Here is a 576,716-nt window from a genome sequence, read left to right as displayed (position 1 = left end):
ACAGCTCAAAACAAAACGCTTACCAACTGAAGCAGCACCATGTCACCAGTCCTTCTCCACCGTACCCAGTCAGTTGCAAGAGGTGGTCAATCCCAATTCGCCTCCAACTTGACCAGGATACCGGTCGGTCACTATGTGCCAAAGTCCGTGAGCTGCCGTTGCTATCTCCCGAGTCGTAGGCCGATCTCACCGCTGCCATCCAGATGTAAGATTTGGAGTCCGGCTTGTAGGACGATCAGAGGAACTTGGGGCGACAGGACTAGCCGAGCAGGATTTATTTACAGTAATTACATCTTAAATATGGGATACATTTACACAGTCTAGCGTGACTCCCAAATGGGGCCCGCAAGACGAAGCATACAGCAAACGAGCACACAGCTCACGAGTACATAGACGAGCACAGAGCACGGCGACGAGCACATTCTAGCACCTTGGAAGTGGGTCTGTGCGGACGCACTTCACATGCGCTCCGCAGTTTTTGGGCTTCTTGACCCATCCAAATCGACGGGACCACCGAATTTTGGTTGGAATCGACGCCGACAGCGAAGCGGACCACGCGGGATACACTTTCAAGCCGGTGGGTCCAGCACTTTTGGATTTTTTTCGGACTTGAAGTTTTCCCAAGTGGCCGACCAGAGCTAGGCCTATTAGACCTAACACGGCAGCGGGGCTCTGCGGCCCTCCCGGCCTTGGCCAACGGCAGAGGAGCCTGGAGCGATAGCCCGAGTACTCCACCCCAGCTTAAGACAAACACCGCTACGAGATCCGACGAATCTCATGGCCGAAAACCACGAAATCATGGACGAAGACTACCAAGACGCTGCCGGGGAGACCCGTGACCACGGACCAGCGGCACTCAAGGCCTGACAAGCAGCACCCCAGCGACCACAACGTCACAAGTAAGTCAAAATCTCGACGAGGACGCGGACTGGCAGGTAGCCATTTCCAAGCGGCAGAAGAAACGCCAACGCGGCAGCCAAGCAGAATTTTTGGCGGGAACAGGGCTAGGGAACGGAAATTCCCTAGGCTCGGCGAAGAGCACAGGTGGCACGCCAGCCGCACCGAATCAAAGAGAGGGGGGAGGAGCGCCGAGGAGGCGACTGTTTCCGCTGCCCAAGGACGCCTTAAAAATAGTCCTGAGGCCCAAGGGACTAGCAGTGAAGAACCTGCAGACGCACCAAGTGGCGCTGGCGGTGGTTGCAGCCACCGGACATGGATGCAAGGCAGAAGACCTTATTATCCGACTCCGCACAGGTTGCAACATCATTATGATAAGCACCGACAACGAAAGCGCTGCTCAAGAAATTAGACGCATTACGCAGCTGAAGTTTGGAAAGCACAGCTACGACATCAACGCACACGTGGCGGCACCGGAAGGAACGCTGCGCGGGGTAATCCACGGGGTGGACCCGGGAACCCCTGCCAAAGAACTCGAGACAAACCTACGCACCCGAACGCAGGCTGTGAAGATTTTGGCGGCAAGAATGCTAGGCCGGTCGAGCACTGCCGTCATCACCTTCGATGGCCCCACCCTCCCCAGGCAAGTTCTGTACTATGGGGGAGAAATGTGGTGCTATCCCTACAGACCAACGAGACAGATCTGATGTCCATTTAGTATATCCCAAATGCCTGAAATCATGCTTGAATTATCTGTGGCATATGGGTTTTGATGATCGCGGCAGGTGCCACGGCATTGTATTTCTCAATGGTTCTAACATCGTGCTTTCGGAGTCTCCCGTACGCAAGCTGCCATGAATGCGGCAAGATACACGATATATTTTCGGCGGAATTGAACAGCACATAAAAGCAGTGTGGAAAAAAGGAAAACAAAAAAATGAAAACACTTTCTGCGCATACCGCGAATTCACTAGTCACGTCTGGAGGGAGGTACACCAAACAGTTCAAGGTCTCGGCTGCCTGTGTCATGTATCAGGGAAGTCTTTCCGAACAAGACTGAACTGGTACTGATTCGCCGCGCAAGGCTGAGACGTCGCATGTGTGGAGAGTAGGCGGCTTTAAATGAGCAAATATCTGCCATTGACATGCACGACAATTCCACGGCAGATAAAAAATAACTCAGCATTGTTTGTGGGATAACAACAATCATATGAGAAATAGACCGACCTGCCAAGATGATTAAAGATGAGTATACATATTTGGCACCTTGTTCGTTGCCAACCACAGTGGAATAAACAACAACATCCTTGACCCAACCCTACAAACCCCAACAGAAATGCAGAAAGAAAGATGCTAATAACTACAGACTGAACAAAACTAATGACTTGAACTGAAGCCAGCGAACGAGTGCCACACTCAAACAGAGAGAAAGCTCTTCATTGGAATGCAAATGAATTGGTCAGCATATATTCGCCTACATGCTGCTCGGCGGAGAATGCTACGAATGGGAACAAAGGCTTTAAAGATGGTGGGCAGAAGGAGAGAGAAAGAGAAAATAAAACGTGCAGGTCTTGGGATTTTATGGACACTAGAGTAAACCTCCTAGGCAACAAGGTAGATAATCACTTTCAAACTGTACGCGTAATCAAAAATAGAAACCACTTTTGGTGAGATTACGTGGGTGTGTCTTAGTTTTTTACAACATATAGACTGGTTCAGCATAGAAAAAGAAAGTAAGTGTCTTGGGCTGTTCTCATGGGTGAGGCAAGGGAAGTAGCATCCGCGTCAAAGTAAAGGGGCCTAAGTCGTGCTTTTACATGCTCATTTTAGATCGAAATGGCTTGCCTCCTTAAGCTGGGCACTGAAGCAGGATGTGCTCCAGGGAATCCACGGCTCCACGCTTGTAGAAGATAGACTTCTAGTAGGACATTACGAAAAAGAAGGTTGCTTGTGTATGCAATGTTTAGTCGAAGGTGGCGAAAAAGGGTCCCAGAGGCCGTGGTAGGCATTGTGGTATCCTTTATAATAATGCCTTTATTTGTGTCAATGTGGGGTACACGACAGTGGAGGCCAGCAGTGAAAGCTGTCATAAATGACAGCTTGACAAAGCCGCAGGCGCCCATGCACATGACAGCGGTATAGCAGCATTGGTTACATCAGAAAAAAAAAGAACACACAATACACAGTACAGTACTGCACATAATACACCCTGATAAATGAATTCCATTTTCCGGAAATTGAAACAAAAATGATCATGATATAAGGCAGCAAGTAATGACAGAACAAATACCTTGAAGCAATTAAAAAAGAAAAAATTCATACGAAGCTATAGCTTAGTAAGGTAAAAGAACACAATTCACTACAATTCAAATTACAATTCAAAAATACAAGTCATAAATACAAGTCATAAATACAATTCACTCAGCAGGTGGAAATAACATCCACACTTATACAATAAAAGTGGATAATGAAAACATGGTCACTTAGAATAAGAACAAATGACTTAATTAAATCACAGTATGTTGAGAACGAGGATAAAAAGAGAGTAGCGTAACTGCAGATTGTCACTGACAGGGAAAGACATGATCATTTCTATAATATTTCCAGACTTCTTTAAATGTACATACTGCAGCTCTATATTTTCTCTATACAGTTTATTTAATAATCTCGGTAACTGATTTTCCAGTGTTTGAAGACCATATGTCGTGCGGTATGTTTTTACATTCCAGTTTTCGTTGAAACGGGTGACATGGCTAGGGGCCTCACTATGTAGGTTCGCTAACTGTTTTAAGAATGTGCCACCTTTTTTTATTTCCTGTTTATAAAGCTTCATCATTATCATCATCAGCCTGCTTACGCCTACTGCAGGGCAAAGCCCTCTCCCCTGCTTCTCCAGCTACCCCGGTCATGTGCTAATAGTGGCCATGTCGTCCGTGCAAACTTCTTAATGTCATCCGCCCACCTAACTTACTGCCGCCCCCTGCTACGCTTCCCTTCCCTTGGAATCCAGTCCGTAACCCTTAATGACCATCGGTTATCTTCCCTCCTCATTACATGTCCTGCCCATGCCCATTTCATATTCTTTTATATCAACTAATATGTCATTACCCGCATTTGTTCCCTCACCCAAGCTGCTCTTATCCCTTAACGTTACACCCATCATTCTTCTTTTCACAGCTTATTGCGTCGTCAACAATTTAACTAGAACCTTTTTCGTAAGCCTCCAGGTTTCTGCCCCGTACGTGGGTACTGCTAAGACACAGCTGTTATACACTTTTCTCTTGAGGGACAATGGCAACCGGCTGTTCATGATCTGAGAATGCCTGCCAAACGCACCCCAGCCCATTCTTATTCTTCTGATTATTTCAGTCTGATGATCCGAATCCGCCGTCACTACCTGCCCTAAGTAGATGTATTCCCTTACCACTTCCAGTGCCTCGCTACCTATCGTAAACTGCTGTTCTCTTCCGAGACTCTTAAACATTACTTAAGTTGTCTGCAGATTAATTTTCAGACACCCTTCTGCTTTGCCTCTCCAGGTAAGTGAGCATGCATTGCAATTGTTCTCCTGAGTTACTAAACAAGGCAATATCATCAATGAATCGCAAGTTGCTAAGGTATTCTCCATCAACTTTTATCCCCAATTCTTCCCACTCCAGGTCTCTGAATACCTCCTGTAAACACGCTGTGAATAGCATTGGAGAGATTGTATCTCCCTGTCTGACGCCTTTCTTTATTGGGATTTTGTTGCTTTCTTTATGGAGGACTACGGTGGCTGTGGAGCCGCTATAGATATCTTTCAGTATTTTTACATATAGCTCGTCTACACCCTAATTCCGCAATGCCTCCATGACTGCTGAGGTTTCGACTGAATCAAACGCTTTCTCGTAATCAATGAAGGCTATATATAATGGTTGGTTATATTCCGCACATTTCTCTATCAGCTGATTGATAGTGTGAATATGGTCTATTGCCTTTACGGAATCCTGCCTGGTTTTTTGGTTGACAGAAGTCTAAGGTGTTCCTGATTCTATTTGCGATTACCTTAGCAAATACTTTGTAGGATAGTAACGGAGAGTAAGCTGATCGGTCTAAAATTTTTCAAGTCTTTGGCGTCCCCTTTTTTATGGATTAGGATTATGTTAGCGTTCTTCGAAGATTCCGGTACGGTCGAGGTTATGAGGCAATATGTATATAGGATGGCCAGTCTTTCTAGAACAACGTTCCCACCATCCTTCAACAAATCTGCTGTTACCTGATCCTCCCCAGCTGCCTTCCCCCTTTGCCTAGCTCCCAAGGCGTTCTTTACTTCTTCCGTCGTTGCTTGTGGGATTTGAAATTCCTCTAGACTATTCTCTCTCACATTATCGTCGTGAGTGCTACTGGTACTGTATAAATCTCTATAGAACTCCTCAGCTACTTGAACTATCTCATCCATATTAGTACCGATATTGCCGGCTTTCTTAACGCATACATCTGATTCTTGCCTATTCCTAGTTTCTTCTTCACTGCTTTTAGGCTTCCTCCGTTCCTGAGGGCATGTTCAATTCTATCCGTATTATACTCCCTTATGTCAGCTGTCTTACGCTTGTTGATTAACTTCGAAAGTTCTCCCAGTTCTATTCTAGCTGTAGGGCTAGAGGCTTGCATACATTGGCGTTTCTTGATCAGATATTTCGTCTCCTGCGATAGCTTACTGGTATCCTGTCTAACAGAGTTACCACCGACTTCTATGGCACACTCCTTAATGATGCCCATAAGATTGTCGTTCATTGCTTCAACACTAAGGTCCTCTTCCTGAGTTAAATCCGAATACCTGTTCTGTAGCTTGATCCGGAATTCCTCTAGTTTCCCTCTTACCGCTAACTCATTGATTGGTTCTTATGTACCAGTTTCTTTCGTTCCCTCCTCAAGTCAAGGCTAATTCGAGTTCTTACCATCCTATGGTCACTGCAGCGCACCTTGCCGAGCACGTCCACATCTTGTATGATGCCAGGGTTAGCGCAGAGTATAAAGTCTATTTCATTTCTAGTCTCGCCATTTGGGCTCCTCCACGTCCGCTTTCGGCTAAGCCGCTTGCGGAAGAAGGTATTCATTATCCGCATATTATTCTGTTCTGCAAATTGTACTAATAACTCTCCCCTGCTATTCCTAGAGCCTATGGCATATTCCCCCACTAACTAGTCTCAAGCCTGCTTCTCGCCTACCTTGGCATTGAAGTCGCCCATCAGTATAGTGAATTCTGTTTTGACTTTATACATCGCCGATTCCACGTCTTCATAAAAACTTTCGACTTCCTAGTCATCATGACTGGATGTAGGGGCGTAGACCTGTACTACTTTCAATTTGTACCTCTTATTATGTTTCACAACAAGACCTGCCACCCTCTCGTTAATGCTATAGAATTCCTATATGTTACCAGCTATATCCTTATTAATCAGGAATCCGACTCCTAGTTCTCGTCTCTCCTCTGAGCCCCGGTAGCACAGTACGTGCCCGCTTTTTAGCACTGTATATGCTACTTTTGTCCTCCTAACCTCACTGAGCCCTATTATATCCCATTTATTACCCTCTAATTCCTCCAATAACACTGCTGGACTCGCCTCACTAGATAACGTTCTAACGTTAAACGTTGCCAGGTTCAGATTCCAATGGCGGCCTGTCAGGAGCCAGGGATTCTTAGCACCCTCTGCTGCATCACTGATCTGACCGCCAACGTGGTCAGTTGCTTCGCGGCTGCTGGGGGCTGAGGGCCGGGGTTTGATTGTTGTATTCATATAGAAGGTTGTGGCCAAGTACTGCACCAGGGTGGCCAATCCTGCTCTGGTGAGAGAGTGCGTTACTGGTTCTGGTCACCGGGATCAGCCCGCACTCCAGGCCTGTTTATGCAATTTTCTCAACACTCAGGTTTTTTTTTTTTCCGGTGGAAAATTGCGCGGCACCGGGATTCGAACCACGGTCCTCTTGCACGCGAGGCAGATACTCTACCGCCAACGCAAGAGTTGTACGCCTCATTTAAGCTACAGCGGTGCCTTCTTTGTTGAGTCAAGGTGCACCAGTCAAGGTGGATCTATATATAATCTGAGCTCGGTTAAACCGCACAGATGTCACTCAACTGGAGAAACATGGTATTTATGACCTGCACATGTGTGGCCAGGGTATCCGCATAGTGATAAACAAAAAGAAAAGAAATATTAAAAAGGGGCAGAAGAAAAAAAATAAGAAAAAAAAAATTGAGAGAACAGGTGGTTTGAACTCGTGACCATTGGATGTTGCCCGGAGAGATAGCTCATTCGCTTTGTCCGCCAGGCCCCAGGTTACATTAAAGCGCCACAGCTCCTGTCCAGAGCCTCATACTTATGTGGAAAGATACCGATGTTGTCCGCGGTGGTCGACTTTGGACGGCATACTTTCTTGGAAAAAATGCCCGCCCGTCGATGAGAGGGAACTCGAGCGGCTCTAGAGTCTAAGAAAAGCTAAAGCCGGTGCGAGGGCGGCACGCATAGCGTGGGATCTAGCCCGGGTAACTATCTCAAGGACTGCTCCTCACGAGAGCGAAATACCTTTGCGTAATTATAATAACCCTAATAATTCTACTTTCGAAAAGTGAACGGCCCAGAGGGCTGTACTACGAGTGATATGACTATTAATTATATATATATATATATATATATATATATATATATATATATATATATATATTTCATCTCATCTATGTGATCGAATGCGAGCGCTGTTCCTTTGTTTCTGCGTGTAGTAGGCAAAAGAACGAGTTTAAGGGAGAAAAAAAGGAAAGGAAAATTACGGGAGCATAATTGCAGCGCCGCGGTCTTAAAGCGCACCCGCGGTAGAGAAACGGAAGGAGATATAAGCGCGCGTGGCCATGGTACGCACGCAAAAAACTGCCTTAATAAATTTAGAGACTTGAGAAAAAGTTTCGTTAACAACCGTTAACATGGCAATCAGCACTCGAATACGACGAGATACATTATTGAGACATGGAAAATACCCTTGAACTAAGTATGCTGTCCGAGAGAAATGCTTCTAAGTATTGAACAATTTTAAAAAGATGATGGAATATAGGATAATCTTCCCGCTTACCGATAGGATGGCATCCACACGAGACTACACCAGGCACCTTACTGAGACACGGAGCGCTCTGGGGCCAGAACAAAGCCCCCGCCTCTGCCGGCCAAGCGCAGATAACGTGCGTTCCGATGGCCCAAGGTTGCGCGGACATAGTTTAGGTTGAATCGAGCGAACTCGAGCGGTTCTAGAGTCTGGGAAAAGGCAGCATGATGGAAATAAAAACGTGTTTGTGGAAACAAAATTACGTTTTCCCATGTCGAACCACCCGTTGTAGACGTATGCCACATGCACATGAGTTGAATATGCATAGTCTAGTTGGCTTTTTGCAAAGCGCCCTTTATTTTTTCTAAAGTTCTCACTCGTTCCGCGTGCATAAGTGCAGGCTTGTAACCTTAATTTACTGCGCCCTTTGGTTTTCCTGCAGCAAAGTTGCACTAAAGCTAACGTCGCTTCAAACGGGATTTCTGTCCTGCCAAAATACCTATAGCGGCGTTGAAGCAGGCGCGTCGAATTAGCAGTAAGCGTAGCTGGTTCTTTCAATACTCCCGTACTTTCTCGCAGGAGCGTCCCCGGGATTGCAACGCCACGCCGGCTATTTGGCGTTTCTACGTGTCTACGTACAATTGCACCCTTATGACATCCCATACGGTAGGCGACATCGTGTCGTTTTAACCATCCGAAAATCCACAGCTCTTGATAACCTCGCACATGTCCGGGAATGAGGGTCGACGGCCGAGGGTCAGCGTTTCAGACTCGACAGCGTAGAGAGAAAAAAAAAAGATTGTGATAACCATTTACAATGGTTATCAATGTTAGCGAATAGCTCGAAGGAATTGACGAGCATACCAACGAACGCGAGCGAACGAAATGAAGCAACGAGCGAACGTTCTTTTTTTTTTTTTCCGTGCCCGCCCACTGTCCATCGATCGTCAGAGCCCACTGACCATCCACCGAGCACGAAAACGGCCGAACGAGCCGAATAAATATATTCGCCTTTAAACCGTACATGGCGCGCCTTGGGTGAAATTGAATCGCAGGGAGGTCCCTATTGCAAGTTAGAACTTTATAGGAACACAAAGCAACCACCGTCTCATATTGTAAAATGTATATCTATTCACTGTTTTGTTTGATTCCGTGATCTGAATTACTTTATCTATAAAATTAACGTAGCCTCCTTAGCATTTCTCCGTTAAGTTATTTCACCAATGTTCTGATTTTCCAAGCCTTAGTTCCGCGGTAATCTTTTTAACAACAATATTTGCACAGCCTGATCCTTGACCCATCCTCCGTGTACTGGATAACGCCCATTGTTGGACAACAATAATAAGAAGAACAATGAAATTACAACAATGTCAATGCCTGTTTATATATTGTTTAATTGAGGAATCCTTTTTGTGGAGCCCATAGTATAAGCTGAGTACCTATAGGCCTTCTTTTCAAGGGCGCCGTGACATTCTGCACGTGGTGGCGCCATCTATGAGCTGCCGGCTTTCGCCCCCGTGCTTGCTCTGTCGTACGCACCGTGTTGTCTTGATGCTCCAAGCAGTTCTTTCAGTCGTATTTTAACATTGGCGTGGCATGAGTTTTTGCTGCATCTGCGGCGGACGGAGCACCCAGCGTGATGCGTGCACGCGTGTTTGAGCATGTAATCAAACCCAGACATCAGTTAGGTATTTCCAAGATTTTTTTTTTGTGAAGAATGTGCCGGTTTTGAAGCAATATTTGTGTAATTCCAAGCTCTTGTTTAGGAGCACTGAGCAGTAAAGAAACGTATACGACAATCGTAACAACGGGGGTACCGTGGTGCTAAAACGTGGGTTTTGCTGCGTACTTTGACAACCGTTAACATGGTCAGCTGTAGATTCATTGCGCAACTACTTCGTTCGTCTAACGGCGCTTTCGCCCATGAATAAAATTGCTTTGTTGAGGAACACCAGCATACTGTACACTCTCAGTCAAATACCGCTCATAACAGTGCCGTCTATCCAGGAGAAAAATTCAATATAGCGACACTTTCCACGCGGCCCGAGTATAAGCGGCTCACAGTATGCGGGAACCGTAGTTATGTGGCCGGCAAATATGCAGCCGGTTTAGCTACCGGACTGTTTTAACCGGTGCAATAGTTAACAAACACGACCATTAGGAATCGGGCCGTCCTATCAATGGGCCATATTTATGTCGTAAAATATTTAAATATAGCGATTTATACAATGGGGCCCGCCGGGCAAATGGGAGATTTTTACGTGCTGCGAAATTTCATAATAACGACGCTTACTTTTCAGCCCAAGTACATGCGGCCCTTAATATAGGAGGCTTTTAGGCGGTTTACAAATTATGTCCGACAAGCGTTTCCTTAATTTTATTTACAGAGTACATATGCACCTTGGTAATTACACAAAACTTCGTTGATATGAACCCTGTCGTACTTCATTGAACATGCGCACAACAAGATTTCAACCCAGGACCGCCACGTGCCAGACATGTGCTCTAACCACTACACCACAAAAGCGAATTCCTTATTTTTTCTCAGTTTCTTTATTGCAGCGAATTGACGTCATATGTACATCACAATTTAGTTATAATATTTGAGAAGTCGACTAAATAAGTAAGACTAATAATGTAGTTAAGGGGAATGCCAAAAATAAATACTACGACTATCTCCAACCGACGGCAAACAAAATTACCTTAATGGTAAATTATGACGTACAGCGCGAAAGACAAGGACTGCGAGAGACGACATACACTGCGCTGACTTCCAACAATATTTTATTGCGTTGCCACATCGTGTGTATGTATACAACAGGGGCTATGCGCAGAAAATGAAAGGCTGCCACAAGGGGTGTTCTAATAGTAAGTCTTAGTACTAAGAACATGGTCACTTGAAAAAAAAAAGGAACATTACGATTTGTATCTGTTGAGTTACAAGACTTAACTAGGGGTCAGCGCGATTGAGGGTGCACTAACGTCCACACTAGCTCGTTTTCTGATGAAATCAGCTTCTATAATTTCCCGAGTGAGCTGTGAGCTTTGTCTCGCTAAAACTTCCTTGTCTTCAAAGAGGGGCACGCAGCCGCAGTCCCGGCTCTGGATGCCCAAGTGGCCTTGAATAGTGTTATGGGCATTGTTATAGTGCTCTCTTAAACGATCCTTGAGGCACTTGCCTGTCTGTCCAATATATCTACTGCCGCAAGACAAGGGAATAGGGTAAACCACATTCGTTGCGCATGTCACAAAACGTTTTCTGTGCCCGACAGAGCAGCAACTCTGACGTGATTTAGGCGCGTTTCCACGCTTACAGAGCCTTGCCAGCTTTTCCGGGACTGTGAAAATGACTGTGATTCCCGCACGCTGCCCAGTCCTTTTTAGCCTACGGGAGACATCATGCACATACGGTAGTACTTCAAACCTGCGTCTTTCAACCGGCTGGTTCTCTGACTGAGCGGGCTCATCACGTTTTGTGCGCCTCAGAAGCTTTTCCGCTATGGGAGAAATTCAGGCCAAAGGGTAGCCGGCTCAAGGAAGGCAATCAACCTGTGCAGCAAGACTATGTTGCATCTCGTGTGAGCAAGATTTATTGAGGCTGGTAAGGAGGAATAACTTTATAATACCTCGTTTAACGAGCTTTGAGTGTGCGGAGTTAAAGGGCAAGAGTGGCTTCTTCCGGCTCGGTTCGAAGCACCAGCACACATGTTAGCAAAGCACAGCTTGATAGCTAGAAAGCACAATGAATCATCAATGGGAAATTCAAGCGTAAGTTCTAGAGGTTTTGCTCTTTCTTAAAGACCTCCAAGACTCCCGTAGCAGCAGGCTTGAAAGCGTGATCAGTACAATCAATAAATACCACCTAGTCGTCCACAAACCTGCACACCTTGACCACAGGGGCGCTTCTAGCTGACCTTGAATATTGCGATCATGAAGAGCTAGATGAATATCACTTAGTGCGGCGCCAGGCATGACCCTATGCAAACACCATTCCTCTGTATGTAATTTCCTTCATTTAACGAGGTGAAAGTTGATTTCAAATACAAGGTGAGCAACACAAGAAAGCCGCTATCACAAACACCTGCAGCATTCTGAAAGCCAACTGATCCGAAGTCATCAATGCATTCTTCAACACACAGTAGCAACTTGTCATGCGGAAGTGAATAGTACAGATCTTTAACGTGGAATAAATGGAATGGAATAAATGGAATAAAAAGCCCCCCCCCCCCCCCTGAATTCAGCAGTGAGAGGGGACATGGAAATACTGTATGGGCAGTCATGACGGGCCCCTTTAGCCCAGTCAGAGCATATTTTAAATGTTGCGTGCACTTCTTCACCAGTCGCACGCTGTGGGTACGTGCCATAGCCCAGAAATCAGCACAAGCAGCAGCGTAGAGCGCCCGTCACCGTGATGTGCATTCCATTTCTCATGAGTTCAGGGACCACGCCGGCGTGCGCGAACAATGCTTCAAGCACGTGCACAGTTGGAGCCCGTTGTCGTTGTTCTCACGCGTTAGCAGTCCCAGAATCCACAAAAATATACCGCAGACGCAGACAAGCGCTCCTTCGAACGCTGACCGCGTTGAGGCCTACACACCAGAGTCTATTCTTCCGCCGTGCTACAAACTAAGAAGAGCATAACGATAACGCGTTCACTCTCCATAGCTGGCACTAAAGGATTAAAGGAAGTTGAGGGAGAACACAGAGGAAGAGGGTGCGTGCTCTCGGGTGACCGAACTGTAGGGATGGACTTCAAGGAGGGCGGGGAGACTTCCTCGGACTATCCGCGTACATTAACAACCGTCGTCGATGTTACCTGAATAATTTTTTTTTCGTTTCTCCTCGAGGAATAAACACTTAACTCACGGTAGCCCAGCTACACAATTCTATACGTATCATCCTTAGTAGGTACGTGCCTAAATGGGGATCGTCGTCATTCTCTGCGTGATCATCATCATAGGTATTATAAGCACCATTACTACATAGGCTACTGGACATCTATGAAGAAGAAGACGCCATTCTCGACTGTAACTTTAGGGCAGAAATTTCCTTCAAACAGCGAAATTCGAAGTAACTTTCACTCGATTACGCTGTCGATTAGCTTAAAAAAATTAATTATGGGGTTTTACGTTCCAAAACGATGATTTCATTACGGGGGACATCGTATTGGGTTACTCCTGAAATTTGGACCACCTTAGGTCACTTAACGTGCACCTAGATCTAAGCACACGGGTGTTTCCGGCGGGCGATCCCGCGACGTCGTGCTTAGCAGCCCAAGACCACAGCCACTAAGCAACAGCGACGGGTGCCGACTAAATTCCGTATACTCTTAGCAATAGAGGGCTCATCTAGCTCTCTCCCCGATGTGCCCCTTCTTTAAGAAGGTCACCAATTGATAATTTTCTTATTCGATCACCGATTCACGAACGCAAAGGCACATGTTTTACAAACAACTTTTAGACAACATGGAGTGGATTTATCAATTCCTGAAATTCTTTCCCTCCGAGCCTCCGATTTTGGTCAATGTCACAAGAATGCTTCTTGAGCTTTGACTTGTCTAGAGTCGTTTCAAATGGGTGTATTAGCGATATTTTTATTTCTTTGTCGATTTTGCTATTATTTTGATTATTTCCCAATCATTTCGTTAGTTTTCTTGGCATTTCTAAGCGCCTTTTTCCAGTTTCAGCCCAGTTTTCTCGCATCCGCCATACTGGGTATGGGCCATAATCATAGGCCGAGCAAAGAAAGAAAGGAACATCCGTATCTTCTTCTTCGACTTGGGAACATTGTGCACACCATCGGCTCCGCAGACAGCCGTTCCTGCGAAGGTCAGCCGTCGTCATCGGCCCCTTGCTCCGTTGCAGCACAAGACCGCACGAACACGCCAAGTAGACATTCTGCCCCCGTTCTTCCAGACTGGTCCCAACCCGCAACAGCGGCGATGGCCGCCTCTGATGAGTCCTGGCATGCTGCCGTGGTGGGTCCAACGTTGAGCACCGTGGGGCAACACAGCCACCAGCTTTGGTCCTGCATTTCGCAGCCACTTCCAATCGCCTTCATGCTGTTCGTACATGAAAAAAGGCGACCGGTAGCCGCCATGAACCCGAAAGAAAAGAACCAGCGCGTCAGCAGCTGCCTCGGCGAGGTTTGGCGTTCGCTCAACACCGCGTACAAGGAGGCGCATCAGCGCATGGTAACCAACACCGCTGCCGTCTACCGAAGGAAGCGCCCAGATCACATCTACAATTATCATGCGCAAGCAGCAGTAGCGACAGTTACGATGCACAAATCCCGGTGCACTGCCTCTGGCCCTCCTCCTACACCGCAGTATCGTGCACGACAGCCGGCCACCGTTCCTGTGCACCTCCCGTGGCCGCGACTACGAGGGCGATGCCTACTCACGCCACCTGGGCCAGCATTGGCGAACGGGCTTCTGCTTTCGTTGTTTGCGTGGCCGCTTCTTCATCGATGAAGAGGAGGTCAGGTGACACCTGGCTGTGCATGAGAGCGGCAACGGACACAATGGCCCGTGCTGCCTCAAGGTGTACAAGTCGCTCCTCGCTCTCAACTCACATTTTGCCAAGCACGAGAAGGCTGGCAAGACGAAGACACGGAAGACACCACCACGACGCGTCCCCCGGTGATGCCAGTTGAAACACAGGGTGTTAGTGTGCCGGTGCTAGCCTTCACTCTTGCAGCATTAGCATGTAACGGATTTAGTACGGAATTCGTTAGCTGCGAAATCCTACGCCTGCTTCCCACGAAAGCAAGATCACAAACAGCTATTTTAATGTCGTGCTTCAAATGTTTCTTGAGAGCATTGTATAAATGTATCATTTTATGATTTAGATGACTTTACTTCAAAGCCCTGTTCCATGAACACAAGCATCCACTCCAAATTCAAATGTATCGAATGTGCAGTAGGAATCAAGTAGTAGTAGTGAAGGCTCACGCACAAGAGCGTCCATCGGTGCGTGCGTGCGTGCGTGCGTGCGTGCATGTATTTTGCCAGCTACTCACTTGTGGCAAACAGAATGAGCAAATACGCAATATTCGCAGATGCCTTCCTTTGTACTACCCAATCCATCAGCTTTATATTGAAATATTTATCCCATTAAAGCAGTATACTTCGAGCAAAATTTTACAGAATGCAAAAATTCTTAGCGTTGTTTTATTATAAAGCCGGGATGCTTCCTGCACTTGTTTCAACAAACATCCCCGTTGCCACGGGGATAGTTCATGCGCAGTGTTTTTTTTAAATGAAAGAAAACGATTACCAGCGTAATTTTTGTAGCATTATCCTATTTACTTGATCACTATTCATTTTATGGAATTGTTACTGCAAATCATTTGTTAGCATAGTGCTTATTCCCTCCTTGAATTTAATACATTTTCGCAGGTTTCTTTCAGTTTGACTGCTTACTCGCACAGTATTCTATATTTCTCGTATTTTCTTTTGTTTTAAACTGTAATTTACGCTTCCTCCTAACAAAAAAGAGAAAAAAAAGGACAGGCAAGGAGGATAAGCTTACCAGAAAAGAAGTCTGGGGCCCTATAACGTAAAACTATTCCAATATGTTTCTATTCCAATATCCTGACCTCAAATTTGCGTAACCGCCAACGTAAGCACCGGGCGGTCACCCGCAGGGTTGTCTGAACAGACCAATCAAGCGCTCTCCTCGTTCATAGGAGGTCACTTTTGCTTGCTTGAAAAACGAATAACGTTGCCTACATTGAGCGGCTTGTCGTAACTAATTCGCTGACAAGAGGCGAGGAGAACACTCAAGTGGAGAGGGATTCGATGGGGCCGAGCCACTGCACTGAAAGTCGATAACCAGATGAAGAGGGTGGTGCCGGCGTCTACGATTGGTCGGCTTTCGCTTACTTAGCTTGCGGTGGCTCGTCGAAAATCGCGGCGGCTTCAACGGAAGCTCAAGAATGACGCTAAAGCGGACCGTCAGCAAAGACGAGTTGGCAGAATGAGGGGGTAAACGTGCCGAAAGTGCTCGAAAACGTCACACGGCCAGGCAAGAAGTTTTATTCTACGCAAATACACCCATTCTGTCCGACAGGTGCGAGTAGCCAGCGTCTGAGCGATCGGCGGCAGCCATCTTCTATTCCTTTCGGAACGGGGAAGCCTGCGGCTATTCCGAAGAAAATTCAGTTTTGTTCGGCATATTAATGCATCTTTATCGCGTACACGTCACTTTGACGCGGTGAGTTCTTGCGGGTTTGTGACGTCGCGTGACAGGCAGGTGAAGTGGGTGCAGCCCGAAAACTTTTTACCAATAGCCGAGGGCTAATGACGAAAAGGGGTCGAATAAGAAATAATTGTTTTTCTTTTTTCTGTCAAATCATGCATAATCAGTGTGTACACATCATATCAGATGGAGAGGTATCGCGGTTTTCGTTACGTCGCGTGACAGACAGGTGAAGTGGGGGTGGTCGAAAAAAGTTTTTGACCAATCGTGAAGGGCTGATAGCGGAATTGGAATAGAAAAGTTTGGAATAGTTTTACGTTATAGCACCCCTGGTTCGTTACCTTGTATGGGGGAAAAGGGAATTCGGATTTAAAGAGAGGAAGATAGAAAGGCGAGTTCAGCAACGGGAATCTGCGCACAAAACAAAAGCTACACTAAACACTGTTACAGTATCTCTCGCAATCCCGTAGACGGCAAGAAGCGAACTAGTGCTCTGGTTGCCTTTAGCGCACGTGTTTTTTGTGATCACTGTGACAGTAGCTTTTACCCCGACAGTGACTGGCTTTAACTCCGAAGAACTGACGCAGCAGCAAAACTTCCCTCTATGTCACCCAATAGTACACTGGCCTTGCAGGAGTCGACATGTTCCACGAACCGCATGGCCTACCAAGGCAAGGAGAAACTGTTTTGCAGTATGCGCTTTAGCAGGGCAGAAGTTTGGGCGTGTTAGTAGTTCAATCGTAAACTGGCAGGCATAGAGCAAGAACGACACACGTGGCGCTATGTATCGCAGTTTACGAGTGCAGTATGCGGTTTGGTGTCGTGTTTAACAAGTGATTCTCATTTATGATTGAATGGGCCGACAGCCGTGCCTGCGACCTTTGCGGCTGTGAAGAAAATATTTTGTAGTTTTTCGTCACCCACGCCGAAGCAGGGATGGGCAGTCGCTATGTGTCCTGTTAGATAATGTTCAAATATTGAATTTCTCTTAAGCTACCTCTCTTGATGGCTACCGATGGCCGATGGCCACCGATAGCCACCACCCCCTCGGACATACACCGCCACTTATTTCCGCACCTTTGGACCTTCCGTTCCCTATACCACCCGCCATGAATCGACTGCCGCTGATGCTCCTGCTCCGAACCTTCGGTACAGCCGCTCGCCCTCACCTCGACGCCATCAGTCTCGTTCGCCCCAACCCCGTCGCCTCTTTCCATCGCCTATCGCCTCCCGGATCCAGTCGGAAAACTAGACACTGCAGCTTCTGGAGGTGAAGCTGCGTTGTCGACCCTGCCCTCAAATCCTCTGCTCACGTTACCCACGAACCGAAACCTTCTCGACGTTGACGTTGACGGCTATCCTGTCACGGCACTCATCGATACAGGAGCACATCTTTCTATTATGAGTGCTGCCTTCTGACGACGACTGAACAAGCTCCTCACCCCAGCGTCAGCACGCGTCGTCCGCGTTGCGGATGGCGGTACTGTGCCTATCATCGGCATGTGTACGGCACGCGTCAGCATCGCCAGCCGCCACACTCCTCTCCTCTTCACCGTAATTGCTCATTGCCCCCACGACCTCATTCTCGGCCTCGATTTTCTCTCCGCACATTCTCCTCTTATTGACTGCTCTTCCAGTACCCTTCGCCTTGAGTTGCCGATGCTCGCAGAACCTTCTGACGCACCCCACTGCCGCTTACGTCCCACGGGCTTTCTTCGCCTGCCGCCAAAGTCAATAGCCTACATTGAACTGTTGTCTTACCCACCAGTCCCTGATGGCGACTACCTCGTCACTCCTCTGCCCGACATTCCAATAAGGTATGACGTTACAGTGCCTCACAGTATACTTAATATTACTGGGAACCACACTCGCACGCCTGTCTGTAACTTTGGATTGGCAAAGCAAATTTTACCACAAGGTATTTGCCTTCACACCGTTGATTGTCTCGGCGACCAATACGTGGCAGCGTTATCGACCGATGGTTCTCGCGAGCATAGCAGGCCCCTCGCGCTAGGCTCCGGTGCCGATTCCAATACAAAGAAAATGGTTGCCACGGACCTGTCCTCGGCGCAGGCTGAAGAGCTTTGCCAATTATTATCGTCCTACCGGGATATTTTCGACATCGACGATCGCCCTTTAGGCAAGACGCTCGCGGTCAAGCATCGGATTCTTACTGGCGATGCTACGCCTATTCACCGACGACCATATCGAGTTTCTGCGTCGGAACGCCGAGTAATTCAAAACGAAGTCAACAAAATGCTCGATAAAAACATCATTGAGCCTTCTTCGAGTCCCTGGGCGTCACCTGTGGTGTTGGTTAAGAAGAAGGACGGCACGTGGCGCTTCTGCGTAGACTACCGCCATCTGAACAACCTTACTAAGAAGGACGTCTACCCGCTCCCACGTATAGACGACGCCCTTGACTGCCTGCACGGTTCCAGCTATTTGTTGTCTATTGATCTTCGTTCGGGATACTGGCAAATTGCTGTTGACGATATGGACCGAGAAAAACCGTGTTCATCACACCTGATGGCCTATACCAATTTAAAGTAATGCCGTTTGGATTATGCAACGCCCCTGCCACCTTCGAGCGTATGATGTACTCCTTGCTCCAAGGTTTCAAATGGTCCACATGCCTCTGCTACCTCGACGACGTCATCGACTTCTCGCCAACGTTCGACACTCACCTTGAACGTCTCACAAATATACTTGATGTATTTCGAAAGGCGAAGCTGCAACTTAACTCGTCCAAATGTCGTTTTGGCCACCGGCAAATTAGTCTTCTGGGCCATCTCGTTGACGCTTCCGGAGTACAGCCTGATCCCGACAAAACTCGCGCTGTCAGAGAGTTTCTAGTTCCGAAGACAGCCGCAGACGTTCGAAGTTTTGTAGGGCTATGCTTCTACTTTCGTCGTTTTATTCAAGGTTTTGCAGCAATTGCTAGACCCCTCACTAATCTTTTGAAGAAAGGCGTACAATTCTCGTGGGGTACTACAGAAGCGCCGCCTTCTCTGGTCTCGTTACTCTTCTCTCCTCACCACCCATTCTCGCCCACGTCGACCCTGATGCCCCTAAAGAATTGCGTACAGATGCCAGCGGTCATGGCGTAGGTGCCGTCTTAGCCCAGCGTCAGCGTGGCCAGGATCGCGTTATTGCTTATGCGTGCCGCCTCCTCACACCATCGGAGGGCAACTATTCCATTACGGAACGAGAATGCCTTGCTGTAGTCTGGGCGGTTGCGAAGTTCCGTCCTTACCTTTACGGTCGCCCTTTTTCCGTAGTCACTGACCATCATGCTCTCTGCTCGCTCTCTTCGCTAAAAGATCCTACAGGCCGGCTTGGTCGATGGGCTTTGAGGCTACAAGAATTTTCATATTCCGTGGTGAACAAGTCTGGCCGCCTGCACCAAGACGCTGACAGCTTGTCGCTTTCCCAGTTGACGACACTGACTTCTCTAATATTGCCAGTGCTTCTTGCATATTCTCTGTATCACAGCTGCTTCATTTCGCCGACGAGCAACGGCGTGACGCCTACATCAGAGCACTCATCGACCGTTTTGAGCACTCTCCGGCCGATGTTACTCTATGCCTTTGTCCTCCGCGACGGTACTCTGTACCGTCGTAACCTTCATCCGGACGGCTCTGAGTTCCTACTTGTAATACCTCCGCTCCACCGTTATAGAAGAGCTCCACGACGCGCCAACGGCAGGACATCTCGGCGTATCTCGAACCTATGACCGTGTACGTCGCCGCTTTTTCTGGCCGGGTCTTGCCCGTTCCGTACGACGTTACGTCGCCACTTGTGAAGTTCGCCCACGACGCAAGAAGCCTTCCTAGCTCCCCGCTGGTTACCTGCAGCCGCTCGACATTCCTGCCGAGCCCTTTCATCGTGTCGGCTTCGACCTTCTCGGCTCATTTCCGGAATTGACATCAGGGAACAAGTGGGTTGCAGTCGCGGTGGCCTACGCGACCCGCTACGCCGTAACCCGTGTTCTTCCGACCAGTTGCGCAACTGATGTTGCGGACTTCCTCCTACATGATATTATTTTGATGCATGGTGCTCAGCGTCAATTGCTAACAGACCGTGGCCGTACGTTTTTGGCCAAAGTCATCGACGACATCATGCGTGCCTGCTCAATACAGCATAAATTTACCACCTCCTACCATCCCCAAACGAACGGCCTCACTGAGCGCTTGAACCGCGCCATCACAGACATGCTATCGAAATACGTTTCCGACGACCACCGTGACTGGGACCTGGCTGTACTTTACATTACCTTTGCATACAACTTTTCCCGTCTCGAAACTGCTGGCTTTTCCCCCTTTTACCTCTTGTATGGCCGCGAACCAACGCTACCACTGGACACTGTGCTTCCGTCCGCCACAGCTTCAACTAGCGATTATGCCCGGGATGCAATCGCCCATGCTGAACACACTCGCCAACTTGCGCGCGCTCGTCTACAAGTGTCTCAAGAGAAGCGGAAGCAACGCTACGACCTCCGTCACCGTGATGTCCATTTTGTGCCCGGCAGCCTCGTGTAGCTATGGTCACCTTCGCGTAAAGTTCGCCTATGTGAAAAACTCCTTTCTTGTTACACGGGTCCATATCGCGTGCTCCGCAAAGTGACCGATGTCACCTATGAAATCGTTCTAGCCACGCCCACTACGTCCTCCGCTGTGACAACCAGTGACATTCTCCACGTCGCCGGACTCAAGCCCTACACCTCTTCACGCGCCTTGGCTATTTAACAGCACCGTGACGGCGCTTCTGCCGTCGGTGGAGGGGGGGGGGGGGGGGGGTAGTATTACGATTTCATCCGCGAGATGCCCAAGAGACAAGCCGCCGCGAGAATGACGATGAAGTTGGTCGGTGCGCTTGGCGCGAGCGAGTGTCGGCTTGGCTGCCTGGCTCCAATGTAAATAGCCTGTAAATAGCGTCGTCTGTCTGTGTCTTTCCACACGCAACAATGTCTTAAGATGTCTTATTATTTGAGCGGAAAATAAAAACACAGCAGAGACGGCCGTTGTCGCTCTCGTATAGGATCACCTCCAGATCCAATCCACCACCAATCCAGATCCAGTGCCCAACACGATCTTTCGCAGCTGGTTCAACGTGTCAACCCCGGCGACAAGCTGGCTTCCCGGGTCTTGAAGCCTACGCCCACCGCCTGATCATTGCAGGAGCGATGCGCAGCCCAAACCCAACCAAATGCAATAGCAGCGGTGCTTGGCTGAAGAGCGACTGTCTCGCTTTGGGTGCACCAACAGCTTGTGCGATGCTGGCCTCGAACCTGGTGTCGACGAGGCCGAAGTCGTCGCATTCGACGCGTTGCCTTGCGCTTGGCCAATCGCACCTTAGCTTCCAACCACGACAGTTTCCAGTTTCGTGAGACCAAGCACTGTGCCACTACAATGACAATGGTGGAGCAATTGTCACGGAGCTTTTCGTACTCCTCAAGCAGTACGGGGTCGTTTTCACAGTTGTTGTGGATACTATAGGCTTCCATAAAATCGGCTATACAAAGCCGGAGAAAGAAGCGTTGTCGGCCCCACAGGAAATCGCCTATGACGCGTTTCTGGAGAAACCTGCCGACGCAGCAGCTCAACCGCGAAGCGCAATGTTTTTTACAGTCCTACTGCAGTTGATTTGCATTGTCGTGATAATTCGCCAGAGAGCTAAGATTTTTCTCTAGTTCTATAAATATGTGACGCACGTGCTAGATCTGTCTATTTCCAATATTTCTTTTTACTCACCCTTTCTGCATTCTCTTTATTTAAGCATACCTTGATATGGTATGCCCCATGAGTATGTTCATATGTACCTTTATCTAGGTCAATTGCTCACAGGGGACCCTGGTAATGAGAAGGAAATTATCAGAATGCAAATGTGTTAGAGCGCATGTGGGGGCATTGTGAATTTCTTTTTTACTTGCATTTTCCTATGTTGTATTGTGAATTTGATTGTTTTCCCCACCCTGCTAAAATCCCAAAATGTGGGATTGCAGTATCGATAAATAAATAAATACATAAATAAATAAATAATGACTGGAAGCTTACCACTGATGTGGAAAAGAAAAATGTAAGAACATTGCATTCTACTGCTGCTAACGTATGGGGATGACACTTTGAGGTTATTATTAATATTATTATTTGTTTTGAACACATATACACATATACACAGTTAACAGGAAAGGGAAAGCGAGGAGCAGGCTGGCAACTGCCACCGGAAGGGGAGCAACGCCTGCCTTCTCTTCTGAAGGGAGGTGACAGCAACACAGAAATGGAAGATAGGAAGGAGGAGAGGAAAAAGGAAAGAGGAAAGCAAGAGCAACAGGACAAATCTAAAGACTAAAGTAGAACACTGCAACAGGACAAATCTAAAGACTAAAGTAGAACTCTGCAGCCGGAATTAAAGTGACGACGCGTCGAACAGCCTCCACAATTATCAACCACATCCATGGCTAGTTCGCTATGCGGCTAATTGTGTTCTCCACGATGAGACGCCAAGTATAGCTGCACGTAATCACCGTTTCACCAGTAGTCGGTTCACAATATACACTGCAAGCTGCTTGAACCGGCCACCTCCCATCTTCGAAAGAAGAAGCGTTAGGGCACAGTACTGATCACACACAGTAGGGCCGGTCACTGAAGGTCACGCTTACTACAGAATCTTGAATGTTCATGCTACAAACGTGAACCTAAGTTACTTAACTCTGTAAAGGTTAGTAGGGCGCGATGGGCCAGATCACGTTTAGATGCACAACCACTGGGGTATAAACATTCCTCGAGTGTCGCACACCGCAGGCCAAGGAGATGATAGTTTCTCACTAGCGACATACGCTGCGCACTGAAAGCGGGACACTCAAATATCAGGTGCTGAAGTGTCTCGTAGCAGCCACAAGACGTACACAATGGACTTTCCACACGCCCTTGTCTGTATAAACGTTCGTGCGAGTTCACGCAACCAACCCTCAGCTTGATCAGTTGTGCTCTAGCGCGACGAGGCAAGCCTCGACCACGAACACGGGGCGGGAACGTTCCATTTGCGACGCGCTGATCTGGATGCTGCTTGAGTAGGTGGCAACGAATCAGCAGACGAGCGTCATCAAGCTTGCACAAAATTTCTCGGCAGTCACAGTTGTTATGAACGCAACTCGAAGCGAGCCGATCAGCCTCTTCATCTCCGGCGATTCCTATGTGTGAAGGTATCCATTGAGCAACGAGAGATACCCCACGTGATGTAATTTTGCTCGAAGAGTCAGTAATGCTGCGCACAAGTGGACAATCAAGCTCACTGCGTTGTAACCTGCCAAGGGCAGCACCCGAGTCCGTAAAGATTACAACCTTCGATGTAATTGACTCCTCTTGCACGTATTTCAGTGCAACATTAATCGCTGCTAGTTCCGCAGTTGTTGACGAAGTTGGATGAGGTATTTGAAAGATACGTCGTACCTGAGTTGAAGGGCAGTAAAAAGCTGCAGAGGCGCCTTGACCGTCGTTGTGTACAGATGCATCTGTGAAAACTTGAAGATAATCTGGAAACTTTTCGAACAAGTGAGACTGGGCCAATGGGAATATTGCCGAAACAGCCATATCAGACTTTTTGTACATGTCAGGCATTGTGAGGTAAATGCGGAATACGTGTTCCGTGATACCTTTTGGAGGCGGAGAAGTATCTGAAGCAGCATGTTCAGAAATGGTAGTGATATCCATAAATAATGCCGCTATTTTTCCCATGCGAGATAACGGGCGGTGAATGAGACGTTCAAGGAGCGATTGACCATTCGATGCGCGGTGCAGACGCTCAATATGATACAGAGCTCTCTGATCTGCTTGCAGCCTCAGGGGTAACTGATGCGCTTCAGTGTGTAATGCAATAGATTGCGCCTCACGAGGTAATCCAAGCATTAGTCGAAGGGCAACGCGATGATCTCGCTCCAGTTGGGCCATCAAACTAGGTGGTATGTTCAAAATTGGTAATGCGTACAGCATGCCTGAGAGTACAGATGACTGGTACACCAGAAGAGCCGTTGTTTGGTCGCAACCAGCACCTCAAGCAGTCAAGGCGGCCACATACTTCAGGAGGGAGTGCGATTTGCGTCGTACAGATTTAACGGCAGGACGCCAAGAGATGCGATCATCCACAATTAACCCCAAATAACGGTGTTGTCGCACCCAGTTTATAGGCGTTTCGTCAAGATACAGTTGGCTCATTGTTCGACGAGCCCGTTGTTTAGGGTGATATGCTATTGCAGCAGACTTAGCAGGTGATATGAGCAGGCCAACTTCACCCAAGTTCTCCGAGGTAGCGTTGAGAGCTCTTTGCAAGCTTGCACGAAGCCGCGGACCAAGGTGCGAAGGGCTGCTTATCCACAGAGCAATGTCATCTGCGTAGACAGCTATGCTCACAGGGAAGTCAGTGTCTCGAGGCAAACGACTTGGAACCGCGGCGAGTACCGCGTTAAACAAAAGCGGCGATAATACGCTACCCTGTGCAACACCGCACTTCACATTTCGGTATTCACTAGTTACTCTTCCGACACGCACTTTCATCCGGCGCTCCGATAGAAAATTATGCACAAATTGGAGCAGACGACCTGAAATTCCTGCGGTTGCAAGAGCGAAAATAATCCCCTTATGTGGAACTGAATCGAAAGCTTGCTGTATGTCTAGGAAGAGCATGTAGGCGGAAAGCTTGTTTTCTTTAGCGAATTCGAGTGCTGATACAAGGTCTGATATGCTGTCCAGAGCCGAATGGCGGCGACGAAAGCCACTCATGACATCAGGGAAAAACTTCAGCTCCTCTAGCCTGACATCTAAGCGAAACAAGACCATTCGCTCCATTAACTTGATGATGTTTGAAGTTAGGAATATTGGTCGGTAGGACTTGAGGTGCCTTGCAGGACGCCCGGGCTTTAAAATTGGTATTACCACGGACGATTTCCACTCAGCAGGGATTACACCAGTTCTCCATACTTCATTATACTCGTCAAATATACGGTCATGGAAACTCTTATCAACGTTCCGCAATGCTTGGTACGTCACACCATCTGCGCCTGGAGCAGTGCGGCGTTTGGAGAGGCTAAGCGCGTGTCGCAGCTACTCAAGAGTGAAATCTGCCTCGTCCATCTGGCAGGCTGGACCGTAGGAAGTGGTTACGGTGCTGTGACTTGTCAAAGAAGGAAGGTCACTAATTCCGGTGTCACTGGATGCAGGAGAGACGAAAATGTCCGCAAATGCCTCTGCTATTACTTTTGGTGACTCGCCAGTCACTATGCTCAATGTAGCCGTAGGATTCTTGCAGATTTCAGGAGTGCGGAGAGCCTTCAGTATGCGCCATACATTTCCAAAACCACTTCCAGTATGCAACGAACGACACAAAGCTTCCCAGCTTTTCGACGAAGCTGTTTTGTATGCCGCCGTATGGCTGCATCAATGCGATTGTATATAGTCCAGTCGATGCGTCGTTTAGAGCGCTGTGCCCGTCTATAAGCGCGCCGTCGACATGCGCGCAGCCGCAAAAGCTTTAGATCGGGATTTGTTTTGCCGATATTCCGTCGTCGTTGTACTGTATATATCTTTTTGTAAGCACTCAATCATAAGTTTAAATAGGCTGTCTTGAGATGGTGCCTCTGAGATCAGCTGTCGGAACTTGTCCCAGTTAGTAACTGTATAAACGACATCCTGGTGACCCGCAGTATGTGTTGGTGTTAACCAAATGGGTAGGTGATCTGAGCCCCACGGGTCTGGTTCACATGACCAGGCTAAGCACACATCTCTAGTTGTTATCGCAAGGTCTATAGTGGAATGCTCCCTTTCTCTACCTATAAATGTAGGTGAACCGTCATGCAGTATTTGGAGATCGTTCTTGATAATGGGCTCGTTAATCTCTGCCCCACGATTTTCTTGGGGACGGCTACACCATCGTGGATGGTGGGCATTAAAATTTCGGCATAACAGAAACGATGCACCACACCGAGACACTAAGCACTCAAGTAGCGAGGTATCGGAAGAACGTGTAGGCCTGTTGTATATGCTTGCCACCGTCGTACACACACCTCTGAGGCTCACAGTAACAGCTACACACTCAAACTCATCGTCACAGATGCCGTCTGTGTCAATAACCGCGAACTCCCAGTCAGCACGAACGTACACTGATGCTTTTGAAGCGTTGCGCGTATGCGCCGCCTCCACACACTGGAAAGAGCCACAAGCTGGTTCCGCGCATCGAGTGTTACTGTGGACACCCACGAAGCCTGGCAATCGATATTCGTCTTTCCTTACGTTAGTTTCCTAAAGCGCTAGATCAGCGTGCCGCGGTCGCATCGACCTGACATTCCCTTGCAGCACAAAGGGGCGAGGCTGATGACAACTGTTAGAATTGTTTCCGGTAAAACGTCTAGCGAAGGCCGTCGACGACAGGAACGAGTGCCTCCAAAAGTTGCTCTGCTGCTGACGCTGCTGGTGTCTGGCGACCGGCTATTAGAGATCTGATGGCGTTGACAAGCATCTTTAGAAGATTGACAAGTTGCACATCGTCGTTGGCTGATACCGGTTTAGGTACTGTGTTTGCAGTGCTTTCCACTGTGGTCGAAGTCTTTGTAGATGCTTGTTCCGGTGGTTTCGATGGAAGCGCTGGCCACGATGTGTATGAGAGGCAGAAGGTCCGCCGCCCTACTTTCCGATGCGTTGTTTCTTTGTCGCTCTTTGAACGCGCTGCTTTTCTAGTCACTGGGGCAGCACTACGGCGACGGGAGCTTTCATGTCCTGCTGCCTTCTTTTTGGCTTTCTCTTTTAGTGCCTTTAGTTCATTCTTCAATGAGGGACATACATCCTTTATCCGCTGCCGAGTGTTCACCATTACAGTTAGGGCACCGATATGCCTGTCTTTCACAGGAGTCTACATGGTGATTCCCACCGCATTTGGCACAGACCAGATCTCTATTGCAAAAGCCCTGAACATGACGAATCTTAAAACATTTGAGGCATTGCAGAGGCCGTGGTACAAAACATCGAACAGGATAGCGCACAAGTCCAGCCTTTATATGACTAGGCAGCTTTCCAGAGGCGAAAAGTATCTTCATGCACTTTGACGAGCCCAGCCTCCGAACGCTCATTATTTCGCATGGTAGCGTGCAAACGATCATGTTCTTGAAAACGTCGTCTTTGAGATCCAAGTCCACATCAGATACGACACCAGCTGTTATATTTGTACCCTGTGGTATGTAGGGACGTGTGTGGACCCCACAGATTTCAGACAAACCAAGTAGAGTTTGCACCATCTTATCATCAGTTGTGTCAACAGCAATGACATTTTTCCAGGGGTTCACGTGAACCTCTTGGATTAGTCCAGGGGCAAGTTTGAAGAAGAAATCATTAAGTTTCTGTCGAGAGATAGCATTCAGGCTTACCAACGCGTCGTCGGGAATGAAAGCTACTGTCGTAGTCTTGATCGTGCTGTATATGATAGTCCCTTCACTTGAGGACGACGCCGGAGACGTCCGTCGTGGGCGGCGGTGCTTGGCACGTATGAAATCTTCCGAAACTTCCGATCTTGAGTCAGAAAGCTCGGAATCAGTAGCGTCAGATCCTACTGCCGAACTGAGCCGCTTCCGAGCCGCGGGCGGTCTATGCTGACCGCCAGACGCGTCCAAGACCATATCTTCCATGGCAAGCTCCGCGGGCAGGATCTCGCAGCAGAGTAGAAGACTTCAGGGTACAGCACAAACGTCGTTGCCTGTTACTGATGCACGATGAGGTTAACAAAGAAGCTCAATAATAAGTTAAGGACCGCGCACAGAGATATCGAACGGAAAATTCTTAGTCTAACGTTAAGAGACGGGAAGAGAGCGGTTAGTATTAGAGAGCAGACGAGTGTAGCTGATACAACACAAGAGAAAAAAATTCTGCCCGTCAGCTGTGTGAAGAAGGATGACAAGTGAAGTGTTTATCGGCCACCTGATGGCAAACTGCAGCCCCGGCCCGGGTCGGCCCTGTACTGCACTATCTTTCGGGATAGGCCCCCGTATGGGCAGGGCCTAAAGCCTGCTTGACCTCCGCCGCGGGTAACTTCGGCATTGCACTTTCTTCGGTATGGGCTCTCGCGCGGGGACCGCTTAACGCCTGCGTCACCTCCGCCGCGGGTCTGCCCGGCATTGCACTATCTGCGGGATCGGCCCATGTATGAGAAATTGTTGGTTTACGCGCGGACGCGATCCGTCAGATCCTAGCCATCGACAGCTTCACTGTAAAAACTTTGGCAGAGCCACTTCAGAATGCTTACTTGTGAAAAGGCGCGTCATCGGGGCACGACATCGTTTTAGACATGGAGCATTCACCGATGCTTCTGTTCCAGGTGCACCTACTTCTGCTGGCCCTGCCGTTGTCTACCGCATCGTGTAGTACTCAGGAAGCAGTCAGCATGCCAGCAACTAACCGCTCCGTGGAATGCCCGCCATCGCCAAAGTTGGGATTCATTCCGGCCTGCTGCTGGCAACCAGGAATATCAAGACGACATGCCGGCACTATCAGCACGGGATACGCAGCTTATAAGCAATCATTCGGCGCCGCCCGGCTGGGGCACGACATCGTTTTAGACATGGAGCATTCATCGATGCTTCTGTTCCAGGTGCACCTACTTCTGCTGGCCCTGCCGTTGTCTACCGCATCGTGTACTACTCAGGAAGCAGTCAGCATGCCAGCAACTAACCGCTCCGTGGAATGCCCGCCATCGCCAAAGTTGGGATTCATTCCGGCCTGCTGCTGGCAACCAGGAATATCAAGACGACATGCCGGCACTATCAGCACGGGATACGCAGCTTATAAGCAATCATTCGGCGCCGCCCGGCTGGGGCACGACATCGTTTTAGACATGGAGCATTCACCGATGCTTCTGTTCCAGGTTAGTTACCTGAATGGTTGTTCTTGCCTGAAGAGCAGCAATCGCTGTCTTTTTGTGGTGTCGTGCCCCAGCGAGCTGCCACTTGCTATCAAACGCTGTAAGAACTTGTTGTGCTTGTTCATATGTCGCGTACGCTTACTTCTTTCTGGAGACGTCGAATCAAATCCTGGTCCCGTTGACCTAGCTACCATTTTGGAATCGTTGCGACGTATCGAAACCGGTCAAGATGAAATTCGAAATGACCTGCGAGCCCTTAAAAGTTGGCAGGCATCTGTCGACGGCCAACTGAAACAGATATCCGTTAGGCTTCAGACTGTTGAGGGTGATCTCGAATCGATTAAAAGTTTTGGCAATAGGTCATCACCCGAGTCTCCTGAAGAATGCCATGCTATCTCGAGGCAGCTTAAAACAATAGAGATGCGTTGCGAGGATGCCGAAAACAGACTTCGGCGGTGTAATTTACTCTTCTTTGGCATCCCTGATGATCGAAACGAATCATGGCCATCATCTTAATCTAAAGTTATCAACTTGTGCAGTGAACACCTTGGCATCACCATCGAACCCACCAAAATAGAACGCGCACACCGCCTTGGCGAGTTCAACAGAGAGAAGAACAGGCCAATAATTGCTAAATTTACGTTTTTTAAAGATAAACAAAACATAATAGAACATGGCTATAAATTCAAAGGCACGGAATTCGCTGTTCGCGAAGATTTTTCCCTTCAAACGCGCATCGCTCGACGCAAGCTCATTGCCTTCGCGAAAACAAAGGGCGTACCGTTGAAGTTAACCCTCGACAAACTGCGAGTAGATAACACTACTTACAGGTATGACTCGCTGTCCGATACCGTGGTACCAATTTCGCGATAGCTAGAAGTTAACCCGATAACATGCGCGTCTGACAACCCCTCTGCTGCGCAACATACACACATCGAGCCTTCGTACCTAGCTTTATCATTTACTAACATTCGTAGTATAATTTCTAAACGCACCGAAATCGTATCGTACTTGGAAAATAGTAACTGTGATATTATGGCACTAACGGAAACTTGGCTCTGTGACGGCGTGAATGACAGCGAAGTTTTTCCTGATACGGAGGACTATGTCATTTATCGCCGAGACAGACATAATCGAAGAGGAGGTGGTGTCTTGCTGGCAATAAAGAAGCACATCACTTCGTTTATAGTACCGATACCCTCCGCTATTGAGATAGTGTGGGTTTGTATAACATCGACACTATCAAAGTCACTTTACGGAGTGTGTTACAGGCCTCCTGACAGCACTGATAACTTCGTTTCTAACTTGCGTGAGAACCTTACTGCTGTTCGTTCTAAATTCCCTGAAGCTGATATATTCATTCTTGGTGATTTTAATTTCCCGGACATAGATTGGCCTAACTTAAGAGGCAATTCGCGTGCATCTAATGACTTTGTCCAGCTCATCCTTGATTTTTCTTTTGAGCAACTAGTCCTCCAACCAACGCGCAATACTAACGTCTTAGACCTTGTTCTAACAACAGCACCTAATAGAGTCAGCGCCATTTCAATCACTGATGGGTTCAGTGACCACTCGTTATTAGAATTTACAGTTCGCACACCTTCATGTACACGTAATCTAACAACAAAACGAATATTTGACTATAAAAGAGCAGACTATAATGCCATTAACCGAGATTTACAAAGCTTTTCATCAAGATTTATCGCAACATTTTCTCAACGATCAGTCAACAAAAATTGGTGCTTGTTTAAAGAACAACTACTAGGTTTAGCAAATAAATACATACCTCAGATCTCATTTCGCACCAACTGCTCCAAACCATGGTTTAATAAAACTTTGAATGCGTTAAAAAACAAAAAGAAACGTTTATACAGGGCAGCCAAAAGTGTCAACACGTTAGGTTCGTGGAATAAACATAAAGCCTGCGAAAAAGCCTACTGCAGTTCCCTTCGTCGTGCAAAGCATAAATTCTTTTCCGATGACCTTCAGTCACTGATAAAAAATAATCCTAAGAAATTCTGGAAAACGATATCTCCTTCAAGCAGCACTGACACTCCCACACTCGTGGATAGCACTGGTCTTCCCATACCGCGAGAGCACTGCGCATCTGTATTTAACAACTACTTTCTTTCCACGTTCACAAAGGAAGACCATTCCAATATGCCAAAGATGGCAGACTCTGATTACCAATATATGACTCCAATTACCGTAACAGCCGCTGGAATCGCTACTTTCATTAACAATCTCAAATTATCGAGTAGTTCCGGATTTGATGGCATCAACACGAAAATCCTAAAGAATACAGTAGTCCCTTCCAGTACAATCCTTAGTCATATATTTCAGCAGTCCCTGTCAACAGGGGAGCTGCCGAATGATTGGAAAGTTGGCAAAATCATACCCATTTTCAAGTCAGGTGACAAGAGCGATGTGAGTAATTACCGTCCTATATCACTAACCAGCGTTCCCTGCAAGTTACTCGAACACATCATTTTTACTAATGTCGTTCATCACTTAGAATGTAATAACTTCTTTTTTAAACATCAGCATGGATTCAGAAAAGGCTTTTCATGTGAGACACAACTAATTGAATTCACTACGGATCTTTTTCAAACTATGGACGACAATGCTCAGACTGACTCAATATTCATCGACTTCGCTAAAGCATTTGATCGCGTGGCTCACTGTCGCCTCATTTCTAAACTCTCATGCTTAAACCTTGACGAACTAACAATTTCTTGGATAAGAAACTTTTTGTCTTTTCGAAAGCAGTCCACTGTCATTGACCAGTACTCTTCCTCTTTCAGTAACGTAACATCAGGCGTACCTCAGGGAAGTGTCCTTGGACCCTTACTCTTCCTGATTTTCATCAATGACTTACCATTTAACATTACATCCAGTGTTCGACTATTCGCAGATGACTGCGTTATCTACCGTCAAATCCGCTCCCCCGCTGATCATATTGCTCTTCAACGTGACCTTCAATGTGTCACTAACTGGTGTTTGGATTGGCAAATGACCCTAAACACTAACAAATGCAAACTGATGACAGTTACTCGCAAAAAGTCCTACTCCATTTTCAGTTACTCACTTGACAATAGTATCGTCGATCGCACATCTTCATACAAGTACCTTGGAATTATTCTAACACCTAGCCTTTCATGGTCATCCCACATTGAGAAAATAACGGCTAAAGCATCGCGCACTCTCGGATGTTTAAAACGTAACCTTCGCAGCGCTCCTTCCCTCACAAGAAAGATAGCCTACCAGACATTAGTGCAACCGCAGCTCGAATTCGCAGCTTCTATATGGTCACCTCATCAGGCATATCTAATCCATCTTCTCGAGTCGATCCAAAACCGTGCTGCACGTTTCATTGCCAGAGATTATAGCCCATTTTCGAGCGTAACTAACATCAAGCTGTCGTTGTCGCTTTCATCTTTGGAATCGCGCAGAAATATAGCATTACTTTGTCTTCTGCACAAAATCATGCATAATGTACGTCCATCTACTTTACCACTCGTTCGTCCCTCCCGCACATCTAGACGCCTGCATAATCATCTGTTTCCAACGCATCTTCGGTCACACCAATGCATTCAACTGCTCAGCTTTGCCACGTGCGATTGCACTGTGGAATGGTCTTCCTGATAACCTCGCTGACATTAATGACCCATTAACCTTCAGACAAAAAATCACTGCATATTTGGCTAGTACTTAGCTAAAAACAAGTATCTGTTCAGTTTTGTTACTTTTAACTTCATTGTTATTAATTTGTCAGCATTTGCTCTAAGGTTGCTTGCTTTACTGTATACTGAAAGCTAACACCTGTTCGTTTACCTTCCTTGCCTTTTATCTTTGTTTACTTCGCGTTCTTTTTTTATTATTTGATTCTCGTTTTGTTCATATTTATGTAACAAACACTATGTTTTTGCTCCGCATTTGTTATCTGTACCGCCCCCCTCACGCAATACTCCTTCTGGAGCCTGTGAGGTATATGAAATAAATAAATAAAATAAAAAGCATGCTCCGTGGGCGACCACGCTTCCCAGATGCCGCTGAGGTAGATGCTTCGGAATGCATCCCAGGACCCGCAGCACCGATGCAATCCCAAGTGCAAGGCAGTGCAGGATGCATCGACGTGACGTGTGCAATGACACACGCACTAGGCACAACTCATATTTTATGCACTCATAATTTGGTGTCGAGAGTCGATCAGAATAGACACAGCGCCGAGGAAATCGAGACGTGCAAGGCAGTGACGGAACAGGGATGTCATCCATTTGCAGAACGTCTGACCTGCCGCCACGGCCTCACATATACCATCTCTATTTGAACAGAATATGGCCATGTCATCGGCATACGCCAAACATTTTACATGTGTTGACTGTAACCTGAAGCCAGTTATTCGTTCATTATTTTGGATAGCCTTACCCCAAAGACGGCTCAAGGTAGGCGGTGAACAGCAGGGGCGACATCGGACATCCCTGCCGTAAAGGGAAAGGGGCCTTGGGTTGGCACATTTATTTGTGCGACAGGTTGTGTCGCGCTTTATGTACCTTCTTGGTCAGAATGATGTGTTCCTTCGCACGGTCGTGCAAGTGCTTTTATGTCCTCACCTTACAGGATTTGTTGTATACTCGTGTGAAGCAATGCATGGTGCCGTTAAAGATTATCTACGAGAGGGCGTGCTTGCGTACAGAATCTTGCATGTGCGGTTTCGAATGCAGTATCTCTCCAATATTACTAGAAAAAAACTCTCTAAGGGCCTAATAGACACTATGCTCCCTGTACCGATTTACCATATATCAAACCTCGAAGGCCCAGGAGCTGTCCTCAAAAGGGTTCAAAGAATGCCAGAACACCCTTCGGTAAAATCTTTTTCTTCTTTAAATCGCACACTAATACATTGTCCATTAAAACATGGATGCATAACAAAAGTATTTTTGACCCGTGGGCCATTAACTGCTTCTTATGCAAGAAACCTGAAATGATAGAGCATGTCTTTCTAGATTGCTAGGGTCCCATCGTTTTATTGGATGAGCTACAAAGGAAGTTAAAGAAAGAGTTACGTTTACATCCACATGAAATAAGATTCTTACCGGTTGAAACAGAGGTTTTTTCTATAACGCTATAATGCTCCTGGACATCCACATATTGTGCAAAGCTGTTGCGTAGTTCAACAATGCTGACGTGAATTTGCCACCTACACGCGATTAGTTCATTGACGGTGTAGTATGGTTCAGGGATGCCCTACGGGCACTCCCTGAACTGCCACCATGGATTGACATGTTAGATAAATTGGCAGCATTGAAAAAAATTTAATATGTCGCGCCAGCAAAATCCCTGCTGACACGTTTTACCTTCTGTGTCCTGTTTGTGTATATGTCAAATCCGACAATGATGAAAAAAAGAAGCTACCGCGGCTTCGAGGAAGCGTACTCATATCCCACCCTGTAGGCCCGGCTTAGATCCCCAGCCTGACCCACACGTACCAAATTTTCTTTTCACTTTCATTAATTTACCTTGTTTACACAAACTTGCTTGACAAAGTTGATGTCAGGCCGAGCATTTTAGACGTGGTTTTACTCTTTGCGCCCGTCGGCCATTATTGCTACAATCTTTCGGTCACGCCTACGACGACAACGCTGGATTTTTCTGTAATGAGGCATACACTGCTTTCGCCTTAAGGAAGAAAGATTGGAGGAGACTTATGCTTCGCCTTTAAGAGTGGAACGCGATAGCATTCAAAGATCGCTGACTGCTTCTCACGCTTCCCGGCAAGTGCGGCTTATGTAACCGCAATATTTACCGGGAAACGCTGGCTGCGAACCCATGAACGAAGACAAACCTTCTGATAGAAACGCGGCCTCTTGCGTGGGCCGCGATACGGTGGAGGCGAGTGCCATCCGGAGGTGTTGCAAGGAACAGGCCGCGCCGCTTGATGGCCTTTGAGATTTGCGTCCGCAAGCCTGGGACGCCATGGCCGCCTATGAATGATAGCAACGCTCGAAAACGAGTTTGTGGTTGTTTCTTTAGTTTTCGTGGACCAAAATTATGTTTTCTTCTATATTCAAATTACAATCCGATCCTATCATGTGTAAGACGTACTTTAAGATTTTTGTACGTGTTTTAGCTCGAGAAATTGAATTAGTTCATTAACTCCCTTGTGCCACATGGAGGGCCTGCGTATGGGTAGTTCGCAATTTCTTTCCCCGAAACGACGTCATACGCTGGACGCTGCACACCGACGCCCGGTTTTCTACGACACTGGGCTCTTAACGCTGTCGCGTTAAAATGGAGCGTGGAAGTCAATGGAAAGCATAAGGCAGATAACCAGGGCACCAAAAGAGTTACAGAATGGGTGTGAAAGGAAGGGAAGCGCATTTGAGGAGGGCAGAAAGTTAGTTGGGGGGATGAAATCAGGAAATTTACCTGCGGAAGTTCGAATCCGCTTGCACAAGAAAGGGTAACTGGAGATCGCTTCGTGGAGCCTTCGCCTGAAGTCGGCATAAAAATAGGCTGATGATGATGATAATGCTGTGACTACAGGAATGAAAATTTAACGTTACTTCCTATACCTAGCGCTCTATAAAGACACGTAAGAAAAAAGGCCGACGGGGACATAGGTATTCGCTCTGTGCTGTGTCTCTGTTTCACTGTTCCTTTGTCCTTCTTTTATTGTATGCCAGGCACATGTTGTCAGAGTCTATCAACTCAAACTGTTCCACTTGATTATTATTGCTTTGTGTCGATGGCGAACATCGATATATACACATCGTTACATATATAACGTTATCTAGTGAGGCGAGCCTAGCAGTGCTATTGGAGGAATTAGAGGGCAGTATATAGGATATAATAGGGCTCAGTGAAGTTAGGAGGACAAAAGAGGCATATAGAGTGCTGAAAAGAAGGCATGTCCTGTGCTACCGGGGCTTAGCGGAGAGGCGAGAACTAGGAGTCGGATTCCTTATTAATAAGGATATAGCTGGTAACATACAGGAATTCTATAGCATTAACGAGAGGGCGGCAGATCTTGTTGTGAAAATTAATAAGAGGTACAAATTGAACGTCGTACAGGTCTACGCCCCTACATCCAGTCATGATGACCAGGAAGTCGAGAGCTTCTATGAAGACGTGGAATCGGCGATGGGTAAAGTTAAAATAAAATACACTATACTGATGGGCGACTTCAATGCCACGGTAGGCAAGAAGCACGCTGGAGACAAGTCAATGGGGGAATATGGCATAGGCTCCAGGAATTGCAGGGGAGAGTTATTAGTAGCGTTTGCAGAACAGAATATTAGGCGGATAATGAATACCTTCTTCAGCAAGCGGGATAACCGAAAGTGGACGTGAAGGAGCCCGAATGGCAAGAACAGAAATGAAATAGACTTTTTAGTCTGCGCTAACCCGGGCATCATACAAGATGTGGACGTGCTCATCAAGGCGCGCTACAGTGACCATAGGACGGTAAGAACTCGAATTAGCCTAGACTTGAGGAGGAAACGGAAGAAACTGCTACATAAGAAGCCGATCAATGAGTTAGTGGTAAGAGGGAAAACAGAGGAATTCCGGATCAAGCTACAGAACAGGTATTCGGCCTTAACTCTGGGCGGTCAACGCCATCGTTTCCTACAGAATGCGCTTAAAATGTGATGTGGTTTGACAGCACATATGGGACACTTGCTTTCTCTCGGCGATGCATGAGTACTCCGATTGTGGTTGCTACAACGTAAAGCTTTACAATCTGTTTCTATTCTATTTCCGCCATTAGTGCTCCGCGACTGTTTAAAATCTTTCAGGCCACGCCCTGTTACCTTGCAAGTTACACGTTGCCACGGAAACCGCGAATGCGTCTCATCTACTTATGACTTGTGCGTGCTGCTTATACTTGATTAGGCCCCCAAAAAGTAAAGAAATTATTCCCAATTTTTTATCTTCGTCGTGATTAGCACTCCGCTTGTTGTTAAAATTTTCGGGTCGCACCCATTTCACTTTTCTGTCGCACGACGTCACAAAACCACGAACACTCAATACTTCGAAGTTGCGTGCACGCAATAAACTTCATTCTTATGCGAAACAAAACAGTTTTTCTTTTTAAGATAAAGGGAAACTGCCTCGGTCTGAAAGGAATAGAGCATTGCTGTCCGCCGATCGCTCTGGCGCTGAGTGCTTTTAGCCAAAATGAAGTTCGAAACATAATATTAAGTGATCGTTTGTGTGTATTCGGAGTGAAACTCCACGGACTTACTTGACCTATACATGCCCGCGCGCAACTTAAGTTACGTTGAAAAGGTATTTCCTCTACTATTCGTATTCTTTCGTTGTTTAGCACTTCAGCTGAAGCAAATAAAATACACCTTGACCTAAAGTACACTTCGGAAGCCGAGGCGTCAATTCAAGTGAAATAAAGACGCTTCGTAGAATGGATGACCGGCATCCAAAGCAGTTGCCATACTGCGGGTTCTGTGCGACAGTGACGAGATGGGAATTCGACTCTACGAGTATATTGCTATGGCTCTAAATGTTGGAGTACTTGCGTTTATTTCGAAATCTATTCGAATCGCTTTTGCGCTGAAAGGACATAACATAATTTTAATTATAGTAACACGCAATTGTGCATTCATTGAGCGTTTTGGTTGATTAAGAACTTGCTATTCGAGCCATCTAATAGAAAACAAAACGCAGAAAAAATCGAAGATCAGTATCTAAATAGGCGAATAGTTGTTATTCTGCAGAATGATCAGTGGATCACGGAAATGCAACGAATGTACTAGAAAGAGTCTGGAAATGGCTTGGTGAAGGTTTTGATCGTTTTTTTCACGATAAATGTATAAACCTTTGAAATTCATTACTGTAAGAATTGTCGGACAATCGGACGATCGGCAATTGTGGTAGGAGTTGTCGGACGATCTCGCCGCTGCCACCATTTGTAAGGGTTGAAGGTCGTAGGGAGGAATTTGGGAGGAACTAGGCGTACAGGGTTTATTTACAGTTTAAACAAGAGATACATTCGACAGCCTATGCGTGGCTCCCAAATGGAGCACGCAAGACGAGCATACAGCACACAGCTTACAAGCTCACAGCTCACCAGTACGTTGATGAGCACAGAACACGACGACGAGCACATTCTATCACCTTGACGAGCACGAGCACATCTAGCAGCCGACAACAGCCGCTTATAAGCACTTCGTGTTCCCTAGATCCCTAGGTGAGGCAAAACGTTCGACGCCATCGTAAACAAGCCGCCTCTCGGCTGGACGGTGTACACACACACGTACGCACAGTTTTCACTGCCGATTAGCAGCGTCAAACGTCAACGCATTCGACCCGCCGCTTGCCCATTATCTTGAGTCTTGAAAGGCGCGTTGGTTCCCCGAGCTGGTTGTCCCTTGTCCGGCGCCTCTAAATTCCAGAGCTGCCTTTCTCCTGAAGTCGCCACGCATGGCAACAGACTAAGTCGGCGATGGCGGGTACGTAACAATAGTTGCTCCGCTGATCGCGTTTAGCCTTAACGGCGCCGAGGGCGTGATGAAGCGGCACCTCGAGGTCCCCACGAAATGAGTCACCGCAGCAATTGTGGTAGGCTTCCATGGTTCACTTCGAGCAAGCTCGCAACGCTCGCAGCTGCAGCTGGCTGAGAAAATGTTGCCACCTCGGCAGGCATTTCCTTACAATACGTAGATAATGAGCAAAAACGAGATCACTATGATATTTCAAAGCATAACAAAACACAATCGCGTCATACTATTTACATAAAATAAGCAGAAAATAGTCTAAAAAATATAATTATTCCTGCTTTGTAGAGATCTATGAAGAAATTCATGATTTACTCGGTCTTGAACAAAGAAAGAAAATATTGTTTCAAGGCACTAGGCAAGTTCGAGAAATTAATGACTCCCGCTGGAGGTCCGTTCCAGGATTTACTGCCTGTGAACTGTAGCATACGCTCTCCGTATATATTGCTACACGGTGCGAGATTAAAATGACATGCAGTTACATTTCTTGTACAACGCGAAGACGAGTAAAATATGGATGAGCTGAATGGGTGGTTGAATCTAGCAACCCTATAAACACACAATAAAATGATCTGCTGACATAAATAGTCAAGCGGTAATATAAGATATTGGTGGAATGCTGGGGCAGTGTGATTGTAACTCTGAGAATGAGACATAATTCTAATTGCGCCTTTTTGGAGCTTAATAATCGGATTTAATATGGTTTTATCCGCCCATCCCCATGTGTCGATGCAATAGCTTAAGCGGCGTTCAATAAAAGCAAAACACATAAGTCCTAAATATTGAGCTGTCAAAGTACTCGCGAACTAGAGTTCAGCCGTAGCAACCAAATGCTAATCTAGAGCAGACGCTGTTTCTGTGATCTTCCCATTGCAGATGCTTATCAAAAATTACCCCAATGTATGTATACGAACTTGTCTGATCCAATGGGAGGATATTTATATGTATGTTTGAAGGTGTAGCGTCTACTATTTTCGTGACGGGAAAACAATATATTTTGTTTTATATCTGTTAATTGTTAATTTGTTTGCCAGGAACCCGTCAAATATTCTGTTTAACTCTAGATTTACCTTATGAATAAGTTCTGCAATATTATCCGCAGTTGCTGTAGTACATGTGTTATCAGCGTACATCAATATTTTTGCAAAGTTAATAATTTGTTGGAGGTCATCTATATACGAAGAAAAAAGAAGTGCACCTAACACGGAGCCCTGAGGGACTCCAGTAACATTATTTTGTTTTGAAGAAGTTATGTTATTGACTTGCACTACCTGAGATCGATCGTGCATATAACTTGATAAAAAGTCAAATACTGCCTCGAAACCCACAATGTTTAAGTTCGTCCAATAAGATGCAACGATCCACTGTGTTGAATGCTTTCTTTAAATCTAAAAAGACGACAGCTACTAGTTTATTTAGTTGTAAAGCCATATTAATCTTTTCCGTTATCGTGATCACTGCAGCAGCTGTTGAGAAACGAGGTCTGAAACCATGTTGCTGATGACAGAGCACATTGTAGTTATCAAGGAATATTTTCACCCGATTCGATAAGACTATTTTAAAACAATATTGATTATGCTTAAAACAGAGATTGACCTATAATTTGAGGGGTCCGACGGATCCCCTTCTTTATGGATTGGAATGACTTTGGCAATTTTTAGAGAATGCGGATGTATTGCTTGAGTAATAGAGTTAGTGAACATTCGACACAAAACTCGGCCTAATATATAAATACTTTCTTCTAAGACCCTTACAGAAATGCCGTTGGGTCCTGACACTTTATTGCTAGGTCTATTTAATATGTTTGAAACGATGTCACTGAGCTCTATCTCTCCTAGAATAAACGAATTTACTACTGGATCAGGAGCGGGAGGAACTCCATCATTTAGCTGTGATAGTTGAGCGGCTGGTGCTGGATCTACAGTAGCAAAATACGTGTTGAAGTCTTCAACAGTCTCTGCATCGAGAGTGGGAGGATAAACGCACTTGTTTGTCTTTTTACCAGTAACCTCATTTACTATTCACCACAGTTCTTTGGAATCGCCTGCAGCTTCACTGATACGTTACGAATTAAAATATCGATTTCGGACCCCCATCATCGACACCGCTTGTAGGGAAAGGTCCTGTACTGGCCTAAGTAGTAAGCATTATTACTATTATGCCTCCATTTGTTATACCAGTATTCTTTTGTTTTAAGTATTTCCAAAATTTGTTTCGTCATCCCTGGAACGATCGGCTGATTATAAGAAATTCGTGTATATGTACTGCTACATTCATTTATCAAATGGCTAATTAAGTTCATTAAGTTGGAAAACTCTATGTGTAGATTATCATTTTACACTTCTTTTAAGGTCGGCCTCAAGGATTTTATCTCTAAACTTTCTATAATCTAATCTAGTTATAAGCCTCCCGTCATCTTTGTTCTTTAGACTTTGCGTGTTAAATGCCGTGAAAATAGGCAAATCGTCTGAACGAGGTAGACTGTGCACTCCACTATGAATTCGAGACTCAAAGTTCGTCAATGCGTGATCTATTAGAGCAGCCGTAGTGCTTGCTACACGCGTCGGTTGACATATTAAATTTCGGAAATTGAGCAATTTAAGGAGGTAAGAATAATCCTTGTTTGTTGGATTAAGTACATCAATGTTCAAGTCACAAACGATTACAAGCTGCGTAGCTTGGCAGTTTCGTAAGCAAGATAAAATTGATTCCGTTTTATCGAGAAAACTTCCAGGGCTCCAATTGGGAGGTCGATAGACCACGCCTACAATATAACCGCTTCCTATTTTCACAAACAGTACTTCGATATCGCAGGAAGTGAATGTGATCGCCGGCTGTATTGTAAAATCGAGATTATTTCTCAAAAAAAGCGCGACACCGCTCCTTCGGTAACGTGAAAAACGTGGGCGGGATATTAATCTGTATCCTGGAATATCTATGATTTCACCGTTCAAAAGCCAAGTTTCACTTGCTGCAATGACGTCATACAAGAATATATGCACCGACAGGAATGAGGAACACCGGCAGGAGAAGACGGAGTATTTATTCCGTCTTCTGCTGCCGCTGTTCCTCGTTTTATGTCTTAGAAAGCCCTTCTGACCTCATCGCTAGTTATAAGAGGAGTTTCAGTATCCTGTTTATTACTGTTTCTAATGGAGGTATCCTGATTTCTCTAGGTACTGTACAGAACATTACAGAATTCTGCCGCTTTCTTTACTATATCTTCGAGATTGCTGATGGTAATACCATGCTTATCATTCAGTGCATACATCTTGGCTTGTCTTTGCCAAGTTTCTTTCTCACTGACTTCAGGCTGCGTCAATTTTTTACGGCTTCTTCAGTCTTTCTCACGCTATAGTTTCGAATATCATTTATTTTCGCCTTGTTGGTCAGTTTTGACAGTTCTGCGAATTCTATCTTATCTCTGCAGTTGGACACTGTCATTCTTTGTCTTCTTTTATTAGTTCTTTGTTACTTGGGAGAGCTTGCCTACTTGTTGCCTTGGTGCCTTACCTCCCACTTCAATTGCTGCCTTTGAAGCCAGCCTAATTACGGTTTCATTCATTATCTCTATGTCATCTTCCTCTCGCTGTTCTAAGGCTGCATATTTGTTTGCAATTAACGGCCTGAATATTTCTGCTTTTAGCTTTACTGCTTCTAGGTAGACCTGTTTCTTCTTGACCAATTTAACTCCTTCCCTCTTCCAATTCAGGTGAATCCTAGCCTTCCCTAACCTATCATCACTGCACTTTACCCTACCTATCGCTTCTACATCCTGCACTATGCTTGTATCAGCAAAAAATATGAAGTAAATTTCATTTCTTGTTTCACCATTACGGCTTCTCCAGGTCCACTTTCTGTTGCTACGCTTCCTGAAAAAGGCGTTCATTATCCGAAGCTCATTCCTTTCTGCGAATTGTACTAGTATCACTCCTCTAGTGAGCCTAGAATATACGCCATAGTTGCCAATTGATTGTTCCCCAACTTGCATTTTCCCCACTTTTGCATTGAAGTCGCCAATTGCTACAGTATGGCGTATCTTCTACTTCCATATCATCGTGACTGGATGTTGGAGCATAGGCTTGTACTACCTTTATACTATACCTCTTATTAAGTTTGATTACGCCTAGAGCTACCCTCTCGTTATTGCTGTAGAATTCGCCAATGTTGCCAACTATATCCTAAGGGATTAGGAATCCTACCCCGTATTGCTTCTTATCTGAGAGACCTCTATAGCAGCAGACATGGTCGTTATTCAGCAAACCAAACGGCTCACCAGTTCTTCTAACCTCGCTAATGCCGATGATATCCCAAACAATGTCTGATAAATCCTTAAAAAATCCTGTTAACCTAGCCTCACTCGACAGAGTTCGGCAATAAAAAGTTGACAGGGTCAGTTTCCATTGGCGGCCTGTCCGGGTCCAAAGATTCTTAGCACCCTCTGCTGCGTTACAGGTCTGACCGCGGCCTTGGTCATTTGCTCCGCAGCTGCTGGGGACTGATGGCAATGCTTTTATCGAAGGAATCATTTGAGAGGTAGTGGCCGCATACTGCAACAGGGAGGCGAATTCCTGTTCTGGTGAAGGAGTGTCTTTGTTGAAGCTTAGTGGGCCTTCCTAATTTTGTTGTGCCTGGATTAGAATAGCCCCACTCACTCTCGGCATCTTTTGCCGGTGTCAGGCGTCACTCCAAGCCTGCATATGCAGTGCACTGGAGGAGGCGAATTTCAAACTGACAATCGGCCAATTATAAAAAAAGAAAACCTATTGAAGGATTCGAACTTCCGACTATGGCAACCCAGCATTCCATATAGCTAACTCAGATAATTGCGTAGGCGGCGATGCTATCTTATCGCCTAGAAGTACAGCCCAGAGGGCCCTACGTGCTTAAAAACTTATTCGATTTATCCGCGATAGGTGTGTTTTCCTGATCGCGTTTGGTAACTCAATATAGAACGGTTTCTAAACGGTTGCAACCTCGTAGTTCCGGAATCGCACGTGCGCAGACGGCCGTGAATTCCGCTAGGCAAATCCCACAGGCTTACCGACGACCTTTCAAACTTGCGAATACATGCTCGTGATCTAAAGGAGTGCAAACGGAAACCCGCGAAAACGAATATAAGTGGAAATGTAGAAGAAATGACTGCAGGCAAACTACAACTTTTGTTTTACTTCAAGAAAATTTGTACGTGAACTTTGCGAGTGCTGTCGTTACGTTATATTTTTTCTTATTGTTTGCGTGCTACTGCAAGCCTTCCCATCACTTTTTTTCACACATTTACCGCTGCAATTTCTTTTTTTGGAGGGAGGGGGGGGGGGGCTTATTAGATAGTCAGCGCGAGGCATATCGGTAGAGTCAGTTAATGTCCATTTAGTATATCCCAAATGCCTAAAATCATGCTTGAATTATCTGCGGTATACGGGTTTTGATGATCGCGGCATGTGGCACGGCGTTGTATTTCTCAATTGTTCTAATATCGTGGTTTCGGAGTCTCCTGTACGCTAGCTGGCATGAATGCGGCAAGATACACGATATATTTTCGGCAGAATTGAACAGCACTTAAATGTAGTGTGGAAAAAAAGAAAACAAGGAAATGAAAACCGCGAATTCAATAGTCGCGTCTGGAGGGAGGTACACCAAACCGTTCAGGGTCTCGGCTGCCGGTCTCATGCATCGGAGAAGTCTTTACTAAAGACGCTGAGCTGGTACTGATTCGCCGCGCAAGGCTGAGACGTCAGATGTGTGGAGAGTAGGCGGCTTTAAATGCGCAAATATCTGCCAATGACATGCACGACAATTCCACGGCGGCAAAAAAATGACTCAGCATTGTTTGTGGGATAACAACAATCATATGAGAAATAGACCGACCTGCCAAGTTGATTAAAGATGAGTATACATATTTGGCACCTTGTTCGTTGCCAACCACAGTGGAATAAACAACAACATCCTTGACGCAACCCTACAAACCCCAAGAGAAATGCAGAGAGAAAGATGCTAATAACTACAGACTGAACAAAACTAATGGCTTGAACTGAAGCCAGCGAACGAATGCCACACTCAAACAGAGAGAAAGCTCTTCATTGGAATGCAAATGAATTGGTCAGCATATATTCGCCTACATGCTGCTCGGCGGAGAATGCTTCGAATGGGAACAAAGGCTTTAAAGATGGTGGGCAGAAGAAGAGAGAAAGAGAAAATTAAACGTTCAGGTCTTGGGATTTTATGGACACCAGAGTAAACCTCCTAGGCAACAAGGCAGATAATCACTTTCAAACTGTACGCGTAATCAAAAATAGAACCCATTTTTGGTGAGATTACGTGGGTGTGTCTTAGTTTGGTTAAACATATAAACTGGTTCAGCATATAAAACCAAAAAGTAAGTGTCTTGGACTGTTCTCATGGGTGAGGCAAGGGAAGTAGCATCCCCGTCCAAGTAAAGGGGCCTTAGTCGAGCTTTTACATTTTCATTTTATATCGAAATGGCTTGCCTTCTTAAGCTGGGCACTGAAGCGTGATGTACTCCAGAGAATCCACGGCTCCACAGTGGTAGAACATGCACTTCTAGAAGGACATTGCGAAAAAGAAGGTTGCTTGTGTATGCAATGTTTAGTCGAAGGTGGCGATGGAGGGTCCCAGAGGCCGTGGTAGACATTCTGGTAGCCTTTATAATAATGCCTTTATTTGTGTCACATGTGGGGTACACGACAGTGGAGGCCAGCAGTAAAAGCTGTCATAAATGACAGCTTGACAAAGCCGCAGGCCCCCATGCACATGACAGCGGTATAGCGGCATTGGTTACATCAGAAAAATAAAAGCACACAATACACAGTACAGTATAGTACAGTACATAACACACCCTGATAAATGAATTCCGATTTTCCGGAAATTGAAACGAAAATGATCGTTATATAAGGCAGCAAGTAATCACACAACAAATACCTTGAAGCAATTAAAAAACAAAAAAATTCATACGAAGGTATAGCTTAAGGTAAAAAAGCACAATTCACTACAATTCAAATTACAATTCAATAATACAAGTCATAAATACAAGTCATAAATACAATTCACTCATCAGGTAGAAATAACATCCACACTTATACAATAAAAGTCGGTAATAAAAACATCTTCACTTACAACAAGAAGAACTGACTTAATTAAATCATAAGTACGTTGAGAACAAGGATAAAAAGTAGCGTAATTGCACATTGTCAGTGACAGTGACAGTGACATGATCATTTATATAATATTTCCAGAGTTCTTTAAATGTACATACTCCAGCTCTATATTTTCTCTATTCAGTTTATTTAAAAATCTCGGTAACTGAATTTCCAGTGTTTGAAGACCATATGTCATATGTATGTTTTTACATTCCAGTATTCGTTGTAACGGGTGACATGGCTAGGGGCCTCAGTATGTAGGTTCGCTAACTGTTTTAAGAATGTGCCGCCATTTTTTATTTCCTGTTTATAAAGCTTCATCATCATTATCATCAGCCTGGTTACGCACACTGTAGGGCAAAGGCCTCTCCCATACTTTTCCAACTACCCCGGTCATGTACTAATAGTGGCCATGTTGTCCGTGCAAACTTCTTAATGTCATCCGCCCACCTAACTTTCTGCCGCACCCTGCTACGCTTCCCTTCTCTTGGAATCCAGTCCGTAACCCTTCATGACCATCGGTTATCTTCCGTTCTGATTACATGTCCTGCCCATGCCCATTTCATATTCCTTTATATCAACTAATATGTTATTACCCGCATTTGTTCCCTCACCCAAGCTGCTCTTATCCCTTAACGTTACACCCATCATTCTTCTTTTCACAGCTTATTGCGTCGTCAACAATTTAAGTAGAACCTTTTTCGTAAGCCTCCAGGTTTCTGCCCCGTACGTGGGTATCGGTAAGACAAAGCTGTTATACACTTTTCTCTTGAGGGATAATGGCAACCTGCTGTTCATGATCTGAGAATACCTGCCAAACGCACCCCAGCCCTTTCTTATTCTCCTCATGATTTCAGTCTCACGATCTGACTCCGCCGTCACTACCTGCCCTAAGTAGATGTATTCCCTTACCACTTCCCGTGCCTCGCTACCTATCGTAAACTGCTGTTCTCTTCCGAGACTGTTAAACATTACTTAAATTTTCTGCAGATTAATTTTCAGACACACCCTTCTGCTTTGCCTCTCCAGGTCAGTGAGCATGCATTGCAATTGTTCTCCTGAGTTACTAAGCAAGGCAATATCATCAGCGAATCGCAAGTTGCTAAGGTATTCTCCATCAACTTTTATCCCCAATTCTTCCCACTCCAGGTCTCTGAATACCTCCTGTAAACACGCTGTGAATAGCATTGGAGAGATCGTATCTCCCTGTCGGACGCCTTTCTTTATTGGGATTTTGTTGCTTTCTTTATGGAAGACTACGGTGACTATGGAGCCGCTATACATATCTTTCAGTATTTTTACATATAGCTCATCTACACCCTGATTCCGTAATGCCTCCATGACTGCTGAGGTTTCGACTGAATCAAACGCTTTTTCGTAATCAATGAAAGCTATATATAAGAGTTGGTTATATTCCGCACATTTCTCTATCAGCTGATTGATAGTGTGAATATGGTCTATTGCCTTTACGGAATCCTGCCTGGTCCTTTGGTTGACAGAAGTCTAAGGTGTTCCTGATTCTATTTGCGATTACCTTAGTAAATATTTTGTAGGCAACGTACAGTAAGCTGATCGGTCTATAATTTTTCAAGTCTTTGGCGTCCCCTTTTTTATGGATTCGGATTATGTTAGCATTCTTCCAAGATTCCGGTACGCTCGAAGTCATGAGGCATTGTGTATATAGGATGGCCAGTCTTTCTAGAACAACGTTCCCACCATCCTTCAACAAATCTGCTGTTACCTGATTCACCCCAGCTGCCTTCCCCCTTTGCCTAGCTCCCAAGGCGTTCCTTACTTCTTCCGGCGTTACTTGTGGGATTTCATATTCCTCTAAACTATTCTCTCTCACATTATCGTCGTGAGTGCTACTGGTACTGCATAAATCTCTATAGAACTCCTCAGCCACCTGAACTATCTCATCCATATTAGTACCGATATTTCCGGCTTTCTCTCTTAACGCATACATCTGATTCTTGCCTATTCCTAGTTTCTTCTTCACTGCTTTTAGGCTTCCGCCGTTCCTGAGAGCATGTTCAATTCTATCCATAGTATACTTCCTTATGTCAGCTGTCTTACGCTTGTTGATTAACTTCGAAAGTTCTGCCAGTTCTATTCTAGCTGTAGGGTAAGAGGCTTTCATACATTGGCGTTTCCTGATCAGATATTTCGCCTCCTGCGACAGCTTACTGGTATCCTGTCTAACGGAGTTACCACAGACTTCTATTGCACACTCCTTAATGATGCCCATAAGATTGTCGTTCATTGCTTCAACACTAAGGTCCTCTTCCTGAGTTAAATCCGAATACCTGTTCTGTAGCTTGATGCGGAATTCCTCTACTTTCCCTCTTACCGCTAACTTATTGATATCTTCTTATATACCAGTTTCTTCGTTCCCTCCTCAAGTCTGGGCTAATTCGAGTTCTTACCATCCTATGGTCACTGCAGCGCACCTTTCCGCGCACGTCCACATCTTGTATGATGCCAGGGTTGGCGCAGAGTATGAAGTCTATTTCATTTCTAGTCTCGCCATTTGGGCTCCTCCACGTCCGCTTTCGGCTAAGGCGCTTGCGGAAGGTATTCATTATCCGCATATTATTCTGTTCTGCAAATTCTACTAATACCTCTCCCCTGCTATTCCTAGAGCCTATGCCATATTCCCCCACTTCTGCAAATTCTACTAATACCTCTCCCCTGCTATTCCTAGAGCCTATGCCATATTCCCCCACTGACTTGTCTCCAGCCTGCTTCTCGCGTACCTTGGCATTGAAGTCGCCCATCAGTGTAGTGTATTTTGTTTAGACTTTATACATCGCCGATTCCACGTCTTCATAAAAGCTTTCGACTTCCTAGTCATCATGACTGGATGTAGGAGCGTAGACCTGTACTGCCTTCAATTTGTACCTCTTATTAAGTTTCACAACAAGACCTGCCACCCTCTCGTTAATACTATAGAATTCCTGTATGTTACCAGCTATATCCTTATTAATCAGGAATCCGACTCCTAGTTCTCGTCTCTCCGCTGAGCCCCGGTAGCACAGTACGTGCCCGCTTTTTAGCACTGTATATGCGTCTTTTGTCCTCCTAACCTCACTGAGCCCTATTATATCCCATTTACTACCCTCTAATTCCTCTAATAACACTGCTAGACTCGCCTCACTAGATGAAGTTCTAGCGTTAAACGTTGCCAGGTTCTGATTCTAATGGCGGCCTGTCAGGAACCAGGGATTCTTAGCACCTTCTGCTGCGTCACAGATCTGACCGCCGCCGTGGTTAGTTGCTTCGCGGCTGCTGGGGATTGAGGGCCGGGTTTTGATTGTTGTATTCATATACAGTGAACTCTCAGTTGAGTGAACTTCAAGGGACCGAAGCAAATAGTTCACTTAACTGGAAGTTCACTAAACTGAATATTCACTAGACCAACATAAGGCATGGCAAACAGATTCAAAAGTTTGAAGTGCAATTCATGGAGCAAAAGACATGGCATCCATAGTGTTAGAAATGTGTGAAATGGAATTTGTACATATCAACAAGTACAATGTTCTAACAGTTATAATGCTGCCTTTCTCACTTAGAAAAAAAAAATCTGTAATCTTCTTCTGCACTTGTACTTTTAAAGCACAGGAAGTAACAAAACTGTCCAAAGAGTCAATATTTTTGTACACTTCTTCTGGCACAGCTTGCTGTTGAGACACACTTTCTCTCAACTTTCAAATGTACCCTACAACCTCAGCTAGAGTTACAGGGCTTGAAACTGGCTCGGCAGTTGCCTCTTCTTCGTCGCACTCTTCTTCTTCAAGACGAACACCAGATCCGTCTGTCCAGCACAGGTAATCAGTGCATTGTCACACTGTGCATAGTCTTCAAATGAAGTATTGCTATCGACCTCCACCTGATGACAAAAATAAGCCTTGATCCTCTGAGCAAGTTCGTTAAACTGAAATATTGACTCTTCCGAAATTCGTTTAGGTGAAACATTTTTGCATAGAATCTATAAGAAAACTGCCGGGGAGGTTTTAAAAGTTCGTTATTCTGAAATATTCGATAAACCGACGTTCGTACAACTGAGAGTTTACTGTAGAAGGTTGTGGCCAAGTACTGCACCAGGGTGGCCAATCCTGCTCTGGTGAGAGAGTGCATTACCGGTTCTGGTCACCGGGATCAGGCCGCACTCCAGGTCTGTTTATGGAATTTTCTCAACCCACGGTTTTTTTTCCTGAGGAAAATTGCGCGGCACCGGGATTCGAACCACGGTCCTCTTGCACGCGAGGCAGATAGTCTACCACCACCGCCGGAGTTGTACGCCTCATTTAAGCTACAGTGGTGCCTTCTTTGATCAGTCAAGGTTTACCAGTCAAGGTGGGTCTATATATAATCTGAGCTCGGTTAAACCGCACAGATGCCACTCAACTGGGGAAACCTGGTATTTATGATCTGCACATTTGTGGCCATACATAAAAAAATATATTTTTAGTGGGTCCCCGTATAGTGATAAACAAAAAGAAAAGAAATATTAAAAACGGGCAGAAGAAAAAAAAGAAGAAAAAAAAAAAAAAAAGTGATAGAACAGGCGGTTTGAACTCGTGACCCTTGGATGTTGCCCGGAGAGATAGCTCAGTCGGTTGGTCCGTCAGGCCCCAGGTTACATTGAAGCGCCATAGCTCCTGTCCAGAGCCTCATACTTATCTGGAAAGAGACTGATGTTGTCCGCGGTGGTCGATTTTGGACGGCATACTTTCTTTGAAAAGATGGCCGCCCGTCGATGAGAGGGAACTCGACCGGCTCTTAGAGTCTAGGAAAAGCTAAAGCAGGTGCGAGGGCGGCACGCATAGCGTGGGAAGCTAGCCCGGGTAACTATCTCAAGGACTGCTCCTCACGAGAGCGAAATACCTTTGTGTAATTATAATAACCCTAATAAGACTACTTTCGAAAAGTGAACGGCCCAGAGGGCTGTACTACGAGTGCTATGACTACTAAATATATATATATATATATATACACATATATTTCATCTCATCTATGTGATCGAATGCTAGCGCTGTTGCTTTGTTTCTGCGTGTAGTAGTTAAAAGAACGAATCTAAGGGAGGAGAAAAAAAAAGGAAAGGAAAATTACGGAAGCATAATTGCAGCGCCGTGGTCTTAAAGCGCACGCGCGGTCGAGAAACGGAAAGAGATATAAACGTGCGTGGCCATGATACGCACGCGAAAAACTGCCTTAATAAATTTAGAGACTTGAGAAAAGTTTCGTTAACAACCGATAACATGGCAACCAGCACTCGAATACGACGAGAGACATTATTGAGACATGGAAAATACCCTTGAACTAAGTATGCTTTCCGAGAGAAAAGCTTCTAAGTATTGAACAATTTTAAAAATATAATAGAATATAGGATAATCTTCGCGCTTACCGATAGGATGGCATCCGCACGAGACTACACCAGGCACCTTACTGAGACATGGAGTGCTCTGGCGCCGGAACAAAGCCCCCTTCTCTGCCAGCCAAGCGCAAATAACGTGCGTTCCGATCGCCCAAGGTTGCGCGGACATAGTTTAGTTTGAATCGAGCTAACTCGAGCGGCTCAAGAGTCTGGGAGAAGGCAGCATGAAGGAAATAAAAAAAAGTGTTTGTGGAAACAAAATTACGTTTTCCCACGTCAAACCACGCGTTGTAGACGTATGACACATGCACATAAGTTGAATATGCATAGTCTAGTTGGCTTTTTGCAAAGCGCCCTTTATTTTTTGTAAAGTTCTCACTCTTTCCGCGTGCATAAGTGCAGGCTTGTGACCTCAATGTACTGCGGCCATTGGTTTTCCTGCAGCAAAGTTGCAATAAAGCTAACGTCGCTTCAAACGGGATTTCTGTCCTGCCAAAATACCTATAGCGGCGTTGAAGCAGGCGCGTCGAATTAGCAGTAAAGGCCCAACCACACGCAGCCCGGGATACGCGTCTCGCTACGCGTACACGTAAGCGTACGCGCCTGCGTGCGCGTACGCGGGTGATGAAGGGAAGGGCATCCAGCCACACGATAGGCGCACACGTGCGCGCTTCGCTGCGCGTAGCACAGGGCTGACAGACCAGCGGCCCAGCGATGGCGGAAACGGTCGTCTTTGCCTTTGAGAAAAGTTTATCTTTAATTTCATTATGGCTAGCCATTTTTATTTGATTTATCAATGTTAGAGCTAGTACATTCTTTCTAAGTTGAGAAATGCACGCTGTTCGTATCTATAGATCCTTATGACAAGGAAAGCTACATCAATTATCAACATCACGCGCGATAGCGTCTGCTTGCTCACAACTGCAGCTGACATCGGCGCGCGACCACGCACGACGTTGCTGCCGAGCTCTTGCTTAGCCGCTTGCTTCGCCGGCATCAGCGTTCTCTCCCCGCAATGTACCACATGAGAAAGAAGCTTTTGCTGCTGCTGCTCTTGCAAAGGCGGCGGGAGCGCAGAAAGCGTCTGCGGCCTCTGCGGCGACGTTGGTGGGTCCGGCCAGTCTTTCAACTGCTTAAAGAAGGACTTTACGGCTGTGAGTAACTTCTTTCCTTTCGATGATCTACAGTGGTAGAACTAGGAGCCAGTGTTTGGACATGGGGACTTATCTTCGTTAGGACAGGAATTACTTATCAGCGTTTTTAAGTGCGCGCATAAGTGAAAGGGTTAAAGTAGTAATGCGGGGATCGTACTCGCAGCGCGCGAACGCCCACTTCGCAGAACAGCATCGCGTCGTCGGTGCAAGGTTCGTCCAGGTTGACAGCACCGATCGAAACGATGACGTGACGTACGCGAACAGGGGGAACGACAAGAGCAGGGTGTAGTTCGGAAAGCGCGAAAGCATAGGCGAAGATCGGGCTGATTAGCCGCCGGAAGCATACAGATAGTATATTGGATACGTGGTGACGACACCTCACGACGTTTCAACCGCCGTCAGTCTAACCCGTGTATGCCGTACGACATACGGTCATTAACTGTTCAGCTTCAGAGGGGAAGAAGCGCTTGATTCTATTTAACAGACAATCTGTAATACTAATTTGGAGCTCCCTTCATGATTAACAGTAGACCATACTGTTTACACAGAGCTTGTGTAGCACCCTCTTTTCTTGCACAAAATTTGTAAGGATTAAGTTTTGCAATACATTTTCTGCTATTCGATATTTTATTTGATATCCAGATTATTTTTTCTTCATTTGATTCGATTGTAAACCTACTTTTCGGTATTAGCACACCCGTACAAAAAGCTAAGGACTGCTAGTTATATTTGTGCCATTAGTATAGCACATAGATTCAAGAACACCTTTTTACACGTGTTGGTTGTCTTATATGAAGCTTGTGGACGAGATACGATTTCCTATATTTCTGTCTCTCAGAAGTGTGACTGTAGAATATGAAGTGTAATGTAATTAAATTGTGACCTGGGGGGCACGTTAAAATTCTGTGCGACTAATTTCGGAAGTTTCTTGGCAGTGGCCGCACGATTTTAATACACCGTTGACTGGCTCTCCTGTTTTGCCGAACCACTGTTTGTATTCAAGCACATAAACAAAGCAGGGGGTAAAATTAATGATGGCTAGTGGCTATACGTGTGTGTCAGTGAAAAGTGTACAGCTCCTGATACCTGCGCGTGTATGTGGGCAGGGCATGGTCTTGCTGCCAGGCAATAATGCACCATTTTTTACAGATGCAACGGATACGTCAGGATGACCACGGATTTTTCAACAAGTTCTTTCGCAAGGCGCGGCAGCTCTTGGACAAGCTATTGAGCTTTTTAGCAGAGGACCTCACACGGCAGCACCACATTCGAGAAACCCCTGGAGCCTGGAGAACGACTTGCTGTAGCATTGAGGTTGGTAAAGAAAAGTTGCCCCTAGAGTAATAATGTGCGATTGGAGGAATACAGAACACCGTTTCTTTGTCATTTAATGTATAATTTATTTTATTTTATTTACATATTACTGCCCGCCACCTTTTAGAAGCCAAATCAGGAAGGAGTCACAAAACATTGAAGCAAAACAAAAGAAAGAAGGAAACGACTGGCAATGAGCGTGCATAAAAAATACTAATACATAATAATAATATATTAATAATACATTAATAATCACAGAATACAGAATTATACACAACTATTTATTAAGTCATAAACAAATTAAAAAAATGGGACATGAAATGCTGATACAAAACGAGAAATAGTAATGATGGTACTGACAATGCGCGTGAAAAGAAATACCAGAAAAAAATGATCGCATGATCACAGAGACTGAAAGTTTCCACTTACTGCATCACCAGTGTAACAGTCACGGCTAACTCTAAAAAAAACTGCCATCGACTGGCATCACACAAAAGCTACCTCAGTGCTTTTGACCTTGCGCAATCTGTAAAACATGCACTGAGGTATGCTTGCACATGTAGTATTAAACAAAGGTGGTAGCTAACCTACGCAAGTGAATTTTGATCGTTATGTCACTCAAAAAGGGCCCCCACAGCCATGTAGATCATTGTCAAGAAAAATCATGTCATCATAATTAGTATTCAAACAATTGAGACATGCGTACAAATTTTTTTTCAACTTGCATTCAAGCTACTTGGCATCCCGGTAAGACATAAAAGACGTTGCCTTGACTTACTGTGTGGGGATTGAGGCGGCTAGCCTCTGCAGTGGTGTGTAAGTCATATAGTGGCGATCGTGCCTGCAAAGTATTAAACAACTGCAGAACAGCACGACAGCCGCAGAAATTTCGTACATTTTTGTCAGCTTAAGAAATTTTTTAAAGCTCACATGCTGTTCACGGCTCCCGTCAGGTAGCCCTGCTTCCTGCCAGAGAAGCAGGGTCATACGTATAAATGTCTCATTTACACACTGCCTTCAATGTCACTGATTACGTACAAAGACTTTGGCCAAACATCCAATGCAGAACATGCAAAACCAACTCTGGAACTGAGCCACAGAACACAAAGAAAAAAAATGCAAGGAATGTGGCTTGTGGATGATAGTTGTGGGAGAGGTAGAGGTTGTCTATGTTGGCAGTGAACCTCGCCTCCTGGCTATGTGGTGGCAAGACTTTTCCCTTTCTGGTACCTCTTCTAATGACAATAAAACAATTTGAAAAATGCTTGCGCTGCTAGAACGCCCCGACAGGCTTTACAACTTGCAGCATATAACCGAAATTTTCAATGAGGTCTGGTTGAAGGTTCATTACATTTCTTTTTATTAACAGGCATGTACAGGCATCTCTAGATGCATGCACAAACTCTACATGCACAGGTGGTGAACTCAAAAAGGTTCATTGCTGCAAGACAGGCTGAATGAGTAAACACAGATGAAAGCGATAAACATCTGTCTTGCAACAACAAACGTTTAGTTGCAAGTCAGTGCTTCTTTATTGTAGGTGTGTTGCTAAAACATGTTCACACACCTCTACAGCAGCAATGGCCAGCCAACCAGGCCCACAGATATCAACTTTATGAAATTCTTGAATACCGCACAAAAATATGGATACAACACAATGTAAAATGAACAAAAAAGAAGAGCTGAGGGGCTTTGACATGACAACAACAGACAAGGAAACGTATATAAAGCATAAAGGAAAATAACTGTCATTTTATTTGTAATGTCAACATCAGAAGGAGAAGGGAAATGAAAGTGGACAAAATATAACTTGCCACTGGTGGGAGCTAAAACCAAAACCAATTGAGCTGGAGGCTATTCCACCATCAATTTCATAGAATGTTTATGTGTACTAGATTAGGCTCTTGGAGTGTTCTTGCACGAGTAGCACTGGCTAACACTACCAGGGTGAGATATAGTACATGCACATACAGGCCCAAGAAAGTTTGCAGAGGGATAGCCATTGCTGCAGCTCTACTGGTAAAGCAATGCAAGCATAATTCAAAGGTTGTGGGTTCGTCTCCCATTAGTGGGAAGCTACCTTTTCATATACTTTCATTTTCCTCCTTATTTTTTCATTTCGATATAAAGTAATTAAATTCATCAATGATTTCCTTTTGTTTCATTGTCTCTTGGCTTCATTATACAAAAAGTATACATTAAAAAACATTAATCTTTGAATTACTCTCCTACTTGCATCAATTTAATTTTCAAGTCGAGATGCGTATCCTCACTGACCTCTCTAATGTGTTTGATCAGAGAGACGGCAAAAGTTCGAGGTCGTCCTGTGGTTTGCATCTTTTGATTGCACTTGAAACATTGCCTAATTCCTCCGATATTAACTGACTCAAATCTTTCTTTTTCCTTTTCCTCCCCCTTGACTTTGCTTCAGAAGCAATGCTTCCTAACGTATCCAGCCTACGACTGCCTGCTGAAGCCAGCGATGCTTCTGACTGCGGACTGCTGTGGTGTGCCTCAGAATCCTCAGGAACCAGAACTTCTTGAAACATCGGTGGTTCAAGAGATTCCAAAATGTCCTGAGACTCCACAGACTCATGCGACGCCGAAGACAGAGTCGATGCTGGCGCTTGTGACTCTTCACTTGACGGTGATGGCACTGCAAGTGTTGCCAGATCGGAAAACTGGCACATTTTTTGTTAAGATGTCTGCAGCACTTCCCTCCTCACTCGATGGGGGCACTGGTGGAAGGCTGGCGGACATCCTGCATGTGAGCGTAATAAGGTTTGCACATACTGTCGATGTGTAAATAATGTGCCAGTCTGGATGCAAAAATATATGAAGGCTCAAATCCGTCCACATTTGTTTTAATGTGTGATTTTATTAGAGTACACTGAAGCTCTGAATCAGTTTTGTAGGGACAAAAGTGGCTTGCCTACATAACCAGAATGAACAGTTTCTGCATGCACGTAAGTGTAGCTTTTGTATCTTTTTCTGTTTTTGCTTGTGATGCATTTAAGCAGTTCTTACGAGATCTGCATGCCTAAAGCCTAGTGATTACTTCTACTCAAAACAAGTTATGATATTTGGAATGTTTCAGTTTTGAAATAATTAGCAGGAAGCATTCCACTACATTTACTCAGTAAAACCACTTAATAAATTTCATGTTGAAAGACCTATGCTTGCACTTTCTAAACATAAAAAACATAGAGTAGTAGTACTGTTAGGTCTTGCTTTAGCATAAGGCTCTCTCCTGTTCTAGTTTTTCTACTTGAAACGTTCTTGGCTTGTAACTTTGTTTTCCTTTCACTTGTTTGTAAACTTCATCTCATTCTAAACTGTTTTTCTTAACTGAATGTACGTCTAAACACAGTGTGAAGCTGTGTACGTAGTAGTCAGTGCATTTGTTGTTTGTATTTAGGAAGTTACGTCTAATAATGTTTGTCTTCTTGCCATCTGCCTTGTAAATGGTGTTTTGGCCCAGCAAAGCTGACCTTAGCGAGCAAACCCTTCCAGAAGGTTTCTTACAGCCAAGCTTTTTTTGCCTCTTCTCTGGAATTTCCTACCGCTGCTCCTACTGTCTTGCCAAATAGCTCGCCTCATACTGATATTAATGTAGTCGTTGAACCATTGTCATCCCAGCTGACTACTGGCTACTGTGTTGCACGAGTGACCAGTACTGGACGTAATGCAAATACCAATTAAAATAATGTAACGAGATCATGGTTTTGGCATGTCAAAAATTTCAATAATCATTTTTTGCACAGTGCGAATGTGTTAAACTGGATCATCTAGTCCTTCCTTGGAAATTTTGCTAAGCAGGAACAGCGTTCTCCACAAACATCATGAAAGCTTCGCTTAAACCAGTAACCACAGCACCTGGGATCTGCAGAATAACCGCAGGCTGATAATTAGGTAAGGACACTGCTGAGCAGACACAAAAAGAATTATCAATTACACAGCTGACAATGTCAGTACTATGGCGCATTTATTCCTACAGCATGATGACACTGAATGAATCCCTAAGCAAGCTAGGTAATATTTGAGGGTCTGTGATGAAGCACCGATTTGCACACTGCTGGCAAGCAACAAAATGCAAAATTAAAACTGTGCATTAAAGTGCCCAAGGTACACGTGAATATAGCAACATTCAATACTCAGTTAAATACTGGTCATTGACTTGCACGCTGCCTTCTAGGATCAGTGCACAGAATTAAAAAAAAAACTACTTGCATGTTTTGTGTTTTGTTTTTGTGTGTGCATCATGCAAGTCCTTTTCTTTTTATTCATCCTGCTAAATTGTATGTGATATTCTCTGTACTTCTGTCTTATGCTTTATTGTTAGGTTTTTAAGTGCTATTTTACTTGTTATATTGTACCTGTATTTCTGCTTTCTCTGCTCCCCACTGCAAAGCCAAACTGGCTTTGTGGGTACCTAAATAAATAAATATACAAAGCTATTCTTGTACTGCTTGTATGTACCCTTACGGATCACATTTAACGAAATATGCGATAATCGGAGCGGCGACGCAGCACAAATATTTTATCGCCAATTAGACAAAGCTGAATATAATGCATGCTGTGCGTCGACTTGCTTGTGTAAGCACAATTTTGAGTCGTTTCCCATAAGTGCGGTGCATTGCCAGCTATAATACAAACATACGGCATCGCCGGTCAACGTGGTAAAGGTAAAGCACTAAAATCCCGTGTTTCATTTTTAACACGCCGGCTAAGATGGAAACTTCAAGATAACTTACGGTCTACACTCCATTGTGTAGCGCAGAAACATCATCTGGTCGAAAAACAGCCAGATGACGTCGTCGTGGACGTCGACTGGCACGGCGCGGCTCTTTTCTTTCTGAAATGTCTTCCCAGGCGCCGAAATTTATTCCCCAGGGACTTCCATCACTTCTGCAGCGCTGTGATAACGTCATCTGCACAGATGAAACGCGTTTTCGACATCTGCGAGTCGGCTGATGAAAGAGGCAGCTTATACCAGTGCCACACAGCTAGGCTTTCGATGGCGATCGAGCGCGATCAAATTTCTCGATCACGATCGGTTCTACGCAGATTGCGCGGTACATGCAATCGTGATCACAAAATCCGACCCCAATCGCGCTCGATCGCGATTGAAACTGCTCCGCTATGACGCCCGTATAAAATTCCGAGCACTCACCTGTTCGGCAGCGTTGGGCATGACGATCTACGACCACTTCGTCAAGTGCTTGTTCTAGTGGCGCTTGTGTTTCGCCTGCTACCAAAGCGCAGGTCGAGCCTCAACGCAGGCGATCAGCGCTTCGTTGTTGATCGCCTCCATAGCCTCTGTGCTCTATCGACACGAAACCAACAGCGACTCCCGGCGTCTCCGCACGATTCTGAAACTTCAACAACCTTTCCGAACCGCCGGAAGTGTAGATGCGGCCCACGTGACGTCGGTGCACAAGCTGCCACTTCCGTCGCGTACGCTCAAAATGACGCCCAACAGACGCCCAAGATCAAGACCTCCTTGACGCGCGCGTTTTCTGCGCGTCTGCCCTCTCTAGACGCGTAGGACAGGCGCGTACGATTCACCGCGTGTGGTTGGGCCTTAAGCGTAGCTGGTTCTTTGAATACTCCCGTGCTTTTTCGAAGGAGCGTCCCCGGGCTTGCGACACCACGCCGGCTGTTTGCCGTCTCTGCGTGTCTCCGTACAATTGCACCCTTATGACAATGCACAATGGTTATCGATGTTAGTGAATAGCTCGAAGGAATTGACGAGCATACCAAAAACAAGAACGAGAGAGAGAGCGAACGAAATGAAGCAACCAGCGAACGTTCTTTTTTTTTTCGTGCCCGCCCACTGGCCATCGATCGTCAGAGCCCACTGACCATCCGCCGAGCACGAAAACGGCCGAACGAGCCAAATAAATATATTCGCCTCAAAATCCTACTTGGGGCGTCTTGGGTGAAATTGAATCGCAGGGACGTCTCTGTTGCAAGTTACAACTTTATAGGAACACAAAGCAACCACCGTCTTATATTGTAAAAAGTATATCTATTCATTGTTTTGTTTCATTCCGTGATTTGAATTGTTTTATCTATAAAATTAACGTAACCTTCTTATCATTTCTCCGTTAAGTTATTTCACCAATTTTCTGATTTTCCAAGCCGTAGTTCCGCTGTAATCCTTTAACAACAATTTTTAGACCGCCTTATCCTTGGCCCATCCTCCGTACTGGCTAACGCCCATGGTTGGACAACAATAATAAGAAGAACAATGAGATTACAACAATGTCAATGCCTGTTTATATATTGTTTATTTGAGGAATGTTGTGGAGTCCATAGTATAAGCTGGGTACATATAGGCCTTATTTCAAGGGCGCCATGACATTCTGTAGGCGGTGGCGCCATCTATGAGCTGCCGGCTTTCGCATCTGTGCTAGCTGTGGCGTACGCACCGTGTTGTCTTGACGCTCCAAGCAGTTCTTTCAGTCGTATTTTAACATTGGCGTGGCATGAGCTTCTGCTGCATCTGCGGCGGACGGAGCACCCAGCGTGATGCGTGCACGCGTGTTTAAGCATGTAATCAAACCCAGGCATCAGTTAAGTATTTCGAAAATTTTGTTTTTGAAGAATCTGCCGGCATGGAAGCAATATTTGTGTAATTCCAAGCTCTGGTTCAGGAGCACTGAGCAGTAAAGAAAAGTACGCGACAATCGCGACAACGGGGGTACTGTGGTGCTAGAACGTTGGTTTTGCTGCGTACTTTGACAACCGTTAACATGGTCAGCTGTAGATTCATTGTGGCACTACTTCATTCGTTGTACGCCACTTTCATCCATGAATAAGATTGCTTTGATGGGTAATACCAGCATACTGTACACTCTCAGTCAAATACCGCTCATAGCAGTGCCGTCTATCCAGGAGAAAAGTTCAAAATAGCGACACTTTCCACGCGGACCGAGTATAAGCGGCTCGCAGTATGCGGGAAACATAGTTATGTGGCCGGCAAATACGCGGCCGGTGAAGCTACCGGGCTGCTTTAACCGGTGCAATAGTTAATAAACACAACCATTAGGATTCGGGCCGTCCTATCAATGGGCCATACTTATGTCGTAAAATATTTCAAAATAGCGACTTACACAATGGGGCCCGCCGGCCAAATGCGACATTTTTACGTGTTGCGGAATTTCATAATAACGACGCTTACTTTTCAGCCCAAATAAATGCGGCTGTTAATATAAGATGCTCTTTAGGCGGCTTTCGAAATATGCCCGACAACCGTTTCCTTATTTACAGAGTACATATGCACCGTGGTGAGTACACTAAGCTTCGTTCATATGAACCCTGTCGTACTTCATTGAACATGCGCACAACAAGATTTCAACCCAGGACCGCCACGTACCAGACATGTGCTCTAAGCACTACACCGCAAACGCGAATTCGTTATTTTTTCGCAGTTTCTTTATTGCGGCGAATTGACGTCATATGTACTTCATCGACTAAATAAGTAAGACTAATTATGTAGTAAAGGGCAATGCGAAAAATAAATACTACGACTATCTCCAACCGACGGCAAACAAAATTACCTTAATGATAAAATATGACGTACAGCGCGAAAGACAAGGACTGCGAGAGACGACATACACTGCGCTGACTTCCAACAATATTTTATTTCGTTGCCACATCGTGTGTATGTATACAGGAAGGGCTATGCGCAGAAAATGAAAGGCCGCCAGAAGGGGTGTCCTAACAGTACTAAGAACAAGGTCACTCCAAACAAAAATCGGACATTACGATTTCTATCTGTTGAGATACAAGATTTCACTAGGGGTCAGCGCGATTGAGGGTACACTAAGGCCCACACTATCTAGCTTTCTGATGAAATCAGCTACTATAGTTTCCCGGCTCAGCTGTGAGCTGTGTCTCGCTAAAACTTCATTGTCTTCAAAGAGGGACTCGCAGCCGCAGTTCCGGCTAAGGATGCCCAAGTGGTCTTGAACAGTGTTATGGGCGTTGTTATAGTGCTCTCTTAAACGATCGTTTAAGCACCTGCCTGTCTGTCCAACGTATTTACTGCCGCAACACAAGGGAATAGGGTAAACCACATTCGTTGCGCATGTCACAAAACGTTTTCTGTGCCCGACAGAGCAGCAACCATGACGTGATTTAGGCGCGTTTCCACGCTTACAGAGCTTTGCCAGCTTTTCCGGGACTGTGAAAATGACTGATTCCCGCACGCTGCTCAATCTTCTTTAGCCTACGGGAGACATCATGCACATACGGTAGCACTGAAAACCTGCGTCTTTCAACCGGCTGGTTCTCTGACTGAGCGGGCTCATCACGTTTTGTGCGCCTCAGAAGTTTTCCGCTATGGGAGAAATTAAGGCCAAAGGGTAGCCACCCCAAGGAAGGCAATCAACCTGTGCAGCAAAACTATGTTGCATATCGTGTGAGCAAGATTTATTGAGGATGTTAAGGAGGAATAACTTTATAATACCTCGTTTAACGAGCTTTGAGTGTGCAGAGTTAAAGGGCAAGAGTGGCTTCTTACTTCTCGGTTCGAAGCACCAGCACACATGTTAGCAAAGCACAGCTTAATAGCTAGAAAGCGCAATGAATCATCAATGGGAATCTCATGCGTAAGTTCTAGAGGTTTTGCTCTTTCTTAAAGATCTCCAAGACTCCCGTAGCAGCAGGCTCGAAAACGTGATCAGTACAATCAATAAATACCAGCTAGTCGTCCACAAACCTGCACACCTTGACCACAGGGGCGCTTCTAGTTGACCTTGAATATTGCCATCATGATGAGCTAGATAAACATCACTTAGTGCCGGCGCCAGCATGACCCTATGCAAACACCATCCCTTTGTAGGTAATTTCCTTCATTCCACGAGGTGAAAGTTGATTTGAAATAGAAGGTCAGCAATACAAGAAAGCCGCTAACAGAAACGCCTGCAGCATTATGAAAGCCAACTGATCCGAAGTTATCAATGCATTCTTCAACACAGAGTACCAACTTCTCATGCGGAAGTGAATAGTACAGATCTTCAACGTGGAATAAATGGAATGGAATAAACGGAATAAAAAGGGGCCCCCTGAATTCAGCAGTGAGAGGGCACATGAAAATACTCTACAGGCTATCATAACGGGCCCCTTTAGCCCAGTAAGTGCACATTTTAAATGTTGCTCACACTTTTTCGCCAGTCGCACGCTGTGGGTACGTGGCATAGCCCAGAAATCAGCACCAGCAGCAGCGTAGAGCGCCCGTCACCGTGATGTGTGCAATCCGGTAGTTTCTGTCGACCTGCATTCCATTTCTCATGAGTTCAGGGACCACGCCGGCGTGCGCGAACGATGCTTCAAGCACGTGCACAGTTGGAGCCCGTTGTCGTTGTTCTCACGCGTTAGCAGTCCCAGAATCCACAAAAATATACCGCAGACGCAGACAAGCGCTCCTTCGAACGCTGACCGCGTTGAGGCCTACAAACCAGAGTCTATTCTTCCGCCGTGCTACAAACTAAGAAGAGCATAACGATAACGCGTTCACTCTCCATACCTGGCACTAAAGGATTTAAGGAAGTTGAGGCAAAACACCGAGGAAGAGGGTGCGTGCTGTCGGGCTACCGAACTGTAGGGATGGGCGGCAAGGAGGGCGGGGAGACTTACTCGGACTATCCGCGCACATTAACAACCGTCGTCGATGGTATCTGAATAATTTTTTTTTTCGTTTCTCCTCCAGGAATAAACACTTAACTTACGGTAGCCCGGCTACTCAATTCTATACGTATCCTCCTTAGTAGGTACGTGCCTAAATGGGGATCGTCGTCATTGTCTGCGTGATCATCATCATAGTTATTATAAGCACCATTACTACATAGGCTACTGGACATCGATGAAGAAGACTCCATTCTCGACTATAACTTTAGCGCAGAAATTTTCTTAAAACTGCTAAATTCGAAGTAACTTTCACTCGATTTCGTTTATTTGTTTTTTGTTTTTTGCATTACTATGCGCCGTTTTCCAGTTGCAGCCCAGTTTTGCCGCATCCACCATACTGGGTATGGGCCATAATCATAGGGCAAGCAAAGAAAGGAAGGAACATCGGTATCTTCTTCGACTTGGGAAGGCAGCCGTTCCTGCGAAGGTCAGCCGTCGCCGTCGGCCCCTGGCTCCGTTGCAGCACAAGACCGCACGAACACGCCAAGTAGACATTCTGCCCCCGTTCTTCCAGACTGGTCCCAACCCGCAACAGCGGCGATGGCCGCCTATGATGAGTCCTGGGATGCTGCCGTGGTGGGTCCAACGTTGAGCACCGTGGGACACCGCAGCCACCAGCTTTGCTCCTGCATTTCGCAGCCACTTCCAATCGCCTTCATGCTGTTCGTACATGAAAAAAGGCGACCGGTAGCCGCCATGAACCCGAAAGAAAAGAACCAGCGCGTCAGCAGCTGCCTCGGCGAGGTTTGGCGTTCGCTCAACACCGCGTACAAGGAGGCATACCAGCGCATGGTAACAGACACCGCTGTCGTCTACCGAAGGAAGCACCCAGATCACATCTACAATTATCATGCGCAAGCAGCAGTAGCGACAGTTAGGATGCACCAATCCCGGTGCACCGCCTCTGGCCCTCCTCCTACACCGCAATATCGTGCACGACAGCCGGCCACCGTTCCTGTGCACCTCCCGTAGCCGCGACGACAACGAGGGCGATGCCTACTCACGCCACCTGGGCCAGCATTGGCGAACGGGCTTCTGCTTTCGTTGTTCGCGTGGCCGCTTCTTCATCGATGAAGAGGAGGTCAGGTGACACCTGGCTGTGCATGAGAGCGGCAACGGACACAATGACCCGTGCCGCCTCAAGGTGTACAAGTCGCTCCTCGCTCTCAACGCACACTTTACCAAGCACGAGAAGGCTGGCAATGTCGTGCTTCAAATGTTTCTTGACAGCATTGAATAAATGTATCATTTTATGATTTAGATGGCTTTACTTCAAAGCCCTGTTCCATGAACACAAGCATCCACTCCCAAATTCAGATGTATCGAATGTGCAGTAGGAATCAAGTAGTAGCAATTAAGGTTCACGCACAAGAGCGCCCATGGGTGCGTGCGTGCATGCATGTATTTTGCCAGCTACTCACACGTGGCAAACAGAATGAGCAAATACGCAATATTCACAGAGGCCTTCCTTTGTACTACGCAATCCATCAGCTTTATATTGAAATATTTATCCCATTAAAGGAGTAGACTTCGAGCAAAATGTTCCACAATGCGAAAAATTGTAGCGTTGTTTTATTATAAAGCCGGGATACTTCCTGCACTTGTTTCAACAAACATCCCCGTTGCCACGGGGATAGTTCATGCGCAGTGTTCTTTTAAATGAAAGAAAACGATTATCAGCGTAATTTTTGTAGCATTATCCTATTTAGCTGATCACTATTCATATTATGGAATTGTTTCTGCAAATCAGTTGTTAGCATTGTATTTATTCTCTCCTTGAATTTAATATTTTCACAGGTTTCTTTCAGTTTGACTGCTTACTCGCAGACTATTCTATATTTCTCGTATTTTCTTTTGTTTTCAACTGTAATTTACGCTTCCTCCTAACAAAAAAGAGAAAAAAAAGGAAAGGCCAGGAGGATAAGTTAAACAGAAAAAACGTCTGGTTCGTCACCCTGCATGGGGGAAAAGGGAATTCGGATTTAAAGAGATAGGAAGATAGAAAGGCGAGTTCAGCAACGGGAATCGGCGCAGAAAACAAAAGCTACGCTAAACACTGTTACAGTATCTCTCGCAATCCCGTAGACGGCAAGACGCGAACTAGTGCTCTGGTTGCCTTTATCGCACGTGTTTGTTGTGACCACTGGGATAGTAGCTTTTACTCCGACAGTGGCTGGCTTTAACCCCGAAGAACTGACGCAGCAGCCAAACTTCCCTTCATGGCACTCAATAGTACACTGGCCTTGCAGGAGTCAACACGTTCCACGAACCGCATGGGCTACCAAGGCAAGAAGAAACTGTTTTGCAGTATGCGCTTTAGCAGGGCAGAAGTTTGGGCGTGTTGGCAGTTCAATCGTAAACTGGCAGGCATAGAGCAAGAACGACACAAGTGCGCTATGTATCCCAGTTTACGTGTGCAGTATGCGGTTTGGTGTCGTGTTTGACAAGTGATTCTCATTTATGATTGGATGGGCCGACAGCCATGCCTGCGACCCTTGCGGCTGTGAAGAAAATATTTCGTAGTTTTGCGTCACCCACGCCGAAGCACGGATGGGCAGTCGCTATGTGTCCTGTTAGATAATGTTCAAATATTCAATTTCTCTTAAGCTACCTCTATTTAAAAAAAATTTAAAAAAGAAAGACAATGACATCTCAAAGCTTAGAGAATGTGTTGAAAGTGCTGAGCAGTACTCAAGAAGGAAAAATGTCGAAATACACGGCGTTCCACACACAGAAGGTCAGGATCTGTACCAGGTCTTGGTGGATCTTAGCGGCAAGCTTGATGTCCCCTTGCCTGAAAGGCACTCTTTGGAAGGGGTACACAGATTGAAGGCACAGAAGGACAAAATCGCTCCTATAATCGTCAGGTTTACAGAACAAGCAACCCGAGACTTGCGGCTGTCAAAATAAAATGTCCTAAGAAAAAACAAAATTTTCATCAATGAAAACTTAACGAAAACGCAGAAAGAACTGTTTTGGAAATGCAGAAAACTTGCCAAATAGCTCGACTATAAGTGTGTGTGGACACGAAACGGCAAGATTCTAGTTCGAAAGTAGGAAGGCGCGAGTGTGATAAGCATTACCACTGAGAATGATCTTGCAAAAATGTCCTAGATGGCCTCGTTCAGTTCTTTTCATGATTGGGACCTTCACGTTACAAATACCCTAGCTGACAACAAAACGAAACGAGAACTTGGCTTAGTACACATAAATGTGCGCAGCATAAAGAAAAATTGGGATCAATTATGCGCATACTTACACACGAGACTCTTTAACATCGATGTAATTGTGATTACCGAGATTAATCTGAATGCAAGTGAACAAGGTAGATACACGCTCAGGGGTTACTCACAGATTGCTTTATGCCGAGAAAATCGAAGAGGAGGAGGAGTTCTTGTATTTGTGAAAGATAACTGGGTTTTTAACAGGCTCGAAGTATCTTTTGATTATGCAGAAGTTGTTATTGTCACCCTAAGTAAAGTAGATGTGACCTACACCGTATGTGCGATATACAGGCCTCCCAAAATGAACACAGACTTATTTCTAGAGGAGCTAAACTCTCTGTTGAAGAAATATATGAATGAAAAGCAGCTTATACTGGTAGGCGATCTGAATATCGACATAATGCAAGTGTCTAGGAAAGCGGTGACAGATTATCTTAATTTACTAGCAGAATATGGACTGGTCAATGTAATTAATGAATACACTAGAGAGGAATATTTGGGTTCAAGAGTAACGAAAACCTGCATTGATCATATTGTCGTTCGGCTCGGAAAGCAGCGCTATGCAAGCGGCGTAATTAAAGTCAAGCTAGCAGATCATTACTTCATATCACTTGTAGTCATGTCTGACAATGATGCAGAGCATTGTGAAGTAAGAACAAAAAAACTAATTATAGACAACGCAAAAGTTGACATGTACATAAAAGACACAGATTGGATTTCACTTTTACATTTAGACCAAGCCAGTTAATACGCCAAATTTGTTGAAACTTTCAGGATGATATACGTAAAGTCTTCTAAAATTATAACAATCAAGCAAAGAAATCCTAATACAAAATGGATTACGAGTGATATTATTGAGTTATGCTTTCAAAAAGACAAAGCATGGCAAAGGTGCAGAAAAGAACCAGGCAACGAACAACACATAGTGCAATTTCGAACTTTACGAAACGCGGTGACAGCTAAGTTACGCCGGGAAAAGAAAATATTTGATGCGCCGATTTTCGAAATGCAGAAAGGACGTGAAAAAGACTTGGACTGCGGCAAACGAATTAATGGGCAGATCCAAACGTGCTAGCGTCGATGATACCGTAAAAACAAATTTCCCAAATGAAAATATACAGATGCTATGCAATAAATTTAATGAAATTTTTATTTCTGCAGCAGAGAAGCTGAAAAAAACGGAGAGTGACCAACATTTAGAATACGAGCCGAAACGCACATGTGCGCATTCAGCTTATCTTCCAGCGATGACCGAAGTTGATCTTTGGACGATAATTCAATTCATGGCAAAGTTCAAACCACCGGGGTTTGATAAAATCCGCCCTCGAGATTTGTGCTTCAACTTGCACAGACTAAAACAAGTACTTTTAAAGATTCTAAACGGAATTTTCGAAACGGGCATAATACCCAAAGAACTAAAAATTTCAATCGGAAGACCTGTCTACAAAAACGGAAAGAGAAGTGATTGCGCAAATTACAGACCGATAGCCATATTGTCCACAATAGCGCATATAATGGAAAAATATGTGGTCTCTGTAATGCAGTCATTCTGTGAAAAGTATTCTCTGAATAACATGGCACAGTTTGCTTTCACAAAGAATAAAAACACAATTAATCTGCTTGAAGAATTCTCTGACTGTATTAGTACGTCAATAGAAAATAATAATGTAGTGTTAGCCTTATTTTTAGACCTATCAAAGGCTTTTGACACAGTAGTACATAAGATATTACTCAACAAGCTAAAGAATCTAGGATTCAGAGGTCACTTCTATAATTTTTTTCTAAATTATTTTACTGATCGACTACAATGCGTTAAACTAGATGATAGCTACAGCAATTTCAAATTAATAACGTGTGGTGTGCCCCAAGGAAGCACGCTAGGGCCAATACTCTTTAGTATATATGTCTCGGATCTCGGCCTCCTACCACTTAAGTAAAAACTTTTTCAGTACGCTGATGACACTGCGATAGCGCTACAAATGAGTGACTATAACTCGGAATGTCAAATCTTCCAAAGAGACATATCAGTAATTTTAGAATAATTCGCACATAATTCAATTTTATAAATCATCAAAAAACTAAACTAATCTGCTTCAGGAATCCACGTAAGGTGCTTTCATTTAACATGAATGTATATTTGCACGCTCCACATTGCAACGCATGTATTTGTCAACCATTACAGTTTGAGCGTGTGGTCAAGTATTTAGGAATTTTTTTTGATCAGCATCTAACTTGGAATAACCATGTCATACATGTTTGTGGAAAGCTAAGAGCTGTCGCGGCCACGATGTATAGTCTGCGCGGGAAAACTCCTATTAACCTAAGAGTTACTATATACAAGGCATTAGCAGAATCGGTAATTACATATGGTATAACGTTATATGGTACATGTTCTGACTATAAGAAGCAAGCGATTGATCGCGTAGTCAAGCGAATTGTCAACAGCATACCTTTTGGAACCGGACTAGAACAATCAGAGAGAAAAGAAAAGTATAACATTCTAGGAATACTTTCAGTACAGGAGCTATTTAAGTATGTGGTTGTAACACGCTATTATTATTCAAATTCTTTTAAAGTATTGGTAAAAAAAGATGTTGCGTTACGAAAAACAGAAAGGTATTTCAAGCCAAGGGTGTTAACAAACTATGGAAACAAAACAAGAAAGTATTATGTCCCTGATACTTTTAATGAACTTGATGCAACACTGTATGATATCAATTCAAAAGGTAAAATGATGAAAAATGTGAGGAAGTGGTATTCAACTGTCTATTGTAATATGTAATTTTTATTGGGATTTTTACGTGGCTGGAAAACGTAGCATTTATTCTTTGTGTGTTAGAATATTTTACTTTGAAGTTGTATAATTTTGAACGGTAATTGTAAGTTTCATATGTCTATTGAAAGCTCTACCACCTGCTGCTTGGTCTTCTAACAAGCACGATGTGCTTAGATTAACCAGCAAACAAAATCTGTATAAAAATGTATTTGAAATAAAGTCTGATTTGATTTGATTTGATTTGATATGATTTGATTTATTGATATATTAAGATATTTTATTATTTCAGCGGAAAATAAAAACACAGCAGAGACGGCCGTTGTCGCTCTGGTATAGGATCACCTCATGAAACTACGGCGTCGCTTCTGGATCCAGATCGTGTGCCCAACACGATTTTTCGCAGCTCGTTCGACGTGTCAACCCCGGCGACAAGCTGGCTTCCTGGGTCTTGAAGCCTACGCCCACCGCCTGATCATTGCTGGAGCGATGCGCAGCCCAACCAAATGTAATAGCAGGGGTGCTTGGCTGAAGAGCGACTGTCTCGCTTTGGGTGCACCAACAGCTTGTGCGATGCTGGCCTCGAACTTGGCGTCGACGTGGCCGAATTCATCGCATTCGAAGCGTTGCCTTGCGCGTGGCCAATCGCACCTTAGCTTCCAACCACGACGGTTTCCAGTTTCGTGAGACCAAGCACTGTGCCACTACAATAACAACGGTGGAGTAATTGTCACGGAGCTTTTCGTACTTCTCAAGCAGTATGGCGTCGTTTTGACAGTTCTTGTGCATACTATAGGCTTCCATAAAATCGGCTATACAAAGCCGGAGAAGGAAGCCTTGTTTCCCCCACAAGAGATCCCCTATGACGCGTCTCTGGAGGAACCTGCGGACGCAGCAGCTCAACCGCGAAGTGCAATGTTTTTTACAGTCCTACTCCAGTTGATTTGCATTGTCGTGATTATTGGCCAGAGAGCTAAGATTTTTCTCTAGTTCTATAAATATGTTGACGCACATGCTCGATCTTTCTATTTCCAATATTTTTTTTACTCATCCTTTTTGCAATATCTTTATTTAAGAATACCTTGATATGGTATGCCCCAAGAGTATGTTCATATGTACCTTTATCTAGGTCAATTGCCTACAGGGGACCCTGGTAATGAGAAGGAAATTAGCAGAATACAAATATGTTAGAGTGCATGTAGGGGCATTAAGAATTTCTTTTTTATTTGCACTTTGTTATGTTGGATTGTGTATTTGATTGTTTTTCCCACCCTGCTAAAATCCCAAAATATAGGATTGCAGTATCGATAAATAAATAAATAAATAAATAAATAAATAAATAATGACTGCGAGCTTACCACTGATGTGGAAAAAAATATGTAAGAACGTTGCATTCAACTGGTGCTAACATATGGGGATTACACTTTGAGGTCAACAAAGAAGCTCAATAATATGTTAAGGACCGCGCAGAGAGATATGGAACGAAAAATTCTTGGTCTAACGTTAAGAGACGGGAAGAGAGCGGTGAGTATTAGAAAGCAGACGAGTGTAGCTGATACAATAAGAGAGATAAAAATTGTGCCCGTCAACTGTGTGAAGAAGGATGACAAGTGAAGTGTTTATCGGCCACTTAATGGCAAACTGCAGCCCCGGCCCGGGTCGGCCCTGTACTGCACTATCTTCGCGATCGGCCCACGTATAAGGAGTGCCTAAAGCCTTCTTCACCTCCGCCGTGGGTAACTCCGGCATTTCACTTTCTTCGGGATGGGTCCTCGCACAGGGAGCGCTTAACGCCTGCGTCACCTCCGCCGCATGTCTTCGCGGTATTGCAGTATCTGCGGGATCGGCCCACGTATGAGAAATTGTTGGTTTACGCGCGGACGCGCTCCACCAGATCCTAGCCATCGACAGGTTCACCGTAAAAAGTTCGTCAGAGCCACTTCAGAATGCTTACGTGTGAAAAGGCGCGTAAGCATGCTCCGTGGGCGACCACGCTTCCCAGATGCCGCTGAGGTAGATGCTTCGGAATGCATCCCAGGACACGCAGCACCGATGCAATCTCAAGTGCAAGGGACATGCAGGATGCAGCGACGTGACGTGTGCAATGACACACGCACTACGCACAACTCATATCTTATGCACTCATAATTTGGTGTCAAGAGTCCATCAGAATAGACACAGCACCGATGAAATTCAGACGTGGAAGGCAGCGACGGAACAGGGATGTGACGTCCACTATAACGCTTGCACTAGGAACAACTTTTGTCAACCGTAACGATAGAGCCACCGTTGCATCGGGTAGTTCTTTCCCAAGTCGATGCCCATATGGGCATCGACTTGGGAAAGATGTCGACTGGGCATGGTAGCTCAGCAGGCACGATGAGCTCAAATCCGTTTGTTTTGGCCATACAGATCTCCGCCCTACTGCTCACACCAGCCCGGTACGAAGGAAAAGGCCAGGATGTGAAAATAAACTCGACCTATCTTCTAAGGTATCTTGGATCTTGGATGGAGCGTGTAATTCAATGGAACGCATAATACAGATAACCAGGGGACCAACATAGTTACAGAATGGGTGTGAAAGGAAGGGAAGCGCATTTGAGGAGGGCAGAAAGTTAGTCGGGGCGATGAAATTAGGAAATTTGTCTGCGGAAGTTGGAATCCGCTTGCGCAAGAAAGGGTAACTGGAGATCGCTTGGAGGAGCCTTCGCCTGAAGTCGGCATAAAAATATGCTGATGATGATGATAATGCTGTGACTACAGGAATGAAAATTTAACGTTACTTCATATACCTAGCGCTCTAAAAAGACACGTAAGAAAAAAGGCCGACGGGGACATAGGTATTCGCTCTGTGCTGTCCCTGTTTCGCTGTTCCTTTGTCCTTCTTTTGTTGTATGCTAGGCACATGTTGTCAGAGTCTATCGACTCAAACTGTTCCACTTGATCATTATTGCTTTGTCTCGATGCTGAACATATATATATATACATATATATATATGTATATCGTTATATATATAACGTTATCTAGTGAGGCGAGCCTAGCAGTGCTATTGGAGGAATTAGAGGGCAGTAAATAGGATATAATAGGGCTCAGTGAAGTTAGGAGGACGAAAGAGGCATATAGAGTGCTGAAAAGCAGGCACGTCCTGTGCTACCGGGGTTTAGCGGAGAGGCGAGAATTAGGAGTCGGATTCCTCATCAACAAGGATACAGCTGGTAACATACAGGAATTCTATAGCATTAACGAGAGGGTGGCAGGTTTTGTAGTGAAAATTAATAAGAGGTACAAATTGTAGGTCCTACAGGTCTACGCCCCTACATCCAGTCATGATGACCAGGAAGTCGAGAGCTTCTATGAAGACGTGGAATCGGCGATGGGTAAAGTTAAAACAAAAAACACCATACTGATGGGTGACTTCAATGCCACGGTAGGCAAGAAGCAGGCTGGAGACAAGTCAGTGGGGGAATATGGCATAGGCTCCAGGAATAGCAGGGGAGAGTTATTAGTAGAGTTTGCAGAACAGAATATTACGCGGATAATGAATACCTTCTTCAGCAAGCGGGATAACCGAAAGTTTACGTGGAGGAGCCCGAATGGCAAGACTAGAAATGAAATAGACTTTTTAGTCTGCGCTAACCCGGGCATCATACAAGATGTGGACGTGCTCATCAAGGCGCGCTACAGTGAGCATAGGACGGTAAGAACTCGAATTAGCCTAGACTTGAGGGGGGAACGGAAGAAACTGCTACATAAGAAGCCGATCAATGAGTTAGTGGTAAGAGGGAATCTAGAGGAATTCCGGATCAAGCTACAGAACAGGTATTCGGCCTTAACTCTGGGCGCTCAACGCCACGGTTTCCTACACAATGCGCTTTATATGTAATGTGGTTTGACAGCACATATGGGACACTTGCTTTCTCTCGGCGTTTCATGAGTATTCCGATTGTGGTTGCTACAACGCAAAGCTTTACAATCTGTTTCTATTCTATTTTCGCCATTCGTGCTCCGCGATTGATCAAAATCTTTCAGGCCACGCCCTGTTAGCTTGTAAGTTACACGTTGCCACGGAAACAGCGAATACGTCTCATCTACTTATGACTTGTGCGTGCTGTTTATACTTGATTAGGCCCCCAAAAACTAAACAAATTATTTCCAATTTTTTATCTTCGTCGTGGTTAGCACTCCGCTTTTTGTTAAAATTTTCGGGTCGCACCTATTTCACTTGTCTGTCGCACGACGTCACAAAACCACGAACACTCACCACGTCGAAGTTGCGTGCACGCAATAAACTTCATTCTTATGCGAAACAAAACAGTTTTTCTTTTTAAGATAAACGGAGACTGCCTCGGTCTAAAAGGAATAGAGCATTGCTGTCCGCCAGTCGCTCTGGCGCGGAGTGCTCTTAGCCACCGGCCGGATTTCTTGGCGTGTGATAAAAATGAAGTTCGAAACAAAATATTAAGTGATCGTTTGTGTGTATTCGGAGTGAAACTCCACGGACTTACTTGACCTATATATGCCCGCGCGCAACTTAAGTTACGTTGAAACGGTGTTTGCCCAACTATTCGTATTCTTTCGTTGTTTCGCACTTCAGCGAGGCAAATAAAATACACCTTGACCCAATGTACACTTCGGAAGCCGAGGCGTCAATTCAAGTGAAATAAAGACGCTTCGTAGAATGGATGACCGGCATCCAAAGCAGTTGCCATACTGCGGGTTCTGTGCGACAGTGACGAGATGGGAATTCGACTCTACGAGTATATTGCTATGGCTCTAAATGTTGGAGTACTTGCGTTTATTTCGAAATCTATTCGAATCGCTTTTGCGTTGAAAGGACATAACATAATTTTAATTATAGTAGCACGCAATTGTGCATTCATTGAGCGTTTCGGTTGATTAAGAACTTGCTATTCGAGCCATCTAATAGAAAGCAAAACGCAGAAAAAATCGAAGATCAGTATCTAAATAGGCGAATAGTTGTTATTCTGCAGAGTGATCAGTGGATCACGGCAATGCAACGAATGTACTAGAAAGAGTCTGGAAATGGCTTGGTGAAGGATTTGATCGTTTTTTTTCACGATAAATGTATAAACCTTTGAAATTCATTACTGTAAGAATTGTCGGACGATCGGACGATCGGCAATTGTGGTAGGAGTTGTCGGACGATCTCGCCGCTGCCACCATTTGTAAGGGTTGAAGGTCGTAGAGAGGAACTTGGGAGGAACTAGGCGTACAGGGTTTATTTACAGTATTTACAGCTAAACAAGAGATACATTCCACAGTCTACGCGTGGCTCCCAAATGGTGCACGCAAGACGACCATACAGCACACAGCTTACGAGCACACAGCTCACCAGTACGTTGACGAGCACAGAGCACGACGACGAGCACATTCTAGCACCTTGACGAGCACGAGCACATCTAGCAGCCGACAACAGCCGCTTATAAGCACGTCGTGTTCCCTAGATCCCTAGGTGAGACAAAACATTCGACGACATCGTAAACAAGCCGCCTCTCGGGGGCATGGTTTACAGACACACGTACGCACAGTTTTCACTGCCGATTAGCAGTGTCAAACGTCAACGCAGTCGACCCGCCACTTGCCCATTATCTTGAGTCTTGAAAGGCGCGTTGGTTCCCACAGCTGACCAGGCACCGTGGCGACCGGTTGTCCCTTGTCCGGCGCTTCTAAATTCCAGAGCTGCCGTTCTCCTGAAGTCGCCACATGTGTCAGCAGACTAGGCCGACGATGGCGGGTACAGTAACATTAGTTGTTCTGCTGATCGCGTTTAGCCATAACGGCGCCGCGGGGGTGATGAAGCGGCACCTCGAGGTCCCCACGAAATGAGTCACCGCAGCAACTGTGGTAGGCTTCCATGGTTCTCTTCAAGGAAGCTCGAAACTCTCGCAGCTGCAGCTGGCTGAGAAAATGTTGCCACCTCGGCAGGCCATTCCTAACAGCTCCTCCATGGCCCGGAAAATCTCGACTGGCCAGTGCTGACAACCGCTGGGCAGGAAGAGAATGGCTGGCGAGCAAAAAGATGGCTTTGCTCTCTGCAATCCCTGCGCGCTTGGAATGCCTGCAACCATGTCACAACAACCGGTACAGAAGAGTCGATCCCGGCAACACAATACCGCTCAGCGTGCAAACGCCCGGAATCAGCTGTTAACCCACCAGGCTTCCTATCAAAATTTCAATGCAAGCCACTCAGCTGGGAACCCCAAATTTTGCCCCCCAAATTTTGTGCCGCCTAAGCGAGCGTTCACATTCCCACTGAGTTCGACCAAACCTGACCGTCGCGCTGCACAAGAGTAAAGGTTTACGCAGAATTAAACTGAAGGCTCTGAACCACCAATACCCGAGCATTACTTAAGCAATTACCTCACTTATCTAGTGAGGCGAGTCTAGCAGTGCTATTGGAAGAATTAGAGGGCAGTAAATGGGATATAATAGGGCTCAGTGAAGTTAGGAGGCCAAAAGAAGCATATACAGTGTTAAGGAGCGGGCACGTCCTGTGCTACCGGGGCTTAGCGGAGAGACGAGAACTAGGAGTCGGAATTCCTGATTAATAAGAATATAGCTGGTAACATACAGGAATTCTATAGCATTAACGAGAGGGTGGCATGTCTTGTTGTGAAACTTAATAAGAGGTACAAAATGAAGGTTGTACAGGTCTACGCCCCTACATCCAGTCATGATGACCAGGAAGTCGAAAGCTTCTACGAAGACGTGGAATCGGCGATGGGTAGAGTGAAAACAAAATACACTATACTGATGGGCGATTTCAATGCCAAGGTAGGCAAGAAGCATGCTGGAGACAAGGCAGTGGGGGAATATGGCATAGGCACTAGGAATAGCAGGGGGGAGGTATTAGTAGAGTTTGCAGAACAGAATAATATGAGGATAATGAATACCTTCTTCCGCAAGCGGAATAACCGAAAGTGGACATGGAGGAGCCCGAACGGCGAGACTAGAAATGAAATAGATTTCATACTCTGCGCTAACCCTGGCATCATACAAGATGTGGACGTGCTCGGTAAGGTGCGCTGCAGTGACCACAGGATGGTAAGAACTCGAATTAGCCTAGACCTGAGGAGGGAACGGAGGAAACTGGTACATAAGAAGCCGATCAATGAGTTAGCGCTAAGAGGGAAAATAGAGGAATTCCAGATCAAGCTACAGAACAGGTATTCGGCTTTAAGCCACGAAGAGGATCTTAGTGTTGAAGCAATGAACGACAATCTTGTGGGCATCATTAAGGAGTGTGCAATAGAAGTCGGTGGTAACTCAGTTAGACAGGATACCAGTAAGCTATCGCAGGAGACGAAAGATCTGATCAAGAAACGCCAATGTATGAAAGCCTCTAACCCTACAGCTAGAATAGAACTGGCAGAACTTTCGAAGTTAATCAACAAGCGTAAGACAGCTGACATAAGGAAGTATAACATGGATAGAATTGAACAAGCTCTCAGGAACGGAGGAAGCCTAAAAGCAGTGAAGAAGAAACTAGGAATTGGCAAGAATCAGATGTATGCGCTAAGAGACAAAGCCGGCAATATCATTACTAATATGGATGAGATAGTTCAAGTGGCTGAGGAGTTCTATAGAGATTTATACAGTACGAGTGGCACCCACGATGATAATGGAAGAGAGAATAATCTAGAGGAATTCGATATCCCAGAAGTAACGCCGGAAGAAGTAAAGAAAGCCTTGGGAGCTATGCAAAGGGGGAAGGCAGCTGGGGAGGATCAGGTAACAGCAGATTTGCTGAAGGATGGTGGGCAGATTGTTCTAGAAAAACTGGCCAGCCTCTATACGCAATGCCTCAAAACCTCGAGCGTACCCGAATCTTGGAAGAACGCTAACATAATCCTAATCCATAAGAAAGGCGACGCCAAAGACTTGAAAAATTATAGACCGATCAGCTTACTGTCCGTTGCCTACAAAGTATTTACTAAGGTAATTGCAAATAGAATCCGGAACACCTTAGACTTCCGTCAACCAAAGGACCAGGCAGGATTCCGTAAAGGCTACTCAACAATAGATCATATTCACACTATCAATCAGGTGATAGAGAAATGTGCGGAATATAACCAACCATTATATATAGCTTTCATTGATTACGAGAAAGCGTTTGATTCAGTCGAAACCTCAGCAGTCATGGAGGCATTGCGGAATCAGGGTGTAGACGAGCCGTATGTAAAAATACTGAAAGATATCTATAGCGGCTCCACAGCCACTGTACTCCTCCATAAAGAAAGCAACAAAATCCCAATAAAGAAAGGCGTCAGGCAGGGAGATACGATCTCTCCAATGCTATTCACAGCGTGTTTACAGGAGGTATTCAGAGACCTGGATTGGGAAGAATTGGGGATAAGAGTAAATGGAGAATACCTTAGTAACTTGCGCTTCGCTGATGATATTGCCTTGCTTAGTAACTCAGGGGACCAACTGCAATGCATGCTCACTGATCTGGAGAGGCAGAGCAGAAGGGTGGGACTAAAAATGAATCTGCAGAAAACTAAAGTAATGTTTAACAGTCTCGGAAGGGAACAGCAGTTTACGATAGGTAGCGAGGCACTGGAAGTGGTAAGAGAATACATCTACTTAGGACAGGTAGTGACTGCTGATCCAGATCATGAGAGTGAAATAATCAGAAGAATAAGAATGGGCTGGGGTGCGTTTGGCAGGCATTCGCAGATCATAAACAGCAGGTTGCCATTATCCCTCAAGAGAAAAGTGTATAACAGCTGTGTCTTACCAGTACTCACGTACGGGGCAGAAACCTGGAGGCTTACGAAAAGGGTTCTACTTAAATTGAGGACGACGCAACGAACTATGGAAAGAAAAATGATAGGTGTAACGTTAAGGGATAAGAAAAGAGCAGATTGGGTGAGGGAACAAACGCGCGTTAATGACATCTTAGTTGAAATCAAGAAAAAGAAATGGGCATGGGCAGGACATGTAATGAGGAGGGAAGATAACCGATGGTCATTAAGGGTTACGGACTGGATTCCGAGGGAAGGGAAGCGTAGCAGGGGGCGACAGAAAGTTAGGTGGGCAGATGAGATTAGGAAGTTTGGAGGGTCAACATGGCCACAATTAGTACATGACCGGGGTAGTTGGAGAAGTATGGGAGAGGCCTTTGCCCTGCAGTGGGCGTAATCAGGCTGATGATGATGATGATGACTTAAGCAGCCTAGCTTCACGAACAGTCTGTTCTTACCCTATCGCAGTTGCGTACTTATCGCACGCACGGCTGAAACTGAACCGTCTGGCCAACTCCTCAGGTACGTAATCACAATCGCGCTCGCTTTGTGGTCTCTATTGAGAACGTGTACTTGCGTCGTACGTAAGCATTTCATCACGCTTACTCACATTTGTTCTTTTAGTCCACAGAGGATACGTAACTTAAACCCTTGCGTATCTTACGCACTCCGCCCAACCCTTAAAAACATTGGTCTGCTAATAACTCGTTCCACGCAGGCTTACTAGAGAAGTCAAAACACTGCGGCCGCCCTAAACACACACGAGCAACCCAGTCATAAATCTTCTTCCTTCCGTCCACACAGGACATGCGCTAATGGAACTAAGAACGCTTTTCAGTGCAAATTACGCACTTACTCAAAACCTACGCGCTTAAGCTTAGAAAATAAAAACACATAAAAAAAGAAGGTTAACTAATACACATTGCGCGTTACCATAGGCCGCTAAAAGATAACCTTGACCAGGTTACTCACACACACACACACAAAAAGAAAGCCTGTGTACTCATTAATTAACCCCTCGCGAGAGTAAATCTTTGCATAAAACACCTCTTTCAAACCTCGGAGCTTCTCAAATGAAAACAAAGAAACCTCATACCTTACTTATTCAAAGAAATTTTTAGTCTCAAATCGCGAAAATTATCGAATGCTCTAAAATAACACAAAACAACGCTTTGTACTTCTACGGAAGCTCTCTTGGCCTCCTGTTCCAAACGCTTACGACTGACTCATACTTTTGAGCCTTACCCGAGGTGGTCGTGGTTCGAAAGCTATTCTGGCTACCCCGGAACAACAAAACGGCCGACACACTAGCAGCTCCTTCCACACGTTACAGTTTCTGGCCAATTTGCGTCGTCGGGCCACGCTTGCATTATTAACTCGACTGACCCCGTCGCGACTCCTCCTCACCTCCTCTCGTTTTGCGCTCCTTCGCACTACATGCTGCACCCCGAAAAGAACGGCGGAATGATGAGGAACGTAACTGCCCCGTGCCCTTTGTCCGTGCAGAACATACTTCTCGGTCTCTCTTTGACCGGTAGCTCGAACGTGTTTGATGCGCCAACGTCGTCAACGACGACCGCACCTTTCCTCTCCTCGCGCCTTGGGTTTTCGCGCCTCTCGCCCTTTTTGGCTGCGCTACCTTATCTACGGCTTCCCGATTTTTACCGCGCTTCTTTCTGCGGCGCTTTCTTTTTCAACTCGCTTTCATGTCGCCTTCTGGCGCCTCGTGCTGGCCGGTACACATCTCGTCGGCCCGGATTGGTCTCTTACCCGCACAGTCCGAATGATCCTTAACTAAATCAATTCTCTCTTGGCTACCTAGACTGGCGGAGAGCTGCACCGATCCCTGAACAATGCAGTTGTTTTCTCTTGAGCTACGCAGCTCGCAATCCTGAGAGCTGCCCTCAACTGCATTGTCCAGCTGGCACTGCACTTCGGCACGCAGATCTGACTCCACATGGCTGCTCGCATCTGTCGGGTCAGCAGTTATCTCTATTCGTTAACAACCTTGTTTACATTACCTGCGACGCACACGCGTGGTGACTGTGCCAATTCATTCACAGCTAGCCTAGCTGTCTCTACAGTGCTCTGTTGGCACAGCAACTCGTCGCTCTCACTCCGGCCTTTAACGGCCTCTGCTGCCTCTAAGGCATCATTAGCTTCTCGCTTTTTCCGTTCACCTACGAATGTGCCGCTACTCTCGCAGGTTCTACTACTTCTCTGGGCTTTCGAGCAAAATCTGCTATCTGCTTCTTCCCACTTTCGCTGCATCCAGCCTACAGATTTCTCAAGACGCTGTTCGCTTCGTGCGTTTAACTGCTGCAAATCCCCTATCTGTTTCTTCACTGCCGCCATTTCTTTTTCAAGCTCTTTCCGTGTTTGCTCACGCTCTTGGCATTCTTGCCTAATTGATTCTCGTTCCTGTCTTTTACTTACAATTCGTTTGCCCATTTGTTCTATGAATTTCATAGTATTGCCACTTTGCAGAATGGCTTTACGAATCTCTGATTCCGTCAAGTCCTCGTTTACGTCTACCTCGACCTCTTCGCACAACCACAACAGGTCACCTCTCGTCAAACGCAATAGGAACATGGTCGCTACTTTAAGCTTTGGCTCGGCTGTCACACAATACTTGCTGCGATACCCACGCAAATCAGAATGCAAGTAAAAGATCCCCAGCGATTCAAATCAACGAACACAGCGAAATTGAAGCCTGGTAAATCTTACAGCCAAAATCGAACGCTTACCCACTGACGCAGCACCATATCACCAGTCTTTCTCCGCCGTACCCAGTCAGTTGCAAGAGGTGGTCAATCCGAGGTCGCCTCCAACTTGATCAGGATACCGGTCGGTCACTATGTGCCAAAGTCCGTGAGCTGCCGTTGCTATCTCCCGAGTCGTAAGCCTATCTACGAGCCCTAGGCCGATCTCACCGCTGCCATCCAGATGTAAGATTTGCAGTCGGGCTTGTAGGACGATCGGAGGAGCTTAGGGCCACAGGACTAGGTGAGCAGGATTTATTTACAGTAATTACATTTTAAGCATGGGATACTTTTACACAGTCTAGGGTGACTCCCAAATGGTGCCCGCAAGACGAAGCATACAGCAAACGAGCACACAGCTCATGAGTACATTGACGAGCACAGACCATGACGACGAGCACATTCTAGCATCTTGACGAGCACGAGCACATCTAGCAGCCGACAACAGCCGCTTATAAGCACTTCGTGTTCCCTAGATCCCCAGGTGAGGCAAAACGTTCGACGACATCGTAAACAAGCCGCCTCTCGGCGGGACGGTGTACATACACACGTACGCACAGTTTTCACTGCCGATTAACAGCATCAAACGTCAACGCAGTCGACCCGCCGCTTGCCCATTATCTTGAGTCTTGAGAGTCGCGTTGGTTCCCCGAGCTGACCAGGCACCGTGGCCACCGGTTGTCCCTTGTCCGGCGCCTCTAAATTCCAGAGCTGCCTTTCTTCTGAAGTCGCCACGTGTGTCAGCAGACAAGGTCGACGATGGCGGGTACAGTAACAATAGTTGGTCCGCTGATCGCGTTTAGCCGTAACGGCGCCGAGGGGGTGATGAAGCGGCACTTCGACGTCCCCACGAAATGAGTCACCGCAGCAATTTTGGTAGGCTTCCATGGTTCTCTTCGGGGAAGCTCGCAACGCTCGCAGCTGCAGCTGGCTGAGAAAATGTTGCCACCTCGGCAGGCATTTCCTTACAATACGTAGATAATGAGCAAAAACGAGATCACTATGATATTTCAAAGCATAACAAAACACAGTCGCGTCATACTAAGTACATAAAGTAAGCAGAAAATATAAAAAATATAATTATTCCTCCTTTGTAGAGATCTATGAAAAAATTCAGAATTTGCTCGGTCTACTAAGAAAGAAAATATTGCTTCAGGGCACTAGGCAAGTTCGAGGAATTAATGACTCCCGCTAGGAGTCCTTTCCAGGTTCTACTGCCTGTGAACTGTAGCATACGCTGTCCGTACCCGTACAAAAAAAATATTGAGAAGGCATTGAAATATTGTTAGTCAATGTTGAGTTTTTTATTGAGGAATTATTGATAGTTTGTTGGAGAATTGTTGGGTTGAGTGTTGAGGACTCTTGAATATTGGCCACTGAAACTTAAGTGAAACACCATTGGGTACCTGAATGTTGAATAATTAAGTTACCATTGAAATTCCATTGTGCTTAGACGGTTTGTTGTGTTCGTTTTGTTGAATGGTTGTTGAGTTACCATTGATACTGCGTTGAACTGACGTTGTGGTAGTTCTGTTGACCTGTTGTTGAGTTATTATTGCCACAGCATTGAAAAGCACATTGTGGCACAGTTGAGATGCCATTGAGATTTCAGAAGTCGCCATTGAAATATGACTGACGTTTCGTTGGGCTAGTGTATTTTTATTCATATATTGAAATTGCTTTGCTGTTCACACTTGCATGCCCCGGTGCCTGCTCATAACTTCCCCAAACACAAACAAAATCAAAGGAGAGACTGATCAACTTGAAGTACCTTTATTTACACTAAAGATGCGTGCACGTAACACATTATTACAGTACATAAGGCACCACTACATCAAACCTGGAGACATAGGCTAATACCTACAGCACTCTAGCAGTGTAAATACATCTGAAAAAACCTATACATATGAATCCAATTAAAACGATTATTGTGCTCTTCACTTTCGACAAGTTTATGACAAAACGACTCAAAAGGCAGGGCTTAAGCATACCCTTGTAACAACCAACTTTGAGCACATGAACACTTAAAGCTGCTTGCATGTTAATACACAAGACATCTGAATATGTTACAATAAAATGTTGCGCACACTAACACATCGCAGGAAGAGCTACGGCTGAGTGTGAGAAGGCAAAATAACAAACTTGAAACAAATGACTTCACGTAAATATATACAAGCTTTAGCACACGTCTTTCACCGCGATTAAAATTTAATGAAGTACTAAAGTAGACTTGCCTGAGCTTTGTCTTCGTGATATATATATATATTTTCATGTTGCCCAATTATTTTATAAAATAACATCACTCAACTTAGCTATTATTTCACGAGACATCATTTAGAAAGTTGTCGGGCATGGTGAACACCTGAATCATGTTTCTGACAAGCCAGGATTGCTTTCTTCAGAAATAAACTTGTAAAGCTTTTGTGTAATGAAAGCAGCTTATCTCCCTGGCACAAGTCAAGAACAAACAGTACACCATTTGATTATGTTAATTTGGGGTACAGAAGAGTTTGTTGGTGGCATTTTCTCAATTTAGTGAGCTAATTTTCAGGTACTTTTTCTGGACTTGCACAAAGCTAATTAAAGCACTTTTGGGGGCCTTTTTCCCTATACCCAGCAACTAAGTGGTACCTCAGTCAATAAAGAGATAAGGAAAGGCTAATACCTTGAACGATAAGAGAAAAAATAATTATTTAGCACAGAAAATTGGTAGTAACACACGGATAACACAATTCCAAACAGCCAAATAAATGGTCACCTGCACTTTCAGTATCAAGCACCCCAGAAGTAGTCATAAAGGATGAGAAAAGGTTCCAATGACTCGACAGCCAGATTGGTGAGACAGTGAAAAACGCAAATAAATGCATATACGACACCAATTACCTCAATTTCGCAGATAAAGTGTTATTAAAATAGCACCAGAATTTTGCTGCATAGAATACGTAAAGGTTGCATAAAAATTGGAACAAATCAGTAACTGAAAGACGGAGGCAGCTACAGCACCCATGTTGAAAAAAATACAAGGAAAATGATATATATGCATATTTAAGCTCACAATTTTCGCTCCAACATATACAAAAAGAACGCATGCACTTAGAGCATAAAAAGGTTCATGTGCCTAGAGAATGGAGCGCAGTACAAAGAACCGTCATGAGAACCGAAAAGTAGATCTTACTACGAATGCTTGCAACCTACAATCAGGTATATGCCATGTCATGCCTTGAATGGATGAAATTCATAAATCTTACACACAAAGGAAGTTACCATCACTCTTATTGGCTTCCTCAGGGGACTCCTTGATGTTGAACTAGAAAAATGTACTCAGTGCCAAAACAAAGATAAGACCCTAAAGCATTCTTCCTGAAATAAACAGCGCAAATAACTTCATGTATCAATTCTATGGACACTTCGCCAATTCGGTGTACATTCATATTTGACAACCACCCAAACAGAGACGAGAAAGATGAATTAAGGTAGGAACACACATGAACGCTGACTCAACTAGAAGTTTATTCATGAAGACGAAGATTTTAAACACACTGGCCAACTTCACAAAGAAAAAGCCAGGGATGCAAAGCAGAAACAGCCCGGCACAACAAAAAAGCACCGAAATACGTCCTGTAGAATAAACATGTGCGTCAAAAACTAACAAAAACATGAAAACCGAAAGGTTTGTCCTGTAAGTGATATTAACGAGAAGTACTGCAGCAACTCTTTCCCACTAAGGGTCACAGAAATCTTGCTTATGAATATTTCTTCGTCATCAATAAATAATGCTTCCATAAGTCCTCTTGTGTTCTGGTCTTTGTGATGAAACAATCGTTCTTGCTGCTCTATACCGCAACACCAGAGGAGTTCCATAAGCAATATTTATTGATCACAAACGAAAGAAATGCATGACCAAGATATCTGTTGCCCTTAGTGGGAAAAAGTTGTAGTTCTCAAAAGAGTATTTCTCGTTGGGTAGTATCACTTATCGGACAAATCTTTCGCTTTTTCGAAAGATTTGTCCGATAGTTCTCGTTTTTCACGCACGTTTATTCTACATGACATAGCTTTATAATATTTTTTTCTTGTCGCGCGTTGCTGTTTCTGCCACGCATGCACGGATTTTTACCTTTGCCAAGTTGACCAGTGTGTTTAATACCTTTGTCATCAAATGCAAACTTTTAGTAGAGCTTGCGCCCGTGTGTGCTCCTACCTATTTCGTCGCCCGCCTCTGTTCGTGCTGCTGTTTACAGTACGCACGTATCACTTGGTTAGGCTGGTAAACATTCTCACAAACAAAAGTAAATGCCTCCCTTCAAAAGGTAGCCCATCCTTTCCTACTAAACGCCAGAGAAAATCGAAAGTAAACCTTCACAGCGTCCATGCGGCAGCTAGTACACCACAGAGCAGCACAAAAAATAGTTGAAAATCCCACTTGATGGAGAGTGGCAACAGAGATGCGAGCTTGCTAGTGAATCAGCCACATATCAACGGGTGTCTCTTGCACGACGCCAAGGTGCTTTTGGCGTAGAACACTTTAGCACCTGGGAATTTGCTGCATACGTAACCTGTGAGAAGGGAATGTGGACAGAAAATGAGATTACGCGGATTAAGAATCTACCACACACTGCACATAACTACGCACGAAATAGAAGTACACACTATACTGGCAAGTAAAAATTTGCGACTCTTTACGAGTGCCGTCGAGAAAACGAAGAAATGGGTTGCTACGGTAAATGTTAGCTAAAACACGCACAGCGATGTTTCACAGTGGGGAAAATATTCCCGGCTCTCTCGCAGAACAAAAGACCACGCGACAGTGCATAGCCGATTCCAAATCTTTGGGTAGAAGTCCAGTAGAAGGAATGACCTAAACATACGCCGAGAGCGATGCCAGCGTGAGCGTACCTGTACAAGTGAGAACATGTACCGCTTCTTTGAAGCTAGCCGCTCCGGCGTGGCTCCCATCTTCCCGCGCGATTTGTGTTGTTACGTTTCGCCTACAACACGCGGTAATGCCGGCGCGGATGCAACGGACGCCGGGGCTTTGTTCAAAGCGGCGGACATTTTGGCCCGTTCACCGACGCCGCAACGCCTACCCGCCAAGCGTGTCCAGGCGTGTTTCAGTGCCACGTGTCTTCGTGTGTGCGTGTGTGTGTGTGTGCCCTCGCTTGTCAAAGCGCGGCAGCCGGGGAGCGGAGTTCCCCGAATGAGGGGCCTGGAGGTCTCTCGGCTCAACCGCTCGCGCCGTCGTGGGCCCCTGCTGCGCCGTCCCGTGACCTTCATCCCGTGACCTTCCCTCCTTCCCTTTTGGACCGCGACGCCGAGAGTATAAGAGCAGCTGCCCCCGGACGCCAGGGGAGAGGCTCCGATTTGTACTATTGAGTTACGTGCTCTCCCGTCTCTCCACTCCGGTCGACCTGACCGGCCGCTCTTTTGCTATGTTAGAATAAACAAGTTGTTCTGTTACCAGTCTTCTCATGCTTTGCCGGGACCTTCGGATGCTTCCAGTGCCCCAGGCCGCCAGGCCAACGCTACCCTTGGGGCTTGCGACCCATTGGCAATAACGGGCGTCAGCACCGAGACCCCAACAACTCGTGCCAGCGGTGCGATTCCAACATCTGGTTGCCAGCGGTGAGATCGCGACAACGGAGGCCAGCAGCGAAGAGATGCGGTTGACTGTATGCTGAGCAGCACAACGACCATCCGGGAGCAGCGCAACGAGCCCTGTGTGATGACTGGTTGCCTGCAGCGGAACGACTGCGCTGAAGTCTTGGCTGCGAGGTTTGGTGAGTGCGGGACTTTCTTCTTCTGAGTTTTGCCAGGCTTTTGTTAGTGTTAGAAACAGAGCTGGTAATTGTGGTTGTCGTTGCTACCGGGTTAGTTTGCGGCAAGACAATAGTAGGCAGTAGAGAAAGCAGCATTCAGAGCAGCCATGGATTTGAAGTCGTTGCGCAAACCGAAATTGTTGGAGCTTGCGAGAGAGTTGGGTCTGGATGTCTCAGACAAACTCAGAAAACCAGAACTGCTAAGGGCTATTCTTGAGTTAGAAGCTGAGGATGACGAGCTGTCGGAATGCCTTGAGACCATTGAGGAGAGGGAGACGGCAAAAAGACAGGAGCGTGAACTTAAAGAACAGAAAGAGAAAGATGAGCGTGAACGAAAAGAACAGAAAGAAAGAGAAGAGCGCGAACACGCGTTGGAAATGAAGCGTCTCGAGTTAGAGATGGAACGCGCTCGTAATGGAAGTCAGGCACACGGTGCAGGAGAACGAGTATTGTTCAAAATGACTGACCTGATGCGGCCGTTTAAGCTTGGAGAGGACATTGGTTTGTTCCTGGTTAACTTTGAGCGAACGTGCGAGAAGCAGGGGTTCTCTCGGGAAACGTGGCCACAGCGCTTGCTCACTTTGCTACCCGGCGAGGCGGCCGACGTAGTCGCTCGCTTGGAGAGAGAGGAGGCAGAGGATTTCGACAAAGTGAAATCGAGTCTGCTAAAAAAGTACCGGCTGTCAGCGGAGGCGTTCCGTCGGAAGTTTCGGGAAAATGAGAAAGGCAGAAGTGAGTCATATACAGAGTTTGCGTACAGGCTTATGTCAAACATGCAGGAGTGGCTCAAAGAAGAGAAAGCGTTTGGTGACCATGAGAAAGTTCTGCAGTGTTTCGGGCTAGAACAGTTTTATAGTCGGTTACCTGAGAACGTGCGGTACTGGGTCTTGGATAGGCCAGACGTTAGTACGGTGGCTCGAGCCGCTGAGCTAGCCGAGGAGTTTGTGACGCGTCGGGCTCGTGGAGCTAAGGACGGTCAAAAGGGTGAATTTGGCTCCAAGTTTGAGAGGCCGAAGTTCACACCCATGAGAGCAAAGGGGGATACACGTAGTGCGGATGCGAGTGAAAGCAGTCCAACCGAACGTAAGGAGACGGCGGCAACCGAAGCCGAACGCAGAAAGCGGTTCGAGATGAGGCAAGCGCGCGTTTGTTATACGTGCCAGAAGCCGGGTCACTTTTCGGCGCAGTGTCCAGAAACAAAAACACAAGTCGTGTTTTTGTCTATATGCAGCACTGACGAGAACATGAAGCTTCTCGAGCCTTACATGCGAGACCTCCTCGTGAACGGGAAAGAGTGCCGAGTGCTTCGCGATTCCGCAGCTACGATGGATGTAGTTCACCCCTCTTACGTAGAACCCGATATGTTCACGGGCGAGTGCGCATGGATCAAGCAAGCAGTGGAAGCTCATAGCGTGTGTCTGCCGGTAGCAAAAGTGCTTATTGAAGGACCTTTCGGAGCACTTGAGACGGAGGCCGCAGTGTCATCTATGCTGCCCCCCCAGTACCCGTACCTATTTTCGAACAGGTCCGATCACCTCCTGCGCGAGAAGGGGCTTTTGTTTGGTGAGGCTAGCGTTCAGGCCTTAACCAGATCGAAGGTTCGGGAGCTCGCTGCAAAGGCGGTAGTTGCGGGGCCGACGTTGTTGAACGATGAGAAAGGGTCAGAGGCGCAGCAAGCTAGAATTCAGAGCACGCCCGAACGGGATAAAATTGAGCCTGTAGCGTTAAAGGCACCAGATACTGGAGAGGAAATTCCCGATGCGGGAAAGTTAGAAGAGCTTCCGGTCGAGCTTCCGGGACTAGGCTCAGTGACAAACAGGAAAGACACCGATCAAGTCATTAGTGACTTAATAAGTAAAGCATCGCTGTCGCCTGAGCAGAAAACCGAACTACACCAGCTCTTACAAGAGTTTCAAGGTCTGTTCTCTGAGAGGCCTGGTAGGACTTCTGTCCTTACTCATGACATAGAACTTACCTCCCCAGAGCCAGTACGATCCAAGGCGTACCGGGTGTCACCCCGCCAGAGCGATATTATGGAGGCTGAGGTAAAGAAAATGCTACAGCTCGGTGTTATTGAAGCGGGTGAGAGTGATTATACCTCCCCTTTGATTTTAGTTGAGGTACCGGGCAAGGAACCTCGTCCTTGCGTCGACTACCGCAGGCTTAATTCCATCACTAAGGATCAAATTTATCCGATCCCTAACATCGAGGAGCGCCTTGAGAGAGTGAGTAGCGCTCAGTTTATTTCCACCCTAGATCTTGTCAGGGGTTATTGGCAGGTTCCACTTACAGAAGAGGCTAGTAGGTATGCGGCGTTCATTTCACCAATGGGGACATTCCGTCCTAAAGTTTTGAGTTTTGGTTTGAAGAACGCGCCATACTGCTTTTCAAGCCTCATGGATAAAGTGTTGCGGGGACAGCAAGAATTCGCTTTACCGTATCTAGACGACGTAGCGATATTCTCCGCATCCCGGCCGGAACATATGGCGCACTTGCGGGCAGTGCTAACCCGACTGCGCGATGCGGGCTTGACAGTCAAGGCTCCCAAGTGCCAGTTAGCACAGGCCGAGGTTGTCTACCTCGGACACGTGATTGGTCGGGGTCGTCGCCGCCCCTCTGAAATAAAGGTGGCCGCTGTGCGAGACTTCCCGCAACCGCGCACGAAGACCGATATTCGGTCGTTCTTAGGTGTCGCCGGCTACTATCAGAGGTACATTCCCAGGTACTCTGATATCGCGGCTCCCTTGACGGATGCTCTAAGAAAGACAGAGCCGCAAACAGTCGTCTGGGACGAGACAAAGGAAAGAGCTTTTAGCGCCCTAAAGAGCGCCCTAACAAGCCAGCCTGTGCTACGATCGCCCGACTACTCAAAAGGGTTCGTTGTTCAGTGTGATGCTAGTGAGCGAGGCATGGGCGTTGTACTGTGCCAACGGGAAAATGGAGAAGTAGAACACCCCGTCCTGTATGCTAGTCGTAAGCTGACGAGTCGTGAGCAGGCGTATAGCGCCACCGAGAAAGAGTGTGCGTGTATCGTGTGGGCCGTTCAGAAATTGTCATGTTACCTAGCCGGCTCGAGGTTTATCATTGAAACGGATCACTGCCCTCTCCAATGGCTGCAGACCATCTCTCCCAAAAATGGCCGCCTCCTGCGCTGGAGCCTCGCTTTGCAACAATATTCCTTTGAGGTGCGTTACAAAAAGGGGAGTCTCAACGGTAACGCCGATGGCTTAAGTCGAAGCCCCTAACGTGGGAATCAGCCTCAAAATTGCTTGTTACTGATGTTTTTCTTCCTGAGGCAGGATTTTTTTTTAACTTATTGCTTTTGTGTAGTGTTTCAAAGTGATGATGTGCTTTTTAGTGCAATTTTTCCGATTTATGGACGCGTTCTGAGTGCTGCTAAACTACTGTAAGGAACTAGGCAGCAGTATAAAAGGGGAAAGAGCCTGGCAGGGCTTAGTGAGGGTTGTGCCGTGCTTGCTGACTGAGCGGTTGACTTTCAGGCGTGGTTCTAACGCTTGCCGGAAACGAGAACAAAAATGTCAACTCTCCCGAAGTCACTTTGCAGTGTCCTGTGTGCACCTGAACGTGAGAACGAGGCCTTCTCTGTGCGCTGCGCTCAAGAAACGCCCAAGGACGCCCAACTTCGGTTATGAGCATCATCGAGCGACATCCCTCCGGACAGCGGATGCAGTCCCCTGACCTTCGGGATCTCCTTCCCCCGGCGGGGCGGTCTGTTACGTTTCGCCTACAACACGCGGTAATGCCGGCGCGGATGCAACGGACGCCGGGGCTTTGTTCAAAGCGGTGGACATTTTGGCCCGTTCACCGACGCCGCAACGCCTACCCGCCAAGCGTGTCCAGGCGTGTTTCAGTGCCACGTGTCTTCGTGTGTGCGTGTGTGTGTGTGTGCCCTCGCTTGTCAAAGCGCGGCAGCCGGGGAGCGGAGTTCCCCGAATGAGGGGCCTGGAGGTCTCTCGGCTCAACCGCTCGCGCCGTCGTGGGCCCCTGCTGCGCCGTCCCGTGACCTTCATCCCGTGACCTTCCCTCCTTCCCTTTTGGACCGCGACGCCGAGAGTATAAGAGCAGCTGCCCCCGGACGCCAGGGGAGAGGCTCCGATTTGTACTATTGAGTTACGTGCTCTCCCGTCTCTCCACTCCGGTCGACCTGACCGGCCGCTCTTTTGCTATGTTAGAATAAACAAGTTGTTCTGTTACCAGTCTTCTCATGCTTTGCCGGGACCTTCGGATGCTTCCAGTGCCCCAGGCCGCCAGGCCAACGCTACCCTTGGGGCTTGCGACCCATTGGCAATAACGGGCGTCAGCACCGAGACCCCAACAACTCGTGCCAGCGGTGCGATTCCAACAGTGTGCAGAACGTTGCGTACACGCCCTTGCGCGTTTTGCGCGGTAGTGTCCGCGCAGTGAGCTAGCTTCATGCACGCGTCATTCTTCACCGCGCAAACGGTGCTCGAGGCGACAACGCACCGAGTGACGCTCCTTTCGCTTCTGCAAGCAACGCACATTCGGATCGGCCCAGTTCAAAGAGGCAGCAGAGAACGGTGGCATGTTTCGGTTATCGCTTATTAAAATTGTACAGTACGCCTTCAACGGCAACCCGCCGCGCTAGATAAAGATGCTTACTGCGGTAGTTTTGGCGGCGATAGGCGATAAGGTGAGCCCGTCGGCGACTGTGTTCTTTGCCCACGTCGTCACCACACCTCTGTTCATTTGCGCTGTGTATCCGTGTACAGTCACCGCGCGGAAGCTGTGACTAATCGGTTGGCCGTTCTCCGCAAATCCCAGAGAGGCGAAATATATTTCGCGGTGCGCCGCATCATTAGCCGCAACCTAAATCGAGGCGCGCTTAACCGCTACGGCATAAAAGGTGATCACACTAACCGTATGGTATACGATGAGCCACCACGGATTAAAAAAAAATAATTCTGATGTTCCACGTGCCAAACCAACGATCTGATTATGAGGCACGTCGTAGTTGGGGACTCCGTATTAATTTTGACTTCCTGGAAATTTTTACGCGCATACAATGCACAATGCACGAACGTTTTTGCATTCCGCTCCTTTGGAATGCGGCCGCTGCAGGGATCGTATCCACGACCTCGAGCCCCAAATTGCCACGGAGGGCGCCATAGTTACGAAATGCGTAAGGGTGAAGTGCAACACTGCCTTCCGGTACGAGTGTGGTACAAGCGTAGCACAGCTGCACACCTGCTGCACGATTATTTGTCGCGGTTCTCCTAAGCTCGTGTGCCTGCCTAAATACCTTGAAAGGCAGCGCGCCTCTCACGTATCGGAACGCCATAACAAGCGCTTAGACGGCGTACGTGAGCCCCCATGAAAGATGACGTGGCCACTGTACAAAATTATCACGGCGCAGAGAAGCCGATCCTTATGTTCCAATTGTGTTCTCTCATACAAATGGAGGAAACGTTATTAGACAGGAACAAATGAAGCAATGCAATTTTACGCACATGGGGCGCCGCTGCCTCTTCGCCTACCACTGTTTCAAACGAAGTGACGGCGGCAGCGAGAGTTAGTATCGCGCGCATTTGCTCCGGGGCATGCGGTTTGCTTGAAGAAAGTGAACGGTGTGCTTAACGTGTCACGCTCGTCAATGTCAAAATAGAAAAGAAGGCTACGTGCCCAAGAAAACGAGATTACTTACCTATCTTCAGAAGTGCGGCTGCGACTGCTTCGGGGTGCCTTCTCTCCAACAGGCATCATGGCTTCTGCCGCGCAACTCGTCAAAACCGTCAGGCTCGCACATCAGTAGAAGACTAGTAGCTGGGTGAGCCAACCACTTCAACGGATAAACGTCCCACTTATCGCCGTTCAAGCATTTAACTAAAATGTGCGTCATGATGTCCGAAAAGAAAATACTTTCATCAAAAAGCACGAGGCGTGAACCACCGCACAACTGCAACCGAATAACTGAGTCCGAAAGCCGTTTACAGCTTCACTATCGTATTCAGTTATAAAAACCTTTCAAACACAAAACAACGGCACTTAAGAACCGCTAATTAATTAGCAATAATTTTTCATCAGCTAACCTTTATAAATTTTTAAGAACTACTTAATTTGTAGCGTAAACAATAAATACTACGACCAAAAAATGCGACTACGAAACTAGCGGTAACCGTGAGTACTGTTGCAAAAGTGTGCGCAAAACGAAGCTCGGTTGCACCCGCTTGCGCGCACACATACACACCCAAACGCTACCTTAACGTTTGTTGCGCCACCTAAAAATAAAGATTACTATTAGTTTTGCTATATTTACAAAAATAAAGCTTTTAAAATAGTTTGTGGCGTCTTTGCAGATGACGAGGTGACAAGTAAGGTACGACAAAAGTCCATTACCTGTATTTCTTTCATTTCCCTTTGATGTTCTTAACTGAACATACGAGACCTGCAGGCTTCCGACATGAGAGGACGACAGTTCGGCGATTCTCAAATAAATCGCGTGCTTCTTGCAAGGCGAGAAACGGGAGCAGCCGCAGATACAGCGATTAGCTGTGATACTGTTGCGGCTGTTGCTGAATCCGAAGCTCTTTGAAGTAAATGGTTATAGCGGCTGCGCGCTGCGATCTCAAAGCGCGTTCATTCTTTGATCTCTAGTACCACGGACATTGGATAAAAAACTATATTTGCTTTAGGGACAGAGGGTACGTCGCAGGAAATTCGAAGACTTCACCCGTTTATGTTTGTAGCGTGTGCGCGCTTGCATCCTACGGTTCCCACAGTGCGTCCGATGCTCGAAGGTAGCGTCGTCGCCTGTCGGCACCTGTCTTATTGCCGGCCGCGCTGCCGCCGTATCTACTTTTGGGGAACTCCACATGCGCGTAGTCACCGTGTTTGCAAATGAATTTCGCATTCTTCTGCTCCCCGAAACGTGCTCATTTCGGATCGTACCAATGGTTATGTCATCTAGTGTATGTTAAAACGACGATGGCATTTGTACACCGGCGCAGAAATAAAGCGTTATGAACTTGGGCGGTCATGAATCTAGTCTAACGTTGCAGTTTTTACGTAGCGAAAATGGCTCCGAAAGTGGGGCGGTCCCGGAGATAGGCGCTTCAAAGCGCCAGCTGTAGCGACAGCACCAGGAAGTGGTACGCCGCGCACACGCCAAGCATTTCAGAGCTTACTGGCTTTCGAATGAGAGGAGTATGCGCGCGCTCATGGCATATTGGTTAGAGCACCGAGCTCGACAGCCGACGTTCGATTCCACCCCATCGGTCACACATAATTTTCTTTTAACGAAAGCGAGGCGAAAGAAGAACCTACCTGCCGCAAAGTGACAGGAATGAGGTTGGAACGCATCGCAAAACATGTTTGGAATGTCTTCATATGCGAGTCCTAATTATTGTATACTGGACTCAACTGCTACACAACAAAAAAAAAACAACTAGAAAGATCAACACAAATTACCCAACAAATTGTTTATTGAGAACACTCAACGGTAACATTGTTATGCAAGGGTTGAGTGAACTCAATTGCCCTTGAAAATTTGTTGAAGTCCGTTGTTTCAACAATTGCCCAACAATATATCAATGGTTAATCAACAGTCATTTTTGTACGGGTATATATTGCTACACGGTGCAAGATTAAAATGACATGCAGTTACATTTCTTGTACAACGCGAAGACGAGTAAAATATGGATGAGCTGAATGGGTGGTTGAATCTAGCAACTCTATAAACACACAATAAAATGATCTGCTGACATAAATAGTCAAGCGGTAATATAAGATATTGGTGGAATACTGGGGCAGTGTGATTGTAACTCTGAGAATGAGACATAATTCTAATTGCGCCTTTTTGGAGCTTAATAATCGGATTTAATATGGTTTTATCCGCCCATCCCCATGTGTCGATGCAATAGCTTAAGCGGCGTTCAATAAAAGCAAAACACATAAGTCCTAAATATTGACCTGTCAAAGTACTCGCGAACTAGAGTTCAGCCGTAGCAACCAAATGCTAATCTAGAGCAGACGCTGTTTCTGTGATCTTCCCATTGCAGGTGCTTATCAAAAATTACCCCAATGTATTTATACGAACTTGTCTGATCCAATGGGAGGATATTTATATGTATGTTTGAAGGTGTATTGTCTACTATTTTCGTGACGGAAAAACAATATATTTTGTTTTACTTCTGTTACTTGTTAATTTGTTAGCCAGGAACCCGTCAGATATTCTGTTTAACTCTAGATTAACCTTATGAATAAGTTCTGCAATATTATCCGCAGTACATGTGTCATCAGCGTACATCAATATTTCTGCAGAGTTTATAATTTGTTGCAGGTCATCTATATACGATGAAAAAAGAAGCGGACCTAATACGGAGCCCTGAGGGACTCCAGTAACATTAGTTTGTTTTGAAGCAGTTATCTTATTGACTTTCACGACATGAGATCGATCGTGCATATAACTTGATAAAAAGTCAAATACTGCCTCAAAACCCACAATGTTTAAGCTCGTCCAATGAAATGCAATGATCCACTGTGTTGAATGCTTTCTTTAAATCTAAAAAGACGACAGCTACTAGGTTATTTAGTTGTAAAGCCATATTAATCTTTTCCGTTATCGTGATGACTGCAGCAGCTGTTGAGAAACGAGGTCTGAAACCATGTTGCTGATTACAGAGCACATTGTACTTATCAAGGAATATTTTCACCCGATTCGATAAGACTTTTTTAAAAACAATATTGATTATGCTTAAAACACAGATTGGCCTATAATTTGAGGGGTCAGACGGATCACCTTCTTTATGGATTGGAATCACTTTGGCAATTTTTAGAGAATGTGGATATATTGCTTCAGTAATAGAGTTAGTGAGCATTCGACACAAAACTCGGCCTAATATATCAATATTTTTCTTTAAGAGCCTTACAAAAATGCCGTTGGGTCCTGACACTTTATTGCTAGGTGTATATAATAATATTTGAAACGATGTCACTGAGCTCTATCTCTCCTAGAATAAACCAATTTACTACTGGATTAGGAGCGGGAGGAGCTCCAACATTTAGCTATGATAGTTGAGCGGCTGGTGCTAGACCTACAGTAGTAAAATACTGTAGGTCTTCAACAGTAAAGTCTTCAACAGTGTCTGCATCGAGAGTGGGAGGACAAACGCACTTGTTCGTCTTTTTACCAGTAACCTCATTTACTATTCGCCACAGTTGTTTGGAATCGCCTGCAGCTTGACTGATACGTTACGAATTAAAATATCTATTTCGGACCCCCATCATGGACACCGCTTGGTTGGGAAAGGTCCTGTACTTGCCTAAGTAGTAAGATTATTACTATTATGCCTCCATTTGTTATACCAGTATTCTTTTGTTTTAAGTATTTACAAAATTTGTGTCGTCGTCCCTCGACAGGTAGGCTGATTATAAAAAATTCAAGTATATGTACTGCTACATCCATTTATCAAATGGCTAATTAAGTTCATTAAGTTGGGAAACTCTATGTGTAGATTATCATTGTACACTTCTTCTAGGGCCGGCCTCAAGGATTTTATCTCTAAACTTTCTATAATCTACTTTAGTTATAAGCCTCCCGTCATCTTTGTTCTTTAGACTTTGACTGTTAAATGCCCTGAAGATAGGCAAAGGTCTGAACGAGGTAGACATTACACTCCACTATCAATTCCAGACTCAACGTTCGTCAATGCATGATCTATTAGAGTAGCCATAGTGCTTGCTACACGCGTCGGTTGACATATTAAATTTCGGAAATTGAGCAATTTAAGGAGGTAAGAATAATCCTTGTGTGTTGGATTAGGTACATCAATGTTCAAGTCACCAACGATTACAACCTGCGTAGCTCGGCCGTTTCGTAAGCAAGATAAAATTGATTCCATATTATCGAGAAAACTTCCAGGGCTCGAATTGGGAGGTCGATAGACCACGCCTACAATATAACCGCTTCTTATTTTCACAAACAGTACTTCAATTTCGCAGGAAGAGAATGTGATCTCCGGCTGTATTGTAAAATCGAGATTATTTCTCACAAAAAGCGAGACACCGCAACCTCGATAACGTGAAAAACGCGGGCGGGATATTAATCTGTACCCTGGCATATCTACAATTTCATCGTTCAAATGCCAAGTTTAACTTGCTCCAATGACGTCAAACAAGAAATTATGCACCGACAGGAATGAGGAACAGCAGCAGTAGAAGATGGAGTATTTATTCCGTCTTCTGCTGCCGCTGTTCCTCGTTTTATGTCTTACAAAGCCTTTCTGACCTTATCGCTAGTTATAAGAGGAGTTTCAGAATCCTGTTTATTACTGTTTCTAGTGGAGGTATCCTGATTTCTCTGGGTACTGTACAGAGCATTACAGAATTCTGCCGCTTCTTTTACTATATCTTCGAGATTGCTGATGATAATACCATGCTTATCATTCGGTGCATACATCTTGGCTTGTCCTTTGCCAAGTTTCTTTCTGGCTGACTTCAGGCTGCGTCCATTTATTACGGCTTCTTCAGTCTTTCTCACGCTATAGTTTCGAATATCATTTATTTTCGCCTTGTTGGTCAGTTTTGACAGTTCTGCGAATTCTATCTTATCTCTGCAGTTGGACACTTTCATTCTTTGTCGTTCTTTTATTAGTTCTTTGTTACTTGGGAGAGCTTGCCTACTTGTTGCCCTGGTGCCTTGCCTCCCACTTCAATTGCTGCCTTTGAAGCCAGCCTAGTGGTGGTTTCATTCATTATCTCTATGTCATCTTCCTCTCTCTGTTCTAAGGCTGCACATTTGTTTGCAATTAACAGCCTGAATTTTTCTGCTTTTAGCTTTCCTGCTTCTAGGTCGACCTGTTTCTTCTTGACCAATTTTACCCTTTCTCTTTTCCAATTGAGGTGAATCCTAGCCCTCCCTAACCTATCATCCCTGCACTTTACCCTACCTATCGCTTCTACATCCGGCACTATGCTTGTATCAGCAGAAAATATGAAGTAAATTTAATTTCTTTTTTCACCATTAGGGCTTTTCCAGGTCCACTTTCTGTTGCTACGCTTCCTGAAAAGGGCGTTCATTATCCGAAGCTCCTTCCTTTCTGCGAATTGTACCAGTATCTCTCCACTAGCGGGCCTAGAATATATGCCGTAGTTGCCAATTGCTTGTTCACTAGCCTGCTGTTTCCCCCTTTGCATTGAAGTCGCCCATTACTACAGTATACTGAGTTTGCACTTTTGTCATCAGCAGTTTAACATCTTCATAAAACTCATATACTTCCTCATCATCGTGACTGGATGTTGGAGCGTAGGCTTGTACTACTTTTAATCTATACCTCTTATTAAGTTTGATTACGACTACAGCTACCCTCTCGTTATTGCTGTAGAATTCGCCAATATTGCCCACTATATCCTTAGGGATCAGGAATCCTTTCCCGTATTGCTTCTTATCTGACAGACCTCTATAGCGGAAGACATGGCCGTTATTCAGCAAACTATAAGCCTCACCAGTTCTTCTAACCTCTCTAATACCGATGATATCCCAAACAATGTCTGATAAATCCTTAAAGAATCATGTTAAGCTATCTTCACTCGACAGAGTTCGGCAATAAAAGGTTGATAGTGTAAGTTTCCATTGGCGGCCTGTCCGGGTCCAAAGATTCTTAGCACCCTCTGCTGCGTTACCGGTCTGACCACCGCCTTGGTCATTTGCTACGCAGCTGCTGGGGACTGATGGCAATGGTTTTATCGAAGGAATCATTTCAGAGGTAGTGGCCGCATACTGCAACAGGGAGGCGAATTCCTGTTCTGGTGAAGGAGTGTCTTTGTTGAAGCTTAGTGGGCCTTCCTAATTTTGTTGTGTCTGCATTAGAATAGCCCCACTCACTCTCGGCATCTTTTGCCGGTGTCAGGCGTCACTCCAAACCTGCATATGCAGTGCACTGGAGGAGGCGAATTTCAACCTCACCATCGGCAAATTAAAAAAAAAAAAAACTATTGAAGGATTCGAACTTCCGACGACGGCAACCCAGCATTCCACAAAGCTAACTCAGATATTTCCGTAGGCGGCGATGCTATCTTATCGGCTAGAAGTACAGCCCAGAGGGCCCTACGTGCCTAAAAACTTATTCGATTTAACCGCGATAGGTGTGTTTTCCTGATCGCGATTGGTAAATAAATATAGAGCGATTGCTAAACGGTTGTGGCCTCGTAGGTCCGGAATCGCACGTGCGCAGACGGCCGTGAATTCGGCTAGGCAAATCCTACAGGCTTACCGACGACCTTTCACAGTTGCGAATACATGCTCGTGGTCTAAAGGAGTACAAGCGGAAACCCGCGAAAACGAATATAAGCGGAAATGTAGAAGAAATGACTGCACGCAAACTACGACTTGTGTTTTACTTCAAAAAAATGTTTACGTGAACATTGCAAGTGGTGTCGTTACGTCATCTTTTTTTTCTTATTGTTTGCGTGCTACTGCGAGCCTTCTCATCATTTTTGGCTTCCTTTAGCGCTACAATATTGTTTTTTGGAGTGAGGGGGGGGGGGGGGGGGGCTCTTATCAGAAAGTCAGCGCGTGGCATATCGGTAAAGTCAGTTTATGTCCATTTAGTATATCCCAAATGCCTAAAATCATGCTTGAATTATCTGCGGTATACAGGTTTTGATGATCGCGGCAGGTGGCACGGCGTTGTATTTCTCAATGGTTCTAATATCGTGGTTTCGGAGTCTCCCGTACGCAAGCTGGCATGAATGCGGCTAGATAGACGATATATTTTCGGCGTAATTGAACAGCTCATAAAGGCACTGTGGAAAAAAAGAAAACAAGAAAATGAAAACACTTTCTGCGCTTACCGCGAATTCACTTGCCGCGTCTGGAGGGAGGTACACCAAACAGTTCAAGGTCTCGGCTGCCTGTCTCATGTATCAGGGAAGTCTTTCCGAACAAGACTGAACTGGTACTAATTCGCCGCGCAAGGCTGAGACGTCGGATGTGTGGAGATTGGGCGGCTTTAAATGAGCAAATATCTGCCATTGACATGCACGACAATTCCACGGCAGGTAAAAAATAACTCAGCATTCTTTGCGGGATAACAACAATCATATGAGAAATAGACCGACGTGCCAAGTTGATTAAAGATGAGTATTCAAATTTGGCACCTTGTTCGTTGCCAACCACAGTGGAATAAACAACAATATCCTTAAAGCAACCCGACAAACCCCAACAGAAATGCAGAAAGAAAGATGCTAATAACTACAGACTGAACAAAACTAATGGCTTGAACTGAAGCCAGCGAACGAATGCCACACTCAAACAGACAGAAAGCTCTTCATTGGAAGCCAAATGAATTGGTCAGCATATATTCGCCTACATGCTGCTCGGCGGAGAATGCCACGAATGGGAACAAAGGCTTTAAAGATGGTGGGCAGAAGAAGAGAGAAAGAGAAAATTAAACGTTCAGGTCTTGGGATATTATGGGCACGAGAGTAAACCTCCTAGGCAACAAGGCAGATAATCACTTTCAAACTGTACGCGTAATCAAAACTAGAACCCATTTTTGGTGAGATTACGTGGGTGTCTCTTAGTTTGGTTCAATATATAGACTGGTTCAGCATATAAAAACAAAAATTAAGTGTCTTGGGCTGTTCTCATGGGTGAGGCAAGGGAAGTAGCATCCGCGTCAACGTAAAGGGGCCTTAGTCGAGCTTTTACATGTTCATTTTATATCGAAATGGCTTGCCTTCTTAAGCTGGGCACTGAAGCAGGATGTGCTCCAGAGAATCCACGGCTCGACATTTGTAGAACATGGACTTTGTGGGGATTTGGGGAATTCGACGCGCCATTGCGCGGGCGCATTTCACCCATGTCTGCAATCCTTTTTGCCACGTCGTCCTTGCTCCGAACCAGTTTTGGCGGTGGCGCTCCACTTGCGGTGGTTCGCGGTGAGGGCGGAGCTAGTGACGTCACGGAGCGGCCCCTGGTGGCTACTGCTGTGACGGTAGCGACTCTCTTGCTCCTTGGGACAGCGCCCGGTACGTACATGCTTCCTCTCGTCCGCCGACACCTTTGTGACTAGGACTGAGCTCACGCACGGTGCTTTTGCCCGTGCAGGGAGCGCGTACCTCGTGCTGTTCCTATCCCGACGCTAAGCCGAAGACGGGTGCCTAGTGCTCGCGCGAGGTCGTACCACGCCGAGCCGCACTCATCGGAGGCCCAAGCCGAAGGAGATTGCCCGAGCTCTCGCGAGTTGGCCCATCGGTTATCGCGAGAGCGAGTAGCATAGCCGCCGGGACCTTTCCTAGCGGCGCGTCCCAGCTTGAGCCTGTGCTCTCGCAGCGACGTGCTACAGGCGCCCCTAACTGTATTTTTCGCCCTTGGTGCGGGACCCCTTTGGTTCCCCGCCGTCCCGGGACTGGGCGTTCGTGCAGTGTTGGGTGCTGTTGGAGACAATAAACGGTTTCCGTCAATTTAGGGCAATACTGTGTTCTTGCGTGCGTCGCTCGGTAGCCCCTCGTGGCCTGAGCTCGCGCGCAGCGGCGCTAGAGGCTGACGGCTGACGCGGCCCTGTGGCTCGCTAAGCTCGAACCCGCGGTGGTCGGTACTCCTGTGAGACCCTAAGACTGCATACTGGCGCCCAACGCGGATTCAAAGGCTCATTAAGCTTTTGTCTGTGCTTAGCCGAATCAGTACGCCTTTGCATATTGTACTCGCCGCATTATGTCTGCTAGGCCTAGTGACCTTTGTCATTTGTTAGGTGACTTTTGCCCTTTGTTACCGCGAGCAGACGCCGCGTTGCTCGATAACGGGGCCAGTGCTCCCCTTGAGCAGCGAACTTATGCACCCTCACCTGTCGCAGCCCCCTGTGGGGACGACAACACGAGGCGCTACGTACCAGCTCCCATTGGAGCAGTAGCGTTGTTGGGGAACGGGGCCAGAGCCCTCCCCGAACAGTGCACACCAGCACATTCGTCTGCCACGGCTCCCTTCGGAATGCAAGGCAGTGCGATGTCGCAGCGCTCTCGATCGGCTCCCTGTGGAGTTTACGGAGCGCAGCACGGAAACGGGGCCTTAGCCCTCTCCGACGTTTGCCCGCTGGCTGCTCCTCAAATGAGCAGCCAAAACCAGTGGCCTGCCACGGCCCCCTGTGGGGATTACAATGCTGCAGCCACGAATTTCGCTCACTCGTCTCCCTTTGGAGTGCATTCGGTAGTGCCCAGTGGCGCAACCTTCGAGCGTGCACCTGTTTTGTCAACGCTGGCTGCAAGCGGCCTAAGCCATTCACGTATAGCTGCCTCAAGTGGCGGCTGTGAACGACAGCAGGCGCACCCCGCTAGGAGCCTGTTTTGCTCTGGGGCTGGCGGCGCCGCGGCCGGTATCCCTGTGGAAACCGCGCCGCTAATCGAGCTGGACGACTGTTCACCCTTGCTCGGCCACGCCGCTAACGTGCCAACGGTTCCCTTTGGAGCAGGCGCACAGACGCTGTTGCAAAACGCCGCCGAAATGATTCAGTCACTCTCGGGGGCAGTTAAGGCGCTTTCGGCTGTACCGAAATGCGCGCACCCCGCTGTACGGTTGGCAGTCCCGACTTACAGCGGATACGGTGACCTGCTCAGTGCCAGGGATTATTGTGACTCCCTGGTACGCTACCAGATGGCAAATCGTTTGGAGGATCAGGAGGTGCTGGAACGCGTCGTTCCCGTAGCACTTACTGACACGGCGGCTAGGTGGTACCGGCTTTCCGGATACCGTGCAACAACCCTCGAGGAGTTCCGCGTGGCATTCCTGCGCGAATTCCTACCCGCTGACTACCAGAGTAGGATGCGGCGAGAGCTTGAGCTACGTACACAAGCTCCTGACGAGTCGCTTCAGGAGTACGTACGCGCGATGCAAGACCTGTTCTTAGTCGCCGAGCCCAAAGCTTCGAACGAGGAACGCGTCGAACGGGTGATCAGGCAGGCACACCCGACCTTTTCGGCGTACCTGCGCGGCGGCAGTTTCCGAGATTTAGAAGAATTGGCCGCCGAGGCAAAGCGTATTCAAGGCGACATTCTCGCCGCGCGAGCCTATCGCCCACCGCCGCCCGCCAGCGAGGCCCTTGAGCCACGCTGCGCGTGGGGAGGGCCTGTGCCCCTCCCCCAACGGCAACAACCCGGCCAAGCTGCCTTTGCGGCTATAAGCGGGTGTGCATGGGAGCTGAGCGCGCGCGCTCTAGATCCCCACACGTACGGGAGGCGGGCAGCCTGTGCGGCACCACTACCCGAAATGCATGCGCAGGGACGCACTTCGACCCAACGCATCGCAGATGCGGACGCTCGTGACAACAGGCCCTTTGGTCATGCAGCGAGTCGACCCCGGCAGGGAGCTGAGGCCGCTCCGCCTCGGGAAAGGTACCGCGGCGGAGTGCGCTGTTTCCTCTGCCAACAACGAGGGCATATAGCAAGGGACTGCACCGCGCCCAGGCCTCCTGCGAGGTCGGGAAACGGGAGCGCGGGTCGCTCGTGAAGGCACGAGTGACCGAAACCTTGCTTGTTCCCTCGGCGTACCGAGCAGGTTGTGTTGCTGGTGCGCACGCGCCCTTTATTCCGGTGACCATTGTCGGCCGCGAATTTCCTGCGCTGCTGGACACGGGCGCAAGCGCTTCGTTGTTCGGCGAACAGGTGTTATCCCACTTGCAGAAGCACTCAGTGCGCTTGCGGGATTGCCGAACGACATTCAATCTTGCGAAAGGCGTGGCCCATTCGGCGGGCGCCGCAAGGCTGACTGTCAGGTGGGGAGAGCGAATGAGACGCACGCGTTTCGTTCATCTCCCCGGGCTCAGTGTTCCGGTGATTCTCGGAAGGGACTTTCTCCTTAAAACCGGAATCGTTGTGGACATTGCGAATGGCGGCTATCGCGACGGACCGTTTACGTTGCTAAAGCCGTTCATCAGCCCGCCGGCGTCCGATCTTGCCTGTGCAGATGGGGCGTCGGAAACGTGCCGCGCGCCAAGTTCGGGGGCAAGCCCTCGAGCTGTGCGCTCGCCTGCTAAGACTCCCCTTTGGGAAGGAGAGGCACGGCATGAACCGCGTCGCGCGCAGAATTCGGGGGCAGGCCCCTGCGCTCTGCGCTTGTCGACTCAAAGTCCCCATAGGGATCGAGCGACACGGCACGAAGGGGCACCACATCCTCTGGCCGCCTGTGCGGTTCATTTGGATGATACACAGAAGGCTCGCTTGTCGGCACTGTTATGCCAGCACGAAGAGCTCTTCACCATTCAACCTGGCTGTACCGATTTGGCGAGCCACGCGATCGAAACTGGAGACGCGCTTCCTTTGAAGTGCAACCCCCGGCCCGTCAGCCTGGCCAAGAGGCAGGTGGTCGATGGCTTGCTGGACGAGATGCTATCGGCCGACATTATCCGCCGCTCGTACAGCGCCTGGGCGTCTCCAATTGTGTTGGTGCCTAAGAAAGATGGCAGTCATCGCCTGTGCGTAGACTACCGCCGTCTGAACGGAGTGACTCGTAAGGATGCCTATCCGCTCCCCACGATTAACTCCATCGTAGGAACCCTGGGCAGTGCGAGGTACTTTACTACGCTGGATGCCTCCAAAGGTTACCTACAGGTCCGGATGGATCAGCGTGACCGGTGCAAGACCGCGTTCACGTCCCACAGAGGGTTATTTGAGTTTACTCGTATGCCTTTTGGTCTATGCAACGGTCCTGCGACCTTTCAGAGACTCATGGACCGCGTCCTCGGGGAAGCAAAGTGGTCATACTGCATGTGCTACCTCGACGACATCGTGATTTATTCACGAACCTTCGAAGAACACTTGGCCCATGTTGCCGATGTGCTCGAGAGGGTGAGGGCCGCCGGGATGACTTTGAATCCTGCGAAAGCCCAACTAGCGCAAACCCGAGTTCAGTTACTGGGGTTTACGCTGGGCGGAGGCTCCATTGAGCGGGACCGGGAGAAACTTCGGGCAATCCTCGATTTCCCCGCGCCCAAGGACGTACGTGGCCTTCGCCGCTTTTTGGGAATGGCCAACTTTTACCGGTCATTCATTCCGTCCTGTGCCCGAGTGCAGGCACCCTTGAGCAAGCTCTTGGGTAAGTCGGCCGCGTGGCAGTGGGGACCTGAGCAGCAGCAAGCCTTTCGCCAACTGTCTAGCGCCATTGCGGAGACAGCGCAGCTCAGACTCCCCGACCTGACCAGACCGTTCGTTGTCCAGACCGACGCGAGCGATCTGGGTTTAGGAGCAGTCCTCCTACAGGAATACGATGGTGTGTTGCAGCCGTTGGCCTTTGCCAGCCGCTCCTTGATTCCGGCTGAGAGGAATTATTCCGTGACCGAGAAGGAGTGCCTCGCTATCGTGTTTGCACTACGTAAGTTCGATGTTTACCTTGATGGGACGAAATTCGTAGTGCAGACGGACCACAGTGCGCTCAGTTGGCTGATGCGGCTCCGTGAGCCTGCGGGCCGGCTGGCGCGCTGGGCTCTCCTGATACAGCATTATGACTTTTCAGTGCAGTATCGAAAGGGGAGCACCAACGTGGTAGCTGACGCGCTATCCCGTGCCCCATTGTCCACCAAGAGCATTCCTCCAGGTGTTACAGCCACTGCCGGTGCCTTTGCGCCAGCAAGCGTCGGGGGCGAAACGAGCGCAGAGAGAGGCGAGTCCGCAAGCGGGCAAACCACTCATTCCGCTCTCCAGGCAAGCAGCGCGCCGCAAAACGAGCGAGCGGGGGAGCTTCTCGAAAGCGAACCTACGACGCCGTTGGCTGCAGTCCTGAGTGGGGACGAGACCGGACTCCCCTTTGGGAGAATTGGGATCGCATTCAGCAGGCAAGAGCTACTGAAGGCCCAGCAAATTGATCCGTTTTGTCGCGGAGTGAGCGATGGTCTCAGGGAGACGGAGCGCCGAGACGCTGCTGGTAGTGCGGCGGGCGCAGGGGGACCGGAACCAGCGTGTGTCGCTGGGTCCCCCGCGGATTCATATTTGCTGGATCACGATGGGCTTCTGCTGAAATACATAGCCACCGATGACGAGGCTGTGGACCCGTTTAAGGTGGTTATCCCCAAGAATCTGAGAAGCGCACTGTTGCGATCATCTCATGACGAACCCTTGGCCGGTCATTTGAGTGGCTCCAAAGTTTTTGCGAAACTAAGCCAAACTGTGACCTGGCCTGGCATAAAGCGTGACATTTTTCGCTATTGCCGTTCCTGCCATGTCTGTCAAACGGTGAAATCAAGGGGTGGCAAGCCGCCCGGTTTGATGAAACCAATTGACAGTGAGCGTCCGTGGCAAGTGGCCACCTGCGATCTTATGGGGCCTTTCCCCAGGAGTAAGCAGGGGTTCACACACCTGATGGTAGTCGTCGATCATTTTTCGAAGTGGCTGGAGTTGTTTCCGCTTCGAAAAGTGACCGCGCGAGCGGTGCTGGAGAGGCTACAGGAAGTTTTTTGTCGGTTCGGCTTTCCGAAAAGACTAATTACGGACAACGCGTCCTATTTCACTGCTCGGGTGTTTGGTGCTACGTGCCGTTCCCTGGGAATTAATCACTGCACCACGTCGCCCTACCATCCCCAGTCCAATTTGACGGAGAGGGTCAATAGAACCCTCAAACCAATGTTGGCGGCCTTTGCCGTAAGTCAAAAGGATTGGGCAGACCACTTGAGTGAGCTCGCGTTCGCAATCCGAACCGCCGAGAATCGCTCGACTGGTTTCTCTCCCGCTTTCCTCAATTTTGGAAGGGAGCTGGCAAATCCGGTGACCAGTGTCATTCAATGTCAGCTCGGGGATGAGGAGGCGCCGGCAGACTGTTCTGCGTACGCTTCAGCACTTCGGGACAGGCTTTGTCGGGCTCTCTGTAGAGCAAGGCAGAGTTTGACTTCGGCCAGGGCCCAGCAGAAGGCTCAGTACGACCGGAAGCATCTCGCCATCTTTCATTTAAGGTAGGTGATTTAGTCCTGAAGCGCAACCACGCTCTTAGCGACGCGAGCAAGGGGTTCTCAGCCTCGCTGGCTCCTAAGTGGCTTGGTCCGTACCGAGTAGAGAAAGTTTGGTCTCCGCTCGCGTACTTGCTGAAGGATTCCCCTTCGGGAAAACTCAGCCGTGCCCATATCGCCGACCTGAAAGCCTTTGCGTCGCGGTCCGACGAGCTCGCGCCGGTGCCCAGTGGCACCACGCGCAAGCAACAGGGCACACCCGGCGCGAAGGACCGCATTCGGACCACGCACCGGTACAACCTGAGGAGACGGTCACCTGTGTGATATCGCGCCTGACGGCGGACTCTTTCCGCCACCGAAGGCCCTCAGTAATATTGCTTAGCCTCAGTGGGTTAGCTTCTTTGCGGCCAGTGCACGAAAAGAAGCTGGCCCCAGCCCAGCTTTCTGCTAATAGAGAGTTTTAGAATAGGGGCCCCAAACGTTTTGGGGCCCCAAAGAAATAGCGTCGAAGCCACTGCGCATGCGCGAGACGCAAACTGCGTTTGGGTTTTGCGTTGGGAACGCTATTTCACCGATTTAGCGGGAGCTCAAATAGCGTTCCCAAAAGCTTTGCGTCAACAAACATGGCGGCACCCATCGAAGCGACGGCTCTAACCTAGCACCAAACTGGGTTCGATTCGCGGTAATGCGTGAAGTTCGCAAGCTAGGAGAAGTGACTGCAGTTATCGCTTTCTCTCAACTAGCGTATGTTATGAAGATTGACTCATTAGACGCCGCTGATTCCGAATTCGAGTGTGGATTTTATGGCTCGTAGGCCTAACACGGCTAAGCTTGGCTGGTGAAGGCACGTAAAGTTGGTTTTGTTGCTCCAAACTAAGCACAACTAATTGTTTGCTGCTTGAAGAATAACCTCTAAATTGTAATTAAACGCGAATACACGCAAGTCAAAATTACTATTCATGTCATAAGATGGTATATTTTATTTAATTATTTTTAATCGTTTTTCTTAGACGCCGTAGTGGCGTTGTCAGCGCAAGACGCTATCTGCAAACGCAAAGCCCTATTCTAAAACTCTTCACTCCTGCGTGCCCCAACGCTAACACCCGCAAAGCTCTTTGGGGCCCCAAAATATTGGGGCCCCTATTCTAAAACTCACTAATGTTGTTAGCAGTGTGTTGTAGCAGTGTGCATTTTTATTTTTATTTTTATTTGGTGAGCATGCTGAGTGTAATTATTGTGTTAATGTTTTAAGTGTACAGTTGTATAGTTCATTTTTTTTTGTAACTTGTACATAGACTTTGACCATTCTTGTTTTCTTCTGTGTTTTTTTTTTCTCTCTTCTCGTTTTCGTTTTTTTACCTTTTCCTTTTGCCAAGAAGGGGGTCATGTCGTGTCGTGTCGTGTGTAATTGGCGTGTCTTGCAGCGCGGGGGGTGACAATGGTCACGTTGCCTCGTTGGTGCGGGGGAGAGGGAAGCTCCGACCCTGGATCGGCGCGGCGCGTTGTGAACAACGGGCGGCATGGCGGACGTTGAGGAGTGATGCGCGGTACCACGAGGAGAGTGTGCGCGTGCGTGTGTGTGTGCGTGCGTGCGTGCGTGGAGGCCGTTGATCGTTGCCGCACCAACTCCATCGGATCGCCGCGGATACCGATGGTGGACGGGACCCTATGACATCACGCCAGGAGCTCGGCTCTCTGCAGTCGCCCACGCCGTGCGAACGCCCTGCAACCGCCGCTGTGGCTGCTCATCCATCTTGCATACGGCGGCGTGGCCAGCTGACCTGGAAGTGTCCTGCCCCGTCCACCTGGAGTTCGGGACCACCACTACCACGAAAGCCGCACTCATCGGGCTCGCCGGCAACTTCGACGGAACAACGGTGAGCCCGTTCCTGGGTTAACGTGGCCTGCAATCAGGCCTACGCTCGCAGCTCCCGCGACTTCGGCCACCGCCGTAGCCACAGAACTATACGCGCCGCGTCCTCTTCGCACCCCTGGACATTGTCCCGCGCTAGCAGCAGACTCTTTTGTTAATATTTCTTCCCCCCTTCGCGGCGTCATTTTCTTGTATTTTAGAGTGTATTATTTATTATTTTTCCATTATCATTGTATGTATGTTTTTTTTGTACGCATAGTGCTTGCTGGGCTGAGGTAGCAATTAGCTAGTGCATGAAAGGCTCAGTTGTCTTTGGTGCATTAGCCCCTACCAGCTTCTTCGCCAGACTGGTAGGGGGGCAATTAAGGAGAGGAGGATGTGGGGATTTGGGGAATTCGACGCGCCATTGCGCGGGCGCATTTCACCCATGTCTGCAATCCTTTTTGCCACGTCGTCCTTGCTCCGAACCAGTTTTGGCGGTGGCGCTCCACTTGCGGTGGTTCGCGGTGAGGGCGGAGCTAGTGACATCACGGAGCGGCCCCTGGTGGCTACTGCCGTGACGGTAGCGACTCTCTTGCTCCTTGGGACAGCGCCCGGTACGTACATGCTTCCTCTCGTCCGCCGACACCTTTGTGACTAGGACTGAGCTCACGCACGGTGCCTTTGCCCGTGCGGGGAGCGCGTACCTCGTGCTGTTCCTATCCCGACGCTAAGCCGAAGACGGGTGCCTAGTGCTCGCGCGAGGTCGTACCACGCCGAGCCGCACTCATCGGAGGCCCAAGCCGAAGGAGATTGCCCGAGCTCTCGCGAGTTGGCCCATCGGTTATCGCGAGAGCGAGTAGCATAGCCGCCGGGACTTTTCCTAGCGGCGCGTCCCAGCTTGAGCCTGTGCTCTCGCAGCGACGTGCTACAGGCGCCCCTAACTGTATTTTTCGCCCTTGGTGCGGGACCCCTTTGGTTCCCCGCCGTCCCGGCACTGGGCGTTCGTGCAGTGTTGGGTGCCGTTGGAGACAATAAACGGTTTCCGTCAATTTAGGGCAATACTGTGTTCTTGCGTGCGTCGCTCGGTAGCCCCTCGTGGCCTGAGCTCGCGCGCAGCGGCGCTAGAGGCTGACGGCTGACGCGGCCCTGTGGCTCGCTAAGCTCGAACCCGCGGTGGTCGGTACTCCTGTGAGACCCTAAGACCCCATAACTTCTAGTCGGACATTGCGAAAAAGAAGGTTGCTTGTGTATGCAATGTTTAGTCGAAGATGGCGATAGAGGATCCCAGAGGCCGTGGTAGGCATTGTGGTAGCCTTTATAATAATGCCTTTATTTGTGTCACATATGGGGTACACGACAGTGAAGGCCAGCAGTAAAAGCTGTCATAAACGACAGCTTGACAAAGCCGCAGGCCCCCATGGACATGACAGCGGTATTGCGGCATTGCTTACATCAGAAAAAAATATACACAATACACAGTACAGTACCGTACATAATACACCCTGATAAATGAGTTCCATTTCCCGGAAATTGAAACAAAAATGATCGTGATATAAGGCAGCAAGTAATGACAGAACAACAAATACCTTGAAGCAAATAAAAAAGAAAAAAATTCATACGAAGGTATAGCTTACCAAGGTAAAAAAACACAATTCACTACAATTCAAATTACAATTCAAAAATACAAGTCATAAATACAAGTCACAAATACAATTCACTCATTAGGTGGAAATAACATCCTCACTAATGCAATAAAAGTGGGTAATGAAAACGTGGTGACTTAGAATAAGAAGAAATTACTTAATTAAATCATAAGTAGGTTAAGAACAAGGATGAAAAGAGAGTAGCGTAATTGCAGATTGGTCAGTGACAGTCAAAGATATTATCATTTATATAATATTTCCAGAGTTCTTTCAATGTACATACTCCAGCTCTATATTTTCTCTCTTCAGTTTATTTAATAACCTCGGTAACTGATTTTCCAGTGTTTGAAGACCATATGTCGTGCGGTATCTTTTTGCATTCCAGTATTCGTTGTTACGGGTGACATGGCTATGGGCCTCACTATGTAGGTTCGCTAACTGTTCTAAGAATGTGCCGCCATTTTTTATTTCCCGTTTATAAAGCTTACTTAGTCGGTAATCGTATATCATCATAATAGGCATAACGTTGTATTTTGGAAATATTTCGTGCGTGTGAAAACGACTGTGCACATTTTCTACTCTACGAAGAAAACTTTTTTGAAGTATATGGAGCTTTTGTATATTTCATTTCGTTGTAGACGCCAACACTAATTGACAGTAGTTTAACCTTGAAGAAAACAGGGTGTTATAGATGACCAACATAATCTTCAGAGTTCTAGGTTTATCTTTTCCCCAAAAATGGCAGTTGCCTGAATTCACAGATAGACAAAGAAACTTGACATTCCGTGCTGTAAATCCCCGCTCCTACTTCCAGACCTCACTCGTCGTGATAAAAACGACGTACAGGGTGATAGACAAGCGCTGCGAGAGATGACATACACTGCGCTGACTTCCAACAACATTTTATTGCTTTGCCACATTATGTGTATATGTACATGAAAGAACATGCGAAGAAAATGAAAGGTAGTCACAAGGCGTGTTCTAACAGCGGATCATTGTACTAAGAGCATGAGTCACTGTACTAAGAACAATGACTCGCTGTTAGAACACGCCTTCTGACTACCTTTACATTTCTGCGCATGCCCCCTTTTGTATATATACACATGATGTGGCAACGCAATAAAATGTTGTTGGAAGTCCGCGCAGTGTATGTCGTGTCTCGCAGTGCTTGTCCTTCGCGCTGTACGCCGTTTTTATCATAAATTACCAACTAGCCCAAGCAACCACCCTAGCTCGCCCGTCGATACTCAGAGTCACAGAGGATTACTGGGGCAGCAATATCACAAGCTGTGACCTTTCGATGGTGACGGCTGTAAAGAGGTACTGCGGGGGCGCTGCAACGAACAGCTATTTCATTTTATTATTTATTTTATTTCAGAGTTGTTCGGCAGCCATGTCACCAGCACGACGTGCTAAAACCACCGTTTTTTCACCGCTGCAGGCTGTCCTAGCATGGTGTGGCTACGAGAGGTGACGGAAACAGACAAGTAGACCAGCGCGCAGGCGTACTACAGTCAACCGTGGTTCCCTATCAGGCCGATTTCAGCGTGGCAGGGCCATCTGCATGCGCACGCATATAAGCAGCACCGATTCCCGGCGATTCATCAGAGTGGTTCGGCAGCCGTGTCAACAGCACGACGTGCTAAAACTACCGTTTTTTCACCGCTGAGGGTGGGCAACCGGCCATTTTCTTTTACTATTTCTACTTAGAATATCGCGGCTGCTGAACTGCTCTCTGTTGCCGTATCACACCCTTGTTTGATGTGCGCTTTTCGTTGATGTACAGTTGATATCTTGCTTTGCATCATGGAAAGTGGAAAGAGTGACGCTCTCGAACAATTCACGAAGTCTATTGGAGACAAACCACCTGGATCTATAAAGGAGGTTCCTGCGACTATGGTGAAAATGACCGCGAAATTTGCGGAAGTTTTCTCAGAAGTAAAAGCAGAAATGAAAAATGTCGACCGATCAAACAACAGCATAAAAGCAAAGCTCAAAGCAGTTGCAGCTTCAATGGGCTTTATCAATAGTAACTTTGAAGAGTTCAAGCAAGAAATTGTAAACTTTCGACAAAAACTTTCTCAGCTGCAGAAACAAAACCTGATTTGTCAAGTCAAACACAAAGCAAGCGGCTGGACAAAGAAGTTAAAGAAACACGACGGCAACTGACTGAATTGAAACACTACAGTTGTAGAAACAATCTTGAAAGGCATGAATGTGTAAAGAGCAAGGCGCAATCGACCAGGACAGAAGAAGAACACAAACGACAGGACCGGCGCCACTCGGACTTGAGTATTTTGCATACGCGCCTGATGTGCCCAGAAGATGGTTCCAAGACGCCGAAGACAGACTGTACTTTCAAAGGCACCAATTTTCTTCTCAAACAATACGAAACCACTCGAGACTGGCAAGCGGAGACGGCGATCAATTTGACGCACAAAATGGTAGGATTGGTGCGAAAGCTTCGTTGAAAGAAAGGGCCCAATGTAGAAGAAATATGCTCAAGTAGAACTCTTGCTTTTGCTAGTTGGTTCATACTTGAATGTGCACAGAGCAAAGCGCAATAGACGAGGACAGAAGAAGAACACAAACGACAAGACCGGGCGCCCCTCTGACTTGAGTATTTTGCATACGCGCCTGACGCGCCCAGAAGATGGTTCCAAGACACCGAAGATAGGCGCGTAGCTCTCTTACTATGAGACGCTTCACACAAATTGTGGTGCGAATCATTAACTTTGGCTATAACCTACGCGTCTACAAAATTTGTACAAACAGTTTCACGGGGCCTTTATTTACACTACTCGTACAAGTAAATTTGCTAGCGTTAAATTTTATAGAGAATACATGAATCACTACAGAATACAGAAATTGCGGAGTTTCGTCAATGGGCGAAAGTTAGCAAAAACCGTTAGAATAAATTATTACATTCATTGAACGTCTTCGTAATAAAAGGTCGCAATACGACACGATAAAAATTGGCAGGAATCTCGACACTATTCTGACGCCTGTCGAGAGGCGGTCTTTCTGAACGTGCACAAGTGTTTATGCAAATAATATTTACTTCGAAATCTTTCCAGGCGCAGTGTGCGTTGTCTCGCTCCTTTTTCTCAGTACAAACCATTGTGGTCACAGCCGGTGTGCATTTATTTAAGAGTTCATCGTTATTTCATGAAGCAGACGGCAGCATGATGGAAATAAAAAACGTGTTTGTGGAAACAAAATTACGTTTTCCCACGTCAAACCACCCATTGTGGACGTATGTCACATGCACATGAGTTCAATAGACATAGTCTAGTTGGCTTTTTGCAAAGCGCCCTTTATTTTCTCTAAAGTTCTCACTCTTTCCGTGTGCATAAGTGCAGGCTTGTTACCTTAATGTACTGCGGCCATTGGTTTTCCAGCAGCAAAGTTGCAATAAAGCTAACGTCATTTCAAACGGGATTTCTGTCCTGCCAAAATACCTATAGCGACGTTGAATCAGGCGCGTCGAATTAGCAGTAAGCGTAGCTGGTTCTTTGAATACTCCCGTGCTTTCTCGAAGGAGCGTCCCCGGGCTTGGAAAAACCACGCCGGCTGTTTGCCGTTTCTACGTGTCTACGTACAATTGCACCCTTATGATATCCCATACGGTAGGCGACATCGTGTCGTTTTTACCATCCGACAATCTACAGCACATGTCAGGAAATCAGAGTCGACTACCGAGGGTCAGCGTTTCAGAATAAACAGCGTAGAGAGAAAAAAACAAGCCTGTGATAATCATTTACAATGGTTATCAATGTTAGCGAATAGCTCGAAGGAATACCCCCCCCCCCCCCCCGCCCCATCTGTAGATTCATTGCGCCACTACTTCGTTCGTTGGAAGTCACTTTCGGCCATGAATAAAATTGCTTTGTTGAGTAATACCAGCATACTGTACACTCTCAGTCAAATACTGCTCATAACAGTGCCGTCTATCCAGGAGAAAAGTTCAAAATAGCGACACTTTCCACGCGGCCCGAGTATAAGCGGCTCACGGTATGCGGGAACCGTAGTCATGTGGCCGGCCAATATGCAGCCGGTTTAGCTACCGGACTGTTTTAACCGGTGCAATAGTTAACAAACACGACCATTAGGAATCGGGCCGTCCTATCAATGGGCCATACTTATGTCGTAAAATATTTCAAAATAGCGATTTATACAATGGGGCCCGCCGGGCAAATGGGAGATTTTTACGTGCTGCGAAATTTCATAATAACGACGCTTAATTTTCAGACCAAGTACATGCGGCCCTTAATATAGGAGGCTTTTAGGCGGTTTACAAATTATGTCCGACAAGCGTTTCCTTATTTTTATTTACAGAGTACATATGCACCTTGGTAAGTACACAAAACTTTGTTGATATGAACCCTGTCGTACTTCATTGAACATGCGCACAACAAGATTTCAACCCAGGACCGCCACGTGCCAGACATGTTCTCTAACCACTTCACCACAAAAGGAATTCCTTATTTTTTCGCAGGGTCTTTATTGCAGCGAATTAACGTCATATGTACATCATCGACTAAATAAGTAAGACTAATTATGTAGTTAAGGGGAATGCCAATAAGAAATACTACAACTATCTCCAACCGACAGCAAACGAAATTACCTTAATGATAAAATTTGACGTCCAGCGCGAAAGACAAGAACTGCGAGAGACGACATACACTGCGCTGACTTCAACCAATATTTTATTGCGTTGCCACACCGTGTGTATGTATACAAGAGGGGGTATGCACAGAAAATGAAAGGCTGCCACAAGGGGTGTCCTAACCGTACTAAGAATAAGGTCACTTGAAACAAAAAACGAACGTTACGATTTCTATCTGTTGAGATACAAGACTTCACTAGGGGTCAGCGCGATAGAGGGTGCACTAACGCCCACACTACCTAGTTTTCTGATGAAATCAGCTTCTATAATTTCCCGATTGAGCAGTCAGCTGTGTCTCGCTAAAGCTTCCTTATCTTCAAAGAGGGGCACGCAGCCGCAGTCCCGGCGATGGATGCCCAAGTGGCCTTGAACAGTGTTATGGGCGTTGTTATAGTGCTCTCTTAAACGATCGTTTAAGCACCTGCCTGTGTGTCCAACATATCTAGTGCCGCAAGACAAGGGAATTGGGTAAACCACATTCGTTGCGCATGTCACAAAACCTTTTCTGTTCCCGACAGCGCAGCAACCATGACGTGCTTTAGGCGCGTTTCCACGCCTACAGAGCCTTGCCAGCTTTTCCGGGACTGTGAAAATGACTGTGATTCCCGCACGCTGCCCAGTCTTTTTTAGCCTATGGGATATATCATGCACATACGGTAGCACTGCAAAGCTGCGTCTTTCAACCGGCTGGTTTCCTGACTGAGCGGGCTCGTCACGTTTTGTGCGTCTCAGAAGCTTTTTCGTTATGGCAGAAATTAAGGCCAAAGGATAGCCGGCTCAAGGAAGGCAATCAACGTGTGCAGCAAGTCTATGTTGCATATCGTGTGAGCAAGATTTATTGAGGCTATTAAGCAGGAATAACTTGACAATGCGTCGTTCGCCGAGCTTTGAGTGTGCGGAGTTAAAGGGCAAGAGTGGCTTCTTACTGCTCGGCTCGAAGCACCAGCACACATGTTAGCAAGCACAGCTTGATAGCTAGAAAGCGTAATGAATCATCACTGGGAAATTCAAGCGTAAGTTCTAGAGGTTTCGCTCTTTCTTAAAGATCTCCAAGACTCCCGTAGCAGCAGGCTCGAAAGCGTGATGAGTACAATCAATAAATACCAGCTAGTCGTCCACAAGCCTGCACACCTCGACCACAGGGGCGCTTCTAGGTGACCTTGAATATTGCGATCATGATGAGCTAGATGAAAATCACTTAGTGGCGGCGCCAGGCATGACCCTATGCAAACACCATTCCTCTGTATGTAATTTCCTTCATTCCACGAGGTGAAAGTTGATTTCAAATAGAAGGTGAGCAATACAAGAAAGCCGCTATCAGAAACACCTGCAGCATTCTGAAATCCAACTCATCCAAAGTCATCAATGCATTCTTCAACACACAGTAGCAACTTGTCATGCGGAAGCGAATAGTACAGATCTTTTACGTGGAATAAATGGAATAAAAAGGGCCCCCCTGAATTCAGCAGCGAGAGGGCACATGAATATACTGTACAGGCTATCATAACGGGCCCCTTTAGCCCAGTCAGAGCCTATTTTAAATGTTGCTCGCACTTCTTCACCAGTCGCACGCTGTGTGTACGTGCCATAGCCCTGAAATCAGCACCGGCAGCAGCATAGAGCGCCCGTCACCGTGATGTGTGCAATCAGATTGTTTCTGTCGACCTGCATTCCATTTCTCATTAGTTCAGGGACCACGCCGGCGTGCGCGAACGATGCTTCAAGGACGTGCACAGTTGAAGCCCGTTGTCGTTGTTCTCACGCGTTAGCAGTCCCAGAATCCACAAAAATATACCGCAGACGCAGACAAGCGCTCCTTCGAACGCTGACCGCGTTGATGCCTACAAACCAGAGTCTATTCTTCTGCCGTGCTACAAACTAAGAAGAGCATAAAGATAACGCCTTCACTCTCTATAGCTGGCACGAAGGGATTTAAGCAAGTTGAGGGAAAACACCGAGGAAGAGGGTCCGTAGTCTCGGGCGACCGAACTGTAGGGATGGGCTTCAAGGAAGGCGGGGAGACTTACTCGGACTATCCGCGTACATTAACAACCGTCGTCGATGGTATCTGAATAATTTTTTTTTCGTTTCTCCTCGAGGAATAAACACTTAACTCACGGTACCCCAGCTACTCAATTCTATACGTATCCTCCTTAGTAGGTGCGTGCCTAAATGGGGATCGTCGTCATTGTCTGAGTGATCATCATCATAGTTGTTATAAGCACCATTACTACGTAGGCTACTGGAAATCGATGAAGAAGAAGACGCCATTCTCAACTATAACTTTAGCGCAGAAATTTCCTTGACACAGCGAAATTCGAAGTAACTTTCACTCGATTACGCTGACGATTAACTTAAAAAAATTAATTATGGGGTTTTACGTTCCAGAACGATGATTTCATTACGAGGGACATCGTATTGGGGGACCGCCTTAGGTCCCTTAATGTGCACCTAGATCTAAGTACACGGGTGTTTCCGGCGGGCGATCCGGCGACCTCGTACTTAGCAGCCCAAGACCACAGCCACTAAGCAACAGCGACGGGTGCCGACTAAATTCCGTATACTCTTAGCAATAAAGGGCTCATCTAGCTCTCTCCCCGATGTGCCCCTTCTTTAAGAAGGTCACCAATTGATAAATTTTTTATTCGGTCGCCGATTCACGAACGCAAAGGCACATGTTTTACAAACAACATTTAGACAACATGGAGTGAATTTATCAATTCCTGAAATTCTTTCCCTCCGAGCCTCCGATTTTGGTCAATGTCACAAGAATGCTTCCTGCGCTTTGACTTGTCTAGAGTCGTTTCAAAAGGGTATATTAGCAAAATTTTTATTTCTTTGTCTTTTTTGCTATTATTTTGATTATTTCCCAATTATTTCGTTTATTTGTTTTTTGTTTTTTGCATTACTAAGCGCCTTTTTCCAGTTGCAGCCCAGTTTTGCCGCATCCACCATACTGGGTATGGGCCATAATCATAGGGCAAGCAAAGAAAGAAAGGAACATCGGTATCTTCTTCTTCGACTTGGGAAGGCAGCAGTTCCTGCGAAGGTCAGCCGTCGCCGTCGGCCCCTGGCTCCGTTGCAGCACAAGACCGCTCGAACGCGCCAAGTAGGCATTCTGCCCCCGTTCTTACAGACTGGTCCCAACCCGCAAAAGCGGCGATGGCCGCCTCTGATGAGTCCTGGGATGCTGCCGTGGTTGGTCCAACGTTGAGCACCGTGGGGCACCGCAGCCACCAGCTTTGGTCCTGCATTTCGCCACTTCCAATCGCCTTCATGCTGTTCGTACATGAAAAAAGGTGACCGGTAGCCGCCATGAACCCGAAAGAAAAGAACCAGCGCGTCAGCAGCTGCCTCGGCGAGGTTCGGCGTTCACTCAACACCGCGTACAAGGAGGCATACCATCGCATGGTAACCAACACCGCTGTCGTCTGCCGAAGGAAGCACCCAGATCACATCTACATTTATCATGCGCAAGCAGCAGTAGCGACAGTTACGATGCACCAATCCCGGTGCACCGCCTCTGGCCCTCCTCCTACACCGCAGTATCGTGCACGACCGCCGGCCACCGTTCCTGTGCACCTCCCGTGGCCGCGACGACAACGAGGGCGATGCCTACTCACGCCACCTGGACCAGCATTGGCGAACGGGCTTCTGCTTTCGTTGATCGCGTGGCCACTTCTTCATCAATGAAGAGGAGGTCAGGTGACAGCTGGCTGTGCATGAGAGCGGCAACGGACACAATGGCCCGTGCTGCCTCAAGGTGTACAAGTCGCTCCTCGCTCTCAACTCACATTTTGCCAAGCACGAGAAGGCTGGCAAGACGAAGACACGGAAGACACCACCACGACGCGTCCCCCGGTGATGCCAGTTGAAACACAGGGTGTTGGTGTTCCGGTGCTAGCCTTCACTCTTGCAGCATTAGCATGTAACGAATTTAGTGCGGAATACGTTTGCTGCGAAAACCTACGCCTGCTTCCCACGAAAGCAAGATCACAAACAGCTATTTTAATGTCGTGCTTCAAATGTTTCTTGAGAGCATTGTATAAATGTATCATTTTATGATTTAGATGACTTTACTTCAAAGCCCTGTTCCATGAACACAAGCATGCACTCCCGAATTCAGATGTATCGAATGTGCAGTAGGAATCAGGTAGTAGCAGTGAAGGCTCACGCACAAGAGCGTCCATGGGTGCGTGCGTGCGTGCATGTATTTTGCCAGCTACTCACACGTGGCAAACAAAATGATTAGCAAATACGCAATATTCGCAGAGGCCTTCCTTTGTACTACCCAATCCATCAGCTTTATATTGAAATATTTATCCCATTAAAGTAGTATACTTCGAGCAAAATGTTACACAATGCAAAACTTCTTAGCGTTGTTTTATTATAAAGCCGGGATGCTTCCTTCGCTTGTTTCAACAAACATCCCCGTTGCCACGGGGATAGTTCATGCGCAGTGTTTTTTTAAATGAAAGAAAACGATTACCAGAATAATTTTTTGTAGCATTATCCTATTTAGCTGATCACTATTCATTTTATGGAATTGTTTCTGCAAATCATTTGTTAGCATTGTATTTATTCTCTCCTTGAATTTAATACATTTTCACAGGTTTCTTTCAGTTCGACTGCTTACTCGTACACTATTCTATATTTCTGGTATTTTCTTTTGTTTCAAACAGTAATTTTCGCTTCCTCCTAAGAAAAAAGAGAAAAAAACAGGCAAGGAGGATAAGTTTAACAGAAAAAAAAGTCTGGTTCGTTACCCTGTACGGGGGAAAAGTGAATTCGGATTTAAAGACATAGGAAGATAGAAAGGCGACTTCAGCAACGGGAATCGCCGCACAGAACAAAAGCTACACTAAACACTGTTACAGTATCTCTCGCAATCCCGTCGACGGCAAGAAGCGAACTAGTGCTCTGGTTGCCTTTAGCGCACGTGTTTGTTGTGATCACTGTGGCAGTAGCTTTTGCCTCGACAGTGGCTGGCTTTAACCCCGAAGAACTGACGCAGCAGCAAAACTTCCCTCTATGTCACCCAATAGTACACTGGCCTTGCAGGAGTCAACACGTTCCACGAACCGCATGGGCTACCAAGGCAAGGAGAAACTGTTTTGCAGTATGCGCTTTAACAGGGCAGAAGTTTGGGCGGGTTGGTAGTTCAATCGTAAACTGGCAGGCATAGAGCAAGAACGACACAAGTGCGCTATGTATCCCAGTTTACGAGTGCAGTATGCGGTTTGGTGTCGTGTTTAACAAGTGATTCTCATTTATGATTGAATGGGCCGACAGCCATGCCTGCGACCCTTGCGGCGTTGAAGAAAATATTTCGTAGTTTTTCGTCACCCACGCCGAATCACGCATGGACAGTCGCTATGTGTCCTGTTAGATAATGTTCAAATATTGAATTTCTCTTACGCTACCTCTATTGATACGTTAAGATATCTTATTATTTCAGCGGAAAATAAAAACACAGCAGAGACTGCCGTTGTCGCTCTGGTATAGGATCACCTCATGAAACTACGGCGTCGCTTCTGGATCCAGATCCAGTGCACAACACGATTTTTCGCCGCTGGTTCAACGTGTCAACCCCGGCGACAAGCTGCCTTCCCGGGTCTTGAAGCCTACGCCCACCGCCTGATCATTGCAGGAGCGATGCGCAGCCCAACCAAATGTAACAGCAGCGGTGCTTGGCTGAAGAGCGACGGTCTCGCTTTGAGTGCACCCACAGCTTGTGCGATGCTGGCCTCGAACGTGGCGTCGACAAGGCCGCAGTCGTCGCATTCGGCGCGTTGCGTTGCGCGTGGCCAATAGCACCTTAGCTTCCAACCACGACGGTTTCCAGTTTCGTGAGACCAAGCACTGTGCCACTACAATGAGAATGGCGGAGTAATTGTCATGAAGCTTTTCGTACTTCCCACGAAGTACGGGGTCGTTTTGACAGTTCTTGTGGATACTATAGGCTTCCATAAAATCGGCTATACAAAGCCGGAGAAGGAAGCGTTGTTGCCCCACAGGAGATCCCCTATGACGCGTCTCTGGAGGAACCTGCGAACACAGCAGCTCACCCGCGAAGCGCAATATTTTTTACAGTCCTACTGTAGTTGATTTGCATTGTCGTGATTATTACCCAGAGAGCTCAGATTTTTCTCTAGTTCTATAAATATGTTGACGCACATGCTAGATCTTTCTATTTCCAATATTTTTTTACTCACCCTTTTTGCAATCTCTTTATTTAAGCATACCTTGATATGGTATGCCTAAAGAGTATGTTCATATGTACCTTTATCTAGGTCAAATGCCTACAGGGGACCCTGGTAACGAGAAGGAAATCAGCAGAATACAAATATGTTAGAGTGCATGAAGGCGCATTAAGAATTTCTTTTTCACTTGCACTTTGCCATGTTGTATTGTGTATTTGATTGTTTTTCCCACCGTGCTAAAATCCCAAAATATAGGATTGCAGTATCGATCAATAAATAAATAATTAAATAAATCAATAAATAATAACTGGAAGCTTACCACTGATGTGGAAAAAAATATAAGAACAATGCATTTTACTGGTGCTAACATACGGGGATGACACTTTGAGGTTAACAAAGAAGCTCAATAATATGTTAAGGACCGCGCAGAGAGATATGGAACGAAACATTCTTAGTCTAACTTTAAGAGACGGGAAGAGAGCGGTGAGTATTAGAAAGCAGACGAGTGTAGCTGATGCAATAAGGGAGAAAAAATTGTGTCCATCAACTGTGTGAAGAAGGATGACAACTGAAGTGTTTATCGGGCACTTAATGGCAAGCTGCAGCCCCGGCCCGGGGCTGCAGTCGGGATCGGCCCACGTATGGGGAGTGCCTAAAGCCTTCTTCCCCTCCGCCGCGGGTAACTCCGGCATTTCACTTTCTTCGCGATGGGTCCTCCCACGGGGAGCGCTAAACGCCTGCGTCACCTCCGCCGCATGTCTTCCCGGTATTGCACTATCTGCGGGATCGGCCCACGTATGAGAAATTGTTGGTTTACGCGCGGACGCGCTCCGCCAGATCCTAGCCATCGACAGCTCCACTGTAAAAAGTTCGGCAGAGCCACTTCAGAATGCTTACGTGTGAAAAGGCGCGCAAGCATGCTCCGTGGGCGACCACGCTTCCCAGATGCCGCTGAGGTAGATGCTTCGGAATGCATCCCAGGACACGCAGCACCGATGCAATCCCAAGTACTAGGGACGTGCAGGATGCAGCGACGTGACGTGTGCAATTACTAACGCACTACGCACAACTCATATTTTATGCACTCATAATTTGGGGTCGAGAGTCCATCAGAATAGACACAGCACCGATGAAATTGAGACGTGGAAGGCAGTGACGGAACAGGGATGTGATGTCCACTGTAACGCTTGCACTAGGAACAACTTTTCTCAACCGTAACCATGGTGCCACCGTTGCATCGGGTGGTTCTTTCCCAAGTCGATGCCCATATGGGCATCGACTTGGGAAACATGTCCACTGGGCATGGCATGTCACTGGGCATGTTGTCAGTCTATCAACTCAAACTGTTCCACTTGATTATTATTGCTTTGTCTCGATGGTGAACATCTATATATATATCGTTACATATATAACGTTATCTTGTGAGGCGAGCCTATCAGTGCTATTGGAGGAATTAGAGGGCAGTAAATAGGATATAATAGGGCTCAGTGAAGTTAGGAAGTCGAAAGAGGCATATAGAGTGCTGAAAAGCAGGCACGTCCTGTGCTACTGAGGCTTAGCGGAGAGGCGAGATCTAGGAGTCGGATTCCTTATTCATAAGGATATAGCTGGTAAGATACAGGAATTCTATAGCATTAACGAGTGGGTGGCAGGTCTTGTTGTGAAAATTAATAAGAGGTACAAATTGAAGGTCGTACAGGTCTACGCCCCTACATCCACTCATGATGACCAGGAAGTCGAGAGCTTCTATGAAGACGTGGATTCAGCGATGGGTAAAGTTAAAACAAAATACACTATACTGATGGGCGACTTCAATGCAGGGTAGGCAAGAAGCAGGCAGGAGGCAAGTCCGTGGGATAATATGGCATAGGCTCTAGGAATAGCAGGGGAGAGTTATTAGTAGAGTTTGCAGAACAGAATATTACGCGGATAATGAATACCTTCTTCAGCAAGCGGGATAACCGAAAGTGGACGTGAAGGAGCCCGAATGGAAAGACTAGAAATGAAATAGACTTTATAGTCTGCGCTTACCCGGGCATCATACAAAATGTGGACGTGCTCATCAAGGCTCGCTACAGTGACCATAGGATGGTAAGATCTCGAATTAGCCTAGACTTGAGGGGGGAACGGAAGAAACTGCTACATAAGAAGCCGATCAATGTGTTAGTGGTAAGAGGGAAAATAGAGGAATTCCGGATCAAGCTATAGAACAGGTATTCGGCCTTAACTCTGGGCGCTCAACGCCATCGTTTCTTACACAATGCACTTTATATGTGGTGTGGTTTGACAGCACATATGGGACACTTGCTTTCTCTCGGCGGTGCATGAGTATTCCGATTGTGGTTGCTACAACGTAAAGCTTTACAATCTGTTTCTATTCCATTTCCGCCATTCGTGCTCCGCGATTGATCAAAATCTTTCAGGCCACGCCCTGTTAGTTTGTAAGTTACACGTTGCCACGGAAACCGCGAATGCGTCTCATCTACTTATGACTTGTGCGCGCTGTTTATACTTAATCAGGCCCCCAAAAACTAAACAAATTATTCCCAATTTTTTATCTTCGTCGTGATTAGCACTCCGCTTTTTGTTAAAACTTTCGTGTCGCCCCAATTTCACTTGTCCGTCGCAGGACGCCACAAAACCACGAACACTCACCACTTCGAAGTTGCGTGCACGCAATAAACTTCATTCTTATGCGAAACAAAACAGTTTTTCTTTTTAAGATAAAGGGAGGCTGCCTCGGTCTGAAAGGAATTGAGCATTGCTGTCCGCCAGTCGCTCTGGCGCTGAGTGCTCTTAGCCATCGACCAGATTTATTTGCGTGTGATAAAAATGAAGTTCGAAACAAAATATTAAGTGATCGTTTTTGTGTATTCGGAGTGAAACACCGCGGACTTACTTGACCTATATATGCCGGCGCGCAACTTAAGTTACGTTGAAACGGTGTTTGCTCAACTATTCGTATTCTTTCGTTGTTTCGCACTTCAGCGAAGCAAATAAAATACACCTTGACCCAAAGTACACTTCGGAAGCCGAGGCGTCAATTCAAGTGAAATAAAGACGCTTCGTAGAACGGATGACCGGCATCCAAAGCAGTTGCCATACTGCGGGTTCTGTGCGGCAGTGACGGGATGGGAAATCGACTCTACGAATATATTGCTATGGCCCTAAACGTTGGAGTACTTGCGTTTATTTCGAAATCTATTCGAATCGCTTTTGCGTTGAAAGGACATAACATAATTTTACTTATAGTAACACGCAATTGTGCATTCATTCAGCGTTTCGGTTAATGAAGAACTTGCTATTCGAGCCATCTAATAGAAAACATAACGCAGGAAACATCGAAGATCAGTATCTAAATAGGCGAATAGTTGTTATTCTGCAGAATAATCAGTGGATCACGGAAATGCAACGAATGTACCAGAAAGAGTCTGGAAATAGCTTGGTGAAGGTTTTGATCGTTTTTTTCACGATAAATGTATAAACTTTTGAAATTCAATACTGTAAGATTTGGCGCACGATCGGACGATCGGCAATTGTGGTAGGATTTGTCGGACGATCTCGCCGCTGCCACCATTTGTAAGGGTTGAAGGTCGTAGAGAGGAACTTGGGAGGAACCAGGCGTGCAGGGTTTATTTACAGTATTTACAGTGTAAGCAAGAGATACATTCCACAGTCTACGCGTGGCTCCCAAATGGCGCACGCAAGACGAGCATACAGCACACAGCAAACGAGCACACAGCTCACGAGTACATAGACGAGCACAGAGCAGGACGACGAGCACATTCTACCTTGACGAGTACGAGCACATCCAGCAGCCGACAACAGCCGCTTATAACCACTTCGTGTTCCCTAGATGCCTAGGTGAGGCTAAACGTTCGACTCCATCGTAAACAAGCCGCCTTTCGGTTGCGTACACACACGCACACACTGTGCGTACACACACGTACGCACAGATTTCACTGCCGATTAACAGCGTCAAACGTCAACGCAGTCGACCCGCCGCTTACCCGTTATCTTGAGTCTTGAAAGACACGTTGGTTCCCCGAGCTGACCAGGCACCGTGGCCACCGGTTGTCCCTTGTCCGGCGCCTCTAAATTCCAGAGCTGCCTTTCTCCTGAAGTCGCCACGTGTGGCAGCAGACTAAGTCGGCGATGGCGGGTACGTAACAATAGTTGGTCCGCTGATCGCGTTTAGCCTTAACGGCGCAGAGGGGGTGATGAAGCGGCACCTCGAGGTCCCCACGAAATGAGTCACCGCAGCAATTGTGGTAGGCTTCCATGGTTCACTTCGAGGAGGCTCGCAACGCTCGCAGCTGGCTGAGAAAATGTTGCCACCTCGGCAGGCCATTCCTAACAATGCGTAGATAATGAGCAAAAACGAGATCACTATGATATTTCAAAGCATAACAAAACACAATCGCGTCATACTAATTACATAAAATAAGCAGAAAATAGCCTAAAAAATATATTTATTCCTGCTTTGTAGAGATCTATAAAGAAATTCATGATTTACTCGGTCTTGAACAAAGAAAGAAAATATTGTTTCAGGGCACTAGGCATGTTCGAGAAATTAATGACTCCCGCTGGGAGTCCGTTCCAGGTTTTACTGCCTGTGAACTGTAGCATACGCTCTCCGTATATATTGCTACACGGTGCGAGATTAAGAGGACATGCAGTTACATTTCTTGTACAACGCGAAGACGAGTAAAATATGGATGAGCTGAATGAGTGGTTGAATCTAGCAACCCTATAAACACTAAATAAAATGCTCTGCTGACGTAAATAGTGAAATGGTAATATATGATATTGGTGGAATACTGGGGCATGTGTGATTGTAACTCTCAGAATGACACATAATTCTAATTGCGCGTTTTTGGAGCTTAATAATTGGATTTAATATGGTTTTATCCGCCCATCCCCATTTGTCGATGCAATAGCTTAAGCGACGTTCAATAAAAGCAAAATACATGAGTCCTAAATATTGAGGTGTCAAAGTACTCGTGAACTAGAGTTCAGCCGTAGCAACCAAATGCTAATCTAGAGCAGAAGCTGTTTATGTGATCTTCCCATTGCAGGTGCTTATCAAAAATTACCCCAATGTATTTATACGAACTTGGCTGATCCAATGGGAGGATATGTATATGTATGTTTGAAGGTGTAGTGCCTACTATTTTCGTGACGAAAAAACAATATATTTTGTTTTATTTCTGTTAATTGTCAATTGGTTAGCCAGGAACCCGTCAGATATTCTGTTTAATTCTAGATTTATCTTATAAATAAGTTCTGCAATATTATCCGCAGTTACTATAGTACATGTGTCATCAGCGTACATCAATATTTCTGCAGAGTTTATAATTTGTTGCTGGTCATCTGTATACGAAGAAAAAAAAAGCGGACCTAATACGGAGCCCTGAGGGACTCCAGTAACATTATTTTGTTTTGAAGAAGATATGTTATTGACTTTCACGACCTGAGATTGATCATGCATATAACTTGATAAAAAGTCAAATACTGTGTCGCAACCCACAATGTTTAAGTTTGTCCAATAAGTTACAATGATCCACTGTGTTGAATGCTTTCTTTAAATCTAAAAAGAAAACAGCTTCTAGTTTATTTAGTTGTAAAGCCATATTTATCTTTTGCGTTATCGTGATGACTGCAGCAGCTGTTGAGAAACGCGGTCTGAAACCATGTTGCTGATGACAGAGCACATTGTACTTATCAAGGAATATTTTCACCCGATTCGATAAAGCTTCTTTTAAAACAATATTGATTGTGCTTAAAACAGAGACTGGCCTATAATTTGAGGGGTCAGACGGATCACTTTCTTTATGGATTGGAATGACTTTGGCAATTTTTAGAGAATGTGGATATATTGTTTGAGTAATAGAGTTAGTGAACATTCGACGCAATACTCGGCCTAATATATCAATATTTTCCTTTAGGACCCTTACAGAAATGCAGTTGGGTCCTGACACTCTGTTGCTAGGTCTATTTAATATGTTCCAAACGACGTCACTGAGCTTTATATCTCCTAGAATAAACGAATTTACTACTGGATTAGGAGCGGGAGGAGCTCCACCATTAAGCAGTGATAGTTGAGCGGCTGGTGCTGGACCTACAGTAGTAAAATACGTGTTGAAGTCTTCAACAGTGTCTGCATCGAGAGTGGGAGGATAAACGCACTTGTTTGTCTTTTTACCAGTAACCTCAGTTACTATTTGCCACAGTTGTTTGGAATCGTCTGCAGCTTGACTGATACGTTATGAATTAAAATACCTATATCGGACCCCCATCATGGACACCGATTTGTTGGGAAATGTCCTGTACTGGCCTAAGCAGTAAGCATTACTCCTATTATGCCTCCATTTGTTATACCAGTACTCTTTTGTTTTAAGTATTTCCAAAATTTGTCTCGTCATCCCTGGACAGATAGGCTGATTATAAGAAATTCTTGTATATGTGCTGCTGCATTCATTTAGCAAATGGCTAATTCTGTTCATTAAGTTGGAAAACTGTATGTGTAGATTATCATTCTACATTTCCTTTAAGGTCAGCCTCGAGGATTTTATTTCTAAACTTTCTATAATCTAATCTAGTTATAAGCCTCCCGTGATCTTTGTTCTTTAGACTTCGCGTGTTAAATGCCGTGAAAATAGGCAAATCGTCTGAACGAGGTAGACTGTGCACTCCACTATGAATTCGAGACTCAAAGTTCGTCAATGCGTGATCTATTAGAGTAGCCGTAGTGCTTGCTACGCGCGTCGGTTGACATACTAAATTTCAGAAATTGAGCAATTTAACGAGGTAAGAATAATCCTTTTGTGTTGGATTAGGTACATCAATGTTCAAGTCACCAACGATTACAACCTGCGTAGCTTGGCAATTTCGTAAGCAAGATAAAATTGATTCCATTTTATCGAGAAAACTTCCAGGGCTCGAATTGGGAGGTCGATTGACCACGCCTACAATATAGCCGCTTCCTATTTTCACAAACAGCACTTCAATATCGCAAGAAGAGAATGTTATCGCCGGCTGCATTGTAAAATCGAGATTATTTCTCACAAAAAGCGCGACCCCACCCCCTCGATGACATGAAAAACGCGGGCGGGATATTAATCTGTACCCTGGAATATCTATGATTTCACCGTTCAAAAGCCAAGTTTCACTAGCTGCAATGACGTCATACAAGAAATTATGCACCGACAGGAATGTGGAACAGCGGCAGGAGAAGACGGAATAATTTTCCGTCTTCTGCTGCCGCTGTTCCTCGTTTTATGTCTTACAAAGCCCATCTGACCACATCGCTAGTTATAAGAGGAGTTTCAGTATCCTGTTTATTACTGTTTCTAATGGAGGTATCCTGATTTCTCTGGGTACTGTACAGAACATTAGAGAATTCTGCCGCTTCTTTTACTATGTCTGCGAGATTGCTGATGATAATACCATGCTTATCATTCAGTGCATACATCATTGTTTGTCCTATGCCAAGTTTCTTTCTCACTGCTTTCAGGCTGCGTCCATTTTTTACGGCTTCTTCAGTCTTTCTCACGCTATAGTTTCGAATATCATTTATTTTCGCCTTGTTGGTCAGTTTCCACAGTTCTGCGAATTCTATCTTATCTCTGCAGTTCGACACTTTCATTCTTTGTCGTTCTTTTATTAGGTCTTTGTTACTTGGGAGAGCTTGCCTACTGGTTGCCTTAGTGCCTTGCCTCCCACTTCAATTGCTGCCTCTGAAGCCAGCCTAGTTACGGTTTCATTCATTATCTCTATGTCATCTTCCTCTCTCTGTTCTAAGGCTGCATATTTGTTTGCAATTAATAGCGTGAATTTTTCTGCCTTTAGCTTTACTGCTTCTAGGTCGACCTGTTTCTTCTTGACCAATTTTACTCTTTCTGTCTTCCAATTGAGGTGAATCCTAGCCCTCACTAACCTATCATCACTGCACTTTACCCTACCTATCGCTTGGGTGCTCAGGTGCTGGTGGAATCCATACATGGTCGCTGGCATCTGATTTGTCTCGTCCAGGTGTGCTTGAAGTCTTCTGAGAACCATGCGTTCCATGACCTTGCCCACACAGGACGTGTGCGAGATAGGGCGCATGTTCTCGATCGTCAGAGGTTTGCCGGGTTTAGGTATGAACCGTACCTCGGCCTCTTTCCATTCTGCGGGCAACTTCGAACTTTCCCAGGTTCTGTTGATGTGACCCAGGAGCCCGTGTGCCGCCGCATCACTCATGTTATTGAGCAGCTTGTATGTAATGGCGTCCGTTCCGGGTGCGCTCGTCTTATTACTCTCGTCTATGGCTGTTAATAACTCCGTGATGGTGAACGGTTCATCCAATGCCGGATTTTCCGGTCCCCCGTACTCGTCCGGTATCGGAAACCGCCCTCTCTCCGTCTTGAGATAGATCGCCTTGAGGTCTTCAATGAGCCTTTGGCCGTTGCCATCGTAAGCGTTCAGAACTTTGGTGAGGTTGCGGTTGGTTGCGGTCTTGCTGCTCAACGGGTCGATCAGGTGTCTGAGCAGGCACCAGGTCTTGCGCGCCGAGAGTTTTCCCTGCAGCCCGTCGCACGTACTCATCCAGTTCTCTCGGCACAGCTTGGTTGCGTATTCAGCGATCTGTTTCTTGAGGAGCGCGATGCGTTTGACGAGCTTCTTGTTTCGTCGTTGACGCTTCCATCTTCGCGTGAGCGAGTGCCGCGCCTCCCACATGTGTGCTAGTTTGGCGTCGACGAAGGGCGTCTGAATCGCTGTTACAACTTCTTGAGTAAATCTGTCGAGCGCGATCTTTTGTTCTCGCGCCCATTCTGCGTACGTTTGATGTCTGCCCTCCTCCTAGTTTTCTCCGGAGTTCTCGTTTTCTTCGTCCGCGTGCTTGCGCATTCGGTCCCAGTCGGTGATCCGGGCTTTGCCGAGGGCTGCCCGGTACCTTGGTCCCTTGATCGTTACACTTATGATGCTGTGGTCGGAGCCCAGGTCTACGTCTTCGTTCCGCCAGGCCACTTCTATGGAGCCCGCCATCCACGACAGGTCCGGGGTGGTGTCCCTGTTGACGCTGTTTCCCTTTCGGGGGACGACGCCCGGTTCATTAAGGAGCGCCATTCCTTGGTCCTCCATTGCCTGTGCTAGAGCCTTGCCTCGTTTAGATTGGTATTTGTAACCCCATGTAGTGTGAGGGGCGTTGAAGTCGCCTAGGACCAGGAGCGGCCTGTTCCCCGCCAACCTCTTCGCCTGGCTTACTGTTTTGAAGTCGTACTGCCTTTGTGACGGTCTGCAGTATGCGCTCATTACAAACAGGTTTCCGGCACTGCCAATAGTCCTTGTGTGAACGTCGACCAGCGTGTGTTCGCAGCCCTTTTGCGCCGTGAGGTGCTGGGTGGCTGCTATGTTGGTGCGCACTAGTAACGCCGTCCCGCCTTCCGTCGGGTCCGTGTGGGTCACGTAACCCGGGAGTCTGGGTCTGCCGTGTGTCTCTTGTAACGCGATCAGATCCGGTTTCTGGTCGAGCCCATCTATGTGAAGTTGTAACTCGGCTTCCTTGGTGCGGATGCCCCTGCAATTCCATTGGTAAATGATCGTTGTTTCCCCCCCGCGGATTTGCTTTTTACTGTTCGGCATCTGCGCCATCTTCCTTTAACGTTTTGATGCGACCGCGCCTGTACGCGATCGATTCCTTGACTTTATTGGCGCGTTCATTCCTTAGCGCTGCGAACTTGTTCTTCACGGTTAATGTCACTGTCTTCGCCGCCAGTCGTTCGTGCTTGACTGACAGGATCTTTATTTGACCCTCGAAGGCCTCTAACCTGGCATTCATATTGCCGAGATTCTCGTTAATTTGATTGATGGCTGCGAGTATCGCTGCCAGTTTGCCCTCTTGCGGCGGTTGCTGTTGTTGATGTGACGTCTGCGGTGCCGCTGCTGCCGTCTTGCAGTCAGCGGTGGTTTCAGCGTCCATCTCTTCTTGAACATTCAATGCTTGTTGCATGGGCTGCGCATCTCCTCTCCGCTCTTGACGGGGTGAGAGGGGGTCCCTCCGCGGCACCTTGCGTTTCTCGTTGGCGGCCTCGGGCACCGTGCTCGTTTTGGTTATTTTAGTTGCTGAGTTGCCGCTAACTAGCGCATCTATTTTACTCATGAGTGCCCTGATCTGCACATTCTGTTCCTGAATCTGGGTGTTTTGCCTTTCGATTAGTCTTTTAAGTTCTGTACATTCGCCGCACTCTTGGCGTGTTGGGGCGTTTTGGTTAGAGGGGGGAGGTGGGGTAGGGTTGAGGGGTGGGAACTCTCTGTCCTTCCCTAGAGCGACGGAAGACCTGTTGGTCCAGCCCACCTTTTTCTCGGCGAGTATCCCTCGTTGGTTGGACTCGACCCGGGTTCTTGATCTGGTCCGGGACCTCGAACGGGACCCCCGGCGTCTTGCGCTCGAGCTACGACTGCCTCCTTTCCCCATCGTCTCCCAGCGGCGGCCGTCCTTGGAGCCGGCCGATGGCGCCTGGTCGGCCCTGTTCGGGCCATCCCGGGAACGGGATCTCGATCGTTGGCGGCTTTGGTGGCTGGCCTTGCGGGCCGGCGTTCTCGAATGGCTCCGCGAAGAGGTGCTGCGTTGGGGTCGGCCTGCAGGAGTTTGAGTTTGAGTTTATTTAACCACATGGCAGGTACATGAAAGTGCACATGAACGTGGTTAGGTGTGATGGGAAAAAAGCTGCATTTAGCAGCTTGACTGGCCCCATCACCCGGAAATAACATTTCATTACAAAATTACAGGCAGCGTAGAGCGACAATACAAAAGAAACACACATGTGGCCCGTCACAGCAAAAGCGAAAATAAAACTCTGAAATATATAAAAAATATTAAACAACAACGCAAGAGATAATTGCATGACATTAAATAACCATCACAAAATTGACCTGATATTACATGAATAGGACATTCAGGACATTCTATGTAGTATATCAGCACTGGACAAATTACGTAAACTGTCAATTGTTAATTTCCATTTGTTCAGTAAACTCGGAAGGCAGAAATGTAATGTTTGCAGTCCATAATTAGTACGAGGACATGGTACATACCAATTCTCTGTATGTCGGGTGAGGCGACTAGCCGGATTTGGTTGCAAATCGGCCATCGTATGTAAGAGGGTCCCTCCTGTTCGTATTTCTGATTTAAAAGTTGTCAAGAGCTTGTATTCGTAATAACTGTTCACTCTAAAAATTCTATACTTTATAAATAACGAAGCGGTGTGTGCGTTATAAGATACACCTTCAATACACCTCAGGGCATTCTTTTGCAGCACGACCAGATTATTTAATGATGCTTTAGAGCCTGTGGACCAAACCAGATGACAATAGTGTAAATGCGAAGAAAAAAGAGCGTTATATAATAATAGTTTTTGTTTTACAGGTAATATATTGTGACACCGACGCAACACGCCTAAAACTCTGCAAAGCTTATGGCTAATGTGTTCCGTATGGTGATTCCATGCCATATGTTCATGGAAGAGAACACCGAGAGTTTTAACAGTTTGGGAAAATTCAACTTCGTTATTATTAAGGGTTAGCTTGAGAGTCGTTTCGTATAATTTGGATTTCGCACGGAACAGTACAGCCTTGGTTTTAGAGCAGTTAATATGTAGTGAATTTGCTATAGTCCATGCATATATTTTATTTAGCACTTCATTTGCAGACACGATGAGGTCATCAGCCATTTCACCAGAAAAAAATACACTGGTATCATCCGCGTAGATTACATAATCTACAGAGCTGTCAATTTGTACAATATTGTTAATAAAAATATTAAATAACAAGGGTCCTAATATGCTTCCTTGAGGTACCCCATTTTTAACTTTCATGGGTGATGATAGCTCTCGGTTGACTGAGACGCACTGTTGCCGATTAGATAAATAGCTTTTGATTAAAGTTAAAATGACACCACGGACTCCATAACATTGCAGTTTTTCTAACATCGTAGCATGATTTATCCTGTCAAATGCCTTGGAGAAATCTAGGAATATTCCTAGGGTAAGTTTCTTTGCTTCCATATTCCTTAGAATCAATTCCTTTTGGTAAAGCAAGGCACTTTCGGTAGACAGGCCTGACTGAAAGCCGAACTGTGACGACGTAATAACCTTATGTCTATTAAAAAACTTAGACAGACGAAGGAAAATAAGTTTTTCGCAGCCCCTAGAAAAAACCGGAAAAATTGATATGGGTCTATAATTACCTAAAATGTCCTTGTCTCCGCCTTTATATATAACTGTTACTTTAGCGGTTTTCATTTTCTGCGGAAACACTCCTGTGGTAAGCACGAGATTATAAATGTGAACTAAGCAGGCACATACAAGATCAAGGACAAATATTACAGGTTCCAATTTTAGGCCATCTATGTCCTCGCTTTTACTCATTTTGAAGTTGCGAAAAGCACTGATGACTTCCTGCGCGTCTGTGGGATTCGCAAACAAAGAATCCGTCAGTGGGGGAGGCAAATAATCTAATGAATCACTATTTGGAGTACTGTCAACCAACGAGGTGAAATACTCATTGAACTTGTTTGCTAGAACGGCTCCTTTATATAATTCATTGTTGATAGAAAGCTCACGAATATCGTTAGTAACTTGTCTAGCAGATATGATAGAATTTAGTTTGTTCCACATTTGTTTGGAATCAATGACACCATCAAAGAGCATGAAGTAATAATTACGTTTAGCTTGTTTCTGTATGTTAGTGAGTTTGTTTCTGTATGCCTTGAAAGCTTTGAATTTATCCGGGTCTCGCTTTATCAGAAACGCTCGATATAACCTATTTTTTTCTTTTATCATATTAAGTATTGCTGAAGAAATCCAAGGTTTGCGAGCCCGCCTTGGTCTCTTAAAAGCTTTGTAAGTAAAATGTTTTCTATACACAGAACATAGGGCATCAATAAAACCATCATAAGCGAGATCAGAAGAGGAGCAAGATAGAACGTTACTCCAATTTATTGTGCTAATTTCGTCTCGGAAAGCCGATAAGGTTCGTGGATTTATTTGTTCAAAATAAGTGGCAGGAAAGGTTTGACTCCTCTTATTAGTTATGTTGTCAAAGACTAAATATATGGGCAAATGATCGCTTATTGGGGCATCAAGGACGCCTGCCTGTAATGTACTATTTGTACTATTCGTAATGAACAAGTCTAGCAGGGTAGAACTACTATCGGTAATACGCGTTGGCATAGTGATTACGTTTCTTAAGAAAAAGGATGCAAGAAAGTCTGAAAACCTCATCTGTATAGGTGTATTGCTCAACATATCTATGTTAATGTCTCCTCCCAGAAGCAAGGTATAATTAAGCTCATTGACAATGGAAAATAGATTTTCTAAATATTGTATGAATGAATCAATATTGCCATCAGGTGGCCTGTACATCACTACAAACATATATCTTTGATACTTTAAAGTTAACGCCTCAATGTCCTCCGTACACACAGACAAATCTTCAACATATTCGTACGCAAATCCAGCCTTTACATGTATGCATACACCGCCGCCAATTTTTGTTTTTCTATTTTGGTATACAACATTATATCCATCAATGCGAAACACGTCTGTATCACTACGATACCAAGTTTCAGTCATCATAATAACGGAGAATAAGAAGTTGAACTCATCAAGAAATAAGAGAAAATTTTCTTCTTTTGAACGAGCTGATTGCATATTAATGTGAAGAAACGTCAGCAACTGCATATGGTGGTCATTTACATACGAGTTCAATTCAGAGGCACTGGAATGCTTCGCCATTTTTCCCCACAAAAATTATACTAATGGTGGCACTAGGCTAGACTACTTTAGTCAGATCGGCATCAGTAGTTACATGTAAAAGGGGGGTCCCGACTGCCTTCCTCATGAAAATCTTGCCCTGTGATACCCACACATATTTCCATTCCCTTTCACGCCATGCTTGCCGTGCTTTACTGAGCAGGATCTTCAATTCCATGCAGAGGTGCTCATTTATGTAAATTGGGTTATTCTTGTCAAAACCAAGACAACTGCTGTCTAGTTTAGCCTTTTTTGCAGCAGACAGCAGCTTGTCTCGCGCAGTTCTAGTGAGGAATCGGACGATCACATTAGATTTCTTTTTATCTTTCGACAATACGCGATGCACAATGCCAATGTCTTTTTCTGTGACATCAGTTCCTAAGTAGTTAGCAATGTTTGCAACAGTTTTCCGCAAGTCTTCATTCTGGGTTTGTGGAAGACCTTGTAGTTCGATATTCATATTTCTACTGTATTGCTTCAGCTCAACAATCTCCCGCCTAGCTTCCCTCAGGTCCCTCCGCAGTTCTAGATTTTCATTGCGGCACTGTGCACTGTCAGCTTTTACCGCATGTATTTCTTTGCGGAAAGCCTCTACGTCAGTCTTGAAGTGCTCAAACTTCTCCTTCATGAAGCCAATAGCATCACGAACACCTCCAAGTTCAGTAAATATTTTAGTGTTCGAGGAAGCGACCTTAGAAATTTCACCTTTCACTTCATATGAAAACACATCGAGTCTCCCCACTAGATCAGCTAAAAACCTAACGACCTCTTTGATGCTGTTTGGTTGCTTCTCAGCCAGGGCCTCTGCAACACTGCCTATGCCACCAGAGTTCTTATCCGCCATGGTTTCAGACACAATGAAATACGATATCACAAAGGTACTGTTATGTACACAAAGTAAAAGGCACACAGTTCAAACTTAAAAAAGAAACGCTCATTTGACTACCACGCAACCAATAAAGAACTCAGCAGCAGCAGCAGCAGCGACGGACTTTGTGGTGCATACGACATGCAATATAAAAGTCGACCAACCTGCAAAGAGTGCAGACAGTAGGTTAGGATGCGTCCTTTCGTCGTCGCCGCTGCTGCCTGAGTGAAGCCGATTCCAAAAAGACAACGCCCCCAGAACAGACTTGATAAGAAGCTTGAAACTGCAGAGGGCTCGGGTAGATGGCGGTTTCGGCAGCGCCGTCCAGGTCCTGATAATGGTAAGGCCACAGCAGCACAATTGAGCAATTGATGCTACGCCTACACAGCAGGCGTGCAGCTGAAAGCAGACGGGATGTTCACTTTTCTCGATGATATGCCGATATCTGCAAAGAGTGCAGCCAGTAGGTTAGGATGCGTCCTTTCGTCGTCGCCGCTGCTGCCTCTTTCTTGGCTGCATTGAGCTCTTTGGCTGCTGTCGAGCTCTTTCTTGGCTGCTGTCGTCGATGGCCCGGCGCCGCTCCCAACGCCGGCGCCGCACCACGTACGGCGTCTTAAATTTTAACTTACAGGCCCGGTCGGCGGTGAGATGCTTGCCGCCGCACAGGCCGCACTTGGGCACGCACGCATGCTCTTTGTCCGGGTTGGCGATGCCACACCCCCGGCAGATGCCATTTTGGGGATTGGGGCACACGTCCATTCGGTGTCCGACGCGGCCGCACTGGAAGCAGACGTCGATCTGCTTGCGGTGCAGTGAACATTCAACGAGCAGGTTCCCGTAACGCACGTAATTGGGTACCTTGGGTCCCTCGAAGGCGATCACCACGGATCTGGTATTGCCAATCCGTTTCGCCTGCCTCACCAGTTCTTCTAACCTCCCTAATGCCGATGATATCCCAAACAATGTCTGATAAATCCTTAAGGAGTCCTGTTAAGCTAGCCTCACTCAACAGAGTTCGGCAATAAAAGGTTGACAAAGTCAGCTTCCATTGGCGGCCTGTCCGTGTCCAAAGATTCTTAGCACCCTCTGCTGCGTTACAGGTCTGACCGCCGCCTTGGTCATTTGCTCAGCAGCTGCTGGGGACTGATGGCAATGGTTTTATCGAAGGAATCATTTGAGAGGTAGTGACCGCATACTGCAAGAGGGAGGCGAATTCCTGTCCTGGTGAAGGGGTGTCTTTGTTGAAGCTTAGTGGGCCTTCCTAATTTGGCTGTGCCTGGATTAGTATAGCCCCACTCGCTCTCGGCACCTTTTGCCGGTGTCATGCGTCACTCCAAGCCTGCATATGCAGTGCACTGGAGGAGACGAATTTCAAGCTCACCATCGGCAAATTAAAAAAAAAGAACCTATTGAAGGATTCGAACTTCCGACTATGGCAACCCAGCATTCCACATAGCTAACTCCAATTATTCCGTAGGCGGCGATGCTATCTTATCGCCTAGAAGTACAGCCCAGAGGGCCCTACGTGCCTAAAAACTTATTCGATTTATCCCCGATAGGTGTATATTCCTGATCGCGATTGGTAACTCAATATAGAGCAGTTTCTAAACGGTTGTGGCCTCGTAGTTCCTGAATCGCACGTGCGCAGACGGCCGTGAATTCGTCTAGGCAAATCCTACAGGCTTACCGACGACCTTTCACAGTTGCGAATACATGCTCGTGAGCTAAAGGAGTAAAAACGGAAACCCGCGAAGACGAATATAAGTGGAAATGTAGAAGAAATGACTGCACGCAAACTACGACTTTTGTTTTACTTCAAGAAAATCTGCACGTGAACTTCGCAAGTGCTGTCGATACGTTATATTTTTTTCTTATATTTTGCGGACTACTGCAAGCCTTCTCATCACTTTTTGTCTTCCTTTAGCGCTGCAATATTTTTTTTTGGAGGGAGGGGGGGGGGCTCTTTTTAGAAAGTCAGCCCGAGGCATATCGGTAGAGTCAGTTTATGTCCATTTAGTATATCCCAAATGCCTGAAATCATGCTTGAATTATCTGGGGTATACGGGATTTGATGATCGCGGCAGGTGGCACGGCATTGTATTTCTCAATGGTTCTAACATCGTGCTTTCGGAGTCTCCCGTGCGCAAGCTGCCATGAATGCGGCAAGATACACGATATACTTTCGGCGGAATTGAACAGCACTTAAAAGCAGTGTGGAAAAAAGGAAAACAAGGAAATGAAAACACTTTCTGCGCTTACCGCGAATTCACTAGTCGCGTCTGGAGGGAGGTACACCAAACAGTTCAAGGTCTCGGCTGCCTGTCTCATGTATCAGGGAAGTCTTTCCGAACAAGACTGAACTGGTACTGATTCGCCGCGCAAGGCTGAGACGTCGCATGTGTGGAGAGTGGGCGGCTTTAAATGAATAAATATCTGCCATTGACATGCACGACAATTCCACGGCAGATAAAAAATAACTCAGCATTGTTTGTGGGATAACAACAATCATATGAGAAATAGACCGACCTGCCAAGTTGATTAAAGATGAGTATACATATTTGGCACCTTGTTCGTTGCCAACCACAGTGGAATAAACAACAACATCCTTGACGCAACCCTACAAACCCCAACAGAAATGCAGAAAGAAAGATGCTAATAACTACAGACGGAACAAAACTAATGGCTTGAACTGAAGCCAGCGAACGAATGCCACACTCAAACAGAGAAAGCTCTTCATTGGAATGCAAATGAATTGGTCAGCATATATTCGCCTACATGCTGCTCGGCCGACAATGCTACGAATGGGAACAAAGGCTTTAGCAGATGGTGGGCAGAAAAAGAGAGAAAGAGAAAATAAAACGTGCAGGTCTTGGGATTTTATGGACACTAGAGTAAACCTCCTAGGCAACAAGGCACTTAATCACTTTCAAACTCTACGCGTAATCGAAAATAGAACCCATTTTTGGTGAGATTACGTGGGTGTGTCTTAGTTTGGTACAACATATAGACTGGTTCAGCATAGAAAAACAAAATGTAAGTGTCTTGGGCTGTTCTCATGGGTGAGGCAAGGGAAGTAGCATCCGCGTCAAAGTAAAGGGGCCTAAGTCGTGCTTTTACATGCTCATTTTAGATCGAAATGGCTTGCCTCCTTAAGCTGGGCACTGAAGCAGGATGTGCTCCAGAGAATCCACGGCTCCACAGTTGTAGAAGATAGACTTCTAGTAGGACATTGCGAAAAAGAAGGTTGCTTGTGTATGCAATGTTTAGTCGAAGGTGGCGATAGAGGGTCCCAGAGGCCGTGGTATGCATTGTGGTAGCTTTTATGATAATGCCTTTATTTGTGTCGCATGTGGGGTACACGACAGTGGAGGCCAGCAGTAAAAGCTGTCATAAATGACAGCTTGACAAAGCCGCAGGCGCCCATGCACATGACTGCGGTATAGCAGCATTGGTTACATCAGAAAAAAAAAAGAACACACAATACACAGTACAGTACTGTACATAATACACCCTGATAAATGAATTCCATTTTCCGTAAATTGAAACAAAAATGATCATGGTATAAGGCAGCAAGTAATGACAGAAGAAATACCTTGAAGCAATTAAAAAAGAAAAAATTCATACGAAGCTATAGCTTACGAAGGTAAAAAAACACAATTCACTACAATTCAAATTACAATTCAAAAATACAAGTCATAAATACAAGTCATAAATACATTTCACTCATCAGGTGGAAATAACATCCACACTTATACAATAAAAGTGGATAATGAAAACATGGTCACTTAGAATAAAAAGAAATGACTTAATTGAATCATAAGTAGGTTGAGAACAAGGATCAAAAAAGAGTAGCGTAATTGCAGATTGTCAGTGACAGTCAAACACATGATCATTTATATAATATTTCCAGAGTTCTTTAAATTTACATACTCCAGCTCTATATTTTCTCTATTCAGTTTATTTTATAATCTCGGTAACTGATTTTCCAGTGTTTGAAGACCATATGTCGTGCGGTAAGTTTTTACATTCCAGTTTTCGTTGTAACGGGTGACATGGCTAGGGGCCTCACTATGTAGGTTCGCAAACTGTTTTAAGAATGTGCCGCTATTTTTTATTTCCTGTTTATAAAGCTTCATCATCATCATCAGCCTGGTTACGCCCACTGCAGGGCAAAGGCCTCTCCCATGCTTCTCCAACTACCCCGGTGATGTACTAATAGTGGCCATGTTGTCCCTCCAAACTTCTTAATGTCATCCGCCCACCTAACTTTCTGCCGCCCCCAGCTACGCTACCCTTCCCTTGGAATCCATTCTCTAACGTTTAATGACCATCGGTTATCTTCCCTCCTCATTACGTGTCCTGCCCATGCCCATTTCTTTTTCATGATTTCAACTAAGATATCATTAACTCGCGTTTCTTCCCTCACCCAATCTGCTCTTTTCTTATCCCTTAACGTTACACCTATCATTCTTCTTTCCATAGCTCGTTGCGCCGTCCTCAATTTAAGTAGCACCCTTTTCGTAAGCCTCCAGGTTGCTGCCCCGTACGTGAGTACTGGTAAGACACAGCTGTTATAAACTTTTCTCTGGAGGGATAATGGCAACCTGCTGTTCATGATCTGAGAATGCCTGCCAAACGCACCCCAGCCCATTCTTATTCTTCTGATTATTTCAGTCTCATGATCCGGATCCGCAGTCACTACCTGTCCTAAGTAGATGTATTCCCTTACCACTTCCAGTGCCTCACTACCTATCGTAAACTGCTGTTCTCTTCCGAGACTGTTAAACATTACTTTAGTTTTCTGCAAATTAATTTTTAGACCCACCCTTCTGTTTTCCCTATCCAGGTCAGTGAGCATGCATTGCAATTGGTCCCCTGATTACTAAGCAAGACATATCATCAGTGAATCGCAAGTTACTAAGGTATTCTTCATTAACTCTTATCCCCAATTCTTCCGAACCCAGGTCTCCGAATACCTCCTGTAAACACACTGTGAATAGCATTGGAGAGATCGTATCTCCCTGTCTGACGCCTTTCTTTATTGAGATTTTGTTGCTTTCTTTATGGATGACTACGGTGGCTGTGGAGCTGCTATAGATATCTTTCAGTATTTTTACATATTGGCCTCGAGCTCCACCACTAGAAAAGCTGGCGCCACCGTCAGCGTGACGTGCTACTAGGGATCACGTGGACATAGCGGCCGCGTCGGCTGCTTCGGGAGCGCCGAAATGAGCTGTAAACGTGAGTTTAAATTCCCTCGTACGCTGCGGTTCTCATTTAGTGGCGAGATTTTCCCGCTTCGAGTGTCTCCTTTACAACGCTTGAAAGTATTACAATAGGTAGTGGCTGCCTTTGAAGGCGCGCAACATGGTAGGCTACTGCCCGGTGCCGCAGTGCCGGACGTACGCAACGGAGCCCGGTGTCAGCCTTATTCACACGTAGCCGCAGGACAAGAAGCTGCGTGAAGCTTGGCTCGCGAAACATAAAACCGGTAAACAGTCATCGGCTACAACTCGGGTATGCAGGAAGCACAGAGGCGAGGAAGATTTCTGCTACGGCGCCGGGTCTGCGATGTTCGGAAAACACGCACTGAGACGCTCGCCCGAGTCCGCTGCCCGACTAATGTCATGACGGTTTGGTCTATGAACTTGTCGATGCTATAGATACTGGCAAGTTCACTGGAGTGGAAAGGGAGCGGTAAGAAGCACATTTAAAAAAAGCATGGCATATATTCATGTTTGTGTTATGAATTAATGCAATGGATTACAAAAAAGAAGCAGCGGGAAATCGCACGCTGAGAACACCGATAAACGCACAGTGCGACGCAACTCGAGAAATAATATTGAAACGTCCAAGAATTTAGAAGAAAAAAAAAGAAGGTTGAATCTTCGCGAAGGCACATCACAGTCCCCGTAGGCGTCGAAGTCTCTACGATGAAATTATTTTTGAACAGCTCTGATAGCGGCCACGCAACAATGGTTGCTTGTATACTGTTAAATGCTCATATTCTGAGGCCTAAAGCTCATGGCACGGTGCGAAAAGGCACACGCAGCGAAAGCAAAACATTGTGCGTGGACAAGCATGCAGACGCGCAGTCGGTCCCTGCGAATCTGTGCGATCGCTGCATTGAGGCTACATTCTATTACGCTCCATTTAGTTATACAAACACTACAGGAACATATTTCACATAGTTTGCTCTCAGCGTTTCCTTACCTTTCACGCAAGAAGCCGGTTCGGGAGACTCCATCGCGGCGACCGCGCGCAGCGGCGTTCACTGTACGTATTCTGTAGAAAGCACGGAATCTGTAAACGATTCCGTGCATTCACTTTGCCCAAGATTAATATTTAGACAGTAAAAAACTTCTCTCGTTTCGAAAGTACTTACAAAAATGTCCGCGAGAGCTCGCGCGTGGTGTTTTCAGTGATCGCTGACAGCAAAACCTATGAGGAGCGCGCCGCGCGATCCCTCATACTACGCCAGCGAGGCGCTTCCGATAGATGGCGACTCCGTGACTCCTCGCCGCCAATAGCTCATCTACACCCTGGTTCCGTAATGCCGCCATGACTGCTGAGGTTTCGACTGAATCAAACGCTCTTTCGTAATCAATGAAAGCTTTACGGAATCCTGCCTGGTCCTTTGGTTGACAGAAGTCTAAGGTGTTCCTGATTCTATTTGCGATTACCTTAGTAAATACTTTGTAGGCAACGTACAGTAAGCTGATCGGTCTATAATTTTTCATGTCTTTGGCGTCCCCTTTTTTATGGATTAGGATTATGTTACCGTTCTTCGACGATTCCGGCGCGCTCGAGGTCATGGGACATTGTGTATATAGGATGGCCAGTCATTCTAGAACAACGTTCCCACCATCCTTCAACAAATCTGCTGTTACCTGATCCTCCCCAGCTGCCTTCCCCCTTTGCTTAGCTCCCAAGGCGTTCTTTACTTCTTCCGGCGTTACTTGTGGGATTTCAAATTCGTCTAGACTATTCTCTCTCACATTATCGTCGTGAGTGCTACTGGTACTGTATAAATCTCTATAGAACTCAGCCACATAAACTATCTCATCCATATTAGTACCGATATTGCCGGCTTTGTCTCTTAACGCATACATCTGATTCTTGCCTATTCCTAGTTTCTTCTTCACTGCTTTTAGGCTTCCTCCGTTCCTGAGAGCATGTTCGATTCTATCGATATTATACTTCCTTATGTCAGCTGTCTTACGCTTGTTGATTAACTTCGAAAGTTCTGCGAGTTCTACTCTAGCTGTAGGGTAAGAGGCTTTCATACATTGGCGTTTGTTGATCAGATATTTCGTCTCCTGCGATAGCTTACTGGTATCCTGTCTAACGGAGTTACCACCGACTCCTATTGCACACTCCTTAATGATGCCCATAAGATTGTCGTTCATTGCTTCAACACTAAGGTCCACTTCCTGAGTTAAATCCGAATACCTGTTCTGTAGCTTGATCCGGAATTCCTCTAGTTTCCCTCTTACCGCTAACTCATTCATTGGTTCTTATGTACCAGTTTCTTCCATTCCCTCCTCAAGTCTAGGTTAATTCGAGTTCTTACCATCCTATGGTCACTGCAGCGCACCTTGCCGAGCACGTCCACATCTTGTATGATGCCAGGGTTAGCGAAGAGTATGAAGTCTATTTCATTTCTAGTCTTGTCATTTTGGCTCCTCCACGTCCGCTTTCAGCTAAGCAGCGTGCGGAAGAAGGTATTCATTATCCGCATATTGTCACAGACAAAGTCACAAGAGACTTCGGTCGACGCTATAGATCTTTTTATATATCGCTGTCCTGGCACCTTCGTCGTTCTCTTCTTCTGGGAGCCACCCAACATGCCCAGCATGTGGCACCGAATCGCACCGAGTGGCTGTCAGCTGTGTCGAGGCCGTGGCATTACCCCCCTCCCGAGAAGCATTGTCTCGATGCGGAACATTGATGCACTGGAGATTGCCACGGGGATGCTGTTAAGAGAGACGTAGATGGTGAGAGAGGTGTGGGACTTTGCGTTCAGCGGGAGTGGTATAACTTCAATCTAGAGACGTGAACGACATCGGACAGGCTTGGGCGTCGGGGACAGCGAGCGGTGCCTTCTCCTTCAGGAATCACTTCGTATGTGACGTTGCCGAGTCGTTGAACGATCCGATAAGGTCCAAAGTAGCGGCGCAAAAGTTTCTCCGACCGACCACGCTGGCGGATCGGTGTCTACACCCATACTTTGTCACCGGGTTGATAAGTGACGTCGCGGTGACGAAGATTGTATCGGTCGGCGTGGTTGTGTTGTTGGTAGCGGATACGCATTCGTCCGAGCTGGCGTGCCTCTTCGGCGCATCGAGCGAATTCGGCAGCATCATTGACAACATTAGAACAGTAGGTGGGTAAGAGCATTGCGTCCAACGTTGTGACAGCTTCCCGGCCGTGCACCAAGCGAAAAGGGGTGAAGCCGGTAATTTCTTGAACGGCAGTATTATATGCAAACGTAACATGCGGGAGAACGTCGTCCCAGTTTTTGTGGTCGACGTCAACATACATGGAAATCATATCAGCGATCGTTTTGTTTAGTCTTTCTGTGAGCCCATTCGTCTGGGGATGGTAAGCAGTGGCTTTGCGGTGAACGGTACCACTGAGAAGCATGATATCTTCTGTGAGCTGCGCTGTAAATGCTGTGCCCCGGTCGGTTATAACCACTTTTGGAGCACCGTTGCGGAGTACGATGCCATGTACAAAGAAGGTCGCAATATCATTTGCAGTGCCTCGTGGAAGAGCTCGGGTTTCAATTTAACGTGTCAGGTAGTCTGTGGCAACAGCAATTCAACGGTTACCAGCCCTCGACGTGGGGAATGGTCCAAGCAAATCTATGCCAACCTGCTGAAAAGGGATCCGCGGAGGATCCACTGGATGGAGAAGACCAGCGGGAGGCACGGGTGGTGTCTTGCGTCTCTGGCAGTCGCGGCATGTCTTCACGTATTGCTTTACGTCACGGCGAAGGTTAGGCCAGTACTTTTGGCGTATGCGTGAAAACGTCCGTGCGAATCCCAAGTGGCCCGAAGATGGATCGTTGTGAGAGGCCTGCAGGATGTCGTCACGTAGTGAAGAAGGCACTACAAGGAGGCAGGCGGTTGCGGTCGAGTGAAAACCCAATTCGTAGAGAACGCCATCGCGGAGAAAAAACGAGGATAACTTGCGGATGAACATACGAGGCGGCTCTGGTAGACGGTTCTCAAGGTAGTCGATGAGAGGCCGGAGTTCTGAATCATCGCGCTGTTGCTTGCCGGTGTCTGATACTGAGATAATGGATAGAAATGCGTCCTCTTCATCAAACTCGCATGGCGACGGTTGAAGTGGAGCACGTGACAGGCAGTCGGGGTCGGTGTGTTTACACCCGGACTTGAACACTATCGTCATATCGTATTCTTGCAAGCGAAGACTCCAGCGTGCAAGACGGCCAGATGGATCCTTCAGATTGGCGAGCCAGCACAATGAATGGTGATCAGTCACAACTCGAAACGATCGACCGTACAAATATGGTCGGAACTTAGCAATTGCCCACACAACGGCCAATCATCCCTTCTCCGTAGTGGAATAGTTACTTTTAGCTGGAGACAAAGTGCGGCTTGCTTACGTAATGACGCGTTCGGCTCTATCTTGCCACTGTACGAGGACGGCACCAAGGCCAACGTTGCTGGCATCCGTGTGCAACTCGGTGTCACTGTCTTCGTCAAAGTGTCCTAGAACAGGAGGTGTGCGCAGACGATTCTGGAGTTCACAGAAGGCCTCTTGTTGGTCCTGCTCCCAGACAAGCGGAACATTATCCTTAGTCAGCCGCTGCAAGGGTTCGGCTATCCGTGAAAAGTTTGCCACGAAGCGTCGATAATATGCGCAAAGCCCTAGAAAACGGCGGAGTTCGTGTTTGTTCGAAGGTGTTGGAAACGAAGCAACAGCAATGGTTTTGCCGGGGTCTGGTCGAATGCCCTCGTAGCTGACGACATGGCCTAAAAATTTGAGTTCATCATACCCAAAATGGCATTTTTCAGGCTTTAAAGACAGGCCAGCAGTACGAATTGCGTCAAGAACTGCTTGTAAGCGCTGGAGGTGCTGCTCAAATGTTTCTGAAAACACAACGATATCATCTAAATAGACAAGGCTTGACTGCCACTTGAGACCTGATAGAACCGTGTCCATCATGCGCTGAAAAGTAGCAGGCGCAGAGCACAATCCGAAAGGAAGGACCTTGAATTCGTAAAGTCCGTCAGGCGTAATAAATGCGGTTTTCTCACGGTCACGCTCATCAACCTCTATTTGCCAGTAGCCGCTGCGAAGGTCCATCGACGAGAAGTATCGAGCATGTCGAAGGCGGTCCAAAGAGTCGTCGATGCGGGGAAGCGGATAAACGTCCTTCTTCGTAACGTTATTAAGCTTGCGATAGTCAACGCAAAAACGCAGTGTGCCGTCTTTCTTTTTCACCAGAACCACAGGCGACGCCCATGGACTGGTGGAGGGCTGTATGATATCGTCGGTAAGCATTTGTTGGACTTGATTTCGGATGGCGTCTTGCTCTTTACGAGAAACACGGTAGGCACGTTGGCGCACGGGTCTTTCATAGGGATTTGTAATAATTCTGTGTTTCACAATAGGCGTTTGGTTGACCTTCGATGTTGAAGCGAAACAGTCCGCAAAAGACTGTAGAAGGCTTCGAATGCTAGCCTGTTGTTCACCTGATAATCTAGAATTCACATCAATATTGCTGTTGGCTGGTACCTCACACTTAGAATCTCCATCATTGTGTCCTACAGTTAAACAAGCGGGAAAGTCACTGAGGGGCTCCAAATAGGCGATGGCAGTTCGTGGGGCGAAGTGCTGGTATTCACGACTGAAATTAGTCACTAAAATCTGAGCAGTCCGTGACGACGGCTGCAAGATGCCGCGCGCTACGCAAACCTGTCGAGCCAACAAGACACAGATTGCCTTCAGCGATTCTGAGATGGGGAGGATCATCGTCTGTTTCTACGGTGATCAACGCACTACTTCGGGGTGGTAAAGTAGCGCATTCACCCGAAACGCGTAACACCGTGTACTGTGGGTGGGAGTCGTTTGAATGAGTTGCGTGTTCGCTGGAAAAAGTGACAAGCAACTTGCGAACGTTTATGATTGCGCCGTACTCCTGAAGAAAGTCCATGCCGAGTATGACCTGCCTAGAGCACTCTGCCAGTATAATAAATGAACCGACAAATGTGACCTCACAAATTTGTACCCTCGCAGTGAATTTGCCGATCGGCGTGAGAACATGACCGCCGGCTGTACGGAGCTTAGGTCCTGGCCACGGTGTCGTCACCTTGCGAAGTGCAGTAACAAGCTGTCCGCTCATGACAGAATAATCGGCACCAGTATCGACAAGAGCGGTTACCGGGTGGTTATCTACAGAAACGAGTATGTCGGCTGAAACATGTTCACGGTTTTCGAACGAAGGTGTCGAAGTTACGCAGTCGTCGTTGTCGTCGTCGTTATCGTCGTCGTCGTCGTCGACGCCGTAGTCGGGGTGTCGCAGCGGAGGATCTTTCGAAGTGCGTTGGACAGCGGCCCCACCCCCGGAGGTCGCTGTTCTTAGTTTCCCCGACTTGGGCTTGTGGGCCGGTTGCCCACGGAAACGGAGAACGTAGTGTAGCGGCTAGGTGACGCCAATCGTCGAGGAGGTGGTGATCGTGACTGGCGCCTCTGTGGAGACGGAGATCGGGTCGTTGGCAGGGACTGTTCAACCGGTGGGAACTGCGCGTATGGCGACGAAGGTTGACTGGCCAGATATTGCTGGATTTCTCGCGGGCGCTCTCCCTCACTTGGGCGACGAGCGCCAGGGTGATAGCCCTGGAGTCCTATTCTCCGGTAGTAGCAGGCACGATACAAGTGGCCCGCTTCGCCACAGTGGAAGCAGAGTGGCTGAAAGTGAGGTGTGCACCACACGTCTGACTTTCGCGTATTGACTCTGGGGCTCGTGGACCCGTACATATTTGTACGTGAAGCATGGCCCTGGAGGTGGCACAGCGGTTCTTCAGAAGAAGGCGGGTTACGATGGTTCCCGGGTTGCGCAGGTAGCCTCACTGCTTGCGCATAAGTCAGTACGGGGCTGGCTTCAGGTCTGGTTTGCACGAATGGCTGTGCCGTCTGGCGGACTTCTTCACGGACGATATCTGTGAGGGATGTTATGGTCGGTTGAGATCGCACTCCCTGTAGTCGATCGAGCTCCTCACGCACGACACTACGTACAAGCTCTCGAAGCGCATCGGTGTCATAGGGCAACGAGAGAGAAGATGCTGATCCCAGGCTGATTTGGAGATCGTAGACCGAGGAGCGTAGCTGAAGGGCTCGCTCCATTGTTGTCGCCTCACTGACGAACTCAGCTACTGTAGCTGGAGGCCTTCGCATCAGTCCAGCAAACAGCTGTTCTCTCACTGCACGCATCAGCAGGCGTACTTTCTTCGCTTCTGTCATGATAGGGTCAGCACGCTTAAAAAGCCGGGACATGTCCTCTACGAACATGGCTACGCGTTCGTTCGGCCTTTGAACCCTATTCTGAAGGGCTTGCTCTGCTCGCTCTTTTCTTGCGGGGCTGCTGTACGTTTCGCGTATCTGGCGTTGAAATTCTTGCCAGGTGGTGATGGATGGCTCGTGGTTAGCGAACCATGTTCGGGCAGAGTCCTCTAGGGCGATGTAAACGTCCCTTAACTTTTTCTCCTCGTCCCAATAATTGACGTCTGCCACACAATCGAAGTCATCGAGCCAGTCTTCCACGTCCTCAAAAGGCTCACCATGGAACGACCACGGCCAGCGTGAGGTGTGGAGAATCAGCGACGCAGGAGGCTGTCCCGTACCATATGTCTCCTGTGTCTGGCTTGCGGTTGTGGTGGACATCCTCGGCAGATCTTGTGGGCCGTATTCCGGAGGCAGTCTTTGAAGCCGTCAGCTTTTGCGTAGGTTGTCCGCTTCCAGTTCCTGGGGGTCAGAGTACATAGACGCGTACCCAGCACCTCCACCAGTTTGTCACAGACAAAGCCACAAGAGACTTCGGTCGACGCTATAGATCTTTTTATATATCGCTATCGTGGCACCTTCGTCGTTCCCTTCTTCTGGGAGCCACCCAACATGCCTAGCATGTGGCACCGAATCGCCCCGAGTGGCTGTCAGCTGTGCCGAGGCCGTGGCAATATTAGTCTGTTCTGCAAATTCTAATAACTCTCCCCTGCTACTCCTAGAGCCTATGCCATATTCCCCCACTGACTTGTCTCCAGCCTGCTTCTCGCCTACCTTGGCATTGAAGTCGCCCATTAGTATAGTGTATTTTGTTTTGACTTTATACATCGCCGATTCCACGTCTTCATAAAAGCTTTCGACTTCCTCGTCATCATGACTGGATGTAGGGGCGTAGACCTGTACTACCTTCAATTTGTACCTCTTATTAAGTTTCACAACAAGACCTGCCACCCTCACGTTAATGCTATAGAATTCCTGTATGTTACCAGCTATATCCTTATTAATCAGGAATCCGACTCCTAGTTCTCGTCTCTCCGCTGAGCCCCGGTAGCACAGTACGTGCCCGCTTTTTAGCACTGTATATGCGTCTTTTGTCCTCCTAACCTCACTGAGCCCTATTATATCCCATTTACTACCCTCTAATTCCTCTAATAACACTGCTAGACTCGCCTCACTAGATAAGGTTCCAGCGTTAAACGTTGCCAGGTTCTGATTCCAATGGCGGCCTGTCAGGAACCCGGGATTCTTAGCACCTTCTGCTGCGTCACAGATCTGACCGCCACCGTGGTCAGTTGCTTCGCGGCTGCTGGGGATTGAGGGCCGGGTTTTGATTGTTGTATTCATATACAGTGAACTCTCACTTGAGTGAACTTCAAGGGACCGAAGCAAATAGTTCACTTAACTGGAAGTTCACTAAACTCAATATTCACTAGACCAACATAAGGCATGGCAAACAGATTCAAAAGTTTGAAGTGCCATTCATGGAGCAAAAGACATGGCATCCATAGTGTTAGAAATGTGTGAAATGGAATTTGTACATATCAACAAGTACAATGTTCTAACAGTTATAATGCTGCCTTTCTCACTTAGAAAAAAAATCTGTAATCTTCTTCTGCACTTGTACTTTTAAAGCACAGGAAGTAACAAAACTGTCCAAAGAGTCAATATTTTTGTACACTTCTGGCAGAGCTTGCTGTTGAGACACACTGTCTCTCAACTTTCAAATGTACCCTACAACCTCAGCTAGAGTTACAGGGCTTGAAACTGGCTCGGCAGTTGCCTCTTCTTCGTCGCACTCTTCTTCTTCTTCAGGACGAACACCAGATCCGTCTGTCCAGCACAGGTAATCAGTGCACTGTCACACTGTGCATAGTCTTCAAATGAAGTATTGCTATCGACCTCCACCTGATGACAAAAATAAGCCTTGATCCTCTGAGCAAGTTCGTTAGACTGAAATATTGACTCTTCCGAAATTCGTTTAGGTGAAACATTTTCGCATAAAATCTATAAGAAAACTGCCGGGGAGTTTTAAAAAGTTCGTTATTCTGAAATATTCGATAAACCGACGTTCGTACAACTGAGAGTTTACTGTAGAAGGTTGTGGCCAAGTACTGCACCAGGGTGGCCAATCCTGCTCTGGTGAGAGAGCGCATTACCGGTTCTGGTCACCGGGATCAGGCCGCACTCCAGGTCTGTTTATGGAATTTTCTCAACACACGGTTTTTTTTCCTGACGAAAATTGCGCGGCACCGGGATTCGAACCACGGTCCTCTTGCACGCGAGGCAGATAGTCTACCACCACCGCCGGAGTTGTACGCCTCATTTAAGCTACAGTGGTGCCTTCTTTGATCAGTCAAGGTTCACCAGTCAAGGTGGGTCTATATATAATGTGAGCTCTGTTAAACCGCACAGATGGCACTCAACTGGGGAAACCTGGTATTTATGATCTGCACATGTGTGGCCATACATAAAGAAATATATTTTTTAGTGGGTCCCCGTATAGTGATAAACAAAAAGAAAAGAAGTATTAAAAACGGGCAGAAGAAAAAAAAGAAGAAAAAAAATAAAAAGTGATAGAACAGGCGGTTTGAACTCGTGACCCTTGGATGTTGCCCGGAGAGATAGCTCAGTCGGTTGGTCCGTCAGGCCCCAGGTTACATTGAAGCGCCACAGCTCCTGTCCAGAGCCTCATACTTATGTGGAAAGAGACCGATGTTGTCCGCGGTGGTCGATTTTGGACGGCATACTTTCGTGGAAAAAATGACCGCCCGTCGATGAGAGGGAACTCGAGTGGCTCTAGAGTCTAGGAAAAGCTAAAGCAGGTGCGAGGGCGGCACGCATAGCGTGGGAAGCTAGCCCGGATAACTATCTCAAGGACTGCTCCTCACGAGAGCGAAATACCTTTGCGTAATTATAATAACCCTAATAAGACTACCTTCGAAAAGTGAACGGCCCAGAGGGCTGTACTACGAGTGCTATGACTATTAATTATATATATATATATATATATATATATATATATATATATATTTCATCTCATCTATGTGATCGAATGCTAGCGCTGTTCCTTTGTTTCTGCGTGTAGTAGTTAAAAGAACGAATTTAAGGGAGGAGAAAAAAAAAGGAAAGGAAAAGTACGGAAGCATAATTGCAGCGCCGTGGTCTTAAAGCGCACCCGCGGTAGAGAAACGGAAATAGATATAAACGCGCGTGGCCATGGTACGCACGCGAAAAACTGCCTTAATAAATTTAGAGACTTGAGAAAAGTTTCGTTAACAACCGATAACATGGCAACCAGCACTCGAATACGACGAGAGACATTATTGAGACATGGAAAATACCCTTGAACTACGTATGCTTTCCGAGAGAAAAGTTTCTAAGTATTGAACAATTTTAAAAATATGATAGAATATATGATAATCTTCGCGCTTACCGATAGGATGGCATCCGCACGAGGCTACACCAGGCACCTTACTGAGACATGGAGTGCTCTGGCGCCGGAACAAAGCCCCCTTCTCTGCCGGCCAAGCGCAAATAACGTGCGTTCCGATCGCCCAAGGTTGCGCGGACATAGTTTAGTTTGAATCGAGCTAACTCGAGCGGCTCTAGAGTCTGGGAGAAGGCAGCATGATGGAAATAGAAACGTGTTTGTGGAAACAAAATTACGTTTTCCCACGTCAAACCACCCGTTGTAGACGTATGACACATGCACATAAGTTGAATATGCATAGTCTAGTTGGCTTTTTGCAAAGCGCCCTTTATTTTTTCTAATGTTCTCACTCTTTCCGCGTGCATAAGTGCAGGCTTGTGACCTTAATGTACTGCGGCCATTGGTTTTCCTGCAGCAAAGTTGCAATAAAGCTAACGTCGCTTCAAACGGGATTTCTGTCCTGCCAAAATACCTATAGCGGCGTTGAAGCAGGCGCGTCGAATTAGCAGTAAGCGAGCTGGTTCTTTGAATACTCCCGTGCTTTTTCGAAGGAGCGTCCCCGGGCTTGCGACACCACGCCGGCTGTTTGCCGTCTCTGCGTGTCTCCGTACAATTGCACCCTTATGACAATTCACAATGGTTATCGATATTAGTGAATAGCTCGAAGGAATTGACGAGCATACCAAAAACAAGAACGAGAGAGAGAGCGAACGAAATGAAGCAACCAGCGAACGTTCTTTTTTTTTTTTCGTGCCCGCCCACTGGCCATCGATCGTCAGAGCCCACTGACCATCCGCCGAGCGCGAAAACGGCCGAACGAGCCAAATAAATATATTCGCCTTAAAATCGCACTTGGGGCGTCTTGGGTGAAATTGAATCGCAGGGACGTCTCTGTTGCAAGTTACAACTTTATAGAAACACAAAGCAACCACCGTCTTATATTGTAAAAAGTATATCTATTCATTGTTTTGTTTCATTCTGTGATTTGAATTGTTTTATCTATAAAATTAACGAAACCTTCTTATCATTTCTCCGTTAAGTTATTTCACCAATTTTCTGATTTTCCAAGCCGTAGTTCCGCTGTAATCCTTTAACAACAATTTTTAGACCGCCTTATCCTTGGCCCATCCTCCGTACTGGCTAACGCCCATGGTTGGACAACAATAATAAAAAGAACAATGAGATTACAACAATGTCGATGCCTGTTTATATATTGTTTATTTGAGGAATGTTGTGGAGTCCATAGTATAAGCTGGGTACCTATAGGCCTTATTTCAAGGGCGCCATGACATTCTGTAGGCGGTGGCGCCATCTATGAGCTGCCGGCTTTCGCAACTGTGCTAGCTGTGGCGTACGCACCGTGTTGTCTTGACGCTCCAAGCAGTTCTTTCAGTCGTATTTTAACATTGGTGTGGCATGAGCTTCTGCTGCATCTGCGGCGGACGGAACACCCAGCGTGATGCGTGCACGCGTGTTTAAACATGTAATCAAACCCAGGCATCAGTTAAGTATTTCGAAAATTTTTTTTTTTTGAAGAATCTCCCGGCATGGAAGCAATATTTGTGTAATTCCAAGCTCTGGTTCAGGAGCACTGAGCAGTAAAGAAAAGTACGCGACAATCGCGACAACGGGGGTACTGTGGTGCTACAACGTTGGTTTTGCTGCGTACTTTGACAACCGTTAACATGGTCAGCTGTAGATTCATTGTGGCACTACTTCGTTCGTTGTACGCCACTTTCATCCATGAATAAGATTGCTTTGATGGGTAATACCAGCATACTGTACACTCTCAGTCAAATACCGCTCATAGCAGTGCCGTCTATCCAGGAGAAAAGTTCAAAATAGCGACACTTTCCACGCGGCCCGAGTATAAGCGGCTCGCAGTATGCGGGAAACATAGCTATGTGGCCGGCAAATACGCGGCCGGTGAAGCTACCGGACTGTTTTAACCGGTGCAATAGTTAATAAACACAACCATTAGGAATCGGGCCGTCCTATCAATGGGCTATACTTATGTCGTAAAATATTTCAAAATAGCGACTTACACAATGGCGCCCGCCGGCCAAATGCGACATTTTTACGTGTTGCGAAATTTCATAATAACGACGCTTACTTTTCAGCCCAAATTCATGCGGCCGTTAATATAAGAGGCTCTTTAGGCGGTTTTCGAATTATGCCCGACAACCGTTTCCTTATTTTTATTTACAGAGTACATATACACCGTGGTGAGTACACAAAGCTTCGTTCATATGAACCCTGTCGTACTTCATTGAATATGCGCACAAGATTTCAACCCAGGACCGCCACGTACCAGACCTGTGCTCTAACCACTACACCACAAAAGCGAATTCGTTATTTTTTCGCAGTTTCTTTATTGCAGCGAATGGACGTCATATGTACATCATCGACTAAATAAGTAAGACTAATTATGTAGTTAAGGGCAATGCGAAAAATAAATACTATGACTATCTCCAACCGACGGTAAACAAAATTACCTTAATGATAAAATATGACGTACAGCGCGAAAGACAAGGACTCCGAGAGACGACATACACTGCGCTGACTTACAACAATATTTTATTTCGTTGCCACATCGTGTGTATGTATACAGGAGCAGCTATGCGCAGAAAATGAAAGGCCGCCACAAGGTGGCGGCCTTTCATTTTCACAGTACTAAGAACAAGGTCACTCGAAACAAAAAACGGACATTACAATTTCTATCTGTTGAGATGCAAGATTTCACTAGGGGTCAGCGCGATTGAGGGTGCACTAAGGCCCACACTATCTAGCTTTCTGATGAAATCAGCTACTATAGTTTCCCGGCTCAGCTGTGAGCTGTGTCTCGCTAAAACTTCATTGTCTTCAAAGAGGGACTCGCAGCCGCAGTTCCGGCTAAAGATGCCCAAGTGGCCTTGAACAGTGTTATGGGCGTTGTTATAGTGCTCTCTTAAACGATCGTTTAATCACCTGCCTGTCTGTGCAACATATTTACGGCCGCAACACAAGGGAATAGGGTAAACCACATTCGTTGCGCATGTCACAAAAAGTTTTCTGTGCCCGACAGAGCAGCAACCATGACGTGATTTAGGCGCGTTTCCACGCTTACAGAGCTTTGCCAGCTTTTCCGGGACTGTGAAAATGACTGATTCCCGCACGCTGCTCAATCTTCTTTAGCCTACGGGAGACATCATGCACATACGGTAGCACTGAAAACCTGCGTCTTTCAACCGGCTGGTTCTCTGACTGAGCGGGCTCATCACGTTTTGTGCGCCTCAGAAGTTTTCCGCTATGGGAGAAATTAAGGCCAAAGGGTAGCCACCCCAAGGAAGGCAATCAACCTGTGCAGCAAGACTATGTTGCATATCGTGTGAGCAAGATTAATTGAGGATGTTAAGGAGGAATAACTTTATAATACGTCGTTTAACGAGCTTTGAGTGTGCAGAGTTAAAGGGCAAGAGTGGCTTCTTACTTCTCGGTTCGAAGCACCAGCACACATGTTAGCAAAGCACAGCTTGATAGCTAGAAAGCGCAATGAATCATCAATGGGAACCTCATGCGTAAGTGCTAGAGGTTTTGCTCTTTCTTAAAGGTCTCCAAGACTCCCGTAGCAGCAGGCTTGAAAGCGTGATCAGTACAAGCAATAAATACCAGCTAGTCGTCCACAAACCTGCACACCTTGACCACAGGGGCGCTTCTAGGTGACCTTGAATATTGCCATCATGATGAGCTAGATAAACATCACTTAGTGCCGGCGCCAGCATGACCCTACGCAAACACCATTCCTTTGTAGGTAATTTCCTTCATTCCACGAGGTGAAAGTTGATTTGAAATAGAAGGTCAGCAATACAAGAAAGCCGCTAACAGAAACGCCTGCAGCATTATGAAAGCCAACTGATCCGAAGTTATCAATGCATTCTTCAACACAGAGTACCAACTTCTCATGCGGAAGTGAATAGTAAAGATCTTCAACGTGGAATAAATGGAATGGAATAAATGGAATGGAATAAATGGAATAAAAAGGGGCCCCCTGAATTCAGCAGTGAGAGGGCACATGAAAATACTCTACAGGCTATCATAACGGGCCCCTTTAGCCCAGTCAGTGCACATTTTAAATGTTGCTCGCACTTCTTCACCAGTTGCACGCTGTGGGTACGTGCCATAGCCCAGAAATCAGCACCAGCAGCAGCGTAGAGCGCCCGTCACCGTGATGTGCATTCCATTTCTCATGAGTTCAGGGACGACGCCGGCGTGCGCGAACGATGCTTCAAGGACGTGCACAGTTTCAGCGCGTTGTCGTTGTTCTCACGCGTTAGCAGTCCCAGAATCGACAAAAATATACCGCAGACGCAGACAAGCGCTCCTTCGAACGCTGACCGCGTTGAGGCCTACAAACCACAGTCTATTCTTCCGCCGTGCTACAAACTAAGAAGAGCATAACGATAATGCGTTCACTCTCCATAGCTGGCACTAAAGGATTTAAAGAAATTGAGGGAAAACACCGAGGAAGAGGGTGCGTGCTGTCGGGCTAGCGAACTGTAGGGATGGGCTTCAAGCAGGGCGGGGAGACTTACTCGGACTATCCGCGTACATTAACAACCGTCGTCGATGGTATCTGAATAATTTTTTTTTCGTTTCTCCTCGAGGAATAAACACTTAACTCACGGTAGCCCAGCTACTCAATTCTATACGTATCCTCCTTAGTAGGTACGTGCCTAAATGGGGATCGTCGTCATTGTCTGCGTGATCATCATCATAGTTATTATAAGCACCATTACTACATAGGCTACTGGACATCGATGAAGAAGACTCCATTCTCGACTATAACTTTAGCGCAGAAATTTTCTTGAAACTGCTAAATTCGAAGTAACTTTCACTCGATTACGCTGTCCATTAAATTAAAAAAAGTAATTATGGGGTTTTACGTTCCAAAACGATGATTTCATTACGAGGGACATCGAAGTGGGGGACTCCAGAAATTTCGACCGCCTTAGGTTCCTTAACGTGCACCTAGATCTAAGTACACGGGTGTTTTCGGCGGGCGATCCCACGACCTCGTGCTTAGCAGCCCAAGACCAAAGCCACTAAGCAACAGCGACGGGTGCCGCTTAACTTCCGTATACTCTGAGCAATAGAGGGCTCATCTAGCTCCCTCCCCGATGTGCCCCTTCTTTAAGAAGGTCACCAATTGATAATTTTCATATTCGGTCGCCGATTCACGAACGCAAAGGCACATGTTTTACAAACAACTTTTAGACAACTTGGAGTGAATTTATCAATTCCTGAAATTCTTTCCCTCCGAGCCTTCGATTTTGGTCAATGTCACAGGAATGCTTCCTGATCTTTGACTAGTCTAGAGTCGTTTCAAATGGGTGTATTAGCAAAATTTTTATTTCTTTGTCGTTTTTGCAATTATTTTGATTATTTACCAATTATTTCGTTTATTTGTTTTTTGTTTTTTGCATTACTAAGCGCCTTTTTCCAGTTGCAGGCCAGTTTTGCCGCATCCACCATACTGGGTATGGGCCATAATCATAGGGCAAGCAAAGAAAGAAAGGAACATCGGTATCTTCTTCTTCGACTTGGCAAGGCAGCCGTTCCTGCGAAGGTCAGCCGTCGCCGTCGGCCCCTGGCTCCGTTGCAGCACAGGACCGCACGAACGCGCCAAGTAGACATTCTGCCCCCGTTCTTCCAGACTGGTCCCAACCCGCAACAGCGGCGATGGCCGCCTATGATGCGTCCTGGGATGCTGCCGTGGTGGGTCCAACGTTGAGCACCGTGGGACACCGCAGCCACCAGCTGTGGTCCTGCATTTCGCCACTTCCAATCGCCTTCATGCTGTTCGTACATGAAAAAAGGTGACCGGTAGCCGCCATGAACCCGAAAGAAAAGAACCAGCGCGTCAGCAGCTGCCTCGGCGAGGTTTGGCGTTCGCTCAACGCCGCGTACAAGGAGGCATACCAGCGCATGGTAACAGACACCGCTGTCGTCTACCGAAGGAAGCACCCAGATCACATCTACTATTATCATGCGCAAGCAGCAGTAGCGACAGTTACGATGCACCAATCTCGGTGCACCGCCTCTGGCCCTCCTCCTACACCGCAGTATCGTGCACAACAGCCGGCCACCGTTCCTGTCCACCTCCCGTGGCCGCGACGACAACGAGGGCGATGCCTACTCACACCACCTGGGCCAGCATCGGCGAACGGGCTTCTGCTTTCGTTGTTCGCGTGGCCGCTTCTTCATCGATGAAGAGGAGGTCAGGTGACACCTGGCTGTGCATGAGAGCGGCAACGGACACAATGACCCGTGCCGCCTCAAGGTGTACAAGTCGCTCCTCGCTCTCAACGCACACTTTACCAAGCACGAGAAGGCTGGCAATGTCGTGCTTCAAATATTTCTTGACAGCATTGAATAAATGTATGATTTTATGATTTAGATGACTTTACTTCAAAGCCCTGTTCCATGAACACAAGCATCCACTCCCAAATTCAGATGTATCGAATGTGCAGTAGGAATCAAGTAGTAGCAATTAAGCCTCACGCACAAGAGCGCCCACGGGTGCGTGCGTGCGTGCGTACGTGCATGTATTTTGCCAGCTACTCACTTGTGGCAAACAGAATGAGCAAATACGCAATATTCGCAGAGGCCTTCCTTTGTACTACCCAATCCATCAGCTTTATATTGAAATATTTATCCCATTAAAGTAGTATACTTCGAGCAAAATGTTCCACAATGCAAAAAATTGTAGCGTTGTTTTATTATAAAGCCGGGATACTTCCTGCACTTGTTTCAACAAACATCCCCGTTGCCACGGGGATAGTTCATGCGCAGTCTTCTTTTAAATGAAAGAAAACGATTATCAGCGTAATTTTTGTAGCATTATCCTATTTAGGTGATCACTATTCATTTTATGGAATTGTTTCTGCAAATCATTTGTTAGCATTGTATTTATTCTCTCCTTGAATTTAATATTTTCACAGGTTTCTTTCAGTTTGACTGCTTACTCGCAGACTATTCTATATTTCTCGTATTTTCTGTTGTTTTCAACTGTAATTTGCGCTTCCTCCTAACAAAAAAGAGAAAAAAAAAGGAAAGGCCAGGAGGATAAGTTAAACAGAAAAAACGTCTGGTTCATCACCCTGCATGGGGGAAAAGGGAATTCGGATTTAAAGAGATAGGAAGGTAGAAAGGCGAGTTCAGCAACGGGAATCGACGCAGAAAACAAAAGCTACGCTAAACATTGTTACAGTATCTCTCGCAATCCCGTCGACGGCAAGAAGCGAACTAGTGCTCTGGTTGCCTTTAGCGCACGTTTTTGTTGTGATCACTGTGGCAGTAGCTTTTGCCTGGACAGTGGCTGGCTATAACCCCGAAGAACTGACGCAGCTGCCAAACTTCCCTTCATGGCACCCAATAGTACACTGGCCTTTCAGGAGTCAACACGTTCCACGAACCGCATGGGCTACCAAGGCAAGGAGAAACTGTTTTGCAGTATGCGCTTTAGCAGGGCAGAAGTTTGGGCGTGTTGGTAGTTCAATCGTAAACTGGCAGGCATAGAGCAAGAACGACACAAGTGCGCTATGTATCCCAGTTTACGAGTGCAGTATGCGGTTTGGTGTCGTGTTTGACAAGTGATTCTCATTTATGATTGGATGGGCCGACAGCCATGCCTGCGACCCTTGCGGCTGTGAAGAAAATATTTCGTAGTTTTGCGTCACCCACGCCGAAGCACGGATGGGCAGTCGCTATGTGTCCTGTTAGATAATGTTCAAATATTCAATTTCTCTTAAGCTACCTCTATTGATATATTAAGATATCATATTATTTCAGCGGAAAATAAAAACACAGCATAGACGGCCGTTGTCGCTCTGGTAAAGGATCACCACGCGAAACTACGGCGTCGCTTCTGAATCCAGATCGTGTGCCCAACAGGATTTTTCGCAGCTCGTTCAACGTGTCAACCCCGGCGACAAGCTGGCTTCCCGGGTCTTGAAGCCTACGCCCACCGCCTGATCATTGCTGGAGCGATGCGCAGCCCAACCAAATGTAACAGCAGCGGTGCTTGGCTGAAGAGCGACGGTCTCGCTTTGGGTGCACCAACAGGTTGTGCGATGCTGGCCTCGAACCTGGCGTCGACGAGGCCGAAGTCGTCGCATTCGAAGCGTTGCCTTGCGCGTGGCCAATCGCACCTTAGCTTCCATCCACAACGGCTTCCAGTTTCGTGAGACCAAGCACTGTGCCACTACAATAACAACGGTGGAGTAATTGCCACGGAGCTTTTCGTACTTCTCAAGCAGTATGGCGTCGTTTTGACAGTTCTTGTGCATACTATAGGCTTCCATAAAATCGGCTATACAAAGCCGGAGAAGGAAGCGTTGTTTCCCCACAAGAGATCCCCTATGACGCGTCTCTGGAGGAACCTGCGGACGCAGCAGCTCAACCGCGAAGCGCAATGTTTTTTACAGTCCTACTGCAGTTGATTTGCATTGTCGTGATTATTGGCCAGAGAGCTAAGATTTTTCTCTAGTTCTATAAATATGTTGACGCACATGCTCGATCTTTCTATTTCCAATATTTTTTTTACTCATCCTTTTTGCAATATCTTTATTTATGCATACCTTGATATGGTATGCCCCAAGAGTATGTTCATACGTACCTTTATCTAGGTCAATTGCCTACAGGGGACCCTGGTAATGAGAAGGAAATTAGCAGAATACAAATATGTTCGAGTGCATGTAGGGGCATTAAGAATTTCTTTTTTATTTGTACTTTGTTATGTTGGATTGTGTATTTGATTGTTTTTCTCACCCTGATAAAATCCCAAAATATAGGATTGCAGTATCGATAAATAAATAAATAAATAAATAAATAATGACTGGAAGCTTACCATTGATGTGGAAAAAAAATGTAAGAACGTTGCATTCAACTGGTGCTAACATATGGGGATGACACTTTGAGGTCAACAAAGAAGCTCAATAATATGTTAAGGACCGCGCAGAGAGATATGGAACGAAAAATTCTTGGTCTAACGTTAAGAGACGGGAAGAGAGCGGTGAGTATTAGAAAGCAGACGAGTGTAGCTGATACAATAAGAGAGATAAAAATTGTGGCCGTCAACTGTGTGAAGAAGGATGACAAGTGAAGTGTTTATCGGCCACTTAATGGCAAACTGCAGCCCCGGCCTGGGTCGGCCCTGTACTGCACAATCTTCGGGATCGGCCCACTTATGCGGAGTGCCTAAAGCCTTCTTCACCTCCGCCGCGGGTAACTCCGGCCTTTCACTTTCTTCGGGATGGGTCCTTGCAGGGGGAGCGCTTAACGCCTGCGACACCTCCGCCGCGGGTCTGCCCGGTATTGCAGTATCTGCGGGATCGGCCCACGTATGAGAAATTGTTGGTTTACGCGCGGACGCGCTCCGCCAGATCCTAGCCATCGACAGGTTCACCGTAAAAAGTTCGGCAGAGCCACTTCAGAATGCTCACGTGTGAAAAGGCGCGTAAGCATGCTCCGTGGGCGACCACGCTTCCCAGATGCCGCTGAGGTAGATGCTTCGGAATGCATCCCAGGACACGCAGCACCGATGCAATCCCAAGTGCAAGGGACGTGCAGGATGCAGCGACGTGACGTGTGCAATGACACACGCACTACGCACAACTCATATTTTATGCACTCATAATTTGGTGTCAAGAGTCCATCAGAATAGACCCAGCACCGATGAAATTGAGACGTGGAAGGCATTGACGGAACAGGGATGTGACGTCCAATATAACGCTTGCACTAGGAACAACTTTTGTCAACAGTAACGATGGAGCCACTGTTGCATCGGGTGGTTCTTTCCCAAGTCAATGCCCATATGGGCATCGACTTGGGAAAGATGTCGACTGGGCATGGTAGCTCTCCAGGCGCGATGAGCTCAAATCCGTTTGTTTTGGCCATACAGATCCCCGCCCTACTGCTCACACCAGCCGGGTACGAAGGAAAAGGCCAGGATGTGAAAATAAACTCGACCTATCTGCTAAGGTATCTTGGATCTTGGATGGAGCGTGGAAGTCAATGGAACGCATAAACCAGATAACCAGGGGACCAACATAGTTACAGAATGGGTGTGAAAGGAAGGGAAGCGCATTTGAGGAGGGCAGAAAGTTAGTCGGGGCGATGAAATTAGGAAATTCGTATGCGGAAGTTGGAATCCGCTTGCGCAAGAAAGGGTAACTGGAGATCGCTTGGAGGTGCCTTCGCCTGAAGTCGGCATAAAAATATGCTGCTGATGATGATAATGCTGTGACTACACAAATGAGAATTTAACGTTACTTCATATACCTAGCGCTCTATACAGACACGTAAGAAAAAAGGCCTACGGGGACATAGGTATTCGCTCGGTGCTGTGTCCCTGTTTCGCTGTTCCTTTGTCCTTCTTTTATTGTATGCTAGGCACATGTTGTCAGTCTATCAACTCAAACTGTTCCACTTGATTATTATTGCTTTGTCTCGATGGTGAACATCTATATATATATCGTTACACATATAACGTTATCTAGTGAGGCGAGCCTAGCAGTGCTATTGGAGGAATTAGAGGGCAGTAAATAGGATATAATAGGGCTCAGTGAAGTTAGGAGGACGAAAGAGGCATATAGAGTGCTGAAAAGCAGGCACGTCCTGTGCTACCGGGGTTTAGCGGAGAGGCGAGAATTAGGAGTCGGATGCCTCATCAATAAGGATACAGCTGGTAACATACAGGAATTCTATAGGATTAACGAGAGGGTGGCAGGTTTTGTAGTGAAAATTAATAAGAGGTACAAATTGAAGGTCGTACAGGTCTACGCCCCTACATCCAGTCATGATGACCAGGAAGTCGAGAGCTTCTATGAAGACGTGGAATCGGCGATGGGTAAAGTTAAAACAAAATACACCATACTGATGGGCGACTTCAATGCCACGGTAGGCAAGAAGCAGGCTGGAGACAAGTCAGTGGGGGAATATGGCATATGCTCCAGGAATAGCAGGGGAGAATTATTAGTAGAGTTTTCAGAACAGAATATTACGCGGATAATGAATGCCTTCTTCAGCAAGCGGGATAACCGAAAGTTTACGTGGAGGAGCCCCAATGGCGAGACTAGAAATGAAATAGACTTTTTAGTCTGCGCTAACCCGGGCATCATACATGATGTGGATTTGCTCATGAAGGCGCGCTATAGTGACCATAGGACGGTAAGAACTCGAATTAGCCTAGACTTGAGGGGGGAACGGAAGAAACTGCTACATAAGAAGCCGATCAATGAGTTAGTGGTAAGAGGGAATCTAGAGGAATTCCGGATCAAGCTACAGAACAGGTATTCGGCCTTAACTCTGGGCGCTCAACGCCACGGTTTCCTACACAATGCGCTTTATATGTGGTGTGGTTTGACAGCACATATGGGACACTTGCTTTCTCTCGGCGTTGCATGAGTATTCCGATTGTGGTTGCTACAACGTAAAGCTTTACAATCTGTTTCTATTCCATTTCCGCCATTCGTGCTCCGCGATTGATCAAAATCGTTCAGCCCCCCCCCCCCCCCCTGTTAACTTGCAAGTTACACGTTGCCACGGAAACCGCGAATACGTCTCATCTACCTATGACTTGTGCGTCCTGTTTATACTTGATTAGGCCCCCAATAACTAAACAAAAAATTCCCAATTTTTTTATCTTCGTCGGGGTTTGCACTCCACTTTTTGTTAAAACTTTCGGGTGGCACCCATTTCACTTGTCTGTCGCACGACGTCACAAAACCACGAACACTCACGACTTCGAAGTTGCGTGCACGCAATAAACTTCATTCTTACGCAAAACAAAAGAGGTCTTCTTTTTTTTTAAGGTAAAGGGAGACTGCCTCGCTCTGAAAGGAATCGAGCATTGCTGTCCGCCGATCGCTCTGGCGCTGAGTGCTCTTAGCCACCGGCCGGATTTCTTGGCGTGTGATAAAAATGAAGTTCCAAGCAAAATATGAAGTGATACTTTGTGTGTATTCGGAGTGAAACTCCGCGGACTTACTTGACCTATATATGCCGGCGCGCAACTTAAGTTACGTTGAAACGGTGTTTGCCCAACTATTCGTATTCTTTCGTTGTTTCGCACTTCAGCGAAGCAAATAAAATACACCTTGATCCAAAGTACACTTCGGAAGCCGAGGCGTCAATTCAAGTGAAATAAAGACGCTTCGTAGAATGGATGACCGGCATCCAAAGCAGTTGCCATACTGCGGGTTCTGTGCGACAGTGACGAGATGGGAATTCGAATCTACGAGTATATTGCTATGGCTCTAAATGTTGGAGTACTTGCGTTTATTTCGAAATCTATTCGAATCGCTTTTGCGTTGAAAGGACATAACGTAATTTTAATTATAGTAACACGCAATTGTGCATTCATTGAGCGTTTCGGTTGATTAAGAACTTGCTATTCGAGCCATCTAATAGAAAACAAAACGGAGAAAAAATCGAAGATCAGTATCTAAATAGGCGAATAGTTGTTATTCTGCAGAGTGATCAGTGGATCACGGAAATGCAACGAATGTACTAGAAAGAGTCTGGAAATGGCTTGGTGAAGGTTTTGATCGTTTTTTTCACGATAAATGTATAAACCTTTGAAATTCATTACTGTAAAAATTGTCGGACGATCGGACGATCGGCAATTGTGGTAGGAGTTGTCGGACGATCTCGCCGCTGCCACCATTTGTAAGGGTTGAAGGTCGTAGAGAGGAACTTGGGAGGAACTAGGCGTACAGGGTTTATTTACAGTATTTACAGCTAAACAAGAGATACATTCCACAGTCTACGCGTGGCTCCCAAATGGTGCACGCAAGACGACCATACAGCACACAGCTTACGAGCACACAGCTCACCAGTACGTTGACGAGCACAGAGCACGACGACGAGCACATTCTACCTTGACGAGTACGAGCACATCCAGCAGCCGACAACACCCGCTTATAAGCGCGTCGTGTTCCCTAGATCCCTAGGTGAGACAAAACATTCGACGACATCGTAAACAAGCCGCCTCTCGGGGGCATGGTTTACAGACACACGTACGCACAGTTTTCACTGCCGATTAGCAGTGTCAAACGTCAACGCAGTCGACCCGCCGCTTGCCCATTATCTTGAGTCTTGAAAGTCACGTTGGTTCCCACAGCTGACCAGGCACCGTGGCGACCGGTTGTCCCTTGTCCGGCGCTTCTAAATTCCAGAGCTGCCGTTCTCCTGAAGTCGCCACGTGTGTCAGCAGACTAAGTCGGCGATGGCGGGTACGTAACAATAGTTGGTCCGCTGATCGCGTTTAGCCGTAACGGCGCCGAGGGGGTGATGAAGCGGCACGTCGAGGTCCCCACGAAATGAGTCACCGCAGCAATTGTGGTAGGCTTCCATGGTTCACTTCGGAGAAGCTCGCAACGCTCGCAGCTGCAGCTGGCTGAGAAAATGTTGCCACCTCGGCAGGCCATTCCTAACAATACGTAGATAATGAGCAAAAACGAGATCACTATGATATTTCAAAGCATAACAAAACACAGTCGGGTCATACTAAGTACATAAAGTAAGCAGAAAATAGTCTAAAAAATATAATTATTCCTCCTTTGTAGAGATCTATGAAAAAATTTAGAATTTGCTCGGTCTTGAACAAAGAAAGAAAATATTGTTTCAGGGCACTAGGCAAGTTCGAGGAATTAATGACTCCCGCTAGGAGTCCTTTCCAGGTTCTACTGCCTGTGAACTGTAGCACACGCTGTCCGTATATATTGCTACACGGTGCGAGATTAAAATGACATGCAGTTACATTTCTTGCACAACGCGAAGACGAGTAAAATATGGATGAGCTGAATGGGTGGTTGAATCTAGCAACCCTATAAACACACAATAAAATGATCTGCTGACATAAATAGTCAAATGGTAATATAAGATATTGGTGGAATACTGGGGCAGTGTGATTGTAACTCTCAGAATGAGACATAATGCTAATTGCGCCTTTTTGGAGCTTAATAATCGGATTTAATATGGTTTTATCCGCCCATCCCGATTTGTCGATGCAATAGCTTAAGCGACGTTCAATAAAAGCAAAATACATGAGTCCTAATATTCAGGTGTCAAAGTACTCGTGAACTAGAGTTCAGCCGTAGCAACCAAATGCTAATCTAGAGCAGACGCTGTTTATGTGATCTTCCCATTGCAGGTGCTTATCAAAAATTACCCCAATGTATTTATACGAACTTGTCTGATCCAATGGGAGGATATCTATATGTATGTTTGAAGGTGTAGTGTCTACTATTTTCGTGACGTAAAAAAAATATATTTTGTTTCATTTCTGTTAATTGTCAATTTTTTAGCCAGGAACCCGTCAAATATTCTGTTTAACTCTACATTTACCTTATGAATAAGTTCTGCAATATTATCGGCAGTACATGTGTCATCAGCGTACATCAGTATTTCTGCAGAGTTTATAAGTTGTTGCAGGTCATCTATATACGATCAAAAAAGAAGCGGACCTAATACGGAGCCCCTAGGGACTCCAGTAACATTAGTTTGTTTTGAAGAAGTTATGTTATTGACTTTCACGACATGAGATCGATCGTGCATATAACTTCATAAAAAGTCAAATACTGCCTCGAAACCCACAATGTTTAAGCTCGTCCAATGAGATTCAATGATCCACTGTGTTGAATGCTTTCTTTAAATCTAAAAAGACGACAGCTACTAGGTTATTTGTTGTAAAGCCATATTAATCTTTTCCGTTATCGTGATGACTGCAGCAGCTGTTGAGGAACGAGGTCTGAAACCATGTTGCTGATTACAGAGCACATTGTACTTATCAAGGAATATTTTCACCCGATTCGATAAGACTTTTTTAAAAACAATATTGATTATGCTTAAAACACAGATTGGCCTATAATTTGAGGGGTCAGACGGATCACCTTCTTTATGGATTGGAATGACTTTGGCAATTTTTAGAGAATGTGGATATATTGCTTGAGTAATAGAGTTAGTGAGCATTCGACACAAAACTCGGCTTAATATATAAATATTTTCCTTTAAGAGCCTTACAAAAATGCCGTTGGGTCCTGACACTTTATTGCTAGGTGTATATAATAATATTTGAAACGATGTCACTGAGCTCTATCTCTCCTAGAATAAACCAATTTACTACTGGATTAGGAGCGGGAGGAGCTCCAACATTTAGCTATGATAGTTGAGCGGCTGGTGCTAGACCTACAGTAGTAAAATACTGTAGGTCTTCAACAGTAAAGTCTTCAACAGTGTCTGCATCGAGAGTGGGAGGATAAACGCACTTGTTCGTCTTTTTACCAGTAACCTCATTTACTATTCACCACAGTTGTTTGGAATCGTCTGCAGCTTGACTGATACGTTATGAATTAAAATATCTATATCGGACCCCCATCATGGACACCGCTTTGTTGGGAAAGGTCCTGTACTGGCCTAAGTAGTAAGCATTATTCCTATTATGCCTCCATTTGTTATACCAGTATTCTTTTGTTTTAAGTATTTCCAAAATTTGTGTCGTCGTCCCTGGACAGGTAGGCTGATTATAAAAAATTCAAGTATATGTACTGCTACATCCATTTATCAAATGGCTAATTAAGTTCATTAAGTTGGAAAACTCTATGTGTAGATTATCATTGTACACTTCTTTTAGGGTCGGCCTCAAGGATTTTATCTCTAAACTTTCTATAATCTAATCTAGTTATAAGCCTCCCGTCATCTTTGTTCTTTAGACTTTGACTATTAAATGCCCTGAAGATAGGCAATGGTCTGAACGAGGTAGACATTACACTCCACTATCAATTCCAGATTCAACGTTCGTCAATGCATGATCTACTAGAGCAGCCGTAGTGCTTCCTACACGCGTCTGTTGCCATATTAAATTTCGGAAATTGAGCAATTTAAGGAGGTAAGAATAATCCTTGTGTGTTGGATTAGGTACATCAATATTCAAGTCCCCAACGATTACAACCTGCGTAGCTCGGCCGTTTCGTGAGCAAGATAAAATTGATTCCATATTATCGAGAAAACTTCCAGGGCTCGAATTGGGAGGTCGATAGACCACGCCTACAATATAACCGCTTCTTATTTTCACAAACAGTACTTCAATTTCGCAGGAAGAGAATGTGATCGCCGGCTCTATTGTAAAATCGAGATTATTTCTCACAAAAAGCGAGACACCGCAACCTCGATAACGTGAAAAACGCGGGCGGGATATTAATCTGTACCCTGGCATATCTACGATTTCATCATTCAAATGCCAAGTTTAACTTGCTCCAATGACGTCAAACAAGAAATTATGCACCGACAGGAATCAGGAACAGCAGCAGTAGAAGATGGAATATTTATTCCGTCTTCTGCTGCAGCTGTTCCTCGTTTTATGTCTTACAAAGCCCTTCTGACCTCATCGCTAGTTATAAGAGGAGTCTCAGTATCCTGTTTATTACTGTTTCTAGTGGAGGTATCCTGATTTCTCTGGGTACTGCACAGAACATTACAGAATTCTGCCGCTTCTTTTACTATATCTTCGAGATTGCTGATGATAATACCATACTTATCATTCGGTGCATACATCTTGGCTTGTCCTTTGCCAAGTTTCTTTCTGACTGACTTCAGGCTGCGTCCATTTTTTACGGCTTCTTCAGTCTTTCTCACGCTATAGTTTCGAATATCATTTATTCTCGCCTTGTTGGTCAGTTTTGACAGTTCTGCGAGTTCTATCTTATCTCTGCAGTTGGACACTTTCATTCTTTGTCGTTCTTTTATTAGTTCTGTGTTACTTGGGAGAGCTTGCCTACTTGTTGCCCTGGTGCCTTGCCTCCCACTTCAATTGCTGCCTTTGAAGCCAGCCTAGTGGTGGTTTCATTCATTATCTTTGTGTCATCTTCCTCTCTCTGTTCTAAGGCTGCACATTTGTTTGCAATTAACAGCCTGAATTTTTCTGCTTTTAGCTTTCCTGCTTCTAGGTCGACCTGTTTCTTCTTGACCAATTTTACTATTTCTCTCTTCCAATTGAGGTGAATCCTAGCCCTCCCTAACCTATCATCCCTGCACTTTACCCTACCTATCGCTTCTACATCCGGCACTATGCTTGTATCAGCAGAAAATATGAAGTAAATTTCATTTCTTTTTTCACCATTAGGGCTTTTCCAGGTCCACTTTCTGTTGCTACGCTTCCTGAAAAGGGCGTTCATTATCCGAAGCTCATTCCTTTCGGCGAATTGTACCAGTATCTCTCCACTAGAGGGCCTAGAATATATGCCGTAGTTGCCAATTGCTTGTTCACTAGCCTGCTGTTTCCCCCTTTGCATTGAAGTCGCCCATTACTACAGTATACTGAGTTTGCACTTTTGTCATCAGCAGTTTAACATCTTCATAAAACTCATATACTTCCTCATCATCGTGACTCGATGTTGGAGCGTAGGCTTGTACTACCTTTAATCTATGCCTCTGATTAAGTTTGATTACGACTACAGCTACCCTCTCGTTATTGCTGTAGAATTCGCCAATATTGCCCACTATATCCTTAGGGATCAGGAATCCTTTCCCGTATTGCTTCTTATCTGACAGACCTCTATAGCGGAAGACATGGCCGTTATTCAGCAAACTATGAGCCTCACCAGTTCTTCTAACCTCCCTAATGCCGATGATATCCCAAACAATGTCTGATAAATCCTTAAAGAATCATGTTAAGCTATCTTCACTCGACAGAGTTCGGCGATAAAAGGTTGACAGGGTCAGTTTCCATTGGCGGCCTGTCCGGGTCCAAAGATTCTTAGCACCCTCTGCTGCGTTACAGGTCTGACCGCCGCCTTGGTCATTTGCTCCGCAGCTGCTGGGGACTGATGGCAATGGTTTTATCGCAGGAATCATTTGAGAGGCAGTGGCCGCATACTGCAACAGGGAGGCGAATTCCTGTTCTGGTGAAGGAGTGTCTTTGTTGAAGCTTAGTGGGCCTTCCAAATTTTGTTGTGCCTGGATTAGTATAGCCCCACTCGCTCTCGGCACCTTTTGCCGGTGTCATGCGTCACTCCAAGCCTGCATATGCAGTGCACTGAAGGAGACGAATTTCAAGCTCACCATCGGCAAATTAAAAAAAAAAAGAACCTATTGAAGGATTCGCACTTCCGACTATGGCAACCCAGCATTCCACATAGCTAACTCCAATTATTCCGTAGGCGGCGACGCTATCTTATCGCCTAGAAGTACAGCCCAGAGGGCCCTACGTGCCTAAAAACTTATTCGATTTATCCGCGATAGGTGTATATTCCTGATCGCGATTGGTAACTCAATATAGAGCAGTTTCTAAACGGTTGTGGCCTCGTAGTTCCTGAATCGCACGTGCGCAGACGGCCGTGAATTCGGCTAGGCAAATCCTACAGGCTTACCGACGACCTTTCACAGTTGCGAATACATGCTCGTGAGCTAAAGGAGTAAAAACGGAAACCCGCGAAAACGAATATAAGTGGAAATGTAGAAGAAATGACTACACGCAAACTACGACTTTTGTTTTACTTCAAGAAAATCTGCACGTGAACTTCGCAAGTGCTGTCGATACGTTATATTTTTTTCTTATTTTTTGCGGGCTACTGCAAGCCTTCTCATCACTTTTTGTCTTCCTTTAGAGCTGCAATATTTTTTTTTTTGGAGGGAGGGGTGGGGGGGCTCTTATTAGAAAGTCAGCCCGAGGCATATCGGTAGAGTCAGTTTATGTCCATTTAGTATATCCCAAATGCCTGAAATCATGCTTGAATTATCTGTGGTATACGGGTTTTGATGATCGCGGCAGGTGGCACGGCGTTGTATTTCTCAATGGTTCCAATATCGTGGTTTCGGAGTCTCCCGTACGCAAGCTGGCATGCATGCGGCTAGATACACGATATATTTTCGGCGTAATTGAACAGCACATAAAGGCACTGTGGAAAACAAGAAAACAAGAAAATGAAAACACTTTCTGCGCTTACCGCGAATTTACTTGCCGCGTCTGGAGGGAGGTACACCAAACAGTTCAAGGTCTCGGCTGCCTGTCTCATGTATCAGGGAAGTCTTTCCGAACAAGACTGAACTGGTACTAATTCGCCGCGCAAGGCTGAGACGTCGGATGTGTGGAGATTGGGCGGCTTTAAATGAGCAAATATCTGCCATTGACATGCACGACAATTCCACGGCAGGTAAAAAATAACTCAGCATTCTTTGCGGGATAACAACAATCATATGAGAAATAGACCGACGTGCCAAGTTGATTACAGTTGAGTATTCATATTTGGCACCTTGTTCGTTGCCAACCAAAGTGGAATAAACAACAATATCCTTAAAGCAACCCGACAAACCCCAACAGAAATGCAGAAAGAAAGATGCTAATAACTACAGACTGAACAAAACTAATAGCTTGAACTGAAGCCAGCGAACGAATGCCACACTCAGAGAGAAAGCTCTTCATTGGAATGCAAATGAATTGGTCAGCATATATTCGCCTACATGCTGCTCGGCGGACAATGCCACGAATGGGAACAAAGGCTTTAAAGATGGTGGGCAGAAGAAGAGAGAAAGAGAAAATTAAACGTTCAGGTCTTTGGATATTATGGGCACGAGAGTAAACCTCCTAGGCAACAAGGCAGATAATCACTTTCAAACTGTACGCGTAATCAAAACTAGAACCTATTTTTGGTGAGATTACGTGGGTGTCTCTTAGTTTGGTTCAATATATAGACTGGTTCAGCATATAAAAACAAAAATTAAGTGTCTTGGGCTGTTTTCATGGGTGAGGCAAGGGAAGTAGCATCCGCGTCAACGTAAAGGGGCCTTAGTCGAGCTTTTACATGTTCATTTTATATCGAAATGGCTTGCCTTCTTAAGCTGGGCACTGAAGCAGGATGTGCTCCAGAGAATCCACGGCTCGACATTTGTAGAACATGGACTTCTAGTCGGACATTGCGAAAAAGAAGGTTGCTTGTGTATGCAATGTTTAGTCGAAGATGGCGATAGAGGGTCCCAGAGGCCGTGGTAGGCATTGTGGTAGCCTTTATGATAATGCCTTTATTTGTGTCGCATGTGGGGTACACGACAGTGGAGGCCAGCAGTAAAAGCTGTCATAAATGACAGCTTGACAAAGCCGCAGGCGCCCATGCACATGACAGCGGTATAGCGGCATTGCTTACACCAGAAAAAAAAAGAACACACAATACACAGTACAGTACAGTACATAATACACCCTGATAAATGAATTCCATTTTCCGGAAATTGAAACAAAAATGATCGTGATATAAGGCAGCAAGTAATGACAGAACAACAAATATCTTGAAGCAAATAAAAAAGAAAAAAATTCATACGAAGGTAATTCACTACAATTCAAATTACAATTCAAAAATACAAGTCATAAATACAAGTCACAAATACAATTCACTCATTAGGTGGAAATAACATCCTCACTAATACAATAAAAGTGGGTAATGAAAACGTGGTCACTTAGAATAAGAAGAAATGACTTAATTAAATCATAAGTAGGTTGAGAACAAGGATCAAAAGAGAGTAGCGTAATTGCAGATTGGTCAGTGACAGTCAAAGATATTATCATTTATATAATATTTCCAGAGTTCTTTCAATGTACATACTCCAGCTCTATATTTTCTCTCTTGAGTTTATTTAATAATCTCGGTAACTGATTTTCCAGTGTTTGAAGACCATATGTCCTGCGGTATGTTTTTGCATTCCAGTATTCGTTGTTACGGGTGACATAGCTAGGGGCCTCACTATGTAGGTTCGCTAACTGTTCTAAGAAAGTGCCGCCATTTTTTATTTCCTGTTTATAAAGCTTACTTAGTCGGTAATCGTATATCATCATAATAGGCATAACGTTGTATTTTGGAAATATTTCGTGCGTGTGAAAACGACTGTGCACATTTTCTACTCTACGAAGAAAACTTTTTTGAAGTATATGGAGCTTTTGTATATTTCATTTCGTTGTAGACGCCAACACTAATTGACAGTAGTTTAACCTTGAAGAAAACAGGGTGTTATAGACCTTTTCAACGGGCGAGGAGGACGGGGCGCGCGGAGAGCCTTTCCTCCTCTCTGGCTTGGGCGATCCGGCGCGGCGCTGCTTGGAAGTATTGTTGTCGCGTGCTGCGGAACTATTTCGAGATGTTTTAGATGGTACTTTGTGAAATTTACGTCATGTCCGTTTATATAAGGTCGTCGGGGAAGCCTTTCGGTGCATCGGTAACTACATTAGGCGGAAATATCTCTTGGGGGAGCAAAAAATGTGACGCGCCTTATCAGCCGCAGCGTACGCACATTATCAGTCGCGGTGTGTTTATGTGTTGTGAACTAGTTTGCTTATATCGGTTTTAATTCAACAAACAAAACCGGTGTCTCTGTATTAGCAGCATGAAATGGTAAATCTGCTCACTATCTGATCGCTTGGCGTAGGGAGTAAAACATAAAGCATAAGAGCGCATGCTCGTGCACGGCCAACCTAAGGCAACCACGATACATCTAAGCGGCAGGCGCTGTCAAATATTTGTGATGCACCGGCATCGTTCTCGCGCATTTCAAGTCTAGTAGGCTTCAAATTACCATATGTCTACGCTAGCCTTCCTGCATGAGGCCGATGGCGTTGCTCAACACAGAGATCACTGCGGTTGGTGAACCAGCACGATACATATGTGAGCTGTGCGCTTCGGCGTTGCCTTTTTGGCCTGTATACAGCCATAATATATGAGAGGGATCGCATAAAAAGAATGCGATGCCTATTTTTGAGGACAAAATTTCCGTAATAATTGTGATTGCGTCGTAGAGAACGAAACGAACACAACCGAAAAAGAAAATTCGGTTAGCAGCCTCTTTCTCGAAAAAGCAAGAGAAAACGGGCTAACGCCGCAATACGACCTCGCATAGTCACGCCGCACAACATTTATAATTATATAACCGCTGAAGCCCTATGCTTGGACCATGCGGTATATAGAGCAAAGATATTTGTAATCCAGCACCTACCACTGCTTAGCACGCTCGCGCAGTTCGTAAACAGTCCCTTTGCTGGACAAGCTTAATTCAGACTGTAAGGTATGCTGCTAATACTTGCCAAAAATATGTTATTGAGGGGCGGAAACCTCATCCATCGAACCAAGTAGTCACGCAATGTAACCTGCAGCGAACAGTTTGAACGCTTCTACCCACGGTACCCACGGTTGTAGAACGATACCCACGCTGTTACGATCGTCGCGTATGTTTCATGGCTCCTAAACCGCAGCTTAGAAATAGAGGATAATACTGCAATAAGGTCACATTAGTGATTGGAAAATTCAGAAATACACAATTGATCTCCGAAGCTGATTGTAGGCTCAAATATGCACGCACACATCGCGCTGCGTGTTCCGTCCACCTCAACGCCAAAAGAAATTCCGGCCATGACGCCTTAAACCACTTCAGCACGTCTCACAGAAACGGTTACCACGTAGACGACGCACGTCATACTAAACAGACCGCACGACCGCGAAAACAAACGCCAGAACCTACCGCGGAGCGTATACCTGCCATGCAAAAGACCGCTTTCACCCAAGCCAGTATGGCGCTGCTCATAGGCGGCGCCACTGCGTTCACAATATGGCGGCGCCTACGAAAAAACGGTCTATAGATGACCAACATCATCTTCAGAGTTCTAGGTTTATCTTTTCCCCAAAAATGGCAGTTGCCTGAATTCACAGATAGACAAAGAAACTTGACATTCCGTGCTGTAAATCCCCGCTCCTACTTCCAGACCTATGACCCACCAGCATGACCAATCCCGCCAGCATGACCCTATGCAAACACCATTCCTTTGTAGGTAATTTCCTTCATTCCACGAGGTGAAAGTTGATTTGAAATAGAAGGTCAGCAATACAACAAAGCCGCTAACAGAAACGCCTGCAGCATTATGAAAGCCAACTGATCCGAAGTTATCAATGCATTCTTCAACACAGAGTACCAACTTCTCATGCGGAAGTGAATAGTACAGATCTTCAACGTGGAATAAATGGAATGGAATAAATGGAATAAAAAGGGGCCCCCTGAATTCAGCAGTGAGAGGGCACATGAAAATACTCTACAGGCTATCATAACGGGCCCCTTTAGCCCAGTAAGTGCACATTTTAAATGTTGCTCGCACTTCTTCACCAGTTGCACGCTGTGGGTACGTGGCATAGCCCAGAAATCAGCACCAGCAGCAGCGTAGAACGCCCGTCACCGTGATGTGTGCAATCCGGTAGTTTCTGTCTACCTGCATTCCATTTCTCATGAGTTCAGGGACCACGCCGGCGTGCGCGAACGATGCTTCAAGGACGTGCACAGTTGAAGCCCGTTGTCGTTGTTCTCACGCGTTAGCAGTCCCAGAATCCACAAAAATATACCGCAGACGCAGACAAGCGCTCCTTCGAACGCTGACCGCGTTGAGGCCTACAAACCACAGTCTATTCTTCTGCCGTGCTACAAGCCAAGAAGAGCATAAAGATAACGCGTTCACTCTCCATAGCTGGCACGAAGGGATTAAAGGAAGTTGAGGGAAAACACCGAGGAAGAGGGTCCGTGTTTTCGGGGGACCGAACTGTAGGGATGGGCGGCAAGGAGGGCGGGGAGACTTACTCGGACTATCCGCGTACATTAACAACCGTCGTCGATGGTATCTGAACAATTTTTTTCGTTTCTCCTCGAGGAATAAACACTTAACTCACGGTAGCCCAGCTACTCAATTCTATACGTATCTTCCTTAGTAGGTACGTACCTCAATGGGGATCGTCGTCATTGTCTGCGTGATCATCATCATAGTTATTATAAGCACCATTACTACATAGGCTACTGGACGTCAATGAAAAAGAAGACTCCATCCTCTACTATAACTTTAGGGCAGAAATTTCTTTGAAACGGCGATATTCGAAGTAACATTCACTCGATTACGCTGTCCATTAAATTAAAAAAAGTAATTATGGGGTTTACGTTCCAAAACGATGATTTCATTACGAGGGACATCGCAGTGGGGGACTCCAGAAATTTGGACCGCCTTAGGTTCCTTAACGTGCACCTAGATCTAAGTACACGGGTGTTTTCGCCGGGCGATCCCACGACCTCGTGCTTAGCAGCCCAAGACCACAGCCACTATGCAACAGCGACGGGTGCCGGTTAAATTCCGTATACTCTTAGCAATAGAGGGCTCATCTAGCTCCCTCCCCGATGTGCCCCTATTTAAGAAGGTCACCAATTGATAATTGTTTCATTCGGTTGCCGATTCACGAACGCAAAGGCACATGTTTTACAAAAACATTTACACAACTTGGAGTGAATTTATCAATTCCTGAAATTCTTTCCCTCCGAGCCTCCGATTTTGGTCAATGTCACAGGAATGCTTGCTGATCTTTGACTAGTCTAGAGTCGTTTCAAATGGGTATATTAGCAAAATTTTTATTTCTTTGTCGTTTTTGCTATTATTTTGATTATTTCCCAATTATTTCGTTTATTTGTTTTTTGTTTTTTGCATTACTAAGCGCCTTTTTCCAGTTGCAGCCCAGTTTTGCCGCATCCACCATACTGGGTATGGGCCATAATCATAGGGCAAGCAAAGAAAGAAAGGAACATCGGTATCTTCTTCTTCGACTTGGGAAGGCAGCCGTTCCTGCGAAGGTCAGCCGTCGCCGTCGGCCCCTGGCTCCGTTGCAGCACAAGACCGCACGAACACGCCAAGTAGACATTCTGCCCCCGTTCTTCCAGACTGGTCCCAACCCGCAACAGCGGCGATGGCCGCCTCTGATGAGTCCTGGGATGCTGCCGTGGTGGGTCCAACGTTGAGCACCGTGGGACACCGCAGCCACCAGCTGTGGTCCTGCATTTCGCAGCCACTTCCAATCGCCTTCATACTGTTCGCACATGAAAAAAGGCGACCGGTAGCCGCCATGAACCCGAAAGAAAAGAACCAGCGCGTCAGCAGCTGCCTCGGCGAGGTTTGGCGTTCGCTCAACACCGCGTACAAGGAGGCATACCATCGCATGGTAACAGACACCGCTGTCGTCTACCGAAGGAAGCACCCAGATCACATCTACAATTATCATGCGCAAGCAGCAGTAGCGACAGTTAGGATGCACCAATCCCGGTGCACCGCCTCTGGCCCTCCTCCTACACCGCAGTATCGTGCACGACAGCCGGCCACCGTTCCTGTGCACCTCGCGCGGCCGCGACGACAACGAGGGCGATGCCTACTCACGCCACCTGGACCAGCATTGGCGAACGGGCTTCTGCTTTCGTTGTTCGCGTGGCCGCTTCTTCATCGATGAAGAGGAGGTCAGGTGACACCTGGCTGTGCATGAGAGCGGCAACGGACACAATGGCCCGTGCTGCCTCAAGGTGTACAAGTCGCTCCTCGCTCTCAACTCACATTTTGCCAAGCACGAGAAGGCTGGCAAGACGAAGACACGGAAGACACCACCACGACGCGTCCCCCGGTGATGCCAGTTGAAACACAGGGTGTTGGTGTTCCGGTGCTAGCCTTCACTCTTGCAGCATTGGCATGTAAGGAATTTAGTACGGAATACGTTTGCTGCGGAAACCTACGCCTGCTTCCCACGAAAGCAAGCTCAGAAACAACTGTTTTAATGTCGTGCTTCAAATGTTTCCTGACAGCATTGAATAAACGTATGATTTTATGATTTAGATGACTTTCCTTCAAAGCCGTGTTCCATGAACACAAGCATCCACTCCCGAATTCAGATGTATCGAATGTGCAGTAGGAATCAGGTAGTAGTAGTGAAGGCTCACGCACCAGAGCGTCCGTGGGTGCGTGCGTGCGCGCATGTATTTTGCCAGCTACTCACACGTGGCAAACAGAATGAGCAAATACGCAATATTCGCAGAGGCCTTCCTTTGTACTGCCCAATCCATCAGCTTTGTATTGAAATATTTATCCCATTAAAGTAGTATACTTCGACCAAAATATTACACAATGCAAAAATTCTTAGCGTTGTTTTATTATAAAGCCGGGATGCTTCCTTCGCTTGTTTCAACAAACATCCCCGTTGCCGCGGGCATAGTTCATGCGCAGTGTTTTTTTAAATGAAAGAAAACGATTACCAGCGTAATTTTTGTAGCATTATGCTATTTAGCTGATCACTATTTTTTTTATGGAATTGTTTCTGCAAATCATTTGTTAGCATTGTGCTTATTCTCTCCTTGAATTTAATACATTTTCGCAGGTTTCTTTCAGTTTGACTCCTTACTCGCACACTATTCTAGATTTCGGGTCTTTTCTTTTGTTTTAAACTATAATTTACGCTTCCTCCTAACAAAAAAGAGACAAGAAAAAGCCAGGAGGATAAGTTTAACAGAAAAAACGTCTGGTTCGTTACCCTGTACGGGGGAAAAGGGAATTCGGATTTAAAGAGATAGGAAGATAGAAAGGCGAGTTCAGCAACGGGAATCGGCGCACAAAACAAAAGCTACACTAAACACTGTTGCAGTATCTCTCGCAATCCCGTCGACGGAAGAAGCGAACTAGTGCTCTGGGGTGCTATGCAGGATGCGCCGAGTTTCTCGTTCACCCGAGTTTTACCCGAGTTTGCTCGACGGCAGTCAGTGAACGGAGATAGCGTGAAACGTGCAAAGGCTGCAGGCAAAAAAATATGTAGACAAAACGCCGCGTATGACAACATGAGCGCACCCTGCGCGGCACGCTGCTTCCACGTTTCAAGCGCAGACGGCTGCACAACGAAACTCGCCAGCGCCGCGTATTGTTATCAACGGATTATCGCAACTTAGCGATACCGTGACTGTCCCGCTGTCTGTCTGCAGACTTGCCGTGAGCCGCTTGCCACGCCTTTCCCGGGCGCGTCAAGGGCGTGCCTCCTCTTTCGGAACTATCTTTATATCCTCGATCGAATGCGAACAGGGTACATGCGGCGCATTCTTGCACCTACGCTTTCGCTCAAACGAATACGTTAAAATACAACAAATAAAATAACGAACATTTTTATTTCTTTAAGTGTCTGTTTTTCGTTTTGAATGCTAGAAATTTCTGATGACAAACGGAGATCGAGCAAATTATTAAATTTTGCACTTCTTGCCGCGAGTGGCGACAGTGAGGCGAAAGCTTAGAAGCGGATACATTGAAGCGGGTCGCACGCACGAGGCAGTTCATACGGTGAGAAGTCGCCTAGGGGCGCTACAGTGCTATTCTCAATAATGTCAGTGATCACCACTCTTTCTCTATTAGGGGAATAGAAACGCAGCGCCGTGGTACGGCTGTTCATCGCAGGCGCCTTAAGGCCCCCGCTTTACCAACTAAAAACGATACACTAGTCATAAATACGGGAGCAACGGCTGTCGATGCAAAATGGTGGTCCGTAGTGCCCGTAGTGACGCAGTTTAGTGAAAATGTACCAGTTTATCTTTGTGCGCGAAGGCTCGGCGATGCATTGCGAAGAAGTGCGTGCTTCCCATCGACACAATTCATCGCTTGTCATCGCTTGCCCAGTGAAAGTGCCTCTGAGCGCATGTACGCAGTATTTGAGTGTTTTGTGCGCACCAAGGTGCTTGCGGATTACTTATGCTGGAGCCAGCAGCGATCGCAGAAGGATATCGTAACGACACCGCAGCAATCGCATTTTGGCAGGTGAGGGCTCTTGTGTGCGGCTATGAAATGAGACTTCGAACTGAGGAAGGTGGTGGAACTGTTGAGTGCGCAGTGCTTGTGATGAAGAAATGCCATTGCACTGGGTCTAGAAGAGCGAGCGATTCTCGGACGCTGATCGTGTTTACGACGTTGTGGCTCCGATATATCACCGATGACAGAGCAGCCATCTCAAACGACTGCTGCGATACGCACTCCTCAGCATCGTCGTCACCCTCGGCGCATCGACGCTTTGCAAGCAGCTACAGTGACGTGCCGATAATTATTTACTGTGCGCTACGTCGCCACAATGCAGGCAGTGAAACCGTGCTGTGGGGCCATCTCAGCCCGAGAAGCCAGCGACAGTCAACGCTTTGTTTTTTGATAGTAGTGCGCAGTACATCACCGATGACAGTGTGTTGTGCGTGTTTTATGTCGGTGGTGAATATTGTTGATGCCTCTCGGCTCGGCACCGCGTCGCTGTTGCCGAAAGATAAGTTGGGCGTGGCCCAACCGTGGTGGGTGCGCGCACAAGAGTTACATGCCTCGCGCGGGGCGTGACCTCTGGCTTTGACTGACAGGCGAACTCGTGCTAAACTCGTACATCGCGAAACCCCCTCCGAGTTCAACTCGGGAACATGGCGGCGGCAGCAGCAGCCTGTGTTATTGCAGCCAGCGGCAGCAAGCGTCAGTATGACCGTCTGGACCCGTTCGCGTACATGACCGCCGTGGAGTTTCAGCGTCATTTTGGCCTGTCGAAGACATCAGTGCGCTGGCTGTGTGACGAGCTAGGCGAAGACTCTCGTCTGTGGAGACAGCGTGGCGGGCTTCATTCGCTCACCGTTGAAGAGCAAGTCCTCTGCGCCATCCGTTTCTACGGGACTGGGAGTTTTCAGGGAAGCGTCGGCGCCGAGCGTTACATTGGACGTCATCAAACTATTGTGAGCCTCTGTGTCAGAGATGTCTGATGCGCTTATTGATGCGGCAGTGCGGAAGCGGTGGCTGCCTTTCCCGAAGACTGCGGCTGAGCGGGCATTTATAAAAAAACGCTTCTTCGCGGAAACATTACGAACGTAGTCGGGTGCGTCGACGCAACGTACGTAGGAATTAAGGTGCCTTCAATGTCAGCGTTACTGTGATTAGCATTGAAGCAATGTCTAGACGCACCATATTGCCAAATTTGTCACTTCTCTGTAGCCGACTTAAATTTTGTGTTTCCGACGTCACACATGCGGCAGCCTATGATACTGACTTTTTCGCTGGTTGCTGACTTTTTACCGATTGTTCTACGTGTCTCAGGGTGCCTTCCAAATGGCTCACTTTTTTGGGGAAAGAGGTTAATGAAGTATAAATAGATAAATGGATATCACAAATTGTGTGAAGTACCTTGTGAATGCTAATCTCATAAAGAACTTGGGTTTTTTTATGAGATTACTTAGTACTTAGTACAAGTTACTTAGTATGCATAATGCTGAATTTTGGTCATGCGTCATCTATCGGCCACACTATGAAACAGCAAGGCATTGCACAATTTGTTGCAGTGCGAGATGCGGATGTCGCGCCAAGCCGGTTGTGCCTATGCATTTATGGCAAAATGAAAATGCATTGAGAATCTTAGTGTGCTGGCTTGCATGAAGAAAATACTTCAGAGTGTTTGCTGTGTTCACTGTTGGTGCATGTGCCAGTGGTTCAGTGTATTTCTATTGGGGGGGGGGGGGAGGCAGCGTTATTCTGTATGGACAAATCGTATATTTTCGTCTTATAATAGGGCTCTAATTCTTCAGCAGTAGAACAATGCAGATCCAATGCTCTGCAGAACTCGGTGTGCGTGAAGATGTTGTGAACCACCAAGGCAAAATTACATATCGGGAGAAATGTGGTGCAGATGCCAATGAAAAGTGGGTCTTTAACCCGCCATGATAAAAATAAAGATTGCAGAGCGAATAGACCTTTTGTACAGCTTTAGAGCAATGATTACACAAACTGTGACATGCTCAAACGTGTAAAAGCTTGCCGCAATGTGAAAGTAGGATGAGCAATATGCGGCATATTTTGGCATTGAACATGTCTTGTAAATGCTATTTTTATTGTGAGCCTCAAGCCTCGCTGTCACGCCTTTCCCTCCGGCACTCCCTTTACTGAAACGCAGCACTGTCTTTCTATTGGTGTCATGATGATGATGGTAACGGCAGCAGTAAGGCTGGTTAATGCTTGCCCCTTTGATTCCTGCGAGTTGAGTGGTACAGAATATGGCACGTGCATACACCTGTGCAGCAAAATTTTATGCTTGTGGTGATTTGTTGGAAAGCTAATTCGTGTTGGGACATTTCAAAGATGTGCACCATTGTGGCTTAATAACTAGATCATTGGTGAGGTTGAAGACTCGTTGTATCGGTATAGAAGCTTGAAGCTGAATTGCACCACAATTCGACGGGACACAAAGAAGAGAAATACACACAGCCGAACGCTCTGCTGTGTGTGTTACTCTTCTTTGTGTGCCAACGAATTGTTGCGCGGTCCAACTTCAAGTAGAGCATTGGGCCTCTTTGGTGCAGGACTGAGGAAGAGAAATACACACAGCAGAACGCACTGCTGTGTGTGTTACTCTTCTTTGTGTGCCGTCGAATTGTTGTGCGATCCAACTTCAAATAGAGCATTGGGCCTCTTTGGTGCAGGACCGAGGAAGTGTGAGCTATTCGACACCATGCCAGTGCCTTGCCACACAATTATGGAAGTCTGAAGGTTTGCAAACAAAGCTTTGCTTTCAAATCCACCTACTCATGTAATACAAGCACTGATTGAAAGAACCATTATACAAAAATAATGGTGAAATGAATGGCCTTTGAAAATTTGTATGTTGACACTAATGACATAATAGGTGCCACAGCAAACTCGACAGTTGTGTTGGACAGAGCACTTTGTTTCCTGTGTGAAGCACAAGCTTTCATTACATGCTGTGCAGATAACCAAGCTCAGTTTGTTTTAACGTGGTACACAACATTCACTGTAATCTGTTTTTGATTCTAAAGTGCCCAACACCACCTCTTTTTCAAGGATGTCATGGGAATATTTGGTGAGAACTGTTTACAGCCCCTCATAGGAAGTGTGGCCAGCCAGCTTTGCTTGGGTGCCTTTATAGATTTCTGTTCCTGATCATTGTGTGCTATCAAGTTGCTAAAGTCTATGCAACCAGTGCAAGGCATTACGTGATTCTATAGTCGGATACAACTTTAGGAGGCCGCAGAATCTGCACTTCAACGGCAGGTGAACACAAGCCTGCACCAATGGGCACACACTCTACACTGACGTCATGCCGCTGGACGCACTAATACCCGCTCATTGGAGAGGGACTATTTGTTTAGACGTGGAGGCAATCGGCTGCTGCGCTTTGGTCATCTGAGCGGGGCCTCTCCTGTCTTGTGACGTTGTATGGATGCCGCTTTTCATACAACACAAAAGGACAAAGTGTACAATTATTTGGCCTTTAAATGGATACATCACAAGTGAGCTATGCATGCGCTTAAGCTGTGTGAAAATTAGTACATGCAAATATATGACATTGTTAAAGAATATGTGGTATCGAACGTGCATGTAATGGCACGTTTAAATCGGGGAGTGTTGCATTCATGTGCACAGTCTATAGGTGATAGCATTATTAAGGTCATGCCGTTTCCTGTCTTCTCATTGTGAAATACACACACCGTTCATCTTGTGGCTAATCAATACCCACTGTATTCTTGCACATAGAAAGAACAAACAGCACAATGACGTATATGCTGCATTAGTGTCTTTTTCATTTACACGGTCCAGGTTGTCTTATGTGTTTGCCCATATTGAAGAGACATCAAGTGCATGTTACAAGTGTCCCAATATGCACAGCACAATGTTTACTGCAATAATTTTATTTATGCTCTTGAATAATAAACAAAATAATAAACTGAAAGCTCCTTTATAAGGTGTGTTCTGGGGGCTCGACTGGAAAGCAGTGAGTGCACTGATCCTACTGTTGCAGAGCAGCCCTCTGGACCTTGCCACACTCTCAAGAGCATGTGCCTGGCGCTCGCCTACTGCCACCAGGCGGTTGAGTGCCTCCTACAGCAGCAGAATGTTTTGCTGCAAAAAAGTGGATTGTTGGAATGAATCAACCGCATATAAACCATTGTTTACAAATAAAAATGCTCCTTGCACTATTGGTACTAACTGCCCTTGACTGTGGAAGCCTTTAGTGTATGCATAATAAAACAATTTGTCGGGACAACATTGCTTTATTTTTCATAACGGGTTGTATTGTTCAGAGCCAATTGTAATGTTTATTAGTGTGCCAACAGCTGACGTGTCCTCGAACCTTCACGAGTCTCTACTGTCAGCACCACAAACCTATTTTTGTTCTCTTCAAAATCAATGGCGCTCCCTACAATCCCGTCTTATGCGAGCTGATTGCATCCTATGCCTACAAACATCATATTTTTGTCCCATTACGCAATTTTCTACCATCCTTGGCTGCAGTTCTCTCTCCTTGACATCCATTCTGTCACGCTTATGTAATCACCTGTTATAAATTGGCAACAAGTGATTGAAGATGTGCATGGCCTGCCCACCGATTCCATTTTTTTTTCTTAATCTCAACTAGCATATCAGTTGCTACGGTTTACTACGCCACTGTCTTCCTGCCTTAATGCTATCTCCAACAATTTTTGTTACTTCGCTTTCTGCACAGTCCTCGACTTCTCAAGTTTCCTTGTTTACCTTCAGGTTTATGTCCCATATTGCATAACCGGTAGAATGCAACGATTCTAAACATTTTTCAAGGATATCGGTAACGTGGCGATCACGATTCGGTAATGCCTCCCATGTGCTGTTCAACCCATGAAATTTTTGGATAAGTTTCCTGCTTTATATCAGCACCTGCGATTGATATTTCACCTGGATAAAGATACTCTTCCATAGATTCTGCGGGCTGAATGTCACTGATGAACTTCTGTTATATCACTAAGTTAGTGAAGGTTACCTTTATCTTTTCCATATTTTCGCGGGCCCACGTACATGTAAAAGCACGAACACTCATTGGCTCTCAATGCCTTTTTTAAACTGGAGGATATTCAGTTCGTTACTACGAAAGCGACTTAATCCGTGCACTATTATTATGCTAAATATGAAACAGTAGAAATATACTTATCTGCAGTTTGTCGATGCCTCCGTCACTGTGTTGGTTGCGAGATCCATCGTCGGCACCACGTCCTTGTCGCATCGTAGCTATATCGGCTGTCTTCCTTTTGCACACACTATGCAATATTCGTGACACTCGCAGTCACGCAGAGTGGAGGAACTCAGCGCACTCACAGAAGTAGCACCGGATAAGTTGTTTGTTCAGGATTGTGCCGTGAACAGTAAGTACGCGTTGCGATCTGTAAAATCGCCTAAGCTATTCGCAGTCTTTCGGGGTGCACGGAAAGATTGCTCACGGAGGAACAGAACTATCCAAGAAATAGTGGTCATCGTCGAGCCTGATCACTACGTCGCGCACAGCAAGCTCGTTGTACGAGTTTGTTTACGCTGGGCCTCTTCGATGTTTAGCCGCCATGCTCGCCCGATGAATGTATGTGATGACGCCACCACAGCGTTCCCTCGTGGTTTAATGTGAAGCGTACTAAATTACAAATTAGTCGAATACACATTCAGTGTACATCTTGTAAGCTTTAAAATGCTTTTAAACCACGTTAAACTAACTAATAATATTGTATTAAATGCATTTGTTTTATAACTCACTTGTGCGTGTAATGCACTTGGTGGAACGACAAACAAGTGAAAGAAGGCGCGACCATGCACCGACGGTATGATCACGTGAGCCCCAGTTTGTCGACCGCCCAGAAGGCAACGCCCAAGGAATGATAGCCACCCAGAGTGAATCTAGATAAACCAATGAAACTGGAGGCTTCTCGAAAGATAAACTGTGTCTCGGTACCATTTGTGCTTTCATCTTGGGGTGTCGCCAGAGCTCGTGAAGATCCCGAGTTTCGCCAAACTCGGCGCATCCTGCATAGCACCCCTGGTTGCCTTTAGCGCACGTGTTTGTTGTGACCACTGTGATAGTAGCTTTTACTCCGACAGTGGCTAGCTTTAACTCCGAAGAACTGACACAGCAGCAAAACTTCCCTCTATGGCACCCAATAGTACACTGGCCTTGCAGGAGTCAACACGTTCCACAAACTGCATGGGCTACCAAGGCAAGGAGAAACTGTTTTACAGTATGCGCATTAGCAGGGAAGAAGTTTGGGCGTGTTGGTAGTTCAATCGTAAACTGAAATGTATAGAGCAAAAACGACATAAGTGCGCTATGTATCCCAGTTTATGATTGCAGTGTGCGGTTTGCTGTAGTGTTTAACAAATGATTCTCATTTATGATTGAATGGGCCGACAGCCGTGCCTGCGACCCTTGCAGCTGTGAAGAAAATATTTCGTAGTTTTTCGTCCCCCACGCCGAAGCACGGATGGGCAGTCGCTATGTGTCCTGTTAGATAATGTTCAAATATTGAATTTCTCTTAAGCTACCTCTATTGATATATTAAGATATCGTATTATATCAGCGGAAAATAAAAACACAGCATAGACGGCCGTTATCGCTCTGGTATAGGATCACCTCATGAAGCTACCGCATCGCTTCTGGATCCAGATCCAGTGCCCAACACGATTTTTCGCAGCTGGTTCAACGTGTCGACCCCGGCGACAAGCTGGCTTCCCGGGTCTTGAAGCCTACGCCCACCGCCTGATCATTGCAGGAGCGATGCGCAGCCTAACCAAATGTAACAGCAGCGGTGCTTGGCTGAAGAGCGACTGTCTCGCTTTGAGTACACCAACAGCTTGTGCGATGCTGGCCTCGAACGTGGCGTCGACGAGGCCGAAGTCGTCGCATTCGACGCGTTGCCTTGCGCGTGGCCAATCGCACCTCAGCTTCCAACCACGACGGTTTCCAGTTTCGTGAGACCAAGCAATGTGCCACTACCATGACAATGGCGGAGTAATTGTCACGGAGCTTTTCGTACTTCTCAAGCAGTACGGGGTCGTTTTGGCAGTTCTTGTGGATACTATAAGCTTCCATAGCATCGGCTGTACAAAGCCTGAGAAGGAAGCGTTGTTTCCCCCATAGGAGATCCCCTATGACGCGTCTCTGGTGGAACCTTCGGAAGCAGCAGCCCACCGCGAAGCGCAATGTTTTTTACAGTCCTACTGCAGTTGATTTGCATTGTCGTGATTATTGGCCAGAGAGCTTAGATTTTTCTCTAGTTCTATAAATATGTTGACGCACATCCTAGACGCGCGTCGCACCGGCTCCGCAAATTTTCCATGGTTTTCGGCGAATTCTCTACAGCTATCCTGTTCACGGTATTCTCAGGTGCTTGCGAAAGTTCTACGGACTCTCTCGATACCAGATTTCAGCAGGTGAGCCCGGCCACTTTTCGGAGATTTTCCGCGTCGCCACGTCGGCACGACAGCCAGGCTGGTAGGCAAGGCAGGGTAGGCCTAAGCGTCAGCGGAGCACCGGTCCGCTGCGACGGCTCCCGCGATGGAAATCGTGCAAGTCGAAGGAGAGGAAATTTCGCGGAGCTCGGAAAACAGCAGGGATGGTGCGAGATCAAGCGTAACAACAAGAAGGCGGCGGGAGGCGACGACCCGGCGACGAACCAGCAAGCCACGACAGCGTCCTCCAAGAAGGCGGCGTCTATAAAGAAAGCAACGCACTACGTGCGGAAGAACACCATGGCGAGCCGAATGCCCAACCTACCCACGGACGACTACAAGATCATCGTGCGACCCCGGGACGGCATCAACGTGTCGAACTACCAGAAGGACCGCGTCCATTGCTGCATACGCAACGCTGCAGGCTTGGGACGCGAGGCAGCTGAGGAGGACAGCGTTTGTCTCAACGAGCGTTAAAACGTGATAGTGGTGAGCACTCCGTCAGAAGATGGCGCTAGACGATACGGTAGCATTTGCAAGCTGCGCATTGGGGACTGCGAGTTCGAGGCAAGTGCCTACAGAGTGGATCCGGAGAACACGTCCAAAGGTATCATCAGGGGCATACCGCTAGACGAAAAGCCGGCGGACGTCGTGAGAAGTCTCGTAAACCAGAGTAACCCGAACGTCCTGCATGCCAAGCGCATGGGGAACACGAGCAACGTGGTCATCCTCTCATCCTCTTTGACGGCTACTATACGTGCCCCGTTACGTGAACTACGGCGGGATGTTGATGAGGTGCTCTCTCTACAAGAAATAAATTGACATGTGCTACGAGTGCGGTCGTCTGGGACACAGGACCGACGTGTGCCCCAACCCGAACGACAAGAAGTGCCGCGGGTGCGGATGCAGCAACTCGCCCGACGAGCCGGTGTGAGCCGGTGTGCCAAGTGTGTGGGAAGGGTCACCTCACCGGGGACCACAAGTGCAAAGCCAAGTACAAGACACCGTACCTAGTCAAGCGACGACAATGGGAACGCAGAATGCGCGAGGAGGCAGCGGCTGCTTGCGGCAGCAGCAGCACCTACGACTACGGAGAGGAGAGCTGCCGACGACGCCCCACACCGAGACGAGTTAGCGGCGACAGCCGCCTGACCTCGGGGAGAGCCGTATACGTAGCCGCACTCGCTCCCGCACTCGTTCTCGAGCCCGCTCTCGCACCGGCTCCCACTCCCGCTCGGCGAAGCCTCGCAGCAGGTCAACGGCCCGTGCCAGCTATGCAGCTGCAGCGGAAGGAGGACGAGGATCCAACGCCCCACAGGTGAGCTGGGCAGCGGTCGCCTCCGGCGGTGCACCTCGTGCGCCGCTATCGCGAACCGAGACTGCCTTTAATAGAAACCCCGGAGCAACTAGAAGCAGCAGTAGCGCTCAGAGTAGCAATTAATTAGAATCCGTCATCCAACCACTACAGCAGGAAAATGCTATGCTAAAGAACGAAATTACCACATTAAAGGGGGCCCCAACAACCCCCTCTCTTCCTCCTCTGACCGAACCCGTTGCCGCAGGCGCGTCTACTCGAACGGTCGAGAGCGCGGAGGAAGTCATGGAGGCGCAGGACGCACAACCCGTTCCTGCTAAACGCAAGGCGCTAGACCCGGAACATGCCGAGACCAAAATGCAAACACGCGAGCAGAAACTCCGCGAGCGAGTCGACAGACTCGAAGACAAGGTAGACGCAATGACGATGCAACAAGCGCAGCAAACAACGCAACTGAACCGCGCAATAGCTCATCAAACCGCGCAAACCGAACAGCTGAGCAGTGCAACAGCACAACTCACTCAAATGGTCGCGACGCTGCAATCGCGCATAGACAATATTGAAATGCGGCTCCCGGGCGGAGCGGGTCGCCGGTACGGACGACTGGGAAACCGTGCCTTAGGCCGGTACCAGACGAAGATGTGCAGGATCAGCCGGGCGGCAAATAATAATGCGGACAGTCACCATGGCTCGACACGACACCACACAAACACAACGCCCACGACAGCGTAACACACAGAACACGTACACGATCTGGCAGTGGAACTGCAGGGGGTACAGGAGGAAACGGGGGCATCTTCAACAATTCCTACGCAACCGGGAACGGCCGGACGTAATACTATTACAAGAAACCAACGACCCGGTCAAGCTGGCCGGTTACAAAGCGATCGACGAAGCCGTGACCGCGGGAGCACCGCCAGCCGCTGCAACGCTAGTGAGACGCAACCTCACCGTGGCGCTACGCGAACTTAAGAACATTAGGATACCGCACGTACTGATCGAGCTTATTCCGACAAAAGGGCGCGGCCTGTTTGTATTGAACGTGTACAGTAGACCCAAAGGCAAACACCGCTTTAGCAGGTTACTGCGAAAGGCGAGCGAGGCAGCCGGCGACGGGCCCTTAATCATCGCAGGTGATGGGGGGGGGGGGGGGGTACAAGTACGAAACGCCGAAGGGTAAGCGCATGTGGGACGACGCGCAGAATGATGGGCTGGAGCACGTTACAGACCCTTCCGCGCCCACACGCAAGGGCAACAGCGTCTGTGCGGACACTTCGCCCAACCTCACGTTTCGAAGAACGTCGCTGGCGCGCGGTGGCATAACACGCAGGAGGACTTGGGTAGCGATCACTCGGTGATCGAGATCCAGGTGGACTTGGGACCGCACTACCATCGCCACGGTCATCGGGACGGCACCAAGGGCAAGCACTATCGGCTGGTGGAATGTGATGCGTTTCGCAAAGCCCGGAAAGAGCATAATCGCGACAGTGAGGCAATCGACGACATCGAGAGCTGGACAGCGACGCTCAGGAGGGACGTTGAAGCGGCAACGCGGGAAGTACCGCAGGAAGCACACCTAGAAGTGATAGATAGTAAGCTCCTACACATGTGGGAAGCCAAGCGCAGCCTGCAGAACAGGTGGAAGCGTCAACGACACAATCGAACGCTACGCAGACGCATAGCACGGCTAAACAAGGACATAGAAGACCACGCATTGCAGGTATGCAAAACGCAATGGGAGGAGACGTGCAACGGTATGGAGAACCAGCTAGGAATGGCCAAGACATGGCACCTCCTCCGGCATCTTTTGGATCCTGAGGAGACCAAATCAGCGCACGCGCATCAGATCAACAGGCTAGTACACGACTACGAAGGCGCGTCCTCGGACTTTCTAGAAGCCGTGCGAACCCGTTACGTCAAGGCAACTAGCCCCGTCGCGCATCCGGCGTATGCGGGGGAGAGTAACGCGCAGCTAGATGAGGGCTTTAGCGTAGCAGAGGTGAGGGCAGTACTACACAAGCTCAACAGAAAATCGGCGTCGGGCCCGGACTGTATAACCAATAAAACGCTCCGCAACTTGGACGACTAGTCGATTGAACGGCTGACGGATTACATTAACGTGTGCTGGAATGCAGGCGCGATACCGAGCTCCTGGAAAACGGCGTGTATAATTATGATCCCCAAACCGGGCAAACGGGTACACATCGACAGTCTTCGACAATATCCCTGACGTCCTGCGTCGGCAAGGTCATGGAACACGCGGTTCTCACTCGCCTTACCAACTACCTCGAGGACCGAGACATGCTGCCGCACACGATGCCGGGGTTCCGTCGTGGCCTTTATACTCAGGACGTCATGATTCAACTCAAACACCACATCGTAGAAAATTCTACGCGATCCACAAAAGCAATACTCGGCCTTGACCTCAAAAAGGCGTTCGACAACGTAAAACACGCCGCGATACTTGAAAGCATGCGAGCATTGGGACTGGGCGAGAGTGCGTGCGACTACGTACGGGACTTCCTTACTGGTGGCCGTGCCCGCATAGGGACCGGCGGACTGGAATCGCAAGACATATATAGACATAGGTTGCACGGGCACGCCGCAGGGTTCCGTTATCTCGCCCATGCTCTTTAACGTCGTGCTTCCCGGATCACCCCAGAAACTGGCAGAGATAGAAGGCCTCCACCACAGCTTGTACGCCGATGACATCACGCTCTGGGTTGCTGAGGGAAATGACGGCCATGTAGAGCAAACGTTACAGGCGGCTGTCGACGCGGTGCTGGAGTATCTGCGCGACACGGGCCTCGAATGCTCCGCGGCCAAATCGGAGCTCCGGCTCTACGGACCCACGCGCAGGGGCCGCAAATCCAAGAACGCCGATTCCGCAGCCGAGCACACATACAGAGAAATTAGAGTACTCACATCGGACGGCATTGTCATCGCGCATGTTTACAACATTACGGTACTGGGCTTGCACCTGTCGGCCAACGGCCACAATGGCGAAACCGTACGCAGACTAGAGCGTGCGGTCGATGAAACGATCCGGTTACTGAAACGCATCACAAACAGACAGGGGAATGAAAGAAAGAAATATGATCTGCCTGGTACAGGCGTTCGTAACCAGTCACATAAAGTAGTACGTCTCGTCCTACACGAGCACATCATAATTGGATTTCTCCGCTCTTTGTGCGCATGCGCGAGGAGCAGTGGTTGCGAGCGAGAAATGTGGGGACTTTCGGCCCTTGAGATTTCTCTTCGCCTAGGTACTACGGGGAAGAAAGTTGTTCGCCCCGTTTGTCTCTATCGAGCTGGCAGACAGAATGTGTGGCCGGCAAGGCGAAGAAGCCGTGTCCGAGGTGAGTTTGTTGCTATTTTGTTGCGACGGTAGCATATTACATTTTTATAGTCCCAGGGGAATACGTTTGGAAGTGAGGTGTCTTCTCGGATCACTTTACTGGCAAAGCATTACAGCGTGCCGATGCATTGTTCATTAGTGTCGTTGAGCAAGGTCAGCATACCGCACACTTCAGGAGATTCGCGGGAACGGAAAGAGTTTATGAATTCGACTGTCGTGCCGATGCGAGGTTGTTGCTTCATCTTTTTTTATGGCAGTAGCATATTAAATTCTGATACTCGCAGGAGGATACGTTTGGACGTGAGGCGTTTTCTCGGATGACTTTAATGGCAATTGAAGCATTACGTCGTGCCGATGCATTGTTCATTAGTTTCGTTGAGCATACCACACACTTCAGGGGAATCGCGAGAACTGAAACAGTTTATGAATTCAACTGCCGGGCCAATGCATTAGTTCTTAATGTAACTGGGCATACAACACACTTGGATATTCGTGGGAATGGAACATTTTGTACTCTGTATGTGAAAGTACTAAAACTTGCGTCGCAATGCAATCTGAGCCGTAGATCGTTGTGAGAGCTGTACAGCCACACTGGCAAAACCTGCTGATGAATACGTGGTGCAGATTCGTAGCGATTCTGAGGTGCTTGTGCGCAAGGGTAATTAATGAAGGAGCGCGTATTACTAATCCCGGTTGTTACGATGTCTAGCTCATATACGGGGCGCTCTATGTGGGCGAAACAAGGGCTCAGATCGCTACAACCGCGTGTGAAATAGCTCTGAAGGCCTGCCAGTACACTTGTTCGACGTATCTGTGCTTGTACTGCGACAGGAGACGTGACGGCAGATGCGCACGTATATCACACTACGGTATATCCTCTGACAGCGGCCGCTTTCCACTCTTGGTATACTTTGCCGCAATACACTGCGCATGTTTGATTGCGCGACACTTGTGCCTTACGGCGAAGCTGACGTTAGGCAAACGGCATTCTGCAACGCTCGAGCCATCTTGTCCGTCACTGCGGATAGAAAACGCATACATGTTCAAGCTATTTGAGCTGCTTCATTTTGTTGATGTTTACCCCTCTTTATTAAATGAAGAGGATAACGTACGCCTGTGTGTGTGATTTAAAATTGATAAAAAGCTTGGTAACCTATGTGCAGTCAGTCAAAAAACGCTATTTATACAGGCGTCCACGCTCCTGTAAAAAATAAAATGCAATTCAGTGATGACCCTCTGGAGATGGATCCGCACCTATGTAAGCACAGTCGGCTCATCAGTTACAAAGTAGGAGCCGAAGAGAACTTTCCACTACATGGATGATTTGCCTAGTATGAAAACGTTGTTTTCACCTTTTGCTCTCCTGTTCGCCACATAATCATTGCGTATTAAGACGAAGTCTCACTGTTTAGTGCAATGCGTTTGTCACTGGCTGACCACAAATTAATCGCTATCAATGTCGTATAATGAGAATTAAAAATTTCTCTTCAGCTCCTACTGTGTGACTGATGAGCCGGCTGTGCTTACATAGGTGCGGATCCACCTCCAGAGGGTCGATCTTCACTCAAGAGCATTTCTTTTTTTTTTTTTTTTTTGCACGAGCGTGGACACCTGCATACATAGTGTTTTTTGAGTGACTGCACATAGGTTACCAGGCCCGTATATGAGCTAGACATCGTAACAGCCGGGATTAGTAATACGCGCTCCTTCATTAATTACCCTTGCGCACAAGCACCTCAGGATCGCTGCGAATCTGCGCCACGTAGCCAATATCAGTGTTACTGTACAGCTTTCACAAGGATCTACTGCTATGAAATTGCATGACGACCATTTTTCTTTATACATTTGTTCCGTATTCATCCGCAGGGCGTATAGTGTTTTGCCAGTGTGGCTGTACAGTTCTCACAACGATCTAAGGCTCAGATTGCATGGCAACGCAAGTTTTAGTACTTTCACATACAGAGTACAAAACGTTCCATTCTTACGAATCTCCAAGTGTGTTGTATGCTCAGTTACGTTAAGAACTAATGCATCGGTACGACGTAATGCTTTGCCATTAAAGTCATCCGAGAAAACTCCTCACACCCAAACGTATCCCCTGCGACTATCAAAATTTAATTAGCTACCGCCGCAAAAAAAAGAAAAAAAAGCAACAACTTCGAAGCGGCACCGGGAGTCGAATTCATAAACTGTTTCCGTTCCCGCGAATCTCCTGAAGTGTGCGGTATGCTGACCTTGCTAAACGACACTAATGAACAATGCGTCGGCACGATGTAATACCTGGTGACTTCCGCGGAGAAACTCCCAATGTTTGGAGGCGCGTGCGCTGCGCTCTTACGGCCACTTCTGTGCCACAGCCTAAATGCTTTGCCACTAAAGCCATCCGAGAAGACAACTCACTTCCGAACGTATCCCCTGCGACTATAAAAATGTAATATGCTACCGTCGCAACAAAATAGCATCTAACTCACCTTGGACACGGCTCCTTTGCCGTGTCTTGCTGCCGTGTCTTGCTGCCGTGTCTTGCTGCCAGCTCGACTAGGGACGAATGGAGCTAACAACTTTCTTCCCCGTAGTACCTAGGCGAAGATAAATTTTAAGCATTAAAAGTCCCCACATCTCTCTCTCGCAACCATGGCGTCTCGCGCATGCGCAGAAAGAGCGGAGAAATCCAATTATGATGTGCTCGTGCCTCCTACCTCACGAGGCAGGTGGCCGAACGAACAAAACTAGACCGCCTCATCCGCAAGGCGTACAAACGTGCCATATTATTGCCGATCAATACCAGCATGGATAAATTTCTCGAACTGGGTTTACACAATACCATATACGAGATAACAGAAGCGCACAACGTCGCGCAGTACGAGCGTTTGGCAAAAAACTGAACCGGACGACACATCCTCGAGACGCTGGGCATCAGCTGCCACACGCAGCAGGGCGAAAAGGTCGCGATACTCACACCGATTCGCGAGCACATCGTCGTTTCGCCGTTGCCCAAGAATATGCACCCGACGCATTACGTTGGCCGGCGCAACAGGCGCGGGTGAGACTTGTAAAAGAAATACGGCAGCAACAAAGAAACGTTTACGTAGATGCGGCCCGTTACGAGCGGCGACGTGGTTTCGCGGTGGCAATTACGGACCACAGCGGAACTTGCGTAGCGAGCACGACGATACGCACGGGAGAAGGAAGCAGCCGAGGAAGTGGCGATAGCCCTCGCGGTAGCCACCAGGGATGACGAGGTGATAATAAGCGATTCGCAGGCAGCGATAAGCAACTACGCTAGCGACCGGATCTCCCGAGAAGCGGCCCGCATTCTCCAACTTCAACAGGGCAATATTTGCCGCAAAAACGACAGTTTCCTCGAATGGACCCCCGCCCACACGGACCCTCCGCTCCCGGGAAACGAGACGGCCCACGCCACGGCTCGAGGACATATATGCCGAGCCGCGGCGCCCGCCAACAATCCCGACGTATCGCCCACAGCGAGAGCGATGCGGGAGTGAACGTGGGGGGATCGCATGACCACTTTCAGAGACAACACGCAACACTACAGATTGAAAAGATGTAAATACCCACCACCGCGGGCCAAACTAAACAAGAAACAGGCGGTTGCCTGGAGGCAATTGCAGACACACACGTATCCGAACCCGGTGATCCTTCACCTCTGCTACCCCGACCTTTATTCGTCCGACGATTGTAAAGCGTGCGGAGCCAGAGCGACGCTGCACCACATGCTGTGGGCATGTACCGTTAGCGAGCAGCAGGAGTCCCCGACGAACGGGGTAGAAATGGCAGTCTCGAACCGAGGGGCGCGTTGGGAGGCGGCCCTCCTGAGCCACGACCTCGCTGATCAACTGTGGGCCGTCCGGCACGCCGAGGAAGCCGCCCGAGTTCAAGGACTCGAGGCAGTCACCTAGGCTAGGGTGCTTATGGCCCCACCCCACCCAATTCGCCGGACATTTACAATAAAGTTTTCACTCACTCATCCTTTTTGCTTTCTCTTTATTTAAGCATACCTTGATATGGTATGCCCCAAGAGTGTGTTCATATGTACCTAGATCTAAGTCAATTGCTCACAGGGGACCCTAGTAACGAGAAGGAAATTAGCAGAAGAATACAAATGTGTTATAGTGCGTGTGGGGGCATTAAGTATTTCTTTTTTACTTGCACTTTGCTATGTTGTACTGTGTATTTGATTGTTCTTCCCACCCTGCTAAAATCCCAAAATGTGCGATTGCAGTATTTATAAATAAATAAATAAATAATGACTGGAAGCTTAGCACTGATGTGGAAAAGAAAATTGTAAAGACATTGCATTCTACTGGTGCTAACGTATGGGGATGACACTTTGATGTTTAAAAAAAAGCTCAATAATAAGTTAAGGAGCGCGCAGAGGCAATATGGGACGAAAAATTCCTGGTCTAACGTTAAGAGACGGGAAGAGAGCGGCGAGTATTAGAGAGCAGACGAGCATAGCTGATACAACAAGAGAGGAAAAAATTATGCCCGTCAACTCTTTGAAGAAGGATGACAAGAGAAGTTGTGTTTATGGGCCACTTAATGGCAAACTACAGCCCCGGCCCGAATTGGCCCTGTACTGCACTATAATCGGGATCGGCCCACGTATGGGGAGTGCTTAACGCCTGCTTCACCTCCGCCGCGGGTCTACCCGCCTTAGCACACTACCTGCGGGATCGACCCACGTATGGGAAGGGCTTAACGCCTGCTTCAGCTCCGCCGCATGTCTTACCGGTATTGCACTATCTGCAGGATCTGCACGCGTATGGGGAGTGCTTAACACCTGCTTCACCTCCGCCGCATGTCTTCCCGGTATTGCACTATCTGTGGGACAGGCCCACGTATGGGGAGTGCTTAATGCCTGCTTCACCTCCGCCGCGGGTCTACCCGCCATAGCACTATCTGCGGGATCGACCCACGTATGGGGAGGGCTTAACGCCTGCTTCACCTCCGCCGCATGTCTTCCCGGTATCGCAGTATCTGCAGGATAGGCCCACGTACGGGGAGTGCTTAACGCCTGCTTCACCTCCGCCGCGGGTCTACCCGCCATAGCACTATCTGCGGTATAGACCCACGTATGGGGAGGGCTTAACGCGTGCTTCACCTCCGCCACATGTCTTCCCGGTATTGCACTATCTGCAGCATCTGCTCGCGTATGGGGAGTGCTTAACGTCTGCTTCACCTCCGCCGCATGTCTTCCCGGTATTGCACTATCTGCAGGATCTGCCCGCGTATGGGGAGTGCTTAACACCTGCTTCACCTCCGCCGCGGGTCTACCCGCCATAGCACTATCTGCGGTATAGACCCACGTATGGGGAGGGCTTAACGCGTGCTTCACCTCCGCCACATGTCTTCCCGGTATTGCACTATCTGCAGGATCTGCTCGCGTATGGGGAGTGCTTAACACCTGCTTCACCTCCGCCGCATGTCTTCCCGGTATTGCACTATCTGCGGGACAGGCCCACGTATGGGGAGTGCTTAACGCCTGCTTCACCTCCACCGCGGGTAACCCCGGCATTGCACTTTCTTCGGGATGGGCCCTCGTACGGGGAGCGCGTAACGCCTGCTTCACCTCCGCCGCGGGTCTACCCGCCTTAGCACTACCTGCGGGATCGACCCACGTATGGGGAGGGCTTAACGCCTGCTTCACCTCTGCCGCATGTCTTCCCGGTATCGCACTATCTGCAGGATCGGCCCACGTATGGGGAGTGCTTAACGCCTGCTTCACCTCCGCCGCATATCTCCCTGGTATAGCATTATCTGCGGGATCGGCCCGGTTATGAAAAATTGTTGGTTTACGCGAAGACGCGATCCACCAGATCCTAGCCATCGATAGCTTCACTGTAGGAAGTTCGGCAGATACACTTCAGAATGCTTAGGTGTGAAAAGGCACGTAAGCGTGCTCTGTGGGCGACCGCGCTTCCCAGATGCCGCTGAGATTGATGCTTCGGAATGCATCCCGGTAGACGCAGTAGTAGTCCCACTGTGTCTACTATAAGCCTGCTAAATGGCTCCGTGAGAATGGGAACAAGTCTCATTGGCGCTTTAGCCTTATCTCCGGGCTTGCCTATGCGTTGACATGTGTCGCAGGTTCTTACAAATGCTTCTACTTCTCGAGAGCAGCCGGGCCAGTAAAATTCCTGCAGTAAGCGGTCCTTTGTTTTGAGAATGCCCAGATGCCCTGTCCAAAAGCCCCCGTGAACCAGGTGCTGGAGCTGCTCACGATAGGGATGCGGCACCACGAGTTGGTCGAATTGCACTCCCTTTCGATTGGTGTACTTCCTATAGAGGACGCCTGGCCTCTTGAGGAACTTTACGTTCTGCTTGGCCACACCTTCTTTAGGCCTTAGGTTACGCAGGGTGGAATCTTTTTCCTGGTCAGAAAACAATGTGGCAGGGCTTACATTCAATAACTTATGTCTGCATTCTGTCTCGCGAGACATTTCAGGCTCCGCTGCTTTCCTGACCTTTTCATCAGCTGGTGTACTTTCCGCATTATCCCCTATAGGGCTGTCCTGTTCGGTACTGGTTGACGAATCCTCCGTCAAACCTGTTTCCTGCACCACTGGACACTCATTCACTGCCTTGGCCGCGAGCTCCCTTGCCTCGGAACGAGTTAAGGCTTGCACTATCCCTTCACTAAACCCGATTCCCCTGCGTCGCAGCAAATACCCAGATTTGTTAGGAAACATATATGGATACTGAGGCGGGAGATGTGCCGAGACGGCAGCTTCAGTGTCCAGTACTCCAAAAGGGCCTTCGATACGAATCTTGGCCACAGGGAGACAAACACTGGAGGTTTCCACGGCTTGCCTTATCCAAGCACATTCTCCCGTGAACTGGGCTTCCTCTACGTACGACGGATGCACCACGTCCATTGTGGCTGCCGAGTCGCGAAGCACTCTACAAGGTTTGCTGTTTACCACAAGGTATCCAATGTACGGTTCTAGCAATTTCAGATTTTCCTCGTTACTAGTCAGTGACATCAACACAAGTTCGGGATTTTTGCATCCCACGGAGATATGCCCTGTTTGCTGGCAGTTGTAGCAAACTATTGGTTTCATGGACTCCAAAGCTTTTTCTTTTGCCTTCCTGCCCTCTGTGCGGGTGACTCCTCCCTTCCCTTGCTGTTCTCGTCACTACTTTTCACCGAATCTGACCTTTCCTTTCATTTATACTGATTCGATTTCGACTATCGCTCTGGCTTGTCGGGTCTGTATTTATTCACCTCCTTCTTAGGGGCTTTGTTGCCTTCGAACGCCCGGCGAGTTACGTACTCCTCAGCGAGATTTGCCGCTCTCGTGATAGTGTCTACGCCTGGTCTATCCTGAACCCAATACTTGATGTTCACTGGCAGCCGGTGGTAGAACTGTTCTAAAGCAACGCACTGCATTGTATTTTCGGCGTCGCCGAGTGCACCCTCTTCTGTGAGCCATTCCTTCAGGTTTACCTCTAAGGTGTATGCAAAATCTGAGTATGACTCGCTTTTGGTTGTCTCGACTTCCCTGAATTTCTGCCTCAATGCTTCTCCTGATAATCTATTCTTTTTAAGCAGATTCGCTTTGACTTCATCGAAGTCTTCTGCTTCTTCGTTCCCCATGCGGGTGATGATATCACCTACCTCACGTGGCAGTAACGTAAGCAAGCGTTGCGGCCAGGTGTTTCTCGCGAATTTTGCCTTCTCACATGTGCGCTCAAACTGTACCAGAAAAAGACCCATGTCCCCTCCTACTGCGTAGGGTGCCACCAAGTCTGTCATTCTGCGCTCGCTTTCACGTGCCTCTTTGCTAGGTCTTTCAGTATTTTGAGCTTTCAGAAGCTCAATCTCTAGGCACTTCATTTCGAGGCCGCGCTCTTCTTTGGCCTCACGTGCTGCCCACTCGCGCTCCGCTTTTTCCTCTAGGCGCTTACGCTCTTCCTCTTTCTCTAGCCGCTTACGCTCTTCCTCTTTCTCTGCAATGCTCTCTAGGCATTCCTTCAGTTCATCGTCGTCGGCCCCGATCGCCTCAATGATCTCCGGCTTTCTCTTTGATTCGGCAATTTGGAGGCCCGACTCATTGGCCAAGCTCAACAATTCCGGCTTCTTTAGTGCCTTCAAGTTCATGGCTGCCTTTAGTGCTGGTAACTCTTCACTCTATAACAACCTTGACGTACTGAAAAGTTCCGTCAACGGTTAAAGAAAAATCACTGCACTGTACTTTCCAAAAAAATTCGTAAAGCCAAGTGATATCTTAGTGAAGAAAAGCCGTGCACTCACCATATACAGTCATGAATCCAGACACCTTCCTTCCGAACGTTGTCACCCGGACGGAGAGGCTACGATCTCGTAGTTGTCGTCCAAGTTGGGGTCTCCAGGGTTGCGTATCCCAATCGCTGCCAGCCAGTTTCTTACGTACTCCAGGGTAGTGTATCGGACTGCTGCCGAGTTGTAGTGACGCCTGCCTATCAAAGCTCGACCGACGTTACTATTGGCTAGCGTGGCGTTGTCGGCGGGCTGCAGGTATCCGGTAGACCATGGCGACCGAGCAAGGACGAGACGGTTTCTAGTGCGAAACTTGCACGGTTTATTCAAAAGTTGGTGAAAGATAAAGAGAAGAGAATGAAGTGATCAAAAGTACATTTCGGGGCCTCTTAAATAGGCTATCTACAATCGTGGAAGGGATCTTGCTTCCGTCCACGTCACGTGACCGCCACAGAGGGATTCGCTGAAAGAGGGCCCCTCCTCCTCCGGTTATAGCGAGTCTGCTGCAAGGAGGAGGGCGTCCCGCCTCCGGTTATACCAAGTCTCAGGTCCGGGAATTGCAGACGCTTGTCCTTCTCTTTTGGGCGTTGCTGGTTCGCGGAAGTTCCCCTGTAGAGCTTGACAATTCGAGGAAAGGGTCCCTCTAAAGTCGCACGCACACACACAAAAGAGGTCTGTAAACACTGCGGGGCTTCCGCCAGACCGGCAGACACTCGAGATGACCATGGCAAATTAGGAAGTCACGCTTCATTTCGACGAGGCATGGTGGGTGAAAGTCCTTTCTGCTCGAGGTGCTAGACGCCAACCGTAACAGGAGAAGTCACGCTTCATTTCGCCGAGGCATGGTGGGTGAAAGTCCTTTCGGCACGAGGTGGTTGACGCCAGCCGTAACAGTCCCCAAACTGTTGACTGACGACTCCAAGAACAACCGAGTGGTGATTGTGAGCGAACTTTTGGAACGCGTGCAAATTGAACCTTATTTTTGGATAGTTTCATTACCGGCGACGAAACATGGATATTTGAGTACGATCCTGAGACGAAGCGCCAAAGTTCCGAATGGCACACCCCGGAGTCCCCTCTCCCCAAGAAGGCAAGAATGAGCAAGTCGAAAGTGAAAACAATGCTGTCTTTTTCGACGCCAAGGGTGTGGTTCAGAAAGAATTCGTACCCCAATGGCAGACAGTCAACGCTCCCTACTACGTGGATGTGCTCGAGAGATTGAGAAAAAGAGTCCTGCGAGCGCGAAAGGATATCGCCGATGCCTCGTAGTTGCACCATGACAACGCTCCCAACCACACTTCTCTGCGTGTGAGGGAGTTCCTGGCCAAGCACAACTTGGTGACGCTGCCCAGCCCCGCTATTATCCTGACCTGGCTCCGGCGTACTTTTTTCTTTTGCAGAGTATCAAGAGCGCCCTCAAAGGAGTCCGTTTTGGGACCATTGAAGCCGTTCAAACCACCGTGAAAAAGGCTCTAAAAGAGGTTCCCGTCGACACCTTCCAGGATGCTTACAGTGCACGGCAGAGTCGGTGGCAAAATTGTGCCGATGCCAGAGGAGACTACTTCGAAGAATTCTAAACGTTCCTGACGATATCTTGAATAAACGTTTTTCTACGGATAAAATTGCATTACTTTCCGGACACAAACTGTAGTTCAGATTCAGCCCTTGCTTGTGAAGCGGCAGTCAACGAGGGAAGCCTCCATCGGTTGCTCCGGTCCCGTTTCCTGAGAGGCTGTAGGTGGGGGATCAGGTGAAACACTTTCTGTGGGTGCCTTTCTGGGCTTAGGAAAATTTGTGAAAATGCAACCAAGAAAAGCTGCAGTTTTGCCCTAAATGTGAAGAATCGATTGCGATAACAAATTAGCAGAGAGCCATAAGAAGCAAGGTTATCAGTATTATCCGCCGTAGAAACTTGTCAACATTTACTTACTAAGTAAATAAGCATGGTGTCTACGGTCATGACACTTCATAACCGAGGACACTCACTGTCAAAACGTTGGTGCGAGGAAGTGCGGCAGCCCCAGCGAGCGAGAACACAGCACACGCAAAGCTACGAGCCGTCGGACTGTGCCCCCGAAGCAGATGGCTTTCAAGATAAAGCCCCCGTAACCGCGCGCGACCTTGCCATACGCAACTGCTGCCGAAGTATAACGTCCACTCACCTACCCCCCCCCACCCCCCGCCGGTGACATGCGCGACGGAAGACTGCGCATTTCCTGCCCGCTTTCCTCCCTTGTGCGCGCGAAATCGAGCAGCAATCGTCGGCTCACTCTCACACGCTTTTACTCGCACATACAGCAAACGGCGCGCGCCGACGGTGTTATTGCACTTGTACTTTCTGTGGCACATCACGACGACGGCGACGGCGAAAATACGCCTAGAGTGTCCGTATAATTGCTCTCGCAATAAAAAAGAATAAACCTACGAAATAATACGTACCTTTGTTAGCTTTCATTGAGCGTTAAATGTCATCACGGCTCAGGTCATATTATGTTTCACACAATACATCTTGACAGTCGAATATAATGTAGTTATTCTCCGAACCTTTCGTAGGAACGGAAATTTTTTGTATATTAACGAACATTCCGTCGTAATGCTTTTTCTTTTAAGAAGATTAAAAGGTGAGCGGTAATTGATGTCCCGTGTGCAGGCTGTTGAGTGCAGCTACTTACCTCTAAAAGACAGCATTGTTGGCACAGCATTTGGCGGCAGCTTCTTCCAGCCATCCGCTCGGTTTTGCTCGAAGCTACATTCTTCGAAGTGAACTTGCTGGTTTTAAAAGAAAACTCACCAGGTTAATTAATAAAAAGGACCACTAGCTGACTGTGGCATGTGGCGTATAATTACCTTCCTGGTGTGGTTTGAGCGTGATAATAATTATCGTACATTATTGCTAAGCGAAATAGCTCTGTATCGTTCAAAGATGCAGCGACCGCCCGTCAGTTCGTTGTCCCCGCTTCTCGGAAATAGTTTGCCTCACCGTGGAGGTCATTGTCTCTTGCTCCGGAAGTCCAGTTTGCCTTGCTTTGCCATGGGGGTCATTGCACCCGGCTCTTGCTTAAAACTGAGGAGGCTGCCCGACTGAGGCGCCACCGCAGACACTCGGCAAACCTGCTTTTACTTTTGACTGAAGCAGCCGACTCTCCGTTATTAAGATATCAAAATGTGTATTCCGTGCCCCCACTAAACCGAGCTCCCAACAAAGACAGTGCTCGTACCAGCCCGGCGACAGTGTTTGGGTCTGGACTCCGATACGCCGACGAGTACTTAGCGATAAAGTGTTATGCCGCTATTTGGGACTCCACAAGATCATCCGACGCATTGGCGCACTGGAGTATGAGGTAGTGCCAAACGGCATTTCGCAATCACAGCGCATCTGCGCACGACCTGAAGTCATCCACGTGGTGCGTCTTAAGCCTTTATCCTCCCGCTGACGAAATTAAGGGCTTAATTTCTTTGTTATATTGGTATTGCCGTTTTTCATCATTATTATGCGCGGTTTTGGTATCGCTTTCGTGTTTTCTTTTTGTAGCATCGGGACGATGCTTTCTAGGAGAATGTATTGAAACGTGTACTTGTTGATTGGGCGACCGCGTTACAACGTCTAACAAATATTATTGATCAGCGCAGGACGCGCCTGTATGTATCGGAAGTTTTTCTAATATTATCGATGGTTCTATCCGCTGTCTGTTGTCAATGAACGTTGTGTGATCTGATTGCATGTATGAGCGAGGTGAATGGTGCAGTACTTTCTGGAAGACACGTGGGCACCAGCGATTACTTTGGGACATTCCATGACTCATGTGTAAAGGCTGATACGCTTCACCACTGATCAGATTTTCGACGATAGCCGACTGTGTTCGTCGCTATTGTTGTTCTTTTACTGTGTACCATAGCCTGTTTTTGAGGACACACGTTCGCCCAATAAAACGCTAGTTTCGTCATTCACGCTTTTGCTGCCTTCTTCATCGTCATTATTACGTGGCGATATCGTGACTACGACGGCATGACCAGAGTCGGGTGATGAAGCCAGAATGGCTAGTAAGTGAACGACTGTGACCGCATCACGACTACGGTGAGACAACAAATGTGAGACGCTGGCTTCAAGATTAATTTATGGCAAATGTAGGCCGACAAAGTTGAATGGACGACGATGCAACGACCACGACGGCATCACAATCACGAGCACATACCTAGTGGCCCAAGCTATTATACGACTTCGGAACCTTCGTCGAAGTACGTTCCGAAAGTAAGTTTCGTCATTTCTTTATTTAAATAGAACATGGTACATGAGCTGAAACAACCAATCACTATAAGAAACCACGCCCGTTGCTGGTTCAGGACGGAAGGAACGTCAGCGGACGATGGAGGACGAATGCGCAAAGAGCCAAAGAAGAGAGAGTAGCCGCAGACCGGCGTGCCCGAGGTTATTCGAGTACAAATCACGATGGCAGATAGACGTGGGCTGACAGCGTGGTCGCCATGGAAGTGCGTGCGGTTATCGGGTATGAATGGGCACGTGCGTCTAGTGTTTCCGTCATCCATGAACGCCTATAGATCGTGTACAGTGTAGAGGTCATGTCTCAGGCCTTGCATTGCCGGGCACCGAGTTTCACCAAAGTCGTTCCTTCAAACTGATTGCAGGCTACGATAATGTCTTAATGTCGGTGGAGTTTATGTGGAAAAATAGTGCAAGGTGTATAGTTTATGATGTCATGGTGTATATTTTTTGCAATAAAGTTTCTGTGTTAAAATGAGCGACGCAACTTTCGGAACGTCCCTCGTAGAATGCGTGACGGCGGCTGCATGACAGGAGTCAGATCTTGAAGCTGGAAAGACAACAATTGAACGACCACGACGGCGGTGGGATAACAAATGCATGACGACTGTAAGACGGTGATAGTGAGACGACGCCGGCATGACGAGAGCCGGCTAATAAAGGTGCAATGACGACAATGTAATGACCACGGCATCATCTCGCCCACGAGCACGTACCTCCGAAGCAGGTAGACAACTTGGGCCACTGGTTCGGCGTAAGAGCTACATATATATATATATATATATATATATATATATATATATATATATATATATATATATATATATATATATATAATTCCACGATCCGGCAGAGAAATCGTTCAAAGATAGAAGCACGTAGGAAAATATAACGTGACTTTACTGACGTTTTTTACCCGCCGTGGTTGCTCAGTGGCTATGGTGTTGGGCTGCTGAGCACGAGGTCGCGGAATCGAATCCCGGCCACGGCGGCCGCATTTCCATGGGGGGGAAATGTGAAAACACCCGTGTATTTAGATTTAGGTGCACGGTAAAGAACCCCAGGTGGTCGAAATTTCCGGAGTCCTCCACTACGGCGTGCCTCATGATCAGAAAGTCGTTTTGGCACGTGAAACCCCATAATTTAATTTTTGACAATGATGCATCAGTGTACATATTCATTACGTATCACAGCACAATTGCTGGCTTGAAAAGAATTCCCTACAGTTACGATGCTGCCTAATGCGAAATTTGAGCGTAGCTCTATATGCGTTTTCATTTCGCGTGTCAATATCTTGTATTGTGATTATATAGGAACACGGTTTATATGAGGAAGATAACGCCGTGAGTAGCGTAGCTGGCGCGGGCAATATGTCTCGTGCGGCACATTGCAAACGGAGCGAAGTGTGGCGTCACTGCCTCGCTAATCGGAAGACTGCGAGAGGCAACGCGTGGGCGCGTTACACTGCAGCCGCCGCAGACAAACTTCCGCTCATGCAGCGCTTTGTTTCCATACAGACGACGCGCGCTACTCTGGCGCCATATCGTAGCCATCGTCACCGCACAGCCGGTCTTGTGCAGCACTACGTATTTCTTCTCACGCTTTCCTATTGAGCAATGAGAGCGGCCCTTCATTGGGGGGAAATCGTGCCACCACTGTCAGCGACGACAACACCCGGGGGAGCACCACATCGAACCTTACAAGTAGCCGCTCGCCATCGCCTCTTGCAGGAGTAGTGATCCCAGTCACAACGCTGGTATCACGGTCTGACCTCAGCAGCTGACGCTGCAGACCAGCGTAGCCCTTCCCACCTCACGCTACCCTAGTCCCCTCCCCCCCCCCCCTCGGAAGCGCACATGAGATCGCCCATGCGGCTGCGGATGTAAAGTTTCTTGATAATTTGAAAGTAGCGACATTCTTTGAACTCTGCCGCCGCCGCGCGACCTCCTCGCCCCTTGCGCGTTCCCGCGCGGCAACCAGTTTTGCCCCCGTTTTTCTGCACGACGATTGGGCTCCCTGCCGTTGCCCTTGGAAACACGCGCATCTTGAGTTTTGCTTGTGGTTTTCTTTTTCGTTCGCACCATTTTCTTCCAGAGCACGGCTGGCTCGGCGCTTTAGATCGGCGTAGCGAACGTTGTACGCTGTGTTTCCTTAACTATGCCGGGCTGTTGCGCATATAACTGCAGCAAGAAGCCTGAAGATGGTTATGCCGTTTTTATGATACCACAAGGAAAGCGTGACGGCTTGCGCAGGAAGCAGTGGCTGCATGACATTGGCCGAAAGAACTTTGTTCCGACAATGAACAGCGTTGTTTGCGAGCTGAGGCATCTTATAGCTCGTAGCAAAGCACACCGTAATGCTGCATTTTTTTTTTCATTCTTCCGGCCTGCTCACCAACGTTATTGTTGCGGTTGTCCTCAGTATGCTTAATATTCTGGGGCGGCTCCCTCACCTCGCATGTCGTTAACTGTTGTTATTCAGTCGGAAGTGCAGCATTATAGATTCTGCTTTGCGCCCTGAGAAAATTAGTGGCAAGTATCGTGTGTCGTGTGTGTCGTGTGCGTATCATGGCTACGCACGCTTATATCGCATTCCGTTTCTCTACCACGGCGCTGCAGTTTTTGCTTTTCTCTTCTTTCTTCTTCACCGCCCTTAAACTGGCTCTCTTAACTGTACTACACGCAGAGACAAAGAAACAGCGCGCGCATGCGATCCCATAGATGAGATGAATATATATATACATATATAGAAAACTATCAGTCATAGCTCTCGTAGTATAGCCCTCTGCGCCGTTTCCTTTTTTTTTTTTTCGAAAGTAGTCCTATTAGGGTTATTATAATTACACGAAGGTATTTCGCCCTCATCAGCAGCAGTCCTTGGTATAGTTATTCTGGCGGCTAGCTTCCCACGATATGCGTGCCGCCATCGCACCTGGTTAAGCTTTTCCTAGACGCTAGAGTTATGCTTTGTCCACGCAACCTTGAGCGATCAGAAAGCGCGTTTCCCCCTCTTGGCCGGCGGAGAAGGGAGGCTTCGTTCCGGCCGCGAAGCTCTCCACATCTCTGTAAGGTGCCTTGTGGATGTCTCGTGCTGAAGATGCCCTCTCGGTGAGCGCATATTTCACCCCTCATCTTTTAAGAGGTTCAATACATACAAGCATTTGTCTAGCAAACCAGATTTTTTTTCAAGGGAATTTTCCACGTCTCAGTAATTTCTCTCGTCGTATTCGAGTGCTGATTGCCGTGTTATAGTTTGTTAACGAAGCTTTCCCTCAAGTCTAAATATTTTAAGGCAGTTTTCCTAGCCTCTAAAGCCGCTCGAGTTCGCTCTTCTCCTTGAGCGGCCATTTTTCCTAGAAAGTATGCCTTCCAACAACATGAGTCTCTTTCCACGTAAGTGTGAGGCTCGGAGCAGGAGCTGCGGCGCTTGAAAGTAGCCTGGGGCCTGACGAACCAACCGACTGAGCTATCTTTCCGGGCAACATCGAAGGGTCACGAGTTCAAATCACCTGTTATGTTCCTTTTTTTTTTTCGCCCCTTTTTCTTTTTTTTTTCTTTCTTTTAATGTCTTTGCCTTTATTTTATCACTGTACGGGAACCCTCCTAAAAAAAAAAAAAGAAAGATATATATCTTCAAATATGTATGGCCTCACACTAACATGTGCAGGTCATAAATGCCAGGTTCTCTAGCCGAGTGCCATCCATGCGGTATAACCGAGCTCAGATTGGTCCACCTTGACTGACCAAGTAGGGCACCACTGTAGGTTAAATGAGGCGTACAACTCCTGCGGGACCCGCCGTGGTTGCTCAGTGGTTATGGTGTTAGACTGCTGAGCACGAGGTCGCGGGATCGGACCCCGACCACGACGGCCGCATTTCGATGGGGGCGAAATGCGAAAACACCAGTGTACTTAGAATTAGGTGCACGTTAAAGAACCCCAGGTGGTCGAAATTTTCGGAGTCCTCCACTACGGCGTGCATAATCAGAAAGTGGTTTTGTCACGTAAAACCCCATAAATTAATTTTTAATTTAACTCCTACGGGGACGGTAGAGTATCCGTCTCCAGTGCAAGAGGACCGTGATTCAAATCCCGGTGCCGCGCTATTCTCCACCGGAAAATACAAAAAAAAAACCGTGTGTTGAGAAAATTGCACAAACAGGCCTGGAGTGCGGCCTGATCCCGGTGACCAGAACCGGTAACGCACTCTCTCACCAGAGCAGGATTGGCCACCCTGGTGCAGTACTTGGCCACAACCTCCTATATGAATACAACAATCGAACCCCGGCCCTCAGTCCCCAGCAGCCGCGAAGCAACTGACCACGGCGGCGGTCAGATCTGTGACGCTGCAGAGGGTGCTAAGAATACCTGGCTCCGGACAGGCCGCCATTGGAATCTGAACCTGGCAACGTTTAACGTTAGAACGCTATCTAGTGAGGCGAGTCTAGCAGTGTTATTGGAGGAATTAGAGGGTAGTAAATGGGATATAATAGGGCTCAGTGAGGTTAGGAGGACAAAAGAAGCATATACAGTGCTAAAAAGCGGGCATGTACTGTGTTACCGGGGCTTAGCGGAGAGACGAGAACTAGGAGTCGGATTCCTGATTAATAAGGAAATAGCTGGTAACATACAGGAATTCTATAGCATTAACGAGAGGGTGGCATGTCTTGTTGTGAAACTTAATAAGAGGTACAAAATGAAGGTTGTACAGGTCTACGCTCCTACATCTAGTCATGATGACCAGGAAGTCGAAAGCTTTTATGAAGACGTAGAATCGGCGATGGGTAAAGTCAAAAGAAAATACACTACACTGATGGGCGACTTCAATGCCAGGGTAGGCAAGAAGCAGGCTGGAGACAAGTCAGTGGGGGAATATGGCATAGGCTCTAGGAATAGCAGAGGAGAATTATTAGTAGAGTTTGCAGAACAGAATAATATGCGTATAATGAATACCTTTTTCCGCAAGCGGGTTAGCCGAAAGTGGACGTGGAGGAGCCCGAATGGTGAGACTAGAAATGAAATCGACTTCATACTCTGCGCGAACCCTGGCATCATTCAAGATGAGACGTGCTCGGCAAGGTACGCTGCAGTAACCACAGGATGGTAAGAACTCGAATTAGCGTAGACTTGAGGAGGGAACGAAAGAAACTGGTACACAAGAAGCCAATCAATGAGTTAGCGGTAAGAGGGAAACTAGAGGAATTCCGGATCAAACTACAGAACAGGTATTCGGCTTTAACTCAGGAAGAGGACCTTAGTGTTGAAGCAATGAACGACAATATCATGGGCATCATTAAGGAGTGCGCAATAGAAGTCGGTGGTAACGCCGTTAGACAGGAAACCAGTAAGCTATCGCAGGAGACGAAAGATCTGATCAAGAAACGCCAATGTATGAAAGCCTCTAATCCTACAGCTAGAATAGAACTGGCAGAACTTTCTAAGTTAATCAACAAGCGTAAGACAGCGGACATCAGGAACTATAATATGGATAGAATTGAACAGGCTCTCAGGAACGGAGGAAGCCTAAAAACAGTGAAGAAGAAACTAGGAATAGGCAAGAATCAGATGTGTGCGTTAAGAGACAAAGCCGGCAATATCGTTACTAATATGGACGAGATAGTTCAAGTGGCTGAGGAGTTCTATAGAGATTTATACAGTACCAGTGGCACCCACGACGATAGTGGAAGAGAGAATAGCCTAGAGGAATTCGAAATCCCACAGGTAACGCCAGAAGAAGTAAAGAAAGCCTTAGGAGCTATGCAAAGGGGGAAGGCAGCTGGGGAGGATCAGGTAACAGCAGATTTGTTGAAGGATGGTGGTCAGATTGTTCTAGAGAAACTGGCCACCCTGTATACGCAATGCCTCATAACCTCGAGCGTACCGGAATCTTGGAAGAACGCTAACATAATCCTAATCCATAAGAAAGGGGACGCCAAAGACTTAAAAAATTATAGACCGATCAGCTTACTGTCCGTTGCCTACAAAGTATTTACTAAGGTAATCGCAAATAGAATCAGGAACACCTTAGACTTCTGTCAACCAAAGGACCAGGCAGGATTCCGTAAAGGCTACTCAACAATAGACCATATTCACACTATCAATCAAGTGATAGAAAAATGTGCAGAATATAACCAACCCTTATATATAGCTTTCATTGATTACGAGAAAGCGTTTGATTCAGTCGAAACCTCAGCAGTCATGGAGGCATTACGGAATCAGGGTGTAGATGAGCCATATGTAAAAATACTGGAAGATATCTATAGCGGCTCCACAGCCACCGTAGTCCTCCACAAGGAAAGCAACAAAATCCCTATAAAGAAAGGCGTCAGACAGGGAGATACGATATCTCCAATGCTATTCACAGCATGTTTACAGGAGGTATTCAGAGGCCTGGAGTGGGAAGAATTGGGGATAAAAGTTGATGGAGAATACCTTAGCAACTTGCGATTCGCTGATGATATTGCCTTGCTTAGTAACTCAGGAGACCAATTGCAATGCATGCTCACTGACCTGGAGAGGCAAAGCAGAAGGGTGGGTCTGAAAGTTAATCTGCAGAAAACTAAAGTACTGTTTAACAGTCTCGGAAGAGAACAGCAGTTTACGATAGGTGGCGAAACACTGGAAGTGGTAAGGGAATACATCTACTTAGGGCAGGTAGTGACCACGGATCCGGATCATGAGACTGAAATAACCAGAAGAATAAGAATGGGTTGGGGTGCGTTTGGCAGGCATTCTCAAATCATGAACAGTAGGTTGCCACTATCCCTCAAAAGGAAAGTGTACAACAGCTGTGTGTTACCAGTACTCACATATGGGGCAGAAACCTGGAGGCTTACGAAAAGGGTTCTGCTGAAATTGAGAACGACGCAACGAGCTATGGAAAGAAGAATGATGGGTGTAACGTTAAGGGATAAGAAAAGAGCAGATTGGGTGAGGCAACAAACGCGGGTAAACGACATCTTAGTTGAAATCAAGAAAAAGAAATGGGCATGGGCCGGACATGTAATGAGGAGGGAAGATAACCGATGGTCACTAAGAGCTACGGACTGGATTCCAAGAGAAGGGAAGCGTAGCAGGGGGCGGCAGAAAGTTAGGTGGGCCGATGACATTAAGACGTTTGCAGGGACAACATGGCCACAATTAGTACATGACCGGGGTAGTTGGAGAAGTATGGGAGAGGCCTTTGCCCTGCAGTGGGCGTAACTAGGCTGATGATGATGATGATGATACCCGTGGTATTGCAGGTGATGAGCCTTAGCTAGTCAACATTGAGTTTTTTTTTAATGTTTTAAGGCGAAAGTCTTTAGATCTCTGCTTCAAGGTCTCGTTGTAAACTGTAAGAATCACGAGACCCATGGAAGGCCAGAGGTGACCCAAAGCATGTCTACCCCTGTATAAGAGAATGATTCATTGATGAATGAATCATTAATGAATCATTAGTGAGTGACATAAGGTGGATTATGGAGGATTAAGGTTGATTAGAGTGTATTAAAGAAGATTAAGGTGGATTAGAGTGCATCAAGAAGGATTAATATGCATGAATTAATATTAAGATGGGTGAAGGAGGATTAAGGCGGATTATGGTGGATTAAGGTGAAGGATTGATGAAAGGGTATTAAGATCGATTAGGGTGGATTAGGGTGCATTAACAACGATTAGGCAGGATTGAGGTGGATAAAGGAAGGTTAAGGTCGATTAATGTGAATTAAGGTGAATTAAAGTTGATAAAGGAGGATTAAGACCCACTAGGGTGGATTAGGGTAGATTAGGGTGGATTAGAGACCATGGAGCTGGATCATATTTGAGAGGTGGATTAGGGTGTATTAAGGTAGATTGGGATTATTAAGCAGGATTAAGTTGGATTAAGGTGCATTATTAAGGATTGAGGGGGATGTAGGAGGATTAAGGTGGATTATGATGGATTAGGTTTGATAAAGGAGAATTAAGACCGTATAGGGTAGGCTAAGGTGCATTAGGGTCGATGTAGGTTGATTAGGTTGTATTACGATGGATTGGGAGTATTAAGCTGGATTAAGGTGGATGAAGGAGCATTAAGGTGGATTAGGGTGGACTAAGGTGAATTAGGGTTCATTCAGTATTAAGACCGATTAGTCTACCATAATCCTCCTAATGCACATTAATCCACCGAATCCACATTCATCGACCCTAATCCCCCTTCATTCACTTTAATCCACCATAATCCACGATAGTCCTCCTTAATGAACCCTAATCTACCTTCATCGACCTTAATCTACTCTAACCCTCCTTAATGCACTTTAATCCTCCTTAATCAACCCTAATACTTCCTCATTCACTTTAATCCACCCTAATTCATTATAATCGTCCTTAATTCACCTTAATCCACCCGAATCCACATTCATCTACCTTAGTCCACCCTAATCCTCCTTCATTCACTTTCATTCACCCTAGCCCACCATAATCCTCCCTAATGCACCTTAATCCTTCTTAATCCACCCTTATCCATTTTCATGCACTTTAATACACCCTAATCTACTATAATCGTCCTTAATGCACCTCAACGCACCTTCATCCACCTTAATTCACCTTCATCGACCTCAATCCAACCTAGTCCTCCTTTATACACCTTAATCCACCTTCATTCACCCTAATGCACCTTCATCGACTTTAATCCACCTTAATCCTCCTTAATACACCAGAATTCATTTTAATCCAATCTCTAATTAATCATTACTTTGCTAATCATTAATCATCTCTTATATGCGGCTGCAGATGCTTTGGTTCGCTTCCCGCCTTCCTTCGGTTCCGTGGTATTTTCTGTAGCTCACAACGGGACCTTGAAACAGAGGTCTAACGCTTTCGCGTAATAAGCCACACACAAATGGATGTGTCACAAGCAATACTAGATCAGACGCACGAAGTAAAGCATCTGATCATGTGGCAGAAAAATTGTCTGGAGTATAGTACTCGCCTCAAAGCTCCCTTTACATCGGTATGCCACGTTCATACGGCTTTAGAAAAAACCAACCTCCTCAAAAACGTTGCCTCCAGCATTATCGATGCTGTTATTAGCATTTCTCAAAATTTTCAACCCCACTGGCGCGCGCAACTGGCCCAAAATGACACGCCTCCATAGAATCCTGCGGCCCGTCCTCGGGAGCCCAGGAGGAAAAGCGCGCCGTGCGCAGCCGGCAGGTGAGGAGAATAGAGGAGGAAAGCGCCGCGAGGAGGAGAGTGTCGCTACTTTCAAAGTATCAAGGGGTTTTATGCGGATGCCGTGGTCGTCGGCAACTCAGCGCATGCGCAGGCCATTTCCCCTCTGCTCTTCCACCACTTTCCGCCTCATTTCCATGTACACCACAGTGACTGCGCACCCACTGAAATCTAATGGGGTGGCCGTTCTCTTCCGCTAGAGTGCATAACTTCGCAGTCTGAAGAGCCAATACTCTAAGAGCTTTCTTTCATTACGACTTTAAGTATCTGTAGAGCTGATTTCGCGTAACTAAAGACTCTCCATACTTGAGAAGGCTGTTGCAAAATATAGTGCAGTGTCGCTCTGATTGTCACTAGTTCCGTGGATGTTGGTGTCGTCTTGTTTCGCAAACGACACCGTCGAATGACATGATGCGCAGGCAAGACGAAAGCCGTACCTAGCGCATACGACGAAACCGATTCGTCTGTATATACGTTCACCGATGAGCCATATTCTTTTGACATATATTCAAGTGTCAGATGTCTGAGGCCCACGGTAGGTACTCGCGATTTTCTAGAAATTTCTGGAATTGAGAGATGTACCCGTATTTTGGACATTACATATGGGGGCATACGTGGAAGGTTTGCAGGGACATATTATGACGGCATGGCAGACTCTATGCATTTCATGGCTCTCGAAAAAGTGGAGTCCGGCCGTATGTCGGGAAGTGTCGATAAGGGGTGGCGTCGGTGGCGGCACCACAGCCGCTGGTATACTCGCAGAGGTCCGCATCGCAGAAAGACAGGTATTGGAGTGACGCGATCCTCCTGATACGTGCCATAAATTGAGGTGTAACGGGGAACCCCTAGATATGTTCTCAGCATCTGTGCCTGTGCACTTTCCAGCGTACGCAAACATGACGGGCTCATACCGGATAAAACTGGCAGGCTATACCGAATGCAGCCGACGTAGTGTGCGTGGTACTGCCGGAGTAGCGAATGCTCAGATGGGCCCCACTTCATACCGGCCAGAAAGCGAAAAACTTGAGCAAGTCCAGTTAACATATTCTGTAACATGGCCACATGCTTCGACCATGAAACACCGTGGTCAATGACAGCGCCCAGGTTGTGTCACATATGGAATGACATTGCCGTTGATCATAATCATACCGACACACAAGCTTTCATGTGAACAAAAGCGCACTTATCTGTGGCCAATTTCAGTCCTTGGCACTGCAGGTACCGATACGCTAAGGAAACAGCTCGCTGTAATGTTGCGTGAAGTTGCGGTCGCGTGGCTCCGGACGCCCATAAGCATATGCCGTCGCCGTAGGTATTGATGCGTACTGCATCAGGAATTATTTCCACAAGGCCAATAAGGGCAATATAACAACAATAAGAGGCAATGGTGGGCCTTGTAGACCCAGCCAGTGCCGGCTCAAAACCAACATTGTCTTTAGTTGGCCCCATGTAATGTGCTGCCTGGGTTAGTAGGGAGAGCGTTAGACTTAACATTGAAAGGTGCATGGTTCGATTCATGTTTAGCTATACCCATCTTGCTTCTTTTTTTTTTCAATCATCATCGTCGTCATCATCCGCCTGGTTACGCCCACTGAAGGGCAAAGGCCTCTCCCATATTTCTCCAACTACATCGGTCATGCACTAATTGTGGCCATGTTGTCCTTGCAAACTTCTTAATCTCATCCGCCCACCTAACTTTCTGCCGCCCCCTGCTACGCTTTCCTTCCCTTGGAATCCAGTCCGTAACCCTTCATGACCGTCGGTTATCTTCCCTCCTCATTACATGCCCTGCCCATGCCCATTTCTTTTTCTTGATTTCAATTAATGACATCTTAGTTGAATTCAACAAAAAGAAATGGGCATGGGCAAGACATGTAATGAGGAGGGAAGATAACCGATGGTCATTAAGGGTAATTGAAATCAAGAAAAAGAAATGGGCATGGGCAGGACATGTAATGAGAAGGGAAGATAACCGATGGTCATTAAGGGTTACGGACTGGATTCCAAGGGAAGGGAAGCGTAGCAGGGTGCGGCAGAAAGTTTTCAGTCACAGTTCATAAAAAATGGCCTCCAATCCAAGGTCTCAAGGTGTTTGGACAGCGAAGCTCTAAACGACAACTAGAACGAGTACCATTTGCGACATAGGTTGAAATTATTCACGTGACGACATTTACATGTACTGTACTCATTTATTATGCCTGTGTCACACGGGCGCATTTGGGAGGCCTTCCAGTCGACGGCCTTCGAAACGCCACAACTCTATCGACTCAAAGAAGTTCTCTCGCTGCTACTCGGCACCTTTGAAAGGCCGTTGAGTGGTTCAGGCGTTTCTCGCAAAATTTTCCTTTTCATGTCACGAAAAATTAACATTAAAAGCGCTATAATTTATTTTATGTTTGTTCATACATTTAAAAAAATTGTTTATACATTGCCATACATGTATGTTTCGTTTTTAGGTTGGTGAGTAAAGAAACTGCGGCAACGTTTGCGCCGCTCGATGCGGCTGCCGTTTTGGTGTGTGTTTACATGTTTCAAATTTCAAAGTGCGCTGTGACTGCACTCTTGCTCTGCCGCTATAGGTGACAGAGAGACAGAGGCTCAAGAGGACAAGGCTGCTATGATATTCTATATATAGTATTTTTAGAGCATTTTGGTTTGATTTGTTCTTTCTAACCGTTAGTACGAGCACACTATGAACGAGAGGGTATGTTCGCGCTGTTTCCGCTTCCATTGCTCAAAGGCCATCGAGATTTCGATAGAGTTGTAGGGCGCTCCGTTGACTCGATAGACTATTGACTTGGCGGCCTTCGAAACCGCCGTGTAGCAGTTCGAACTTGACCTACGAGTCAACTGACTATCGGTTGGAAGGCCTTCCAAACACCCGTGTGACACGGGTATTATCAAAGACGTTTCGATGGCCTGCCGCTTAGCTTGCGCCGCTACTTCGTGCACCTATAGAGAGTGGACCAGAGAAAAGAGAAATTTGCCGCACCTTGTATGCAAGCTGCTCTTCAGGGCCGCTATCTTGTACACGTTCGAAAAGCCGACGTTCGATTTCGCCTCGCGCGATTGTCCAAGCTGCGCCGATATCGCTGCCTAGGCCAATCTAGTCCAATCCCGTGAGGCGAAATCGAACGTCGGCTTTTCGAACGTGTACAAGATAGCGGCCCAGGAGTCCGGACTATTGGCGGCGAGCTCCACCACTAGAAAAGCTGGCGCCACCGTCGGCGTGACGTGTCATGAGGGATCACGTGGACACAGCGACCGCGTCGGCTGCTTCAGAAGCGCCGAAGCGAGCTGAAAACAAAAGTTTAAAGTCCCACCTGCGCCGTGGTTCCGATTAAGTGGTGAAGCTTTACCGCCTTGGGAGTCTGCTTGACAACTTTTGAAAGTACTATAACAGGTAGTGGCTGCCTTTGGAAGCGTGCAGCATGGTAGGCTACTGCTCGGTGCCGCAGTGCATGACGTACGCAAGTGAGACCGGTGTCAGCCTTATTCACACGTAGCCACAGGGCAAGGAGCTGCGCGAAGCTTGGCTGACGAAACTTAGAACCGGCAGACTGTCATCGACTGCAACTTGGGTATGCAGCAAGCACCAACGCGAAGAACATTTCTGCTACGGCGCCGGGACTGCGCGATGTTCGGTGAGTAGCAGAAAACGCGCACTGAGACGCTCGCCCGCGCCCGCTGCCCGGTTAATGTCATGATGGTTTGGTCTATGAACTTGTTGATGCTAGATACTGGCAAGTTCACTGGAACGGAAAGGGAGCGGTAAGACAAGCAGAGGGAAATCGCACGCTGAGAAGACCGATAAACATACAGTGCGACGCAACTTGATAAATAATATTGAAATGTCCAAGAATATAGAAGACAAAAAAGACTGAATCGTCGCGAGGGCACTACACAGTCGCCGTAGCTATGGCGTCGAAGTCTCTATAACGGAATTATTTTTGAACAGTTCTGATAGCGTCCACGCAATAATGGTTCCTAGTGTACAGTCAAATGCTCATGTGCTGCGACCTAAAGCTCGCGGTGCGAAAACGTGCTCACAGCGAAAGCAAACATTGTGCGCGGACATTCATGCAGACGCGCAGTCGGTCGCTGCGAAACCGTGTGATCGCTGGATTGAGGCCCCATTCTGTTATTCCCCATTTGGTTATACAGACAGCCCACTATAAGAACATATTTCACATAGTTTATTTTCAGTGTTTACCTACCTTTCACGCAAAAAGCCGGTTCGGGAGACTCCATCGCGGCGACCGCGCGTAGTGGCGTTCGCTGTACGTATTCGGTAAAGAGAGAGCGTCTGTAAACGATTCTGTGCTTTCAGTTTGCCCAAGATTATTATATCGACAGTCAAAAACTTCCCTCGTTTTGAGAGTACCTACATAAATGTGCAGGAGGGCTGCCGCGTGGTGTTTTTATTGAGCACCGTAAGCGAAACCTATGAGGAGCGCGCCGCGTGATCCCTCATACTACGCAAGGGAGGCGCTTCCGACAGATGGCGACTCCGTAACTCCTCGCCGCCATAGCACTGTGACAACAGAAATAAGGTGCCAGGCGTGTTCTCCTTTTACGTACGCAAGTGCAGTTACGTCACTCCAAGCTTCGTATGCTAGTCAAGCTGGCGTCGCCACGGCAGCTTGCGCAACAGTAGTATTTACCGGGAAACGTATGCGGGACGCGCTACATGCTTCGCATTGCATGTAGGCGTATGGGAGCACCTTATCCTTAATTATCTGGTTCGGATGCCTGTTTTGAGCTGGTTATTTATTGAAACGTATTCTGTTCTATATGTTGTATGCGCAATTCCATAGAACGTAGGCACTGTTCACTTTATTTTGCTGAGTGCTTGTAGTCGTTGCCTTACGAAGATATGAACCATTGCATTGGGAGGTATGAGCCATAGATTATGATAGTTTCCAGTCGACGTTACGGTACGAAGGAATCAGGGGATCCTAGCTGTAGACAGATTCGCTGTAAAACATGTCTACTTGAACTGAATTGTAAGCTTCTCCGTCATCTCCGCTATAACATCACAGTTACACTTTAAAGAAGAGTGTGTTGCAGAAAGCAAGTGCTGAATCAGATCGTTTCAAACAAGCGTTCTATACTGTGGCTACACTAGAGGGCACCGTGATAGGAACTCAACAATCGCTTTGCACCGCGGCGCTTTGATATTTGTCGTTCCGAAATAGCCGATTACACTTCCGGCAGCCGAAGCGAACAGTCGTGTGATGGCAAGCCGGCTACAGCGGCTATTTCCAGCCGTGGCAACTGGGATCAGGAGCGAAGAAAAAGTTCATATCACCAAGGGACCCTCTATCCAAGCTTCTGTTTATGATTTACGTGGTAAGTATGGAAAGGGCGCTAGAAGGAATCAATATTGGCTATAATTTCTCATTCAAACAGGCGGGCACAATAGTAGAGCAGCAGCTTTCAAGTTTGTTTGATGCGAACGACATCGTTTTGCTTGCGAACAAGCAAAATGATATGCGACGTCCGGTTAATACCTGTGGAGAAAAATATGAGAACTTAGGATTGAAATTTACCTATAAAAAATCAGGTTTTATGGTATTCAATATCTGGGGTAGAAGAATACAAATGCGTTGTTGTATGAATAAACGAAGGCAATGGACATATGGAAAAACAGGAAAAAAACAATAGCATAGGGGAAGTAAATTGCGCCTATATTGAAAGACAGAGCGATAGTGGAGTACAATAGGTAAGAGCAGCACCGGGGTGTGTCGAAAGATGGAATGGTTGCAGTAATTACATTTTGAAATGTGTTTGTTTGCTTGTAGTCAGGGGTACAATTCGTACACGATAGCAACCATAGGTCGATTGGATGCCTCGCATTGGTCGCTTGCGGGAAAACTGAATAAAGCTGTGCAGGCTGATATGGGCTGGACAAGTTTTGAAGTGACGGAAGCTCAGAGTAAAACTGATATTGAAGAACGACTGAGGAATAGGAAAGAAAGCAAATGGGTTGCGAGAGTGTTCAGGTAGTTGTACTAGAAAAACGTTGACTAGGATGCTTAGCAGGAAGTATGCGACTGGTATACTAAGTAACATGGCAACAAAGAACCTCAGACGCAAAGCCAGATGTTGAGTGGGTGGTGGCAATGGAAAAGAAACCTGCTAGGAGTAACTGCCTAAGAACAATTTATAATAACTCATAGGCAAGCTCCTTACTTGAAGCGAGAGCAGGATGCCTTAGGACGCGTAGTATCCATTTTAAGAAATATAGACATTCATTTGATGAAGAAAAAATATTTCCGTGCCGCTTAAGAGAACACGAGATCCAGGCGCAAAAATCTCAGTCTGCTATCCAACGCACGCCAGCATTGCGTCAGCAGTCTGGAAGAGATATGGCTGCCGCCACCCAATATTGCCGGCATGCCGCGCATCTTTGCGGTACTCTGAAATTTTTTCCAGTGACTTTACGATTCGTTAGGGCGCCTCGCTGCGCGCGCATCGACGCACACTGGAGTTCGCAGAGTTAACATACGAAGTCTAGAGGAAAAGCTGGGTGACAAAATTGGCAACCCGTAAAGGCACCACCACGTAGTTACCTCCTTTTGGTGACGCTCGAAGTACTCAAATTATGATGCAAGAACGCTCATTTACGCGTAGCACGTACTGGATGCAAGATGTATTTGAGGACATAATGGCGACTTCAGGAATAGGGTCGATATTTCAGACAAGATGAGGTATACTAGTTTAAAATATTTTTTGGTGTCTCTTTCTGCTGCTTTTTGTAATTCAGGATGCTATAACAGCAATTCTCAGCCTAAATTGTTTGCCTGAATTCGGCTTCCTTAATGTCACACTCGGATCAGATAGAGCGTGTGAACGTTGTACGGCGCTCCCGAAGTAGAAGGCTTTAGCAATTACTTATTGTGTGGCTACCTTTCAGTCTTTCTCACAGTGACGTACAGTCGCAATCAAAAATACGCGGCCCACGGCTCCGGGCGCAGGAGCGGCCGCGGGGCCACACCGCGGCGCTGCTATCGCCATCGGGCGCCTGCTTTGAGGGTGCACCGAGTGACACCAATCTTCGCCCTCACTCTCGTGCGGCCAAGTCGTGCGCATGATAAACAGCCGAACGCCGCACTTGAAATTTATCAAGCGCGTGACTTGGCCGCACGAGAGTGAGGGCGAAGCCTGGCGTCATTCGGTGCACCCTCGAAGCAGGCGCCCGATGGCGATATCAGCGCCGCGGTGTGGCCCCGCGGCCGCTCCTGTGCCCGGAGCCGTGGGCCGCGTATTTTTTATTGCGACTGTACACCAAACATAGTGGTGTACACGTTTGAATACTTGAAACTAGGGCGCCACATTTTGGGTGGCGTGGTAGCGGGAGCTCGCAACCAGACGTTCTTAGGCGGCATAGACACTGTTGTCGAGAGCAAATCCATAACTTAGCCGTGGCGCCAAATAACATTGTGCATAAGAAGCTTGATTTTCAATTCTGCTGCTTGAGGCCGATCGTCAGTGGCCGCAGTCGACTTTTCATGGTTCTCACTCACCATGACTTCCACCTTCTAGAGAAATTCTACCGTCCGAATAACGTCTCACCACTGGCAGTGCTCAATTCCCTTTCCACAGATGATAATTGGCCGCGAACTCTTCTCACCTAGAAAACAAACAATTTCGCGACATTCAAGGAGGTGGTCACCTCCAAGTCGGTGTGATCAGTGCGCAAGGCGACTAAGGGAATTTACTGCGTCATCTGCAGTGTCCGACTCAACGCTGATACTCTGAAATAAGTATGCCAGGTAGGTAAGAGAGAGGTTGGGGTGGTCTAGTTACGTGCCTCGACAGATAGAACGAGAACGTTACGGTCTATGACGACTCAAATCCATGTTCTCAAACACCCCGCGCACCCGGTACGTATTACAATGCGTAAAGTTGACCCCACATATTTTTTTTAGAAAGAGCCGATGACTATTTATAAATTTTCATGTAAAATATACGGTGCGTGAAAGAAAACCGAGACGGTGCCACCATAGCGAGGAAGGCTCAGGATCACGTTCGCATGCGCATCTCGTCTGCATGGCATCTCGTCGTGTGCGCTTGCGCGCCTACTAAACGTAGGGACGTAGCGGCACCCTTGCAGTTAACGATTTCAATGCATGGTAGGTATGGGGAACTTCTCCTCCGAGTCTATTATATGAGAATTCTACTCTGAGAATTTGCCAACGAGAAGGGGTGGATCGTGCAAGCGTGTCCGAGTGCGCATGCGCGCTGGCACCCAGGAGAGGGCGCGGAGGTGAAAGGGGCGTGTCGACTTTAGTGAGGTCAGTGGCCGGCCTTGACGAAACGCGGCGTGGTATGACGGTTTATCAGAGTGTGTCAAAATTCGAGCTCTCCCCCATAGCAACGCGGAGGCCGGACACGACGGCAAAAAGTGGATGTTCACACAGTCTAGCTTCTCGCGCAGTCCGCGTGACTGGCTGCATTTGGCACGCTTTGGCGCAGGAATGGAGCGTGTTCTATTAAAAAAAATTCAATTATGGGGTTTTACACGCCAAAACCACTGATTATGAGGCACGCCGTAGTGGAGGACTCCGGAAATTTCGACCACCTGGGGTTCTTTAACGTGCACCTAAATCTAAGTACACGCGTGTTTTCGCATTTCGCCCCCATCGAAATGCGGCCGCCGTGGCCGGGGGAGCGTGTTCTATCGCACGCCGAAGGCGCTAGACCAGAGTGCACCATGTGCTAGCTTCGCTGGCCAGCAGCATGCATGCTGGTCTACAGTTCAGGTGCACTCGAGAGAGCGTGCAGTTTGCGCCCTCGCCAAACGAAAAAGCGCTTGTTAGTCGCGCATTTCTGCACATGAGCTCCGGCCCCAGCTGATCATCGCGGGCGATGTTCGACGCGGCGAACTTTAGAGACCAAATCTTCGGCGGTTCATGAGCCACAGGCGTGAAGTGTCCGGCTTCGCCGGTAATTGCTTGGCACCATTGACAAATAAATTAATCAAGAGCGGACACTCGGCTAAAAACGGGCAAGAGGAAACACGTCGCGCCTAGTGTTCACATAAGCCGTTAGCTCACGCGAGCATCGGAGACAAAGAATGAAGCAAAATCCAGAAAATTTTTTAGTTTTGTATTTCTTCCCCTGAAACTAAAGAGTTTTGCGTATATACCAAGTTGCATTTGAGACATTTTTCTTGCATCACCTACCGACAAACAAATGACACCCCTGACACGGCGCATGCATGCGCCACGCGCCTGACATGCCGCCGAAGCGAGCGAGGCCAACTACGCATGCTAGTTCGCCTACTCGGCGTACCGTTTCTTTTTATAATGTACCTCTGGTCTATTGTGCTCTCGACGTATTTTGCGTTCCTACCGCACTTTGACACAGTACTCGTGCGCAAATGGACCACGGCTAGTTGAGAAATTTTGTTTGACAGTCTGCGCTGCATTTCAAGCAATTCCGGCCGAGTTGGTCGCATCGGGCGTTGTGCAGCAGTTAGCGAAATACATCTCTGCTGCTGTGGCGCTATTTAGCGTGCACTCAACCTTACCCGGACATGTTTGTTACACTTTCTATGGGCGCCAACACTATTGCAACTTATTTCGTTACTTTTTTGGGTACTTTATGGGCACGCTGGCCGCGCCGGGCGTCATGACGCAGTTAGTGAAAGACAGGTCTTGTCGCTGTGGCGCAGTTCTTTAACTTTGTTTAGTATTGCATTGACTCTTACGCGGCCAAACTTGTGATGCTTCGCGTCAGCCGAGCCAGTGTCGAAAACGCTTTTATAGGGCAGAAAATAAGGCTTAGGAATGGGGAATGCATGGAAATGAGATAGTCATATTTTATGCATTGTATGCTTGGAATGAGTCTGGTATATTCTACGCCATGTTTGTAAAAGCGAATTGCCTTTGTTCGCTGTGTGGCCGATTCACCACTTTCGTACGTTTAGCATCACGCAGTTCTCCTATAAGATCTAAATACCAAAATGACACTTGCTTGTAATTTGCTTTAAGGTGATGTCATCCGGTGGAGCTTCGTAAGGGAACTACTGCTACTTACTTGGTGCCGCAACGTTGGATGAATGCAGAGCGAAGCCCGGAGCGAGCATTTTTATAGGTTTCCTCATTTGCAAGTCGTCTTGCGTCTACTGCATGAAATAGCACATTGCACAGAGGACAGCTACGACCAAGGCTTGTAAAGATCGCTCGCAATCGTATTTATTTTACTAAACGAAAAAAAGAAAAGATTCCGCAACGAAGACAGCGCGTGCTTGAGCAAAAGAAGCAAATGCCGCATCGATGAGCACAGCCGGCGTGACACATACTAGCCAGCGCTCAAACTGCGCGTGCTCAAAACAGCAGCTGGAAGTGTGGTTCATATCACATGAGCCGCTTGGTGCGTTATAGTCAATTCGGCTGCTGGGCACTATGGGAGTGTCCGCTCTTGTTGAATTTGTTGCTCTGTGCTGGCACACTGAAAACGCCAGATTGTAAATTACCCCTGATGAATTTGCAACGACAACGTGCGGCCCCGTCGTGAGACACTTGTCGACAGCGCGTTCCACGGGCCAATGAGATGGCGTGGTTGACGCATGCTTGCGCGTGTCGACTAAGAGGGCCGAATCTTGCGAGACCAGAATCGCTCAAATGCGCCATTCGTATCGGGCCGGCCAGGAGGACGTAGTGAAGCGCTGGGGGCCGTAGTGGAAGGCGGTTAAATAATACAGGTGCGTGGTTGCCGAGACTTCTGAATACAGCGAACGACTCCTGCGCTGCAGGACGGCCAAGGAGGCTCGATGGGCGTCAGCGCGATTGCGGATTAAATACAATGCGCTGGATTAAGTGAATCATTAATACGAAAAATACAGAATTGAGACAAATTGAGATTTATTCATCGGATAATTTCGACAACCCTCTACATAGACCTTTTCTTCTTTAGCGCCGGCACCAGGCTGACACTTTCTTTTCCTGCGGAAGTTCTCTTTCATGACCAGGATTCCCCGTTTTAAGTGTGCATAAAAGTAGTCCCGCAGAACTTAAAGACGTTCACTGACAATTCAGAAAGCTTGTTTCCTTGTCAGGCTATCAAACAGCTTAATATTTAGCATATTGTTCTTCAAGCATACCTTTACACTTGGTTGGTCAATGCTTTGAATAACTTCTTCCAATTTGTGCACGAGATCTCTTAGGGCATAGACTCCACGAACGCGATTTCCACATTGGAGCCACATAATCACTACGTTGAATAAAATTGGGAAGCGTCATTATATTGTTGTACCGTTCTATAGCACATTATCTGTTCAACTTTCTGCGGATATGACAATTTTTGTTCTCCATATACCAGCTATGGCTATAATGCTTTTTATTAACTTTGAATGGATTTTTTAAGATTACCTGCGTAAAATAGTAAATTCAATTTCTTGAGTCGGGATACAGAAACAGGCGGAGATTGCTTGCAAAATAGAAGTATTCAGCTGGTGAATCCAGAAATGTTTACTAGTTCACTTTTTATTTGCTAAATTCAAGGCGCATATCACAATAGTAGAATTGAAGCAGAGTAGTAACATCATATTTACTTCGCATAAAACCGAAGACTGCCACCACGTTTGAGATACTTTCCACCCAAATAGCTACGAATTACTCTTGCGTTCAAGTTAGGCTTACAGAATCCTAACTCCTTGCACTGCGGCAAGATACTAACTGAAAAGCTACTAAACATTTTTCCGCAGACTTTTGGGACGGGTTATCTCCAAAATTGGTGCCAGTTTTCGTATCTATGCTAAGTGTATGTGAATCAGTTACCCGGCTTCATCTCTGCCGAACCAGCCCAATTCGATACGCTTCTGCATTCATTTCCACCCGCCTCGGTTGCCTAGTGGCCATGTTGTTTGGCTGCTATGCACGAGGTCATGGGATCGAACCCGGCCACGGCAGCCGCATATATAGGTGGGGACGAAATGCGAAAACACCTGTGTGCTTAGATCTAGGTTAACGTTAAAAAACCCCGGGTGGTCCAAATCTCCGAAGTCCCCCACTACGGTGAGCCTCATAATCAGTGGTTTAGGCACGTAAAGCGTGATAACTTTTTTTTTCATTTCTGCAATAGCAACATGTTCCTAAAGTCTATAAATGTGTATAGGATGAAATTGTAGTTAGCCTAGTAAGCATTGTGATCTGTTCAGGTAATGTCAGTCAGGCTTCCAATAAGTAACTTCGCAGGACGGCCAAGTGCGCTAGTTTGATTTAACTCTATCTGAACAGTGAAATAGTCGGAAATGACGTAAGCTGGACGAAAACAGCGCTCGTGTTCGTCCCGTTTACGTCATTGTCCTCTTTGCGCAGTTAACTTACTGAGTTCCTATGAAATTCAACTTCTCCGAATAGTAAGAAGCGAGGTGCCAAAAGTCTGCCGCGGTGGTATTGCGATGAAAGGTCGATCTATAAGAAATCCCAACAGAAGCGCCTTGTGATAGATACTCCACGCTTGATAAGTCAGCGCCGAACGTTTAGATGTCACTGTAAACACAATGCTGTAAGTGGCATGCAGAGATCTCTCGATATATATTATTTTTTTTTGTCCTGGTGTCAGAGGAAGTGTTTTGGCCACGTGTACGCGCGCGTGTTCTCGCACATGCACAGTAAAAAGTTGCATCACGTGTAGTTAGCGGCGGCATCAGCCGTGCTAACGGTGTAGCAGATCATAAGTCAGAAACGACGTACTCCAGAGAAGGACACCGTCACATCGACGCATTAAATAAGTGCAGAGAGACCGTTGAGCATCAATGAACGACTTTACTTCACCACATTCGCTGGTGTCTACAGACGTAAACAGCAGCTTACTGCAGCTGAGCCCAAATGCGACGGTATAGCCTAATAGTAGGACCATATACGTCTTCGAAGTAAGGCAGCGCGCCTTTTACGCGCCCGTAGTACTCGAAGAGACCAGAAAACCTGGCTTTGTCGACGTAGCCAATCTGGAAAAAAGACGGAAGGACACACAGAAACTAAGTAGGAGCCGACACGAGGATCTTCTGTAACCGAGGACATCTGACAGCGCGGTTCTCACACCTGCACTGACGTAATGGGATGCGATCAAAACTGCGGGCAATCATTTTGTATTGCTTTCGTTTAACTAGACTTAATTCTTGAAGAGGAGATCGCTGCGCTCATGTGCTATTCCGTAGCGAAAAAATTCTGGGTTCGCAACACCTGACTTGTGAGAGCAGATAATGGGAACGTGTTTTGTTTTATCCCATGCGTGGCCACACGCAAACTTAACAAAATTGATTGACGTGCGATATAGTAAGTTGCATGCACACGTCACTACCCCCCTCTCCCCCCAATGCGACGAATTAAGGAAACCGGATGATGTCCAGCATAGGCGCAGATCGGAAAGTGCTAATAAAGGTCCAGGTATATAACAGGCTTGGCAGAACTGGAACAAAATCGAGGAATTCTCAATTAGAGGCGCGCACAGCTGTTGAAATCACACCTCGGTATCAGGCCTTTTGACTTTTATTGAGATGAGAGTCTGTACCACTAGCCACGGTTGATTTGCGCGTTTTCAGCGATATATTGGCATGTATGCAGACATATAATATATACAAGGCTGTGCTGGTTCCTGATGAGCAAGAAGCTGAATCGACGTTTTTCTAAATCATAGCTACCGTACTGTGTGAAGGCAGAATGAGAAAGTGCGAGACACTTAAGTGAGGACTAACAAATGAACTGGGGACAAACGTCTGTCGCCTAAACTGCACATGCATGTAGAATGAAGCGGACGCCGATTCAGAAAGGAGCAAAATTAAGAAGAATGCCGACTGTGGCATGAAATGAGATCGGAAAAGAGCATTGAAGACATTACAATCGCTAGTGTTGGTAGACAGGCGGGAACTGCAGATAGGTGGTTGCTTTTCATGAATAAATGGGAAAACACACGTGAATTCCACGTTGTCAGATAGGCATGTGTGAAGCGTTATCTTTCCTGTCTTGCCTATGGTCCACGTATCAATGATCAGAAGGCAAAAACAAAGAAAAAAATCAGGACGGACTCTTCAATAAGTGGTACTTACGTCAAGTGAGAGAACCAGGATGGCGAGGATGCTAAGATCAGCAACGGTGAGCGTGTCACCAGTGGCGAACGGACCTTCGCCGATGAGGCGCTGGATTGCCCCCAGGACCTTCTCATCGAAGTCAGCCTGTTCCTCTTTAGTTGGTTTGCTGTTCTCGCAAAAGCGTGGGCCCTGCAGCATGAAAGGCAGGTAGCGAGTCACGAGTGTTACACAGTAAACTATCTGCTGAAGGGAGTCGGGTGACTCGCAACTGCTTGTAATGGAAATCAAGGTTCAGTGACAGTCACATTCAAGTTGTTTTGCGAGGGCAACAAACATCACGGACGGACATTGAGCGACAGCCGAAAGGCGGAATCACGGATCTGCAGAAGAAAATGACTGCCGCTGCTTGTGCTTGTAATACCGGTTAGACGATCTCCAGGAGCAGGTTAGGCAAACCAGAAGATATTGATTTGTTTATTTTGTAAAGGTGTTTATTAATCACCAGCGTTTGGGCTGACCGTCCGAGCAGGGCACGGACTGAGAACGAGCGGCGTTCTCTGAGCAATGCGCTGGAGAGGTTGACCCACTAGAAAGCGCTGGAGAAAATGGTCCACTGTAGTGTTCCTCTTCTTCGCTACAATTACCCTCGGGAACAAAAAGGGAGCCGTCGCGCGACCTAACAGCTCCTCGCTATGAGTGGATCATAGTAGGGCTTGAGGGCCTCGAGGTTGGCAATGTCGAGTCCACGACGGCGCATGTCCGAAGACGGTTCAACGAGTTCGATCACGTACATGACGAGGGATGCGCGTTCGACGATAACGTAGGGCCCTCCATACTTCGGCAGTAGTTTTAAAGAGAAACCAAGTGTCGCGGAAGGAGCTGAGAGCCACACGAGCGCTCCAGGAAGGAAGGTGGGCGCATAAGTGGTGTCACCGCGAGTGCTTTTCTGGGGCTCGTGGTCATTAGAGGCAAAGGCCCATGTGATATCGCGGCACTCTTCAGCATTTTTCGCCGTGGCAGAAATGGCCGCATATTCAGTTGCATCCGGCTGGTAAGGTAGAATTGTGTGTCGATGGTGTGCGACGGGTGCCGACCGTACAGTAAGAAAAGGGTGTAAAGCTGGTGGTGCTATAAGTTCTGGTGTTGTACGCGTAGGTTGGAAGGGGCAGAATGACGTCGCAATTTGTGTGGTGGGAGGCAGCGTACATGGCAAGCATGACGAGCATGTCACCGAGCGTACGGTTGAAGCGTTCTGTAAGGTTATTTGTTTGAGGATGGTAACGCCGTAGTGTGCGATTAAGAACGTGGAAGTCTTTAAGAAAGGCTTCAACTACATCGGACAGGAAAGCACGTCCGCGATCAGTGAGCAGTTCCTGAGGTGGCCCATGACGCAGTATGAATCGACCAAGCAGGAAAGAGGCAACTTCGCGCGCTGTGCAACTGCCGGGAGGGCGGCAGTTTCCGTGCATCTCGTGAGCTGTTCAACTGCCACAATGGCCCAGCGTTTTTCAGCCGATGTCAGGGGAAGGGGCCTATACAAATCAATGGTGACGCGCCCAAACGGCCGGGTAGGGCAAAGTAAAGGTTGCAGAATGGCTGGAGAGACGCGGGGCGAAGATTTCCCGCACTGATAATTGGGGAAAAAGCAAACGAACTTCTGAACCTAGCTGTACATCGCTCGCAAGTAGTACCGCCGTCCAAGGCATTGATAAGCTTTGAAAACACCCGATTGTGCACACTGTGGATCGGCGTGGAAAGCTGCACACATTTCGGAAATGCAGACTGCGAGGTACTACAACCGCTGGCGCTCGTCGGAGTTATAACTGCGTTGGTGAAGCAGGTGAAATGGTCAGCTTGACGACGCAACGTGCGAGTGGCTGGTTGGGCTGATGAACCAGAAAGCAAGTCTATAATGGAAGCAATTCAATGGTCTTTGCGCTGCTCAGAAGCGATAGTGGTAAGGTCGAGCGAAGAAACGGCAAACTGGGCTAGTGAGCAGCAGGCATTGCCGTCGGGCAAAGGAGAGGGCGTCGGCGTCAGAATGCTGGCGTTCGCTGCGGTACAGCACGCGGATGTCGTAGTCTTGCAGGCAAGGTGTCCATCGGGCAAGACGGCCTGAAGGATCCTTCAAGGATGACAGCCAATATAGTTCATGGTGGTCCGTGACCATCAAATTTACGGCCATACAAATAAGGCCGGAACTTAGTAAGGGCCCAGATGACGGCCAGGCATTCTTTTTCTCTCAGTGTAATTTGTCTCGGCTCTCGTAAGCGTACGACTTGCATAAGCCACCACAGACAGGAAAACTGTGCTGGGCAAGAGGAGAGCGGACGACAACATCGCTGGCATCTATGCACGCCTCGGTAGGGGTTGTCGGGCGGTAATGGCGCAAAATTGGTGGAGTCGTTAGCAAACGACGGAGCTTTGTGAAGGCCTCGTTGCACTTGGACGACCACGAAGTGAAGAGTCCGTTGCTTCTAAGTACATTCGTCAGAGGCCATATGGTGGCGGCAAAATTTCAAATGAAGCTTTGAAGTAGGAGCAGAGACCTATGAAACAGCGCAATTCTTTGACGGACATTGGCTGAGGAAATTCGGCGACAGCCCGAAGTTTGGCTAGATCGGGGAGAATTCCATTCTCGAATACGATGTAATCTAGAATCGCCAGCTGCCGAGCTGCAAATTGGCACTTCGTTGTAGGCCAACGTTTTCTAAACATGTCAGAACACGCCGGCGCCGTTGACGGTGCGTGGTGAAGTCGGGAGAACAAACAACGTCGTGAAGATAGCAGAAGCACCTGTGCCACTTCAAGCCATGCAGAACTGTCCATCATGCGCTCAAAGGTTGCAGGCACTGCAAAAAGTCCAAAAGGCATTACGTTAAATTCGTATAAGTGGTCGGGTGTGGCAAAAACCATCTTCAGCCGGTCAGGGTTTGCAATGAGTACTTGCTAGTACCCTGAGCGCGAATCTAGAGATGAAAAAAATTCTGCGCCTTGTGGACTGTCAATCGCACCGTCTATGCGTGGGAGAGGGCAGACGTCCTTGCGAGTTCTCGTTGTGGCGCCGGTAGTACACACAGAGCCGCACAAAACCATATTTCTTCATAACACGGACGACAGGGGATGCCCATGGGCTGTTGGAAGGTCTTATCACCTCGCGGCGACGCATGCCGTCAACTTGCTGGTTGATATTACACGACAGTCTGCAGGAGATGCGCGATGCGGACGTTGCCGCATTGGCGGTTGCCAGCGAGTGTCGATACAATGTGTAACAGCTGACGACCGACCCAGGGAAGGCTCCATTGCATTGAAAGAAGAACGAATTAATTCTAAGAGGCGTAAAAGCGGAGACCGCTGTACTGATGTAAGCTCATCGGTAATAGAAGAACCGAACGCGTCACTTGGTGATGTGTCACGCGTAGAAACAGCACTCAGCGCACTGCAACTAGCACAGTAATTGTCACTGGGCACCTCAATAACTTGCGTTTTTTATGGCTTCTACAGTGCCACGACATTACCTTCGGAGCAGCATCACAGGGTATGGGAAAAAGTTCCAAACGAAAACGGTGCTGTAGCCCTGTCTGATATCCACTGTCGCAAAAGGTAGCAGCAGACCTTTCCGAGTGAAAAAGCAGTCAGACAGAGACAGTAGTGCAGCAGTGTCGGAGAGTCCGCTGCAGTACATGGGCACGATCGTTCACGCGCTCGGAGGAATGTGGATGTCCGCTTGGACAAGTAGTTTCTTTGAAAGCGAAGAACTGTCGGTGAGTGGCAAATGTAACAGCGGCGATAGTTCTATTTCGGTCAGTGCGCAATGGATAACGGCATTGTGGAGCGAGAGAAAATCTCAGCCGAGGATTAGGTCAAGACAGCATGAGGAAAGGATGAATTCTATGGCCTATAGAACGTCGTCAACGATAACGTGAAAAGTGCAAGCCGCTAAGTAGTGAATATGCTGAGCATTAGCTGTGCTGAGGGATGGACCAGAAAGGGGCGTCGTGACCTTCCGAAGCAAGCGGCAAAGCTTAGTGACCAGAACCCATACTGCAGCTCCTGTGTCCACTAGTGCAGATGCGTGAACACCGTCAACAAACACTTCGATTACGTTCGAGGGATAGCGTTAAGGACTTAAACATTTCAGCGTTGTCGCAGCCCATGCCAATGGACTGCGACGATTAGTTTTCCTCGATCCGAGTTACGGGGCGAGGTCGCATCGGCGACAGTGAGCGACGGCGAGGAGACGGTGAACGGCGGCGAGTTCGTGTCTGGCGCAATGTCGGTGACATACCCGATAGGGGTCATAATACAGACGGTTGGGGTGACTTGACACGGGTGGGGAGGCACTAGGTGACTGCACACAATTACAATAGCGTGAGATGTGACCGGCGTATACGCACACGCAAACATATTGACAGGTTATCGGGGGTATGCCACCGGTTCGCTGGGGCAGGCCCCATCCCTGTCACAGGACGCGTAGTACGTGGCGGCTGCTGATATGGCTGCATGGCGGGCTGCAGTGGGGGCCTCGCCATGACGTTGGAATAGCGGAGAGGCATACTTGGAGAAAGTGGTTGGGTCGTCGCGACTTCAGCGTAGCCGAGTGGTGCAGGCAACGGTACCTGTTGGCGCGTGGCAACGACTTCAGCGTAGCGCAGTGGTGCAGCCGCAGGAAGATGTTAGCGCTAGTCTGGCAAGACCTGGGTGATTTTTTACTCGATCGCGCGACGGAGCAGAGGCACAAAATACGTGGCGCGCTCTTGTATATGCAGCGGCCGAGCGAAAGTCATCAAGGAGAGCTGGCGTGCAACTTCCTCACGGACGAACGCTTTCATTTCTGCAAGCAGCGCTGACTGGTCGGAGATGGTAGCCAAAGCAGCAATGTGTTCGTCGCGCGATAAAGGGTGACATGTCAACGAGCACTGCCTGCGTAGCTCCTTCTAGCTTTGGCAGAGAGTGACGATGTCAGTCAAGGACAGTGAGTTTTTTTTTGCAAGCAGCATGTAGAAAGCATCACCTATTCCTTTCATGACATTTCGGATTTTTTCAGACTCCGACATCGTCACATTGACTCTCTTATGCAAGTCCAGAACACCTTCACTGCAGCTTGTAAATGGTTCACGCGGCTGCTGTGCAGGTTCTCGCAAGCGTGATTCCGCACACAGCTTGTGCATAGCAGGGCGACCAACCACAGCCACTAAAGAGGTCTTGAATGAAGAGCACGTCAGAAAATCGGTCTCATGATTGTTTTACCAGAGACTGGCGACACCCGCAAGATGGAAGAGCACGTTGCTCAGTTTTGCGGGATTGTCCCATTTCTTGTGGGCGCTTACCTTCTCATATCACTTCAGCCAGTCCTCCACATCGTTGTCGTACGCGCCGCTGAAAATGGCAGGGTCCCTGTGGGGAGGCACACCAGAGTACATGATTGACTGAGGAGGCGCTTACTGGGAAGGAGTAAGAAGTGTTTGCTGGGACGCGTCTTCAGGCATGGTGGAGCGTAGAGCGCGGGATAGAAGTTCCAGGATTGACGCTGTAGGACGAAGCACTCTCCACCACTTGAAAAGGTGTTTGTTAGTCACCCGCGTTTGGGTCTACCGTGAGAACACGCCACGGACTCAGCATGAGCGGCGTTTCGCCGAGTCACAGTTTCCTACAATATACTATAGAGGGAACTCTGGTGCCGCAGTCGTTGACTCAGGAAGGATGGGAAGTACATGAATTTGCCTCATCTTCGTGCCTGTCGATTCATAGGTTCTTGTGGCTTTGTATATTACGCTTTTATGCCTTCATCGTCGCAAATTTCAGAGCAATATATACTCTGAGAAGTGCAGAAGACGCTGCGAACACGCACATTCGCTACTAATTGAAACGCTTGAGCTTGTCGAGGTGGCCAAATCAAAACACGCCAAGCGTCTCAAGGCACTGGCATACCTGCGACAAATTACTAAGGGCGTTTCACATCGGCTGTCGATGCATGCGTCCGCGGCTTAATGGTTTGAATATCAGGAATCTGGGCTAGAGGTCCTGTGCTCGAATCCTGCCGTCGGACAATTTTAATAATGCATATTTATTTATTACGCAGTACATTGTTGAAAATAACGAGTTTAAAAGTCCTGAAGCCGTTTGAAGCCAGAAGGACAAAGGCAGATCAATGTACTTCCCATAATTTCCAATCTGGCTCAACCGCTCCCGTTGCAGCTCCCGTAAACACAAGCGCCAGAGTTTCCTCTCGTAATTATTGTATGAAACTACGCCCCGAGCGATGCGCTGGAAAGATTGACCCACTAGAAAGCGTTGGAGGGGATGGCTCACCCATAGAGTTTCTCACTATATTACCTAAACGTAAATCTGGCGCTGCTGCACTGCGGTATGCATGGGAATACCGGTATATTGCGACTTCGGATTGGCATCGTTCCCGGAGAGCCTGGACACCTTGAAGACGCACCTGGCAAGCACCGCTCCGTCTGTCACAATGATTCATTCTCTACTAAAACAGCACGTAAAAAGCTGGTTACGTGCTGTTTTACGTGTTGTGCAAAAAAACACAAAAACATGTTTTGTTTAACTTTGAGAACTTGTTATTGCATGCACAATTATATGACACGTAAAAAGTATCAGCGGGCCGCTAAAGTTGGACAGACGACAAGATTCCCCCTCGCATTGGAACGTTGTCGTCTTTCTTGCTTTTCCTCGCGTTTTATGCATTGTAGGTCAGTAAACTTCACTGGAAGATGCAACATGCGTGAATGGAAATATTTTATGTAGGTTTTACTTTAAGAACGCGTTATTGTGTAGCCATATCCACGTTTTAGACGAAGCCTTTTGCAACACCAGCCAACACAAGCCTCGCAGGCACATATACCGTCATTCCCATGACGGCACACCACCCCTTAGAAAACTCCCATAGCCGGTGGCGCCAGATTTCCCTCTTGCTGTTATAGTGAAAAAGTATGGGCTCACCATAGCGTTCCTCCTCTTCGTTCAAATTTATTCATTTACAATACCCATAAACGCAGAAAATCTCTAAATGTAGAATAATATGCGAATATAAGTCGACTCATTATTAAAGGGACACTAAAGGTTACCAAAAACTCAAGTTAAAGTGGTAGAGCAATGTTCTAGAACGTCTAAGGCGTCAATGTAATCGCGAACAGAGCTTTAGTAACCGAGAAATTGAGGTAAATGCATGACACGATTTGAGACCCCCCAGCGACATTCCGGTACTAACCCGATGACGAAAGCACTCCTCATAATTTGTGTTACTAATACTCAACTACTCGTATTAAAAATATCATTTCATTCGATTATAAGACGGAAAAAAAATGCTACTTGTCTACGTCTATTCGATTCTAAGAAAAAATAACATTTTGACGTTACCCTTCAGTAATATGGGTGTTCGAAAGGTTTCGTTTTCGCTCGACTCTGCGCGCTCGACTCCGCGCCGCGCACACTTTGGAGTTTCAGTAGCTTCGTTATCGCGTCGTGCTGTGAGGGTTCGCTCGCGAAACTCATTTGGAACAAGCAGCGAGAATGCCACGTCCATGTGATGTCGTGGGAAGCCCTCGTTGCTTTCCCGCTCCGGAGAGCCGGTGTCGAGGCCGCCGTCGTAGTACGCAACGACGCCGGCAGTGCGAGCCCTCAGCAGCAGGTCGCGCTCGCCGGTGCTCAAATCGCTGAAGTTGAGCCCACCATCGCGAGCCAATCTGTCGGTGTCAGGGTCCATTGCGACGAGCGTCGAAGTTTGCGTCATAGAATAAAGTACCAGCTTCTGGGCGTCTTGCGCTGGAGTTTGAGGTATAGGCCGCGTGCACCGCCTATAGAGGCGCCACTGATAGCCACCTAGCGGGCGCTTCCAACAATACGCGTGGGAGCAGTAGCAGACGACAACGCTTTGCAGCAAGGGTGACTGAAGTTCGCGGCTGCGATTTGTCCTTGGTTCGGGCGCCAGACTGCTTCTTCTGCGGTGACAGCTGTAGGGAAGACGCAGACCTCTGTGGGAGCGGGTATGAACAAGGTGTTACCGGTGTTTGGGGCAACATGGTCCACATACGCGCCAGGTGCGTCCCGCAGACAAACGCCATGAAGACCATTTACATGAAGTGGAGCTCATGTAAACTAGCCGACAAATTTTGTTGACTAATGCGATGTCTCGACCGTTTTTTTTTTCTTTAATTCTACCCTTGCCGTAATGCTGCTTCTGTACCTCAATAATAAGCACCCGTCGTTAGTGCAGACTTAGATAACAAATCCGCACGGTGCGATGTCTGCATATACCGTTGTGATTTTTCTGCCGATGAATACATGTGACGCCGCCGAATAAGTGTAGTGAAAGTCGCCTGAAGTAGAATAATTGCGAATTTATTGATAGAAACGCGTACACTATAGTCAACGAAGCCACCAAACGCACGGGTTAATAAAAGCGCGTGTTAGCGCTGTACCGCCGATGAACTGCCGTTCGCGCTGCAGTTTTTGCAATTTTAAATTCCCTAAGGGAACTGCTTGGAAACGTACAAAGCTATAGTGTGACTAACATTGCAGTACTTTTTTTAAATGTTACTAGAGAGAATGGCCACACGATATATTTAAAGGCAGAGCAGCGCCAGTCAAATTAGATACAGCGCTGGCGGCAAGGCCGGGTTTAGTCCTATGCGGCGTAATCATAAGAAATAATTCAGCTGAGTGCAAAATTCACTTGCAAGAAGCGACTACGTTGTGAAACAAACAAATCACTCGGCGTGTTAAGTCTGCTCAGACAGCATCAAGGTATGATGATGTGACGCGAACTACTCAGCGAAAAATGGATCAGCGAAAAATAGAACAAAAATACCATATGCAGTAACTATTAGCAATTCTCGCCCTGAGCTACCTATTTTCTAAACACATTTCCCAAAAAACCACAATATCTAAGGTGCCCTCGGGCGAAATGAATAAAGCTGTTAAAGAAGCACTTGCTTGGTGTCATTCCGATAAGACACAGCGTGATTTATACCCTTTACAAACGAGGCAGGGTGAAAACCTCGCAGCTCAAAAGAATCAAGAGTTATGCATGAAGCAACTAGCAACAGTTAAACATGGGCGAAGCCACGCATAAAATAAATGTAAAGACATGAAGTGCGCGACAGCTGGTGCGAGGATTTACCGGGCCACATAAAACTAACAATTTCAGTTCTTGCAAACTTCTGTAGCTTTAACATGCAAAACAATGCGCTCATGCAGTCGTGCTGCCTAGCTAGCCCAACGCGGTAAAGAAGCGGAAAACAATATAAGCGGCAAACGGCATTCCGAACTTTAGCGAAATGCCTTTCAACCGCAGGTTGCACTGCAGACGAACTTCGTCGCTTACCCGTCTAACTACAATTGAGTAAAAAAATAATAATAAAAAAGAAAAAACACCGAAGCGACAAAGGAAAGGATGAGAACAAGAAATTTCGCGCCGAAGCTACGATCCATTGCCACCGTTGTTGCTCCTGCTGATGAGGCTTTGCGGGGAATAATTAGAACCGTATCACCGGCACGTTTTCGCCGGTATTTGAGCCCCCCCACCCTGCAACAATTCCTCTTCGACATTCTTCGGAAGCTTTGGCCATCCCACACATGCGAAGGGTGTTGCTTATTTTGCTCTGAAAACACAAATAAGACGGAGAAGCACTATCAGCGACGCAACAAACTACGGCGTGCTACGGCGCGCGGCTCGCTCCTCTCCCATGCGTTCTGCGCAAGGCCGCCACCAGTGGCGCGGCCATCGGCGTGCACGCCGCGTATAGTAGCGGCGCCTGGTGGCAGTGCGGGAAACGACATCTGGTTCGTGCCAGCTTGGATCGTATTGAGCCCTGGCTGTGGCGAAGCACGTTTCTAGGCCGAATTTTGCGTCGATTCGCACTCTTTTATGCCCTGTTGCGAGTGCGAAAAGGCTCGTCACTTCTCACAGACCACGCCGACCACGCTGCGAGCTCGCCGCAGCCTATAGTTTAACAAAAACGGACTCTCCGTGTGCCGTTGGATGTAATTCGTTTCTCTTTCCGCTAGCCACCATACTCCCGCTTTCGCTCTGCTGTCGGCTGTCTTGGCTCTGTTTCTGGCCGCGCGTTTGCGTTTTGCGCAGAATAGCCGTAGCGCCGTCTGCGGACGCTGTTCTACTCACCGATGGCGCAACGTCACTATGAGACCATGATATGGTGGCTAGATGGGAGAGGTGACGCCAACGGCGGATGGAAGCCGCTCCTCCATTTCAAGCCGGGCGTAGGTGGCGCTGTTGGCCGTAATCCGATGCATGGTACGCGCCGCTGGCTTTGAGCATACGCAAGGACGCAGGCCTGCCGTGCACGCAGCGCGTCGGCCTTTCAGTGATATTTGTTGCAAGCAATGGTTTAGCTCGTTAAACGCTAGTCGAACGTGACTACGACTGACAGAATGCAATTTTAAGCCGTGGTGGTGCAGTGGTTAGGGCGTCCAATTGTTGTGCCCAAGGATGAGGGATGGCATCCCGGCCGCGGCGGCCGCTTTTCGATGAAGGCGAAAGACAAGGCGCCCGTTTGCTGTGCGATGTTAGTGCACGTCAAAGAACCCCAGGTGGTCGAAATTTACAGAGTCCTTCATGCCTCCACTACGGCATCTCTCGTAGCCTGAGTCACTTTGGCACGTGAAACCCCACAAACAAAACCATTAAAATCGAGTGGTTGCCTCTGCAATACATCTGCTGCGTAACACATCGGCGTATCTAAAGCGTTATTCGGGAATCATTTCAGTTTCAGGAATTGAAGGGTCCGAATGAGTCCTGTGTGGTCAAGATAGTGCATGACGACAGTAGGAGACACAGACCAAAAGAATTAGGATGGAAATATGTTTCGGGTCCGTGCTATTGCATTTTTTAAATAACGTTGATTGCCTCAGGGCATAAAGGAATATGCAAAAAGGAAATTAAAAGGGGTATTAAACGAGAGAAAAAAAGGTTGGTTGTTCTTTGGCCGGTGTCTTCCACTCCTTAAGTTTCAGTAATATGAAGCGTCAACTTACTCCTAAAAAATGTGAATGGGGTTCAGAACAGGTAATACAAAGCATAGCAAAAATTTATTGCACATCGTAGTAATAGCAAAGCACTGTACATCATACATTCAGGGTAATTCAAAATACAAGATATCACATTTACACATGCTTCTGTGTAATTTGAAAGAAAAACATTAAACATTGAACACCCACTAAGAAATGGGGAGGCAAGGATATCACTTTTCACTAAATAAAAAATTAAGACGTTCGACCTTGAAGAAATATGCAACTTAGAGCACCCTCCCTGCTGCCTCGACGACACAGCCGGACGTGCAGCCAGGGGCGAAGCAGTGACGCTGCCTCGCGTTTTTTGCGTGGGAATTCATCTATTCGGCGAAGTCCGGCACTCACATTAACATGTCAGCAGCGAAACACATATTGCCATAAACGAGAGAACACTTTGGCAGCCGCGAAGAAACAGGAACGCTGTCGCGCCGGCCAGACACCGCGGGAAGCTGCACACGCGCGCAACCGCGTGACTGCATCGCTAAGCTGACCGCAGCGCCACCGCGGCCTTTGCGGCAGCGCATGAACGAGTGGATCGCGCTTTCTCGGCGGATATGCCGGCGCTGGCGCCACCTCCCCCTTCTAGCCACCATAACCATGATGTCAGTACTCCTCGACCGGAGGGCGGGCGATTTGAACTGCGCTAGAGGTACGCGGACGCTTCAGAACGCATTTTCTCTTAAAATATGTCTCTCCTTGGCACGAAACAAGCGTTTCGAGGTTTCTGTGATGGTATTTCAACAGTCCACGTTGACTTAATAGTAACCTTTAGTGTCCCTTTAAATATATTCAGAATAAACGCGAATAATAAGTAGCACGGATGCGGGAGGTAATGAAAATTTCAACTTCAACGAGAAGAAAACAGGATAGCAGAAATCTTATACGCTTTTTATTGTACTTTACACAATTTACAAGTCAGCTTGTGAATAGCAGTCTCCGGATAAATAACGAAGATCACTAAAATGGCCATTGAAATAATAAAATAAAGATATCACGAGGACAAAATTTAATTCTGGGGTTTTACACGCCAACACTGCGATTTGATCATGAGGCACGCCGTAGTGTGGGACTGCGGAATTTTGACCACCTGGGCTTCCTTAACATGCACCAAATATACGGCAGATGGGCGTTCTTGAATATCACCGCTATCGAATTGCGGCTGCCGTGGCCAGGATTCGATCCCGCGACCTCGGTCTTATCAGCTCAACGCCAAAGCAACTATGCCACCACGATGGGTCATCACGAGGGCAGATGATAATACATATTTAAGAGGAAGCTTTAGCTCAGTTGCTCCTATCTAAATACATGTAAAAGGAGAATTCGTTTTTCTCGGCAACCACTGCACCAAATTTGACGGGGTTTATTGCATTTAAAAGAAAAACTTAAAATCTAGTGACTGTTTGTTTCGAGTTTTCAATTTAGTCGTCAATTTTTTTATTAGAAATTGGCAAAAATCGCAAATTTTCAGAAAATGAAACTATAAAGTTGACAACTCTAACTCAGCAGGAAAAAATGATATCGCAATTCTGTGAATTGTATCTGATAGCACATCTAAAGCGGACAAATTTGACATCTTACACATGAATATAAAAAAAAAATTAATAATATGTAATTACAACTTTTGCAGAACCCTCGTAAACAACGTAACAAATTCACGTTCGATGTAAAATGACATGAAATTTGCCCGCCTTGATTTATTTAATGGATGCCGTTTACAGAACCGCGATATCTGTTCTTGATGCAGAGCTATTTGTAAACTTGGGGCTTCTATATTTTCAAACTTCCGAATTTTTGAAAATCTTTTTAACAAAGTTCAAGCCAAAATCGAAATTCCACTTCCATCAGTCACTATAATTTAACTTTCTAAAATTCAACAAATTTAATTAAAATCGGTCCAGGGGTTATCTCAGAAAAACGTCTTTGCGTTTTTACATGTATTTGAATAGGCCGCGTCGGAGTTGGGCTCGAGCTAAAGCTTGCTCTTAAGCTGCAATTCAAGTAAGACTGCACAACTTCGCGATATTAAGACATGGTATGGCATTCACCACAGGCATGCATCACGTTAGTGAGAACAACCTGACTAGTAACAAGACATGGAACTTCACAAGAGAAAAAAAATTCGCAGCCGTGCTCGAAAGGCGAAGCATCGATTGAGATAGCAAATTAGTAGACAGCTATAAAAAGAAGGATAATAGTTTTATCGGTCGTATGAACTTGGAAATATTCGCTTACTAAGCGAAATAAAAAGCGCGGTGTCAGCGCACACAAACAGGCGAACATATTACTCGATGAGCGTGGACACTCGCTGTCAAAACACCGGTGTAAGCAAGCGCGGCGGCAGCAGCAGCGAGCGAAGTGACCGTCGTGCGGCCTATCGCTTCAACGCAAGAGCGGCGAAAACACAGCGCGCACAAAGGTATGAGCTGTCCGTAGATACCTTTATAGATATTACGTAATAGTTCTGCGGAAACCCGAAAAGTGGAGAGAAGTAATAATTTAAGAGAAAATGAGACATGCTACGATTGGGTGGATGCCCCCTTTCTAGATACGTGTGCGCGGCCGTGTAACGTAGGCGCTTGTTGGCAAAGTCGAATCTACCCCCCCCCCCTCCCTCGAGCGTTGCCTCCTCACTTTTCTCCATATATGGCGCTTGAGATTGAACCACGCCTATGGCCACGACCATCAGTTGCGCTTGCACCCGGTCTCGAAATTCGCGCTTGCTCTCGGAGCACAACGCCGCCCGCCCGCCCCAACCTCCTCTCGCTCTCTCTACTTCCCTCCCTCCCATTCCCCCCAAGGCCTTTCGCGCGACGGAAGACAACGTGTTTGGCCTGCTTTCTGCCTTCGCACGAGCCAGATTGAGCCCCGAGTCGGCTTCCCTGGCGTACTTTCACTCGCACATACAGCACACAACGCGCGGCGATGGTGTTATCACCCTTGAACTTTGTACGGAGTATCACGGCGACGGCAACGCCTCTAGCAAAAATATGCCTGGAGTGTCCATATAATTGCTATCGCAATAATAAATCAAGGGATAGCTCACACACTAGGTATCCTTTATGGCGTCAGTGTACAAAGAAAACATTGCACAGGAACCATCGACGATGACTGCAAATGTAAGGGAAATGCTCAAGCGAACGAAAGAGAGAGAGAGAGAGAGATGAGCTGGCGAGGAATAGAGCAAGGGAGCTACTCTTTACCTTGCCGATCCAATCCCCGATCAATCACGAAAACGCCCAAAAGAGCCAGAGAAGGCTATTTGCTTTAAAGGGACATTAAAGGCAAACACTAAGTTGACGTGGACAGTTTAAATACCATTCCACAAACCTCGCAGCGCTTGTTTCTGGCCAAGAAATTTTTCATTTACGAGAGAATTGCATATGAAGGGCTCGAATACCTTTATCGAAATTCAAATGTCGCGCCACTAACTGGGGGCACGGAGACGTTGCATACGCCGTTGCATAGTCAGCTAAGTGTTATAACGACAGAAATACGGAAAGAGATACAACATGTTCATTGGAAAGAAAAAAAGTAACCGAAAAGCTTGTGGAACAGGGAGATACGAGAAGCGATCGCTGAACGACAGAAAGCATCCCGAGAGCACAGACAGGCGAAGAACGCGCAGTTGCCACAGGATGAAGTAACCAGTAAATGGGAAATATACCCGGAGAAAAAGTCTATGGTTCAAATACTGGTGCAAGCAAAGATAAAAGGTGAAAGTGAACGTTGGTTGTCAGAAATATGTGAGAAAAAGAAGGCCGCACCTAGAATATTTTGGAACCACATGAAATTGTTAGGCAGGAAGTCAACAATAATACAACATATCCTAGACGAAGATGAAAACAGACTGGAAGGAGAAATGGCAATAAATTACATCCGAAAAATAACACCCGAATCTTTCCAAGGCAATGAGAGGTTGTATTTGAGGAAAAAAAGAACACGAAAGAGACGCAGGTGGAAAAGGAGCTGGTGCTGACAAATTTCAAGTGAAAGAAGGCCGAAGAGAAAATTCCTAAGCGCACAGCCACAGGGCTAGACGAGGTTCCAGTTAGGCTGATTAATGAACTAGGACCAAAAAGTGAGGAAGCTCTGGTGAAAGCAGTGGAAAAAACTTTAAAAGATAGACGAATACCAGACAGTTGGCGACAAAGTAGAATGAATTTAATTTATAAAGGTAAGGGGGAGAAAGACAGAATTCACTCGTATAGACCGTTGACCATTACATCGGTAATCTACAGGCTAGCAATGCAGGCAATCAAATTAAAGCTGCAAGCATGGGCAGAGAATAATGACATTTTGGGAGAACTTCAGAATGGTTTCAGAATAGGTAGGTGTATGGATGATAACTTATTTGTTCTTACTTAGTGTATTGAAATATCAAGAGTAGAAAGCAGACCGTTATATGTGCCCTTTTTAGACATTACGGGAGCGTATGACAACGCAGATCGCAACATTTTGTGGGATATTTGGGAAGCGGAAGTCTTAGGTGACGATTGCCTACAGCTTTTGAGAGATTTACCTAGAAAATACCGTTTGCGTTGAATGGGAAGGGATGAGGAGCGAGGAGAAAGTTCATATCAACAAGGGACTGAGGCTGTGGTGCCCTTTATCCCCACTGCTGTTTATGATGTGCGGGGTGAGGATGGAGAAGGCGCTAGAAGGAAGTAATATCGGCTTTAATCTCTCATACAAACAGGCGGGTACAGTAGCAGAGAAGCAGCTTCCAGGTTTATTTTATGCGGACGACATTGTGTTGCTAGCTAACAAGCGAAGTGATTTGCAACGACTCGCTAATATCTGTGCACAGGAAGGCAACAATTTAGGTTTGAAATTTAGTGTTAGAAAATCAGGTGTTATTGTATTCAATGAAAACAGTGAACAGAACCTGGCGATACAGGGCAAGGAAATACCTCGGGTAACAGAATATAAGTACCTAGGTGTATTGATAAACGAAGGCAATAGATATATGGAAACACAGGAAAAAACAATAACAGTGAAGGGTGAAAAGGAATGCAGCCATAATGAAGCACAGAGCGCTATGGGGATGCAATAGGTACGAGGTGCTCCGAGGTATGTGGAAAGGTAATGGTTCCAGGACTTACTTTTAGAAATGCGGTTGTTCGCTTTAAATCATGGGTACAATCAGGACTCGATGAGAACCAAAGGTCAGTGTGTCGCCTCGCATTGGGCGCTCACGGGAAGACTACAAATGAAGCTGTGCAGGGTGATTTGGGCTGGACTAGTTTTGAAGTGAGGGAAGCTCGCAGTGAAACTGAGTATGAAGAACGACTGAGGAATATGGAAGAAAGTAAATGGGCTAAGAGTGTTGAGGTATCTGTACAGGATAAATATTGATTCACAGTGGAGGAAAAGAACTAGGAAGCTTACCAGCAAGTATGCGGCCTGTAAGGTGGGCAACACAGCAACAAAGAACGTCAAGCAGAAAGTCGGAGAGGCTGCAATAAACTCCTGGGTGGTGGCAATGGAAAATAAAGCTGCCGTGAGTAACTACTTAAGAGAAAAAAACGAAATCAGGAAAGAAACAATTTATGATAACTCAAAGGGAAGCTCATTACTTTTCGAAGCGAGATCGGGATACCTTAGAATACGTACCTATAAAGCGAGATATAAGAAGGAAGAAGAAGCATGTGCTTGCAGCGGTAAAGCTAGGGAAACTACGGAGCATGTTTTATAGAATGTGAAGACGTCTACCCAGCGGTCGATTTAGGCACCACAGGCCTCCTTGAAGCCCTTGGGTTCAGCGAGAGCAGTGGAAAAGTAAACATGTCTGCAATAGGGATTAGTAAGAGGCGATTGGAGTATTGGTGGAAGAAAAGTAGGGAACGACAAGAAAAAGGAGACGTACAAAAGCACAGTTCGCAATAGGGAATCAGAAAATTTGGTGGGCGTTCATAGTGGTTTTTTTTTTTCTGTTTTAACCTAGGCAGGACATTAGGCAGAATAATAGCGAGAGTTTGGTGGCGCAAACCACCACCCCGTTCCAAGGGGGACGCTCATAGGACCCATCCATCCAGCCATCACCACCCTTTGCTACCATCGGCGAGTAAAGCGGCGCCCCGCAGACGGCGGTACCGAGCCAAGACAGAGGGGCGCATTCGCCGCTGCAGCTACTTTTTGGTCAAGTGGCGTAGACCGTTCGGGCATCCCGCGACATCACATGTAAGTGGAATTCTCCGCTACTTGCAGTTTGTGCGAGTTTCGCGGGCCAGCTAAACCAGCGCGGCTCTACGCGATAACTGCTGAAACGCAAAGCGTGGGCGGCGCGGAGTCCAACGAAAACGAAACCTTTCGACCGCCGGCGTCGTTGTCAGGGTTATTTCAATTAGTTCTATTTTCTAGAAGTAATAAATAGAACTGAGCAAGCAGCATTTTATTTCATCTTATAATACAAGGATGATTTGTGCAACGAGGGGTTGAGTACTAGTGACAAAATTTAACTGAGGAGTGCTTTCGTCATCGGGCAAGTAATTGAATGTTCCAGGGAGTTTCTAATCATGTGCTGCATTTACTTCAATTTCTCGATTCTTACGGCTCTGTTCGCGATGATATTGATGCCTTAGAGATTCTCGAGCACCAATCTATCACTTTAGCTTGACTGAATATTTGCCTTTAGTGTCACTTTAAAAAATTGCTCCAAAGGTCAAGACATGCTCCCCTGCAGCAGTGATTCCTGCTTCAATGTCCTTTAGCGAAGGTTCGTGTAAAGACAGCGTATTTTTGATTAGGACTTAACATGCACTTAAATTTCTTGCGACGAATCGCCAGCACATGCGATACCGTAGAGTGTAAATCGAGCGCGCCACCGAACGAATTCGTGAACGTGTTGTTTGTTTAGAAGTAAGTTGTTTAATTTAATGTTTAATAATAAGGTTTGTTTAAATGATAAAAATTTATAGAAAATAACGAAAAAAAATCTTGAATCCTTTCTTTCTGCGATTAGCCAACAGACCTGGAACCACGTTTTCGAGGCAGATAGTAGTGATACCGCTTACCTTAAGTTCATCACTGCATTCAAGGCTATATATGATGCACATTTTCCACTAAGACAGCCACGTCATCAAAAGCACAGAAACCCTGAATGACGTCCGACTTGCTCCAAATGATCAAGCATAAGAACCGATTGTACGCACAGTTTGTACAATCAAAAGATTAAGAGTTGCTTCGGCAATTCAATAAGTACAGAAATAATCTAACATCAAAACTAAGAATGGCTCGAGACGCCTATTTCACAAATGTATTTTGGAGCCCTGAAGAACAGCGATCGGATGTAATCTGGCGAAAGCTGAATTGCTTATTGCAACTAAATACCCGTGATACTTCCGAAAACTTTCAACATGAAGGAAAACGAATTTATGGGACCTGTTTAGCTGACGCTTTCAACAATTTCTTTATTTTACAGGCATCTCAGAGTCAGGTCGAGTGCAGCCATAATTACATTGGATCCATGAAGGGAATCAGCTGTCCATCATCCCTTTTCGTTGCGCCCACGAACTACACAGAAGTTTTCTCGTGCATAAGTAGTATTAAAAATGGCAAGTCAGTAGATGCAACTGGTCTCCAAGTAGCGCCCATTAAACATGTTCTTCACCTAATATGCCCCGCTGTTGCTCACATTTACAATCTCATATTATCTACCGCTGTATTTCCAAAGGCACTGCAAATGGCTCGAGTGATACCGGTTTTTAAAAGCGGCGACAAGAATTTTATTAGTAACTCTCGTCCAATTTCTATACTGCCGGTGTTCTCGAAGGGTATAAAAAAATTAATGCATGGTAGGGTACTATCTTTCTTTGAAAAACATAACCTGTTCCTTGACTTTCAGCACGGGTTTCGAAAGAATAGATCCACTGAAACAGCATTACTGACTCAAAAAGAAATTATAGATATGTTTCAAAATAAGGAAATAGGTGCATGCATATATATATAGATTTTACGAAGACTTTTGACTTCATAAACCACAGGATTTTAACACATAAACAGGCAAACTATGGTGTCCGAGGAAAAGCTCACGATCCTATGAAATCTTATTTGTCGAACAGAACACAATATGTAGACTTCAAAAATTCGTTGTCTTCAATACAAAATACTTGTCAGGAGTCCCCCAAGGAAGCATTTTGGGACCGCTCCTATTTTTAATCTATATGAATGATATTGTGCAATGTGTAACTGATGGAAAGATTGTATCTCACGCTGATGACACTTCGGTGTTCATATCCGGGAGATCAGAAAGTGACATTGAAGAGAAAGGAATCAGAACGCTGAATGCATTAAATACATGGGCAAAATCAAATTGTTTGAAGATTAATTCTAGAAAGACAAAAATAATATTGTACTTTCCAAAAGGAAAGAATTTCTAGGCCGTTGAACGTGTTCTTAAGCTCAGATACTGTGGAAATCGTAGATTCTGTTTAAATCCTTGGCGTTATATTTTCGAAGCATTTGACTTGGAATGATCATGTTGACTATATCAGATCAAAAGTGTCTTCAGCTGTCGGTGTCATGTTGCGCCTGCGCGGTATTTTTCCTGTCAAAGTTAGGCTATTGCTATACAACTCATTAGTTCTTTCTCTTTTGCAATCTTGTACTGTTTGGGGCACTACGGGTGTCACAAATTTATCCAAGCTTCACCTTCTTCACAAAAGAGCTGTAAGATGCATTGCTGGTCTTCCTTATTGTTCCCGCACACATGACCTGTTTTTTTTTAAATATGAAATCCTGCCAATCTATAGTTTATACAATTATAGAATTTTAATTATATATAAACGCTCTTCACAAAGTGATGAACAATATGTTTGTTATCAGGAAAACCTTGAGAAAAACAAGCATATCCTGCAGACTAGACAAAGAAATTTGGCTAGTGCCGACGCCTAGGGCATATTATACTGAGCAGTCTCTTTCTTATACTCTACCAGTATTAAATAAATTAAACGAAATTGTTTGACCCCTTTGAGCATTCAAGTGATATTATTATGCGATTTTTTCTTAGCAAGATTACGTAATATTGAACTCAGTTTAAACCTATACCTCGTATTCTTTTCGTTTCCCCATGACCAGTTATTTGTTTTTCTAATACCTATGTTCGTGCTGCAATGCATAGCGCTGCTTTTTACAAAGTGTTTGGTTATTTCGTTTCAGTGTTTATTTGGAAAATTGAAAATCTGTGCCTGTGTACTGTACTGCCAAGTGGATAAATGGGGCAGGACCTCTGTCAAGCTTACGAGTTTTTAGTCCTGTCTCCTCTGTACAAGAGAAAAATAAAGACTGAATTGAAGTTAACTGTTAAAAAATTGAAATATGGGGTTTTACGTGCCAAAACCACGATCTGATTATGAGGCACGCCGTAGTGGGGGACTCCAGAAATTTGGACTACCTGGGGTTCTTTAACGTGCCCCTAAATCTAATTAAGGTTTTTTTTTTGTATTTCGCGCTCACTTAAATGCTACCGCCGTGGCCGGAATTCGATCCCGCGACCTCGTGTTTAGCAGCCCAACACCATAGCCACTAAGCAACCACGGCGGGTGTAGTTAACTGTTAGCTGGCCACATGAGTTATAAGTTGACCGGCAGGTATTTTTATGGATGGCGGCGGCATAGGAACTGCGTTGTGAATACGGGCCTGGATTCTAAAGGAAATCCCGAACACTTGCACATTACTAAAGCGAGAACAAACGCAGGTGGCTGAGCGGTAAAGGAAGCAAACGTGTCTACCTCTAGACACTTAGGTAGACTGAAAAACGCAGTGAACCTGGCCGGTGATTAGACATGCGAGGGGAAATTTAGCAGTTGAATGTGAGAACTTCAACTAAGAGCAAACACGATTTGCTAACGTGGCCACGTATAATGTATTGGCGACTGTTTCGCTACATAGCTGGAAGTTTAGCGTTGATTGCCACCTATATGGGCAGAGCAATTATGGCGTGTTCCATAGGCTGATAAAAACGCTGGAAATATGTGAGTCAACCCCTCGTGCAATGGCTTTGAATAGAATGTTTGCGTTTGCCGCACTCTCGTCCTGTCTTTTGCGCTGTTCCATTCGAGGATGTCGCCCTACAACCTACCACGAATCCAGACAGTGTTCTCGTAGTAGCTTAGGTCTTCGCAACCGTCGCCCCCGGGACGTCGCCATATTCCCCGTTGGACTGTGGAAAGCGTACCTGGGCAGCTTCTAAAAACACTAGGGAGGTTATGTCGCCTAGAGCACGTAGTCGGACGCAATGATCCAAACTGTGGAAAGGTTGGCTGCTCAGGACTGTGTTACATGGCCATTTACCGAGAGGGGAAGAATACTTAAAATATTGGTACTCACAAAGAAGATAATATGGGGAGGCCGAATGCTGCAAGCCACGGTGTGGAGAACCTGATCGACGAGGGTGCGCCGCCTAATGCATTCGGGGTACAACTCGGATTTGCGAGCGTACTTTCGCAGCAGGTAGTAGACGATGGCGAGGCTGCGAGAAGAAAAGGAGGAGTGAGACAGCTGGGAGCAACGATGCAGCAAGATTGCATAGAGGGCGACAAGCAAATGAACAGCCATGGTGAACAAGCGTTGAGAAGCTCAGGAACCAGGTAACGAAATCGTTTCATTTCACGCATTCGCAGAACTTTGTGTAGACACACAGTAAAAGATTTAAGTTTTGTCTCGTGCGAAAACTTGTCTCAGCACAGCTTGACAAATACAATGGGTGAAATTGAACAGGTTTAAAGATGTTAACAGGCCTGCGCTGCCTGTTCCGCGCTCGCGCAAATGTGTTGCTTCGTACCTTTCATAAACGACGAAGCCATTGTCAACGAGAGTGGGCACCATATGAAAGGGATTAAGCTGAAAAAAAAAATAAAACAAAGGGTCAATACGAACTCTGCAAAGCTGGAAATTACCAAGTCCAACGGCACGCATACTTCAGTTTAGTCAAAGTGCTCGTAAATTAGTAGTACACGTATCTATTGAAGCAATCTAGGTGCCTACAGCGCTAGGAAATGTAAGTTTCTCGTAAGCACCCTTTGAATAGCACGTAAGCAGACGACTCGGGCACCTGGTGATTAGCGAAATTGATGTTCCCGGCACGTTGCCTCCGGGGTTTTGCAGTGCGTCACGGGCAGCCGCGGGTGGCCAGCTTGTCGAACCGAACCCCAGCCCAAACTGAGAACCTTACCGAACCGCAACTTGGGACAGAACTGAACGAGAACACGATCCGATATTTTTGGAACGTTAAAGAAAACTGGGGTTTTAGGTGCTAAAACCATGATCTGATTATGAGGCACGCAGTAGTTGGGGTCTCCCGATTAATTTCGACCACCTGGAATTCTGTAACGGGGACTAAATACAGGGTGCACGAGCATTTTTGCATTTGTCCCTCGTGAAAACGCAGCTGCTGCGGTCGGGATTTGATCCAGCGACCGCGTGCGTCGACGCCAATGCCCCTGAGAAACCACGACGGTGGTTTTGAAACGTGCCTGAACCCGAATCAAACACGGAAAGAAAAACGGTTACCAGTTCGACACGAAGCCGTATAAGCATACAAGGCGACAAAGGGTGCTGAATAGTTTGCACACTTCTAATAACTATGCTACTTCCATCGGCGCACCATACTAGCAGGTTATGACCACGAGTTGCGTTGTGTGCGAGAATTGAGTGTTAAGGGGACGGGGTTTTGTCACCATCAGCATCTACTTGGAGCTCGAACCAGGTTGACCATAGTGGAGAGTTCGGCAGGGAAGATGACGTGATGTAAAAACAAATAACAGAAGTTTAATGCATCGTTACGGGTGTGCGGTGTGCTCCAAGGAAAATACAAAAACGTTCAGCGTGCGTGCACTTGTACGCAAGGGCATAGATGTCACCACACGTGGCGGCTCGCTGCCTTTCTTATACCCTCCACCACCCAGGCCACCTCATTCTCTGCTGTTCCCTGGAGGGCCTTGTCAGAACACGTCAGGTCAACTTACAAAGAGGGTCACGTGAGGGAAACCACTCCCTGGTGCACAGAGGGTGAACCTAGGTCACGTCGTGCCAACCCACACAGTGTCATACGAGAGAACCCACTCCTTGGCGTAGAGGGTGTGAACGTAGGCCACCTCGAGGCAACCCAAACAGGGGGTCATGCGAGGGATACCACTCCTTGGCGTAGGGGGGCTGAACGTAGGACAGAGGGGAGTAATATTTGCACATTCCACGCATAATCCCGTCGCACACAATCCACGAACAAGTATTTTCGTGTTGACGAGCGTGACGATTAGGCACGTAACCGTTCACAAAGTGAACCGTTACAGACTGCCCCGCCAACGAAGGAGATCCTGATGGGTAGGGGACGACATCCGCTGGCCAAAGGGATGACGGAGGTCGGTGCTTGTAGTCGTCGCTGGTTGTCTCACAGCTCTCCTGAGTACGAAACACTGTGGGTGTTTTTCAACGTTGCTCAACGTCTCGGTCCGAGTCTAGGTGCCTTGAAAGGGTCTGCAACAGTTGCCAGCATGCGTCTCCAGAGCTTCACCGAGGCTTAGCCACTCAGTCAACAAGCGCGAGACAAATTCTCGCTGAGCTCCGCCAGGCTTATTTCCCGCTCAGAAACGACAGTTCTACAGAACTTAAATCAACAATAAATACACATATAAACGTGTTATATGCTTCAAAAGAGATGACTCAACCCAACTGTGGAAACCAAAATAAGTCCCTTCCAATCTCTACGTCATGAAAAAAAGAACACGAGTTTTATGAAACGTTTGAGGCTGATTCTAGATCTAGGGGCTTCGACTCAAGTCATCGGCATTGCCATTGAGAGTCCCCTTTTTATAGCGTATCTCGAAAGAATATTACTGCTAAGCGAGACTCCAACGCAGGCGACGGCCATTTTTGGAAGACGTTCTCTGCAACCATTTTAGAGGACAATGATCCGTTTCGATGGCGAACCTCGAGCCGGCAAGATAAGACAATTTTTAACAGCCCATACGAGACATGCGCACTCTTTCTAAGTAGCACTGCACACCTGTTCTGAACTAGCGAGTTTTCAACTTGCGTAAAAGAAAGGCTGTTCCTCGTCGCTCTCGACCTTTTGGCATAGTACGATGCCTATGCCTCGCTCGCTTGCACTGAACCACAAACCTTCTCGTGTAGCCCGGCGATCTTAGTACGGGCTGACTCATCAGCGCGCTCTTCAGGACGTTGAAAGAATTCCTTTTTTTATCCAATTTCAGCCTGCCAAGGCTGAAATTGGGGTCGCCTTTTCGACCGTCGCTGACTTCGCGAGCCCGACGTATCACAAGTTCCTCGGCTGTGGTTCAGGGGCTCTGGCTACCGTGCTAACTTCTGGTCTGTCTTGAACCCAGTACTTCACGTTCTCAGGTTCAAGTGCAAAGCACTGAAGAACCTTCGCGTGATCACTATAGGCTTTTTGTTCCTTGACCTATTTCCTCATCTTTGACATAAGCGTATATGCAAATTCTGTATAGGATTTGTTGGGAACTAGGTTTAGCGAAGGCAAGGAATACACGTTTTTACAGCTTGAGAACTGAGAGTCGATGGGCTTTATTAAAAAGTAAAAGCAGGTTTGTCGACTGGCAGTGGTGGCGCCCCAGTCGGGCAAGCAGGGAACAATAACCACAATGGCGAAGCAAACTATATTTTCGGAGCAAGGGACAATAACTCCCACGGTAAGGCAACCGATTTCCGAGGAACGGGGACACGAAGTGACGCACGGTCTCTGCAAGACCCCCCCGCCCCTCACCCAACTAGAATACCGGACGCTCCGGTAACAATGACGGAAGGAATGAAAAGTTAATGTTAAAGATAGGCTGCTTTTACGCGGTCGCGCGATACTGTCTCTTTGCCGCGAATGTTAATCTTAAAGCTTTTCTCTAAATGCGAAAGCACACGGAATGGGCCTTCATAGGTAGGATTCAATGGTGGCTTGATAGAGTCGCGTTGCAGAAATACGGGCGTGGTTGTGTCCATTGTTGGGAAACAACACAGGCTGCCCGCGGGCGACACGTGGGGGTGTAGGTCGAAGCGAGTCGAGCCAGGAATGTAACCGAAGTGCTGCGCTGCCGCTAGCGGAGTGCCTTACTGGGGGCCAAAAAACTGGCCTGGAACGCGGATTGCTGACCCGTAGAGCATCTAGCCTGCGGTGACTTCGAGGTCGTCCTTGATTGTTTGCAGCTCTAGTAGTACTAGGGGTACCCTTTCCACCCAGTGCTGTCTGTCAAGCGTAGCGGTCAATGACGCCTTCAGTTAGTTAAATGTGGTTTAGTGACGCAAAAGCGGCTAAGGCTAGGCTGCGCCAAACGCGAGGTGTTTTACGAGCCAGTATAAGAAGAAAAAGGCTGTGTTAACCTATGTTTTATAAAAAGCGAATGTTCTCTAGAAATTCACGCACGTCAGGTAATGGGAATATCAGATCACCTAAAATTAAAGCAGGGTATAAAGGTACGGGTAAATTATATAAATTGTGCAAAAGCTTTCGTCTGTGTACTTGAATATGTGTACATGTCAGTAATATATGTATAACTGTTAGTGGTTCTTGGCATTTCTCGCACGTTTGTGTGCGTGCCCAATGCGTAGTCGGCATAAAAATACTTCAAAGAACCGTTCCTGGTGGTAACACGACTTTCACTCAGCAAGTACGGGTTTAGCAAGATGTAGCTTGTCTGCACAATGGTCCTATTCGTGTTGCCATTTGGACGTTGAGGCCTTCCTAATCGTACAGATAGTATCTTTATATGGAAGTAGTGTATGTTATGCCTTTGTAGTCTGCCATCGATGCCCATATATCAGCTGCTTCATTAACCGGCATGCCAACATGCCTTAGGACCCAGCAGAAACGAATTCATCTTCCGTATTTATTAAGCCCCACCATGTTTAAAATGTTCCCACTTAGGGGTTCCCACTCAGATTTCAGATGTAGAGCCTTTAGTGTACTTAAAGGGCCCCTCGCCAGGTCTGGTCATTTTGAACTGACAAGCGCAGAGCATAGATTGCGCAATAACGATCGTGTCGGCAAAGTATTACATCGCTACGAGCCGCGGAAAGATCTGAAATCGCAAACCGAATGCCGTTTTTTCTTGTCCTCGCGGCCGCCGTGTTCCAAGCCGGACGGTGACGTAGTCGTGCTTTGCGCCTACGTAGTCGTGTCCGCATTGTGACGTCGCTAGTGGTGACATGTGACTTCGAGAATTATGCAAAACATCTGTTATCTGTGTGGTCTGTTGCTTGAATTGACGAATTTAAGTTTAGAGAAATAACAAAACACACAAACGGAATGTCTGCGCGTTTTTTTTTTTCACTTGGCACCGAAGCTAGAGATGCACTTCCGTTTCGTCTGCTTGTTCCCACTGTCCTGCGGTCACGTGCGCAGGTACCTAAACTATGCCATTTTCTACCGCGTTCCAGCGCGTGATCATGCTCTGCGATCCGCTTGTTCTGCCTCAGTATTCGTGTAGCACTGAATTATACCGCTATCATGTTTTCTTGTGCACAGTGCGGAAAATCGTGCGCTGCGCGAAAGAGACAACAGCTCGCGCGCGACGCCGACGGCGAAAGTGCGTAGCGCCGAAAAAAAGCGAGGAGCAAAAAAAAAATCAAGGCGGAGCCTGTGACGTCTGCGTCACGCGATCCTCGAGGTTCGGTATGGGAGAACGTAGGGAAGGAATTTCGCTCGCGTAGGCTAGACGGGGCGAGTGGAGAGAGTGTCTTGCTTGACAGTGGAGCCCGCCTGCTGAAATCATGGGCTCGCGGCACTGAAATATTTCTATCTCGTCTATTAATGAGCCGAGTAAAAAAACTTTTGCGGCAGAACGCTCCCTAGAGGACACGTAAGAACTTCCAGCGTATAACCAAAATCTGCTATGAGGCCTGGTGAGGGCCCCTTTAAGGAATCAGTGTATTTGACTATTTGTGTTTGTCAGTGATAATCCTTTTAACTACAACCCATATAGCATAAACTTCTGCAGTGAGAAGAGGCATGTTTTAGTAATCGAATACTTGTTTCTCAATTTTCCCGTTAGGGCCCCCACACCCACGTGTTCCTTTCTTTTAGAACCATCATTAAAATTCCACGTAATTTTGATATTGTAATTCTTGTATGATGTGTTCCTGTGGGGTGTATTTTTTCTTTAGGTGCGTTAATGTCCAGTCACATAACTGTGTGAAATCGTACCACGGGGGCAATCGTGATTCTTTAGCAACCTGGAGTACTTCATGAGGAACGTCAATCCCGACAATGTTCCTCAGATTGCCGGACAAGCGGCCTAATCATGTTCGGTTTATTTGCATAGCGTAAGCGTGAGTTGCATTATGTGGGGATGTTGTAGTATATGTGTTGCGGTGATGAATGAATTCTGAATACGTAGCAAAAAGTGAGTAACGCTCTGCGCTGCTGTAAGGAGGGTTCATTACACTCAACGTATAAACTTGGAACAGTTGATGTTCTGCAGGCAACACTTTCCAGTCGCAGTCCAAGGTTATGTACTGGTTCAAGTCGTCTAATGTAAGACTGTCTGGCTGAGCCATAAACCAGGCAGCCGTAGTCTGGAAGGCTACGCACAAGAGACCGGTAATTAATAAAGGGAAAATCAGACATCCACCCGTTCGTAGCAAATGCTACAAAGGAAATCCAAACAGGTTCCTCGAAAGAAAAGCCTCGCAGTTGAAGAAAAATTCGTCCTGGTCCGGGACTCGAACCCGGGACCACCGCCTTTCCGGGGCAGCCACTCTACCATCTGAACTAACCAGGCGGCTAGCAGATGGCAGGGCGAAGTCAAATTTGTCAACAACTCAAAGCAAAGGCAACAGTTTGACGTAATAGTTCTGCGAGAACCCGCAAGGTGGAGAGAAGTAATGAAGGGAAAATCAGACATCCACCCATTCGTAGCAAATGCTACAAAGGAAACTCAGGGTCTCCTTTGTAGCATTTGCTACGAACGGGCGGATGTCAGATTTCACCTTTATTAATGGTTTCCTTTGTAGCATGTGCTACGAACAGGTGGATGTCTGATGTTCCCTTTATTAATTACTTCTCTCCACCTTGTGGGTTTCCCCAGAACTAGTACGTCAAGAGACTGGTAAATACGTAAGACGCACGTTCGGTCAGAGCCCCAGTGCCCATGTGATAACACTTTCGGACTATTTAACGCTTTATTTGCCTTAATTTTTATTTTCTCTACATGACCCAGGAAATTTAATTTTTTGTGAAAGATTACTCCCAAGAATTTATATTCTTGTTTACTTCATTCAATTTTAGAACCGGTTCTAAGTATAACCTTTCGTTTTTGCGAGAATAGCATTGTCAGTTTGTTGAGTAGAAAAGCGGATGTCATTTTTCTCGGCCCATTGCATTAGCTTACTTATTGTGACCTGGAGCTGCCTTTCACATGTCGGTAAACTTAAGGTGCGGTACGCTATTCGCAGATCATCAACGTATATAGAGTGCATAGCAGAGGGGGAATGACTATGTTAACAGAGTTCATTATTTCTATACAAAGTGCCGTGCTAAGTATGCATCCTTGTGACAAGCCGTTTTCCTGGATAAATACGCACAAAAGCAGTGCCTAGACAGATTTGGAATATTCTGCTGGACATAAAATCAGCTAGACAGTTTAGCATTTTTGCACGGATTCCTAAAGCACCGAGATTACGTAAGATCCGAAATCTACAAGTGGTGTCATACGCTTTTTCTATACCGAAGAACACTGCCAGGCAATGCCGCTTCTATACGAATGCTTCATGTATTTCATGTTCAAGTCGGACGAAGTGGTCAGTCGAACAGCCTTTTTTATACCCGCACTGATGAAAATCAAGCTCCGTATGTCAAGAGTCAATGTTAATCTCGAATTTACGACACTTTCGTATGATTTAGCCAAACAGCTTGTCAGGGCAATGGGTTGGAAGCTGCCTAGGGATAAGGGGGACTTACCTGCTTCAAAAAAAGGCGCAACTATTGAATTTTCTCATTCGTTTAGCACAATGCCAGATTAAAATACTTTATTCAAAAATTTAAGCAGAGCATCTACGGATGCTTGGGACAAGTGTGCAAGCACGGAATTATAGGTCCGGTCAGGACCGACAGCAGTTTTTTGCCAACACAAAGTACCCTGTTAAGTTCCTGTAAAGTAAATGGAGCGTTGTGTTATTCCTTTAGGGCACAAGCAGTTGGTAATTTCTCTTTTTCTAATGATAATGTGTATTTTAAGAACGTGTTTGAATAGTTCGCCGAGCTAGAGACGTTACAGAAATGCTGCCCAAGTATATTCGCTTGTTTTTCTAGTGTTGTCTGAATGCATAAGGTCGTAAGTATCGTGTATGATGAGTAGTCCCCCCTAAACTTCCTGACTGTTCCCACATCCTTTTGGATATGATGGTACTATTAGCTGTAGATATGCATTTCTGTCATGACAATTTATCGAGCTTTCGCTTTGGCTTGTTTGAAATTCAGGAAGTTGCTTCAGAAAGATTCCCCAGGCCTTATATTGCTGCTTTTTTGCTTCGGTATATTTTGTGTCCACCACGGATTCACCTTTTTTTTTTTTTTCGAACAATGCCAGAACATTGAGGAATAGGCTTTTCAGCTGCGGCAATTATACACTTCGTAAATTTTTTTATTAATTTCATCAACGTTCAGGTCTGTCAAAATGATCTCCTCCAGCCTGGCACTTTCTGTGAAAACAGACTAATCTGCCATTTGTATTTTCCAACAGCGCGGTTTGTGAGATGAAGTGGTTAGCGTTGATCTTAGTTTGATTATAGCAGGTAAATTATCACTCCATATAAATTCTCCAGTACTTCCCATTTAAATGAGTAAAAACATCCGGTGAGCAAAATGATAAATCGAGACAGCTAAAGTTACGTGAACTCGGTGAAAAAAAATTATGCAGATCCCACGCACTGTGGACATCGATGTAAGCGAGGCTTTCCATGCTGGATGCTTTGTTTGACGCTAATTAGGGGTGACGTTGACGGCTAAAGCTTAATCTATTCATCGTTTAGGCTAACACGGGAGTGGTGAGTTGATGTTAAGCGTTACCTTGCGTGCACCACTGCTATTTTTCTACGTAGTATAACACAGAACACACAGGGAGAGGTGCTTGCTTGAGGCGTTGTTGTGCACCATATTTTACAACCTCTGAGAGGGTTGAGCGTTGTCATTGCCTCACGTGGCACATCGGATTGTCGCACAAGTATTAAACTTGAATTTTATTATGGGGCTGTACGTGCCAAAACCACACTCGGATTATGAAGCACGCCGTAGTGGTAGACTCCAGATGAATTTCGACACCGTGATGTCCTTTAACGTGTCCCAAAATCTAAGTGCACGTGAGTTTTCTATTTCGCCCCGGCGAAATGCGGCTGCCGCTGTAGGAATCAAATGCATGACCTCTAGCAATGCCATAGCCACAAAGCTACCGCGGCGGGCACAGAAGTGTTGATTTGACAATCGACCGCTTCCGTAGTGTCTCCTGGACGCGGCGGTGCACTTTGATTAGAGCGATTTAATTGAGCGTCTTTACGCTCCGCTCTGAGTTGCCCCGCTAAGCCACAGGGGAGCTGCGGGCGATTTTCACGTTTTAGTGTGGCGGACAAGGGCGTAGCCGGGGGGGGGGAGGTTTATGGGGCTTCAGCCCCCCCCCCCCCCCCCGAAATTTGTTGGTGCTGTCAATGCAACGCCGACCAAAGCAACCCCTGGCGCCGGAAATCATTCTGGATTTTGTCTAGAATTTCTTTTTCATGCTCGGAAAGACATTTCACCTCGAAAATTGCAAACTCGGGCTGGATTTCGCGGCAACGCCCATGCACCGGGAGTCACATAACGCAAGCAGCCCCATCCGAGCACAAAGTTTCAATGGCGTTTTGATGACAAACGGGCTCACCACGGCATCTCGCGGAGGCCACGGAATCTACGGAGCGCATGGATATCAATTCCGAAACTTTATGGGTATAAATCTCAAACTTTTGGTGTGAAAGGTGCATTGACATTTCCAAAGTAGTGCTTTAGATATTCAATTGCGGAACTTTGTGGGTCTAATGCTGTTATAAACATTTAACGCAAAATGGTGCTTTGACTTTTCGAAAGTCTTGCATTGGAAGCTACAACGAGATAAGCCAAATCAACACACTATTAGACAAGTTGACAAAGCACGCAGCGAGATCCGATGAGGCGAAGCGTTGTGGCGGTTCATTTGTGCCGTCATGTCACAAAAATATCAGATTTCTTCACCCTAGGCCAAAGCATCCATGTTAAGACACTAAAGCCAGCCAAGGTAACTACGTTCTTATTTATTTTTCCTACTTTGACTTTTATTCGCGAAGACACATGGAGCGTCTTCATTTTTCTTTGGTCTTGCAACCCTACCCACGGGCTTTTAGAGCCAGTCAGAGTGCATACGTTTTTCTCGTGTTGCCCTGACCACCGCGCGGCGCACTTCGGTGCGTGTTCGGTTTGCTCTGGCCGAGTGGATTTTCGCCTGGCAGAGTTTCAGACGCTTTCTGGCTAGTAGACGAGAAAAAGAAACAATGGTCGCTCGCCGCCATCACTGTGGGGACTCAACGGATTGCACCGCGTTGGCTTGAGGGCAACCTCTCCGGAATGTCTTGGCTCGCCGGTGTAGGATACCGAGCAGTATGCGCATCCAAGCGTCTCACGTTTCACGTCTCACCAAGCGTCTCACGTATTTTTCGATATTCCTTCGGTAGCCACATTAGGTGCGCAAAGTAGGCATTCAATTGTGGCCAACATATTTTCCTTGGGGCTTTTTAATTTCGGTGCCGCCGCCCCACAAAAGGAAAAAAAGACATTGTTGCGGCGCAGCGCATTGTTGCATGGTGAAAGTTCGATTTTGTTACTTCTTCCTTTGCGGAAAGTAATGGGCCACGGGACGCTTCAGTTGCCGAATACTCTTATATTATTGCGACAGCAATTATATGGACACTCCAAGCGCATTCCTGCCGTCATCGTCGCCCTCGTGTTTCGTACAAAGTCCAAGGGCGATAACATCGGTACCGAGCGCCGCACGCTGTATGTGCAAGTGAAAGTGTACGGGAAGGGGGGGCTCGAATGGGTGAGCCAACGATGGTGACTCAGTCTTGTGTGCGCAAAGGCGAAAAGAGGAGAGCAAGCTAGTCATCTTCCGTCGCGCGCGATACATCGGGGGAGTGGATGGAATGAGGGCGGTATCTAGGATTCTGTGAATCTGGGATTGCACAACATGTTTATTTGCTTCGTTTGACGCATTATACACCGTGACTTTTTCTTAGATACGTACATTTATTGGAGACATATGTATATTTAAATATCTTGTTGGGAGATTTTGTGTATACGTGCAGTGAACTTTGTTTCCAGTGACATTTTTTGCCCTTTATCAAGCTCTATCTTCGCATTTGTATACCCCATTGTATCTTCGCATTTATAATGTACGAGGGCGAGTCAAATGAAAGTGAGCCTATCTGCCTCGCGCCATAATTGTTCGGTTCATTATCTGCGAGGCATGTGCGTAGAAGGGGGGGGGGGATGTCTCATATATAAAAGTGACACGCAGGTGTGATGATAAAGGTTCTGCAATGCTCTCATGCATTCGGTTGAACATGGTTGCGTGACATATTGGAAACATCAAAAGTTGAACAGCGTGGTGCCGTGAAGTTTTTGACTGCTGAAGGTATTTCGTAAAAAGAAATTAGTCGCCGTATGGCTGCCGTGTACGTTGAGCATCGCATTTCATTGGCCACTGTAAAGCGTTGGAGCAAACGGTTCAAAGGAGGACGTGAAAGTTGCAAAGACTATCCAAGACGGGACTAAAGCCATCGTGAAATCACCCTTAACAAAACTGCAAACGTTGATGAGGTGATGGGACAAGAATGGAGGATAAGCATCGATAAACTGGCTGAACATCAGTCACGATTCGGTTCACGCCATAATTCATGAACATCTCTGCAATCGACTTTTGTGTGCGCAATGGAGGCCCCAAGATTTTGAACCACCGCCAGAAGACGGAGAAGTTCGGCGCTGCCTTGACTCATCTGACCCGGCATCACAATGAGGGTGATGACTTCTTATCTGCAATTGTGATCGGGGACAAACCATGGTGCCACTACAACGAGCCTGAAACACGACGGCAAAGCTTACAGTGGAAACATCCGAATTCACCACGCCCAAAGAAAGCAAAGGCCATCGTTTACGCCGGAAAGGGGTTGACTTTTTCTTTTTTTCGATCGTCAGGGACTATTACGGATAGAATTTGCCAAGTCTTGAGAGACTATCAATTGTTTCCGATACTGTGAAACGCCGGAACGGTTGCGTGTTACAATCAAGAAGATACGATGTGCAAAATTGACGAATGGGGTCATCTTGTTCCACGACAATGCCCGTCCCCACATCGCTGATGTATTTAATACAGAACTGACAACGCTCAAGTGGGAAACGCTGCAACATCCGCCACATAGCCCAGACCTGTCGCCTTGCGACATCCACATTTTGGGGCAACCGAAAAAAAAACAGCTCAAGGGAGCCACATTCGTATCGGACGATGACGTGAAAGAGTCAGTTGCAGACTTTTTGAAGCAGCAACCCAAGGAATCTTATGAGACCGGAATTACGCGACTCCTTAGTCAATGGGACAAATGTCTAAATGCTCATGGAGACTACTTTTAAATAATGTACCCCATTTGTCATATATTCGCATTGGCTCAGTTTCATTTTACTCGCCCTCGTATATTTTGCAGAACTGCTTTTTATACGTGCTCTCTGTTGCGACTATAATTTCGGTGCAATTACTCACGGTACACGATTGGTGACAGTTGCTCCTGCGTAATACACTGGAACAAATGCCAGCGTCATTGATATTTTGCACTGGTCGTTGCATACGTACATGAATGTAAACACGGTTCTTAAGTGACAAAGTTTCATTAACACATTTGTCCTAAACTTGTTCATTCCATGGCCTTTACATTTTTCATATCAGCGGCATGCACTGCTTTGTTGGTTTCGAACTGATATAGTTCTAAAGTTCGTGTGATATTTTCTTTACTTATTAAATAGACAAAAACATGGAAGCATTGACATCAGTTATTTTGGACACAATTTTTAGCACATACGAGCATATTCTTTTATGAAGAATGATATATTTTACTTCTTTTTATGGTGCGTAGCGTTCAAGAATTCGTTTGCAGCATCTTTGGCAATGGCAATGCAATTATTATTCATGTATTTGATCCTTCGACAAATTGTTTAAAAGGAATCTTTAGCTCAGGCCCCACTACATGTAATACATGTAAAACGCAGAAACTCTTTTCTGAGATAACCTCTGGATCGCTTGTAATGAAATTTGTTGCATTTGAGAGAGAAAGTTAAATTGTAGTGTCTGTAGGAAGCGGAATTTCAATTTAGGGCCTGAATATTGTTTAAAATATTTCGAAAAATATGAAAGTTCGAAAAAAACAGGAGCACAACGTTTACAAACAGCTCTGCATCAAGAACAGATATCGCGGTTCTGTCAACGGCATCTATTATAACAGTCGAAGCGGACGAATTTGGTATGTCAATTTGTATCTTACGTGAATTGGTTACGTTGTGTACAAGGGTTCTGCAAAAGCCGTGTTCCATAATCCTAATTTTTTTTTAGATTCATGTGTAGCATATCGTCCGCTGTTGATGTGCTATTAGATGAAATTCACAGAATTGTGATATTTTTCATTGTTGAGTTACAGAGTTTTAAACTTGATAGTTTCGTTTTCTGAAAATTTGCGATTTTGGCCAATTTTTAATAAAGAAATGATGAACTAAATCGAAAATTCGAAACACGCAGTCACTAGATTTTAAGTTTTTTTTTTTCAAATGCAACAAACGTCAAATTTGGTGCAGTGGTTGCCGAGAAAAACGAATTCCCCTTCTACATGTATTTAGATAGGAGCACCCAAGCTAAAGCTTCCTCTTAAGGAGGATGTCGAGGCATTCAGAAACTAGAAATGGTGACTTTTCTTACGGCTGTGTTGCCTTCAGGGTGAAGAACATGGTATTTTGGAAATGGGTCTTCATTTGCTTTCAAAAAGAACTGCAAAGTTGCTTCGGTATGACCTCTTTTCAGAGGCCGATATGAAAGTCGGGGCATCGCTTCTGCCACAACATGGTTTCAAAATTCAGCGTTGATGGTAGTCATCCACCACCGAGTCTAACAAGGGGACGCTACAGGTTCTAAGAATCCTGCAGACGACCGCTATACACCGCCGCTATAAGCTAATGTATATACCAAAGTCTGAACATATCACACACGGTTAACCCTTGCCGCCCGGAAATTCGGAAGAATAAGTGAGTACAAGACAGGAAAGATGGAAAGTGAGAGAGAAAGAAAAAGATTGAAGATGGGGACAGGAAAATGCGACTGCCGATTTCCCTCGGGTGGTCAGTCCGAGGATGCTGTCTATCTGAAGCAGAGGTCAATGGTGAGTTGCCTCCGCCGGGGTGCCTTAAAGGTACGAACACCCGGCATCAGCTCAACCCCCAGGATCCCCCTTTCCCCACACACGGCTAAGTCGCGCACGGCTACACGCGGGAGGGTCCAGCCCTCGTGTGCTCGGGTACGTGGTGTAGCAACACACCTAACGCCTACTGACGCAGGCGCCCCTGCGGGCGATAGGGGTTGTATTTGCACTAAAGATGTGAAACTTATTTTTGCAAGTTGGCGGAATGCTTGCAGCCTACTACACCTCCGCCGCGGGTCGGCCCGGTAATGCGCTATCTTCGGGATCGGCCCACGATTTTTTTTTTTTGCCTACGGACATCCATCCGCTGGAAACTAGCCATGTACAGATTCGCTGTAAGAATATGATTGAAGGTAGGCTGTGCAACAAACGGTACAATGGACAAACAGAAGGGCCTTCTAGATTTTTTTTAACGATCATAAATCCCAGGCTTAAACGTTGCCCGATCTACCCATCTCAAGATACGCGCACCTCCCTGACCACTCATTTGATAAGCTGAAGGTCACGTTACTTGAATGGGAATTTCATTCAAATGATAGAGAATCCCGTGAATCCTTTGTTCTCTATATGTTTGATACCGCACGCATCTGGTTTGAATGAAAGTAGGTTAAATTGAGTTGCCTGTATTCGTAGCCTCGAGCATGTTGCGGGGTTTCCCTCCTTTTTACTTTCAACTCACTTTTTTTTTGTTTCTTGCTTGGAAACATAGCACCTATTTGGCGACATATTGTCACCTGGTGTTTGCCCTTCGAACTTCATTTATTGTGCGTTTGCTTGCTTTGTATTTTGAAATTGTGTGTATGGAAACGCCAACTGTTTCTAGGTGCATCAGCTGTTCTTTAGAAACATCGACAGGCATTTCGTTCACCCATTTTCTTCATTTTTTATGTAAACATGTCTTCATCAGCTTGATATGCACACCTACATTAAGTGCACTTATGTCTTGCATTTTATTCTGATCAAGGCCGGAACCCGGCCCAAGTTTAAATAAAGCGCTTCATACGTGCGTCTATGCTTCACTTGATATTTGCCCTGACTCGGCAGCGCTCTTCTATGACACACACGCACACGCACACGCGCGAGCGGTGTCCCAGCTAACTTGCACCAAGATTTTAAAAGTACGTAAGAGCTATAGAGAAATCGTACCGACTGCAAAGTAGCCGTACGTACTTACGGCCAGTATATATTTCAGCACAAAGTATTGATTAATTACTTTTAATTCATGAACTTTTTAATTATTGCTTGAATCGCAAACATATCCATTACAAAGTTGTAGGGCACCTCAAATAACCTCCGAATCGAGGATTTGTTTAGTGCTTAGCTTTGTCTCGTTGGTTTTTCCGAGAAAAAAGAAAAGCGCACGAAACATCCAAAATACAAAATAGATACGCGCTCGCGCGCCGCTACTAAAGCGCTCCCAAGCAAATAGCCACTGATACACGGCTTTGCCAGCGGCGGCAGCTCGATACAGGGCTTCACGCTATGTGACGGTCACGGCATGAAGAGAACACGCCGCTGGCGCATTGATAAGCGTAGCGGAGCCTTGTACAATGCGGCGATAAGAGAATGCAGCCGTATATATTTCTATGGTTGCTTGTAGGCGCTTGAGTAGCGGCGTGCGAGTGCGCATCTGTTTGGTATTTCGCGGGCTTTTGTTTTTTCTTGGAAGAAGCAATCAGGACCGCTTCAGCACGAAATAAATGCTTGATTCGGAGGTTATTTAGGGTTCGCTACAACTTTGTAACTGATATGTTTGCGATTCATGCAATGAAAAAAAAGTTCACTATTTAGGAGTAATTAAGTAATACTTCGTGATGACAAAAATACTGGCCGTAAGTACATACGATTACGGCTACTATGCAGTCTGTACGATTTCTCTAGAGCTCTTAGGTATTTTTAACATCTTGGTCCATGTTAGCCGGGACACCCTGTGTGTGCGTGTAAACGAGAAGAAAGTGGGTTAATGGAGGGGCTCGATTTTTATTAGTCATATCATAAGAAGGGAACAAACACTGACTCCAAGGACAACATAAGGAAAATCGCTTGTGCTTAATAACTGAATTAAAGAAACGATAAATTAATGGAAATGAAAGTGGATGAAACAACAACTTGCAGCAGGTGGGGAACGATACCACAATTCCTTTCTCTATGCCACAACCTTCGCATGTATCTGCTTCCGACGGAGCAGTAGTATCTATTAGCGCGAGTAACGTTTGCGACTCCAGGGGTAACGGTTATTTCTCTTTTCCCAGGAGAGCGTTAAGTTGTTGTTAGCTCTGAGCTAAAGAAACAGAAAAGAATCATATTTTATACCTTAGTCGCATCTACCCTTGGCCCTCGTAGCAGAGAAGGCGTACTCGCCGCGCAGCAACGCTCTTGTTGAAAGACCCCGCGGCCTTTACGCCTCCTGCGGAATTCGCTTGACTGCCCGACCTCCCGAGGCTTCTGCGCGGATGCAGAGTTCTTAAGTGCCTGTTGGACTGTTCTGTGTCGGTCAGCCAATTTCCTTCGGTGCCGCGGTAGCTTTCTTCCGGGGATATCACCTTGCTCTACGCCTCCTAGATAGCAGAAGACCGATGCACTTAGATTCATGACATTCTGCTACCTTGCTCGACATCCATAGAATTATTCTAATGGGGATGCCCTCAAGTAAGCCTCCTTCAGTTCGACGTTACTGCTTACGTGTAGTGCTTCTTACAATCAATGTTTCATGGTAAAGACAGCTTTCTCTTTATAGGTTATATCACGTATGAAAAGCAGCTTAGAGAGGAGGTGAGAGTGTTGACGTCGCTTGACCTTTTTAGTGTTCATGATATTGCTCACAAAAGCTGTAAGATGAAAACCTTACATTAGATACCCCAGTGTAGACTGTCCAAACCGGGCTCACTCCTGGTTAACCTCCCTGCCTTTCATTTGCACTCTCCGCACCCGGCTTTGTGACGCAGTCAGCGAAATGCAGGTCGGCCGTGTGACGCAGTTAGTTTAGAGTGTACTGAATCTTACGGAGACAAGTTCATGACGCTTTCTGTCACCCCCAAGATTAACATAATTTCGTTACCTTGGGGGAAACATTTGAGGCAGGTTTGCCGAGCCTGGCGTTATGACGCAGTTAGCAAAAATCAACTCGACCGTGGTGATTAAGTTAGTTTGGCGTGTACTGAATCTTATGCCATCTTCGGCAGGTCAGTTCTGAGCGCTATGGGGCGCTCTCGCAAACGGCGTTGTCTTCGGCTGATTGAAAAAGGTTGCGCGCCCTGCGTTCGGCAGGTTCTTCTCGATTGCTCTCCTCTCTCGTCGAGCGCTCTGAGGCGCTCCGAGCCCTGTCGTCGGAGCAGTCGTCGAAATTGAAACGTCATCACAGCGCCGTTTCGCTGCTATTGGCAAAGGCCCAACGTAACCTAGGCAACCTAGGCCACTGCATGCTGGCGCCTCGACAAACGCCCGCCGGAGCTTTGGATAAATGAAACATCGGACGTTGGCAGTAGTCGCGTGGTTTCGCATCTGCCATTCTTCCCTCCGAGAGCGAGTCGCACATTTGGCTTGCGCGCTTGCAATCTACCTCTGAGCTCGGGGAACGCCGGATCTCACCGACTCTGCTTCGGGGGATGGCGGCGATCAGTCGAAGATACCATTAGTGTGGCATGTTTGTGACGCTATTTACGGCCCCGCAACAACATATGCCTTCTTTCGGTACTCACGCTTGTCGAAAACGCGACGAGCGATTGCCAACAGTTATAACACGGGAGTGTTGCTCGCGCCGGCAGGCGCTCCAACGATAACGCCGAGGAGCTCAAAAACCAATAACTCGTAATTCGAAAATTCTGTCTTTTCAACGACTAAAAACAAGCTTCGCTCCTACGCATTTGTCGTGAGTGTGAGTAGAAGGCATTCTGCGAACGTCTATAGTCGCGGAAAACTTTCTGTGGCTATGAAGGGGAAGCTATGGAGGCAAAGCGTGTTTATATACATTAATGATTTCCCAAGCTGCCCAACTTCTACAGAATGTCTTCTATACGCGGACGACACCGCTGTTTACACCTCCCATAACGACATCTGTACACTAACGGAGCGTTTAAATAATGAACCAAATATTATGAGTAGTTGGTGTAAAAAAAATTGCTGATTAACCCTCAAAAAACACAGTTTATTGGTTTTAGTTCACGCACTAAACCTCGACCTAACCTTCCATCAGTGTACATAGCGTCTCAACCAATATTACCATGTAATATGAGTGTACATTTTCAGGTGTTCAATTAGACCTCTTTCTAAAATTTAATTTGCATGTCATCTTCGTGAAAAAGAAAATCGCTTATGGTATTAGGGTGCTTTTGAGGGCCAGACACTATTTTCAAAAGCACACTTTCCTGACATTGCATTATGCATTTATTTATAGCCATTTAAATTATTGTAGCAGTTCCTGGCGTCTTACATGTCGCCGTCATATAGCTACATTGTCACCCCCATCTTCACCGAGTTAAATATCCTCACAATAAATAACATGATCTGGTACAATGACAGCATCGTCATTTACCGCATACTTAAAAACTCACAATTACATCATGTCATGGGCAGAATTAGGCTTGCTAACGCGCACACTACTAGGTTCCATAATCACGCAGCAACTATGGCAAACTAAATTTGCCAGTGTGAAAATGTGGAATAATTTACCGGTTCATGTGAAATCTTCACCTAATTACCATCATACCAACGTTCACTGAGAGCTTATATTACTACCTTGTAAACTGCATCTGTTCTTCGATCTATATATTTATGTTACTTATTATGTACATTTTAATGCTTTAATGCTGTAGCACTGTAGCAATGGTGTAATTGTTCTTTGCTTTTTCATAAGCGCAATTAACGTCTTTTTAGTTATACATTATTATGTAGCTAAGAACAAGAGGTCCCGCAGTAGTTTATACCTGTGGGACCTCTCTGCATAGCATATGTGGATATATATATATATATATATATATATATATATATTGTCACGTGGTGGTGACGTTGAATAACACAGTAGCAATACTGTGAACGACAAAACTAACTTTTATTGGGCGAACCTGTGCCCACAAAACAGGCTACACTTATAGCACAACGATAGCGGCGAACACGCTCGGCGATCGTCGAAAATCTGATCAGCGGGTCAAGCGCGTCGGCTTTTATACAACAGTCGTCGAATGTTCCAGACTAATAGTTTGGACCCGCATGCCTTCCACAAAGTTCTACAACATTCGAGTCAAGCGATGAAATCAGATAACACAAGGTTCGGCGACAACAGACAGCGGATAGAAGCATCGATAACTTTCCAGAAACTTCGGATACATGCAGACGCGTCCCGCGCTGTGCGATAACATTTGTTAGGCGGCGAAACGTGGTCGCCCGTTAAATATAAGTACACGTGTCAATACCCCCCTCTTAAAGCATCGACCCGATGCTGCATACAAATGAAAGCAATAAAGAAAAACACCCGTAGCAAAGAAAACAAAAATAAGGAAGTTCGTCAGCGTCGGTAAAAGGGTTTCAGACGCACCACGTGGACCACTTCAGATCGTGTGCGGCGCCGCTGTGAATGCGAAATTCCGTCTGGCACGACCTCATAGTCCAGTGCGCCAATACGTCGGGTGATCTTGTACGGCCCGAAATAGCGACGCAAAAGCTTCTCGCTCAGTCCTCGTCGGCGTATAGGGGTCCAAACCCAAACACGGTCACCGGGCTGGTACTCGACGAAGCGTCGTCGGAGGTTGTAGTGTCGGCTGTCGGTCCTCGGCTGGCTCTTGATTCGCAGGCGGGCGAGCTGTCGGGCTTCTTCGGCGCGCTGGAGATAGCTAGCGACGTCAACATTCTCTTCGTCAGTTACGTGCGGCAGCATGGCGTCAAGCGTCGTCGTCGGGTTCCTGCCGTAAACCAGCTTAAACGGTGTGATCTGTGTTGTTTCTTGCACCGCCGTGTTGTAAGCAAAGGTTACGTACGGCAGGATCGCGTCCCACGTCTTGTGTTCGACGTCGACGTACATTGCTAGCATGTCGGCGAGGGTCTTGTTCAGGCGCTCCGTGAGTCCATTCGTCTGCGGATGGTAGGCCGTTGTCCTCCTGTTGCTTGTCTGGCTGTACTGCAGAATGGCTTGGGTGAGCTCTGCTGTAAAAGCCGTTCCTCTGTCGGTGATGAGGACTTCTGGGGCACCATGTCGCAGCAGGATGTTCTGGACGAAAAATTTCGCCACTTCGGCTGCGCTGCCTTTTGGTAGAGCTTTAGTTTCAGCAAAGCGGGTGAGATAGTTCGTCGCCACGACGATCCACTTATTCCCGGATGTTGATATCGGAAACGGCCCCAACAAATCCATCCCAATCTGCTGGAATGGTCGGCGAGGAGGTTCGATCGGCTGTAGTAATCCTGCTAGCCTTGTCGGTGGTGTCTTGCGTCGTTGACAGTCTCGGCATGTCTTGACGTAACGGGCGACGTCGGCGGTCAGACGCGGCCAGTAATACCTTTCCTGTATTCTCGACAGCGTCCGGGAGAATCCGAGGTGCCCAGCGGTTGGATCGTCGTGTAGGGCGAGCAGTATTTCTGGACGCAGCGCTGACGGTACAACAAGGTAGCTGGCGCGGACTGGTGAGAAGTTCTTCTTCACGAGCAGGTTGTTTTGTAGCGTGAACGACGACAACCCGCGCTTAAATGCCCTAGGGACAACGCCGGTGTTCCCTTCCAAATACTCGACGAGGCCTTTTAGCTCCGAGTCTGCTCGTTGCTGTTTAGTGAAGTCTTCCGCGCTTATTATCCCAAGGAAGGCGTCGTCGTCCTCGTCGTCTTGCGGCGGGGGATCGATGGGGGCGCGCGATAAGCAGTCGGCGTCGGAGTGTTTTCTTCCGGACTTTTATATTACCGTGACGTCATATTCTTGTAGTCTGAGGCTCCACCGCGCCAGCCGTCCTGAAGGGTCCTTTAAGTTAGCTAGCCAACACAATGCGTGATGGTCACTGACGACTTTGAATGGCCTGCCATAGAGGTAAGGGCGGAATTTAGCTATAGCCCAAATGATGGCGAGGCATTCCTTTTCAGTCGTAGAATAGTTGCTTTCCGCTGTTGACAGCGACCGGCTAGCATACGATATCACCCTTTCAAGTCCTTCTTTCCTCTGGACTAGGACGGCACCGAGGCCTAGGCTACTGGCGTCAGTGTGGATTTCGGTATCGGCGTCCTCGTCGAAGTGTGCAAGTACCGGCGGCGACTGCATGCGTCGTTTGAGTTCTTGAAATGCCTTCGCCTGCGGCGTTTCCCACTTGAACGCGACATCACATTTGGTTAGATGTGTTAGCGGCTGCGCGATGCGTGAGAAGTCCTTGACAAAGCGCCTGTAGTAGGCACACATGCCAAGGAATCTGCGCACTGCCTTCTTGTCGGTTGGCTGCGGGAACTTTGCGATGGCAGCTGTCTTCTGTGGGTCGGGGCGTACTCCTGATTTGCTGATCACGTGGCCTAGGAACACAAGCTCATCGTAAGCGAAGCGGCACTTTTCCGGCTTCAGAGTGAGCCCTGATGACTTGATGGCTTCTAACACTGTCGCAAGCCGCCTAAGGTGATCGTCAAAATTTCCGGCGAAGACAACGACGTTATCCAGGTAAACAAGGCACGTCTGCCACTTCAGTCCGGCTAACGCCGTGTCCATGACGCGCTGAAACGTTGCAGGCGCCGAGCACAGTCCGAATGGCATGACCTTGAACTCGTAGAGGCCGTCTGGCGTGATGAAGGCAGTCTTTTCGCGATCTCTCTCGTCGACTTCTATTTTGCCAGTAGCCAGACTTGAGGTCCATCGACGAGAAGTATTTTGCGTTGCAGAGCCGATCCAATGCGTCGTCTATCCGTGGAAGGGGGTACACATCCTTCTTCGTGATCTTGTTCAGTCGACGATAATCGACGCGGAAGCGTAGGGTTCCGTCCTTTTTCTTTACCAGGACTACAGGAGAGGCCCACGGGCTTTTCGACGGCTGGATGATGTCGTCGCGCAGCATTTCGTCGACTTGTTGCCTAATAGCTTCACGTTCTCGCGTCGAAACTCGGTAAGGGCTCTGGCGGAGTGGTCGAGCGCTCTCTTCGGTTATTATGCGATGCTTTGCAACTGGTGTTTGTCGAATCCTCGATGACGTCGAAAAGCAGTCTTTGTATCGTCGGAGAAGACTTCTGATCTGTTGCTGCTTACTCATAGGAAGACTTGGATTCACGTCGAAGTCTGGTTCGGGGACAATGCTCATCGGGGTAGATGCGGCTGAATCCGAGAGGACAAAGGCATTGCTGGTTTCCACAATTTCCTCCATGTATGCGATTGTCGTGCCCTTGTTGATGTGCTTGAACTCTTGGCTGAAGTTGGTTAGCATAACTTCCACTTGCCCTCCGCGGAGTCGAGCGATCCCTCTTGCGACGCAAATTTCACGGTCGAGCAGTAGATGTAGGTCGCCCTCGATGACGCCTTCTACGTAAGCGGGTGTTTCAGTGCCGACGGAAATAATAATGCTGGCGTGCGGCGGGATGCTCACTTGATCTTCGAGCACACTCAAGGCGTGGTGACTACGACAGCTCTCCGGCGGTATCGCTTGATCTTGTGACAGCGTTATCGATTTCGACTTCAGGTCGATGACTGCGCCATGTTGATTCAGGAAGTCCATGCCGAGAATGACGTCTCGTGAACACTGTTGGAGGACAACGAAGGTGGCAGGGTAAGTCCGGTCATGAACGGTAATTCTTGCCGTGCAGATCCCAGTCGGCGTAATCAGGTGTCCTCCAGCGGTCCGAATTTGAGGGCCTTCCCATGCAGTCTTAACTTTGCTCAACTGGGCGGCGATGGGTCCACTCATGACGGAGTAATCGGCTCCTGTGTCTACTAAGGCGGTGGCTGCGTGGCCGTCGATAAGCACGTCGAGGTCGGTGGTTCTTTGTCTTGCGTTACAGTTAGGTCTCGGCGTCGGATCACGGCTGCGTCGTGTTGAACTGAAGCTGGAACGTCGCGTCGTCAAGTCGTCTTTCGTTGGTGTAGTCTTGGCTTCCTGACTTCGTCGGGACGGCGGCGTGTCGTCATTAGGTCGTCGAGATGGTTTCTTCGTAGTCTTCGTCGGCGGATCTTCGTCAGTTCGACGAACAGCAACCGCACCTCCATCGGTCAATTGCTGCTTTTAGTTTTCCGGATACGGGCTCGCTGACCGGCCCCGGGCTGGGCCAGTGTATGGTCGGCACTGCGGCGACAGGTAGCGGCCTGGTGATGGCGAATGCGACGGTCGTCGAGAGCTCCACTGAGTAGCGGCGAGGTAGAAGGCGATATCGCGAGGGCGTTCACCTCGCTGCGGGCGCGGAGCATTGACGGCGAAACCTCGCAGTGCCATCTCCCGGTATGGGCATCGGCGATACACATGGCCGGCTTCTCCGCAGTGATAGCAGAGCGGACGGTGGTCGGGGGCTCGCCAAATGTCCGTCTTCCTCGCGTAGGTGCGCTGGGCGACGGGTGGGCGTGCTGGCGGCGGCGGACGACGGAATTGCGTCGTTGCAGGGCCCTGGCGTGGTCGCGGAGGGGGACCTTGACGGCGTGCGACGGCGGCGTAGGTCATCGCTTCTGGCTGGGGCTGCGGTAGTTGAGGTTGCACCTCAGGAACCCCAAGCGATCGCTGAACCTCATCTTTCACAATGTCAGCGATCGAAGCTACTTGAGGCTGCGACGAAGGCAGGACCTTGCGCAGTTCTTCGCGCACAATGGCCCTGATGGTCTCTTGAAGGTCGTCCGAACCCAGTCCTTGGATGGCATACTGCGGCGTGTGCCCCTGGCGGTTATATTGCCGGGTGCGCATCTCCAGAGGTTTCTCGATCATCGATGCCTCTGCAGAAAACTCAGCCACAGCTTTCGGTGGGTTACGAATAAGTCCGGCGAAAAGGTCTTGCTTGACGCCGCGCATCAGGAAGCGAACTTTTTTCTCCTCCGACATTTCCGGGTCGGCGTGCCGGAAAAGACGGGCCATCTCCTCCGTGAAGATCGCGATCGTCTCGTTTGGCAGCAGCACTCTGGTTTCTAGTAGAGCTTGGGCTCGCTCTTTTCGCACGACGCTTGTAAACGTGTGAAAGAAGCCGCTTCGGAACAGGTCCCACGTCGTTAAGGTGGCTTCCCGATTCTCGAACCACGTCCTGGCGGCGTCTTCCAATGTGAAATAGACATGCCGCAGCTTGTCGTCGCTGTCCCAACTGTTAAACTTAGCGACTCTCTCATATGTCTCCAGCCAGCTTTCCGGGTCCTCAAATGTGGAACCGCGGAACGTCGGTGGCTCCCTGGGCTGCTGCAGAACTATTGGGGCTGCTCCGGCTGCCATTGGGGCTGTCTTCTTGGTCGTCTCTGGACGAACTTCTCTGACGCTCTTCTTGGTCGTCTCTGGTAGAATTCCGTGTTCCGGGGGCAGCTGCTGTAGCCGGCGGCTTGCTCGATGTTCCGGGACGGCGCTGGTGTTGTCTTTGCGGTCCGGGCTTGAATTACGGCTTGTCGGGGGCGTCCGGTACATGAACGTAAAGCACCTCCACCAGATGTCACGTGGTGGTGACGTTGAATAACACAGTAGCAATACTGTGTACGACAAAACTAACTTTTATTGGGCGAACCTGTGCCCACAAAACAGGCTACACTTATAGCACAACGATAGCGGCGAACACGCTCGGCGATCGTCAAAAATCTGATCAGCGGATCAAGCGCGTCGGCTTTTATACAGCAGTCGTCGAATGTTCCAGACTAATAGTTGGGACCCGCATGCCTTCCACAAAGTTCTACAACATTCGAGTCACGCGATGAAATCAGATAACACAAGGTTCGGCGACAACAGACAGCGGATAGAAGCATCGATAACTTTCCAGAAACTTCGGATACATGCAGACGCGTCCCGCGCTGTGCGATAACATTTGTTAGGCGGCGAAACGTGGTTGCCCGTTAAATATAAGTACACGTGTCAATATATTATATATATATATATATATACCTACCTGTAATGAAACAATAAATCTGAAAGCGTGAGCACGGGAGAGCGCTTCTGAAAAAAAAAAAAAAAAAAAGAGTCCCGTGTTTTAATCCACGTTAGGTTAAGCTGGGGAAGAGAAAAACACCTAATTCGCAACAGTTAAATAGGAGAAAACACCAATGAGTAAAGGATTACTTATTTTTCGGCTTTTCCCTTCTGCCTCCAGGCAGACGCAGAACCGTCGCACGTGGAAGCTGCGTCGATTCCGCGTCTGTCCCGGGCAACCAAAAGCCCTGCCAAACGCTGCCGGACTACTCGACGCGGTAACACATGCACAGCAGTACAGCACCCGTAGCTTTTCCTTCATAGCCGCAGAAAGTTGCCCGCGAGTATAGCATGGTCTGGCTGCGAGCCTGTGCTGCGGCCACCTCTGTGTACGTAGCGTACCATCCCGTCGGCTGAGGCCAGGTTGTAGTGGCAACGCGTAATCATCAGTCTATTTGTGTTCCTAAAGTGAAGGAAAGAATGCCCGGGAATGGGGCAATGCTTGGAAATCAGATGTTTTCTTCATATTTTATGGTATTATTTGGGATGAGTAGGGTATTTTCTACACGATGTATGTAAAAGTGAATTGCTTTTGTTCGTAATACCGCCCATTCAACACTTTCGTACGTTTCACCTCTACACGCAGTAAGTCTAGGGGGAGCAGGGAAAGAAGTAGAAGGCAGGGAGGTTAACCAGAATAACGTCCGGTTGGCTACCCTACACCGGGGGAATGGGAAAGGGGGAAACAAAAATAACAGGGAGAGAGAGGAGGGAAGGAAAGAAGGGAATTGCGGCGAGTTCGCTGACGTGTGTGGTCTTACAGAAATTGCATTAATAGTCACAGATGGACGCACAAGGCCGTCGTCCTTAAGAAGCACCAAAGCGCCTTCACCGCTTTATGGGCCGACGGGCGATGGGAGCGGTGTTCCAGCAGCACCTGCACAGAAAGCTGCCGATTGTCCAGTTTTTGGAAAGCTTTGGCAAGTTCCTGTCTCTCTGCGCTGTATCGTGGGCAGTGGCACAGCAGGTGGTCGATGTTTTCTTCGGTGCCACAGACCTCGCATGCTGCACTGTCAGTCACTCCAATTAATGTAGGTATGGCTTTGTGAAGGCAACTCCTAACCAAAGGCAACAGAGAAGCGTAGCTTCACGTCGAGGAAGTCCGAGTGGAGGTCGGAGTTGCAGGGAGGGGTTTAGTCGATGCAGTCGTGTAAGTCGTAAGTTTGGCGAGGTCCACTCGGTCAGTGTTAGACTGCGTGCCAGGTGTCGAAGCTGCCTTGCGGTGTCTGTCCTCGAAAGCGGAATTGGAACGCTATGCTCTTCTTGATGTGCTGTGCGAGTAGCGTTATCGGCGTAATCATTGCCACTGATTCCACAATGGCCAGGTACCCATTGAAAAACGACCTCGTGACCTTTTTGTTAGACGTGATGGTAAAGTTTCGCGATTTCGTATGTCAATTGGTCATGGCATCCGTGTCGGAGTACTGACTTCGCGCACTGTAATGCCGGTTTTGACTCGCAGAACACAGCCCATTTTCTAAGTCTTTCAGAATCAATAAATTCCAGTGCTCGACGCAGGGCCGTTCTGCCGCCGTTAAGGTCGTGACATGCGATGTCTTAAACCGCAGTGTCATTCCTCGCGTTGGTATAACCACGACACCACCAGAACTGCACGACGTAGTCGATCCATCGGTATAGATGTGCACGTGGTTGCTGTACTCATCATGCAAAAGAAGTAAGCTCAGCTGTTTTAGAGCAGGGGCCGGTAGATCTGTCTTCTGTAGTCCTGGAATCATATGTACTTGTGGACGGCTCAAACACCGCGGAGGAAACGCTGGCTTGGCAGCAGGTGCGTACCCGGAATTAAACGACGCACGATGTGCACTGACTATACCGCTAAATGTCGAGCAGGGCCTTGCATCAGTGAGGCTAGCCAAGTGGTGGGAAGGGGTCCTAGCATAACGCCTGAGGTTCATACGCATTGTCTCAACGGTAATGTGCGTCGTGATTGGGTAATCCTGCGAAAGGGCAATGGCTTCAGCCGTTGATGCACTGCGTGGTAAGCGAAGACATATCTTAAGGGCTTGGGCTTGAATACTCTGAATCGAACGCAGGTTAGTCTTGCAGGGGTTGGATATTGCAGGCAGGCTGTATCGCAGGAATCCGACGAACAACGCCATGTACAGCTGTAACATAGCGTGTGTAGATACTCCCCAGCTATTTCCTGCATGGAACCTGAACAGGTGGTAGATAGCAGTCAGCCGCTTTATCACGTAATTCATGTGAAAATTCAATTATTCAAATTCAATTATGACTCCCAAGAACCTGTGACTTCTGCTGTATGGTATAAGTTGTCCGTTAATAGATACGCCGTAAGCAGACATTCGCTTCCTCGTGAATGCCACCATTGCGCAATTCCCGCATGAAATTTCAAGTCATTGTTCACGAAGGCAGCAAGATGTCATTGTGGCTGCCTTCTGAAGCCGAGCGCGAAGCTGAAGTCGTCCTGATGCCCTCATGACACCTGATGCCCAAATGCAGATGTCCGCATAGATGGAAAGTCGTACGGTGCTTGGCAGGTTGTCAACTAATCCACAGAGGGTGAGGTTGAAAAGAGTCGGGCTAAGAACTCCGCCTTGAGGGGCTCCTCGGCTACCGTAATGCTCGGATGTCGGGCCATTTTCTGTGTGCACGTAGAATGGTCTCCTCTGTAAGTAGCTGCACATCCACATATATTGTGCCCTGCGCAACCTAGGAGACCAAGCTCGGAAGGCACTCTTGCTCCTGTACAACGACTCCTGGCAGACGGGTACGGTTCCGCAAGAATAGAAGTCAACTCGCCTCATTTCACTTCTCAAAGCTGGCATGTCGCCTTTGGACATTTCCTCATACCGTCCCACAGAAGGCGTGCTGCGTCTACTTTACGAAATTGCGCGCGTCACACATTCGACGTAGTCTCGTAAAGAACGCTCGCAATAATTACCAATAAAACGATTTTGCACCAAGACCTCGCGCGGTTGAGCAGTAGAAGCCCGAAAAAAAAATCCCGTGCCAATCGGTGCAGCCGGCGTAACGCGCGCCAGCTAGTGTTGGAAACGTACGCGCCCAAAACCGAATTCGGAACTGTGGTTCAGGTATTAATCCCATCCGCTTGGTGTGCTACACTCGATTCGGCCGCTGGGCTCTACGGGAGTCAGAATTTTTCACTATAACACCTAGAGGGAAATCTGGCGCCAGCGTCCATGGGAGTTTCCTAAGGGGTGCTGTGCTGTCTTGGGAATGACGGTATGTGTCTGCGAGGCTTGTGTTGGCTGGTGTTGTAAGAGGCTTCGTCTAAAACGGGGATGTGGTTACACAAATAACGCTCTCTTAACGTAAAATCTTCATAAAAGGTTTTCATTCACGCATGTTAGATCTTCCAGTGAAGTTTACTCACCTACAATGTATAACCAAGCGAAGAAAAGCAAGAGCAGACGACACACTGTTCAAAAGCGAGCGCGAATCTTGTCTGTCCCCCAACTTTAACGGCCCGCTGACACTTTTTACGTTTCGTATAAATATACATGCAATAACAAGTTTCAATAATTAAACAAAACATGTTTGTGTAATAATAAAGCTAGAACAGGTAATTATGTGCTCTTTTAGTGGAAAATGAATCATTGTGACAGACGGAACGGTGTTTGCCAGGCGCGTCTTCAAGGTGTCCTGGCTCTCCGAGAACGATACCGATCCGAAGTCACAAATACCGGCATTCCCATGCATACCACAGCGCAGCAGCGCCAGATTTCCCTCTAGGTAATGTAGTGAGAAACTGTTGGGAGTGTTAGCTCTTGTTGAGAGTCTCTCTCTATGATCAAGATTTCGCATTCTTATCTCCCTCGTTGGCTTTTCCCTGCTACAAAACTCACCCCCGCGACGACTGTATGGGGAGACCCATCTTTTCTGCCTCGACAGCAATGACGTTACACGCGCCAGATATAGCTTCGGAGCGTCCGATTCCTCACAACAGTGAAGAATACGTCGCACGCGATACCATCACCGCCTCTTCCCTGAAGCAAAGAATGAAATGAAAAATGCGCCTTCTTCGGATGGCAGTGACCGCAGCTTAAGGGACAACAAAAAGAGAGAAGTTACCTCCCTGTCCTCGAAAGATGATTGTGGGCCGTGGCGCTCTTCGCGTTCGACACGTGCTCGATAACCTTCAAAGCGCGCGAGAGTGTCCACAATCGCGCGGCCATAGACCGCGTGGCCAGAATTCTGTGAATAAGGCACTCATTGTTGCTCGATGACAAATAGCTGCAGAGGCAGGAGATTGGCAAAGGTGGGAAGTGAACATTAACATGTACAGGTGCCCCAGGAAGCGAAGCGCGCGAGCGCTGGCCGATCTGCATCTCCCGGCGCTAGCTTCACGAGCTACGTATCATGAACATAGAAAATCTGCTTTGCCTTTCGATATGCTTTTAAATCCTGCCTGATGAAGGGCTCCAGCTAGTCAGCGCTAGTTCCATCGGTCAATGCTAGGGGAACATTTATGCGCTTGCAGAAACCATTTATTTTCATACCGTTGACAGCAACAGCATCATGGCCACAACGGCAATCGTCGCGTTTCCCCAAAAAACAACGGACAGTAACAGTCGCCGTGCGTTTATCGAGCAAACGGTTCTGCCGAGAGCTGCTTGCCACTCGTAAATGGTTGTGGCAAACTCAACAAGCTCCCCTAGCGTCGACCGTTGGAATATGTCCTCCTTCGCCGGAGTAGCCGATGAGGCAGTGGTCAAAGACATATCGCATTCACACCGCAACTTGCGTTCGCGCATGCCATATAGTACGCACTGCTGCGGCTAGTATACGGAGACGTGGTTTGGCCACCACTCGCAGGCTCCGTTTAATTTCTGGGGCACCTGTGCGGTGCCCCGAGGCTTTAAACGACAGTGAGTTGGTGACAAGCGACGACACCGAAACCGTGGGCGGTCAGCGAGCACGTTGCCCAAATTCCACGACCAGCAGAAACGGCTGCTGGGGCGAAGGCCTACAAAGGCACGACGGAAGTGGCTGAGAAAGTGAATCCGAACCACATCCACACGGCCCCAGGGTATGCCAGCACAGCGCACGGCAGCTAAGAAGGGAGTTACCAGACCTCCTCCTACGCTCCTCGCACGCTCCCCATTAAATCCCAAATGTCTCCTTTCCCGAGCTGGAGTGCGTCAGGGCGGAGGTTGTGCAGCTCTGGAGGTTGTGCAGCTACCTTTCTTCTCGCCCAAACTTGTTACTCGCCTTCTCCCCTTTCCTGACACAAATCCGCGTCTTGTACGCTCTGGTAGCCCATACATCGGCACTCTTTTGCCGGTGTCTGCGCAGATATTAGCACGAAAATGATCGTGCGCTTGGCACCACACTCATCCTTTAAATCAATATTCTGGACCACAAAACAACCTTCATCAACTTGACTGACACCATCGGCCTGAATTTCGGCCACTAACTAGCCAATCTTTCATTTATCTGCGCACACGACATGAACACTCCAAAATGAAAAGGGGCCAAGGCATTGATAACGCTTATGTGGGACTCTCAAGCCACATACAGTGGAAAAACGAAAAAAAAAATTAGAAAAGCAGGTAACATAGCAATCATGTTGGGAGCTTAACTCAAGAAGGCAGCGTTGTCTCCAGAAGACAACATTGATTTCGAAGGAACCACTATGTTACCACATCAATCGTGCGAAGGGTAATTTCCGCTGCTTATTTTAAAGACCTGCGCTCAGCGATAAGCAAAAGATTACAAGAGGGCGTGCAATAACAACATCCTGGACAGCGTCACCAGCTATACGCACTGGCATGGGTATTTATTGCCGCCTATCAAGGCGAAAACGAGAAATTATCAAGACGGCACTGCGGCAACCTGCCTTGTCAACCTATGTCAACGTTAAGCCAGCGAATACGAAGGTTAATCGATCAATCACCCAATGCTACCCTTTAAGAAAGAGTAGAAATGGTTCGGAAGTATCCAGAAAGAACCGAACAGTCATCCACAACGATGCAATACCGTGGCTACTCACCTTGAGAAATGCCTCAGTACGGTTCTCCAGATTGTAGAAGTCTACGTTCTTCACTGTCAGCTTGACGTTCAGATGTTTTGCCAGCGAGCGGACCAAGTCACAGGCCGGACTACCGGGAAAGCTGTACAGGATAATGGTCATGTCGGATGCACGATAGCACGCAGGACGCACCAGATACGTTAAAAGGCGGCCAACGCGACGTAGCTTCTCGCCCTAGACAGAAGGATGGCGCGCGTCCAAATATGGCTCGGTTGCTCTCTGCCCGGCCGCAGCCGGTATCTGCAGACTATTGTGCGGCTGCGTGGTTGAGCGCCCTCTGTCGTGTGGATGGTTCGCCATTATGTGAGTACCGGAGTGCCCCGGCCGGACTGCAGTACGCACGCGCTTCACTATGGCCATGGTGTGAGCTGATGGCTTGGCTTATCTACGTCGTGGTGCCGTGTCACGGATGTTGCAAGTATAGACCGAGAAAATGGCATGGCAGGTATACAAGAGAAATTTTCATTGCAAGCTACGCCCACAAAACCACAGTCCTACTTCCCTCTGTGAATCCGCGCTCAAAATCATTGTTCCCTAGATATGCCGATATAGAAAGCAACTCGCCTCCGTGATGATAGTATTTGACCTGGATGCCGATAGTATTTGACCTGGATGCCGGTGCATGTGCCACTGCATTTGGCGATTGTCACCCATTATACAGGGTGCTCTTTATCTGCACCAATATATTTTAAGAGAACGACGTGCGCACAGAGTCAGCAGTATCGGCAGCATCAAGCGCGCAGCAGAGGCTCGTGCTCGGGAACTGCTCGGTGCATCCTAGAACCAGCGGTCGCTACGAACCCCAATAAATCTCCTTTATAAGTGGTGGAGCCATGCTGGGTAACGTTCCATTCTACCATCCTGGAACTCCGTTCTCGGACGCCGACCAGCAGACTCTTCCATCGCCACCCGTCCCTTGCGCTGGCACCGTTCGCCAGCGGGAGCCTCCTATCTTTAGCGGAACCGACGACAACGACGTTGAAGAGTGGCTGTCGTCCTACGAACGGGTAAGCGTTCACAACAAATGGAATGACTCGGACAAACTGGCTTACGTATCATTCTACCTCGCGGGCGTGGCCAGTCTCCGGTTCAGAAATCATGAGAGGGATATCCGAACGTGGTCGGCGTTCAAGACGTCGATTACAGAAGTATTTGACCGACCCGCCGTCAGGAAACTCCGAGCCGAGCAGCTTTTGAGTACACGCGCACAGGACACGGGTGAGACATTCACCAGCTATATAGAAGACGTTCTAGATTTATGCGGGCGCGTGAACGCTGCCATGACGGAAGCGGAAAAGATCAAACATGTCATGGAGGGAATCGATGATGACGCGTTCCAGATGCTTCTGGCCAAGGACCCGCGCACTGTTGGCGACGTCATCAGCTTGTGCCAGAGCTATGATGAATTACGCAAGCAGCGAGCTCTGACAAGGCGACATCCCACACCAAATGCGGCGTCACTCTGCAGCCTGACCACCGGCCCAGAACAAGCCTCCCTGATAACCCAAATCAAGGATTTCGTGCGCGAAGAAGTCGCACGACAGCTATCTCTGGTGTCCGTCACTCAGAAGTCTGCCAGCACTTTGCCGTCTCCTCTCCGTAACGTGATCCATGAAGAGGTCGCGGAAGCGCTGCCGGCTGTTCACCAGCAGGATGTCGTGACTACACCAGTCACTTATGCTACGGTTGCTGCAATGGCCCCTCGCACTGTGCCCGTGCGTAGCTTCCAGCAGCCTGTGAACCGCCCTCCCCCTCCCATCCCCTGGACCACCACTGCCGTCGCTAACCCGTTGCGTACGCCGGACAATCGCCCTATATGCTTCGCATGTAGGTATCCCGGTCATGTCGCAAGGTTCTGCAGCTGCCGCCGATCGCAGGCGTTCGATAACGATCGCCGAGCACCCTATGTGCCGCCTGATTCAAATGCGCCTTACGAACACTTCGACCCATCACCAGCTCGCTCCCAGACTGATCGCCGTCCTCGGTTCGAACGCCTCCGATCACCCTCCCCACGTCGCCGATCGCTTTCCCCTATGCGTCGACGACCCGTCTTTAACGAAGAGGGAAACTAGACGAAGCAGTTCCTGAGGCAAGAACTGCGCAAGTGTCGCCATGCCGAAGTCCTCCTCCCTTACCTGCCAATGTCATTGATATGTTTATCGAAGATGTCGCTACAGTCGCCCTCGTCGATACCGGTGCCGCTATTTCAGTTATGGATGCCAGGTTTTGCCGTTCGCTTCGTAAAGTGACGACGTCTCTGTCTGGATTGTCGCTTCGAACGGCGAGTGCTCAACCCATTTGCCCTACCGCTGCGTGTATTGCCCGTGTGACCATACAGGACGTTTTGTACACGATTGAATTCATAGTTCTTTCATCGTGCTCCCACGCCGTTATTCTAGGATGGGATTTTCTCTCACGCCACAATGCCATCATCAATTGCGCTTGGGCTGATATTGAACTTTTCCACCTTGGTGACCTGGCCTCCGTCGATGCTCATCCTGCCGCTAAAATTGCTGTGAAAGAAGACACCTGTAGTCCCCGAGCTCTTCAGCATTCGTAGCAGTCTTCCGTAGTACCATATCCGACGGGACGGACTTCTTCATGCCCTCTCACCACTTTGTTACCCGAAAAGCGCTTCCTTTGCCCTTTGCAGCTCTTGACCTTGCCGCCGGTGTCAGCACGGTGCCCATTTACAATCATCTTTCATCGCCGCTATCACTGATCCGTCGCGAATGCCTTGGTTACGTCGAGTCGGTCGATTCAACACGAATTGTCTCCGTCCTCGACGAAGTGCCTTCTACTGCCGTCCCTGAACTGAGTGCCCTCTCCGTACCCGACTCAACAAGTACTGCTGTGTTCAGCCCATTCATCTCTGAAGATCTGACGCATTCGCAGCGATCTCAACTTCTCGCAGTCCTTCAGCACTTCCGCTGTTCTTTCGACGTTGCGCAAACATCTCTTGGCCGTGCATCGACGGTCGAGCATTACATCGACACTGGCTCTCACTCACCGCTGCGACAAAGACCATATCGCGTGTCCGCTACGGAACGTCGCGTCATTGCAGACCATTTAGATGACATGCTCCGTCGAGGCGTCATTCAATCTTCCCAAACCCCATGGGCCTCTCCCGTGGTCCTCGTCACAAAAAAGACGGTTCCATCCGCTTCTGTGTTGATTTTCGACGGTTGAACAAGATTACTCTGAAGGACGTCTACCCATTACCACGCATCATTGATGCCCTGGGCTGTTTGCAGGGAGCCGAGTTCTTTTCTTCGCTGGATTTGCGGTCAGGCTACTGGCAAGTTCCGATGGCAGAGGCCGATCGCCCGAAAACTGCCTTTGTTACACCAGACGGCTTGTATGAATTCACCGTCATGCCTTTTAGACTTTGCAACGCACCAGCTACGTTCGAAAGAAAGATGGATAATGTTCTTCGTGGCCTCAAATGGTAGTAGTAGTATAAACTTTTATTTTAAAAAAATCACATTCAGGTCCAGTGGGTGGGTCCCTCAGTCCAGGGCCCCACTGGCGATCGCGGCACGCCGGGCTTGGTCGAGAAGGGCCAATTGGTCCTCCCGCACCGTGCTGGCCAGCCACACCTCCCACTGCCTACTGTTGGAGTTTTGCCCCATAAGGGGTGATTGGATTTCTTGTGGCCGACTCTGGCACGACCATGTGATATAATCAAGAGATGGCCGCCCTCCGCACCAAGGGCAAGTGTTGGGATACCGGGTGGGGTGTATGTGGTGTAGTATGAGTAGGTGTGGGTATGTACGGGTTTGTAGTCGGCGCCAGTCCCGCATTTGCGCTGAGTCCAAGGATGCGTCTGGAAAGCTATACCGTTGCCTTCCTCGTCTCTGTGCCTCCAAGATATCTTTTGCTGTGATCGGAGATTCTACGAGAGTGCGTTCCGTCGCTCGGATGCTATATTCTCGAGCGAGGCGGTCCGCCCTCTCGTTACCCCTCACTCCGGCGTGCGCCGGACACCACGTAATAGCGTGGTGTTCCGTGAGATTTCTTCCTAGGATTTTGATGGTGAGTTTGGGCAGGGTGCCTGCCATGAAAAGGCGACATGCCGATTGCGAGTCGGTTAGTATTAACGCAGAACGTGCTCTATTTTCAGCGTCACGTAGAGCCAGAGCCACCGCAGTAGCCTCTGCTGTGGCCACCGACTCTGTTCTGACTGTTGCGGAAATAGTAGTTTGTGCGTTTGTGGCTACCACAGTAAAAGTTTTGCTATCCTGTTTGCACGCGTCCGTGTAATAAACCTCCGGATTTCTACCGAACCTGCGTTCGAGTGTCCTGGCCCGTGCAAGGCGCCGTTGTCTGTGGTATTTCTCGCTCATGTTTTTAGGGATTGGGGACACAGAGATCTGAGCTCGTATGTTCGGTGGGAGAAGTTCTGTTTGGTCGTTACAATGTGCCGGTCTGAGTGGATACCCTAATCGACGGAGAAGTGTTCGACCTTGCTCCGTGGAATTGAGCCTTTCTCGTTGTGCAATCAGTGTTGCAGCCACGAGTTCTTCAAATGTGTTGCTAATACCCATTGCATTAAAAAGGGTCGTGCTAGTGCAAATCGGTAGACCAAGCGCCGCCTTATAAGCTGTGCGTATGAGGGTGTTTATTTTAGTTTCCTCTGAGTTTGATACTTTTTGGAAAGGAAGGCCAAAGGTTACACGGCTTATGATAAATGCCTGTACGAGCCTTATTGTCTCTTTCTCCTTGGAGCCTTTTGTGTTTCTTGCTACTCTGTTTATCATCCTAGACACGCTGTTAACCGTTTTCCGGAGATTTGCGATTGTGTGCCCTACTGCTCCATTTTCCTGTATCCATAGTCCGAGTATCCGAGCTTTAGATACCTCCTGTATTGTTTGACCTCCCAGAGCAAGCTTTATCGGAAGTCTATCGTCCTTTCGTGTATAAGGTGCTCTTACTCGGATTAGTTCGGACTTCTCCGGGGCGCAATTCATGCCAGCTTTTGTTACATGATCCTCAACAATGCTAATTGCCTTCTGGAGGGTTTCCTGACGTTCCCCTAAAGATCCCTTTGCGGTCCAGAAAGTTACGTCGTCCGCGTAAATCGCATGTCCTAAGTTTGGGATTCCTTGTAGTTTCACCGCTAGTCCTTTCATCCCTATATTGAAGAGTAGCGGTGAAAGAATTGAACCTTGCGGCGTTCCTCTTTTGGGGGTCTGTAGAACATCTGAGCGGGTGGATCCTAGCCCTATCGTGGCTGTGCGGTTGTCTAGAAAGGATTTTATGTATTCATAAGTGCGCTGTCCGCAGTGCATGTTCGATAGTTCCGTTAAAATGCTTTCGTGCGAGATGGTATCGAAAGCTTTCTTTATATCTAATGCCACTATGAATCTGTCTGCATTTCCTCTCTCTGTGTTTAATACTTCTTCTTTCAGTAGGAGAAACACGTCCTGTACCGACATATGCTGTCTAAAGCCGAACATAGTTTCCGGGAAAAGGTTGCTGTTTTCTATGTACCTAGTGAGTCTCATCTGTATAACCTTTTCAAAAAGCTTACCCAGACATGAGGTAAGGGATATGGGTCGGAGGTTTTTTATGTCCCTCGGTTTCCCTGGTTTCGGTATTAGAATTATCTCTGCATGCTTCCATGCCTGTGGGATTTGACCTCCTTCAGTCCATACATGTTTGTTAAAAAGATCTGTTAGCCCTGTTAAAGCATTGAGGCTGAGATTGCGAATCATGGCGTTTGTTATTTTGTCCGGTCCAGGCGCCGTATTTTTCTTGAAAGCTTGCGCTGCCGCGAAAACCTCTGCCACCGATATAGAGGCATCTAGCTCCTCATTGTTCCCTCCTAAATATGTGGGAGTATCATGGTTTTGCGTGGAATTTGCTCCTATATACATGTCTTCTAGTGTGTCTAGGAGATGGGTATCAGCGTCTCGAAATTCGCATTCAAGTAATCGCAGATCTCGGTTCGTCGCTGTTTTTGTACTTGCAGGATCTATCATGCTTCTCAAAATGGCCCATGTATTTTTTGTGTGTAAGGTTCCTTGTAGAGATTCACAGAATTGGTGCCAATTATGGCTTTCTAGTGTTTGTGCATAAGCATTAGCCTCCTGTGTTAGTTGAGCTATACGTACTTTGAGCTTTCTATTTAATCTTTCTCTTTTCCATCGTCTCGTCAGGCTTCTGCGTGCTTCCCATAAATGTATGAGGCGGCTGTCTACCGCTGCTATATCCGATGTTGTAGCAATCTCCCTCGTTGCTCTTTCGTGTGTTTCGCGTATTTGCTCCACCCAGGTTTCAATATCTTCTGTGAAAATGAGCTGCTCTTGTTTATCTCGATATACAGTCCAGTCTGTAATGCAAGCCCTCCCTAGGGAGCGACGGATTTTGGGGGAATTGATACCTATCGAGACAATGTTATGGTCACTGCCCAAATTTTCCTCCAAATTTGTCCACCGCGTCTCCCCTGGATGGCTCGAGAAAGCTAGATCTGGGGTTGTATCCGCCGCTACACTATTGCCTAAACGTGTGTAACACCCCGGTATTGTAATGAGTTCTAACCCGTATCGATCTGTCGTCTCAAGTAGTGATTTCCCCTTCACTGAGTCTTTGTTGTAACCCCAGGCGGAGTGTGGTGCATTGAAGTCACCAACCACTAGCAGCTTGTCTTTTCGCTCTATGTCTGATATTGCATAAATTAGTAGGGTATCGAAGCATGGTGCTCGCTCTCGAGGAGGACTGTATATATTTGCGATTACAGTCTTGGCTTTATTTCTTTTGCATGGCCACACCGTTGGTATTTGATGCTGTGTGTCGTGCTGTGGCATATACGTGACGCTGAGGGCCAGGTCATTTCTCGCAAAGCTGGCGACCCTAGGATAATCAGGATTGGAACACGTCTCGTATCCTTTTAGTTTTTGTGTAATTTGCCCAATTTCTTGTAGGCATATAATGTCGGGTAGGACTGGCGCTGACTGTATATATTGTGCAAGGGCAGCATGTTTATTACGTAACGTACGGCAATTCCATTGCCATACCTCAAGGTTTTCAGTGTTTCTGTGTGTCGTGTCAGCCATGAATGGTACTATCGCTATCCGTCGTCTCTATCCTTTTAGGACGACGGGTAGGAGCTCCTGGGCTATCATTAAGGCGTTTTCGTGTGGCTACTTTGATGCAGCTTAGGGAGTCGTCTACGTGTCTCTTAAGAGCACGCAATTCTGCGAACATTATCTGTACTTGATGTGTGATTGTTTCCAGCTGCTTGCCTATGGGCTCTTCTGGTGTTGGTGTGGGTTTACTAACATGTGTTGTAGACGCTTCGTTTGTTTTGTTTGCGAGGTCGTGTATTGTTTGCTTAAGGGCAGCCATCTCTTTCTTCAATTCTGCCAGACTGGCTTTTAGTGATCTATTTTCTTCTATAAGTTTCTGATCCGCTACCGATTTGTGATTCGTATGATGTTGTGCAGTGGGAGCTGCAACTTGCGCCCAGCTTACCTTTGGTGCCGCCATTTGTGGTTGGCCAATGGTTTCCCTGGACTGAGGGTGTTGAGGTGTTGCGTTCTTCATCTTGGACTTCTCTGGTCCCCGCCCGGTTTCTTGACGGTGTACTTCCGGGAAATTTTCCTGGTCGAAGGGAATAGATCCTTCCGTGGTATATCCGTGCTCTTCTTCCTCCGACTCGAACCACCTTTGTTTACGCTTGAGACTGCGTTCCTTGGATGGCTTCCGTTCTTGGCGTCCTGACGACGGTTCTGGTCGGCGAACCTGTTTTAGACGCTTTCTGCAGCTTCGGTCCCCCGTTAGGTGGGCTTCACCGCACGAGGCACACTTCGGGTTACATTCGTGTCCGTCTGCAGGATCTTCCGTTCCACAAATCCTACACACACACAGTTCCGGTTGTGGGCACACATCAGTTCTGTGACCCAGCCTTTGACATGTTTTGCAGACTTGCACTGTATTTCGATACGGATAGCATGCCATTTCGCCTTCCTCGTAGTACACATATCTCGGTACTAGGTTTCCGAAGAATACAATGACGGCACTCTTAGTGTCCCCCAGCATTCGTGCGTGAGCGACTTCCACATTTAGCGTGCGCACTCTGATTTTCGATTTAAGGACGTCTGAGGGCGTATGTGGGGTGAGTCCGTGGATTACCCCCCGAACTGCTCCGTCCCCCAGAGCTACATACGCTTTCACCGCATGGGGTTTTCCATTTATCTTGAGTGATGTAATCTGGCGCAATGTGTTTGCGACTTCCTTTTCTGGGGTTGAAACAATTACAATGTTCGATCCAGGCTTAATGCGTAGCAGAAACTGCTCACCTTGGATCTTTTCATTGGAAGCCTCTATAATAGCACGGGCCAACACGGGAGTTGTAATTGCTCGAAGCGGGAGTCCTTGATGCGGTCTCACAATGACCTTGAAATCGTCCTTTGGTAAGGGTGGTAGTTTCTTCCCGTTGCGTCGCGGGCGAAATCTTGGCTTGTCTGCGTTCTTTGGAGATTCGTTCTTCCGGTGCTCCTGCGCACGTTCTCTCCATTGCATTTTTCTTTCCCTGACGGACACAACTGTGGTCCATCCCTCTTGGGCGTCTTGAATGCGTTTGTCGGTCGTATTCTCACCGCTGTTGATGGTGGACGGTGATGGGCTTATCCCTGCGTCTGTGGTCATCGCCTGGTGCGGTCGGATGTCCGTGCAATCCATGTGCTCTTCGGTGTTGGAATCATGGCTGGTCGAGGCTTTTCCCGCTGAACCGCTTTTCGCACAGCGCGCAGGAGTTTGAGACGCCATCTGCGTAGGCGTCGCGGCGGTGGCGGAGTCGCAGCCGGCGTCGCGGCTGCCGCCGCTCGCTACTCGTCGGTAGGCTTACACTGGCTCACTTGTGGAGGTAGCAATCCCTTGGTCGTATTTCCGTGATAAACGGTCCAAGGGCCAAAATTCTGGCCTCCCTGGCTGCCGCTTGACTTCCCGGAAACGATGAGGTGCACTTTTCGTAGGTTCGAAGAACTGGACCACGCGAAAAACATGGAAATTGCGGAGCGTGATGCGAGTGCGTCCACACTCTTCGATGCCTTGGAGGCGTTTTCGCCTCAAATGGAAAATCTGTCTTTGCTATCTTGACGACGTTGTGGTATTCGCCCCTGATTTCTCAACGCACCTGCTCCGCCCCCAGCACGTACTCACTTGCTTGACCAACGCCGGGTTGCAACCCAACCTGAAGAAGTGTCGATTTGCAGTTCGTCAGCTCACAATTTTAGGCCATGTCATGTCAAAGGAGGACATTCGCCCGGATCTCGAGAAGCTACGTGCTGTTACTGCGTTCCCAAAACCTACCACTATGAAAGAGCTACGCAATTTTATCGGCCACTACTCTTACTTCCGGCGATTCGTTCGAAACTTTGCGTCAATTATATCGCCTCTCACGCAGCTCCTTGGTGGCGCTAGAGATCTCTCATCCAGCGTGTGACGACGCCTTCACAACCTTGCACCGTCTTCTAACGACGCCACCCATTCTTCGCCATTTTGACCCTCAAGCGCCAACCGAAATCCATACCGATGCAAGCGGTGTAGGCCTTGGCGCTGTGTTGGCACAGCGTCAACCTGACCACACAGAATACGTCGTCGCATACGCGAGTCGCACGTTAACCAAGGCGGAGACCAATTACAGCGTTACAGAAAAGGAGTGTTTGGCCATTGTGTGGGCGCTTGGCAAGTTTCGCCCATATTTATACGGCCGATCGTTTGACGTAGTGACCGACCACCACGCACTATGTTGGCTGTCGACGCTCGAAGATCCATCGGGCCGCCTTGCCCGCTGGGCATTGCAAATGCAAGAATATGACATCCGCGGGGTTTACCGTTCAGGGCGAAAGCACTCCGACGCTGACGCGCTATCCCGATCGCCGCTTCCCCCGAAGGCCAGTCACGATGACACTATCGCTGCTGCACAGCGTAATGATCCCTGGACTGCATCTCTGCTCGACCTTCTCTCGGATACGTCGAAAGTTCCGGCGTCACGTACGCTTCGGCGCCAAGTTCCTCATTTTGCGATTCGAGACCAACTACTATATCGACGCAACTACGCCCCAGACGGACGCACCTGGTTACTCGTCATTCCGAGACTCTTGCGGTCAGAGCTCTGCTCCTCGTTCCACATCGACCCTCAGTGTGGCCACGCGTTAGGTTAGCGAGCGTTAGGTTAGCGATGCAGAGTTCGCCACATCAATTTGCAGAACACGCTGCTAAGCGTTTTTCCCTAAATACGATCAAGCGTCACCTATAAGCTGCCCCGAAATTGATGAGTCTGACACAACCTCCAAATCCGAAATATCCAGCCCTTTCAGCATGGCCGAACTAATAGCGGTGATTGAAACTTCGAAGCAACGAACAACACCTGGTCCCGATGGTATTCCTTAGGTTTTCAAGAACATGGAAGGAGCAGCTCTCGACGCACTTCTTCAGGCTATTAATAAAGTATGGGAGACTGGAAACGTTCCACCTGATTGGAACCATTCAATTGTTGTCGCGATTCCCAAACCAGGAAAGTCTCCAAAGAGCCTGCAGTCTTTACGCCCAATTTCACTAACCTCAACTATCTGCAAACTCGCTGAAAAGATGCTGGCCACACGAGTTTCCTGGTGGCTTGAACGCCACGATAAATATCATCCTTCTCAAATTGGATTCCGTTCTTACTTGGGAACTGAAGACGGACTTTCTATCCTATCAGACGATGTTTTACAGGTTTCACCACACAGTCACGCTGTGCGCACGGTAGTAGCAACAGACATAACGAAAGCTTATGACAATATAGACCATGAAATCATTATATCCAACTTCATCGACCTGGGACTTCCACCGCGGGTGATAAGATTCATCTACTCATTCCTTCAGAATCGCACATTTGCGATTAGAGTAGATGGAAGGCAAGATGGATACTTCACATTGAACAGAGGAGTCCCACAAGGTTCAGTTCTGGCTCCTCTTCTCTTCAACGTTGCTCTAATACCTCTAGCCTGGCAACTACATCGGATTCCAGATGTGAGGTTCTTAATCTATGCGGATGACGTCACTTTGTGGTCCGTGCATCTAGACAAACTCAATAGCTTCAAGAAGCCCTTGATGTGCTGAACAACTATGCTCGGAAAGCAGGGTTGGACATTTCCGCCCAAAAATCAAGCTATGTTGTGGTGGCCAACAAGAAAGGACGCACAAGAATCACGCAGCACCCCTTTACATTTAGACTCGGCGCAGTGACAATCCCTGAGGCTTCTGAGATCCGCATACTGGGTCTCGATATTCACCAGTCCGGCAGTGGTGCACACTGGCTCCGTAAAACCAGACAGAGTTCGACAAAAACACTTCACCTTATTCGTCACATTGCAGCAAAAGCAGCTGGAGCTCGTACTGACGTAGCTCGACGATTGGGGCGTGCAGTCTTGCAGCCACGAATTTTATATCCAGCACAATTTCAACGGCTGACTTCGGCACAGCTGGTACAGTTGGAGACGATTAATCGCGATGCTATGCGCACAATCACAGCACTGCCCCGCATCACTCCGATACCAACCTTACAGGAACATGCCCAGCTCAACACAATTGCAGAGCTAATTTTGCAACGTGAAAAAGCACGGGAAATAAAAAAGCAACTTATTCCGGCTGTCGCTGCGTTGCATGCTCATTTTCACCGCGGCTCTCGGATTGACAATCAGCCCTATCCAATGCCTCCCTGGGAATTCACCAGCATCACAACTAATAAGCCAACGAAGTTACGGCGCAGCGATACAACAGGTATTATTGACGAACACAATATCGTCGATGCATCATGCGTTAACACCTGCAAAGTCTATACGGATGCTGCCATTCTCCCTGACGGCGGAAGGACATCATTCCTGAGTACTACGCATAATTTCATCAGCGGCCACCAGCGCTATTTATCTACGGAAACCAGCGCTCTAGTAATGGAACTTCAAGCCATCCACGACGCTGTGCAAGATGCGACATCTAAGCTGCCTACCATCAAGGAACTAGATATCTTCACTGATTCTTTACAGCTATTCAGGAACTCAAGAAGGTTGATAAGGCGATGGAAATCTGCGAGACAATACACACTATGAATAGTAAGACAGCTACTTGCGTCAAGGTACACTGGATTCAAAGCCATTCAGCGAACCCTCGCAATATTGCTGCTGACCAGCAGGCACACTGCCCTCCTAATCCTGATCTTCCGCCTATTCCCCTCCCACCTCAACCCCTTAACTCGCTCCGAGCCCGTAAAAATTTTCTCCGGCAGGACACACGCGCTCTTATCCCACCGTGTGTCTGCTCCCTCCCCCTTCACCTTACTAGGGCGGAGGAAGTTGTGCTTAGGAGGCTTCGGGCCGGGGTGGCCCTTACACCGGCTGTTATCTCAAGGTGGAACTGGTCGCATTTACCACTGGGTGCTACGTGTCCATACTGCTCCGTTCCTGTGATGGAAGCAGATGCATACCACCTAATATGGACATGTACTGGTTTAAAATCGGAACGCTCGCGTCTCCTACTGCAAGCCGGCCTCCGCTACAGTGTGACAACCAGCTATGACCGCTGGATACATGACAACAGATTCCACAAAACACTGCTTCAATTCATACACAACACAGGCCTCACAGCACACATATAATACACATATACGCATCAAGAATTATGCCTTAAGGGCAAGTCTTTATCGCAATTAGAAAAAAAAAAGAGTCTTCAAGACCTACGAAAGACTGCGACACCGAAGAAAGCTCTAAGCATGCACAAAAACTAATGATTTCGGCGCCGCCCCGGAGCTCCGAAAAGCACGTCCATTCGGCACCAAATCTGAAGCCAATCAGTCCAGAATAGCGCCGCCTGTTGCTATTGGTCAATGTGGCCAGCGCAGTTACTACTGAAAGAGCTGAAAACAAGTACAGGTCACCTTATGCTTTGTCATTTAAAAACGCACACCTGATGGCTTTATGAAGGTGATGCGTTAATATTAAGTTTACAGAAAGCGCTTGCTAAGTGCTGCGTGACTTATGTAAACCACGATGTATGCAGTCATGCAATAAAGCATGGCGCGAATTTCGGTATCAAATCTCAGTTTTTTTTTGTTTTGTTTTGGGGGGGGGGAGTGCGTAGTAGTTTCGTACAGTTTAGGTTTGACATGCGATCGCGCGACAACATCGGATGCTATGGCACCTTCGTGCCTATTGTGCCACACCTAAGCCCCGAAGGGCTCCGGCATTTACCTTCACATGTAAGTAAGCGAATGTATCTTCTTGTTCAGAACATCACTCGAGTAGACAGCTCTCGTGATGCATTACAATCATTTGAGAAGCGTCACGCTAGAGAATTTTTTTACCTGTCGCTCTGTCTGCAAAGAAATAAATAAATAAGACAGTGAACAAGCGGAGCGGTGTCTTTATTTGCAGGTTTCCCTTCAGTAATATGGAATTGCTGGACAGGTGGATCAGTGCAACCGGAATTGTGCTGGCGAATCTACAAGTCATAGAATCTGTTTAATTATTGCACTTTGAACAATCATGCTTCTACAAAGGCCACAGCAGAAAGACATTGAAGCCTGATGTTGTACCGAGTATTTCTGTGCCAGGAATCAATCAACAGGTGAGTGCCTATAGAATACGGACGAAATCAAGTGCATCAGCTACGTATTAATAGCGTAAGCGTTTTATTAACTGTGTAATATTTTCAACACTTCCATCCATGCTATATTATGTGACATATCTTTTCCAGTCGCAAATGTATGCAGCGAATCTATTTGCATGATCGACACTGGGCCTGTGGGAGCATTCACTTGCACTTGATGCTGAGTCTTTTACATGTATCCCTAAACTGCAGATATGCACATCAGAGCCCTACGAGCATTTTCAAAGTTCAGTTATGTTGGACAACACGCAGATATGCAATACTGACATCACATATACGACTAACCAGCTGGGAAAAAAATTTTCGTTGAGTATACTCGCAGGTAAAATAACTAGACCTTGTCAAAAGCTCCAGCTCCTTTTCCTTAATCAGTGTCTTCAAGGGGTATGTAAAAATAATTTTCTTCTCGCGCACCGATTATCTGTTTCACCTCCGCTTCACCTGCTTCGTCCGACCTGCTTCACCTCCACCGCGGATCGGACGGCATCACACTATCTTCGAAATCGGCCAACGTATCGGAATTGCCTAACGCCTGTTCAACGTCTGCCATGCGTCGGCCCGGCATTGTACTATCTCCGGGATCAGCCCACGTTTGGGGAGTGCTTAACGTCAGCTTCACCTCCGCCGTGGGTTGGCCCGGCATTGCACTATCTTCGGGATCGGCCCAGTATGGGGAGTGCTTAACGCCTGCTTCGCCTCCGCCGCGGATCGGGTCGGCATCACACCATCTTGGGGATTGGCCAACGTATCGGGAGTGCTTAACGCCTGCTTCACCTCCGCCGCGAATCGGCCCGGAATTGCACTATATTCAGGATCAGCCCACGTATGGGGTATGCTTATCGCATGCTTCCCCTCCGCCACGCGTGGGGCCGGCATTGCACTATCTTCGGGATCGGCCCAGTATGGTGAGTGCTTAACGCCTGCTTCACCTCGGCCGCGGATCGGGCCGGCATTGCACCATGTTCGGGATCGACTACGTATGTGGAGTGCTTCACGCCTGCTTCACATTCGCGGTGGGTCGGCCCGGCATTGCACTATCTTCGGGATCGGCCCAGTATGGGGAGTGCTTAACGCCTGCTTCACCTCGGCCGCGGATCGGGCCGGCATTGCACCATGTTCGGGATCGACTACGTATGTGGAGTGCTTCACGCCTGCTTCACATTCGCGGTGGGTCGGCCCGGCATTGCACTATCTTCGGGATCGGCCCAGTATGGGGAGTGCTTAACGCCTGCTTCACCTCGGCCGCGGATCGGGCCGGCATTGCACCATGTTCGGGATCGACTACGTATGTGGAGTGCTTAACGCCTGCTTCACATTCGCGGTGGGTCGGCCCGGCATTGCACTATCTTCGGGATCGGCTACATATGTGGAGTGCTTAACGCCTGCTTCCCCTCCACCGCGGATCGGGTCGGCATTGCACTCTCTTGTGGATCGACCCACGTATGGGAAGTGCTTAACGCCTGCTTCACTTCCGCCGCGGGTCGGAGCGGCATTGCACTAACTTCGGGATCGGCCCTTGTATGGGAGTGCTTAACGCTTGCTTCACGACCACCGTGGGTTGGCCCGGCATTGCACTAACTTCGGGAACGGCCCACGTATGGGGAGTGCTTAACGCCTGCTTCATCTCCGCTGCGGGTTGGGCCGGCATTGCACTATCTCCGGGATCGGCCCACGCACGGGGAGGTTTTTTTTTCCTTACAACGACACGAAAATTTCCTTGGATGGTAAATGTATACAGCTTCGCTGTAAAAGCCGCGAGTTGAAAGAGCGACTTGAGCAGCGCAGAAGCTGTGGGTCGGGTAATTTTGAAGGTGTTAAGATGGTGACGCGGAGTCTGGTGGCAATGCGGGTAGTTCGAAAGCAGCGGCCTGCCTACGGCGGCCGTCGAAGAGCTGGTAAAAAAGACGAGACTCCTGAACAGCGAAGTTCAAGAAAAAGAAAACAATCAACAGAAAAGGAAGAACGTTGCTGTTGTGCCTTATGCACACGGACTAACCCACAAACTTAAGAAGAAAGCTGGAAAAGAAGGCGTCACGGTTGTATGTTCAGCACCAAGCAAGGCGTATTCAATGTGTTCACGAGTAAACAATGGCCAAAAAAGTTAGCAATGTACAAAAAAACACACGCACAGACAAGAAGTACACTGATTGCAAAACAGGGGTGAAGCATGATATACCTTTACCATGTGGCTGACGATATGTAGGAGAAACAGGCAGTATCTCCGCCGGGCATCTCGCTTTTCGTCATCGCCATTGCACTGTACAATTTCATGCCATGCAGGTTTTAGAAAAAAAGTAAAGGCAAGCTGACACGCGAAATTTTAGAAGCCATGGCCAATGACAGAAGTGGGCAATCATGCATCAGTGCACCATCGATATTATACTAACAGAAAAAGAAAAGGGCTACTTGTGCAAAAACGATATTTCACCTTAGGAGACGGATAATCGGCATGAAAAAAGAAAGCAATGGCTGCCTTGTGCTAAAATCTCGTGCTATAAAAAGTGTGCGAATTGCATAATAAACATTCAGTTGCTTGTCCAGCGTGTCTCTCGTCCCTTTCTGTCCTTGTAAGCACGTTCTGCTCGAAACCATTTGTACTATGTGCAACCAACGAGGTCACTCAAACACTATTATGAAATAAAGCAAGCTATAGAAGAGCGTAAATAGGTGTCTAAGGATCCTCGAGAAGCCAAAAAAGGTATGTATAAACGAAAAAGAGTTGTTCCTTAGATGGAACAAATACCGAGAAAAAAAAGGGGATGGCGAGTGAGTTCACGCAAGAGAAAAATGCGCGAGTGAACCATTGGGTACATAACATTCACAAAAGAGACAAAGTCACACCAACAATATTCTGGAAACAACTAAGAACACTCGGAGCTCCAACTAAAAATTCAGAAACGGCTATTGGGGGCGAGCTCCACCATTGGAAAAGCTGGCGCCGCCGTCGGCATGACGTGGTATGAGGGATCACGTGGACACAGCGGCCGCATCGGCTGCTTTGGAAGTGCATGAAGCGAGCTGAAAACGTAAGTTTAGAGTTCCACCTGCACTGCGGTGCGGTTCTTATTAAGTGGGGAGGTTTTCCCGCTTCGGGTGTGTGCTTGACAACACTTGAAAAGCCCTATAATAGGTAGTGGCTGCCTTTGAAGGCGTCCAACATTGGTAGGCTACTGCTCAGTGCCGCAGTACCGGAGGTACACAACGGAGCCCGGTGTTAGCCTTCACATGTACCCGCGGGACAAGAATCTGCGTGAAGCTTGGATCACGAAACTTCGAACCGGCAAGCAGCCATCGGCTACAACTCGGGTGTGCAGCAAGCACTTCCGCGAGGAACATTACTGATACAGCGTCGGGGCTGCGATGTTCGGCGAGTAGCAGAAAACGCGCACTGAGACAGTCGCCCGCGCGCGCTGCCCGGCTAACGTCCATGTGATTTGGTCTATGAACTAGCTGATGCTAAGTACTGGCAAGTTCACTGGAAAGGATATGGAATGGTCAAAAGCAGATTAAAAAGGGGCATAGCATATGCTCATACTTGTTTAGCACTGAACAACGAAAGGTACTGGATTAAAAAAAAAAGCAGCGGGTAATTGCGCGCTGAGAAGACCGATGAACATACAGTACCACGTAACTTGAGAAACAATTATATTGAAATGTCCAAGGCTTTAGAATAAAAGAAAAAAAAGATTGGACCGTTGCTAAAGCACATCACAAGTCGCCGTCGTAGGCGTCCCTACTTATAACGAAATTATTTGTGAACACCTCTGATAGCGTCCACGCAACAATGATTGCTTGTGTACTGTCAAACGCTCATATGCTGCGGCGTAAAGCTCATAGCACGGTGCGAAAACGCGCTCGCAGCGAAAGCAAAACATTGTGCCCGAAATGCATGCAGACGCGCACTCAGTCACCGGAAACCCATGCAATCGCTGCTTTGAGGCTTCATTCTGCTATGCTCCATTTCGTTATGCGGACAGCCTAGTATGAGAGCATATTTCACATAGTTCGCTCTCTGCGATTGTCAACCTTTCACGCAAGAAGTCGGTTCTGGCGACACCATCGCGGCGACCACCTGCACTGGGCGTTCACTGTATACGTTTTCGGTAAAGAGATAGTGTATGTAAATCATTGTGTGCTTTCTGCTTGCCTGAGATTAATATTTTGACAGTAAAAAACTTCCTTCTATTCGAGAGTACTTATAGAAATGTCCAGGAGGGCTCCCGCGTTGTGTTTTTATTGAGCGCCGACAGACAAACCTATGAAGAGCGTGCCAGGTTATCCCTCACACTACGCGAGCGAAGTACTTCCAACAGATGGCGACTTCGTAAGTCCTCGGCCATATTCGAAGTAACATATTCGAAGGAGACGATGTTCTGCGGTACATCACAGACGTTATTAGGGATGACTTCAGCACGAAAGAAAGCATAGTTCCGACTCAAACAGATCCAACAAGAAGATGCAGAGGGATCAAAATTTAACACAAATGTTTACTGGAAAAAAGCAGATGAAAATGCCCCTAACAGCACGACCGCAGGAGCCGATGAAATCCCAATACAGATAATCAAGGACCTCGGTCCAAACAGCAAGACGCTGCTGACTAATGCCATAGAGCTAGTGGTTAAAATGAAGAAAACTCCAGTTGGATGGCGTGAAAGCACGGTGAATCTCATCTATAAAGGCAAAGGTGATGTGGCGACGAGCGACCACGTAGACCGGTAAAGTCTCGGGCTCTCGCAGGAGAGGAAAAACCGACACTCCATCTCTTAGCGTAGCATTCTTTTAATAATCTTTCGGAACGCTAGCCCGTGCCGGAGCGTGCCAGCCGCTCGTGCCTCGTGTGGACGCGAGCGTCTACGTAACTCTCATGCGACGCCGATGCTGCTGCCGCTACAGAGGGCACAACCCCCCCCCCCCCCCCCCCCCTAGATAGGAGGAAAATTCGACGAACGATGGAAAGTCCACGTGACGCGGCGTGTCTTGGCGTTGGTCTTGGGTGTCACGTACGGAGGCGGCGTCGAAGGATGCAGCAGGGTTGCGTCGCACATTGGTGGGGCGGATGGTGCGGGTGCTTCAAAGTAGGCGGGTTTGAGACGTTCCAGGGCAATTGTGTCTGAGCGGCCGTTGACATTCACGACAAAAGTCGTCGGACGACGCTCGAGAACACAATATGGCCCGGAGTAGTGTGGCTGCAAAGGCTTCCGCACGGCACAGTTACGCACGAAAACGTGGGTAGCAGAGGTGAGTGCGGGAGAAACGCACGGAGACCTAGCTTCTTGCGCACGTGTAGGCACGGGACGTATCTGGCTGAAGAAAGCTGGCAGTTTGGCAACGAAATCGGCAGGTGATGACCTAGGCGTTTTGGTGGTGGCGACAAAAAAATTGCACGGAAGGCGTAGGTGTGTGCCGTAGCTGAGTGCCGTAGACCAGCTCAGCACAGGAGCAACCTCAGGGTGTCTACCATGTTGACATTTCCAAACTCCCAGGGGGCTTCAGCTTCCCCCCCCCCCCGAAATTTTTTCGTGCTGTGATGCACCGCCGACCAAAACAACCCCCGCGCCGGAAATCATTCTGGATTTTCCCTAGAATGTATTTTTTACGTTCGAAAAGACATTTCGGCGCGATGATTGTGAACTCGGGCTGAATTTCCTGGCAACGCCCATGCACCTTGAGTCACATTAGGCAAAGACCCCCATCCGAGCACAAAGTTTCAAGGGCGCTTTGATGGCGAGCGGGCTCGTCGCGGCATCTCGCAGAGGTCGCGGAATGTACGGAGCGCATGGATTTCAATTCCGAAACTTTATGGGCATAAAGATCACATAAAGTTTTGATGCGAAAGGTGCATTGACATTTCCAAAGTTGTGCTTTACATTTTCAATTCCGGATCTTTGTGGGTTTAATGTTCTTATAAACATTTTACGCCAAAGCTGCACTGGCTTTTCTAAAGTCGTACATCGGACCATACAACAAAACAAGCCAAATCGATATACTATCAGACAAGTTGACAGAGCACGCAGCGAGGTCCGACGAGACGATGCGTCGTGATGGTTCATTTGTGCCATCATGTCAAAGAAAAGAATATCAACATTTTTACCTGCGCGCCAAAGCATCCATGTCAAGGCACTAAAGCCAGAAAAGATAACTGCGTTCTTATTTATTTTTTCTACTTCGCTTTTTATTCGCGAAGACACATCGAGCCTCTTCAATTTTCTTTTTCTCGCTACCCGCGGGCTGCCAGAGCCAGCCAGAGGTCATGCGTTTTTCACGTATTGCCCTGACAATCACGCGGCGCACTGCGGTGCGCGTTCGTTTTTCTCTGGCCGAGTGGATTTTGGCCTCAGAGAGTTTTTGACGCTTTCTGGCTAGCAGACGCCTACGGAAAGTATTTTATCTCGCCAGTGTAGGACAAAGAGCAGCATGCATATGGTTCTTTGTGGACCAAGCGTCGCAGGTTTTCTTCGATTTCCTTAGGTAGCTACATAGGTGCCCGAAGTAGGCATTCCATTGTGGCCAACATGCTTTCCTTTGCGTTTTTTATTTCGGTGCCCCCCCCCCCACACACACACAGAAATAGACATTGTTGCGGCGCAATGAATTGTCGCATGCTTAAAGTTTGATTTTGTTACTACTTTTGCGAAAAGTAATGGGCCACGGCACTCTTCACTTGCCGGATACTCTTACTATATTATTGCGATAGCAATTATATGGACACTAAAGGCGCATTCCTGTCGTCGCCGTCATGTTCCGTATGAAGTCCAAGTGCGATAACATCGTCAGCGCGCGCCGCATGCTTTTCTTGCGCATGCGCCGCAAGAATTTTGTTTGATTCAAGGAAGTGTAAAAGTAGATAGCTTATCTCTTTTTTCAAAAAGTTTGCAAATACAACTTGTGAGGGCAATTGGGCGGTAACTTGTTATTAATGTGGGGGTTTTTGCCTTGTTTCAGAATCGGAACAACAAGGGCTTATTTCCATGCGGTAGGGAGGTACCCCGTAGCCCATATAGCGTTAAAGATTGGGAGTAGAGTTATTTGAGTATCACTGGGGAGGTGTTTAATCATGTCGTACATGATCCTGTCAGGTCTATGTGTAGAGCTCTGACATGCAGACAAGGAGGCGCTCAAGTCTGCAATGTTAAAAGGCAGGTTATAGGCTTCGTTCTGTCTGCATTTGCGGTCGATGGCCTTGCATTCTGATACATGTTTGTGCTTTAGGAATGCCTTAGAATAATGGTTACGACTGGAAACATGCTGAAAGTGTTTGCCAAGAGCGTCAGCTTTGTCTCCCAAGCTGTTGACTTCATCGTTCGCAAGGGGCAACGGATGAATTTCTTGTTCCTTTGGCCTTTTCAGCTCGTCCCATACTTTAGCTTCTTGGGTATATGAATTTATACTGGAGAGAAACCTCTGCCAGCTTACATTCTTTGCCTGTCGTCGTGTCCTTCTTCCCTGGGATTTAATCTGTTTACGTTCTATTAGATTTTTGGCTGTAAGACATTCACGTAGCTTGCCCCAAGCTTTATTTTGTCTCTTCCGTACCCCTCTACAATCGTCATTCTACCAGGGTCTTTTCAAAGGGGTGCCATTTGTTTGAGGAAGGAACTTTTCAGCGGCGACAATGATAAAAGCGATAAAGTATGAAACGGCATGGTCCGTACTAAAATAATTTATAAAACCTCGTGACAAGTAGGTGGTTCCCTTAAAAGCTTGCCAGTCAGCGGAGGCCAGTTTCCAGCATGGGACATGTGGAGAGGAACCATGTTGGGTTACTAAGTTCAGTGTTACTGGGAAGTAATCACTTCTGAATGGATATTTATTTACACACCATTCTAAATCAGGGAAAATAGAAGGGGAGCCGATCGACAGGTCTATTGACGAGTATGAATTATGGTGAAGATTATAATATGTTGGTTCCTTCTTATTGAAGAGGCACACGCCGGAGTTTAATAGGAAGTTTTCAATGAGTCGACCTCTCGTGTCGCATTGTGGGCCTCCCCACATTGTGTTATAAGCGATAACATCTCCCACGAGTATATAGGGCTCGGGAAGCTTATCAATGAGGTTATAAAAGACTGTTTTTTCGAGATGATGGTTCAAGGGTATATAAATGGTACATACGATTGCCAACTCATTAAAAAGAATAGCCCAAACTGACACTGCCTCAAGGGGCGTCTGAAGGGTGACGTGTCGACAAGCTACAGACTTGTCGGCTACTATTGCTACACCGCCGGAGGCGTTGGCCTCGTCACGGTCTTTTCAGAAGGTGGTGTAATTTCGTAGAAAAATTGTGTTCGTAGGTTTGAGATGTGTCTCTTGAACACACAGCAACTTGGGTTATGTTTGTGTAGGAATTCTCTTCATTCCATGGTAGTATTTGTGTCTCCATTATGATAAAAGTGTTTTATGCTGCTTGTTTAAGAGACGAAGGTTAGCTCACGGGTGTTTTCCAGGCGCCGTGACGCGAGCTTTGTCTTTTTTGGAGCGATCGCGAGAATCTCGCCGCACCTTAGGCGCTGGTGGCACCGTCTGGCTGGGGGTTGTGTCCATCGCCTCTTGCAAGGCGCTTGACACGCGCTCTTCCGAGCGCTTTGCTTGACCTGAAGGCCTCGACACTTTGGAAGAGACCTTTGAGGCCACTAGCCCGGAGGTCGATGGCCGCTTCTGCTGGCGTGGCGGAGAAGTGCTAGCTGCAGCTGCCAAGGGGGCAGATGGCGTCACCGCCGGCTCACTGCGCGGGGGCCGGACAGCTGCCGGGAGCCGTTGTGGCATCGCCCCCTGACGCACCACTTCGACAAAGCTGTTCGTTGGCAGGTATGCCACCCACCTGCGAGCCTCTTTAAACGTTATATTTTCCTTTACTTTGATTGTGACTAATTTCTCTTTCTTCCAAGACGGGCATGATCGCGAGTAGGCGGCATGCTCGCCATCACATTTCACGCAGTGGAGGGCATTTTCGCATGTTTCAGAGCCATGGTCACCGGAACTACATTTTACACATGTCTGCCAGCCTCGGCAGTTCTGGGAACTGTGGCCGAAATGCTGGAATTTGAAGCAGCTAAGAGGATTTGGAATATATGGCCTGACCCGTAGCGTTACATAGCCAGCCTCGAGTGTCTCAGGCAGGATGCTAAATGCTTGAGCAAAAAGTGAGTACTAGATGCTTGGTTTTTATCTCCTTGCCGTCGTGATGATGATGATGATGTATGGGGTTTTGTGGCGCAAGGGCCAGGTATGGCCAAAGAGCGTCATGTCTGTGGTAGTGGGTGTGCAGTGTAACTATGATTACTATGAAATTGGTGTGTCGTGGCTGTAAAGAGGCCTTAAAATATACGCTCTAAAGTGCGTAAAATCTGTATGATAAAATTATGGCGATGACGTATGACTTGTACTATGAACATTTAGATGCATATAAAAAGAATGATACGATAGGTAAAATACATCAGATTATGAGAAATGCCAGAGCACTACTGCCTAGAGCTCTTGAAACACAAGGGCCTGGAGGCATGTGCTATGCAAAACAATTATCGCAGTGGCATCCTCTCGAGAGAGGAGGCGCTACGAGTTCATGGGACTAATAACATCTAAAACCCCATCTCTAAGAAAACCTAGCACTGTGTCTGTATTAAAAAGCGGTTCGGGACTAAGAAGCATTGCAGGATGAAGAGGAATGTGCTGTCGGTATGCTAATGGAAAATGTCTCTTTCTCTCAGATTCGGCTTCCCGACACTCTAGGAGGACGCGGAGTACGGTCAGCCTCTCCCCGCATCTACCACAGGTTGGAGGCTCACTTCCGGTCAGTAGAAAGTTATGGGTGCCATATGTGTGTCCTATTCTTAAACGACAGAATAGGACATCTGTTCGGCGCGATTTTGTAGTAGAGGGCCAGAATCCTAACTGTGGTTCTATCAGGGGGAGCTTATTATCCGTTTCCGCGTCCCACATGCGTTGCCAGTGGTCTCGCAATCTCCTTCGCAAGAAAGGCCTCAGATCTGTGACAGGCACCGCAGCGGTAGGGTTAACAGCTTGCAATGTGATTGACGTGGCCATCTCGTCCGCCAGAACGTTACCTTCGATTCCCCTATGGCCAGGGACCCAGCATATTATGATATTCTAGTGAGATGAGTACGCTTTGCACAAGACCGAAAATAGTTCATTAAACACGGGATTTTTATGTTTGCTGAGTGACATTAAGGCTTTCACGACGCTTAGAGAGTCAGTATAGATCGCTGCTTTTGGAAGTTTTGATTTTCTTATATGCTTCACAGCAGAGAGTAATGCGTAGGCCTCGGCCGTAAAGATACTTGTTTCCGGATGCAGTACATCGGATTCCGAAAACGATGGGCCGAGGGCTGCATAGGATACCCCGGCATTTGATTTCGAAGCGTCTGTGTAGAACTCTGCGCAGGAGTGCTTGTACTGTAGTTCTAGGAAATGCATCTGGATTTCTGCCTCAGGAGCGTGCTTTGTAACTTTTATAAAGGATATGTCACATTGTATTACCTGCCACTCCCAAGGAGGTAAGAGCTTGGTTAGGTGGATTAAGCGATGCTCGAGGAGTGGGACATGCATTTCATCGCTAAGCTCTTTCACACGCAGCGAGAAAGGCTGTCTTATAGAGGGGCGATTGCTGAAAACTGTAGCGCACGTCATATCGGTAACGGTATCAAAACATGGATGTTCAGGATTAGAGCGTACTATAAAGAAATATGTAAAGCTGTTGTATGATCTCTGTAGGTGGAGAGACCATTCATTCGATTCGGCATATAAGCTTTCAATCGGGCTTGTTCTGAAAGCGCCCGTGGCTAAACGGATGCCTAGATGGTGAACCGGGTCTAGCATCTTTAGCGCGCTTGGAGCGGCAGAGTTATATACCACGGCACCATAATCTAACCGTGATCGGATGAGGCTCTTATACAGATTCATTAGGCACTTTCTGTCACTACCCCACGTAGTCTTGGATAGAAGTTTCATTAAGTTCATTGTTTTTAGACATTTTTCTTTCAGATATTTGATGTGCGGAATGAAAGTGAGTCTATCGTCAAGTATAATACCTAGGAATTTGTGCTCTTTGTTGATAGGAATGTGTTGTCCACACAGTTCTAAGCAAGTATCCGGGACCAGGCCTCTCTTTTGTGTAAAAAGAACACAAGAACTTTTGTGAGGATTGATTTTAAATCCGTTTTTCTCTGCCCATTTTGATACTTTGTTCAAACCATGCTGTACCTGTCTCTCACACACTGCGAGGTTACAGGATTTAAAAGCTATTTGAATGTCGTCCACATAGATAGAGTAAAAAATGGCCGGAGGTAATGAAGCACGAAGCGTGTTCATCTTCACTATAAAGAGCGTGCAGCTAAGCACGCCTCCCTGGGGTACACCAGTTTCTTGTGTAAAAGGACGTGACAGTACATTGCCGACTTTTACACGGAATGTGCGATTGGACAAATAGCTTGCTATGAGGTTTAGCATATTACCATGAATGCCCATTTCTGCCAAGTCTCTCAAGATCCCGTATCGCCACGTTGTGTCGTATGCCTTCTCCATATCGAGGAATATGGATAGGAAAAACTGTTTGTGTACAAATGCGTCACGGATGTTTGCTTCAATACGTACAAGGTGATCAGTTGTGGAGTGCCCTTCCCTGAAGCCACACTGATAGGGATCAAGCATTTTGTTCTGTTCAAGGAAATGGATGAGGCGCCGATTTATCATTTTTTCAAATACCTTACACATGCAACTTGTGAGGGCTATCGGGCGGTAGCTTGCCACTGAGGAAGGATCTTTGCCTTGTTTTAAAACAGGGACCACAATGGCTTCTTTCCATGCAGTCGGAAGGTACCCTGCGTCCGAGATAATGTTGAAAAGTTTAAGTAGTGTAACTTGCGTGTCATTGTGTAAGTGTTTCAGCATTTCATACATCATTCTGTCAGATCCCGGTGCAGAGCTCTTGCATGCGCTCAAGGCAGCTCTAAACTCTGCAATACTAAAAGGACGGTTGTATGGTTGATTTTGACGACATTTTCTGTTGAAAGGCTTACGTTCTTCTATTTGTTTGTATTTGAGGAAGGATTGTGAATAATTTGTTGAACTTGACACGTTCTCAAAATACTCCCCAAGTGAGTCTGCCTGGTCTTGCAGTGTATCGCCCTGTGTGTTTACTAGTGGGAGTGAATATGTTTGGCGCCCTCTAATCCTATTCACCCTGTTCCAGGCTTTGGCCTCATCTCTGAACGAGTTAATACTCGATAAAAACTTGTGCCAACTTTCTATTTTGGCCTGTCGGCGGGTTCGCCTGCCTTGGGACTTTACTTTTTTAAAGTTCATAAGGTTCTCTGCTGTGGGAGAAGCGCGTAGCAACCCCCACGCCTTGTTCTGATTCTTACGGGCGATCCTACATTCGCTGTTCCACCACGGTACATGTCGTTTGCATGCCAGACCACTTACTTCGGATATGCATTTTGCTGCGGCATCTATTATGAATGATGTAAGATAATCCACAGCAGCATCAATTTCTAAAGAAGGAATGTCGGCCCATGAGATGCTGGTGAGAGTTCGAAATTTCTCCCAGTCGGCTGTGTCTATCTTCCACCTAGGAGCTTGTGGAGGATATTCGTTTTCTTTACATGTTCTTATCAGTATGGGGAAGTGGTCACTCCCGTAAGGATTGTTTGTAACTTCCCATTCGAGTTGGTGCAGTATGGATGGAGAAACTATGCTGAGATCTTTGTTTGCAAGACAGTAACATGTGGCTTCCTTCTTATTCAGAAGGCACGCACCAGAAGAGAAAAGGAACTGTTCAACAAGACGACCTCGCGCATCTATACGAGAGTCGCCCCACAGGCAACTGGGCGCATTGAAGTCGCCAAGAACAACGTAAGGTTCAGGCAATTCGTCTATAATGGACTGAAATTCATGTTTGTTTAAATTGTAATGGGGGGGTATGAAGAGGGAACAAATGGTAATGAGTCTGTTTATGAGAACAGCTCGAACCGCCACTGCTTCAAGAGGCGTTTGTAGCTGTAAATGTTGACACGCAACGCTTTTATGGATGACAATGGCAACACCGCCCGATGATGCGACACCATCATCGCGATCTTTACGAAAGGTTATATACTGTCGGAGAAAGTTTGTGTGTTTTGATTTTAGGTGTGTTTCCTGTAAACACAGCACTTTTGGATTGTGTTGGTGGATGAGTTCTTGTACATCGTCAAGGTTTCTCAGAAGACCTCTGACATTCCATTGTATGATTTGTGTATCCATATTTAATGTAAATTGGTGCTGTGTATACGGAAACAGAAATAATGAATTAGATTACAGAACTCTTGCGAGGCCCTGTAACCGGGGTTTTGCCTTTTTGGAGCGTTCGAGGGAGCCTTGCCGCTCCTTAGGCGCTTGGTGCGCCGTGGGGATAGGTGTTGTGTCCATTGCCTCTTGTGAGGCGCCGGACACGCGCTCTTGAGAGCGAGAAGTTTTTCGAGAGAGTCTCACCTCAGAAGGCGAGACCCCTGCGCCCACGAGCCCGGAGGTTGATGTGGCTCCCTGTGGAATTTCGCTGCGCCGGCTGTTGCCTGCGCTGGGAGGGGCCGGGGAGGTCGAGGCAGCCTCGGCTGCGCCTACCTTCGTGGCCGCTATCGGTACTGCGGGATCGCTGCGTGTAGCGCAGGTTGCCGCAGGTAACTCTTGTGGGGCCGGCAACCCAAGGGTAACCTGGCCTGGTTGCTGGTTGGATGGAGTAGGCTTACCTACTTCCACCCTGGGGGCAGGAGCCAAAGGTACCTGCTCGCTGCACGCGGGCTGGGTACTTGGCATTGGCCGCTGCGACGCTGCCCCCCGACGCGCCGCATCAGCATAAGGTGTGTTGTGGAAAGGTGAGCACCGTTTACGGGCTTCCTTAAACGAAATATTTTCCTTGACTTTAAGTGTGATTATCTCTTTTTCTTTCTTCCAGTTCGGACAAGAGCGTGAGTAGGCTGGATGGTCACCACTGCAGTTCACACAGTGAGGTGTGCCACTGCAGTTGTCGGAGGGGTGGCCCTGGACTCCACACTTTGCACAAGTTGTTTGACCACGGCAGCTCTGCGAGCCATGGCCGAACCTCTGACATTGGAAACACCGTCTAGGGTTGGGGATATATGGTCGAACATTTAACCTGATGTATCCTGTTTCGATTGTTTCTGGCAGTACGCTGGATGAAAATGTTAGGATAAGATGTTTAGTGGGGATTTCTTTGTTGTCTCGTCTAATTTTAATACGTTTTACGTCAGTAACATTTTGTTGTTTCCACCCTTCCAGGAGTTCAGTTTCTGTCAAGTCTAGGAGGTCTGCCTCTGACACGACTCCCCGTGAGCTGTTCATTGTTCGGTGTTGTGAAATAGAGATTGGTATGTTACCAAATGTCACAAGACTGCCAAGCTTCTCGTACTGATGTTTCTGAGAGATCTCAAGGAGAAGGTCTCCGCTAGCCATTTTCGTTACCTTATAACCTGACCCTAAGGCTTCGGTCAAAGATTTTGCTACTGTGAATGGAGAAATAAATCTAGCTTGTTTTTCAGGATTCTCACTGTGTACTACGTGGTATTTTGGGTAGGTCTCTTTCGTGCGGTTGAAACAAGTGCTTAAGTCTTCGGTGCGTCCCCTCTTCTGAGGGTGACGATCAAGTAGGCAGGGAAATGCGGGTGTTCCCATAGTAGTTTTGTATGTTTTCAGCAGCAATGGCGGCCACCCACCATGGAGCCCAACTTGGGGATGCTGCAGGACTTAAACGGGTAAGGCTGCAGGCGCCAACCGTACACTGCCACTATAACCTAATATATTATACCCAAGGGAGGGCACATACACAAGGTTAACCCTTGCCGCCGTGGAGAAAGGAAGTAAATGGAAGAGAGAAGAAGACAGGAAAGATCAAAAAGAGAGAAATAAAGACGAATGTTTGAGGAGAGAGAGACAGGAAGAGGCGACTACTGATTTCCCCCGGGTGGGTCAGTCCGGGGGTGCCGTCTATGTGAAGCAGAGGCCAAAGAGGTGTGTTGCCTCTGCCGGGGGGCCTTAAAGGTCCAAACACCCAGCATCGGCTCAACCCCCAGGATCCTCTTTTCCCCAGACACGGCTAAGCCGCGCACGGCTACACGCGGGAGGGTCCAACCCTCGTGTGCTCGGGTACGTGATGTCGCAACACACCAAACGCCTGCTTGCGCAGACGCCCCTGCGGGGTTGCCGTCGTGCCTTAACATAATTTTTAAGGGGAAAGACTTTCTAGACTCGTGGTAAAGTTTGTATCAGCAGACCTGACCGCCGGAGTGTTCGCCGAAGCGTCATCACACTATATGAAGACAGGTTAAAGAATGAAAAATGATTGATAGTGACAGTTAGTGAATGATAACGTTATAATAGAGATTGGTAGAGGTTAATAATGACTAGTAATGACTATAATTACTTGTATCAACTACTAATTACTCAAAATGACCAATATGTCTAATGATGGCTTGTAATGACCATAATTGATTAGAAATGTGAAGTAATAAGTAGTAATGACTAAATGACTACTAATGACTATGGAATTACCAATATATCTACAACTTGTAACGACTACAATTGATTAGAAATGACTAAAAATGCTTATTAATGACCAGTAATGACTGAAATGATTTGTAATGACTACTGATGACTATGATATGACCAATATGTCTAACGACGGCTTGTAATGACCACAATTGATTACAAATGACTAAAAATGCTTAGTAGTGAGCAGTAATGACTGAAATGACTTGTAATGACTAGTAATGACTACGAAATGACCAATATGTCTAATGACAACTTGGAACGACTAAAATTCATCAGAAATGACTAAAAATGCTTAGTAATCACCCGTAATGACTTGTAATGAAGACTAATGAATGTATGCCCAAAATGTCTCACAACGGCTTGTAATGACCACAATCGATTACAAATGACTAAACATGCTTCGTAGTGAGCAGTAATGACTAAAAGAAAGAAGAGAAAGAGAAGAGGCAAAGAAAAAGAGGCGGATGATAGGAAGAAGAGTAGGCTTTGCTGTTCACCTCTTAAAAGAGATATTAAGAGACCCTGTAATTTTTTTATACATTGATCACGTTTTGGGCACTCCAGCCTTCCAACAGTTCAGCTTCTGTTAGCTCCGTCAAGTTACCGTCAGAAACAATGCTACGGCTGACGTTCATAGTTCGGTGTGTGATTATTGTCACTGGGATTTCCTCGAATGACACTACTTTAGGAAGCTTTTTAAGCTGTTTCGGATCGCGGGGTTCCAAAAGGAGATCACCGCTAGCCATTTTTGTTGCTTCGTATCCTGCGCCAAGAGCTTCAGTGAGACATTTTGACACGAGGAAGGGTGAGATCATTCTTATGGTCTTTTCAAGGTTTTCAGAATGAATGACATGGAATCAGGGGAAATTTTGTAATTTGTTTGCAAGAAATTGAAAAACATCTTCAGTGCACCCTCGTTTCTGAAGGCAATCATGGAGTCAGAGGGAAGAGCTAGCTATTAGTAATATAGATTTTTTGGCAGGGATGGCCGCCGCCCACCATGGAGCCCAACCAGGGGACAATACAGGGCGAGAGGTGTTCAGTTCTGCACACACCAGCGGTACAAAGCCGCTATAACCGAATACATGTACCCAAGGCTGGATATCATGCACAAGGTTAACCCTTGCTGCCCGCAAAGTCGGAAGTAAACGGAAAATAAAGAGAGGACAGTAAAGATTGAAAGTGAGAGGAAAACGAAGGTTGGAGGAAGAGAGAGACGGGAAAAGGCAACTACCGATTTCCCCCAGGTGGGTCAGTCCGGGGGTGCCGTCTACGTGAAGCCGAGGCCAAAGGGGTATGTTGCTGCTGCCGAGGGGCCGTAAAGGTCCAAACACACGGCATTGGCTCAACCCCTTTTCCCCCGGACACGGCTCAGCCGCACACGGTTAGAAACAGGAGGTCCAACCCTTGTGTGCTCGGGTACCTGGGGTTGCAACAGACCAAACGCCTGCTGACGCAGATGCCCTTGCGGGAGGGGGGGGGGGGGGAGGTGACCTGAGAAGGCAAGGAAACCCTACTATGATACGACAGTGGTTGCGGGGAAACTTGATTAGCTTAAGTTCAAGGTATGGTACAGTACGTCCCTGCTATTTCTGAAAAATAAGCACCATGTAAATATGTCAAGTGGACAAATTACACTGTGCTGCAGGAGCAGAGCCGCATTAATTAAAGCGCACTGCAGGGACCAGGCGACACTACATAAGCGGTAAACCATCAAACATAGGTCGGCATTGCGGGAGAATACTCACTCACCATAATTTTTCCAAGCCCCGAACTCGCCTCCCCTCACACTCACTGGCACTCACTCGCCTCCACTCATACTCACTGGCACTCGCTCGCACTCACCTCCACTCACACCCACTGGCACTCACTCATACTCGCACTCATCTCCGCTCACATTCACTGGCACTCATTCGCACTCGCCTCCACCCCCACTCACTCGCACTCGCACTCACCTCCGCTCACGCTTACTGACGCTCACGTCCGCTCACACTCATTGGCACTCACTCGAACTCGCACTCATCTCCACTCGCAGTCACTGGCACTCACTCGCACTCACGTCTTTGAAATGAGTGCGAGTGAATGTGAGTGAGTGCACTCATGCGTGCGTGTGCCGCCCTGTGCTGCCCACAATTCATATGTATTCAGACCGAAGCTCCCAACTTAGCACCTATTACGTCTGGAGTGTGAGAAGGCAGTGTTATGGGCCCAGTTTTATTTTTAATATACATAAACGATTTGTCTTCCCGATTACACGGTAACATCCGTCTATTCGCTGACGATTGTTTTTCGTACCGCAAAATTAATTGCAATGATTATCACCACATACAAAATTCTATACCTTTTGTTGGTGTCAGGAGTGGCAGATGACTCTAAATGCCCAAACATAAGTAATGCTAACCGTAAGTAGAGAGAAACAGGTATCTGATTTTACTTACATTATTAATAACACACCTCTCACTTGTATGTTTCAGGGTAAATAGTTTCCCATCGGAGAGCCGCGCATTGGCCGCGTCCGACAGTACGTCGAACTGTCGGTCGATCTAGCCGCTGATGATCTCGCTAGCGTGATGTAACGTGTGGGCGCGTTCCCGCTTCGTCGAACTACATTTAGGCCTTTAAGAGACTCTACTTTTAATGCGGATGAAATGCACGAATCATATCGAGAAAAATAAAAACCGAGTACTTGCTTTCTGAGGCTGGCACGGTTATTTGCGACGAACTGCGCCAAAATCAGGTCGAGCCTTTCGCGCAAACATCACAGACTGAACACTTTCTCAAAACAGAGTTCCTGTTTTTGCTATGCATTCCCACCGCGCAGGATCTGGGAGTGCCTCCTGCGCGTTCACTTCACGCAGGAAAGCCAAATCGTAGGCCATTGAAAAGTACAGCCTTCAACTGGTCGCCTTGGACGCTGCCGTTTTGCGAAACTCTTTTGTCTCGCGCTCTCCCGAACAAGCGAGAACCACGAGAGCAGCACGCAAGGCTCCCTACGTACGCACGCAAGAACCGGATGCGTGCGTACGCAGCGGCCGCGAGCGCATCACGTACTGTTCGTGTTGCGTTCTGCACATGCGCACTTTGTAGAACGTAGCGATCTTACGTGCGCAACGCCGTTGCGTACGCGACGTACGCAGTATTAAAACTGTCTATTGTCCAGAAGGCCCTTCCTCTTGCGCAAGAGCGATATATGAAAGCGCTATACGTGAAAACGTATAAAGTTGACAGCAGCTTTGATGGACACGAAAAAAGAAACCTATATAATATTGCCTAATGTAAGCCGTTACATGTTTTCAGCCAGAAACTTATAACTATATTAGGCAAAGCTGTATAGGGAAAACTATACTGGTTAAAAAAATAGACTGTACATTTGTTGCGGCGCACTATAGCGTATGCACCCATGTTAATTTTCCCGCATGCAAGTGTTTTTGTGGTGCTGCCTTGGGCGCGTTTCTGAATTTCTCATCTTGGGCTCAGATAGATCGTACCGTTTATTCAAAATTTACTGACGACAGACACCGCTGGCTTCTCGGCCGCAAGCGCAGCGTGCAACTCCAGTCGATGTCACATGGCCAGCTGCAGAGACTTGTCGAAAACACGGAGAGAAAAGGAAGACGGCCGAAAAGAAAAGTTTCCCGAGTTTCTCCGCCTGCCTTCCCTGGTGGCGCACGTTTTGTCTTTTTCTTTCTTTTTCTTTCCCCTCCTAGCTCCATACTGCGGTTAGCCGGCCACGCTACTCGGCCTGGGGCTCGGTTCTCCCTTCTTGTCCGCATTCTTCCCCGCCTCTGGACTATTTTCCTTTACTTTTTTTCCCCTTAGTCCGAGTCGCCAGAGGCTATATCAGCTTGTCGTTGGAAATAGGCATATGCGTTTACATTGCTTGTTCGTTCGCGCTCAAATTTCGCAATGAGGTCGCATTCTTTCTTCTTGCATTTTTCACAGAGTGTTTAATTAGCATCTTTGCTTGCCATGGTTCATGCGAAAAAGACACCTCCTACCCAGTGGAACCAAACTGCAGCTGCGAATGAACCAGTTTAAAAGCAATGCAAAGCGTTTTACCAATGCGGACAAAGAAAAAATGCCGCCTTTTAGGGAAACATGAGTTGAAACCAAGCAGCAGTACGAGCAAACTCATTAAAAAAGATTTTAAAAAGCCCAGAGTTGCAGTCTGATGCTTCTGCAGTGTGCATCAGCTGTGGTAGCATGCAAAATGCTCGTTATTATTGTAGTTATTTACTTCTTGCAATACATTTATGCTGTCTAACACAAAAATACGTGGAGTCAAAGTTCAGCCGGCAACTAAAGCCGGCCCGATGCATTGCCGGCTTGTCGCACCGACGAGCGTTTGGCGCGCTCGGCGTCCAGTCGTGCTCTGACGGAGGTCCAGCCCGTGCGGCCGGCCGCGTGCCGATGTAGCTGGAAGGAGACGTCGGGCCGACTGTTTTCGGAAGTCGGGTGGCCAGTGAAGCTGGCTTCCGACTATTTCTCAACAAGTGGCCAATCATCGGCAGTCGGCTAGGGTTGCTTGGGATAGGTACGAGGTGCTCCGAGGTATGTGGAAAGGTGTAATGGTTCCAGGACTTACTTTTGGAAATGCAGTTGTTTGCTTTAAATCAGGGGTACAACCAGGACTCGACGGGAACCAAAGGTCAGTGGGTCGCCTCGCATTGGGCGCTCACGGGAAGACCACAAATGCAGCTGTGCAGGGTGATAGGGGCTGGACTAGTTTTGAAATGAGGGAAGCTCGCAGTAAAATTGAGCATGAAGAACGCCTGAGGCATATGGAAGAAAGTTAATGGGCTGGAAGAGTGTTGAGGTATCTGTACAGGAAAAACATTGATTCACAGTGGAAGAAAAGAACTAGGAAGCTTACCAGCAAGTATGCGGCCTGTAGGGTGGGCAACACAGCAACAAAGAACGTCAAGCGGAAAGTCAGAGAATCTGGAATAATCTCATGGGTGGCGGCAATGGAAAAGAAACCTGCCATGGGTAACTACTTAAGAGGAAAAAACAGAAAGAAACAATTTGTGATAACTCAAAGGGAAGCTCATTACTTTTCGAAGCGAGATCGGGATGCGAGAGAACACGCACCTATAAAGCGAGGTATAAGAAGGAAGAAGCATGTGCCAATTGCTGCGATAAAGCTGGGGAAACCACGGAGCATGTTTTATTAGAATGTGAAGACGTCTGCCCAGCGGTCGATTTAGGCACCACTGGCCTCCTTGAAGCGCTTGGATTCAGCGAGAGCAGTGGGAAAGTAAACATAGGCGATTGGAGGATTGTGCGAAGAAAAGTAGGGAAACGACAAAAAACGGAAGCGTACAAAAGCACAGTTCGCAATATGGGATCAGAAAATTTGGTTGTGGGAGTTCATAGTGTTTTTTTTTTTTTTTTATTGTTTAACCTAGGTAGGACGCTTGGTGGCGCAACCCACCGTCCCGTTCCGAAGGGGACGCTCATAACAAGCATCCATCCAACCATGAAAAGGGCTGTACATGGCTGCAGAAGGCTGGCGCGCCGGGGTCCGGACACACTGCGCTGGGAGCACACTTTGCAGCCGGTGTTTTAGAGTGTCTTCTTTAGAGCGACAAACCCTAAGCCAGTGTCTTTATGTTACAAAATATTAAAATGTGATTTATAATTGCTGATGCACTTTTTACCTTTCCTAAACAAAAGCGTATAGTATTTCTCTTAGTGCGGCAGTCACCGTTCGTCTTTTGAGTAAATTTACTTTCGTCACTTCTGCTTCAACAAACCGTGGCTACTATTTGCACAATGCGCAGCGTTCCCGCTCTCATTTCATACGAAGCAGGGTTCTGAGGAGTGCGGCATATAGTATTAGACTCTGAGTGAATAGAGCGCCTTCACCCAATAAAGTACCCAAAGAAAAATGATGCATAGCGCGTTTCGCATACAGATTCTATGCAGAAGGTCCAAATTCTCGAAGCCACGAATTGAGAGACAGCTAATTCCTTTAAAACCATGCTGCCGTGGAATCCGCGGTATCAACGTGCGTACTCATGAATGAATTATTCTCAACGCCGAAAAAATAAATTCAGGATTTTTCGTTGCCTTCGCCACGTGCACTCTGAGGAAGATGTACACCACAGCGGGTGACTCCGGTATTACTTATGCCCGCCTGGGTTTCTTTGATGTGCATCTTAGCTTAGTCATACTTCTCAAATTTGCTATTCCGGACTTGCTGACTTACAAATTTATTGTGCACTGCTTTATTACGGGGTAAACAGCACAAAAAGAAGTGTGACAAGAAAGACATACAGAAAAGCGCCTGTCCTGCCCTCTTTCTTGTCTTACTTTTTTTTCGTGCTGTTTCAGCGTAATGAAAAGCTCAAGTACAGACCGTTCAGATCGCTGTCCACGACCTTTTGACCTACGCCGGGTCGAAGTGCTTCTCACACACGTACACTCCTGCGTCGCAGGACTTGGTGTCTATGTTCGAGAGCTTCCTACGAACCATGCAATCGACTCTTTTCACTGAACATGGAAACTCTGTCTTTGCACATGCAAGACGTGCTGTTACCGTTTGGTGCGAATCACTTCTCGCCTACAACCCGTCTCCACCAGGCAACGTCGCAGCTCGAGGTGCAGATTTGCCATCCCTCTCTTGCGATTCAGACTGTTCGTCTGAATTTTTAAGTGCTTACCAAGAACAACGATGATAGATTGCTCAATTGTGAAGCGAACATTGCTAAACTAATAGCTTATCGCCTGCCCGCGGCGCTTGTCGGCGACCGCTTCGAAGGATCGACAAACGCCGTCTGCAAGAGCACGCGGCGCGACTGAACTTGTCGGAGTCATTATCATCTGTTACGGCGCCTGAGGGATTTTAATTATAGTGAAGGGCAGGAACACTGAAAAAAAAATGTTTTTATTTCTTTCAACGCACTTTTGGTACAGTTACAATTGCTTGCATGTTCAAATTTCCCGCTTTTTAGCCTCCTAATGTGTGCTGCCATGCAACGGTGTAGACGTGAAACACCACCAATAGCGAGACGTGCACGGAGGAAGGAAACTAGAGAGTTTTAGAATAGGGGCCCCAATATTTTGGGGCCCCAAAGAGCTTTGCGGATGTTAGCGTTGGGGCACGCAGGAGTGAAGAGTTTTAGAATAGGGCTTTGCGTTTGCAGATAGCGTCTTGCGCTGACAGCGCCACTACGGCGTCTAAGAAAAACGATTAAAAATAATTAAATAAAATATGCCATCTTATGATATGAATAGTAATTTTGACTTGCGCGTATTCGCGTTTAATTACAATTTAGAGGTTATTCTTCAAGCAGCAAACAATTAGTTGTGCTTAGTTTGGAGCAACAAAACCAACTTTGCGTGCCTTCACCAGCCAAGCTTAGCCGCGTTAGGCCTACGAGCCATAAAATCCAAACTCGAATTCGGAATCAGCGGCGTCTAATGAATCAATCTTCATAACAGACGCTAGTTGAGAGAAAGCGATAACTGCAGTCACTTCTCCTAGCTTGTGAACTTCACGCATTACTGCGAATCGAACCCAGTTTGGTGCTAGGTTAGAGCCGTCGCTTCGATGGGTGCCACCATGTTTGTTGACGCAAAGCTTTTGGGAACGCTATTTGAGCTCCCGCTAAATCGGCGAAATAGCGTTCCCAACGCAAAACCCAAACGCAGTTTGCGTCTCGCGCATGCGCAGTGGCTTCGACGCTATTTCTTTGGGGCCCCAAAACGTTTGGGGCCCCTATTCTAAAACTCTCTACTAAGGAGAGGCCCTACCCCCTCCGCGCGCTAGGAGAAAAGTGTGGCGGAAATGACGTAGTAGGTTCTCATTTTTTTGCTGCTGTTTTGTTTTTTTTTTGTTCTATGGCCACGCCTTTTGGGCCACAATGGCGGCGTTGTTATGGTTTTGAGCGCTCACACGTGTTGCTCTGGTAGGTTTCGGGCCGTGGCAAAGGCGCTGAGTGGGCGGGTTTGCGTTAGTCACCGTGTCTTGTTGTGCTGTGTTACCTGCACCGTGCTCTGCCAGATGTTGCGCGAGCGCGCGACACCAAGCGCAGCGCGGCGTGGTTTCGCGAAAGATGTAAACAAGAGAGGAGGGTGGCCCAAAAGGCGGAGCATCGCCATGAGCAACGCCAAATTCCGGCTTCACTTTTGCTTCACAAAGAGTGACGTCAGGGCCTCTCCTTAGTTTCCTTCCTCCGTGGAGACGTGTTTCGCACCAGCGGCCCAACTCTATGAGCGGCCCCACGTCGTCGGGGCACCTGTGTGCTAAAAAACTAACCGTTTACCTAATTGTTTTGGGTAGTTTTTAAATGTTTAGAGCTTTCATGAAATAAATCTCTCTTAAAGCAGAGACAACAAATGCACACGATAATAAAAAATGTGCAAAAGCTGCATTGTTTGAGTTAGTTTGATAACTTTGTGTAGGTTATTTGCACCGTTTATATAGTTATTTGAGCATTCGCTTGACCAGTGCCTGAAGGCGCTCGCTTGACGTAAAAGGACCATTGCCTGTTGGCAACGCTGCAAATTGCTGTAAACATGGCCGCGCTCCTAGTTACTTATCCATGTGCGCGGCTGTGAAAACGTTGCCGGCTGGCGGTTGTCGTACCACTTGTTTGCTCGCTGTCATGAAATGCGACTTGATCAAGAGATTCTTGTTACAAAGAGAACTTTCTGATACTTGATCGCGATGGAGTGTTTGTTGTCGAGGACACATATTATAGCGGCGACATTCTGGGGCAACACCATTCTCGTAGGTAGGTTCACATCACTGCATCGCTGAAGCCGACTTTGAACGACACCAAAAAATCGCCGATTGTCGTTTTACTCTTGTGGACTGTGTAAATTTGTCTTGCTTATACACATGTTGTGCCGGATCAACAAATTGCCTTCTCAAGGCTGTACATAGCGAATAGCTGTTTTCCCTTGTTCACAGTCGACTGCGGGAAACTTACCGGTTTGCTTGGTGTTAGCCACTATCCTGGTAGCTCTATGTTTGTTTTGTCTCGCGTACATACGCGTGTGTCGTGTAGCGTGGTATTATCGAGCAAGGCAGGGCATTTCGCCAGAGGAAACGCTGCTTGTTTGCATCATTTGTTTACCGACAAGCGCCTACACGGAGCGCTTCCTGCAATAATTATAGTTTCAGTGCTTTCCTCTCCTTTAGTAGTTTTGCACAGAGTGACATTATGACGAGTTTCTTGGGCCGATAATGCGTACGGTGCTGAATATCGTGGCGCTGCCGACAGCAGCAGCTCAGCAGTGACAGCGCTGCAAACGAAACGAAGAGCCAAATATTATTGAGGGGAATTAACCGAGAACGACATTTCACGGGATGTCAGCAAAGGCAAGGTTCTGACTGATGTTGCAGAAGTCGCGGGACGCTTTTTTTATCACGGTGGTGGATTGGGTTCTATACAACTACTGCTCCAGGAGGGCAGATGTAACCGGCAAATGGAGGCCTCAGAAGAGCACCTGAGATTATAATAAAGCGGGCGGCGCAACATCTCCAGGGCACCCAAGGGGCAGCGGGGAATCAAAGCTGGAACCAGGGCGGTCCGGGGGTTTGGGCCGCCGAGGCCGCTTATATTATACACCCCCAGCATGCGGAAGTCACGTCGAGCACCAAACCTCTGGACCAGTCTGTGTTCCAGCTTAGGTGTCCACGTTACCTCTTCGGTGTCCTATAGGGTCTTGACATGGCCCAGGCAGCGCGTTGGAGCAAAAACTATCCGCCTCACGGGTCAAGTTGAGTCCACACTGGCACGGAATGATCGGTCTGCTCGCGTTGTGATAGCGTTGAAACTGCATGCGCGCTCTTGCTTAGAGCAACAGAAATGAAGCGAATTTCGCTTTGTGGGTTCAAGTCAATAGCAAAATTAGTCAGTTCCACCTATCTGACACATTCTCGGTGTGAAAGAATGTGGCTTTTTTTTCTTGTGTGTGTGTGTGTGCTGGAGTAGCGACATTCAGAGGAATGGAAACACAAAAGTTTTTTTTTTCCGGACGTCGCCATGCTTTGACATATTAATTCAATAGTCTTTGAGCTTGGCTCGGTATTCGAATAGCTTGCTCTTTCTTGGCACTGCTTTGATGCTCTTGCAAGCCCTCAATTGTCACTTACTTTAGCATGCTCAAAGTGATTAGCCGCTTATCGAGCATCACCGGACGTTTGCCATTAAGAATGTCAATGTACGATACCGAGAACCATGATGCAGAATGAAAAGCATAAATGTCGGCTCATGTGTTTCAAAAAGATTTATTCTGCTATTGAACTTGCCGATACTATGCTGGGCCCCAATTGGTTTCGAAGCCGTGAACTGCACTGTCTTACAGGGTGCCTATTCTCCATCCATCCCATAGTTATGCTTCTGCTGCGACAGGTGGCGTGGCCCTTGCCGGCGAACTCCGCTGTCAGGAGCGTATAGGTGCCACCAAAGTATACTGAATAATGATGCATTGTTACAACTTGTAAGAAATAAATAAATAAATTGCTCCCAGCCACAAACTTGTGTCACTAAGTTCAGGGCTACCGCGAATTCTTGCAAAAGCAAATATAGGCAAGTAATTCCTGATTGTTGGTGAGAACAATGACCAGTGTTTGGTAAATGACAACTTCAAGTGAACTAAAGGGCATTAAATACGCAGAGAAAAATATTTTCACAGGAATCCTTCGAGGCAGAAAGCAGTGTATCTGGCATACCTTGGCAGTCCAGGGCGACAAATTGGGGAGGCCCATAATCGAAAAAGCGTATGGGAAGTTGTTTCATCACTAGGATGATGTTTTACCTAAATAACTTAACAAATGGCCTCAAAAGTGCACATCATTGTCTTTTGGAGCAAGAGGCAAGCATATAGTACAAAATCACTGAGTTGTTTCACACATGAGCTGGTAAATACCTCTAAAAGTTGATGTAATGTATTTCTGAACATGGGGGGGGGGGGGGGGGGAAGGGGGTGCTAGGTGTCTTTCATATTGATTGTTTACGATACAAGTTAACTTGTACACCAGGCTTTTGTAATACTATCATGACACACTGCCAATGGAAACTACATTTCTTGTTTATCATTCATTATATCTGTGTAATGTGCAATGCTGTTTTCCTGTGTGAGGTACAGGTTCTGTTTCAGATACTACGTATAAACTCTGCTCATTTCAAAATACTGTTTAAATAATGTTCTTAACTCCCCCAAACTGTCACTGCAAAGTTCTGTTTAGCTAGTGTAGGCTAATTATACTCTATTTTAATGGTAAGTGTTTTGCTATTTGACAGATGTATTTGTTGATGTGTTTATGCTCCGAGTCCTAGTTGGTGTTCCATGTCCAGGGGGGCGAGAGTCTTGTCAAGCTATCTGATGAATTTCTTTTATTTTCTATGTCCTGTGCAATGTAAGCTGTACGCCTGAACTAAAATTGTGCTGAAACCATCTATGATGATTGTTGATGTAAGCAAATAGCTAAATGCTTCTAGAAAAATGTTCGCTTTATTAAATGACTGGTGCACTTGAAGGCATACATTTGTGGCAGTAAAGATATTTAAGTAGTGTTTGTTGTTTTATTGCGTAAGTGCGTAGAGAACAAGCCCATTAACCAGCACGTGTGTAGCCGGAGTATAGGGGGCTATACATATAAGCTGATTTGTCATGTGTATTGTCTCCAGAAGTGCGAGTGCCAGCATGGAAGGTGACAGGGGAAGAGGGAGGCGGGAGAAGAGGAGGGCAATCCACAGCATCTAAACCTTTAGACGCCTCAAACCTCTTGCACAACAGCACATATGCGTCTCAGTAAAACAGCTATAATAGTTGGCGTTCAGTGTTAAACGTGTCCCACAGGGCAATTACGTGAGAGCATGGGCCCTTTGCATCAGTGCTTTTGTATCAGCGGTGAAAGTGTGACCACTTTGAAAATGTGCGAAGGAGCCAAAGAAGGCTATGTGCTTTAATAATAATAAAAAGAAAATATTGCAAAGGGCGTTTAAGCGTTACCCAAGAGAGCTTTAGCTGGCCAAATAGTGACAACTGCAGGAGAGGCTTGTATGAGGTTGCAGGTGTGCTTCTTAGTTGCACTGATATCTTGATGGGGCCAGAAAGCGAAAATGCTCATGTCCTGAGCTGTGAATGCAGTTTAAGAAGTCTCAGATGGCCAAAATTAATCTGGAACGTCTCAACAACAGTGTCTCTCAGTACCTCTTTGTTTCATTGAATCATGAAGTCCTATATTTTAATTCAGATTACCTTCTTTTATTAAATAATTTGGTTATCTTATTTTATTTTTGCAATGCCATGATGGTATATGTTTGGCACGGCATATGGCCATCAAGCGTCAAATAAACCTTTACAGCTACCATTGCGAAAAAAAAAAAAAAAAAAAAAAACCTTAGATGAAATGCAAGGAAGCCTATGAGTTCTCAGCCTGCTATTGTGCTAACTCAAGATGTAAATAGTCCTAAGCATCCTCACTGTCTTTGCAATTGGCTACTACAGTTTGTGACTGTTTGTGCTCAGGGGAAGGTGACCGAGTGTACGCCTACTCGCTGGAGAGCTTGAACCAGGTGGGATTCCAGACAGCATTCACCACCAGCAATGTGCATGGCATACGCATTGGTAAGTGCTCATGCTTCTTGTGAGCTCTCACGTGCCTCTGCTGTGTGAATGAGGAGGCCTGCGAACCTGGCCGACTTGGCATGGCTGGGCTGGCTCGTGGCCACAGTGTGTGAGTGAGTGAAGTGGACATACTGCTCTTTCTGAGTGTTGCACATAGCAGCGTTGGTGTGCACAAGAAGTGGCTCACACTCATGCTCCTCGACTTGCCTCTCTGGCACAGACTGGCACTAGCTGGGCAGAGCTAGGCATGGACTCCGAGATTGCGCTGGTGCGATCTCGGATACCATGCTCAGACCATGGCTATTGCACCAGCCTGCACGGCGCGCCTCTGTGAGTGCGTGGAGCTTTGCACAGCTTCGAGAAAGGTCAGTGTTGCTCAATGGTGTATTCAATGCAGAGATGCAGGAATATTGAACTGCCACACCAAATGAGTGCTGAACCACGCAGAAAGCCATATACTCTGCATGCACCGATCGGGTATATATTGCGGACTTAGGGCCATGGCTTCAGAGCCAGTGACCAGCCGAAGCTCTTAGAGACGACACAGGGTGCAAGAGCCGTGCAAAAGACAACCTTTACTGCCCGAAGCACCAAACCAACTGAAACTGCTTCCTGGTTGCAGTTCCTCGTGCTCCGGCTCCAGGCTGGCTGTGCGTGGCACGGGTGCATGAGCCAGGCCCAGGTGGTGATGATGCCGGCACAGTGATGCAGTCATGCGGCCAGCATCCCCACATTATATATATATATTGGTTTTGGTAACAAAGCTAGATCGTCATATCTATTGGCAAAACAATATTACTTTGTTAAAACAATCTTTTAAAAACATGGATCCCCATGAGGGTTTCAAGGGGAATTTCATTCACTTACATTATAGCCATTATTTCATTATACTGTTTAGTTGTAAATGAGGTCGTGAGAGAGGTCACTGGCCGCGAGAGAGCCAGTGGATGTGTTGGATGGAAACCGTGTGTAGTTTTGAGAACGTGGCGGCAGAATTTGAAAGTTATAGGGCAAATGAGTGGACTGTATGATGCCCAATAGGGCATGATACATTACTAATTGCGGCTCACGTTAAGGCCTTCAGGGAGTTCAGAATGCTTTCTGTAAAGTAATTACCGAGTACATTGGATTGACAGTTTGTCAGTAGGGTGTATGCTTGGATAAACATGCTGGTAAGATCACAAAGTGCTGGAGCAATTAGTGAAATCACGATAAATAAACGAAGTGTCGAACTTGTAAAAATGCCCTTTGGAGTAGCAAAATGTAAATTTGTTGGGGTAACAGAATGTGTAGACATTTCAAGATGGAAATTTGCACATGCATAGTTCAAGCCCTATAGGTACAGAAACATATTTAAAGTGTACCTTGTAAATAATGTGGCAAACAGTACAAAAACAAGACAAAAGAATAAGGGAACAGCTCAGTGTCTACTCAATTCTCTTGCATCAGCACAGCATCTATTCAATTACTAGACAAGAAAGTCACATATCTGCAAGGTTAACACTCCTTTCCCCCCTGCGTACTCAAATCCCCCAGTCACATGTAATAATATTTTTGTGTTTGTGTTATTATTTTATTTTTTCATTTACCTTGTTTTCCTCTGCTTTAATGTTTTGCCACTGTGCTTTGAACTTTAGTTGGAAGTCAGCACCCTTGTCATCTGTTCCTTTTACTGTGTGTTGTTTGCCGTATTATGTCGTCGTACCAACATGCCTGGCTAACTACCATTTTGCAGTGTCTTGTAGCTGGAAATGTCAATTTAAGAAAGTGTATTGTAATGGATATGCTTTCAAGGTTGCTGCCGCCAGGGATGCACCAGTGGTGTGCTGAGGGAGAATCACGTTGCTGGCGAGTCTCGGGGGCATGAAAGATAGGCAGAAGGTTTTCTTTGCTACATGGTCTGCAGTATCGTTGTGATTTTGCTGCTGCGAGTGACTTCAGTGTTTTGAAATGTATCCAAGTGATAGCACTCACAGTGCTACCATCATATGTCTGAAAGATAGTCTTAGTGTTTGGATGAGCACTTGAGTGACACGATTCTTGGTACTACCATTGTGCGTCGAACCTTAGTGATCACTTAGTAACGTTGCAGATGGGCCTCATTGGTTCGACATGATCCAACTTTGTCTACTTCTCAGTTTATTTGTTGGTCACAAGTTGAGCTATTAAATTTTGAATTGGTGACTATGCTTTGAAATCATGGTTTACTTGGGAAGAGGGACATATGTAGCCATAGAGTATTTTGCAACAGAATCTTCATGTGATGCTCTTCCCAACACTAAACATTTCACCACTGCTTCTATTAGGAAAGCTACGGAAAAATCGGCAAAATATAAAAATTTATGGAGATTGCCTCGTGTTTGGAGAGGTTCTGGAATTAATGGGGGGTGCTAGTTCCACTAACAAACATGCTAGATATTGGGTTGTGATTCTGCAAGGTTTCACCAGCCTGCCCAGTTTTGGAAATTCTATTTCTGCAACCTACGCTAGGAATATTACTTAGTAGAATAAGAGCAACACTGGACTTTTGTCAACCGAGGGAACAGGCAGGTTTCAGGAAGGGATACTCTGCAATGGATCTCGTCCATGTCATCAATCAGGTAATCGAAAAATCCTCGGAGTACAATCAGCCTCTCTATATGGCTTTCATGGATTACGAAAAAGCATTTGATTCAGTCGAGATACCAGCAGTCATAAAGGCATTACGTAATCAAGGAGTACAGACCGCTTACGTAAATATCTTGGAAAGTGTCTACAGAGATTCCACAGCTATCTTATTTCTCCACTAGAAAAGTATGAAGATTCCTTTAAAGAAAGGGGTCAGACAAGGAGACACAATCTCTCCACTGCTATTCACTGCGTGCTTGGAAGAAGTATTCAAGCCATTAAACTGGGAAGGCTTAGGAGTAAGGATCAACGGCGAATATCTCAGCAACCGTTGATTTGCAGATGACATTGTCCTGTTCAGCAACACTGAGGACAAGTTACGACAAATGATTGAGGACCTTAACAGAGAGAGCATAAGAGTGTGGTTGAAGATTAATATGCAGAAGACAAAGATAATGATCAGTAGCCGGGCAAGAGAACAAGAGTTTAGGGTCGCCACTCAGCCTCTAGAATCTGTGAAGGAGTATGTTTACCTAGGTCAATTAATCACAGGGAACCCTGATCATGATACGGAAATTCATAGAATAAAAATGGGTTGGATCGCATACGGCAGACATTGTCAGCTCCTGACTGGAAGCTTACCATTATCATTGAAAAGGAAAGTGTACAATCAGTGCATTTTACCAGTGCTGACATATGGGGCAGAGACTTGGAGACTGGCAAAGAAGCTTGAGAACAAGTCAAAGACCGCGCAAAGAGCGATGGAACGAAGAATGTTAGGCATAACATTAAGAGGTAAGAAGAGAGTGGTGTGAATCAGAGAGCAAACAGGGATAGCCGATATTCTAATTCACACTAAGAGAAAGAAATGGAGCTGGGCAGGTCATGTAATGCGTAGGTTAGATAACCGGTGGATCATTAGGGTTACAGAATAGACAGTTTTACTTTAGCATACGCTATACCATTGCGTACACTATAAAATAGCGGGTCATCACTGCGCATGCGCAGAACGCTAAACGACCCACAGCATATAGCGTACGCACACTGTTTCTCAGATTTAGTGTTAGCGCCTTTGCGTGGTTTGCGGAGTTTGCGTGAAACATGGCGGCGGTCCCGGCTGCCCGCTTCAAATTGAACTTGGCATTGCTTTTGTAAAATGCACCTCATTCGTAGCAAATGACTGTGTAAATGGCTTTCGCTTAGTCTCAGGCCGCTTCTACGACAGAGTATTATGGATAACCTTGTGGTGTTTTCAAGATCGCTTCTCGTTTCGAACGAGTCGAAGCCTAACGAAATGTCAGCGCCACCTATCGCTACAGTCTGGAGATAGCCGCAATGACGACATATCTCCTCTGAAATCCGAAAATCTCGCAGGCCAACTAAAACTGTAAAAAATGTGCGCTGCTTAGCGTATGCTACACTATGGCATATAGTGTACGCTATAAGTTGCGTACGCTGAACTAAAACTGTCTAATGGGTGCCGAGAGAAGGCAAGCACAGTCAAAGATGTTAGAAGACTTGGTGGGGTGATGAAATTAAGAAATTTGCAAGTGCTAGTGGAATCGGTTGGCGCAGGGCAGGGGTAATTGGAGATCGCAGGGAGAGTCCTTCATCCTGCAGTGGACATAAATAGGCTGACGATAATAATGATGGTGATCATGCTTGGATTAGGCGTGGATGTTTATTGAGGCCCTGTCTATGCTCAGCCTAAGGGACAAGGCAGAAGGCATTTTGCCAGCACTTTTTTAAAGCTTGTAGGGCTCCCCAAAGCCAGAAGCTTTGGGAACCCCTTAAACAGCCACATCAAGCCATGGAAAGTGTATGGGAATTTAACTGTTTCTTTTGTTAAATAAAATGTCTGCAAATAAAGAAAAGGGAAATGAAAGTGGAGAAAATACATCTTGCCACTGGTCGGAGCCCAGCACATTTCTGCCACATTAGGACATCTGCGATGCTTTACCAATGAGCTACTGTTGTGGCCATTCTTCCATCCAATATCTTGAATATTTGCATATGAGTACTAGATCTAGCCCTAGAAGTGTTAGCCAGCTCCACTCATACTGATGGATGTAGTTGTAAAATTTGAACCCCCAATGTACCTCTTATTCTTCTCGCTCCTTATTTAAGCAAGTAAAACTTGGATGGATGCTCAACTCAGTTGTACTTCACACTGTGGCAAGGTACTTTGTTTGCGGTAGCCAGCAAGCTGATTTCATGGGGTCTGACCTAAAAAGCAACAGTTATTTTACTGTCCACTTCCTCTCATTAACATGCAGTGCACATTTTGTTCTTGTCAGTAATGTTTTTCGGTAGATGTGTGCACCTTACTGAAGTGACACTGCCTATAACCAAGTGTTCATAAGATTCTTAAATATTCTTAGTACAACAGAACATTGCTTTAAAAAAGGTGCAGCCTTTTTGAGAATGTCAGACATGGTGTCACATTAGTATGTTTGGTCATAATGCGCAGGTTTGCTTGACTGCAACATTGAAATGGTCGGGGGCAGGCTGGCCAAAATAGGAAATGTTATCTTAAAGCTTTTTTTTTTTAATAAGGAGCTTTAGACTTTAGACAAGTTGCTAATTTGTCGACTACTGATGTTGTTCTGTTTCTGATGCAGTGGGCAAGTCTCTTGCGACATGTGCTGTATTTGGCTCTCGTTTCCTGACAGTCATGACCGCTGAGGTGTCTCCCTCATCATCTGTGGTGTGAGTCCTTTTTATGAACCTTTAGCTTGGTTGGCTGTTTCATAAGATAGTATATTGGGCTTGATTTGTTCAATCCACAAGACAGTGCACATGCAGTGTGCGTGATACCCACAGCTCAAGAACAAGGTTAATGGCTTTAAGTACTTTATGCCGGAATTTTTATTGGTGTGTGCTGTGCAGTGTGTAAATATTTAAGGGCAGCATAGGCCAACATGCATAGAGGTTTAGTGATGTCAGTGACGTAACAATCTGATGAACCTGTGCTGTTTGCCTGATATTGGTGTGTTTTTGAATGTACAGTTTCTAATGGAGCACAGGTACACTGTGAAAATAAGAGGGGCATGTAGCATGCACGCAGCGACATATGTTTTTCAAGGTGTTGGTGCAGTTGCGTGTGGCTTAGTGGCTCTTGCAGCCATTGTCTTAAGAAAACCATGTCTCTGTCCCGTGTTTGTGAACTGTACAGGCAGCAGGCTCTTTCCTGTGCTGTGTAACAACTGATAATGTGTGGTGTTATATGCACTACAGCACATCCTCATTCATGTAAGGTATGCTGTGGCAGCACCTTCAGTGAAAAAGGTTATGCAATAAAGTATACGAAGCTGAATCTCAGCATCTCCAATCCAGAGTGTGGTTTTGTACGAACAGCCTGTACACAGTATATCAAGACAAGTGTCTCATTGGTTTCAATGTGGTTTGAGATCAGCTCCATTTGAAATTACTGCTGGTGCTTGTTGCGGCGAAGTTTTTGGGGCATTGTTAGGTACTGTTTCCTTGGCTCACTTCATTTCTCACCACTGAAAATGTAGAATGGAGCATATGGAAAATCGGACTTACAAAAATGCAGACTTGTTAACATGGCACTGGTACTGTCAGTGATTCAAACTCACACATTTTAGTGAATGTGCACAAGTCATCACTTGTCACTGCAAAAATATGAGCGGAACACATGTAGCTGTTACAAGTGATTAGTACAGTTTGGTTTTGTTGAACGGGCTTTTCTGAACAAGTTGATATGTTTTTCAAGGAACCGCGAAAAAAACGAACTTGGCAACCGGGAAGACATAACAGTGAGGAAGGCTGTAAATTTCCACAGCAACGTCAGAAACAGCTCTGAATGGCTGCCAGTACAGTTATTAGTAGATGTCTCAGTGCTTGTACTGTGATTGGTGACGTTAAATGCCCACACGTATAATTAAGCAACATGTATGATTTTCCGTGATGTTGGCCCTTGTCCACGCGATATGCTTCGCTGCAATAGTTTGCGTATGCTTCACTGCATAACATGGCTCCATTGCAGCGAAGCTAACTAAAGAGATCCAGCGATTGTGCACTCTTGCCAGCTACAAAATAAATGTAGTCCTGCGCTCAATTCCCACTAGGTTTTACCTTGCACGCTTCCGATGCTTTGCCAACTGCTCTGTGCATGTTTACTACTGATATGCTTGTGCAACCTCGGTTGCTTATTGCAACATATTAATTTATCGTCTTCGTACAAGGTGCTAGAGCAAATCTCTCTGCACCGCTAAATTTACGTGACCACCACATTCAAACACAATGTAGGGTGTGTGTGGGAACATTGAAGGATGGTGACATATCAAAGGGGAACATAATACTTGGTAATCAATGGGATTTACTTCTGGACGGCAAAAATATGATGTAGCAGCAGGGAAGCAAGGAACATATCAATGGTGTTCCACTGTACACTGCTGTGAAGTGTTTAATAAACAACTTCTTGTGACAGCATCATTGTGATGCACGTTGTGGAGCGCTCAGTCTGCCATGATGAGCCTTCCCAGTTTGCATGCTTTGCGGCAATGCCTGCCAGGGTGGCTCAGTCGCTATAGCATTCTTCTACCCAGCACAAAGTTATGGGTTCAGTTCCAGCACACATTTTGAGGCGGGGCAAAGCAAAAATGTCTGTGTACTTAGATTTAGGTTCACATTAAAGGGACCGTGAAACCAAATTTTCTGGCTTGAATTATGCATTGCATGTTAAACTGTATGCATAGCTAGCAAAATTTGAGTGCTTTCATTGTAGTGGAAAATGTGTATGTGAATTTTTTTATATCGCAGTTGAACCATATTTATTTATTTTTATTTTATTTAAAAGTACTGGAGGCCTCTTCAGGCCTATACAGGAAAGGGCATGCAAGCTGCAGAGGATTTAAAGGAGAAGAAATTCACAATACAATGTGACCAATGTAGGAAAAATTACTAAAACGTCAGGAACTGTACTTTGGAACATTTAAATTTGAGCTCACATAAGCTTTGTAAATAAATAGGTCAAGACATAAGAATTGTGGGGCTTCTGACCCGTGCTCTTGGGACAAAGGAACGAGAACACAGTAGTGCAAACAATCACAAGGGCATTTATTGCACCTTTCATGGACTAATGCCTGCTAGCCGAGTTGCTATCCACAAAACATGCCGATGGGTGCGCAACAAATCTAGAAGTCTGACTCACCGCGACCGGATAGCGAGCAAATATGTTCGCCTCATGCTGGATACCAATGCCTGGTCGTTTGCGCGTACGCGGTCACGCGAACGGTGGCACGTTCGAACGAGGCCTCGTGAGACGGTCTCACAGAAGCATGTATCGGCGCACACGCAGAGCGTTCGTGCCGCTTGCTGAACCCGAGCCAAAGAGGAAGAGCCTTCTCCTTTCCGCGCCCAAGTAACCCCGCCGTTAGGTGGCGTTAGCAGCGCAACACCCGCTCCATCTCTCGTACTGCGCTTCGACCATACTGACTGCCGCAGGCACCAGGCCACGCGGCGAAGCAGATTACAGGAGACGGGAGCTATGCGGGAAAACAACATATCAGGGGACGCGTGAGAGTCGCGCATCCCCACAGAATACAGCAAAAGAAATTTTTTCAACACTGTAAAAGTGATCATATCAATTACTACACTGCCATCATATGCAGAAAGAACGAATAACTCGTATCACAGCTTTCGTTTTCAAGGTCATCAATTTTGCCATGCATTTCTCAATTCCTTCTACATGGGGGAAACAGTTGCTTCGCATTTTCTACCTTTTTCTGGAATTGCCTGTTTGACATAAGTGTAGTTTCAGTCTGTGGAAGCCTGGAAGCCTTAGCTGCATATAGCCATATAGCAGTATGGCAACGCTAACAGGTGACAAAATGAATCGAATCTCCAGTTACAGCTCCCTCAGAGTAATGGAAGCCAATCTCAAAGGCCATGCTTTTGTACACTGGAAGTGACTGTAGGAACCAAAAATATGTCATGGTCACCATGCATTGTTTTGTTTTCTCATGTGCATCTCTGCGGGTAGGCCGAGGTAGTTCCTGCAGGCGTTCTCTCATTTCTGCTGCTTTCAGCAATGAATTGTGCTGAATTCAATGGAGGCGCCCTTACTATGCCATTGGGTGCCTGAGTGTGCAGAGCTAGACGTCAATATGGTTTTGGACTCTTTCAAGGTAGTGAACAGAGTGGTGACTCAACACGTCCTGATGTCACAAAATTCCTTCCCAAATGGCAGTCGCTGTCACTGGGAGGGCCTTAGAGGCAGCATTTTCAAACTTAAATTTTGAGTTGAAATGTGCAATGGGAGCCAGCTTTTTGTTCATTACTATATCGGCCCCTTTACTCTCAGTTCCAATGATAAACTGAGACTAGTTCAAGGACTGTGTCGTGACCCCTTTAAAGAACCCCAGGTGGTCAAAATTAATGCCTTTCACTTGCCTTTCACTTTAATAGTTAGTGAAAGTGAAACAATGTTTGCTACCCTAGTTCTTTCTTGTTTTCTTTATTTCTTGACTGAAAGCTGCAGCCATTGCGAAAGAGTGAATCCACAATCCCTTTGCGACCGCCAGCACACGTGCTTCCGCCAATCTGTTAAACACGATTAGAGCAAGCACTTTGCTCTCTACGTGTCCTAGCCTGTTGCTGATTTTTACTGCTAAAAGCAAATCATTTTGCCAGCATTATATCATAAAAAGACCATGCATTAGCATAACATGCATGCCAAGCACCAGCTGTATGAGGCCAAGCTGAATGCATCGGTTGTTTTTCAACTTGGCATGAGGGTGGAATTTTAAAAGTTGTGATGTGTGCTTCTTTTGTCCAACCATGGTGCCTAATCTGTCATAGTTGTGCAAGTGGTCAAATCCCACCAAGTGAATTTGCCTTCAATATTGGGCTTAGAAAAAATTTTGTGCTGTTATTGATCAAAATGTTAATCTGTTTATTTAGTTTGATAATTAGTGTATATTGTCATGTGGTAGTGACAGGTGCTGTCCAGCAGGCAGGCAACCAAACAACCTACTTGAAAGGGAAGTGTTTGTTGGGCAAACTTGTGCCCTCTAAACAAAAGTACAACTTGGCAACAGTGATAGCAAGAAGCTTGTGTCCGGCTGCTTCTATACTTGCATCATTGAGTCTTCTAGATTTGCTCATTGTTGCAAAGTTTATTATAGAATGTGCAACAGTAATCTATTAGCATGCCTCCACACTTATACGATGAGCCCATATTTCTGAAAAGAACAAGGACATTGAAGAATCATGCATTATCTGATAACACTAGCATGCTCTTGCAGGATAGCAAAAACGTAATAACAAAGCTGTGCAGTGAAAATGTGTGATCATGACTTACTGCTAATGAAATTTGCATGGCAATGTCATGTAGCTCCTGATGATGTGTTGCCAAAAAATTGCCCATTTGCTGCACTTTCACTAGGATGCTTTCTAATACCTTTACTAAAACAAGTGTGCACATTCGCCTCGGCCATTTCTTTGTATCGAGAGGTTCCTTATCTCAAAAGCAGGTTAATATTTTCGTACGTGAATATTCATTGAAGCCCAGGTTGACACAGCAAAAGGAAATTGCAGACTGCACGTGAAGGAGAAAAATGACACGTCTGCTGGCCATCTGTTCTTTTAAATTTATTGTGAGAGCGTGATCTTATCTTGGGCTAAAGTTCACTCAAGCAGCAAACTAATGAACCTCATTAGGCTACACTTGTTAGTATTACCGACTTCAGGGGCTGGCTTAGGGTGGACAAATTAGGCTTGTCCTAAATGTTCAACGGATTGAAGCACTGCGCGTCAGTACTCTCAGCTGACTGAAATTTTGTTTGTGGTAGTCTAGCCAGGGAGATGAACCCCTTGTGTGTGCAGGTTCAAGGTTGTCCTGCAGCCTGTGATGTTCGATGATTGGATCTGGGATGTGGCATGGCTGCAACCAGAGGCGGGCCCCCTGGTCCCGGGCACCAGTTTCACGACACTGGCGCTCTGCTTTGGCCACAACCGTGTAGCCCACTGGGATTGGCAGACCAAGCAGACGCTCACCGTCACTTCCTGTAGCGACTACTGCTTGCTGTATCCTTTTGCTATGGTGTTTGCAGGTCTCTTTAAATTACTAATAGACTCCTAAAAGAATGTTGGCCTTCTGAACAAGTAAGTGTCATGCGTAGAACACCTGTTTGTAATCAAGGTTGGCTAAAGCTTATTAATTGATCCATTGCAAGGAGCCTCACAAATTCTGCAAGAGCCATTGCTCTCACGCTAGGATTCAGGCTGACCTTTATGGTCATTGCTGTGTCATTATCATTCATACTATGGCATCAATGCTTTGCCACCATTGGCCAGAAAAATTGTGTGGGCATGGGAAGTAGGTATAATGGCAGAAGCACAGAGCACAAAACTGTCATGTCTGCATGTTGTGCTCTTGCCGTTGAAGAAAAATGAAGCATTGTAGAGTTGTGATGTGCTACCCAGTGCTTCCGACACAGGTTTATGTGTGTCCAAAAGCCTGCAGAACCTAAGTGCATGCCATCGTGCAACTTTGTAGGGGAAGTCGTAGTTTTGATCATAGCACACAATTCTGTTGCTGTAAATCCCAGTAGCTTTGTTACTACTTGTCATGAGTCACCGGCAAGACCTGTATGATATCGTGAAAAAGACGAAGACGCCGGTCGACGAAACGGAGCAGGGACCCGCAGGCGAGAAGCACGTGAAGTGCGAGAGAGAAGATTAAGAAAAAGGAGATGCAAGCCGAGATGAGCGGGGCTTTGCTGACATGTTCGAGAAGGAAGACAGTGGCATCTCCAGCTGTGCTCTTGAGACGGGAGGCAGCAGCTTCGGGGACCACGGATTGGAGAGGAGACGTTTGTGGGTTGGTCAGCGACAACTCCAGCTCCTGAGCCTCGACTGTGTCTCTGTGGATGTGTTCCGTGGTCCCAGTCCAACCCCATGCTGCCGTAAACGGTTGCTGTCCCGTGCCACGAAGGCAATCGCCTGGCCACGTCAGTGGCACAATGGCCGACTGGCCCAGACCGCGTCCTGTGCCACGCGGGTCTCTGCGGAAGACCGCAACTTCATCGCTCTAGTTGGAAGTTGACGCCCGCACTGTGTTGGAACCACGCAGGCCAATGTCTTTCGCCACGCTGGGCCAGAGTCCGACATGACTGGCGACAGTCAGAACGTTCGTTTTCTCGTGACGTCACATTGGCTAGTCAAGCAGGGGAATCATATGTAGTTGAGGGCTGGTTTGTTTTTATGTGTTAAGCTAGTTTTTGGAGTGTCTCGTGTGTGTATAATGTTTATAGTGCGTCAGGGTAGTTTAGTGCTTTTTTTTTCCTTTCATTTTTTTAGATAAATGTTCTTTAACATATTTGAATTGTGTCTCAGTCCATTTCTGGAGTGCTGAAATTCTTGACCATTGGCGAGCCTGCCAGGATTGATTTTTCCTGCCCCGTCAGGAAGTTTTTGTGATCCGGAAATGGATTGGGACAAGACTAGGATTAGTGAAAGAGTTGAATTTTTCGAAGGACGAAGCCCTGAAATTTAGTGAGAAACAGAGAGAGGTCTTCCAAAAAAAATGCAAGGCCGAACGTGTGGAAGTGCGGAAAGTGCATGCTAGGGAGAAGGAAATTTTAGAACTCCAACTGAAATTGGCACAAGTAACGGAGTGTCGCCGTGATGACAAGAGTTTGGCATCACTGTCCTCCGGCTCGCAGTCTCCAAAAGCCAACAAAATCTGTCGACGTAAGCTAATGGTACCATTAGATGAAAAGCAGGGCAACGTGGATGCATGCTTGCACCGGTTCAAAAGGATAGCCCTCAGACAATGCTGGGACCGGAGTGAACGGGCCACAGCCCAAGTTTTTGCCTGGTAGGCGAGGCACTGAGTGTCTTTGGGAGGATGACCGCCTCCAACTTCCTAGACTATGGCAAGGTTAAGAAGGCACTACTACAAAGATTCCGACTCGCAGCAGAAGGTTCTCGCGAGCGATTCTGAAACTGAAAGCCGGAAGTCGCAGAAACGGGAAAGCGATTTGCGTGCTGCCTGTCAAATTATTTTGGCCGGTGGGTGGAAATGGCTGATGTTGTGAAGACTTATGGGGGGGTTCGTGATTGTGAGGTCAGTGAGAAATTCTTTGCTTGCTGTAGCCATAATCTGGATGTCTTCCCATAAGAGAGAAAGTTGGATTCACTCAACGATCTAGCCGAACACGCTGATCAATTTTTGGAGGCACAGGGGCTTAGAAACCTAGGAAGAGTGAAAGAGGACCTCGCGAGAAAGTAGGCAAGGCAAAATACGAGCCTCAGAGAACCGTGCACCCAACCCAGTTAGGGTGTTTCCTCTGTAATCATACCGGGCACTGCGCCGTTAACTGCCACATAGGAGGTAACCGCTCCCACCAACAAATAGTGTGTAATTATGCAATAGAAAGGGACACCGTGTGAATGAGTGTAGGTCTGGCACATCAGAAAAAACAACGTGCGTAATAGGGAAGTGTGGAGAAACTGACCTGCAACCGAACTGTGTAGAGGTGAACCAGGCCCAAGAGATCCAACAGGTACCGAGGGAAAAGCGGAAAGAAGCCCAAAGGAACAAGCTGTACCTGTCGTAGAAGGAGGGATCAATGGGGAACAGGGTTAAGAGATAGCGGCACAAACACAGTTTTTGTAAAGAGGAGCCTGGTATGTGACAAAGATCTGATAGGAGTGCTAACGCAAGCTATCGTGGCTGACAACACTGTGAGGTACCTACCTGGAGCCTGTATTTAAGTCTCCACTCCGTATTATACCGGGTGGCTTAAGGCAAAATGCCTTGAAGAACCATTATACGATCTATAATTCTAGGAAATGTATCTGGGGTACTGAGAGTGGATGATCCAGATTGGAGCTGGAAGTGAAGTAAAGCTATTGCTGTAAGAGAGATGAATGACTGTGGTGAACAACCACGTCAAGAAGGGAGCAAGCAACAGCTGCACATAAATAATTCACGAGAAGCGGCAACTGGGGTATGCCGTCCGGTTATATCGTTGGCTGTACGGATTAGAGCCCAAACCCAGAGCAAGGCACCCATGTCAGCCCTGAAGGTACCTGCAATTCAGTGGTTAAGAATCACGCCCGCTGATTTCATGGAAGAACAAGACAAGGACGAGTCGGTAAGATCGTGCCACGAGAAGATAGGAGAATTAGTGAAAAGGAAAAGAAGCCGCATTACGTTTGAGTTTGTTATGCACAATGGTCTTTTATATAGAAGATGCATATTCAGCTCAGGCAGAGAGGATCAGCAGCTCATTGTGCCTAAGGCCTTTAGGGAGACAGTGATGGGATTAGGGCATGATATTATCATGGCTGGTCGCCAGGGTGTAAAAAACGCTCTAGCAAGGATTACAGAAGAGCTCTTTTGGCCCGGAATTCAGAGCGACTTGAAGAGATTTGTGAGGTCTTGTGATGTGTGCCAAAGAACAGTACCAAAAGGGCGAGTGGGGCGTGCACCACTTGGGGACATGCCCATTGTCGACATGCCGTTTCACAGAGTGGCCATGGACATAATATTCCCCATAACACCTTCATGTAGCAAGGGAAACCATTATATGCTCGCGCTGGTGGTTGTGGCTACCAGATACCCTGACGCAGTTGCGTTGATGACCATTGACACTATACAAGTGGCAGAAGCTCTCCTCGAGATGTTTGCTCGGTATGGGGTCCCAAAGGAAGTGTTGACTGACTGAGGATTAAACTTTATGTCAGAATTGATGAAGTAGCTCACCAGCTTAATGTTCATTGTGCAGAGATTGACAGCGCCGTATCACCCAATGTCTAATGGGTTGGTCGAAAGATTCAATGGTACGATTAAAACTATGGTCAGGAGAATGTGCCAAGAGAGGCTCAAAGACTGGGACAGGTATCTGCCAGCTCTCCTTTTCGCCTACCGGGAGGTACCACAGGCAAGCATAGGATTCTCGCCATTTGAAATGTTGTATGGAAGAACAGTGAGAGGACCACTGGCGATTCTCAAGGAATTATGGGCAAATGAAGAAATCGGGAGAGAGCTAAAGGCCACATATACATCGTATTGGAGTTGAGGGAAAGATTAGAAGAAACATGTGGAGTGGCGCACCAGAACTTGAAGCAGGCAAAACACCGACACAAGAAGTACTACGACCGCAGGACAGTGAACCGAGGCCTGACGCCAGGAGACATGGCTCTGGTCCTCCTTCCCAGCCATAGCAACAAGCTACTGATGCAGTGGAAGGGACCTTTTCCTGTGACTCAAAAGAACGATGTTGATTATGAACTCCTCATACGGAGTCATAAGAAGGTTTTTCACATAAACCTGTTAAAGAAGTACGAAGAGAGAGAGAAAAGAAGATTCCACGATAGCCTGCATGGTTGTGACTGACGAAACTGGTGCAGCAGAAATGCCCATGTAGAGCTCCAAAAAGAGTATGGGTGTAGAAAACGTGGCAATTAACCCATCCCTTTCGGAAAAACAGGATGCAGAACTGAAGGTTCTACTGTACAAGTACAGTGATTTGTTTTCGGACCTTCCAGGAAGTATAGAATTAGTGCAATGCAAACTGCAATGCATGACTGAGGAACCAGTACATGTCAAGCATTACCCTCTACTGCTGGCGGTGCAAGACCCAATAGAGAAGGAAGTGGATGAAATGCTGTGTCAGGGAATAATAGAAAGGACTAACTCGGCATACAACGCACCCTTAGTCATGGTCAAGAAGGCTGATGGTTCAAACAGAGTCTGCGTGGATTTGAGACGTTTGAACAACGTCCCGAAAGTGGATGCTGAGCCTATACCGAGGATTTACGTTGTGTTCGTGAAAGTCGCAGGCAAGAAGTTTTATTCAAAGCTGGACTTGGCAAAAGGCTACTGGCAGATCCCTAGGGAAACATCATCCAAGGAGAAAACAGCATTTTCGTGTTCTAGCGCACTTTTCCACTTTAAGGGGGGACACGGGTTGTGGCGACCAAAAATTGCGAAAAAAAACTTGATTTTTCTTTATTTCATTTTCGGAATGTACAGCTGTTATTGCATCTACATTGTTAATTTCATACTGATAACATCAGTTTTTTAGCCGCAGTGACGCCTTATACGGCATGTACAGTGCAGTCCACTTATAACGATACCACATATAACGATATATCGGTTATAACGATGGGTCGACATGAGAGTGTCATTTTATGCATTAGGTCTATGGGGAAAAAAACCGTTTATAACGATAGGTTATTCACCGCATATCGGATATAACGATCAAAATTTTGCAGTCTGGACGGCGTTTTCCGTGCCAAATAATCGTAACGTTTGCGTTGCTTAGTTCCCTGAAACGAACGATGTCGAGACGAGGCGATGTTTACCTCCGTAAGTTCTTATCTGCCGCCATTACCGCGCAGCGCGTCTCGCCCCGCCCGCGCACCGGAGAATAGCTGAGTAGGCGCAGCGCGCCACAAGATGGCGCTAGCTGCACATGCGCGTCGGCCACAGTCGCTCCGAAAGAGAGAGAAAGAAAAAAAAGAAGCGACAAGCAAAGCGGCGCGGTGGCGCCCGTCCCGTGTCTCTCTCGCGATAGCAGGCTGACGCCACCGAAGCAGCGTGCAACGAACGGTTCAACCCAGTTCGAAGATGGCGCCGACAAAGCGCAAAGCTGTGTCGCTTGACACGAAGATGGATATTTTGCAGGACTCTCGATGCGGCTTCAAGGTTTGTGCCCTCGTGAAGAAGTATGAGCTCGTCCAGTTAACGATATCAACGATCTTGAAAACCGGGAGCACCGCGATTGTGAAGGCAGGAGCTATCAGCGGCCATTCCGATCAGCGGAAAAGGGTTAGAGACCCTTTGTACGCCGATGTTGAAGAGGCGCTTTACCAGTGGTTCATCACCAATTGCTTCAAGAAGGCGGGCTTTGTGCATAAGGACGAACTTCCCCAACCCGCTGAGACTGACCCGGTGGAAGTCGCTGACATAACCGAGCTCTGGGAGCTCGTTCCTACTTGTGACACAGGTGGTGTGTCGAAGGAGGAGTTTTTGACTGCAGACAGTGCTGCCTCGTTCTGCGATGAGGTCACCGACGAGGCGATCGCCGAAGATGTGCTGTCTCGACAGACGGCAAAGTTGTGCGACGGTGGCGACGGCATCAGCTACAGTGACAACGAGATCGACAGTGGCTCCTTGACCCCGACCACGATGTCCACGCAAAGTGCACTGTCGTCGATTGACTCCTTAATTGATTTTATGCATGCTAAAGGATTGCCGCCAGTGTTCGCGCAGCAGCTGGAATCCATGCACACCGCGGTAGTGAAGCTGAAGCTGTCGCAAAAGCAAGTGCAGATTTCGGACTATTTCGGCGCGCCTAACCCTTGACACGGTCATTGGCGCTAGAAATAAAGTTTGTTTTTCACGGCCTACTGTCTACATCATCTATTCTTTAGAGCAAGTAGCGGATTCGAGTTCAGAGCTGCAAAGGTATGTTCTGCGTCTAATTTTTTTTTTTTGATAACTGCAGTCCAGATACTGTATAGCGATCATCGGTTATAACGATCCTATTTTTCATCTTTCTCGATATCGTTATAAGTGGACTGCACTGTACTAGCTGAATTTCAGGCGGAACTTGCGCTGAAACGGCACATTTTCTAAAACGCACGCCTGCTCTTCCACGTGTGCTAGCGCGGACATCTTGGTCTCATTTGAAAGAAGCGACTTTTTCCTTCAAGTCCCCGCCAGAGCGGGCTCCATTCAGCCATTGGCCACTTAGAAAATGCGCAGCAAAAGAAGATACTAGAACGCCCTCTTATTCGTCACTCGGTGCATGCGACTTGAGCTTGCTTCCCGATTGGCGGAACTGCATGGCCATCGTCTGCTCCGCGCTTGGAGCCGCGCATTGAGGTGCGCCATCTTGCCCCAGTGTCAACGCGATGTCTGAAACGGAGCTCAAATTTCGAACGTGGCACAAGTTTGGTGCGAAAAAAGTGCGACGGACACTCATCGAAAACTTCAAAAAACGTTGCTCAACACTGCAAAACGCCCAGGACGCCACAACCTCAGCGTCTGATGCCGAAATCGTCGATGCAACAACGGCAGGCCTAACGACCACATCGGCTGCTGCGGATACTGTGACAAGTCCGTCTGCCGCGGACGCTTTGACCAGTGCTCGGGTACGGCAAGATACTATCGACCGGCAAATCTCCGAGCTGGAGGAGGAGAAAGCCAAAGCCAAAGCAAAGCTATCGGAGTTGTCTTCCGTTCCAGCGACGGAGAGGAAACGTGAGTTCGTGGGTGACAGTACCGACGATGCACTTCGCCCGCCTGATGGGACTACGTTTACGATTGTGGATTTGAGTGCCGTGAACACTTCATTAACGTTTGCGAACTGCAACATCTGCAATGGTGCCTTAGAAATCGTCCGAGACGAGCAGGAATACGGACTCGCTGTGAAGCTGCGTTTTATGTGTGCAAACTGTGGAGAGATTGCGTCAGTGTGGAGCTCGCCGCGCATTCACAGTGCTGAACGAATGAAACCCTTTGCTGTGAACGTTTTGGCTATGCGTGCCATGCAGGCAACGGGGAACCAACAGACCGCGTTCAGTGACGTTTTTCTCTTTGATGGGCATCAGCCGTCGTCTTCACACAAAAACGTGGCACAGCTACTGGAAGACGAAGTTGACGCCAGTGGCTGATCACGCGGCGCGTAATCTGACAAGAGACTGCGCGCGGTCGGTTCGCGAACTTTACGCCGAACTGAACGTGGGTCATACTGGGAACATCGCGGTGTTGTATGACGGGTCATGGATGACCCGTGGTCATACGTCCCATATCGGCATCGGCACCGTGATCGAGTTGTTCAGCGGACATGTGCTTGAATTTGTTGTATTGAGCAATTTCTGTACTGGGTGCGAGTCGGGGCCTGAGGAGAGTGACCCTTCCTATGGAGCCTGGAAGAATGGCCACAAGTGTCAGAACACTAATAAGAAAGCTGGGGAGATGGAGGTGGAAGCTGCCCTCATCCTTTTCAGGCGATCATTGGAGCGGCACAATCTGCGGTATACAACGGTGTTTTGTGACGGGGACAGCCGCAGTTATCTCGCTTTACAAAATAATGAAGCGTATGGGTATATCCCAATTGAAAAAGAGGACTGCGTGAATCGTGCAAAAGCGCATGGGGACAGCTTTGTGCAACTTGGTGGCAAAACACAGAGGCCCTGGACATAAGAGTCTTGGTGGAAAGGGCTGCTTGACAGCAGACTTGATCTCCAAGTTAACCTTATACTATGGATGGGCTCTGAAGACCCACAAAGGAGAGGTAGATGCCACTCAATATTCAGTGATGGCCACATATCATCACATTACATCAAACGATGATGTGGCTAATCACATTCTTATGTCCATCAGGCCCAAACTCCTGGCAAGCAAAATGCTGCAGCGGCCAAGGGTGAGCTGGTTCAAAAACATCCTCGAAAGCTTCCTCCTCTTGTGTGTTAGGCTTTACGTCCCATATATGAACGTCTTTCAGACAAGAAACTGCTGCAACGTTGCCAGCGTGGTAAAATGCAAAATAACTACGAAAGCCTACATTCGATGATCTGGGCACTGGCGCCAAAAGACCGGCATGCTTCTTTAATCATGGTGGAGGCTGCTGTGGCAGAGGCAGTATTAAAGTTCAATGCAGGTAATGCAAGTGCCTCAAAGAACATAATGAAAGAACTATGTCTAAATCTAAGCGAGCAAAGTCGCACCCGCATGGGCGAGAAATATAGGCGTCGAATGGCAGCATCAGCCAAGAAGCGCAAAGCAACAGAAAATTTGCGCCAGTCCCTCAAAAAGTAGCGCACAGGGGCTGGGAGTCAGCAGGACTACATGCCTGGTGCCTACTGAGCTGTCCCAGCTGTAAATTTGTAAATAAAATAGGGTTTTGCACGTTTTCTCACTTTTCTCAAAACATGTTTTTGGTTCACTTCACTAGACTGTCGGAGTGATATCTCATGATCTAGAACAGCTAGAGCACTAATTCTTTCTTTAGCAGAAAGCCTGATCTGCATATTACAAAGCGCTGAGAGCAGATTTCAAATTTGTGCACATGTATATTTTCATTTTATTAATTTTCTTTTGGTGTGGTAGCCTTAGGTCAAGGAAAGAATTTTGGTCACCTGCAGAATGGCTAATTAGAATTTCATTTGAAAACTTTTTGCAGCATTGCAGTTATTGCACTATATAGTATCTAGCTATGCAATAATATTAACTTTCTGCTGAGCAGTTCTTTTTTCCATTGTCTCCAGAAACAATAGAGGGGCAGCACTGTCAATCTCCTGAACTAATGGACCCACAAAAAATTATTGCATATTTGAAATCAGCACGAAAAACTATGTAAGCTTGTTTATTTCCATCAGATTTGGCCATAAAATGCAGGAAATAATCTCCACAACCCATGTCCCCCCCCTTAAGTACATGCCTTTTGGTTTAAAAACTGCTGCAGCAGTATTCACAAAACTGATGAGACGAGTCTTGCATGAAATGCAAAATGTAGAGCACTACATTGATGATATTTTGGTTGCAACTGACGCGTGGGAGGAGCACTTAAAAACATTAGAAGAGCTGTTTCAAAGGATCAAGGGCGCAAAGTTAACCGTTAAGCCAAAGAAATGTGAATTTGGCTTCCAAGTGGTTTCTTTCCTAGGACATAAGTTAGGCATGGGCAGGATCGCTGCTAAAGAGGACATTTGAGAAAAAATCCAAGTGGCGGGGCAATCAAAAACCAAGAAGGAGGTTCAATCGTCCTTAGGGCTGACGGGATTCTACAGAGTTTATACCTCATTATGCCGATATAGCTGCGCCATTAGTGGAACTTACGAAGAAAGGTGCTAGTAATGTGAAATGGAGGTCATCACTCTGTAAAGCCTTCGAAATACTAAATGAAAAAATGGTGGAACCGCCAATCCTGTTAGCCCCAAATACGGAGGATGAGTTCGTGTTGCGCACTGATGCGTTCGACAAGGCATTGGGAGTGGTACTCTTGCAAGAAAAGGACGGGGTTTCACATCCAGTATTTTATGCCAACAAGAAGCTCAATGGTGCGGAGAGAAATTATTCTACAGTGGAGAAAGGATGCCTGGCATTCCTATGGGCTGTCAAAAGGTTCCATATTTTTCTGTTTGGCAAATGTTTTAGAATACAAACGGACCACCAGCCATTGGAATTCTTGAGTAAAGCTAAGTTAACAAACGGAAGAGTAATGAGGTAGCGCCTCGCTTAGCAAGAGTACTGTTTTCATGTCGAATATATTAAAGGGAGAGAGAACGTGGGCACAGACTTTTGAGTAGAGTTACTTACCGTATTTACACGATTGTAAGTCGACCACTTTTTTAAAATTTGGAAGTCTGAAGTTGGGGGGTCGACTTACAATCGAAACCAAAACATGGCCCCGCCAAAGAAGCGAGACCAACGGGAGCTACAACGTAGTTACAATTTTATGTTTGCTCTATGGCCCTACCCATATCTTTTCGCTATCCCGCATATTTGTTCGCTTTTCGGAAGGGTTTTTCAACATTTTTGAGAGTTTTACAGTGCACGCAACACTCATGGGGAGGGTGTCGATAGTTGATGGAAGCGCCACTGTTCCCATTTGCGGCTGCACACTCAGAACGGCGGCGCTTGCGGGGAGTATCGGTAGTTCATGGAAGAGCAGACACCGCTCGCAGGTTTCTCTTTCTCTGTTGAAAGGCATTGGCATTGGTTTGACGCGTTCTACTTCACTGCCGGCTACGTGCTACTTCTATGCTTCCGCAGTCGTCATGAGTGCTCCAGGCCCACTAATCGTTCGGCACTCGTTCACAGCTGCGTTCAAGAAGGCCGCCATCCTTTATGCCGAAGAAACAAATCACTGCGCAGCGGGCCGCAATTTCGATGTTTCTGAACGGGTGGTGTGAGAGTGGCGACTGCAGCGAAGCGAAATTTTCACCTGTGACGGCAAGTGAGAAATTTCCCACGTGCCGAAGTCTGGACGCTTTCTGGAGCTGTAGGCTAAGCTTGCGGCGTACGTCGCTGAAATGTGGGATCGGTCCCTGCCAGTGAAGTGCGACATGGTCATGAAACAAGCCCGGACCTTCGCCTTTTAAGGCCCTGCTCCGCCATGAGTACAACGAGTGGCTGGCGGCAGAAGACCGCGAAATTACGCCAACTGGACCTGTCAAAAGAGCCTCCCTGACGGTTGCGTGTGGTTGGGTGCATTCGGCGTAGGCTGCTGTTCTACAAGATGTCGTGGTGCGGTCGTTTGCCAAATGTAAAATTTCGCTGGACGACGACGCGCTGTGGGACCGCAGCAATGATGACGTTGGCAGCACTAGTGAAGACGAGTAGTCCAGCGACCATGTCAGCTACTAATAAATTTTCGTTATCGAATGCGCCCTCGGGTATGCTCCTTTTTTTTTTTTTTCCTGTCACGCGATATCGAGGGGTCGACTTACATTCGAGTCAACTTACAATCGTGTAAATACGGTAGGTTGGGATGTTAAGTCACACGACAACAAGCAGTGTAAATTGTATTTTGCTGTGCAGAAAGTTGTGTTTAGGTGCAGTGAAGAGATTAATCGTTTGGTGCCGTGAGGTGGTGTATGGACAGCGGACATATGTAGTGGCATTGTGATCGTTCATTCGAACTTGGTGTGACAAGCGTGCGATGGGCAGTTTTTTATGCAGTAGACGCTTGAAATTTCAGTGCTCCATAAATAGACTGAGACACAATTCAAATATGTTAAGGAACATTTATCTCGGAAGAAAAAGAAATGTAATAAAAAAAAACAGCAAACTATCCTGACACACTATAAACACTATTGGCGGCGAGGAGTTACGGAGTCGCCATCTGTCGGAAGCGCCTCCCTTGCGTAGTATGAGGGATCACACGGCGCGCTCCTCATAGGTTTTGCTTACGGCGCTCAGTAAAAACACCATCGCAGCCCTCCTGGACATTTATGTAGGTACTCTCAAAACGAGGGAAGTTTTTTACTGCCGATATAATAATCTTGGGCAAACTGAAAGCACAGAATCATTTACAGATGCTATATCTTTGCCGATTACGTACAGTGAACGGTACTGCGCACGGTCGCCGCGATGGAGTCTCCCGAACCGGCTTCTTGCGTGAAAGGTAGCCAAAAGCTGAGAGCAAACTGTGAAATATGTTCTTATAGTGGGCTGCCTGTATAACCAAATGGGGCATAACAGAATGAAGCCTCAATGCAGCGATCGCACGGGTTCGCAGCGACCGACTGCGCGTCTGCATGCATGTCCGCGCACAATGTTTTGCTTTCGGTGTGAGAGCGTGTTCGCACCGTGCCGTGAGCTTTAGGCCGCATCATATGAGCATATGAGCATTTGACAGTACGCTAGCAACCATTGTTGAGTGGACGCTACAAAACTGTTCAAAAATAATTTCGTTATGGAGACGTCAACGCCTACGGCGACTGCGATGTGCCGTCGCGATGATTCAATCTTTTTTTGTCTTCTAAGTTCTTGGACATTTCAATATTATTTCTCAAGTTGCGTCGCACTGTATGTTTATCGGTCTTCTCAGCGTGCGATTTCCCTCTGCTTCTTTTTCGTAATCCAGTGCATTAATTCATAACACAAACATGACCATATGCCGTGCCTTTTCCTAATGTGCGTCTTACCGCTCCCTTTCCGTTCCAGTGAACTTGCCAGTATATATAGCATCAACAAGTTTATAGACCAAACTGTCATGACATTAGCCGGGCAGCGGGCGCGGACGAGCATCTCAGTGCGTGTTTTCTGCTACTCACCGAACATCGCGCAGTCCCGGCGCCGTAGCAGAAATGTTCTTCGCGTCTGTGGTTGCTGCATACCCGAGTTGTAACCGATGGCTGTCTGCCAGTTCTAAGTTTCGCCAGCCAAGCTTCACGCAGCTCCTTGCTCTGCGGCTACGTTTGAATAAGACTGATACCGGGCTCCGTTGCGTACGTCTGGCACTGCGGCACCGAGCAGTAGCCTACCATGTTGCGCGCCTTCAAAGGCAGCCACTACCTATTGTAGTGCTTTCAAGCATTGTAAACGAGACACTTGAAGTGGGAAAAGCTCGCCACTAAATGAGGACCTCAGCGTACGAGGGAATTCAAACTCTCATTTTCAGCTCGCCTCAGCACTTCCGAAGCAGCCGACGTGGCCGCTATGTCCACGTGATCCCTAATAGCACGTCATGCCGACGGGGGCGCCAGCTTTTCCAGTGGTGGAGCTCGAGGCCAATACACACACGTGACACTCCAAAATCTAGCTACACACATAAGGACAAACCAGCCCTCAACTATATATTGTTCCTCCGCTCGACTAACCAACGTGACATCACAAGCAAACAAACGTTCTGACCGTCGCCAGTCGTGTCAGACTCAGGCCCAGCGTGGCAAAGGACATTGGCCTGCGTGGTTCCGACGCAGCGTGGGCGTCGAACTCCGACGAGAGCGATGAGCTTGTGGTCTTCCGCAGAGACCCGTGTTGCGCAAGACGTGGTCTGGGCCAGCTGGCTGTTGTGCCGCTGAAGTTGCCATACGATTGCCTTCGTGGCACGGGACAGCAACCGGTCACGGCAGCGTGGGGTTGGACTGGGGCCGCGGAACACAGCCACGGTGATACAGTCGAGGCTCAGAAGCTGGAGTTGTCGCTGACCAACCCACGAACGTCTCCTCTCCAATCCGTGGTCCCCGAAGCTCCTGCGTCCCGCCTCCAGAGCACAGCTGGAGATGCCACTGTCTTCCTTCTCGAACATGTCAGCAAAGCCCCGCTCATCTCCGCCTGCATCTCCTTTTTCTTAATCTTCTCTCTCGCGCTTTACGTGCTTCACATGCTTCTGGCCTGCGGGTCCCTTTTCCATTTCGTCGACCGGCATCTTCGTCTTTTTCACATTATCATACAGGTCTTGCCAGTGACTCATGACACTGCTACAGTAAAACCTTGTTAAACCATAGCCACTTAAACAGTAGTTTCATTTTAAAAGTAGTAAAGTCAAATTTTTGACTCGGCTGCCATTTAACATAATGCGTTTTGTATCCGCATAAACCGTACCAGCTTATTGCACACATATCGGTTACCACATTGTGTTTACACTTTTCGTCGCGCAATCGCGACGGTGCGTCGTCCTGATCGGATGGCCTAGTAGTTTTACCCACGATAACGAAATCTTGTTGCAATGTAATTCTCATGAGAACAAAATATTTGCATATCCCCGGTGAACGCTTGTAGAATTCAATGCAGTACATACCTGTCGACAATGAAATGTCGCTGAACTGCAATCCCTCATCAATGCAACTTGCTGGAACGTAACCCCGCATATTACCTACTTGCACAAGGGTAGCAGACTCTAAAAGGTGCTCAAATGCATTTGCTTTGCACTTAATTTGTATAAAATACCACCGCATTATGCTTGTGTGGGTACCGCCATTTTTGTTTGCAAAAAGAACGAAGTGCTGAAAAGACGTCTTGGCCGCCATCTTGTTTGTTGAACAAAGAATATAGCCAACAATGGGCACAACCAATGGCAGCGCAAGCGCAAAGAGCTAGACGTTCATGCAAACAAGTGCAGCAAGTTTCCCAGCACGAGGACGGCGTGTACTTAGTAGGGCACATGCTGCACACTAATTGCATACTATGATTAGACCCACACAGCAGTGGGTACCATGTTTCAAAGAAGTGCAGCCAGTTCTCACTCAGTAAATCACACAAACATGCACACACACATTAGGTAAAGCTTGACATGTTGATAGATACATTGTCCATTCTACCAGTGTGCTTCCTTGCACCAAATTTTCGAAATGCTGCTTATCATCAGTCTTCTATGCCACGGTCATGTGGAGGAGCCTGAATTGTTTTTAACCACTATAGGAGGAAAAAAGGAGATACCTACTTGGTACAGTAGCGCCTCGTTAATCTGGATTTCACGGGTCCCAAAGAAATGGCCGAATTAACCGATTGTCGAATTATTGAGGGTATCAAGAAAATAAAGAAATGCTTACTACGTCAATATGCCTTCATTTATTGAATGAATCAGCAAATCTGGTATCTATCTTGCAGAAAAGCAGTGCGTAAGCTGCAGTTCTCCTCATCTTATGACTAATTAGTGCTAGCAGCGGCGAAGGCCTCGCGATGGATTCCCTTGGCAGTGTGGCCGTGGTGCATGTCTTCATTTGAGACACGCTTTTTTTTACCGCGCGCACATCCCAATTATTTTTTAACTAGTGTCGCCACCGACTGCGATGTGAATGGCGCTCTTCATCCTTGACAGCTTTGCACTGAGTAAATACGAAGCTACTGTTTACCAACCGCTGCGGACGAAACCACAACCGCTGTCGACGCGATCATGGGCGGCCACTACGCAGTTAGAAAGGCACGCGGCCGATGCGTGTACTGAGTCAAAACGAAATCACTGTTTGCTGCAACTGCTGTGGACGAAACTGTGGCCGCTGTCGACGCCATCGTGGATGGCGACTGTGCAGTCATGAAGGCACACTGCCAACACGATGCGCACACCGAGTCAAAGCGAAACTACTGCCGCAACTGCTGTGGATGAAACCACAGCTGCTATCGATGCGACCACGGATGGTGACTATGCAGTCATGAAGGCACACCCAACACGGTGCTATGCGCGCCGTTAAACGCAAGAACAAAGGCTTTAAAGGCACAAATAGGCATGCGGTGTTCTGGCATTGCTGTCATTTATATACGATTTCCACTGATAACTATGGTGATGTGAACTCCGTCGCTTTGTTTCGGTGGACGTTAATGCCTTTTTTGCTCTTTTGCGTTGCACATTTGCGGCGCTCACCAAGCTTTGAGAGTTCTCCGAATTAACCGGTGTGCGGCCAAATATATCCAAATTAACGAGAGTTTCATTGCATTAAGTAATGCACATGCCTGCCGGGACTAAAGTGTGAGTCCGAATTATCCGATTTTCCGAATCGACAAGGGTCAAGTTAACAAGGTTGTACTGTATATACGTTGGGTCACACTCACTATGACGTCGCATTTCTTTCTTTGTTGGTGGCAACACATGTAAACAGATGCAAATTTGTAGTTGCTAGTTAGTGTGTACATTTAAACCTCATTATAACGAACTTCAATGTAATGTAGTATATAACTTGTTATAACTTGTTGTTCATAGAACACCATGTATTTATAAGCTCAATATAGCGAAGTGTGTTTATGCATGACTTCAGTGTAACGAAATTTCACTGCCACCACGAAGGGCTACCGATACAGTAAAGGGAAACCCCATGGATACAGATGGTAAAATGGTTTAATTACAAGTGGCTGCTTGCAAACGTATCTCTCAAATCATGCACCGTGTGACCAAGAACAACTATTGAAGCACAGCAGTGTCATCTTTCGTATGAAGTTCACGTGTGATAAAATCCTATTGCACCCCTCATGCTTGTTTGCTTTCTTTGCGAGTGAAAGTAGGCAAGGCTGAGCCTAGGATAGTGGCTAGATGAGTGCTGTTTCCCTGCATGACTAAGGGGAAAGGGTAGTGAGTAGTGAGCTCGCGGTGATGCGATCAAAACGAGTGAGGGGGGAGAAGGAGGCAGGTTGCTGCATGTCTCCTTTTCTAGTGTGGCCATGGCTTGGCATGGCTGTCAGAGCAGCTGAGCGTATACACAGCCAGTGTGCCCTGTTTTAGAGGTAACCTGCTGCATGTGCAAAGTGTGGACATGCCGAGATGGCATGGCATCATGTGCACTGTCTTCTCATGCATTAATGGAAGTTGTGCAATCTCATGTTTCGGAGACCCATTGAAACGTGCGGCAGATGATGCATTCAAACTTTTCATGATAGCATTGTCCCACAGCAGGCGACACTATCAGCTGGAGGGGTGGGGTGGACGTGAAAGCGTGGCTGGCTTTGCTGCATACCGCTGATGTGAAGATATTGTCGACGCGGAATGAAACCGTATATTTCATCACCAGCTCTCAAATTTAAAAAAAAAAATGGATTTTTTCTCCTTCAATTTTGCATTTTCAGAAAATCTGGAGGCCGATTTCATGTAAGAAAAATCCATCAGTGATTGTACTTTGCATCAAAGGTGGAATTCAATATAATGAAATTTCGATATAACGAAGCAAATTTAGCATCTTACCGACTGTGTTGCAGTCGAACCTGACTATATTGAACCCGTTTGCATCAAATTATCCTGTGTATCGTACATTTTTTTAACACAGTATAGTTACAATGAGTATGTATAGCAGAAATTACGCTTACGTGGAACAAAAATAGCAGCGACTCCTGATATTTTGAATGTCAAGCGGTGCAAAAGTGCCACCAGAAGTTGGCTTTCCCTCACCGCAGCGGGGAAAACCGTTGACACATCCCAAAAGTGGTTGAGCCCGTCGGCGCGGCTTCATCCACCCGCTCTCTTTACCGTAAACGCACCACATAGGGTGAGTCGGCGATACCCCCTGCAGAAAATGATCCTGGCCCACCCGCAGCGCTTGCTCAGACAGCCAATCAGAGGCTTTTGTGCCCTCGTCATGCAAGATAGTACAAGTCTGAGTTGCCTTGCTGCTTTTCTCGTTTGTTGTGTTTGCACCTTGTAGGCCTTCTGCAGCGTTGCTGTGATAACTAGCGCGAAGTGTCAAAATGTGCCTTTCGCCGTGAAGCTTGAAATCATAAATCGAATCGAAGGCAGTAAGAAGCCGGATGTAGCCGCAGTGTACAAGATTCCGAGGTACACTCTCAGCACCATCTTGAAGAATAAGGGGGAGATAGGGCTAAAGCAGATAAACGACCCACTGCCCGTGGCACCCGACGCATACGCACGGCCGTCTATAAGACGTTGAGGCGGCCGTGTACGAGTGGTTCATCCGAAACTGCCCCAGATGTGCCAGCTTCCATGTGCCCGTTGATGATTGACAATATGCTTATGAGTGCAACGAAGGCGGTGCCAGTGTCGCCGAAGTGTGGAGTGAGCTGTCACAATTTCTGAAAGCCGTTGACGGATCAACACTTGACGAGTTTGTGAGTGCCCAAAAACGAGGACTACATTGCTGACATCGTACCGAGCACAAGTGAAACCGAGCACAATGAGGAAAGCAGCAACAACAATCCTTTGCCCACATCCTTCGAGGTGCTTCGTGCACTTGCACTAGTCCGGCACTTCTGCACGAATGTGGAAGGTTGCAGCCTCAGCTGCTCCGACTCTTTAGACAATGTGGAGAAGTGCATGCTGTCACAGGCAGCAAAGTTGCCCAAGCAAAAGATACAGGTCTATTTCATGCGAAACTAAGCTAGTTTCATCAATAGAGTGGTTTCATAAATTTTATGTGCTTTTATGACGTCCAATTCTTTAACAGGCTTATATTGAATAATGCTTTATGTTGAGCTGATGGGCATCTTTTTTGCGAGTTCGATATAACTGGGCTTGACTGTATATCGAAGTTTAGCTATCTACCATTCAGGAGCCTAGCCATGCCTTGTTCCTGCCAGGTATGTATTAATGAGTTTACACTGTAGAATGTAAGCACCAGCTTGCTTTCCTTGACAGCATGCCACACTTAAGATACACTGCACAATTGGTTGGTGCTTCTTGGAAGCAACTGATTGCTGTGGTGGGCACGGTATACCGGGAAGTGCTTCTCTGGGTGCCATCCCAACCTTCGCCTGCACCTGTTCTTCACAGACTCACTGGTCACCAAGTAAGTTACTTGTCTTCTTGGGTTTCTAGTTTGAACATGTTGCACTTTGTACAAAGCGAATAAAGTTATGAAAAGTTAACTATGTCTTTTCTTACGAAATTATAGGTGCCATATTAACGTTTCGGTGTGAATTGAATGTTGTCTAATTGCAGATATCTTAATGTTCACATGTGCACAAACTCTTAACCCATTGGCTATCAAACTGGCTAACCGCCGGGCCCAGCAACAGGGGCCACATTGCGAACGCTGGCGATTGGTGAGGTTGGAGGCTGGAGGTATGTTTGGTTTAGAAATTTATTCATAGATGGCATGATGAGCAATATAGGCTATACTTGTTAAGTTGTGAATAGATGAGACTACTTGTCCACTACAGTGGAGGTTAGATTTTTTTAATTTTTAGTACTTAGTATTTAGCAGAAGTTTGCTTAGTTCCCATAAGCGGCAAAAATAATCAGTACGGAGGGCCTCGTGCCACATATCATATTTGGTAGCCAATCCGTTAAAAGAATGAGTGTCTATGCACATTTGGAAGAAGGTGTGAGGCTGAAATGTAGCATATTATGTACAGTCAAACCTTTCTATATAACGAACTTCAATATAACTAATTTCTCCATATAACGAATTAATACTTTCCGTACTGTGGGAAAAATGGGTGCTTCTTGTAGGTGATGCAAGGTTTTTTTTCTGAAGGAACTACTGCACTCAATATTTTATGTAATGCATAAACAAAAAGCAGAATGAATACATAAAAATTTTAAGATATATGCCATGAAAAGGATATAAATTGCCGGAATCAAGATTATGGGATAAAATTGAACAAAGTTTGTAAAGACACGCTTGTATCTACAAAGAAGAATATGTAAAAAAAAATATGGGATGTACAAAATGTATTGCCATCTAATAGGCACTATATAAAAAAAAAAATCACAATTTTTCATTGAACAGGTATTCTACTAAAAAAATTTAACTGCAAACACTGTAGTTGGGCATACCCGACTGCGGCCGCCAATGTTCCAGGCTGGTTTGAGCTGTCGTTTTTCTCAGTCTAAGTCTGACGAAAAAGCAGCATCTTCAGACTTGCTTCTGCTCAATCCATTGATAAAATCAGGCACAGACACAGTGGAATCATGAGATCTGCTATCTTTTGAAGCTTGCGGGCCGCTCCCAGAGGCGGCTATTTTTGCTTTCTACTTTGATGATCGCAAAACTTCAGAGTGTGTTCAAAAATCACCACCTGGCGGGAAGAAATAGAACTACTTAGAAAGCAAAAATATGGTTCTCCTCCTTCACGTCCGATGGTGCAGTTTGACTGTAAGTGGTGTGGAAGGTCTCGAAAGCTGCTTTTTAAACCATCGATAGCGGGCGGGTGTTTTTGCTTTATACTTTTACAATCGCGAAACTTTGGAGCGTGTTCAAAAATTACTGCCTGGCAGGAAGAAAGTGAACTGCTTAGAAAACAAAAATATAGTTCTCCTTCATGTCCAGTAGTGCAGTGTGTCCGTGAGACACACTGGAAGGTCTTGGAAGCGGTGTTGCAAACCATTGTTAGTGGGCTAACGAGCAATGGGCGCTGTACAGAAAGAGTTAATGTTTTATAACTTCTTGTTTATAGAAGGCCGTATATTTTGAACCTCACTATTACAAGGTCTGGTTGAATGACATGTGGCTGCAAGGGAAAGTGTGCTAAAGTGAGTTGAGAAGGGTGGTGACTTGATGCACGCAGTCTTCCTGTGTGAGGAAGGGGAGGAAGGAGCATGCGGTAATGTGATCAAGCGCACATTAGGGATGGGGAAGGGGGGGGCAGGAGAGCGTGCATCTCTTTTATCCTGGCGGCACTGCGCATGGTTGTCAGTGCGGCTGTCGGTGCGTACGCGGTCCACATGCCATATCTTAGGTAATCTGCAGTTGGTCATGGCCTCATGTGCTCTGTTTTCCTACATGTTTTATGCTGTAGTTTGCGTAATCATGAGTTTCGGAGATGCATTGAAGCAAGAGGCAGACAAAGTGTTTGCTCCGTGCCTGCACATTTCATGATAGTGTCATCCCACTGTGAGCGACACCGTCAGACGCAGGCGCGATGTGGATGCGAAAACGTCACAGGCTTCACTTGATGGTGTCAATATGGCACGAAACCATATCTCTGGTTGCTGACTCTCAAACTCAACAAAATGGGTTTTTTTTTTTCATAGAAATTAGCTTTTTTCCAATTGTCTGATAATTAATTAGAAAGTTTCGCAGCCCTTCTCTCTAGGAAAACTGCTTCAGTGACTGTGCTTTTTGCATAAAAGGTTTAATTTCAATAGGACGAAACAAAGTGCCCATTTTACTGACTTCGTTCTAGCATGGTTTAACTGTTCTTTGTCATGCACTACATCTTAATAGGTTCTTAACTGTTGTCCTTTTCTGTGTCATGCTTATCAGTCTGCAATGAGATATCATTGCAGGATTGTATATTTAAGCACTCAATTGTGCAGTCCTTGGCACCTTCCTGGGTACAGGCCTTTCCAGATAACCTCACTTGCAGCCCAATATTCCTCCGCCTATTTCGGTCATCATCAATCCTCTCATTGTTGCTGTTGACACTTAATAATCATCATTAATCATCAATAATCATTAATAATCATCTCACACTTCTCTGTGAAGTGGCTACTTTTTGTCTTCTCATAAGCGGTAGCTCAGTGGCTATGGAATTCCACTTAAAACTTGAAGTCGCGGGTTTGATCTCAACCGCGGCGACTGCATTTCGATGGGGACAAAATGCAAAAACACTCATGTACAGTAAAACCTTGTTAATACATACTCGCTTAATGTGTAATTGCGGTTTAAACATAGTCGCGAAGATTCCCCCATCCAGCCCCCATTGAACCCCATGTATTGGCTGGCCGCTTAAGCCATAGTCGCTCGGTGCCCACCATACGGTTAGTGCGTACTATTTTCTTTTTTGTTCTACACGCACAGGCACAAAATCGGCAAAATCTCATGTGTGCAGATGTTTGATTCTCGAGTTTCGACACCCGGATGACAGCCGCCAGCGATAGTGACGTTTAAACGTGGCCACCATGGCAGTAGTTCCTGCTTATACAACTGTTGCTGATTGCAGCGCACAAAAGCATGGCCTTTGAGATTTGCCTCTGGTAATGCGAACAAGTTGCCGGTAGAGGTGCGAATTCACTGTCGCCATCGAACCGAATTCAATCCAACTCAAGTACTAACCGTGCAGAAGCACATTTTTAAAAATTCATAGGCATTTCTATGCTTACCCAACGAGAAAAATATCCCTCCATCCATCCTGTAAGGCGAACGCTTTCAAGATAAAGCCCACAGCAGCGAGCAACTAGCAACGGTACCTTCAAGTCGCCTGTCACTTCAACGCTAACGAGGCGACGCAAATGAGGCGATGCTAACACAGTGCTCACGAAGCTCTCGGCACAAGCCGCACCCTGCCCCTTTCGCAGATACCTTTCGAGATGTGGGCCTGTGCGTCTCTCTTCAGCGTGCAAAGGCGGAAATGCAGTGTGCAGGGCTAGTCAGCACTCTGTCCACATCGCAGATACGGTCCGCGCGGCTTTGCCATGTATGCAGGCATTGCCGGTGTACGTTTGATCATGGTTTATAATGGTTCGATGTGGATGGATAAGGCGCTAATGAGCAATAACAGCTTATAATGATTGGAACGTCATCAGTGCACTGGGGCGCCACCACCTGCCATACTTTGCTTGCGCTATCAATGCACCTTGTGTCGCTGTGCACACCAGTTCATGCAGTGTTGCCAGGTCGGACAAGGCGGTGTAGCCCAAAGCTAGAGAAATTGTATTAAAGTGGAAAGTTGGGCGAGTTGGTAGCCCAAATGTTGTAGCCCAAATGTAGCCAAACACAAAAATTGGCAAAAAAAATTGTAGCCAAATATAGCCATGCTTATTTTCAGATCTATTTGTATATACACTTTCATATTCGACTACGGCAATAACTTTTTGCAAAACCTGTTGTAACAAAATGACCATGATTCCGTGCACACAGAACACTTCTTGGTTGGCCCCGGAAACTCAAGTTCGAGTGAATCGCTGCACAGAGCGAATGTATTGAAATGAATCTCGAACATAAGCACCAACAAAAACTTGGAGGAAGCTTCGCCTTTAAGAGTGGAACGCGATAGCATTCAAAGATCCCTGACCACTTCTCATGCTTCCCGGCAACTGCAACTTATGTAACTGTAATATTCACCTGCAAGCCTGGCGGCGAATGCTATGAGCTTTATACTGTGAGCTTCCCTCGCTTCAAAACTTGTCCAGCCCATATCACCCTGCACAGCTTCATTTGTAGTCTTCCCATGAGCACCCAATGTGAGGGGTCCCACTGACTGTTGGTTGCCATCGAGTCCTGATTGTACCCCTGATACTACTAATACTAATACTAACAATATAATAATACGAATACTAATCATAATACTAATAATAATAATACTAATACTACTAATACGTGGCGCGTATAAGGCAGCACTTGGGCTTCCTACGAATGCAGCAAACGAGAGGGTGCAAGCTCTAGGCATATACAACACGTTTGAAGAGTTAAGAGCAGCCGTTCTTATGACACAAAGCGAACGACTGTGCCTCAGAAACGTTCTGTCGCGTTTAGGCTACCCATTGCGACCGCAATAGTACTCCCAGGAACAAATGAACGCAATGCCGGATCCAATACGCGAGCGCATAGTGGTCTCCCCAATACCACGCAACATGAACAAAAATTATCACACAGCGAGAAGACAAGCGAGAACTAAACAGCTTCGGAAACCTTCGGCAGTAATCAAGACGTAATGTATACTGATGCAGCTAGATTTAGCAAAGCACATGTAATAGTGGCAGTTCAACCCACACGCCATGGAACGCTTCACACATCAGCCTCAATACGTACTAGGTGCACTGCTACAGGGGAAGCAGCGGCGAGTGCTCTCACTATCGCCTACAAGGAAAAGCAAAATAGCTCAGCTTTAATAATGTCCGACTCAAAAGTGGCATGCAGAATGTATCTACAAGGTAACATACCACAAGTCACCCTTAAGATCATAGGCGCCACATTGAAAGAAGATCATGCAATTTTATGGTGTCCTGGCCACATGGGTATCTCAGGAAACGAACAGGCACACACTCTAGCTCGAGGCTTTACTAACCGAGTGGAGATACGTACAACGATGAAAAAGACGATCGCCTACTGGTCTTCAATATACTGGAGCACCAGCGAAGAACCCAGCAACAGTACGCCCCACCACACAAACTACTCAATGTAGAGGAGGCACAGAAATATAGAAGAATACAGACGCATACCTACCCACATTTAGGTAGATACCATAAAATAAACCCAACCTTGTACACTAACTCTTGCCCATGGTGCGGGTCACGGCCTTCATGGGAGTGCGCCAAAAGACTTCATGCCATTAATTCACCTTTACTTATTAATTCCTATTAATTCCTATTAATTCATCTTACTAAGGGAGCCCTGGGAGGCCATCCTCACTCTTGCTGACCTCGAGGCCCAGAAGGGCCTCCTGGATCAAGCTGGGCGGGTCGCGATGGCCACTGGAGTCTTGGAATAGGGACCCACCCTGCACCGCTCCCTTCCGCCATTTTTTTTTTTTCTCAACGATAAAATGTTTTCCTCCTCCTGTACTCCTGATTTAAAGCAAACAACTGCATTTTCAAAGGTAAGTCCTGGAACCATTACACCTTTCCTCATACCCCGGAGCACCTCGTACCCATGTATCTCCATAGCGCTCTGTGCTTCATTATGGCTGCATTTCTCTTCTCCTTTACTGTTATTGTTTTTTCCTGTGTTTCCATATATCTGTTGCCTTTGTTTATCGATATACCAAGGTATTTATATTCTTTTACTCGAGGGATTTCCTGGCCCTGTATCTCCACTGTCTGTTCACTGTTTTCATTGAATACCATAACTCCTGATTTTCTAACACTAAATTTCAAACGTAAATTCTCGCCTTCCTGTCTGCAGATATTAGACAGACGTTGCAAATCTTTTTGCTTGTTAGCTAGCAACACAATCTCGTCTGCATAAAATAAACCTGGAAGCTGCTGCTCTACTACTGTACCCGCCTGTTTATATGAGAGATTAAACTCGATATTACTTCCTTCTAGCGCCCTCTCCATCCTCACAATGTACATCATAAACAGCAGTGGGGATAAAGGGCACCTCTGCCTCAGTCCCTTGTTGATATCAACTTTCTCCTCGCTCCTCGTCCCTTCCCATTCAACGCAAGCGGTATTTTGTAGGTAAATCTCTTTCAAAAGCTGTAGACAATCATCACCTAAGCCTTCCCCTTCCAGAATATCCCACAATATGTTGCGGTCTGCATTGTCATATGCTTCTGTAATGTCTAAAAAGGCCACATATAATGGTCTGCTTTCTACTCTTGATATTTCAATACACTAAGTAAGAACAAATAAGTTATCATCCAAACACCTACCTATTCCGAAGCCATTCTGAATTTCTCCCAAAATGCCATTATTCTCTGCCCATGCTTACAGATTTAATTTGATTGCCTGCATTGCTAGCATGTATATTACCGATGTAATGGTCAACGGTCTATACGAGTGAATTCTACCTTTCTCCCCCTTACCTTTATAAAATAAATTCATTCTACTTTTTCGCCAACTGTCTGGTATTCTTCTACCTTTTAAAGTTTTTTTCCACTGCTTTCACCAGAGCTTGCTTACCTTTTGGTCCTAGTTCATTAATGAGCCAAATGGGAGCCTCGTCTAGCCCTGTGGCTGTGCGATTAGGAATTTTCTCTTCGGCTTTCTTCCAGTTGAAATTTGTCAGCACTAGCTCCTTTTCCATCTGGTTCTCTTTCATGCTCTTTTTTTCTTCAAATACAACCTCGTCATTCCCTTGGAAAGATTCGGCTGTTATTTTTCGGATGTAATTTAATGCCGCTTCACCTTCCAGTTTGTTTCCATCTTCATCTAGGATATGTTGCTGTATTGTTGTTGACTTCCTGCCTAATCATTTTATGTGGTTCCAAAATATTGTAGGTGTGGCCTTCCTTTTCTCACATATTTCTGACAACCAACGTTCACTTTCACCTTTTATCTTTGCTTGCACCAGTATTTGAACCGTAGACTTTTTCTCCTGGTATATTTCCCATTTACTGGCCACTTCATCCTGCGGCAACTGTGCCTTCTTTGCCTGCCTCTGCTCTCGGCATGCTTTCTGTCGTTCAGCGATTGCTTCTTGTATCCCCCTGTTCTACCAGCTTTTCGATTTCTTTTTTCCTTTCCAACGAACATGTTTCTCTTTCCATATTTCTGTTGTTATTACACTTAGAAGCTCACTATATTCCTGCTCTTTACTTGGCCATTTGCAAAGAAGTTCTTCCTTGACTCTTGTGACTATATTTGTTATTTGTTCAGGGTTCATATTTGGACTGGCGAGCTTGCACTCCTTGCTCTCTTTCCCAACGACATATCCCATCTTCAAAATGATGCATTTATGGTCACTTCCTATGCTGCTCTACCCTTCCTCGTTAATGACCATTTATCTCAAGTTATCACGAATTCCTTCTGTCATCAGACAGTAATCAATGGTTGATTGCCGGTTTCCCACTTCCCACATGATCTGCCCTTCACACTTAGGCCCTGTATTCACGATAACGAGGTTATGCTGCTCACAAAGATCTAGCATTGACTTCCTGTTGACTTCCCATTTCCTCTTTAATCAGCGCCAACTGTCGGGCCCCCCAGTAAGTTCCACGCACTGCCGCTTCTTATTTTCATGCTACTGTGGAAGGTACAGTTTCCCTTCTCTAAAGTTCGTTCTTTATTCTATGCCGCAACGCCATCGTTTGTTTGTACTGGCCGGCTCAAGTTTCGTAACATCCCCCGCAGGGGCGTCTGCGCAAGCAGGCGTTTGGTGCGTTGCGACACCACGTACCCGAGCACACGAGGGTTGGACCCTTCCGCGTGTAGCCGTGCGCGGCTTAGCCGTGTCTGGGGAAAAGGGGATCCTGGGGGTCGAGCCGATGCTGGGTGTTTGGACCTTTAAGGCCCCCCGGCGGAGGCAACACACCTCTTCGGCCTCGGCTTCACATAGACGGCACCCCCGGACTGACCCACCCGGGAGAAATCGGTAGTTGCCTTTTCCTGTCTCTCTCTCCCTACAACCTTCGTCTTTTTCTTACTTTCCACCTTTCCTGTCTCCTTCTCATTTCTTTATTACTTCCGACCTTCCTGGCAGCAAGGGTTAACCTTGTGTGAGTAGCCAACCTTGGTTATGTCATATTGGGTTATAGTGGCAACGTACAGCTGGCGTTTGCAGGCCCTGTTTTTCAGGCCCTGCAGCGTCCCCTTGTTGGACTCCATGGTGGGTGGCTGGCGTTGCTGCCGAAAACTACACGTCCACACATGGCTACTTCCTTCCCTCCACTACCTGATCGCCCTCAGAAAAGAGGGCGCACCGATGAAGTCTTCCAATTTTTTGGCCGCCAAAAAGAATCCTTCTCGCGTTTTCATGTCATCCATTCTGCAAAACCAGATAAACCAGTAAGAACTATCTCACCCTTCCTTGTTTCGAAGTCATTGACTGAAGTATTTGGTCCAGGTTATAAGGCGTCGAGGATGGCAAGCGGGGATCTCCTCTTGGAACTCCGCGATCAAAAACAATATGAAAAATTGTCAACACTAGTGTCATTTGGGGAAACCCAAGTAATTATAACCCCGCACCGCACGATGAACACCACCCGTGGTGTTGTCTCCGACGATGACTTGATGGAGCTCACTGAGGCTGAACTCTTGGAGGGCTTCAGTGAACAGAATGTCATAAGTGTTAAGCGAATTAAGATCAGGCGAGATGGTAAAGAGATCAAGACGAAGCGTCTGATACTCACTTTCGGTTCAAGTGTCCTCCCCGAGTCCATCGAGGCCGGTTATATCAAACTTCGTGTTCGACCATACGTTCCCAATCCTCTCAGATGCTTTAAGTGCCAACGTTTCGGCCACAGTTCACAGAACTGTCGAGGCCGTCTGACTTGTGCCAAGTGCAGTGACAAAGAACATTCCTCCGAAACGTGCCAGAACACTCCACATTGTGTTAATTGTGATGGCGAGCACGCCTCGTACTCGCGGTCATGCCCTTCCTGGAAAAAAGAGAAGGAAATCGTTACAATCAAAGTCAAGGAAAACATAACTTTCAAGGAGGCACGGAGGCGGGTATCATACCTGCCCAAGAAAACCTTTGCCGATGTGGCGCGTCAGGGGGCAGCGTCACAACGGCCTCAGGCGGCTGTCTGATTCACAAGCAGTGAGTCGGCAGCTACGCCTTCTGCCCCCGCGGCGGTTGCAGCTAGCACTGCTCCGTCAACCGAGGAGAAGGGACCATCGACACCGAAGGTGGGCGTAGCCGAGGCTGCCTCAACTTCCCAGGTCCCTTCCGGCACTGGCAACGGCCGGCGCAGCCAAATCCCTCAGGGTGCCCCATCGACCTCCGGGCTGGTGGGCGCAGGGGTCTTGCCCTCCAAGGCGGGACTCCCCCTGAAAACTTCTCGCTCGCAAGAGCACGTGTCCGGTGCCTCACAAGAGGCAATGGACACAACACCTGTCCTCAAAGCGCACCAAGCGCCTAAGGAGCGGCGAGGCTCGCTCGAACGCTCCAGAAAGGGCAAAACTCCCGTTACAGGGCCTCGAAAGGGCTCTGTAATTTAATCACTGTAATTTCCATAATCACTACTTCTGTTTCTGTGCACACAGCACCTATTAACTCCCAATATGGATACACAAATAATTCAATGGAACGTCAGAGGTCTTCTCAGAAACCTCGATGACGTGCAGGAACTTATACAAAAACACAATCCAAAAGTGCTGTGTTTACAGGAAACACACTTAAAATCTATACACACAAACTTTCTCCGAAACTATGTTAAGTTTCGCAAAGACCGCGAGGATGCTGTCGCATCATCTGGCGGTGTAGCCATTATTGCTTACAGAAGTGTAGCGTGTCAGCATTTAAAGCTCCAAACAGCCCTTGAGGCAGTGGCCGTTCGAGCCGTACTTTCAAATAAACTCATAACCATCTGCTCCTTGTATATACCACCACATTATCAGCTTCACAGACGCGTTTTAGAATCATTAATAGATGAGCTCCCAGAACCCTATATGATTCTCGGTGATTTTAATGCACACAGTAGTTTGTGGGGCGATTCACGCTGTGATGCGCGAGGTCGCGTGATTGAACAGCTGCTTTTTTCTTCTGGAGCATGCCTCTTGAATACAAAGGAGCCTACGTATTTTAACCTTGCTAACAAGTCATATTCTGCCATAGATCTTAGCATTTTATCGCCGACACTTTTACCTTATTTTAAATGGAGTGTGCTTAATAACCCGTATGGAAGTGACCACTTTCCAATAATCTTAAGTGCGACGGAACAAGATCAACTTCTCCCGCAGGTCCCCCGGTGGAAGGTTGAATCAGCCGATTGGGAACAGTACCGAACTCTTACACACATGACCTGGCCTGAGATGTCCGGTATAACCATAGATGACGCCGTTCCATATTTTACAGCTTTTATACTAGATGCCGCCTCTAAGTGTATTACCCAAGTGAGCGGCACTGGTTCTAAGCGGCGTGTTCCCTGGTGGAACGATGCATGTAGGCAAGCGCGGAGGAACCAGAACAAAGCATGGGCGCTGCTTCGCGATTCGCCAACAGCAGAAAACCTGGAAAACTTTAAGCATATCAAATCACAGGCGAGGAGAACGCGCCGACAAGCAAGACGAGAGAGTTGGGCAAAGTTTATCTCAAGCATTAACTCTTACACAGATGAGAGAAAAGTCTGGAATAGAGTGAAGAAAGTTAACGGGCAACAAACATATTCCTTACCTTTAGTAAACAGCCACGGAGAAAGTCTGAAAGATCAAGCCAACTCTCTTGGTGCACATTTTGAATACATATCGAGCTCCTCGCACTACTCCGGAACCTTCCTAAAGAACAAAACGCGAATAGAACAGCAAATGTTACAAAGAAAACGTGCTAAAAGAGTGGCGTACAACGAACCATTCTCCATAGCAGAACTGCAGGCAGCACTGAACTGTTGTAATACATCCGCCCCAGGTTCAGACCGCATAATATATGAGATGTTGAAACAACTACCCCCCGAAACACAAAAAACCCTCCTTTACCTTTACAACATTATATGGTTTTCCGGCGAGATCCCCTCTGTTTGGAAGGAGGCTATTGTAATCCCAATTCTAAAGCAAGGAAAGGATCCTTCCTCTGTATCAAGCTACAGACCCATAGCATTGACAAGTTGCCTCTGCAAAGTTTTCGAAAAAATGATTAACTGTCGCCTACTACACTTCCTCGAATCAAACAATTTGCTCGATCCATACCAGTGCGGTTTTCGGGAGGGTCGATCTACCAGTGACCATCTTATACGCATCGAGGCACGTATCCGTGAAGCTTTTGTCCATAAGCAGTTTTTCTTATCTGTATTCCTTGATATGGAGAAAGCTTATGATACTACGTGGTGGTTCGGGATATTGAGAGACCTCTCACACTTAGGTATACACGGAAATATGTTCAATGCTATCGAAAGCTATCTGTCAAATCAGACATTCCGTGTTCGAGTGGGCAATGTTTTGTCACGGAAATTTGTACAGGAGACTGGAGTGCCGCAGGGCGGGGTGCTCAGCTGCATGCTCTTTACAGTAAAAATGAATTCTCTCCGTCTACACATACCACATAACATCTTTTATTCAACATATGTTGATGATGTGCAGATAGGATTTCAATCAAGTTCTCTCGCAATCTGTGAGCGACAGGTCCAGCTTGCTCTTAACAAGGTCTCCAAATGGGCTGATGAGAACGGGTTCAGACTAAACCCACAAAAAAGCACCTGTGTCATTTTCTCTTGAAAAAGAGGCCTGCACCCTGATCCTGAAATTGTGTTGCATGGTGAGCGTCTGCCCGTAAACAGGGAACATAAATTCTTAGGCATAATTTTAGACGCGAAACTAACCTTTGTACAGCACATAAAATTTCTTAAAAACAAGTGCATGAAAACAATGAATATCTTAAAGGTTCTCTCACGCACAACCTGGGGCAGTGATAGAAAATGTCTCATGAACGTGTACAAAAGCCTCATAAGCACACGACTAGACTATGGAGCCATAGTTTACCAGTCGGCTACTCCAACTGCTCTAAAGATGCTAGACCCTGTCCACCACTTAGGAATTCGCCTGTCCACAGGCGCCTTTAGAACAAGCCCAGTGGAAAGCCTGTACATTGAATCGGATGAGTGGTCACTGCATCTGCAGAGAACATATTCGTCTTTCATGTATTTTCTTAGAGTGAACGGAAACAGTCAGCATCCCACGTATTACACCATAAACGATTTGTCCAGTTGTCAACTTTTCCGCAACCGGCCCACAGTGGCACAGCCTTTCTCCATCCGTGTTAGAGACATGGCTGAAGAAAAAAGGGTTCCACTGCTTGAATACCACCTTATGTCCCCTGCTGTACGGCCCCCGCCGTGGCAGTGGCAACCAATAGACTGTGATACATCTTTCGTAGCTGTTACAAAGCACGCGCCTGTCGCGCATATACGAATGTACTTCCTCGAGTTACAGCACAAATACTCCTCTCCTGAATTCTTTACAGACGCATCGAAGTGTAATTCTGGCGTATCTTACGCAGCGGTCGGTCCATCCTTTTCGGATGCTGGTGTTCTGCACCCTAACACAAGTATTTTCACAGCAGAGGCCTACGCGATATTGGCCGCTGTTAAACACATTAAAGAATTTAATATCCCAAAGGCAGTTATATACACAGACTCTTTGAGCGTCGTAAATGCTTTGAAAACTGTCACGAAATATCAAAACCCTGTAATTATTTCTCTTTACTCAGCATTGCTAAACACCTATGAGTCTAAGCAGCATATCGTCTTATGCTGGGTGCCGGGGCACCAAGAGATAGAGGGAAACGTGTTAGCTGACCAGCTAGCTACATCCGTCCACGCGAACGCTGCAGACACTTCTACGACTATCCCTGTAATGGACCTCAAGCCCTCAATAAGAAAAAAGCTAAGAGATTTCTGGCAGCGCTTATGGGATAAAGAAACAGCAAATAAATTACATGTTATCAAGCCTTATCTTGGCAACTGGCCGCCGGTATCAAAGAACCGCTATACAGAAGTAACACTTTGCAGACTCAGGATAAGACACACATACAGCACACACGCATACCTCTTGTCCGGCGGCGATCCACCCACGTGTGATAAATGTGGTGAGCCACTAACCGTGCTTCACATCCTGATGGAATGCAGGGAATTAGACACAAATAGGAAAAAGCATTTTCCACTACCACATCGGCAGCGAATTCCACTCCATCCTCAAATGTTCATAGGTATAGAACCTCTCTTTAAATATCAATCGTTGTTCGAATTTCTAAAAGATGTACGTAGTTTTCATGTCATATCACCAGGAAATCCGTAGCACGGCCTCTTAACTGAGGTTTCTGCTGCGGTAACTGCAATAAAGAAAGCACCTGCCTCCCAGCCTTTGGGCTCAAAGGCCTCCCGGAGGCATAGGTGCTTATTTCATATTCTTGCATTTTAGCTTCATGATCACTTACGACACGTACTATATCCATAGACTATATGTATCACTATCATAATTTTATACTATATATCATTTTACGCTTCTATAATAAGGTTTGATTTTAGGCCACTTTACAGCCATGTTACATCCCACCATCGCAACTCACAAATCAGCGCTTAACATAACATTATCAGTCATGGCGCTCTTTGGCCATACCTGGCCCTTGCGCCACAAAACAATACACATTCATTCATTCATTCAAGTTTCGTAACATTGATATTGACACCGGCTTGCGTGGAGATGAGCAAGTGGCACAATGCTTACGCATACTTATACAACTGCCAGAGAAGTTCCTGCATGAATTTTTTTTCTTCATTCCGCCAGTGTGTTTGCAGTCGTGGTGTTCAGCGGTCTTTGCTGTGGCATGTCGTCTTCATGTTATCGAGAAGTCGACGTTACATCTGTGGAGTTCTTGGATAGCGACATTATTGCCGCCATCGGACCTTGCCCATCTTCAAGTGAAAGTGATGACAACAACGATGTGGAAGCGGGTGACGCCCCTTTATTATCTGACGTGGTGCGTGCTTTGAGCGTCATGCGAGCTTTCGCAGAAAAGCAGGGCCATGTGGACAAACTTGCTCGCGGCCTTACCGAGTTCGAGAGTGTCGCAGCAAGGCCACCACGTCAGCAAATGAAGAGCACCAATCTTTTTCTGAATACCCACAAATAAAGCCTGTCTGAGTGTGTGTTTGAGAGCATTGTGACCTAGTTCTTTTCTGGCCCATAAGTAGCTTCTAAACTGGCATTGGCGGTTAATTCGTACATCATTTATTGCATACCTAAACGTCGTTCCCAGCCAACTATGTATTAACGAGGTTTGACTGTACTTAGATTTAGGTGCAAATTAAAGAAGCCCTCTGCTGGTCAAAATTAATACAGAGTCCTCCACTACGGCATGCCTCATAATCATATCGTGCTTTTGGCTAGTAAAACACCAAATGTTTTTTAAGCACTGCACATTTTGCAAGCAGCGAAATGTCTTCAATTCAAACTTCGCGGGACCAGTAAAGCATTGCCCAAATTATTTGAAGGTAGAATTATCCTATGGACCTAGAAAATAGTCAAGAAATGCCTACTGTGTTTCTGTCTTGTACAATATTTTCATGGAAACCGCAGTTCTTTTTAATCATGCAAATGCTAAACACTTGCAGCCAGGCAGAACTTGCGTGAAACTTCTACAGACAGTAAGCACCTTCTGACCTGCTTTGCAGTGTGGCAGCAGCAGTGGCTTAACACACACATCGTTATCTGAACAGATTAAATTTTCACTGTGTGATTATTTCATTGTCATTAAGCTGCCCAACAACACTCCTTTGTTGCGATGTAGTCAGTGAGCTTGACGCCTGCACGTTGACCGCAATCAAAGCATAGGTTGCACGCCTGGCACTGAGGCGAAACAGGTACTGATCGTAACCGTTGTCTGTGGAGTCGTAACAGTTGTACAGCTGATGTGGGCCAAGAAACTACAGGAAAAAATTTTAAGGTATTACCATGTGGTATGTTTAATTCTTTTTTGAGTGATGATTGTAGGGATGCATACACTGGCGCTTTCTTGGAGGAAGGAAATGAAGAAGCATTCCTTTCTCCATGGCTGCTAGCGCCAACTTTGAGTCGCACATTTGTGGCTGTCCATACTCACTATGCTCTGGTGCCTGTCTGAAGTTTACCCTTCGAGGGTAGAATTTTCAAATACAATTTTCAGTGGTAGGAAATGATTGAAAACTCAGGAATACAGCAAAACATTATTGCAAGCAATATTTTGTCCCAAAAATGCTTTATTCACACCAACAGTATGCACACAAATTTATCGCTATCAAATTGTTGTCCCAAAACACGTTTCATCAGAAGAAAAAATGTGCCAGAAACGAGTCATAAGAAAAAACCGCTTGAGGAGTCGTCGCGAGAAGAGGCACTGCATGTGGCCGTAGCGAAATCACAACTGTGTGCACCATAGTGTACGGAATACGTGAACCACAACCAAAAGGGGAACCGCAACCGAAGGCAACAAAAAAGAAAGCTTATTAGTATCTCATAAGTATTAGTAAGCGCCATGTAAACTTGCTGTGGCCCTCCAGATTTCAGATTCTTTGACAGGTGGCAAATCAAGCCAAACCTGACAATGAAACGGTGCAGACAGCACCGGCTACGCGCGGAGCATTGATCGAGTCACGTGATGCACGGTCCTTCCGTCTGTCACACAGATTGGCCTTACGACAACCTAACCGGTGTAAAGTTGGTTTAGCCCTTCTGTGTTTTAAAAACTGGAAAGAAAATCTTTCTGTGCAATAAATAAAAGGTTGCCGTAAAACACAGGTTCACTATTAAACTGAGAACCTAATTGGTATTCAGCACAACAGAATGTCGCTAATTCATTAGTTTTGGAGTAAAAGTATACGTCCACATTTGTGCGAGTTATGTAGCACAAAGGCGGGTGTGCAACGTGGCTCACTTTTCTTTTCTTAAATGTCACTTTTCTTTTTGGCACAGCACTCAGTAGCCAGATTTATAATTATTATAGCCAGTAATGTGGCATGGGAACATTGTAGCTAGCAGATTATTTTACCATAAAACAGACACAAAAGTTCACTATGCAGCAGCTGCTCATTGTTACATCCGAGTATTGTTAGAACCCAGTAATGGTATAAGTAGGTTCGACTGTACTGTTTTCTGTCCAACTAAAATATTTGAATGTTTGTCCCCTCTGCTCTTTTTGTGTAACCCGGTTATAACACTTATTCGTTGTAACAATAAGATTTTCTTGGCACTTGAACATTGTTATAATTGAGTTCGACTGTATTACTATTATGGACAAAACTGATTAAAAACTTGATAATAGTTTGATGGAACCACCAGTAATGGGCAGCATGTCTTTGAAGAGATGATAATAACAGGCAGTATTACATTGCTGTGAGCTCAGTGTAACTTTAACAGGGGTATCACTGCAACTTTTCAGGCTGATGATTTGTGAGGCCAGAGAAATGAGGCCATGGATGCTGTTGCATCGAATGATACGATGCCACTGTTGTCGCCCATTTGTTGGCAGGGTGTGATCTTCTCGGTGAGCTTCCATGTACCACAACGGCTGCTTTGCTCCACGTCCGACGACCGGTCACTGCGTGTCTACCGGTTCCACGAGGCTGGTGGGTCGAGCGGCACCTTACCAGAACGTGTGGGCACCAGCAGCGTTAACACAAACTTGGGCACCGCTTCCCTGCTGCCCTTTGGGCCTGCCCAGCTGGCCAGTGGGTGGTTCAGCTCGGTGCATTCACTGTACGGCCACGAGTCACGCGTGTGGCGGGCTGCCATCTTGCGGAGCTGCTACCTCAGCGTTGGCGAGGTGAGAGCTCCATTGGTGTGTGTGTCATGCAGAGTGGTGCCTGGAGCCTATGCACACGTACAAGATAAACTGTAGTAATAGTTGCACATTCTTATTTTTTCTTTCCTTATTTTCTTTTGCAACACTTTTCACACAGTGTAGTGATATGACTGGTACACTAATAAAAAATTTGGATTCGGCAGCACTCATCTCACGATGAATGTCGACATCATTGTGATTGGCATTGAAGCAGTGTAGTGACACAGGGTATTGCCAACGCTGGAATATGTATGCAGCAGGACTCCTCTCTCGTTCTTTTCACTGCACACGCTGCGCCATCTAGCAATGCCTCCGCAGACTCCACGCGTGGCGCAGGTTGGATTCTGCCGAGCATGGAAGAAATTCTAAAGGATCTTTTTTGTCGCCGACGAGCAGCACCTATCCAGTGCCACATACCCAGTGACCCAAGTTGGTGTGAGGGTTGGCGCAGCAGCCCAACGCACTACCCATTAGGCCATGGAATACCCACAGTTATCCAAGTTGGCTCGGACCCGTATATAGTCTGAGGTGTAATTTGGGGACAGTAAAAATGGAAAAAACAGTTCATCGTCATACAGGCCGAGGAAAACAGTCACTGAAAGCATTTATTTCCATTGCACTTCACTCTTTACTCATGGTCGTCTGTTCCGCTTCACTATTTAGTCATTCTCGTCCGTTTCATTTTCCCGCAAGAGTTTCTTGTCGAAGATATCCTCTCATACAAACTCTGTCCAGTACCATGAAGTGCGTTCGATATCTAACATTTCTTGAACGCGCAATGGGCGAGCTCCTTGAGAATGCAGGCTTATAGGGAGACGGTGCTCGAAAAAACATTTCTTTAATATTTGTGCTAGAGATTTGAAAATCCACCCACTTTTAGAGAATTTCAAGCAGATTTCAATTATGTCATTAGTTTCTGTGTAGCTGCTATAGTTCTTGATTTAAGTCCAAGATAAGGGCAAAATTGAGTGATTTTTGCGGGCACTTTATTGTGTAATAAATTTTCGCAAAACACTTTGTGCTGTAGGTTATTTAGCTCTTTGTAGACCGCAAAGTGCTGATATCTATTCAAACAGTGTGTACAATTACTGGAACTATTAAAAAAAAATTAGGACACTTCAACAAATTTTTTTCACGATCACATGAAAATAACCATGTACACTTAAAAGTGTCTTATACTAACGAAATTTGGTATAGTACATACTCTTGAAGATATGTACGGTGCTAATATCTACTTGAAATTGCAATATCTCCAAGCAGCAAGTTGCGAAAGTACATACATGGCTATATTTAAGAGAATTGAGAAAAAAATTTGTCGAAATGTTCTACTTTTTTTTTTTTCATAGTTTCAGTAATTGTACATACTGTTTGGCTAGGTATTGGCACTTTGTGATCTACAAAGAGCTAAACAAGCTACAGCACGATGCTTTTTGTGAAAACTTATTACATAAAAAGTGCCCATAAAGATGACTATATTTTGCCATTGTGCATCACGTAACTCTAAAACTATAACAGCCACAAAAAAAAGTAGTGCCGTATTTGAAATCTGCATAAAAAACTATATACTTGACTGAATTTTGAAACCTCTACTACAAGTAGTAAAAGGAAGTTGTTTCGAGGAGTGTCTCCCCTTAAGTGTCAGCGATCCACAAGCAGGGCATCGCTGGAGAGGTCCATTTCAGCCCTCTGGCAGGAGTCTCATCAGGACCTCCCGACCTCATCCATTCCATATAGAGAAGCACTTGATGCGGCCTTTGAATGGTTTATTTATGCACACATCAAGCGGTTGCAACTGAGATGTCATTCTGGGGGATGACGAATGACAACGAGCTCAGTGCTGGACTCGCGTAGCAGTTGCTTCACCGAGTCAGCCAGGTGACAGCTGAAAGCGTCCACGATGGGAGTGCCAGCAGTGCTCTGGGCTGCCGACACCATACAGAGTTTATCCAATAAAGCACCAGTGCTTTGTTCATTCACCGTTTTTCTTGACAGTGGATGACAAGATTTTTTTTAAGCTTCTCCCCTTTCAGCAGAGTTTTCCATTTGAACACCACTTGGAGTGGGAGTTTGCAACCGTCTGCCATGCAGGACATTATTATGGTGACCCCCATTTTCTCATTTCTACTTGACCTCACGAAAACTTGCCTGAAGCCTTTCTGCTGCACTGTTAGTGCTGAGGGCATGTCTAGATATACTGGCGTTTGATCAGCATTGCTGATCTGGCCCAGCTGAAAGTTGACTGCCTTTCGCAGCGAAATCACTTTGCGCTGAAAGGTCATAAGCAGCTCTTTGTAGCTTTCCGGCAGCTTATGCAATATCGATGTGTGCTGACGTAAAGAAAATCCTGTGTGGCGCATAAAATGAGACACCCAGTGCTTACTTGCCTTGCAAGTCCATCTGCGGAATGCTCTTTCCTGTAGGAATCTCTCTTGCCTTTGCTTGCAGTAGCTCTATGTTGATAGTGAGGTGTGCAGCTCATGTCTCTTGGATGAAGTGTGTTAGGTCCAGTTCAACCTCAGGAAAAACTCCATTCTTCGGCCCTGAGAAACTTCTCAAGCACATGCACACAAAGAGGGTTTCTTTTGCTTCCTCCAACTGTGAATGCTGTGCTGATTCACGCTGAACTGCCACCCTGCATCACACCTGCCCATGGTTTCGGCAGCTACAATCACTTTTCCTTTAAAAGTGGCTGAATATTGCTTTCACGCTTCTGACAATGTGCAAAGCGTGGCTGTTGCAAAGTCAGCGGGGTTTCAGTAGCTATTGATGATGGCACAAGAACCTGATAATGATAGCAGTGAGTAATCCCATAACCAGAACTGTGAATTTGGGTTGAAAATTGTTGGGACCTGCATATAGTACAGTGCGGAAATTTCACATGGTAAAATCTGGAAAGATACCTCAAACTATACTATATGGGTTTCTATGGTACTAGATTGACTAGGCTTCGCTAGTTTTGGTTTCGAGGAGGCGCTTGCCACATGGCCGACGACCATGCCTGCGATATATAAAAACGCAAATATCGCTATTTCTGCTCGATTCAAAGATTCATTGTGACGCACAAAAGATTTTTTTTTTTTTTCAGTTTTCTTTCTCGCTTCTCTCGCTCCCTTCCTTCGCAGAGCAGATTTGCCTTGCACTGCTGTGCTAAGATTCATTTTTTTTTTTTCTTTTGGTGTGCGTGGATGCCCCACCAGGACTGCAGTCCCCGCTTTGCGGAATCACCAGTGTTGGCAGTCCCTGCGAAAGGTTGTGTTAACCGAAGAGTATATCTAAAGCGGTTCATAAAGCTAAAGTGATAGAGTTGTGCTCGAGAATGTCTAAGGCATCAGTATTATCTTGAACAGAGCTTTAGTATTCAAAAAATTGAGGTAAGTGCAGGACATGATTGGAGACTTCTCCGGGAAATTTAAGTATTAGCTCGATGGCAAAGGCACTCCTCATTAAAATTCTGTCTCTAGCACTCATCTACTCGCAATAGAAAGATCATTGTATTGCATTATAAGATTAAATAAAATGCTGCTTTTCCAGTTCTATTTGATCTTTAGAAAAAATAACTCATTGACATTACCCTTGGCAACGACATGGGTGGTTGAAAGGTTTCGTTTTCATACTCTAGATACTCCTGTGCTTTCGCGTTTCAGTAGTTTCATTATTGCATAGTGCTTGGCTGGTTTTGCTGGCTCGCAAAGCTCACACTAACTGCAAGTAGCAGATAATGCCACGTCCTTGTGATGTTGCGGAATTCCCAAACGGTCCACGCTTCTTCGCCAAGAGCAGCTGCACAGGCGACTCCAATGCTCTGTCTTGGCTCGGCTTCTCCATCGCCGTGTATTGGCATTTTGTGCAGAAAACCGTAGCCCCGTTTGTCGGGCGTCATTTTGCTCCCCAACAGCAGTAAAGGGCGGTGATGGCGTAGGTAATGTCACCACTCCCCTGCTCAGGGGCGGGTGACTTGAATTTATTTATTTATTTAGCATACTTCCAAAGCCCGAGGGCATTACAGGAAGGAGTGGTGAATAAAAATATTTGGACAGTAAAAGAGAGAAAAAATACAGTTGTAACAAGTAAAGAAAAACAAGTTAACAAAAGGTTTCGTGAATGGCAGTCTTGAAACTGTTGATGTCAGTGATGGCGGCGATGGAAGCGGGAAGGTGGTTCCATTCTTTGCTTGTCTTTGGAATGAAAGATTCGCTGTAGGTATTAGTCCAACAAGATGGCACACCAACTTTGTAATTATGATCTGAATGCAATGACACGTAGACGGGCGCGGAAAAAAGAACATCTTTTAAAATCGGATTATAGTGATGGATATTGTAGAACAATGAAAGGCAAGAGCGTTTATGGCGCAAAGATAGTTCAGGTAGGCAAGTGTTGCTTTCATTGATGATACGCTGGCATGCCGAGAGCAATTTGATAGAATGAAATGTGCTGCGCGATTCTGGGTGGATTTAATAATTTTGGGGTCCCAGATAGTGCATGCGTAATCTAATTTAGGATGAACAAGAGTTTTATATAGATGTAGTTTTACAGACGACGGTGCTCGGGAAAAATTGTGTCGCAAGTACCCCAGCATGCGGTTTGCGTTGTTAGTAACATAGTTAACTTGTATATGCGCCAAGAAAGATCAGAACTGTGGATGCCGAGGTACTTGTATGATGTCACAGGATCTAGTTGGATGCTGCCAAGAAAATACTCGCTGCTAATAGTGTGGCCCCGTCAAGTTATTCACATGCTTTTACACTTCTTGAGGTTGAGCCGCACCATCCATTTATTGCGCCATGAGAACAAGTGGTTCAGATCTTCTTGAAGTTCATGCTGGTCAGAGGCTTGGGCGAGTTTTTTATAGAGAACGCAATCGTCGGCAAAAAGTCTTATTGATGAAAACGTGGTGCAGTCAGGGAGGTCTTTAATGTAAATGAGAAAGGCTAAGGGTCCCAACACTGATCCTTGTGGGATGCCGGATGAGACAGGTGAAAGAGTAGACGAACAGTTGTTAGCAGTCACAAATTGGGTGCAGTCAGAAAGAAAATCTTTAATCCAGCAGAATACCTTGGTGTCTAAGTTAAGTTTGCTTAATTTAAGACGAAGCAAGTCCTGCGCCACCCCATCAAAAGCTTTAGCGAAATCCAAGAATATGCAATCAGTGTCGAAACTGGTGTCGTTATTTTTAAAGAGATAATTAGTAAAAGATAGTAGCTGCATTTCACAGGAAAACATTTTCCTGAAACCATGCTGGTAGTTAGTGAAGAATTTTCCTCTAGAACTTTATTGAATGAGAATAAATAACATGTTCAAGAAGCTTACATGGGATGCGGGTCTGTAATTATTGGGAAGATGTACATTACCTGACTTATGGACAGGAACCACTTTCCCTACCTTCCAATCATCGGGAATTGTGCAGCACTCTAAAGATTGAGCAAAAATGTTGGACAAGATAACAGAGGAGTACACTTCGGTTATTTTCAATATTTTTGATGTAATTGAATCACAGCCAGACGAAGATGAAATTTTAAGATTACTAATGGGTTTACCAATGCCTACAGAATCAATGATTATGGGATCTATAAGAGGAAAGTTAAAGTCGTAAAAATATGCAAAAGAAACAAACGCATCGTTAAACACTGAGCAGGATTGTGGAGGAGGGACTAAAGTATTATCATCACATGCAAGTTGGATAGGATGATTCTCCGAGCCGCTGACAATGTTCCAGAACTTACGCGGGTTAGTTTGCAACATTTTCGGTGAAGTAGTGTTGAAAAAGTAATCCTTGGCATGTTCGATGCTGTTATTGTACTGCATATTTACTTGGAAATAGGCAGCCCAATGATCGGGGTTATTGGTTCGCCTAGCACAACGAAAAAGACGTTTCTTTTTGTTTGAAAGCCGTTTTAGAGCAGTGATAAACCAGGGTGACTGTGGGGTAGAAATTATGTTTCGCTGTGGTATGAAGTGCTCGACTAAACAACCCAGTTTATATTTATAGAGGCACCAGTTCTCCTCAATTGTGCACCTAGAGAAATCGCACATAAAATCAAGGAGGAACGATTGCACTTCAGCTATTATTGACGTTACGTCGGCCCAACCGTAATTGCGAACGATTTTATGCTTTGTGTCGGATAAGATCCTAGGTTTGATTGTAAAGTGGATCAAAGAATGATCACTTATACCAGGGAGGTAAGTAAGAGGGCTAGCTACGTCAGGCGTGTTGGTCAAAACAAGATCAAGAATGTTGGAGACTGATACAGTGGTTCTAGTTGGTTGAAGAACAAGTTGGGTTAGCTTAAAATCATTACAGAGGCTCAGAAAATTAATGCATTCAGAAGAATTATGTTTAAGAGTAGTAGCCTGGTCGCTCCACATAATGGCAGGGTAATTAAAATCGTTCAAGAGGAACAATGGCAGGCTGGGGAATCGAATGGTTACGCTGTCAAGTGTGTCGTGTAATTCATTACAAAATGACATGGATGCAGTGGGAGGCCGATAGCATGTGCAAAGCAGAAATTCTCGATAGTCAGCTTGAACACGTACACAAACTAATTCCAGAGGGTTCGCAATAGCAACAGGTGAAGAAACAAGTGAGGCACTGACAGCAACCAATACGCCCACTTTGGAGCGAATGTCACGGTCATACCTATAAATAGTACAGTGAAACCTCGTTAAACCGTAGTTTGCTGGAGCTCGGAAAAAGTACATACTAAACGGTAGCACTGCTTAATCGAAATGGCATGAGATGGCCCACTTACCTGTCAAAAACGGAAGAGAGAGTGTGATGAAAGGGGAAAAAACATGCAGTGTTTATTTACTTCACGCGACAAACATGTTATTTTCATTTGATGCCGTGGCGGCCTAGCAGTGACGACAGCGGCCTCAAACTTGCTGAAGCTACGAGCGAGCTTTTCAACCAGCCCCCTCTTCTCTGCAAACACTCGCATTGCAGATTCCTTGTTAGTGTTGTATATTCTCCGTGCGTGGGCGCGGTAGCGTTGCAGAAGTTGCGGGGCACCTTTTCATTGCAGGGTGCTGTTCTCATCACAACGACTGCATTTATGAGGCTGACGTAACGCGCAGCTTCTGCCACTGTCGGGCCTGAATCGCCCGAGCTGTCGCTTTCCATGTCGTCCTTATCACTGTAGCTGGGTGACACTTCGGCAAAACAGAGGCAACGATGGCGAAAAGTCGAACCTCGCAGCCGACATCTCTTCGCGGTCGCAGCAGCGCTGCTGAGCAACTTCTTCACATTCCAAATGCCACACGCCGTAGTCAACAGTAGACCCATGTTGCGTGCCAGTGCTGGCTTCTTCGTGTCACGTTTGACAGCGCGAACGATGTCTCATTTTTCTTCTATGCTGAGCACCCGGTGTCTTTTTTTATCTGAGCTTCGGCATGACGTGAGTCCTCACTTACATGACGCCACAACATTCCCTGGAATGGCGCCGAAATGATGTTGATGTTGATGTGGCTTCAAGCGCAAATGCACAGGGCGCTTGGAGGCCGTTGTTCAGATCTCTGAGGCTTGTTCTGCCGGGCCACCCAATGGAGATAAGGCACCGTCATGTTTGCACGACGAAAAGTGGAAACACTACGTGTTAACTGATACGTACGCAATAAGCTGGTACGGTTTATGCGGATACAAAACACATTATTTTCAATGGCCGCTGAGTCGGGGATTTGACTTTACTACTTTTAAAACGAAACTACTGTTTAAGCGGGTACGGTTTAATGAGGTTTTACTATATAGGCTTTCTCGCAGTCGAAGATTTCGCTATCTTTTATTTTAGGCGATAGCCATGTGAAAGTGAGGATGATGATGTCTGCTGAACAGGAATCAGCAACGGACGACAAATCGGTTCATTTATTAAGGATACTTCTGATATTCATGAATACAATTGATAGGTTGTCGGTATTAGAGTGCGATGTTTGCTAGGATGAGCTGGTGGTAGGCAAAATTACTAACGTGTCAGCTGGAACATGTGAAGTAAAGGTAAAAGCAGGACCGGACTCACAGACCCTGTTTGTAGTTGCACAGTACACATTCGTTTTTCGTTCACGAGTCTGTTATGGTGAAGTGTGTAAGAATAGCCGGTTGCTTTGCCAAATTCAATTAAGTGTTTCCACAATTGTCGCATGGTCCTGCAGAAATCTTCACCTAATGATACACCGGTGTCCTTAAACTTTGCTCCTTGGGAAAGAATGCCATTTTTTAACTTTGAAGATGCAAATTTCACGATAATTGGCCGGGATTTGTTTGCGACGAAATTGCCCTATCTATGTGCCCGTGAAATCTGTCCCGCCTGGATATCCAAGTTCAGGTGGCGGGAAAGAAAGTTGCGCACCTGTGTTTCCAATTCTGCCAAATTTTCTGAAGTAGTGTCGGTGATTCCATAAAATATTAGATTTTTGCGTCTCGAACGGTCCTCAAGATCATCAAGGTGGGACTGCAGTGCTGCTTGTTCTTTGCTGACTGCGTCAGCAACGATGCGTGGCACGTCAGTGCTCAACTGCCCGCCTTCAATTAGTTCAACAGACGCTTAAACTGTGGCTACTCGAACAGTTCAATCGGATACCTTCGATGAAAGCGCTTCTTGGTTATTTTAAGTTTATCAAGAGCATCCATGATTTCTTTATGCCGCGAATCAAACTTCGAGGAAAGAGCAGCAATAGCAGAAAGCACGTCGTCATTATTAGGCTTACAGCTTGGATCTAACTTAGGGGGCCCAAGATTGGACTCCACGTCGCCACACATTAATAAGCTTTTCGTGACAAACACACAGTCAGATAAAGATGCTTGCAAAGCTTGTGGACACGGGAGGAGCAGCAAACAAACATTGCTCGTTCGCTTAGAGTACAAGGACGTAGTACTACTAACCTGCACTAGAAGGCAGAAAGGGTTCCTGAGCGACGAGCACATAGCTGTCACTTCCCCGTGTCCACTAAAGGCGGCCAGGCGATGGGAGTGATTCAATTGCACAGTAGAGGAAAGGAAGGACGATAGTAGCCCGCTGATCTGATCCAGAAGTCCATGTGCGCTGATGTCAGAGATACCAGCCGCAGTGATGAGGAAGCAGACGCGGCTTCGGCTTCCAAAGGTACAGGATGCCATGCGCCAAGCTGGACGATGAACTGCACAAGAAGGCAGAAAGGGTTCTTGAGCGACGAGCACATGGCTGCCTAAATTACGCTAAATTACGCTAAAGGTATATGAACCTTTCAGACGCAATTTTCTTGTAAACTAAGTCTCTTCTTGGCATGAAAGAAGCGCTGCGGTGTTTCTGGAGTAATGATTTAACAGTCCATGTCGGGTTAGCATTTGCCTTTAGTGTCCCTTTATGTGAACCTTCTTTACATTTAGTTTGCGGAAAACCAACAGAACGTTCCCACATTGTTCGATGTACAGTCCCCGATCGATAAATCAGACACCGAGAATCTCGACATGCTCGGTAATTCGGACAGCTTCGTGGTGCCACCAGCTCTGCATTCGGTTATCTGGACTCCGTCCGTGGCTGTAGCGTACGCCAACTCTGCCACTGTTATCTCCTCCGACAACCTCGACGATACATCAAGTATGGCCTCCGAGATTACACGCTAGACGGTAATCTCTGATGCCTTGCCTTGGTCGCTGCTCTACGCCTCTGAGATTTAACTGCAACTGCCCATCTTGGAGGCTTTGCCTGAATTGTGAGGTCGCATCAACATCACAATCATCACATCTTTTTCCGGCACCCCTGCACATGGCCTGCTATCGCCATTCTGTTTGTTGAATTTTCCTTGCAGGCAGCATTCTGCCATGCTGTGCTTGTTTGTTTAGTTTGCATTCCAGACAACGCTCTGCTGGCTCCAAGAAGTCTTTCACGTGAAGTTATTGATAGGCTGCATCAAATGGCACCAACAGTGCCCTCGCAGTCTGACTCTAAACAAATCTTGAGTTGCAGTCCGAATGAGCCCGACTCAGCAACTGAAGAGGCTGAACTTCCACCTACCACAATGAGCTCAAATGTGGACATCATTGATAACCTGCTAGGCTGCGGTGTTCCGATTCCTGCCACCATTAGATTTGAAGAATTTGCAGACGTCGACAGCACGGTTTCGTCGTGTGCCGAACTGAATGATGACGAAATAATTAAGCAAGTTCTCCCACCGTCAAGCAGCGACTCTGACTCGGATGATGATGTGCTGTGTACTCTAGAGCCTTCCACATGCGGATCTGACTCGAGTATTTCCAGTCCTTGTGTCAGTGTACAACGAAACTCAAAACTGGCAGAAATACAGGCGGACTTGGTTGCACATAAGGGGAAGTGCATGCAGCAACACATCGACCACTTGTTCCGTGCATAGGGGCCTTAAAACATAAATAAAGTATGGCAAAGAAGTCCGACACGACTGTGGACGACACGAAGGACGCGGACAAGAAGACGCAGCAGCGTAGGCTTATTAGCCAGTCACACCAGGAACAGCGTCTAGCCCGAGCCCCAATTCAGTAGCGCTGGCGATCCGGCTGCGGAGCTCGGCACGGCGCACTTCTTTTTCCTTACAACTTCCCCCCTCGCTGAAGACGGAGCTGCACAGGAGGCCTAAGGCGTCATGAGGACGAAGGGCTCGTGATACGGCTTGAGACGATCTACGTGCACAATTTCGCGGCCTCGGCGACGCAGGTCCGTAGGGGGCGTCAGAGGTTCGATAACGTAGTTCACCGGAGAAGTTTGGCGTAGAACCCGGTAAGGTCCATGGTATCGGGATACAAACTTGGAAGAGACACCTTGTGTCGAAGTAGGAGGCACCCACAACCAAACAAGAGCGTCAGGCGAAAAGTGGTGGTGGGGGCGCCCGTCGTCATGACGAAATTTCTGTAGCGCTTGTTCTTGCGTTGTAAGGGAGCGAGCTAGTTGCCGACATTCTTCTGCATACCGGGCGGCTTCGGAAACCGGTGTACCTTCTGATAAGTCGGGACGGTAAGGGAGAATAGTGTCAATGGGAAATGATGGTTCGCGGCCATATAGAAGAAAGAAGGGAGAAAAGCCCGTCGTTGACTGGGGTGCCGTGTTGTAGGCGTACGTGACATAGGGAAGGATGAGGTCCCAGTTGGTGTGGTTGGAGGCGACATACATCGAAAGCACGTCGCCAAGAGTTCGATTAAAGCGCTCTGTCAATCCGTTCGTTTGCGGGTGATATGCGGTGGTACAGCGATGAATAATGCGGCATTCAGCGAGAAGTTCTTGAATGACATCGGCGAGAAAGACGCGGCCACGGTCGCTCAGGAGTTCGCGGGGAGCGCCGTGACGTAGAACGAAGCGTTGAAGGAGAAAGGAGGCAACGTCACGAGCCGTCGCGGCTGGCAGAGCAGCCGTTTCTGCATACCTCGTGAGATGGTCTACAGCTACAATGACCCAGCGATTGCCAGCAGCTGTGTATGGCAGAGGCCCGTAGAGGTCTATCCCAACCCGGTCAAAGGGTCGCGAAGGGCACGGCAAAGGTTGCATTGGTCCAGAAGGGCGGCAAGGATCAGGCTTCTGACGTTGACATTCTGTGCAAGAGCAAATGTACTTTTGCACAAATGTGTACATACCACGCCAATAAAACCTATGACGTAGTCTGGTGTAAGTCTTGAAGAGACCAGCGTGTGCGCACTGAGGGTCGGCGTGGAAAGTGGCGCATACATCAGTGCGGAGCTGCCGAGGTATTACGAGCAGCCATTTGCGGCCGTCGGAACTGTAGTTACGGCGATAGACAATTCCGTCGCGGATGGCGAAGTGCGAAGCTTGTCGGCGTAACGCTCGGGATGGTGGGCGTGTAGGTGAATTAGAGATGTAATCAATCAAAGATGAAATCCAGGAGTCCTTGCGCTGCTCCAAAGCCATGTCGACAGAAGCGAATGGGAGAAGTGGGTCGTCTAGGACGGACACACTGACAATGTCGGCGTGGACAGGCGAGCGCGAAAGAGCATCGGCATCGGCGTGCTTCTTGCCTGAGCGGTAGACAACCCGGATATCGTACTCTTGGAGCCTCAGTGCCCACTGGGCTAGGCGGCCGCAGGGATCCTTGAGAGACGACAACCAGCAAAGTGCGTGGTGATCGGTAACGACATTGAAGGACCGGCCGTACAGGTACGGGCGAAATTTTGTGATGGCCCAGATGATCGCGAGACATTCTTTTTCCGTGACGGAATAGTTGGCTTCAGCTTTCGTCAGAGTGCGGCTGGCGTAAGCAACAACATATTCTTGGCAGCCGGGCTTTCGCTGGGCGAGCACAGCGCCAAGACCGACACCGCTAGCATCCGTATGGATTTCTGTGGGAGCAGTTGGATCAAAATGGCGTAGTATCGGTGGTGTTGTGAGGAGGCGACGTAGTGTCGCAAAGGCATCATCGCAAGCCGGGGACCATGAGGAAAGATTGGGGTCTCCTCGAAGAAGCTCTGTCAGTGGTGCCATAATCGAAGCGAAATTTCGAATAAAGCGGCGGAAGTACGAGCAGAGGCCAATGAAACTGCGCAAGTCTTTTAGTGACGTTGGCCTCGGGAATTCTGTAACAGCACGGAGCTTAGCGGCATCAGGGAGAACGCCGTCCTTCGACACGACATGTCCGAGAATTGTCAGCTTGCGTGCGCCAAAGTGACATTTCTTCAGGTTTAGTTGGAGGCCAGCGTCACTGAGACAGCGTAAAACCTGCTCCAAGCGATGAAGGTGAGTAGGAAAATCTGGTGCAAACACTACTACATCATCCAAATAACACAGGCACGTGTTCCATTTGAGGCCTCGGAGAATAGTGTCCATCATCCGCTCAAAAGTTGCGGGCGCGTTGCAAAGTCCGAATGGCATCACACGAAATTCGTATAGGCCATCTGGTGTGATGAAAGCAGTTTTAGGCTTATCGTCTGCAGCCATAGGCACCTGCCAATAACCAGAGCGCAGATCGAGGGAGGAAAAGAACTCTGCGCCTTGTAAGCAGTCTAGGGCGTCGTCGATCCGCGGCAATGGATAAACATCCTTTCGGGTTATTTTGTTTAGGCGACGGTAATCTACACAAAAGCGGATCGAGCCATCTTTCTTTTTAACTAAAGCTACTGGCGATGCCCATGGCCTGTCGGATGGTTCAATGACACCACGCTTTAGCATGTCACCTACTTGCTCGTCGATGACGCGCCGTTCGGTCGACGATACGCGGTATGGTCGCTGCCGTAGCGGTGAGTGAGAACCGGTGTCAATCCGGTGACATACAGTCGTCGTTCGGCCCAGAGAAGTGGTATGGCTGTCAAAAGCAGGACGAAATTTCTCGAGGAGACGAAGAAGGTCATGGCGTTGCTTGGGGTTTAAGGCATTGTCGATGACATGGTTGAAAACGTCTTCAGGCGATGTGGCAGTCACGGGACTACAGTAGAGGGTGTTGACTTCTGACGATCTAATAGGAAGTTGCAACGTGGTAATGGTGTCGTAAGGCTCCACGGTGCCGAGAGATTCACCGCGAAGCAACGTAATCGGGAACGGGAAGTAATTGTATACAGGAAGGTGAGTCGCGCCAGCTTGAAGGCCAAGCAGCGCAGTTGGGAGTGGTGAGAGGTGGCGATGAACGAAAGCAGTCAAAGGTATAAAGAGTACGGTGGCGTCGTGACAAGAAGACGCAGCAGCGTAGGCTTAGCCAGTCACACCAGGAACAGCGTCTAGCCCGAGCCCCACTTCAGTAGCGCTGCCGATCCGGCTGCGGAGCTCGGCACGGCGCACTTCTTTTTCTTTACAAAAGTGATATTTTTTGGTTACCCTCATTTTTTTGGACATTTGATAGTTCGGACGTATTTATGTTCACTGTGGAGTCTGAATTATCGGTCGTCGACTGTATCCGAGAATTCGGCTTAAAGGGGGACACTGCTATTGAAATAATGTTAATCATTTTTCCCATCAATATTAATGAAAGTTTCCTATTAAGATTTTTGTGCTGATTTCAAATATGTAATTATTTTTCCAATAGGCAATTTAGTTCCGAAGGTAAAGGAAATTCATTGTTCATCATATTCAGAAACAATAGAATAATAACCGCACTACAGACATTCATATCGGCACATGCCTAGGTACTAGAAAACATAAGGAACACAATGGTAGGAATACTTTTTTGATATAGCAAATATTAGTAATTCTGTAGCAATTCAATCTTCACTGTTCCAAATCTGGGTACCCCACTGCCTGATATAAAGCAGAACTGAAAAATTTTAAAGTATAAATTCCGAAATCTGTTCCTACCATTGTGTGCTTTGCACTGCAATAAAGCGGTCAGGCAGTATTCCAACAAGCAAAAGGATGACCGTTTATTTGACAGTGCACTTATATAGACGAGGGATCATGTTATCTGTACAAAAGGAATATGCGCACTGGCTGTGCAGTGATATGCGACGCCACGCTATAGCACTTCTTCCCCCTTAGATTAATTCCGAAAGTCACTGGGTTAGTATCTGTTCGGGGGATGTCGCACATGTGCACTACGACGAAGAATTTGCAGCTCGGCTGTAGATGCAGGGTCTGGCTGGTTCGAAGAGCTGGGGGCAGCTGTTTCGGGCACAGACGAGAACGTTGATAACTCTTAAGAAATGACTTGCAGTCCATTATCACTTGCCCGTACCTCTGGTATACCGCAAGCGGCCAACACACAATGTAACTTTTCAATGGTTTTGTTAGCAGTAGTGGATGACACAGGCCAGACCTCGATCCATTTCGAAAACACGTCGACAAGGGCTAACAACGCCTGGCAGCCTTTTACAGCATAGTCGATGTGCACGTGTTGCCAGGGTTTTGTGGGATAATTCCATGGCTGCAAGGGAACAGGTGAAGCCGCGTTCTGAATGGCCTGACACACCCGACACTGTCGAGCGTAGCTTTCAATCGAAAGGTCGAGACCCGGCCACCACACGGGAGCTAGCCGCATGAAAGCTTCTTGCTAGCGCTTTCATGCGGCTAGCTCCCGTGTGGTCTTCATGCAATTGATGCGAATCCATTAGCCGAAGCTTATCAGGTATGATCACCCTTGATCCCCATGTTATGCATTCTTGCTCTACTGATAGCTCATCACAACATGAATAAAATGGTCTCAACTCTTCGGAGCTCTGCGAAGGCCAGCCATTTAGAATGAAGTGCGTCACGCGAGACAAGGTTGGATCACGTCTGGTAGCTTTAGCCACGTCATCCGATTTTAGTGGCATGCTGTCAAAAAGCAAGAGACACTTGGGAGGCTCGTCGGCCGCTACAATAGGCCGTGGTAGCCTGGACAGCATCAGCCACTTCAATGTTTCTTCCTTTCCGATATCTTAGTTTATACTTGTACGATGCCAACGTAATTGGCCATCTTTGCATTTGAGCTGCAGCAAGTGTAGGCACAGATTTGTCTTGGCCTAATATTCCGAGCAGTGGCTGATGGTCTGTGTAAAGAGTGAACTCTCTTCCATACAAGTAGCGGTGAAATTTTTTTAAACATCAGTGCTAATGCTTCCCGCTCACCCTGAGCATAGTTCTTCTCAGCTGATGCAAGTGTTCTAGACACAAACGCCACTGGCCTCTCTTGTCCCTCTGCAGTCTCATGAAAAAGAACAGTACCCAACCCATACGACGAAGCATCACACGACAGAGCAATTCATTTCGCTACGTCGTAAAAAGTGAGTACAGTACTCTTGACAAGCAACTACTTCGTAGCAGCAAAAGCTTCGCTACACTCCTGTGTCCACGACCACTTTTCGCCCTTGCACAACAGACGATACAATGGTTCTGCCACGCAGGCAATGTTGCTTAAAAACCTTGCGTAAAAGTTTAACATGCCTAGATAAGCCTTTAGCTCCGTTTGGCAAGTGGGCTCTCGCGCTTCCATGACTGCCTTTATCTTTTCTTCCATGGGATAGATACCGTCAGCGCACACAGTGTGACCTAGATAAGTCACGGTGTTCTTAAAAAAAAAAACCAACACTTTTCTTCTTTCAGAGTCACGTTGTAATCATTAAACCGCCGCAGGACTAGTTGCAACGTCTTTTGGCAGTCAGTGAAGTTCTTTCCCAACAATATGACGTAATCTATGTAGCATCCCACGTGTGGTATGGCCTTGAGCACCTCATCCATGAATGACTGAAAAATGGCTGGCGTGCTGGCTACACCAAATGGTAAGCGCTGGAACTTAAAAAGTCCCATGTGCGTATTAATGGTTAGCAGTGGTCGGGACTTGGTAGTAAGTGGAATCTGCTGATACGCGGCTGAAAGATCCAACATACAAAACACCTTGCCACCCGCTATTGCAGAGTACAAGTCTTCTGGTCGAGGCAATGGGTAGTGGTCGGTCTTTAGCGCAGGATTAATTGTCACTTTGTAGTCCCTGCACAATCTCAGCGAGCCATCTTTCTTCTGAATCACAACCACCGGCGCTGCTCAATCACTTTGATTCACGCGGCACATAGCTCCGCTTTTTTGCAGCTTTTCCAGCTCCTTTTCTACGTTATCTCGTAGCACATATGGAACATTTCTGGCCTTGCCAAAGACTGTCATACAGTTCTGATTTAGAGCTATCCTTGCTTGGTAGTTCTTTACTACTCTGGGTTGCTTAGAAAACACCCTGGGAACTTTTGTTTCACTGCTTCCACTTTGCTAGCGTCACTTACATTTACATACAACACACTTTTCCAGTCAAGCCCTAGCCTCTCGAGCCAATTTAGCCCCATCAGCAGTGGGAGCTGTTTGCCGTGATCTTTGACAATGATAACTGGCAGTCGCAAAGACTGGTTTCCGGCCGTAACGAAAACGTTGCATTGCCCCTTCACTGGAACGGGTTCCCCAGTGTGTGTTCTTAGGGTGACTCGCGATGGCTCGCACTTGATGTGCGGAAATGCATTCAGCCTAACACTCTCGGGAATTAGGGTTACAGCAGCTCCCGTATCCACCTGCATGCAGATGTCTTTCCCTTCTACGTTTACTTGCACTTCATATCCACAACGGACTGCATTAATAACATGGTACACCTCTAATTCAGAGTCACTATCAGAGCAGTCCACCACGTTCGCAGTCTTTAGTTCTCTGCACTTACTGGGACACATCTTCTGTAAATGGCCAATTTGTGAACAGCTGTGACACTGGACATTCTTATACCAGCAAACACTAGCGGCATGCGCCTTGCCACATCTTTCGCAGACTCGCTTGACATCCTTGAACTTCTGAAGCTTCCATTTCTTTTCAGTTCCCTGTCCTCTTATCGCCATGGCATGCAGAGCCACTTCCTTGCCTTCTGTATGCTTTAACGCTGTTTGTTGTGCAGCCTGCTCCCGGTCCAAGGCTATCTTGCCTGCCTTTGAAAAGGTAAAATTTTCTTCAGCAAACAAAGCGAGTTGCATTTCTTCGCGTCTTATGCCTGCCACTAATCAGTCTCGCAGTACGTCTTGCAGGAACAGACCGAAATCGCACTTCCTTGCTAAATGCTTTAAGGCCACTATGAAGTCCTTGACACTTTCTTGTTCCTCTTGTGCTCGCCTGTTAAATTTGCAATGTTCGGCGATGACCGAACAGCTTGGGCTATAGTGCTTCTTCAACAGCACTGTCACCTCTTCAAAGGATTTATCCCCAGGAATGGCAGGTACCACCAAACTTTTGAGCGCCTCGTACGTTCGTGGTCCTATCACGCTCGAGAGTACGGCCAGCTTCTTTTCCTCTTTGATATCATTTGCTGTGACGAAATGCTCAAAGCTTTCTAAATAGGATTCAAAATTCTGATCCTTCTCGTCGTACTCGTCTACCTTCCCTAGTTGCGCCGTTTCCAGTGAATTAACTGTATACTTATCGGTTCGCTCTCCCAATGACTGCGTTGTGCGTGACTCGTTGCTGTGGTACTGACGATTGGTACCGTCGATCCGGGTCATGGCTTCCGCCACTTTCTTTTCCGTGGCTGTCGACCGCCGATCGTCTATGGTACTGCTTCCGTACTGAGCTAGTGGAAGCGGGCACATCCCATCCTCGTCGCCAGTGCAATAAAGCGGACAGGCAGCATTCCAACAAGCAAAACGATGACCGTTTATTTGACAGTGCACTTATATAGACAAGGGATCACGTGATCCGTACAAAAGGAATGTGCGCACCAGCTGTGCAGTGATATGTGACGTCACGCTGTAACAGCACTTTTCAGCTACAAGCCACAAGAAAAATTATGGCTCTACCTGCCTTGAAGGCAGACGTATCGCTGCTGCAAATCAGCAAGAAGTAAAAAATCACCGTATTGGAGAGATGAGAAAAAGAAATACATTCACTTTTAATAAAAAGTGCAGAAAAAATTTTGCAATATCTTGCCCTGAAAGTGGCTAAAAGCCACCAGGAATGTAGTCGCTCTGACTACGGCCACCCAAATGTGGTAAAAACATCGTTTAGCGCCGTTTGCCGATTCCCAGTGGCTTTCATCGCGCGCGGCCAGTACGTTCACAACGAATGGGTTGGTCTTCTGGTGCTCTACGCCAACGTGACATCACTGCAGCAGGCGGACGTGATAACAATCTTTGCCATATTCTCGTTCACTTTTGCCTACTGTATTGCTACTGCTGCACAACTTGTACTTGACAAACAACATCAGTCTGTTCACGGAGTCCAAACTGATGATAGCGAAGCCTCCCTCAGCGTTGACTGGTGCGGCCGCAACCTCATCAGTGTGAGTGAGGAAATCCAACTTCCACTTTGTTGCTGGCATTGAAGCAAGAACTTGGAAATTTTTTTGGGCCATTCATCTCCCTCTGTAGCAAATCTGCACGTGGCAACATTGCAGTGTCACGCCAAATGCGGTCGCTGTCTGCAGCACTTTCACTCTTTGGTGAGCTGGCTAGGCCTACTTCGGCATCATTTGCTGCTTTGGCATCACTTTTGGTTGGCGGCAGGCTATTCTCAATGTTTTCTGAAGCATTGGAACACTTTTGAAAGTTTCAAGCTGATCGCTTCTTCTTTTTATCGAACTTGTGCCTCGTGGCGAACTTGCCCGATGGATCGGACATCATTGCACACGTGTCACAAACCTACGAGATATGCTGTCGCGTCGTCTGCGTAGTGGAGCAGACAAGAACCTCGCGCAGCCAACTACAGCACGTGCTTCTGGTCGCGTGCAATAGTCGATGAATGGGATTGCGTATTTGGACTTTTTTTATTCCTGGATTTCAGTGTCACTGGCGAGCCAGCGGAGTCACTTCTGGTGGGAAATTGAAGAAAGGCTCCTCTTTCCAATGAGACCAAGATGGGTGCGATCTTGCGTGCAGGGAAAGAGCTACGCACCACGATAAAGAAAGGGTTGTTTTTGCATGGCATTCAGCTCACAGTGATGTTATAAATTCATATTGCGGGCAAAATACTCTTCCGTGAGATGGAAAACTTGGTGAATTAAAGGGACACTAAAGGCAAATACTAAGTCGACATAGACTATTTAAATACCATTCCAGAAACCTTGCCACGCTTGTTTCGTGCCAAGAAAAGACTTAGTTTACGAGAAAACTGCGTCTAAAGGGTCCGAATACCTTTTTCGAAATTCAAATCTCCTGCCACCCAACCAGGAGAGTGGTGACGTTGCATACACCATCACCACCCTTTGCTACCTTTAACGGCACCCAACAGACGGCAGTACTGTTGCGATGCCTGTTTCTCGAACCTCGATCGGCGTTACTATGGGGTAGTGTGGCATTGTCGGCAGGCTGCAGGCTTCCAGTAGACCATGGTGACCAGGCAGGGGCGAGACGATTTCTAGTGCGAAACTTGCACTGTTCATTCCATGGTTGGTGAAGAATATAAAAGAAGAGAATGAAAGAATATATACATTGCGAGGCCGCTTAAATAGGCCCATTAAAAACGTAGGCAGGATTTTCACATCACGTGACATGTACAGAGTCCCATCGGTGCTTGGCGGCTGCTCCCTTTCTCCTAGGTGACGTTGCACGTGCGTGCCTCTGCTGGTGGTAACCCGTGGGTCCTATTTGGTTCACAGAAAGGGTCTCCCCTTGAGTCACACAGTTTGCGGAGAGGGTTCTCCTCTTGAGTCCGCACACACACAAAGGGGCCCGAAATCGCTGCGGGGCGCCCGCCATACTGGCAACCTCTCGAGACAACCATAGCAAATTAGAGATCCATCCTCCGTTTTGATTAGGCAAGGTCTTTCGATCATCCTTTTGGCACGGGGTGTTACACGCCAGTCGTAACAGCATCTCCGGTGGGGGAGGAAGATCTCAACGTGTAAGGGCCAGCAGCCGCTGGACGAGGGATCGGCGCTTCAGCAGCAGAATTTCCCTTCAGGGTGACGAACCCTTGGTTCGCAGCTTGTAGATTCCCTGGAGTCACTTATCAGTCCTCGTGGCGCTCTTGTATGCTTTTTTTTCTCTGGTCTGGTCCGGTGAAACAGGACTTACAAACCGGTCTCCTAACTTTTCGTCTCCTGTTTGGGCAATCGCTCCAGAACAGTGCGGGGACCCACAACCACAAAGCAAGCGAGCACAAGGCCACCCTTCCCCAAGACACACCAGGCTTTACCAAAAAAAAAAAAAAAAAAAAACTCTACTGCTTTTTTATCCCTCTCGCGCGTCCGCCCCCCCCCCCCCCCCCCTAAACACTAAAAACAGCCATTTCTTGAAAGTGTTTATGACGTGGTTACTAAAATCAGCTAACAATCAACTACAACTTCACAATAATAATTAAAAAAAGAAAACGTATGAAAAAAAATACCAACGTAAAAATGACACAGAAACCAGAGTGAGCATGAGGCTTTTGCTACTCTAGGGGCAACGGCTCAGACCGTCGGCATTGCCATTAAGTTTACCCTTCTTATAGCGAATATCAAAGGTGTACTATTGAAGAGCCAAGCTCCAGCGCAAAAGGCGGCCGTTTTTTTGTAGACAGGGACTGCAGCCATGTGAGGGGATAGTGGTCATTCTCTATGGTGAACCTTGAACCAGCGATATAGCAAGCTAGCTTCTGCACTGCCCATACCATGCAGGTGCATTCCTTTTCTGATGCACAGTATGCTCCCTCACGAACTAAAAGCTTTCTGCTGGTGTACAGTACAGGGTGTTCATTTTCGTCATCTCTCTTTTGACAAAGCACCACTCCCATACCCCGCTCGCTGACATCACACTGAAGAATGAATGGCTTAGAGTGGTTGGGCAAGTTCAACACTGGCTGACTCGTTAGTGCTTTCTTCAGCATACTAAAAGCCTTTTCTTTTGCGTCATCCGACTTCACCATTAGCGGTTCTGTTTTTCTGAGCGCATCTGTTAAAGAACTTGCAATTGTGGAATAATGCGGGATATATCTTTGGCAATAACTTGCCAAACCAAGGAATGATCTGATGTCCTGCTTGATGCGTGGTTCGAGAAGTTGTCTATTGCAGCCAGTTTAACCTCTGAAAGCCGGCGATGGCCTTGCCCTATTACATGACCTAGATAAGCTACCTCCGCGTTGCCCCAATTGGAATTTGGAAGCTTTCACAGTTAAGTTGGCCTCTCGTAGACAACACAACACGGTTCGCAAATGTTGCATATGGTCTGCCCTTGATGAACAAAAGATTGCTATGTCATCGAGATACGGAAGTGCAAAGTTCTCCATTCCCCGTAGCACCTGGTCCATAAGGCTAGAGAAACAATAGGGAGCGTTCTTCAATCCAAAGCTCAGGACTTTCAATCGAAAGGTTCCCATTGGGGAAATAAATGCCGCAAGCCTGCTTGCCTTCTCGGTCAATGAAACCTGCCAGTACCCTCTGACTAAATCGAGCGTAAAGATGAAATTAGCACTGCTCACTCTCTCGAATCTTTCCTCGATATGCGGTATTGGGTAGGTCTGGTCCTTCGTGATTAAGTTGAGCCTGCGGTAGTCGATACACAGTCGCGGCTCCTTTCCTGGGACCTCAACCAAGATAAGAGGTGAGGTATAATCACTCTCTCCTGGCTCAATTACACCTAGCTCTAACATCTTGTTTATTTCAGCAGCCATGACTTGACGTTGACGAGGTGAAACGCGATAAGCTTTTGAACGAACTGGGTCCGATGAGGTTCACTCGATATCGTGAACGATCGCAGTGGTCCTGCCAGGTGTGTATGAAAATATGTCCTTAAATTTTAACACGAGTTCCCTCAGTTCGGCCCTCTGATTGGGATTCAACTCCGCCTGCTCTACTAGCTTGTCAATGGTCTCGTGAATGTCTTTTGTCCCCATTATTGGTGTTAACTCTGGAAAGTCGACAGGCATCTCTTCAGGTTGGTTAAGTGACATGTTCACAATGGCCGCCCTCTGCCGGTGTACAAGTGTACCACAGATTGCTGTGGTACACTGGTGGTGACCTTCGTTTTCCCAGTACCAAGATTACGTAGTTTGTGTCATATAATTTCTGAATTATGTCAACCGGTCCTTCCCATTCAACCTCTAGTTTGTTTTTCAATGAGGGTTTCAGAATCATTACCTTTTCCCTAACTCCAAAGCGTCAAGTTCGAGCCGTCCTGTCATAGTAATGCTTAGCATTGCTTTGGTCCTTGCGCATTTCCTGCCCTGCTAATTCTTGAGATGTGTGCAGTCGGTCTAACAGCTCTAGCACGTAGGCCACAATTGAAGGGTCGTCCGCCCGGCCTTCCCAGGCTTCTCGAACAATGCGAAGAGGGGACCGAAGGCAGCAACCGTAAACGAGCTCTGAAGAAGAAAAACCTGTTGACTCGTGCGGTGCAGTTTGAAGCGTGAACATTGCTGCAGGCAAGCAAACCTCCCAATCGGCTTTGTGCTTATAACAAAGGACTCGCAAAAGCCGTTTCATGACTGAGTGGACTTTCTCTACCCCGTTTGACTGCGGGTGGTATACTGAGCTATAAATGATTTTAATACCGCACCTTTCCAGAAACGTCGAGGTCAGTGTGCTCGTAAAGACGGATCCTTGATCTGACTGGATTTCTGCGGGTAACCCTACTCGTGCGAAGATAGACAAAAGCGCGTTGACGATCTCCACCGAGCTTCGTTCTTTGAGGGGCACCGCCTCTGGGAATTTCGTTGCGGGGCATAATACAGTGAGAATATGCCGATAGCCAGACTGCTTTGCAGGAAGTGGTCCCACTGTGTCTATTATGAGCCTGCGAAACGGCTCCGTGGTAATGGGAACAAGTTTCATTGGCGCTTTAGCCTTATCTCCGGGCTTGCCTATGCATTGACATGTGTCGCAGCTTCTCACGAATGCTTCCACTTCTTGAAAGCAGCCGGGCCAGTAAAATGCCTGCAGTAAGCGGTCCTTTGTTTTCCGAATGCCCAGATGCCCGGTCAAAAGCCCCCGTGGACCAGATGCAGAAGCTGCTCATGATAGGGATGCAGCACCGCGAGTTGGTCGAATTGCACTCCCTTTCGACTGGCGCACTTTCTATTGAGGACGCCTGCCCTCTTGAGGAACTTTACGTCCTGTTTGGCCACATCTTCTTTTGCGTCTGGACTTAGGTTCTGCAGGGTGGAATCTTTTTCCTGTTCAGCAATCAATGTGGCAGAGCTTACATTCAATAACTTTCTTCTGCATTCGGCCTCTCTAGACATTTCAGGCTTCGGTGGTTTCCTGACCTCTTCATTAGCTAGTGTACCTTCCGCAATATCCCCTATAAGGCTGTCCTGTTTGGTGCTGGTTGACAAATCGTCCATCAAACCTGCTTCCTCCACCACTGGACATTCGTACACTGCCTTGGCCACGAACTCCCTTGCCTTGGAACGATTAGGGCTTGTACTATTTTCTCACTAAACCCGATTTCCCTGCATCGCAGCAAATCCTCAGATTTGTTAGAAAACAAATATGGATACTGTGGTGGGAGATGTGCCGAGACGGCGGCTTTAGTGTCCAATACTTCAAAAGGGCCTTCGATGCGAATCTGCCACAGGGAGACAAACACTGGAGGCCTCTACAGCTTGCCTTATCCAAGCACATTCTCCCGTGAACTGGCCTTCCTTCACCTATGACGGGTGCACCACGTCCATTGTAGCTGCTGAGTCGCGAAGCACCCGACACGGTTTGCTGTTTACCATGAGATCTCGAATGTACGGTTCTAGCAATTTCAAATTTTCCTCGTTACTACTTAGTGACATCAACACTAGTTTGGGATTTTCGCACCCCATGGAGATATGCCCTGTTTGCTGGCAGTTGTAGCAAACTACTGGTTTCTTTGCCTCGAAAGCTTTTTTTCTTTTGCCTTTCTGGCCTCAGTTTGGGTGACTCCTCCTTTCCCTTGCTGTTCTCGTCACTATTTTTCACCGAATCGGACCTTTCCCTTGATTTATACTGACTTGACTTTGACCATCTGTCTGACTTGTCGGGTCTGTATTTATTCATCTCCTTCTTAAGAGCTTCTTCGCCTTCGAATGCACGGCGAGTTACATACTCCTCAGCGAGATCGGCCGCTCTCATGATATTGTCCACGCCTGGCCTATCCTGAACCCAATACTTTATGTTTTCTGGGAGCCGGCGGAAGAACTTTCGGCGTCGCTGAGTGCACCCTCTTGTCTGAGCCATTCTTTCAGGTTTATCTCCAAGGTGTATGCGAAATCTGAATTATGACTCACTTTTGGTATTCTCGTCCTCCCTGAATTTTCGCCTGAATGCTTCTGCTGATAATCTATACTTTTTAAGCAAACTCGCTTTGACATTATCGAAGTCCTCTGCTTCTTCTTTCCCCATGCGGGTGATGATATCAGCTACCTCACGTGGCAGCAACGTAAGCAAGCATTGTGGCCGTGTGTTTCTCGCAAATTTTGCCTTCTCACATGCACACTCAAACTGCACCAGAAAAAAGACCTATGTCCCCTTCTACTGCGTAGGATGCCATCAAGTCTGTCATTCTGCGCTCGCTTTCTTGTGCCTCTGTGCTATTTCTTTCAGTATTTTTAGCCTTCAGAAACTGAAATATCTAGGCGCCTCATTTCGAGTGCATCGCGTGCAACACGGTTGCGCTCTTCTTTGGCCTCACGTGCTGCCCACTCGTGCTCTTATTTTTCTTCTAGGCGCTTACGCTCTTCCTCCTTATGCGCAATGCTCTCTAGGCATTCCTTCAGTTCGTCATCTGCCCCGATCGCTTCAATCGCCTCAATGATCTCCGACTTTCTCTTCAATTCGGCAATTTGGAGGCCCAGCTCTCTGGCCAAGTTAAGCAACTCGGGCTTCTTTAGTGCCTTCAAGTTCATGGCTGCCCTTAGTGCTGCTAACTCTTCACTCTATAACAACCTCGACGTACTCAAAACTTCCAGCAACGGCTAAAGAAGAATCACTGCTTTGTACTTCCCAAAAAATACTTAAAGCCAAGTGATATCTCAGTGAAGAAGAGCCGTGCATTCACCGTATGCAGTCATCAATCCTGACACCTTCCTTCCGCAGTTGTCCCCAGGACAAAGAGGAGATGATCTCTTAGATGTCATCCAAAGTTCGGGCCTCCGGGGTAGCGTATCCCATCGCTGCCAACCAGTTGCGACGCCAGTTACTCGAACCTCGACTGGCGTTACTCCTGGGTAACGTGGCGTTGTCAGCGGGCTGCAGGTGGGCTGCAGGTGTCCAGTAGACCATGGCGACCAGGCAGGGGCGAGAGGATTTCTGGTACGAAGCGTGCACTGTTTATTCCATGGTTGGTGAAGGATATAAAAGAACAGAATGAAAGAATATACAGATTGCGGGGCTGCTTAAATAGGCCCGTTAAAATCGTAGGCGGGATTTTGCCTACGTCAGTGTCACGTGACATGTACTGAGTTCCGTCGGTGCTTAGCAGCTGCTTCCTCTCTCCTAGGTGACATTGCACGTGGCATGCCTCTGCTGGCGGCAACCCGTGGGTCCTGCTTGGTTTGCCGAAAGGGTCTGACCTTGAGTCGCACAGTTTGCAGAAAGGGTCTCCCCTTGAGTCGCACAGTTCGTGGAAAGGGTTCGCCCCTTGAGTCGCACAGTTCGCGGACAGGGTTCCCCCTTAGAGTCGCACAATTTGCAGAAAGGGTTCTCCCCTTAAGTCCGCACACACACAAATGGGCCCGAAATCACTGCAGGGCGCTCGACAGACCAGCAACCTCTCGAGACAACCATAGCCTATTAGGGATCCATCCTCCGTTTCGATTAGGCAGGGTCTTTTGATCATACTTTTTGCACGGGGTGTTACACGCCAGTCGTAACAGTACTGAGCCAAAACAGAGCGGTGGATTCGCCGCTGCAGCTGCTTTTTGGTCAAGTGGCGTAGGCCATTCGAGCATCCCGCAACATCACATGGAAGTTGAATTTTATGCTACTTGCAGTTTGTGCGAGCTTTGCGAGCCAGCAAAACTAGCACAGCACTACGCGATAACGAAACTACTGAAACACGAGAGCATAGGTGGCGCCTTTATTGCGATAGCAATTATACGGACACACCAGGCGCATTTCTGCCATCTCCGTCACCATGAGGTTTCATAGAAAAACAAAGGGCGATAAAATTGTTGCCGCGCGCCGTATGCTGTATGTGCGAGTGAAAGCATGCGAACGTGGCTCAATCTTGAATGCGCGAGCGAGGAAGGCGGCGTGGAAGCGAGCCCTCTTCTGTCACGCGCGAGGCACGGGGGTGAGAAGAGACAAGGTAAGGGGGGTGGGGGTGGGGTTCTTCTCTGGCGGCTGCTAGGAGCCGTATCTTGAAAGGGATCTGCGAAGTGGCTAAAGTGCGTGCCGTGCGGACCTTATCTTCAAAGCGATCTGTGATGTTTGTAGAGTGCGCATAGTGCTGGTAGCTTCGTATGCTATGTGCTTTCTACGTTTCGTTCACGTTGAAGCAAGAGATGTAAGAAGGTCAACTCGCTCTTTGCTGTGGCCGCAATCCCTCACTCCAGCGTCTTCGCAGTGAATTTCCGCGGTCATCGAGCGAGATGTGTTCATGTTTACTTGTGGGCGCATGACACCGTGATTGTTCGTTTAGTCAGTAAGCAAATGTTTACAAGCTTATACGGCCGATAAAACTACTACCCTTCATATAGCTATCTACTAATTTGCTATCGCAATTGATGCCTTTCAGGTGAAACTGCAACATTTTTTTCTCCGCACCATGCATTGTGGGTCAGCGCAGTCGGCGTGACGAAGTCAGGGATAGAGCAAGAGCCATTTCGACATTGTGCACGTTGGACCGCGTTGGCTGCATCCGGTTACGTTGGCTGCGCCAGTGCTTCGAACTATAGAAGTTGTTCTCGCTAACATGACGCAGTGTGTGTGCACGCGTGCTCACGCTACCTCTGACTATACACACGCCTCAACCGAGCGATTTTTTGCTCCGACTTTCATTAGTTCGAATTTTGTATAATTAGAATTTTCATAGCATTCTCGCGGAATCTGAATTAACAGGCTTTTACATACTTTTTTTTTTGTGTGTGTGTGTGTGTGTGTGTGTGTGTGTGTGTGTGTGTCCGGGGAGCACCCCACTTCAAAAGTTGTTGTGTAATATCTATTTGCTTTATTTTGGTGCCGTTGATGATCGCAGTTACTGTAAAATCAGACCGTTATAGCTCAAACAACAATACAAAAAAATGTAAATACGGTTTAAGGACCATGCCAAACAGTCGCCGTCGACGCGAGCGTGACCAACGCGCATCACAACTTAAAAATCGCTCCTTTTTGTGCTGAAGCGTGGCGGCATGCAAACAAAGCAACAAACAATGTAAATGTGACGCCATTCCATCACTGCTTCTCTTTGTATTTTCTTGGGCACCTGCTGTGTAAGCTACGATGTGCTGGTATGCTAGCTATACCTGCAGTGTTAACCCTTTCGTTGTCGGACCTTTCTGGCCGTGACGCACCCCCAGTGTCGGCTTGGTTTCAGGGAACGAGCATAACAGGGAATGAACATAGCAATTTATTTTTGATTATGATTGGTATACAAACAACATAGTCACTGCAATATGCACATTTCAGTGTTCTGCAGCTGTTGTTAGTAAACATCATCATCAGCCTGACTATAACATCCGTTCAACGTCCGAATCTGACGATGCGGAACTCCCCTCTTCCTCGCATGAGACTGTCCGAGTCCGAATCCGAGCTCGGCTCGTATTCTGAATCGGAATTGAGCCACCGCTCCAATGAGCAGACGATGGTCCGCGCGCTCAGCCATCCGAAAGTAACTGCGCGCAGGGAGGATGCGCTTTCAGTCGCCCGCACAACGAAGAGAAATGGGACGTTGCGTGATCAAGAAGACAGAGGGAGATGAAAAGAGGCTAAAACAAAGTTCGAAGGGCTTTACGTTTACTGCTGCAAGTCGGAAGCGAGGGTGCGGCGAGAGAGCGAAAGCAGCAATCGAGTCACTCTTTTCGGAGAGGCAACGGCGCGGCGCGTGCCTCTGAACTTGACGCGCCGTAGCAGACACACCATCCGAATAAAAATAAAAACCTTCAAACCCGCGGAGATGGCAGAACAACCCTTGAACCCATGACCACACGTGCGCGACGCATGATACAGCGAACGCGGAGCCACCGCGCCACTCAGCAAAGAGAGAGGGGCGAGTGGCAGTCGCACCGTACTCTTCAATACGTTACTAACACAGGTCGAGGCGAAAATACGAACTTGTAGAAAGAGTCAATAGATGGAGGGACCAGTTCAGGAGCGCCAGCTTTGCGCTCAGGCGCGAAATTTTGAACGCATGATAGAGAACGTACCGGTACGTCGGTGACACTGTGGGGGGGAAGCACGAAGACGTACCGGTACGTCCGTGACAGCGAAAGGGTTAAACTCAAGGTTGTTGAGCATGTGTTGGAGCATGGGAACCGTGCGGCTGGATGGCATTTCAGCTTCAATCCAGTGCGCATGCGCTACTGGCAAAAACAAGAATACGAGCTTCATGCTACAAAAAAGGATAGCTGCGCATTTTGAGGGCCAAAATAAGGCAATTTTCCTCTTGTGGAAAATGAAGTTCTGAGGTATGTCAAGAGGCTCTGGAGTGAAGGCTGTGCAGTGTCCCACGAGCTGATTCAGAACCACGCGCGGGCTACAGCCAGAAATCACGGCATTCCTGCTTGTGATTTTAAAGCTAGCAGTGGTTGGGCCACTAGATTCATGTGCCAAAATGGGCTATGCCTTATAAGGTGCACGACGTTATGCCAGCGATTGCTGGTGAACTGCAAAATCAAAATACGAGGTAATATTGGTTTGTCAATTGGATCCGGCAGGAAAAGCAGTTCCTTCTCTCGTAGATTGGAACACTGATCAGACTGCTCTTAACTTTGACATGCCATGAAGCAGCATGGTAGAACTGAAAGGTGCGAAAAGTGCTCATGTGAGGACAGCGGGTGCCGAAAAAGAATGGCGCATGGTGATGCTGGCAGTGACAGCTGATGCCAGTAAGCTGCCGCCATTCTTCATTTTCAAGAGAAAGACACTTCCCAAGAACTCTCTTCTTGCTGGCATCTAATGTCTATGCACAGGAGAAGGGCTGGATGTCGGCGGAGCTGATGGTGGAGGGGTTGGAAACAGTTTGGGGACGGCATCTGGGGGCTCTTCTGCCGTCGCTGCTCGTCGACAGTTTCCGCGGCCATCTGGAGGAGGGTGTCCGGCACCGAATAAAAGAGATGCGCACAGACATTGCTGTGATCCTGGGTGGCCTGTCTGTGCTGCAGCTCCCTTGATGTGTCAATCATCAAATCTTTCAAGGACAATGTGCGGTGGCTGTATATGGAATGGGTGGCTGAGGGAAACTATGACCTTACTCCAGCCGGCAAAATAAGGAGGCCGTCCATCGACATGCTATGCGGATAGATTCTGGAGGTGTGGAGCGGGATTCCCAATGATATGATCATTCACAGCTTCAAAAAGACTGGAATTTCAAACAGCCTGGATGACACAGAAGATCTGTGAGCTGATGACGATGACGAAGCAGCAAGCGACGCCAGTGAGGAGAGTGATGACAGTCGTAGTTACGAGTAGGAGCACCAACAAATAGCCGGCTAGTGACACGAATAAAGAATATTCGTTATATGTATGTTGCATATGCGCCTTTACTAAAAAGGTAAGGTTTTAATAGAGAGTTTCTTATCTACATCGTGATATGAGATTTGAACTGTTATTAATCTGTCGTAACTTTTTTTTTCTCTTGCATAATGAACGCTCCCCCCACGATAACTATTCTGAAAAAAGAAGGTTGGTTCATTACGTGAGTAAATACGGTATATTCACACACACGCCACACGCAGACTTTGTGGCAGTGCCGCCAGATGGCACGGCTTTCAGCATAGAGAAGCCAAACTGCATACATGACGTGTTTCTGTGGTATTATTACGGTGTGTCACTACATTGGTTCAGTGCTAATCACATTAATGTTTACATACATCATGACATGGACTCTACTACAATCTCTTTCTCTCATAACGTTTGTTCATGAATGTGAACCTGTATGTCCTCACCACACATGAGACTATCATATACACACAATGAGCTCTTCAATGGCAATGACTTACCATATTTATTTGAATCTAGGCCGATGGTTTTCTTTTTTTTTTTCAAATAATCATATACCAAACTCTAAGGTCGGCTTAGATTCGACATTTTTAGAAAAAAAAGAAAAGGGTCAGTTTTCAGTTGAAATTTATAAATATGGTGCATAGCTAGTGCCCTCTAGAAAAGTCAGTATTGCAGCCGCTACTAGCCGCCCGCGCCAGTGGCGAACTAAAGTACAAGAGCGACGTCGTCGTTTTGACCTGTGTCGTGTCGACATCTGGCATGGCTTGATTGTAATTTCACTTCATGTCATTTTATTTCCTTAAAAACCCCATGAGGGGGTATTACATAAGGGGTGGTATCAGGAAAAAAAAGAGGAACAGTAGTAACAATGCCACATATTTATATAGTACAAAAAGAGTTATTTAAATTTTCAACGAATGATGATGCAAAGCTGATGGCACCAAACAGGCGATGCCACTATAGTGCCACTTTGGAACGAAAAGTTATGCTAGCCATAGAGGCTTCACCAAATGTTCAAGCCGTGTGGAATTTCGGAATAGGTGAGAAAAACATCCGTCATTGGAGGGGGCAGTGGGAGAAGCTTTTAGTGTGCACTGCAACGAAGATGGCATTTACTGGACCACAGCAGTGATGATGACGTAGAATGAGCTTGGCATGTTCATATTCAATAAATGATGTTTTCATTTTGTGAATGCTTGCGAGAACTAATTGCCTCTGGTTGGCGATAAGATGAAGATTAGCGGAAGTTTGTCACACGTTTTGCTTTTTTGATGGGCACACAACCACACAGTTTTCTTAAGTGTGCGCACCTACGCATTTCGATTACACTGTGGATATACATATTAGTGTAAGAGCAGGAACATTTGAATCGTGCGAAATGTTCTCGTGTGCGCATTTTCAAACCCTTGAACTACAACAGTGCATCAAATTTTCAATTCTTATAAGTTTATTTCCTTTCTTATTGTTGTTATTCATGTATGAAGAGTACATATATACCAACGCAAAATATTTTTTCTCACTTTATGGTCACCCTAGAAAAATTAAGGTGAAATTTTTTCGAAATAAGTCCCTAAGAAGAATTAGAATGTTAAATAAAAAAAAATCGACCTTGGGTGGTTGCATATGGCGAAAAAAATCGACCCTCAAAGGGTTAACAATACTCACATAAAACAATGACCAGCTGCTGCACCTTATACTTTTGTGTGTCCTACGGTTAAGTAAACCACTTACTGCAATTTTACTGTGCCACATTATTGACACGTGTACTTCTATTTATCGGGCGACCACGTTTCGCCGCCTAACAAATCTTATCGCACAGCGCGGGACGCGCTTGCATGTATCAGAAGTTTCTGGAAAGTTATCGATGCTTCTATCCGCAGTCTGTTTTCGCCGCACCTTGTGTTATCTGATTTATTCTCCTGACGCGAATGGCGTAGAACTTTGTGGAAGGCACGCAGGTCCCAACGATTAGTCTGGAACATTCGATGATTCTGTATAAAAGCCGACGCGCTTGACCCGCTGATCAGATTTTCGACGATCGCCGACTGTGTTCGCCGCTTTCGTTGTGCTATAAGTGTATCCTGTTTTGTGGGCACAGGTTCGCCCAATAAAATCTAGTTTGGCCTTTCATAGTATTGCTACTGTGTTCTTAACGTCACCACCACGTGACATTATTGACTACGTTCAACCTCACAATAATGAAATCTTCGGGGAATGCAAAAAAATTTGCTTTCACTAGAATTTCATTGTTGCGAAATGACAGCATAGATAGGGAATGCATGTCAAAATGAAACTTTACTGTCAAAATTCCATTAGCCTACTTTGTCAAGTCTTGCCTGAGGATGTAAAACTGTATTGCCAACAGCACAAAGTGCGCCCCATGCTTCGATCAGCAGTGGCAACAGTGCCATGGAGCAGTATTCTCGGTCAATTGTGTTCAGAGATACGATCACCTTTGCAAGATTTTGCGTAACTCTGCACCAAATGCGGAGCAACAGCGCTCTAGCACACAGCATTGTTTCTCCAGCACACACTGTCACCCGTAGACGCCAACGCGTACGGTGTCGAGCGTGAAAGCAATTGCATCTCGTGTCCACAAAGGCGATCGATCGATATTATGGCTCCTTCGTGCCAGTCTACGTCCAGCGCAGAATCCGCACGCGATGCCTGTCGGGTGGCACTGAAACAAGCGTTCGTGAAGCAAGGGCGCGTATTCCTGGACGATCGTTCAATCGTGGCCTGATGCATGGTAGTCCACACTGGGGCCGCCATTTCAAGCACCATAAACAAGTCCACATCAGTGGGACGTGGATTTCTTTGTTTTTGCTGCACTTTTCTCACCGAGCCGCACATTATGCACTGCTCTAGATGTGAAAAAACCGTCATCACATGTCAGTAGCGACATGTGTGCCACTTCAAACAGGCGATCAACAAACAAGATGGTGGCCATGACGTCTTTTAGGCACACGCAATCACTTCCAGCGCTTTGTTGTTGTAAACAAAAATGACGACACTCACGCAAGCATAATGTGATGGTATATAACGCAGTTTTTGTGCAAAGCAAATGCATTTGAGCACATTTTGGAGCCCGCTAGCCTTGCACGAGTAGGTAATATGTGTGGTTATGTTCCGACAAATTTTGTTGATGCAGGATTGTTGTTCAGTGACATTTCATTGTCGAGAGATACGAAATGCATTGAATCTTGTGGGCATTTGCCGAGGATACAAAAATACTTCGTCGTCACAAGAATTTCGTTGTCGGAGAATTTCGTTACCGCGGGTTTCAACTGTATAACAATTAAATCTGGCTACTTGGTACCTGCACTTTAGTGCCCGGCGCCCTGCACGGGACACCTTTGTCACCTCTTCCTGGTGACCCTTCCACCACTCTGATGTTAACGAGAGGGTGACAGGAGATGGGAGAGGGGCGCGCGAGGCCGATGATGGGATGCATGCCGTGCAGGCTGTGCAGCATAAAAGCAGGTGTTGCAAAGCAGCTCGCATTTCTTTCTCTCTTCGTTTCTTCTTTTTTTTTTTCAAGGCAATGTGGCGAAGTCATGTCGCGTTGGGTGTGCGACACAAAGGCAAGTGTGATAAAGCAGCTCACACTTCTTGCTCTTTATTTTTTTTTGTGGATTTTGCATCCTTTTTTCTTTTGGCAGACATGCCCAGTAGCCAGATTCAATTGTTATAACAAACATATAACAAACATGCGAGCATTGTAGTAAGGGGTTTATTTTGCCATAGAACACATACAAAATACCCGCCCTGGTGGCGTAGCGGCTTTTGCGTTGCACTGCTAACCCTGAAGACATGAAAACGCCCGCCCTGGTGGCGTAGCGGCTTTTGCGTTGCGCTGCTATCCCTGAGGACATGGGATCGAATCCCGGCTGAGCCGGCCACATTTCAATAGGGGCAAATGCAAGAACGCCTGTGTACTATGCATTGGGTGCACGTTAAAGAACCCCAGGTGGTCTAAAGTAACATGGAGTCCCTCACTACAGCATGCCTCATAATCATATCTTGGTTTTGGTATGTAAAACCCCAGAATAATTGCAAAATAACCCATACAATAGTTGACAGTGCATCAGGTGCTCATTTATAAGTTGTTTAAACTGTACCAATAAAAACGGGAGCAGCTGTAGTCTGTACTGCATGCCCATGCTGCCCCAAAAACTTCATTTTTTTCTGTGGTAGAGTGAGTGATGGTTTGCTTTCATGTGGTGTGCGTTTCCACGTTGTAATCTACTAATAAAACTGAAATAATTTTTATCTTTAGTGTCCCTTTAAGTAAACTCCAAACACACTGCAGTGCAGCTGATACTAAACCAATCAAACCCACCAGACAGGGAAAGAACAACAACAAAAGAACAAACACACAGAGTGGTGGCGAGTTGTGATGGGAAGCCTTATGCTCTTTGTGTTTGAAAGCTCCCTATATGAGTGAGCTGAGTGATGGTCAGTGAAACACCTAGTGAGGCCCTTGTGGGGTCTCCCACCACGCACTTGCTGTTGTGGGGGGCCAATCATTTCATGGGATCTGTACACAGTGCATTGTCTACTCAGCACATGCTGTCATTGTGCTGAGACACTTGCTGCAGACTGTACCCGTGTTTAGTGGGAGCGTCTGTGCACTAAGCTTTCTTCATGCCTGTGCTGCTCCTGGCTGTGCTTGGGTGTTAAAAACATCTTTTTGAGCCAATGCTGCTGCGGTAGGCTGCTTTCATTTCTGCAAGCTATGTGCTCTTGAAATGGTCCAGCTCAAAGAGGCCGCAGAGAACGGCGGTGCTTTTGGGTTAGTACATTTGAAAAGTGCGCACTATGTTTATGATGGCTCTGCACACTATGCCACGCATGCTGTCACAAAGATAGTCACAGAGATAGTTTATCGTGCTTGGATTGGCAGCAATAAGTCACACTGGCATGCCTATCGATGGTTATATTCTTTGCCAAGGCCATCATCAAGCCTCCGTTCATGTCCAGTGCTTGTCACCACTCGCGCTGAAGCCACAATCATTGTTTAGACTGGTATCTGCATTTTCCTAACAGGTGGAAGATCTTATGCAGCACAGCGTGTCATCAGCCACGCCACTAGTTGAAGTGGCACAGTTGAACTTTGTGGGGCAAAAAGTGATCATGGTACGCACTAATGGGTAGGCACACGACAAGCCACTACAGCACGGTCAGTCAATACTTTAGCCTCTGCGGAGACTGTGTCCCGGATTCATCACAGCTACATTTTAATCTGGTATACAATAATGAGTTTTTTTGCTGTGTAGAGTCTTTCCAGGCAAACATGCCTACCGTGAATTAAACTCTCCCTGCTTTCTATTTCGAAAATTCTGGATGACTGCATTTATGGGAAATGCATTCATGAAATATTTTTGCATTAAAATTGTTTAATGCGTTTAGCTTTCTTTAGGAACTAACCGTGATTTTTCATGTCTTACCATTTTCATAGGCCAATCCAGAAGATAGCACAGCAGTAGAAACAGCACTGAGGTACCGCCGGTGCCGCCGTTTGGTTTATACTGGGTTGTACGGTGGTAAAGGGAGCTGAGCCAACACCACCTAGGCAGCACAAGGCATGTTCACTTCAATCCATGACGTCGGGCTATCTGGCCCAAAATTTCCATTTGGAAGGCTGGCGTGATGAAAGCGGTGACGTCAAAATCGCCACAGCTTGGGAGAATCTCCCCAGGTAGCATGACGTCCTGGATTGGAGTGAACAGCCCTTGTGCTGTCTAGGTGGTGTTGGCCGAGTCTCTCACATTCTTCCCTTGTGACAGCTATCACTTGGAGACACTGTTGTTGAGATGTTACACCTCTGGTCGAAGATGCAGACACTGTCATTTGAAACACTGTGCCTCTGGTCGCAGCATCTACTTGCAACCAGTGGCTCCTCTTGTGTAGGGGTAAGGCACTGTAGTAAGGGGAGTGCCACCCAGCAGCATAGTGCCACAAATAACTACCTCCCCAGGCATGATTAACTCATTCTTGGATAGCAACAGGGGTTGGTTTTTCATAATTTTGGTCTGCTTGAGCATCATTTGAACTTCAGAATAAAAGGTAAAATATTCTATAAAGAAAATGAAAAAAGATTATGGTTAATAGCTTGAGTGCAGAAACTTTACTTAAGTAGTTTAAAGAGATTGCACTTTAATGGGTGCCCTCTATTAGAGGCATTGAATTTATTTTTTCTGTATTTATTGTTGGAAGCAAAAGTACAATTTGGGACAGGTTAGGTTCTGTTATTTAAAGAAACTTTAGCATTATTTGCAGTCATTTAATATGCACCAAATGTATGAAAATAATTTACTGATATTTGAGAGAATGGCACTTTGTCATGTGTTCAGTTGTAAACTGCACATTGTTTTGGTCCATCAAAAAAAAAAAAAAAATGGAGGACGCTTAAGCTTCGCTTTTAAGAATGGAACGCAATAGCATTCGAAGATCCCTGACTGCATCTCATGCTTCCCGGCAACTGCAGCGTATGTGACCGTAATGTGTACTGGAAAACGCTCTCGGCGAACGCTATGCATGAAGGCAGGCTTTCTGGCAGAAATGCGGCCTCTTGCATGGACCGCTATGTGGCGGAGGCGAGCGCCATCTGGAAGTGTTTCAAGGAAGCAGGCGCGCCGCTCCGTGGACCCCAAGATATTTACATGCCGGCATGCACAAATGGCGAGTGCCGTTGCCGGTCTGTGCATTGTAGAAATGCTGGAAAAGGGGTTTGTTTGAGTTTCGTGTAACAGAATTATGCTTTCTCATATATTCAAATTACAATCCGAGAGCTATCATGTCTGTAGGTTGTGTGTAAGTCGTAGTTTAAGATTTTTTCATGTATTTTAGCTTGAGAAATTTAATTAGTTCAGTCAGTTCCTTGCATACATAGAGGGCCTGGGTATGTGTGGTGCGAAAATCTTTTTGCCGTAATGACGTCCAACGCCGGTCACCAATGCCGATGCCGGATTTTCTGTGACATGGGCTCCTTAATGCTATTGCGTTAATACCGTTGATGTTGCATTTGATAGCAGGACATTTAATAAATTGTTTCAGGAGGTTTACTGAGGGTATTCATTCCTTTAGTGAGAAAACCAGTTAAAACTTAGTCCCTGGTTAACCTCATGCCTTTGATTTGCAGTACATCTTTACTGTAATCTTCAGTGTTTTATTAACCATTGTTCATCAACCCAGCCTGCTGTTTGACTTGGGGGGCTAATCAGTGCTTTCTGTGTTTTTCATCATTGTTCAGGATAGCCATATATGCTTCTGGGGCTGCCCAGGAAACCTCATCAACCGAATGACGGCACCAGGGGTGAGCTCTTTTCTCTGCCAGTTCATAGCACTCTTATGGCATGGCTCACAAGGTGTCTACGGTGAAAGACTGCTAAAACATAATCATTTACAATAGCAATATTCAGAACTCTAACATGTGCAGTTGCAAGCGGTCAACACCATTCCCATTGATATGGGAGACATTGTAGAGCTGAGTGTGCGAAATAATTGTTGGATTCTTGCTGACCCATATGAAGCGGTGGCCGAATTAATGGCGCCTGCGACAGGTGATGCTGTGGCCAACTACACTAGGAAAAAAGCTAAAGCGAGTACAGTACAATGGGACAAATGTTGAAATCGTATGACATACCGGCACGGATGGGGGAAGCGCAGCTGCTCACACAGTTGCCGCACAAGCGGGTGGGCTTGATTACACGTACAGCACCCCATACTCCATTTCCTCGCCAAACCCCGCGGACCAAAATCCCTGCCTAGAGATATAGGCCGAAGGCTCTCCTAGCAGAGCACTGATGCATTACATTCGCACCAAAGCAAAAGCAGACGGCAAACGGAGACTCTTAGAAGCTACACCAGTGCACGTGTTTGACGACAAGGATGAGCTTACTCGCAGGGAGGAAGTTTGCTTTAACACAGTTATTGCCAATACTGCATGCACACAAATTACACATACTTGACTAATGGCACCAAACCAGACAAGCTACGACTGCATACACGATGCATGCATTGTCAGGAGTCATGCAGAGCAGACTTGCCACACCTCATTTGGAGCTGCGGTGCTTTTTGACAAGGGAGATCCAACATTCAACACTTGCTGCACGGAGTCCTTAGAACCCTAGGAAATCGAATACAAGCTAATCTGAAACACAGAAAGCAGGAGTGTACAAATATCAAAATTTTTGAATACGAATCGTATACGAATACTCAGCATCGAATATCGAATGGAATTTTGAATAATGATATGCACATAAATTTATGAGCAAGTTGGTTTATTGGAACACGTTGGAACATTGCAATTACATTCTCATTGGTAAAAAAATTAAACTAGTAAGCCGTTATACTAAAAGACTGTATTTGGCACATGTTAGCTTTGGAAATTTGTATTATTTCTGCTAGTTGTCTGTTCTTGCCAACCTGTGCCTTACAGTGAAATCCCATTAGAGCTAACCTCACATTAAAGATTTTTTCAAATAAACGAACATTCCGAAAATCCCCCACCGAGTGCCTGCCCATTGGCTTAATGTAAAAATCTTTCACTGCAAAGAATTTCAGAATACCAAATTTCGCGGAATAACGTACCGAATTTTATCGTCATCATACTTCATAACACTGCACAATAACAAATTTAAAACGTAAGAATCTTCTCGCAACAGCACAAACGACGACAAATGCTCCATATGTTCCACTATCATGATCATCAGTATTCCTGCCTATATTTCTCTATGCTCCTGCTCTTTTTTAAATGCGCATTTACCCTGTTGCCATCGCCTGCATCTGGCACTGCGCCTCACCGGTCCTCACCATCTTTGTTCCATCAACCGGCTATCTCGGCACGTTTGTCATAGGGATGTTTTGCTCGCTCTAAACGTTAGACGTTCGTTTCTACGTTCGCAATGAGCTCCGGAAACAGCACAAAAAAAATGTGGAGGCAGTTCTCTTTGCAAGAAAATATATTCTTTCTCAAGTGAACGTTGGGAAAAAGCAAATCGACATTGCAAAGGTGGGGGGGATTGCACCATCAACGGTTGCAACAATCTTGAAGGACCGACACAAGATCACTGAGCTGGACCGAAGGTCCCAACTTGCTCCAACCAGGAAACGGCTCCGACTAGGATACTTTCAAGATTTGGATGTTGCAGTGCTGACTTGGTTCAAGGACACACGTTCGCAAGTTGTGCCGGTGTCAGGGCCCGTGCTGCAAGAGAAAGCCCGAAAATTTGCTCATGCCTTGGACATTACAGGCTTCCAGGCTAGCGCTGGGTGGCTTAATCGTTTCCGTGAAAGGAACAGAATCACCTGGCAAGTGGGGTCGGGTGAAGAGAATTTGGCAGATGCAGGAAGTGCGGCTGCGTGGAGGGACGACAAGTTCTGCGAAACCGTCGCTTCATATTCTGCAGGTGATATCTTCAATGCTGATGTTTATCTACCAGATGGTCCCTGACGAGAATATGCATTTTAAGAGAAGCAGTTTCAAGGGTGGAAGCAGTCCAATGTCCGAATTTCTGTTGTTAAGAACGGCCAGCTGCAGTGCAAGTTTTGCCGGCCAGTTTCGACAGTGGCGGCAACTTTCCTTGGCGTTACGCTCTAGCCTCGTCGCCGTTGTGACTGAATGAGTTCGGCGGGCCAACTATTGTTACCGAACTCCCCAACACGGACCTGATCTGCTATGAGTGGGGGAGTTGCCGCGGGAACGTCGTCAGACACCCCTTCCCACGCGCCGACCAAGACGCAAGACAAAGGCTACCCGGGTACACTGCGCGGGTCGGCTCCGAGTTCTACGAAGCCCCTCTGACGTCGGCTCCGGACCATGCACCTGTGTGTGTGTGTAAACCGTCTCACGGAGAGGCGGCTTGTTTACGATGACTGGACGAGCGTTTCCACCACCTTGGGATCGGGGGAGGACCGAGTGTTTATAAACGGCTGTTGTGCGGATGCTCAGGACACTTTCTTAAGCAGTCATGTTAGACTGAGACACTCTCTCAAGCAGTCGTGTTAGACTGACGTACTTTCTCTCGCAGTCATGCTAGACTGATGAACTGCATGTAAATACTGTAAATAAACCCTTATCCCTCGTTCTCGATGAGAAGCAGTCCTTCCCTTCATCAACTTCCTCAGCGTGGATAAGTTGGACGACGGCATGGGCCAGCTACCTTCGAATTCATGCCGGACTCCAATCTTGACAACGGGTTACGAGCAATGGGATTGAACCCCCAATCCTGACACTGTGTTGCTCTGCTGCAGTACCAGAGGTACCAAGAAGCTAAAGTCCTTGGTGATCGGCAAATACAAGAGGCCCTGCTGCATGAAGAATGTGGTGCTGCTACCGTGCAATTACCGGGCCAATGCACGCACGTGGGTGATGCAAGATCTGTTCTCAGCATGGCTAATCAGGGTCGACAATCAGATGAGCACGGGCATGAAAATCCTCATTATTGCTGATAACTGCTTGGCTCACCTTGTTAATCTTTGGTTGACAAATGTGCAGCTGGAATTCCTGCCTCCCAATTGTACATCCTTGCTCCAGCCACTCGACCAAGGAGTCGTAAAGAGCGTAAAGGCTCATTACTGGAGGTGTCTCGTTCAGTGACTGCTGATTAATCTTCAAATGAAGCTGCCAACCTCCATCAATGTGCGAGAGGCTGTGGAAACGGTTACCGGGGCCTGGTGGAGCATGACAGCAACCACCATCCAGAACTTCTCGAGGCAGGCAGGCCTGCCTGCGATGCCACCTGAACTTTAAAGTGCACAAGACAGCGAAGGTTGCGATTTGAGTGACATACAGGACGATGTCGTAGAAAGCCTCACTATGGATGCGTCGGTAACATTTCAAGACTACGTGCAGTACGACGACGATGTATGGACGTCGGCATAACTGACGACCGACGAGATCGTGAATGCTGTTCGTCGGGATGAAGGTAACAGCGACAAGGACACCGATAGTGAAGACAACACTGAGACAGCGCCCGCGAGCCAACGCAAAGAATCAGTGTCCAACTCTGACATTATGGAGTGCGTAAGAAAGATGTGCACTTACCTTTCCAGGTGCAACAGTGCCACCGAAGCAGTGCTCAAGAATGTCGACAACATTGAAGCGTTCGTCTTGCAGCAGTTGAGTGGCACCCACCAGGCATAGATTACGGATTTCTTGAAATAAACATGCATTCATTCCCGAATACTAAGTGTTTTTTCCGTGCTTGTTAGACATTAAACATTAGCACATTTTGCAGATGTGTTCCTAGCAAAGGTAGGAGACTCCTTTTGTTGCATTTACGATTTTTCATGAAAATTAGTTTTTTTTTCACTATTACCATGTTTCAAAATAACGAACAATTTTTAGCAGTCTCTTGAAATTCGTTGCATCAAGATTTGACTGTATAATACCGCATCAATTTCCTGTAAACTCAGAGGCATTTGACCCTGTACCTGTCGTCACTTATCGCATTTGCTGTCAAGCAATAAACTCAGGATTGGGAGTGGAACCTGCAAGAGTGCACCCTCGCGCCAACAGCATGCAATTATCACAATATTCAGCATAAATCAGGCACACTTTCTTAGAATAAATAGAAATAAATGCCAAGAATCATGTTTACTCACGTACAGCGATTTAATTAGATTTAATTTGAATATTTGTATCCAATCGAATATTCAAAAATTTTCTAATACCGTATTTACTTGCATACACCATACTGATGGGTGACTTCAATGCCAAGGTAGGCAAGAAGCAGGCTGGAGACAAGGCAGTGGAGGAATATGGCATAGGCACTAGGAATAGCAGGGGAGAGTTATTAGTAGAGTTTGCGGAACAGAATAATATGCGGATAATGAATACCTTCTTCCGCAAGCGGGATAGCCAAAAGTGGACGTGGAGGAGCCCGAACTGCGAGACTAGAAATGAAATAGACTTCATACTCTGCCCTAACCCTGGCATCATACAAGATGTGGATGTGCTCGGCGAGGTGCGCTGCAGTGACCATAGGATGGTGAGAACTCGAATTAGCCTAGACCTGAGGGGGTAACGGAAGAAACTGGTACATAAGAAGCCGATCAATAAGTTAGCGGCAAGAGGGAAAATAGATGAATTCCAGATTACGCTACAGAACAGGTATTCAGCTTTAACTCAGGAAGAGGACCTTAGTGTTGAAACAATGAACGACAATCTTGTGGGCATCATTAAGGAGTGTGCAATAGAAGTCGGTGGCAACTCCGTTAGACAGGATACCAGTAAGCTATCGCAGGAGACGAAAGATCTGATCAAGAAACGCCAATGTATGAAAGCCTCTAACCCTACAGCTAGAATAGAACTGGCAGAACTTTCGAAGTTAATCAACAAGCGTAAGACAGCTGACATAAGGAAGTATAATATGGATAGAATTGAACATGCTCTCAGAAACGGAGGAAGCCTAAAAGCAGTGAAGAAGAAACTAGGAATTGGCAAGAATCAGATGTATGCGTTAAGAGACAAAGCCGGCAATATCATTACTAATATGGATGAGATAGTTCAAGTGGCTGAGGAGTTCTATAGAGATTTATACAGTACCAGTGGCACCCACAATGATAATGGAAGAGAGTAGTCTAGAGGAATTTGAAATCCCACAGGTAACGCCGGAAGAAGTAAAGAAAGCCTTGGGAGCTATGCAAAGGGGGAAGGCAGCTGGGGAGGATCAGGTAACAGCAAATTTGTTGAAGAATGGTGGGCAGATTGTGCTAGAGAAACTGGCCACGCTGTATACGCAATGCCTCATGACTTCGAGCGTACCGGAATCTTGGAAAAACGCTAACATAATCCTAATCCATAAGAAAGGGGACTCCAAAGACTTAAAAAATTATAGACCGATCAGCTTACTGTCCGTTGCCTACAAAGTATTTACGAAGGTAATTGCAAATAGAATCAGGAACACCTTAGACTTCCGTCAACCAAAGGAATAGGCAGTATTCCGTAAAGGCTGCTCAACAATAGACCATATTCACACTATCAATCAGGTGATAGAAAAATGTGCGGAATGTAACCAACCTTTATATATAGCTTTCTTTGATTACGAGAAAGCGTTTGATTCTGTCGAAACCTCAGCAGTCATGGAGGCATTACGGAATCAGGGTGTAGACGAGCCGTATCCAAAATACTGAAAGATATCTATAGCGGCTCCACAGCCACCGTAGTCCTCCATAAAGAGAGCAACAAATCCCAATAAAGAAGGGTGTCAGGCAGGGAGATACGATCTCCAATGCTATTCACAGCGTTTTACAGGAGGTATTCAGAGACCTGGATTGTGAAGAATTGGGGATAAGAGTTAATGAAGAATACCTTAGTAACTTGCGATTCACTGATGATATGCCTTGCTTAGTAATCAGGGGACCAATTGCAATGCATGCTCACTGACCTGGAGAGGCAAAGCAGAAGGGTGGGTCTAAAAATTAATCTGCAGAAAACTAAAGTAATGTATAACAGTCTCGGAAGAGAACAGCAGTTTACGATAGGTAGTGAGGCACTGGAAGTGGTAAGGGAATACATCTACTTAGGACAGGTAGTGACTGCGGATCCGGATCATGAGACTGAAATAATCAGAATAAGAATGGGCTGGGGTGCATTTGGCAGGCATTCTCAGATCATGAACAGCAGGTTGCCATTATCCCTCAAGAGAAAAGTTTATAACAGCTGTGTCTTACCAGTACTCACGTATGGGGCAGAAACCTGGAGGCTTACGAAAAGGGTTCTACTTAAATTGAGGACAACGCAACGAGCTATGGAAAGAAGAATGATAGGTGTAACGTTAAGGGATAAGAAAAGAGCAGATTGGGTGAGGGAACAAACGCCAGTTAATGATATCTTAGTTGAAATCAAGAAAAAGAAATGGGCAAGGGCAGGACACGTAATGAGGAGGGAAGATAACCGATGGTCATTAAGAGTTACAGAATGGATTCCAAGGGAAGGGAAGCGTAGCAGAGGGCGGCAGAAAGTTAGGTGGGCGGATGAGATTAGAAGTTTGCAGGGACAACATGGCCACCATTAGTACATGACCGGGGTAGTTGGAGAAGTATGGGAGAGGCCTTTGCCCTATGGTGGGCGTAACCAGGCTGACGATGATGATTTACTTGCATAATGATTGCACTCGCGTAATGATCGCACCTCTGAATTTTGTCGTCAAAATTGGATTTTTTTCTTTTCCCGTGTAATGATCGCACCCCAAACTTGCCACAGCGATATGTTGTGTGCCAAGTCTAGCTAATGATGATTGCACTTACCATCTGTCGAAGGCTGTTGAATGCTATGCGAACGACTCTTCAAACATACCAAGTGTTCTGCACGCACCGAACATTCTTAAGCAGATGCCCCATTTCATTCCTTTCATCACTTTCCGCACTTCCATGAAAAAAAAAGCTACAACCAAACTTGCCTTGGCTTTATTATTTGTAGGCTTTATAAAGGTTGTAGTCAACAACAACAAAAAAGGCGCTTTTCGATTGTTCTCGTCTGCACTCGTGGGCATGCAAGAAATCGCGAGCGGCAACGATAGTAGCCACATTTACACTGATGCGTTAGAAGTGTACCCTCCACCAGCCGCCATTTTTGTTTTAGTGTCCCGCACTGTTAAGCCGCAGCTGCCTATTTTTGACCTCTTGTTATCCCGCAGCAAATGCTGAATGAAAAAAAATGTTTTCTTTTCGCGGGAAATTTAATCTGCCTAATGATCGCACCCCTGAATTCGCACCAATTTTTGGCCAAAAAAGTGTGATCATTATGCGAGTAAATACGGTACTTAGTTTTCAAATAGAATACGAATATCAAAGCTGTAATATTCGATAATATTCGAAATTTCCTAATATTCGCACACCCCTTACAGAAAGCTATCGTGACTAATGGCAGATAAAGTGGCTTGTTTCGAGAAGTGTAGGAGGGGTCGGTCGACCAGCCCACACGAGAGCAATGGAACTGAACATGCACCTAGTAATACCAGCGTCTTCATAAAGCGGAAGACCATAGACTGAAATTAAGATGTGCCTCATACAACACTCTGGGAACCTAGATTCCTTTCCCACCTAATGCCCAACAGTGGCCGAGAGCCATCCCCTTCCTTAAAATTAAGGCCTTGTTCATTCAATATGTGCTGTTCAGGTTTCAAAGAAAAAATGCCTTATGTAGCACATATGGTGGATTGTGTTCCTCAAGAATATCCGCAATGATGTGTGCCAGTATTCTGTAACCATTCTCGATGCAGAGGAATGGTGTCTGTTTGAGACAACCATTCAGAATTGTCATCGTTGACTGCTACAAAATCTGCTTCAAAATGCTCTTGGCTATTCCCACCACTGTGTCTTGGACTCTTTCACTATCCTAATACCACTAATACCCCTGACATACGGGCACTCTAAAGGCCTTTAGGTAAGGGGACATCTACCGGAAAGGCGTTCAAGTGCAGTGACACATGACAAAGGAGTATCTTCTTTACGGCAAAGTTCCTTTTTGGGAAAGGAGATCGCGCAACTACTTTTCGAGCGGAAAAGGAGTTGCAAACAACGACGACATTGCCGGAATTCAACATGGCGGCACTAGCGACGTTATGAGAGCGTTTGAGAGTATAGCTAGAGGAAATCTTCACTATTCGACTAATTGTATTACCGCTAACAATTAAAACATTTTGGCAAGGTAAAAAAAATACCTATGGGCACCGTAGTTGTGTGGCAGGTTTCCTTCTATTGACGAGTTGTGCACGCTGTGTGCGAGAGTAACTCCTTTTCCGCTCGAAAAGTAGTTGCGCGATCTCCTTTCCCGCAAAGTAACTTTGCCGTAAAGGAGATACTCCTTTGTCGTGTGTCACTGCACTTGAACGCCTTTCCGGTAGATGTCCCCTTACCTAAAGGACTTTAGAGTGCCCGTGTGTCAGGGGTATAAGACTGATACAGTCGTTGGGATCACAAATGGGCTCATTGGGGTCACATGCGTGCATGCTTACCAATCATGGACCAATTATCCGGTGAGGGCCAATTTCGGGAGCAAAATTACGGAAGTATTGGCCAATACAAATGTAAGGACGCTACCTGGAACATTTGGGCTCGGTTAAATTAACTCAAGTCAAATTAACGGAAGTCTGCTGTATTATACTTAAAGGGACATTGAAACGATTTTCATGATTGTGTACAAATGTACTGAGTTGAAACGGTAGGTATTTCTGATCGTTAAGAGACAGATATAAGTGCTCAGCATAAGGCATGTAAATTATTATGTCTTAAAAATTTGGAGGACGCTTAAGCTTCGCCTTTAAGAGTGGAACATGATAGCATTCAAAGATCCCTGACTGCTTCTCTTGCTTCCTGGCAACTGCAGCTTATGTAACCGTAACGTTTACCATGAAACGCTGGTGACAGACACTATGCACGAAGGTGAGCGGGCGACCTTTCTGGTAGAAACGCAGCCTCTTGCATGGGCTGTGGATGCACGGAGGCGAGCGCCATCTGGATGGTGTTGTTGCAAGGAACAGAGCGCAGCCGGCCGCTCTGTGAATGGTAGAAATTCTGGAAAAGGGGTTTACGTTAGAGTTTCCATGTAGCAGAATTATGCTTTCTGGTATATTCAAATTATAATCTGATGCTGTCATGTCTGTAGGTTGTGTGAGGTTGTACTTCACAATTTTTCTGATCCATCGTACTTTGAGGAATTTCATTAGTTCAGTAATGCCTCTGCGCCACGTGGAGAGCTGCGTGGTTGTGGTTCAGAATGATTTTTCGCTAAATGACGTCTGACGCAAGATGCTGACACTGGACTTTATGCGACACAGGGCCCTTAACGCTACCACATTAAAGTGAACAGAAAAGGACATAAAGTAAATGCATGCAGCCTTGTGTGTTGCAGGTACTATAGCACCTGATGTTTGCATTTTCTCATCTATCACAGCTGTGCTATTGGTAAGAGTGGTATGTCTATTATACTTGAAAACTAATTTACCACTCTATGCTTACTTTATTTCTGTGTTTTAATAATTGATGAAATTTGTCCTTTACTTTTTCTCACCAAATCAAGGGTGGCAGCATTTGGTGCCTTGCTGTCAATGAAGATGAGACGCTTGCGGTGAGTTGTGATCCAGTGGTGCTTCCTTTGTGTTTCTCAGTGTGTTGCTCATGTGTGTTTCGCAAAACATGAAAGTCATTGTGTGTACAGCTTAGTCCTCTGTTGCGCCATTTACACCCTTAAATGGCGCCATTTACACTATTTTCAGGGTGTCTACCAATCGGGAAAACCGGGAATTCTCAGAGATTTTGCTGTCTGGAAATATACTAAGGGAAAGCTAAGAGAATTTGTGCTTCTATCGGGGAAAATTAGCTGTAATTTTGTCGAAAGGGAGCGAAAGTCGTGGTAACGCTGGCTCGAGTAACAGAGGAATCGTAACGAATCGTCTTTGACGCCGTGTCGACGTCTGAATAAGTTGCCATTGTTTTTGGCAGAACGCGCACGTGGATTTCTACCAAACGACGTGCTAAGCATGCCGATGCTGCTCTTTACAGTCAACGACCGGCGTTCCGGGCGTCCGATAGTTCGGATGGCTTCCAGACGGCTTCGCCGCACTACCAAGTACCCCATAGGGCCAGTGCATAAGAACGTCTAAAATTTCGAACGCAAGAACCCTTCGCCGTCCGATTGTACGGAATTTTTGCCGTGACCGCAGGTCTGAAACGGCATTAACCAAAGCCGCCACCTTTGATTTTGATTACCTCGCCGCTTCGAACGGGCACTCGCACGCAGATCCGCTGACAGCCGTAGCCACCACCGCGGCAATGCTAGGCCTGGCTGCTTCAACGTTCGCTATTAAGCCTCTTGCTATTCGGTGCCTGATTTTTCATTGAAAGGATTCGCCGCTGTCAGCAATGGCTCCGACTCCGCCTTTCTGGTCCTCGCGATTGGCTTCGAAGCTCGGAAAGCAGGGCGCGTTGCACAATGCCGGTTCCCGAAAGTCAGCTTCGCCTCGGTACAACAGTGTGACGCGGTGAAGCATAACAAGCATGGGAAGGGGCAATTGTCATTTTTATTTATTTATTTAATGATACTGCAATCATAGGAAGGGATTTTCGCAGGGTGGGCGTACAGATACAAGCACTGGTCAAATATTTACAAAAGAAGCCAGAAAAAAATAAAGGCCGCAAATGATTAGCGAACAAACAAAAAGAATCAGCATTTGAGAGAAAAAAGTTCAATGATGGCAGTGCAGCATAGGAGTAGACATAGCAGCACTGTAAGGTTTATGGCATATCTTAATTATTCGGGAACATATAAAATATTGAGTAATACAGTAATACAAAATGTAAGAGGCATAAAGTTGATAACAATAAGAAATTAGTAACTATATGGGCAGCAGGGAATGAATACAACAGAAAATAGATGTTAATGGACACTGAGGCTTCTGGTGAATGACGTGAGTGATTGCTGTAGTACTTGATCGTGAGTAAGTCATTTCTGTTCCGTTACTGTTCTGGGAAAAAATGAATATTTAAAGCAGTTATTACGCTGACCAACAGAGGTGATTGTGAGATTATGACGTCTTGTAGTGTAACCTGAAGAGAATGATATTAGTCCGTCAGTATTAATCTTAAAATGACCTTTGATTAATTGGTATAAGAACTTAAGTTGGGAAATGCGATTTCTTTTGGATACAGATATCAAACCAGCCCTATTTAACAGATCAGTTACTGATGTGCATCCATAATTTTGTAAAGAAAACGAACTGCTTTCTTTTGTACTTTTTCAATTTTATTAATGTTCGTTTTAGTAAATGGATCCCAAATTATCACCGCATAATCTAACATTGGAAGGACAACCGATTTGTTAGCTAGAGCCGGACTCTGAGTGTGGAGAGTTTTAGCGCTCGCCTAAGAAAAAAAAAGTTTACGGTTAGCATTGCTTATAACTTGAATGTGTTTAGTCCAGTCAAGGTCATTAGTAATCCATAATCCTAGATATTTGTATTGTGCAACTTCGGAAAGGATATTGTTAGCAAAAGAATATTGGAATATGAGGGGATTTTTCTTGCGGATTATTCTCATGTAAACGGTTTTTTTGAAAATTTATTGGCATCTACCAGGCATCACACCATTCAGTAATCTTTTGGAAATCCTCGCTCAGTGTTGTTTCATCTGCTATTGTTTTAATTTCTGAGTAGAGCACGCAATCATCAGCATATAATTTAATATGAACTGGAATGTATTTTATGATGTCGTTTATATAAATGATGAATAGAAGTGGCCCAAGCACCGAACCCTGAGGGACGCCAGAGTCAACAGAAAGAGACTGAGATGAATGATCACGAAAAGTGACATATTGTTGACGGTTACTCAAGTAAGCTGAAATCCAATTAGTAACCTTTTTATTTTTTATTGTGCTAATAGTTTTGGAAAGCAGCTTTTTGTGAGAAACTTTTATCAAATGCTTTTGCAAAATCCATAAATATGGCATCTGTTGGGTTCCCATTATTAATAGAGTTAGCAAAGTCATGTATAGTTTGGACTAATTGAGTGCAAGTAGAATAGCCTTTCCGGAATCCGTGCTGAAGATTTGTAGTAAAATCATGTTTTTCAAGAAAATCAGAGATGTGAGTATGTATTATGTGCTCCGTAATTTTGCAAGTTGTCGATGTTAGTGAGATTGGTCTATAATTATTGATGCACTATTTTTTACTGTTTTTATGTACTGGTTGAACTCTGGCCATCCTCCAGTCTTTCAGAACCTGTCCTTCATTTAGAGATCTTGACAATAATATAAACAAGCACTTGGCTACCCATTCTGCATACCTAGTTAGGTATGCATTTGGTATGTTATCGGGCCCGGGAAACTTCTTGGTATTGAGATTCAAAAGCATTTTAATAATACCTTACTCGCTGATAACAAGATCATGCATCGGAGGTAAACATGTTTTGAAAGTGGGCAGTATGCCATTATCATTAGTGAAAACAAATTTGAAGTGTTCATTAAAAGCAGATGATATTTCTTTTTCGTTATGGGTTGGAGTTCCGTTGACTTCAAACGCATGAGAATCTCTGGATACTAGAGAGATTGTACGCCAGAATTTTTCCGGTAAAGTTGAAATGAAGTTAAGCAACAAGTTGCCAAAATAATTTTCTTTATCGAGTGCTATCTGACTTTTATATTGAACAGTAAGAACGGAAATTTTTTCTTGCAGACACCTAGGACGGTTAACTGCTTGCTTTCTCTTTTTCAATCATTTTAATTTTCTGTGCATCTGTATTGAAGTACGAGAAATCCAGGGATTCTCACATTTTACCTTTTTAATAATGCTTGGCACAAAACGTTCAATACACATCAATACGGGATCCTTGAAGGAAATCCACAAATCATCTACATTTGCTGTTGACTTTGAAAAACTATCAAAATGAAAGGCTAAGACATCGATTATCGATGTGTCATCTGCACATGAGAAGTTAAGAGTGTTTTCGATTTCTGTCGATAGCAGTGTCAGATAAGGTAAGAAGTATGGCCTGGTGATTGGAGATTCCTGTGACAATTTCGCATTTTGATTTAGTACTACAGTAAACCCTCGTTGATTCGAAGTCATCGGGACTGCAAAAGATCTTCGAATTGAGTGGGTTTTCAAATTAACCGAACACACACAAAAAGGCAACCTAGGCAAAAAATTTCGCTGCAGGAATGCACAACCTTTATTTGGCGATCTTTGGATTATTTAAAGTAATCAGAGATGCTGGTTTGCCACGTCCTGCAGTTCGAGGCTTCAAGGGTCACGTTTTCTAGTTGGCAAACTACGTGCAGCATTTAAGAATTTCCATCATGGCACTCAACAAAACTGTGGATAATGTTCAGCGATCCGATAACTTCCCTGAGAGCGGGTGCTCGGGAGGGCTCGTTAGCGTCGTAGTTGTCATCGCACATGGTCGCATTAGTGGTAGCTTCACTCTCCAAGTCTGAGTAGCACATTTGTTGATCATTTTCAAAGTTCAGGTACTCGGTGAAAGCGACTGCACTGGATTTGCTATCCTCTGCGCAGACTGCATTGATGCGGTCACAATACTCGGCTCCTTCTTCGTCAAGTGCGCATGAATAGTCTGAATAGTCAGCACCAGTGTTGACGGTGCTTTCCTTCGAGAAACCAGCGTGCTCAAAATTAAACACCGCATGATCAAAGTGGGTTCCACTTGCTTCCATGCATACACAATAAGACATATGGCCCCGAAGAGGTCGATGGAGTTCTTGCCATTTTCGTAGCAAACGAGCATGTGCTTGAGCAGGTGGTGGCAGTAAATCTTCCTTGTGTGGTGAATGATGCCTTGGTTCATTGGCTGCGAGATTGACATGGTGTTCGGAGGAAGAAATACCATCCCGATAGCTTTCAGGTGTGGGATGTCACCATGAGCCGGACAATTATCAACAACGAAGAGTACATTCCTGCCTGTGGCCACGAACTTGCAGTCAAGCTGCCGAGCGTAATCTTCAGATATTGCACCTGTGACCCAGGCTTTCTTGTTGTGCCGGTAGATAGCTCATTCCTTGGCGGCAGCTGTGCATTTTTAAAGCAGGGAGGCTTCCCACTCTTTCCAACTACGAGTAGCGGTAACTTGTGTTTACCGCACATGTTCTCACCGAACAGAACGGTAATTCTTTCCTTGCCCTGCTTTCGACCCTTGACTGTGGTATCCTTTGCTGCGAACGTTTTTGTGGGCAGCATCTTGTAAAAAAGGGCTGCCTCGTCAAGGTTGTACACATCGTCTGCACCGTACTCGCTAAGCAATGGAGCCAACGTGTGTTTTTTCCAGTTGTCAACGACGCTTTCGTTTGCACTGCCGCTCTCGCCACAGACGGCTACAAAGGTCAAATTATTGTGCTCTTTAAAACGGCTGAACCATCCATTGCTACACTTGAACTCTTCGTGCCCGAGTTGTAGAGCCAAGTCGTTGGCCTTCTCCCGCAGTATCGTTCCATTGACGGGAAGGTGGGCTCCGTTTGCCTTCTGCAGCCAGCAAAGTTAAGCTGATTCCACATCTTGGTATGTGGGAGCCCGTACTCACGACCGCTACGAAGAATATATCTTGCTGTAGGCTTCCAGTACCTTCGACTTGTTCTTCAATATTGTGGACAACGTCGAGAGGCGGCACGCTGTGCCTTTCAGCCAACTCGGGTCTTGGAACACGCGTTCTTACCTGCTTCTTGGATCAAGCAGAACTTCTGTTTCAGCGTTAAAGTATTATACTTTGGCATCTTCACTTACTGGCACTTCTGCACAGTTCAAAAAAAAAATAAACAGCGTTGCACGCACACACGTCGCCGCAGGTGCGAAGAGAGAATGGGCGAATGGCAGCCAGTGGCGGCGGCACGAAACACGTGCCGACGCTACGACTGCAAGGAGCTTGCGGGGTGGGGGACGAAAGCACATGGCAAAAACCAGTATGCCCGCTGTGTTGCAGTGAAGCATGTCTTCTCTGTAGGCGCGCGTTTCGGCGGTGCGTACCGTGGACTGATTTTTGTGCTAGCAGTACTATGAGTCAGGCGCTTCGTCAATAAATAATTGTGATTGTTATGTCGTTTCGTCGGGTTTGCGGTAAAATGGGTATCGTGAATTGCCGCATAGCACCCCAAATCTTCGAATTAACCGGGCTGGCCTAGGTCACTGATATGAATTATCCGGTCAAATTTACATTGAAAAATTTGGGACCACAGAAAACCTTCGAATTATCCGGGATTTCATATTAACCGAGTTTGAATTAATGAGGTTTTACTGTAATAGATCCGCTCACGAAGAAGAGGTCTAGTGTAGCTTTAGAACTGTCGTGTATCTTAGTATACTCGCCAACAACTTGAGATAAATCAAAAGCAAATGCTATATCCAACATAGCATCACCTGTTTTGTCATTATGGTTTACGAGGGACATTGTGGGACAGTCAATATTAGGTAGGTTGAAATCACCAGCAAGAATTATCCGATCACCAGGTTTTATATACGTGTTCATGTAAACTTTTGGATCATCCAAAAGTGACAGGGAAGAGGAAGGGGGCCTGTACATCACGCCTATGATGTACCTGGTTCGACCACAATAAGCTTTACTAAAAATTCACTCAACATTTGACACATCAAGCATCCTGAAAACTCGTAATGATTTTTTGTAAATAATACAGATACCACCACCTCTTCCAATGCAGTCTTTCCGGAGTGCATTGTACCCAGCAGGCACGAATTCGCTGTCAAAAATTTCATCATGTAACCAAGTTTCAGTCAGCGCAGCAATGTCAGAATTGTTAGAAAGAAGAAGCCCCTCAAGCTCGGTTGCCTTATTAATTACACTTCTGCAGTTAACGTTTAGGACTATCAAGGACGTAGTATCGTGTTGTTTCTGTCACTTATTTTTTCTTTTGGTCAATCTGATACGCTCTCTTTTTTCTGTATCCCAGGCATACAGAACACCATCTATGCTTATTTTATCGAAGACCAGCTTTACTTTAGTGCCGTTTGCTCTTTCTTCCGTTGCACTGTCCCACAACAGTTTACGCACCTCACGGACGCGCTTTGAAAAGTCTTCGGACAAAGTCAACGACGAGCCTTTTAGTTTGTGGGATGCATGTAAAATGGACGTTTCTCGATAGTGAATAAATTTTATAATAATTAGCCTAGATTTCCTATTAGATTTACGGCGAAGCCTATGAAGTCTTTCAATACCTGTAAGCGTTATACCTATCTTCTTTGTTATTAGGTCGTCCTTTATTGATTGAAGCCACCACCGCCGCCATTTTTATTATCTCGCCGCCTAGAACAGGCGCTCTCGCATGCATATCCACTGGCAACTGCAGAAACGCTAGGCCTAGCTACTTTGACATTCGCTACCAAGCTTTTTGCTGTTCGGTGCCGTGTTTTTTGTTAAAACAATTTGCCGATGTTAACAATGGCGCCGACTCCGCCTTTGTAATCTTCCCCAATAGCTTCCACGCTCGAAAAGCACGACTAATTGCATAATGCCGGTTCCCGAAAGTCAGCTTTGCCTCAATACAGCAGTGTTACGCGGCGAAGCATACGCTAAGTATTGCGGTGAAGCATACCAAGAGTTGGAAGAGGCAATTGTCATGGGACACATTACAATCACTGGGCTGGATGCTTACATTTCTGTGCAACTTCTCTCTGGCCTTCTGATTGCCTATGTCAATTTTGACATGGTAGGACTTAGATGCAAACTACTTGCTCTTGCCATGCAGGCTTGTGCCAACTTTTGCATTTCATTACCATGTGTGAATGTACCCTTAGCATCTGCTCCTCATAGTGTAGTTAGTGTTTTCATCTATCTTGCTCTGTTAAATTGGGGGGTTTAACATGCTGAAGCTATGCAGTGGGTTATGAGGGAAACTGCAGTGGTGGACTCCAGAATAATTTTGGCGACCTGAGGTTCTTCCTTAAAGGGATACTGAACAAAACTTTTGCCACCGTGATTTTTAGCCCAAATGAAAGCTTTGGTGCTGAAATTTGTTGACACAACCTTGTTTTCAGGCAGAAACTAGCGGAAAAGAATTAATTTAATGCATTTTTCACAAAATACCGTGTCTAGTGGCAGTGCCGTGAATTAGAAGAAGTGACGTTGTCTGTGCCAGATACCAGCGTGCCAGCCATTGCCTGCATCTCTCCACCAGCATGGACAGCGCCGGATGGCAGCGAACGACATCTCAATTGCACACTTGCTCACGACCGCATTCTTGTTTTCGAAAGCGGAGCTTGTGCCCAAGTCTTCAAAATCGCTGTTTGTGTTGTGTGCTGCTTTGTAAGTGAAGCACTTGGCACAACGTAGGAGAATGCCTTTATGCTGCTACGCGCAAGGGTGTGAAAAAAGCATTGTCGGGCGAGACAAGCCGTGTTGTACCTTTTTATTTATTTATTTATTTATTTATTTATTTATTTATTGTACCTTCAAGGCCCAAAGGTGTTGCAGAAGGGAGTAGAACGAAATATAGAACATGTATAGACGACAGGTTATAATAATAATAAAAAAATAAAAAATGCAAATTAACAAAAATATTCTTCAATAGCAGTTCTGAAAGCAGATGTATCGGGTATGTTAACAATTGAGGCCGGCAGATGATTCCATTCATTGGTAGTTTTAGGAATAAATGAATAAAAGAATAGGTTCATGCAGCAATGTGGAAGGCTCAATTTATGGTGATGGTCAGTATGAGATGATATGCGCCTTCAGAGACTTATTCATTTCAGATTGTAGTAACAAGTTTTGTGCAGCAGTGATAAGTGTGCTAACTTCCTACGAGATGAGAGGAGAGGGAGGTTTAAAGTAGCCTTCATAGATGCTACGCTTGATGTCCGAGAATACAGTAAAACCTCGTTAACCGTACCTGCTTAAACAGTAGTTTCGTTTTAAAAGTAGTAAAGTCAAATCCCTGACTCAGCAGCCATTTAACATAATGTGTTTTGTATCCGCATAAACCATACCAGCTTATTGCGTACGTATCACTTAACACGTAATGTTTCCACTTTTCGTCGCGCAAGGATGGCGGTGCGTCGTCTCCATCGGGCAGCCCGGTATAACAACAAGCCTCAGAAATCAGCACAACGGCCTCCAAGCGCCCTGTGCGTTTGCGCGTTAAGCCACATCAACATCAACATCATTTCGGCGCCGTGCCAGAGAGTGTTGTGGCGTCGTGCCATGCAAGTGAGAACTCGTGTCATGCCGAAACTCTGATATAGAAGACACTGGGTGCTTAGCTTAGAAAAAAAATTAGACATCGTTCGTGCTATCGAATGTGACGCGAAAAGTCGGCGCTGGCACGCGATATGGGTCTACTGCTGACTGTCGTGTGTGGCATTTGGAATATGAAGAAGTTGCTTGGCAGCGCTGCTGTGACTGCAAAGAGATTTCGGCTACGAGGTATGAGTTTTCGCCATCGTTGCCTCTGTTGTTGCCGAAGTGTCGCCTAGCGACAGTGATAAGGACGACATGGAAAGCGACAGCTCGGGCGATTCAGGCCCGACAGTGGCAGAAGCTGCGCGTTACGTCAGCCTCATAAATGCAGTCGTTGTGATGAGAACAGCACCTTGCAATGAAAAGGTGCCCCGCCACTTCTGCAACGCTAACGCGCCCACGCGCAGAGAATATGCAACACTAACAAGGAATCTGCAATGCAAGTGTTTGCGGAGAAGAGGGGGCTGGTTGAAAAGCTCGCTCGTAGCTTCAGCAAGTTTGAGGCCGCTGTCGTCACTGCTAGGCCGCCACGGCATCAAATGAAAATAACATGTTTGTCGTGCGAAGTAAATAAATACTGCATGTTTTTCCCCTTTCATCGCACTCTCTCCGAGTTCCGTTTTTAACAGGTAAGTGGGCGATCTCATGCTATTTCGTTCAAGCAGTACTACCGTTTAGTACCTACTTTTTCCGAGCTCCAGCCAACTACGGTTTAACGAGGTTTCACTGTAGTTAATAAGAATGAAACGTGCACTAAGATTTTGTATAGATTCTATTGCATTTTTTAAGCAATCTAGGCCAGGGTCCCAGGCAGAAGAGGCATATTCAAGCTTAGGACGTATTAGTGTTTTGTACAGAAGTAGCTTTAAGTCAGCAGAGGCCATAGAGAAGTTGCGACAGAGGTAACCAAGCATGCAGTTAGCATTGTTAGTGATGTGGTTCATGTGTGTTTGCCATGAAAAATCAGATGTTATGTGGACGGCTAAGTATTTATAGGAAGTGACTTCTTCGAGTCACTTCGATAATTGGATAGGTTAGACGAAGCAGTATTGCGGGAAATCGTCATTAGTTTGCACTTTTGGCTGTTCAGTTGCATTTTCCAAGTTTTGCACCAGTTAGAGCACCAGTTAGATCAGATTGTAATTTTAGAGTGTCAGAATTTGATGATATTACTCTGTAAATGACGCGATTGTCTGCAAATAACCTTATGGAGGACGCTACGCAGTTAGGCAAATCATAAATATAAATGAGAAAAAACAAGGGTCTGAGAACAGAACCTTGCGGAATCCCTGAACTGGCAGGACAAAGTGAACAGTCAAAATTGTTAGCAGAGACAAATTGTGTTCTACTGAATGAAAAGTTTTCAATCCATGAGATAATATTGCAGTCAGTGTTGAGTGTATTTAATTTTAGATAATGTAATTGGTGAGAGACGAGATCAAATGCTTTAGAAAAGGCTAAGAAAATGGTGTCAATGTAAAATTCATTATCCAAACTGGCACAGATGTCATGTGTAAATGAAATAAGGTGAGTATCACAGGAAAACGATTTACGGAACCCATGCTGACAAGATGAAAAGAATGAATTTGTTTCTAGGAAGTTAATGAGATTAGAGTATATTATATGCTCTAGAATTTTGCATGGCACACTTGTTAGAGAAATTGGTCTGTAATTTAAAGGTGAATGCATGTCGCCAGACTTAATTAACGGAACCATCTTGCCGACTTTAAAATCCTTTGGTAATGAGCACGACAGAATACACTGCGAAAAGATGTTGCACAAAATTATAGAATACACTTTGGTATTTTTCAAAAACTTTGAATTAATGTCATCAATTCCTGACGATGACAAATCTTTTAATTTACTAATGAAGTTCAAGACACCATCGTAATCAATTAACAAGGGTTCCATCTGAGGAAAATTCATCTTAACAACTTCAGGTGGAGAAGTACAGGGCAACACGTTATTCAAAAATGATTTAGAAAACATTTCATTGAGTACAGAACAACATTCTTCGTGCGGAAGAACAGCACCATCTACATCAGTTAACGATATTGTGTTACATTCGGAACCCTTGACAACTGTCCAAAATTTTTTAGTATTTTCAGTCAGCAGAGGTGGAAGTGTATTGTAAAAGAAAATGCATTTAGCTTCTTTGACTGCGTTTTTAAACAGTGAAGCTACCTGCTGATATGCGCGCCAGCTATCGGTTGTATTCCGTTTTTTAGCTTGGCAAAACAGCCGCTTCTTCCTGTTCAAGATACGTTTTAGAGATGCATTAAACCATGCTGATCGATAGTTACACTGAATAACTCGGAGAGGTATGTACTTTTGTACTAATTGCCTAACTTTATTTTTAAAGAGCGACCAGTTCTGTTCAATGCTCCGAGTGTAAAAGTCCGGCATATATTCTTCTGCAAAAGCTTCAAGTTGACGCGTAGTCGGCTTTACTGTAGTCCCAAATGTATTTTTGTTTGCTATTGGGACGGTTAACTTTTTCTTTAAGCTGGAAATGAATAAAACAATGATCGCTACGCCCTGGCAAAATACTTCAAGAATTAACAAGATCGGGAGCGTTAGTCTAAACTAAGTCGAGGATGTTAGCACGGGTTGCTGTAGTTCGAGTTGGTTGAGTAATCAGCTGAGTAAGATGGAAATCAAAACAAATCGAGAAATGCCTTGCTATCACTGAATGAGCTGGATACAGTTGGTACAAGATAGGACCAGTTTCATCATCATCAGCCTGTTTTATGTCCACTGCAGGACGAAGGCCTCTCCCTGCGATCTCCAATTACCCCTGTCCTGCACCAACCGATTCCAACTAGCACCCGCAAATTTCCTAATTTCATCGCTCCACCTAGTGTTCTGTTGTCCTCGATTGCGTTTCTCTTCTCTTGGTACCCATTCTGTAACCCTAATGGTTCAACGGTGACCTGAATTGAAATCCCCCATTAAGAAAATTGGTGAGTGTGGAGACCTTGTTACGATGTTGTTAAGCAGGTCATGAAGTTCTGTGCAAAACGTAGAGGAAGCGCTTGGTGGCCTGTAACATATCCTTTGAAGCTCCGGCAGAGCCGAAGCTTCGAAGGATATGGTATGGTATAGATATGGAAGGAATGCCCTTATGAATTTCTCACGGGCAAGCCAGCACATTGAGCCGGTTTGCGAAAGTTAGTTTTGCCCTAGTACAATAGTGTCATGCGGTGAAGCATACTAAATGTATTGCGGTGAAGCATACCAAGTAGCGTAAGGGGTCATTTTTATGGGACACATTATGTTGAGACAAAGCGCAAAAAAAAAAAGAACATGAGAACAAGAGAAGGAAACGAAGACGCAGTGCTAATTATGTAGTGCCAACTAGCCCACCAATCTGTTCTCTTTAACACATTATGTATTCCCTAATTATACATGCATGCACCCGTCATCTCCTGTCAAAGTAGGAGCACCGATATGCCTAATAAGTGTACTGGCAGGCCTTCAGAACTTTTTCGGATGAGCCTTTGGTGATTTAAACCCATAAGGGCAATAAAAGACATGTGTTCTTTTTTTCGAACTGCCCGATTTTTCAGACGTTTTCGCGGCCCCTAGGGCGTTTGAAAAATCGGACATTGTCTGTACAACTGACCAAGACGATGCTTCAAATGGTCTGTGAGGCAAACACGTGGCGGAAGGAGGATGGGAACACAAAGGACCTTCACATTGAGGAATGAACAGGAGAGGAAGCATGCCATCGCTTCTTTCAAGGAGCTTGAGCACAAAAAACAAAGTGGTCGTTGACGCCAAGATGCAGGTGACCATCATCCAAACCAAATAAACACTTAAAAGCAGTGAAACGCAACAATGAGGCTTTGTACGCGAGCTGACAGTATGTCAGGACAGTTGAGGTTGACTTTCGAGCTGCTGAGAGATAATCTCACTTGTTTACAAAGTTCGGGCCTCATACCAATGAGCTTGCTATAAGTTGATAGAAACAGCTCATATTTGAAAATAGTTGCTTCTGTATGCATTTCCTTTTTATTTTTATTTGAGAATACGCGACTCAATTTGCAATGGGTTTTACCATTTTTTTCAAAGATATTTTATTCGCTGTGCATTATACTAACTCCTGCCTTCTGTTTTCCTTTGGAACAAAATAAACGCTGCTTCTTACTATTAAAACTAGATTAAGTCGTTTTTTTTAACATGCTTGCTAGAGAGTGACAGCATTGGGCGACATGGTGTCAGCCCATCTTTACGTAAAACAAATTTCTGGGTCACTCACGGAATCTTGCAGTGGCACTCAGGGAAAACCTGGAAAACTCAGGGAATTTGGAAATGTCAACGTAGTAGACACCTTGTTCTCTCACTTTGAATATTTTTGTTCAGTATCCCTTTAATGTGCACATAAGGCACCTTGCATGAGCGTTTTTGCATTCCACCTTTATTGGAATACTTTTATTGCAGCCAGGAATTGAACCTGCGACCTCGTGCTCTCAGCACAATACGTAGCCACTGAGCCACCACAACTGGCTATCTTGCTCTGTAAACATAAACGACATAGTACTACATGAAAAGATTATGCAAGACCTGGCTGTAAAACAACAAAGCAAGATTTCATATTGCAAAGCAAGAAATGCTGCAAAGAATCGAAGACATCGCTGAGCACTGAATTATCAAGACAAACATGACACCTGTTTTTTCCTTCATATTTCATGCACTCATGATATGAATATTCTTATGTATGAGATGGCATATGCAGTTGAACCTGCTTATAAGGAACTTGATAGTTCTGCAAAAAGTTTTATCAGTAGGTCGTTATATGTGGACTCACCCTGCAAAACACTCAAAAATGAACCACACTAGCTGGCGTCGGCCATTGCAATTTGACACCACTTTGGTCCATAAATAGGATTTTCAGTACCTTCATTTTTGTTCCCAGTACTTTTCTACATCTAACTGCAAGTTTCCGTTAAAAATGTCATCTAAAGAGAGAAATGCAGCGTCCTATCCCCTTTGAAACAGTGCCCATGACCGGTTCCGATCACCTGCCATTTCAAAACTATGAGTGCATCTGCCTTCACTTTTTCTTCTAGAGTGTGATATATTTTACTCTCAGCGGGATGAGTGGATTCTGCATACAATAGTGAAGTGTTCTAGTTAGCTGGGAGCAGAAACTACTGTAGCATGCCAGTACTTTGCAAAGGACTTGCCATTACAGGGGCAGCACCGGCCACACTCATGCTGAGAACCACGAAGTTACATTTTTGTATGTTGCTTGGCCAAAAAAGTTTAAATTTCGAAAGGCAGACTGTCATCATGAGACGCTATCAGTAATAACATAAATGAAACATCGACAAACTGTAACCGCCGATTCTGCACTGCTGTGCACCTAGCTTAGTAGAGCTTCTGCGCTTCGGAACTTCACATGCGCCCTTCATTTACAGCGACTTGGTTTGAAGTGTTAGTCATAGAGAAACAAATTTGTTCGTTGTAAAAGTACACTGCTTTTTAATGTGTTTGTTACATCTTGATGAAGTTTCTATAGGCAGGGTCGGAAAATAGTAAATGCTGTGAAATGGTGGTCGTTTTACTGATAGATCGTTATATCTGGGACCATAAGAAGTGGGTTTGACTGCAGTAATTTTATAAAGTAGCCTTTAAAACAAAAAAAACATAGAATCAGAATAGAAACAGAATGCCTACAAGAAGTATTCTTGAAAGTTCAAAGGCCAATTGTGAGCTTCTTTGGTTGAAATTTCCTTGAAACTATCGTATTTACTCGCATAATAATCGCACTCGCGTAATGATCGTACCCCTGAATTTTGTCATCAAAATTCTGTTTTTTTAATTTCCCGTGCAATGATCGCACCCCGAACTTGCCGCAGCGAAATGTCGTGCGCCAAGTCTAGCTAATAATGATCGCACTTACCATCTGTCGAATGCCATGCGAACGACTCTTCAAGACAAAGCAAGCAGTCTGCACGCACCAAACATTAAGTAGATGCCTCATTTCATTACCTTCATCACTTTCCGCACTTCCATGACTAAAAAAAAAGCTGCAACCAAACTTGCCTTTATTATGTGTAGGCTTTATAATGGTTGCGCTCAACAACAACAAAAAAGGTGCCTTTTGATTTTTCTCATCTGCACTCGTGGGCACGCAACAAATCGCGAGCGGCAACGATAGTAGCCACGTTTACACTGATACGTTAAAAGTGTACCCTAGTCATACGCCGACACTTGTAACAGAGCTAAGGTATTCACCCACCCTTAGCGGAAACGTGCCGTATTAGGATAGTAGTGAAGACAAATGCCACAGTTTCCACAGCATGCCGGCCATGTGTTTCTATGTCACTGGCAGCTAAGCGCGCCCATCTGTTTCTGTCCCCTCAAAGTGGACATGGCTATGTTATTGCTGCGAACTTGCCGATATTAACGATATTATTCATTACTGATACGTAAGAAACAGTTTCAATGCACGTAATGTACTCACGAGAAGAAAAATAGAAAATCGCATTCGGCGCGTTCGGCTTGCTCCGCTGGCCGCCATTTTTGTTTTGGTGCCCCGCAGCAGACGCGGGATGGGGAAATTTAACTCGCGTAATGATCGCACCCCTGATTTAGCTTCAATTTTTCTGAACAAAGAAGTGCGATCATTATGCGAGTAAATACGGTAAGTATCCTTTGCTGTGTTTCTGTGGCAGTAGTACACATTCTTCCCCACGCAACAGAGCATGTACAATCTCACATTACAGGCGTTTAAGTAAGGTACTCTTGTCTACTACAGTGGAACCCTGATTATAAGACTTTCTCGGGATCACGCAAAGACTTCGTACGGGTAAACCTTGATGTAACGAAGTTGGTAAAACCAGCAATTTGCTCTGTTATATTAAAATTTGCTATATTAATTTAGACCTTTTATCAAAATAAATACAGTCACTTATGTATTTTTCTTATACAGAAGGGGCTGCGAAATTCTCCGAATCATTGGGCAATCGGAAAAATCAAATTTGAATGAGAGAGCAAATTCATTTTATTGAAATTTGAGTAGGCGACGAAATATGCAGGTAATGCGCTAGAAAAGCAGATACGCGCCAATCGGCTCCTTCACCAGCATTTCACCATCTATACTGCCCACAAACCTGTAACATACGCCTTCTCTCAACACCGCAATAATCTTCTGCTGGTCCTGCAGAACCAGCTGTTGTTTATTGGCCTGTTTATGATCAACATCCAGCATGTCAGCAGGAAGATTAATGTGGTCATTGTCGCACTGTCCTGTGTCTCCCTCATAAATTCTTGATCTGTGACTAATGACATCGTTGCTGAGGCTCACACATACAATGCTGAACTGCTGCAACTCCTCAAGAACGGCTCTTCACTCAAGCTACAGGAACTTCCTCTCCCTGGGTCAGAAAACACTTTGGACCACGACATATTCACCATACCACCCAGACTTTATGTCCCTCATCACATCACCGTGGCCTCTTCAACTAGCTGCAAAACTTCCTTTCCTTTTGGCATTGAGACACGTCCACCTTGAATCCCTCCCGATTTCGTGGCCCAGCTTCTATGTACCATGACCACCCTCCGTTCATCGCCAGTGGCACATCATTCTAAGCCAACACCCTTTGTTTTCAAGGAGCTCGCAACATGCACGCATGCCTTTCTCTGTGATGACACCATTCAGGCTTCTTCCAGCCACCTTACACCGGACCCTAGCGTGTTGTCCATTGTGTCGAGAAAACATTCACCCTGCGTATCAGAGAAGGACGTCCACATCTCCATCGACTGACTGAAGCCAGCATACATGCTTTCCGATGAACCATCAACACCCAGCGTGCCTCAGGTAGTCCATCAACCCTCGGATATCTCTGCCCTCACTCACCATACATTACCATTCTAGATGCAAGGAGCAGTTCACCGGCTTCTATCAATGCTGAGGTCTCTGTACTCCACTGGGAGCTTATGTGGCAATACATTATCACCACAACTGCACGCATAGCTCTGCCAAAGCCTTCACCGCATCATTGATTTGTCCGACGAGGCACAGCTTCCACACCTGCACATATCACCAGCCTCAATAACAGCAATGGATACACACGAACCTCGTTATAATGAAATGGGATATAATGAAATAATGAATATAGTAAATAAATGAAATTCTCCTTGAAATCCCCATAGAGATACATGTATTTAAAGCCTCATTTTGATGAAGTGAAATTGTCCTGGCGTTGGATATAATGAACTAGGTTCGTCTCCAAAACCAGAAAATAAGCGACTGTTGCGCAGAATATGTGCATTGCTTTCCACGTGGTTCAGCATTTGTTTGCCGTGGCAGTTCTAAACTCCCGCATCCCTGCATCGAATACCTTGTCTATCACTGGTCTTTCTGACCGGCGCACCTGTTCACAAGCAGCAGCTTACTATTGCACTTCTCCACTCACTTCTCTCTGGCGTGTGCCTGGCTGCGTGAGATGTGTGGTGGTATGAAAGATTAGTGTACACTTCTACTGTACGGCACACTGTGCAGGAAGGCACAGCTGGGCATCGAATCCGAGATCTTCCCAGTGCAATCTTGGGGACCACGTGCAAGCCTGCACAAATCGCACCGTACTGTGAGGCTACACGTGTAGGTGCCACAGATTGGTGCATTCACTTCTGTCTTTCTCTAGGGCACACTGCACAGGCAACTGCAGCTGGGCCTGGCCTCAGAAATTTCTCTGGTGCAATCCCAGAGGTCCCGGCCAGACCATGCATTCACTACTCCCTCTCCCTGCAGCGAGCCTCGCAGGCTGGCAGCTAGGTGTGGCTTCCGAGATGGCATTGGCATCGGCATAATCTCGGAGGGCATGAGCCTGCTGAGCAAAGCCAGCACGGTAAAGTTCGCTTGCCTCCTCGATCACACAGCACTGCACTGTGTTGTGTGCCACATGTTGATCGATCATGACAAGCCGAGTGGAAAGCCGACACGAAAGACCATCACAATGGAACAGAAGCCAGCTATCTATAGGCTGTTGCGTATGGTGCTAAGTCGCGTGTTGCACATGCCAAAGATTCTTTTGTTGCTTTATTCAAGGTGCCACGGAAAAGCCACTGTTCACTATACGGACCACTCAACCAGACTTAATGCGTTTTATGCTCATTATTTGTTGAAAGAATAAACCAACATATGCTGGTATTCAGTGTTGAGATCCATCACTTTGTGATCCCAGACATGGTTTTGCACGACAGAGTTGCGAGGGACTTCAGTTTAAACTAGGGCTAATATTCTGCAAGACTCAGAAACCAAAACTGCCAACGAAATAAATGTGAAAAGAAAACAGATCTCTCTGGCTTGGTCGGAAATATTAGAGGCGATCCCAGCACCATGTACTGGGATCTGTTATGTATTGCGATCTGCGCCCACCAGCATGCTAGAGTGTTCTTTTCTCGCCTACACTCTTTAAAAAAATAAAAACAAAGAAAAGGTTGATTATTTACAGACTTTCTTTGAGCCGTGCAACAAAGCTTTCGAGCGCAGCAACATTTGTAAGGAGGTCACCTATGGCGTCATCTTCACAGACGAATCTCCCAATGTTGTCAATGCTGCAAACATGCTGTAAGCATAGGCATAGCAGCATCCATGGTTTTGGCCTCGTCAGAGGTCTTAGCTGGCAGTGTCGACATAAGACCTCGTACGTCCTGTTTTGTAGGCGGGGTTTTAACAGTGCTTACGCCTGTGTGCTACGTCGTCTGCTGCACTGCTTCTTCACACCTGCATATCTGCACTAAGTCTGCACCACCAGTAAAGAGGGTGCAGAAAAATCATGAACTAGCCCTGCCCCTTTCCTGCACCCTTTGAAATGAACGGCATGGTTGAGTCAGTGCTATTGCTGCACGCTGAAATGAATGGGAGGGTGCAGCCGCTTTTGAACTGGCTCAGGTGGTGCAGGCGAACAGAACAGACCTACGCCCCTTCTTTTGACATTTGTAGCGTGTGTGGACAGTCTTTGCTCGCATATTTGGGCAAACCACAGCAAAAACAGCAAGACGACAATACATGCAGTTCAGCATACACCTTGTGCACATTAGACACACCACTTTCCGAAGAATGTGCGAGTGCTACCCTTCTAGTAGGCAGTCTGCATGGCGAGAACCTTCTCGACTGCTCTCTGGAATATTAGTTTCTTGTACTTGGTGAACAAGAGTTGCTGATTCGCTTCGTGTTCGAGGCTGCATACAAATCGGTCATGAAGGGATTGGGCAAGAAAACTTCCGAAGTCGCAAGTTGGTGCTAACCTCTTGTGCTTGCTGATGAGATTAGCCACACATTCATTGTCTATTTGACAGCATTTGTAAAACTTGGTCCCCTCAGCGTTGACGGGCTGCTGCGTAGCCAAGGGAGTCCAAAGTAGCTCTTTCAGTCCCTCAAATGTCTTGGCTGACGGCAGCTGCGGTGCTGCTAGTGACTAACAGTGCGTAGGTCTTTGGACCGATAAGGCTTATTAGAAAGGCAATACAGCTCATCATCCTCGGCAATTCAGTTGACGCTTGGGTAAGGAGACAGTCTTTCTTCATATAGGGACCGATTGCTTGTGGCCTCGTCGAACAGCTCAGTGTGCCCAGGTGGCCCGTGCTGGTGCAAGCTGGTTCGTCGCCTTCTGCTGCACTTTTGGTCTAGTCTAGTTAAATGGTTTCCGTTGACACTGGGACTCTGCATCGCTGGATTACAACATTGAACAGTCTTGGTTCACAAGGAGGCACCAAAAGTTATAGACAATGTCATGTCACCTGTACGGACTGAGACAAGAGCTCATTCTTATTGGCACTATGTTGTGTCTTTCTTGAAGCAGGGGAGCCAGGCAGACATGCTAGTATGAGAAATAGAAACTAGGTTTATTTTTACTGTCTGCATCTGAGGAGTTTTACAGCAAATTCTGTGAGAGTGGAGCCCAAGAAATGGAACTCCAAACGCATGCCAGATGGTGAGCAACCTGAGCTCCGCAGGGGTAGTCTGCACCAGTGGCAGTTTCATAAACAACAACCACAAGATGCGTCGGAAATGTCTACGTGCGTGGCCAGTGCAGTCATACTTAACACCTTGGTTGACAGTATCTGCCAGAACTTTGCTGTTTCGTCTGCATGGATGATGCGAGAAGTGATTGTGGTTCCATTAGGAGAAGCGCACTTACAGGGGTGCTGCACAGTGCAGCGTTCAATATATTGAATTTGGTGATGAACGGTAGTTCATTATATGCATACGTAGTGCTATACTTTTTAATGGGATTTCCAAGGGGTTGTTGCAATTTTTAGTTATATGATATAGGCAATGATTCAATATGTCCGGGTTTAATATATTGAGGATTGACAGTATTTCAGTTTCAATTTTCAATTTCAATTTATTATGCAGACATAGAGTATACAAAGTTTCCAGAACTTGTTGGACCCATATCCAAAGGCTAAACACATACTATTTGCATCTGTTTGCACTGGTATGCTCGTCTAGGCACCATTGTACATCCCTGGCCATGCCCTTGTAAAGCCATGCCACATTTTCTGCACGCTTGCCTGCCTTTCCCAAGATAATGTGTGAATGTAAAACATTTATAGACTGGTTATGCCATCTGCACAGAAGTTGGTTAAACAAAAAATGTATCCGCCGTGGTTGTTCAGTGGCTATGGTGTTGGGCTGCTGAGCACGAGGTTGTGGGATCGAATCCCGGCCACGGCGGCCGCATTTCGATGGGGGCGAAATGCGAAAACACCCGTGTACTTAGATTTAGGTGGACGTTAAAGAACCCCACGTGGTCTAAATTTCCGGAGTCCTCCACTACGGCGTGCCTCATAATCAGAAAGTGGTTTTGGCACGTAAAACCCCATAATTTTTTTGTTTAACAAAAAATGGACGGCAGTTTTTATATATATCTATGTACAACAGATGGCGCTACAAAGCTTATTTGTCGGTATTGCTCGTCTCACGAGCAATACCGACAGATAGGGACATGGGACAGTGCACTTCAGCGCTCTGTCCTGTGGCTTTTGCTGTGTCCTGTGTCGCACTGTTTAAAGCTGTTGTCTAGAAGATGTACCAACCAGCCCAAATGAACACGATGTGGAAATTTAAGAGAGCTCTAATTCAGAGCGCTTCTATGTTGATTATGAGTTGTATTCAAATGACAGTGACAGCCACAAAGAGTTCATGTTGCCTCTAGAACACTGATTATTCTTCATTTCTTTTTTAGTTTCAGATGAAAAAAACTTTGCGAAATGCTGAACCCCACACCACCAATAAATTAAATTTGAATTTAAAGCCTGTTATTGTGTTGCTTACAAATCACAATTTTTTCACTTTGGAAAATCTCCAGCACGTAGCGGGTAGAAATGCACGAGAAACCCACAAAGGGTTAAATGCTTGTTAGCTGGGAGTAGCAGTACATGGATGTGTGTGTCTGGCACTTCTCCGTCTTCTTTCATTATTGTTTTGCTTGCAAGATGAAGTTCCAATATTCATACAGTTTCGCTTTAAGAAGAGAAAATATTTTAAACTTGGCAAAATAGACAACATTTGTCATGAAATAATGTCTTACTTCACTTGAAAGTGCATGTTGTCAGACGTCATAATATTGCCAGGCAAGGCTTTTTGTTCTGTCATTACTGTTGGAAGGAAGAAAGGTTTGGTAACATATGTGTGTGGTGTTCTTCAGGTAACAGGGAGCAGTGGATCGGCGCTGAGCCTGTGGCACATCCCAGAGCTGGTGACTCAGTCAAGCAAGACCACTTGGATTGAGGCATTCAAGGATGGCGGAGACTTTCCACGTAATCTTGCCATCCTCAACACATGTGGAACCATGTCCCTTGTTGTATCTACCAATGAAGGGTGCGTGCGAGTGATGAAAAAGTGTAGCAAGGACACTATTTCAGTGCACACGGGAAGGTTGCTAGTGTCTGAAATCTTCATCAGTTAAGATTATTTAAAAAAGTATAGGAGAATAGAGGCCTTTATTATTATTATTATTTTTATTATAATGGTACATATTCATTTAATATTGACATTTCCATGAAATTATGCTTTGAATCTCTCGTGCTTGCCCTAGTTTTCCATGATGCTTGACTTATTTGGAGACATGAAAGTGTTATTTCCTTTACAATTAAGTGCAATGACGTATACTTTTTTTCTGGCATCACCATCTTGACAAAATAGCACTATCTTGTGTTTCACTTGGGCAAGATGCGTGCTGAAATGTGTGGCCAGTTGCACCATTGCTTGGCTGTTCAAGAACAGTAATTTGCAGAGCCCTGTTGTAATTGCTTGTTGTCGATGTTCCCTGCTTCACTGACAGTTCTGTTACTGATAACGTTAGCACTAGATGCTTATTTATTTAGTACTGTCAACTGAATTCTTGGGGTCGCTACAGAGAGGGTAATATTTCAGAAACACTGATATACAATACACTATAGTACGCATAAATTCACTGATACAGAGTGGGCATTCAAGAAAATACTCATAACAAAACACAGAATATCCCATTTTTAAAGCACGTATCTAATGCCTGTTCTAAATCGGCAGCAAATTTTTGGCTACAGGAGTGTCAGGCAAACTATTGCACATTTTTTATATCATCAGGAAAAAAAAAAGAAGCGAAAAGCATCGATACATGGTAAGTAAAGCTGAATGTCTCTGCTGTGGTTTATACCGGCGCATCTTCTTCATGCAAGTTGTAAATACAATGCTTCGTTTAGTCTTGCATGCCCTTTTATGATCCCCCCAAAATTTTTGTTTATGTTTACATCTGCACTCATCCAGTGACTCTAGCAATTTTAACACGGGGACGTATTTAGGGACAAACACTTTGGGCTATACTATCGCCTCGGCCATCAAGCGCACACTGATTGGCTGGTTGAGCAAAACCGGATGAGCTGATTGGGTGGGTGAGCACTACGTCACGCGAAGGCAATAGTATCGCCAAAAGTGATCCTCTGAAATATGACCCATGGCTGTAACAAAGTCTGTGCGTCAGTACTTACAGCATATAAAAATGGCTACCAGTTGCTTTATTTTTTTTTCTATTTTACCGTTGAAACCTTTCTGATGAGTCCATATCACAGTATTACTGGCTATGCAAAAGTTTTAAGTGCTGCTAACTTTACCTCCCATGCACCGTCTTACAGTCTTCTTGTTTGAAAGTGCAGCAGAACCTCGTTCAATCATTCTGAAAAAAAAAAAAAAAAAAAAAGATGCGTGGAAAAATGTATTACAGTCAAACCCATTTATAATGATACCGGTTTTAACAATATATCGGTTATAACAATGAAAAGCTACTGCACCCACAACTTTTGTATATTTTTTATGGGACAATAACCCACTTACTACAATGTCCTCATGCCGCATTATCGGTTATAACAATTAAGTCTGGCTGCTGGGTGTCCGTGCCAAAAGTTAATGGAATGCGAAATCCTCGAAAAGAAGAAAGAAAGAGTGAAATGCAAGCCAATGCACGCCAGCCTTGTGCGCATTTCTCCTGTCGCCCTTCCACCATACCAAACACGAATGGGCTGCACCCATAGCTCCGCGTTGCGCCACCCTCTGAAACATGAACGGGCTGCGCTAACTGTGCTGATAATGCTGCTGATGCTGCTCCCAGGTTAGGGCACCCGACCCAGATTGCTCGCTGAGCCAGGCCATCATAGTTGGTTCTTTATTCTATGGCCTTCATTCAGCACAATTCTGCTAATAGATTAAGTCGCTCATGCTTGTCTTTGTTTGTTGCGACTCACCGCTGAAACGGAATATGGCTGATCCGCCCGCTGATCATTGGCAATGCACGACATTGCCGGTGACAAGGAAGCACACAGCTATAGATTTGGAAATGAAGTGCTTCTAACCGATGAGGCGATCGTCACGAACGTGCTTGCATTGGATAGCGACACTGACGGCCACGACGGCAGCGCTGACACGGTAGGGCAGGCTGTCTCAACATTGTCTCCGCGGGAGGTCCTGTACATGATTCAGTCCTTCATGAGCTTGTTTTCCCGAGGGACCTTCCGCTTACATACGTGGAAGCACCTGGATGCCTTGGAGAAGGATGTTGGCAAGCTTCGCGTTAAGCAAGCAAGGCTGATGGACATGCAGTTTTCTTGTGCAAGCCAGTGGGAAGTACATGGTGAGATACTTGTGGCGATCATGTCCCAGCGTTTATATTGGATTTCTCAAGCTAAGATGCTGCCGCGGCAACCATGCCACATTGCTTTTTAAAAGGCGCCTTTTAGGGGCCACCGAAGTGATGCCTGGACGGAGCTTGTATGTCACTTGCTGCCCATGACCCCTTTTTGCAGTTGTTATAGCAGTGCCATTCTTGAATGCCGACAGCCACAGCTTCTCAACAACCTGCGATCCGAGCGCACAGGAAGCAGAGTAAAGTTAAACGACTCAACACAATCAGAAGCCAAGGAAGGTGGTGGGGAGGAGAACTGGCCTCCCCACCATTATAGTTTTCGCAGAACAGCTATGCCATCCCCCATTTTGATTTTTTTTCATGCAGCCTAGTTATAACAAGTATCAGTTATAACAATGGAATTTTTGTGGCCCTTGAATATTGTTATAAGTGGGTTCGACTGTAACTGGGAAAGCATACAATCCAAAATAACTGAAAAATTTGACAGACTCAACTGTAGTTGACATGTATGTAATGTGAAGCATCGCGGGAATCGTTGTGGCATGAGGCACAAGACGCCGATGCGCATCGAGTTAGTGGGGCAGAGGGCAGCCCAAGACATGTTTTGCTGTTTTCCTGTTGTGTAGTGTTTGAAGAGGTTGATGGGAAACCGAAACGAAATCAAGCTGGCGGGCAACTCCAGATGCCACCTGAGCGAAATCTGACGCTCACATCCCGCCGCCTGCAGCAGCGGACGGCAGTGTGATAAAAAAACGTGCAGTACACTTCCAACTGGACTACGACCCATGCGCTGTAAAACAGATAGGTGAAGATTCTTATTGCAATAGGGTTGGCAACAATAGCTGTGAATGTGCCGTGCGATGACCCGGTAGAAGATTTGCTGATACCAGAATAAGAAACTGAGTGTGCGCCGATCAAAGTCTCCTAAAATGTTGTATGAAACTCCATGGTGCCGGCGTTTTCACCTGAGCCAGATGGGCAAGCATTGCAGGGAAGCTGATGCAGCGGGGGGCTACTATTCTCGATCGTGTGCGCCTCGCGCCTTTTCTTGTTTACATGGGATCTAGGGGCTGGAAAATTTATCGTACGATCGCAGTTCGGCAGTGTCCTGAACATTGGGGCTGAAAGATTGTTTTATAAAAGATTTATGTGTTTGCGTACATGCGGAGCAGCTAAACGTGATTTGCACTGGCGCTCATTTCATGGGGCGGTCGGGAATGAAAGCCGCGCTGTATGTATAAGGTTATACAGTGTGCTCAGTGTGTAGCTCATCAGTTTCATTATGCATTTTAGCACTCGGTATTTATTTACTTATTTGTAAAATACCTTACAATGCCCCTACATGGTGATTGAGTAAGGGGGGAATAGAAACAAGTACATACAATCTAGTAACAATAATAATAAAAAGAAAATACCAGCCAAATGCACAGCCTAAAAGTCAGAGAAGCATATTAGCTACATTAAGCTGCATATGAGTACAATAAAAAGGAACTGTATAAGTTTGTAACAAACCTATAACAGTGCAAGAAAAAGGTAGAAAAAATAACACAGAACAGTGAGTATGATATTAATGGTTAACAAGGGTTAAGCGAGTTCAGTGAGTGCTTGACTTTTCACGGTTAGTTTCCGCAACTATGTTGTCGGGGAGGTTGTTCCAGAGCCGAATGGCACGTGGTGTTGCAGATGAGTTAAATGCTCCTGTTTTACCATAGATGCGCGTGAAGCTATGATGATTGTGTAATCTGTGCGACGTGTGCGATGACGTTTCTAGGTGTAGGTAACATTTGTTAGTGTGGTGGGCGTATTTATTAAATAATGACAAAAGGGCTATGTTGCGACGATTAGGTAGCAGCTGAAGTGAAAGGTGAATCTTTATTTGAGTTACACTAGAACGGTAGTCATAATTCCGGGAAATGAAACGTGCGGCTCTATTTTGGATTGATTTCAGCAAGTTAATTAAGTAATTTTGGTGGGGAGACCAGACTGGAGCGGCGAACTCAAGTCGAGGGCGAACAATGTTTGAAATGCCAGTTTGCGTATAAGTGGAGATGAGTTTCGAAGGTTACGTCGCAGGTAACCCAGTGATCGAGAAGCACTGGCACAGATGGCGATAATGTGAGAAGTCCAGGAGAGGTTTGTTGAAAGATTTACGCCTAGATATTTAAATGATGAGGTCTGAGATAATGGGACATTTTTAATACAGTAGGAATAGTGCAAGTTAGCGTGTTTGTGGGTGAAGGACATCACTTTACATTTTGATGAATTTAGAGTCATTAGCCAGGTGTCACACCAATTAATAATTTGGTTAAGATCATTTTGGAGGATCAGGTGGTCATCAGAGGTGTTAATAGAATGAGATAATGCAGTCGTCAGCGAAAATGCACATGCATGATGATAAGTTATTGGGTATGTCAATAATGTATATCAGAAAGAGTAAGGGGCCAAGAACGCTTCCTTGTGGTACACCGGATGGAACATCTGAAAGGGGCAAGGAGAAGTTGTTAGCGAAAGTAAACTGCTGCCTGTTAGAAAGAAAATTTCAAAGCCAGGATAGAGTTAGTGAATGAAGTGTTAATGATGATAATTTCAAAAACAGGCAACAATGAGCTACGCGGTCAGAAGCTTCAGATAAATGCAGAAAGATGCTGTCAGTTTTTAGGTTTGAGTCCATGTTAAAATGTAAATCTGTCGTAAATTCAAGCAGTTGCGTTTCACACGACAAACCTCTCCTGAAACCATGTTGATTATGAAAAAAGAAGTTGTTCGATTCTAGATGCACATTTACAGCACATGCACGTTAGTGATATTGGTCGGTAGTTCTCAGCTAAGTTTTTGTTAGTTTCCTTGAAGATGGGTATGACTTTGGCTGTTTTCCAACCTTGGGGTATCAGACCTGTCATTAAAGATTGATGAAAAATGTGAAATAAAAACTTGCTAGATACTGAGACTGTATTTTTTAGTAACTTAGAACGAATATTGTCAATACCTGCTGAAGACGAAACTTTCCAGTTATTAATAAGCTGAACAATACCATCAATGGTAATGTCTGTATGTTCCATGTACCGGTAATCTAGGTCTGCAACAGTGGGCAAATTGGTAATACTTTCTTTCGTGAATACGGATGAGAAAAATTTATTCAAAGAACTTGAGCGCACTCACTGTTAGGAATAGGAATGTTGTTTTCTTTATTGTGTAACGAGATGTCATTAGTATTGCATTCAGGAGATAAAATTTGCCAGAACTTTCTGGGATTAGATTTGAGTAGTGAAGGAAGGTCTTGGGAAAAATGTTTATTTTTGGCTACATTGAGAGCAGAGCAGTAAGAACTTAAACAGTTAAGATACCTTTCCCAAGCTGAGGGGGTGCCAGTTCGTTTTGCAGTTCCGTATAAATGTTTCTTTTTGTTTCTGAGTAGATGAAGGGACTTAGTGAACCACGGTTTACTTTTGTCTTCAGTTATTCTGATTAAAGGAATGTTCTGCTCAACCGATGTGCATATTATCTCTGAACATGACCCAGTTATCATGAACAGACCTGGTGTGAAACGAAGGTAGAAATTGATGTTCAAGAAATGATTCTAACTCAATAATGATTATTTCATAATTTCCCTTGTTGTAGTCACGAATTGTCTTTCTTAAGACACCCGTAAATGATAATGGGATAATGATTGATACATTCAGTAATCTGTGGTCACTGAAACCATCCGAGCATGTTACTTGTTCTATAGTTTCCGGGGCGTTAGTTAGTATAAGATCTAAGATGTTAGAGCTACGAGTAGGTTCTTTAATGATCTGGAACAGATTATAATCTAATGTTAGGCTAATGAATTCTGATGAAAAACTGTAGGATGATGACAAGTTTGGCCAATCAATGAGAGGAAGATTAAAGTCGCCAGTAAGGTATATGAACTCGGTTGGACAGAGCTGGGTGGCTTTAGCAATGCTGCTGCGCAGTTCATCAACGAAGCAATGACTGTAATTTGGAGGGCGGTAACAAATGCCTATCAAAACTTTAGCAGAATGGGCAGCGGCATGCGGCCCAAACAATCTCCAGACCTGAAGATGTGTCAATAATGTACGATGCGACAGTCTTTTTAATAGCCAGGAGGATGCCAGCACCTCTTCTATCTGAGCGATCGCAGCGTTAAATATTATAGGTTAGCTTAATGGGAAGAATTTCACGATCGGCTAAGTCAGGGGAAAGCCAGGTTTCGGTGAGAGCAAGAATAGTGAAGTCACAGTCTTCAAGATAAGATGAGACGAGTTCGCATTTCGACATCAGGCTTCTAATATTAGTGAATGATATCGTTAACGATGTCGCAATGCGATGAGTTAGCGGCACTTCACATGTGTCTTGGTCTAGCTATCTGCTGATTTCCACTACTGAACGCTTTGTGGCATCATATGCATAAGATTTGTCATCAATGCGCAGTTGGTCAACTGAAAGTTTGAATGGCTTATTTAGTGTTTTCGTGTGATCGATCAATTGTTTTCTGGCTTGTCGTGTAGAAAATGAAAAGGCCTCTCGAACGTAGAAACCAGAACCTTTTAGTTTGTGCGCAGAAGCCAAGATGCGCCCTTTATCTTTAAAATATGTCAGCTTAGTAATGATAGGTCTGCGCTTTTCATCAGGGAACTTACCTATTCTATGCACTCTGTCAAACTGGGCGCCCGTTACAGTGTTACCAAGTTTCTCTGAGCAGAAAGAAATTATCTTCCGCTCTGATGCAGCCCAGTCTTCTCGAGCATTATCTTCTATGCCAAAGAACAGCAAGTTTGAACGTCTCATTCTATTTTAGTTTTCATCACACCGCGAAATTTTTTCAATCTGCTCAGAAAATTTACTCAATGAATGAGAGCCAGGGTCCGGGCCACCTGGGCATTCAAGTGAAGTCCTCGACTCCACTGCAGAAAGCTTCTCACTCAGCAGCTTTACCTCGCTATCTGCGGCAGACTGCCTATCGTGGGCTGCCTTTAGATCGGCCCGCAAAATCGCACTTGCTTCTTGAAGTCGACGCACCGTTTCTGAAGCAGCTGCATGGTCATTTTTGACGTAGTTTAGTTCCACAACTAAAGCAGCCTGCCCTTCCTCAAGTTTAAGTATTTTTTTCGTAGTAGCCACGTCAGCTGCCTCTAGCCTGCGTATTGTTTCCAATATACAGTCGAACCCGGCTATATCAAACTCGCAAAAAAACGCCTATCAGTTCGATATAGAGCATAATTCGATATAAGCCTGCTGAATAATTGGATGTCATAAAAGCACATACCATTTATTAAATCACTTTATTGATGAAACTAGCTTAGTTTCGCATGAAATAGTCCTCATAAAGGCACATACCATTTATAAAATCACTTTATTGATGAAACTAGCTTAGTTTTGCATGAAAGAGTCCTGCACTTCTTTTTGCTTGGGCAATTTCGCTGCGTGCGACGCACGCATTTCTCCACATTGTCTAAGGAGTCGGGAGCAGCTGAGGCCGCAACCTTCCGCATTCGCGCAGAAGCACCAGACTAGTGCGAGCGCACCAATCACATTGGAGGATGTAGGCAAGGGACCGTCGTTGCTTTCCTCATTGTGCCCACTTTCACTTGTGGTCGGTACGATGTCGGCAATGTAGTTTTCGTTTTCGGGCTCTCCCGTGGTCGCGACACCATCATTTTCACTCACAAACTCGTCCACTGTTGATTCGTCAACAGCTTCCGGAAATTCTGACAGCTCGCTCCAAGTTTCGGCAACACCGGCAACGGCTGCGTCGCATTCATCAGAATTTACAGTAATCACTGAGCACGCAGAAGCCGGCACGGCTGAAGCAATTTCAGATGAACCACTCGTACACGGCCGTGCGTACGCGTCGGGCGCCACGGGCACCGGGGCGAGAGTTTGGCCGCATTAGCCCTAATTTCCCCCTTCAAGATCGTCCTGAGAGTGTTCCTCGGAATCATTCACGCTGCGGGAACACATCCGACTTCTCACCGCGTTTGACCCGATTTATGATTTCGAGCTTCACAGCAAAAGGCAAATTCTGCCGCTTCATCACGGCAACACTGCAGGAGAAGGCCCACGAGGCACACACACAATGGACCAGAAAAGCACCGAGACAACTCGCACTTCCGCCATTTTGCATGACGAGGGCACAAGAGCCTCTGATTGGCTGTCTGAGCAAGCGCTGCGGGCAGGCCAGGACCATTTTTTGCGGGGGGGGTGTCGACGGCTCGTCTGAAGCAGCACGGTCACGGTAGGGAGAGTGGTTGGATGGAGCCGCGCCGTCGGGTTTCCCCGCAACCGCGAGGAAAAGCCAACTTCTGGGGGCACTTTTTCGCCGCTCGACGTTCGATATATCGGGAGTCGCTGCTATTTTTGTTTGATGTAAACGTAATTTTTGCTATATATACTCATTGTAACTATACCGTGCCCAGAAATTGTTCGATATATAGAATAATTCGATGTAAACGGGTTCAATACAGTCGGGTTCAACTGTAGTAGCAAAGGAATCCACCTCTGCCTTGGACATTTGGCCCGGGTTTGGCTCAACATCACCAGAAAGTAGACGCAAAAGTACAGGTGGAGCGGAAAACACATCCCCCGAAAACGCTAGCATTCGTTTAAGTACATCAACGAAATCCGTTGGGCATGACACCTCAAATAAGCAGTAGTTGCTGGTCTTGGAAGACGCAGTGCCCTTCAAATAACTAACCTGCAAAAACAGTGGACATGAGCTGGCCATCCTTGCAATGGTGTCGTGCCCGACTAGGATCGTCGACGGTGGGTGTTTATATCCGGTCCCGCCGGTGGCGGGCTCAGCGGTAGGTGAAGTGACTGAAGGTCCATGTTGCCAGGCGCATGTGCTGATCGTGTCCAGATTTGGCATCATGTTTAAAAATATTGGCCAAACGGGTGGCTGATCCTCGGCGTTCAGCAGGCAGCAATCCCACACCTCGAAGCAGATGAACCATGTAAGGGTAATCCGAAAAAACAGTGGACGTGAGCTGGCCATCCTTGCACTGGTGTCGTGTTGTGGTATTGCTCCCTATTCCTGCATCAGCGTCGATTAATGGGCGAACACCATGTGTTTGACATTCTAAATCTATTTTGCATGTGCACCACGTCGACAAATGACCGACTTGCTTTCATAAAACTTCTTGTTCCCAAATATCCAATGGCAACCACAATCACCGCTCAAATTTACACTCGGGCTACACTATTTCCTGCCCGGCCACACCACACAAAATCAGGCTCTTGCCACCGCAGAACGCAAGCCAAGGATGTAATGTTTCATGTTTAGTCAACCTTAGCGGCCAAATTGTGGTCGTAATTAAACGTTCGGCAAAACCGCAGACCTCTGAAATTGCATTCGTGGCAACGATGTTCAAGACATGACTTGCACAGATCGAGTCCAAAAATTTTAATGAACCATCATTCAGCGCACGAAATATTGGTGGTCATTTTACACTGGTTTTATGGCACCTGTGGTGGAACCATGAATAAGCCTGAATAATCGAGCTCATTCTAAATATTGGTTAACCATGCAGACCTAAAAGCCAGTGAACATTTTTTAACCCTTTGTTGTTTTGAAAAATATCTTAGAGCTTTTTCTTGGCAAGCAATGTGAAATACTCGCAAACGTGCAATGAGCAGTACCACACTTTACATTTATTCTGTGGTATTCTGGTATCTTGACTGAAGGTCGCCGAGAATTGAAAATTACCAGAGGGCACTACGCGAATGGCACTCACTGTACCTCGTTGGGTGTTGTTCATGGTGGCCACTGTAAATATTTCTGGTTCATCATTGTAACCTGCCATGGTTGCTTAGTAGCTATGGTGTTGGGCTGCTAAGCACGAGGTCGCGGGATCAAATCTCGGTCACAGCGGCCACATTTCGATGGGGGCGAAATGCGGAAACACCCATGTACTTAGGTTTAGGTGCACATTAAAGAACCCCAGGTGGTCCAAGTTTCCGGAGTCCCCCATTACGGCGTGCCTCATGATCAGATCGTAGTTTTGGCACATAAAACCCCATAATTTTTGGTTCATTGTGCATGGATACGTTTAATTAGCTTATTTTATAAATTTACCTAATCGATGAGATGTCAATGAAAAGGTTGTAGATGACGCTGACAAATGACATAGCATTTAAAACAATCTTGGATTCGTGAAGACATCTTTAACGAGAAAGAAAGCCAGTGAAATAAACAAAAAGGAACAAAGAAAAAAATGCTGTGACCGTGACAGCGCTTCTGCGCACCAAAGGTTTCATTAATCTTTACGCAAACTTCGTCAAACAGTGGCCCCGGGAATGAACGGCTGCATTTTTTTCTCGCTGCGTCTGCAGTTTTGGGGTGCATTTTCAGTCCCGATCACACGGGAAGTAGTGCGATCTTGTAACGTTTCACTTTCCAAACCGTTACAAGGCCATTACTTAGTTTTGCACTTTAATAATATACACAATGCGCTGATGACGTTTATGCCTGAGAGCACTTGTATTACTGGTGCAGAGACGCGTTCTCACGAGGATTAAAAAAAATATATTCACAGGCTTTTCTTGTTTTTTCTTTTTTTCGGAAGGAAGGACCACACAAGACCTAGGTTGCTGTATACAATATCAGTAATTTCTTGACGTATTCCACAATCTTTAACTTGGCACTTTATTGACTAATTAAGGTAATAAATGTTGTGTCATTAAAATAAAATATTGCTTCCTTGTTCACAATGGAAAAAAAAAAATCTCTTGGCTACCATAACACAAGCCTGTTAGCAGAGAGCTCTTGGTTATTTTTTTCTAGACCACATTTAGTTGGCACATCCAGTATGTAATTTTATGGAGCTTTCTCAGAAACCCATATGGGTTTGTTTGTATGCAGTCATGTGGATGGCAATTATTCCCTGCGATGAATTTTGCTTGTCTTGCAGGCTTCCGCAGAACTGATCTGCCGTAACCTAGTAGTGTTCTTCAAAGTCAAATAAAGAACTCCTTTTCTTCATATACCTGCATTTCATTCATATTGATCTTTACTCGGTTGCTCCAAAACACGTGTTTACTGCTTCAAAATGGACAATTCATGTTCCAAACCTGCTCCAAAGAGCAAAATTTGCTGCTCCTAGAGCTGCTTCAAAGCTTCCTTGGCTGTTTCGATCCCTGCTAATCTCTTATATTTTTTTAAACACCACCTATGCAAGTGCCGTTATTCATTACTATGAAATATTCTGCAATACTCTACATTACTCTACAGCACTGCACATGAACTTAGCAAACCATGTGGACCCCGCAGGGGCGTCTGCGTCAGCAGGCGTTTGGTGTGTTACGACACCACGTATCGGAGCACATGAGGGTTGGCCCCTCCCGCGTCCAACCGTGCGCGGCTTAGCCGTGCCCGGGGAAAAGGGGATCCTGGGGGTTGAGCCGATGCTGAGTGTCAGGACCTTTAAGTCCCCTCGGTGGTGGCAACACACCCCTTTGGCCTCGGCGTCATGTAGACGGCACCCCCGGACTGACCCACCCGGGGGAAATCGGCAGTCGCCGTTTCCTGTCCTCCTCTCCAATCTTCGTCTTTCTCTTTTGCCTTGTTCATCTTTCCTGTCTTCTATTCATTTCTTTTAACTTCCTATTTTCTGGGCGGCAAGGGTTAACCTTGTGTAATATATCCAGTCTTGGGTATATATATATTAGGTTATAGTGGGAACCTACCACTGGCGTACGCAGAATAGAATTTTTCTAATCCTGTGTAGTCCCCAGGTTGGGCTCCGAGGTGGGCGGCGGGCGTTCCTGCCGAATACAGTAATCCTATATATGGCTTCAAATTTCAAAGCTATGAACGTAAATTTTTGGGCCTCGTTTTAGACTCTAAATTAACATTTATCCCCCCACTTGAAATATCTGAAAGCGAAGTGCATGAAGGCAATGAATCTTCTGAAGCTCTTGTCCCGTACATCCTGGGGAAGTGACAGAAAGTGCCTTTTGAGCTTGTATAAAAGTCTGATAAGGTCACGCCTTGATTACGGTGCTATAGTGTATAACTCTGCTACACCTAGTGCCTTGAAGATGCTAGATTCGATTCACCACTTGGGTATCCGTCTTGCTACAGGTGCCTTCAGAACTAGTCCTGTAGAGAGCCTGTATGTTGAATTCAACGAATGGTCACTACATCTACAAAGAGCATATTTATCTTTATCTTACGCCCTGAAAGTTAAATCAGGTATTCAGCATCCATGTCGTTTTACAATTAGCGACTTGTCCACTGCCAGGCTATTCCGTAACCGCCCAGCCACCAGGCCTCCGCTGTCCCTCCGATTGGAAGCACTGTCAGAAGAAACAGGCATCCCTTTTTTAGAGAATGTCCTAATGGCTCCTACTCGGCTTCCACTGCCTTGGGAGTGGCAAACTATCCAATGTGACATCTCATTCTTAAAAATATCGAAACGAGCACCTGAGGCACACATACAATCACATTTTCTTGAACTTAAAGAGAAGTATTCCTGTGCTGAATTTTACACAGATGCTTTGAAGTCTGCTGGTGGTGTTGCTTACGCAGCTCTCTGACCCTCATTTTCCACATCTGGGGCACTAAACCCACACACAAGCATCCTTACAGCGGAAGCATGTGCTATACTCTCGGCTATTAAACACACAAGGCTCACAAACGTCGCTAAGGCTGTTCTCTTCACAGACTCATTAAGTGTAGTGAGAGCCCTAATTAGCCTACGAAAACACAAGAACTCCGTTTTGAATGAGCTATATACCTTGTTGTGCTCTACAAATATGTGCAACCAAGGGATCGTATTATGCTGGGTACCTGGCCGCAGGGGTATAGAAGGCAATGTGGCTGCTGACGAAATGGCTATGCCAGTGAGTTTTAGCGGCAAAGATGGAAATACCCCCCCCCCCCCCATCCCTGCCACAGACCTAAAGCCTGTTCTGCGCCGTAAATTGAGGAATCATTGGCAAGGCGAGTGGGATACACAAGCAATGAATAAGCTTCACATTGTCAAACCAGAACTGGGAGCTGGATAAGTGGAAAAACAGCACGGTACAAGGAAGTACTTCTTTGCCGAATAAGGATAGGCCACACATACGCTACTCACTCTTATCTCTTGACTGGGAGCGATCCTCCAACTTGTATTAAGTGCGGCAATAGTCTCACAGTCATCCATGTTCTTATTCAGTACCCTGCCATAGAAACAGAGAGGAAAAAGTAGTTCCCTGCTGCATATCGCGACAATATACCCCTTCACCCTGCATTTTTCCTTAGCGATGAACCGCTTTTTAATCTGCAAACAGTCTTAGATTTTTTAGCCGGAACCGACACTCTGAAAATCATTTGGCCAGGCAACTTTTAGCACCTGACTGACAGCCCTGCATTAGAGGGCTCTCTTGAAACTCTGGTGTCAGTGTTATGTTTTATTGCATCATGTTTTAACGAAAGCCCATTGCCATAGCCCACATCACTGCCTAGTCACCGCCATTACTTTAGCACCTATATATTCTACGCCACTTACAGCTACAGGTTTTAGGCCCTTTTACAGCCATGTCACATCTACCATGAGGAATTCATTGTGCACGCAATCCATAATACATCGTCAACATTACCACTTGTCATGGCGCTCTTTGGCCAAACCTGGCCCTTGCGCCATAAAACACCACACATCATCAGCAAAGCATGTGGAGGCTCCAATGCCAGTTGAACGCAAATTACACCACATTGCTTGCGCATAAAAGCTGATCAAACACAATTATGAAGTATGTGACCTGACAACCATGTCCTTGTGAGCGTAAAGAATGCAGTAAAAAAAACAAACTAAGTGCCTGCTGCAATGAGTAAAAAATGCTCCCTGTACAATATGAACTTACTTGTTTTCACATTTGCGAAGCTACTGTTTTCCTGCATAGCACGAGCATCACTATGACTAGTATTGATGTCAACAAACCTTCCTAATAATTTTTTTTGTGGGATCTGAGCTACAAAAGCTGGGAAGTAGGAGCCAGGTACATATTTTTTAAATGTCACATTTTTTTTTCTTCCTCTCAGTACATAGTATACTAAAAAAAAGCAAATTATTACTTTCATTTATGTTCCTTGAGGTACTTCTTTGTATTTTCATATAAGAATTCTCAAAAACTGTCTGAGCATTTGTTACTGCTTTACATCTACTGAAGACTACCATGTCTTGAAATAAAACATTAAAACATAGAAGCACCGAAAATGACCACATTTCTAGCGGTAACAAAAGAGATAATCAGGCAGATCAAAAGAAAAGAAAAGAATTTCGGCTGTGAAATAAATTTTGTTTTTTACAGTGCCAGCAGATACAAAATAAAAATTCTACTTTTACGATTTTCCTTTTTTGAAATATCTACTTGAAATTTCTTGAGGGTTGAGGTCTTGAGTGCTTTTCTTATTTGAATGTCTCGTGCGGCCTGATCTGTGTCAAGTGTTGGTTTGCACACAAAACCTTAACTCAAGCTGTGCAGTCAGTTTAGGCTGTGTTGTGCATTTAGAGCTTTATGTTTGCAAGCAAGCTTACGTTGTTCCATTAAGTAAGTGGACACAGACTTGGTAAGTGTTTTCAGGAGCTGTCGGCTGATCGTCCACAGATCTAAACTTTGTTTCACACATGTGGCCATCAGTCTGGCCCATTCACGTAATATCACACCCAATTTTCAATATAGTATATGGGTACAAACACATCAAGTGCAAGCTCCTTGTGATGCTTGCCATCTGCTATTCCTGCTGTCTATACCTAACTAACACCACTTTGTTGGGAGCTGGTGAGCAAAGTTGCAGTTTGGTGCCGAGTCGACAAAGCTGCCTTTTGAGGTGCTGCGTGGGACTCGGTACAGCTGAGGAATCGCTTTGGCAATGAAAGTGAGGGCACAGGCAACAGTGGCGGCAACTTTGTTTGCGACATCACACATGAAGGTCAGTGAAAAAAATTTAGCGACAGTGTGTGACAGCCTATATGTTGGTCGCCGTTATACATTGGTTGTCTGAAGTGAGTGGCTGACTAAGTCTGAATAATAAAGCAGCTTCAAAAAAAAAAATTAGATGGCCAAAAAATCACTCGGTGGCTGCATATGCTGTTTGAAAAGTAGTGGGACTGTCTTCACTGACAGTTTGTTTCTATGCTAAACAGCAAACTGCATGCTGTCCTCTTCAAAGTAATTCCACTGCAGTTTAAAACATATTTTCATCCTTCTCTGCCACCCCTCTATGCACTTCTGGAAGGATTCTTCTCAGATGTTCCGCAGCTCCATCGTTATGGCCACACTTGATGGCCTCAACCTGTTCGAAATGGGTCTCCCTGGTAATCCCCGTCAGCCTGGGGAATAAAAAAAAAAGGTCACAGGGCACAATGTCAGGGAAATAGGGAGGTTGCTAAAAAATGTTGGTGTTCCCCTCGGTCAAGAACTGCTGGATGCTGAGGGCATTGTGACATAGTGCAGTGTCTTGAGGTAGCAGCCACGATTTGTCCTGCCGCAACTCTTGCCTCTCCTCTCCACTGAACGAAGCAAATGCTGCAGGATCTCTTTGTAAACTTGCTGACTCAATATTTGGCCTTGTGGGCAGAACTTACTGTGGACTATGATTTGCTCATTTGAAAATTTATTAGGATGACTCACTTTTGACTTGGAATGCCTTGCTTTCTTCGTCTTCAGGGACAGCAGAGACAGCCAATGACAGCTCTGGTGCTTGGATACTGAGTCACATTCAAAATCGTTGTCTCATCACTACTGCTAGCTCTGCAAAGCAAGCCTAGTTCTGTTTGTGTGATGATGCCCTTGCAAATCTGCATGCCAAGCTCCTTCTGATCACAATTCAGCGGTCGTGGCACCATTTCTTGTGCTGTTTCTTTTGCATGCCCTAATTGTCGGTGACAGTCTTCCCAACATTGTCCTTTAGCATGTCCAGCTGGCTGGCGATCATTTAAACAGTCAGCCGGCAATCAGCATGCAACACCTTTCTTACCCGTTGGACATTACTGTTGGTCCTGCTTGTTGAAGGCCTTCCATTTCTGGAGTCATTTTCCACTTCCTTGCGCCTTATTTTGAACCTCTGGTGGGACTAAAACGTATGTACGCTTGACATGGTGTTATCTCTGTACATTTGCTGAAACATTTGAAGTACTTCTTGTGAAGTTTGTTACCGTTCATAAATTCAAGTCAATTAGTTGAGCCATGTTTGTGGTTTATTCTTCAGTTCTTGCCACTGAACAACATGCAAAAACAAAGGTGTAAATAAATGTGTGCCTTAGGATTGTTACAGAAAGCTGAGATTACAGTTGTACATTACCAAGGCATCATATTAGAGGTGTTGGTTTTACGTAAGCAAAGTTTGGGGGGTGCAAACCTCCTGGCTTACAAAAGAACACAAAGGGTATTTAAAAGAACCCCAAAGGATTACAAATGAATGCAAGCCAGATGTGGCACTTTGCACACGCAAAGGCACCTTTGAGTACCCAAACCCGTTTGCGTATGCAAGATCTATAACTCTCTATTACTTGATTAGATAATAAGCTTATCTCTATTTCGTCCATAGCCCACACAGCAGACCCAGTCCTGTTGCTTTTCAGACAGACCTTATATGCATATGCATGTTCGTGCTCAAGATGTGCACTGTGTGTGCAAGCATACATGTTTGAAATTTACTACTTGCTTGGTTGAGATGGACATCTGAAAATACATTAGAAGGTGCCTTTGTTTGTACACAATACACAAAGAGTGTTGTTGTAAGGTCCAAGTGCAGTAGGAGTTTAGCAATAAAGCTGTGGCTTTTACAAATTTCAGTATGATTCAAAATTGTAAAATGGCGCGAGTACGTAAGTCATGACCACTGCAACTATAAACAGTAACTATGCTGGCTACTGCAGCAAGGAGGCCATCTTATTTTAGGGCACAGTGCGACTTGTAGACAGCCGGTACTTTTCATGAACATACATTCCAGCAAATTGCCTTCGTTTCCCCCTTGCGGCTTTTGCACGCAAGTGTACATGCCCCATCTGCGAAATCGAAAAGATTATGTGTGTCACCGCGAGGGAAGCAAGCACTGGAAGAGGAAGGTGCCTGGAGGTGGAGAAGAAAATCGCATGCCAGTTAAAGCATGGAGGAGCGCACAGCAAAGCAACGCCACCTAGAGGAGAGTCTAGGTGGCATTGAACATAGTGGGAAAGGAGAAAGGGGGTGAAGCATCACAAAGGAGGAGGGTGGGCGGAGGCGCGCTGGGTTGACCTCCTCTGGCAGTTGCTACAGGTTCTGTGTGCACTATGGATGTACCGGGTTTGTCTCGTGATTGAGTGGCTGTGCACTGAGCGAGAAGGACGGAGCAGCAATGCAAGCGGCGGCAGGCCGAGCATGAGTCGACCGACCCCAAAGTCGCCAAACTCCGGGCATGAGCTGAACAAGTCCGGCAAAAGGCGCAGGCTTGGCGTGCCCAGGAGACTCTAGAAAAGAAAGAGGAAAAGGGGAGAATGAATAGGGTGAATAGTACATTACCAAATTGCTTGAAATAATAAAGACCGGGCATTTTATTGCTGTGCCTGACCATCTTTCCTAATGGCACCTTACACTTTATGAAAATCGAAAGACGGACGTAAAACATAGCAAATAAGAAATAAGCCTTAAAAGAATGGCCAGACTTGCACACATTCAAAGCATTTTTATAACACTCTACACGCATTCCGCAAATAGGGAATGGCACCCATACGCTTGTGCGTAACCCGCATTCATGAAATGAAATGTCACTAACTTTTTTGTTCTCCATTTGTGAAAGTAGTTGCTTATACAGCAGCTGCCATTTGTAAAGTCAATCTCCAAAAGTAAACCAGCCTCAGAGTTATTTATTCTTGCTTATTGCAAAGCAAGGGGATTAAATTTGGCAGGTTTGATGCCATGTGGTAACATATAAGGGATTTATTAGCTAGTTACCTGCTTCTAAGTTTATACTCCATGTGATGCCTGCAATTGAAAGGGCTTTCCACATCCACTGCCTTGGCTGTGAGTGGTGCTGGCTAACACTCCCGAGGCTAATCTTGTACACATACACAAATACCCAAGAAAGTGGACAGGAAGATGGCTGGTCACAGTAGTTTAATTGGTAAAGCACCACATGCGGAATGCAGAAGATGTGGGTTTGACTGCCACATGTGGCAAGTTGTCTTTTCCCTTATTATTTCAACATTTTAATTGAACATAATTTCCTCCTATGCTTTTTATGCCTCGTTTTCTTTCTTGGTTGTAATTACCAAAAGATTGAGCCCCTCAGATCACCTTATTTACCTCACCTATTATTTCGCTGTCACTTGCATGTGCAGGCGGCTACTTCGATGGTCCCTGGGTGGACCTGGAGGTGGCAAGCGGGAAGAACTGTTCCGGCGGGACTATCTTGCCTCTTACAGTGTGCTAGCTGTTTCTCCAAGCCGTAGTTACCTTGCCCTTGGAGGAATACGTGGACATGTGGCCATCATTCGATGCGGTATGTTTTCTCTGGATCATGCGCTAAAATTTATTTCTTGTTAAATGGGTGAAGTGTGCAAAGAACTTCGGTGCTCAGTGGATTTTATCATTATCACCATCAGCCTACTTCATGTTCATTGCAAGTAGAAGGCCTCAGCCAGTGCTCTCCAATTACCCCTGTATTGCATCAGCTGACTCCATTCTATGCCTGCAAATCTCATAAGCTTAACATGCCACTGAATCTTGTGCTGTCCTTGACTGCTTTTTCTTTTCTTTGGCCTCTGTTTTGTTACTCTAATAGACCTTATTGGGGGTGAGGACATACTGTGGCGCCACCTGATTTCAGTGACAAAGTCACGTGTAAAGTTGGATAAGGTGCCAGAGCGTCTGGTTTAGCGTTGTCGTGGGCTTTACTTTTTATTTACTGCCACTGATTCTTGGTCCATTGTAGGAATTTTATGCAAGAGCTTTTGTTCTTAGTTTTGATTTTAAGGTTTTATGTGCTGTATGAAAATATGCAGTGTCTCTCCATGCCGATGTGTGCTAGATTTTGCTTTACATACCATTGAAGAAATAGAAACAATGGCAGCTTCTGCAGAAGCTCGACGGTAGGTAAATCTTGGGATGTAAAATTCAAAGGGTGCATATACATGTTCAAAATAACAAGTTCCATTCACAAGTGTGAAGCTGTCAAATACTTGAAGCGACATATATGCCACAGATGCAGTTAGTCATGCGCTTGGAAAGCATCATGACTCGTAAAACAATGGCCTTTACATGGTTTGAACATGTGAAGGGATCCTGTTGTAGACATCTTAAATTTGTTTGTACATTTTATTGTTATTATCATTATTATTATTTTAACTTTCTTGTGGCCAATGTACAGCACCCCTGTATATTATGTTTGTTTCAGTCAGATTGCTACTTTTGACCGTCTAGGTACTGGAAATGTGGCTTAATTATCTGCATAATTTGATAGTGCAAGTCTCTTCCTCACCTAACTTACAGTTATTAGAAATCTCTGTAGCTACTTAGGTTTTATTGCCCTTACAATGCAGAGCCTTCGAGACCAACATGCACTTTAATTAGCTTGTATAAGAAGTGTATCATGTTGCGTAGTCGTGTCTCATTCCCATGCACCCTAATGAATGATAACAGACAATATTGTGCTGTAATTATCTGTTTTTAGCATCAAAATGCCCAAAGAGAACTGAAGAAACAAAGCAAAGCTACGAAGTGAGGCTGGGAGGTGGTCATATTTTTGTTTTGTACTGTAAAATTGACATAATTTGTTCTTATGTTTGCTTCGTGTAGTAGCCAAAGTTGTCTTTGCACTGCTGTTGAAACAAACACAAGAAAACAGTTATTTATTTTTCTTTCACTACAGCAAACATTATCGCCAACTGTAACCAAACTGTATTTTCAACGCTGACAATCTTTCACTATAAGTCAACTTACTCATAACGAAATTCAAAGGAGGGGTCTCTAACCCATTAAGGTTGCTGAAAATACCTCTGACCAGCTTACTTTTGCATAGGCCATCTCTTCTCGCTGTATTCTAAACAAATAAATCTGGCCAAAACAAGAACAAATTCCAGCCTTTGCTGGATATTTTCCTTGATGAGCTTACTAAGAAGGCCCAGAGTAACATTCTTCTGTTTTAATACGACAGTCAGTACCATTTAGTGACAAAGGCAAATGTTTATGAACAATCAAAATAAAATAAACCTTAAAAGTGCCTATCGCCTTGTTCAGGGTCGCAAGTAATGCACTGTAACCACGTTGATGCATCACTGAGAGCGTCCTAAATCAGAGGAGGAAAACAGATTTAACTCAAGTGTCACCACTCTTGCATGAGGCCACAATGACGTGGCAGCGAGCAGCAGAACAAGTCCATGCTAGCGATGATAGACAGAAACAAGGAGTAAAGAATAAGCCGAGAGCATGGCCAGTTGGCCCATGTGCATCAGAGTGAATGATTCTGATATGAAAAGAGGTTGCAACAATCCCAGATGCATTGCGAAGTTTGGCGGATGTCACATGTAATTTCTTACTTTTGTTCAAGGAGCAAATAGCAATGGTTTTTAAGGGCACTGGTTGCTCTCTCTGGCATGACCTTGCTTGGGACGTTTCAAAGGGCAGCAGTGCACTTTGGTGGGAGTGGAGTGGAGTGGTATTTCGGGAGTGATGTTAGGGCCTCTCTTTTAGCAGAGTGCACAACCTGGCACAATGACAAGGCACGTGCCAAGGTTTGTTGAGGCCTTAGATGGAGGTTGCTGTGGCCACAGAACTACGTTTTAACTTTTTTGGTGATATCGCAACTGCACACAGAATAGGAAACCTTTGGGTAGTGACTTCTCTTTGGTATTTTTGCACTCACGATTTCTAACTATCTATAGTTCGATGCAAAAAACTTTTTGAGGTAAGAGGTGAAAAACACATAGATTTGAAACTGTGTCAGAAAAGAATTTCTACTTTACCAATATTTCGAGACATCAGAGTTCGAGTTAATGAGGGTTTACTATAATGTTGTTTTATATGAGTGTACACGCCAACCATGGTAGCTTAAACCTGGCCCTCGTGGCACAGACTTTTTCGCTGAAGTACACACGTCAGAAAAGAAACCAACTTGTCGCAGTATTTTTGCTGCACCGCCCCTCGCGTGACATTATTCTGCAGGAGGACTTGTTGTTGGGGTAGTTGGTGTTTGCTTAATGACATATTGTAGCGCAAAGGTGCAAGTACAAAGAAGACACACAGACACACATCACAGGCACTACTAACAACATTCAGACACTACTACTAACAACTACTAATAAGTTGTTAAAGTTGTTAGTACATTCGAATCTCGATAATTCGAATACGAAGGGTCCAGAAAATTTGTTCAAATTAAAAAAAGTTCGAATTAAAAGAATGACTTGTTTTTGAAATATTCGTGCACCATAGCACGATGCACAAACTGTGCGAGTCATGGAATATCGCGGTGCGCAAGCACACAGCGACTGAGCACCACAAAACTGCCCACGCTGGCGAACGCTCGCTTCCCGATAATGGCAGAAAACGATACTTCAGGAAGTGGGCTAAGCTGGCGCTGGGACGACGGCGCAGAGGGAGATACAAGGGAGTTGAGAGGGAGGGCGGGAGGGAAGCGGATTTGCTTTCCAGCCAGCTTACTGGATGGCGCTCATTACCTCTGCCACCTACTGCCACCGAAGCAGTGGAGTTGCCGAGGCCGGACTGGGCCTTCGCTGCTGCTTCCCTCTGCGTGCTCTCAGGTTTTTATCTTCGTCTGCCGACAAACCGGTGCTGTGTTTAGCTTCTGTGACCTGCGTTTTTAAAGTGTGGAGATGGGTTTGCACAAAGCTCACCCTACGAGTGACGGTCAGGAAAGGGAAAGCCGCTCCTCCACTCCGCAACGCACAAAGACGCTACGGCAGGGTTCGTCGACTCTCCGACACGACGCAGAGAATGCTACAGAGTCAGATTGCCAACAAACGTGGGTTTATTCACCCAAGATACAACACAGTACGACATTCACAGCGCTTACGGGCAAAGGCTCACCGCAAGACCGAACGAGTACGCGTGCCCGCTGCGCTAGGGCTAACCAGGTAGTGGTCCACCAAGCGCGACAACGAGAAGTCGTGGGAGCAAAGGTCCCATGTAACTAACTCGTTTCGGGCCTGTGAGCATCTATTGCGGCGTTGAAGCGCTCAGCGGAAGAGAGCTCGGGTGGAGAGAGCAGCAGGGGGCTGCCACTCGAGAGGCCAATTGGGGTGCGTCTTTGTGACACTTCCTTGCGCGGTGACTCGAGCTGGGGAGAAAGAAGCACGGTTTACATTGGAAATAAGCTCCGGCGCGCTAACCGTATCCGCCATGTTGCCGTTAAGGCGGTGGTTCCCGGAGATCGAGCTAACCACAACGCACAAGCTAGGGGTAGAAGGTGAGTCAGCCTTGCCAAGTGGCAAGGTTGACTCAGCCAAAGTGGGCTAAGCCAACAAGACAAAGTCCAAAAGGGTGTCGCCGTCATCATTCGAACCAGGTCAGGAAGAAGATGCCACGGCAGTCGAAGAGGTGAAGGTATTGCTTCTCTTGATGCGAAGCCATGGTGGGGGCCAGCCTTGGACAAAAAAATTCCACGCACCAGGAAGGGCCCACTGCCAGGAGGAAGAGACGGCAGCCCAGGAAGGACGAGGTGGGGCAGCACCAAGGGTCAGCCAGAAGCGCTTGAGGTCTGCCAAACAGGAGCTGCCAAGGATGCGCGAAGCGTGGCTACCATTTTGCTGCAGCGGCCACAATGAAAGTCACTGGGCTCCCCGGATTGCGTGCTGACAGGAACGACATACCGGAATGGCTGGCAGCCGGGCTAGCAGCAGCAGCCGAAGTAACCACCCTCGGTCGGGGTCTAGCGCTTGACTGGGCATATCAGCCGCAGTGAGTGGCTGCCTAGGCAGCTGGAGGTAAGGCTGGCACAAGTTCGTCGCCCCCCCAAGGTAGAAGTCAGTCACGGCAGCAGGAGCAGGGACAGCTGGCATCGTGGTCAGCAAGACTGGTGGCACAGTGGTGGGACCAGGACCAGACTCAACAACGCTGGGGAAAGGACAGGAAACCCCTCTGGCATAGCCGGCTTGCCAAAAAAAAAGGTGCTGGCCCGGCTGATTGCCCAAAAAGGGTCATTTGCCAGGCTGAGGCTTGGGCAACACATAAAAGGGCATATTAGGCCACAAGGGTCTGTCACCGCTTCTATGTGTGCCCACGCACTGTAACTGCATTTTTCCATTCACCAGCCCAGTTGGAAATGAAGTCTGGCTACCAGCTGGTGGGTGAAAAGCTGTCTAGGTGCATTTCCGCCGGTTGTACCGGTGGCGTGGCTTGGGGCCAGCCATGTCACGGTTTGCCTGTGGTTTGTTGACCGCCTCCACCTCTCCTCAGTCACTGCTTCTGGCAACGAAAGGTTTGAGGTCCAAGATGTGAACTGGACCACCAACTATGTAGTCTCCTTTGAGAGTTAGCCAGCTTGTATACACAAGAAAACCACGGCCAGGCGGCGCTACTGCGCCTCCTGACAGTGCCCCCAATGTGGAAACGTCAAGCAGCGCGGTCGCGCCATGGTGCTGTCTCCGCTTTGTTTACATTGTTTCGTCCGCGCTTTTCTTCGCTGCTTGTGCTCATGGCGCTCCATTTTCGACGGCAGCAGATCGCCTGCTTGCGCAACAGCGATGCAAAGATTGCAGTGCGGTTTCAAGAAGGTTGCCGACGCCGACGGCTTTTTGCGTAGCGGCAACCTCACGAAAGACGAGCGTCTACTTCAGCACGTGTACGGCATTGAACAAATTGTGGACGGTGATGTGACAGTGAAAGCCAAGTGCATGTCACAGGTGTCCAACAAGATTGCGTACGACATCGAGTTAGAGGTATGCACCAGGTTCAGAAATTTAGCCACTTTTATTTCAATTACAACATAAGTCACTCTGGCAGCAGGAACATCTGTTGTCATACTACTCGATGACTGCAGATCAAGTGGGCTGCTTGTTGATGGTTCTGTCACTTCAGAAAGGCATGTTCTGGAGTCTGTTTCACATGTGTCTTGCTGCTGCTCAAGAGCTGTGTCCTGCAGTACGAAAGCACATGTCCCGGTGTTGCTGACTGCTGAGAAGACTGCTGTGATTGCCATTGGTCTGTTAGACGCCGCTCCCATCTGCATCGTGTAGAAATGAGACAGTATTTGTGCCTGTTTGTTGTGGGAATTAAATTACTCCCAATAATATGTTTGAAAAGGGAATGTTCCTGTGATTGTGTGCATATATTATTCTACAAGAGTGCTACTACTACAAGTTAAGATGTTTTTGGCAAACTGTACACGCCTTTAATATATGGTGATTCGGAGATGCCTGTAACTTGTGCTACCTATTTCTTGTCACATAACATCACTGCATGGCACAAAGAGAACTGCATTACTATAAAGCTAATGCAGTAATGTGGAAAGTTGGGCGAGTTCGTGATTAATAATCATACCGTGTTGGTGAAGCGGCGCACTGACCAGTACAAAGCGAGTGTTACAAGCACAGCGAGTGTCATGTATTCTTGTGTGCATCTGCCTTGTCCTGGTCAATGTGCTGCTTCACCAGAACACTAAAGCAGTTTCCTTCCCAGAGTACACAAAATACTTGAGCACAACAGCCAAAACACACATCTGCTCAAAATTAACAATTTAAATACTACATAGGCGCATATGGCCTTATATCATGCTGCAATAAATATTTAATGTACAGTGAAAGCTCGTTAATTCGGACTTCAATAATTCGAATTTATGGATAATTCGAACTGTACGATTTGGTCCGGCCAAGCTCCACAGAAGTCTATGTATAAAAAAGCCCGTTAATTCGAACGCGAGAAGGTTCCCTAACGGATAATTCGAACTACGCTCGCCTGGCACACGGCCAGAGAAACGCACCTACTGCCTACACACAAGGCTGCATCGCCTCCGGAACGGAGAGAACAGCGAGAGAAGGCAAAATCGGAAAAAATCTAACCGGCGTGGGGTCAGCCAGAAGGCAGCAGCGGCTGCCACCTCTCCGTTCTAGGTAACCTCCGAGACTTCTTGCCCGTTGCGAATCTCGGAGGCTTTGCAAATCTTGTGCAGCTGCTAATGTTGTGCGGAGATGGCGCAGCAAGCACAAAAACACAGCGAATCACGTGCGTCGCAGCTGCGCTTGCAATCAAGAACCAACGAATCGGGGTCTTTGCCACCTTCATGTGTTCAGCGTCTTTGTCTTGGCAGTCTTCATCGGTTGTGCATGTCTGTTTTCAGCTTAGGAGGTATCGGCCGTCGTGATTCATTGTGATGGTGTTAAGTCTTGGCTAACGTTCGTTTCGGTGTACATCGGTGGTGTGGCACAGTCGGACCCAGAGCTTCGACTTGAAGATGGCGTGTGCCTGCGGCACACGCCATCACTTTTTGATACGGCAAGTTTCTGACATGCCCTACTGCTTCCAAATCGCAGTGTACTGTTGCTCTCCTTCACTTTCGTTAGTTCGAACGTTTATTCATTCGAACTGAAGTGGCTTCCCCTTGCGGTTCGAATTAACGAGCTTTACTGTATATCACACCTTATTCGATGCACATGTTGGTGTCATTGCAACTCATTGCATTAGTCAGCAAGGTATCTCTTCACTGCTCATGAGAAATGGCTCGTACAGACTGCTCTGCGAAATGAACCGAGACTGCGTTAACCAGGGATTAACTTGAGACCAGCAGCACGAGCGCAAGCATTAGCGATACATGCCTCACCAAAGCAAATCAAGTTCCTCGTTGGGTGAGCAGCTAAAGTAAGCTCGCGCCGATGGCTGGCTACTACAGGAAACGAAGATATTTGGCAGGAAGACTGAATCAGGAAGAATGTGCAAGGTGGTAATTACCTTAAAGCATGCTTGGATATTGTGAACTTAGAAAGCATGGTTAAGCAGCAAACATAATGCGCATGGCTAGAGCGGCTGCTTTCTGATCTGCCGCTTACCGACCCACGTGACGACCGTGGCTGGCATTAAATATGGTCTGCTACACAAAAGTAGCGCGTGGCCCCTTTCGTTACCTGCACAACTAGTAATTTAAGTTGCAGCATTTGGAAAAGGGAAATAGTTCTCTTGAGCTCGTCGTCCTTGCCGATCGCGAGGGAAGGCACAGTGCAGTCAAATAAATTTGGGGGTTTTAAGTGCCAAAACCATGCCAAAACCACGAAATTATTATGAGGCACGCTGTAATGGGGAGTCTCGGGAATAATTTTAACCTCCGGGGGTTCTTTAACGTGTACAAAAATCAAAGCACATGGTAACAAGGGTGTTCTTGCATTTCGCCCCTATCGAAATGTGGCCGCCGCGGCCGGGAATCGAGCTCGTGTCGTCAAGCTTAGCGGCGCAACACGCATGCGTTTACCGTTAACAAATGGCGGATGTCACCACAATTCAACTACGTGACACGACTAAACAAACGGCCGTGCGCTAAAAACAGGCATATCACTATTTCGTTTTCATCGAGCGGCTGTGATATTGCACGGGAATGCGAAAGTATGATACTTACTTGACTCGGCACACTGCAGTTATCCATGCTTGTCGTCTGTCCTTCTCATACCACTTTCCCGGAAATCTGTAGAACATCACGGGCGGTGTTCGACTTTTCATGTTTTCGAGGCTGCTGTAAAAATCAACAACACAGCAGTATTGCGTGTCACCTTTCCTGGCTGATGAAGTCGCACTCACCATTGCAAAAGCAACGCACACGAGCGCTCCCGCTGTACAGAACACGGGTGCGCGCTAGCGCAGCGACGACCTTCGAAACTTCCATCGGTCCACTAGGGGAGCATTTGGCGCTGGTACCGCGCGGGCAAACTTTAGGTTGCCTCGTCTATACCAGAGGGGACATTTTGGTCTCCACTCGGTATGGGCCCAACCATTCGGCCGACAGGGAAGCAGAGATGCCATTGGCAGTGTCACTCAAGACATGGTTGCGTCTGAGGACAAGGTCGCCAACACCGTAGTGCACGTCCTTATGTGACTGGTCGTATTGGGCCTTCTGTCCAGCTCGCGCAGTTCTGCTGCGTAGCCGGAAAGGCCGGCTTTCATGGCGCACACCCTGCTGCCGGTCCACAAAATGCGGTTCATGGAGTTTGGCCGCTCTCACCCGAAGTTGAGGAAAGCGGGCGTGTACCCAGTTGAACGGTTCACTGTGGACCACAAGAATCCTCTCTCATTAAGACAGACATCCCAATCCCTGTGTTGCTGGGCAAAGGCCGCGAGCAAGGGCATGAGGTTTCAGTTAATCTGCTCTGTCAGGTTGGCCTGTGGGTGATACGTGGTTGTCTTGTGGTGCTTAATGCCAAAGGCAGCACATGCATCCACGAACACCTTGGCTGTGAAGTAGGACGCGTTGTCCAATATCAGCTCTGCCGGAAAGCCGAAGCAGTTAAAGACCTTGGTCAACTTGACCCAGATTGCGCGTGCCGATAACTTCTGAGGGGAAAAAGTTCGACCTATTTCGTGAAGTGACCTGCGATAGCCAGGAGAAAAACGTAGCCTCGCCAGCTTCTGGGAAAGGGTCCCATAACGTCACAGGCCGTGACTTGCCAGGGTAGCTGGCTGTCGATTGGCTGCATGAGCCCGGGGGGTTTGCCCGCACGAGGCTTCACACATTGGCACACGTGATACGAGCAGGTGTAGTGAAAAGCGTCACGCTTCATGCCTGGTCATGTAGCGGAGTGGCACAACTTTTGAAGTCTTAAGGCCACTCGCATGTCCAGCCAGCCGCAAGTTGTGGAAATGGCTCAGGGTGGCTTTCCTTAGACTGCGGGGTATCACCACCTTGAAAGACTCCTGGGGAGCCTCCTCAGATGGGATATAGCGCAGGAGAAATCCATCAGCGTCAAGCAGATACTTATCCAACGTGCCGCAACACTACCAGCTGCATCGCACTCGGTGCCACCAGCAATACCAGCTGTCCGTGTGCGCCTAATGGCTTTGCCGACCCGCTTCTCTTGGGAGCTCGGCTCTGTGAGCCCGTCAACGATTTGTCGACAGAATGGATTGCTCTGCCGTGCCTTTAATAGTTCTTGCTTGCTGAAGACTATACCAGAGGAAGTAATGGGGTCCACTAGGTAAATGTCCTCTCCCGAGGCTGGCAGTCTGAGGATGGCTTGGTCATCGGGGGTTGTGCTGTTCGAGTCATTGGAGACACAGGCTCCGGTCTCTACTTGGTGCGAATGCTCGTGGGAGTGACGGACCAAAGGGTCGGACGCCGAAACAGGGGCGCACAACAGGGCGTCAGCCACCACGTTCGAACTCCCTTTCCGGTAGCGCACAACAAAGTTGTACTGCGGCAGTGTCAACGCCCAGCGTGCTAGGCGGCCTGACAGCTCGCGCTAGCGCTTAGCGGGGGGGGGATGAGGGTCATGAAAACCTTTTTCTTTTTTTCAGCATATGTTGCTTAATTTTTGTGTGCAGATATATTGTAGAATGTTGATTTCAGATATGTATTCAGATTTCAAATATGGTGCTTGGAAGAAAAGATATGACAGAATACAATAGCCCTAATTAGGTTATTTGTTACGGGCCTTTGTAGTAATTTCTCATTAAAATAGTGTTCTTAGGAATAAGCAGACATTTCCAAATACCCACTGCACATCCTAAAGCTAAGCAAATACCAATAAAGTAATTGTGATTATCACAAGTAAATACCAAAGCTGGGAAGAAAAGACAATGTGGTAGTAATTAGCCTACATTTGGTCTAATTAATAATTATCACATTAAGAAAGAACGGAAAGCTTTAGGATGTAGCTGTGATATTAATAAAAAAATGATACCTAGTTCACTGCAATCAGTTGATGCAGACATTATCAAAACTTGGTAAGGCAAAAGCACTTGACGAAAAAAAGAAGCTCGAGATAATTGCATTTAAAGTTTACTGCCACTACCTCTGGAGTCTATTGAACATGGAAAACCCTTAGGCTCTAGCATGTTGGCCAGGTGTTGCTAAACAAAATAACACCAAACTTACTGAAATCGATTCATGAAAGCTTTATCAAACCTTTCATAAAAAGGCACTTGACGAAAAAACACATCCACAAAGTCACTTTCAAGTTTTCACTTTCAAGCGTCACCCCTTAAACAGAACTGCTGCTTAAATGGAACACCAGCCTCATGATTGGTTGGTTTTGTATTCATGCAGTGCTCTTGAAACATGAAGCTTTCAGGACACATCTAATCTTGTGTGCTGCTTACAAATATGTAATTAAGTTTTTTCTAAAGTCAATAAAAAACTAGTTAAAAATTTTGCATGTGACTTGCAAAACATTTGCTGCAACAGGATAGCTAAAAGTAAGCAGGTATGTTCCTAAATGTTCAAATACTGCAAGTTAGTACTTGGGTGTTTGTATCTGTACTTTAGCCAAAGTTATGAAATTCTAAAGTTGCATGCCGCTTTACAAGTGTGAATTCTTGTTGGTGATTTCTACAGGATATCAAAATATTTCAGTGTCCTAAGACACTATATCATAGTTTTTGTGCACTCTCAGACTCTCCTTCATTCAGGGAAAAAAAAGAAGGATGATAATTGAATGAGTAGAAGGGACAAAGTTCTGATCCCAAAATTATAGACTTTATAAAAGCTATACTTGAGAAAAAAAAACTAGAAAAAAGAAACTGGGAATATATAAATTTCAAGCTTCAAAACCAGGAAATAATAATAACAGTATAATTAAAAAACGCACAATCCTTCCGCTGATGTAGACATTAGGCGCACATATAGGCTCCTAACAGAACCTGGAGTGCACCGACACAAACCCGCGTACGCATGAGACGCACGGGAATAGGCATCGGCACATTGTCTGCAGTCTGTAATGTAAACCTACATGTGGGGATAGAGGGCAATGGTTAGCTTTGCCGGCTGCGTTATTGCAGATGCGGTATGAGATTCCGCAACGTAGTGACTTATCTTGGGTGCGATCTCGTCGGCTCGTCTGAACCTTAGGGTAACCGCCTCCTCTTTCTTGCTATAGGAAGAAGAGACGGCTTGTGCTTCGCTTTTCTTGGGTGTGTTCAGTTTCCAACTTTTTTTTTAGAGACTGTCTATTTGCCGCTTACGTTCATAATATGATGAACAAAGAAACAGCACATCAGTGGTTTTCGAAGCGACCCAATGCCAGGCCTAGCAGACAAGCTCGTCTGCTAGGCCTAGTTGCCATAGCAACAGCCAATCAGAAGGCGCCTCTCAGTGTGTTGGCACACTGAGACAATAGGAGGGCCGCGTGCATTGCGAGCTTCATCAAATCAGCCCCTGATTGTTTTATGTTTGCTGTAGACAAACTCAAGTGGTGCACGCAAGGTAATGTTATACATCAACTCACTGCTCTCATATTGCATTGAATGCTGGAGAACTTAATATAAAAAAAATAGCGTCCATTTCTACCATTTCATTGCCATCGCATAGTACTAACATAGCACAGGTCACTGCGATGATGAAAAGAAAATGCCCTCCCCATTTCTGTGTGGGCATTAATTGAAAAGGCCTAACAGCCCACAGTAGACAATAGACCTCATTCATTGCTGCACTTTTCATAACTTACTGCAACTGTGAGGTGTGCAGATGCCATGTGAGTGCAGCAATAACTTTTTCTCAATTTATTGCAAGTATGTGGTGTGCAGGCGCCATGTGAGTGCAGCAGTGATGACATAAGTTCATGCGGCGCTGAATACAGAACTTCCAAAAAGTGGTTCATAAGGCGCAGCCAGCTTGAACAGACCCGTTGTTCTTGTTTAGCTCAGTGTAAAGCAATGTCTCTCCATCTGCACTGTATTCTCATTGCATGTTCGCATCACTTGGCGGTACATTTATTATGAGAAGCAGTCTTGTTATGTCTGGATGTTTCATTTGAGAGATGAGTGTTTGAGAGACGTTGTTCATATTGCCACTTTTTCAGACTTCATGGATTTATATCACCTCAGTGGTCAATATTGAAACATGGTTCTCGCTGTTCCTATTGTCACAGGACCTGGCCCGGCTGTGACGCTGTGCTCTGAGTGGCAGTTGCATGAGGGTCGAGTACACAGCATTCGATGGGTTTCTGATGATCCACCTGCCTACCTCAGTAGTGGGCCAAATGGAGTCATGGTACGTTTTCTAGAGCTGTCATGCAGACGTGGGAAAGCTGGGCCATACACTGTGTATTATTTGTAGGTATTGCTCAATAATTTTTTTATGCTACAGTAGAACCTTGTTGATAAGTTCTCATTATGTACATTTTCCCGGTGCCACTGTTCGCAATCGACTACAGAAAAAATGACCCAGTAGAGTTGCGCTCATGTTTTACTAGTTCATACGTTCCCGGAACACACTATTTTTCGGCACCAACGTTCAGTACGATGCCAAACTGCGATTGTATGGTATGTTTTCCGGCCACTAGATCCCATGTAAACAAGAAAATGTGCGAGGTGCACTCGATAGAGAACAGAATATATCGTATTTACCCAAATCTAGGCGGGCCCCTATTCTAAGCCGGCCCTCAAATGTCCAAAGCCAGAAAAATTAAAAGAACTTAACTTGAATGTAAGCTGAACACAAAAGTGAGGACAGCGTTCTGTAATCTGTAAATATAATTCACCATTCCAGTAACAGATCAGTGTGAACAATATATGTTAAGGTTTTATGTAGGAAGTTAATTTTTGTTATGCAGAACAGAGCTGGAAATATGTGGTCAGCATACAAGTCTTATATGAGCCACTTCGCGGTTTCCTTCATATAACCTCTGTATATATATCCACAAATATATTCGGCAAGCCAGCAGTCATGGTCAGGAAATTCTTTAAAAGTTTGCAAAGAAAGTTTCACTTCTCATTTATGGCTCAACATTTCCGTTAAGTTTACTTTACAATGCTATTTATTATGATTCCATATGTAGCAATCTATTCATTATAATAGCTAGATTTTGGTCATTCTTCATCTGCAAGACTCTGCCCAGTGAAACTAGTCCTCTTATAACGGCCATTTCTCAGTGCATCATACAGTTGCACCAAAGACTGGGAGCCTGCTTGCATGAAGCGAAAACAAAAAAGAACATGCGAGCAAGGAAAAGTTTGGCACGACCCATCTGAAAAGGACAGTCAACGATAATGCGTGAGCATTGAATCAATACAGTCACACAACGTATTGCCACTGTCGAAATGAGTCGTGTGAGGCATGTACTGCAGCAGGACTCTTCTTTCGTGCTTCCTTAAGAACACTTTGCCCCATCTAGCGCCACCGCCGCGAAGCCTGGGGTTGGCATCCGAAATGCGTGGCACACCGGTGCATGCGAATGCTGAGAAACGTGTCATGCGGCAACCAGGTTCGTCTCTTACACTTCTTTCTGGACACGTGGCACCATCTAGTAGCGTTGCCAAGAAGTCTGTGCATGGCCTCCGAGACGAGATGTCAAGGATGTTCATTGAAGAACAGCAAACACCTAATGGCACATACCCAGTGACTCAAGTTAGCATCAGAGATATTCATTGAAGACCAGCACAGACCTAATTACACATACTTAGTGCTCCAAGCTGGCATCAAAGAGTTTTTTTGGACAGTGGTGCCTACCTAGTCGTGCACCTAAGGGACCCATGTCGGTGTGAAAGACCTTCATTGAAGAGAGGCAGATATGTACACATTGGCATATACTCACTGACCCATGGTTGGTTTTTGTTAACCCTGTTACATAGCACAGCAGCTCGATGCATTAACCATTCGACCATAGTGACCCAGGTAGGCAAGAAAACAGTTAGATACAAACATAGTTACATAGATAGCCCCCAGAAAGTGCATGAAGTACCTTAGGAATGCGAACACATTGGTTCCACTGTATCTGTGTCCACTGCTGTAATCACGGCAAACATTTTTTTATGTCGTGCTTGTAACTTTTTGTGTTTACTCATGTATAACACCCCCCTACAACAATGCCTCAGGGCGAATGTAGGTATGTTAATTAATAAATAAATAAATAAATAAAAAGAATTGAATAAGCTTCCCAGAAACCACAGAAACATTCGTCATTTCCTTTCTAGGCACCCTCCACAGAGGAAATGGGAGAAGATATGAAAGAGCAGTGGAAAATAAAATAAATCATTTGGTGGTGCAGACAGGTCGTGCCTTATCACTCGTGTTATTGACCGATTATCAGTTCACGGGGAAACCGAAGAGGAGACAAGGTCTGTTCAATCCACATGTTTGCAGCACCAGTGCCAAAAAAATTCACGTGGCATCAGTGCAGTGCAGAGGCCGAGGTCATGGAGCAAAACTTTTTCATGAGCCGAAACAGATCTCGCTCAGGTGCCCCAATAAAGTCACGGTGGAGGGCATGGCACTGATGTGCCCTATGTCATCTTGAGTTGACTGGGTTCTCGAAAATCGGAGGATGCACGCTCACCTCAGAGGCTCACCGATTCAAGGCCACCCTGGACCATCCGCTGCTAGCCACTTCTACATGTGAAGGCATGCACTGATTTCCATTACCAGCGCTTCCCCCAAATTTTGAAGCAGTGGCACAAACACAACAGTCCACGGACTCGTGGGAGGTGGCAGGACGCCCCACCTAATTTTGCTCACCGTCGCAAGCAGGGTCATTGCTCGTATCTTGACTCGCTGAACACTGAAGTCTCTGTCTTAGAATGCTTCACGTGTGTGACAGAAAAGTTAGTGGGCCCAGGGGCTCAACACATAGTAAGGAAAGTGTGGAACACAGATATTGTCTTTATCTCGTTCAGGTTCTGGTCACATATGACATGTAGACACATAACAAAACAATACATAGGACACTTAAGGATATAAAGAGAAGGCTCCGTAACGTTATTGTAACCGTCCGTGCATACGCGGTATAGTTCACTATCCTACATGTCCATTTTCACTTGATAACCTACTATCGCATGCGTAGTCTCGTGGTGGTGCACTTGCGGTATGTAGACTTTGTACGGGGACATCGGCTGTCCACGCTCTGGCACAGGGCAGGCACGGCTACCCGTCTGGGTGCTCGTGGGTCGTGGCAGGCGAAAAGCTCCACTGGCTTCTGCCAGCGCATTTGTGCCGAAGGCAGTGCTAGCGGCTACGTGAACCGTGGCGCCGCTAGGTCTTGTCAGCAGCTCTCAAGAGGGACCATAGGCACAGGCACCAGGGCAGACCCTCAGCCACCGGAGCCGCTCTCTGGTCCCAATGGTTCCCGGACGGCTGCCCGAGTAGACTGTTAGCCACTCAAGTGTGGGCTGGCCCGGCTGTGTCCGCGAACAGGCAGGCGCCAAGGTGGACTGGTAGCCGCCTCGATCGCCCCCACTAAAGTACGTTCCGCCATGTCCTCGCTGGTCCAAGCTCCTTCTCCCGAGCCATCCGCAATCGAATCTCGGCACGTGCTCTCCTCGCGTGCCACACTGCCGCGCACCACACACACACACTTCTTTTACTTTGTCACACTCCTGCCGCGCATTTTAATCATTCCAGTTCACTCGTCACAACGTGCTTCACGTTGCATTAAGAGGAACCCATAGCTTGGGGGCTCCTATTGGAAAGGAGAAATTGTTTTTCCCAGCAACCACTGCACCAAATTTGATGAGGTTTGCTGTATTTAAAAAAAAAAAGTTATAATCTAGTTACTGTTTGAAGCGGAATTTTTGTTTACACCATCAATTCTTTAATAAAATTTGTTGAATATTGCCAATTTTCAGAAAATGAAACAATCAAGTTTACAACTCTCTAACTCATCATCGAAAAACAATATCGCGATTTTGTAAATTGCATCTAATAGTGTATCTAAAGCGGACAAAATTATGCATCATACGTGGCTCTCAAGTAGACCACTAATATCTTTGTAGGCCTTTTTCAAAACCCTTGTAAATGATGTAACAGATTCACATCACATATAAGTTTAGACATCAAATTTGCCCACTTTGGATGCTCTAATGAATGCAGTTTGTAGAACTGTGATAACTCTTTTTCGTGCAGAGCTACGAATTTGTAAGCATTGTGCTTCTTTTTTTAACATACCAATTTCTGAAAATTTCTTTTATGGAATTCAGGCCTAAATAAAAATTTTGCTTTAGCAATCACTAGAATTTAGCTTTCTGTCTGAAATACAGCAAGTTTCATTAAAATTGGCCCATTGGTTATCTCAGAAAAGCGTCTCCGTGTTTTACATGTATTTGAATAGGCGGCATCAGAATTGCGCCCGAGCTAACACTTTCTCTTGAGCTGGCTTTCCTTTTTCAAACACAAGACAAATAGCTGGTACAGTCCAGAAATATTGACACCACGTCATCTGGCAACAAAACCGGTCTTTCGGCTTGTGCGTAGATGGCAAATATGCAATTAGTTTTTTTCCAAGCTATTCCACAAATTTCTTTTTCTTTTTTTCTTTTGTAAATTCGAGGTGTGAGTTGCACATCTCAAAGCCAGAGAGATAAAATTAGGCAAGCATGTTTATGAATACTTAGAGAGTGGAACTTGACATTTTACTGTTTGTATCTATATTTTAGACAAGCTTCATATTTGAATAAACATTTAGTTTCTCCTATAGTTTTCGTAGCTTCATTGTCAGTTGGCTTGATATGGCCATTACTAAAAATCTAACCCTCAATTTTACCAAGTCTCCTTGCGCAGTTTCTAGATCAGTGTCCTTAGATGTGAATTTTGTATTTTTACCCTTTGTATTTATCTCATTTTGCTTTTCCAAATTGAACTGTTTCAAGTCAGCACCAGTGTATGTCTTATATGTTGGAAGCTAAACATATTGACAAAGTTACAGGTCTACTTGGGCCAAGTAAGAATGTCTCCAACCAAAATGAGGCATTTATTAAACCCTGTGTTTCGCAGCCAACTCAACTCCTTCCTCAGTGTTTAGAGGCTCCTCTCCAGGCCACATAGCAAATTTTGGTTATACACTGGAAGTTGTTACGTGCCCTCTTAAGAGTATTCTACCACAAGAATTTTTCAAATTAGTTCATTAATAGCAGACATAAAAATATTTGAAGTGCCACGAACTCATTATTTCAGGAGGCAAGTGTCACTGCCAACATAGACACTCTCTCCACTTGCCCCATCTAAACTCCACAAATGAAATTCCTTCCCTGCATTCTCCCATACCTTATCCTGGCAGATTGCGTGATGCAGATGTCACGGGTCTCGCCTTCATTTTTTCTTGCTTTTTTCCTGAGTGGCGCACTTCCCGTGATGCTTTCACATGTGAGCTGGTGCGTTTGTCTCGTTTCGCGCAGCGCTAAATTTTGCGTACTCCGCACGAGAACACCTGATTAGTGGTATAAGTCAGTGCCATAGTCACGAGCACTGAGGCAGATGCAGACAGATCAAAGAGCACAATTGCGCTTTGGAACCTGGTAAAAAATGGCAGATAGTTTTGTTTTCTGACACGCGACTGCATGACATGAGAACAAGCAAACAAAACGGAAGTACGTTCCTCTTGCTACAGCAGGGTGTAAAACAAAGACTCGCGGACATTCGGTTTGTAGCTTTTATTTCTCTATACATTAAATCGTTTACTGAAGCAGCAGATTAAACAAATAACAGATGCCTTGAATAATTCTTGAAGTCATGTGTCATTGTGGATGGTGTCAGAGCACTGCTATTTACATAGGCGCACTTGTGCAGTTAATGTTGACTCTCTGGCTGGGAGCACCGCTGCCTCAAGAGGAAGTGCGCATGGCATCTGGCTTGAAATTTCAGCTTTTTCTGCAGTGCGTAGCAGTATAATACTTCGCAGACACAATGCACTGCGCTTATTGCTCAAAATATCCAGACCTGTTGAGGAAGCTTTAACTTGAGGACTCTTATGTGAATGCATGGGAAAGGAGATACTATAGTTTTTCTCAGCAACCACAGCACCGAATTAGATGAAGTTTGTTACATTTAAAAGAAAAAGCTCAAATCTAATCACTGCTGGAGGCAGATTTTCAATTTATACTGTCGCTTCTTCATAAAACTTGCTGGAAATTGCAATAGGTAGAAAAACGAAACTTTCGAGTTTAGAACTCTATAGCTTATTAACGAAAAGTGATATCAAAATTTTGAAAACTGCATTTAATAATTAAATACAACTAAAGGTGACAAAATTGATATAAAATACACCCCATTAAAGTATATTACTAATTTGTGAATAGGATTTTTGCAATACTGTTGTAGAAATTGTAACAAATCCGCATAGGCTGGAAATAATATACCAGATTTGTCCGCTTTAGTTGATCTGACGGATGCAATTTGCAAAACTGCAGTATGTTTTTGGCGTGGAGCTATGAATTTGTAAGCTTTGTGCTTCTATTTTTTTTTCAAACTTACTATTTTTCGGTAATCATTGCTAGAAAAATTAAGGTCCTAAATCAAAATTTTGCACGCTACAGTCACTAAAATTTAACTTGCTCTCTCAAATGCAACAAATTTCATTAAATTCAGCAGAGGAGTTATCTCAGAAAAGCATTTCTGCATTTTACATGTACAGTGGAATCTCGATAAACGAAAATCGATTAAATGGAACTGCTGCTTAAAAAGAACACCATCCTCATAGTTGGTTGGTTTTGTATTCATGCAATGCTCTCTGCAATGTCTCTCAGTAAATGGAACTCCTGATTAACAGAACCAATTTCCCTGGTCCCTTGAGGTTCCGTTTAAAGAGTCCACTGTATTTGAATAGGCAGTGTCGGAGTTGAAGCTGAGTGAAAGCTTCCTCTGAAGTGAGGGATGGCAGTGGGGTGCAGCTTTTTAAATGTTTGATAGAGAGTGGTGCTGTGTGATTTAGTCTGGTAAACTTGTTTTTTGGTAAGCTTGACAGATGGTGAAGATGAAAGGCAGTACCACCGCTGAAGCCAGGAGGCCATTGCTTTCATGCTGTGGTGCCTTTTCCTTTCTTTCTTTGTTGTGGTGGGCAAGCCATGGTATACAGTTGGAAGGTGGCCCTTAGAATAATTCATGTTGTTTTCTGTGTTCTGTATGTGTCTTGGCTCAAGTGTAATGTTTTGGGGGGGTTTGGTCCCTCGTAACAGGCTGGAAACTTGAAGTTCAACTATGTGATCTTCTGCTGCAGTGCCTGTCTGCATGAGTTCATGTGCACGTATTATTGTGTTGTCTTCTAAGAGAGGCTAAAAGCAGAGACATCTTAACCCTTTATTGATTAATGTTACCTACGGGAGACACGCCGCAAAATTTTTCTCTTACTCACTTTTGGTATTAATTGTTAAGTTTCTGGCTAAATGTCTTTGGCCAACACTGAATGACAGGCAGCAAGCCTCATTGAGTTTAGAGCAGGAACACAGGATGAGGAAGAAGTTTGGCATGCGACTCACCTTCTTTTGAAAGCACGGTCAAAGGAGACTGGCTGCATTTACGTTTAATTCATTGCTGCCATTGTTTGATTCATATTCAAATCAGTTTCAGAAAACACCGCATACCGCTATTGACAGTATGACATGGTAACTGGCATGTCTATCTTAACAAAGCTTCCAGCTTGAAAAACACGAAAGCAGTGTCAGAATTTTTTTTTTCTTTTGCTACTCCAGATAACAGGTCAGCAGTTGCGATTTCCAGCTTGCTGCTCCATCATGGAAAGCAGCCTCAATATCACACTCAGTGGCCGAACGACAATTTCAAATTCACCCTAATGGCTTGGAAGTTGGCATATTATTCGAGATGTGGTGCACGAGAGCTGTTTCTGAAAAGTCTATCAATACATTTCATTGTGTCAGAAATTTCTGCAGCTCATGCATTTTCTCTGTAGGGCTCATGATGATATTGTGAACAAACCAGCATAATTGTGGCCCAAAACCAAGTACATGTAAAAACTTGGCAGTGATTGCACTTGCGCATGTGACTGGTTTCTTTTCCCAAAACTTTTGGTTGTATTTTCTTTTCATGGTACCATATTTTTCCCTGTATGAATGCAAAAGCTTATCTTTTGGTGAATTTCATATCACATTGTGTCGGTATATCATTACAATCGTGCCAGTGCAGTCGGGGAACAAAATGAATAGAGTTGTAAAGCCCTCTTTGTTGACAGGTTTTATCACGAGTTCCAGAAGAGGTCTCCGGGGAGGACCCTGAAAGCGTAGACCTGTATGCCACATGTGCGCTCCCACGTGGCAGGCAGCGCTGGGCAACGGCAGCCCTGTTTTGCTCCAACTTGGAGGCCCTGTACGTTGGAGACCGCTGTGGATCCATTCATGGCTTCTACGTCGACGAGGAAGAGGTAGAAATGGAAAGGTGCCACCACCAGGACCTTATTTAGTTCTTGGTTGATCGCAAACAGGCTGGGAAATGTTATTACTGAACTTAACCCTTTTTTTTTTTTTTGGAGGGTGTACTTTTTGTTAGTGATAAGGACGACAGATGTTTCATGTTTCTTTACTCACTACCTACCAGCTTAAAGCTGCATCTGAATGTCCAATTCGTGGTTAGGTGAATCCGGGAAGTTGGAAAACTGAAAGGCTAGGAAGCCAAGACACTCATGCAGCATCTGCTAGTTAAGCCCTAAACATCTGTCATCTATGTAAGCATGAAACGAAATTGTGTGCCTACTGAAGTTTCACATTTTTATAGAACAAGTTATCAGATTTGACTTGATAGCTCCTGCTGATAGTGTAGCTTGCGTCAGCAACCAAATTTTGTAAAGTCAGCTTGCTCTGTTTTCATAATAGCTTAGCTAATACAGTAAATCCTGCGTAATTCTCCTTCAGGCAGCCATCATTTCTGTCATTGAAAATTTAGTTTCAACATATTTCTTGCATCTTCAGAATCGTAGATAGAGAACAGCTGTAGAATGGATTTGGAATTTTTCGTTTTTTGGCAAGTTTTGTCAAGTTTCCAGAAGGTAGACTCAGTGTGAGAACCTTCTACAGGAGTGTCAAATATGATAACATCAACTATTACTTGTCTAGGATACTTGGAAATCACCTATGCAGGCGCTTGATAAGTGTACGCCGGATGTAAACCAATAAAAAACATTGAATGAAATGAACTCGCTACATGACAACACACTGACACCGAGAATTAATGTCCAGCGGTCTATCTTCTAACTCCTTTTACTAAAACGCTATACACATATGTAAACCAATGTGAAAAAATTACGGACTTTTTCACTGCGCCAACCATGGAATATTGTGCGAAAGCACATTTTCTTAGACCAATTTAGCCATTTTCTTGCACTAAGTTAGGCATTGCTAGCCCATTGTTTGACCGGTTGCTAATTAAATCCCTTGCAGTTGTGATGTCCTTGTTAAACTTGTTTCACTTATCATATTTATTTCACACATGCGGGCATTTGTGTGAAAAGAAGAGGCTGTGTACGCGAAACGCGCATCAAGAAACGTGCATATGAAGCGGCTTCACAGGGACAGAGGTGAATCCCAGGTTGGTAGGCTAGTAGTACCGTATTTTCCGGTGTATATGTCGCACCTTCATATAAGTCATTTCCCCCTTTAAATTCTTGCGAAAGAAAGCATGTATAAGACGCACTGGTGTATAAGGTGCACTTGTTCATTCAGCAAGTGATTTAACAAAAAAAAATACAGTGACATTTCACTTCGTGAATGCGGGTCATGGGCAAGCAATGATATGGACACTCCAGGTGCATTTCTGCCATTGTGGTTGCCACGATGTACTGTATGAAGTCCAAGGGTGATAACATTGTCCTCGCACACCGTATATGCTGAATGTGCAAGTGAAAGCGTGTGACGGGGAGCTGCATTGCGCAAAAGGGTGGGAAGCAGGGCAGCGCGGGTGGGAGGTGGGGGGGTCTTGTATTCTGGTAGCAACTGCATAGTTTTCGCAGTGGCGTGTACCGTATCTTGAAAGCGATCTGCAGATGTGATGACTTCGAAGTTGGTCGACTCGCAGCCTGCTGCCGCTTGTGTTGCTGCTCCGTCCTTCTCGCACTGCGCTCTGTAACTCAATCACAAGAAGAACCCGGTACCTCCTCAGCGCGCACACAACCTGTAGCAACTGCTAGAGGAGGTCAACTCGGCGTGTTTCACTTGGCCATAGCATCCAAGCCAATTTTAATGGCAGTTTTTCCAAAAAAAGAAGAAAAAATGTGTATAGAAGTCGCACTGACGAAAATTTCTGAAAAAAAAAAAAACACAACTTATTCACCGGAAAATACAGTACTTTCGCACTAAAACATTGAATCAAGTGAACCCACTACTGACAACACACTGACACCGAGAGCTGTCCAGGGGTCTACCTTCCGACTCGTTTTACTGGAACACCATGCACATAGTAGTATTTAAATTTGCAGCACTGGTTTAATAAGTGTTTCAAGATGTATGCGATGTCTTTTAGATATAACTATTTTCATAAGTGCTTTTGCTCTTGATGCAGAATGTTGGCATTCACAATTGCACGCACAGTGCCTGAAGTAGATATTGAATGGGGATAAATCGAAGAGGCTGTTAATAGAACCATTTCTGAACATTCTGAACATTTGGACAACAAAACACAAGTGAATAGAAAGAAAAGATAGTACATGCACTTCCGTCTCTTTACTTCTGGATCAGTCTTCTGTATCAGTTCTGTATCAGGCTTTAACATTTCAGTTAGCACCACAGATAATTTTGCTTAGTCTTTCCTTGGGTTCACGTGGTTGTGTCTAACGAAAAAGTCAAGCCCCTTGGTTCCCCTTCTTCTCATTTATTGCACTAACTGGCAGGCTTATGATGGGCTGAGCAGTCAGCCAATACATTAAGCTCTATGAAGACTTTGTATGGAATCTGCCGCAAATACATTTTAACCATTAATATGTTTTAGGCAGGTACATAGTAATGAGGTTTTGCTGTATGTACTGTGAATGCAGTTGTACTTTTCAGTAGATGCCCGTGTAGGTAATCAAGCAGCAGTGTTTGTCATTTCCCCCTGAATACTGCAGTTTTTAATGTGTATGTGTGCCAGTAACCCTAACACAAAAATGGCAACCATGTACAGTAAAACCTCGTTAACTTGAAGTCATCAGGACCACGAAAAATCTTCAAAGTGGGTTTTCTAATTAACCGAACACACAAAAAATGCAACCCAAGCAAAAAATTTCGCTGCAGGAATGCACTACCTTTATTCGGCGATCTTTGGATTACTTAAAGTAATCAGAGGTACTGATTTGCCACGTCCTGTAGTTCGAGGCTAGTTGGCCAACTACGTGCAGCATTTGAGAATTCGTCTGCACCATACTCGCTAATTCGTCAGCACATCGTCTGCACCGTACTCGCTAAGCAACGGAGCCAACGTGTGTTTCTTCCAGTCATCGACGACGCTCTCTTTTGCGCTGCCGCTCTCGCCACAGACGGCTACGAAGGCCAAATTATTGCGCTCTTTAAAACGGCTATACCATCCATTGCTACACTTGAACTCTTCGTGCCCAAGTTGTAGAGCCAAGTCGTTGGCCTTCTCCCGCAGTATCGTTCCATTGACGGGAAGGTGCGCTCCGTTTGCCTTCTGCAGCCAGCAAAGTTAAGCTGATTCCACATCTTGGTATGTGGGAGCCCGTACTCACGACTGCTACGAAGAATATGTCTTGCTGTAGGCTTCCAGTACCTTCGACTTGTTCTTCAATATTGTGGACAACGTCGAGAGGGGGCACGCTGTGCCTTTCAGCCAACTCGGGTCTTGGAACACGTGTTCTTACCTGCTTCTTGGATGAAGCAGAACTTCTGCTGCAGCGTTAAAGTCTTATACTTAGGCATCTTTGCTCACTGGCACTTCTGCACAGTTCAGAAAAAAGAAAGAGCACCACGCTAGCTGCAACACCCCTAACTACCGCACACAAAGAAACTGTGCAGACCGGCGTTGCGCGCACACGTTGCCGCAGGCGCGGAGAGAGAATGGGCGAACGGCAGCCAGTGGCAGCGGCACGAAACGCGCTGATGCTGCGACCGCTGCGACTGCGAGGAGTGTGCGGAGTGGGGGACAAGAGCACGTAACAAAAACTGGTATGCCCACTGCGTTGCAGTGAAGCACGTCTTCTCTGCAGGTGTGCATTTTGGCGGTGCTTGGGCGTACCATGGACTGATTCTTGTGCTAGCAGTACTATGGGTTGGGCGCTTCGTCTATAAATAATCGCGATTGCTGGATCAGAGAGCAAACAGATATAGACAATATTCTAATAGACATCAAGAGAAAAAAATGGTGCTGGGCAGGTCATGTAATGCGCAGACTAGATAATCGTTGGACCATTAGGGTGACAGAATGGGTACTAAGAGAAGGGAAACACAGTAGAGGATGGCAGAAGACTAGGTGGTGCGACGAAATTAGGAAATTTGCTGGTGTTAGTTGGCATCGGTTGGTGCAGGACAGGGGTAATTGGAGATCGCAGGGAAAGGCCTTCATCCTGCAGTGGACATAAATAAGCTGATGATGATAATGATGATGATTATGATGATGCTATGTGGCATCACCTTGCGGCTCCGAATGGCCGCCGTTTCGTTGGGCTTGCAGTGAAATGGGGATCTGGAATTGCTGCATAGCACCCCAAATTTTTGAATTTACCGGGTTGGCCTAAGCCACCGGTTCGAATTATCCGGTTAAATTTACATTTCAATATAGGGGACCGCAGAAAAGCTTCGAATTATCCGGGATTTCGTATTAACTGAGTTGGAAATAACCAGGTTTTACTGTACTTGCCTAACCTAACGCCATTGAATGTTGACATTTATTCTGTTTTCTATGCACTGTAGGACCTCATAGAGCCATTTCGGACGTACGCGGGCATCCATGGCAACAATGGTGTCACAGATATTCAGCAGCAGAGTGAGACACTGGTGACTGCAGGACGAGATGGACGAGTACTGCTCTACTCTCTTAAAGATCGAGAACTGCGTTACTTGCGTGTCTTTTGGGTGAGTGCACATACAGCTCCTTTTTTATTTGTTTAAACCTCAATGATTGCAACTACTATTTTGAACTCTCACCTGTTTGGCAAGGGTGTGCGTTGCACGAAAAAAAAGAAGGCCATGCCATGTAAGCTCCATGGTTCCACTTGTCCACTGTGCACACAGCAGCAGCACTTCCGTTTAGTGTGACATTAGAGCCCGCATGTTGCAGCACAATGCAGGCATAGCATACAGTAGACCTCCGTGCACCAGAAGAGGAAGGTATCTATAGTCATCGATTGAATTTTTTCAGACTTGACGAAGACCGGAAAGTAGTCAGAAAAACTCGTTGAGCAGGGAAAAAAAAAGAGCAGCTTAAAGATAATCACTGATGATACCTTGCCTCTTGCTATGCTTGAAGGCGATCATACTTGCTTGTATTTGCGCTAGAGTCATGATATCCCCATACATATTACAAGAGTGTTACTGCATTTACTATCTTCGCTGCTGACGGTTGTGTGCGATCATCATCATCGAAGCCACTTTCTGGCTGTGCAACAACTTGGTGCATAATTTCATAATTCATGGACTCTGCACACAGTTCTACTTCATTGTCACACTTGCTCGAAGTCCTCGAATGTTATGTTAGCAGGAATGTCCATCTCGTTACTTTGCAGATCGTACATTAGGCCTCCGTGCCAATGGCTATTGTCGGCAGCCTTCATGGTTATGTCCGACACTTGCCTCTTCACATGCACAAACTTTCGGTCAAGTTGGTGTACTTATAAAAAACAGCATGATCTACACCTTCACCTGCCATGGTTGCTCATTGGCTATGGTGTTGGGCTGCTGAGCACTGAGGTCGCGGGATTGAATCCCGGCCATGGCGGCCGCATTTCGATGGGGGTGAAATGCGAAAACAACCGTGTACTTAGATTTAGGTGCACGTTAAAGAACCCCAGGTGGTCGAAATTTCCGAAGTCCCCCACTACGGCGGGCCTCATAATCAGAAAGTAGTTTTAGCACGTAAAACCCCATAATTTAATTTTTTGCTCTACACCTTCCGAGTTGCTGCTGTACATCGCTGGATGGTCTTTACGGCCCTAAAGCATCTCTGTTTTTTTATTTTCCAATGACGAGAAGTGACAGCTTCTCTATGCCAAATGTGCTGGCCCCAACCATCACTGTGATTAATTCTTTGCTATGCTTAACCCCCCCCCCCCTCCCTCTCCCCCCTCGCTCCATACAAGATATAGAGTAAAGAGGCAAGGGTATGATGTGGCAACATTTTGAAAAATACCCAGTCTTGTCACAGTTAAATACTGTATTTACCTGAATATAACCGGCATCTTTTTTCTGAAAATAATGCGTCTGAAAATTGCCTGCACATTACAATCGGATACTAAACCGCCTTTATGACGTTGGCAACAGGCTACTGTCAGAGGGGTCAGACGCATTGTCAGAGGGCAAGGGCGACCGAGCATGTTTTGCTGTGGGTTAGCGCTGGTTGGTTTTGTGCTTGACTGTAACATGTGCGTCATATGTGTTGCTAGGGGATCAGGAATGGGGATGTGCAGCTTTCATTATGGAAGCTTATTTAAAAGGAAAGTTACTTTGCACGCTGAAGATAGCGGTAACAGAGCTGCATCACATCTTTTATATGTGCCTGAGACTTGTGTTCATGAGCAATGCAAACAAAGGGAGAAAATCTTCAGCTGCAAGTTGACCAGGAAAGGCTTCCATGGGCCGAAAACAGGAAGATATCTGCACTTTGAAGACAAGATTGCCGACTTGGTCAAGCAACTCTGTTTGTACCGTATGCCCATGACGACCGAGTTTCTCAGGGGTAAAGCCTTTAAATTGGCACGTGATCGAGACCTATCCAGAACTGATATTAAAGCCAGTAAAAACTGGATAACTAAATTTATGAGCAGAAAAAGCTTTCCCTTCAGAGGCACACAGGCATCTGCCGGAACTTGCCATTGATTTTTGAAGAAAAGCTCGATGCTTTTCAGCGGTTTGTGCTGGCACTCCGTCACAAGAATGGATATTTGTTGGAGCAAATTGTAAATGCGGACTAAATGCCACTATATTTTGATATGCCTGCTAACACTACAGGGGAGACCAAAGGCATCAAGCAGGCATCCTTGCTATCATCCAGAAATGAGAAGACCTGTGTCACCATGATGCTGTGTTGCACAGCTTATTGGCATAAGTTGCCTCTGGTTTTCATTTTCAAGTGTAAGACACTGCTGAAAGCACTCAAGTTCCTGCAAGGCATCATAGTGTGAGCCAATGAAAATGGATGGATGGACACCAACATGGTCATTGACTGGATTGGCTGTGTGTAACGAAAGAAGCCTGGCAGTAACCTCAGGATTTGTGCCATGCTTGTACTTGATGCATTCAAGTGCCACCTCAACCAGCATGTCAAGGACAAGCCTGGTGCATGGCAAACTGTCTTGGTTGTCATACTTGGAAGCATGACCTCCGAGCTGCAGCCGTTGGATGTGTGCATTAACAAGCCCATGAAAGATCACGTTCGCACGGTGTATAGCGAGTGGCTAATAAATGGCAGCCACACTTACACGCCGAGCAATAGGCTGAAGCGCGCATCATTGGATGAACTGGCCAAGTGGCTAGCCGAGGCGTGGACCACTATCCTGTCAGCGACGGTCGTAAAATCGTTCAAGAAGTGTGGAATTTCTAATGTGATGGATGGCGTGGAGGATGACATGCTGTGGTCAGTCGACAGCGATAAGGAGCTTAATGACAGGTTTGACGACAGCGATGGCAAATAAATTTTGAATTCTGTGGAAGTAGATTGTGCTTGTTTCATTTTTTTCTCATGGCCAACATAAGGGGCATGCTGTAGTTTACTTTTATAAATCGGGTGCACATGACATTCAGGTGCGCTTTTATTTTCATGTTTTTAACCTGTGAAGGTCGGGTGCACATTACATTCAGGGGGCGTGTTAGAATCATTTAAGCGCGATATGTGTGAAGGAACATATTTATCCAGCAATGAGACACAGGCCTGGTCTGTTGCTCCATTTTTACTGCACACTTTCTTAAACAAAATCTCATGCCTCTCCTTAAATCCACGGAGCGATTGATCAATAAACTTGGAAGTTCTCTATGTCCATTTTGAAGGCAAATTTTCTCAGCTTTTTGCTTCAGCAAATATCCCAACATGGGCAAGTTCTTTGCTAACACTCCCTATGGCCATAGCTTTACTAAAGGGCCTCTTTGAGTGTTGGGTATTTTCTCTTCCTATCATTCTTCTGGCCCTTGTTATTTTGAAAGGAGCCGAAATCTTCACTCCATTCTTCACATCGCCAGGAAGCGTTTGCTTTGACAGATGATATTCTTTCGCAACAGCAACTTGAGAACATATGCTACAGTTGAACCTCACAGTAAGGAAATCGCTGGGGAACACAAAAAAATTCTCTTTCGCGACAATTTCGTTGTTGCGAAATGTGACAGCACAGATAGGTAATGCTTTGCAGAGTGAAGCTTTCCTGTCAAAATTCCGTTAGCATACTTTGGCAAGCTTTGCTCGAGGATGTAGAACCGCATTGCTGTCTGTACAAAGTGCACTGCATACATCAATCAGCAGTGGCAGCACTGCCATGGAATAGTATTCACGGTCAATTGCTTTCGTAGGTATGATCACTTTTGTGAGATTTTGCATAACTCGGCACTGGATACAGAGAAACAGCGCTCCATGCAAAGAGCAGCATTTCTCCAGCACATACTGTCACCCGTAGACGCCGACACGTTCGGTGCCAAGTGCGAAAGTGATCGTATCTCGTATACTTGACGGCAGTAGATCGATATTAAGGCCCCTTTGCGCTAATCTATGTCCTGTGCCAAATCCGCACACGATGCCTGTCGGGTGGCACTAAAACCAGCATTCTTGAAGCAAGGGATGCTTATTCCCGGACGATCGCTCAATCACGGCCCGATGCATGACACTCGATGCTGCGACTGCCATCTCAAGTGCCATAAACAATTCCGCTTTGGTGGGACACGGATCTCCTTGTTTTTGCTGTATTTTGCTTACCGAGGTGGACATTAAGCACTGTACTAGGTGTGCAAAAGCTGTCGTCACATGCCGGTAGCAACATGTGTGCCGCTTCGAGTGGGCGATCATCAAACAAGATGGCGGCCATGACATGTTTCCATTGCACGCAATCACTCCTGCGGCTTTGTTTTTCTGTAAACAAAAATAGTGGTGCACACACAAGTGTAATGTAGTGGTATTTTATGCAATTTTAGTGTAAAGAAATTGCAGCCTTTAACACCCGAACTCTTCGAGTGAGGCTAACTTAGCAGGACTCTTTGAGGAACTATCAGGCATTGTTTGGAATATCATTGGCCTTAGTGAGGTTAGAAGAACTGGTGAGGCTTATACAGTGCTGACTAACGGCCATGTCCTCTGCTATAAAGGACTCCCAGGTAGCAAGTTATACGGATAGGTATCCTAATACATAAGGACATAGCAGGCAGCATTGATGAATTCTGCAGCATTAATGAGAGGGTAGCAGTAGTCGTAATAAAACTTAATACGAGGTATAGATTAAAGGTGGTACAAGCCTACGCTTCAACCTTTGGTCATAGTGATGGTGAAGTAGATCAGTTTTATGAAGACGTGGAATTAGCCATGAGAAAAGTGCAAACTCAGTGTACTGTAGTAATGGGTGACTTCAATGCAAAAGTGGGGAAAAAGCAGGCTGGCGAACAAGCAATTCGCGACTATGGCATCGGCTCTAGAAACACTAGAGGAGAGATGTTGGTAGAATTCGCGGAAAGGAATAAGCTACGAATAATGAACATGTTTTTCAAAAAGTGGAACTGGAAAAGCCTGAATGGTCAAACAAGGAATGAAATCGATTTCATACTTTCTGCGATCCCAGCATAGTGCAAGATGTAGAAGTGTTAGGTAGGGTGAAGTGCAGTGATCATAGGTTAGTGAGGTCTAGGATTCACCTGAATTTGAAGAGGGAAAGAGTAAAATTAGTCAAGAAGGAACGGGCTAACCTAGACGCAGTAAGGATAAAAGCGGACGAATTCAGGCTGGTACTTGCAAATAAATATGCAGCCTTAGAACAACAAGATGTAGATGACATAGAGGTAACGAATGAAGCTGTAACTAGGCTGGCTTCAGAAGCAGCGCTTGAAGTAGGAGGCAATGCACCAAGACAACCAGTAGGTAAGCTCTCCCAAGCAACAAAGGACCTAATAAAGAAACAACAAAGAATGAAACAGTCCAACTCGAGACATTAGATAGAATTCGCGGAACTTATCAACAAAGAGAAAATAAAGGATATACGAAATTGGGATGTAAGAAAGACTGAGGAAGCAGTAATAAAGACGCAGCATGAAATCAGTGAGAGGAAAACTTGGCATAGGGACAAGCCAAGATGTATGCACTGAAAGATAAGCAGGGCAATATCATCAGCAATTTCGAAGATATAGTAAAAGCAGCGGAAGAATTCTATACTGACCTGTACAATACCCAGAGAAGCCAGGGCGCCTCCTTTGAAAGTAGTAATTAAGAGGTTACAGAGGCTCCTTCTATAACTTGCGACGAAGTTAGAAGGGCCTTAGAAGACGTGAAACGAGGAAGGCGGCAGGTGAAGATGGAATAACAGTGAATTTAATCACAGATGGAGGAGACAGAATGCTTGAAAAGCTTGCGGCCTTTTATACAAAATGTCTCACGACTTCAAGGGTCCCAGAAAACTGGAAGAATGCCAACATTATACTAATCCACAAAAAGGGCGATGTTGCAGAATTGAAAAATTATAGGCCCATTAGCTTACTTCCAGTATTGTATAAAATATTCACGAAGATAATTTTCAATAGAATAAGGGCAACACTTTACGTCAGTCAACCAAGGAAACAGGTCGGCTTCAGGAAGGGGTACTGTACAATGGATCACGTCCATGTAATCAATCAGGTATTCAAGAGATCTGCAGAGTACGATCGACCTCTCTACATGGCTTTCATAGATTACAAAAAAGTATTTGATTCAGGAGAGATACCAGCAGTCATAGAGGCACTACGTAATCAAGGAGTAGAGGAGGCTTACATAAATATCTTCGAAATTATCTACAAAGATTCCACAGCTACTCTAATCCTTCACAAGAAAAGTAAGAAGATACCTATAAAGAAAGGGCTCAGACAAGGAGACAATCTCTCCAATGTTGTTCACTGCCTGCTTGGAAGAAGTATTCAAGCTTGAAATTTGGACGGCTTACGGGTAACGATCAACAGCGAATATCTCAGCAACCTTCGGTTTGTAGATGACATTGTCCTATTAATCCATTTGCTGCCGCCTGCCGCGCGCACATGCCGGCCATCCGTACCGCGCATTTTTTGACCGAAATGGCGCGCGTGTGCCGCGCGCTCATCTTTCTGTGTGTAACGAGCCACTAAGCAAAACATTTGCTGGACAATTATAGAAATGCATTTATTGACATTTGAGAAATATTCACATTTTATTCTGTGAAGTTTTTTCAAGTCATAGGCATTTCATTGTGTGAAAAATCTTGAAACACTCTGGAATGTGCAGAGTAGCACCACACTTTTCGCACTCCCAGCAGCTTTCACTTTTCTTTCCTCTGGCCTTACACACCTGGCATTGCCTTGAGGGCTTGACAGGATTTGGCGTGGGAAATGGGCCCATTCGGTCGCCTCAAGGCGCATTGGAGATGGTCCCGTAGTGTGCGCACCTCGCCTTCGATATCCCAGCGCCGCCGTCTCTTCAATGATTCCTTCTGCAAGACTGATCTTCCATTCAGTGTAACACCGTTTCTTCCCAGCTTTCTTAGCTTGCAAAACGTAGGAATTGTAGATGGCAATATCAAGAACATAAAAAAATATCTTCTTGTACTCTTTCGCATACCGCCGCATAATGGGAAAGGAAGCCAACTGCTGGTCTTGACGGTCAACGCCTCCCATTCCCTTGTTGTAGTCTTGTACAACTCGCGGTTTCGGCACTGGCTCATTTCCCTTGTGTCGCCTTTTTGCAGTGTCTATGATGTCTGCTTCTCGGTGGCAAGTTGAAAGCAAGGTGATGGGCTTTCTGTCCTTCCACTGCATCGCCATGATTCCATGAGAGAACGAAGCTTTGCACTCGCCCTTCTTCAGCTCTTTAAATTCTTTCGGCATGTTCTTTCTATTCGTCCTCATGGTTCCAACAGCGTTTGAACCAGCACTTCTGAAAGCCAAGAAGAAATTCGGTGACGAATACCAGTTGTCCGTATGAATAGTGTGCCCGTGGGCAATTCTGTCTCCAAGAAGATCAAGTACAACAGCCTCACTGCACAGCATCGAGCTGGTAGCACTTGACTTTGTGTCTTGACCTGTATAAATTGAAAACCTTAGGCAGTATCCGCTAGAAGACTCACAAAGTTTGTAAAATTTTATACCAAAACGAGCCCGCTTGCTTGGGTTGAACTGGACATAGGGCAGGCGTCCGCGGAACTTAATGAGGCTTTCATCTATCGCAAGGCTCTCCTCAGGGGAGTAAGCACTCTCAAATGCCTTTAGCATATAATCTAGGGCAGGGCGCAGCTTGCGAAGCCTGTCTTGGGTGGCGGTTTCCTCTGCAGTGGAAAAATGTAGGTATTTTGACAGCTCCCAAAAACGTTTTCTTGGCATTACTGATCAAAAAATTGGTGTGTTTATAACACTCCTCTCAGACCAGTATGAGTTTATAGATGATTTCCTCACATGACTCATCAGTATACACAACGCAATGTACACTTTGACTTCCGCAGGCGTTGTGGCGAACCAAGCCGGTTCTGGTACAGAACGCTGCTTCTCCAGGGCAAACGCATTTGTGTACTCAGACACCGACTCCCAAAACTCTTCCTTTATCAATGCATTTAGAGATTCAAGAGGTGAGCCGTTGTCATCCAGGGCCGAGCTAATTGCTCTTTTCAAGCCCGGTGATGCAGAGAAAGGAATTTTGCTCACATTTTTGGAAGAATCGTTGACATTCCAAGTCCATTTGTCAGTCTTGAATTGCTTTGGCGTGGTAGGGCACGGAGCGTTGTCCTCTGATGAATCCGAGTCACCACTACCATCATATTCATTTTCTTCAGAAGAAGAAGGCTCAGAGCAAGCATTGTCACCAAAAGGCTGCTCCTCATTGTCGCTATCAAAGAGGATATCCAATATCTCGCACTCGGAGAGAGCACGCCGTCCACTGGGCACCGCCATGCCTCCTGCCGCCGGAGATCCTGAAAAAAAAAAAAAAACGAATACATTGGAAAGTGCATTCAAACGACACAGGGCAGTACTGCCATCTATCGGTAATATATCCAAGTATCTGCAGATAAGCTTCAGGAAACAGCTTCAGGAAATCCTAAATGCTGCAGCCCGGCGATTCGCTGGCTTTGGCGACATTGCCACTGCAGGTATGCCCGTCGATTCGCCGGCTTTGGCAGCAAATGGGTTAACTCAGCAACACTGGGGATGAGTTGCAACTAATGATTGAGGACCTTAACAGAGAGACAGAGAGAATGTAACAGTGGGGTTGAAGATTAATATGCAGAAAACAAAGATAATGATGAACAGCCTGGAAAGAGAACAAGAGTTCAGGATCGCCAGTCAGCCTCTAGAGTATGATTACAAAGAAGGCCCCAAATAAAACAACAGACGAAGGAAGGAGACACGAGACACGTAGGCGCTCAGTTGTTACGTTTACCTAGGCCAATTACTCACAGGGGACCCTGATCATCAGAACGAAACTTACAGAAGAATAAAATTAGGTTGGAGTGCATACGGCAGACATACTCAGATCCTTACAGGAACCTTACCATTATCACTAAAAAGAAAGATGTACAATCAATGCATTCTACCGGTGCCAACATATGGGGCAGAAACTTGGAGACTGATAAAGAAGCTCGAAAGCAAGTTAAGGACCGTACAAAGAGCGATGGAACGAAGAATGATAGGCGTAACATTAAGAGACAGGAAGAGTGGTGTAGATTAGAGGGCAAACAGGCATTGCTGGTATTCTGTTCGCCATTAAGAGAAAGAAATGGAGCTGGGCAGGTCAGGTAATGTGTAGGTTAGATAACCGGTGGACCATTAGGGTTACAGAACAGGTGCCAAGAGAAGGGAAACGGAGTCGAGGACGGCAAAAGACTACGTGGGGTCATGAAATTAAATTCGCAGGTGCAAGTTGGGATCGGTTGGTGCAGCACAGGGGTAATTGGAGATTGGAGAGAGAGGCCTTTGTCTTGCAGTGGACTTAAAATAGGTTGGTGATGATGATGATGAATTGTATTTGAGCACATTTTGGAGCCTGAGTAGGTAGTATGCGGGGTTACGTTCCCACAAATTTCGTTGATGCGGGATAGTAGTACAGCAATGTTTTGTTGTCGAGAAGTACGAAATGCGAAATGGCGTTCACCGGAGATACGAGAATATTTCGTTGTCTCAAAAATTTCATTGTCACAGAGTTTCGTTATCGCAGGTTTCGGCTATATCAGCTTATTGAGCGCCACTTTTCTTTTTTTTTTTTTTAAATGTCAGTGTTGCGTATTTGCTGCGCTTTCTTGCAAAAGATGGTGCTAACCGACATGAAGTGGCGCCATGGCATTGAATAACGCTGAAAGCCACACGAACATTGTTGATGCCACAACACGAGCAGCAAAATGAATGTTTATTTCCGGCCCAAACAAGTGAGAAGCTCGTCACAACAGTCTTCTCGTTTTAAAATACTGATCCAGCGGCCATCTTGAGCATGTCAACAGGCGTAGACCAAGGGTGATTGTGGCAGTTCCATGGTGCTCGCTGTCGCTTGTGTTGGCTTTTGACAGCTGGAGCTGTGCCACATCTTTAGCGAAATCCTGTTGCTCTTGGGTCTGCTCTTGTAAGCGGGGTTTCACCTGGCCCAGGTATCGACAAAGGACCTCACCATCGGGGCCATGACCGTCACCATTTGCGAGCCGTCCCTGGCTAGAATGTTGGCCGAGGTCCCAGATTCACCGCGTTCGTAGTTTTGCACCCACACTGGATGGTCTGTCTAGAACTACCTGGTAGTCTGCAAGTTGTGTGTGTGTTGTACACACAGATGTAGTGGCACAACCATATTATGAAGCCTTGAGCACAGCTCATCACCAATGAACAGCCTGGCAGGTGTTTTTCTGCACAGTGGTGGCGTCTAACGATAATTATGCAGAATTCTTGCTAGGCATCTCTATTTTGGTCTGGTTTTATTTTTGTCAAGCCCGCCCTTTCCGTGAGTCCATTCAGTTGAGGATGATAAGGCACGGTGCGGACATGATCAATGTTGTTTACCAGGATTCATTCTTTTAATTCTTCACATGTGAACTGCGGGCCGTTATCCAATATGATTGTTTGCAGAAGGCCAAAGGTGCTAAACAGGGTGTGCAAAGCTTCAGTGAGGTTGTCATAACCTTGGCGCTTTTTCATGGCACAACCTCTATCCATTTGCTCTTGGAATATACCACCACTAGCAGCTTGTACCGATTCATCGGGCCTGCAACATCGATGTGCAGATGGGTCCAGCGTTGCCCGATATCTGGCCACATCACTGGTGGTTTCCTTGGAGGAAACACTGCTGCCTGGACACACACTGGGCATTATTTAATCAAACACTTGATACTTTCATGATGCCTGGGTACCACAGTAATGAAAGAGCTAGCCTTTTCATTTGAGGTGCTTCCCTGATGGGTATCGTACAGCAACCGTAGCATCGTAGGCCTGGCTTTAGGCACGACCACTCGGTTGCTTCAGTACAGAAGCGTGTTACTAATAGTTAGCTTGTCTCTCTTCCATATTATGGCTTCAAAGTGGTGTTTTCATTGTTAAGCCGGAGAGGCCAGCTATCACAAACCCATTTCCGCCGCACGCTTTGTCATTAGCTAACATTAGGCTGTAGTGGGCAGTGGGCTGCCAGACCACCGCTGGTGACGAAGAGAGTTTGGGAGGCGCTGGTATGTGAACAGTCCTTGAGCTCCATTGACACACGGCCTACTACTAGCCACTAGCTTAATAAACAGTATTTGCCTTGTACCTCGTCTTCCAAGTTGGCAACACCGGATGTTCTACACATTGCAACTGCCCCGAAGCCATATATCCGGCCCCCAACGAAGGCACAACATTCTTAGTTATCGCACTCAAGCTTCCCGAATTCTGGCCTTCTAACTGTGAACTGGGGTTCATCCATATTGAGGCCCAGTTCTGCCACCAACGAGCAGTCCTTTGTGCCATCCTGCTCCAAAATGGCATTTTAGTGGAAAATTGCACTGAGGCTGCACCAAAGAAAGTATAATAACAAAGGCCTTGTAACTGTTGTTGCTGCCTCGCTGGTAAAACTGAAGCCTAAAGCATGTTATCAGTATCATCATCATTATCCTGGAAGTCAATGGAGCTTCCATAGCTGATGGACATAGCTGATGTCATCATTCCTCCATTCGCCGTCCTTGCCAGTTTTCACTCTTTCGTTGCATTTTGCTTCAGCGTAGGTTGGAATGTACTGCTGCTGTGTGGTTATTTGTGCCGTCTGTGCTGCAGTTGGGTGCTCTTCGTACTAGCGTAGCATGGAGCTTCCTCAAGCAGGCTGCTGCATTAAAAATAAGTCTCAGATAATGTCCGGTCGCACATTGCTTAGCATAGGTGTTGACACGGTGCCACTTTATAAGTACCTAGTAATACGCATACTCAACTGCTTATGCATAATTTGCATATTAAAGGCACTTTTCTTGGAACCCTGCATTTTCAAAAGAGCAGATTCCATGGTTGTAACCAGCTTTCACGTCATCCAAGGCACATTTATGTAGGAGAGATTGTGCGTGTTAGCTCTAAGGAAACCCATCTTAAAGGTAACTTCGGTTTAGTTGCGTCATCTTCCTTACATGCCCTTATTCCACAGTTTTTTTTTTTTTTTTTTTTTTTTTCCTTGCTTGCTTGAAGTGCCGCGATCACGCAAATGCCTGTTACAAGTCAAAATGGTAGAAGTAGCTTTATACCATAGTATGCATGCAGGGAAAGTCACTTGCATATTATAGAAACTAGTACGGTAGTTTTTATTTCAGATGCCTCATTGGTGAGCGTAAAGCCTGCTCCGTTATATTTTTTGACCATTTTCGTTAAAATTGAGGCCATCTGGTGTATAGATGTATGTTCGCCACTGCACCAAAAATTTTTTTTGCTTTGCCAGGATGTGCACCAAAAGGTCAAATGGGTGTCTACCACTGCTAGTGAGATCAAGCCTGAACCCATCTAAGCTATTCTAAACCACCAAAGCAAGCCGACGACACCAGCGATCATAGCCTCTGCCGTGGTGTCCTTAGCAGCAGCTGCTGTACCTATAGCAAACTAGGCCTGAAGTTTCGTGACCAGTAGGAAAGTATCAAAGGACTCTGCTACTACATTTTGAAGCATATTCAAAAGGAATTTTATAGCTTTTTCAGGCAATATTGTTTAATGCCGCACATGAAAATTCTTTAAAAATTTATTGCAGCACCTTGCTTTATGTACATAAGCAAACCTAGAGAGCCTCACAGGACAAAAGGCTTATGAAAAAAAAAAATATTTTTAAATAGATGCTTTGCAGAGAAATAAAGTGTCATGATTTTTAGACAGAATATCAGAGGTGGCTGAGCAACGCACCTGTGGCACTTGGCATGGAATGATGGAATTATAAACACTTTGCACATTTGGGTCAATGTGGTAATTTTTGAGAAAAGCAGCATGAAATAAAAACTATGTGAGAGAAAGACATAGCAACGTTGTGTTCTTTCTGCTGTGTATTTTTTTATGCTGCTTTTCTCAAGAATGGAATACCAACTCGCCCATCAAACCATCCTTCGAAAGAAAATTTTTATGTTCTCAGGTATATCATCATATGGCTCTTAATGACATTATAACTTGACTGAAGGCTTGCTTTGAAAAAGATAACATTAAGCAGGTTAAGATGTCACATATTTAATGTCATCTTTTCGTGCCCACATGCCAGAGGTACAAGTCCCAAATCAGGATTTTTGCTGGTATAATAGGCCATAATTTGTGACTGAAGGGGTTCCAGTTCGATTTGTTCCAAGGGTCACGTGTGCATTTTGGCTGTGCATAGCGCAGAGCTCGACGACGCTTGAGTGGATCGGCCACATGATACTCCAAAGCAATGGCCTCCTGCTGTGTGGATATCACATGGTGAGTTGCTGCCAGGACTGCTGTAGTGAGTTGGTGGCTATGATGTCCCAATACTAAGCATGGGGTTTGGGGTTAATTCTCACATATATTTTTTCAGGAGTGTAATATAAGAATGCTTCTATACCTGGATGTAGGCGCATGCTAAGGACCTGTATGGGCTGAAAATTAATTTCAGGCCCTCTATACAGCATCCCTTACAGGCTGTGTGCAGCTTTCAGCTGTTAGAACCTCCCATTTATGTTGTGTTGCTGTCGCAGCTTGGCATCGTAGCAGTTGCTTGTAACATTTTGTCGTGCAGTACTAAAACAGTCTCCAGTTAAATTTTTGTCCTTTTACAATGCATGATATGCCTAAAGGCACGTTCACACCGAAGGCGGAGCGGACAAGCGGATCCGGCCAAGCGGCTACGGATTTTCCGCTTTGCGGAAAATACGCGGCCGCTTGGCCGGATCGCGCCCGGACCAATTTTTTTCAGCGCGGACAAGTTGGCCGCTTTGGCCGCAGCCAATCAGAACCCGACACTGCGGAAGCGCTGGTGAACGAATGTAAACGAATGTCTTTCTCTGGGCTTCTCGCTTCTGTTCTTGAAAAGCGTCAAAACGGCAAGTTGGGCCAGTTGGTTCGGATTCATAGTAAGGTTTGTTACAGTGCAACACAAGACAAGGACAAAAGAAGGTATAAAACGACACGGCGCCGTGCCGTTGCTTTATACCTTCTTTTGTCCTTGTCTTGTGTTGCGCTGTAACAAATCTTGAAAAGCGACTAGACAAGTGGCGAGTAAAATGCCAACGATCTCGTCTTCTTCGTCTGAGCTCATCATTTTGCAGAAGTGGATAGCGGACAGGAGCGCGCCAACCCACGACGAAAAAAATATCGAAAGTGCGCGTACAAGCCCAAAGTGCCGCGAGATGGCGGCACGTCCCTGAAATTGCGGAGCGGACAGCCAGACAACCCGGCTGGTCTGAACAGGCACAGGCGCTCACCGCCTCGCCGCTTTGAAAATCCGCTTGTCCGCTTAGACGCTCCGCTTTCGGTGTGAATGTGCCTTAATGCAGTGGAAGGGCAGAGGAATTCACTTGTAGCGAGAAAGGGAGAGAAGCAGTGTTAATGCAAAAATTGTAAAGGATGTGGTTAACTGTACTTGATAATATCTTTTAATGTATGTAAAATCCAGTGAATTATCTAGGCATTTACTTGGCAGTAGTAATTAGCCAGAGATTTATTAACATTTTATTACTCCAGTACTCAAGCAAACATGCATGGAGATCCTTTAGCTTTCTGCAGTATCAGTAGCTTCATTCTTGTTTGCGTTAAATCGTAAATACTGAATAACAGTCTCTGAGCCTCTAAAGCATGCCTAATGTGTTGCTTGTCAGGACTGTAGAGTTGGATGGCATGTTGTGTTTTTCTCAGTGTTGAAGATAAACTTTCTAGGTTAGTCACTCCAACATTCAGAAATGTTCTGATTTCACTTATAATGTTATATTCCTCTTTTATACAGGGAAATCCCGATAATTATAAATCTCTTAATTCACTGAAGAAGAACGGCAGATTGGGCGTGTTGGTGGTTTTCTATAATGTTTCGAAAACTGTGCTAAAAGCCTACAGTGGACAACAGAATAGAGGATGGGACACACACGGTGCTGAGTTAATTCAAATTGACGGATAATTTGAACTGCTCTGTTGATCCTGGCCAAGTCCTATGTATTTGAATAGAGAAAAATTCCAGTGAATTCGAACTCCAAAAACGGTGCACTGCTTATTTTGAAAAAAATTTGTTATTCCCATGGACCACTCTTCGGACAAACTTGAGCCGAAGGTGAAGGTTGAATGTATCACTATCTGGTGTAATTTTACATGCCGTAAACATGATGAGGAAAGACGCACGGGGAGCCGAAACCTAGCCGGAGCAAGCAGAGTGGCACCTTTCCCATCTGGCTAAAACGGAGCTGTAAAGGAGCCCTCTAGCATGCACTTGATCACTTTACTGCACATTCCCCCCCCCCCCCCCAATCCCTTATGGCTCAAGCAAGCTGCATTAGAATTAGGTGTATGGGATTGCACTTTCTGTTATCATGTAACTATTCTCAAGGCATGCTTTCTTGTTTCTGGCATACATTCCATGGTAGAGTGACTTCGTGCTGTGGAGTACTTGGCAGCAGCGGGCGGTGTTTCAGCTGAACTGTGGTGGTGGTCACCGATCCTGGGACTTTGCAATGAGTTCCCATGAAGGCCTCTTTGCTTGCCTGAAGACTGGCCGCATCATGGTGCAACGCTGTGGGCTCAAGGAGATGCTGCATCGGTCATGCATACGGGTAATGAATCACATATATATACATCGCAAGTGATTTACAATTTATCTAGCTCAGGCATTTTCCAAAGGCTTCGGTGAGCCATGTCTGATTCTGAGCAGTGCCAAGGAATTTTCGTATTATCTCTTCAGACATACTTGAAACTGGAATAAGGCCTTGAACCTATATACTTCACTCAGATGACTGCACAATCTTTATTAGACAGAAAATAAAAGAGCTGTATATTTGTGCAAATGAAGTAGCAGGTGAGTTAGTGAAAGCACTGCTTTAGTAGAGAAAAGATGAAAATCAAGGGCTGGGGCATGTTGTTAGATTATCCATGTTCTTTTTTAGAGTACTGGTTTTTAAAACCCTGATCCAGCTTATACAAAGCCGATATGCATTAAAAGTATACAGTAAAATCTCATTAAAATTTGGATTTCATGGGACTAGAAACAACTTTCCGAATGAACCAAATGTCAGATTATCTAATGCAGCAAGAAAACAATAAAGAAACACTTGCACTTGTTACATCAACACGCCTTTATTTACTTAATTAATCTGCAATCTCGATGTATATTTTGCCCAATATTGGTGCGGAAGCTGCAATTTCCATCATCTTATGACTGGTTACTGCTCGCAATGGCGAGGGCCTCGAGACTTTTCTCCCAGTGTGGACACAGTGCGAGACCTGCATCTTCATCCAAGTAGACATGTTTTTCACTACCGTGTGCACATCCTCATTTTTTATTTTTTTTTTTCCGCCAGTGAGCTGGTCAGCAACAGATTGATTGTAGCTAGTGGGTTTGGTGCCAACGTGTGGGCCATGGTAGAATTGCGCTTCATCCTTGATGGCTTCCGCCATGTTTGTGATGCGCACCTTGCACTGAATCAAAATGAAACTACTGCTCGGCACAACTGTTGTAGACCACTAGTTGCTGTTGACGTGATCGTAAATGGCAACCATGACGTTTGCTGTGACAAGAGGGCAAGTTCAAATTAATGAAGGTCAAATGAACAAGGTGTTAGTAGTTTTTAATTGGAAATGCTTTGCTGCAAAGTTTGTTGAGGTGCACATGTCATAAATTATATGTGGTGGTTTGAATTTTACTTGGTATCAAAGTTAGTTCTATTGTAATAGCAACATGTCGTTTTGTTTTCTTTGTTGGCATTTATTTGACTTTGACATGTTAATTCCTCTTTTCAGTATTGCACTCATTATTGTAGACAAGTTGCTGTTCGGCTACATTGTATGTACTATACAGCTTAGGAACTTGGGCTTTTTGTGTTCATCATTCTTGTGAAATAAGATTTCTTGAAACTTGAAAAAAAAACATAATATTTTCTGAAAAATTGAAGTGCTCTTCATTTTATATGCACCTTCAAAGTAAATAATGCCTTGTGGCCACTTCGTGTATGCAGCAAAAGGTGCAGATTTCAGAGTTGGAGACCGGTAAAATTAATGCATGCTCTCCACCCCATTTCTCCACTCCAAAATTTAACAGGCTCTGTATATGTTTATTATATTTTTCTCACGTATTCTTGTGAGCAGGCATTCTCACCCCTGTCCTCTGCAAGAAGTGAACAGAAACAGGTTTAACCCTTTCTATGCAAAGTTTTTTTCAGAGAACCATTAGGTTCTGCAGTTTTTTTTATGGCTTATTTATTGTGAACACCTTTTGTTATTGCAGTACCAGCAGTCTGTTCTTATTATTTACTGTTGTATACTTCTGTGAAATCTTTTTTTCACATTTTTGAGTTGATGATAGGCATGGACGCAGAAAAAGTTTATGTGAATGTTGGAATTTCATGGGACAGAAGTCAAAATTAAGCGTGCTTCTGCTGTTTTCTTGAAGCTCTGAGGAAAGGAAATTGTGGAGGAGGCGCAGGAACCAAAGCACTTTCTTTGATCCATGTACACACAAGATGCTGCCAGTGGCTCAAAGTCCTTCTCGCAATTGGTCGAACTAAGTGGAAGCTCCAAACACATCTCACTCATCCTTGGCACGGAAAGGGTAAAGCTTAGCAGCAATTTTGAGACTGGCCCTTAGTGTATCTTGTGGGGTTCTCACATCCGTACTCTTGGGACAAAGGAACGACAACACAGTCGTGCAAACAATCACAAGGGCATTTATTGCACCTTTCATAGATCAATGCCTGCTAGCCGAGTTGCTATCCACAAAACATGCCGATGGGCGCGCGACAAATCTAGAAGTCCGACTCACCGCGACCGGATAGCGAGCGAATATGTTCGCCCCATGCTGGATCCCAACGCCTGGTCGTTCGCATCTACGGTCACGCGAACGGTGGCGCGCTCGAAGGCGGCCACGCGAGACGGTCTCGCAGAAGCATGGATCGGCGCACGCGCGGCACGGCACGTCCGCACTGCTCGCTCTCCCGAACCCAAGAGGAAGCGCCTTGACTAACCCGCCTGTCGGCGGCGTTAGCAGCGCAACACTCACGCCATCTTTCGTACTGCGCCTCAACCAGTCCGACCGCCACGGGCGCCAGGCCACGCGAGCCGTGCGGGAAAACCAACGTATCAGGGGACGCGTGAGAGTCGCGCATTCCCACAGTCTGAACCGGACAATAACATTTTGCTTGATACCATGTGCACCCTATGTGCCACTGCATGCACTGTTTTCAATTTTACTCCTGTATAACTTTTAGAGCACAGCTCTTAGGCGCCTGTTCCTGCGACGAGCATCGGCGTAACCGAGCGAATGAGCAAAGGATGAAAGAGTGAACATGGAGTGCAGCAGGGGATGAAAGACACGAGGAGGAAAGCGGAGGAGGAGGGTATGGCAAAAGCGTGAGATGAAAAGTGTAGCGCGGTGACAATGGCTACGAGATGGCACCAGAGTAGCTCATGTCATCTGGGAGGTGCATCTGCAGCAGTTGCTGTGAATTGTGCCTACGCATTACGCACGCACTGCCTCTTGCAATCACCAGATTAGAGAGGCGTTGCCCCCACACTTCGCTCCGTTTGCAACGTACCGCATGAGACAGATTGTCCTTGCCAGCCAATATATCACAAAATAAAAACACCTAGAGAGCTGCGCTCAAATTTCACATTAGGGAGTATCGTAATCGTTGATGAATTTTTGTAGCTATTTAGTGTTGACAGTTTTTAGCAGATAGGAGATGGTGGTACACATCTGTAGGTTGGTAAGCAATGACACATGTTTTCCTGGGCACATCTTTAAAGGACCCCTCACCAGGTCTGGCAATTTTGAGCTGACAAGCGCAGAGCATACATTGCGCGGTAACGATCATGTTTGCAAAGTATTACATCGCTACAACCGCAGAAAGACCTGAAATTTCAAACCGAATGCCATTTTTCCTTCTCCTCGCGGCCGCCGTGTTCCAAGCCGGACGGTGACGTAATTGGGCCCCTGCGCCTACGTAATCGTGTCTGCAGTATGACGTTGCTCGTGGTGACACGTGACTTCAAGAATTATTCAAGACAACATCTGTTATCTATGCGATCTGTTGCTTGAATTTCGGAATTGAAGTTTAGAGAAATAATAAAACACACAAATGGAATGTCTGCATGTTTTTCGTTTTACTTCACATCGAAGCAAGAGAGATGTACTTCCACTTCGTCTGCTTGTTCCCACGGTTGTGCGGTCACGTGCGCAGGTACTGAAACTATGCCATTTTCTACCGTGTTCCAGCGCATGATCATGCTCTGCGATCCGTTGGTTCTGCCTCAGTATTCGTATAGCACTGAATTATACCGCTAGTCATGTTTCCTTGTGCACAGCGCGCAAAATATCGTGTGCTACGCGAATGAGACAACAGCTCGCGTGCGATGCTGTCGGCGTAAGTTCGTAGCGTCGGGAAAAAAAAAAAAAATGGAGGCGGGGCTTGTGACGTATGCGTCACGCGATCCTCGAGGTCCGATATGGGAGAACGCAGGGAAGGAATTTCGCTTGCGTAGGCTAGACTGGGGCTTCTCAAAGGCTAGACGGAGGCTAGACGGGGGATTCAGAGGATTCAGGGGCTACTCCGAGTAGTTGGAGCACCTCACGTACGACGTCGGCAATCGAAGCCACTTGAGGCTGTGATGAAGGGAGCAGCTTCTGTAGCTCCTCCCGCACGACCGCTCTGATAATCTCACGCAGGTCGCCGGTGGCCAGTGACTGAACTCCGGCGTAGTTTGTCGAGTTCGTGTGGCGGTGGAATTGCCGGTTCCGCATTTCCAGTGTCTTCTCGATGCTGGTGGCCTCGCGAAGAAACTCATCGACGGTCTTCGGTGGGCTTCGTACCATTCTGGCAAAAAGTTCCTCCTTCACACCACGCATGAGTAGGCGAACTTTCTTCTCCTTGGACATTTCTGGGTCGGCGTGGCGGAATAGGCGGCTCATTTCTTCTGTAAAGATGGCAACATTCTTGTTTGGTAGCTGCACTCGGGCTTCCAATAGAACCTCGGCCCTTTCTTTCCCGAAGATACTCGGGAAGGTCCGCAGGAAGTTACTTCGGAACAGCTCCCTCGTTGTAAGGGTTGACTCCCGGTTCTCGAACCACATCCTCGTGGCACCTTCCAAGGAGAAGTACGCGTGGCGCAGCTTGTCCTCAGAGGTCCAGTTGTTGAAAACCGAGATCCTTTCGAAAGTCTCCAGCCAGGTTTCTGGATCCTCCGACGAAGCTCCACGGAAGGTGGGCTGTTGAAGGCTGTTGAAGGTAGGCTTTCTAGGCTGTTGCAGCACGATGGGGGACGCTGGTGCTGCCATTGTGGTCGTTGACTTGGTAACAATCTTCCTGGTCGTCTCAGACAAACGTCCGTGCTCCATGGGCAGCCCTTGCAACCTGCAGCTAGGTTGCTGGCCCTTGGCGACAGTGGTGTTGTCTTCATGGTTCGGGCTTGGATCACACGTTCGGTACATGAACGCACTAGCACCTCCACCAAATGTCACGTAGTAGTGACAGTGAAGAAAGCAAAACGGTGAATGGCAAAACTAGTGTTTTATTGGGCAAACTTGTGCCCATAAAAGCAACTTACCCTTAAAGCACAATGATAGCGGCGGACGCAGTCGGCGATCGTCGGAAATCTGATCAGCGGGTCAAGGGCGTCGGCTTTTTATAAATCAGTCATCGAATGTTCCAGAGTAATCGCTGTGACCCGCGTGTCTTCCACAAAGTTCTACACCATTCACGTCATGCATACACGAAATCAGATTGCACAAGGTTCAGCGACAGACAGCGGATGGAACCACTGATAACATTCCAGAAACTTCCGATACATGCAGGCGCGTCCTGCGCTGTGTGATAACATTTGTTAGGCGGTGAAATGTGGTCACCCGATAAAGATAAACAAGTACACATGTCAGTATAAACTTGTAAACATTCGCTTACTAACTGAATTAACAAGCATGGCGTCAGCACGCACAAGCAAACACAAACACATCATGCTCGATTAGCGTGAACATTTGCTGTCAAAACGCTGGTGTGAGCAAGCGACCTTCGTGCTGCCCATTGCTTCAACGCAAGAGCGGCAAGAACACAGTGTGCAGAAGGGTATGAGCCAACTGCACATCCCTTTCAAGATACGGCGCACGTGACCATGCAAAGTACGCACTTGTTGGCGGAGTCGAAACCGCCGCCTCTCCCTCCCGCACTGCCCACCCGCGTACCTCCATATATGGCGCGCAATATTGAGCCGCGATCGTCAGTTCCCCTTGCTCCTGGTCGCGAAATGTGCAGTTGCTACCAGAGCACAACGCCACCGGAGGACAACGCCACCCTCCTTCCCTCCCAACCCCTCACAGGCTTTTGCGCGACGGAAGATGGCATGTCTGCTCTCCGCTTTCTGCCTTCGTGCGAGCCAGATTGAGCCACGATCGTTGGCTCCCTTCGCATGCTTTCAATCACGCATACAGCGTAGGGTGCGCAGCGAAGGTGCCATCGCCCTTGGACCTTATACAGAACCTCACGGTGATGCTGACAGCAGAAATGCACTTGGAGCAATAATGCAATAAAAAAGAAAGTGCATCCTCGCTGTTCACAAACCCCTTTAGTTTAGGCATTTAGTGGCTAAGTGTGCTTTACAGGCAAAATTTCGCGAGCAGCACGAAATCATCGCAACATTTAGCACAAAATTGCCCCGATATTCTTAGATTAGATAGAAACAAATGCTAAGATATATTCGTATCCAGCCAGATTCAATATTCGTATCCAACCAAATATTAAAACATTTTTCAATAGAATATAAATATTTAAAATATGATATTCCATAATATTCAAACTTTTCGAATATTCGCACACCCCTAGTTTTTTTTATACCTTCTTAGAAACACGGGCGCTCAGCAGAGGGGGGAAAGCAACTCGCCCTCACATGCGGCTGGTGCTCGGTCAGTGCGTACTCCCGCCACACCAGCGCTGACATTGCGAGTCAGTCTGAAAGGGAGAAGGCACATACATGCACACGTGAACACACAGGCGCGCTCACATGCACACACAGACACCAACATTCGTGGACGCACTCATCGAAATTTGTGGCCTCGTTGGGCTTCTCGGCATCTTTAATGTCTGGATTGTGGTCATTCTGGCCGCATTGCACCAATTGTTTGTGACAGAGGCCAGTCATAAATGTGCCCAAGAGTTAGGATAAGGATAAAATAAAACAATTCTGCCGTAGTTTTCAGATAGACTTTTCCTTTGTTCTCATATAAACCAACCTAAAATTTTTTTTAAACAATAGCAATGCAGCATCTACTCCAAATAGCTTATAGAAAGCTGAAGAATGTAACTGTAAGGATGCAACTCTGAGGGCTTTAGGTACAACTATACGAGTCGCACATGACTTTCTAGACATTCCATACCTTTGTAGCAGTTCTGCTGTTTGAGCCTGAAATCTTGAAAGTTAAATTGAATATATTTTTTGTTGCCCCTTAACCCTTTCCATGCCACTTTTTCTTTTTAAAGAAAACCTCCAAATCTTTTCAATTTTTTTATGGCTGATTCATTGTGAACAGCTTTCATTACTCTGTTCATGTCAGCAGTTCATTTCTTTTCTCGCTGCTAGGCACGAGGTTGCGGGATCAAATCGCGGCCACGGCGGCCGCATTTTGATGGGGCCAAAATGGAAAACCACCCATGTCTTGTGCATTGGGAGCCCCTTAAAGATCTCCTGGTGGTCAAAATTAATCCGGAGGCCCCCACTATGGCATGCCTCATAATCAAATCGTGGTTTTGGCACGTAGAACCCCAGAATTCAATTCATTTCTTTTCTCTTGTCTGTTACTGTCCATTTTTTAATGTTTTTGAGCTGCAGATAGGCATGGCCATAGAAACAATCTATATGAAGCTCGACTTTTTTGTCACATATGTGTCAAATATGCTTTTGTTCTCCATGCGATATATCATTCTTTGTGCTACAAGAGAAATAAATCCCAGAGATGCCAATGGCAAACTTGCGTCCATGCAAGAGAGGCCGCCAGAGGCTTGCAACTCTTCCTTGCAATCATCAGTTCTAAATTGAAGCTCTGAAAATGACTCACTGGAGATATCCAAGTCCAATTGTTTACTTTAGGTCAAGAAAAGACCAATAATGGCATGATTCTGCCATTAAAAACTGCAGCTGCTGTAGCTGTAGCTGCCTATCTTTGTGCCACCATTGTCAAAACCCAGGGGAGCCATACTTCTGCTGTGTTTCTGTCAATTGCGCCCATAAATACCAGTCTCCTCTAAAACTAGCTTCATATAGTAGTGCAATCAAGAAACCAAAATGATAAAATCACTTCCACTCATCTCTGGTAGTTAGTAGAAGAAAGAAATCTTTGGACGAGTGAGACTCATGATTGATTTATAGTAGAACCTTGTTGGTATGATTCCGTAAAGTATGATTTCCCAGCACCAGTGTTCGCAATGGAGAACACAAAGAATGATTCTTGCACTTCTTTTTACAGGTTCATACATTCCCAGAAAACGCAATATTTTGGCACCAACATTTGGTGCATCACCAAACTGCGATCGTATGATATGTTTTCTGGCCGCTAGATCCTATGTAAACAAGAAAAGGTGCGAGGCACACATGATCACGAACAGTAGTCGCCTGCGGCAGCAGATTCCCCGAAAAATTCGCATGCCTGTCTCGCATGAAAATGCTGGGGCGTACTCAGTTTTCTATTCTGGTACCAGCAAATCTCGTCACGACTCATCGCACGCCGCATTAACAGCTATCACCGCCAACCCTATTGCGATAAGCATCTTCAGCTATCTGTTTCACAGCACCTGGGGCGTAGTGATTTTGGGAGCGTACTGCACTCATTTAGTAGGTGATATCCCAAATGCTCTGCCATTCTCTGCTACACACAGCGTGAAGGGAACGTCATGTTTCACTCTGGCGGCATCTGAGCTGCCGTATTCCAGTGTCACCCACCAGCTCGATTTCGTTTCGGTTTCTTGTCGCCATCTTGAAACACTGCACAATAGAAAAACAACAACATGCATCTCAGGTCGCTCAGGCCTCACCAGCTGGATGTTGATCAGTGTCTCATATCACAATGATTTGAGCATGTGAGCCTGTCAAAACTGCCCGCTCGAAGAAGTTGCTGACCCAGCCAGAATTTGAGGAGTGCAAACGTATGCTTGCTGAAGCCGCAGAAATGACAATGCACATCTTGGGCTCCTCAGTTCCCGCCAACCCGGAGTGCGTCAGCGTCTCATGCTGCAACGTTTCGCGCAACGCTTCGCCTTAGATAGATGTGAACTGCAGTTTAGTCTGTCAAATTTTTTTTGTGATTCGGATTGTACATTTTCCCGGTGAGTCCCTTTTTCTTGCGTTTTTTTTTTCCAAAACATATGAATAAGGCTCTACTGTATATTGGACAACATTCCTGGATGAGTGAGACTCATCCTTGACATGAAAAGGGTTAAAAAAGGGACGTCATTGCAGTATGATTTGACAGAATTATACAGCACCTACTTGTGTAAGCTGCACCTAGTATTATTTTTTTTCATAATCTTAAGTCTGTGGGACTTTCACAACTCCAGTGCATGCCTACTTTCTGAGACCACATGCTGCACCATGACTGTTACACAGAATGCGCAACCTAGGCTGACCCACTAGGGAATATTTTATTCAATCTTTATCACTTTCATTGTAACAGTTGCTTAACTTAGCCTGCTTTTAATCACATATTGATGCCTGTAACCTTTGTTGAAACATATTAAAACTGAAATTGTAGGCTTGGAGTTTACATAAGGGCAGGTGTTATACAAGTGTGTTGTCTCAGTAACTATGGCATTTGGCAGCAGAGCATGTGGTCGCAGGTTCAATTCATCGTTGTGGTAGTTGTATTTTGATGAAGAGCAAAATGCAAAAATTCTTGTGTACTTAGATTTAGGTGAAAGTTAAAGAAGCCCACATGTTCAAAATTAGTCCAGAGCCCTCCACTACAGTGTCACTCATAGCCCATGTCGCTTCTGGACAAACCAGATCAATCGGTCAAATTTATGCATGTGTAAAAAAGTATGTTTTGTTTTCCTGTCATCTGTACCTATAGGCGCCTCTGCACAGGAAAAAGATATCGGCCATCTGCCTTCTTTTTACAGAGGAGAATGCTTCTGGGGGTGAGTGTCCATTCAGTGTGCTTTATTGGTAATTTTCTTGTGATTAAATTGAGTTGTTGGTCACACTGGTGAGCATGCATCAAGTGAGACTCCTCTATTTAGGCGAGTCAGGGGTCCTTGCGAGTATCGTATATGCGAAGATAATTCATCACTAGAGTACGTAAAAGTGTTGAGGCACAAAGCTGAAACATAAATAGGCTTCTTTTTTGTAAGGAAGTTCAAGACATTTTTATTAGGTAAGCTAATGTGAGGAACAACATGCACTGAAAATCTGTAATTTGACAGACATAATGCACAGACAGTGTGCATAATAAAACAGGCAGCTGTTCTGTTTTAAAATATGGGGACATAATGTATGTAAAACACAAAATTTTTCTGTCACGGGTTTCATGAATGTTTCCTCTATTATTATTTCAATGGAATCATTATTTTTTTTAAACACGGATGTTCCCTCTTTATGACTAATAAGAGAATCTATGTCCATGCATGAAATGCATGGTACATTGCGAATATTGAGAGTGAAATAAACTTTGTGTGAACTGCTATTTTAGTTCCCCAATTGACACTTGTGTGCAATTTCACCACCAACATAAGTGTAGGCAGACATATTTCATATGCACTATCAGTCGTAATTTCTGAAAAAAAAAAAAAAAAAGTATGCCTACTCCATGGGCCAGTCAGTACCACTTGGAAGCATGGCTGTAGTACTTGTAGGGTTCGTTCTGGGTATATTTGTCTTGAAGTGCTGGGTGTCTTTCACTTCTCATATGTCCTATGTGGCGTGGTTATCTGTACTTGTACCACATGTTACAATTACATTTGTCACATTCATGAACTCTTGAAACAGACTTGCGTGCATGTGTGTTTTCTAAATTATGGAAAAAGTCAGTATTGCTGAATACGGATGCTACATAATTTAACACTTTTCGTGTTACTGATTGTCTGTTGTCCCAGTTCTTTCATTTTTTAATTATGAAAATGAGGTTGGCCAACATTTTACCAGCAGTTTTCTCTAATCCGAGGAAATTTTTTACGGTGATCATGTTGGGGATAAAAAAAGTTTGTGAGGCAGAAGGGAACAGCTTGTGTCTCCATGCAGAAGTGCACCTAAAGGAGTACTCACAAAAAATTTTTTTAGCCAAGTAAGGTAGCTGTTTATTCCACAACAGTGGTGGAGACCTCCATTCTTAAGCATACAATCATTATTAAATTATGCTATCCTTTAATGTGAATAATTCAAAATGGGTGCCAAATGGAGTGAGGCTGCAAGCATGTTGACCAGAACTCCTGACACATCACAGAAATTGGGGGCTGGGGGGGTTCACAGCCACGTGATATCACTGTTGGACATGTTGATCTCTTCCTGAAAGTTATAAATGGTAGATAAAAGGACGAGACGGTGAGACTTGTGCTGCATGTTCCTAGAAAAGTGACAGCGGAGGGCCTGTGTTGATGCAGCAAGTGCAGAATGAAAGAGGCATGAATGGCCCTGTTGCTGAGCTTTTGGTGACACAGCCATGTGTGGCTTGCATTCACTGCACTTGGCTCACCAGCTTGAAATTGAATCCAAACATGTTGAAATAAAAGAGATACAATTAAAAAAAATTCTTGTGAGCTTATGCACACAAGCCTCTCTACCTTGATAGCTGGGTTAGTAGCTGTATACTCACTGTTGCAGAAAAGGCTACAGCTTGCCTTCAGTGCTCTCTGAAGGGAAGATGGGGGTTTAGGGCTGACATTTCTCGAAGACATAATTGCTCTTTGATGATTAATGTGTGGATATTCTGCTTTTTGTGTAAAAAGACGAGAGCAATATCTGAAGACAAGCATATGCAGTCCTGGTGGCTTAAGAAGCCGTAAATGTGGTTGCATTGAGTATCTACCATTTAATGCTTGAGTGACAGTCATCACTAAAAATCAGTTAGAAATTTAAAGGTAACCTACTTTCTAATAGATATGGCTCCATTTCTTTTTTTTTTTTAGAAATCAGCAGGGAGGATGCATTTAATTGCAACACAGAGTACTACTCTGTGTTGCACCATTTGATTATTGAATACCAAATATTTCCAATTTCAAAACAAAGTAAAATACGAATGTTACATGGTGTCCGTTTAGCACTAAAGCCTCATTTATGTTATTTGATACAACTTATGTCAACAATTGTATGTCATGTCAACTGAGAAGATTGTAAATCAAACAAAGGAACAGTGATTGTATCTGGTGCAGCATAATAATGACAGTATTGAAACAAACAAATGGTACGTGACCAGATGCACTTAGTAGTGCAGTACTTGTTGAAGCAACTGAGCTACTGCGGCACCTTTTCCCCATCCACTTTCCCCATCCACTACTAGAACTAACCTTGGGAGTGTTAGCCAGCGCCGACACTCACAAACCATGGCAGTGGATGTAGAACATCCTTTCCTTTTTTTTTTTGCCTTCAGGCAGCATGTGCGGGTCTATTGACCAGTTGCCTTCACCCAGAAAGATCGCATACTCGTGACGCCTGCGGCAGAAAAGATGTTCCACATCCGCCGCCAAGGTTTGTGAGTGTTGGCGCTGTCTAACACTCCCAAGGTTAGTTCTAGTAGTAACACATAAATACCCAAGAAAGTGGATGGGGAAATGGCACCACAGTAGTTCAGTTGGTTATAGCATCACACGCTTAGTGCGAAGATGTAGGATCGTTCCCCACCTGCGGCAAGTTGTTTTTTCATCCAATTTCAGTGCCATTAATTTATCATTTCTTTAATTTAAATAGTAAGTACAAGTAATTTCCCCTATGCTGTCCGTGGTGTCTTTGTTTGTTGGCTTCTCATGACATGGTTCAGAAACTTCATTCAGTTGTCGTCAAACTGCGTTTGCCATTCCTTCTTCATCATTCCATTGTAACCATGCTGTCATCAAGCATAATTAAGCTGCTATTGTCATGCCGTTGTGATACTGCCGTGGTCATTCCATTGTCGGCATTCAGCTTTGTCATCCGATTTTTTTCATACCGCTGCTGTCAAGTCATCGTCGTGATACGCTCGTCATCCCATTGTCTTCATGTCGTTGTCGTACGAACACCATCACTTCATAATCGTCATCCCATTGTCATCACGCCATCATCATCATTTTTGTCGACATCATTTCTTCGTCATTCTATCATCATCATACTGTTGTCATGGCCATGGCTGACCTTGGTGAGCAAGTGTTGTAAAGTGTGCCGATTGTGAAGACAGTGTATATTGCGTATAGACAAATCAATGGAAATCACAGAATGACCACTGCATATTCTAAATAAAGGTGTCTTCAGCAATACAATGATTTTCTACACTGCTTAAATGTTGATCACATAAATGTCAATATTCATCATGAGATTGTTTCTGCCGGAAAAAAGCCTTGTGCCAGCCCATTTTTTTTTATTTCAGTGAAGTTTCGGAATCTTAAAGGTTACCAAGGTGATAGCTATTAAATAGTGCCCATGTGGCATGTATAGAGCAAAAGAAGCTATTGTGCAATATTGCAAAATTTTAGCATCTTAAAAAGCGTCCAGGAGCATTTTGCTTTTTTGTATGTCACGTAACGGAAAAAACATAAAAGCTAAATAAACTTGAAGTGTTCTTTAAAAAGAGCAGCTGTTATCATACCTCAGGTTTCATAATTGTAGATTTTATAATAATTTTCATTGGCATGTTTTATCATTAGGTAGCTTTGTGCTGCCTTACCAGGGTGACCACTTATGCTTATTTTGAACAGATTTGGGGATTTCACTTTTGCTGAGTGACTTGTCCAATTCTTCATTGATTTGTGGTCTTGGGACTTGTCAGTGTTCAACTTATTTAAACTATAAGGTGGAAAGGGGTTATCCAAACCATATTCTCACATTCGTAAGTCCTTCCACATGATCAAACTTCTAACTTGCATGGACTGGGGCGCTAACTTGGGTCTGTAATCTCATCAGAAAGAGCAACCGAAAAGTTACTGTAATTATTTAGCGCTACATAGCATTGTAATGAAAGTCTATAACTGGCTTTTGACCAGATTTTTTCACCATCTAAGAAATTCAACCATCTCCATAAACATTTATGAAAATATTTAAAATGTACAATATTTCATTCAAATGAGCAGATTGAAACCCTTTGCATCGTGAATTTTATTACTTATAAAAAAAACTAATGGAGGTTTTGGCAACATATCGAAAGCTTTTCTCATAAACTGCCAAAAATTCAAGGTATTTAAAACAGCGTATGGATGGTTCTTTGGATTCCTCATTTCACAGCATAACGATATGAAATATGGGCTTAAATTAGTGTGAGACCACCCTTGTGCCACCCAAGACAGTGTATATTTCTTGTGCAGGAGGCTCCAAAGACAGAAGCCCAACCTCAGCATGATGCGGCATATGGGCATTCTGTATTCATGAAATATCAGGGAGAATCATATTTATCTGCAGCATAAAAGTCAACAAATTAGTATGTAATCAGAATGGCTGACACTTGGCATTCCGATATTGACCTGTTTTTTTTTTGTCTAGGTAGAATATTGTCAAACGTATTCATACATCAATCATTGAACCACATAGAGTTACGTAGTGTTTGAATGAAATATTTTGCCGTTATTAGGCTATTCACAAGGAATGCTGCTCACTTTGACTTGTTTTGAGTGGACTGTTCTGTAGTTGGCTTGAATTCACTGTGTCCATCTGCACCATACTGTTCTATGTTGCACATCAGTCTGTGGCATCTTTTAAGTATTTTAGTTTATCATGCAAATAAAAAGCGGAGGGGGGGGGGGCATCAAGTTGAATATTCTTGCATTTATGCCTCTTTTAATTATTTGCACTGATGGGAAATAAGTATGCTGTATGCTTGGTTGTGTTGCCAACTGAAACCTTTTGTCTGCCTTCTTTTTTGCTTGCAGTTTCCCAGAGCTATATTGCCACAGCTGGAGAAGACAATGTCATCACGATATCACAGCTTTATCGTATCCTTCTTGGTTTACTTTTTTAATTTCAAAGCAATGCACTTTTACAAAAATGTGCACACCACCTAAAACATATATGGTTAAGTTGCTTATTGCAACTGTCATATGTGGGCTTTGGCAAAAGAAGTCAAAGCATTGCTTATCACCTAAGCACCCTGCCAGTATCCAGTGCTCATTTCCCAGAAGAATCCTTAATGTGTTGTTATAGTTAAACCTTGTTATAGAGAAATATTTTGTAATAAAATAATGGATCTAACAAATGAAACCCATATTCTTCGTCCCTCAGTTTAACTTGGCGAAATTTTCCTGTCAGTGAATTTCACAAACTATATTTTCTCCTGAACCAATGAATAATTAGCCATGATAAGCCATATTATTTTCTTTGGCAAGCTAGTACTGTTCTGCAGGGCCGAAATTTGACAACAAAGGATATTAAGAGATAAGGGCTGCTCAGTGAGTGATGAAATGAAAATTGACCGATGTAACTTTGAGACGGGAAGATGCAATTGTATGGATATAGAGAGCAGATGCAGGCAGCTAACATTTTTATAGAGATTAAGAGAATGAAACAGAGCTGGCCATGTCATGTGATGCATAAAACACTTAAGTAACCATGGGTACCAAGGGAGGGGAGATGCAGTGTGAAAGAGCATGGGATTGGACTAACTAATGAGGTCAGGAAACTTGTAGGTGCAAGTTTGATTCAGTTTATGCTAGTTTGCAAACTAGAGAAGCCTTCCTCCTGCCCTGGACTGCGAGCAGGCTTCTGATGATTTACTTTGCGGCACTCACTTAAAGCAGCAGTCCAAAACACATTTAGCTTGTCATGGGGCAATAAGCTAAACATCTATCTTCCTCAATGGCTAGATGCAGGGACTTGGGCATGTGGCATTGGGAGCTGTGCCAAAGGCATATGTCTACACTGCTCACAGTGTGTGGTGAACTGAGTGCCTAATTGTGCTCAGGTCATTGGAGCATAGTGGGTTTGGTTTGACTGCCATTCTGTAGATTTCACCAATGCAGAACAAATGAACACAGTGAATACAGGGGCAGCAAATAATCAGCAGTAAACTTGTGCATCTTGTGTGGGGGCTTGTGCAGTGGGCAATAAAACCATTGAGGATTGCAAACAGCTTACTTTTTCAACACATTGCCGCGCCTCTACTCCGTTGAAGAGGAGAACGCGAGTGTGCATTAGCGTATTTGTAACAGCGCAGTGAAGAAGAAGAAGTCGCGGTTGCGCTCATAATTAAAACGGCGACCTGCTGCTGTGCCTCCTGCTGTACAACCCCTTTGACATTGCAACACTGGTGGAGGTGCTGGAGCCTGCAACCCCATGCGGGCAACCCCTATTAGGAGCCGTACACCCAGTCCTGAAGCTCCACCTCTCGTAACGACTCCAGTGCATCGTTTCAATCGGTGCCTGCTTGGCCTTAGCCCGGACTTCCCTCCCGTTGCGACTCCTACCAGCGTGACTACAGCATTGGCGCTTCTCCCTCCTTCACACATGGCGGCTAGCCTTTCCCAGGTGACTCTTGAACACCCTTGCGTCCCCTAAATATTCCACGGTGATGCCTTTGAAGATGTCGAGGACTGGCTTGACCAGTACGAATGCGTCGCTCTGGTAAATCGCTGGAATGAACAACAAAAACTCGCCCATGCTTATTTTGCACTAGAAAACAGCGCTTGTACATGATATGCGAACAGGGAAGCGAGCTTCCAAATGTGGGGCAATTTTCGTCGTCAGCTCCTCGACACATTCTTGAGCTCGGACCGGCGAGATTACGTGCAACAACTTATTGAGGCTTGGGTACAGAAACCCAACAAGATCGTCGCCATGTATGTAGAAGATGTGGCCAGTCTGTTTCGCCGAGCTAACCCCAATATGACCGAGACAAAGAAAGTGCGTCATCTAATGCGGGGAATTAAGGAACCACTCTTTACCAGTCTTGTACGAAACCTGCCAACAACGGTCGACGAATTCATCAAGAAAATTGTCATTGAGCGCGCGCTTCAGCAACGTTGCCGCCACTTTGACCACCAGCCCAACAACATGCCAATCAGCTCCGCAGCTCAGATTGTTGATCACACTTCTTTACGGGACGTGATTCGAGACATCCTGCGTGAAGAGCTGCGAGCCCTTGGCATTCCTCCTACTGAGTCACTTGTCGTTTCTGTCGCCAAAGTCATGCGCCAGGAGTTACAGCAAGCCTTCTCCTCACGAGCCCCATGTCCAGCAACATGTCCGCCGACCTATGCCGACATGGCCCGACGTCCTTCCCCTTCACCGCTGGTAACGCCATTTCAGTCACGGCCCGTTCCCGTGCTGTGGTGGCATTGGAAGTCTGTGAGACAACCTCGAGTTTGCCATGCCGACTTGTGACGCGCGGCCGACCGTCGACCCCTCTGCTTCCATCGCATGTTACGTGCGAAGGAGACCGTTTATCACCCTTACGTATAAAGGGGGCCGTTTACTTTAGTTCGCGAAGGTGAGCGCAAGAGCGGCCAGCTGGTTTATGAACTCAGCGTCGTTCTGTTCCTCTTTCCCCACTTGGGACCGCAATCATGTTCACCAGTCTTCGTTTTCCTCATGCGTAACAATATTTTCAGGATAGCTCGTAACAATATCTATCATACCACTCCTTCATAAAGAGAACCTCATCATGAGCTCTGTTCACTAGACTCCTTGGGCTGGCATAGACACCTGGCTCCAGAAGTGATCGAGGCATCATACAAGAGTACAGTTCTGGAAAGCACCTAGCAGCTGCAAATCTATCACTGGCTCACTGATCCTAAGTTCTACAGCCATTGTCAAGTAAAGATGACTTGGGAGGCTGCTGACACTCAGAGCTTTCATTCGGTAACATGGTTAATTCTACCAAAAGGAAAATTAAATGCCTCACTGATTGTACTGGAGATTGGCATCAGTTGGGCAGCCTGTGGGTACAGGCTGCCTGAATGTACACTGGAACTATATTCATGCTCACACAGAGTTCTACAGGTCACTTAGTTTGAAACCTAGGCACCATGCTCTTTGTAGAACAGCAGCAGCAAAGAATGCCCCATAAAAAGAAAATGAGGAGGTGGGGAAGCACACCAGACCAGAGGCCACATGTACAAGAAACCCCACATCACAAAACACCCCAAAGACTACAAATTTGGTTCCTTTTAGAGAACTGAAGAGAAGGTGAAACTTTGAGAGCTCTTTCCTCAAAACTGTCTTTCTGCCTTTCTGCTCAGTTTCTGGGGCTGATTTCTTCGTTACCGTTTAACATATTTTGACTGTTTTTTTTTTCTTTTTTTTTTTTTTCTTTTATGACGTTCCTTGGTCTAGAGTGCAGGTCGTGACATTCTCGCTTTCTTATCTTGATGCTTTGTAAGTTTACGATATGGCTATTCATCTACCCCGAAAGTGTGCTTGATGCAAAGGTAACAAAATATGGCACTCCAAAAGATTTGTGTTGCGAAAAAAAAATGCAAGAATGTCACGACCTTCAGCACGCATTTAGCTATGCAGTCAATACTCAACAAGCCTTCTATCGCGTTTTTTAAGTTCCCCAGGCTATCCAAAAAGTTAGAGGGAGAAAAATTCTGCTCAATAAAATTGAATAAAAGGTTCTCAAGACATCGCTCTGAAACTTTTTTGGGAGCATCAGGAAGGCATTCTAAGCATTTGTGCCAATTTTGATCAAAATTCATGAAGAAATAAGGAAGTTGATTATCAAAGCCACGTCCCCCCTTAAAATGGCAACCTGCGGCTGTGCCTCCTGCTCTACAACCCCTGTTTTGACGTTGCAACAATATTGTCACTGTTTCAGGCGTATAACTATGTGGGCCAATAACAATTTAACTTCAGCATGCGTAAAAATGGCTGTTGTTTCCTTCTAAAGTCGCTACTTAGTGAGCAACAATTGGTTTGTTACTAAATTTGAACATCCAAGGTTAGCTTTACATGTGGAGCCAATCAAGACTTCTTTGCTGTCTCAAATTAATAACTGTGAAAAGAAAAGAACAAACTGTGAATTATTTGAAAATTAAGTGTGCCATGAACTATGTACTTCTGTGATAACTCTGACATTTCGGTGTTCCACATTCGTGGAAATTTTCATCACTGATGTGACCTTTGTATTTGTAGGTAGTTCATGACGAGTGACGGCAACCAGTAGCACTTAGGTGCCGTCACTTATAGATGCTTATCTGTGGTAGTGGTGCCTTATTATATGGCATGAAACAAGTTTCCCTGCATATGATTTTGCACTTTCTCTGCATGTTTCCCTTTAGATACTAAATTATCTAGACAGTTTTGGGCTTTGGCTTTTGCATAGGGCACTAGGGAATGCTGGTAGTCACCCACAAAGGTGGCTATGGCATTCTGCGGCTGAGGTCTCTGATTCTATTGTTGGTCATGGTGGCTGTGCTTGTGTGCTCCAATTTAGGTGATGCGAAAGCTACAAAACTCCAGGTGGTCTGAATTAATCTGGAACCCTGCACTATGGTCTCTCTCATAAAGCATGTGTTGCTTTGGAAAATCTAACTCCGTGAATCAATCACTGCACGTTTGAATGCTCATGTTCCTTGACCTAGGCTCACAATCTTTCCAGAGGAACACACACATTTAGTGCAGCGTGTGGCATGCCGCTTGTATGGCCACATCTCATCAGTCAAGGCACTGGCTTGCTGTCGACCTTCGAACTTGCCTGGCCGTGAGGAGAGGCTGCTCGCCTCTGTGGGAGGTCGTGCTCAGCTGTGCCTCTGGCGTGTCAGTGCCTCCCGACAGTGTGAGTCACTTCCTGTTTGTTTTGACTCATTTTAGTTATGTCACTGTTTATGATACCCATGCCATGTACTGTAGTGAATAAATCCTCGAATGCACTCTTATCAAAGCCAATGCTACACCTTGAGTTCTGTGAAACACTGCGAGGAATATATGAGAATGCAGGAAAAAAAAGAAGTTTTTGCCATTGTTTTTCTTGCCCCAAATTTTTTTTTTCAGGGCTTCATCTATATGTGCATTATCTGTGTAAGCTTCTGCTTCTCTAAGGGTAGATGTCTCAAAGCTAAGGGGTTAGGATAGAGGCTGTATTGTCAAGCACTACTGAGGAATAAATCTTTGGGAAATTGTGTGTGTCCCTATGCCATAAAGGAGTCTAGGAAAAGGGCATGCTAGTTGCTCTACTTTGCACGTGCACTCTAATTCTGTCTGGTGTCTGTGACAGGAGCACATTTTTGTCCTTGCAAAATGTAATTGGTAAACCTTGGTCGAATTTGTCTCAAATCAGCTGGATTTCAGTTAGATTGTGTGGAGTAACTGCCAGCCCATAATGCAGCCTTATCTTTTCCCTGGCCATTTTAGTCAGCGTCTACCTGCGCCTGTTTATTTTTTTCCTTTGGTATATAGCATGGTCAGGCTTCTACTGTATTTTTTTTTTAACAAATATAGTGTCCCAGAAATGGGTGCAATGCTAACTGTCACTAAAACAATGTAACTTGAGTGTATTCCAATTTAATGATATTCAAATAATGCAGCTACCCAAGACGTAAATTACTGCACAGGCCCAGAATCACCGTAACAGGCAAAAATGTTCCTGTGTTTCTCTTTTATGTTTTATGTTGCCATTGACAGAAGTGGGCTTCTGTACATTGGTTATGCCTTTCCGCATGAGCTTGATCTACCTGTATGTGAACACAGTGTACAACACTATGCATAAGCTTTTGTGGTCCTCGCCACCATTATTGGCTCCTGACAAGAATTAACAAAAGAGCTCTGCACTACATTTAACTCTGCTTAATTATTTGAGTGACTTGATGGAATTTAAGAAAATGAGATCAACAGCAGTTTTTGTGTTGTAGAAACGTTCACTTAAATGTCTATCATAGAATACTGAAAACAAACGCAGTGAAAATTTGGTTAAAACAGCGTTATTGTTATTGAAAAAGTGTGTGTGTGGTTAAATGTGGTTGAAGGTTATCTTTTCTTTGTATTTAGCCTGGAGCTTGAATTTTTAATGAATGTTTTCTGCACATTGATAGCATTTCTTCCTTATTTCCTTTGAGTGCTTAAACCTGTAATACTGAGCGAATGCTCACGTTAATTGCTTGAGGGTTACTTCTAAAAACTACTCAATGTGCTACCTTCCTCAGATCAGAGATGCTTACAGCAGACCTGAAAGTTTGCTCCCATTTGTCTGTGGGCACACAAAGGAGTGTTTCCACATGACCTCATTGTGTCTTTTGCAAGGCCAGATGTTGTTGCACTACTGTGAAAAGGTTTTGTTTGTTTGTTTGTTTGTTTGTTTGTTTGTTTGTTTGTTTGTTTGTTTGTTTGTGTGGGGGGGGGTGAAAGATAAGGAGAGAGAGACATGTATCATAGTGTTTCAGAGCAGTCATACATATTAGTTGTATCCATCTTTCCTGCAATTTTGCATGTTTTCAGAATATGGCTCAGTGGCTTGGTCCCATGGCATGTAGCTCTGACATCCAAGAACATAGCGCACAGTCTTGCTGGTCTGCAATGTGCTGTAGATGTAATAGGTGTGCAGCATAGCTACAGTCAAACCCAGGTATATCATACCTGGACATATCGAATTATTCTCTTTATTAAACAGTTGCAACATCCCCTTGGAAATCTCATGCAAAAGTATGAAATACAGTCAAACCTCAATATAGCAAAGTTGTACTTGCAGCAAAAAAAAAAAAAAATTGACCAAATCATGAATTTCGTTAATACATGTATGAGGTTATAAAGTTTCATCAGTAAAATTAATTTCACTAATTCCCAGAACATTCCTGGGGGATAGTATGTTGTTAGTAAACACTCATAAACAAATAGCAAAAAAGGTCGGGCCATTATAAACAGCACAATTACAAGCGCCAGTGCATGCGAGGCAGATCGCGTCAAGAGCACTACATTGGTGTGGCTTGTGGCGCCATAAATAAAAACTGTGCTTAGTGTCCATAGCCACCATCAGGTGGCGCCCTCAAATTCAAAACAAAGTGTAAAAAGATGTGGACGTTTGTCATTGGAAGAAAAAAAAATGTGCAGTTTTGCCAGAAAGGCGTAGCAATGACGATAGCAAAGAGACAACTGCACAAAGCAGGATTCTTAGTGTTATCGGTGTCACATGCACTTGGGCAAGCATGAACAGGTCTCACTCGATGACAATGAACACTCGCTGTCAAAATGCAAATGAACCAGGGTGTCTATCGACCGGGAAAACCGGGAATTCTCAGGGATTTTGAGTAGTCTGGAAAAACTCAGGGAAAACTCAGGGAATTTGTACCTCTATCAGGGAAAATTGGTAATTTTGTTGAAAGGGTCGAAAGTCGCGGTAATGCTGGCTCGAGTAATAGACAGGAATCGTAATGAATCCTATTTGACGCCCTGTCGAAGGCTGGAGGAGTTTCCAGTGTACAGTCAACGACCGACTTTCGCGGTGCCCGATAATTTGGACAGCTTCGCGGCACCACCACGTACCCCATAGAGTCAATCTATCAGAACGTTTGGAATTTCGGACGCGAAAACCCTTTGCCGTCCGATTTTCCGGACTGTTTGCCGTGACCACAGGTCCGAAACGGCATTAATCAAAGCCATCACCATTGCCGTTTTGATTACTTCGCCGCCTCGAACCGGCGCTCTCGCACGCAGATCCGCTGGCAGCCGTAGCCACCACTGCGGCAACGCTAGACCTAGCTGCTTCGACTTTCGCTGTTAGCTCCTTGCCGTTAGGTGCCGTGTTTTTCATTGAAAGAATTCGCTGCTGTTAGCAATGGTACTGACAGCACCTTCGTGGTTCTCGCGATTGGCCTAGAAGCTTGGAAAGCACGGTGCATTGCATAAAGCCGGTTTCTGAAAGTCAGCTTCGTCTGTATACAGAAATGTTATTTGGTGAAGCATACGAAAATGTATTACAGTGAAGCATAACAAGAGTGGGAAGGGGCTATTGCCACAGAACACAGTATGTATTCCTTAATTATGCACGCGTGCATCCGGTATCTTCTGTTACAGTACGAGCACCGCTATGCCTAATACGTGTACCGACAGGCCTTCAGAGCATTTTCGAATGTGCCTGTGGCGGTTTGAGCCCCTTAAGGGCAGTAAATGACATGCATTAATTTTTTCCAGCTGGCTGATTTTTCGGACGTTTCGCGGCCCCTAAGGGGTTCGAAAAATCGAATTTGGACTGTGCAACTGACCAAGAATTAAGATGCTTCAAATGGTCCGTGGGGTGAACGAGTGGCGGAAAGAGGACAAGAACAGAAAGAACCTACATATTGAGGAATGAACAGGAAAGGAAGCGTGCTGCCGCCGTTTTGAAGGAGCTTGAGCTAAAGAAAAAAGTGTCGGCTGATGCCGAGATGTAGGTGTCCCTCTTCCAAACCAAAATAAACTTTTTAAAGCAGTGAAACACAACACTGAGGCGTTGTATGCGGGCCGACAGTATGTCAGTACAGTTGAGGTTGACTTACGAGCTGTTGGGAAAGAATCTCATTTGTGACAAAGTTCGGGCCTCATATCACTGAAATTGCTATCAGTTGATAGAAATCGCTCATATTCGAAAGTATTTGATTCTGTATGCATCTCCTTTTTATTCGTATTTGAGGATGTCGGATCCGACTCGATGTGCAACTTTTTTCGAAGACATTTTATTTGCTGTGCATTTTACTAACCCCTCCTTTCTATCCTCTTTTTGAATAAAATAAACACTACTCCTTAGTATTCAAACTGAATTAAGTTGTTTTTTTTATTTTTTCATATGCTTAGAGAGTGATGGCATCGGGCGACATGGTTTCAGCCCGTCTTGACATAAAATATAGCTCTGCGTCACTCAGGGAATTTTGCAATGGCACTCAGGGAAAACCTGGAAAACTCAGGGAATTTGGAAATGTCAACTTGGTAGACACCCTGTGAACACTTCTCACTGTGTCTCGGAAACTTGAGATACGTGACTGCCAACACTAGACATGCAAGTACGCAATGAGCATCAAGGCACCAACCACCTCAGCTTGTTCTTAGCACTTGCTGCAGATTACCTCCAAGATACAGCTCGTGTCCCTCATATGGGCAGCCACGGCAAAGGTAGAGGAGGAGACACATGTTAGGGGGAAGGGCCGATAATCGCGTTTCTCCTACCCCCCTCCCCATTCTCCTTGTACTGAAGTAATCGTCAGATCTCGTGTTTCTCTGAGTGCTCTGAACTGCCGTGTGCCCCACGGCCTCCACAAATTGTTTACCAACGTGATAAATGGCACAGCGGTGTTTCGTGCATACCGCGTACCGGCATACGTGCTTGAACAGTGTTTCTGCCACTCAAGCTTTTCATGCAGAAAGGCGCTTGCTAATAACTTTTGCCTCAGCCAACATTTTTATAGCTTTTTGCTAGATTTACCAGACTTACAGGCTCTAAGTGCATGCTTGAAATGGCCGAACTTTGTTAAATCGAAAGTGTACCACGAAATTACTTCGTTAAATCACACACACAAAAAAAAATACACAATTTTCTGGGGAACTGAGGTGAAGAAATAAAAGTTACATCGTGAATTGTGTTGAATCTAGGTTTGACTGTACGCATCTATCAAACTCCCATTCACCGCCACATTCGGTATGTGGGCGGCAGTGCGAAGAGGTAGCCATCTTGACCATGGTTTATTTAAGCTGGCCAGCCATGATGCCGCGGGTCTCGGAAGCAGCAGCTACCACCACCACTCAGGTTGTGAGCGCACCAGCGTGTTCTATTTCTTGCGCTACCTGCACATGAGCTGTCTTCTTCTTCACCGGCTCTGGAGGCGATAGTCGTGCTGCTACAGGGCCCCCTGCTTGTGCGAAGCATGATTAAAATATGTGCAAAAGGCGCGTGTATTGGCCGGTTCTTGCCACGTGCCGAGAGTTCAGGACCTTTAGGTGAACAGCGATGAAGACAGTGTTTTCGATGGTCGTGCAACAATGGCAGTGGCGTTCGTAATGTTGTTGGTAGTGCCAGTGGCAGTAGTCGGTAACGTCGGGTTCCGCAGTCCGAGAGATGTATCAGGCAGCACCGGCAGCATAGGTTGTGAATGCGGCGCAGCCACGGTGATGCCGTAGCGCGAAATCACGGCCTGCCTCAGGTTATCGTAGATGCCCGGGCCTGGTAGAAGTTGGAGCTCCGAAATAAGACCATCTGGCAGCTCGCGACTTGCATGGAGGTAGCGCAAGTGTTGGTTACGGACGTGTTGACGTAGAAATGATTCTCGAGCTGACATAACCAGATGACAGAGCTGCTCCTGTGAAACTTTGGTAGGCCATGCATCCGCAGAAGGTACAAGCACAGAACATCGGAAGGCTTGCCTGCTGCTGCATGTGGTGAAATCTTGAATGCCGATAGCATCAGAGTTGTGGGGGTTGCTGAAGCATCGTGAAGGTTGTGCTTGTGGTGTCGACGTGACAGCGAGAGTGAAATTTGCACCTAGTGGAGCCTGTGGGAGAGCCTCTGCATCGGTGATGAGTGAGATGCCCCAGAATGGAAAGCGGGCAGCTTGCGAGAACATCCAAGAAAAGAGAGTGGTGGGCCGTATCTGAAAGCGCTTGCATTTGGCCCACTGAATTCCTTGGAAAGAGTTGTGGCGCAGCTGCCTTTGAGATGGGGAGGAGGCTCACAAACCGAGTAGAGGTTTGATGCTGTAGCCGGCATGTCCTGACGATTGGCACAGGTGGGCGCAGGCGATGTGGCACACCAAGGTGTGGGATGGCGTGATGGTTCAAATGGCGAGATCTGTTGTGACTGAGCGCTCCAGGTGGTGTAGTGAGCAAGGATGGCTGCCCGCAAGTCCTCGTAGTAGTCTGGGCCAGGGGGTGGCAGCCGGAGCCTGGAACGCAGCCAGAGCCTGGAACCTTGTTCAGATGAAAGTGGCTGTCCATCTGGGTGAACCAAATGTCCGGCTTGGCGATGTAGAATTCCTGGACACCCTATAACCTTGAGACATCTGCCAGACCGTGTGAGGCAATGTCACTCTCACCTTTGTAATCAGTGCATTGACACTCGCATGGCTGGTCTCGGTCATCCGGGTCACCAATTTGTGGGAGGCGGCGTGGAGAGGTAGCTGCCTTGGCCATGGTTTATTTAGGCCGGCTTGCCATGGTGCCACAGGATCTCGGAAGCAACTGCCGCCGCTCAGGTCGAGCACACTAGTGTGTTCTATTTCTTGCGCTACCTGCACGTGAGCCGCCTTCTTCTTCACCGTCTCTGGAGGTGATAGTCAGGCCACTACAGATATATCAATGCTGCAAGTGCACTCCTGTAAGTGTGCTTCCCCAGTGGGGCCACAGTCACTTCTCGCATCGTCGGAAATATTCAACACTGGTGAAACATCACTGTTTTGACACCATGCACGCTGAACGCATTTCCTTCACACTCGCAGGGTTAATTGTGACTGGGAATGGCCTGAGATGTACTGCAAGCCGAAAGCCATTTTCTAATCTAACAGTGTCTGCTTGGTTGACTTGTTGGCCACATATGACAAATGGACATTTAAACACCATATTGTAATGGACACGCAACAAGGCTCAATCACGACTGATTTGTCCGACAAGTGCCCTTATGGCAGCATACTGCATATTCATAGACTGGATTACTTCCGCGATGCATCAATTTCTACCTTATCCTGAATAAAAATGGGCTACAAGCACTTCAACGCACACCAGGTGCACTTGGTCTCATGGCCTGGCAATGCAGGCATTTAGGGTTAGCGTTGCTATCAGTATTGGCTGTGAGGACATGCATGCATGCTTCAAGGAGGTTAATGTAGTCAAGCAGTATTCTGAAGAAGATAATGTGACATTTATCTCCGTATACTTTTACCATGGGAAGGGTAACATTGGTAGTTGCACTGATGATGGCATGTCTTAGGCATATCACAGGACACGCCTATGTGTGATTTACTTGAGACTATTTGGCTTTAGGTAGCCCTTTAGCTTCTCATGTTGGCATATATTATCTTTATTTAAACGGACCCTGAAACGAGTTTGAAAGTTTTGTACAAACATACCGAGTCGTTAGGCTAGGTTCTTCTGATCATTAAGTGACGCATTTAAGCACTCCACATAAAGCATGTAGTTTATTATGTGGTTATATCACCTGCCACGTCGCGGGCACGCATGACGTCAATTGGGCGAGCTATCTATCCGATTGGCTACCCACATTGCATCATCAGGAATGCTTGAAACATACCGCTGCGTTAAGCTTGTTTTTAATAGTATGCATAGTAATTTGTGTAACCGTAAAAATAAGTGCACAAATGTATTAAATGTAGACGTTTCTTCAAACCAATGGCCCACTTCCACCCGAGACAGCTCTGGCCATGGGGCAGCCAATGAGATGCAGAGGGGTTCTCACATGAAAATAGGAAGTGCTTTCTTCTTTGGCGGCAAGAACATAAATGGTACCAGCATTGCATTACAGTCATCTTGCACTGCAGGTGTGTGCAGGGAGCGAACTGCAGCTACAGCACGCTGTAGATGACGCGAACGCTGCATGTCAATTTCAGCACCAACCTCCTTGGTCAACACAGCAGTCTCACGCAGTTTTAAAAAAGGCACTTGCAGTGGTAATGACAGGGTCTGCCCTTGTCAGGGAGCCAAGTTTTGTTTATAATTTGTCCAGAATAATAGCAGAAAAATATCCTAACAAGCCGAGTTATGTGGAAAAAAAAAACACATGTTGCAAAGGAAATTGAATGTGCTTTACAACATGTCACGAGAAGGAAAAATTGTGATCCACCCGAATGTAGCACAAAGCTACAAAGAAAACCTGCACAGGTTTTTCAGGAAGAACTCTTCGCAATTGAGGAAAAATTCATCCTGGTCCAGGCGGCCTCTCTCAAATAATGCTTTCTGACAAGAATTTTGTGTTAGCGCGCTATAATAACATAGCTGCAAGTAATTAAACATTACCCTCCCCTCAAGCTGTGGCATTGAGGATGAATTTTTCCTCAAATGCAAAGCATTCTTTCTAAGAAACCCATATGGGCTTCCTTTGCAGCTTCGTGCTACATTCGGTCGGATGGGTGACAATATTTCCCTTTCTTGATACTTGCTCCACCATGTGGGATCCCACAGAACTGATTTGCTTTACAATGTGTCATAACATCCATAAGAAAGCCGGCATCTGAGTTTAGTCCATGTAATAAAGAAAAAAATACTTTGGTCTGGCTCTGCCTCCTACGCAGAAAGTGGGTTCGATTCCCCTAATTATTTTTTCTCTCTCCATAATTTTTTTTGTTAGATTCTAGAGTAGTGAAAATGTTATAAATAGCCCATTTCACCACAGTCACTAGTTAGTAGCAGCGCTTTCTTTTTCCACTGACGGCTACAAAGAAATCTGACAAGTGTAATATATAGGCAATCGTAAATGTGCGTATTTGATATTTTCGTGTTATCAGGCAATTAGGAAACCGAAATAGTACTGGAAACTACTACTTGATAGTTTCTACATTCGTATACTCTCGCAGCAATGCAGCAAACACCTGCAACGGCATCAGTCCCTTTTCGCTTTTATGTAGCATTAAAAAAAAGCCAGTGAACATTGTGTGCAGTGCTGCCACATCTCCATCCGCCGTGCAGGTATCGTTTTTAAATTTCGGTTCATGCAAGAAAATACTTTGAAATCTGTGACGCATCTCTGACGTTCTGGTGCTGAAGTTTTGGAACAAAATTCAAGAAAGTGAACTGTAGCCTACATTTTCTGCAGTAATAATTAACTTTTGCCTGCAAGGTGAAAATACTATTTTAGAGAACACTTTACCAGTCTAAATTGTTTTGTGTCCCTTAACGTCCCTTTCAAAACAAGTGTTAGTGAAGCATTTTTGCAGTCTTTGAGTTTTGTTCCTATCATGTTTGGTGCTTGTGCTCAAGTGCATGTCTTTGAAACATGGGCACTCAGAAAAAGATGCAAGTGCTTTCCAGTCTAGGCATGCACACTCAAGTATAGAATCTGCCTCTCAATCGCTAAATACATACCTTGGTCTGAAGTATTTCAGTTCTTTCATTTTTTTTATTCCAGAAGAATTTGTGGGCTGATCTGCTTGTTATTTATCAGATGGTAAACCCACTTGCAAACTCTTTTATGTACCATCTTTATTCACGTGTTGTCTTTGTGAAGTTTTTTTTTCCTGCTCATGGATGTACAACCAGTGGATAAACAGGGAACCAGCAAAAAAGACGCACACATAAGGGAAGAAGCAGGCAGGACAGTACTTCTTCCCTTGTGTATGCATGTTTTTTTTGTTTTCCTGTTCATTTACAAGCATGTACCAACTTGCACAGCAAGTAACTCTTCTTAATGAAAGCAATATGTTGGCACATTGTGATCCCTGTGCTGTCTCATCACACATCTGTTTATAGGCTTGTGTGTATCCTTGACCCCTTCTGTGGTGCATGCTTCTAATGAAGGGGCCATCTTGGATGTGGGCACTTTCCCACACGTGTCTTTGCTGAAAGCTAGAGCAGCGTACAACATTCAAGAACCACTCTAGATCAAGCATTCAACATTCGACATCAAACTCCTGGAAAGTCGGGCAGGCTCGCTTCAGCCTTTGAAGTTTAAGGCTTTTTTGTTGTTTGTATTGTTGCATTAATGGTCATGTATATTTTGAAGCTTTTCTGTTGTTTGTATTGTTTCATGTTTGGGTGAAATTTTTTGTCTGTTACTGTCGATTTCGTTTAGTTCATTTAGTTTTACTGCATTTGCTCCTTGCAATTGTATAATTTCCTTCGTTACATTTATTGTAACTCCTAACTGCAGAAGTATATCTTGTTTTGTATCCTTCTTTACTTACTGTCTTCCATGTTTCCTTATATATAATTTTAATGTGGTGCTCCTCATTGCTTTAGAAAAAGCATATTTATAAATAACAGCAGGTCCTGATACAGATGGGACCACCTTCCGTATATTATTGTTTTTTATAACCTGTAATCTATAATGAATAAATCAGTTTCAGTTTCAATCCTTGCATTGCAGGCATTACAGTGACCAGTATGTTTGCCATGATATGATGCACTGAAATAGAGATGTGTAATGTGTTGTTTTCTGTCTGTGGTTGCATGCTCGCAGACAAGCATTGTGCACTAAGCCAAATTTTCCACTCTATTAGCCTTGCTGCAGTTTTAATTTTGGTCCTTTATTTTATAGTCTCAAAAATTAAAGCTTTATGACAATGCTGCCCTGTGTGATGCAGGTAGCATGTTGAGTGAAGAGCTGCATGACCACCGTTTGTGGTCCCTGGACCGACAGCAGCGAAATGCCTATCGCTTTCCGTCTGCGGACCCCCTTGCACGATACTTGGATGTCTGTGTCTGGGAGCATGGGACCACCGATTTCCGTGTTGCCACAGCTGCCTCTGATGCCCTAATACGGTGAGCGGCATGAATTATTTTTGGGTAGTTGCATAGACATGAGTTGACACTTGACAGGTTATAGGTTGTTGCAAGAACAGTGGACAAAGCAGCAGCTACCTCTCATTTTTCATAGACCAGTAGGTATATTGTTCCTACCCCTGTGCAGTGTTTGCATTGGTATTGCAAGGTAGAAAAATTAAGTTTTAATACATTTGGCCTGATGATAGGTAGCGAGGCACTGGAAGTGGTAAGGGAATACATCTACTTAGGGCAGGTAGTGACTGCGGATCCGGATCATGAGACGGAAATAATCAGAAGAATAAGAATGGGCTGGGGGCGTTTGGCAGACATTCTCAGATCATGAACAGCAGGTTGCCATTATTCCTCAAGAGAAAAGTGTATAATAGCTGTGTCTTACCAGTGCTCACCTACGGGGCAGAAACCTGGAGGTTTACGAAAAGGGTTCTACTTAAATTGAGGACGACGCAACGAAGCTATGGAAAGAAGACTGATGGGTGTGACATTAAGGGATAAGAAAAAAGCAGATTGGGGGAGGGAACAAACGCGAGGTAATGACATCTTAGTTGAAATCAAGAAAAAGAAATGGGAATGGGCAGGACATGTAATGAGGAGGGAAGATAACCAATGGTCATTAAGGGTTACGGACTGGATTCCAAGGGAAGGGAAGCGTAGCAGGGAGCGGCAGAAAGTTAGGTGGGCGGATGAGATAAGAAGTTTGCAGGGACGACATGGCCACAATTAGTAGATGACCGGGGTAGTTGGAGAAGTATGGGAGAGGCCTTTGCCCTGCAGTGGGCGTAACCAGGCTGATGATGACATTTGGTTTCCAAAAATTAGGCTGCTGAAAATATCAGTGGAATAAAATGCACCTGAGATGTGCCTAAATATGCCTAAGTACATACCTAAAAGCAACACAAAGACTATTGAGGCTAAACATTGTTTTTTTTTTTTCAAGAAAAAAAATGCCTCCTTTTTAGGGACTGGGTTGTTTGGTTTACGGGGTTAATTGTTGCTCTTGGCACCGAGTTAGGCTTTTCTCCTGACCGAACTTCCGTGTAACATCACTCACAGATCTTATCGGCAATCGAACATGAGATCAGACTCACAGCTGAAATGGGCCGTTTTCACAGAGTATGGATCCACATGCAGTTCCTTCCATGTCTGAAAAGTCTGCCAGTGGCAAAACTCAGCACTAGCAACTTTGAATGACACGTACTGGATGTGCATGCATGTTTTGGCCATCGACTTAGCTTGTTGAAATGCAGTCGACATGCCAACGTGCTGATACCACAAGATAACACCGCCAAAACCAGTTGCACATTCGTATCAATACAGATCTCAATTTCTTGTTCCTCCTGTTCTTTGTATCTGCATGACAAGGTGCCGACGAGTACTCAAAATTTTCAAGACACTTTTTGTTGGCCCATTGGCACCCCAACCCCTTGCGTTTCTTTTGCATAAATGTGTTTGCAATTTTTTTTACCGATATCTGCGTGTGTGCTTATAACGAATACCGGATGTAATGAAGGTATTTTCATGGCCGATATGACTTTGTTATAATGAGGTTCAACTGTGTTGTTATTTGTAGACTAGTGTGTACAGCTCAGACAACTTATAACTGGGGGTGTGCGAATACTCGAATATTCAATTTTGAATCGAATAGTGAAAGTTCGAATAATTTGATTCGCTAATCAAATATCTAATATTCGGTTTCTCGATTTCTCAATGTTCCCACAGCGTGCGAGCTTTATCAATACAAGGTTCGACCAGGTCAACTGGACCGATTGAAACGATTAACCCTACGCGAACAGAGGGAACCACAAAAGCAGTGCATGTGGAAAGCACAGAAGCAGGTGTGAAGATCGGGCCGATTAGCCACCTGATGCATGCTTATCGCATTGAATACGCAGGTTCAGTGTTCACGCACACAGAATCACGCAATTAGGAGCTTTCTACCCATATAAAAGCACACAGACCAACGCGGCCAGCGTGCTTGCAGTACAGTAAAACTTTGTTAAACCGTACCCACTTAAACAGTAGTTTCGTTTTAACAGTAGTAGTCAAATCCCCTACTCAGAGGCCATTGAACATAATGTGCTTTGGATCCGCATAAACCGTACCAGCTTATTGCATACGTATCGGTTAATACATAGTGTTTCCACTATTCGTCATGCAATCACGGCAGTGCGTTATCCCCATCGGGCAGCCCGTCCGAGAAACAAGCCTCAGAGATTGGAACAACAGCCTCCAAGCACCCTGTGCGTTTGTGCGTGAAGCGACATCAACATCATTTTGGCGTCATGCAAGCAAGGGCTCGCGCCGTGCCGAACCTTGAATAAAAAAACACTGGGGTGCTCAGCGTTGAAGAAAAATTGCATGTCGTTCATGCTATCGAACGTGGCACGAAGAAGTCGGCGCTGGCATATGACAGGCATCTACCGTTGACTACGGTGTGTGGCATTTTGATTGAGAAGTTGCTCGCAGCACGACGTGGAAAACGACAGCACGACAGATTTTATCAACACGGCACACAAGCGTATCTTTCATTGCCAACTCTCAAATTCAACAAAATTATATTTTTTTTCTCTTTCAAATTCACTTTTTCCGATTGCCCAATAATTTGGAAAATTTTGCTGCCCCTTTTGTGTAAGAAAAGTCTGTTTCTGACTGTACTTATTTGCATAAACAATTGAATTTCACTGTAATGAAATTTGTGTATAATGAAGCAAATTCCCAATTTTACTGATTCCATTATATCGAGGTTTAACTGTACATGCACCGGGAGCAGCTCCTCCTTTGGTTTTATAAGAACCTCAATAAGGAATATGGAAAGCTAGTTAACGATGCTTTGAAACTAGCATCTTCCATTGAAAGTTCTGCTTGATGACCCTGGACAACAACTGTCTTCCATCTTCAATGACCGACGTAACATTACAGGGTGTGTTGCGGACAGCAAAGATTGTGGTAACATTAAACACGACTGCCTGTCTACAAGCAATTTGCATTTCTCAGTAAAGTGTGCTGCCCACGTGACTCCTACAGAAGTTTCATTTGGCCCCCGCTGGTTTTGAGTTGTGTAGCCCTGTTTTATGAAGTTCTTTTCCTAGCTCTGACAGCCTCTCAAAAAAAAAAACATTTTCTTTTCTTGCACTCCTGGATTGCAGCACTTCGAGCCTCAAGATAGTGTATAAGCCAAACAGCCACGTCAGAAACTTCATTGTAAAGATGAAAAGAAAGCATGGTGTTGCAAGCATTAGACAACAAGTCAGTGTTGAAGGCTGATGTAAACACTCTGGTCTGCTCGTTTTGTGGCAAAGGTGTGTGCATTGATTGTTGAAAATATGCTCAATGGTGCTGCCATTTGTAGCGTCATGCTACATTCGGGTGGATAACAATTTTGCTTTTCAGCTGCTGCTTTCGGGGTATGCAAAGAAGCAGTGGCAATATTTTAAACCAAAGCTTTCTTTACCCAATATCCTGTTGTTTTGCCTGGGATGGTCGGGTTCTTGCCGAGTAAATTCCTCCTCACTCTTGCAAAAAAAACACACAAAAAACTAGCACGTGCGACATTGGAAGTTGAACCTCGACCCCCCGGCACAGCAGCCTGATGCTCTTTAGGCCACAGTGGCACGTGTACTTCCATCGTGCCAATGCCAGCTAGCTCTTTCAGATGATCGCCGCATGTTGATGGTGATTTTCACACCATGGCAAATACCCATAACCGGAGATTGGTCAAGAAGCCAGTGATACATCTCGTGCCAATGCTGACTAGCTCTTTGAGATGATCGCCACATGTTGATGGTGATTGTGATTCCAATTTTTCATACGGGGAACACACACTTAATGGGGGATCGGCCTAGAAGCAGCCGGTACATTTAAAATAAATAAGAAGAAAGGAAGAAATACTTGCCAGTATAAGAATTGTCACATTGCCTAGCACGATTGCGCAAAAGGTCATGCGTACCCGAGCATGTAACAAAAATGCAGGAATGAAATACGCAAATTTATCGCATTTCATAACTGCTTCACGAAAGCTTCGCATCGCGTAGATTTCGTCAACCTTCTTTGCAGCCCTCGCTACATAACTTCCTTGAACCCTTCTTGAATGTGAATGTGTGAAGTCAAGATATTGTGGCCACTATCACTCAGCTTGCAACTTGGCGAAATGGTGAGTCACTGGACATCACTCTGATTGCCAGTGTCACTCACGGGTGATGAGTGCTACAAGTAGACAGTCTGTAGTAGGGGTGAGCCAGTATCAAAATTTTCGAATATGAATCGAATTCGAATACTTAGCATCAAATATTGATTCAAGTATTGAATAATGGTATGCACATATATTTATTAGCAAGTTGGTTTATTTTAACATGTTGGGACATTGTAGTTTCATTGTCATTGGTAAAAAAATTAAACTAGTAAGGCATTGTAGTAAAAGATCATGTATTTGGCTCATGTTAGCTTTGGAAAATTGAATAACTTCTGCTAGTTATTAGCAGCCCATCGTGGTTGCTTAGTGACTATGGCATTGGGCTGCTAAGCACGAGGTCGCGGGATTCAATCGCGGCCACGGCGGCCACAATTCGATGGGGGCGAAACCTGTGTGGTTAGATTTAGGTGCACATTAAAGAACCCCAGTTGTTCCACATTTTTGGGGTCCCCCACTACGGCATGCCTCATAATCAGATCGTGGTTTTCGCACGTAAAACCCCATAACTTAATTTTTTTTAATTTCCTTTCCAACCTGTGTCTTGTTATATGGCACCAATTTCCCGTAAACTCAGAGGCATTTGACCCAGTACCAGTCGTTGCCTATTGCATTTGCTGTCAAGCAATAAGCTCGGGGTTGAGGGTGGAACCTGCAAAAAAGTGCCTGTCGCTGTTTGCAAACCCGTAGCCCTTGCTATTGAGAGGCTGGCCTTCCTGCAAAGCTTAGAGGTCCAGTGGCTAAGTGTGTTGTACAGGCGAAATTTTGCCAGCAATATGAAATTATTGCAAAATTCAGCTCAAAATCAGACACACTTCCTCAAATTATATAGGAATAAATGGAAAGAACCATGTTTTCTCATGCTCAGCCAGCAATATATTTGATTTGTTTCAAATATTCGTATCCAATCGAGTACTCTAAAGTTTTCGAATACCTAGTTTTCAAATAGGATACGAATATGAAAAATGTGAGTTCTGTGAGTGCTGTGTACACAGTTGTGTGCGCCAACATTGTGTATCAACAGCAAAAGCATTGGTGAAAGTAATGATATTTAACATGTGTGACATAAATCTTGAAACACTTCTCATTGTAATTGTGCTGCAAGCTTGAATGAAATGTGCAAAACATTTTTATAAAACTAATGATGAAGGTAGACGGTTGGGTATTTTTGCTTGGTGTGAGTATGTCATTTATGCAGTGGGTTCACTTTCATTGTTTTTTACAATGCTTTGCACCAGGCATAATTTCAAGTGGCTGGATAGGTGCTTTTCAAGCCTGCTAGACATGCAGTACTGTAAAAACCGAAATGTAAGTCAAACTGCAATATAAGTCAACCCCCCAAACTATCATTCTAAAAAAATAAAAAAAGTATACCAAACCGGTAAAAAATGACCAGCATATAAAATGGGGGTCAACTTATTGCTGCGGCTTTTTGAAAAAAGTTTGACCTATACTCTGGTTTTTACGGTAGTTGATGTTTTCATATCTATTTTCCAGTAGTGAGTTTTTGCACGGAGTCGTTATTCTGTAAACTTGACAAAACTCACTAAAGAATTGAAAATTCTTATTCTATTCAGCACCTGTGTGCTTTTTATGATTCTGAAGATGTAAGGAATGCGGTGAAAATAAGTTATCAACATTTATTGGCACCTGAAGGGGCTAAGTAACATTTTCCTGATGCATTGTAAAAGAAAAGAAACTTGCACAACAGCAGAATAATTCAGTTTTTGTGACCCTGAAGCATTTTAAGAGCACAGAAACTGTGTTAATTGTGCTGTTTGTAATATTGTGAAATATGAACAGGAATATTCTTGTAAACATTTCATGCCACTATGGTTGTCTGTGTACTATTGACAAAAGCAGCGGCAGCAGCACGGACATGGAAGAGCCAGTAGCACGACCCAACTGTCAGAACTGTGTTGTAAATACTGTTAACGAGGGCTCGCCTTGAAATGTCAGCAAAGTTACTTTCCTGCACCCGAATCTTTTTTTTTTTTTTTTGATCCCATCTTCTTCATGTAGCCCTTACAAAGATACGGTGCTTGTGTTTTCAATCTTTCCTACATCTTTGTTCTTTCTGCTGGCAGGTTGTTATTGTTCTGCTTCATGATGAAACAGTGTTTCCAATTGCTGTGGTATCATTACAGACTATTTCGGTACCAGTGGGCAGGGCCTCTTGACATCCTGATGGTTATTCCAGCAGGTCAGCACTGCCTGTTTCGGGTTCTGCGCACCCCACTTCCACAGCCATCAAATCAGCAGCTCACACCACTCCAGCGTCAACAGCTACAGCAGGTGGGTGTATGCTAACGTGTTTTTCTTAATAAAATCAATAATTATTGCATTTATTTATTTATGATACAGTCGACTTCCATTAACCCTTTGAGGGTGAATGACGTAAATATACGGCGCCGCGAACAAGTCCAAAAATAGTCGATGCCGTATATTTACGCCGCCGTCTGTACGTTTAAAAAGCACGCCAATTTCCTAACTTTTTCTTTTCTGTCATGTGCTGCCACTATGTGGGAATACAGGAAATTTTTTCCGCGCACCTCCCTCTCTCGGTTTTCGTTGCATGGCTTGTTTTAGTGCTAGTTCACTCTCCCGTGTCTATATAATACCGCTCGTACATTGGCGTGCGCGTGGGCGGGCGGCTGTTCGGGTTTTGTTCCGCGGGCAGTTTCGGTTTCTTGCACTTGAAAAACTGATGGCTATCTCGTTACTAATCGCTCAAAGGGCGACCGCCTCTTTCTCGCTTGTTTAGTGCTCACGGGGGTGCGCATAGGAAGGATGCCGCCATGCACGCGTTGCCATTGCTTCTTTTTTTTTTTTTTTGTTTTACACGCGAAAACTAATTGCCTCTGGTTGGCGATAAGATGCAGATTAGCGGAAGTTTGTCACAAATTGTGCTTTTTTGACGGGCACACAACCACACAGCTTTCTTGAGTGCGCGCACCTGTGCAGTTCGATTACGCTATGCACGGGAATATTAGTCTAAGAGCAGGAACATTTGAGTCTTGCCAAATATTATCGTGTGCGCATTTTCAAGGCCTTGAACTATGTGTATCAAAATGCATCAAATTTTTAATCCTTATAAGTTTATTTTCTTTTTCATTGTTGTTATTCATTAATGAAGAGTGCATATATACCAATGCAAAATATTTTTTTCTGACTTTACGGTCACCCTAGAAAAATTGCGGTCAATTTTTTGCAAAATAAGTCCCTAAGAAGAATTAAAATCTGCAATAAAAAATCAACCCTGGTGGTCGCATATGGTGAAAAAAATCGACCCTCAAAGGGTTAATTCGACCCAGATGAGATCCACAAAAATGGTTTAATTATACGGCAGGTAAAAATAAGTGAGCCAGAAAAAACACCAGAACACACTGCTGAATCATTTGGCAGTATATTCCCCAATTCTGTGTTCTTGATACCCTGGATAATTCAACATTTGGTTAATTCGGACTTTTTTTTTTTCCTGTCGAATCCGAATCAACTAGGTTTTACTGTATTGTGAAATTCTTTACATTAGACAGCCACGTGCCACGGTGGCTCACTGGCTATAGTTTTCTGCATCTGAGCACAAGATCGCAAGTTTGTTTCTCGGCCATGACCCGCTCCGGGGTTGTAGTGGCTCTGGCGTTGCCCTGCTGAGCTCGAGGTCGCGGGTTGGATCCCAGCAATAGTGGCCACATTGTCGATGAGGGTAAAATGCGAAAGTGCATGTGTACTTAAGTTTTAGGCGCGCTGTAAGGAACCCCAGGTGTCCAAAATTCATCTGGCGTCCTCCACTCTGGCGTGCTTTATAGTCACATATATAGTTGTTTTGCACATAAAATTGCAGAATTTAATTTTGATTCTTGGCCATGGCAGCCGCATTCTGATGGGTGTGGAATGCAAAAACGCTCATGTTGCACACTAACGCCTGGTGGCCGAAATTAATCTGGAGCCACTCACTGTGGCATCTCTCTTAGCCTGCATTTTGATTTGTAATGCTGTACCCCACAATGTGATTTTGATTAGATAGCTGTAATTAAATCACTTAAGAGTAAATTTGGAAAAGGTAAGTATGGACTTTTCTTTTTTGTAATTAAAATTTTTATGTTGATGAAATACAGGAGAAGTTTTTCAGAAATAGTCTGCCAGTCATTTCATGTAGTGTTTCTCTTCATTGTTGCTGTGCTTGACTTCTTTAACTAGTGACATTACATTTTCCAAATTTCTAGTTCTGAATTTGTGGTCTAGCAACACTTTAGGGCCCTCAAATTTGTCTCTGGGGTCTGTAAAACCTTCATTCTCTACTGAAGCTCCCTGCATTTTACGCCTAGATGAGGAAGTCCAATAAAGCATTGCAGACCCATTGCGCTTTTGACGTATCAAGCCAAAGCTGCACCTCCTTATGTCATGAGTTATCTATGCTGCTTTGCATTTATCGTGGTGGTGTGCACATATCAACTGGTGAACTGGAGCAATGCAAGGTGTCCCTTTTTCTTGGAGGTAAACAAACACTCGCCACCGCTAACAACAAAAGAAGAACAAACTTTATGACATTTTGAGACCTTTGTTTGGGTTCCTTGTTCAGAAATGCAAAAGAGACAGCACCAAAATGACATAGCTGTTGTGATCGTCACTAACCATTGTACAGGGTCCTGAATATTTGGCTGCGCGTGTTCAGACAAATATTTTGTACTCACGGCTGCACCGTTCTTGCTCAAATTTTGCAGAGTGATCGCATTTTGTTGTCGACTTCATTTAGTATAACACTAGGCAGGACTAGTCGCTTGTTTTGTAAGACAAAAATGAGAAACTATTTTCGCCTATGGGAAAAATGGCGTCTGAAAAGCCGGCCCTGGCACAGACTTGTGTTGCTGCCTGCTAGCAGCAGCAGGAAGGAGCTGCTGCCGCGTAAGCGGCTGATTTCAAGATGCCGTTTTGTCTGCGAAGCTGCTCCTTCCTGCTGCTGCCGGCAGGCGGCGACACAAGTCTGTGCCAGGGTCGGCTTTTCAGACGCCATTTTTCCCATAGGCGAAAACAGTTTCTCATTTTCTCATTTTTTCGTACAGTTATAAGGCAAGGCCCAGCCTCTTTTGTATTTGCGAACAAAAGACCTGCACGAGTCTTGAATGTTGTAAACAATGTTCTTCCTTTTTGTTGTTGTTGTTGTTTGTTGCCTGTGGTGAGTGCTTACCTCCACAAATATGTATGCCCCTCGCCAGACGAATTTCTGTCGAACCGTAGATTAAGTTGTCCGTTTGTGAGCACATGCCTGATTCATAGTTTTTTTAGTTGCATCATTATTTTTTGTCATGAATAGTAACCTCCACTCTCCTTTCCCTGGGCACTGGCACCGCTTTTAGTGGTGCAGAACGGTGCTTAGTGCATTTAGGGTTGACAGCAACACCCCTCTCCAGTATTAATGGAGGCATTTGGGCTGTATGACTTGGGATAAAAGTGAAATTAAGCAACACTCAAACCAGCAGCACTCTTTGTGTTATCTGCAGTCGTCCGTGCTATTGTCTTCTGGCAACGATGGTCTACTTCGTTTCTGGAAGTTGGAGAGCTCGAAATGTGACCTGATTGCTGTCTTCCGCCGGCACCAGTCTGGCATAAACGCCCTTGATGTGTATGCATTGCAAGGTGAGCTGTCTTTTTTTTATTAATATTTACCAGTATTTTATTTCCTTTTTTTTTATTGTTTCTGCACCTTGCTAAGACCTTGGTGCGCCACAGTCATAGCACAGAGTTTAGCTACTTGCCCACATATTTGCAATCCAGGGAGAAGTACAGAGCTTAGTGTTATTTTTCTTTTAACCACATTGCTAGTGCTTTTTGATCAGTGTATGAAAACGAGATTCAAGTCTTTTCGACTGCTTCAGTTGTTGCACCTCACCACAAAGTCGTTATGCATTTTGCTTCCACTAATGATAGCATTAACCGCCTCTTACAGCCATAATTCTTTTTTTTTTTTTTTGCTCGAAACAAGAAAAGCTATACAATGCAACTATATATCATGCTATGCATTCACTTCCATGCAGAGAAAGATCTGCATGGGCACAATTCAGAATATGAGGTGTTGAGATCGGGGACCAAGTCTCCTGCTTTTATTCTGTTGCATTGCCTCCCTCTTGCACTCTTCATGTACTACTGTATTAGCCCCGAGAACGAACTACAGGGGCGCTGCGAGCACTGCTCGCGTGACCTCAGGGCACAGATTCGTGCCTGTCGTCTGCTGCAATTCGGGTGGTGTCCGGGCGCCTTCTGCAGTGTTTCCGTTTGTTCGCTCACATTCCCTGTGCTTGTATACTTACGACGGTCGCCTCAAATATATTTTTACAATGTCTTTGTTCGCGAAAAGTTATTCAAAGAGCTTATTTCCTAAATGACAATACATTTTTCAAAGGTAATGCTACAGTGTCAGCCGAAGGAGCTTGGACCAGCCCATTGCGGGTTTTCGTGCGCGGATCTACACTCTGCAGCAGTAGCTCGCATGAATAATAAAAGCATAGATGCAAAAGGATACCATACCTACCATGGTGCAACATGCATGTCACAATTAAGCACTGGCTATATATGACTTCTACAACATTTACCTTGATCTTAACCCGCTAAAACACATTTGCTCACGACGAGTTGTTCATGGTGTAACATCAAATTTTCGCATTTCTTCACAGAAACGCTCGGCAGTAGCTCTACCCGCACCACTTGCTTAACTGCTTCTCAAAATTAGGCGGTTCTTCACCGGTTCACCTTAAGTGGCAATAATTTGAAGTAAAGCTAATTGAGGCTTAGAGCTGTTTGCAGCATACAAAACGGGCTGTACCAGTATTTATCCTCTTTTTTGAGCTACCCATTCAACTCACTTGAGCAATTTACTGGTGCTTGTTTCTGGAGGAACAGACATGACGAATGTGTTTGGCGAACTGACTCAGGCTGCTCGGCCCAAATTTTTAAGTTAAATATGCCTTTTGGACCGCAAGCTACAGCCAGAAAGAAGCCGGAAGTTCATTTATTAGTAGTATGGGACATATTAAAGATATCTTTATTTCGTGGTGTAGATAGAAAATCAAGTGAAATATGTAAGGCTTGTGGTGTCTTCCTTATGAGGCGGATATGCGAGGTTCTCTTTGATCTACTGACGAAGCGAATAGTTCTCAGTCTGTATAATTAAAAATGCAGGTTCGAGACATGGTGAGGCAGAAGGTGTTTGAATTTTCATTTTCAAGGTAGCCTTTGCTGCTATGCTGTAGTGCCTCGACTATACTTTAGCCATTGCAATTGGCGCTGTAAAAACAGCATCAGGGTTTCGATTCTAAGTTGTTGTGAACTAATGGATTTCATGAACAATGCGTGCCTCACCATAACGACAGTCGATTGCTTCCGGTGTGTGAGGGGTATGCCATATTGTCGATAAAGGCTACTGAGGACCACTATGAAGGCCACTATGATACAGTATACGTAGCGCCACTTGATTGGCTCTCGATCTTAATCACGAAACTTTTCTTTCAGGTGATTGTTGTTATGGTATTCGTGAAGAATTCACATGACCCGCCGTCATGTTAACCACCATGAGCAATGCGTTTTCTAGGTGCCTGTTTCAGAGAACGGTGAAAAGTATAGTGGCAGACTTTTTCATACAAAATGCACCTTACTCTTCTTTTTAGGCATTAATAAAGTGGCCATATTTGACTAGAACTATTCACCAGAGTAACAAGAATTGGTGACAGCTTAGCTGGGAAGTGTCTTTGCAACACAGATAACATGTTGACACCAAATATCTAGATTTTTCTTCCATGTAAAGTGCAATGTCTCTCATAACCAAGTACTAAAGGAATGTTGAGTGTTTAGCTCTGCATCATACACAACTTTGCATGTTCAATTTGCAGATATTCTTTTTATGCAAAATTTGTGAACAGACACGGCACATATATGCATTGCAAAACCACTAACCCCTTCAATGCTACATAGCTTGCGATCGCCAAGCTGCAAATTTTCTCGACTCGCACAGTTTTAAAGAAAAAATTACGATTCAGCCATGGCAGCAGAAGGAAGCCGACAGATCCTTCAATAAGTATGGCTCGAGCCACCGATACCACAAGCATGCATGAAGGGAACGAGAGCATGTGGCAGCCGAGCAGAATGGAGTGAGCGGCGTCCTGGCCGTGACGTCACACGCGAGAGGGCGCCACTCCAACTTCTCGCTGCTAAAAGCAGTGTGTGGAACAGACACCTAATGCTCCCCAACACAACGGGAAATCACCAGACTCAAAGGAATACTAGGCTAGCCTGCAGCATTTCTTGTTGCTTAATTATAATGCATTGTGGTGATGATGCTGTTGATGTGCTTAAGGGGTGAGGCTACCCTCGGATACCAACTTTTTGTTTTTGTTTATTGAGATATCTTAGTGACATTTTCAGGATAGACTCATAGCAAAAGCATTAGTAGAACTACAAAATTTCATGCAGTTATGTTCACTGGTTCTCAAGTTACAGCAACATGTCAGAATGGTGCACATTGTTTTCTCATTCCAGACCTGAGGAATTTTCAAAAGGTGCTGCAACTGTGAAATTCACTATGATTCCCAGATGGATACCTCAGGACAAGACAGAGCCCTTTTTTTAAATGTCCTTGCTGAAAATTTTAGCAGACCACCGAATTTAGTGTTGGTGATTAAGGATTTATCAATCAAATTTTGATTAAATATCACAAATCACAGACAATATACAAAGAAAATGGGCTTGTCTTGCCCCCAGAAATTTATTCAAATAGACAATAAAAAAATTTATGGAAATCTGATGAGCGGTTACCTCATATGGCTGGAACAAGCAGCCTCAACAGCCAAAAAAGTAATTTTGAGAAAATTAGCTTTGAAAGTTTTGAGCACATATATTGGTCTAAAATCACCCTGCAGCGTAACTGGAGATGTCCTTAGGCACTCTCTTATTTTGCCACCTTTACGCCTTCTCTTGCGATCGTTGCTTGGCCTTTTTCAAGCGCAGAGAATCTTTCTCGGCTTCCCGTTGAATGGCCAGATGGCCAGGTGTTAGCCTCACTGATGAAGATGGTAGCTCTTGGGTGGCCCTGTGGCAGCAGGCATTATATGTTAAAACTGCCTCATGCAGGGCTGTCTTCACAGCAATCGGCGACACATGCTGCTTTTTGGGCATCAGGGACCACAGCACAAAGTGAAATTATTCTGATGCATTCTGCGTCTTTGCTCCCAGGCAGCGTTGCAGAAGAGAAGCCTGTGAGAGGCGCTCATAAACAGGTAGCAGTGCTTCTGCAACACAGCCTGGAAGATTGTACCGATGCTTCGGAGGTGGCACACCATCACTCTTGCTAGCGTTATGACGACACGAGTCTGCACCCTCAGGGCACAATTTGTGGTGAGGATCCTCGTCCGTCGATGTCACGTGGTGGTACGATGCCATCACTGCACGCTGCATTGCAGCCACGTCGTTGGAATTGTTCCATAGGGCCCAGCCATAATAGTCGCTCAACTTGTCGATGAGGGCCTTTGTCAGCCTGCCCTTCCCTCCTAAAGCCTTGTCACTTTTCTGCACAAGGTTGTGCAGTGCTGTCCCCATCCTCTTCTGGATGTGGTTCAGGCATTCCTCTTACGAAATGGGGACCAGTCCATAAACAGTTTCTTGTACAAGGGCAGAGAAGGTGGCACTATCTCTGTCAGACACGAGCGTTGTGTAATGGAGGTTGTGCTTCGGCACCGAACGTGAGAAAAGGATGACAGCTACCTCAACCTCCATCCTCCCAGACTTAGTCAGTATTTTTCTGGCATACATGATCCTCCTGCCAGCTTGCGTAGCCTGGGTCTCCAGGCTTTGGTCCTACTTGGGAACCAAGGCACTGGTTCGATAAAACAATAGCGTCCAAGACGAGGCCCGTATGATACTCAATTACTGCACCAACTCCAATATGGGACATGTGTCCACGCTTGTGCCATGTTCCATCAAAGTTTCCATCCCTGCTGAAATATGGCTCCATTTCCTTGTAGGTGGTTTTCACAGCAGAAGCAGATTCTGCATAGAACTTGTCTATGCACTGTGTCTGCGGTTCCCTGAATTTCTTGAAGTGCTTCTGAAAAGTCTTATGATGCAGGCCATGATGGGACACGTTCATCGCTGCCCAAAAGTCATTGAGGGCTGTTTGTTCCTTCCCTATCTGTTTTGTTGTCACAGTGGCTCTTATATTCAGATCAAAGGCCATTGAGTCATCCTGACGAGCAGAACTCCACGAACTTGCAACTACTCCACAATGTAAACATAGGAGCTCAAGCTTTGTTACAAGTCCAAGTTGGTTGCCTCCTTGAACCTTCATCCCAGTCGCGAAGCATCTCTGGCACGGGGTCCCGTATAGCAGGTCGCCTGGGGCATCCGTTTGCACAGGGAGAAGATTTTCGCCTTCACTTGTAGCGGTGGCAGCTTCAGAATTGCGCTCCATTGCTTGAAATTTTCATTCCATCGAGGACATAGCGCCAAGGCCTCGTTGCACAGCAGCGCGTTTTTTATCTGCTGCCTCCTTCTCCTCACACGTCAGGAAACGTGTTTTCAAGTGCACAGTGGACGACGCGGTCGCACTGTCCGAGGCAGATGAAAGAGAGGATGTGGAAGCCGCTGTCGATGAGCACGAGACACCAGGTGCACTTGTCGCGACAAATTCTTGCGCCGGTGGAGCAGGAGTCACCTTGCTAGAAGCGTCGACGCAACCATGCTCTTGCGTAGATGAAGCAGAAGCTGGCCCACAGGAACCATCGGTGCGATCATCGTCGGCGTGCGGGCGAACGGCGAGCTTCGCCATGCGGGCGAGCTTCATAGAACGCTTCCTTGCACCAAACACGTGTAGCGTCTTGAGTTTCTTTGGGCGCATCGTGGTGGCCGATCGCACAACAATTGGCAGGCTAAATGCAACAACGGTCTCGTAAAGATGGTTGAAAATCGTCTCGTAAAGACGGTAGAAACTTGGAGAATATGCAAACGGCTGCAAAAATAGATGATGGCAAGCAGAACACATAAAGGGCAATGGTGATGGAGGAGCCGAAGCAGATGCTGCCCGATGCATTATGCAGGAAACCACTACGTCATCGCACGCAGCCAATGGGAGTCACGGGCTCCCCCGAATCGTTGAGGAGTGCGCACTTCGCCCAATCTTAGCTTCGCGTCTCAGCCGCGGGAAACTTGAAAGCTCTCGCGAGACCTCCAATCATGAGCGATTTACGCCTCTGCTGTGCTGCCGCTGCCGCGGGTGGGCAGGTAAAAAAAGCACAAGAATGCACGAACAAAACAACACCAAAATGGCGGTGCTCGGGGGAGTGGTAGAGAAATGGCATTCACGCCAAGTAGGGGTATTTTGAGCGCTCACTCGCCGCTCGAGAGCTTCCCCGGCTCATTATAAACTTTATTTGAAATAGTTTTGCGATGAATTAGATGTTGATCTTTACAGAAATGGTAGTTTATAAGACATACTGCCCGAGTATGTGGTTTTCCAAAAATCTACTTTTTCTCGATTTTTCAGTTTTCAAAGGCTGCGTCCCCCTTTAAGCTGTTTTGTGATGCTTTAAAATGCATTTGGACTATTTACGGTTTCTTGGGTATTTGCCATTTGGCATTGAAGCAACCTCTCATTAAGTCAGTGCGATACTGAGCCGACCAATGGAGGTTTTCGTTGCTTAAAAAGGGCTGTAACACCATATTTTCACGCTGCAACTATTCTTCTTGCCTTCTTCCGTGTACATAAAACAAGTATCTGTAAAATATGAGTTAATTTGAGTTATTGTTTTTTAAATTTATGAAGTGCAGTTTTTACTGTTACTGCATCACCAGAATTCTGTGTTGTAGCTGCAAACAGCACTACAAGTTGTTATATCTTATGGGACCAAGTTGAACAAAAAGTTTGAACTACTACTACTGTTCAACTATGTGTTGATATAAAATTTTCAACAGGGATGTAGGCTTCCTACGCTGTATTTTATTTTTCATTTAATTTTTGCATAGTTTTGTGTACTTTCTTTTTAGTTTTCAAAGTTTTTAAATGTTTTCAGCACAGTGCTTTCAAAAACGTTTACATACTTTGGCACCAGATTTTGCATGTCCTCTTAAATGGTCATTGCCCTATCTGTGCCAAAAGCCAGCCCACCATGCTGGCCACCATGGTTCCAGGGAGCTTCTGCTCAGACCATTGTTTTGCAATCACAGCAACAAAAGCTTCATGTGCACAAGCTGAGTCTGTAGGAGGTGGCGCTAATCAATTCTCCGAAACACACTCTGAGTCCTTCATCACTCTTGAAAGTTTTAAGTCTGGTGTGTGTGTCAAAAGTGACAATTCCCTCCTCACGAAAAGAATTCCCAGTTATTGTGAAATTTAAATTCCATTTTTTTCTCTTTAGCTTTATAAAAGCTTTATACAAACATAACCCTATGCAATGCGTTGGCGGGCTAGTTGGTGCGAATCCATAATTACTTTGTTTAGTGCAAAACATTGGCCACAAGAGACGACAGGACAGACCTGACCTGTCGTCTCTTGTGTCCGTTGTTTTGTGCTAAACAAAGTAATTATGACCTTACACCTAGGAAAAACATATTTTGTGTGCATTTTGTGTAGAAGTTCACTGCAGTGAATGAAAATACGACTAGCTTGCTCCACTATTCAGTGTACCCTGTGGTTGTCAGAATCCTATAGAAGGCAAAGCAAATGCTTTTTTAAGCTACCACTCTTTGAAAAAGGCAAAAACAAGGAAAATACCTCGTATTTGTGGCATCCAAGCATTTTAGCCTTATTAGCACGTAATGTGTGGCTTGACATTTTTAAAACTACAAAGTTAGCAATGGTGGCAGTATTATCATTTTTGTTAAATTTCTTTTGGATGTTTGTTTTGACCTAGTGTGAGTTGATCCCAAGAATATAGCAAAATGTGAAATGTGTTCTGTGGCTTGAGAGCGCAGTCCCAGTGGTAAGCACTGCTTTGCTCTCTGCTGTTCAGAAGCATCTGCAACTGCTCTTTACATTTTTGGCTCTGCAGACAGGATGCTGCTCGTGGTCACAGGTGGCGACGACAATGCATTGGTTCTGACTAACTACCTCATTACTGAGGACAACTCGGTGGTAGTCTTAGAAGAACAGATCTTGAACAGTGCACACTCTACACAGATCACTGGTGAGTGGCTGTCTCTCTTATGCATGTTGCAGCAGCTGGAAGCATCAGTGGCTGGGTGAAAATCCATGTGATCGATAGACATTGCACAGTGCTATACAAGACCGCATGAGAGCTGTATGAGAGATATACAGCAATGTTATATTAGACAAGAGAAACACAGGAAGACTGGGCACATGCTAACTTCCAATAAATGTGCATTTGAATGAAGTCAAAGCTTTTGTTGTTCACAGATGCCTTTTTGAATAGGGTGCTGAAATAATTAGCTGAGCATCTAGCTGTCACTTAACGTTCTGCAAATTGTACAATGTGATCTATGCACCGCGCTTGTCTTTTGCAATGTTCAAACCTTGTAAGGAATGTTTTAAATATTCAGTCTGTGAACATACCCGTGTGTGCAAGATTAGTGGTATTTGCCAGTATTACCAACTCAATCAAGCTTCCATCATTGTGAGTAGTAAAAGAAAAGCCGTTACAATAAAACCTGTTAAGTTATCAGCTGCTGGCTGGGTGCCTTTTCACTGCAACAACAAAGCAACTACTAGAGGTTCCATGTGCCCCTTTTCATTCTGGTATACCCTCCTCCTTCACGATGCACTCTTCCACAGTCTTCACCTGTGTGTGAAGAACACTCAACGCCACGTGTCACTCACAACACAAACAAAGTCACGAATCAGTTGCAAGCCATTTCCTAATACAGCTACTGCTGTTAAGAAAAAAATAATGAAGGGTAAATAATTGCAATCAGTGCACTGGTGTTTTGTGTGTGGGAGAAAAGTAGAACATCGTTCGTGGACATAAAGCCCAAACGACATGAGAGCGATTTTGTGCGCAACGGCGACGAGCGACGAAACGGGCTGGTGTGCGAACAGATAGCTAATTCTTGTTGCTCAGTTGCTTGGTTCTAGAAATCTAGAATTCGTCTTCCATCGCTTGGAAGTGGTATGAGTGACTAGCCAATAGTGTGCAGCCGGAACTGCATGTACATCAGTCAAGTACTACTGATTTCTGCACGGAACACACAGATGACAAAACTTGAATACGTGTAAGGACAAGAACCTACTGCAAGGTCTTCAGAAATATTTTATGCTACTCTTTACAGCAAAACACACCAATTTAAATTAAAGCACGTGCAGTGGTGGGAAAGCTGCGCCAATTGCGCCAATCTGCACCAACTGGAATTCGCTGCGCCATACTGCTCCAAAAGGGACTTTTTTGCCTTAATTGCACCATTGCTGCACCACGACCTAGTTTCGGTGGTGCCTGCCCAAATTCACGCACCAGCGATGGCTTCATGTGAGTGACAGAAACGAATCTTGAAGGCTACGCTTTCGTGGACTGCACATGGCGGAAGCGATTCGAGGTGCCGGGAGTGCGTCTAGGTCGCTATCTTTTACATGTAATTTAGTGCGGCGCTTGGTGGCGCCTCTGCATTTGTTGATAGCAGTCGCTGTGACAGCCGACATAATCCAATTCAACCCCAGTTAGTTTGGTAGCCATGCTGATCAGTGCTGGTTCTGTTCTGTGGTGTGCGTTGTGCTTGTTCTGTGGTTCTAGTTCTGCAACTCGAGGGCTGATGTATGATGGCGTTCTCCAAGCTAAAGGGTAAGCAATGTCCTCCACTTATTTCGTTTCCTTACTTTCAACTTTACTCTCTCTACTGTAAGACTGTTTTCAAGTGAACTTGAGGTAGTTGAGTTTAGCATGGGGCTTTGTTAACGCATGCATGATTGGGTACCGGACCATGTCATTAGCAATGCACAGGCCTTTGGTAAAGCTCTTGAATGTGAATGAATGAGCTTGTATTCAGCGTTTCGGTAGCAAGCATGATTTGAAGCCTTTGTACTACGAGTGCATGTCTGTGTATGTGTTCACACTGATGATTACGGTTCATAATGCGATATCGGAATGTGCTGAATACCAGGCTTGCGAAGCGGCCCAGTGCCATTATGTAGCGTGGTTTTGCGCAGCGCAGCCGGCAGCATCGTTTTTAGTATGCCACTACTGACGTCTGTTTCCTCTGTCAATCGTCGCATGCAGCTACATTACATGCACTGGGTGGCTTATCGCGTTCCACAACTGGATTTTTTAGAACTCACTGGACTGCTGTAAATTAGAGCACACTTGATCTTCCGGCTGTGTAAGCCACAATGCATGGAAATAGCTAGTAAATTACAGGGATTAAGCTACTACACAAGTGCTTTTCGCAACGTTGGCAGGCACTCTGTAAGCTTCATTAATAAATTGGCTTTGATCATTCACATCGTGAATTTGGTTCTAGTTCTGGAGCGTAAGTTTCATGAACTCAAATACTGATAAAAATTTTCTTTTTAAGTAGTTTCTGCCTTGATCTTTGATTGAACTTTCGAGCTTTTAAGCAGCCATTGGTTGCTCAAGAAACCGCACGTGCTTAGAAACCTCTGAACCTAATTTCTCCGTATGTAAAAATTGAAGCAAATGAAATAATTGGTGTCCTGTTTTTTCTAGGTCGGCGCAGTAAATTCAGTCGGGACACATTAAACCAAGATGATGAAAACGGTGACCGCATTGGTCTTTGGTGCAGGCAAGGTGACAAGGAAGAGGATGCATACTGCATTGTGTGCAGCACAACCATACACTGTTTACATCACAGAGCCACAGCTGTCAAAAGGCATTCTCAGTACAAGAGGCACATAGAGCTTTGCAAAGCTTTGCATGGGCCTGATGGAAAACTGAAGTGGCTGCCAACTGTTCAGGCTGTGCTCAACTTCTGGATCAAGAAGCACCGTGTCCCATGCTGACGCAATAACTGCTAGTGAAGCACATTTTGTTTTGGCTATAACATTGAACCAACTTCCGTACAGCTGGGCGGACACAGCGGGACCACTGTATCATGCAATGTTTCCAGACTCCGAAATAGCACAAGACTTTTCATGCAGCAGGAAGAAGGCATCTTACATTTTCTCGGATGGCGTCGGTCCTTACTTTGAAGGCCTTGTCTTGAAAGAACTTAATCAGTGTGCTGTCTCTTACAGCGTATTTGTGGATGAAACACCCCTGCCAGAGTTACATTGTTCTTGTTCGTTACTTTTCAAATGTCCAGAAGGAAGTCGTTGTGCAACATTTGCAATCATTTGGCTTAGGAATGCAACTGCGGATATCCTTTTCAACTGTATAAATGAGGCGCTTGAGAACGTTCCTCGCAGAGGGTTTTTTTCTTTTTTCAGTGATGGTCCAAATGTCATGAAGTCATTGAAAAAGAAACTTGTTGATGATAATCCTTCGCTTCTAGATGTTGGGGAATGCTGGTTGCACAAAGTGCACAATGCCTTTTCACATGGACTAGATTTCTTTGGTGCTGAAGTTGAAGCTGTGGTGGTTGATACCGACTATTTCTTTAAACACTCAGCGGTGCAGAGTGGTCACCTGAAAGAACAGCAGGGCCTTCTTGGATTGCCGGAGACTGTGTTTCTGCACCACGTCAACAGTCGCTGGCTGTCACTTGTGCCAGCTCTGGAACGTCTGCTTGAACAATTGCCTGCTTTGAACTTACTGCCCAAACACCAGCATGCAGGGGTGGAAGTGGGAAAGGTCGCTTAATGAGGAACATAAACAACAAAGCTTTTTATGCGAAGGCTCCATTTGTAAAAAACGCGGCTGAGGTCTTTACTAAGTTCCTTACATTCTTTCAGAAAAGTGAGCCCCTTATTCACATTCGTTACTCGGATTCTGTGACACTCGTAAAAAAATTCTTGGAAGATTTCTCAGACTAAGTGCCTTTCATAGCAATTTCTGGGTCAGAGCTGGCCGACCTCAACGTGGAATGTTCTCAGAACTGGAAATCAAGTGTTGAAATTGGTGCTGACATTGAGGCAGCCATGGTGTCATGGAGCACAGAAGACAAAACCGCTTTCCGACTTGGGGCAAGACCATTGTACATCAAGTGTGCCAAGTACCTTCTCTAGAGACTCCCTCTTCGAAGCCATGTTCTTATGCACCTGTGGTGCTTGGAGCCTTGTGCCTCAGTTTCTGAATCTTCGAGAGGGGCTTTGAGACAGCTTGCTAGATATGCACTTCAAGTCATCCCTTCAAGTGACATGGCATCACTTCTGGATGAAGTGACAGAATTCAGCTTGAATCCATTACCTGAGAATTTAAATAGACGCCTAGATAAGTACTGGCAAAATGTGTTTCAGCGCAAGAATGCTAATAATCAAACAAAATACCCTTTGCTAACGAAGCTCATGAAGGTTCTACTTTGCTTGCCACATGGGAATGCAGATGTTGAACATGGCTTCAGCCAGAACAACAAGGTCCTTCACGAGAGGTCTAGTCTGTCTCTTCAGAGTATAAATGGTATTCACCATACGCTAGCATTTGCACAATGATATGGCAGTCACCCTTGCAAATTTGCCATTGGCACAGACGTTCTCAGAGCTGTGAGAAATGCTTCAAAACGCTATTCAGAACGCACCGCAAAAGAACAGCAGGCTCTTAAACAGCTGTGCACTGGTCATGAACAATCTTCAACACCAAGCAAATCTGAAGCACAGGCACGAAACGAAGTTGTGGATGCAGAGCATATGCTTAAAAATGCTGAAATATTAATTGAGCGGGGGATGAAGATGAAAAATTTCAGTGACATTCAGAGCGGGCAAGCTGTATTGATGCAAGCGAGGGAGAAAATGGCGGCTAGTGTGAAACAGCTATACATAGTTGGTGAATAAGGCAAAGAAAAGGCAGGGCAGTGCACACTGAAGTGTATGTATACGAATATGCTTGTGTTCAAATTCAAGCACATTACGAGTTCATTTTGCTAGATCTTGTGCTTTGTTAGTGCTTATTGATGTTATTTTTAAGCTGTGCTGGTACAAAAAGGGAAAAGCAATGATACATTCTGGGCTTTCATTTTTTGCAAAAGCATATTCTTATGAACATGCTCATGCTGCAAGCAGCTTGTTCCTATTTACAATATTGTAACATCATTTCTGTGAATTTCCTAATATACATTGTCCCTGTGATAGTTTGTGTTGAACTAATAGAGTTGGTTTATATATGCGTTTTATAATGTGTTCTGCTGTTCTTTGGGATAATACTGAATCATGCTTTTGTTAAAAGTGGGCTCCTTCTGTGATGTTTATAGTATTATGACAATCTTTCATTTTTTTCTGTTACAAACTATGCTAACATTTTTATTGAAGTCAGAAGCTTGACTTTTGCTTGCCTATGAAAATAATATATTCTTGTACTTGTATTGTTCATGGTTCTTATGACAACTGTATAAACCAGTGGGAACATCCAACTAAATTTTGTGCATCTGGTGTGTGCTTTCGTGGAAACTCTACACCTGCTCCAAACACAGACACAGCTGCTCCAAAAGTAGATTTTGCCTGCTCCAATCGCTGCTCTAAAACACTGAAGGCCATTCCCACCACTGCAAGTGTCGCGCCAGTTTCGGCGTATTTGCTGCCGTCGTACCTGCAACACCAGGGAGACGTCGTTCAAAGTCGTGGCTCGCGTGGAGTTGTAGGCAACGAACAAATGCGACAGCCTTCTCCATCACCTCACTTGTCACCGTCGCATGCAAGATTGCTTGCATGGGGTTTATACTTAAATATTATTTGTGCTGCAGCTCCCTGAAATTGCATATATGCACATTTGCTGTATACACATGCATGCAAGCAAGCAGAAGGAAGGCCTTAAAGGCATCTTTAAGTGCCCCTGCACTTGAAGCTGTCATTGCCCCTTACATGTTACCCCTAAAGAAAAACACTAAACTAAACTAAACTAAACTATTAAAAAGGGACACCTCATATGGGGCACAGGCAGGTGGAGTTTCTCTGTTAGTATTACAGTGGTTACAAACTTAATTTAGTCATGTAATGGTAAAAGCATCAGCAGAAGCTGCATAGACATAAAATACTTGAAGAAAAATTTTATCCATAAATAACTCTAAACAGTAAGTCTTATGTATATGTATGGTTATTTGTGGTTAAATGTTATCGGCATCATTGCAGCCTAAAAGCAGCTGGATGTATTAAACCAGTACATTGTTCTGTACTGGTGTTGGTAAAACAACTTATGTATGAGGTTTGCATGCAGCCATGCAATATACCTACTGCAGTTTGCTTTTTGCTGTTGCCATGGACCTTGTTATTTTCCGGGTTCATATGTCAAGGAATGGGTGCAATCTTTCCGAAGAATCTTGCTTGTGGCGAGAGTGGGAATGTGTCTAGGAGAAAACCATTTATTGCGCTTTTGTCAATGCCCTCGAAGGCATCATCTTTAGTGCACTGCAGGAAAGTTAATCTGCTTCAAGTAACAGTGTCAGGAGTCATTTACTCGTTGAAATGGCATCCCATTTTGCTTTTCATTCTCGTTTGTATGCAACATCAGACTCCTTAGTTACTGGTTAATGTGCATGTACAGTAGAACCTCTTTGATACGGTCCCGTTACATACGATTTCCCAGTGCCAGCATATGTGATCGAGAACACAAGAAATAATCTAATAGAGTTTCTCTTATTTCTTACCGGTTCATGCGTTCCCAGAAAACAAGATTTTTCGGCACTGTTTAGTACATCGCCAAACTGCAGTCGTATGATACGTTTTCTGGTCGCTAGATCCGATATAAGCAAAAGAATGCACGAGGCACATGTAATCGAAAACAGTATATAGCTGCTCACTGCAACAGCTTGACTGCAATACTCACCCGCTCGTCTTGCGTGAAAATAACGGCATGCACTCAGTTTCTTATTCCTGTACTGGCAAATCTTCTCTGGGGTCATCGCATGCCACATTCACAGCTATTGCCACTAACTTTATTGCGATAAGCATTTTTACCTGTCTGTTTCACAGCATGTGTTGATGTTGGAAGCACACTGCACACTTTTAATAGGCGATAACCCAAGTGCGGCGCCGTTCCCTGCTGCAGGCGGGGCGAATTGAGCACAATGTTTTGACGGCATCCAGTGTCACCTACAAGCTCGATTTCGTTTCGGTTTCCCGTGGTCATCTTAAACACTACGCAATAGGAAAACATCAAAACGTGTCTCCGGCCGCTGAAGTCACACCAGCTCAACATGCGTCAGCATCTTGTGCCTTCTACACGATTCACATAACGGTTCGCATTTTGTAGAAGTCAACTACAGTTGAGTCTGAAATTTTTTAGTTATTCAGATGGTACGTTTCCTCGGTTAGTATTCTTTTTCTCACCTTTTGTTCCTAAACACATGAACAAGGTTCTAAATATTATGTCTACATATTCATTTTCGTATTTCTATTGTATCATTACTGTCACACCATTTTCCCCCAAAAATTGTGCATTACAATCAGGTACAAAACCAAATCCATGTTCATCGTTGGCAGCGGCTGTCCGAGCGAACATCATCCCCACTGTCATCACATGCTGACAACATAATATATGCGTGCTTTCACTAGGTTGCTAGCAATGATGCCACTTTTATTATGAAATTTTATTGAAAAAAAAACTATTTTACTTTGAAACTGGTGGCAGCAGAAACGTGTCATGCGTTTCTAGCATTCTAGAGGACTTGTCTGCATCACTGGATGAACTTGTGAAGTGGTTGCTTAAGGCAACAGCCACCATGCTGTTTGCAATGGTTGCAAGTCCCAGGTAAAAAAAGAAAACCATTGAGTTCAATTGGGTTTTTCAACGGTACCCAATTGCTGCCAATTGCTGCCAATTGGACACCATTGGAGGTCCAGTTGGCTTAATTGACCATCATCAGAGGTCCAATTGGATGTCAGTGGAGGTCCGATTGGTTCTGATTTGATATCACTGCAGCTCCAATTGGACATCATTGGGGCTTGATATGCCGTTTGGTCCCAGTTGGTAGTCACTGGATGTGTAATCTCTTGAAAGAACTAAATAGTTGATAATAATAATTGCATAAATATGATGTCAGTCTTAAAATAAAAGATTTTTTTTATTTTGGTGTGGTGGATGGGGAAGGGGAGCATTTTTCTTAATTTTGTACCCAATGTTACAAAGGATCAGCGGTAACCACACCATTATCAGGAGATCGCGGTTCGGTGGCACTTCATTTATGCATTGCCAATTGCTCATAACGGTTTACGATGACCTTTTACCTTTCAAACATGCTTTTTTTCTTTTGCTTGAGTGACATAGATGGCATAATTTTCATCTATGTTGCTTGTGTGGCTGATGCACAGTCGTAATTTCAAAGCCATGATGTCTGAGACCTTCGCAGAATGGCGGCACATTCCGCAGTAGTTTCCGAATTTTACGCTTCTGGCCAACTAGAATGCTCCGCTCTCTTGTGCAGAATACAGTCATATCCCACTAGTAGTAAAATACAGTTAAACCTCGATATAACAAACTTCAATATAACAAAATTTTCGATATAACAAAATATTCAAATTTTGCATAACCTCTTATCCATAGAATGCCATGTATTTAGAACCTCAATATAACAAAGTGTGTTTGCGATTTCAATATGACGAAATTTTGCTTTCGCAGCAAAGGAATGCCGAGACAATAAATGGAAACTTCCGCGGATGCAGTTGGCCATATGATCGAATTACAAGCGGTTGCTTGCAAACACACCTCCCAAATCAAGAGCAACCGCCAAAGTGGAGCCGCATCATGATCCATGTAAAGAACAAGTGTGATAAGATCCTATCGCGCCCCGCGCACTTTGTGCTTTAGGTGCGAGTGAAAGTGTGTGAGGGTGAGAAAGATGGCTTGCTTCACGAGTGCCACCTTCCTGAGTGAGCCAGGGTAAGGAGGGGGAGGGGAGAGAACTCACGATAACGCGATCAAGCGCGCACTAGGGGCATGGGTAAGTTGGCATGCATCACTAGTTCTGGCGCGCGTCTTGGCCGTGACTGCGCATGGCTGTAGGTGCGACTGAACGCATACGCAGCCACGAACCCTGCTTTAGAGGTAATCTGTCGTGTGTGCAAAGAGTGGGCATGCTGAGAAAGCTCGGCATCATGTAAGCTGTCTTCCCGCACGTTTAGTATTGAAGGTTGCATAATCTCGAGTTTCGGTGACCCATTGGAGCAAGAGGCAGATGAAACATTCGCTCCCTGCTGCCGGCACTTTCCATGATAGCGTTGTCCCAGTGTGGTCAATGCTATCAGTCGTGGGGCTGGAGTGCACGTGAAAGCACGGCTGGCTTCTCTTGATTTCTGCCGCCGATGTGAAGATATCGTCAACATTGCATGAAACCGGATCATTCATCGCAGGCTCCTAAATTCATCAGAATGAATTGTTTTCCCATTCAACTTTGCTCTTTTCTATTACCCGGTAATTCGGAAAATTCTGCGACCCCTTTCTGTGTAAGAAAAACCCATCGGCATCTGTACTTATTTGCATAAAATGTCGAATTTCAACACAATGAAATTTTGATATAATGAAGCAAATTACCGATTTTACCTATTTCATTATACAGTCGAACCCACTTACAACAATATTCAAGTGCCACGAAAATTCCATTGTTATAATCAATAATTGTTATAACCGGGTTGCATGAGAAAAAAATCAAAATGGGGGATGGCATAGCTGTTCCGAGAAAACTATAATGGTGGGGAGGTCAGTTCTCCCCACCACCTTCCTCTATCTGGCTTCTGATTGTGCCGACTCATTTACCGTATTTACTCGCATAATGATCGCACCCCTAAATTTTGTTGTCAAAATTCGTTTTTATTTTTTATTTCCGTGTAATGATTGCACCCCGAACTTGCCGCAGCGATATGTTGTGTGCCAAGTCTAGGTAATAATGATTGCGCTTACTATCTGTCGAATGCTATGCGAACGACTCTTCGAGACAAACCAAGCGGTCTGCACGCACCAAACATTCCTAAGTAGATGCCTCATTTCATTACTTTCATCACTTTCCGCACTTCCATGACTAAAAAAAAGCTGCGACCAAACTTGCCTTTATTATGTGTAGGCTTTATAATAGTTGTGGTTAACAACAAAAAAGGCACCTTTTGATTCTTCTCATCTGCACTCGTGGGCACGCAACAAATCGCGAGCAGCAACGATAGTAGCCACGTTTACACTGATACGTTAAAAGTGTACCCTATTCATACGCCGACGCTTGTAACACAGCTAAGATATTCACCCACCCTTAGCGGAAACGTGCCGTATTAGGATAGTAGTGACGACAGATGCCGCAGTTTCCGCAGCATGCCGGCCATGTGTTTCTATGTCACTGGCAGCTAAGCGCACCCATCTGTTTCTGTCCCCTCAAAGTGTACATGGCTACGTTATTGCCGCAAACTTGCCGATATTAACGATATTATTCATTACTGATACGAAAGAAACTGTTTCAATGCACGTAATGTACTCACGAGAAGAAAAAAAAAATCGAGTGCGGCGCGTTCGGCTTGCTCCACCGGCTGCGATTTTTCTTTTGGTGTTCCGCAGCAAACGCAAGACGAAAAAAAATTTTTTGTTTTTTCGCGGGAACTTTAACCCGCGTAATGATCGCACCCCTGATTTTGCGTCAATTTTTCTGACCAAAAAAGTGCGATCATTATGCGAGTAAATACGGTAACTGTTTAACTCTTCTTCCTGCGCACTCCGACCCCGTGTTGTTAACAAGCAGTGGCTGTCGGCGTTCAAGAATGGCACTGCTACAACAACTGCAAAGAGGGGTCACGGGCGGCAAGTGACACACGAACGGCAGCATCTCAGCTTGAGAAATCAAAATGAACGCTGGGTTGTGATCGCCACAAGCATCTCACCATGTACTTCCCACTGGCTTGCACGAGAAAACCGCATGTCCGTTAGCCTTGCTTGCTTTACGCGAAGCTTGCCGACATCCTTCCCCAAGGTATCCAGGTGCTCCACGTAGTGAAACAGAAGGTCCCTCGCGAAAACAAGCCCGCGAGGGACTGAATCATCTACAGGAATTCCCACGGGGACAGTGTTGAGGCAGCCTGCCCTACCGCATGAGTGCTGCCGTCGTGGTCGTCACTGTCGCTATCCGATGCAAGCATGTTCGCAACGATCACCTTATCGCTTAAAAGCACTTTGTTCCCAAATGTATAGCAGTGCGCTTTATTTTCACTGGCAACATCGTGCATTGCCGATGTTCAGCGGGCGGATCAGCCATCTTCCATTTCGGCGGGAAGTCAAATCAAGCTGAGAAATAACGTGACCACGAGCAACTTAATCCATTAGCAGAATTGTGCAGAATGAGATCCAGAGAACAAACCTAACTTCGCGGGCTTAGCAGGCCAAGCGAGCACTCTGTCAGTGCAGTTGGCGCGGTCCATTCGTGTTTCGGAGGGTGGCGCGGCGCAGAGGTATGGGTGTAGCCCATTCGTGTTCGGAGGTGTCGAAGGGTGACGGGAGAGATACGCATGAGGCCGGCGTGCATCTCTCATGGGGAGAAGCGTGCGGCGGCAGTTGGAGTGGTGGGCGATCGTGCAGCTGCTCGCATTTCACTTTTTCTTTTTTCTTTTCAAGGATTTCGCATTCCATTACCTTTCGGCATGGACACCCAGCAGCCAGACTTCATCGTTATAACTGATAATGCGATAATGTGGCATGGGGACATTGTGGTAAGCGGGTTATTTTCCCATAGAAAGCAGCTTTTTATTGTTATAACCGATATATTGTTAAAACCGGTATCGTTTTAAGTGGGTTCGACTGTATCGAGGTTTAACTGTATATCACAAGCTTTCGAACAAAAAATTGTGGCTGCGCTTGCAGTTCCGAAATTACAGGTGATCGGAACTGGGAACCGTTTTGAAATGCTACGCAATGCCGCATTTCGTTCTTGACATGTATGTTTCTAACGGAAGTTTGCAGCTAGGTGTGGGAATGCACCGGGAACAGAAATGACACTGAAGTCTGCTTTTCAGACCAAAGTGCTGTGGAATTGTAACTGCTGATGCCAGCTTCAGTGCGGTTAATTTTTGAGCATGTTCAAGGGTGAGTCTATATAATGAACTATGATATAATGACCACTTTTCATGGAACTATCGAGTTCCTTATAACAAGTGTATTTGGTTAGAGAAAAACTCCTGCGAATTTGAACTCCAAAAATCATGCAATGGTTTTTACGTACAAAATCTCTCAATGCCATGCACCACTTTTCGTACACACCCGATCCAAAAGGTGAGGGTTCGATGTGTCACTAGCTATCGTGATGTTGCTTGCCGTAAAAATGACGAGAAAAGGCACGCGAGGAGCCAAGACCAAACCGAACCATGGGCAAGTAGAGCAGTGCGTGCCCCCCTTTCCCATCCAACTTAAATGGAGCAGGAAGGAGCCCCCAGCACGGACTTGGTCTTGTTACTGCATGTTCACCTTCCCCCTCCCCAACCCCTCCCTTTTAGTTTGTACCTGATCACATTACCATGCACACTCACCTACTCCCCTCCTTCTAGCGCGTGCTCCATCACGTCATCTTCAACATAGGGCACGCAGGAGTATGGCGTGTGTCAAGCCACCATCCTTCTTGGCTCACACTTGTACATTTTCCCTCGCAACTACAGCAAACAGTATGTGAGGCGCAATCTTATCGCACTTGGGCTTTATATGAAACCTAGGTTTCTACCAGCACATGTCGCATGCTGATGAAGGAAAGATACAAGACTTTTTCAATGTGAGCACAGTGACGGCTTTGCTTTTGCACGCTGTACCACACATTTGATTGGGTGCTATAATTAGGGGCTATACTTAGTAGTTTGAACAAGTTTCCGGTCTCCTTGGAGCTCGAATTAGCAAGATTCTACTGTATATTTTTTTACTATTGAGTGTGTATAAATATATATATATATAAATTTTTTTTTCAAGTCTTTGGCGGTCCCCTTTCTTATGGATTAGGATTATGTTAGCGTTCTTCCAAGATTCCGGTACGCTCAAAGTCATGAGGCATTGCGTATACAGGGTGGCCAGTTTCTCTAGAACAATCTGCTCACCATCCTTCAACAAATCTGCTGTTACCTGATCCTCCCCAGCTGCCTTCCCCCTTTGCATAGCTCCCAAGGCTTTCTTTACTTCTTCCAGCGTTACTTGTGGGATTTCAAATTCCTCTAGACTATTCTCTCTTGCATTATCGTCGTGGGTGCCACTGAGCCTCACAATACACCCTCACAAATTTTTTGATAAGATGCCATAAGAGCAAAGCTGCAAGCATTTGATGAATAACCATATGGCTGCCACGCTTTCTCCCTCATCCTCGCTACCCTGACAACGGGCGCTCTTCTCCTCCCCGCCATGTACTTCCTTAGTAGACAACTGGACGCTATGTCAGTACCAAGCTTCATGTTGATGCTCTTCTTTGAAAGCATTGTTTATTCCAGTTACCACAGCTCTGCACTTTTGAGCTACTTGCTGTTGCCACAGAGCTGGGCCTTGCTTCTGCACAAAACAGAAACCAAGACACAGTCATGACTTGAACACACAATGCAAAACATACATAGTAGCTGAAACCGATTTGTTGTGTATGACAGGCAAGCAGCATAAATCTGGAAGAGCATTCGTGTGACTGCATGGAAAAAGCATACTAGCAGACTGATCCAAACTGACGTCCCTCGTACAGTTAAACCTCAATGTAACGAACTTCAGTATAAAGAAATTCTCGATATAACGAAATATTCAACTTTTCGTAATGTTTTTTCCATAGAACACCATGCAATTACAACCTCAATATAACGAAGTGTGTTTGCAGTTTCAATATAATGAAATTTCACTTCTGCAGCAAAGGAATGCCGAGGCAATAAATGGAAATTTCCATGGACAGAAATGATCAAATGATTGAATTACAAGCAGCTGCTTGCAAACGCACCTCTCAAATCTCTGGGGGCATGGCAACAGTGACCGCTGAGGTGAAGCCGCATCATGTTCCGTATAAAGTACAAGTGCGATAAGATCCTATCACTTTGTGCTTTAGGTGCGAGCGAAAGTGTGCGAGGGTGAAAAAGAAAGATGTGGCTCCACGCATGGGTGCCGCCTTCCCGTTCAAGCAAAGGGAAAGAGGGGGAGGGGAGCAAGCTCACGGTGACGCAATCAAGCACGTGTGAGCGATGTGGCGGAGGGGGGGGGGGGGGGGGGGGTAAATTGGCACACTTCGTGATTTCTGGAGCATGTCTCAGCCGTGGCTGTAAGCACAGCTGAGCACATACGCAGCCACGCACCCTGCTTTAGAAGTGCCATATTTATTCGAATCTAGGCCGATAGTTTTTTCCAAATACAGTGAAACCTCGTTAAACAATAGTTGGTCAGAGCTCGGAAAAAGTAGGTACTAAACGGTAGTACTGCTTAACCGAAATAGCATGAGATTGCCCACTTACCTGCCTGCCTGGAGAAATCTACACAATGCCAGCTCAGAAATCAAATGTCTAGCTTACAAGGCACTTGTACAGCCAATCATGAAGTACGCAAAGATGTGTGGGATCCGTATACAAAAAGTAATTGCAGTAAGCTAGATAGAATACAAAGACTGGCTTCACATTTCATATATAACAAATATACCTGTATTTGCACTTGCCAACTCAACTTTGTAAACTAGCGCACCTTCAACCACTCGAACAAAGGACAGAGTATGAAAGGATTGAATTACTCTTTCTAATAATTAAAGATCAAGTAAAAATTGACAGATCAAGGTACATAGAAATAAAAACTGGGGAAACATCAAGACACCGGAATAACATGTACATTCCTGCTCCGAGACACCACGATTGCTTTAAGTACATTTTTTTCTGCAGGCAATCAGTGAGTGGAACAGGCTGCTGAATTGCACTGTTTCATCTGAATGTGCACCTTCTTTCGTAAAAAAACTAAATGACTTTGTGTTTAAAGATGTATAGTGTATTTTATGCATTGTTTGTTGTGCTTCAGAGTAAAGAGCTTTGGCTATCCTTTGTCAATCATTGTTATATGTTTACAGTTGTTTGTATAAGGAGGGCTTATATTTGAGTATGTTTGCTCCTGTCCACCCCTGTTATAGCCCAAATCAGGCTGACAGTATAATAAAATGAAAATGAAAAAATGAAATAGAAAAATGGAACTCGGAGAGAGTGCAATGAAAGGGGAAGAAACATGCAGTATTTATTTACTTCGCACGACAAACGTGTTATTATTTTCGTTTGATGCCGCGGCGGCCTAGATGCAACGACAGCGGCCTCAAACTTGCTGAAGCTGTGAGCCAGCTTTTCAGCCAGCCCCCTCTTCTCGGCAAACACTCGCGTAACAGATTCCATGTTGGCGTTGCATGTTCTCCGTGCACAGGCGTGGTAGCGTTGCAGAAGTCGGGGCACCTTTTCATTGCGGGGTGCTGTTCTCGTCGCGACGATTGCATTCATGAGGCTGGCGTAACGCGCAGATTCTGCCACTGTCGGGCCTGGATCGCCTGTGCTGTCACTTTCCGTGTCATCCTTATCACTGTCGCTAGGCGACACTTCGGCAACGATGGCGAAACAGAGGCAACGATGGTGAAAAGTCGAACCTCGTAGCCGACATGTCTTCGCGGTCACAGCAGCGCTGCCAAACAACTTCTTCGCATTCCAAATGCCACACACTGTAGTCAACAGTAGACCCATGTCGCATGCCAGCGCCAACTTTTCGTGTCACGTTCCATGGCACGAACGATGCCTATTTTTTCTTATATGCTAAGCACCTGGCGTCTTTTTTATCCGACCTTCGGCATGACGTGAGCTCTCGCTGGTTCTTTATTCTATGCCACAACGCCCTCTGGCAACAGCGCCGAAATGATGTTGATGTTGATGTGGCTTCACGCGCGAACGTGCAGTGTGCTTGGAGGCCGTTGTGCTAATCTCTGAGGCTTGTTGTTCTGCTGGGCCACGCGATGGAGACGACACACAGCCATGTTTGCGCGACGAAAAGTGGAAACACTACGTGTTAACCAATACGTACGCAATAAGCTGGTACGGTTTATACGGATACAAAACACATTATGCTCAATTGCCGCTGAGTCAGGGATTTGATTTTTGTACTTTTAAAACGAAACTACGGTTTAAGCGGGTACGGTTTAGCGAGGTTTTACTGTAATCATATAAAAAACGCACTTGTTCATAACTGAAAATGATAACTATGGTCCCATAGCCAGCGCCCCCCCATATAGAAAAATCAGTATCGCAACCGCTACTAGCCGGGCCAACTGAAGTATACGAACGGTGTTGTCGCTTTGATCTGTGTTGTATCAGAGCTGGTTCTATAGTATCAGCGTGCAGCATGGCGTTATCGTAATGGCGCACTATAGTGCCGCTTTCAAACAAAAAGTTGTGCTAGCCGCAGAGGCATAGTAAGCCAGGCGGGACTTCGCATCGATGAGAGAAATGTCCGTCATTGTAAGGGGCAACGGGAGACTCTTTTGCGTGTGCCGTAACGAGGAGATGACAGTGATAAGGAAGATAAGCGCACAATAACAGAGAGGAGCTGTTCACCGAGATCGCGCCGCGTTTCGACATGTGTGATACCGCACTTTCTGCGTATGCATGGGCGCGCGGACGCAAGCTTGCGTGCGTCCGCAAGTGTCTGTGCTATACGGACGAGGCTAACAGTGGTAACGACGTAGAGTGAGCTCGGCATGTTCATATTAAATAAATGCTGTTATCATTTTGTGAATTTCATTTTTTTTGTTTGGCCTACATTCGAGGTAAGTTTTTTTATTTTTTCTGGCTTCGAACATTCGGGGGTCAGCTTAGAATCAGGCGCGGGCTTAGACGTGAGTAAATACGTAAATCTGTAAATCGAGTAAATCTGTCGCGTGTGCAAAGAGTGGGCATGCGAAGACTGCATGGCATCATATAAGCTGTCTTCCCGCGCCTTTAGTATTGAAGGTGGCGTAATCTCAAGTTTTAGTGACCCATTGGAGCGAGAGGCAGACAAAGCATTTGCTCCCCGCTGCCAGCACTTTTCATGATAGCGTCGTCCCAGTGCGGGCGATGCTATCAGCTGTGGGGGCGGAGTGCACACGAAAGTGTGGTTGGCTTTGCTTAATTCGTACTGCCGATCTGAAGATATTGTCGACATGGCATGACACCGTGTCATTCGTCGTCGTCTCCCGCATTCATCAATTTGTTTGCTCAGTCAATTTTGCTTTTTTTCGATTGCCCGATAATTCAGAAAGTTCTGTGGCCCCTTTTCGTGTAATAAAAATTGATCGGCGACTGTACTTATTTGCATAACAGGTTGAATTTCAATGTATTGAAATTTTGATATAACGAAGAAAGTTTTCGATTTGCCTACTTCGTTAGATTGAGATTTAACTGCATATCAACTACCATTATCAACAACTTTTACCCTTCTTACCCTGCTACCATCACACATATGCCTCTGTTGGCATCACGACCTGCAAAGAGGGGAATGGAAATGCCAAGAGTGGAGTAGAGCACTTTTTTTTTAATTTGTGGCTTTCCTGCAGTGCATAAATATTCTTGTTTGCCAAAGATGATTGTCACAGCATGTCTATTTAAAATATGTTCAGAATGGAAAGAAGTCAAAAGGACCATTTAAATGCTGGATGTCCATGTGGCTGTTTTGTTCAGATAGGCATGTATCACCAAATTCAGATAGGTCTTTGTACTTTTCTTATACTAGGGATGTATAAAGGTACAGCTGATGATTCTGGTAAAGCAGGGTCAAAATAGATGCCACCGTCCTCCTGATTGTATCGTAATTATACAAAGAAATCCCACACAGCTTCCTGAGAAAGAAAGCTTTGCAGTTGAAGAAAATATGGTCCTGATACAAGAATCTGAACATGGAATCAATGCATGACTAGGGAAGTCGCCTTAAGTTTGAGCTAATGAGGTGAGGGCAGGTTAATCCTTAATAAGCAAGGTGAATTTTTATCTTGCTGAATCATGTTTGCAAATAATGAACTCAAGAGTTTATAAAATAGATTTTAAACTCGGGCACAAAATTTGGACAACATGTGCATAATTTATCGCTGGCATGATCTCGAGTGCAACTTTTTAGTTATTTTACTTCTTTTTGTTAAATATATGCATTTTCAAGTTGTTTCTTCCTTCTACTAAATATGCATATGTACTTTTAAAAAGCAAATCTGTGCAACTAGGGAGGCTGATGACTTGTCACATTGGTCTGGTTCCATGTGTGCACATCCATCTCTGACTGCATTACTGCTGCTGCTACTATGGTATGAGTTAGTAACGCTTCTGCCGTGGCTGTCATTTAAAACATTTGCTGGAGCTTGAGCTAATGAATTTGCTGTTGCAGAACCCCCTGAAAGAAACCATTGAAGCATTATAGCTTCGTGTTTACTGTGGCCGTAAACAGTTCTGTGCAGTCTTCCAGCCAACAAAGTGCTTAATGCCATGAAGTCTAAGAACTCAGACCCCTTGGGATCATTCATGGTTGAGGCTGGCTGGCTGGCTTGCTTCTCCAGGCTGCCACATGTACTAATATCCTCACAAAGATACAAGTACATAAGTTGAATGCCACAATTTATTCTCCTAGCCACATCTTTCCCTACATCTGTCCTCATTGTCGTTGAACACTTGGTTCCTTCTATTCAAAAAAGGTGACAAGTCCTCAGAAGAACTGTGTCATTGCTTTCAGATGCTTTTTGGCTCAGTGGCAGTTAGGAGACCGAATTGTAATTAACTTTAATAATGGAAATGGCCATGGCTTATGTGACTAGGTATAAAATATTGTAGTGGTGTGTAGCACAATGACTAAATGCATATTCGCTTTCATACAAAAAGTAAGGTTTTCCACAGGCGGCCTTCATGTGACTGCCCAAATATGGAAGCATAGGTGGTCCTTTTCACAGCCTTGTAACAAGGGGCACATAGTTATAAAACGCTATTGTGCTGTAACCAGGCCATTTTGATGGAATTAATTTTTGCATTTCAAATTGCTATTCATTGTTAATGCAGGCACAAAGTTTTTGGCGTCACGAGGGAACTGGCTGGTGTCAACTGGCGTAGACCAGCGGCTTCGTCTCTGGCAACGGGTTGCCGGTTCCTTGCAGGAGCACTGCAGTCGCTTCTCCTGTATACCTGATATTGCTGCCTTCACGTGCTGGAGGCAAGAGCATTTACTTTCTTTACTTGTGCACTTTGGGCTATGCTTGGTGATTGTAACTTTGATGTCCCTGTATCATTTCTTTATTGACTTATTTATTGCCTTCTGGTCATCTACGTGCCATAGTTAGCAGAAGAGGTCATATCAACCATGTTCCTATTTCTAGACAGAATTTCACTTGGCACTTGCAGTTTATTGGATCTACATTTTACGGGGGGGAGGAGGGGGCAGTGGTACTGTCTGACACCCTCGAGGCTCGCTTTATGTAGACACATTCAGGGGGTTCTGTTGCAAGTATGCACGCATATGGCTTATTTAATTTTCTGTTGGTGGCATGGTCAACAGACAATGCATCAAATACAGCGCTGTTTTTGTTTTTGTTCTTTTTGTTCACTCAGTCAGCATATCACCCTATCCATTAGTACACTCTTAAACAAAATAGCACCGTTTGGGTCGTATCTTGCCACACAACAATAAACGTCACCTCTCTTGTCCGCATTTATTTTCTTTAACGCTGCGAGTACGGTGCATCCAAGTCACGAATGACATGCGCATCATCAGCATGACAGAGCATTCTCAACAGGAAAGTAGTGGGCGCGGCATTTTCAAAAAACACAAACAAGACAGATGACGGTTATTCTTGTGTGGCAAATATACACCCCAAAGGGTGTACCTTTGTCTAAAAGTCTACCCTATATGGAAGTAGTAGAGAGGACACAGATACTGTGATTGTTCCATTAATAAAGGAGGCCTGCCCTTAACTTTCAGCGCTTTCATGGGTTTGTTCTCTACTGAGAATGTTTTTTTGTCTACCTTCTGTGTGCTCTCCTTGATTTTAACAGTTGTTCATGCATTTGGAGCTTACTTTGCTTGAAGTAAGCTACAAATTTAAGCTGGAATTCAAGTGAGTGAAGTAAGGAATTACATTTTTTTCCCCGATTCTCCCGAATACTAGAGCATACCTTGTAATGAGCCACATGGTGGCTCAGTGGCTATGGCATTCTGCTGCTGAGCATGCGGTCATGTATTTGATTCCCGGTTGCAGTGGATGCATTTCAATGACAGCAAAATGCAAAAATACTCAAAGATTTAAGGGGGTATGCAGGGCATAAAGGTCAAGTTTTGAACTGACATGCTAAATTTAACAAAATCTTGGCAAGAGAACGTCTTCTTGTCGTTAGAACATGTAGTAAATTTGATTAGCCTAGCACAAAAAAAAAAAAGCTATGCAAGTACCATTTAGCAAATGAGTGTGTTACCTTTGGAAAATTATCATTTTAAAAATGATAAAGTTACATAAAATTTTTCGGAATGAATATCTACTGGACGTCCTGTATTACAAGAGCGGGACTGCTGCTTGCAATTTTATGCCTTCTTCTGCAGAAACCGCATCACTTAAAAACTAAGTGTTTTTTTGTTGTTACAGTGATTCATAAATGTATATTTTTTTTTTCAACAGAGGCAATTTAGGAATTCAGGATGTCCATAGTCTTGTTCCTCGCAAATTCTCAGCTTAGAAACAAACCAAAAAATAGTTATTGCCTTTTCAATTTTGAAACAATAGCTTTCAAAAAGTGGAAATTGTCCATAAAATGCCTAATGAAAAAAATTGGTTCAAAGATCTTAAAACATGCCAAAACACACACAACTGCCATGTAAAAAAGGGCAGTTTCTTCTCTTCTATTTGGCAAACTTGGTGAGGAGCTTCTTTATATTGCCACATGGTATGGACAGCAAGGGGACCGAAGAAGAGGAGAACGAGCGTCGTCTTGGCTTCGCGCGTCGATGCTTACGTTTCGTGAAGTGCAAATGCCTGCATCCTCATTCGGCGAGTATACTACAGCAGGGTATACGCGACAATATGCTTAGAAATCCAAAACACAGAAAGTTAGAAAATGCGTATTTCTGGCAAAAATTTCGATTTTAGCCCCCATCCCATGTCACCATGTTTGACCATGTCAAAGTAATGGAATAGTTAGGTTCGCGAGACCCCCCTGTCACGTGTTTGATAGTAGAATTGTTTTGCAAATTCCAAAATAATTTTAAATAAGCAAAAAAGTGCAAAAACAAAACCGAAACCTGATCAAGCAGCCGTGCGAACCTCTTGGTGTGATGTCACGAGTGTCTCCACCAGGGAAGGCGTGCAAGGCATGCCGGTCTCGCCTGCTGCCAGTGAAGAGCAGACGCTCGGCTGAATCGTGACCGCGCCGGATCTTTGGGTGAAAATGTCAGCTGCACCACCTCTTCGGATTCGTCAAATACTGACAGATATGATTAATTCGATAGCCATGAATCGCTGTTCGCATTCGACCTGCCACCACGAGAGTATGTATCATGAGATACGCAGCGCCCATGCACTACATATCATGCTGCAAAATGAAGATCAAGGGTAGCCCAAACCACTTATTTTATATGTGCTGCTTGCTATTTTAGGTGTTTTACCCCTTCTCAGGGAAATGCTTCGCATGCTCACTATAAGATGTGGGACATTTGTATCTCGGAAAAACGCCACTGACTCTCCAAAGCACCGAACGGTGCATTTGTTTACATCGGCAGGTGTAGCGACCACTCATTGTTCGCTTGAGATATAATACTAGCCGCTCATCATTGACATCAAATAATGTTATAACATATCAAAACAGGCATATTTTGTGCATGTAAGCACCGTTTCATCACTCTGAATCGCGCAGATATGAGCGACCATGCACCTTCGGAAACATAGAGCGGGAGACCATAGTACGGGAGTGTTATGCTGCCTAGTTATTAAAGTCGTATTCTCTTCATGCACACAATATGTTCCGTAAAGTGGACATAGATGTGAATTTTGTGCGTGTGATCGTTCATTTAGAGAACGCATAGTTTTCTCACGGAAACGCCGATGCCAATATAGACACCATTGGCAGCTGAACGAGGCGGTTGTTTACGCTGCTGTATCGAAGGGGCCTACACTTGCTGCCCATTTGGGATAGGAGGCAAGCAGTGCACCTTGGAAGCTAAATAATGAGTCAGCATGACAATAGGTAAAAATACACCCATCTTCGTAGTCACATTTAATTTAGGGAAGTGCTGGTGAGTACGGCGGGCTGCAATGTACCAATGTTGATACTGCTCCGTGTTGTAGCTTCTGGCTTTTTATGTGTGCACTGTAGAAATGAGAAATGGTTTATTTCAAATCCGTATGGGCAAAACTGAACTACACAAGGAGTTTTCTTCATCCTGGTGGCTTAATTAGCTTCTGGTCATTCGCTCAGGTGCGCCAGTAGCAGACGCATGAACTATGCGACTGTGACATATAGGCTTAACCTCAGATGAACGCGATTGGCATCGGCCCAAACTGTGTGTGCGGATGGCGAGGGCTGAAGTTTGTACAGCCAACAACGCAACACCACTTGCCTCCCATCTCTTGCTACAGTGGCTACAGGGTCTCGCAACAGCAACTTCTCCCGCCATGCACTAGCTCACGGTCATCGACTCCTCGATGCTCTCGTCGCTGTCGTCTGCATTATCCCAGCATGCTCTGCATGGAACATTCCTAACGTCATGCACAATGTTACCTGTAACTGAGGAGGAGGCAAGATAGGGTGTTCGAAGCAATTAATTAAATTCATTTCTAAAAAATCTGCGGAACTCTCAAACCTGCTTTTTTGAGGACATGACAGAGGTGTTCAGAGGAACATACCTAGCGAATTTCATCGACTTCCATTGACATTGAACAATCACCAGCGTTGCCCTTTAAGTGAATGTTACAGAATCCCTGGGGGTCAATGTATTGGAATCCCTCCTCTACGGTGTCACTTATAGCCCCAGTGTTGCATTAGAGTTTAAGGGGTCATTCCATGCGAAATGTGCCAGAGGGTAGCGCTCGACCATCACCAATTTTCATGAGAAGAAACCATGGCTATTAACAGTATCTTAAGCTCGATATGCACTATATGTCACCCGAAAAATTTTTTTACGCTGAGTGAGCGTCATTTTGATTTTGTACTGGAGGGCAGAACATGGTGTAGGAGAAAAGTTTTTCCCAGGATGACCATGAAACGTGTTACACTGTCTTCTAAAAGGATGGGACATTGAAGTTAACTCATTTTGAGAGCGTTTGTGTTCTTTTTCATGTGTTTGCAGTCGGAAGAAATTCCAATATGAGCAATTGGAGAGTTGTTATAAAATTGATTATTTATTTTCTATATCTTATAACACCTACATGTTGTTACCCAGACTCCAACTAACCAATTTAAAGTGGTTTGTTACTTGGCACACTTAATATTTGTGAGAAAAAAAAATTCTGAAGCTCACAAAATTTAAGTTGAGCCATGTGTTCATCCCCAATTTGCTCACTGAGGTGGTCCAAACAAAAATTCAGAGCATAGTGCATTTGATAAGAAGGACACCCTAAAATTTCTTTCAGAAAGTTTAATCACAGTTTTTTGCTTTAAGGGAGAAAAGTAATTTTGAAGTTTTGTCAAGTCGCTGTCCTGCATACAATGCAGGACAGCAACTTGACGTATCCAAAGCGGATGGCACCCACTTGAGCAGATGTCCCTGTGTTCCCCTATACGAGGCTCCCCTTACGTGCTTTAGTGTTGAGCGCTAAATCCCAATTGTTTTAGTATGTGTATGAAAAAGCCCCAGTGTCGCTAATGCACTGCAAATGCATGGTGTGTGTCACGCAGTGCAAGGACCTAATACTGTGTCCTTGCGGTTGCTGCTATACACTGTATACTAAAACTCTCTATGGAGACATTAAGCCCCATGAATAAATCATATTTTATAATGATTATCTTCTGTCGATTCTGTTTTTTTTTTTTTTTTGTTGTTGTTGTTGTTGGAGTAAATAACATCCTGGTAATTATGGTGGCATTGCAGCTTGAGAGCCAGTGGCAGAAGGCACAAAGGATGGAAATTGTTACTAAAGCTGGCAGATAGCTACTGAAGAAAGCAGTTGCTGCAATTTTTTTTTAATTTTAGCTACCAATGAAAAAGAAATTCAGCAGATGTAATGCTACATCCATCTAAATCCTGAAGACACAACATACTGTCAACGATCAGGCAAAGCGTGCCTCATATTCCAGTTCCTACATTGCTGCCAAACCTCTAAGTTATTAGCAAGGTAACCAAAGTTGTATTGGGAGGAGTGGAAAACAGTACCCATACTTAGAACATTCATACACCAACAACGTGTTATCTATGTGACGCGTGACTCGCATGTGACTATGTGTGACTCGACTCGTGTGACGCAAAGCATCACGCGAGTCGTTGCCGCACAAGACGCTGATTCAAGCTGAGCTGGTGGCCTCGAGTGGCTCAAGACATGCATTGTCATTTTTCTGGCTTCGGCGAGCTTCCATTTGCACTCCTCGAGTTCGGCCTGGATAGGGCGCAGCTTCTTCGAGTGGAGCATTATTGGTGACAAGTTTTGACGTGCCCACTCAACGTTGTGGCACCAGACAGATGCGGACACGCGTAGGGCCGAAGCGACCCGAGACGTACATTGTCGTTTTTCTTTTGGATAGTGTTTTAAAGACTGCAGTGGGAAATATAAACAAAATCGAGCTGGTGGGAAACACCGGAATACAATGCCTACGATGCCGCCAGAGCGATACATGACGCTCCCTTTGCACTGCCTGCAGCAGGGAACGGCGGCACATTTGAGTTTTCACTTATTGAGTAGGCTACCAATGGCACTATGGCCCAGGCACTGTGAAACAGATAGGTGAAAATGTTTATCGCAATAGGGTTGGCAGCAGTAGCTGTGAATGTGGCATGCGACAACCTGGGAGTAGATTACTGGAATAAGAAATTTAGTGTGCACAAGCGTTTTCATGTGAGGCGGGTGGGTGAGTGTTGCGGGGAAGCTGCTCTTGATCATGCGCACCTTGTACCTTTTCTTGTTCACATGGGATCTAACAGCTGAAAAACGTAGCATACGAAGACAGGTTGGCCATCTACTGAACTTTGGTGTCAAAAGATAGTGTTTTTCGGGAACGTATGAACTGGTACAAAATAGGCGTAACTGTATTGGGTCATTTTTTCTGTGTTCTCGATCGCTATGTTAGAGCTGGCAAATTGTACATACGGAAATGTATCAACGAGGTTCTCCTGTATTGCACTACTATGCGCCGCGAATGCAGCTGAAATTTCAAGCCAAACACTGTGTGCCCTTTTTCTCAAGGGAGCTGTGCTCCCAGCCGCAGAGTCAAGGTCAGACACACAAGTACGCCTACGTAACTTGCATTGCCAAAACGTTACTCAATGTGACTCGGGACATTGAGAATGATTCAAGGCTACAGCAGTTATTTGTTTTGATTTGTTGCTTCACTAGAGTATAAGTTTAGAAAAGTAATAAAACCTACAAACCGAATGTCTGTGATTCTTTGTTTTACTCTTTGTCGTTGGGAGAGGGACGTACTTCCGTATTATCTGCTTGTTCCTACGTCGTGTAGTCGCCCGCGCGATAACGAAACTATCTGGCATTTTCTACCGAGTACCAGTGTGATCGTGCTCTTTGAACCGCTTGCATTTGCTTCAGTGCTTGTGTGGCACTAAATTATCATGCTGCTAGTCAGGTGTTCTCGTGCACAGCACACAGAATTGTGCTCTGTGTGCAACAAGACAAATGCAGCAGCTCGCACGAGAAACTGCCTCTGGAGCTGCACCAACTAGCAGAAACGCAGGAGAAAAAAAAAAGGAAAGAAAAAAAAGAAGAAGAAGAAGGCGAGGTGTGTGATGTATACCTCACATGATCCTCCCACTCCGAGACGGGAGAACGCAGAATTTCGCTTGCGGAGGCTAGACTGGGTAAGGAGAGAGAGTGTCATTGTTGGCAGTAAAGCTCGCCTTCTGAAATCACGGGTTCATGACACTTCAAATATTTCTATCTCTGCTATTAATGAACCAATTTGAAGAATGTTTGTGGTACGTAACTTCCTACATATAATCAAAATTTGCTATGTGGCCTGGTGAGCGGTCCTTTAAGACGAAGCCCCAGCTTGGGAGCTCCTACATGGGAACAAAGAAATAATTTTCCTTTCCAGCCACTCTAGGGGTTTGTCACATTTAAAATAAAAGCTTGAAATCTTGTGAAGTTAGGCAGCAGAATTTTTATTTAGCCTCCAAATTTTCTGAAAAGTTGTTGAACATGTTCAATCAGCTCAGTTATCAAGTTTATAACTCTCAGAAGTGAAAAATTTTAGAATTATGTAGGCTGCACCTATTAATACATCTAAAGTGAACAAAATGGGTGTATTAAATTCGCTGTGAATATATATTACTTATATGTGAGTAGGACTTTTGCAAAGCCCTTGTGAACATTTTAAAAACTTTATGTAAAGTCTAAATTGTGTAATTATGTGTATGCCCTACGAAATGTTTTGTTGGGACCCTTTAACAATACTGTAATGTCCCGAGAGCTTATTTTTGTACTCGTGTAGACTTTTCACTAATTAATTTCAAATATATCAAATTTTTTGGCTTTAAATGCCCTAACAGGTCCCGTTTACAGAACTGCAATATCTGTTTTCAGTGAAGAGCTATGCATATGTAAGCTTCATGCTTCAATTATTTTATTTTAAACATTTCAACTTCCGGGAATCTTCGCAGGAAAATTCTATGGCCATAATCAAAATTCTGCTTCAGAGTCACTAGAATGCAATTGCTTTCTTTCTCAAGTGCAACAAATTTGATTCAGAATGGTCCAGCAGTTGTCAGATAAAGCATTTCTGCATTGTACATGTTCTTGAATAGGGCAATCAGGGTTTGCCCCAAACTAAGGCTACCTCTTTAATACTGGCATTGAAGCTTTATTTTCATTTAAAAAAGGGAAGTGTGGCCTTGATTTTCTCCACCGATCAACCTTTTTTTTTTCCTAAACAATGAAGTTAAGGTTTGAAAGAATAGTTTCCTAGTGTGAACTGATTTATTGTAGCTTGTGTCCCTTTAAAGGGCCCCTCACCAGGCCACATAGAAAATTTCGGTTATACGCTGGAAGTTGTTTGTGCCCTCTAGGGAGCATTCTACCAAAAGAATTATTCAAATTGGTTCATTAATAGCCAAGATAGAAATATTTCAGTGTTGCGAACCCATGATTTCAGGAGGCGAGCTTCACCACCAACATAGACACCTTCTCCACTTGCCCCATCTAGCCTCCGTAAGTGAAATTACTTCCCTGCATTCTCCCATACCAAAGCTCGAGGATCGCATGACGCATACACCACGGGTCCCGCTTTTTATTTTTCTTCCCCTCCCCCCTTGCTTTTTTACTGCATGGCGCACTTCCGCTAACAGTGTCATGCATGAGCTATTGCGTTCGTCTCGTTTCGCGCAGCACAGGATTTTGCACTCTGTACACAAGAACACCTGACTAGCAGTATAAGTCAGCGCTACACAAACACTGAGGCAGACACAAGCGGATCACAGAGCATGATTGTGCATGACGGCACGACGTGGGAACAAGCAAACAAAACAAGAGTACCTCTCTCATGCTGCGATGCGAAGTAAAATGAAAACACGCAGTCATTCGGTTCGAGTGTTTTATTTCTCTAAACTTTAATTTGTCTATTGAAGCAACAGATTACTCAAAAACAGATGTTGCCTTGAATAATTCTCGAAGTCACGTGTCACTATGAGCGACGTCACAGCGCAGACATGTACGTAGGCACACTTGCACATATACGTCAGCCCTCCGGCTTGGAGTGCGGTGCCTGCGAGGAGAAGGGCAAATGGCGTTCGGTTTGAAATTTCAGCTCTTTTCACGGCATGTAGCGATGTAATACTTAGCAGACACGATTATTAGTATGCATGGTGTGCATTGCGCTTGTCAGCTCAGAATGGCCAGACTTGGTGAGCGGCCCTTTAAAGCTATCTGCGAAAAAAAAAAACAAATTTAAGCACACCACGATAATGTGGTGCGCCTCATGGAATACACATGGTCCTGGAAGTTACTATCAGTAAATTTAGTAAAAAGCCTGTGCTAGCTCCACCAGTACTGCTTGCACATGGGGCTTATGCACTTTGGTGGTCATAATTTTCGCAAACAGATATTCAGCACATATAGAATTAGCAAACATGTTTTTAAAAGACCTTTTGAATATTTCATTTATGGTATATGTTCCTAATAAACCTGAAGACAATCATATTCAAAAACTACTTTATTTCACACTTTGAATGTGTTTGTGTTTCGAGATATTCATAATGTCAGTACTCTAATTTTGCATTCGGAGGTGGGAGTCACAATAGAGACGAACTCCCTACATGATGTGTCCAATTGCTGGGAAAGGGGAAAGCTAGCCTTGTTCTTGCCAGCCAAGAGCAGGAGCACAGCTGTTACAGCTCCACCCAGCTTCTAAACTGGCATGCTGTATGGAATCAGCTATGTCATATGAGAGGGTTCATCTTCGTGTCAGGACTCATGCCTTGGACTGCAAAATTGGCGTTTTGAGTGTCCAATTTGATGATGAATATTTCTGAACACAAATGCTTTAGAAGTGTTCAATTGGAGTTGGCCTCGAATATGATTCAAGTTTCTAAGACAAACCTATAGCATAATGGCAAAATTAAAAAAGTTAGCAGTTATTTACTTGTTCATGAAAGTTGTGTCTGCCAAAGTGCATAAACCACCAGTGCAAGTAGCTTTTGCATAAATGACATGGCCTTTTTTCTTCAATTAAGTTACTAATAGCTTAACTTCTGCTTACTAATTTTAGAGGCTTGCAGCACTTCAAAATTTAGGGTTGGCATTGTGGCTACTTTGAGTACCCTGTATACTCAACTTTTCATGATTGAGAGACCAAAACAAGTCTCGAGACATATTTTTGATAGTCTTACAATTCAGACAAGGTTAGTTTAATTTTTTTTTTTTTTTTTTTTTTGTCAGCGATCTTCAAGATGTGTATCTCGACTCGTCCTAGAGAGTTATCATAAATTCACAGTGTACTGTATTTAAGCCCTTCATTGGGTAGGAAAGCTTAATGGAGAGAAAACTGCAGTCGTGCATCATTTGTAGTGCTATGGCAAGAACATATATCAGCCTATCTGCAATTCTTTAGAAAACAAAAGCTTGATGGAGGGAGCTTCCCATGATGGTGTGCACTGCATGAAAGCCCAACAACTGCATCTGTTCAGGTGCGCATTTTGAAGTTTCCTCTTCCTGATACAATTTCATTCCAGACGTTGCACTTTACTGGTCAGAAGGCACAAAATCGAATGCATACAAGGAACACCCACAAGACAAATGGGAAGAATTGCTTTCTTTTTTTTTTCACAGAACATGAAACTTCAGAAATATAATTTTATTTCGTATGTTCTGTCATAATCACTTTTACATACCTGCTGTTGCGTGCTTTGGGTTTGCATTAGTGCACTCTGCCTTTCTGTGACATTTGTTGCACATAAACTCTGCACACCCTTTTTATTCATGACTACTGCTACAGTGTCCTGCACCTTTCTTCCCTTATAGGAAAAACAATGAGGATGTGGTCATGGTGGTGGGAGGTGAGGGTTTGGACGTGACCCTGTATGCTGCCAAAGCCGAGGAGGCCATGATCAGCCAGACGGGTTATTACCTGGCCTAGCGCTGAACCTGTTCACCTTTTTAACTGTACAGATGGAATTTTTATAAAATAAATCAAGTGCCATGCATTTGTTATTGTGGGTGTGCATATTAAGGTGAAATGGCACCACTTTTTGTTTCACATTTATTTTCAGGGGCTTCTTACTGCAACTGTTTGCCAAAGAGGTAAAAAAGCAATTAAGTTTCGTAGCAGCCACAAGAGTGCTAGAGTTCACTGCCTACACAGACCTGAAGAAAAATAAAGAGCAATGAAAGGGCAGATAGTTTTGTAATGCGAGTGAAAAACAAGATCTTCAAGGGTTACCTAATTAAGTTCACTACGCAGCATTAGGGCAAACAATGCGTTTCATCCAGTCTTGCCTAGACTAGAGCAGTCATAGCAACGAGAGTGCCTGGCCACAAGAATGGTCCAGAAAAAAAGTAAAAGCAGATGAGCAGACACTGAAGATGAATATTTATCTAATTTTCTATGTTTCTTGTGTTGACAGATGTCAATGTAGAAGATGTCAAACTCTTGACACTTAGTGTACAGGTGCAGCCACTGCTAGTGGGAACACGGGAGCCCGTGGCAGCACTCCACGGAGCGCCAACTCCTCACGAAATCTGGCGGCGCAGGCGCAATCAAAGTGATAGGCGGAGCACCCGATGCGTCGTCTGCTATGGTTCCTTCCCTTCATTACCTCTGCCACCCGCACGTTGGCATCTATAGGCCTTGCACACTAGCAGCTCCAAGTATTCATGCAAGTGCTGCGAAAGCCAAATGTATGCAGGCTGATTTCTCAAGCTGCAAGCAGGCGCACAGAATTTGGAATGACAATAATACTTCCACGGAGTTTTTGTTTGCTAAGGATCATTTTAAACTTTTTTATTGCATTGTGAAAAATAATGCTGATTTTTAAACTCCGTGCTTTAAATTTATTCGAAAATAAATGGAAATTATCCCTTTCTGAGGACTATGGCCGGCACCGTGGCAAATCTACTTGGGCAACAGTCAGAGGAGCCATCTGACTATGCGACTAGCTGTAGGGAAAATAGCTGGGTTAGTATTCTTGGGTGATTACTTTCGTATATATTTTCACTTTAGTGAGATTTTGTGCGACTCGGCACCAGACGCGTCCGCGTTTAGACCGACATTGTTTCTGGTGCTTTGCCAAGTTTGCTATTTTCATGCAGTATGAAATGCGCCATCGGCCGCATGTACTTTGACGAGTCCAGTGCTGAGACTTGAGTAGTCTCCAAAGTGCATGAGAGTGATCGCTCGAGAATAGCACCCTTGTAGGATGATGCATCCAGAGTGTGTTGTTTGAGACCATGATGCGATTAGCACTGGATTGTATTGTTCTCAACAACAATCGTGCTATGATCCAGGATGGCAGGAAACTGAGGCATTCCAGAAGCGACACAGGCAGCTCGTGTGTTCCAGGTGAAGGACAGCAACTAGTGTCTGATACTTGGCTGCATCACCATCGAGAATAGTTGCACAGCGTTCGTCCTCTGACAGCCTAGCCATTGCGCAGCGACTTGCTACAAAGAAATGAAGTGGTATAAAAATGCCACAGTTCTTTATAAAGGGTCACAGGGAACAGGACCATATCAAAAGTTGGGATCATTATAATTGCGCCAGTGTGTCTTTCAGTATTTGCCATAAACCCGCTGACGTTGCGAAGGGTTGGTGTGCTCTGGCTGCTCTTTATTCTCGGCAATGCAGATGTAGCTGCACATTTTGTCGCCTTTGCATCAAGAAGTAGCCACATACACGATCTGGCTTTTATGTACGCGACGGTACGGAGTGCTGACTTAGTTTGAGGACAACCGGAAGCGGTTGTTTTCGAACACTGACGCCTGCAGTACCTCGTCTCCAGTGTTTTTGAGTGTGCGGTTATTCAGCAGCGCTGAGCTACATCATGCTCATCCGCTGGCTGAATTGGCAATCCATCCTGTCATGTGACTCTCACTTTAGTTACAAAACTTCGTTGCCGTTGACAGCATGACAGTGCGAACATGAAAGCAGTGTGAGCGGGAGCAGTAGAGGGAGGAACTGTAGCAGACGACAAGCCCGGCGCTTTGCCTATGACTTTGATTGCACCTGCGCAGCAACACTTCATGAGGCGTCGGGGATGGCATTCCACGGAGCGCCGCCATGGGCTCCAGTGTTCCCGCTAACAGTGGCTGCACCTGTATGCGAACTACCTTAGAGTGACCCACTGATTAAATCCCTGGAGTGATGTCCAGTGATGTATACTCTTCGATAAAATCATCTTTAGAGAAACATCAAATGCAAACAATGAATCAATCTGGACTGATTGCCCTCCCAGAAACATCATGTTTTTTTGTTGTTTTTTTTTGCCAAGGTATGAGTAGTAGCAGAGAAAACTGCTACTAAAGGAACATTTGTCACCTGAAGTTGGAGGCACTCTGTAGTTGATGACGAGCAGATAAGAAAAAAAGAGGTTGGGTGGGATGCATGATCCACAGCTTTCAAGCGTTCAACAACAATGGTTCTGTTGCAGAAGGTAGGAAGTGAAATGCTAAGAACTGTGAGCGACAGTTTTTCTGAGTTGAAATTTATCCCTTACCTTTTTTACTGCAACAGCTCGGAACTGGGTTTGCTGTGTCTGTTCGCCCTTTCCATTACACCGACCAGCCTCAAATCATTGTTATCATGTCACTGTTGTTGGGCCACCTAAGCTTTGCCCTTGCTATAGGGCCAAAGAAGTTATGCGGACCCATTTTTTGTGGGAATCAATGTTATGCGAGTCATATTGTGGATAGCTGATTATCTAGCTGTGGTATGTCCACATTGACTACATAATGAAGCGTTTACGAACGGTAGCAGCTCAGTTATACACGCTTAAATTTAACACGCCTGTTAAGTTGCGAAGGTTAGTTTTTAAGGCTCTAGGCCAGTCTGTCCTCAGATGTGGTATTTCAGTTTTTGGTTCCTGCTCACAAACGAAAGTAGATCGAGTGGATAAGCTATTGCATAGGATAGCTGCGAGCATACTGTATGGTACCGCTTATGATTGTTCAGACAATGACGTAAGAAGTAATATTGCAGGTGTTGAGTCCTTATCGGATTTGTTTGTACAAGTGATACTTCTTCGAAATGTTTTCGCGAATCGCCACAAAATAATACAGAGTAAACCTAAAACGCTAAGAAAAACATGCCTTTATCAGTTACCGCGTATATATACGAACTATGGTAAAAAGTGTCGAGAATATTACATTCCTCTTTATTTCAACCAGCTGCCGAAAGAAATAATTCAACAGCATTCCCAAAAAGAAGCCAAACAAAAAATTAAAGCATGGTTACTTCATCCTCGAAATACTTGACAGGTATTGTGGGCTTATGTTTTTTTAAACAGTTCCTATCATTATTTGCACTATTGTCTTGTAAACAAAAAGATTGTGATCTTTTTTATATTTGTATTTCTTTACCTTTTCCCAAAGAAATGGAGGGAAATTTTATTTTTCAAATTAGTTTTTTTTCTCACGCTACTACCACAGTAAAATATTCCTGTTCAGTGTTCTCTTCAAGCTGTTGCGATATGTAACATATACGTTGTACTTTTGCTAGCAGCGAGCTAGCACCTCACGTCTGCAGTGACCCGCCCACAAGCGACTCGCGCTTATGCGGGCACGATATGTGTAATAAGTTGTGGGCGGCTGAAATAAAGATGTATGTATGTATGTTGTGGGGGTTCGACTCTGCGTGCGGCTAGGGCTGAAGGCGAGCTCCGGATCTAGCCCCACGCAGTCGCTATGTGTTACTCCCCAACCCGTAGCCCGGGAATCGCGGCTACCTCGGGTTCGAACGAATAAGGCAACCAGCGGCGTCAACTGTAAGAACGTTTATTGCTACCGGCAATAAAGATCTGGCAGAGGGACGTCCTCTCTGTAATAGTAATAAATAGGCTGGCCTCGTTGCCCGGGATAATCAGGCCAACGAGGTCACTCGCGGGTTGCGGCAGGTACTCCAGTCCGGCAGGTTAGGGGTCCGACATCAGAGGGAGGGTCTCCCCCGGTCGCGCTGTTTTGTACCTTTTTACCTGGGCGAGGGGAATGTCCTCCTCG

At 46.0% G+C, this 576,716-nt stretch overlaps 2 protein-coding genes and 3 pseudogenes across 5 annotated transcripts; 1 reads left to right on the top strand and 4 right to left on the bottom strand.

Annotated features, from left to right (window-relative positions):
* Positions 1-225,781: 225,781 nt before the first annotated feature.
* LOC126518501 (glutathione S-transferase 2-like) lies at positions 225,782-279,979 on the bottom strand. Its single transcript, XM_050168287.3, has 5 exons — positions 279,657-279,979; positions 248,893-248,951; positions 248,439-248,580; positions 227,082-227,252; positions 225,782-225,983 (listed from the first exon to the last, which is right to left on the bottom strand). Exons 1-5 carry the CDS (start codon positions 279,795-279,797, stop codon positions 225,846-225,848), a joined length of 651 nt encoding a protein of 216 aa, XP_050024244.2. The 5' UTR covers positions 279,798-279,979; the 3' UTR covers positions 225,782-225,845.
* A 37,430-nt stretch (positions 279,980-317,409) lies between these two features.
* LOC126518492 (tRNA (34-2'-O)-methyltransferase regulator WDR6) lies at positions 317,410-572,710 on the top strand. Of its 4 annotated transcripts, none has more exons than XM_055064865.2 (24): positions 317,413-317,641; positions 321,390-321,488; positions 326,768-326,804; positions 331,947-332,147; positions 350,621-350,756; positions 367,455-367,748; positions 404,926-404,988; positions 414,700-414,747; positions 436,031-436,203; positions 454,801-454,961; positions 467,476-467,597; positions 475,498-475,686; positions 480,158-480,319; positions 493,418-493,492; positions 495,622-495,807; positions 505,293-505,359; positions 510,265-510,327; positions 514,929-515,105; positions 525,532-525,709; positions 532,064-532,211; positions 535,418-535,553; positions 542,948-543,082; positions 561,931-562,081; positions 572,529-572,710. In XM_055064865.2, exons 1-24 carry the CDS (start codon positions 317,575-317,577, stop codon positions 572,641-572,643), a joined length of 3,183 nt encoding a protein of 1,060 aa, XP_054920840.1. In that variant the 5' UTR covers positions 317,413-317,574; the 3' UTR covers positions 572,644-572,710. The 4 variants fall into 4 exon arrangements, 3 of the variants coding, with proteins under 3 accessions (XP_072141971.1, XP_054920840.1, XP_050024236.2); XM_050168279.3 differs by having other exon boundaries at positions 326,717-326,804; XR_007596414.3 differs by lacking the exons at positions 561,931-562,081; positions 572,529-572,710 and having other exon boundaries at positions 317,410-317,641; positions 326,717-326,804; positions 532,120-532,211; positions 542,948-543,035.
* Positions 369,567-385,629, bottom strand: LOC140215513 (uncharacterized; annotated as a pseudogene).
* LOC126518502 (piggyBac transposable element-derived protein 4-like) lies at positions 486,786-487,471 on the bottom strand (annotated as a pseudogene).
* Positions 538,815-540,798, bottom strand: LOC140215171 (uncharacterized; annotated as a pseudogene).
* Positions 572,711-576,716: the final 4,006 nt, after the last annotated feature.

The sequence above is a fragment of the Dermacentor andersoni genome, chromosome 1 (assembly GCF_023375885.2).
Source record: "Dermacentor andersoni chromosome 1, qqDerAnde1_hic_scaffold, whole genome shotgun sequence".
NCBI classification, from domain to species: domain Eukaryota; kingdom Metazoa; phylum Arthropoda; class Arachnida; order Ixodida; family Ixodidae; genus Dermacentor; species Dermacentor andersoni.
This window is presented reverse-complemented; position numbering and strand designations above follow the sequence as displayed.

Excerpts from the sequence above, each read along its gene's own strand:
- LOC126518501 (XM_050168287.3), bottom strand. The coding sequence starts at position 279,797 with ATGACCATTATCCTGTACAGCTTTCCCGGTAGTCCGGCCTGTGACTTG. Across the intron at positions 227,253-248,438 it reads CTCCCCATATTATCTTCTTT|GGCCCACGCTTTTGCGAGAA; the intron begins GTGAGTACCAAT and ends TTCATGCTGCAG. Across the intron at positions 225,984-227,081 it reads TCCTGGTTCTCTCACTTGAC|ATTGGCTACGTCGACAAAGC; the intron begins GTAAGTACCACT and ends TCTTTTTTCCAG.
- LOC126518492 (XM_050168279.3), top strand. The coding sequence starts at position 317,575 with ATGGAGTGTTTGTTGTCGAGGACACATATTATAGCGGCGACATTCTGG. Across the intron at positions 326,805-331,946 it reads TCTCCCTCATCATCTGTGGT|GTTCAAGGTTGTCCTGCAGC; the intron begins GTGAGTCCTTTT and ends TTGTGTGTGCAG. Across the intron at positions 467,598-475,497 it reads GTGGGCCAAATGGAGTCATG|GTTTTATCACGAGTTCCAGA; the intron begins GTACGTTTTCTA and ends CTTTGTTGACAG.